Consider the following 434,868-nt stretch of genomic DNA (forward strand, 5'->3'; position numbering starts at 1 on the left):
CAGGAAGCACAATGCCTCCCTTCAAACAAAACCTTAAAACATGGTTGTTTGAACAAGTATTCACTCTATGAATCTCATATAACCTAAAAATTCAGCTATCCCTTACTATTCCTCACTGACTCCAAGTTCTTTTCCTCGCTTTTTGTATTTATTTATTTTATTTATTTAACTAATTTATATACCGGAGGTTCCTGTATAATATACATATCACCCTGGTTTACATGGAACAGTAACAATCGCTACATTTAGCGGTTTACATAGAACAGGATTAAAAAACGAAGTTTTACATTGAGCAAAAGACGTAAACAAGTTTTTACATTGAAACAAACGAAGTAAACAAGTTTTTACTTTGAAACAAATTAATAGAAGTAAGCAAATAGTAAATACTATTAAACCGTTAATAAACATGCGGTTAATAAATCAATAAATAACATGGAGATATGTAAGTCCACATGAGTATATGTATGTAGACTGTATGTAGTCAGCATGAATATGTGAATCTCTAATTGAATAAGTAAGAATAAAATAAATATCATTGTGGGAGTGAAAAGACTTTTTTCCTGTTCTTGGTTCTAGGGGAAAGCTAGTTTGAACAACCAAGTCTTAAGTTTCTTTTTAAATGTAGTGTGGCATGGTTCCAGACGCAGGTCTGGAGGGAGCGAGTTCCAAAGTGAAGGGCCCGCAGTCGACAGTGCACGTTTTCTTAGAGCGGATTTCGCCGGTTGTGTGATTAGTCTGTTCTGATAAGCGCTTCTGGTAGGTTTCACGGATGTGTGTAGTTGAATTTGAAATGTTAAGTTGAGAGGCGCGATGTTGTATAAGACCTTATGTATCATCGTTAGAGACTTGAATTGGATCCTGTATTTAATCGGAAGCCAGTGGAGGTGGTGGAGGATTGGGGTGATATGATCTCTTTTCTTGGCATTTGAGAGAATTCTTGCTGAGGCGTTCAGGACCATCTGAAGTGGTTTGGTGGTGCATGCTGGTAGGCCTAGGAGGAGAGAATTACAGTAGTCTAATTTTGGGAGTATGATGGCTTGTAAAACCATGCGGAAATCCCTGTATAGGAGGAGTGGTTTAAGTTTCTTTAATGTTTGAAGTTTAAAGAAACATTCTTTTGTTGTGTTGTTGACGAATTTGTTGAGATTGAGTCTGCTGTCTATGATGACTCCCAGGTCTTTAACTTGTTGCGTGATGAAGTGCCCGGTGGTGTCCGGATGTTGATTAGTGTTAGAATGTGAAGGGGGGGGTATAGTTTTCCGGTGCTATAATGAGGATTTCGGTTTTGTTTTTGTTTAGGACCAAGTTGAGGCTGGTGAGTAGATTGTTGATAGCAGACAGACATTTATTCCAGTATGATATGGCTTTGTGAAGGGAGTCTTCTATAGGGATGAGGATTTGAATATCATCCGCGTATAGGTAGTGTCTTAGCTTAAGGTTAGTGAGTAGTTGACATAGCGGGAGCAGATAAATATTGAAAAGAGTCGGAGAGAGGGATGATCCTTGCGGTACCCCCCTCTTGGATTCGATGGTGTGAGATTCTTTTTTATTTATCTTGACCTTGTATGATCTGTTCTCCAAAAACGATTTGAACCAGTTAAAAGCTGCTCCTGAAATGCTGATGTCTATTAGTCGTTGCAGGAGGCACGTGTGGTTTACGGTATCAAACGCTGATGAGAGATCCAGGAGAGCGAGGAGGCAAGGTTGGCCCTTTTCAAGGTTGAAGATGATAGTGTCTGATAAAGATGTTAATAACGATTCGGTATTCATAGTCTTACAAAAGCCAAATTGGTTTGAGGTGAGGATATTATTTTCGTCAAGAAACTCTGTAAGTTGTTTGTTGACAACTTTCTCCATAACTTTGGCTATCATAGGGAGTTTTGCTATGGGTCTGAAGTTAGCTGGGTCTGATGTGGGTAAGTTGGGTTTTTTGAGGAGCGGTTTGAGCATGAGCATCTAAATTTACATTCTGCTATTCCATACCCCCCCACTGTTACTCAATTTAGGCTATTGTATTCAATGTGACATTGGTCTCGCTGCTGACAGTTAATTTGCTCCTGCGAATACATGGTTATTTATATTTTATTGTTTGATATTTAATGATGTATGCATATTATCTTTAAAACCCTTGTTTCTGTAAAGCCTGTTGCTGTTAAATGTTTTACTGTTTTTTTTAAACTGTTACATGTAAAGCCTGTTGCTAATTTATTGTTTCACTGTAAACCGAGGTGATGTATGTCTATACGTACCGCGGTATAAAAGAATCTATAAATAAATAAAATAAATAGAGCTCTGGGCGATCAGGTACGCTCTCTGGACTTTCAGAGATCGGCTGGCCGGCAAGGTGATCCTGATCCAGACTGACAACCAGGTCTTGATTTGGTATATCAACAAGCAGGGGGGAGGGAGGGGCACAAGATCATTCCTCCAGTGTCAGAAAGTGGTTCAGATCTTGTCCTGGGCCCTGTCCCAGGGGATGGTGCTCCGAGCCATGCACCTGGCCGGAACGGATAACATGATAACAGATTGAGTCGAGCCTTCAAGCCCCACAAGTGGTCCCTGAACCAGGCGGTGGCGGATCAGATCTTTCGTTTCTGGGGAACCCTGGACGAGGATCTGTTTGCATCCCCTTGCAATAGCAAGGTGGCTCAGTTCTGCTCCCTGTACTGGGCAGATGGCACTCCAGCCTTGGGCACCCTTGCCCGCAATTGGGGCCAGGACCTCCTGCACGCATATCCTCCGACTAATCTAGTCATGAGGACTCTCTTGAAGCTTCGCCAGAACCACGAAACTAAGATGCTATTAGCTCCTCATTGGCCAAGGCAAGTTGCTTCCTGCTCCTGTGGGATCTCACCCTCTGGGAACCAATCAGCCTGGGGACTTCCTCAGACCTAATCACTCAGGATTAGGGCAGACTGCGGAATCCCAACCTCCAGGTCCTGTCTCTCACGGCCTAGATGTTGAGAGTTTGATGCTGCAGCCTCCTGACCTCTCAGATAATGTGTCTTGGGTCCTGGTAGCTTCCAGAAAGCCTTCCATTATAAGTTTTATGGGCTGATGTGGAGGTTTTCTGTGTGGTGTGAGCAATATGGCCTGGATCCCTTTTCTTGCTCCACTCACAAACTGCTTAATTACTTCTTCCACCTCTCGGAGGCTGGGTTGAAAACAAACTCTGTTAGGGTGCACTTGAGTGCAACTGGAGCTTATCCCCAGGGTGCGGATGGTTTGCCCATCTGCTTGAAGCCTTTAGTGGGATGGTTTATGTGAGGCCTGATTTAGTTGAAACCTCCTCTGAAGACTCCTACTGTGTTTTGGGACCTCAATGTAATGTTAGCTCAGCTGATGAAGACCCCTTTTGAGCTGCTGAGCTCCTTAGACCTGAAATATCTGACCAGGAATGTCATCTTTTTGGTGGCAGTCACTTCAGCGCAGTGAGCTTCAGGCACTGGTGACTCCATACATGAAGTTCTTTCATGACCGGCTGGTTCTCTGCACGCACCTTAAGTTCCTGTCCAAGGTGGTGATGGAGTTCCATCTTAGTCAGTCGTCCTGCCTACCTTCTTCCCCAAGCCTCACTCACACCAAGACAAGCGGGTCTTGCACAGTCTGGTTTGTAAGAGGGCTTTAGCCTTCTATCTGAAGCAGATAGAAGCTCATAGGCAATCCATGCAACTCTTTATCTCTTTTGACAGGAATAGATTGGGAGTGGTCATTGGTAAGCAGACATGTTCAATTGGGTAGTAGACTGCATCTCTTTCTGTTATACACAGACGGGACTGCAGCTTGGAGTCATGTCAAGGCTAATTTTATCAGAGCCATGGCAACTTCAATGGCCCACTTGCAGGCAGTTCCTATGGAGATTTACAAGGCTGCAATGTGGAGTTCCCTCTGCCTATTCACCTCTCACTATTGTCTGGATAGGGGTGGCCGATGTGACAGTAGATTTGGCCAGTCTGTCCTCAGGAATCTTTCAGCTCTAAATCCAAGTCTTTCTGCCTAGGGCCCTTTTTTCAGGTTCAGGCTGTCTCCCTTTGTTACCAACAGCACCGGAGTTGTTGTGCCCATTGGCAGTTGGTTAGGTGTCTGTTGGTCCCTTTGTTTTAGGGGCAGCCTGTCACTAGAGATTCACCCATGTGTGAAGACTACCATCCTGCTTGATCTAGGAGAAAGCAGAGTTGCTTGCTTATAAAGGTGTCCTCCTAGGACAGCAAAATGGTAGTCCTCACAAAACCCTCCCGCCACCCTGCTGATTTGGGTTTTCTCCTATGTTATTTTTTCATAATTCTATGTTACAAGGCTGAAGAGGGACCGCGCCTGGACACATGGATTAGGCATGCTGGGCATGCTCAGTGTGCTAGTCAAAATTCTAGAAACTTTGATAGACGTTTTCCAGCCAGGCTCCATCTGATGATGTCACCTATGTGTGAGGACTAACATCCTATGTCCTATGAGAACACCTGCTTTTTCTATAACAATTAAAAGAGATAGAAGCATGTTCTTCTGGACTTCACCTCCTGGTACAAACGATTTTGTGTGACTGGTAAAGTGCAGTGCACTGGATTAACCTTAGGTACAAACTAAACTTGCAATAGTGGTATGAGAATGTGTTATTTCTTGGCTGGTAGATATCGTCCCTATAAATCAGATACAATAATTCCACCAGCACTTGGGCAGTGGTAGAACTTCCAGTCCCGCTTATCCCTTGTACATGGTGTCTCTTTATTTAAAGAGTGTGATGGGATATAATCAACCCTTGTTGCACAGCTGGTCTGCTACAGGAATATTTATTGATTGTGTACTATGGGTCTGTGCTTCATGAGGTCCCCCCTCAGTTATTACACAATTTAGTAAATGATTTCAGACATACAACTTTATGGGGACTCTTACCCTTCAAGAATACACTCCCTCTTTATAATGCAGTAGAATCATCTTTTACGAGCACAGTCCACATAATCAAAGGCAGGGCATGGTCAGTCCAACATGCTGATTCACTGAAGGTCCAGACGTGTCTTAAAACATATCTTCAGGGAGGACTGCGATACCCCACTACTGTGACTTACGGAAGCTGTAAACCATAGCAGACTGATTCCGAGACCGAACGAAGTAAAAAGCAGACATATAAACAAGAGGCTTTCATTTCTAAGGACAGGAGTTCAAGAGAGAATTCTGTATGAAGATTCAGCAAATTTTGGCATTTCTAACCCCACTTACTCAAAGGAGATGTCCCACCCTTTTGATGGAACGCTTTTCTAGAAGATAGGTTAATGTGTAAGCTACAATTCCTTAAATAGTTCCTATACAAGCTGACTCATAGCACAGTGTAAAAGTGTCACCCTCTGTGGGCTGATTAAGCAGGCAACAAGTGAAGCCAAGACCCCATCTGAACTGTAACTGCCAAGACTAAGACCAGCAAACTCATTGGTCATGTGGCTTAATAGCGGTTTCAGTGCCAAGGCAGAACAGGTCCTACAGCAAATCCCATGGACGATCCAGCTCCTCTCAACTACTGCGATTAAAATCAGGCACTAAAAAACCCAAATCCCTACATCAGAACATAATGGCCCGCACCCTAGTTCATGTCACTCAATGTGATACAAAGTTCTCCGTCATGCCATGTCGCATCCTATACGTTTCATCATTAAGTTCCTTCACTCACCCTGCAGTATGTGACTCTAGGTTAGGACTGGGGCTCACATCAGTCCCTGGGCCACCCCCCCCCCCCCAAGCTAGTTGGGTTTTCAAGGTATCCCTAATGAATATGCATGAGATATTTGTATACATGAGGTAATGAATGCAAAATTTCTCATGCATATTCATTAAGGATTTCCTGAGAATGTAACTGGCTGTTGGGGTGGGCAAACAGGATGGTCCCAGATCCTGTAATTCTATAACAATTCATCTTCTCTCAATCTGGTGCAAGGCTCTCTGTTATAAGATGTACAATAACATTCTATTCTAATATACAACTCTCAGTCTATACTATAAGGCTCTGTTATAACCTCTCTTTTGTTTTTTATAAGGGTCGGCTGTATTGCTATATAACTCTTACACAAGGCTGCTTTTATTTCCCATTTTCTTTAATCCTCCATAGAACTGCTCTTGCCCTAATACGACGCAGATTTTTTAAATCTTAAAATTGTCAGCTTCCTGAAGGAGATTACAACATTTCTGTTGTGTTCCCTTTGGCCTTTTTGCCCAGACATTGAAGACACAGCACGAATCATGGAGAAGGCATCCTGTCCCCACAGTCAGTGGGTAACTGAGCCTGCTCAAATCAAATGTTAACAAACATGCTGTATGTACCAATCACAGGCAATGCCTCCCCTACCCTTCTTTTTCCCTCATCTTCCTTTCCCAGCTAATAAAGTTTGTGGGGGAAGCAGGCAGAAAGGATCAGCTGCAGGCCATTAGATTTTAGTGGGGATGAGAAGAAAGCAGCAACTTCCTAACTCAGATCACAAAAATTAGGCGAAATCAGGGTAAAAACACAAACCTTTTTCTTTGATGAAACGTGTGATTTTGCAGTCAAATGGCTGGCGAGTGCTCAGTCAATGCTGCTTTAAAATCTTACAATTTTAATAGGAAGACGCTTCTTTGAGGATTTGATGGGTTTAGCCTAATTCTCTACATGCAACCAGTTCAGTTGGACTTTCAGTGGTGGGTGGGCACATTGTTATGTCAACAAGTTGCGCTATTGGTTTGAGTCTGCCTGTGCATTAAAAGGAGTTAAACACACAGGCACGTGATGATATCTGACAAATCACAATGCTTGAATTTTCTTACCTATTTCATGGTGGGCTTTAAATTTTGAAAAATCTGCTTCCATGGGTTGGTTGCGGAGAGGAGAGGTTATTTAATCGCTTTAGATTTAACCCAAAAATCAAATGGCCTGCTGGCATGGTTTTGGAGATATCAATGAGTTTCCCTCTGCCTCCGCTAACACTGTCCTATCACCCTTCAGTGGTCAAAATTACATTTACACTCCCATCTCTCGTGGCTGAGGAGGTTTAATCTCTTCCAGGTGAGAATCACTTCCAGGGTGGTCTTGGAATTCCAGCTTCTACAGCCACTGCTCTCCTAAGGGCGTTAGATGCCGAGAAGCTGGCAGAGCGGATCCGCAACGAGGGGCGGTGGTTTGGGGAGGACCTCGAGGTGGACGGCTTCCCTTTCTGGGCGGGAGTTAGAGATTTCAAGTGTCTGTGCTCCATGGTCGAGCCCAAGTCACTGCGAGGCCGCTGCCAGTAGTCTGCTAGCTTGTGGTTTTCCAACGGGAAATCCACCTGGCTGGACTTGGGTTTTGGTGAATGGATGACTTTCAAAGGAGATGGTTTCGAACGGGCAGGGCGGCTGCACTGGATCTTGGGTGCTGAAAGAGGGATCCAGAGAAGGGGGCGGAGCTTTGCTTTGTCCTCTTTCTTAGCCCAGGGTGCCTCCCAGCTGGACTCCTCCACTTTTGGACCGAACAGGGTCTCATCACAGTAGGATGGAAAGTGACTCTTCAGCCTACATTTTCCCAAGAAAAGAAAAAAAAACAAGCCTTTTTTTTAAAAAGTGTTCATAAAACAACTGCATAACGGAAGATAAAAGAATACCATTGCTGATCCAAGAAACAGGGCCGGGAAATAGACAGTGACTTTCAGGGTGAAGGCTTTGCTGACCTACCAAGGAATAGGCATACTGCAAAGGTAGAAATGCAATAAACACAAACCATCATTCCTTTACCAGAACAACTTTCTAAAGTATTTAACTTTTAGGTGCAGTGAGAGGTCATTTTTCATTAAATAAATATCTAATGAAAAAGTAAACTAAAGTATCTTTTTCCTCAAAGTCCCTCTTTTACCCTTTATAAGCAAATGCAAGAGGAGGGGGTGGTGAGGGGATCAGTCATGTGGCAATGCATCCAGAAACAGCATTCATTTAAAAAAAGGCAGATGCAAGTCTGTATGAGTGACTGAATTACCAGGACTTATAGGGCGCCTAATGCTCACAGAATTGGCAAATGGCACAGTATATATATACTGCATGTTAACAAACACAGCAAGCAAAAAATGTGCAGGAACAAATTGAATGTCCAGACAAGGTTTAGAAGGAGAATATTTTCATTTTGAACAGCAACTCCAGAGTGTATATGACAGCAGTTAAAGATGCAAAGCGGGTCCCCCAACACGGACCCGTGTTTCGCCGCGAGGCTGCGTCGGGAGGGACAAACACAATTAGGTTGTTCTTCATACACTTCAGAAAATGGCGCCACAGCGCCACTTATATATAACAGGACCTCATAACACCGAGCCATTACTTTGTCAATCTGACATTTCTACCGTTTTGGCTCTCATATGTAATCATTGGTCCCAAAACAATCTTTTTCTCTACATTTTTTTCTTGTTGCTCATAAAAAAATAAATAAATATTATCCGTAGACTTGGGTTCCATGCAGTGATTAATCGTAATTCAATCTGTTAGCCATTTTTTTTTTTTGCTGTTGCTTTTTTTTTTTTGTTAGGAGTAACAGATCGAATTCAGATTCAGTGTTATGAGGCCCCGTTATATTAACAAAACATCTTTTGCCTCAAAATTGAAAACTGAAAATTTGTCATCCAAGTGGGGTTTTTTTTGATAATTGTTTGAATCACTTTTGGAATTGGACTTTTCTTTGCATGGCAGTATAACAGGTCCCATTCTTTTAGTAGTGAAGTCTTCATTGTTAGTGATATATTGCAGTATGAGGACTGATATTAAAAGTGTCGTACATCACAGATTCTCCAGTGGTTTATAAACCAACCCCCAGCTGCTGACGCCAGCATTTAAAAAAAAAGAAAAAAAAAGAAACCCAAATACAGATGCCTTTTTAAAGAAAGAAGACCAATAGTGGCTCAGAAGCACATGTTCAGAGGGTGGTATCATCCAAGGAAAATTGTAAAATCCGGGAAATTTAGAAGATCCCAGTAAAGAGACTGTGGTGAAGGCTGATGTAGCCCAGAGAAATGTGGATAAAGAGCACACAGAAGTGAATGATTCTACATGGGTTATAACTACTGCTAATAAGCAGATTGTGAATGCAAAGAAAATACAAATAAAAAAAAATCCCATACTTTAAAATGTCTTTCTGCAAATGCCAGAATTCTGAACAGTAAAACTGGAAAGTTAGGATGTATGGCATTATATGAGGATATAGACATTAGAGGCATCTCAGAGATATGGGAGGAGGAGGACAACTAGAGACCTTCATTTTCAGTTTTTATTGTTCTTTATTTTTCCTGGGAATTTATCAGGGTTTATTATAAACAAGAACAAAAACAGAAGAAAATCAGTTGAAAAAAAATGACTAATTTTTCCAGGTAAATATCAGAGTTTATTTTAGTGGATAAAAGACAGGACAATAAAATATTAAGCAGATTCTCCAACTCATCCCCTCAGCAACATCTCTATCCCATTTCCTGCTTAGCATGTCCCTCTCTTTCTTCTACTCCTGCCAAAAATCTCCTTCTTCCCTCCCCACCACCCCCACACTGCAACTACATTTATACCTTACCAGTGGTGGTCCCAGGTTTCTCATCAATCCTTCAGCAGGATACTTACTGATGCTTTTGTGCAGGGCTAGGAAGCCTGCCAGGAAGTGCTTCTGGTGGGCTGGACCTGCTTCGAATGCACCAGACACTTTGGCTGCTTAGGGGGTGAGAAGTTGGCCCTTGAAACACTGCATGTGCTTTGGGCCACAGTGGCTAGAGGTTTTGAAGCCCTGCATTTGCAGCTCTGGAGCAGCTTTTAATCATCCTAAAATTAGGGTGAATATTGGTTTAAACCAATTGCCACCTTTGGAAAAATCTGGGAATTTACACATAAAAATCAGTTTAAACTGAAAACAAAGGACCCTAAGGATAACCAATGGAACACTAGGATATCAGGATATAAATTATATACACCTGATTGAATGGGTGGAGGGGTTGCACTATATGTAACAGATGGCATAAAATCAAGCATGATAAAAATCCTGCAGGAAATAAATGAACTGTGGATTCTTATAGAGAGAAATTGGTTACAGATAAAGAGTATAGCAATGGGTGTACATCACCAACCACCTGGCCAAGATGAAGAAACAGACTGTGACATGCTAGAAGAAATTAGAAAGGCAAAAAAAAAACAAAACTTGGCAACACAATAATAATGGATTTCAAATTACCCCAGTATGTATTGTTCGGATCAATTTCTCATTAGGACATTCATTTTATTATGAATGTAAGAAATGTAAATAAATAAATACAATTCTAGTAAGGTGAAGTTTCTAGGCAGCATAAATGACTGCTTCATGAAGCAGCTGGTCCTACAACTGATGAAATGAGGAGCTATTTTAGATCTTGGCCTCAGTGAAAACACACAACCTGGTACAAGGGGTGGAACCGCTAAGCAAGAGTGATCACAAAGCAATCAAATTTGACAATCACTGGAGGGAAGACATTAAGAACTACTGCAGTAGCATTTAAAGTTAGAAGGGGAGACTACGGTGGAATTTTGTTAGGAAAGAAAATAAAAGCAGTTGCAAAAAAGCATTCAATGCTTCGAAAAGGGTCGAAGGAAGACTTAAGCGACTGCCAATATGGTTTAATGTTGAATGAAAAGAGGTAGTTATAATTCTGAAGACAAAATATTTTTGTTTCCGTTTCTACTTTTCACTCTTGCCTCCCTCACCCTTTATCAATAACCAGTGGCAGAACAATCCTATACCATGTCTGTATAGCATGGTTGTGAGCATCAGTCTATGAAGTCTGGGAACTTGGGAGATTCCTAGGCCCCGGCCCGGCAGGGACAGAGATAAATGGGCTTCTCACCTGTCCAGAGGTGGCTTAGTAAGATCACAACAAAAGCAGCAACATCCCAATCTGCTTCATAACAGGAGCCTGAACATTTTCATCGGTATATCAGGCAAAGAATTAGCCAAATATAATCTGCATTCTTCTAACAGATTTCTTCTGACCATCAGTACATCTACAACAGAATATTACGTTCCTTCTCCCATTCACTAAACACAAGTGTTACGTCCCTTGGTCTCTTACCTGTACTTGTTCTTTCTTGCAGTGCTCATTGGGCTGGGTTTTTTTGAGACAGTGGCACTTTTGACGCTCTTTGGTGTTTGGGGACCCCATAAAACTGGTGTTGGGTGACTGATTTTCTCAGTCCATGGGGACTCAAAATTTGACACATGAGTGTCCTTGGAGGAACTTCTGAAGAGTGTCTCATCCACAAAGGAAGTGCTGGACTGAGCTCGGTAGCTAGCACGACTCTTATTCTGCAGCCGGAGTGCCTGGATTCCTGTGACTGCCAGGTCCATCGCCATACTTACTTCAGATATCGGTTCTCATTCTGAAACACAAAATGAGAACAACAGGGCAGACCAAAGATCACTCTCACACGCAGGGTCCTTTCTCTGCTTCTCACACATCCAAAAATACACCACTAAGTTCAGCGAACTGGTTACTAAATCAAAAAATACACCACTAAGTTCAGCGAACTGGTTACTAAGTTCGCTGAACTTAGTGGTGTATTTTTTGATATACTTGGTTTGTCACAGTTTATGTTTCATCTCACACATCCAAGCCAGGTTTAATAAAAGGCACATTTATTTAAAACATCTCAGAGTCCCATGTAACCAGCAGTGTGCAAAGGGACCAGGGGCGCCACCTTTTATCAGACTTATGTGGTCCTAAAAGCTTGTGTATAATAACATTTAAGCATAATTTCCTTTGATTGGTGCAATAAAAGGCATCCCGACCTCCAAAGTTTCCTTTTCAATTAATATATAAATAAACATCAAATCAGTTGTAGGTGAGACCTTTTAACTGGATTAACATTTTATATTTGTGCCTAGCTTTCAAAAGCCACACTCCCCTTCCCCTGTATTAAATTAGTCCAATAAAAACGCCATTTACAACTGTTTGTTGACTTTTATTCCATAGGGAACGAGCATAAGAAGCCTATGCTGGGTTAGACTAAGATCCATCAGGCCTAGCATCCCTTCTCTGACAGTGGCCACTCCAGTAACCAGCAAATCCCCAATAATGCATCTATTTCTTGTTTCTTTCTCCAGGGTTAAGCACTGGCTTTCCAAAGTCTACCTGGTGAATAACTGTTTATGGAATTTGGCCACCTCTCTTTTGAATCCCACTATCAGGCCGATGCAGTAACATGCACTGGCCGCAGCACGTGGCTCAACGAGCGTCCATAACCCCCGATGCAAAATGTGTGTCCAATCGCACGTGTAGCTAATAGCGCTCATCACATGTAAATTCATGCTGATGAGCTATTAGTTGTGCTATATAGCTGTGTTTAAAAAAGGATTGGATACGTTCTTGGAGAAGTCCATTACCTGCTATTAATTAAGTTGACTTAGAAAATAGCCAGTGCTATTACTAGCATCAGTAACATGGAATAGACTTAATTTTCGGGTACTTGCCATGTTCTTATGGCCTGGATTGACCACTGTTGGAAACAGGATGCTGGGTTTTATGGACCCTTGGTCTGACCCAGTATGGCATGTTCTTATGTTATCCTCGAGCAGGCATTAATTTTGGAGGCGCCGAAAAAGTGTGATATTAAGTCGGAGGAACAGAAACAGGAGTAAGGTAAAAAAAAAAATGTTTTTTTAAATCGTCTGGCCACCTCCAAGGTCTGGTCCAATGGGCCAAGCAGTCCAGGTTGGACCTAGGGGTCCAGTACCTGAATTTGGGAATCCGAGGTCCTTACAATAAAACTGCCCTTGCCAGACTGCAATTCTTCTCAAGCACATGGACCTGGCGTCCCCTGCTTGAGATGTGCCCTTGACCAGCCAATCATCCAGATAAGAGAAAACATGCACTCCCAGCCTGCGGAGGTGCACCACCGCCATGGCCAGGCATTTTGTGAAGACTCGTGGGGCTGACACTAGCCCGAACGGCAACACCCTGTACTGGAAGATCTCGATATGAGTGTATGCATCCTTTAGATCAAAGGAGCATAGCCAGTCCCCTTTTTGTAAAAGGGGGATCAAGGTGCCCAGGGAAACCATCTTGAACTTTTCTTTTTTTTAGAAACTTGTTCAAAGCCGTTAGGTCTAGGATGGGACGGAGTCCTCCTGTTCTCTTTGGAATCAGGAAGTACCTGGAGTAGAATCCCCGCTATCTCTTTGCCCTAGTTGTACAGGCTTGACCGCCCTGACCATTAAGAGGGACGAGAGCTCTGCTAGCCGTAATTCCTGATTCACTACCAGCCCCCAAAATGGGCACGGATGGCAATTTGATGGGACACCCAATAGGTTCAATTGATACTCCTGATGGACAATGGACAGAACCTGCTGGTCCGAGATTATACTGGGCCGCTGGTTGCAAAGAACTGCAGCCTGCCCCCAACCGGAGGGTCCAACATCTCGGGTATGGCCGATTGGCCTACACTCCCTACGACCCAGTCAAAACCCCGTCCATGAAGTTGACTGAGGTGTCGGCTGGGGCTTGGGGGCCTTGATGGTGTTGATGGGAATAAGGGGGCGAATGATAGTACTTCCTTTGGCCCTGTCTCGCCGGCCTCCTAGAAGAGGAAGAGGGTCTGGAGTGCTGGCAGAGAGCTGTTGGAGGGTATCATGGTGGTCCTTAAGTTGGGCCACGGTATCCCTCACCCTATCTCCGAAGAGATTCTTCCCAGTACATGGCATGTCAGTGAGTCGTTCCTGTACCTCTAGTCGGAGATCTGAGGCCTGCAGCCATGCCATTCTGCAGAGACTCTCGATGCTGTCTCAAAAACATTGTAGGTCGCTTGGACCTCGTGTTTTCTGCACTCCAGGCCCTTATGCACCAGCGACTTGAGGATGTCCTGTTGCTGTTGAGGCAGCTGCTCGGTCACCTCCTGCATTTGCTTCCAGATGTCCTGTGAGTACTGGCTCATGTAGAGCTGGTAGGCAGCGATGTGGGCAATGAGCATGGTGCCTTGAAACACCTTCCTCCCAAGAGAGCCTCCATCGCTCTATGGTCCTTCCCCAGGGGCACAGAGGAATGAGTACAATAGTGCTTGGCTCTCGAGGGCAGATTTGACCACCACTGACTGGTGGGGCAGCTGACACTTATCGAATCTGGCAACCTTCTGGTTGAGGTAGACCTTGTCCACCTTCTTATTAAAGTGAGGCACTGTGCAGGGGTGTTCCCATATCCTCAGCAGTAGTTTCTTAAGGATCTCGTGCACCGAGACCACCAGGATCTCCTTAGGAGGCTCCACAAACTGGAGGATCTCAAGCATTCTGTGCCTGGCATCCTCCTCTATTAATAACTGAAATGGGATGGCTTCCGCCATCACCGTCACAAACCCTGCGAAGATCAAGTCCTCAGGCAGAGACTTCTTTCGCTCCTCTGAAGGAGAAGGATCTGATGGCAGACCCTCAGAGGACTCCAAAGTATCATACCCCCAGGGTTCATAGGGTTCCTTATCCTCGTTATAAGCAACAGGGGATGGGTCCCTAGGTGCTTGGCTTTTGTCCAGAGGTGCAGGCACCGGTAAAACTGGACCGGGGAGGAGAGGCAGGCCTTGGCATCTCTGCTGGCCTCTGTGAAGATTCCTCAGAAGAGGAACCAGCGACGACCACCATATTGGTAGGAAGAGGCCTTGGTGCTCCGCCAGGCACCAATACTGTCCCGGGAACAGATGCCAGCTGGGTCGGTGATGAACTGATGAGCTTGTTGAGCTTCTCCAGAAGTGGTACGAGGATGAATGGCACAGGGTCCGGTGCCGTCAGTGCCAGAGAAGTGAAGCACTGCAGCATCTGGTCCACCATTTTTACCATTTTTCTCACTCTTCTATGTACCTTTTCTATGTCCACTATGCTTTTTGAGATGGGGTTACCAGAAATGCACCCCAATACTCAAGGTGTGGTCACATCATGGAGCTATACAGAGGCATTATGATATTCTCAGTTTTATTCTCTGTTCTTTTCCAAATAATTCCTAACATTCTATAGTTGTTTACACTTTCATATAGTACTAGGAACTAGAAAGACACTCCATGAAACTAGCAGGCAACAGATTTAAAACAAATTGGAGAAAATATGTTTTCACACAATACACAATTAAGCTGTAGAATTTGTTGCCGGAGGATGTGGTCAAAGCATCTAGCACAACTGGATTTAAAAGGGGGTTGGTCAAGTCCATAGAAGAAAAATTCAGAAACAATTATTAGCAGGGAAAATCGCCACATGGAATGGATTTATTTTCTTCTCTTTGGGATCTAATGGGTACTTCCTAATGACCCTGACTGACCACTCAGAGACAGGATGCTGGGCCCCATTCGCCTCTGGTCTGACCCACCATGGCATATCTTATGTTCTTAACCAAGTGGATTGACATGGCGGCCTCACGACCTAAGAGACTCCGTTCTGAATTTACTCATTACTTCAACTCGTACTGTTATGGCTCTATGTGATAGTGAAGGCCACAGGACAGCTAAGTTGGAATGAACAGGTTACAATGATACATAAATCACATGGATTGGTGGTGGTCGGTTCAGCAAGATCCCCAGGAAACTAGGAGGCCAGATATTCCAGCAACAGCCTCACTAGTTTTGATATTGGTTTACATTATTACAAAGCTTAGTGCCAGCACGACCGGGAAGAGGGGGGGGGGGGGGTGTCGCCGATGGAGCCCAAACTGATAGACAAAGAAGAGGAGAGGCTGTGTGGCTGCTGGTGGAAACTAACCCACTGGCAACCAAAGAGAAGAGGCCGCAGCGTCGCCAGTTGCCATGGATCAGCCTATCTGTGTGTGTGTTTGTGTGAAGGGAAGCCTGCGCGAATGTATGTGTTTGTGTGAAAGAGGAAGACTTCCTACGTGTATGTTTATATGTGTGAAAGAGAGAGATAGAGAGACTAGCAGCCTGCCTGGGTTGCGTGCGCATGTATGAATGGGAGCATGCTTGGGTTGTAGTGTGAGAGCCTTCCCCCTCCTCTCCCCCATTAATCCACAACAATCTCAGGGCATCTGGAAATAAAATGTCCCCAGGCATGGAGAGAGGGTTTGTTTGGTTTTTTTAATCCTTGTTTTAAATTATTGTTTGGTGTTTGATGTGTCTGCTGTTTTAAAATATGGCATTGGTGTTTGGGAAACTTTGGATATTCTATTAGTTAACTAGTTTGAAATATTTATTCTTTTTATGAATATGGTTTTACTATTATGATTTTTTAAATATTTCTTGATTTTATTGTTAGCTTTATGAAAAGTGGTACTTTCTGTTTTTCCATTGTTGCTCTACATATAGAGATTGTCTTGAGTTCCAGTTCATTTTTTGTCTGCACGTTTCTATTTATACGTTCTGGTCTCTTTATTTTGTATTTGGTCAGGGTCTGTCTTTGTTCTGCATATGTGACCATGGTAAGCTATTTTACTAGTATGTAGTTTCGGGGTACAGATCAATAGCAGTCTGATATGTTCTGTTTTCCTAATAGGAGGTGTTTTGGTGTTCTAGGGCCTGGTGTAATATGTTCAGTGCTACCTTTTCATAGGAAAGGTTGTTACAGTTTCAGTGTGGGTAGTTAGGATTTTTTGGTATGGGAGATTTTCTATATTGCAATGGTAATTGTGTTTATTCATGGCTTTCTGAGGGCCAAGCCCACACTCAACACACATTACAAAAAGTCTAATTCCAAAGGAATTCCAAGTGTCTTTTTTGCAACGTTTTCTGGGTAGCACTACAGCAGTGCACGTTGAAAGTGATATTTTTGCCTCAGAAGACTACTTTTGAATGTTTCCTTTCCATGTTAAATCTGTTATAAATTCATAATTTGAGTGTATCTGATTTTGGGGGGGGGGGGGGTAGGCATGTGCTCAAGGCTGTAAGGTTTGCCTAGGATACCTAATACCCTTCCTTGATGGGGTGGTAGTGGGTGTAAATTATTAAAAATATAGATTGCTAGAGTGAGCTGGGATTTTTTTTGTTGGTTTTTTTGGGACAGGCCCAGGACAGAGATGAAATGAATCGTGGCAAGGGCAGGGAAGGGGTAGCAGAAAAATTGTTCACACAGGGCAGCAAAAAGCTGGCACCGGCCCTGCATAAGGGTAAGATATGGAGGGGAAGGACTCTGGGTGCTGGATTAAGTGTGGGATGGTAGAGAATCAAAGAGGAAAACACAACAGAAACTGACTTGGATAAGGAGCAATATTCTCCAAGTGCTCAAGTGTCTATGGCAGACAGCTGGGACATATTGCTTAAGTGTTTAGACTGGGATAACTGAACAAATAAAAACATAAGACTTGCCATACTGGGTCAGACCAAAGATCCATCAAGCCCAGTATCCTGTTTCCATCAATGGCAAATCCAGCTCAGGATCCCAAAGAGTAGATCAATTCCAAGCTGCTTATCTGAGAGATAAAGCAGTGGATTTCTGCAATTCTACCTTAATAATTGCTTATGGACTTTTCCTCCAGGTATTTGTCCAAACCTTTTTTTTAAATGCAGCTGCACTAAACAGCTTTCACTACATCCTCTGGTAGTGAATTCCACGGCTTAATTATGCACAGAGTAAAAAAATATTTTCTCATACTAGTTTTAAAAGTATCACCTAATAACTTGTGTGTCGCCTAGTCTTTGTACTCTGAAAGAGTAAACAGGTTCACGTTTACTCGTTCTACTCCACTCATTTTATAAACCTCTATCATATCTCCCCTTAGCCATCTCTTCTCCAAGCTAAAAAGAGTCCTAACCTCTTTAGCCTCTCCTCATAGAGGAATCATTCCATCCCCTTTATCATTTTGGTTGACCTTCTCTGTACCTTTTCTAATTCTGCTATATATTTTTTGAGATGAAACCAGAACTGCATATAATACTCAAGATGCGGTCACACCATGGAGCGATACAGAGGCATTATGATAATCTCTGTTTATTCTCCTTTCCTTTCTTAATAATCCTTAGCAGTCTATGTGCTTTCTTGGCTGCTGCTGCACACTGAGCAGAAGATTTCAACAAATTATCAATGATGATGCCTAGATCCTTTTCCTGAGTGGTGACTCCTAATGTGGAACCTTGCATTGCATAGCTATAATTTGGGTTACTCTTTCCTAAGTGCAACACTTTGTACTTGTCCACATTAAATTTCATTGGCCATTTGCATGCCCATTCTCCCAGTTTTGAAAGGTCCTCTTGCAATTTCTCACACTCCTCTTGTGATTTAACAACGTTAAATAATTTTGAGTCATCGGCAAATATGATCACTTCACTTGTTCCCATTTCCAAATCGTTTATATATATATTAAAAGGTAGAGGTCCCAGAACAGATCCCTAGGGCACTCCACTATTTACCTTTCTCTCTGCTATGGCTTTGTCATTAAGTGCCCTTTTTACCCCTTGATCATCCAAATAGTCCAACTGACTCCCTCACAGGCTTTTTACTTTGAATGTACCTGAAAACTTTATTATGCGTTTTTGCTTCCAGGGCAAGCTTTTTTTCAAACTCTCTCTTTGCATTCTTTATACAATGCTTTGCATCTAACTTGCCGGTGCTTATGCTGTTTTCTTCATTCAGATCCCTTTTCCATTTCTTGAAACATGTCCTTTTACCTATTATAGCTTACCTTACCTTACCACCTCATGGGTGGTACTTTAGACCTCTTTCCACCTTTTGTAATGTGTGGAATGCAACTGGTCTGGGCATCCAGGATGGTAGTTTAAACTACCACCTCCCTACTTCATGTAAACTCTTAACCTTTGCAGCTGCTCCTTTCAGTTTTTTCCTATTTTCCTCAATTGGATGACCGATTATGCCTTATCGGTCATCTTCTATGTTACTGTTATAAGACACAAAGCATAACTAAGGGTCCACAATAAAGTCACTTAACCCCCACCAAGCACACTCCAAGTCAGAGTTACAGATCCAAACTCTGGTCACTTGGGTACAGCTTCAGTACCTCGGTATTTCAGAAAAGAACTCGGGGTCGGATTTAAGAGTAGGACGTCCGAAGACAGAGGGCTGGGGGCGGGGAGTTCTTCCCTGAAAAACAGAGAGCAGCAGGAGAAATCCCAGTCCCTGGGTGCTTTCAGATGCGAAAATCCGGCCCTGACAAAACTTACTTTGTTTCGCGTTCCACCGCTTCCTCTTCCGGTCTTATTCCAGGTCACCCTTCTTTATTTGCTCTAACATACTACGGTTTGGGAATAAAACAAACCTCCTATTGCCTCACCATCCTCCTCAGTAATTTGTACTGGATTCCGGCAGTCTGATGATTGCAGTGTTCTCCTGATGACGACAGTCAGAGTCACAATAATGGGCGTGGCTATGGAGGAGGCGCTTTCAAAACTTACCGCCGTCTGTAGGTAATGAAATGAAAATCGAAAGGAATAGGAAGATAGCAATGACTTTTGTTTTTCTCCTAACTACCAACTGAATTATTTGTAAGATTTTGCTTTTTTATTTTTATTTTTTTGCTGCTGCTGCTTTTCACCAGCCCAAATGGATGCAATGCAGAGATTCTGACTTCTTCCATGCTCCCGGGGTTTCTTACTCCCCCGTCTTGTGGTTCTGGAATCCAATCACATGGCAGGCGGAACAGCCCCAAATGGAACTCCAGCGCGCGCGCCTACAAAAAATACCCTGGGACTGCAGGTTCTGAAAAGCAACAGGGTGAATTGCAATAGGAGAGAATTCACGGTTCATTTTGGTCTCAAGAACAAAGTGGAAAATGCATGATGCAAATATTAACTGGCTATGTCCTCCCGAATATCATTTGCAGTGTTTTCCTTGGAAAGTCTGGAGTATTTGAAAACCCGTTTCCAGCATTTCTAAATTACACTGCCACTGCATGTGCTGTCAGAGCCCAGGCTGATACCCAACTCTGTGTAAGAAGCCGCAGCAGCTCGAAAAGATTCTAATCTTGCCCTGCTCCTGCATATGTGCCAGTCCCTGGAGTACTACCTGGCTTTACCCGATAGCACGGTTGAGCCAGACTCCTTTTAAAATTAGATGTACCTGTGATCCTCTGACCTGCAGCAGCCTCTGCACTGTGAGGGCATGAATCTTCATTTTCAACTTATTTTATTTTTTCCTAGGAATTTATCAGTATTTATATTATATGAACAACAAAAAGTCACTTTAGAAAAATTTTTAAAAGTTTAAATATAATTTTTAATTATTTTTTAAACTTTTGCTTTCCCCCCTCATTTCCTTCTTTTGTAGTCTGGTGGCTGCTCCTTTTGGACCCACCTTCCTGCCTCAGTGTTCCCTTGGGCTCAGGGCTGCTGCTGCTCCATTTCCGTTCCAGTCCCTGGCCACTACTACTCTTCTCCACATCAGTGCCCTTGCTAATCCCCACCCCTGGACCAGATTCCTTCACCTGGCAGCAGGTGCCAGATATTGAATTTTAGGCATCTGGATTATTTTCAGCCCTGATGTTAAGTGTTACAAAAATTAGGGTGAAAATTAGTAAAAACTGAATAATAGGGTTTTTTTAAACCTGGGATTTCTTCAGCAAAAATCAGTTCAGATGTAAAATGACACAGCATATTAGCTGAGCTCTGCAATGGATGGCAGCACACAGGAAGTCTGCACCTAACATAAGTGCCAGTCAGGGTCAAACTAAAGTCCATTGAGCCCAGCATCCTGTCTCCAACAGTGGCCAATCTGGGTCATCCCAGGGGGATAGCGAAGGCTTTCATAAGTCTTCCTGGCTAGTAATGTGTTATGGTCTTTTCCTCCAGGAACTTATGCATTAAAATACACTTTTCTTCCACACTGCAAAAACCGCTGAGTAGCTCAGCATCCCAGAGCAACTGCTGTGAATGTGGCTGCATCTACAGCGTAACTCACTCAATATCATACCACCTCAGCTCACCGTCGTAATCATAGCACAGGATTTACTGTCACAGCACAACAGCTCACTACCCCTGTCACAGCACACAATGGTCTCCATAGATTTTTTTCCCCATAGGCACAGAAAAGCCTTGGCAAATCAGATTGTATGGTTTAAATTTTTGCTATCATTTTTTTACTTTTTTTCTCAAAAGAAACAGGCTTGCTAATGCTAATCAGCATTATATTTACTAGTAATCAGTAAAACAATAACCATTTTTTCTATACTGTCAAGAAAAGGTAGATGTAAGCTGTGATGGTGGCAGTGAACCATATATTACTGCATAAGGCCCTATCTCACAACCAACTGAAGGAAAAGAACAGCAGTATCTCTAGCTCCCTAAAGGGCCGATGCAATTTTGTGTACTCAGGCTAGTGCACAGATTAACTCAGAATCAAACCATACAAATCGACAACACCTTCATCAAGTTAAAACAAAACATGAAAGATCTAGGAATTTGGCTGGACCCGGAACTGAATTTCAAAAAACACATTGCAATGAAAATCAAAGATGGTTTCCACAAACTATTAATTCTCAAACACAACCAACCTGAATTCAGAACCATTCTACAATCCCTGATCTTTACAAGCTACGATTACTGCAATTCACTTTTGTTAGGCCTGCCCAAATCAACCACACGCCCACTTCAAATTTTACAGAACGCCACTGCTAGAATCCTTACTGGCCACAAAAAAACAGATCACATCACCCCTGCACTAAAAGAACTGCACTGGCTACCTGTGGAAAAAAGAATTGAATACAAAGTGCTATCCATCCTTCACAATTCAATCCACAACAATGAAAGCGTCTCCCTAAACACCATAATACAAAAAACATAAACCTCAACATAACACAAGATCAACAAATAAAGCCCTGCTAGCCATCCCATCAGTCACAGCTGCCAATCTTACCACAGTAAGAGAGAGAGCAATCGCGATAGCCGGACCACGTCTCTGGAATACCCTACCGGAAAACCTAAGACTACAAAACAACACAAAAATATTTAGAAAACTACTCAAAACCTAGTTATTCCGACAAGCCTACAAGGATGGAATAGGATACTTAATGCAATACTATCCTGGCATTCTCGTTAAACACTTTATCTTATAACTCTACCTACCCTATATTCATATCATGGTAATCAGTTGTTCTCATTGTAACCAATAGTTCTTCACTTGTATTATATATTCAATGTGATGCAGTTCTTCACTGTTAAACCTCTAAAACTTAGTGTTATAATTTCTAAAACATTCTCCCATAGTTATCTATGTAAATCATTTAACTGTTTCATGTAAACTGTTGTTAAACCTGTAAACCGGAATGAAGGCCTGCGCCAAACTTTGGTATATAAAAGCATACAAATAAATAAATAACCAGCAATTGGCAGTGCATTTTGGATGTGCTAGGCTAATACTCAATGCATGTTCAAGAATGTAAATGCCATGACACAGCACAGATTATATTAGCTATTACCCCGATGCAAAAAACTGCCATGCACTCAACGTGCACTTTTTAACACAGCAAATTTAACAGCATAACAACATAAGAACATAAGAAAATGCCATACTGGGTCAGACCAAGGGTCCATCAAGCCCAGCATCCTGTTTCCAACAGTGGCCAATCCAGGCCACAAGAACCTGGCAAGTACCCAAAAACTAAGTCTATTCCATGTAACCATTGCTAATGGCAGTGGCTATTCTCTAAGTGAACTTAATAGCAGGTAATGGACTTCTCCTCCAAGAACTTATCCAATCCTTTTTTAAACACAGCTATACTAACTGCACGAACCACATCCTCTGGCAACAAATTCCAGAGTCTAATTGTGCGTTGAGTAAAAAAGAACTTTCTCCGATTAGTTTTAAATGTGCCCCATGCTAACTTCATGGAGTGCCCCCTAGTCTTTCTACTATCCGAAAGAGTAAATAAAGGATTCACATCTACCCGTTCTAGACCTCTCATGATTTTAAACACCTCTATCATATCCCCCCTCAGTCGTCTCTTCTCCAAGCTGAAAAGTCCTAACCTCTTTAGTCTTTCCTCATAGGGGAGTTGTTCCATTCCCCTTATCATTTTGGTAGCCCTTCTCTGTACCTTCTCCATCGCAATTATATCTTTTTTGAGATGCGGCGACCAGAATTCTACACAGTCCCGGAGCTGGTGTTAAGTCTTGCTGAGAGACAAGGGCTCAGTAAAAACCAAAAAATCCTGCTTTCTGTTGTGCCTCCTACTTTTAGTATCGTGGCAATACTAAGTAGGAGGAACCACAGAAAGCAGCAACATGAAAAAAAAAAAAGTCTTGACCGTGACCAGCTTAGGTAAATGGATGCTCAATTTACCAGCATCTGTTTTCCTAACCTGCGGCTGTGCACACAACCACATCACCTGGGTGCCAGGTGCTAAGGCTGCACAATTGATCCCTAGCACATCCTTTTTAGCTTGAAACCTCATTACCAAACTGCATCAGGCGTCCAAGAGAGGTGGCTGTGCGTGTGTTAAAATAAGGGCACCCAGTTTGGACGCATGTTTTTATGCACGGCTTATTGCATTGGTCTCTACATAGGTGAACAGTAACATGCTGGGTCAGGCCAAAGGTCCATTGAGCCCAGCATCTTGACAGTCGCCAAGCCAGGTGATTATAAAATACCTGGAATCTCCCAAAGAGCCGATCCAGTTCCCTGTTGCTCACTCCCAGCGATAAACAGTGATTTCTTTCCCCTAAAACTTACTCAAATAGTATCAGATTATAAACCCATATTTAAAGAGACACATATAGTACTCCTGAATTTTTTTCAGTGCTCTTCCATGTCGGAGCACACATTTCTAAAATCCTGGCTGAGGCCCCCTGTGTCCTGTAATGCAAACATAGGAAAAAACCAATCCATTAATGCAATCGACTGTAACTCCTGCATGGAGCCCCTTCACGTCATCACTCACGTTTCAGGTTCCCACCAAATGCTCATCTCCCCAAGCCCAGGTCTCATAGCAATGCACTCAAACAGCAAACAGCAACACTGGGCCAGGCAGGACTGAACCATGTACAACCGCCAGAGGACACCGGCCAAGAGCTAACGGCGGCCTCCTGCCTCTGCAGTGCAAGTCAGAGACGAAGTGGTACTCAGCTTCAATCGTGGTCGCTGCGCTGCTTCAGGACGGGGCCGCTGCGGTGGAACCCAGGGCAAAAAGGGGCGCGCAGCAGCTCTGTGCCTCCCCCACCAGGGCAAGAAAGGAGTTAGGTTAGTCTGAGAAGCTCCGCCCCCTCATTTCCGGGTTGGTTCAGGAAGCGGCGTGGCCTTGGTCCTATCCACGCTGCTGCAGGAGAAGGAAGGGACGAATAAGTCAGAGGAGAGAGGAACAGGAGTCAAGGATTTCGGCAATGGCGCAGAAGAAACGGAGGGTCCCGAAGAAGTGGCGGCAGCAGCAGCAGCCCGAATGCGCGGACAGCGACGGCGGAGAGTTTGACGTGGGATCCGGGCTCCCAGAGGAAAGAGGAGAGGACGGGCAAAGGAAGGTGAGAGCGCAGAAGTGTTGGTCAAGTTTTAAGCCGTTGTGCTACCTAAATACCTGAGCAGTTAAAATGCACCTACTTAGATTCGCTTTTGTTTTAGGATTTTAGGGGACGAGGGTTTTTGAAAGCTGTTCCCCCTGCCACTATTATGAATCCAGTAAGCGTTGCTCGATAAGCTCTTATTAAAATCTCGTACGCATCGCCATGATATAATATGGAAAGTATTAAAATAGCTAAATGGACAGCTGTTTATGCTAAGTAATAGCAGGCACTAAAAAGCCGGGTGTCTGGCTATGATGGTGCAAATGACCAAATGATGTAAAATATTTAACTAATACTACTGTGTTGGTATTGCTTGATTATTGGAGAATGGAACCAAATGAATAGGGTCTGGACCGTGATGATGGAGCCTGTCTCCCTTAGTTTGTCTAATTTATAGTTTATCCCCCGATATCTTTGTCCAATATATTATGTATAATGTCCCCTCTTGATCGTTGATGCTCTGCTTAGTTTTTGGGTACTTGCCAGGTTCTTTTGGCCTGGATTGGCCACTGTTGGAAACAGGATGCTGGACTTGATGGACCCTTGGTCTGACCCCGTATGGCATGTTCTTATCAAGGGCATTGGTCGTTCATTCACGGATGTTGCTGTGTCACTATGAAAAAGACTTAATACTATTCAAAAATACCCTGCCTTGTGCCAGCTTTTTTCCAGTAATGCTTTGCTTTCTTTTGCCCAGCATCCCCTAATGACCTAGCGTACACTTACAAAGGATTCTGAAATATTAGCAACACGAGCTTCCTCCTTATTGTATGTAACAAGTAATTTGAAGTGTCAAGGTGGAAATGGAATATCACAACTAAGTCTACACTCCTCACTGGGGCTCCAGCTGATAATAAGTGGCTGCTAGATAGCTGCATAAGTTACTTATCCAGCTATTGCTTAGTTGGCGTGATAGTGGGTGGATCTGGGCTGCGCTACTTATCTAGATAACTTAACCGCCTAAATAGTAATAATCAGCCTTAGTTGGATAAGTTATGCGGGTAAGCTATACCTGCCAATGAGCAGGTATAACTTATCTGGCTAAGTAGCAGCTTGACTGCATTCAGTGGCATATCCATGTTGCTGAATATCCCTTGAAACTTAGCCGTCTTTCAATTTCAGGCCCTTTACTGCTAAGGACTTCCTCATGTTCTGCTGGGTTACTAAGAAATCTTTCATTATATTCCTACAGACAGAGCACATCTAGCTTTTCCCCATTTTCTTGGTGCTGTGACTGATTGTATTAAAAATACTGAAAAATCAGCTGTTTTGAAATCCATTCTTGACATCATTAGACAGTACTATGTGTCCGCTGGCATTAAAAATAACTTCTAAAGAAAGTTATGAGGTGCATAAAGATCTCTTGGTGATGAACATTTTCACTTGTCTCCTTCTGGTGAGCTCAGTCAGGGGCTTTGTCGTCCATAAATTAAGCTCCCTGACTGACCGTGGGAGACAGGCACATGGGTCGAATGGAAGCAAAAAGTGACTCTTGGTTTTAGACTTAATGGAATCCCTATCCTGAGAACATGAGGATGGGGTGGTTAGAAGATTGTGTAATGTGTGTTTTTTAATAAGTGAACTCTGCATATAGGGTTATTATAATTGCTGCGGTTCTGTTGACCTTACTGTTGTGTAGGAGAATCACTGAGGAAGAGCAGTGCAGTGTTATAAGCTGTCGGAGTTTCTAGTGTACAGATGAAGAACAAGAGGTCTAGAAGCTTTCTATGGAGTGCTGCTCTCTCTGGTTTAACGTCGATGACATCTCCTAGGTGTCGGTGCCTTGCTCAATGTTTGTCTCCCCTTGTCTTACCAGCCTAGTAAACATCTGCCAGCCTTCCCGGCTCTGGATTACACCTCGGATGTAGAACCAGACACCAGAGAAATGGTGCGGGCACAGAACAAGAAGAAGAAGAAATCGGGAGGCTTCCAGTCTATGGGTAGGTGCTGGGCCTCAGAGCTGTGGAATGAGGGGCACCTCTTTCATTCCCTGCCAGGCATGTGTAAGACATGCTGAGCGGCCCAGAGGGTGTGGGCAGGGCTATGGAGGTGAGGCTGACGTGTCTTGGCCTGCAGAAACCTCTTCTGACACCCGCTGAGGATGGTGTCTCAGGTCAGCAGGTCTGAGCTGTTGAGATTGGGTCATAGACAGCGAGAAGATTTTGGGGTGGGGGTCGGGAGGGAAGGCATAATGTAAAGTGATTGTTGCTGGGAAAGAGAGAGAATGTGGGGAGTGGGATGGCAGTGAGATTCGGCCAAATTAGGATACAACAGAAAATCAGACATGCACTTTCTGTTTTTCTAATCATTGATCTCTGTTTTTGTAAGTAATTTTCACCCACGTAGATGGTCATTGATGAACTAGGCAAACTAACATCCCTAGAATGTTTGTAGGTCTCCCATGGTTTTTAACTCTTTTGTGACTTTATTAATAGAAGCTTCAAGTGATACTCATGGCCTTCTTTCCATCTGATCTCTGAGACAAATGCAAATGGTTGCTTTGGCTATTCTGAAGCAGATAAGCAGCAAAATCCCAGAGAAGGCAGGTGCAGAGAGGATTAGGGCTGGATATCCACAACGTTCATTTTAATGGACTCAGGAGCCTCTGTGCTTGTGTGTGTGATGTGTAAATCAGGCGTGGCAGGCCCCTGCACTAACATTCTGTAAGTGACATGTAAATTAGGAGATCTGAATCCAGCAGAGAGCGTACTCTCTCTTCTTCTGACTTCTTTATTATTTTGTGTTCTGTTACTGATAAGATTTCAGTATCTAAGAGAGTAGGGTTATCTGTCATCCCGCCGAATTTTATTAGTGTGTTGAATTCAAATTGTTTTTCAGGCCTCAGCTTTCCTGTGTACAAAGGGGTGATGAAGAAAGGTTACAAGGTGCCCACGCCCATTCAGAGAAAGGTAACAGTGAGCCCTAATTAGTTTAAGAGGTTTGATGGGGAGGGATCAAAAAATGGTCACAAAGAGTTTAGAGAACACTTATAGTATTTTGCTGTTTTAACACAGGCAATCCCAAATCGGTCCTGGTGACCCCACAGCCGGTCGGGTTAATAGGATATCCCCAATGACTATGCATCAGATAAAGCTGTTCATCCTGAGTCTCTAATGTAGAGGACATTTCATGCATGGTTGCTGTGGGGTCACCAGGACAGATTTTGGAAGCACTGGCTTAATGCTGTGAGCCTGGGAAGATAGCCTATGGTGGTGCAGCTCTGTGGTGAGATTTGTATGCGAAGAGGTTGAAGCCTGCATGATTGTGCTGGTAAATATTGATTCTTCGGGGGATCTCTTTAGGCCATCTCAGTAGCCCTCTCTTATCTGGTCATTGCAGTAATTTCAGTTGTGCCTTGCAGACTGTCCCGGTGATCCTGGATGGCAAGGATGTGGTTGCGATGGCACGGACAGGGAGCGGGAAGACAGCCTGTTTCCTCGTTCCAATGTTTGAGAAGCTGAAGGTGCACAGCGCCCAGACGGGAGCGAGGGCGCTCATTCTCTCACCCACTCGGGAGCTTGCCCTCCAGACCTTAAAATTCACAAAAGAGGTACAAGGCAACCCTGTAATACAAAACTAAAAAAATAAACATTTATTCCAAATACGCCACAAAACCCCTATCCCTTACCTACCCATCTAAATACCAAAGAACAATAGAGTAAACTTCCAGGACCCAAGAAACCTAATCCCCTCTCCCCAAAAACATGGGATGCCTACCCTATCACATCCTGAGTAACAATCCCACTGCCCTGGGCCATCCCTAAAGGGGGTGACCTGCGCCCCCCAGTTGCAGATCTCTGTTTAAAGTCTGCTGCAGATGACATCTTGAAGGGGGTGGAGCCACCAGCGAGGCCAGGGTCTGGGACAGCATCAGGCAGAGCAGTCATAGGGGGACCAGATAAAAAATAAGACACACATCCTGCAGCTACAGTCTCTCCTCATGTTATCCTTTTCCCTCCCCCCACAGCTCGGAAAGTTCACTGGTTTGAAGACTGCACTGATCCTAGGCGGTGACAGGTATGCTCTGCCTTTTTAATATTTTCTTCCCTTTCTCACCTGCTCAGTGGCCAATCTGACAGGATGAGAGGAACCTGCTAAAGCTGAATTAGCCAGCAGGGACAGGAAGGGGCCATTCATGCCCATCCCTCACACCTCCGTGAGTTAGAAACACCTACCACCTTCAGAAATCATGTCTGTCTCTCTTACAGAATGGAAGACCAGTTTGCCGCTCTTCACGAGAATCCAGATATGTGAGTAATAATATGAAATAAGGATCTAAGGTGAAAGTTTGTCCGGGATGGTCTGAAGCTAAAAGACCCAGGGTGTGTCTCTACCAGGCAGATGCATTCTCTGCATTTGTTGTTCCCATCAGAATGAATTATAAGGGGTCAGCCATGTTTCAGTCCGCATATGGGATCTTCTGCTTCCTGACATCTGGAACTGGGGGTGCTGCAGAAGCAATGGTAATACACCTCCCTTGGGGCGGGGCAAGAGAGTCATGGTAACTGCTCAAGGGTGACACCTAGTGGCTGGATTTAGGGCATATGATGGCATGGCCACTACAAATGAAAGCTCCTGGCAACAGATTCTTTGTTTGGCAAAAAAATTGAAAGCCATGGAAAATGTGAATATGGATAGAAGCAAAATAAAATTATCAGTACACAAGGTGAATAGATAAAGAAATAACAGACAAAATCAGATGATTTTGACGGGTGCACTAATGTCTCGTCATAAAAATGAATAAATACATATTTAAATAAATTATAAATAATGGTTAATACAAGCATAACATTTAATGTGGGGTGGTAAAATATAAGCAAATACCAAAACATAGAAATGTGATAGCAGAAAAAGACCATAGAGCCTAGCTAATCTGCCCATCCACAACATCTAATTTTAGTTTTGCAGTCCTATTTCTCCCTCAGAGATCCTCTGAATTAACACATGCTTTCTTGAATTCAGATATTATTCTTGTCTCTAATGCCTCAACGGGGAGGCTATTCCATGCATTCACCACCCTTGCTGAATCCAGAAATTCCATGAATTTGCTCACCACACAGGTCAGACTAACCAGCCTGTTCCCTGTACATACCCAGATCAGTCCAGACCCCTGGTTTTGCCTGACTGCCAGCAAATGGAGACAGAGAAGATTTCATCAATACCGTACGAAACCGTGTGCTTCCTGCAGTCCCTCAGTATTTTTGTCTCCAGCTGATGGTGTAAAACCTTCAGTTTAGGGGGAGAGAGAGAAAAAAAGACTAAAAGACACAATTTCTGGATCTTCCCAGGGGTTTGTGAGGTCTTGGTTTGAGGTGGATGAGCAAGGGTTAGTGACCCTTCTGATAGCTTGATCCATGGGGTGAACATCTGGTGGTCCAGATCCCTACGAGACAGCAGTGGAACCTGCTGGCAGTTCTCCACTGCAAGCCCAGAGAAGCAGGGAAGTATCCCTTTTATACGGTTTGTCCTGAGCTGGGTCGCTAAAGCTTGGCGAAAGGAGATGGCTATATCCAGTAGCTTGGCGAAAGGAGATGGCTATATCCAGTAGTCTGGCTCTTTTCTGATCTGTCCTGGAATCTGAAACTCTGCACCAAAGGAAAGTATTAGTTTCTATGTATATTTATTTGTTCTCGGAGTAAGGAAAAAAAAAAGGAACTAGTTAGAGGAATCTGCAGCATCAGAGATTCTTGGGCAGGGAGCTCAGCAATGTGGATTTTCCTAGCATGTAGCCAGATGGACTCAGGGCCAATGGGTTTATGCTCCCCTGCCAGCAGATGGAGACTGAGTTAGGTTTCAAAGCTGACATCACCCTAGATAAACACCTGCAGTGACCTCAGCCATTCAGTATCGCTCTGTCTCCCTAGCAGATGTGGATTGTGTGTTTTCCCTCTCGGGAACACAGTACTGTTTAGAAGAGAAAAAGTTTGCCTTTCAGATTTAAGGTAGAAATTTAGAAAGATCGAGCCCCGCTCTCCTGCAGTGATACCTAAGGGTCCCTCCCCCAGGTGAAAGTTCCTGAGGCAATTTCCAAGGTCCCTCTGAGCTCAGCAATGGGGCTTTTCAGCAGCTTCTCTGCTTGCGGAGGAGACCGGATGTTGGCTCCGTGGTGCTGAGGGACTGTTTCCCTGCTTACCCTTAAGGTGCTGGTGGTGCCACAGGTGCGGGGAGGAACAAGCCTTGTGGGTGACGGGGTCTAATGCTGAGGCTTTTGCCATTTTCAGTTCCCTAGCAGTGTCAGCTGGAAAGGCAGGGGAACCCCCTCCTCAACTATTGCCGGCAGTTCCCTGACCTGTGGAGGTGCAGAGAGGCGCTTGCACTGAGGAGTCTGGTTCTGGTAGAGGTCAGCTTGGAGAAGAGACGACTGCGGGGGGGGGGGGGGGGATAGGATAGAGGTCTACAAAATCATGAAAGGACTTGAACAAGTCAATGTAAATCGATTATTTACTCTCTTAGATAATAGAAGGAAGTCAGCAAGTAGCTCATTTAAAACAAATCGAAGAGAATTCTTTTTCACTAAGCGCATAGTTAAACTCTGGAATTCATTACCAGAGGATGTGGTTTCAGCAGTTAGTGTTACTGGGTTTAAAAAAGGTTTGGATAAGTTTCTAGAGGTTAAATCCATAAACTGCTATTACAGTAATAAATCACAAGCTACTATTGCTTATTAATCTAATGTTTGGGTAGTTGCAGCCTTGGATTTTTGTCTGCTGCAGAAAAGGAGGCGACAGATGGCCACAGCTTCTATTCCTGTGGCCCCTCCTAGCTGTACTTCTTGAACTAAAGGCTAGAGGTGGAAAGGAAGAAAAGGGTGCATGGGAGGTAACCAGCATGGCGCGGCAGCTGCTACCCCTAACAGGAGACCTTAACCAATTGGCTCACATGATTTTAATGCAGCTACGATATTGCTCTCTGCTTCGATGGTGAGGGAGGCGGGGAAAGGGGAATTGGATTCACATGATAGCCAATGCTAAGCCCTGACTTGTACGGTCCAGACATTAGATTGCTTCTGTGCCCAAATCCAAAACACATTCAAGCAGCATCGTCTGAATTATCATGAAGGCTGCTCACCCTGTAAAAATGTTGCTAGCAGTAACTTTATGGGTTTGACAGTTGCTTGGTTTTGATTTTTAATATTACTACCCTTATCAGAAGGTTTGGGGGTAGTTTATTACTACCCTAACAAAGTTGTTGTGCAGCGAGATGGACCCACTTAGTCTTTTTCTGCCATCAGTAATATTACTATGTTATTATGCAACTTCAAGAATGGTTTCTTTATCCTTTTTTTTTTTTTTTTTTTTTTTTTTTTCTCTTCCCAGCATCATCGCCACACCAGGGCGTCTTATGCACGTAGCAGTGGAAATGAATCTGAAATTGCAGAGCGTAGAGTATGTAGTCTTTGATGAAGCGGACAGGTGAGTGTTTTGGTGGGGGGCAGGATTCACTTTTTGGGAAGTTTGGCCTGCATACAGGTCCTGGGTGTGAGGTGCACAGGGTGGGGTCTGGGGTTTGCCTGTGCTGCAGCTGGCTGGGATTTGGCAGAGGCAGGGATTGTGCTTGTAGTCGAGTGTGTCGAATAGTGTAATTACTCTGTTGTAAAGCATAATTAGCTATTTTCTTTGTAATACTTTTTCATCCAAATCACATCCCGGTGTGCTTTATAATTATAGCATTCTTTTTTTTAAACTTCACGTATCCTCATTTAGGGTGGAGGGCCCGATGGGACATTTCTATAGTGTGCAACAGACTTACAAGGAGAGAGTGAGCTCTGTTCCCTGTACGTACCAGGATCAGTCCAGACTGCTGGGTTATGCCTCCCCTCCAGCAGATGGAGTCAGAGAGAAACTGAAAAGGCACCTCCCATATACCCTGGTGCGCCACCTGCAATCCCTCAGTATATCTCTGACTCCAGCAGATTGAGAGGCATAACCTGCGGTCCTGATCCTCCTCAAATTTATCAATTGGTGCACAGGTTTGCTCCTAACTCCTCTGACTAGATCAATTATTTATCCCTTAGGGTTTCTCCCGAATTAGACTAATTAAAATTAAAAAAGTTATTTCATTTTTCTTCTGATTTTTCCCTCTTCTGGCACTAGCGCAGCTGCAGCATGCTGGTGGCAGGGCAGAGCTCTGAACACTGGTTCCCGGAGCTTATATTCCCTGAGTGGCTGGGGGGAGAATTTACCAGTGAGCCGGTCACTCTCCTCCCCTGGATATTTATCAAATTCTTGTGCAAGAATGAATTAGCTTCCGCCCATGAGACTGCCTGAGCCCTAGTGAACTGAGCTTTAACCTGAAGGGGTAATGGCTTTCCTGCCTCCACACAGGCTCTTGTGACCACCCCCTAAATCCAGCGAGCTTTGGTAGCCCGCAAAGCTGTTCGCCCTGCTTCCTTCCACCGTGAAGGACAAACAGGTGGTCTGTCTCCACCAGCAGTCTCCATATATCTGCAAACCACAGACGCCTGGGCCAATCTGGAGCTACTAGTAGGACTAACCTCTGTGGTGCTCTATTCTGCGAATGACCCTGCCTAGGAGGGGCCAAGGAGGGAAGGCATATATAGCAGCTCCTCTTCTGGCCCGGTCTGAACAAAAGCGTCTATCCCCAGTGTCAACTGATCTCTTGTGCAACGGAAGAATTGGGGAACCTTTGCGTTGTGAGATGCGGCCAGGATGTCGATGGACAGAAGACCCCCAGCAATCTACTACCAGCTGAAAGGCCCACTCTCCTGGATCCAGACTCTCTCTGCTTAGAAAGTCTGCTCTGACATTGTCTTTTCCTGCGATGTGCAAGGCTGAGATCATCTGTACATGTATTTCCACCCATTTCATAATGAGATCTATCTCTTGTGACACTTGCTGGCTTTTGTTCACACCCTGATGGTTGATGTACGCTGCCGTTGCGTGATCCGATATTACGCAGACTGCTTGTCCTGGGGTATGTGGCTGAATTGCAGACACACCAGTCGGACTACCCAGGCTTCCAGGTAGTTTATGTTCCAGAGGGCCTCTTCCTTGGTCTAATGCCCCTGAGCCGTCAGTTCCTGACAGTGAGCCCCCCAGCCCCAGAGGCTCGTGTCTGTTGTGAGGACCAGCCAGTTCAGAGGGGACAGGGGTACACCCCTGCCCAGATGAGCTACCTGCAGCCACCACTTGACCCAAGGGCATATTTCCATTGGTAAGTGGAGGCGAGTTGAATAGTCTTGACAGCGGGTTCCAATGTGACAGCAGGGAGTGCCGAAGTGGTCGCATGTGTGCTCTTGCCCATGGCACTACTTCCAGGGTTGCTGCCATCAAACCGAGGACTTGAAGATAGCTCCACACTCTCAGACATATTGTGTTCATCAACAGATGCACTTGGGACATCAACTTCCTTTTCTGTGTGGTCGGGAGGAAGACCTTGCCCTGCTTGGTGTTGAACTGCTCCCAGATATTCCAAGGACTCAGAGGGTCTGAGACTGCTTTTGTCCAGGTTTATGACCCAACAGAGTTCCTGAAGCAAGGAGGGTCACACAGTTGGTCACCCAGAGACTCTCTTCCACAGACTTTGCCCGGATCATCCAGTCATCATAAGAACATAAGAAATGCCATACTGGGTCAGACCAAGGGTCCATCAAGCCCAGTATTCTGTTTCCAACAGTGGCCAATCCAAGTCACATGTACCTGGCAAGTACCCAAACATTAGATAGATCACATGCTACTATTGCTTATTAATTATGTAATAGTTTATGGATTTAACCTCTAGGAACTTATCCAAACCTTTTTTAAACTCAGTTACACTAACTGCTGAAACTACATCCCCTGGCAATGAATTCCAAGTACGGGTGCACCAGGATTCACTCTTTTCTCAACGCTGCTGCTACAACCACCATAATCTTGGAAAATGTTCTAGGGGCTGTGGCCAGGCTAAAGGGCAGAGCCCGGAACTGATAACGGCGACCCAGTACCGCAAAGCGTAGGAAACATAGATGTTCTTGCCAGATTGGAATATATAGGTAGGCCTCAGATAGGTCCAGGGAGGTTAAGAACTCTCCTGATTTGTACGGCCATTATCACGGAGCATAGGGTGTCCATGTAGAAAAGAATCACTTGTACATGTCGGTTGCTGCTCTTGAGGTCCAGGATGGGACGACAGGAACCTTCCTTCTTGGGTACAATGAAATTGATGGAATAACACCCTGTATTTTCATGGAGCGTAGGTATTGGGATTATAGACCTCATCCTGAGGAGCCTTAACAGGGTAGTCTCCACTGCCTGCTTCTTGTGTTGAGTGGCAAGGAGATATATGTCCCTAAGGGTGCTGTGAAATTCCAGCCCATATTCTTCTTGGATGACCTCCAGTACCCATTTGTCCAAAGTGATCTTCTACCAGTGACAGTTGACCCCTGTCTCCTCATTCTGGGGGTGGGTCGGCAAAACATCATTGGGGGGGGTTCAAGACTAACCTGATCTTGAGCCTGACCCTCATTTGGGCTGTCGACTCCAAAAGGACAGTTTCTTGTAGGGGCGAAAGCGTTGGGAGCCCCTGGATTGACCCCTCATGGGCGTGGGATGCTGTAACTGCTTTCTCTTATCTTCTGGTAGCTAGGGTACTAGAGATTCGCCCCATTTACTGGCCAGCTTTTCCATTTCGCTTCCAAAGAGTAGTGATCCTCTAAAGGGCATCTTTGTGAGATATTTGCCTTGGAGGTTGTGTCTGCTGACCAATTACGCACCCATAGCTGTTTTCTGGCTGCCACACTAAGGCCACTCCTCTGGCTGTGGTACAAACTAGGTCCAAGCCCAAGTCAACTAAAAAGGTGTTTGCTCCCGAGTCATCCACCTCTTGAGAGAGGAGCAGGCACGATTGAGTTACCAGGGCACAACAAGAAGCAATCTGTAAGGTCACTGCTACTGCGTCAAAGGCCTGTTTAAGGGTGGACTGCATCTGCCAATTGTGCACATCCTTTAAGACTACTCCTCCCTCCACTGGGTTAGTTGTTCGCTTACAGACGGCACAGACCAGCGCATTGACTTTAGGGAAACGCTGATGGATCCAGTGGGTATAGAGCTTCTACAGTTCGTCCACCTTTAAAACTTGCTTCTGGGGGCATCCTATTCCAGGTCAATCAACTCCTGGATGGTTTCTAGTATTGGAAAGTAGCAAGAGGCTTTCTGTATGGAAATCAGAATGGGATTCTTCTTTGTTTCTATCATAGTCCGCCCCAGAAACTCCCAGCATCTTCAGGGCCGGCAACTTGTCTCCATGGAAAAACCGTAAGATGGTTCAATGCGGTTCTAAACCAGGGGTGATTTACCCCTCTTCCAAGGAATCTGGATCATCTTCTTCAACTGGGTCCCTGCCAGGGATAACTTTGAGTCGAGGCATGCCTCAAGATCTGCCGATTAGGACTGGGAGAGGGCTTATCGGCTGGGGTTCCATCCGGATAGGGGCAAGTGAGGTAGCAGACTGCGCCTGTACAAAGGCTTGAAGGCCTTGAAAGAATTTCACCCAAGAGAAGGCGGCTGGGTCCATATCTAGCCCAGGAGGTACTGGGGTGGGTGCCGCTAAATTTCCCTCTCCCAAGGGGTGACCCAGACCCGGCCTAACTCGGATCCATGGTACTTCCAGTTAGGACCAAGACTGACCCATCTCTGAATGGGAGGAGCCAAGCTTAGTAAAGTCCAGGGAGGCAAACTCTCCCTGGGCTTTCACACAGTACTGACATAAGTTGGAATCCAGGTCAGAGTGTGCAGCCCTAATGTGACAAGCAGTGCAGAGAGAAAGGCACTTATGTTTTTTTGCTGCCGGAGCCATTGGCAACAGTAACTGCGTGTTCAGAAGGCTCGCACTCAAAATTTTATGTGCACAGATTATGGGTGCCTATGCGGGCCGCAGTGATTTGCACACACGGCCCGTGTGCCCAGCTTTACTTGTATTCTGCGCCTAGTAAGTTGTGCGCATATGTACGAGTATGCAGTTATGCGCACAGCCTGTGTGCTCTATAGCGGATAATACAGGCACTAAAGTGCGCAAGATGGCGCCGCCACAGCCTACCATGCGGTGTGCCGACCAAGCCTAAAGCGGGGCTTAGCCCACCGGGGGGACGTTCAACCTGCTCGGAAACCCACTTCCCCTTACCCCAACAGGATCGGGAACGATGTGCTCGGCTTTCTGCACCCGCTGCCTTTCAGCTGCTTCAGTAGCAAAGCCCACGCCAGGAACCGGCTACTGGACCAAGGCACACCTCTAAGGGATCTTGGAAATCACCTCAGGAATTCTCAACTGGGGGAGGGACCTTTAGGTATCATTGCAGGAGAGCGGGGCTCAATCTTTTCTCCAATTTTAAAAGTAGAATTTCTTCTTCCAAACGGTACAGCGATCCCCATAGGAAAAGCATGTCCGCATCTGCTGGAGATGGAGAAATACTGAAGGCCTGAGGTCATTGTAGGGGGGGGGGGGGTGTATCTAGGATGATGTCAGCTTTGAAACCCGACTCCATCTCCATCTGCTGGCAGGGGAGCATAAACCTTGAGACCATCTGTCTACACTAAGGAAAACAAAATGATCAGGTAAGTAATTTGTCCATTGCAGAATAGTCTGTGATCCAGCTGTACTGATTGATGAAGCAGGAGGGTAGGTGATCTAAGAGCGCCGTGTAGGCAAATGGTGGATTAGACACCAAATATAGTCCAAAATTTCTTTATTTTGATGGAGACACAGATTTTATACTTTGCCCGACTCAGGCCGAGTTTCGCCCCAACGGGGCTGCCTCAGGGGCTAAAAACAATTATAACATATCAATCAGCATACAAATCAAACATGACCACAGATCTATTGTTTTTAAGAAATCATATTCGTGTAAAAAATAATTATTACCTGTATGTAGATATTTATGAATTCAATATTCAATATATTTATATATCGGAATTCAAGTGTCTGAAACTTAAAATGTAAATAATGTAAACATATGAATCATAACACTTTTACATTCATGCAATATTTTTACAGTCCACATAGAAGTGAAATTAAAATAAAAGCAAACTTTAATGATGTTATACTAATCCTAAACTCTTAGCACTCATGAAGACATATTTTTGATACATTGTATCAAGGTGTGACCACCAGTGCTGTGTATATAACTATATGTATTGTGACAATACTTGATGAATTACAAAAAATATTACTGTTGGTTACTATGAAATGTGCAGTGAAGAAACTTAATGACTTTTTCATATTTTGTAAGGAATTAATTAGATAAAGAATAAATTTAAGGTTTGTATAAGCTGATATAACTTACTGCCAAAATCTTGATTTTTGCTCGTAGCAAGATTACTGCTCAAAATTCTACCTGAACCTAAAAATACCAGCAAAATGAATCATTTAGTGAAATTGACTTGTAACAATCCCTTACAATTAGAGGGACCTTAATCCCCAAAGGTGCAAAGTACTACAAACATGAGATGCCGATTTTAAAGAGACAGATAACAAAGTGCAAAGTACTACAAACCACGTTGCCGATTTTAAGGGGCATAGATCGCTCCAAAAACATTTGTAAGCCACAAACCGTTATTCCTCAAACTTGCTGCAATGAATGCGTCATCCCTGCAAAATGTTACCGATTTTAAAAACACAAATCAATTTAGTGCAGAGTGCTGCAAAATCACGGCACCATTTTTAAGGGCATGAATTACACAGAAAAGACATTTAAGTCATGCAATGTTACTATAAACACTTACTACGATAGGAACATCATCCGTGCAAATTGCAGAATGTTGGCAAAAACGCTGCGCAGTCGTGGTGCTAATTTAAAGGGCTCAAACCGCGCCAAAACTATATGTCAATCAATGAGTTGGGAGTGGCTACTGTGAATGCCCGTATGTTAGTAAAGTGAACGGGGGATGAAGTAAATTGCAACTGAGCATATAATTATAATAAATTAATACAAAATGAGAGTATATGGCTTATTGTGCTAAAGAATGTTATAACCTCAGACAAAATAGTGAATGGGAAAGATGAATAGGACCAGAGAAAAAAATGAATGAAAATAAAAATTGAATAATGAAAGCACATGTATATATGATTTTTGCATAATGAAAATAAATTATTTTATATTGTGTTATTTTTCAATTATTGTGTATTGTTTAAAACTGTCACATTTCTAACAGTATAAATTCAGTATTGTTATATACAAAAAGTGCTGTGAACTAAAATGTAAACCAACTTTTATGTGACTTACTGCCATATTCCATGTGAACTGTATATTAGAATACAATAAATTAATTTCAAACCATGATAAATAGTATGAATATGAACCATGATGCACATAAAAATACATAATGAATAAATAGTAATAAATAATAAATCCACAAAGTATGAATCTCAAGCAACATTAAAAAATGAATAGAAAATGAATAAATAAACATGAATTTCCAGCATCAATAAAACCAGCTATGCAAATCAACATTAAAAAATAAATAGAACACCATAAAAAGTAGAACTACCATAAAAAGTGACACAGAAAGAACATATAAATTAAGAGAGACAGGGGAAAATTAAATCAACAAACAGACCAGGGGATGAAAACATCATAAAAACACCGAAAAATCTATATCTAAATTAAGTCCATATGGTTCTAGTGTCTTAAAATCAAAAATAAATTTCTGTTCAGATCTTAATAATTTATTATCAAAGTTACCCCCTCTCCAATTCGGAGCTACCTGCTGAATAACGCAGAACTTAAAATCGCTGAACGTGTGATTCATCTGAATAGCATGTTGTACTAATGGTTTTGATTCAATTTTCCTCTTTATGCTACTCTTATGTTCTATGATACGCTTATTAAGTGGTCTAATGGTTTTTCCTATATAAGCCTTGTTACAAGAACAAAGCGCTAAATATATTACTCCTGCTGTCTTGCAATTTGTAAAGGTTTTCAATTTGAATTCTCTGTTCGTACCCGGTATTTGTATACTAGTCGTTTTCATATTTGCAGGACAAACCGAACAATTGCCACATGGGCGATGTCCCGGTGGTCTTTTATCTACCAATTTTTTCTGAGGTAATGCTGATGGAGAAACAAATTCCTTTATGTTTCTTTCTCTTTTGTTTGCAATTAGAATATTCTTGTTCTTGAAGCAGGGCATCAATTGAAGGACTGACCAATGCTTTCTTAAAATTTTTGATATCTTAAAGGACATGTTTGTAAACGTGAGGGGACATACTACTTTGTCATTAATTCTTTTGTCCTTCTTTTTGAGCAAACTGTCCCTATCTTGCACTGAAGCTTTCTTAAAACCTGCCTCTATATATCTCTGCGGGTAAGATTTCTCTAGAAATCTCGATTTCATTTCCTCTGATCTGGTCAAAAACAGCGTCTCATTCCCACATAGTTTTTTTAACCTAAGAAATTGAGCAAAAGGTAGGTTTCTCTGCAATGATTTACTGTGACAACTCGAGTAATGCAGCAGTTTATTGGTGTCTGTTGGTTTGCGGTAAATATCTGTCTCAAAATTACCCTTACTAAAGGTAATTAAAATGTCTAAAAACGGGATACTAGAACAATTAAAATTTAAAGTGAACTTTAAATTTATGTCTAAAATATTCAACCAATCATGAAATTTATGAAGATCGTCTATTGATCCTTTCCAAATGATGAAAACGTCATCTATGTAACGTTTCCATAGCAGAATATTTTCCTTGTACTGGTGTTCTTTTAAATAATTGCATTCAAATTGTGCTACGTACAGATTTGCGATTGATGGTGCCATGGGAGAACCCATGGCAACACCTTTGATTTGTAGGAAAAAATTCTTGTTAAAGGTAAAAAAATTATTTTTCAAGGCTGTTTCTGCTAATTCCATTACAAAATGGTTGGGTATCCTTTTGTGCTGGTTGCATACTGCTAATTGTGAGATGATCATATTCAATGCATCTTCTTGCGGAATATTAGTATATAATGACTCAATGTCCAATGTAACTAAAACAATATTCTCTGTGGTACACTTAAAATCCTTTAAAATCGTTATAAAATGAGCTGAATCCCTGATGTAAGATGGAATATTTTTTACTTCAGGTTTCAAAAAACTGTCTATAAAAACGGAAAGCGGTTCTAAAAGAGATCCATTTGCAGATATAATTGGTCTGCCTGGCGGGTTGGAAAGGGATTTATGAATTTTTGGAAGAGTATAAATGGTTGGTAACACAGGAAATTCTACTGTTAAAAAATCGTATTCTTTTTTCGTTAAAAATCCTTGATTTTTTGCAATTAGAAGTAGATTATCAATGTTTGTTTTGAGAGTAACTGTAGGATCCTTCTCTAATTTTTTGTAGAAATTTATATCTGACAATTGTCGCTCTATTTCTCCAATATAATTAATCTTGTCCATGATTACAATGCTGCCACCTTTGTCTGCAGCTTTTATCACGATTTCACTATCTTTTCCTAACGTTGTCAGTGCATCTCTTTCTAAGCGACTCATATTATAGAATTTCTTCTTTGGATCCGTCTTTGTCTCTAACTCTTCAACATCTCTTAAAACTAAACTCTCAAAGGTCTGAATCACTGGATTTGTGTTACCATCTGGAAGCCATTTGCTTGGTTTTTTGACAATGGAAATATCATTTGTAACGTTCTCTTTATTTGAAAAAATATCAATTATTTTGAGTTTGCGAGTGAATTTGAATAATTCTGTGCGAGTTTTAAATGCATCGTATGTGGGAGTGGGTACAAAAGAAAATCCTTTCTGGAGTGCCATGGTTTCATGTTGAGTGAGAGGTCGTACTGATAAATTGACAATAGTATTCTCTGATTGGGTTAATATTGATTGTACTGATTGTACTGGTACTGGTTCTGATTGTATCCTCTCCCTCTCCCCCTCCCTCTCCCTCTCCCTCTTCCGCGCCATGTGCCACGCCATGTACCTCGACCTCTTAAAAAAGGACTATCGGTCTTATTCTGTAATTGATCTTCATTAACTGATTCCTTCCTCCATAACTTGTTTACCTCATGGGCTCGAGTCATTGGTCTGTTTGCGACTATCTGTCTTGATTTATTAGTATGGTCAGTTTCAGAAAACAGTGGCGCAGAAGGGTCAAAATCTCCCTCTGTATGACTGCGACTGCGTTTCGCATTTCTCACCTGTTCAGGACTGGACCTAGTTTTCTTCTCATTATTAATGATATTTTCTCTAGGTCTTAAATTATTTCTCTGATTAAACTTATTGTTTTGAAAACCATTTACATTATTACCTTTTTGTATATGCCAATTATATACCTTGTGATCACTATAGTCATTTTCGTCGCGTTTAAACTTTTCATACTTTACATTTTTGAGCTCACGGGTGAAATCAGCTAAATTCTTTTTGTAGTCCTCATATATAAGATCGAAACAAAGGTCATTTTGCTTAAGATATTCCAATTGCTCGTCCAAATTACTCTTGAAATTCTCTTCTCGTTTCTTCGATGTTTTAATAATCAATATCATGAGGTCCAATGAACATTTATTCAGAACCGCCTCCCATGCCGTCATAAACTCTGAATCTTCTTTGTACATGCTTGGCGGTTTGTTAATCCGCAGTCCTCTAGGAATTCTTTTATACCTGCAATAATCCAGAAGTGTCGAGGCATGGAGCGTGCTTCTCACTAGACTTTTGCTGATATTGATAGTCCCTTCCCATTTTTTTAACAAGTCTTCTAAACCGTGATCTTCATCTTTATCATTAAAGAAGGGTTCATCAGGTAAAAGCTCATTCAACTGTTGGTCATTAAAACTTAAAATGTCCTTCCAAGGCGAATAGGACATTATCCTCAAAAGTGAAGGACTGATGAAGCAGGAGGGTAGGTGATCTAAGAGCGCCGTGTAGGCAAATGGTGGATTAGACACCAAATATAGTCCAAAATTTCTTTATTTTGATGGAGACACAGATTTTATACTTTGCCCGACTCAGGCCGAGTTTCGCCCCAACGGGGCTGCCTCAGGGGCTAAAAACAATTATAACATATCAATCAGCATACAAATCAAACATGACCACAGATCTATTGTTTTTAAGAAATCATATTCGTGTAAAAAATAATTATTACCTGTATGTAGATATTTATGAATTCAATATTCAATATATTTATATATCGGAATTCAAGTGTCTGAAACTTAAAATGTAAATAATGTAAACATATGAATCATAACACTTTTACATTCATGCAATATTTTTACAGTCCACATAGAAGTGAAATTAAAATAAAAGCAAACTTTAATGATGTTATACTAATCCTAAACTCTTAGCACTCATGAAGACATATTTTTGATACATTGTATCAAGGTGTGACCACCAGTGCTGTGTATATAACTATATGTATTGTGACAATACTTGATGAATTACAAAAAATATTACTGTTGGTTACTATGAAATGTGCAGTGAAGAAACTTAATGACTTTTTCATATTTTGTAAGGAATTAATTAGATAAAGAATAAATTTAAGGTTTGTATAAGCTGATATAACTTACTGCCAAAATCTTGATTTTTGCTCGTAGCAAGATTACTGCTCAAAATTCTACCTGAACCTAAAAATACCAGCAAAATGAATCATTTAGTGAAATTGACTTGTAACAATCCCTTACAATTAGAGGGACCTTAATCCCCAAAGGTGCAAAGTACTACAAACATGAGATGCCGATTTTAAAGAGACAGATAACAAAGTGCAAAGTACTACAAACCACGTTGCCGATTTTAAGGGGCATAGATCGCTCCAAAAACATTTGTAAGCCACAAACCGTTATTCCTCAAACTTGCTGCAATGAATGCGTCATCCCTGCAAAATGTTACCGATTTTAAAAACACAAATCAATTTAGTGCAGAGTGCTGCAAAATCACGGCACCATTTTTAAGGGCATGAATTACACAGAAAAGACATTTAAGTCATGCAATGTTACTATAAACACTTACTTATTTTGTCTGAGGTTATAACATTCTTTAGCACAATAAGCCATATACTCTCATTTTGTATTAATTTATTATAATTATATGCTCAGTTGCAATTTACTTCATCCCCCGTTCACTTTACTAACATACGGGCATTCACAGTAGCCACTCCCAACTCATTGATTGACATATAGTTTTGGCGCGGTTTGAGCCCTTTAAATTAGCACCACGACTGCGCAGCGTTTTTGCCAACATTCTGCAATTTGCACGGATGATGTTCCTATCGTAGTAAGTGTTTATAGTAACATTGCATGACTTAAATGTCTTTTCTGTGTAATTCATGCCCTTAAAAATGGTGCCGTGATTTTGCAGCACTCTGCACTAAATTGATTTGTGTTTTTAAAATCGGTAACATTTTGCAGGGATGACGCATTCATTGCAGCAAGTTTGAGGAATAACGGTTTGTGGCTTACAAATGTTTTTGGAGCGATCTATGCCCCTTAAAATCGGCAACGTGGTTTGTAGTACTTTGCACTTTGTTATCTGTCTCTTTAAAATCGGCATCTCATGTTTGTAGTACTTTGCACCTTTGGGGATTAAGGTCCCTCTAATTGTAAGGGATTGTTACAAGTCAATTTCACTAAATGATTCATTTTGCTGGTATTTTTAGGTTCAGGTAGAATTTTGAGCAGTAATCTTGCTACGAGCAAAAATCAAGATTTTGGCAGTAAGTTATATCAGCTTATACAAACCTTAAATTTATTCTTTATCTAATTAATTCCTTACAAAATATGAAAAAGTCATTAAGTTTCTTCACTGCACATTTCATAGTAACCAACAGTAATATTTTTTGTAATTCATCAAGTATTGTCACAATACATATAGTTATATACACAGCACTGGTGGTCACACCTTGATACAATGTATCAAAAATATGTCTTCATGAGTGCTAAGAGTTTAGGATTAGTATAACATCATTAAAGTTTGCTTTTATTTTAATTTCACTTCTATGTGGACTGTAAAAATATTGCATGAATGTAAAAGTGTTATGATTCATATGTTTACATTATTTACATTTTAAGTTTCAGACACTTGAATTCCGATATATAAATATATTGAATATTGAATTCATAAATATCTACATACAGGTAATAATTATTTTTTACACGAATATGATTTCTTAAAAACAATAGATCTGTGGTCATGTTTGATTTGTATGCTGATTGATATGTTATAATTGTTTTTAGCCCCTGAGGCAGCCCCGTTGGGGCGAAACTCGGCCTGAGTCGGGCAAAGTATAAAATCTGTGTCTCCATCAAAATAAAGAAATTTTGGACTATATTTGGTGTCTAATCCACCAGCTGTACTGATGCCATTCTCTTAGAACTCTCCACCAGCACATTCACTAAGGAAGGTGGGTCCTGCCAGCTGTCGGATTAAATACCAGAGTGCACGCTGAGACTGGTTAACCTGCGGTGAGGCAGGAGTCCCCATTCCCTCCAAGATGAGTGCTGTGCCGGTGAAAACTAGAGTCCCACTCCTGAAGCCCTATGTTTAGAGCTTCTCTTCTCCCATAGCAGTTCATGATGAAATGTCGGCAGCCTCCATTCACAGCTGGCAGGACAGGAGATGCGTCTTCTATTGGAATTGATCTGTGCTGGGTACAAGGAGAGTTAAAGGAGAGCGAGACAGCTCCGGCTGTATTCCTGGAGGAATCCAGAGAGCTCGGTGTAGATAAATGCTAGCTGGAAGCCCCAGGTTCCATCTCTCTTCTGGGCCTCTGTGTAGGGTGTGCATTATATGTTGCAAGAGGAGAGCAGCCCCTGCCGTTCATACTCTATTGCTACTTCTGCAGCTGGGTTTCGGTCCTTCTTACTGTTACCTCTCTAGGTGAAGCGGTGTGTTTCTGGATACGCTGGTGACTCCTGACCTTTGCACTGCAGGTTATTCGAGATGGGCTTCGCGGAGCAGCTGCAGGAGATCATCAGTCGGCTCCCCGAGAGCCGCCAGACTCTGCTCTTTTCTGCCACGCTTCCCAAGCTGCTTGTGGAGTTTGCTCGGGCGGGTAAGACCATCCGTATCCTGTATTGTTTTTTCAGAGGTGGTGGTGGGGGAAGGAACTGGATGATGAGGCCGTCTCAAGCATGCTAGTGGCACTTAGCGATGGCACTTATCCACTCAGAACCTAGATTGCTGCCTAAGTTGAAATCACTGGAGTGCTAGATTGTGTGAGATGCTGGACCTCTGATGGCTGCCTGGTATTAAGGCCCCCTGCTGGCCGCATTAAGTACTTCTCTGCAGCCACCTCATTAGAAAGATCTTGTCCTTCTAATGTGGTTCATAAGCTGCCATCAGCCTTATGCTAAACAGCATCGGTGACCTGTTGAAAAATATATAAATGTACTTGGTACTTTATCAAAAGAAACTATAATAAAAACAAAATCATAAATTGTATGGTTTCAAGCTTATGATCTGAAAGAGCTTCTCACTTAATTGTCACGTACAGTTACACAGTGGGAAGTGAGGTAGGATTAGAATCCACATCTCTACCAGGTTACAGGGGCAGGCTCCTATCTCACCAGGCTGTGCTGCTAGTTTGTTGTAATGGACAGCTTTTTATGGTATCCAACCAACCAGCAGATGAATGGGGAGCACTGTGGTGGGGGTCAGTATCTTAGCAGACAGGTGTTCAGGGAGAGGCTAGGGAACAGCACAGTTGCACCGCTCTGTTAGTAACAGAATAATATACAGAGTACAGCTGGTTCTGCACCAGAGCCACCTCCTGTCTGTTCTGCCTGATAGGCAGAGGTTGCATGGGATCCACTGTCACAGGATCCAGGACCACTGGATCCATGGGTACTGGTTCTTCAGTCTGCTGAAAGCTCTCATGGGTGCCCAGAAAGCAGATGAGAGTTTAGTCCGTTGAAGCACCGAGGCACAGACTTCCTTCATCCTCTCACTGCACGGTGCTGCTGTCACAGTAGGGCAATGGCCTAGATTGTCGGACATTCACCGGCCTGCGTGTAAATCTCTCCTTCTGCTCAGGCCTCACAGAGCCAGTACTGATTCGACTGGATGTTGATACCAAGCTGAGTGACCAGCTGAAGGTGAGTGTGTGGGTACCGGGGTAAGTGAAACGACATCCTTTTCTTTAACCATGGGGGGTTCTTTATACAAGGGGGTGATGAAAGCTCCCTCCTTGTGTGTACGGTTGAATAAAGAGGGTTGTGATCTTGGACTTCCATCGAATCGAATCTCTCCCAGCTTCCCACTGCTGTGAAGCTCAGGGTCGGTGTCTGAATTTGGGGCCCTGGCTTTGCAATAGCCGTGTACAGTATGGGCTTAGGGGGAAGTTCCAGGTCGTTCTCTACCCCCCCCCCCCCTCCCAAGTTAGCGGTGCAGATGCCTTTGCTGTATGCTTTGGACTCCTCTCCTTTCTTAGCTGGCGTTCTTCCACCTGCGAGCGGATGACAAACCCGCCGTTCTCCTGCACCTCCTGCGCAGCGTGGTGAAGCCCCAGGAGCAAACTGTCATCTTCGTGGCCACCAAGCACCACGCCGAGTACCTCCGGGAGGTGAGTACCGCCCACCCTGTGTCCAAACCATTTCCAGCCCCCGCACTTCCCTGTGACAGTGGCTTTTTTTTTTTTTTGCTTTACCCATGCCCTATTGTGTCGTTATTGACCTCGCTTCTGGTTCTTCCGCTGCTTTCCCTCATGTTTCTCGTACTAGGAGAAGATGCAGGTTTAATGGAAAAGGAGAGCTGTGAGTTGCAGACTCGTGAGCGCCAACGCTCATTACACCATTGATGGGCACTGTCTGTTCCTCCCGGTATCTAGGTGTGATGGGGTATTAATGGCGTTCATTGCCAAAAGTGCGTTGTTTAACCACCCGTCCTGTGTTGGGTGAAAGGCTCTCTCCGAGGGCACTCTTCACCATTCTCTTTCAGTGATTTCTCTGCTTTACCCTCGCTCTGTTTTCTCTTCTCCGGGTCTCTGCTGTCTTCAGCGTAGCTTCCTCCACTTGGTCTCCTAAGCACAGCTTTCCCAAGGGAACACTGCAGACTGTTTTGATTTATATAGAAAAAGCGGTACATCGAGGTTAGCTTGGCTAAAATAAACTAAACCCAGCCCTGAATTTGCACCTTTTACCATCTCATTTCTGAAATGAAAGCGCAGCAGGGGATTTCTTTGGAAATAGTTTTCAGGAAAATCACTTCTTGTGACCTTGGGCAACTCGCTTTGTCTTCTATTGCCTCAGGTACCTACTTAAAGTTTAAGCTCTTTGGGGAAGGAACTTATTGTAACTGAATTGTACAGCGCTATGAAAATAAATATTAAGCTGCTTGCATTAGCAAATAGCTAACATAACACAGGAAATACACCAATATAGCATTGAAAAATGACTACCAGGGCCCCCAGGTGCCATAGCAAATAGGAATAGATAAAACACAAAAACAAAACTCTCCCTAAAGAGCTTACACTGTAAGATATTAATCAGCATCATTTTCAGTAGTGATGATGGCATGAAATAGTATAACAGGTCTCTGTCCTTGACTTGGAGGTATCTGTATATGTTGGGATTTCTGGTTATGAAAGTGGATTACAGTGAGGCAGGATGGAAACCCTCCCCTGTGTTTGCAGTACTCTGCAACCTTCACATACAGCGGTAGGCACGAATGACTGGAGAACCTTGGCACATAGCCACCAGAGAGGAAGGTGCACGTGTGTGGCCACCATCTACAGTGCTTTGAGGTACCTTGCTGTAGAGAATAGCACTTTTGCGAACAGCTCTTTATTTTAAGGCGTGCAGCAGCGAATGTGAATCCCTCACTTAAGGTTGTACTGCTGCATATAATCAGGGACCATCCAAGAGTTCTCCAACAGGTGCAGGCCCCCTAGCTCATTCTTCTCCCTGCATCTTCCTAGCTGCTGACCATGGAGGGTGTTGACTGCGCTCACATCTACAGCTCCTTGGACCAGACAGCCCGAAAAATCAATATCGGCAAGTTTGTGCATGGCAAGTGTTCGGCACTGATTGTTACTGATGTGGCGGCTCGTGGCATCGACATCCCCATGCTGGACAATGTCATCAACTACAACTTCCCGCCCAAAGCCAAGCTCTTCCTGCACAGAGTGGGTGAGTCGGTGGGTAGCAGGGACATGCCCTGCGCTGATCAGATTTATTAACAAGTGGTGCAGACCAGGAAGTCCCAGACAGCCCACAGATCCGAGTACGGGAAGCAAAAGTGCATTACATTCATAGGACGGCCACACAGCAGCCACAGACTACAAGAGTGCAGCTGCACTCTTATTTCTCTATTGCAGACCAAGTGATTGACTTCACCATGAATGTCAGAAATTGGGGGGGGGGGGGAGGAACTAAACTAAAATCTCCTTTCAGAGCAGTTGCTTACAGATTTAGTTTGCAGTTTGTTTTTCTAGCCTCCATGTGAGCTCCAGAGTTATCACTGTGGGAGCCCGTCTGTGTGGGATTAAATGAACGTGTGAAACGTGTCTCTGAAAAACAAAATCCATTAATGATGCCGTTTTAGCCCCTTCATGCTGGGCCTTGCTTGTGACACACTAATGCCAGGGTCATTTTAACTCTCAGCATCTTAAGACCTCCGCCCACTGCCGTCGGCAGCACAGGATGTGATGCAGCAGCATTATTACCAAAGCCCAGCTGCAGACAGAGAGCATCCCAGCAGGACCTGCCGGGGGCGGTAGGAGATGGCAGAGCCGAGGGAGTACAGGACTGCTGGGAGTAATTGATACTGGAGCTGCTGGGACAGGAGATCGGGATGGTAGCAGATGTTGGAATTTAAGAAACACAAGTCGGAGGATAATAATCTGAGGTGTTTGAGAGGGGGAGACAAGTCCTGAGCCAGTAATAGATACTGGAGTCTTACTGAGAGTCCCTAGCATGGTATGACTTAAGATTTTCTTTTCTTTTTATTTTTCTCTACATTTCCTTATTTATCCATTTTCCTCCCCCCTCAGGCCGGGTTGCCAGAGCTGGCAGGAGCGGCACTGCGTACTCCCTGGTGGCGGCGGATGAGATGCCATATGTTTTTGATTTGCACCTATTCCTGGGGCGCCCTCTGAAACTCGCCACCCCACAGGGCACAGCGCCAGGTATGGGACTTGCAGGGTGGTCAGGATACGCCCTCCCCAGATCTTCAGAGGCTGCCCTTTAATCCTGTATCTACACACGATGACCAGGTGCAGGCGAGCGTGCACTAGACACGAACATCCTGTAAACTTGTGCATCTGTACCGCCCTTACACCCACAGCCAGCAAAGGCCTGGATGCAAACTGTTACGGACATTTGCCTCCGAGATGGCTGTCTCACACTAATACTTTCTGCTTCGCTTCACTGTAGGTGCGGGTGGTGTTCTTGGTCGAGTGCCCCAGAACGTTATTGATGATGAAGAGTCTCTGCTGATCACCGACCACGAGAACTCGCTGGACCTGCAGAGCTTGAGGAAGGTGTCGGAGAACGCATACAAGCAGTACATCAAGTCCCGTCCCAGCCCATCCCCAGAGTCCGTCAAACGAGTCAAGGACATGGACTCTAACCTCTTGGGCATTCATCATCTCTTCAGTAAGCCTCAAACTCTTGACGTCGCTGGCAGTCTCGCGCCACCCCTCATGGCTCCCAGCAAAGCACGCCTCCCCATTCCATACAACTTTCTTCCCCAGCTGATTTCATTCACAATCCCCCAAGTTCTGCTGAGCGTTCCTGACCTATGCTTTGAACAGCCACACAGATAATTAGTATTAAAAATGCTGAGAGAGGCTGGGTCTGTGGGAGCTGTGAGCTCCCCAATAGCCAGCACTCCTGCATCCTTCCTTAAGTGACTCCTGCTGGGAGAGACTGGGACTGCAGGCGTTGTGAAGTTAGCCCTTACCATTCCCTTTAGGCCTTTGCAGTGTTTTGTCTGTGAGCACAGCAAGATCTGTTTCCTGTTCATGCCCAGATCAGTCCGGATTCCTGGATTTTCTCCCCTGCCAGCAGATGGAGGCGGAGAAGAAAAAAGCTTTACTGACACTGCTGCTTAACCCAGTGTGCCACCTGCAGTCCCTCTGTATTTCTCTGTCTCCAACAGATGGTAGAGGTAGAACCTGCAGTCCAGAGTGAAGAAAAAAAACAAAACAGATCAACAGGAGCTTCCTCCTAGGGGCTGGTTAGGTCCCTGGTGGGGTCCTGCCTCCCTGGTTGAGGTGGTCGAGCTGGGGGTTGGTGACCCTTGGTGTGTCTCGTTCCTGGACACTAAGGGGGTTTCGATTAGCTGGTGGTCCAGATCCCTCCACCACCCCCAGAGAAACATCAGAAGCCAGCAGTTGCTGGAAAGTACTCTAATTTATTATCTGTAAAGTTTAAAAAAAAAATAAGTCTGAGAGGCGACTTGGGAGAGGGATTTTGTACTCCAGTGGGCCCTATAAGTGATCGATAACACCAGACACAGGTGAGAGCCTGCAGTAGCTGGGGATCCCAGCGTTGACAAGACCACTGCGGCCAGAAGGTAGCATGTGTGGGGGATGCACATGGCGCCGGCTAAGGATTGGGGGTACGCATAGATTTGAGTGCACACTGCCCAAGTGTCTCTTTGTGCACACAGAGATACAAAGTGATTCTAGTGGCTCCGGAGTGGTCACGTTGGCCGTAGTTCACACACCTAGTAAACTGGATGATAGATGGACAGTTAAGGTTCGGTCACCTTCCAAGACGGTTTCGTCACGGTCCAATATTTTCAGATCCGGCGGATCGCTGCTTTCTCACGGCTTGGCTTTTGAAAGGAAACGCTTGTATTGCAAGGATTATTCCGCAGACTTCATCGCCACCTTCCTGCAAGCTAGGTGGCCGTCCACATTGGTGTGCTGAACAAGGCATGCAGCCTACTCAAGCTTCAGTTTCCCATATTTTGACCTTTCTGCAAAAAGGCCTAGTGAAGGGTCTAGCCTATAATTCTCTTTGGATGCAGGTGATCTTCGGGGTAAGGTACGGGGAATGTCCCTGGCCTCCCACCCGGATGAGATTCATTTTCTTTGTGGAGCAAAACACGGCGGCCGGTGCAGAAGATGTATCCCTCATGGATTTTTATTTAGATCTGAGTGTGTTGTGTGAGGTTCCATTCGAGTTGTTGCAGAGGATGACTCTAAAGGATTTAACCCTAAAGAGGTGGGTTTTGTTTTTTTTTGTTGTTTTTTTGGTGACTATTTGTTCAGCCAGAAGAATTTCAGAGCTTCAGACATTGTTATATAGTGTCTTTGCAAACAGTACCCTCATTTCTGCCGAAGGTGGTTTCGGCTTTTTATCTGTTTTTCCTAATTTGGCTTCATCAGGGCCACATGCGAGGGAGCTTAGTGTGTTGGATGTGAGGTGGGCTTTGTTGAGGTATCTCAAGGTGACTAATAGTTTCTGGATATTAGATCATCTTTGTATTTTGAAGGGGTCCCAGGAAAGGATGCAAAGTATCTAAGGCTACTATTGCATGCTGGCTGAAGAGTGGCATATAGTTTAACAACCAGTAATGGGGGGTCTAAGGGCTCATGCGACTTGAACGCAGGTGACCACATGAGCTGAGCGTCAACTGGTCTCACCCAAGAATTCTATTGGCCGGTGACTTGGAAGTTTTTACACACTTTGCCAGATATTACTGTTTAGATGTTCAAGATCCAGACTCTACGGGTTTTGGAGAGAGTGTATTGCAAGCTGGGCTATCACATCCCGCCCAAAATAAGGGGAGCTTGGGTACATCCCAGGAGTCTGGACTGATCTGGGATATGAACAGGAAAGGAAAATTGGTTCTTACCTGCTAATATTCGTTGCTGGAATACCACAGCTCAGTCCAGAACCCCGCCTTTTCCGTAAAGCCCACTCGTCATGGTGGTATGTAAAGGATACAGAGTGTCCGATATGGTTAAATAAGGTTCTACATAGTGTTGTTGGATAGAATTTTCTATAGAGGTTCTGCCTTCCTCCTGCTAGTTGAGGGGGTTAAGGGTCTCAGTTATTGTTAGTTATTCTCATCTTGGCTTGGGTATAGGTCATACTGAGGGACTGCAGGTGGCTCACTTGGTTGAGTAGCTGTATCAGTAAAGTTTTCTTTCTCTGTCTCCATCTGCTGGCAGGGAGGCAAAACCCAGGAGTCTGGACTGATCTATGGTATTCCAGGAATGAAAATTAGCAGGTAAGAACCAGTTTTCCTTTTTTTATATTACACTAACCATGTGTATGTGTGGGCTTTTTTAAGGTGGTTCTTTGAAGGAAGAGGAGCTGGAGAGACTAAAGTTTGTGGACAGTATTAAAAACTACAAATCCAAAGCGGTGAGTGTCCCATCCAGCCTTCCAGGGCAGAGTGCAGCAATGTCTGGCGGGAGGGGGGTTCTCAAGTAATGGCAGGGGAGAGGATATTTGTTCTGTGGTCCTGGGCAAGGCATATCCCTTCTGGTATGGGAGTGACAGACTCCCCAGTATACGAAAGGACCATTCCGACATTCTGTAACCGTGTTATATCATCTGAAATGCGAGTGTCACTGAGGTGCTAAGTCATAACAATGTAAGAAGTGCCAGGATCCATCAAGCTCAGCATCCTATCTCCGACAGTGGCCAGTCTCGGTCTCAAGCTCCCGGCAGATCCCAAACCAGAGAGCTGAGCAGATAGGAGCTGGAAGTGAGAGAGAGACCTTGTTTTGCAATCGTTTTTCTCACCAGAACACTTTAAAGCATGTAGAGAGCTGTACATGTCCTGTTCTCTGTGAGGTACTAACCATGAGAGGGGGGCTAATAAGTCCTGCTACATTATAACCTGATTTTATTGCAGTTTGTCTCTGCTCCTAATTTTGTTGAGAGACAGGTGTTTCTCTCCCCCCCCACCCCCCAACAAAACACCAGCAGAGAACCAGCTGCCAAGAGTTTTTTAAATTTCAGGACCGAGGGTGGGGGTGAGAGAGAGAGTGAGTAACCCCGTCCCAGAACTGGTATTTTGTGGGTTTGGGTGTGTGTGTTCCAAACTTGTATATTTTAATTACTAGCTTTGTTTTCCATTTCATAAGAAAGCCTTATGCCAAAGTGGTTGTCGTGAGTTCACGAATACATAGAAATGAGACAATAAACCAGCTGTAGGCGAGACCTTTTTTTTTTTATTGGCCCAACAAATACGTTTGCAGGGTGACCATATCCATTTTTTAAGGACAGGTTGAACAGATCCTTGGTTTGCCCCATTGCATGCAGGGAAATGTAGTGTACTTTTGACTAAGAAAAAAATATATATATCTCCTTAATGCAGTAAGGTAAATCCAGGACTGGTTTAGTAGGTCCACCTGGGCATGGGGCTATATAGCTCACCCTACACATTTGGGACTAGCTTTGGAGAGGTTACTCACTGTTTTCGACATGAGGCTGATGCAATTTCAGCAGAGAATGTTACAGGACCCTAAGGGTCCCACACATGGTACAGTCCTGTGGGTCACACTAACCTAGTTTGGTCAAGCAATGCTTCCTCGCTTGTTATCAGGAGGCTGAGCCGTGAGCTTCACCATCCAGTCAGAAGCAGGAATTTGGACCAAGATGTGATCTGTTGACTGCTGTGTGGCTGTTTGGTGTTTTAATAATAGGTGATGCAGCAGCAGGATAGGCTGCTGCTTTGTTCTTCCCCCCCCACTACCCTCATGAAAGCCTTCCTTGCCTTTTTAGACTATTTTTGAAATCAATGCCACCAGCAAGACTCCTGCAAGCGAAGTGATGCGAGCTAAACGCGGCAGGGATGGACGGGCAATCGACAGGTTTCAGCAGAAGCAGGAGGAAAAGAAGGCATCTGCGCTGCTGCATCCTGAGAGCCAGAGGTCCGCCCACCTGCCCGAGCAGGAGACTGAGCAAGAGACGCTGCAGGTACAAAGCTTTAATGCATGCAGTGATCTCCAGGAGGTGACTGTCATCCCTACTCTGAGCTGCCCAAAGCCCTCTAAAGGTGGGTCCACAGCAATGTCAGCAGGCAGGGGTTCCAGTGGTGTGAGCTTCTTCTCAGCAGTGTCTTGGCTTCCTTGCAGCAGTCCAGTCTGTGATTAGCTTTTGCTTATGTAATATTTTTAGTGTGCTGTATGCATGTATTCCCCCATTCCTGCTCACACCCCAGATCAGTCCAGACAAGTGGGTTTATGCATCCCTACCGGCAGATGGAGGTAGAGAACAAAAGTTGTTTTTTTTTTTGGGTTTTTTTTTCTACTGCTACATAACCGAGAGTGCCACCTGCAGTCCCTCAGTGTTTCCAGCAGATGGTAGAGGTGCAAACCTTCAGTCTGATAGTTTAGGTTCCTTCATGAGCCATCCCTCTGGTTGAGCAGGACAAGCGGGGGGTGTAAATCCCTGGCTAGGCTTGACCCTTGTTTTCCAAGGGGAGGGAAAGCCAGGGTTCCTAGTTCCCTTGCTCCCCCCTGAGGCCCTATCACCCAGGCCGGCCAGTTGCAGTGTCCTGGAGTACCCAGAATCAGGAAAGTATACTTTTCATTTGTTTTTGTTCTAGGTTGCTTGGGAGGCTGTCTCTTTAAGAGGTGTTTGGTTTGGTTTTTTTTTTTTAACAAAAGAAGAGTGGTTTTCAGGCTTGTACTGTGTCTGAGATTTGGGGGGGGCAATTTGCCAGCTCGGCATTAAGGTGAGTAGGGAACTGCATGGCTCATGCTGTGTTCAGCACCTGGAGCTTGGACAGCAACTGCAAGGGCAGCGCTATGTTTTCTTATCCCATTCTGATTTATTTTTGGCTGCTTGCGATTGTAATGCCATCTCCTACTGAGCACAGGAAAGCCTGACAGGCCTGTGGGGGAGGCGGTCCCACTTCAGTGCGGCCCTTCTCTGCCCTGGCTGTGCCTCTTGTGGTGAGGGAGCCTCGACACAAGGATCAGAGGACAGGTGCTGCACACGGGCTGCAGGCCCTGTGCAGGAGGCCCCAGGAGGGATGAAAGAGACGGCGGCCATCATAGCTCCATGTGGCAGGAGTCCTGCCATGAAATGGGGGAAGGCAGGGGCTTTCCTCCCCTGCTTTCTCCTGTGCATCACGGGCCTGGAGGAGGGGGAGACGTGCCAGCAGATGCAGGGGAGGACCTGGCACCCGCAGAGCAGGCAGACTGCAGTGGATTTTCCGCAGATTTTGTTTTACTACTGCATGAGGCCTGTCTCGCCAAGCAGGAGCTGGCGGCTAAGCAGCCAGCCTTATAGACTTCCTGAGGCAAGGCTAAGAAGTCTCAGGCGATGGGGGACATTTTGCATGGATCGATCGCGTTGAGATGATTCCTCTGAGGATTCAGATGGCACTGATCCACAGGGCGGTGATCCACAAGGAGACCTGCAAGTGGCTGGTCTGCGGGGGGACCCAGATGCAGACGAGGTTCCTCTGGCAGAAAGGGATGACTCGAGGGTGGTCAGGTTATTCTGTAAGGAGGAGTTGTGGCCTCTTACCCCTCAGGTTCTGGAGGAAATGGGGATTAAGGTTGCGCAGGAGGATTCCGACAATAAAGGGGTAAATCCGGTGTTGGAGGGACTGCGTGGACCACTGAGGGCATTCCCTTTGCCAAAGCAGGTAAAGAAGCTGTCTGACCAGGAATGGGATTTCCCAGAAGCTGAATTGAAGGTGGCCAGGGTTATGACCAGGTTGTATTCCTTGCTGGAGAACCTCTTACAGCTGTGGAAGCTGCCAAAGTGGATGCAGCAGTGACAAAACTATTTATTTATTTCTGTGGCAGATCGGTGGCCTTGAAGGATGTCCAGGACCAGAAGCTGTTTGAAGTCTTAGCTTTGAGTCTTAGAGCTACAGTCTGCGCTAGTTTGATGCAGAAGGCTTGTTTGTTCTGTGCAAAAGGCGCAGGAGAAGGCCATGGGAGCCTCTGCAGATTCTGGCCAGAATACTCAGTTGAAAGCTGGATGCACTCTGATATGCTTAACACTTCAGCTAGGAGTATGGTGTCCACGCGAAGGCTCCCGTGGTTATGTAATTGGTTGGCGGATATTTGGTTGAAAGCACAACTTTGTAATCTCCCCTTCAAAGGAAAGTTGTTGTTTTGGGGAGGACCTGGAGAAGCAGATGAAGCAGTTGGCAGATTCTAAAGGGAATAGACTGCCCGAGGATAAGGGATGTAAGAAGATCTTCCCATCTCACACTTGCTTCCGTGAGATGAGGAGATTTCGCTCTAACAGAACTTCTTCCACTTCTACACAGAAGTAGGGTTCAGGAAGACAGCAGTCCTTTCGAGGCTCCTGTAGACTGGCCAGAGATAATGCCAGACAGGGTTCCGGAGGTGCGAACATCCAATGAAGGCAGGCTAGTCCACGTCTCGCTGGTGGTTGTCAGAGGAAGGTTGTCCCGGTTTTACGAGGAGTGGACTAGAATCACTTCAGACCAGTGGGTGCTGGAAGTAATATGGGATGACTACGCTTTAGAATTTTCTCAATCCCTAAAAGAGGCATTTGTGGTGTCCTCTTGTGTTTCGCCTGTCAAGCGGGCAGTGGTGCGGGACACTCTTGCTGCAACTTCAGCAATTAGAAGCCATCATCCTGGACCTGCAAGAGGAGCACAGTTGAGGAAGGTATTCCATGTACTTCATGGTTCCTAAGAAGGAGGGCTCGTTTTGGCCCATTCTGGATCTGCAAAGGGTCAGTGCAGCATTGCAAGTGCCACACTTTCAGATGAAAATGTTGTGTGCGGTGATTGCAGCAGTGGCAAGGGGGAGTTTCTGGCTTCCTTGGATCTAACGGAGGCATAATGTCCACATTCCCATCAGCCCAGACCATCAGGTTTCTTCGCTTCACAGTGCTAGGAGAGCATTTTCAGTTTCGAGCCCTTCCCTTCAGGCTGGTTACTGTTCCAAAAACGTTCACGAAGGTGATGGTGGTGGCGGTGGCCCTCAGCAGAGAAGGGATACTGGTACATCTGTATCTGGACGATTGGCTCAGTTGGGCAAAGTGTGTCTGTTTCATTTGGCGAGTGACAGAGCACCTGGAGTCCCTGGGCTGGGTGATAAACCGGGCAAAGAGCCATCTAGAACAATCCCAGTCCTTGGATTATCTGGGAGCTTGATTCGACACCAGGTTAGGCAGGATGTTTCTTACCCAGGAAAAGGTGCTCAAGTTACAGTCGCAGGTGGTTTGACGTAAGGGACCTGCCGGTCCCCAAGGTCTGGGATTATCTGCAGGTGCTGAGTTCCATGGCTTCTATGCTGGATTTGGTGCCATGGACTTTTGCGCACATGCATCCACTTCAGAAGGCACTCCTGTCCTGTGTGAATCCGCTGTCAGAGGAGTTTCAGCTGCCCTTGCTGCTCCAGGACCAGTCTCTCGTGGTGCCTGTTGAAGAATTTGGAGAAGGGAGTGGATCTTGAGGTTCCAGACTGGGTGGTAGTGACCAAGGATGTCTGTGTCAGTGATTTGGGGGAGTGATATGTCAAGTTTCCGCAGCCCAAAGGCAGTGGTCTCCGATAGAAGCATCCTGGTCAATTAGCCATCTAGAAATGAGGGCGGTTCAGAGGCTGCTGTTCGTTCTTCCTCTGATTCTGGGATGGGCGGTACCTGTGCTCTCAGACAATGCGACGATGGTGGCCTATATCAATTGGCAGGGCGGAACAAAGATTCGCTTAGTGGCTCGAGGTTTACGAACTCTTTGCCTGGGCGGAACTTAATCTAGTGGCTCTTGTAGCCTCTCATGTGGCAAGTGTGGACAATGTGCTAGCAGATTATCTCAGCACACAACAGCTGGATCTGGGAGAATGGGGGCTGTTGGCGGAGGCCTTTGCGATCCTTCAGCGCAGGTGGGGCAAATCCCAGTTCAATCTTATGGCAATGAGGAAGAATGCCAAGGCAGCCAGCCAAGCTTTTCAGCCACCGAAGGGAGTTCAGCTCCACAGGAACAGACGCCCTAGTTCAGCCATGGCCAGAGAGGCTCCAGTTATGTCTTTCCTCCATGGCCGCTCATAGGTCAGGTGTTGCATTGCATCGAGCAGCATAAAGGATGAGTGATACTGGTAGCGCCGGAGTGACTGTGCCAGCCATGGTTTGTGGATCTAGTTCAGCTGGCGGTAGATGGGCTTGTAGTGCTGCTTCAGGGACCCATCTCATTGGAACAGGTGGATCGCTTCTGTCTAGCAGCTTGGCTTTTGAGAGGCCACGTTTCCGCTTGAAGGGGTATTCCAAGCCAGTGATTACTACCCTTCTTCAGGTTAGAAGATCCTCCACTTCTTTGGCTTATATTAGAGTTTGAAGGGTGTTTGAGTCCTGGTGTGGGGTACATGGCAAGGAACCCTTACAGGCAAACATTGCCCAAGTCTTGGCCTTTTTGCAAGAGGGCTTGTCAAAGGGTTTGGCTTATAATTCGCTCAGAGTCCTGGTTGCAGCCTTGGGTTCCTTCAGAGGGAGGTTGCAAGGATGACCCTTAGCTTCTCATCTGGGCATAGTACGCTTTCTTAAAGGAGCAAAGTATTTGCGTCCTCCAGTCCATAGACTTTGTCAGTCCTGGAATCTTAATTTGGTTTTGTGAGTACTGTGTGGTCTTCCTTTTGAGCTTCTGCAAAGGGCTTCTTTGAAGGAAACAGTGTTTCTGGTGGCAATTGCTCAATGAGACAAATTTCTGAGCTCAAAGCCTTATTGTGTAGAGAGGACTCTTTTTTTTTTTTTTTTTTTTTTTTGAGAATTTCCAATATTGGTGACTCATTATGGACAGTTCCTTGCTTCCTTCCTTTTTTGCCCAAGTTGGTGTTTGATCTTTTATCTTAGCCGGGGTTTTCACACCTGATGTCCGATTCTCCCCATGCAAAGGAACTTCATCTTTTGGATGTGTGTCAGGTTCTCCTAAGATATGTCAAGGTGACTAATGTATTCTGGTGCTTGGACCATCTTTTTGTTTTGTTTAATGAACCAGAGAAATGTTGCAAAGCAACTGAGTATGATTGCTCATTGGTTGAAAGAGGTGATAGTTTTGGCCTGTATTTGTAAAGGTTGGTCGATCCCTGAAGGATTGTGGGCACATTCCACTAGGGCACTGGCAGCCTTCTGGGCGGAGTGTCAGTGTCACCACAGGAGATTTGTCGGGCAGCAACTTGGTCCTCTTTGCACACTTTTACTAAACCTTATCGTTTGGATGTGAGGGCTCCTTTGGTGACAGTGTGTTGCGTGCAGGTCTTTCGGGATATCACCCAGTGTAGGAGGGACTTGGGTACATCCCACTTGTCTGGACTGATCTGGGGTATGAACAGGAAAGGAAAATTGGTTCTTACCTACTAGCCTTTATTCCTGGAATACCACAGATCACTCCACACTCCCGGCCCATTATATTGAATTTTTTGAAAGACCCCTCCCGATTCTGGATGCTTTGGGTGATGCAGACTTTAAGTTTCTTGTGCTGCAGAATAAAATTTGTATATAGTTCTCAGTTTGAGACTCAAAATTCCATTTTTCCTTGGCCCTAGTTCAGGGATCGGTTTTGGTTGGGAGTTCCAAGTTGTTCCCCCAGCTCGCTTTAGAGGGAGAGATCCTTGAGGTTTGAAGTTAGACATCCTGACTTGGGTACAGGTCAGTACTGAAGGACTGCAGGTGGCACTCTGTAATGTAGCGTTGCCTCAAAGTTTTTGTTGTCTGCCTCCATCTGCTGGTAGGGTTGCAAAACCCACTTGTCTGGACTGATTTGTGGTATTCCAGGAGTGAAAATTAACAGGTAAGAACCAATTTTCCTATTTCAGACCTATATTGAGCTTGATCAGGTTGTCTCTTCTCTCTGTAATGAGTTCTGCTGCTTGTTGTTTTCATAACAGTAAGAATAAATGACAACAGATAAAGACCGGTTGGGCCCAGCCAGTCTGCCCCGCTAAAATTGACTCTTTACTACTGTGGGTAGATGAGTCTATAAACCCTCTGTACTTAACAGTTCACCCTGCCCTGTGTATCTGTCCCAGATGTGTTTTAACTTCTGTTACTGGGCTGGCCTTGTTCATTCCAGGCCCCCTCATCTTCCTCTTTGGTTCTTACAAGGCTCCGACACCCAGTCCTCCTCCTCCTCCCATTTCTTACCATCAAGCTTTGGAATAATCAATGACGCTGTTTGAAACCTCCACTCTCTCTGCTTATCAGTGTCAGGGTTATAGCCATGGCCGCTCCATGCTAGTTATAGGAAGCCCAGGAATATTCTAATGCAGTCTGCTCTGATTGCCCAGGAAGTTTTCTCAGCCGTTGTGGGTGGGAAAAGGAAGAGACAGCAGATCGGAGAGCCCAGTATTGAGAAGAAGAAGAAATCGGCTCCTCTGGATGAGGAGTTCTACATCCCATACCGACCCAAGGACTTTGAGAGTGAGAGGGGGTAAGCGGGGATGTGCTGGGAGCAGGATATTGCTCTGTCTGCTGAGTTTTGGGGGTTCAGCCTCGAAGGAGGTATCCCATCCACCACTTATCTAACAAAATTGTTTATTTTCCTGGAGGAAGAGAATAGATTAAACTGTGTGGGGTTTTGGTTTGGGGGGGGGGGGTTTGTTTGGTTTTTCTTTTGAGGGGGGGTTATTTGGTTTTCATTTCTCAGTGAATTTAGCATTTATTAAAGATGAGATTAATAACATTAGAAACAAAATTCACACAAACCCTCTCACAGTACAGGTTTTCCCTACTTACTCGCACCACTGCCAGTTGCTCTGGAGGGACCAAATCTAGGGGATCCCAAGGTCTGGGCAATCTCTGGCTTCTCTCTGGCGCTGCCAACAATGGGCCAACATTTGCTAACTGTGGTGGTTTGTGCAGTGCCGGTCTGCTGGGAAATAGGACTGAAGCCATCAACTTATTTCACACAGGCCATCAAATGGCTTTCAGATGGCAACAGCTTTCAGTCCCTATAAACCTGAACTGGATTTGAACCAGTGACTTGGAGGCGAGAATCCCGTAACAATCCCCTGAGCCATCTAGTCCCACAGAGGAGCTGTGTCTGGGAGGACAGAGGCTGGACTTGCACAGTCTTGAGACAGACACTGGGCTTCTATCCTCCAGGTGTGCCTTGCAGGTTGAGGGTTCAACAGTAAGGTTGTAGCTCCGATGATGGGACACTCGCAGCGCTCTCCCCTCCTCTCAGACTGAATTTTACCCATTCGTTTTTTCTGCAGCCTGAGCATCAGCGGTGAGGGTGGTAGCAGCTTTGAGCAGCAGGCCGCAGGGGCCATGATGGACATCCTTGGGGACCAGAATGAGGATATGAAGAAAAGCAGCCAGCTGCTGAAATGGTGAGTGTTTCGGCCACTCCTGGAATTTGTTTGTATTGCATGCACGGAGGGGGGTGCATCTTATGCTACTATGAGACTTGTTCAAAGAGGTGGGTCAGGCCCCAGCAGTGTCGAGATCTTGGTTCTCCCGTGCCCAAAGAGATTCTGATTTGGAAGAACTTGGTTAGAGAAGCATTATGCCCAACCAGCTCCAGCCGTTTATGCCCCCAAGAAATGGATTAACAGGCTGTACTCATTTCCAGGGATCGGAAGAAAAAGAAATTTGTGGGAAGAACAGGCCAAGAGGACAAAAAGAAGATAAAAACGGAGAGCGGCAGATTCATCAGCAGCTCATACAAGAGGAATCTGTATCCTTCCAAAAAGCATGCTCGTGACTGCTGGAGTCCAGCAGGCGAGGGTCCCCAGGGGAGCCCTGCAGGAGAGAACCTGTTCACATCCCTGTGAGGGAAGTAGGGGAGAGGCAGAGGTGGGTGTTAGAGCGCTGTTGTCCCGAGCGGTGAAAGGAAGTCCAAGGACTGGGGCAGAGTTAGCAGTTTGTAATGTTGGTTGGGTGTGGTCAAAGTGTCCCCGAGGGAGTCCTGCAGGCGAGAGAGTGCTCATTTCCCTGACGACTCCTGCAGGACAGCACCCGGTTGTGTCTCCCGGACAGGGTGGGAGGCAGCGCAGGGTCCTGAGCAGCGTGGTGGGGATGCAGAGTTGTTCCTCCTTAGTGTTGGTTGGACTTGGTGCAGGAGGATCTGTAGCAGGATGCCCATGATAAAAGATGATTGAAGTGTTACCGGAGCAATAAGACATTGAGAAGGTCATGCTGGAAGAAGGTTTCCAGGGGAAGACAGGAGACATAGGTTCAGCTATTGGGCCTAGGACGTTATGTTATCCAGGGACCTTTCCTGAACTTCTTGTCTGCAGCTACAGTGACTGGAAAAAGAAATACAAAATTGATGACTGTGACTCGGAGGAAGAGATGGGGAACGTGTCGGGAGATGGGAGACGCAGGAAGGGAAGAGGTAAAAGGATGGGGGTGGCAGAGGCAGATGCCAAGAACTAAAGAGGGTAGAAGCTGGTTCAGGGCAGGGGGAGGGTGAAAGGGGACTGAGTCTGATTTAGGGTGGGAGGAGAAAGGGAGCAAATGCTGGTAAAGGAGGGATGGTGGAAGAGCCAGAGAGGGCATGGGGCAGGAATGTGAAGGAAAGCAGAAGTTGCCAGTGATCTATAAGAGGGCTATGGACTAACATCTCTAAGGAAGGACAGATTTACTGAGTCCAAGATGTGAGTCCAGTCCGTGGTAAGGAAATGTGGATTGTGCTTGTGGTACTCCTTCAGGTATTCGAGATCACTAATTTGTGTGCTTGCACAGGAGGAAGCAGCCGAGTCCGGGGACAGCGACTGAACTCCACGGGACGGCCCGGCTCACAGGGGAAGCCACGCTCTGAGCTGAGAAGCAAGCAGCAAATCCTGAAGCAGAGGAAGGCGCAGGACCGGCAGCGCTTCCTGCAGGGTGGCGGCATGAAGCGTCTCAGATCCAAGAACCGGCAGCGAGTGCAGGAGATGCGCAAGAACGCCTTTGGGCGGGGGCGAGCCAGCACCACAGGCAAGAAGGGCAAGATGAGAAAGCGACTGTAGGGGAAGGGAACCTTTTGGGTCTACGGGATACGCCGGAGAGATCCAGGCAAGCTGGGCCAGGGATTTTCTACCTTCCACAGCATGGCACACGTGGAACCGAGCCACGGGAGTCTGGCAGGGCAGATGTGGACTGCCAGATACAGAAGGATCCTCAAAGCAGAGACTGGGTACGGTGCACGCTGAGAGTAATGGCCATACCAAGATCTGGGCCAACATGCTACTTATGGCTTCCATTTAACTTCTGTCTCCAAGAGTACGGCAGGATCACACCAAGAGCCCATCTTTGTCATTTAGCTGGTAAGCTCCAGTCCCAGCCGATGCAAATGGACACAAAACAGATAAGAGCTGGCCCTGTGTTTCTCTCCTGCCATCACAAAGGATATTGTTTCTGTAAAGCTTTGATGCTATTAAAAAATATATATATTTTTCTTGTAATTTTTCTTATGGTCTAGTTGTTAAAGGATTGCATTGAGTTGAGCGCCAGGTCACGGTCAGCGATGCTGGTGAAGAGCGCACATAGTGGGAGGAATGTCCCGGTTCCGTTCCATTGTTTCCGTATTTTATTTTTTGACGAGCGCCTTTATTCCTCCAGATTCAGCAATGGTTGTAACACAATTGTGTCCTCTGTGGAATCTGACGGAAGTGTGTTAAAGTCGGGAGTCGCTCGGCTCCCTTACGAGGAATGGACAAATTATCATGGACCAGTGGGTCCTAAGTATAATAAGAAATACCTACACAAAATTTGCTCGGCCGATACCAGAAGCTTACATGGTCTCCCCTGGCACTCCCCACGCCAAGTAAGTGACAGTTCAGGGGACAGTGGACCGCTTGTGGCATCTGGGGGCTATAGTACCAGTTCCTCCAGAGGAACAGGAAGGTATTCTGTTTATTTCATGGTACCAAAAAGGGAGGGAACGTTCAAGCTGTTTTTGGATTTAAAAAACATAAATGCGGTACCCCAGCTCCACATAGAAACTCTGCGATCAGTCAGCGGCAGTATGCAAGGGAGAGTTACTGGCATCTCAGTTTGAAAGAAACATACAATGGCTTGCAAAGGTATTCAGCCCCTTAAGTCAGCAAATTTGTGTAATCACAAATGACACTTAAGCATACTCTCTAGAACAATTTTCAAAGTCACAATTCATTTCTCTGCATTTTTTGTAAAATAAAATTAAAAACTGAAAGATTCTGCTTTCCTAGTGTGTAGCCAGATGGACTCAGGACCAATGGGTTATGCTCCCCTGCCAGCAGATGGAGACGGAGTCAGATTTCAAAGCTGTCGTCATCCTACATACACCCCTGCAGGTGACCTCAGCCCTCCAGTATTCTTTGTCTCCAGCAGATGGTGGATGTAGCTCTCTCTATGGGATTGCTGTACTTTTTGGAAGGAGAAATTCCACTTTCTAAATTGAAGGAAAATTGAGCTACGCTGTCCTGCAGTGATACTTAAAAGTCCCTCCCCCAGTTGAATGCCTGAGGTGATTTCCGAGATCCCTCAGCAATGTGCCTTGGGCCGGTAGCCGGTTCCCAGCATGGACGTTGCTGCTTAAGTAGTTGAATGACAGCAGGTGTAGGAAGCTGAGCGTGGCGGTGACTGCCAAAGCCCTCTTTCTCCCCCCCCCCCCCCCCCCACACACACACAGCTGGAGACCGTTTCTGTACTCAGCTGGTACAGGTAGCCCAGGTAAGTTTGGAAAAAAAAAATTACCTCCCAATTCAGACGTTTGGAGAATTTTTCGGTAAGACTTCCTTCTCGTGCTTGGCACGCCGTACTGACATCGTTCCTGATCGTGTTGGGGTAAGGGGAAGTGGGCTTCCGAGAGGACCTATCCGAGACCTACTTACATATTCCAATCCATCAAGAACACCATTTCCTATGCTTGCGGTACTGGGTTGCCATTATCAGTTCCGGGTACTGCCCTTTGGCCTAGCCACTGCCCCTAGAACATTTTCCAAGATTATGGTGGTCATAGCGGCAGCATTGAGAAGAGAGGGAATCCTGGTGCACCCCTACTTGGACGACTTGTTGTTCCAGGCCAGATCTGTGGAAGAGTGTCTCTGGGTAACCAATAGGGTGACATCCTTGCTTCAGGAACTCGGTAATAACCCTGGACAATAGCAATGTTAAGCCTTCTCAGTCCTTGGAATATCTGGGAGTCTGATTCGACACCAAGAAGGTCCTCCTTCCAACCATACAGATAAGAAAGTTGATGTCCCAGGTGTGTCATGTCAGTTGATGAGCTCAATATGCCCAATGGTGTGGAGCTATCTCCAAATTCTTGGTTTGAGGGCAGTTACTCTGGAAGTGGTACCATGGGCAAGGGCACATGTGACCACTTCAGCACTCACTGCTGCCATGTTGGAAGCTGCAGTCTCAAGACTTTTTGATTTGCCTCCACTTGCTCTCTGCTCCAGTGCTATCTGCAGGAAGCTAATCTGAGCAGGAATGTGCCACTGTCCTCACCAAACGGGCTCGTCCTCACATGGGGAGTACACTGTCAGGAACTGTTGGACTGAAGAAGAGGCCCTCTGAAACATCAACCGCCTGGAAGCCCAGGCAATCACATTGGCATGTCTACAATACAGCCACAAGCTCCAGGGTCGAGCGGTCGCATGATGCCAGACAATGCGACGATGGTAGCCTACATCAACTGCCATGGTGGAACCAAGAGCCAGCAAGTGTCACAGGAGCTAGACCTCCTTATGGAATGGGCGGAAATACATCTACAGATGATTTCAGCCTCCCACATCTCAGGAAAAGATAACGTTAGATCAGACTTTCTAAGTAGGGAGAGTCTTGCTCCAGGAGAGGGGTGTTGTCTGCCAAAGCCTTTCAACTGATAGTAGATCGCTGGGGCCTCCCATCCATTAACCTGCTGGCCGCATCTCACAATGCGAAGGTTTCCTGATTCTTGAGATGCAAAAGAGATCCATGGTCCCTGGGGATCAACGGTCTTGTTCAAACCTGGCCGGAAGAAGAGTTGCTATACCCCTTCCCTCCGTGGCCCCTGATGGGGCAGGGTCATTCGCAGAATCGAGTACCAGAGGGGATTAGTCCTACTAGTAGCTCCATATTGGACTAGGCATCAGATATTCTTTAGAGCATAAATCTGTACAGGCATTGAGGCTCAGCTGCTCAGAAGGACCTGCCTGGTGTCACCTTGGGAGCTCAACCTCTTCTTTTATTTATTTATTTTTTTCAGCATGAGCAATCCCCCCCTAGGCAAATGTATGTCCACCATCTGCTGGAGCCAGAGAATACTGGCAGGCTGATGTTGGGGCAGGGCTATATCACTGACATCAGCAAGTCAGTTTATCTCTGTCTCCATCTGCTGGAAGGAGTGCATAACCTACCAGTGTGGATTGACCTGCCTGTGTGCAGAGGAACTCAGATTCCTTTGCTGTACTGATCTCTGCATCATTACCTAAGATCCCTTCTCTCTCTCTTCCCCCCCCCCCCCCCCCCCCCCCCCCCCCCCCCCGCCAAAGAAAATCACAAGCAAAGTTGGCAAACATTTTTATAGCATAAAATAAAATGTGCATTTGGTATGTAAAAAGAAGCAACTAAGCTACAGCTGTACTGTAGAATTTCCTAACTCTTGCCCAGCTTTTACCCCCTGTGCTGCCAAAGCCATAAGGGTAGTAAGCAACTTGCCCAAGGACACAGTGTGTTTCAGTGGCAGATGACAACTAAGATGTGCAATAGAGTGGACATTCCTGAGGCTACAGACAGAATGAGACGTGAGCAAAGAAAGCTTGAAGACTAGGTGAATTCTTGGCAGTTAAGATTCAGTTAAAACTGGTGCAGTCATGCATTTCGGGTGCTGAAATCCAAGGTAATGGCACACAATGAGAGGTAGCTGGGGAGGGGGACGACTGATCTGCGCCAGCCAGGAGAGAAACCTAAAAGGTGATCATGTCTGCTGCTAGCAAGGTACCAATGTAGTGTGATAGGCCGTGCATGGAGCTAGAGTGCACAGAGCAGTGATCAGATAATGTGATGGATGCAGTCCTGAACGATCAGACAAGCACAGTGGTGGGGTGGGAGCATGGCACTGGGATGAACTGGTATTGATACAACAGGAAAGCACTGTAAAAAACTAGCACTGGTCCACACAGCAGGGGCTGGTTCTCATAAACTGGCTGAGGGAACCAGCAGCCACTTCGGGCAGGAGCACATCTGTGGGTCTTGTACAGGTCACGGCTGCCTGGAGACAGGAGAGCTGCTGACAGGCACAACCTGCAGGAAAACAAAGAAGCTTAGGACTACTGCAGAAATGCTTCGTTAGATAAGAAACCAAACCTCAAGAAGCAAACTTGTTAATGCACAAGCATAAAAATAAATCATTTCTCTTTTTGTCCATTTTACCCAACCCCATCCAACCACCCCTTACTTATCTCATTTCATCCTCTCATATAAGCTTACACCACTAGGAGACAGTACTGTGGATAAAAATACCACGTCAATAGTAACAATGGGAGCTCCTAGTCTCCCGCGAATCTGTGGCTGCAGAAACGGGCCAGTTACTATGGAAGTGCCACGGAAGAACTGGGGCCGAGCTGGATTGGGTGAAAAAGCAGCATAATGCCATTAACACCCCCCCCCACTGCCAGACAATTCCCCCCATATTCCTCTGCAGATCAGACGGCAGGAAGAGGAGAGCGGGGGGCCCTGTCTTCCTCTGCTGCCTGGGAACCGACTGCTGAGGAAACAGCCTCCTCCTCGTGGTTAAAAACAGCAGTCGGGCCTAGTCAGCAGAGGACGAAGATCGGGGCCCAGTGTTCTGCTGCTGCTCTTCTCCTCCTGCCACCCGACCTGCAGATAGGCCTGAGGGGAAGAGGGATCCTTGAAAAAAATTGCAGGCCGTCTCTTCTGCCAGCCACCCAACCCCCCCTCCCCTCAGCCTCAGAAGAGAAAAGCTGCCTTACAAGCAGGAGCTCCAGGACAGTTTTCTTTTTCCTTCTTTAAATAACTTTGAGGATCTGCAACCTGAAAATTCAACCTTTTATGATGTGAGGGGATCTGAGAGATGATGGGCAGGGGATTGGAGGGGAGGTTGTGAGTTTGGAGGTGCGGTGGAGTGTTAGTGTGGGAATCGAGGGCCTGAGCTCTGAATGAAGAGATTAGAGGGCATGTTTGAAGAGACGGTGAAGAGTGGAGAGGATGTGGGGATTATGCATGAGAAAATGGATGTCCAGAGGAATGATGTAAGGGATTATTCTTTCCTGACCCTAGATCTCCTCCCTCTCTTACCCTTCTAACCCTCCTGCCTGAAATCCTTTCTTCATTTCCCTCTTTGGAGATCTTCTATCTCACCAACTCTAGATCCCTTCTGCTTCTTTCCCCTCCAGCACCAATCACTACAATCCCTTTTCTCTAATGAAGAGCCACATAAATTAACTGGACATAGAAATGTCAAAAAAGGACTTTATTTTTATAAAATTTACAAAAAAACTGCATTAATTAATATGCAGTCTCACTATGGCGTGATACAAAGGCATTAGGATATCCATCATTTTATTTGCCATTCCCTTCTTAACAATTCCCAACATTAATCGCCACAGCACACTGAGCCGACTATTTCAATGAACTATCCACCATGCCGCCTAAATCTCTTTCCTGTGTGGTAACTCCTAAGATAGAGCCTAACATTGTATAACTACAACAAGGGCATTTTTCCCTATATGCATCACCTTGCACTTGACCACATTAAATTTCATCTGCCATTGGAAGCCCAATCTTTCAGTCTCACAAGATCCTCCTGTAATTTATCACAATCTGCTTGAGATTTAAATACGCTGCATAATTTTGTGTCCTCTGCAAATTTGATCACCTCACTCATCATACCCCTCTCCAGATCATTTATAAATATATTAAAAAGCACGGGTCCAAGTACAGATCACTGTTTACCATTTTCCACTGTGAAAACTGACCATTTAATCCTACTCTTTCCTGTCTTTTAAGCAGTTTGCAATGCACAAAAGGACATTGCCTCCTATCCCAGGTGGCACTCTAGGTTAAGGAGCAGTGTCAGTAAAGCTTTTCTTCTGTCTCCGTCTTCTGGCAGAAAGGCAAAACCCAGGAATCTGGATGGATCTGGGGTATGACCAGGAAAGTAGATCTGCTTAATAAAGCAACAAGAAGCACAGTGTTAAAAGTGGCGTGTGGGACTCACCTCAGCGATAGGGTTGGCTGGCAGCCCTCAAGGCCTGAGTGTACACTGTGGGATAGCTCTTCCTGATCTCATTAAGCATATCGGACAGATCTGTCATAAAGAACTGAATCTGCAAAACAGAAGTTTAAACAACAAAAGTGCCAGCCTTCTCCAGATCAGTTGTAAATCAGGAAAGGGAAGTTCCCTGTGTTCCATTCCCAGCCCCTGACTCTCTCAGCAGGCGTTGCCAAAAGGCAGAGTGCAAGAGCACTGACCGCAGGGAGCCCACTATTCCTGTAGCCCCTGACCGTCCCAGCAGGAGATGGTTAAGGAACACTGTAGGGGAGCTCACAGCTCCTGTAATCTGTTTCCTCCCAGCAGAAGTCACTATAGGAAATAGTACAGGAGCACTGACTGGAAGGGGCAGAGGAGACTTGTAGTTTGTACAACTCCTGCCACTCCCAGCAGAAGGCACAGTAGAGAATGATACTGAAGTGCAATTCACATCCCCCCCCCCCCCCCCCATTGTGTGGTGTTTGTTTGTTTGTTTGTTTTTTATGGGTGTGCACCCATATAGGCACTTTTTATGGTTAAATGTTTTTATTCAGTCCACAAATTGATATGGACCGATTTATGGAAGAAAAATCAGTCCTGGTGATGTCATCCGGAGTTCAATGCATCCTAGAATCTGAGACATGTTGGATCATGTGCCCCATGCCTGCTTCTTATTTCCTTCCTTCCTCCAAGCACATGCTGCTTGCCATGCTGGAGACATGAAGCCGAGCAAGTGGAACTTTCAATTTGACCCAGTATGGCAGTGCTTACATTAAGGAGGATAATTTCTCTCAAATATTGATGGAAAAGTATGACCAGCAAAGCCAGGGCAACGGAAAGGACTAGGCACTGACCTTGTCAAGCTGGCCCAGGGGATCCTCCACTGCGATGTCCAGCTGCAGTCTCATCTGTTTATTGAGGATCTGGAAGATGTTGAAAGTTGCCATTTTTATTCTTCCTATGAGGAGGGTTTTCTCCATGGCTGTGTTCTGGAGGTGAGCCCACTTTGACTCCTGAAGCAACAATGCAAAGAGTCATAAATGGAGATGCTGTTTCAGACATCTAGCAGAATTACTCACCAATAGCCATTCCTATCTCATCCTGACACTGCAGGCCCGTCTACTAATGTTTGAGGTCTGAATTGTGCAAGTCAGTTTTTTAAAGCAGAATTTCCTTTTAGATAAAGGAAAATTGGTTCTTACGTGCTAGATTTTGTTCCTGAAGTACCACAGATCAGTCCAGGCACCTGGGTTTTGCATCCCTACCAGCAGATGGAGGCAGAGAACAAAAACTTTCGGGCACTGCTACATAACCAAGAGTGCCACCTGCAGACCCTCAGTATTGACCTGTAACCAAACCAAACTAGAGTGAAATCAAACTCAACAATCCCCATCTCCCAGGGCAAATGTGAAACAAGGTTGGAGCCCCTCTGAACTGGAGCCTGACATCAACCCTAAGGAACCAACCAAACCTGGTCATCCTATAGGCTCTGAAACTATATACATTGAATATCTCATCAGATCTTGCTAATCATAATCAGTACGTCTTTTGCACACAATGGGCTGGGACGATCTGTGGTATTTCAGGAATGAAAATTAGCAGATAAGAACCAATTTTCCTGTCCTTTTTATACCCCAGATCAGTCCAGACAAGTGTGATGTACCAAAGCACCCCTACACTAGGTAGGCACCTGAAAGATCTGCTCTCAACACACACTCATCAAAACGCAGCTCCTCTGATGCGTGAACATCCAATCAGTAATGACAAGAGAAAGGGTGCGGTGATGACCATGTTGCTGCTCTACAGATCTCCTGTGGTGACACCAACTGACACTCAGCCCATGAGGCCACCTGCGCCCTAGTAGAATGCACTCGCAACCTCTCTGGAATCCTGCAACCCTTGCAAATATAAACCAAAAAGATAGTTTCCTTCAACCAGTGGGCAATCATGCTCTTTGAAAATTTGTTTCCCTTCCTTGGCTCCCCAAACAATATAAATAGGTGATCTGACCACCTAAAGCTGCTGGTGTCCTTCAGGTATCTCAATAGCACCTGAACATCCAACAAACAGAGCTCCCTCTCCACTGGAGATTCAGAAGACCAGTTCGGAAATGCAGGGAGCTCCACTGTCTGGTTAAGGTGGAACGAGGAAATGACCTTGGGCAAAAATGAGGGTACCATACGCAATGATACCCCATCATCCGAAATTCTAAAAAATGGTTCCCTACAGGGCAAAGCTGCAGCTCTGAAATTCACCTAGCTGAACAAATTGCCACTCAAAACACCATTTTCAAGGTGAATTCCTTTAGTGACACTCACCGTAACAGTTCAAATGGAGACCTGCATAGCACCTTTGAGCACCAAAATCAAGCTCCATGCCAGATTCTGCAAATCTTGGCCCCCTTCAAAAATCCATGTGTTGCTAAAGTCCTTCCTTGCAGCTTACTGCTGAGACACCCCAAAGCCACCACCTGTATGCACAGGGAATTATATACCCGACCCTTAGACAAGCCCTGCTGTAAAAAGGCTAAAACATGAGGGATTTCCACCCTCAATGGGTCTAAGCCTTGCTCCCAACACCATGCTTAACACACCTTCCATGCTCTGATGTGTGCCATGGAGGTGAACTATCTCCTGGCCTGAAGTAAAACGGTGATTACCGGCTCCAAGTACCCTTTTGATCTTAAACGCTTCCTCTCAAAAGCCAAGCCGTGAGACAAAAGTGATCCACCCAATCTGAGAAGTTAGCACCTTGCCTCAACAGCCCCGACAGATGAGAGTGTCTGAGGGGGTCCATCCACGGTGAGCTGGGATCTGTGAACCTTGGCCACCACGACCACTCCAGTGCCACCAGAACCATTCTTCCTGGTTGCCTCTCAATGCACCGCAACACAGGGCCTATTAACAGCCACAGAGAAAATATGTACAGCAGAATCCCTGATGGCCATGGAAGAACCAAGGTATCTGTGCCCTTGGCCCTGACTTACTGTCTGTGACTGAAGAACCTCGGCACCTTGGCATTGCATCGCGATGCCATTAGATCCAGTTGTGGGTTGCCCCAGCGAGCTCACATGAGGCCAAAGACCTCCCCTGATAATTCCCATTCTCCCGGATCCAGCTGTTGTCCTCTGTTGTCTGCTGGATTGTCCACTCTAGCCACATATTATGTCCTGCGGATGCCTTTCCGCCCAAAGAAAAAGCTCCTGGGCCTCGAGAGCTACAGTGCGACTCTTCATTCCATCCTGGCGATTGATATATGCCACTGTTGACACATGGTCTGAGAATACTCGTACCACCTGACCTCGGACCTGAGGAAGGGAAAACCATCAGCGCCCTGTGTACAGCCCTTTCCAAGTGATTGATTGACCAGGTCGCTTCTACCAGCAACGCCACTGATCCTGGGCCATTTGCCCTTGACAGACCACCCACCCACCCAGTGAGGCTGGTATCCATGGTCACCACCACCCAGTCTGGTGTCTCCAGGTGTACACCCCTTTCTCCAAATTGTGATAAGAAAACCACCACGATGATAGACTGGACCTGGATTCCTCCTGTAATGGCTGCTGATACTCCTCCGACAATGGACTCCCACAGTACCAAATCTAGTGTAGACGCCACAGAACCTATGAATAATCCCAGGCCTTGAGAACTGGCAAATGTAAAAAATGCAGTACCTGTGACTGTATCTTTTCCACCCTCTCTGAGGTAAGAAAGAAACTGCCAGACCAAGTATTGAACTCCCAGGTAGTCCAAAGACTGAGTTGGCACCAGGTGACTCTTGGTCAGGTTTATCACCCAGCTGAGCAACTTAAACATTTCCATCACCTGCCATATTGTCTGTGAACACTCCTCTTCGGACTTTGCCAAATGAGCTAATCGGCCAAAAACAGATGAACCAGAATTCCCTCCCTTCGCAAGGCCACTGCCACCTTCACCTTCGTGAACGTGCATGGTGCTGTATCTGACCTGAAATGAAGGGCCTGACATTGGAAATGCTGTCCCAACACCAAGAAGCACAGAAACTTCTGATGCTCCTGCTGAATGGCTATATGCAGATAGGCTTCAACCAAGTCCAAGGATGCAAGAAACTCTCCTCTTCAGGCTGCTGTGATTATGGTCTGTAGCATCTCCATTCGAAAATGCGGAACTTGCAGCACCATGTTTACTTTCTGTAGATCTTGAATGGGCTGAAATGTGCACTTCTTCTTGGGGACCATGAAGTAAATGAAATACCTTCCTTATCCCCTCTCTGGTGAAGGCATCGGCATAACTGCATCCAGATTCTGCAAGTGGTAAAGAGTATCCCGGATGGCTCTCATTTGTTTTGGGACACACAATGGGACGCCATAAAAGCCTCCCTTATCAAACAAGAAAATTCTAAGGTGTAACAATTTCTTATCACCTCCAGAACTTACTGGTCTGACTTGATCTTGGCCCACTCTTCATAGAAAAGGAACAACCTCCCTCCTGTCACTTCCATCAAATAGTGGACCTACATGACTTCATTGGGAGGCTTTTCCACCTCCAGTCGCTGGACTGGAGCCATCTCTTTTATTCCTGTGGGTACCCTGAAAGGACACTGCCTTCCCGAGGTCTGCTTCTGCCCCAAGCCCGAGACACTCTTGCCCAAATGAAAACGCCTCACCTCCTGAAAACGGGAGTGTGGGGGAAAGGTCTTCTTGGCCACTTTCTTATCCTCCATCAACTTGTTGCCCTTGGACTTGCCCAGAACATTCATCAACTGCTCCAGATCCCAGCCAAAGGGCGGCTTTCCCTTAAAAGGGAGATTGCGAAGTTGTGATTTGGACCATACAACTGCCAACCAATTTCGTAACCACAGAAGCTTCCTTGCTGCAACTGCAGGTACCATATTTCTGGCTGACATCCAGACCAAGCCATAAAGCACATCTGCCACATAGGCCACCCCCGCCTCCAGCCTTACTGCCTGATTTCAGTCCCCAGAAGCAGGCCTCTTCTCCTATGCCTTCTGCACCCAGCGCCAACAGGCCTTCTGTATCAGGCTAACACAAATCATCACGTGGAGGCTTAATGCTGAAACTTCAAACATTCTTTTCAACTGGATCTCCAGTTTGCGATTCTGCACATTCTTCAAAGCAGCAGACCCTGCCACTGGAATAGTGGTCTTCTTAGTAACCACCTAGACAGCTGCATTCCCCTTAGGAAACCTCAGTAACTCAAAGGTCTCTTCCGTTAGTGGATACAACTTCGCCAACACTATGCTGACCTTCAAGCTGGTCTCTGGAGTATCCCATTCCCAGTTTACCAGCTTCTTCATCTTCTTGGGCAAAGGAAATGCTCTCGGGGATCCCCATAGGCCATCCAGCAACAGATCCACCCCCTCATTATCAGAGTCTTTCTGGGTAACCTTGATCCCCAGCTCCCCCAAAACTTGGGGAATGAGGGATCTTAATTCCTCTTTCTGGAACAGCCATATGACTCTAGGGCCGTCCCCTTCTGTCACTGGTGCTTCAGCCAAGTCGACCCCATCCTTAACCACCCCCCCCCCCCCCCCCCCGGGTTGTTAGCTGGGCTGCCTGTGTGAGGTCATCCCCTGATTATCCATCAGATCACCTCCAACCACAAATGGGTCATCATCCTCTTCATCCCCTAAGGAAGATGCCAATCCAAGACACCAAAGAAAGGACCCCGAATCTCCAGCTGGGGCCTCCTTGGACCTTTTTAAGGGACGTTACGGCTTCCACTCCAGGGGCCGTTTCCCCCCAGCTCCTCATCTGGCCAAGTAGGCCCTGTGGAAGAGCAGCATGAAGTCCATGGAGAAATCCTTCACCTCCAGATTCCTCTAGCCCCCCACCTTCCTCAACCGGGGGCATTCCCAGCAGGGAAAGAGGAGGAGAATCCCTGGGCTGCTGCTTGTCTGCCATTTACCTACCTGGCCTGAGCTGCATCTTCAGCCCCCAAGGGAGGAACCAGTGCTGGTCCCGACGAAATGAGTGACCTTCCAGGCACCCACAGTCTCTGCAGAGGTTCCTTCACCTCCCGAGGCACAATCCAGGCATAGCACTGCTGAATTCAGCTGTTGCCACCACGTGCCACAGGCATTATACACTTTCATGCGCTGCGATGCCATAGGGCCTACCACATGGCCGCCGCATTTCAGGCGTGCCTTAAGAGATCCCTGCAGTGGCCCCGATGGGCTTTCCCTGATTCATCCTGGAGCCACTGCCACAGTCTGGCAAGTAGCGCAATTCTTCCCTTACACAATAGAAGCCCTGCAGCTTCCCTGCTCGCATGGCTCGGCCAGCTCACATTCCTCATCTTTTTTTTTTTTTTTTTAAAGGAGCCACAGACAAAGGAAAAGTAAAACCAAATACTTTTCTATTGCTGGCCACCAAAAGGGAAAGAAGCTCTTCGAAGGAAAGAGGGAGCCAGGACCCCTGGCTGTCAGACCTCCAGGATGATGCAGGCAAGAGCAGTCCAGGGATCACCAACCCCCTGCTCACCCAGCTCTACCTGAGAGATGGTCCACAAAAGGTACCTAACATCTCAGGGAGCTCCAGAAGATGATTCTTTCTCCAAACTTTTTACTCTTTATTTCTTTATTTATTTTAAACTACTCTAACCAGACTGCAGGTTTGCACCTCTGCCATCTGCTGGAGAGAGAGAAATACTGAAGGACTGCTGGTGGCCCTCTCGGTTATGTAGTAATGCCTCAAAGTTTTTGTTCTCTGCCTCCATCTGCTGGTAGGGATGCATAAACCCACTTGTCTGGACTGATCTGGGGTACAAACAGGCACTGCAGATTTTACATTTCAATCTTTTATTCTGCAGCAATAGGAAATCCAGTTCCATAGAAGATAAAGATTGAATTAGTTTGAAATGGGAATGGGAGATACTGCCCCCATCCTAATCACACACTCTTCCTCGATGATCAAGTTCAGCCCAGCCTTCTCTCCCCTTGCAGGCCAGTTTCAAGGTAGCACAGTGATGTTGGGTGGCACGGTGCAGCCCCTACATATACCAACTGCAAGGTGCTATGGTATAGTCCTTGCACTGCACATATCAACAGTCAGGCACCATGGTTTGCACAGTCTGTCTGCAAGGTGACATAGCGAGGCCCCTGCACATACCAGCTGTAAGGTGATGCTGCGAGCCTTCTCCAGCTTGGTCTTCAGCCCTGCAAGCTCATTGTTCAGTTGCAAGATCACGCTCTGTTTCTCTTCCACGTACTGGTGCAGCTGCATCCGTTCCTGCTCCATGGCCTCCTGATCTGCAACCTCACGAATCATCAGTTTGGCCTGAGTAGCCATCAGAGTATTAAACCTGTTGACCATTTCTGGGATGTCTTGAAACTGAAGCCAGAATACAGCATGGGCAAGTTAAAAGGATACCATTACCCTCACTGGTAGCATATCTGAAAGAGGGTGAAAGTACAGAAGTGGTTTCCGATGCTTGTACTGGATTTAATTTTAAGAACTGTTAAGAGTCTGAGGTCCCCAGCAGTCTGTCCTTCTCACACACATTCTGTGGGTATTGCAGCCTCTGCAGGCACCAAGCAATTAGGCCACAAATTCTGATCCATCGACCCCCGTGGCATGGATGCTTTGTGAAAGTTTGGGGGCATCACAATTCCAGATCTGCACTGTGATTTGGCCGTGTGATTTTGAAATATTTCGGGGAGAACAACTTTGGGTTAACTGTTGGGATGTTTGCTTTTCGGTGGGGGGGATGCAATAAGACGTATGCTGAAAATGGACGCTGGTATTGAGCGCCCGTTTTCCTAAATACACGTGCAGCCACATCCCTGTGTGCCTCGATGTAAATAAGGCAGGGTAAAAAAAGGGCACGCTATGGGAGAATGTGTCTCTCTGGCACTCAAAGGAGGTTATTGCACCGGGTGCCCACAATTGCACCGGGCGCTCAATACGAGTGTCTGTTTTCATCGTGCTTGCTTTGGTTATTTTTGTTGAGGTGCCGATTTCGCACGCTGCAGGTGCCCATTGCTACGGGCATCTAAATTATGCAGGCATGAGAAACGTGTGCTTCTGGTTCAGCAAATTCATATATATATTTATTTTTCGCCACCGCAAGCAGCAAATGGAAGAGTCAGGGTGATACTAAGGAGGAGCACACATTTATCGCAATAGAGAGGACCATATTTTTTTATACTTCTTCTGAGCCCTTGACTGCGAGTTAACTCTACCTCTGCAGCTGAAGTTAAATTCCCCACATTGAAGCGTCTGTTGGCCACCCAGCGCTTTCCTGCATCAGGTGCTAATAGTTAATGTCTTCATCTAAATGGAATTTGCATGCATTGGGCGCTATCGGGTTCGTGTTTGTTAGGGCAGACGTTTTGGTGGCGCTAATCTCCTTACTGCATCGGGTACTAGTCTAGCACGTCCAAAATTGTGCGCCAGGCTGGGTGCACTTTATTGTATCGGCCCCTGGGACTGCAGTCAGAAGTCACATTCACAAACCTGCCCTGGGAGCGAACGTTGGGATCTGTGCCTCACTCAGCCCATTGAGTCTCTTTCAGGGGAGAGTCCTTGCCCTCTGCATTCACTACTCACTTCTCCCTGTCCCACTGACTCCTGACTCTCGGCCTTCCCAGCAGTAGCCCTTTTCACCTCTTCGGCACTTGCTCCTCTAGCAGGAGCTCCTGCTAGACTGTATTGCATCAAATGTCATTGGGTGTTTTGTTGCTGCAGACTGTGACGTGTTTTATTGAACCAGCCTAAGAATGTTCCACAGGTAATGATATCCATCAGCTTCTGCGGCCACGCAGGTTCTTTCGAGTGTGGACTTCACCTGAACAGGTACTTGTGTCAGCTAAAATGCTCATGGACAAAATTATCTTTAGAAAGTTCTTATGCTAGCAAATCCTAGTGCCTCCTGAACTGATACAGCCACTAGTACACTATTTTATTATTTTTTAAGCACAAAACAACTTCAAAATAGGTTTTTCTATTAAGGGGCCAGAACCATCTCTTACCAAAAGTGCACAAGACAACCATTTATTTGTACATGGAAGAGAATTACAGATTGCTACAGCCCAGCTTTCAGTAAGTATTAGAGATGTGAATCGTGTCCTCGATCATCTTAATGATCGATTTCGGCTGGGAGGGGGAGGGAATCGTATTGTTGCCGTTTGGGGGGGTAAAATATCGTGAAAAATCGTGAAAAATCAAAAAAACGTAAAATCGCAAAACCGGCACATTAAATCCCCCACCCTCCCGAACCCCCCCCCAAATGACTTAAATAACCTGCGGGTCCAGCGGCGGTCCGGAACAGCAGCGGTCCGGAACGGGCTCCTGCTACTGAATCTTGTTGTCTTCAGCCGGCGCCATTTTCCAAAATGGCGCCGAAAAATGGCGGCGGCCATAGACGAACACGATTGGACGGCAGGAGGTCCTTCCGGACCCCCGCTGGACTTTTGGCAAGTCTTGTGGGGGTCAGGAGGCCCCCCCCCAAGCTGGCCAAAAGTTCCTGGAGGTCCAGCAGGGGTCAGGGAGCGATTTCCCGCCGCGAATCGTTTTCGTACGGAAAATGGCGCGGCAGGAGATCGACTGCAGGAGGTCGTTCAGTGAGGGTTCCGGCGCCTCGCTGAACGACCTCCTGCAGTCGATCTCCTGCCGGCGCCATTTTCCGTACGAAAACGATTCGCGGCGGGAAATCGCTCCCTGACCCCCGCTGGACCTCCAGGAACTTTTGGCCAGCTTGGGGGGGGCCTCCTGACCCCCACAAGACTTGCCAAAAGTCCAGCGGGGGTCCGGAAGGACCTCCTGCCGTCCAATCGTGTTCGTCTATGGCCGCCGCCATTTTTCGGCGCCATTTTGGAAAATGGCGCCGGCTGAAGACAACAAGATTCAGTAGCAGGAGCCTGTTCCGGACCGCTGCCGTTCCGGACCGCCGCTGGACCCGCAGGTTATTTAAGTCATTTGGGGGGGGGTTCGGGAGGGTGGGGGATTTAATTTAAAGGGTCGGGGGTGGGTTTTAGGGGGTTTTAGTGTGCCGGCTCACGATTCTAACGATTTATAACGATAAATCGTTAGAATCTCTATTGTATTGTGTTCCATAACGGTTTAAGACGATATTAAAATTATCGGACGATAATTTTAATCGTCCTAAAACGATTCACATCCCTAGTAAGTATAGCACATACAAAAAAGTTCGATATCCCAGCCAGACGCACAGGCCTGTACCTCATCTGCTCTGATTCCATCAGCAAACCACCACGTGCACATGCCACGTCTCATCCAATAGCCCGGCCAGATCCGCAGGCCTGCTCTGATTCCACTACTGAAACACATGTACATGCCACGGCTCAACCAATATCCCAGCCCAAGCCCCCATGCACGCACCTCACCTCTGCGGATATCCCAGCCAAACCCAATGCATGCATCTCACCTCCTCTGATTTCTCCAGCACTTTTTGCAGATAGCTTTGAAATATGGCGTATTTCTCCACACGCTTAGAGAGCTGCTGCTCCTTCTGCGTCAGCAAAGTGATCTCCTCCTGCATGCGCACTGCTTCTTTCTCCTTCTGTGCAGTTAACAATCGCTCCACACTTGTCTTTTTCTCAGCCCGGCTTCGCTTCGAGTCATTCTCCTGAGATAGGCCGAGACAAAAAAAAAAAAAAGTAGGAGCCCCATCTCAGTCTATAAGCCCTTTGAGACCGGGATTGCCACCATCTGCACCCATTTTTTTTTAATGCAACCTGTTTCTGCAGCTGTGTAATTTTTTTCTGCTTGTACTTCCCTTCTTTGTAATGTGTAATTTTCCTTCTGTGTAATGTTGACTCTTTGTAAAATGAATGTGCATTGGTGCAAAAATCACTCCTCTCCCATGCTGAACCTTCCCCATTAGTTGCATGCCAGCACCTGCCCCCATGGTAAGGGGGTCACTGTGAGGTCAAAGGATGTTTTCCCCCCCATTCCATAATTTGTCCATCGCTTAAGGAGCAGCTTGGAACCTGCGACATGCCAGAACCTCTCCTTGCATATAAAGCTTCCACAATTTGGAACCACACAGCCCGGCAGATTTTAAAAGCCCGATGGGCGCCAAAGAGGGAAGATCCATGCGTGTCACTGCGCAGATTTTAAGAAGCGCCCATGTTCATCCACAAATAAAAATGTTCAGAAAAGGCATGGGGCATGGATGGGGGTCTGGGTGTAGGCAGGTCAGGAGAAGACCAAGAGATGTGCGATAAGTAAGCGCACGCGTGGAGGCCCCACCGCATAGCTTTACTTCTGCTATTGCTGGCGTGTAAGTAAAAAAAAATAGATCAGGGCTAGTCAGCGGGGTTTTAAGGGTCAGATCGAACAGGGGAAAAGGGAGCCTTGAAAAGTAGGGGGATTAGGATGTCTTAGCCCTACAATGGGTGAACTGGGAATGAACTGGGAAAAGGATAAGTAGCTTCGGCACGCACTCCCTATAAAATTCCCTCCACTTACATGGTAGATGCGGCATTTGCGCGCATATGCGGGTGTCTATATAAAATTGAGCACACACGTACACGCATATGTGCACGCATGTTATAAAATGGCCATGTTCATTGGCACAAGCTGGCGTACGGGCGCACGCACGCATGCAGGTCTTAAAATTCACTTTAGACTGAATATGTAAATTAGCTAACAACCAAGAGCCTTTGCCCTGCCCCTCCCCTGCCCCTCCCCCTCAAAGGGAGGTACATTTTAGCATCACAGACAAACTGAAGAGACCAAAATCAGCTTTTATATCAATAGAGAGGTCCATATTCAGAAGCATTTAGCTGGTTAACTCAGAAGTCAGCTAAATTAATATTTGGGCATCTATCCAGCTAAATTCTAGCTAAGTTCCGGGCATTCTGGGGGTGTAACTGGGAGGAATTGAGTTACCCAGCTAAGTTAACCGGCTAACTCCGATATTCAGAATTAGCCGGCTACCTTAGCTGGCTAACTCTGGTTGGGCCAAAGACCTGTCCTAAAGTTAACCGGCTACAGTTAGCCAGCTAACTTTAAGACAGCCTGTTCTATTTAATAATGTGTCTGCACTATAATATGCCTCCAAAGTTAGCCAGATAAGATTTTCTGGCTAACTTTGCTATCCGAACAGTATCTGAATATGGACTTCTTGATTTATTATGCTCAAAATAACATCATCCCAATGCTTTTTTTTTTTTTTTCTAATATGCTTTTTACCCCTGCCTTATGTTCATAAAATCTTACCTTCAGAAACCTGTCAAATTTGAAGACTGAATCTTTCAGCTGCTCCTCCTTTCTCTCCAGCTCTTCCCGACGCTGCTGAAGGCTCTCCATCTTCATCTGGAACTCCTGCAGGGGACAAAAATATTACCTAAGCCAGGCACCCCATAATTAGTTCACTCTCACACACCAACCACTGTAGCCTTTCACTAAAAGAGTCTCCATACTAAAGCCCCTTAACACCCCATCACCACCTTTCTTTTTTTTTTTCAAGATCATTTTTATTGTGCAAGACAAGAGTTACAGTAACAACCCTGTAACCATACCGTAAATTGTTACTCAGAGATACAAAATAGTAAAATCAACATCACAACAGTCAGGTACTACGCATAGCCCCCAAGATATAATTCAGTTGCACTTCCATCTTACAGCTTTTTTATTTTGTAATAACCCCCTAAAACCTCATTCCATCCAGAAATTTCCCTCTCTTGTGCTTACCAACACATTCACACCCATTCATACATACACTTTTATCTCTTATCTAACCTTCTCCCCATCCAAGTACGTAGGGACTGTGGCCTAGTGTGCTCCACCAGTTTCCAAATCGTGGAATACCCCAAATTCTTAAGTCTTAATTTCATCTTGCAAGATAGTGAATGAAAAAACATTCTCAAGCTTTCACATAGTGTTCAGAGCAGTAAATCACCTGGGCCAGATGGTATACACGCTAACTAAAAAATGAAATTTCAGACCTATTACAATTAATTTGTAACCTATCATTAAAATCATCTGTTGCACCTGAAGACTGGAAGATTTATTGATGATACTAGTGGCCCTAATTGCTACTTTAATTGTTTGCTGTGGGGCTGGAAATGAGAATCATTTTAACTTCCTAGTCCACTGAATCTGGTTTTCACAAGAAAGCCTGGCTTACAAAAAGCCTGAGAAAATGAAGAAAAGAGCTGGGAGATGATCGAGACCAGTTCAGCTCTCCCATACACTATAGATGTAGCTGTTCCCCAGAGGAAGATAAATTACATGTGTTCATATTGTAATTGTTGATGAACCCACTTTAATATTGCACTTCAGATTTACAAATGTTAGAAGCAGCTGCCTTGCAAGGCTGGGCTATCCCTCTGAGTGGTCATGGAGATGATGCCCCTCATGATCCCACCATGCTGACCATGTGGTTGAGTTCTGTCATGAGACGAGCATGTGATACCTCTTTCTGTGCTGTCAAGGCGTGCTCTACCTCTTCTATCTCTCTCTTCTTCTCTAGCAGACGTGTGGCTGGAGTCAGGAATTCATCTTCCCTTTCAGGCATTTTCCTGCAAGCAAGAAATATTGGAAATAGAGTCACTGTGACTTCATTAGCCCTTGCTAGTAGTGTCTCATAGGAGAGTACTCTGCGAGACCCGGGAAAAGAGGTTTGCCTGGCGAAGCAGCAAATGACTCCAAACAACCCCCTTAAAGTCACAGAGGGGCTACTGAGAAGGGAGATGTAAACAGGGAAAAGGCACATAACTTGGGCTTCTAGTGAACTGCGTTAGCCCCGATGCATCTTTCGGAAGGCACCGTATGGGGCAATGATCTAGGAAAAGCAGGAACTGTCCTTACAAAAACGGACAGGCAGCAACTGGGAAACAATGGTGGAAATACAAGAACACGCTCCAAGCCCCCAAAGGTGCCTAACTCTCAAAATCAGGCACCTAAACCCTTTGAAAACTGAGCCCCACAAGGGTGAAAGTGGTTCAGAGAGAGGCCACAAACAAAGCAGGAACTGCAACCCAAACCCTGTAAGGACAGGCTTGAGACACTCAACATGTACTTGAGGAAGAAAAAAAGGGGAAAGGGGGGCTGTGATAGAAACAGTCAAATATTTAACATTTCATTACAGCAGAGGAAGGGACATTTTCCACGGAAAAGGAAATACAAGTCTAGGGGGTCATGAGATGAAGCCGGAGAGAGGAAGATTAAAAGGAAACATGAGAAAATAGTTCTTTATTTTTTTCATTTATTAACTTTTATTATCCGCTGATCATCTGGATAGCTTGGTGGGCTACATTTAAAAGCAATGTAATACAATAATGGAGAAATTTGTTCTTACCGGATAATTTTGTTTCCACGAGACCAGTCCAGACGAACGGGTTATGCCCACTGATCAGCAGCTGGAAACCGAGGGAATATTGAGAGGAGGAGAAGATTTTGCTGGCAGCTGAAGAGGATTGGTAAGTATTGCTTGCTGGGTAATATTGGGACTTAAAGTTTGGGGAGAGGTGAAATTTATTTATTTAGTTTTTATTTTAAAAGGCTTATAATATTCCGCCATCTCCAAATTGTACAAAATTTGTCCAGAGTGGATTAAATCAATAGATACATAATGGAAAAACGGTTTTCAACCATATAGTATTACACACATTACATTTTATTCATACCTTATGCCTCCTGAAAAAGATATGTTTTTATTCCTCACCTACATTCCTTTAAAACCCGCACTTCCCTCAGCTGAACCGGCAACTATTCCAGCTTGCTGGCGCACGACCAGAAAAAGCTCGCGCTCGTGTCTGTTTTAGCCTGCCCTTACTCGGTGATGGCTCACTTAATAATCCCGCAGATTGTGTGTGTAGTGTCCTGCTTGGAATATGAGAGAATGTTTTCTTCAATTCACAGGTTTCTTCCATATATATAACAGTTTGTGTACAGTAACTATTAAACACACAACTAGGCCCGCCGTTTCATCGGCAACCACTGCAGATGTGGAAGCGCAGATGACGCATCTTCAGACTTTGATAAACCCAATAAAATCCACACCCCAGCATTCTGCACTAACTGCAGTGTTCTTAACAGATTATCAGGCAGGCCCACCAATAGTGTTGTACAATAATCAATGTGCCCTAAAATCAGTGATTGTAATACAACCCGGAATAAACCAACAGGAAGGAAAGGCTTCACTGGTCTTAACAATTTCAGTTTGTAGAAAGCAATACGTGATACCTGGATAACATGAGGCTTCATTGACAATGATAAATCCAAAATTACTCCCAGACTCTGCGCCTCAGAGGTCATGTAAAGCTGATTTCCATCAGTCAAAAGACTAATATTAACCTCGGCAATGGGTGTTTTGCCAGTTCATAGAGCTTTTGTTTTCTTAATAGTCAGTAACAAGCCATTTTTATTCATCTAAGTCTTAATAAGTGAAACACAATTATTAAAAGATTGTACCGGTAGTTCTTGCTTAGTAAATATGCCTGCATATTATCCGCATATATATAAAAAAAATACATACCCAACTTCTCCAGCGCAAAACCCAATGGTGCTAAATATATATTAAATAAATCGGAAGATAGCAATAAACCATGGGGAATACCATACTTCACTGGTTGCCGACTGGGACATCTAAGACCCATTTATACCCTATACTCTCTTAAATCTACACAAGACCAAAACCAACTTAACACCTTCCCTACATACCAATATATTCCAGGCGAGAAATAAAAATATTATGCCTCACTGAGTCAAATACCAAAGCTACATCAAATACATACTGCCTTTTTGTACCAATAATTTCTGCAAAGTACAAATTGATGATAATCATGAGAACCCATATGGTCAACTGTATAGTTATTCTACAACAACGGCTCACTACCTCAAAATTTATCAACTAACAAAAAAACAATTAACTTTGAGGATTAATGCTCAAAAGCATATATTGTATTTTATAATACTTTAACAAACTCTACTGGGGAAGGTATCAGATAGAAGTGCTCACAGTCTCTTGCCCTATACAGGGCTACAACCCTTCTCATGTATCGGCACTTAGATCACGTCATCTACCATTACCCCATAAGAGTAAGCCTATTTTATTTGTGTTTTTATTTTTAATAAATCACCCAATAAAAAATTTTTTCTTTTAAAATTTTTTTACCCTTGAAAATTATTCACCATTATGTTTTGCGTGGTCCCTCTATTCAATAAAATTACTTATCTTTTCATGTGCTTGACTTCCAAAATTATCAATACTTGTTATGCGCTCACTTGCTTGTTGTCAGCTGTCTTCCTGCCCGACATTGTCAATGTTTCGGCGCAACAAGTGCGCCTGCTTCAGGGGCTTACTGCTCAATATTCTACAAAAAACACATCTTTTTAATATACTCTTATAAATGCATTTCTAAATGACCAAATTCTCAATGGTACTCACTATTCAGATTGGCGCTTTTTTCACCCGATCTTTCACAGCGTTCAAATATGGCGCCAAAACGCCTTCTCTATCTCAATGCCGGAAATGCATATGCTCTTTATTTCCTGTCACGCATTGTTAACGCACCTATCAGCTGATTTGTCTAGAACACTGACCAATCGACCTCCTTGTTTAGCCCAACTGGGGCTACTGTTTGTAATTTAAAGATCCACTTTTGCTCACGTTGTAACAAACGTAAGTTTAAATTGCCTCCTCTTTCGTCCTGCTCCATTACCTCTAACACCGTACTTTTTAAACTCCAAAAATTATGTGATTTTTCTAAACAGTGTTGCACCAGCGGGGCTTCTAATCTGTTGCATTTAAGTGCACTCTTATGTTCTATTAAGCGAGTTTTCAACTGTCTTGTTGTTTTGCCTATATACAAAAGACCACAAGGGCACCATATAGTATACACTACAAAACTAGAATTGCAAGTTGACTTTTTTATAGGTTTAAACCTTTGAAGTTTATCTAAGGGGATATTGATATTAGAATGAGCTAATGGGCACATCACGCACGACCCACATGCAGAATGTCCATCCCGATTTACTTCATATTGTAGGGAACTCTTAAAATGTGATCTCACTACTTGATCTTTTATATTTGTTCCTCTTTGAAAAGCTATTAATGGTCGAGATTCAAAGACTGTATGTACTTGAAGGACATTCCAGTGGCGTCTAATGCTGCGTGCCACCTCATTCGCCCCCTGAGAGTACGGCAAAACACAAGTTAAACATTGTGAAGTTTTTCTCTGTTGTGGTTGTAATAGATTTTCTCTATGATTCCAACGTGCTCTCTTGCAAGCTTGTTTTACAATTTTTAAGGGATAACCCTGGTCTAAAAATCTCTGGCTCATCTCTTGTGATTTAACTTTATATTCTCCTTGTCGAACACAGTTTTCTAAGCCTTAAAAATTGGCCAAACGGGATACTGTTCTTCAGAGGAAGTGGATGACAACTTGAATATTCCAGCAATGTGTTACGATCTGTTGGCTTTTGATAAATCGTAAAGAAGAACTTATGCGCCTTAATTGAGATGTTTATGTCCAGAAAGGAGACCGAGTTCTGATGAAAAATATAAGTAAATTGTAAAGCTTGTTCACGGGCATTTAACCATTGAATAAACTCTTTAAATAGAGCTTCAGTACCTCTCCACACTATGAAGATGTCATCGATAAATCGACGCCATACCAAAATATTCTGTTGATATGGAGAAATTGGTAGCCACTGTGATTCAAAGTGTCCTACGTAAAGACTTGCGACACTAGGGGCCATTGTGGCTCCCATCGCAGTGCCTCCCACCTGTTGATAATATACTTTATCAAAAACAAAAAAGTTTTTTTTCAAAGCCAATGCTGCTAATTCAACTATAAAAGTAACTGGTGGATGAATCTTTGAAGATTGTGTTGTTAACTGTGAATAAATCACTTGCAAAGCCCCTTCTTGGGGCACATTCGTATAGAGGGACACGATGTCAATTGTGGCTAAAGAAACTTCTTCAAAAGGAATATCTAAGGTTTCCAAATACTGTATTAATTCGCCGGAATCTCGAACATACGAGGGCAAAGAAGGTACTAGAGGGCGTAGAAATGTATCCACATATTGAGAAAGTGGTTCGAGCAATGAACCTCGTGATGAAATAATAGGACGTCCCGGAGGGTTCTCTAGATTCTTATGAATCTTTGGGAGATGGTAAAAGGTTGGCACCCTTGGATGTTCAACCTTTAAAAAACGAAACTCCCTTACGGTGATCCAACCTTGCGCTAGGGCGTCCTCCAAAAGGGTATCTATGTGTTCTTTCAACTGCGGTGTGGGATTAGCATCTAGCTGCTTGTAAAACTGTTGATCTGCTAGTTGTCGTAATGCCTCTGTCCTGTATGAATCTCTATTCATTATTACCACCGCTCCTCCTTTGTCCGCACTCTTTACCACCAACGTTGGATCTTCTCTTATTTCTTGTAATGCCCTATTTTCTTGCATGCTCAAATTAAAGAATCTTGATCTAGAATCTTCCTGAATCTTGTCTATGTCCTTTTGCACCAATCTTGCGAAAGTATGTATAACCGGATCAATATTGCCTGGAGGACACCAGGTAGACTTTGGAAATACCACCGATTTATCTCGTTCCTCTGGTGGTTTTTTGTCAAAAAATAAACGTAACCTTAAATTCCTTAAAAACTTTTGAAAAAATTTGCTAGTTTCAAAATGGTCATACTGCACCGTTGGTACATATGTTAACCCTTTTTCCAATACTTGGACTTGAGTACGTGTTAGAGAACGGGAGGACAAATTAATCACTGTGGATTCTCTGGTCTGCATTGATTCCCCGATTTGTTCTTCCCCTGTGATCGTGTCCATCTTTTTTGTTGTCTTTGTCCCGGTGGGGGATCTTGAGTATGCTGTTGAAATCTGACCTTGCGATCTTGTCGTGCCTCTTGAAAAGGGGTTGCTGTTGAGGGACCACTGGTAATAGGTCCCTCAACAGCTGATAGGTGCGTTAACAATGTGTGACAGGAAATAAAGAGCATATGCATTTCCAGCATTGAGATAGAGAAGGCGTTTTGGAGCCATATTTGAACGCTGTGAAAGATCGGGTGAAAAAAGCGCCAATCTGAATAGTGAGTACCATTGAGAATTTGGTCATTTAGAAATGCATTTATAAGAGTATATTAAAAAGATGTGTTTTTTGTAGAATATTGAGCAGTAAGCCCCTGAAGCAGGCGCACTTGTTGCGCCGAAACATTGACAATGTCGGGCAGGAAGACAGCTGACAACAAGCAAGTGAGCGCATAACAAGTATTGATAATTTTGGAAGTCAAGCACATGAAAAGATAAGTAATTTTATTGAATAGAGGGACCACGCAAAACATAATGGTGAATAATTTTCAAGGGTAAAAAAATTTTAAAAGAAAAAATTTTTTATTGGGTGATTTATTAAAAATAAAAACACAAATAAAATAGGCTTACTCTTATGGGGTAATGGTAGATGACGTGATCTAAGTGCCGATACATGAGAAGGGTTGTAGCCCTGTATAGGGCAAGAGCCTGTGAGACTGTGAGCACTTCTATCTGATACCTTCCCCAGTAGAGTTTGTTAAAGTATTATAAAATACAATATATGCTTTTGAGCATTAATCCTCAAAGTTAATTGTTTTTTTGTCAACTGTATAGTTAATCATATATAAACATCTCCAATATTAAAAAATTATTTACCATCTACCTACCTCCATAGGCCTTTTTGCTCACATTTACTGCTCAACATCTCTCAACAAATGATGGCCATTTTTAAAGAGCTGAAGCCCAAAGTGAAATCATTATTTGGCAACATACAAAGACATAGAGATTGCCTTTGGTCATTATAATTAAGACATGGTATGACTGCAACAACAGGTATCTGTGTTGATGAAGTCACAAGAGATACCTGTCCACGAATCTAATGAGATCTGCATACCACAGGCATCTTGGCCAGTCTGGAGCCACTAATATCACTAGACCCAGATTTTTTTAAATTCTTTGGACCATTCTCTCTATCAACAGCAATGGAAGGAACAGATACAGAATTGCCTCTGATGGCCAATACTGGATCAAATCAACCTATCTGATGAGACTTTTTCCCTCCTTCAGCTGTAAAACCATTGCACCTTTGCATTAGATCAATCAGTGGGACTGCCCACTTGTTTACTATCCGATCAAATGCTGCCAGTGACAATGCTTACTCTCTGGCATCAACTACATTGTGGCTGAGAAAATCTGCCTGAATGTTCTCCACTCCTGCTATGTGCAAGGCAGATATCATCTTCAGATTCTTTTCTGCGCACCAAAGAAGTAAAGCCATCTCTTCCAACACCTGTGGGCTCTTGATGCCCCCTTGATCCACATACACATCTGCAGGGCATTGTCAGACATTACTCTGACTACCTTATCTCTGACAAGGGATAGGAAGCTCAGAAGAGCCAACTGAATTGCCCTGGTTTCCAAATGACTGATGGACCACTCTGCTTCCCTTCTGGCACACTCCCTGAGCAACTTGTCCTAGATAATATGTTCCCCAACCTAAAAGGCTGGTGTTGGTCATCACAGTTACCCAGGCTGGGGGACTGAGTTCCACACCTTCCTCTACCATCTCAAACTCACCTTGATTTGATCCAGTACCAAAAGTCTCAAGTTATAATCCTGTGACTGAGGATCCCATCTAGACAGCAAGGCTCTCTGAAGGTATCTCATATGCATCCTTGCTCAGGGAATCAGATTTAATACTGCTGCCATGGAACCCAAGAATTGTAGGTAACTCCATACCATCAGATTATTGAACAACACCAACAAATGAATCCTCTGTTGCAATTTTTGGCTGCTTTGTTCTGTTAAATAAACACAACCCAGCTTTCTGTCAAATAGAGCTCCCAGGTATTCTAGAATTTGTGAGGGTAACAACCTGCTCTTGGAGAAGTTTATTATTCTACCCAACTACTGCAACAACTCTACTATCCTCTTAGTGACTAAAACAGTCTCTTGTTCTGATTTTGCTCTAAAGAGCCAATCGTCCAGTTAAAGTTGCACCAAAATTCCTCCTTTGTTGCAGCACCACTGCCACTACTACCATCACCTTTGAAAAGATTCTTGAAACTGTAGCCAGCTTGAAAGGCAAAGTGGAAATGCCCACTTAGTATCACAAAATGAAGAAACTTGTAATGACACCTCCTTATTTACATGTGTAGGTAAGCCTCTGTGAGGTCCAAAGAGGTCACAAATTCACCATGCCTCACCATCATTATAACCGACTTCAATGTCTCCATCCTGAAATGCAACATCCTGAGAAACATTTTGGCATGTTTCAGATCTAGAATGGGCTGAAAGGAACCCTCTTTCTTGGGAACCACAAAATAAATTGAATACCACCCCTGACCTCACTGAGGTCTCAGAACCAGCTCTACCATTTTTATGCAAAGAAGACATTCAAGTGTCATTCTTATTGCTTTATTCTTTTTGGCAGAGTGACAAGAGGAAGCCATAAAGGCATCTAAAATTGAATAGGAAAATTCGAAGGCGCAACCGTTGAGAAATTACTACTTACCTGATAATTTCCTTTTCTTTAGTGAAGACAGGTTAATCTAAGACCACTGGGTTATGCACCTCTACCAGCAGATGAAGATGGAGCAAAACTGACATCCCAATATATATTAGAGATGTGAATCGGAACCGGACTCGTTTCAGATTCCGGTTCCGATTCACATCGTGATTTTTTTTTCGTCCAGCCAGGTACCTTTTACAGGTACCTGGCTGGACGAAAAAATGTGACAGGGTGACATGTCATTGGCCGGCCCCTGTCACATGGAGGGAGCACTGGATGGCCGGCGCCATCTTTAAAAATGGCATGGGCCATCCAGTGCTCCTACCATGTGACGGGGCCGGCCAATGGCACGGATACCCTGTCACATGGTAAGGGCAAAGGGCCATCGGCGCCATTTTGATTAGTGGCAGCCGACGGCCCGAGAGCGGGAGATCGCTCCCGGGACCCCCACTGGACAACCAGGTACCTGTGAAAAGTTTTTTGGGGGGTCAGGAGGGTGGGGGAAGCTAAGGGATTAGTTTCAAAGGGTCGGGTGGGTTTAGGGATTATTTTTGTGGGGGAGGGCCGTTTTTCCTGCCCTCCCCCAAAATGATAAGAGAACCCCACAAACAATATCGTGGGGTTTTCCTATCGGTTTCGGGGAGCCCCCAATTTCTGACGATTTTGAAAATATCGTACGATATTTTCAATCGTCCGAAATACGATTCACATCCCTAATATATATACCCCTGCACTGAGATCAGCCTGCCAGTATTTTCTGCAAAAGCCAACTGTTGACCAACATCAACACTTGATTATAACTTGTAATAGACAAGTACTCAGTCAACAGGAAACAGTGAGCTCAAACAAAGAGGGTAACATCACTAATCTAGAGACTAAAACTGACACTTACCAGTTATCCCCGGACACGCAGCCACTCAGGAAGACCATAGAACCACAAACCGGCAGCTAAGGACAGGAAGGTGGATTAGCCTGTCTTCACTAGAGAAAAGGAAATTATCAGGTAAGTAGTAATTTTTCTTTTCCCAGCAATCAGACAGGTTAATCCATGACCAGTGGGATGTACTAAAGCTACTCCTGTACAGGACAGGAGATTGCCCGTGGTCCAACCAACACCACACACAGAGGCTGCATCCTCGAGGACCTGCACATCCAGGCGGTAATAGCTGGAAAAAGTGTATGAGGAGCATGTCGCAGCTTGGCAAATCTTGACAGGAGACAACAATTGAAACTCCGCCCATGACCTTGCCTGAGCTGTAGTGGATTGAGCCCTAACCTGTTTAGGCAATGGCTACTCAGCATCCACATACACAGCAGTACTAACCTCCTTAACCCAATGGGTAACATAGCCCGCGACACTGACTCACCCTATTTACCTCCACTGTGGAGAACAAACAGGTGCTCAGTCTTCCTGAGAGTTTTAATAAACTCCAATACCGCATCAGGTGCTGCTTGACTTCCAAGGTCCACAACACATGCTATTCATCCACATTTCTCTCCCTGACCAGCACTGGAAGGGAAATCATTTGGTTCAAATGGAAATCCAAGGCCACTCCTGGCAAAAAAAAGACAGACAGTCCGAAGCTGGACTGCCCATGAAGTCACTCGTAGCATCAGAGTGTTTGTGTGTGTACACAGTATATGAGAGAAGAGAAAGTTTTGGCACCTCCCTTCCCCTCCCACTAATCCACGAGAAGCTTATGGTGACTGGAAGTCCAATGTTCCCAGGTATGAAGCATGAGCATTTTTATCCTTATTCATTTAATTAATCAGGTGTTATTTGATGTGTCTGCTGTTTGATGTTAAGGAAATTTAAAAAAATGTGCACAGGAGTTTTTAATTATTGGATGTTATTCTATTCATCAGTTGTTTTGAAATATATATTTTTTAGCAATATAGTTTTACATATCTGATTGACATATTTCTTGATTGTATGGTTTTGAGGAATGGTGATATTTCTGCTTTTTCATTGTTAAGAGTGATCTTCTGGGCCTTACAGGTGAATTCTGTGCCCCCACAGCAGGAATCTGTGCATTTTCCAGAGACCGCACTGAGTAGTTCAGTGCTCAGTAGTCTCTGAAGTGTGGCCTCCTGTGTGTGTGTGTGTTGAGGGCAGGGCCGGCGCATCCATTAGGCGAACTTCGGCGGTTGCCTAGGGCACCGAGCCGAAGGGGGCGCCGAAGAGCAGCCATGTGGCGCCACAAGCGGGGCCTATCCTGCTCGCAGCAAAGAGAAATAGAGGCTCTGTGCTTCTCAGGGGTGCGAGCGAAACAGGGAGGGGGCAGCGCAAGAGTCGCCTAGGGCGCCCAATATCCTGGCACCAGCCCTGGTTTGGGCGGGGGGGGGGGTACACTAGTTGTGACTGGTGTTAAACACAAAACCTGCTGGTAGATAAAGATCATAGCACCTGCTCAGCTTTATGTGCCTTCTTATCCCTCAGCGATCCTCCATGTTTATCCCATGCTTTCTTGAATTCTGATACTATCCTTGTCTCCACCATCTTGACAAGGAGACTATTCCATGCATCCACTATCCTCTAGTAAAGAAATATCCCTTAGGTTACTCCTGAGTCTACCGCCTTTCACCCTTATCCCAGGGCCTCCTTTCAGTTGAAAGAAACGTTTTTGCCCAGGTCCGGTTGATCTCCTGACCAGAAGAAGACGTGGATCAGGCCAGAGCCCGACCCGGATCCATCCCCGGGATGCCGATATCCGGGCATGCTCAGAGAAATCAAACATCCACATATCAAAGGCGAAGAAACAAACTGCAAACGCTCCCGGGAATCACTGCTACTTACATCAACAGCTTGTCCTCAAACGCCGTTCTGAAATATTCTTCCAAGTTAAACTCCATCGTGTTCAAACCACAAGCCATCTCCGAGGTCTATGCACGGAGTTTAAGAGATTAAGGAGCAAAAGCAGCGCTGCGTCCAGGGACTCCGACTTCGCTCCTGGGCCAAGGGACAGGTTGGAAAGTTTAGGCGCGCGAGAGCCTTCGTTGCTAAGGAGACGGCCGGGCTCGCGTTCTGTTACTATGGGGACGTGCCCGCTTATCTGAAGCACAAGCTGGTTGTAAAATAAGCGGTTTTCTTCCCCTTTTATCTCGCGATCAGGAGGATAAAACCGAGCAGAAAAAAATCGGATGCATGCACACTGCGGGAAGGAAAGGAAAGAGGGGGATTTATTAATCCAGCTCTTTCAAGCGGGTACGTGAAATATAACCACTCTCACTTATGTGATGCGAACCTGGGGTCTCTTTGTAGTCTGGCCCGTTTGGTGATTGGAAATGCTGTGAAAAGGGGAAATACATCAAATAACACACAAAATTAAAACTAAGAAAGATATTTAAAAATACCCACTTTCTGGGTAACTTGATTTCCAGTCATCCTGAAAATTGCCATGGATTTTCCTCCTCTTACGTTCATTATCTCACACACACACACACACACACACACACACATGCTTTCATATGCTCTTCATATGCTCTTCCACACATGCATGCTAACACATGCTCTTTCACACACTTACATTGATACTCTTATATGTATGCGCTCACATACACACAGATGCTCTCACATAATGCTGTTTCACACATACACTTGCTCTTTCACACACACCCACATACATGCTCTCTCACATGTACAAAGCACCCTCTTTAGGCCCTTATATGCTCCCACCTCCTTATAATTAATTGAGTATTGTAAGAGATCTTTTCTTAAGTGCAGATACAGACACCTGGTGGAACTTGGCAGCTGAAATTCTCTCATTAAATTCGTAAAAGACTTAAATTCCTCACCATCTATTAATTATTCAAGAAATCTAAGCCCCCTCTCTTCCCATTTTTCTACATCTGGAGAAAAAGTATGTTTAGATAGATCAGGGTTTTGTGATGGGGGTACATAAGACCGCAACATGTCTAATGTTGTGGCCCTCGATTTGCTTGACCTCTATACCCGAAGTGTGTGATCTATTAACGGATGTCCCTGCACACATTGTTGATAGGTATTAGCTATGGATGGCATATATAAAAGTGCACATACAATAGGAAGGAATCACATAATTTTTTTTAATATATAAACATTGAATTGTACTTATTAAAATGGTTACAACACAAAATATTCAGTGTCATGTTAAGATAAAATCTCCCTTGAGTGAGACTCAATATACACGAACCCTTTATGATATATAACATATAAAAAATGTTTACCCAACTAATCACTCACTAGGACATTCATACTGTTAGACACATAAACACTTCAACCCTCAAAAACCTCATTCATTCAATACACATACTCATACATTGTAACAATGTGTCATCACTATAAGCAGAAAAAAATGTTGCACTGAGGCATTACAATGTATCATTGAATCAAACCATCAAAGCAGACGTATAAACAATTTAATCTATCAGCAGACGACTGTATCAGACTGAACCATTACAATGTAACGTATAAACAGAACATTAGAGTAGACATTGTATAAACAATTTAGTCTATCAGAGGGAATGAAATGTAAGACAGAGTAATTGTTGGACTCCACAGATATTGTCCAACTTGTTGTGAGCCCCGGCCGCGCTCACCCGCGGCCAGACCTCCCTACTTCCTCCACGCGGCCGGCTCAGGATCTTCCTCATGGCGGGCAGCAGCGCACGGGCCGCGGCGCGACTGCTCCTGGACGTCGGGGAGCAGCCTCGGGAAAGTCGCGGCGAGCCCCGCCTCTTAAAGGGGCCGCGACGCCAAAACCAGGCCGGCCCCGGAAGATGACATCATCAGCCAGGGAGATTTAAACTCCCTCGGAGGAAGGAAGAACGCCTTTGCAACAGGTTCCTGTGCTTGTATGCTGTTCCCCTGATTCTCCTGTTTCCTGGCTTGACTTGGATTGGATTTGGACTTCGTTGCTCGCCGCCTGCCCTGGACCTTAGCCTGGATTTGGACTTCGTTGCTCTCTGCCTGCCCCGACCTGTGGTGTTGAATACCGTCTTCTGGCCTGACTCGGATTGGAAACCGGACTGTGTTTGCTTGCCGCCTGCCTTGACCCTTGCCTGGAACCCGGACTGTGTTTGCTTGCCACCTGTGTTGACCCTTGCCTGGAACCCGGACTGCGTACTCGCCACCTTTCTGAGGACTCCGTGCCAAGATTGTGTTGCAGAACTTTCCACCTTCTGGAGACGAATTCACCTGGGTGCTACAGGTGGGTGTCATCTCTCGTCCCGGTCCAAGGATCCACTACCATAACACAACTTCTATTTAACCCAATGGAAAAATGTCATCACTTGATTGCAATTTCAAAATGGACCTAATTATAGTTCTAAAATGGTATATATAAAAGGTGGTATGGTTCTAAAATTATATATATAAAAGTGAGCCCAAACTACAGCCTCTTGCCCCTCTCACTTCCATCGTAAGCCATAACTCTGAAGGATCAGTCCTCAACTATGTCCTTAAACAGGCAATTCTACAAGACCAGTAGTACCAGAAAACATTTGGTAGTCTAAGACCTCCCACCTCCCTTTTGTGAACCATGGCATCACGCTTAAGCCTTGGAAGCTTGGCCTTCCATATAACATTTGATACCTCTCCCTGAATAGCCTGCAAGACTCTCATAGGTACATCACAAGGCAAATGCTTGAAAGGATACATCAATCTTGGTAATATAGCCATCTTAATCAGATTAACTCTGCCAAGTAGCAAAATTGGCAATGAGGACAATTTTCTTAGGTCTGCCTTAATTTTCTGAAATATGGAGGTGCAATTATCTTTATATAACTTTGTGTAGTTCGTAAAGACCATATTCCTAAATACGTGAATCCTTCCTTGGATTCATGGAAGCTGTCTTTCTCCTAGGACAAGCAGGATAATAGCTCTCACACGTGGGTGACATCATCAGATGGAGCCCGGCATGGAAAACTTATGTCAAAGCTTCTAGAAACTTGCCACATTGAGCATGCCCAGCATGCCACTATTCATGCGTCCCCTTTTAGTCTCTTCTTTTCCGTAGAGCTATCGTCTCATGGTTGTGGAGCTCTGCTCTTTTCATTGGTCTTTTTTGATAATCTCGGTTGGTTCCGACTTTGCCTGCGCCTGGGTCCCTCTTCTCCCTCCCAGTTAGTAGGCGGCTCGGTAAGTTTTTCTTCCTTCTCTGCTGTCAATTTCCAGTGAGTCCTGCCCACTTTTTTTCCCTGGCCTCATTCACAGCAGAGCAAATGGGCACTGCAAAGCTTGGATTGCAAGAGAGCCTTGGCCTTCTACCTGGAGTGGGCAGGCCACAAGTAGTCCACGCAACTCTTCATCTCATTTCATAAGAACAGATTGGGAGTTAATGGTTGCCAAGTAAACTTTGTCTAACTAACTGGCAGATTGCATCTCCTTCTGATATGCGCAAGCAGGACTACAGTTTGGGGGCCATGTCAAGGCTCATTCTGTCAGAGCCATGGTGACTTCAGTGGCCACCTGAGGGCGTTCCCCATGTCTGAGATCTGCAACGCAGTGATGTGGAGTTCCCTCCACACTTTCGCTGCCCACTACTGCTTGGACAGGGATGGTCGACATGATAGCAACTTCAGCCAGTCTGTCCTTCGGAATCTCTTCCAGCTGTAAAACCTAACTTCCTGCCTAGGGCCCTTTTTTCAGGTTCAGGTTGTCTCCCTCTGTTGTTGTGCCCTTTGGCACATGGTTAGGTGTCTGTTGGTTGTTTGTCTTTGGGGACAGCCTGTAGCTAGGGATTCACCCATGTGTGAGGATTGCCATCCTGCTTGTCCTAGGAGAAAGCAGAGTTGCTTACCTGTAACAGATGTTCTCCTAGGTCAGCAGGATGTTAGTCCTCATGAAGCCCTCCTGCCACCCTGTAGAGTTGGGTTTCTACTATGTTTGTTGTTTTATTTTTTTGTAATTCTATGTTATGAGACTGAAGGGGGACCCCACGTGGACATTTAGATAGTGGCATGCTGAGCATTAGAGATGTGAATCGTGTCCTCGATCGTCTTAACGATCGATTTCGGCTGGGAGGGGGAGGGAATCGTATTGTTGCCGTTTGGGTGTGTAAACTATCGTGAAAATCGTTAAAATCGTGAGCCGACACACTAAAACCCCCTAAAACCCACCCCCGACCCTTTAAATTAAATCCCCCACCCTCCCGAACCCCCCCCCCAAATGCTTTAAATTACCTGGGGATCCAGCGGTGGTCCAGAACGGCGGCGGTCTGGAACGGCCCCCTCAATTGAATCCTGTTGTCTTCAGCCGGCGCCATTTTGCAAAATGGCCGCCGCAAAATGGCGGCAGCCATAGACAAAAACGATTCGACGCAGGAGGTCGTTCCGGACCCCCACTGGACTTTTGGCAAGTCTTGTGAGGGTCAGGAGGCCCCCCCAAGCTGGCCAAAAGTTCCTGGGAGTCCAGCGGGGTTCAGGAAGCGATTTCTTGCCGCGAATTGTTTTCCGTACGGAAAATGGCGCCGGCAGGAGATCGACTGCAGAAGGTCGTTCAGTGGCGGTCCGGAACCCCCGCTGAACGACCTCCTGCAGTCGATCTCCTGCCGGCGCCATTTTCCGTACGGAAAACGATTCGCGGCAAGAAATCGCTTCCTGAACCCCGCTGGACTCCCAGGAACTTTTGGCCAGCTTGGGGGGGCCTCCTGACCCCCACAAGACTTGCCAAAAGTCCAGCGGGGGTCCGGAACGACCTCCTGCATCGAATCATTTTTGTCTATGGCCGCCGCCATTTTGCGGCGGCCATTTTGCAAAATGGCGCCAGCTGAAGACAACAGGATTCAATTGAGGGGGCCGTTCCGGACCGCCGCCGTTCTGGACCACTGCTGGATCCCCAGATTATTTAAAGCATTTGGGGGGGGGTTCTGGAGGGTGGGGGATTTAATTTAAAGGGTCGGGGGTGGGTTTTAGGGGGTTTTAGTGTGCCGGTTTTCCTGCCCTCCCCCTTCCCCCGATTTACGATTTTTTAACGATAAATCGGGGAAATTGGTATTGTATCGTGGCCCTAACGATTTTTGACGATTTAAAATATATCGGACGATATTTTAAATCGTCAAAAAACGATTCACATCCCTACTGAGCATCCATGCCAGGCTCCATCATCCATGTGTAAGGATTAACATCCTGCTGTTCTAGGAGAACACCTGTTACAGGTAAGCAGCTCTGCTAACTCTCGTGGCCATCTCCTGTTTGGCCCCACTAATAAGTATTCCAGTTTAGAATAGTTGACCACATAACCTGCAACCTGATTAAATTGCTCTAAAAGGGCCATCAGTGCCAGCAAAGATTTAGACAAACTTGTTAGGTATAGTAAAGCATCATCCACATACAGTGAAACTTTATGGCTAATATTATAAAATGTGAACCCTTCACCTCCTCCATCCAAAACTGCATGACCTTTACAAATATCTTAACATCTGTGTTAATAAGTGAGATGGGGTGATATGAAGCACAGCCTAATGGGTTTTTTGACACTTTATAACTTAATACTAACAGGGTATCTGTTAAGTTTCCCACCCTAGCTTCCGGAGTACGCAAATAACTAAATAACTTACCCAGCATGGGAGTTAATACATCTATAAAAGCCCTTTAGAATTCAATAGGGTATCCATTAGGGCCTGGGTTATTTCCTCCCCTCAGGGCCTTAATAGCCTTCTTAACCTCCACTGCAGTAATATCCGCAGATAAACAATCTGCCTCATCCAATGATAAGCTTGGTAACTTTAAGGTATCTAGAAAAGGTTTTATAGCTTGCTCCTCCAGGTTCTGCTGTGCTTGATAAAATTTAGCAAAATGAGCAGCAAACAATTTATTAACATCCAAAGGCAGCTGTTGCACCTTCCCTTGGCTGTCCCTAGCTCCATATATAATGGAACTTTCACTCCAGTTGTTTATCACCTTGGCCAGCAGGAAGCCTGATTTCTTACCATTTTCATAGGGTCGCTGTTTAGAGTAACACATTACCTTTTCAATATCGTTTACTTGTAAGGTTTTAAGTTCGTCCCTTACCAGGCCTAGTCTCTTCGATGTTTTTGAGGAGCAATCCCATTTATGCCTCTCCTCCAGGTCCTTAATCTGCTTTTCCAGATCCTCCTGTCTGGCTCTCCTCTCCTTATTTTTATGGCTTCCATAAGCAATTATATGGCCCCTAATCACTGTTTTCAATTATTCCCACCTAAGTGTAGGATTAAAATCATCACCCAAATTATGAATATTAAAGTTCGCTATTACATCTTTAATTTTCTCTCTAAGATCTTTCTGACCTAGCAAAGAGACATTTAGCTTCCATGGTCTGCCTGTCCCCATCTGTGTACTCACTTTATGAGAGAAGGAAATAGCATGATGATCTGAAATAGTACACATCAGAATGTCTGTGCCTACAGCCAAAACAGCCAAGGCCTTTATACATAGAAAAAAGTCAGTTCAACTACAGTGTCTGGGGGAATAATATGTATAATTCCTGCACTCTGGATTTTTTTTCCCCTCCAGACATCAACTAAATCAAACGGTTGCGTCAATTCTTGGACCTCATTCCCACGTCACCACATTTCCTCTCCCCCTGCCCTCCTGATTTTGAGGTTATTTCCATGACATTGTTGCAGTTTGATAACAACACACAGCATCCCATTGGTGTGCTGGCCCTGCAGGAGTCTACGTTGCTAACCATGGAGACCATGGCAGCATTTGGTGTTAAGGAAGACGGAATGAGTCGTTCATCTGAGGCTGCTTCTCCCTCTTCCTCAAGGTCAGTGGAACAGGTCTCATCAGGGGTGATACAGTCTTTTCTCCTTGTTAGATCACAGCAGGTTACTTTGGATCTTATTTGTGAGGCTTTGACTAAACTTTCTTCTCAGCTGGGTCAGTTTGTAGACCATCATCGGGGTTTGGCTATGGTTGTTCAGCAGTTACAGGAACAGGCTTCTGTTACACCTTAGAAAATTCAGACCCTGGAATCAGGAATGACTGCACTTCAAAATTCTACAGGGTCTTTTTAACTAGAGGTCATCTTTACCTCGTTAATAAAATTTAGAACCTAGAGACTGTTGTTAGAAGAAGAAACAGGCTTATTATGGGATCTCCTGTTGAAATGCTGAGGCAATACATAGAAACATATTCATAGTGACATAGTAATGACGGCAGAAAATGACCAAAATGGTCCATCCAACCTGCCCAGCAAGCTTCTTATCTGCCACCCCGTGCAGGTTACCTCATGCTTCTCTTTTCCTGGGTGAGGAGTCTTTTTGAAAATTCAGACAGTGCTGCTTGACGTGCTTTGCTTATGGACTTGGCCGTAGAAACAGTCCTGTGCTTTTTCCCTCATGTCTGAGTATCAATACCCTGGACTGTAAAAGTCCGGGTCCATCATGGGCTGTTGTCTGAATCCAATACTTTTCCACCCCAACCCGCCCCCGCCGTCAAAGCAGAGAATGCTACTTTCTCGAGGTATTGAAAATTCCTGAAAATTTAACGCCTCCAATTTCCAAAGTTTTTTATTTGCCTTCGAAAAATGTGTTGCATGATCCTAAATTACCCCAAGTCTCTTTGGACGGCAGAGTTGGAAAAATCAATGGATGAAACCATTTCTCCTGCAACTGTCGTTGTGTCTCTAGCCTTAGACTCCGATTGAGACTGTACCTTAAAGTTATTTTTTTGTAACAAGGAATCTCTGTTTCAAGGTTTAAAAGTCCGGATTTACCCTGGTGTGTCCAAGGTGACTCAGTCCAAAAGGAAGAGGTTTTTGCCACTATGTTCTGGTGTTTTGCAATTGGGAGCCTTATTTTGGATCCATTTCCCATGTAAATGTGAAGTAAAGGTTCAGAGGGCCAAGTCCATGTTTTTTGACCCTGCTCAATTAAGTGAGAGGCAACAGCTCTGAGGCTCCGATCCCTAGTGCCGCCTCTTCTCCAGTTTGTTAGGGAACTATAATTTAAGAAAGTCCAGCAATGTTTTTGCCATCTTTTTTTGTGTATGCAAAACTAAAGTTTTAGTTCCTTGATCTTCTGTCTCTTCCCGCTCAAGTTGGGGTCTGATAAGGCATAGGTTGCAATGTATTTGCTGAATTTTCTTTTTTCTTTTTCCCTTTGTGGTGAGTTTTCTTATCTATGCTGTTTCTTAGCAAGTGTACTATTTGGAACATGGAAGTAAAAGCTGATATAAATAAATTATTAAATAAAAAAAAATTACAACATATAAACACCTAGAACTAGAAGCCCTAGATCAGTCCTCGAAAGCCACAAAACGGGTCTGATTTTCAGGCTATCCATAGTGAATATGCATGAGGTAGATTTGCATGCACTGCCTCCAGTTGGCCACCCCTGCCCTAGATCAGGGAAAGCAGCTCCAGTTCTGGAGAGCCACAAACAGGCCAGGTTTTCAGGAAATCCACAATGAATATGCATGAAATAAATCTGCATACAGTGGAGGCAGTGCATGCAGATCTATCTCATGTATATTCATTGTGGATATCCTGAAAACCCAGTACCAATGTTGCCCACCCCTGCCCTAGATATAAGGATTGGAATGCACTGAGATATTCCAAACTTATGAATTTTAAAGTTTTCTGTTACATGACTCATGCTTTCATGCTGCAGTCTGTTCATTTCCTATTAAAAATTCAACACTCTCTTTTGTAGCAATAAAAAACATTAAAGTCATGCCTAATAGACCGGATAAAGAGATACATTTATTTCATTTAAAACAAGTCAAGAATTGCATGACATCATAAAAATGTATTTATGTACATTTGTGAGCTGCTTAGAACTTTGGATTTAGTGGGATAAAAATGTTTTAAATAAATAGATAAAATACAAAAAGAGCCTGCATATCACCCCATGATCTACCTGTGCATGTTACAGCTGCTCCCTGTATGTGTTTTTTTTCATGAGGGAGTGGGGGATGTGTGAGAGAAGTACATGTGGTGTAGCTTTGTGTGAGGGGAGTGTATATATGGATTGTATTTGGGCAATTGCACAAGAGTGGAGTGAAATAACACATGAAGTCAATAGATCCAAAAGAGGTGTATGATGACAATGTAGAAACTGTCCAACATTACAGAATACACTTGGGTAGCTTCTCAAAAGTCCATTTATTCATGATGCTTCAATATAAGGAGATAGTTCAGTACATAGTACTGTACTATGGCCTATGACTTTGATGTTCTTTTGAGAAACTCCCCAAGAGTATTTTGTAACCTTGGACAGTTGTGTGTGGCACATTCTTTCCTCCTTGAATTGTTTTGCACCCTGTCCACTCCTCTCCATCAGCTCTCTTCTCCTCCATGTTTTCCCCCACCTACTCTCTTCCCTCACCCCCCACCTTGGTTGCCACTTCCACTTCATCTGCTGTGCCAGGGAACGCCACCAGCCCTGCCTGCTGCCTGCTCCCTCTCCAAAATTTATATTTTGAGTTTGTCCATCTGCCCTCCACTATTCTCTACCGTGATATAAATGTCAGAGATGGACAGACAGACACAAAACACAAGTGCAAGTTTTTTTCTTTTGTAAAATGCAATTAAATTCTCCCCTGCCCCCCCCCCCAAAAAAAAAAACCAACCCTAAAAGAAAAACATACAAACGCTCCTGGACTTAGTCTTGGCATCTACTAGGTCCTTCATGCATTTCTTTAATGTTCCCGAGGAGTACAGGAAATGCCTCACAAACACAGGTTCATCCAGTTCATCTGTTCAGGAGACCCCATAGGAAACTCTCTGAACATTCACAATTGCTGGAGTTCCTTTGCTTCCTTACCAGCAGACTTCTGGCCATCTTGACCCACCCTGTTCCCGGGCACTGATGAAAGTGATTGGGGACCACAACAAGAAGTGCCGGTATGTCCGTTTCTCAGAACTACTTCAAAAACTTACTGTGTCTGAGGACATTAAATAGCCTCAGAGATCCTGATGCCCTTTCAGAATGCATTTCTCCCAGCTGCCCTTGAGACTGTCATAATGGTTTCCTCATGATTAACAGATGGCACCAGTCCAAGGACAGGCCGAGTCAACCACAGTTGGAAAACAGCAGTGTATTCTACTCACCGCCTTTTGGTCGCATCTGAGTGAACCCTCTTGGATCCCTTGCTAAGTAATTCAGCCATTTTTTTTTTTACTCCTATATGTCTTAGAATTAGCAGTAAAATAGTAACATGGTAAATAACAGCAGATAAAGACCAAAATAGACTGCCCAGCCTATGTTTAGGGTTGTGACTGCTGCCCCGTGCAGGTTACCCGCATGTAGAGATGTCACATCAAAGGTTTCTGCACGTTATCTCAGTTCTTCATTTCCATCCTCTAGCCCAGGAGCGAACAAAACTGGGGGAGGGGTCCCCCCCAAGGGGAGGGGGCATGAATAATCCTGAAGGGGGGCACACTGGCTGCTCAACCAGGGAAGCCAAAAATGCTACACGGTCAAGTCTTGGTGCCCTGGAAGCACTGCAAGCTCAGGAGGGCGTCAACAAGCTGCCAGAATGTAGCGACACTGTAAGCAAGCCACAGCTTAGCCACGCATCTCTTCGGTGGGCCGGGGAGAGGAGCTGCGTCTGCCGTGGCAGGACGGGGCAGGGAACCGCTTGCTCTGTGGTACGATGGGAGCAGACACTGCCGTGTTCCACAACCCAGGAAGAGCTGCCACCCCTCAAGCCTCAGCTACTCCTGGATCCCTACCCAGGGAGAGAGATCACAGCTGGTGCCTACCCCCCAGGGAAAGAATTGGTGAGGTAGAGGAGGGGAATGGGCAAAGAGGGCAGAAAGAATGAGGAGGTGGGGAAGGAAAAATAAAGGCAAAAAGTGTAAAAAAAAAAAAAAGTGATGGATGAGGCAGGAACATGCATGCAACATGCACTATGGAGGTAGCTGGATCTGTTGCTGAGGAGAGGCTGTCTGGGAGGCCTTTTTATAGGGCTTGAGTCAAGTGATATCATCAGGTTCCTTGACCTTTTGGAGCGCAGGCCCTTTAAATGTCAGGCTGTTGGCCAACCAGCAGGGCTGACTTGTAATCCAATTAGTTTTTTATTTTGGCATTCAGTCAAAAAAGATTGCCAACCCCTGAGGTTGGCAATCTTTGCCAATGAATATTTGTATCATATCTCCTCTTCCATTTCTTTCTTCTCCAGCTCCTTCGCTTTCTCTGTGTGTGGCTTGTAGTGCAGGCTGTGCACTATTTTGGGGGCCCTCCTTTGAACTGCTTCCATATTATCAATGTCCTTTTGCGGATATGGTCTCCAGAATGAAATGCAGTTCCAAAAGATGGGGTCTCACTGGAGACCTGCAGAGAGTTAATATGACTTCTCTCTTTGTACTAGCTATACCTCTTGTTATGTTAAAAAAAAAAAAGACATTTCCCATTATTTGTAAGGTAATGAGGCACACACAGTGTTGTTCTGTTCTCTTGCAATAGCACAGCCAGCCTAGGCTATGACTAACCATCTGCTAAACATGACTCAGTTCGGCAATGTCATTACCGGACCCTGAAGTTTCTATTAGATTCCATCATAGTCCTGCCACACTCTGTGCTTACTCAATGGCTAACAGGAGGTGGTAGAACCATTTTTTATTAACATACTGGGAGGTGAAAGCTAATGCTGGTGAGAGTGAAGGTTTAATTGTCTTGAGTAGTGCGGGGCATAGACTGTAGGCAGGCAATGTGAAAGCCCTTCTAACATGCCTCCATCCCTGGCTTACTACAGAAAACCTTGCCAGTCCAGTACTGGAATCCCGCTTGCCTGCCTCCCCACTGCTTACCCAATACACCCCCAATCCTGTGATCTAGAGCATAAGAGCATAACACTTGCCATATTGGGTCAGACCACAGGTCCATCAAGTTCAGTCACAGTGCCAATCCAGGTCACAAGTAGCTTGCAGGATCTCAGAGGGTAGATACATTCCTAGGGATAAGGAGTGGATTCCTGCAACTCCACATTAATAATGATTTATGGACTTTTCCTCCAGGAACTTGTCCAAACCTTTTCTGAAATACAGTACCTTTTTCTGGTAACAGTAATAGCTTTCACCTCATCCTCTGGCAATGAATTCCAGAGTTTAATTACACGATGTTTAAAAAATGATGATCTCTTATTAGTTTTAAATGTATCACCTAGTAGTTTCATTGCATGTCCCCTGGACTTTGTACCTTTTGAAAGAGTAAACAACTGATTAACGTTTACTCGTTCCATTCCACTCATTGTATAAACCTCTGTCATATCTCCCCTCAGCCAACTCTTCCCCAGGCTGAAGAGCCATAACCTTTCTTCATAGGAGAATCGTTCCATCCCCTTTATCATCTTGGTCGCCCTTCTCTGTACCTTTGCTAATTCTGCTATATCTTTTTTGAGATGTGGTGTCCAGAACTGCACACAGTACTTCAAGATGAGGTTGCAGCATGGAGCGATACAGAGGCATTATGCTATTCCTTGTTTATCCTCCTTTCCTTTCCTAATAATCCCTAGTATACTATTTGCCTTCTTAGCTGCTGCTGCACACTGAGCAGAAAATTTCAATGTATTTTCAACAATGACGCCTGAGTAGTGACTCCTAATGTGGAACCTTGCATTGTGTAGCTATAATTTGGGTTACTCTTCCCTAAGTGCATCACTTTGCACTCGTCCACATTAAATTTATTTTGCCATTTGCTTGCCCAGTCTCCCAGTTTCTCAATTTCTCACAATCCTCTTGTGATTTAACAACTTTGAATAATTTTGTGCAAATTTGATCGCCTCACTCGCTTTGTAAATATATTGAAAAGCAGTGGACAAGATGAAGCAGCTGGGAAACTGGCGGGAGTAATGAGAGCAGAAATAGCTGACCCAGCTTTTGGAGGGAGACATTTCCTCCTTCCAGGTTTTTAGGTACAAAAAAAAGAGGTTGAAAATCTGGGTTGAAGCCTATTGCTGCTATTGCTCGCAAGTTGCAAACTTGTGCTAATTCAATCTTTTTTGTGTGCCTGTTACCAAGTGTTCCAGACATGTGCACGCAGTTTTCTGGGTTTTCTTTTTTTGGGGGGGAGGGGGGAACATTTGACCAGTGCAAAGCACCTATTGTCATCACCGTGTCTATTTGTAAGGCCGGTGCAAGGGGATTAGGTGCCCCGGCCACACCAACACCCACCCCTGGCCTCGGCTCCGCCTCCTACCTCTCAGTTTTCTGGGCCATGAGCAGTGTGCTGCCGCCGAATCTCCACTCCTCTTTGCCCCACATGGCTCGTGCCCCCTAATGATTGGCACCCTAGACCCAGGCCTAGCTCACCTCGTGCTTCCGCTGACCCTGTCTGTTTGTCCATTCATACCCATGTATTTTGTGCCCTCTCCTTGGGCAAATTTGGTAGGAGAGTCTCTTACTGAGGTGTCAGTTCACCTGATAAATTTCAGCCAGATCCATCCAGCTCTGTCAGGGAAAGGGCTGGATTTAAAATGTTGGTGCCTCTCTGCAAAGGACTCAGGTGGGGGGGGGGGGGGGGGTGTTCTCCTGGAAATCAGAGAACAGTTGGGTGGGGGGAGGTTCATGTGCTCTGCGCCTTCAGAATTTGGCACCCCAGGCCTGTGCCTATGTTTCCACTTTCCTGTGCCCAAATCCGGCCTTGGCCCGAGGGGGAGGTAAGAGAAGGGAAAAGAGAGGGCATCGTATGTGAATTGACGGGAGCAGAGGGGAACCAGTGTGTGTGTAAGACGCAAGCAGACTAGGAAATGCGCCTTCCTTGTGTTACTCTGGATTTATGCTCTTTTCTCACACTGAATTTACATTCGGCTGCCTTGTGATACCTGTAGTCCTCCTTCTGACATTTAAATCCAGCACGACAGCTACAAAGTGTAGTTGCAGTGAGAGGGTGTCCCAAAAAGCCAGGACTGGGCTTTAAGTCTCCTCCAGGATCTGAATTACTGAACTGTGCTGCATCATTTACATTTATTGACCTCTTTTAGGTCAATGGCAAATCCTTGATTTGCAGGACACAGGGTAGGCAACTCCGGTCCTAGAGTGCCACAAATAGATCAGGTTTTCAGGATATCCACGATGAATATACATGAGGTATATTTGCATGCGCCGCCTCCATTGTATGCAGCTAATAACTGTATCTCATGCATATTCATTGTGGATGTTCTGAAAAGCAAAACTGTTTGTGACTCTCCAGGATCAGAGTTGCCTACCCTGGGTCATAATTTTACATTCTGAAATTCAGGGCAGGAAAAAATCAACTGTTCACTGCAGCAAGCCTCCGGGTTAGTAGAGATCCTTCACAAACAGGATCAGTCTCTGCCTTGAGCTGCTGTGAATGTTGTGTCCGTCGGTGCCCAACGCCCTCTCTCCGCCCTCCATACCTCTTTGGTGCCTCCCTCTTCGTCCGCGGGAAGATTGGCTGCTGTGGCGTCCTCCTGCCGAGGCCCTCCGGCGTCCCTGGATTGGCTCCACGCTGCAAACCGCCATGTTCCTGAGAGGCCTAGGGGCGCGCGCGCGGCACGGCCCCGACAGAAGCACCGGCAATGACGTCACCCGAAGATGATGTCACCCGTGACGGATATTTAAGGTCTCAGTATTTGCTAACACATCAAGTTAGCAAGGACAAGGATAAGGATTCGTTCTATCTGAGCTACTCTGCCTCCTCGGACTTACCAGGGGTACCCGCTCCTCGGGGTCCTCGCTCTCTTCTTGTTTTTTAAGTCAGTCTGGAACCGGTACTTGCTCCTTGAGGGCCTATGTTCCCGGACTTGTTGCTGAATTCCCTTTTGCCTGGAAGTCTTCACTGCCTAACTATATCAGTGAGTTACCATCGCTCTCTCAGAGCTTTCCCTGGAACAGGTACTCGCTCCCCGAGGGCTTCTGTGAGACAGTGTGTGAGTGTTACCATCTGGTTCTGTCCATGAACTCAGCATACCCTGCCTACTCACTATATTTCAGTTTCTCTATAGCTCAGCCTCTAGGGATCGCTGTTCCTGTATCTGAGGGACAGCAGCCCAGCCGGGCAGTCCAGCTCACTACTGCCACCTCTAGTGGTTCCATATACTGCATAATAAAAGAACTAGTGTGGGTCTGTCTTAAAACTCTGAGCCTGACCAGTGGTCCCTCTCGGGATCTTTCCCCGGGGGTGTGGTCATCTGCCACCGGCCCAAGGATCCTCCCTCAACTATCCCAAACAATAACAGATTGCTAACTCCTGCAATCCAATTTCCAACAGATTGCTAACTCCCTAGCAGATTTCCAACAGTGAAGCATAGAAATATCCAAGGGTGCTACTTCTCAACCCATTTTTCAAGGACAGCTTGGCCATTCTGTTTTTCAGGATTTAAGAACATAAGAACATGCCATACTGGGTCAGACCAAGGGTCCATCAAGCCAGCATCCTGTTTCCAACAGTGGCCAATCCAGGCCATAAGAATCTGGCAAGTACCCAAAAACTAAGTCTATTCCATGTTACCGTTGCTAGTAATAGCAGTGGCTATTTTCTAAGTCAACTTAATTAATAGCAGGTAATAGACTTCTCCTCCAATGAATATGCATATATATATATATAATGAATATGCATAGATATATATGCATAAATTGGAGGCAGTGCATGCAAGTATATCTCATACATATTTATTAGGGGTATCCTGAAAACCAGACTGACCAGGTAGTCCCCGAAGAGCAGGTTGCAAACCACTGCACTAAGGCCCAACCAAATTCATCTCATGTTTTCTAGGAAACCTCCCTTGAGTAGGCAAACTCCAGTCACATGAACACCAATCTGCTTGGGTTTTCAGGATATCCCTAATGAATATGCATGAGATAGATTTGCATGACACCGCTTCGATTATATGTAAATCGGTCTCATGCATATTCATTAGGGATATCCTGAAAACCCAGATTGGCATCCATGGGCACTGGAGGTTGCCTACCCCTACCATAGAGGTGACCCAAAATATAAGGACAGAACTCAGGCCACTAGCCTAAAACCATTGTGGCCCAAAGAAAATGGGTTACCAGTGAGTTTTAGTGGCTCTTGAGCCTCAACAAGGCTTATTAGATCTACTGAATAGCTCTGTCTGATATAGTGCGTGTGTCTTCCCCATTCCTTATAACTTAGAAGGGCTGAAGGAAGGTTCTTGGACAGACATCAGACCCTCCAGTTTGCAGAGTAGGTAAGTAATGGATTTAGATTTCCTTACTCACTTTTTCCAACTTTTGAGTTCAAGGCAAATTGCATTCAGGTACTGTAGTTTTTTCCCTGCCTCCAGAGGGCTCACAATCTACCTGTGTGCCTGAAGCAATGGAGAGTGAAGTAACTTGCCCAAGGTCCCAAGGAACATCAGTGGGAGAAGTGGGAGCTGCACCTTGGTTTCCCCGGATCTCAGGCTGCTGGAGGGAGGCCATGTTGGTAATTTTGGATAAGGAATGCATGGAGTAGAATTTTGCACGTCCTACTGGTTTCTTTTTAAACAATAAGAAGGAAGGCGTGGATAACCAGCAGGGCATATTCAGACCCTCAACAAGACATTGAACCTCACTTACCATTTTGCTAAGGCCAGGGCGGGCTTTTGAGGCGTGCGACCTATGCGGCAGCACAGGAAGCCATGGATGAGGGGATGCTAGTGCTACTGCCATGTATCGCCCCCTTCCCCCCATGCCATTCCACATCATTAAAGGCAGAGGAAAAAAGAGAGGGGTTGGGGCAGAGAGAGAAAGGGAGATGCCATGTTGGAATCACTGCAGCTACTGAAGACCGGAGCTCTGTGTCAGAGCTGCACCACAGAAGGGGGGAGAAGAGGGCCACCGATTTTAGTTTACGCACAGATACCCGGCTAAGGCTCCCTTCAGGACCGCCTAAGGTCGTCTCTCCCACCCCTTTGCTTCCGCTCCTCTGTAATCCGATTCCACCGCGCGCGTGGAATACAAGCAAGTTCTGAAACATTAATGAGAAAATTGTGCGTTTAATCAAACATATGCCCAGCAAGGTTTCAAGGCCCAAGGCAAAGGACATGAGGAGCCGAGGCCGGGAAGGCGCTGCTTGAAGACGGATCACCTGCCGTCTCTGCCCTGGATCGCTAAGCTGCAGGTCTCCCGTGCCACCGGCAGGAGGCAGAAGAGCTCCACCTGCCGCCGCGCTCCCGCGTCTCCTTCCTCTGTCTCTCTGCAACCTGTGGCTCTTCCTCCGGCAGAAACGTGCCAGCTCCTAGCAGTGAACCCGCAGCTGCCGGCAGATCCCTCAAGCTGCAGCTGAAAGCCCCCTGATCTGCTTCCTCGTCTGGCCCTGGAGGCAGGCAGACAGACTTGGTTTGAGGGCACTGCCCGGGCAGCCTTGGACTGAAGCTCAACAGGGGGGGGGGGTGTGGTTGGGGTGGAGAGGGGGGGTTGTTCCCCTTCCATTTCACCTGCCTCCCTCTGAATTGCAAGACTGTAGCTGCCCCTCCACCTTTATTTTATGGGGATGAGGATGGGGCTCGTCTCCACCGACGGAGCTGGATAAAGGAGGACTCTCGGAAAAGCGCTTTGCGTGGGGCCCGGAGCATGGGCGAGGCACCGAAGCCCGGCTCCGTCTCGGTCCCCCCGGTTCTGCCGATCGGACATGCTTAAAACGTTCCTCCCCGAGCCAGCGGCGGAAAACCCCCGCCACAGGAGCATGAACCAAAGCGGGCTTTGATCCCGCGCCTTGCTGACCGCTCGGGATGGCCAAAAACACTTCTCTGTATTTTAGGGTCGTGGAAGGAAGGAATCTGCCTGCCAAAGATGTGTGAGTTTTCTCTGATTTTTGCTTTATTCTTTGAACAAAATGTTAAATGATAGCAGTGTGTGGTTTTGAAAAGGATCCGGTGCTGCTTTAAGGTTCAGGATGTGCGCCCGGCGAGCGCAGGGCAGGATTGCGCGTTACTGCTTCCGAACGGGGAGAGAGGCGAGGGTCACTGAGGGTGCAGCTGAAAAGTTGGGGGTGAGGGAGTTTTGCAGGGAACGGGGGTGGAAAGCTGGGGTGATAGTGGTTGCTGGGGGACCTGGTGGGAAGCTGGGCTGAAGGGGGGGGGGGGGAGAGGGAGTTATATTGGGTGGATCGGTGGAGAGATTTTCACCGGTGAGGGAGGTTTGCTGGGGTGAGGAGGGTTTTACTGGGGGGACTGGGACTGCCATTATCTCTCTCACTGGAGTACGGAAGAGGACCTGGACTCCCAGCTTCATTCATCTCCAGACCCTGCCTGCACAAGCCCGCCCTTACCTTCTGGGATCACAGCAGGTGCCCCCTGCAGCACCCACTTCCACTGAAACATGCAGAGCTCGGTGCTGCCTGACCAAGCAACTCCGAGGCACCCGCCTCGTCTTTACTAGCAACCAACAGGGGGGGGGGGGGGGGGTGTGGATGTGTGGAGGGGAGGGGATAAAGGATTTATAGCTCTTTTTGCTACCACATTGAACCAGCAGAAGATTTTACATTTTGAATCCCAGCTCAGACAGTGCAAGTGCAGGCAGTTTTTCTGCCAGGGACAGAGGGACACGTTCCTACTTTCTCCATTGAGATGCAGGAACCTCTCACAGAACAAAGGAGATACTGGTCATTTCTTTGTATTAAATTCTTACTGAGAGACGGGCACTTTTACACTCTAAAATATAATTTCACTACATCATATGCATATATGTTTGTGTGTGTGTGTATATATATATATATATATAATTTTCAAGGACAAACTATAGCATAATATTAAAATATCGCCATATAAGGCTAGGCTAGTCTGGTGGCAAATCCTTTGCACTGCCATGGGTTCAATTCTTGGGCCATGCTTCCTCTCCCTGAGCAGCATTAACGGCCCCTTGGGGAGGGAGTCTCTGCCCTTGCTCAGTGGTGACCCCTATTGGCCAGACTTAGCAAGGATCCAGGTGGAGCCACAGTTTGTGGCTGAGAACCACCACTGCTGTTGCTGGGCTGAGCTGAGAGGAAGGATGGAAAAATAGGGGGAAATACCCCCAGTAGCTGTGAATGAAGACTTGTGGTGCTGGATTCCAGCCCTGGTTCTGAGTGAAAGGGAAGTATGGAGTAGGAGGAAACAGCTGAGACCTGCCGTACACTCCCCCAGAAAAAAAGAACAGTCTGATATAATTAATTCTGTGTGTACCTATGAAAGAATGAGTGTTTACTGTTCTGTAAGCAACCCTTTCAAAATAAAAGCTCTAATTTTGATGAAAACTTGGTAAGAGCCTCTCTGGGTTCTAGCACATCTTTGTTAACCTCTGTGCTGGAAGGAGAGCAGAAAAGGGGAATAAAAAACAGAATATACAACAAGCATTGAGCTTCCTGACCTGGAAAATGCAACCAGAGATCTCATAAGTGCCCAGGGAATGGCAGGCTCACAAGCTAGGCAACTTCTAGGATGGGAGACCTCCAAGAAAAGAACAGCACCAGCTTTTTCTGAGGGTGATGATAAGACAAGGTCCTGTCAGCTCTGTGGACAGAAAAGGTCCCCTTGTACTTTTAGCTACAGTCAACGTCAGGGCTAAATCCCCACATAATTTATGAAGTCTGGCACTTAGAAATTCTCTAACGAAAGAAAGCTATTTCGGAAAAACATTTTCCCCAGTTTGTTGCTTCTTTCCAAGGGGCTGGTGTAATAAAATGTGCCCAGCCCTAGCGCACAGCTTAAGCGGTTGGATGCACGTTTTGGACGCACGTCCATAACCCCTGATGCAATAAGGGGATCAACGCGTCCAAAATGCGCATCCAAACAAAAGGCGTAGTTAATAGCGCTCTTCACATATAAATGTCATGTAGACGAGGTTATTAGCTATTAGCCTGTGGTGCAAAAAATCGCTGCACGCCCAATGCTCACTTTTTAACCCGTCAAATTTTGTGCCTGCCTGGCTGTGGTTCCTCCCACCTAGTATCATCACAATACAAGTAGAAGGAACCACAGAAAACAGCATCCTGAAAAAATAAAAAGGCTTGATGGAAAAAATAAAAATTTCGGGGCACACAATATACCCCCACAATGTACTTGCTCCAGGCCATGTATATTGTGCGTGCATATTGTGGTGGTAAATTCGCTGCAGCGGGTTAAAACTGACGCTTGTAAATTGAGCGTCCGTTTTGGTGACTCACACACAGCCACTTCTTCTGGGCCCCCAATGTCATGGATGCTCTAAGGACGCACAATTTATCCCTAGCGCGACCTTTTTAGCGCGGCAGTTCATTTGCCTATTGCATCGGGCGCCCAAGAGAGGTGAATGTGCACACATTAAAAAAACAGGCCCCCAGTTTGGATGTACGTTTTTTTTATGCGCAATTTATTGACTCGGCCTCCTAGCTGGCTCAAGTGTATGGCGCATTAGATAAAAGTGCATTGGAAATGAACCAATGAGAACCATCCTGACTGAGGCTGAATCCTTGCCACTGATCGGAGCTTTTCTGCTCCTTGGAAGCTGACAGTAACACCCAGAACTCACATTTATTGCTAGGGAATATCACACCTACCAGTGCAAGAGAAAGTACATCTTTACAGCTTCTTCCAGCTCACTCAGAACAGGGATTGGGATCTGGCAGCACGAGCCTTCATTGGTAGCTTTCCAGGGATATGGTTTCCCTCCTAAGTCACTTAACTCGGCCATTGAAGCGACGGTCTTTGATTGGGTGCCATGGGCCCTAAATCTGGCTATTAGGTGTCACCCTTGTCCGATTGAGTGGGACTCCCTTCTCCCAGGGGCTGAGAACGCTGACACCACAGCATCCCCAGGCCCAGACAGAAAGCAGAAAACCCGACCCAGGATTCAAATCCAGATCCTTCAAATCCAGATCCTGTCCGGTACTACCTCTGAGCCATAGAAATATCTCAAGAAAACATATCTTTAGAAAAGTTAGCATGTGTATTCTGTATTCAGTATGGGGCAGATTTTCAAAGGCTACGCGCGTAACCTGAGAAAATCTGCCCCTGCGCGCGCCAAGCCTATTTTGCATAGGCTCGGTGGTGCGCGCAAGCCCCGGGATGCGCGTATGTCCTGGGGCTTGCAAAAAGGGGCATGCCGGGGGGTGGTGGCATGCCGGGGGCAGGACAGAGGCCTCCGGCATAGCCGCCGTGCCGAGGGATGGCGCGCCGGCAGCTGGCCAGCGTATGCAAGTTGGCAGGCGTAACTTTTGAGATAAAGGTCAGGAGGGGGTTTTAGTTAGGGCTGGGGGGGCGGTTTAGATAGGGGAAGGGAGGGGAAGGTGGGGGGCGGAAGGAAAGTTCTCTTCGAGGCCGCTCTGATTTCGGAGCGGCCTCAGAGGGAATGGGGAAAACTATCAGGGCTCCCCTAGGGCTCAGTGCGTGCAAGGTGCACAAGTGTACACCCCCTTGCGCGCACCAACCCTGGATTTTATTCCATGTGCGTGGCTCCATGCGCATGTTATAAAATCGGGCGGAGATTTGTTCGCGCCAGGTTGTGCAAACAAATCTACGCCCTCGCGCTGTTTTTAAAATCTGGCCCTATGTGAGCACACAGTAAGATAGAATAAACATTAAATGACTTGGAGAACTCACATAACATGATAGATCAGAGCTATGCAATATTCCTTCTGTCACTGACTCTCTGACTCTTGGCATTTGACAAAGTCCGTCATGAGAGGCTTCTAAGAAAACTAAAAAGTTGTGGGATAGGAGGCGATGTCCTTTTGTGGATTGCAAACTGGTTAAAGGATAGGAAACAGAATAGGATTAAATGGTCAATTTTCTCAGTAGAAAATGGTAAACAGTGGAGTGCCTCAGGTATCTGTACTTGGAACAGTGCTTTTTAATATATTTATAAATGATCTGGAAAGGGGTATGATGAGCGAGATAATCAAATTTGCAGATAATACAAAATTATTCAGAGTAGTTTAAATCACATGCTGATTCTGATAAATTGTAAGAGGACCTTGCGAGACTGGAAGATTGGGCATCCAAATGGCAGATGAAATTTAATGTGGACAATACATGCTGTAATTACACGATGTTAGGTTCCATATTAGGAGTTACCACACAGTTACCACACAGGTGTCATAGTGGATAATACATTGAAATTGTCAGCTCAGTGTGTAGCAGCAGTCAAAAAAGCAAACAGAATGTTAGGCATTATTAGAAAGGGAATGGTGAATAAAATGGAAAATGTCATAATGCCTCTATATCGCTCCATGGTGAGACCGCACCTTGAGTATTGAGTGCAATTCTGGTCGTCGCATCTCAAAAAAGATATAGTTGCGATGGAGAAGGTACAGAGAAGGGCAACCAAAATGAAATAGGGGATGGAACAGCTCCCCTTTGAGGAAAGGCTAAAGAGCTTAGGGCTGTTCAGCTTGGAGAAGAGACGGCTGAGGGGGGATATGATAGAGGTCTTTAAAATCATGAGAGGTCTAGAATGGGTAAATGTGAATAGATTATTTACTCTTTCGGATTATAGAAGGACTAGGGGGCACCTCATGAAGTTAGCATGTGGCACATTTAAAATGAATTGGAGAAAATTCTTTTTCACTCAATGCAGTTAAGCTTTGGAATTTGTTGCCAGAGGATGTGGTTAGTGCAGTTAGTATAGCTATATTTAAAAAAGGTTTGGATAAGTTCTTGGAGGAGAAGTCCATTATCTGCTATTGATTAAGTTGACTTAGGGAATAGCCACTGCTATTACTGGCATCAGTAACATGGGGTCTACTAGGTGTTTGGGTACTTGCCTGGTACTTGTAGCTTGGATTAGCTACTGTTGGAAACAGGATGCTGGGCTTGATGAACCCTTGGTCTGACCCAGTATGACAATTTTTTAATGTCCCATTAAACTCTATAGGGGAAGCAAAGTCAGACACGATTGGGGATGGGACAAAGTCAGAGCAGGACTATCATGTTTTATCACTTTTTAAATCAGCCTATTCAACTGGCTGCTGCATGGATTGATTTCATAAATTTTTTTTAGGTGAAAGTGAAACTAAGAGCACGTTGAGCACATTGATCATTTTGTTCTCAGTCATTCCTCTGTTGGATCTGAGAGAGAAGGCAGAAATTTTGAAGCTCCTTCCTAATCTTAAAGAAAAGATAAGAGAAAAATCTTTAGATTTAGGGGAAAAAGCAAGCTGTGCTCTTACAGTCCCTTTCACTGTATCCTAGCTATGCCGCTAGCAACAGGCAAAACTGTAATCTCTGGTGTGGTATCTCCAAATGTTTGCCTTGTTCATACCATACCAAGAATGAACTAGAGTATGTTGAGTATGAGCTCAATCTTTCAAATTTACTGCTAGTGCTCAGACTTGCAGTTTGCCAAAAACGGCTTCCTTCTGGAGTTCATAAGATGTAATATGTATAGGCATCTTATCAAGGTGTGCCTGAAAGTTTCTCTTAATCAAGCCAGTGGTGTCCAGTAGCGTTGACTATTTCTGTATCTTCCTGTCACATATTCTTGGTCTTTGATTGCATCTTTTAATAGCTGAGGATCTTCTCTCTTTCCATAAGGTGGTACTGACAATTCTGTACTTAGCAGTGCTGTTCTTGTGCTTTTCTCCCTTACCACAATGTCCAGTTTTTCTGCCTCAAGCTTTATATTAGTTGGAATGGGAATGTCCCAGGTGATCACAACAGTTCTCTCAGGGTTGTGGCCTCGGTGCCTTTGTGTTACAGTGATGCTATAGTGTTTACACTTTTTCCAGGGGATGAGCTGTGCCACCATATTATGCCCTTTCTCTGTCAGAGGGTTACAATAAAGCTGCATATCAGCAGGGTAAGACTGCACTTCTTATCTACAACAGGCAAGCAGTGTATGTCAATGTCTATAAGAAACATACAGAGAGAGAGGGGCTGGTTTTCTCTTGCAGCCTATGCACAGTGGCCAGTGACTCACTGTGACGGGGCCAGCTTGCTGCCTCTGTGTAAGAGAGTCAGTGACACTGTTCTCATCCTTCTGCCTGTGACTCTTGCACTGAGTTCTTAGTGCGTATAGCCAGCAAGCATCAGCAGCTCACTGTATTTGTAACAGAAGTGACTGTCAGGTCTGCTGTCTGTGTATGTCCACACTATTGATTGCAGCATTAAAAGTCCCTATCCACTGTTTGAATAAATTCCACCATTTCACTGGCATCAAGAAGCAACGGCAGAAGAGGGAAGGCTGTTTTTCCTCCAGAGAGAGCCGGGGCAAGCACAAGCAGCAGTGGCGATGTTCAGAAGGGAGGGGGAGGGCAGGTAGAGATGCAGAGCTGGCTGAGAAGGTGGAACAGCCACTGCCTGCTCCCATCTCTTCTGTCAGCGTGCTGCAGACTCTGCGCCGGCTGGCAGAGGCAGCGGGGCGCACTGGGCGAGAGTCCGCGAAAGCCAGCCCAGCGCTCCTTTTTTCCGCTCTGACCAGTGTTGGAGGCAGACTGGATGGATCTCTTCGGTTTTCTATCTGCCATCGTTTACTATGTTACTGTGCTAGATTTTTGCAGAAACTACTGATTCAGAGAAATCATGTCAGGGATTTGAAGAATTAGGGGAAGGGGATAATGAAAGTCTAGTAGCCGAGGAGGGTTTACAGGACCTAGTTAGTGTGATATCTAGTCAGCAGCATCTAGATAGCACAGCCGCAGAGGCAGTAAGTGATCCTGCTAGGGCCAACATCATCCCCCAGGAACAGCGGGGCAGTCGAGATCATGAGAAGTGCACCTGGCCTATTACCCCCCCTTGTCTGACCTCAACTCCAGCCCCAGCAGCAGCATCCAAGGATCTAAGAATGGGATCCGGCAAGACATCCGAGGTGTGGAGGCAATGTTAGTAATTATGGAGGATCAGCATTTTGCAGAATTTAGTCATTGCTGAAAAGCTATCGGTAAAGGTAGTAAGCCATTTTTTTCTAACAGTGGTAGGCCCCATCATTCCCAAAAACAATACAGGTTAGTATCAGGTTCAGGGGAGACCAGTTCTAGTCTGGACATCCTGTCCTCCACTCAAAGCAGCAGCAGGAGCAGGAAGACCACATCAAAGGAGAATTCATTTCTCAAGTTCACCCCCCCCCCCCCAACCTCATTCCCCAGCAAGGTGGCTGGCCAGGGCCCCCCCCCCCCCCCCACATTAGTGGAAAACCACTGTGGAGCACAGGGGTGCGGGTTCTCTGTCACTGTCCCAGATCAAGAGGCCATCAGCGCTGAAGGTGATGATATGGACCAAGGATGGCCCGGCCCTGCAGGTTGTTGAGAATGTGGGATTTAAGTAGCTGCTGTATGTCTTAATCCCAGATTACAAAGCTCCATACAGGACAGCATTTAGCAGGCATGTGATCCCAAACCTGTACACTCAGTGCTGTGCCTGGATGTAGACAGAGGGGAGTAACATCCTTTTTTAGGAGTGACATCTGGATCAGCCAGGATGCTATCCATGCCTACATCTCCCTGACAGCATACTGGTGGCAGCTGGATAAAACTGGTGCAGGCTGCAGCTCTAGTGGGGGCACACCAGCAGGGTACAGGTAGGCCCGTATCTTAGTGGCGATAAGAGGGATGATGGAAGGTTGGCAGCTAGGCCAGAAATACATGGCCATTGCGGCTTTCTTTTGCAGACATTGGCAGCAACATGAGCAAGGCAGTGGAAGGTGGTGCTACCCGGAGATCCAGTGTTTTTCATGCTTGCTGCACCAGGCAATGAGGAAAGCCCTGAGGCTGGGGAGCAGCTGTATCCGACGGGACCTGATAGGTGCAGAAACATAGTGCGGCATTGTAACTGGTTGCAAGGAAAGCAGCAGTTCTGCAGAAAGCAGGGAACAGTCGGGACATCTGTGCTCCAGGATGAGGGCAGTGCAACTCCATCTATCTGATGACTCAGAGGACAGTGGAGCAACTGGCACACCTTCACAGTCCTGTCTATGGATTTTGAGATTGGTGTGAATTGCCCCCCAGGGCGTCAGGATTGGTTACACCTGACGCAGGCAGTACAAGTCCCAAAGCCCTTCAAAGGTGCCACAGGGAATCTGATTTCAACAGCAGCTGCTTGGCGCGGGTATCTGCATAATCTGTAACCTGGAGGAGAGGTTGCAGGGTTTCCAGCAGGATCAGGAACTGGCAAGAGGGGGTTTTGTGGAGTCCTTGCTACAGAAAGTGGAAAATTGGCTCAAATCCCACAGGTGACAGGGGGTAGCACCCCCCCCCCCCCCCCCCCCCAGGTTGGCACTCTGACTTTCTGAAAGCAGAAGCTGGTGGCCAGGGTGTAAGAAGGGGAGCGCCGATTCGATTTTTGCACCAGGAGCCGCTAGCTCTGGGGTAGACGCTGCTTCATTTAGAAGAGTCTTGATGAAGAACTAGAAAAACTGAAAGTAGACAAAGCAATGGAGCCAGGCAGGATATATCCCAGCATATTCTGGTGGGTATCCAGATTAGAGGGAAACTGGGAAAGGATGGGATACCATCCGAGGGGGGTGACTAAAAGCTTATGCAGTTCACTAGATGCCTTGTCAGAGCCAGTGTTTTTGCCAGCCCCAGGGGCAGGGACGGAAGGGGGGGGGGGGGACAGGAGCAGAAGGTATGAAGGTGGAGGGGAGGATGGAAGGTGGAGGGGAGCAGTAATGGATGATGAGGGACAGGAACAGATGGTAAGAGCGAGGAGGGGTGACTGGAACAAGAGGTGGAGGCAGGGATGGAAGGTAGGGAGAGCAGTGATGGAAGTTAAGAGCGAGGAGAGAGGATTTAAAGTAAGAGCAAAGCTGCAGGTGCTGGTGTAAGTGAAACTGGTGTTTTTCCTTCTAATCTTGGCCCTGCCACTGATTCCGTGTGTGACCCTGTGTCTCTGTTTTTCTTTTGACCCAGAAGTTTCCTTTAGCTCAGTCGGTACCAGGGCTGGGATCTGGCACCATGACCCTGGGTTCCCCCCCCCCCCCCCTGTTTGATATCTCCACTCAGCCCCCACAAACGTAGCTAGTCTGGTCACTGCAGTGCAGCCCTAGGCCAGGGGCCATGTTCCAGGACCCTGCAATCGTGGGCCTTAAATCCAGCCACTAGGTGTCACCCTACAGCAATGACTATGACTCCCTTCCCCCGGGGGAAGTGGAAGACCCAACTCAGGGATCCAACTGGGACCTTCTGCAGAAGCACTACTGAGCCACCAGGTCAGCCCCTAATCCGATCCCAGCTCTGCCACTGGCTCTGGAAGAGTCACTTTTATCTCTTTGTACCTCTGCCATGGACTCAGTCACTTTACCTCCCTGTGCCTCCATTTCTCCAGCTGTACGTGGATGGTAATAATACTGCTCCTGCCCCCTTTGCCTCATCAGAAGCTTTCAGACTGTCTTACAGCAGACATTTTGGCTGAGCTCAGTCCCCTTTGAGATGGCCCTTATGTATGTTTCCAAATTACTAAATTTTAATGCACATTAGGCTTGTGCTTTGGATAGCAAGCCCTATACAAATGTATTATTTAAGAGAAGCTGTGACCTTTGAACCGTGACTTGTGCTCTTCCATGCAGGAAAGATGAAATTCCTGTCAGGGAACCGATGAGTCCAGCAATTTGCCCCAGAGAATCCTCTGCTTTCTCCATACAGTTGCCTGCATATTGTGTCTGCCGTACCCATCTCTCCTGGTCTAAGCTGATTTTCCTCATGCCCTACAATAGAGAGCAAGTGTCTGAGTGTGAAATATGAACCGTTCGATATGTGAAGGAGAAAGTGTATGGCTTGATGTTTGTCTGCTAGGTTGATTCTACAGTGGCCAAAATGAATATTGCACGCCTCTGTTTTGAATAGCAGGTCCTGCTGAGTCTCTGAAGAACCGTTCCATGGCCGGTATTAAATGAGCCCTAGCCTTCTGAACAAAAGAACATAATAAATTGCCATGCTGGGTCAGACCAAGGGTCCATCAAGCCCAGCATCCTGTTTCCAACAGAGGCCAAACCAGACCACAAGAACCTGGCAATTATCCAAACACTAAGAAGATCCCATGCACCCACTAAAGCCGCCCTCATTTAGCTGCTCTCATGGTTGGCAGCTGCTGGAGTACGTTGGTCAAAAACTAACCTACCATGAGGACGGCCATCCCCTCTCATCCCCTTCTGTATGAGGAGTTTCCATCCAGATAGCTTATCACCCACCACAAGGTATCTCTGCAGCACAGTAGTGCAATAGTGGAGTGAGAGCTCCTGATGGATAGCCTTCAGATCCCGTGTGAAAACAGAGGGCAGCTGCCACTCAAATTCTAAGCCAGCCTGGAGAATGGGGTGTGAAAAACAATCCCTTCACTGAGCAGAAAACAGGGCACCCAGAGGGAACCTATTGAGGACACCTTTTGAAAGCCAATAGTCAGACCTCTCATCCCAAGGCAGGGGAAGAGCACACTTCTCAACCAGATCGGTCCAATTCCGGAAACCCTCCCACTTCCCGGACAAGAGTGGAGCACAATCACCAACCTATGAGGTTCTACTAGCAACAAGGATTGTCTCTAGTGGCCGCCTAGTCAACCAGGCGCATGAAAAGACAACGAAGTGATCCAGCCAGCTACTTTCCTGCACTGATTCATACAAATCAAGGGCTATATCATTACCCTGGTTGGAGCCACTCACCAGGGAGGGAATGTGCCCTGGAGGCTCCACCTAAAGGGGATCTAGAACATAAGCCAGTAAGGGAGGAGACCCAGAAGGGTCCATCCCCTCCTGAAAGGGGGAGATATCCCTGGTATCCACCTCAAAAATGGAGGGAATAGGAATGCATTCTTGGGCAAGATATCCCAGTGCACCAGTGACAGTGGCACACAGCTATGTGATGTCTTCCGGCACAAGAAGAACACACAGACACACATGACAGCGGGCACCTAATAGCACTGTGCACTTGTGCTGTGGTACTCCATCAAGCTGACAGTGACATGCTTGTGTGGAAAGTCGCAGCACCCATGGACCTAGCAATCCATGATATGGCCTGCACGGGCACAAAAACTGCGGCAATGGTCAATGTGTGAGGTGTTGCCATTGGTGTCATATAGCACTCCTGAGTGCTAGACACATGAACGCACTAGAAGGTACCCATGGCACCATCACATGTAGCATCCTGATGGCTATCAAGAGCCACTGCAACGATGCACATGGCACAGGTAGTCCAGCATGGAAAATATATCTTGTCACATGTGGTGATTGTGTGCGATACCAGAGACACCTATTAGAATGTGATGGAAGGAATGGCTCCCAAGGAGTTTACAGCATCCAGGCACCCTCCACAATAAGAATGGCATAGACTGCACCCACATCGATGATAATAACGCTGCTGCCAATTGTACCCAGGAACTCCGACAGTGATGGTAGTGCCCCTGCAGTGTGCATGATGATTGGATGCATAGACAACCCCCACCTTCAGTGCTCCACTGTCCTAATGATGCTCTATGACGATCTCAGCACTCAGTGCACTCAAATGAGGGCAATAGCGCCAACTGCATCACCCTACATCATAGCGCCCGATGGCAACCTAGGCACATGATAGGTGGATGACAGCGCAGATGGTATCCAGAATGACCACGGTGCTTGATGGCACCTGATGATATAAATGGCACTCAATGGCAACCCAGGCACTCTATGGCACCCATGGAATCAAAGGCAACCCTGGTGCCCAATAGTGTACAAGGTCCTCGACAGCAACTAGGGCGTCCATGGGGCTCAATAGTGCATGACACTTAATGGCGTCCATGGTGCCAAAGGTGACAATGGAGCTCCTTGCACTCTGGCAGCAGTGGCGCCAGGTCCTTCAATGGCACCCTCTGTGCTCGAAGGGACCCACGGAGTCCCTCTTGACAGCACCAGCAGTGCTCATTTGTGCCTCTAGGTACTGGACAGCATCTGTGGTGCTCACTGGTGCCCTGGTACCTGACAGTATTGATGGCACTCATGCGCCTGATGGCATCCATCAATGGCACTAATTGCACTCTTTGGCATCCATTGCGTTGTTGATGGCCACCATGCCACTGTACCTGATGGCACACATGTTGCTTGATGGCATTGATGGCATCATTGGTGTCCATGTTGCTTGATTGTACCTGTGCTGCTTGTTGGCATCAGTGACACCCCCAGTGAACAATGACACACCTAGTGCTTGACAGCATCAATGACACTCATGGCACTTGATGGCCATCATGCCACAGTGCACGACAGCACACATGCCACTCGGTGGCATCAATGGCACCCATGGTGCTCGATGGCCACCTCACTACTGTGCTTGATAACACCCATGCTGCTCAGCGGCATCAACAGCAGCAGTGACATCCACAGTGCTTAGTAGTGCCCATGACACTCACTGGCATCACGGGTGTCCAGGGCATACGAAGGCCTCCATGATTCTCAACAGCATCCATGCCCTTGATCCAGGGTGCCAACTAGCATTCGTGGTATTTGATGGCATCATGGCAGCCATGGAATTCAATGGCATCCAAGGCACTCAATGGCATTGAGGACATCCAGGTGCTTGATGGCATCCAAGGTGCTCAAGGGCGTTCATGGTTCTCGATGGTGGCTATAGTATCAATGGTGCCCTTGGTGCTCAATGAGCTCCTCAGTCCATCAGTGCTGTGGCATGGATGTGCACCCAAAACTGACACCGGACATGGTGCATCATCAAAGGTTATCGCCCAAGCTCATGCTCACCCTCTCTCCAAAGGAAATGCAGTGCCAGATCGATCTGATAAGCAGGAGGGGGGAGGTTTCTTCATCCAGGGCACCAGCCAAGAAGACTAGTTCCCATGAGTGTGGGAAGGATGAGCTCTCCTCCTCACGGGTATATCTGGTCTTGAATTCCTTCATGGTCTGAGCCTCCATCAGTGGCCAGTGGTCGGACAGAGTGTCCTGGAACTCCTGCCTGGATTGGAACTCAGGCAAGTCCGCAGGCCAGATGCCTACTCGGATCACAAAGTACTGCACACTGCCTGTCCGAACAGGCACCTGACAAAGGCAAAAAAGCAGACAGCTTAATGAGAGGACACAGAAATAAGTTGCAGATGCAGCATTATTTAATAGGAAAAGAAATCAGACTTTGCCCAGCCACACAAGGTACTAGGCCCGCCGTGTGGCCGACAGAGAAATTGAATAAGGTTCTGTTAGAAAAATCAGCTGCAGCTCCAGAAAAATCCCCAGGAGTAGCAGTCAGGGAGAGAGCAAAGCTGAGTACCGCAACCACACAGCTCGGCAGAAAAAGAAAAACTGAGGGACACTGCCTAGGGGGCAGGGAGATAACTACAGCTGCACGTGCTCAGTAGATCACACTGAAAGCTCTAGATTCTTTGAGATCAAAGATTCTAGATGATGTCGCCCATGTGTGAGGACTGCCATCCTGCTTGTACTCGGAGAATCAGAGTTAGCCAGAGAACTTATCCAGCTAACTCTGGTCATGCTGCAGACCTGTCCTAAAGTTAGCTGGATAAACACATCTGGCTAACTTCAGAAAACCTTGGTATATTCAGTGGTGCAGCTGTGACACTGAACATACAGCAGTAGTTATCAAGGTAGAGCAGTAGTTATCAAGGTAGAGCCACACAGTGGCTGAATATGGACTTCTTAGAGCTTGATGTTCAAAACAGCTCTCAGCCAGCTAAGTGCCATCTAGCTAAGTGGTGCCACTGAATATCCAGCTACGGTCAGCAGGCACCACTTAACCAACTAAATGGCTTAGCTGGCTAAGTTTTGAGCTGTGACAAACCAAATTCTATATGAACACCACTGAAAACAGCGATCCACTTAATTATAATCAAATCTAGAGCACAATATTGCTCTGTCGCTGTGAAAAATTTTTTTTTATGTGTGTCAGTTTCAAATAAATATCAATATTACTTATATCTTAAATTCAATACCTACACTCAATATGGATCTTAAATTCAATACCTACACTCAATATGGATCTGGAAATTTCCAAAAAAATCTTATTTAGCTGTCTGGAAAAATATTTTGTGGAAAGAGCAGAAGGTTTCTTATAAAGTGTAGGGGTCCCCGCACCAATTTGTTATTGGTTATAATCATTAACCTCCTGCCACCTCCGTATACAATTTTTTAAATTTTTTTTAGAATATTTTCTCAAAGTCCCAAAATTTCAATGACGTCTGTCATGTTGTTAACGCTGATCTATGAGTGGAGAAAAATCATACTTTGAATGAAATTGAAATTTGAAGTTTGTACTTATCTTTAAGCGGGTACCTTCCGACTTCCTAGGTGTTGGCTTCTTTAAATGATGAAACTGAATCCCGACACGTTCGTGTTTCAGACAAAAGACTTTCTTCAGGGGAGTCTCACGATAGAAATAGAAATGTTTTACCTCGCTGCATTATACTTCAAATCAAATTGCCTTTATCACTGCTTCTTTACTGCTCCGTGCCGCCGAACAGATGTCATGGGACGTGTGCTCTAGATTTGATTATAATTAAGTTTTGAGCTGGACAAGTCAGGGAAGGGGAATGGGCGGATCCGAGAGGAGTTGAGTTGGCTGGATAAATTAAGCGACTAATTCGATATTCAGAATTAGCCAGCTGATTGGTCGGACCAAAGGGTGTCCTAAAGTTAGCTGGTTAAGCTAACTTTAAGATAGCCAGGTATATTCAGTGGCGCAGTTGTGCTGCTGAAAATATAACACTAGTTAGCCGGTTATGTATAACTAACTAACTAGCAGAGCCACACAGCAGCTCAATATGGACCTCACAGTGTTTAGTACTGTTGAAGGAAACAGAACATATGTTGACAGGTAAAGCCCATCTAGTCTGCTGAATTCACTTCCTAGACCGCAGAGGAACGCACAATGTAATGTGAGAAGTTTCTGTGGTGAGGCTACAAAGCAATAACAATCATAGGGGTGGATTTTAAAAGGGTTACACTCGTATCCCTGCTCCTGCCCGTGCCAAGCCTATTTTGCATAGGCCTGGTGAAGCGCGCAAGCCCCGGGACGCGCATATGTCCCAGGGCTTGAAAAAAAGGGGAGGGGCAGGGGTGGGACCGAGGCCTCCGGCACAGTGGCCGTGCTGGGGGATCACGCACCGGCACTCGGCTGGCGCGCGCAACCTATGCCTGCCTGGAGGCAGGCATATCTTATTTAACAAAGGTCAGGGGGGTTTAGATAGGGCTGGGGGGCGGATTAGGGAGGGGAAGGTGGGGGGGGGGGGGGGCGGAAGGAAAGTTCCCTCTGAGGCCGCTTCGATTTTGGAGCGGCCTCGGAGGGAACGGGGAAAGCCATCGGGGCTCCCCTAGGGCTCGGCACGTGCAAGGTGCACAAGTGTGCACCCCCTTCCGTGCTCCGACCCCCGGAATTTATAACATGCACGTGGCTGTACGCGCATGTTATAAAATCGGGCATAGCTACTAAAATCTGGTCCATAATGTAATCAAATTTGACATATTCACTGGAAGGAGGATATTAAGTAAAACTACTTCAGTAGCATATAACTTTAAAAAGGGAGACTATGATAGAAAAAAACTAAAAGAAGCAGTTACAAGGGTTAAAAGTTTGCATGAGACATGGGCATTGTTTAAAAATACAATTTTGGAAACCCAGATAAAATGTATTCCATGCTTTAAAAAAGGTCGAAGGAAGACCATGTGATTGCCGGTGTGATTTAATGGTGAGATAAAGGAGGCAGTTAAAGCTAAAAAGGCATCATTCAGATAATGGAAAGCAGGCCCACGTGATGAAAACAGGCAAGAACATAAGAATTGGCAAGTTGGATGTAAAACAGTAGTTAGATAAGACAAGAGAAAAAATTTGCTAGTCAGGCAAAAACTAATAATAATAAACTTTTTCAAGTACATTCAAAATAAAGAGCCTGTGAGAGTAAATTGAGCTGCTAGATGCTCAGGGAGGACAAGGAGATAGCAGGAAATGAATTCTTTGCCTCAGTCTTTACAGAGGTGGCTGTTAAGAACATCCACATCTAAAAAAATTCTTTAATGGTGGAGATTCTGAGCAACTAAAGCAAATATCTATGACAATGAAGGATTTTATTTATTTATAAGCTTTTCTTTGCCGACATTCGTAAGGCACATCATGCCGGCTTACATTTAACTGAAAAGGAGGAAAATACAATAAACACAATATCATATCGCAATCAATGTAAAGGAGAAACTATTTACATGATATGAGGAATTATAATTCAGGTTTGAAAGCAAAACAAAGAGGTAGAAAGGGCAGAAAAGAACTTTGCTGTTAGCGCAAGCCTGCGATAGCCTTAGAAAATAAGGCCCATACGGGCGGATTTTAAAAGCCCTGCTCGCGTAAATCCACCCGGATTTACGTAAGTCCCGGTTTTTTTTGAAGGGGCGTGTCGGGGGCGGGGCCGAACGACGCGGCGTTTTGGGGGCGGGACCGGGGGCGTGGTGCCGGCCCGGGGGCGTGGTCCAGGCCTCTGGACCAGCCCCCGGGTTGGATGACAGCGCGCCAGCAGTCCGCTGGCGCGCATAGATTTAAGTATGCTTCTCGCAGGCGTAAATCTAGGGACAAAGGTAAGGGGGGGGGGGGTTTAGATAGGGCCCTTTAGGTAGGGGAAGGGAGGGCGAAAGAAAGTTCCCTCCGAGGCCGCTCCGATTTCGGAGTGGCCTCGGAGGGAATGGAGGCAGGCTGCGCGGCTCGGCGCGCACAGGCTGCCCAAAATCGGCAGCCTTGCATGCGCCGATCCAGGATTTTATAAGATACGCGCGGCTATGCGCGTATCTTATAAAATGCTGCGTACTTTTGTTTGCGCCTGCTGCGCGAACAAAAGTACGTGATCGCGCTTTTTTTAAAAATCTACCCCTCAGTGTATTTGGATTTTTAGAAGGCATTTGACAAAGTCAAGGGATAGAAGTGAGCTGTGAATTGGTAACTGTTTTTATTTAATTTTTAAAATTTATAACCCACAAAATCTCCATAGTTCAGTGTGGGTAACAATATATATATTTTGTATGTGTATATATATATTGTTATATATATATATATATATCTATACATACAAAATTTAAAATATCAAAAACATTAAAACTTACAATTAAAATACAAAATATAAAATATTTATTTATTTATTTATTTATTTTAAATTTGTATATACCGGAATTCCTGTATGCAATACAAATCAGTCCGTTTTACAAGTAACGAAAGAGGTTGCCCTGGTCTGGGAAGTTAGACCTGGGTTTTTTTTACATAGAACATGGAACAATAACAATAAACCATTGAACATTATTACAAGTAACATAGAATGTAACAATAGCATTTAACAGATTTAACCTTTTTTACAAAGAACTTTAGTAGCGAATATGGTCTGCAGTAGACGGTTATATAAAGGTGAATAATGACTGTTAGAATTGCGAATAAGCAAGTACGGTATGAAAATTAAGTGGCAAGGTGTTGGTGACACCCTGCAATGGTTGGATCTGAAAGTCAGGAGGAGGTGCCTATTGGAAAGCTTGCCTGAAGAGCCAGGTTTTTAACCTTTTTTTGAACTCTAGTAGATTGGGTTCGAGTCGAAGGTCTGGTGGGAGCGCATTCCATTGGTGTGGTCCCGCAGTGGAGAGTGCTCTTTTTCTTAGTGTTGATTTGGCAGGAGCTGCGGCTAACGTGCCTTTGTAGGTGCTTCTGATGGGTCTGGAAGATAAGTGTGGACGAAGTTGGGTTTGTAGAGATATAGGTGCGACGTTATGAATTGCTTTATGAATGATGGTTAATGTTTTATATAGGATTCTCTGTTTGATGGGTAGCCAGTGGAGGTTGCTCAAGATGGGGGTAATATGGTCTCTTCTCTTCGTGTTAGTTAGGATTCTGGCTGTGGCATTTTGTACTATCTGTAGGGGTTTGATGCTGTTGGAGGGGAGGCCAAGTAAGATTGAGTTGCAGTAATCAAGTTTCGAAAAAATAATGGATTGAAGAACGAGGCAAAAGTCATTGAAGTGAAGGAGTGGCTTTAGTTTCTTTAGGACCTGTAGTTTAAAGAAGCAGTCCCTGGTGGTTGTGTTTATGAATTTTTTTAGGTTAAGTTGATTGTCCAGCCATGCTCCTAGATTCCTGACGTCAGCAGAGAGCTCAATGTTTAAAGATGTGGTTTGTGTCAGGTTAGGTGTGTGGGTGTTCAGGTTGTGTGAAATCAGTAGCAACTCTGTTTTGCTGGAGTTTAGAATCAGGTTCAGGCTGGAGAGTACTTGTTTAATTGGTTGAAGACAATTCTCCCAGTAGGCGAAGGTTTTTTGAATAGATTCTGTGATAGGGATGAGGATCCCTATCACAGAAATACAACAGCATGATTAAAATACCCTAATCATATACTACTGTAGATCATTTCGGATAAGCCTGCATGGAAAGATTTGGGTTTCATTTCTTCCTGAAAGCTTTGTCATTTTCCATACATAATTCCAAGGGAAGCTTGTTCCACATCTCTAGTCCATTAAAAGCTTTCCCTGAAGCACATGCCAGTCTAAAATCTTTCACAGTAGGAACATCAAGTAATTTCTGAGTTTGTGATCACAGTGATCTTCTTGGTACATAGGCAAATATTCTCTCTGCTAGACATCTTCCTCATAAACAACTTTATGCAAAATGGTCTGCATTTTAAGCTGAATCCTTTGGACTATTGGCAGGAAATGTAGCTGTTTCATATATGGTTTCACATCTATTCCCCAGCGAAACCCAAAAATAAGCCTAACCTCTGACTAAATCAGCTGTAATGCTTTTATTAAATACTTTGGTAACCCCATATATAATACATTACAGTAGTCCACTGCTCACAAAACTAAGTCCTAGACCACTAGTCTGAGATCCATAGATGTTCAATAATTACGCAGTGGCCTCACCAAACAGAGTTTATAAAAAGCTATCCGTGATACCTTTCTAATTTGACTTTTAAATGATAGCTTACTATTTACTACTCCTAAATTATGTGCCGCCTCCAAAATCTGAAATTTCTGTATCCTGAAAACTCTAAATTCCCTCCCCATAGGACTGCAGTTTTACTTTTATTTAGTGTATTACTTGATTAGTCAAAAACCACTGTCCAATGTGGACTTAACATTTTTTAAACATTTCTTCAGGAAATTTTCCTGGCATACTAGGAATAAAAAAACTTGAACGTCATCCGCGTACAATTTGTAGATCAACACTGATGATTTCGTCAAAGACCCCAGTGGTTGCATAAAGATATTAAAAAGTGTAGTTGATATGGCTGACCCTTGAGGAGCACCTAGCTTAACCTCATACCACTGACAATCGCTCCCTGCAAATCTTACCTTCTGTCTCCTACCAGTTAGCATAGAAGGAAACCATTCAAGTACCTTTCCTCCAATCCCAACTAATTGCAGCCTTGAAAGCAAAAAAGCATGTTATCTCATGCGTATTCATTGTGGACATCTTGAAAACCTGACTGGCTGGGGGGTCCTGCAGGACAGGTTTGGGAACCACTGACACAGGAACTAAAAAAGATGCAGACTAGAGAGACAAAAATGATAAAGGAGATGGAACATCTCTCCTGTGATGCAGGCTAGGGCTCTTCAGCTTGGAAAAGAGAGGGCTAAGAGGGGACATGATAGAAGTTTATAAAATCATGAGTGGGGTGGAACGGGTAAATAAAGGAGCGTTATTTACCCTTTCAAATAATACTAAAACAAGGGGACATGCAATGAAACTAACAGCCAGCAGATTCAGAGTACTTTTTCACTCGGCGCACAATCAAGCTGTGGAACTGTTCCCAGAGGATGTGATCAAGGCGATTAGCACAGTGGGGTTTAAAAGAGGTCTGGACAGGTTCCTGGAGGGAAAAGCCTCTAACACATTATTAGCAGGTAGACTAAAGAAAGCTCTTGCTATCCTTGGGAATGAGTAACAGGAATTAGATGTGCCAGGTTCTTGTGACCTGGATTGGCCACTGTCGGAGACAGGATGCTGGCCTCGATGGCCCTTGGACTGACCCCACATGGCAATTCTGATATTTTTATGCAAAACCAAAGACCCCAGTTAGTCAAGGCTTTCTCTTTATTTTTTATTATTTGAATTTTTGCTTCTTTGCTTCTTCACACCTAAGTATCCTCTGTGATTATTCCAGGCTTGCCTTATTTGTGTATTTATTTACAGTTTTATTCTCCACCTCATGCCCTGAAAGGCCATTTAATTCACCCATCATCTTTTCCATGAAGAAATATTTTCTGACATTACCGCAAGCTAAACAATACTGAGTGCAAAAGCAGACAGAAAGGGTACGGACAATCCTAGTAAAATTCTTCAGGAAATGGTATCAGGAAATGGCAGTGCTTAAGAGCTTAATCCACAGTCTCTTGCCCACAATGGGCTGCAGACTGTATCATTTGAGAAGCACTTAGGATCACATCATCTACCGGTTCCCAACCTATAATGCTCAATCATTGGCAATATTTATTATTCACAAAAAACAGTTCCTCTTTAGAAAATTCTTTTTAAAAAATGTCTTTTGTACTTATCTATCAAAACTTATTTGGGATAAACTCAGACTGCACATGGAAAAAACCTATAATCATTTAGGTGACCAGATCAAGGCGCAGCCTCGACAATGTTTCAGTGCCGCCCCCACTCCTCCCTCAGGAGTCCAGAATGCAAAGCCTCATACTTGGCCTCATAGGGCTTTGCCTTGACCCTGCATCTGCCTCCTGATCATCAGCTGCTGTGAGCCCCCACCCTCTAGTCCGTGACCAGTGCCACCTCTGGAGTGTAACCTCACAACGCCTGTGTGTGTGTGTGAATGGGAATACCGCCTGGATTGTGTCCTGACCAGCTTTCTGCTCATGAACCATTTCAGGGGAGGGCGGAGTGGCCACGTTTCATCACCCGCATGTCTCACCAGAACTGTGTCTCGGCAGACGCCTTTGGGAGGCCGTGTCTGTGTAACAGTTTCCTTGGTATTGTCTCTTTCTCACATCTCCACATTTGGTGAGTGGTTTTATTGCCGAGCCAAGCACAGGGCTGGATTTGAGATTATGCTGCCCATAAGCAGAAGGCCAGGGGTAGAGGTCTGAGAGCAGCCGGGAGGCTCCTTCCAAATTTGGCGCCCTGGGCCTGTGTCTGTGTCGCCTGTGCCTAAATCCAGCCCCTGCCCAAGCAGGCGTTGGAGAGTCCTTTAGCCTGAACTCCTTCCAGAGTGATGGTGCTTTTTTGTATCTTTAAAATCTATTGCCTGGTTTGTGAAACTTTTAATTTACCATAAAGGAAATATGTTGCAGCTGCTGTATTGATTTTAAATGCCAAACATTAACTGACTCTTTATACCTTGGATAAAGGAGTGTGGCTGCTGGCTTAATCCACTGGAATGCTTAGAAACAAAAAATATATATAGCAGGTGATTCCTTTTTATTGGACAAACTTAATACATTTCTTGACTTGCTTTTGAGAGCTAATATTCTCTTCTTCAGCTCAGAATGGACCATTTTTATATCTTCTGCTTAGGGTGCTTTTTATCCACTGTGACTGTAAGGAAATTTCGCCCCTTTGAACAAACTCCACAGCATATAAACCCTCTGGCACTGAAGCCCATTGCTGGACAGGAAATAGTGCATGACTCCCATTTTGGCCCCTGTAATTCCTCCTTTCTCCTTTTCTCTTCCAGCTCAATCAGAACCAGGGCTGGGATCTTGGAGCCATGAGCCTTCATTCACAACTATCTGCAGATTTCTCCCCCCCCCCCCCCCCCTTTTTTTTCGATAGCCTCTCCCGCCCATTGTTCTTAGTCTGGGCATTGTCGCCATAGTCCTGAGACTGGGAGCCAGGCACCAGGGCTCCTTCCTGAACCTTCTGTCATGGGCTCAAAGCCTGGTCACCAGCAGGTCCATATTAAAGCATTTAGCTGAAAATGTGGCCACTTGTCCTGCTAAATTCTAAGCCAGCTAAAATTTGGCTGGAAAAGTCAGGGGGATCGAGATGCATTCCGGGGAAGAGTTGAGATAGCCGAACAAGTTATCCGGCTAACTCCGATATTCAGAATTAGCTGGACAATTTATCCATCTAACTCTGGTCGTATCGCAGAATGTCCTAACGTTAGCAGGCTAAACTTATCCGCTAACTTCAGGATATCTAGGTTTATTTAGTGGCGCAGCGTTGTTCAGTTAACTAGCAGAGCTGCACAGCAGTTGAATATGGACCTCCAGATGACCTTTAACAATATTCATATCTCCCTCCCCTACCAGGGGCTGTGAACGCTAGGTCCACCGGGCCAACTCCATTCTAGCTTTAACTATGTGCTTACTTCAGCAGACCTGAAGAGGTAACCGGCCCCAAGCTACGGTGTTCCAGGAAAAGTAGATTTGTCTTCTTGAGGTCTTGTTCTCAGGATACCTGGCTAACCTCGGTTTCTTCAGGGTCTTCCTTGAAACGGGCAAGGGGGTCACTTTCAGAAGCTTCAGAGCACTGACCAGCTCGGTAGAGCAGTGAGGGGGGCAAGGCTTTCACGGTCTCTCAATAACAAGGCCACACACTGAAGAGAGAGGTAAAAGTGTAACATATAGGCACAGAGGGAAAGAACAGCTCTTGAAGTTTCAACAATCCTTCAGCGCAAAAATACATATTCTCATACCAGCTGAGGAAATTGTCAGGAAACTGAGAACTTCTCGTGCTCCAAATGGATTTCTTATTCCCTCAAAACCCTCTTTGGAAAGGATGCAGGCCTCTTCTTCCACTTGAACCAAAAGACATATATTTATTCAAAGGATTTATTACTCTCTCCTCTACTGGAGTTCTCCCAGTGAGGTACATTATTACAAAGTAGATTACACCCCAGGGGTAGACAGGGCTATAGAACAAATGACATATAATTGGAGGTCATTACATGTGGGGGGTGTTTAAGTTATACCTTGTGGAGGCAATGCAGTATACGACATACAGTGCTGTGCATATTGTGCAGAGAGAAAGTGAGGTGCATCTCAAACAACTCCGTATCCTACTTGGAAGGGGATATTTAGGGGTCATAAACGTGCAGCCCTAGTAAGAGAAGGGGGTCCTAAGGAAGGGCTGAAGCATGTGAGGCCAGCTGGGGGGGGGGGGGGGGGGGGGGGATTAGGTCTGGTAAAACAGCCTAGTTTTAACCCCACGGGGGAATGACAGAATATTAGTAGTTAGTCTATTGGTAGTAGTTATTCTATTAGAAGAGAGTTCCAGAGCTTATGGAGGAAGAGGGAAATGGCATGTATATGAGTGCGGGCCGGTCTGGAGTATCTTTGGGAGGGGTTTGTAGGGATGTATGTAAGCAGTCTATCAGGTAAGTAGGCCCTTGTCCTTTCAGAACTTGGAATGCTATGCAGAGGGCTTTGACATGGGACTGGTAGCCAGTGTAGGACTTTGAATACTAGGGTAATGTGATCTCTGCAGCAAGACAGCATCCCCGCTGTAACGTTCTGAACTAGTTGTAGGCAATATAGGAGCATGTGTGGGAGATCCACATACAGGGCGTTTCAGCAGTCCAGCTGGAACAGAACAAAGGCATAGGTCAAGGTGGCCAGGTTATCTTCCTCCAGGTATGGTTTTCTTCAGTTGTCAGAGGAGATGGAAGGCATTCTTGGCAACTGTGGAGATTTGTGATTCTAGGTATAGACTGGCATCGAGGAGGATGCCCTGACTGCAAAATTTTGATTTTATTGCAAATAGAGTGTCATTAAGTTTCAGTTTTAGGTTATTGAGTGGGGCAGAGAAGTCAAGGGTTAGTACCTCTGATCAGTGGAGTTTAGTTTGAACTTGTTGTCCCTATTTATGCGAGAAGGCTATTTGTTTTTGGTATGGCGGTGTCCTTATCAGGGACCTGGATGTCATTTGCATAGCTGAAGCACCAAAGTTTGGTCTCTCTGATTTCCTTGATGACATGTCTGAAGTAGATGTTGAAAAGGGAATGGGGAGAGGATGGATCCCTGCGGGACGCCGCATGACAGCGGTTTGAGCGATGAGGAGGGGTCACCCATGAAAATCTAAAGCGTTCTTCCCGTTAGGAAGGATCGGAACTAGTTTAGGGCCCGATGCAGATGTCAGATAGCCCGTTCGTTAGTATGGTGTGATCGATGGTGTCAAAAGTGGACGAGAAATCAAGGAGGATTAGGGTAGAGGATTGGTGCAACAGAATCCTGGACAAGTCTCTCGTGCCAGATGATCGGAACAGAAACCTTCTGCAAGCTCGATCCCTCCTGGAACCCAGTCCGGTAGGAGAAGGAAGATGAGCTGCACATCCTCTGCCAGGAGTCTGGAGAGCCACTGCTCTTGCTGCTTCTCCCTAGCTCCTCTGGATGAACTCTCCCCCTGGTGACTCTTGGAATCCCCTTTTTCCACAGTTTGGACGCAGGCACATCCCGTAAGACAGATGTTCCCAACCAGCGTGCTGCAGAGGATTAAGGTGCCGCGGGGGAACCTTGTGTGCTGTGAAATTTTGTGCCCCCCCCCCCCAGGGAGAGAAGATGAGAGTGGATCACAGCCACCGCTGCCACTACTGCTGCTGCTGCTGCTGCTGTCTTTCCCTTTCCCCCAGATCCCCTGTCCGTAACATCCTATATTGCTCCTTACCTGCTGCTGCCGCCTGCGGCTCCTCTGCCGCCTGTCTGCTAAAGGCAAAACTGTGCCAGGTCAGCAGGCCTCATGAGACTTAAGGGCCAAGCAACAGCTCTGAATTCAGCAGGAAGCTGGCAGAGGAGGCGGCGGCGGCAGCAGTGATCACAAACTACAATCAATTGTTAAACGTTATTAGGTTTTTTTTTTCTTGTTAAACGTTCCTATGTTTTATTGTTTCACCTGCATAACATTATATGTACTGTTGTTCCTACTGTAAACCGTTGTGAAGGCCAGCTCCAAACAACGGTATATAAAAGCACATAAATACACCGCACCGCTCGCCCTGACAGAGATGATCCCAAGAGGGGAAAATGGGTAATGCCAGGGGCTGGGGAGGGAAAGGAAGGTGTTGATGCCAGGAGTGTGAGAGGGAAGGAAAGTGGTGATATCGGGGGGGGGGGGGGGGGGGTGAGGGAAGGGAAGAGATAATATTGGGGAGGGGGAAGAGAAGTAAGGGAAGTGGTGCTGCCAAGACATTGGGGGAATGGAAGGTGGTGATGCCAGAAAGTAGAAGAGGAAGGAGATGCCAGAGGGCTGGGGAGGAGGGAAGGGAGGGTGGTGATGCCGGGTGGTCAGGGGGAGGGAAGGGAAAGGATGGTAGTGATACCAGGGGAGAAAATGGAGTTGTTGCTGCCAGAAGATGGGAGTGAGGGAAGGGAAAGGAAAGGAAGGTGATGATGATGCTGGTTGGTGGGGGTGGGGGTGGGGAGAGCAAAGGCGATGATGCTGGAGGTTGGTGAGGTGAGGGAAAGTGATGAACCCAGCGCAGGGTGTGCCTCTACATGCAAAAAGATTGGGAAGCCCTGCTGTGAGGGACAGATCCTAAACCTTGCTCACAAAATGAATTCGCGCCCATGGAACCTCCCCAAGTGAGGCCTAATAAGCTTTACACCTGCAGTGAATGTTCATGAGATTTAGTTGCATGTAATGGCTCTAGTTTGTGGTCAAACTACATATTTTGGGTACCCTGGAAATGAGCCCTTTTTACCTCTCTGGAGGACAAACTTGAGACTGCTTAGAGGCTTCTTGGTTGGAACGTCATGGCAGAAGGGTTAAAAGAAACAATCCTGGGGGAATGGAGACTGCAGAAATCTATAAGAATATCCACTAATAAATACTCAAGCACAAAGCAGAGCAAGATAAGCTGATGATACAAACCACCCCATGCTCTAGGCAAACAGCAGGGGGCCAGGTCTTGCCATGTGATTTTGCCAGGCTCAGACATTGTCTAAGACCACACAGGGATAGGCACCGTCCATCTGAAATAGAAATAGAAAAATGGCCCTGAGAAAGTAAAGTTAAATGTAGCAGCACACAATCCCAGGAATGCAGGACCCTTGGCTGACTGGATCCTGCAGGTTAACAGACAAGGGTACAGTAATTGGGCTTGGCAGCAGAGAATGGGGGTCATAGGTCATGGACTCGTGCAAATACACAGATACTCATTACCCATCAGGGAGTCGCAGGCAAGGAGTTCATTAGCCACAGTGTCAAGGCCTATCCGTTTCTGCTGTTATCTGTCCCAGGTTAGGATGCCATGGTCCAGGGTGTGACTGGTTTTATTGTGCTAGGTAGCACTTTGGTAATGTTTCTCAACACTTCTGTCTCCACAGGTCTGGCACCAGTGATCCCTATTGCATTGTTAAAGTGGACAATGAAGTTGTAGCCAGGTGAGTAGGAACTGACAGGAGAAGGGTTTGTTTAAATGTACTTTTACTCTTGTTTTCTCCTTGCCCTGATGATTCTGGTCTCTTTGAAATGCTTCATCAGAGGCTGAACCCTTTAAGAATACTTTTGTACCAGATTGAGTCAATCCTGCAGTAGATAACGGACTTCCCGGCCCCACTGCCCCATTCCCCCCCTCCCCCCCGGCCTGTACACAGATTTGGGTTTCTGCCCCTCCATCTGGGCACTATGAGTGTTGCCACCTCTCTCATTCCTAGGAAGTTTGGGCATGGCTTGGGGCAGGATCGCATGGTAGTGTCTTGGCAATCCGGTCCTTGTATCTAATTTTCTGCTGCACAATGGAAGCCGCTAAGGTATGGGGTGGGCTGATAATGCCAAGATCCTCTCTGGCCCCGCCTGGGACACTGGGGCTACCAAACTCCTGTTTTCCTCTATGAGGCAAGGAACGGTGCTGTTAGACAGGAAAGGCGACGATGGGATTCCCGCTGGCTGCACCAACCCTGAGAACTTTGTTGCGTCTGGAGTTTTGCCATCCTAGGCAAAGGCCTAGTAGGCCTGTGCAGAAATGCAGGCCTGGCTGCCAAGTCCTCTGGTTGTGGGGCTGCTCCACTGCAGCGCACAGAGCTGCATACAGCCACAGGGGACAAGCTCACACATTTCAGGCTATGCTTTATCAACCAAGAATATTCCCTCCTTTCTACACTATGGTGCGTGCGCTCCAGTTGCTGGTGGCCATGTAACTACCAAATTCAAAAGCCTGCGCCCAGGGATTAGGAGACGTATTTATTCTTATTTCCCCAAATGAAGGATTTCAAGTCTCATCACACAACAAGATGGGAGCAAAGCTTATGTAGCTCTGTTTTAGGTGGCTGGGTTCAGTGCCCCCAGATTTACAGAAATGTTCATTTCCAATCGGTTTCAACAACTCGGCACTGTGAGCCCGAGGCTTGCTGGCAGGGGAAACACGTCACTCTCCTTTTCACTATGTTTAATCCACTGCACTCTCACCCACATGTTGGCTGTTCCCAAGGGCCTTGCTCAAAAGGTTAGGTTAAAGCAACAGCAGAAAAGTGCAGCAGATAGTCCAGTCACACGCCAGGGCAATTCAATAAAGGCAAAGCATTTCCATCCCAGGCAATGCAATAAAATCAAATGCAATTTCCTCCCTCAGCCTGACTTCCCCACTGGTGAGGGTAAGTAGCTCGCTTGTTACACTTTCACAGCTCTGGTCACACTGACACTTCTTTTTTTTTTTTTTTTTCATTTTATTGAATCTCAAATATCGTAACATAAAATGAACTAGCTCAATACAGTTTCCACCTAACACTAACACCCCGTCCCCCATCCCCCTCCCCAATACATGCACAGACAAAACTCAAGAAGAAAGTTTGTTCAAATAAGAGGAAAGCATAAAAATAACCCCACAAAACAGCAAAATGCCATATTGTAGTAATGGAGTCTGAAAATCTTGTGCCCAAAGGAGTCTCACCTGTCTTTCTGTGTTTGATTCTCTGGCCATCACACGTCCAGTTTAGAAATGACTTCCAAATTTCAATACATTGGGATAATTTTCTTTTAATTCTCGTGTTAATTTTTGTAAAGCGTATGTGCCCCATAATAATTGAATCAATGATGAACAGCAGGCAAAAAATATGATGTTGCTTGTCCCTGATGCTCTTCTGGTGCAGTGATCCAACACTCCCCTACAGTGAAGGATACACAAGACCAAAGTTTCACCCTCCCAAGTAGGATCCTATCCCCGCAGTGACTTCCAACAGATGAGATTACCATCTGCCCACCAATGGAATACTCTGGGTTCCTCTACTGTGGGCTGATTGGCCATTTTGATCCCACAAGGAGTCCACATTCCATACCACCATCTGGCTGATTCAGTAACATAAGGATTTCAATCCACATGGGATCATCAGATGTTCTTTGCCACTGCTGCTATCCTGGCATCAGCTCTCCCAACATTTTGTACTTTGGGGACCATTCGTTTTCCCTTTCCTCTCAGCAGAATATTAATTGGATCTCTCAGAGTAGGATCTTCCAATAGTTTCATCGACCGGATCTTCAGCAGAACCTGCACCGAGATTCCTAACAGAATCTCTTCTTTGATTCCTAACAGAATCTCTTCTTTGATTCCTAACAGAATCTCTTCTTTGATTCCTAACAGAATCTCTTCTTTGATTCCTAACAGAATCTCTTCTTTGATTCCTAACAGAATCTCTTCTTTGATTCCCCACTGAGCTACAGAGGAATCCTCAACTCCTCCTCTGTTCTCAACAGGAATTAAACTTTTTCCTTCCAAATTTCTCTCTAATTCTCCTATTGGTAGTCACACCTCTTCTTAACCCCGAAGGGTTGACTGGATTATTCCAACTGCTGCTTTAAGATCTGGGCTGAATCAGATACAGGGCTTCATTTAAGTCATCTAATGTAATGTAATTTCAGTTTGGATCCTTGGGTCTGTCCTTGACGACTTGCTGTAGCTGGGGTTCAGGATTTTTGCACTCTGCTGGGTTCTAGAGACAGCAGGATGCATTCAAGGGTTTGGTCAGCATCCAAGTATTCACCAATTAGGCAATTTGTATTGAACTAACATAGTAGATGACAGCAGATAAAAACCAGTCTGCTCATCCAGTCTACCCAATTAATCCGACTTTTGAACCGGCAATGCAGGGATTCCCAGGTGATAACACATCCTCCACCGTGCTGTGACTTCACTCTGAAAGGTTTGCAAAGATTGAACTTCTTGCTTTGTGAATCATTTTGCAGGAATTTGGCATTGTTTCCCCTTTTATGGAAACTTTTGCCATAACATTTCTTGTGCAAAATGAAATTGTAAAACCCTGGCAATGTGTTTCGCCAGAAGGCAAAACCCATTACATCTCTGATAAACAGGGAAATGGAGAGTGGCAGCAAATTCACGCCCCAAAGAATGTGGTGGATTGGTCACTTATTAGCTTTTATGTGTTGAAAGTTAAAGCTGATGGGAAAAGACTACACTCATCATTCTTGGTGCAGAAATGTTTGCACAGTAGGGTTTGACAACTGGCTCCACCTTTTTCAGGACAGGCTGATCCAGTCCTGAATGTATTCCATTGCATGCATGGACTTGTAGTTCTGATTTCCCTATTGGTGTCTTGAAGGAAAGCAGAGTTATATCTTCACGCATGAAGTGGAATAAAAATCAGGACTGGATCAGTGTGTTCAGAAAATTTGGAAACAGTTGACAACCCTGTTTGCACATCTTCCAACTGAGGCTTGGCAGGGCAGCGCTCTGGGGTTGCTAGCACTGACAACTTTATTGTAAAACCACGTCGCCTTTCATCTTAGAAATTCCCTCAGTCAAATCAGTAAACTTAGCCTTAACCCGAAAACGTGCATTTTCTGTGGCAGGTCCAACTCAGTGGAACGCCCTACCTGAACATATAAGATTGACAGCAAATCACAAAGATTTCAAGAAAAAACTGAAAACTTACCTGTTTAACAAAGCGTTCAACATCCAGTAACCTTAACAAATCTAACTAGACAAAAATACCGCACCTGAAGTACCCAAATGTATTTAAATGTTTGTGATTTTTATGAATGTGATATTGTAAACCGCCTAGACGGGCAGACACCTGCCTTATTCGTGCGGTATATAAGAATTTTAAATAAATAAATAAAATAAATAAATCCTCTGTTCTCATTCCTAAAACCTGCTTCTTGGTCGTGTTCAGATCCCTCCTCCCCTTTCAGTTCTTCTGCATTCAAGTACAAATTGCGGTTAAATTACAACTTGCAGGACATAATCAGCCTTTCCCTGGAACTCGATTAATACTCTGGGTAGACTGAAGTGCACAAATATTTGGTGCCATTATTTTTGAGGACTGCCTTTGAAAGGAATCATTCAGAGCAGGCGATTAAAAGTCTTCTGAACTGCTTATCCTGATATGGTCTAGTGCCATCCAACCTTTGGGTGAAGTAAGACTTTCTTCTGGTATCTTCTCCTTACTTTTCAGATGATCACAAACCGGAATCTGCCCCCTCATCTCGCCATTCAAAGCTTTTACCCTCTTGGGTCAACTGTACCCTTGTAGGGCCCAGTGAGAGCCAAAGGCCTATTGGGAGCAGAGAAAAGAAAGAGATAGCAGAAGAGTTTGATCCCCAAAGGGCATTTCTATTTATGTATTTATTTATTTACATGAAATGTATGAATCGCTTTCCAGCTTTCACAATGGAATCTTTCAAAGCAATGTACATAGTTAAAAACAAATACAATCATAAAAATAATGTAACATAAAATTATTAAAACACTGCAAACAGCCATAATTGTTATTTCTTCTACAGGCTAAATTTCCACAAACTCCATCAGACGCCGACCATAAGGCGGTCATTATTACTTCTTCTTTAAGTGAAAATTACTTCTGACTCCATCAACCAGGTTTTCACCTTATGCCAAAAACACATCAAATCCAACTCCTCTCTGATAGATAATGGGAGCCCATTCCAAACTATAGTAAATGAATGATTCTGTAATTTAACATGTCAGTAAGCTTTAACTGGAGGAAGTTGAAGTTGATGATAATACTGAGAACGTGTATGTCTAAGTGCAGATTTCCAGTTAATCTTACCAGACATGTGAGGAGGACGTAAGCCTTGCAAGATTTTAAATGCTAGAACCAAAATCATAAATTTATATTGCAGCCTTACTAGTAGACAAGGTAACTTCAACAAAAGAGCACAGCTGATTCCCACCTAGATCAACCCATGGTGATTCTAGCAGCCATATTTTGCACCTTTTAGAGCCTCCAAATCACATTATTTACAAAACCCTAGTAGATGATATTGCAATAGTCTAAAACCAAGATCAGCAGAAAATAAACCACCAATTTTAATGCCTGAAAGCTTAAAAAAGATTTTAATTGCTTCACTATTATCAAGCACCCATCTGCTGTTCAGAGTTCTGCATTGATTTGGCTATCCAGTGACCAGCTAGAATTTAGCATAACCCCAAGCAATCTCACATTCTCTCCAACTGATATCAGCTCTCCTTCAATTTGGAATTGAAATTTCTCCACATTAGATTCCACTTGCAAAACCTCTGTTTTCTTGGAATTCAAAACTAAATAATTTTCCTTTAACCGAAACCCCACAGTATTCCTACATTCCTCCAAATGAGAGAGGCTCTGTCCTGGAATCGATTCTGGGGGAACTAGGATCTATCTAGCAGTATGTGACATGGAGGTCAGCATGTCCCACTGGTTCAAATGTAGATACGGACCTCAATATGGAAAAGAAAATGTTCGAAAGGTATTTACCTGGGCAACTAAGGGATTACCCAGGCAACTTCCCACAAATGAAACTTGCACCTACTTTTAGCTACTGAGTGGGAGAGCAAGTTGGAAAAAGAGGCGTTCTCGAGGAACTGCTGAGTTCTTGGGAAGGAAAGCGTGTGTTTGCTCCGCACAAACAGCACTTACAAAGGCCACAGACCCTGCTGCTCCGATTTCCAAAGGGAAACTCTCTAGGGCGTTTCCCTTGGGAAGTTAGCCTGCAGGTCTGCAGAGACAAAAGTAGCCGCACACCTGTAAACCACCCGATCTAATAAGAACTGCCCCCCCCCAAATGAATTATTGACAACTAATAATTCACACAGTAGGGCAATAGCTGACACCAGGAGGGTGGGGGTTGTAGTTAATTAAATTTAAAGGGTTGGGATGGGGGGGGGATTTTTGGGAAATGAATACATATGTAACTAATGAACGGATCGGCTATGTGGCTAACTAGCGATATTTGTTTCTTAGCCGCATAAGTTAACTAGCTAACAGCTCGATCCAGTATCGTCTGCTCGAGGATTGCCCGTCTGTAACGTGCTCGTAGCGCACAATTCGGGCGCGCAAGGCAGTTCGGCGATACAGTCTCCAGTTTCACGCGTCCGTATCGCTTCTGAAAACAGACGCATAACCCTTTCCGCACCCGGCATGTAAATGAACGAAAAAGCTGTATAATGAAGGAATTAGCTATTCCCCTGCGATACTGTAACGGGCGCTGATATTATCTCCTCCGTAACCCGCTGTTCTGCCGCGGCCTTAACCTGCTAGTTTACCGCCTCCCCCTAGTAGGAGTTAGTGTAGTGTAGTGTAGGGTAAAAACATTGCTTACCCGCCCTGGTCCCGTCCGGTCTCCTGCAGCCCCGTCCGGACCGGACGGGGCTGCAGGAGACCGGATGGGACCAGGGCAAAAAAAAACAAACGAAAAAGTAGCAAGGCTCGGGCCTGCTATGGTAAGTGTAAAAAGTGTAAAAAACAAAAAACCTGTGTGTTATATAAAAAAATAAAACAATTTTAAATACCTGTCGGAGGGCCGTGGTCCAGGCGGCCGGTGGGCGGCGGGCAGCCATCAGCGGCATCCGGTAGTCCTTCTCCCTTCCTCCCTCCCTCCCCTGCCTGGATGAGCGCCAAAATCGCACGGGCGGGTCGGCAGCGGGGGGGGGGGGCGGCAGCAGGATCCGGGAGCGGCGGGTAGGCAGCAGCGGGGTCCGGGGGGGCAGGGGCAGCGGCAGCGGGGGGGCGGCAGCAGGATCTGGGAGCGGCGGGTAGGCAGCAGCGGGGTCCAGGGGTGGCAGCGAGATCCGGGGAGCCAGCAGCGGCAGCATGTTCGATCGCGCAGGGCAGGTAGGTGGCAAAGTAAAGATGGCCGCCTGCACGGGAAAATCATGCAATTGGCCGCTGAAAGACGTGACGTCACGACGTTTGGCGTCACGGGGTGTGACGTCACGTCTTCAGCGGCCAATTGCACGATTTTCCCGTGCAGGCGGCCATCTTTCCTTTGCCACCTACCTGCCTGCGCGATCGAACATGCTGCCGCTGCTGGCTCCCCGGATCTCGCTGCCACCCCCGGACCCCGCTGCTGCCTACCCGCCGCTCCCAGATCCTGCTGCCGCCCCCCCGCTGCTGCCCCCCCCCCCCCCCCGCTGCCGCTGCCCCTGCCCCCCCGGACCCCGCTGCTGCCTACCCGCCGCTCCCGGATCCTGCTGCCGCCCCCCCCCCCCCCCCGCTGCCGACCCGCCCGTGCGATTTTGGCGCTCATCCAGGCAGGGGAGGGAGGGAGGAAGGGAGAAGGGACTACCGGATGCCGCTGATGGCTGCCCGCCGCCCACCGGCCGCCTGGACCCACGGCCCTCCGACAGGTATTTAAAATTGTTTTATTTTTTATATAACACACAGGTTTTTTGTTTTTTACACTTTTTAAACTTTTTTACACTTCCTGGTGCCTGTCATTTCAAATGTCATTTGAAATGACAGGTACCAGCGCACCCAGGTTACTGTATAGGCGCTGTTACAGCGCCTATACAGTAAAATGGGTTGCGCGGGCATAACCCTTCCCTAACGCTTCACAGCCGCAGCATGCATTTGCATGCGATTAGAGGAGAGTATCGGGGAGTTAGTGAAGAGAACTGTGCGTGCGGGGAGGAAGGGTGCGCCTGACACTACCTCACTGTTTTTACCGCGGCCTTACTGGATCGAGCCGTAAGTTAGATGTGCCATAGAGCAGGCCTAAACTGAGCTGGTTATAACTTAAACGGTAAGCGGGAATATATACATGTATATTCAGCGACATAGCTGTGCCACAGAATATACCTTGAGACTTTGCTGGATAAGCTATAACCAGCAAAGTTCCTTAAACAGCCAGCTTTAAATATTGACCTTCTAAGGAGTTACCTGGTGACTTGAGGGAAGGCTCTGATTACCTGAGGTTCAGAAAGATGTTAAAACCTTTCGTTTTTTTTGCAATCAGAAATTTTTATTGGATGTTTGCAAAGAAACAGTACAGTAAAACAAAGTGCAGATAGACATCCATAATTCTCAGTAGACATCTCAGCCCACCCATCCACAAGTGCGCCATGTAGCGACCTAACCAAAAACCGCACTGCACGTGTCGAAAAAGTGGTACAAGTATACTTTACCCAGGATAACATTCTCTTGAACAAAACTTTCTTTTTTAAGTAAGCATTTGAGTGAAGTAGTTTTTAATGACCTGCATTTTAATTTGTGTTTGTAAGGTGTTTGCTGACTTGTTTGTTTATGCTTATTAAATTTTATGAATCGCCTGGTGCCCATCGCTCAAGGCGATTTACAAGTGAACATACATAATAATAATTAAATAAAAAACTAAAACTAAAACAGGGTCAGGCAACAAAAATCAAAATGAAAGCAGCAAAATATATAACAGGCCAAACGGAAATAAGAAAACAGGATCTAAGTCAGTCATAGGCAAGCCTGAACAAATGGGTTTTAAGCAGGGATTTGAAAGGATTTAGGACACGAGGTAAGCCATAGCTCGAGAGGTAAGGAGCAGCAAAGTTCAGATGCTGTCACTGAAAAAAGCTCTTTGCCTTCATTCATGCAGCCGAGCCATTGTGGGTGAAGGGTACGGCTAACAGACCTCTTCCAGCTGACCGTAGAGCAGGGTTGGTGTGTGAATACGCAGCAGAGCGGAGGCCCAAGGAAAAGAATCGAGTTGTAAAATGTTGTACACCGTCATTGCAATTTTAAACTTGATGCGCCAAGAGGCAGGCAGCCCGTGCAGGGGGCGATGTGATCTCTGATACTGCAGAATTGTGCAACAGCTGAAGCGCTCTGAGGGAAGAAGCCGGAAGACCCAACAAAACAGCGTGGCAGTAATCCAGAGGCGGGAGAATGAGGGCCTGGCCTGCACAACAGATCGAAAATCAGGGTAACTGAGCATTGGTTTTTTAGGCCTCAAAGCGCTCTAAGTTTAAGGAACCCAGACTTAACAGCCCTGATGGGTAAATGTAAACCTGGAGTCAAACCAAACCCCGAGACCCTTCACGTGGTGGGCGATGGGCAAAGTTGCATTATCAATTAATAGCGATGGTGGCGGCAGACCCAGGGAGAGGCGCTGAAGTTCAAGCAGCTCTGTCTTTTGTAAGGTGAGACACAGCTTGTTGTGAGATAACCAGGACCTGACTGGAGAAACACAAGGAGCCAATAAGGCAGCAGATGAATAAAGAATTGAATCTCATCTGCATAGACACGGTAATCTACACCCAGTTCAGCAAGGATTCTGCCAGTGGGGGCCAGACAGATAAGTAAATAGTAAGGCAGATAGTACAGAGCTCTGGGGGACTTCAGTGAGTACCTCTTACCACTGAGAATGCTTCTTACCTAAGTGAAGCTGATACAAGCGATTGAGAGAGATGAATGAGACCACTTAACGTATCATTATTAACGCTAGATTTGAACCATATAGCAGTTTTTCAACCAACATATAAGCTTTAATTAAATCAGTTATCTTATCAAAAGCATGTGATCGCTCAATGATGGCACATGTATAATTTGTTATCTATACCAATTAACTTTAATTTCTTTTTTGTGCCTTTTTTGTAAACCATTGTGATGGTGATCTAACTTAACGAAGGTATAGAAGAGTTTTTAAATAAAAAAATAAAAACCATTATGATCCCCGCTAATTAATTAGGATTGGAGGATGCATGCAGAATACAAGAATCCATAAATAAATAAAATATTACAAATGGAAGATACTGCGGATCCTGATGGGCCAGGAAGTTTGACAAGCTCAGCCAAGGGCTCTGGATCCCAGCAACAGCCCGAGTTAATCCTTTGCGCTGAGTTATACAGGCAGGAGTAGGAAGGTAAACAAGGTGCTACATTGTACCTGGGCGCTGTGACATCCAGGAAGCGGTGCCAGAATACTTTCCGTGGCTGAACTCTTTGGATTGCCCTCGTTATTTATTAACCAGCCCCATGCCAGAGACGAGATACCCCGGGCCCAGCGGAACGTGGCATGTTGCCTGCAGAGCTGAGATAATTCCTGGCTGCATGGGTTGAGCATTCTCATCACCCTCGCTCCTGCAGGATGCAAGTGTCTGGGCATTCACGCCTCACCAGAGAAAGAGCCGAAGAGGCGGGAGAACTCACCCCGAGGCAGGCGAATTAGCTTCAGATGGCCAGAAAAAACACACACCTTTCAGACTAACAGACTCAAAAGGTTGATGAGGTACAAAGGCTACCCAAAGCGGATTGTGCCAAAACATGGAGACATTCACCCCTCCCCCAAAGCAGGAAATAACTTTTAGAAGTTATTTTTCTCTTAAAGTGCAGGACTTGCTGACCTACTTGTGACTTCCGTCTTACTCCTTATGGGGCTGGTGGGGAGCTCTGCAGGAATGTGCAGCACATTGAGAGGCTGCATGGGAGCTTGGAACAACACTGGGGAGAAGGTGAATGACACAGGGACTTAGAAATATGATGGTATAGCTAATAAGATCATAAGACATGCCATATTGGGTCAGACCAAGGGTCCATCAAGCCCAGGATTCTGTTTCCAACAGTGGCCAATCCAGGCTACAAGTACCTGGCAAGTACCCAAACATTAGATAGATCACAAGCTACTATTGTGAAGGACTTCAAAGGGGCGTGGGATAAACACTGTGGATCCATAAAGTCAAGAGGCCGCCAATGAAGAGTGGGTGACTCACCAGAATGATGGCTACTGCCTGGAGACAATACCCTTATTCAATAAACGTACACATGCTTACTGTGACTCCAACATCGTTCTAGCTTCAACAGCAAGAGGAAATGTGGAATAAAGGATCTGCACTCACAAAGGGGGGAGTAGCTGGCTTGTTACGGCGGTTACTACCCCAAACCAAATAAGCCTGTTACTTCTATTTCTATGCATATACAGCATAGTTCTCTGCTTCAACGGCAGGGGAGAAGAAAACACTGATACTTCACGCATATCCAGCATAGCTCCCTGCTTCAACGGCAGGGGAGAAGAAAAAAGGGTTCACACTCACAAAGCGGGGAGTAGCTGGCTTGTTACGGCGGTTACTACCCCAAACCAAATGTGCCTGATACTTCACTTTCGATGCATATCCAACATGGCTCTCTGCTTCAACAGCATGGGAGAAGAATAAACTGATACCTCAAGCATATCCAGCATAGCTCCCTGCTTCAACGGCAGGGGAGAAGATAAACAACCAATAAGGGCTGTATAACATAGTCTGAGTAAAACAAATAAGCATGGGTGTAGCTTGCTTATTGCGGCGGTTACTACCCCTACTACCCCTAACTTATCAGCTAGATATTCACTTGAATGCAGCTCCATCACTGCTTTCTACATTAATGGTGGGGGTGGAAAGGAAATAGAACCAAGAGCTAAGAGAAACAGATAAGTATGAGAGAAAAAGTGTGTGAAGCTTGCTGGGCAGACTGGATGGGCCATTTGGTCTTCTTCTGCCGTCATTTCTATGTTTCTATGTTTCTATGATTACCGTAATAGCAGTTTATGGATTTATCCTCAAGGAACTTATCCAAACCTTTTTTAAACCCAGTTATGGTAACTTCCAGAACCACATCCTCTGACAATGAATTCCAGTGCTTAATTATGCGCTAAGTGAAAAACATTTTCTTTGATTTGTTTTAAATGAGCTGCTTTCTAACTTCATGGAATGTTCCCTAATCCTTCTATTATCTGAGAGAGTAAATAACTGATTTACATTAACTTGTTCAAGTCCTTTCATGATTTTGTAAACCTCTATTATATCCCCCCTCACTCATCTCGTCTCCAAACTGAACAGCCCTAACTTCTTTAGCCTTTCCTCAAAGTGAAGCCATTCCATGTCCCTTATCATTTTGGACGCCCTTCTATAGATTTTCTCCTATGCAACTCTATCTTTTTTGAGATGCGGTGATCAGAATTGCACACAGTTTTCAAGGTGCGGTCTCACCATGGAGTGATACAGAAGCATTATTGCACATACTGTTTTATTCGCCATTCCCTTCGTAATAATTCCTAACATTGGTCAGGATTCATCATTCCGTGCGGAATGATGAACCCTGTGCTACAGGGGGGCAAAGCAGGGGGCGGTCGGGCAATAGCCTGCAGCCGGCCGCACCACGGCGGTGCGGTTTCCCCTGCCATGGTGCGGCCAGCTATAGGCTATCGTGGGCATAGCGCCACCATAAAAGGTGATGCTATTCCCCGCGCTACTGCTGGTGATAATGTTTGAAACATTATAGCCAGCAATGGTAGCATCGCCAATTACCATATTCCCTCCCTAACTCCTCCCCGACTCTTCCCCTCCCCCTAATTTAAATATTACCGCTGCAATAAGACCCTAACACATGCGATAAGGGCCTATCGTGGCTTGGAAAATAACCCCCATTGTTTGCTTTTGATCGTTGTTTGCAGTTTCAATGTATTATCCACTATGACACCTAGATCTCTTTCCTGGGCGTGTAACTGCAGCAAGGGTTATTTTTCACCATATGCATCACCTTGCATTTGTCCACATTAAATTTCATCTGCCAATCAGATGCCCAATCTTCCAGTCTCACAAGGTCCTCCTACAATTTATTACAATTCACTTGAGATTTAACTACTCTGCATAATTTTGTGTCACCCGCACATTTGATCATCTCACTCGTCATACCCCTTTCCTGATCATTTATAAATATATTAAAAAGCACCGGTCCAAGTACAGATCCCTGAGGCACTCCACTGTTTACCTTTTTCCACTGAGAAAACAGACCATTTAATCCTACTCTCTGTTTCCTCTCTTTTAACCTGTTTGCAATCCACAAAAGGACATCTCCTCCTATCCCATGACTTTTATGCGGGACTTTGTCAAACGCCTTCTGAAAATCTAAGTACACCACATCTACCAGTTCACCTTTATCCACATGTTTATTCACCCCTTCAAAAATTTAGGAGATTTGTGAGGCAAGACTTCCCTTGGGTAAATCAATGCCGGCTGTGTCCCATTAAACCATATTTATCTAAATATTTTGTGATTTTGTTCTTTATAACAGCTTCCATGATTTTTCCCGGCTCTGAAGTCAGGCTCACCGGTTTATAGTTTCCAGGATCACCCCTGGAGCCCTTTTCAAATAATGGGGTTACATTGGTCATCTTCCAGTCTTTAGGTACATCAGATGATTTTAATAATAGGTTTCAAATTAATTGAAATAGGTCTGAAATTTAATATTTTAGTGCTTTCAGAACCCAGAGGGGTATACCATCCGGTCCAGGTGATTTACTACTCTACAGTTCGACAGTCTGTCTGATTACATCTTCCAGGTTCACCATGATTTTGTTCAGTTCATCTGAATCATCACCCTTGAAAACCATCTCTGGAATGGGTATCTCTCCAACATCCTCTTCAGTAAATACCAAAGCAAAGAATTTGTTTAGTCTTTCTGCAATGGCTTTATCTTCCCTAAGTGCCCCTTTAACTCCTCGATCATCTAACTGTCCAACCAACTCATTCACAGGCTTTCTGCTTCAGATACATTTTAAAATGTTTTTATTATGAGTTTTTGCCTCTATAGCCAACTTGTTTTCACATTCTCTCTTAGCCTGTATTATCAATGTATTACATTTAACTTGCTTATGCTTTATCCTATTTTCTTCTGATGGATCTTTCTTCCAATTTTTGAATGAAGTTCTTTTGGCTAAAATAGCCTCTTTCACCTCACTTTTTAGCCATGCCGACAATCGTTTGACCTTCCTTCCACCTTTCTTAATGTGTGGAATACATCTGGGCTGCCCTTCTAAGATACTTTTTAACAATGTTCACACCTGAGGCACACTCTTAACCTTTGTAGCTGCACCTTTCAGGTTGTGGGGTTTTTTTTTTATTATTTTTCTCATTTTCTCAAAGTTTCCCTTTTGAAAGTTTAGTGCTAGAGCTGTGGATTTACTTACTGTCCCCCTTCCAGTCATTAGTTCAAATTTGATCATATTATGATCACTATTACCTCTCTCACCAAATCCTGTGCTCCAGTGAGAATTAGGTCTAAAATTGATCCCTCTCTCTTTGGTTCCTGAACTAGTTGCTCCATAAAACTGTCATTTATTCTATCCAGGAACTTTATCTCTCTAGCATATCCTCATGTTTCACTTACCCAGTCAATATTGGATAATTGAAATCTCCCATTATTACTGCACTACCAATTTGGTTAGGTTCCCTAGTTTCTCCTAGCATTTCACTATCTGTCTCATCGTTTTGGCCAGATGGACAGTAGTATCCTCCTATCGCTATTCTCTTCCCCCAATACACAAGGGATTTCTACTCATAAAGATTCGATTTGTATTTAGTCTCTTGCAGGATCTTTATCCTTTTGGACTCTATGCCACCCCGCCACCAAGTTGCTCCTCTCTGTCATTTCAATATAATTTGTACCCTGGTATAGCACTATCCCATTGATTATCCTTTTTCCACCATGTCTCTGAGATGCCAATTAAGTCTATGTCATCATTCACTGCTTTACATTCTAACTCTCCTAGCTTATTTCTTAAACTTCTGGCATTAGCATACAAACATTTCAGAGTATGTTTTTTGTTTGTATTAACATTCTGCTTTTCAGTTGACAGGAATAAATTGGAATCTATTAGCTCAGGTGAGTCTTTAATTATAGGCAGTTGGACTACTTTTCTTATTATTGGGACCTCTCTGTTGGGATGCCCTAACTAATGCTTCATTAATATCCTTTGAAGATACCTCTCTCTGAACCATGTGCTGCTGAGTGACTGTCGGTTTTCCCTTTTGATTTAGTTTAAAAGCTGCTCTATATCCTTTTTAAAGGTTAGTGCCATCAGCCTGGTTCATCCCTGGTTAAGGTAGAGCCCATCCCTTCAGAAAAGACTCCCCCTTCCCCAAAAGGTTCCCCAGTTCCTTACAAAACTGAATCCCTCTTCCTTGCACCATCGTCTCATCCACGCATTGAGACTCCAGAGCTCTGCCTGCCTCTGAGGACCTGCGCGTGGAACAGGGAGCATTTTAAGACAAACACACAAACTCCTAGTTTTTACTTGCCCTCTGACTAGCTATTTGATACAGACACACAAACACACTAAAGAATATATCTCAATAGTTTACTTCTCCCCAAAAGTTTTAAGTTCTAAAATTTCCCTAAGCATTACTTACCGATTCTTTTCAGCCACCTCTCCTCTCAGTGCTTCCACTAGATTGTGGGTTACTGAGCTCTTCCCTTGCCTAGATTAGGAGCATAAGACCCATCTTGCTTCCTTCTGCAGTGCCATAGATCACCGGTGATCTCTGGCTTTCCCTTCATCTCAGTTAAGGATCCTCTGTGTTTATTTCAGGCTTTCTTGAATTCTGTTACTGATTTTACTGATACCAGCTTCTCTGGGCAGTGGTTTCACGCATCTGTCACGCTTTCCATGAAGAACTATTTTCTGATGTTACTCCTGAATCTTAACCTCTCTCTCTCAGTCTCATATTATGGCCTCAGTTTTCATTCTTCCAGGGCTGGTGAAAGAGAATTTGGCGCCCTAGGCAAATCTTCATTCATGCATCTTCTTCCCCAGCTTTCCCATTGGTGGCAGCTCCAGCCCAGTGTTTCCTCCTTCCTGCGGTGGTGGCACCGGCACAGCCTTCCCTTCTTTGGCAGTATTGGCTTTGGCACCCCTCTGAGCCACACACTAGCTGGATATTTCCACCCTCAAAATTTTGACACTCTAGGCAGCCACCTAGTTTGCCGAATGGAAGCACTGGCCTTAAATAATTCTCAGCCACTGAGAAAGATTTGCTTATTGTGCCTTTTGAGATATTTGACTCTTTCAATCTCCTCTTTCTTTCCTCTTCTCTTAGATATAAATATTTAGATCCTTTATGTCTCATCTTCTAGGGCCTGTCATTTTGGCCTCCAGAGCTGGACACAATAGTGTAGGTGAAGTCTCACCAGTGCCCTGTAAAGAGGCATTACCACCTCTTGTTTCTATTTCTGATGCCTCTTCCTGTGCACCCTAGCATATGCCTTGTCTCACTATATTGCTGCCTTGAAATTATCCGATATGATCACCCTGAGGTCTCTCTCTTGCTTAGTGCGTATCAGTACCTCATCCCCAATCACGTTCTGCTTCCTTGCATTTTTGCACCCCCAAATGCATGACTGCACTTTTTTTGTAATCAAGATTTAGGTGCCAAGCTCTTGAATAGGGATGTGCAGCTCCCAAATTTTTGATTCAGTTTTTTTTTTTGGGGGGGGGGGGTGTGTTTTTGTTTGTTTAATGTATTTTCTGTTCAGTTTGGTTGCCAAACCCCCGCAAAAAAAAAACAAAAACAAACAAACCATAAAATAAGAAAAATAAACCCAAACAGATTAAAAAAAAAAAAAAAACGGCCTCCAGCTGCCCGGGCTAGGCCTTCCCAGGCCAAAATATTGCCCATGCCTAGCGCCTAGGCCTGAGCTGGGTCCAGCACTGAGGTTGGGGCCCTCTCCCTGTGTATAAATGCTGGGGAGCTTCCATCCTAACCCCCATTTACTCCCTTCCCAGATCCAACTTGGAGAAGGGCAGGGGTGATGTCCAGTTGCATCTGCCTGGGCACTGGCACTTTAGAAACGGCACCACCTACCTGGAGGATGACGCCAAAGTGATGCCACTTTGGCATGTTCAGCTGGTGCGGCTGGCACTATTTTGATGTGCAACCATAGAAATGTACGGCTGTACATCAAAATGGTGCCGGCTGCACAGATGGAAGGAGCCGAAGTGATGTCACTCCAGCGCTGTCCTCCATCCAGGCAGAGAGTACCTTATTTATTTATTTATTTATTATGACATAGGAAGGTAGACAGGAGAACAATAAACTCATATGACCAGTAAATATAAGAACCGACATAATACAAGCATGCATGTCATAGGTCGGAAAAGCATGAGCGTTACTACTATCCCACCTCCACCGTGTCCTTTTAACCACAAAGAAAGACTCCCACCCACCCCCCACCCGAGACACTGCCAGTTTTAAAGCACCAGGACCCAGGCAGGAACAAATGGACATCACCCCCCCTGCCCTTTTCCAAGCAGGAAGAGGATCCCCAGCACCAGTACTATTTTTGCACAAGGGGAGGAGGACCCTGTCTCAGGCCTAGGCCTTGGCACCAGGCCCAGCTCAGGATTAGGCGCCAGGCCCAGGCAGGTGTTTTGTTTTTTTTGGTTAGGAAGGACCTAGCCAGGATCACAGGAGGCCTTTTATTTATTTATTTATTTATTTTAAATGCCACAATTATGAAAATAACCCAAAATGTTGTGGTATTTTCATAGGAGGCTGGTTTTGATTTGTTCCATTTTGTTGCATTTTTGGCATTCATTAGAAAGAAATGCACATCCCTACACGTGACCTCTCCTAAAGCTGTCTTAGATCACTCCTCATTCTCTCTACTCCTTCAGTAGTGTGTACTCTGTTGCAGATCTTAGTGTGATCATCTTCAAAAATGCAAGCTCTTCCTTCTAACCCTTCCGCAGTGTCACTAACAAAAGATATTGAGCAGAACCAACCCTAGGGCCAATCCCTGAGGCATTCCACTATTCAGCCTTCTCTCCTTGGCCTGAACTCCAACTACCACTATCCTCTGTTATCCATCACTCAACCAAGTCTGAGTCACGCAGAAAATAATGTATCGTGCAATTATTTTTTTCCTTTTGAGAGTGCCTAGAGCTACATTTCAGTGGCCTACATATTGGGCCACATCTGCTTTGGGTTGGCTGAGTCAAAAGATGTGCCACCATCGTATCATGCCAAATGGCAGCCCCATGCTTTTGTACTGTTTCCATTTTAGCAGAACAGAAGCCCCGGGGCACCTGAAATAGTGAATGATCCCAGTAAAAGGTGAACTAATTTCCCTCTCGCTCTGCCTGGCACTTCTGCAGTCCAAGCTGCTCAGGTCTATAGCTCTGACCCTCCTGATTTGCCTGAGGTTGGGAGTTGGGGGTGGAGGGGGCAGAGAGATTTGGGACGTTTAGTAACCTGAATGGGATAATTCTGAAATGTTAACATGATGATGATGCCACCGACGTGTATGGTGTTGAATGACTTGGCAAGCATGGTGACTATGGGTATTATCCTTACAAAGAGGGAGTGGGGGGAGGAGCTGGAGATATGAAAGGTGCCATGTAAAAGTCACCAAAATCAGGAATCTGCTAGATTGTTATCACAGAGTAACTACTACTACTTCCCAGTTATTCAGAAAAAAAAAGAAGTAATAACACCAGTTATTATCTGTGGAATGTTCTCGGCTTTTCAGAGAGGAATCACATTGTTTTTACTTTTTAATTGCTTTGGAGACATTTGAAGACAAATACTATTATCTCCTTATGATGTATATCTTAGACAGAGATTTTGCAGCCATGAAAATAAAGGACTTTACATGGAATGGGAATAATTGTAACTAACTCACTCCTAGATTTCTTTTCAGTTTGAAGACAACAGGTATGAAGTGTTCACGGCCCTTCCAGTCACTGGATTGGCCGTATCTCAAAAAAGATATAGTTGCAATGGAGAAGGTACAGAGAAGGGCAACCAAAATGATAAAGGGGATGGAACAGCTCCCCTATGAGGAAAGGCTGAAGAGGTTAGGGCTGTTCAGCTTGGAGAAGAGACGGCTGAGGGGGGATATCATAGAGGTCTTTAAGATCATGAGAGGTCTTGAACGAGTAGATGTGACTCTGTTATTTACACTTTCGAATAATAGAAGGACTAGGGGGCATTCCATGAAGTTAGCAAGTAGCACATTTAAGACTAATCGGAGAAAATTCTTTTTCACTCAACGCACAATAAATCTCTGGAATTTGTTGCCAGAGGATGTGGTTAGTGCAGTTAGTGTAGCTGGGTTCAAAAAAGGTTTGGATAAGTTCTTGGAAGAGAAGTCCATTAACTGCTATTAATCAAGTTTACTTAGGGAATAGTCACTGCTATTAATTGCATCAGTAGCATGGGAACTTCTAGGTGTTTGGGTAATTGCCAGGTTCTTGTGGCCTGGTTTGGCCTCTGTTGGAAACAGGATGCTGGGCTTGATGGACCCTTGGTCTGACCCAGCATGGCAATTTCTTATGTTCTTATGTTCTTATAAGTTGAGGGTTTTTTTTATTACATTGTGCATGTCAAACAAGGCTACCGGGGGATTTGCTGTCTGCATGGGGACAAAGACAGCACATCTTTTTTATGGTGGTGGGCTGTGCACCAGAGCTCGAAGGAAAAGTACAAACTACGCGCGGTCACATGCACAGATTTGAAAATGCTGCCTATGCGCCTACTGTTCCTCCCCTGACCAAAACGCGATCTCCAACTCCACCCCACCCCTCCCCCTCCCCTCCCCTCCCCTCAGCATGTCATGGACTGCTTTTTACCCTGCCTCCATCGCTTTGAAAATTGACTTTTCTATTGTGGCCAGTCGTCTTCCACCAAAGATGGTTGCTGGTGGCCCACTAGGGTCTGAGGCTGCCACCTGAGCACCCTGGCCGAATCCTTCCCATTGCAGCCAAAGACTTCTTCTCAAGCAGCTCCGGTGATTCCTGGCAGCAGTGGAGCAGCAGCACCTCATTAGCCCAAATATGAGGGGTCCATCTCATATTCAAGATGGTCTTAGAATCAGGCAAATCTGGTCATTGTTTGAGTCCAACAAGTAAACTAAAGGTGCATTTTATGACTAAGGTTATTTGCGAAAGGCTCTCACACACAGACCCCATCGCTGCCTTACCTCACCCCATCTTCCCCCCCCCCCCTGCCTTCATCATCACCTTTCACACAGAACCTCCCTTCAGCTCCTGCCAATTCTCTCAGATCCCCTCTTCCCACAGCTCTTTCATTCCTCCTATCCCCTTTCCACCACTTCTCCCACACTCTCTCTAGCCCTTCCCTGGCTTTTCTTGCATTCACTCCACAACCCTCCAGTACACTCTTTTGTACACCCCTCCCTATGGTCCTCGTGCACCCCTCACCCCAGCTCACTCTCTTTCTCCCCCCAGCCTTGCCCCTCACACCTGCCGCAGAACTCAGGGCAGTGTGAACCTGGGGAGAGAAAAGGTGTCTGTCAGCAAAAGTTTGCATTGCTGACTTCAGGGAGGTGGGGATGGAGGTGCGAAGAGAAGGCCTTCACCCCTTCCTCAACTTCCCTCCCAGCATTAACCTCCACCTCCTGCTCCTTCCAGCGTTCGCCTCCTCCTCACCTTCCCCCGACCTTCCGCCCCTTCTCATCTCCCCCCCAAACATTCAATCTCATCCTCAACCCCCCTCAACATTCAACCCCCCCCCTCCTCACCTGCTACTTTGCCACCTCCTCACTTCCCCCAGCTTTCACCCCCTCTCACATTGCCAGCATTCAGCTCTTCTCACCTCACCACCCTTTCTGCATTCACCTCCCCTCCCTCTCTCCCTCCCTCCCTCACAGCTGGCCTGAATTGTGCTGGGGGGTGTAAGGCCTTCCCAGAGGAGAGAGAGTAGCTGCTGCCTCTGCCCCAGCTCCTCCCCCTCCAGTCGCCACAGCAACAGGCAGCGAAGAAGGGGAGGGGCCGGAGCAGAGAGGCCCTTTTCTGCTCCTAGGTATTGAATTACTTATTTATTTACATTGGGTCCATATTCAGCCGCTCTGCGACTGTGCTAATTAACTACTTATACCTGACCGGCTAACTAGCGGCGTATGTTTAGGGACAACTTTAGGGACAGCCCTACAGCCTGACCAGAGTTAATCGGCTAACTCTGAATATCGCTCTGAATTTCAGTATCGCTTTTAGTGCGCACTTAAAAAAAATTTGTGGCTTTTTTTTTTTTTGTCATTTCTTATTTCAAAACGACATGAATGATATAGGGAGAATGGCATTGGCACTGTCTGTGTCATTTCAAATGGAAGCACACCCCTAATAAAAACTCACATTGTCAGGTTACAAATATAAGCCCTGCCGAAAGTGCCATTAAAGTAATGTACCTTGCAATGTAATGCCAGTGTCATGAAATGGGCCTTTCATCATCTCGGCGAAGACAGACAGGGAAGAATAACCGCTTAAGAGCCAGAAATCTGACTCCATAAACCTGAACCCCCGCTGCCAAAAAAGCCTGGGTAAATAAAAAGGTCTTTCAGATGTTTCCTGAAGGTTGTTAGACAAGTCTCAGCTGTGAAATTCTCTGGTACAGAGCTGTAAGGAAGAGGAGCCGCTATTGAGTCTGAGCAGCGTGCAGTTCCTCTGGCCTCCCGTCCGAGCCGGCAGCCGAAGTCCTAACGCCTGCTGGCTAAAGACAGCTGGCGGGCACAGAGAGGGGCAGGCAGGTGCATGTTACCAGAGGGGAGCAGGACAGATTTTAAGGAAGGTATTTGCCCTCCATTCCCCCCCCCCCCCCCCCTGTGATGACATCTGGGACAAGGCCTGCTGAGCCCCTCTTCCCTTGGGTCTTAAGATCAGGACTTTTTGGTCCCTTTTTTACTTGTTCAGCACAGGAGGTGCACCCCAGCCGCAGGAAGGTGTGGGGTGGGGGGAGATTCGGGTCACTGTCAAATAGAGCATGGGGCCTCTCTGTGCCCAGCAATGCCCCTGGCTGAAGAACAAACACATAAGCGGGTCAAGTATGAGCCTTTACTTTCAGTGTACAGAGATAACAAGAGAATAGGACAGCTGTGAGCTCGGCAGTAGTGAACCAGTAGTTGAAGTCCTAAATCAAAGCTATTTACACTTTCAGATAATAGAAGGATTAGGGGGCACTCCATGAAGTTAGCATGGGGCACATTTAAAACTAATCTGAGAAAATTCTTTTTCACTCAACGCACAGTTAAGCTCTGGAATTTGTTGCCAGAGGATGTGGTTAGTGCAGTTAGTGTAGCTGGGTTCAAAAAAGGTTTGGATAAGTTCTTGGAGGAGAAGTCCATTAATGGCTATTAATCAAGTTTACTTAGGGAATAGCCACTGCTATTAATTGCATCAGTAGCATGGGATCTTCTTAGTGTTTGAGTAATTGCCAGGTTCTTGTGGCCTGGTTTTGGCCTCTGTTGGAAACAGGATGCTGGGCTTGATGGACCCTTGGTCTGACCCAGTATGGCAACTTCTTATGTTCTTATGATCTTAACATCCATGGGCGAGTGTGATCAAGACCAGAAGCAAATGCAGGCCTAAGTGCCTGAGGGAAGAGAGCTGGACAGCCTCAATACCCTTTCAACTGCTCCTTCAACCAGTCCAGGTCCCCTGGGGTGGGGTTTCGGACGGTATCCTTGGAGTTGTTCCCCTATCGCAGGGGTTCCCAACCTTATAGAGAGCGTGGATCCCTTTTCAACCTCCAAAAAGTTTGCGAACACCCCCCCACCCCCCCATGCTTCTCGTTCATTTTTGCCTGCTGTTAAATGCCGTACGGAAAATTGATTAATGTGCTAAAAAATAATATTTACTTCACAATCATTTGTAAATGTATAAATATAAAATGTAATATTAAATAAAGAATGCTTGCTGCTATAAATGGTGCTCTCCCTCCATGGCCTGATGTTAGTCGTCTCCCTCCCCCTTCTCGCCCTGCCCTGGCCCGTTCCCTCCTGCCTGGCTTCCCTCCACTCACAGCCCCTTCCTTTCTCCTGCCCTTCCCCCACTTTGACCCCCCCCTTCTCTGGTTCTGTCTCTCCCCATGACCTCTTCCTGAGTGATCTTCCTTCTACCCTCTTTCCCCTCATGGCCCCTTTCTGAGTGCTGCCCTCCACCCTTCCCAAGTGTCCTTCCTGCCCTGCTTTCCTTGACCAATGGCTCCTTCTCCAGTTGTTTACCTCCTGCCCTTCTCCCAGGACCCCTTTCTGAATGCTCACCCTCCTGTCCTCTCCCCTTCCAAAGAGCTTTCCGCCCTGCCCTGATTCCCCCTATCCATGGCCCATTCTGGAATGCCTTCCCTTCTGCCCTTCCCCCTCCTGTGGCCCCTTCCATGGTTCTCTCCCTCTTACCCTTCCCTCCTGTGCTCCGCCCTTCCTCTATGTCCCCTTTCCAAGTGCTGCACATCCCAATGGCTCTTTCAAAGGGTCTTCCCTCCTGCCCTTCTTCCCTTCCCTCCTGATCTTTACCTGAGTGCCTTCCCTCCTCCTCTTTCCATAGCAGCCCCTTCCCCGGTCCTCTCCCACCTCCCTATCAAGGAACACCTCGGAGTGCTTTTCACTCCTGTGCTTCTTCCTCCCTCCTGCCCTCTCTCCGCTGCTCCTTCCCAAATGCTTTCCCCACCTGTACCCCCCTTCCTGAGTGCTCGTCCTTCTGCCCTCTCTTCCCCGTGGCTCTTTCTCCGCTCCTTCCCAAGTTCTGCCCTACACCCCCCCATGGCATTAGTACTCCCTCAGTACAGCTTTTCTCTCTCTCACTGTCAGGCTGGCAGGACAGCCAGAGCCCATACGGCAGCTGACACCCTGTGAGCCTCCACCTCCGCTCGCTCGTGTGGGGGAGCGGCCGTTGAAAGGTGCTGGCAGCAGCGCGGCTTCCTCTCCTCCGGGTGCAGCTTCAGGCGGCCCTCGTGTCAGCGACCGGTCACACTCTTTCCCCGCCACTTCGCTGCTCTGATTTGGGCTCTTGGAGGCCACAGTCTTCCTCTCCTCCTCTCTCGCAGGGGGTTGGGCAGAGAGCGGCCTTGGAGCAGAGCCGCTCAGATGCGAGGTCGGGCCTGCTCTTTTTCTCAGCCGCTGCACTTCAGTTGCCTTTCCCTTCCGGCAGACTCCTTGGGATGGTCTCGTGGACGGTGGGCCCCCGGGTTTGAAACCACTGCCCTGTTGCCTTGGTCTTTTCACGTGTTCCTCAGTTAAGCTCACTGGCCAGGGCATCTGTCCTTCAGAGCCCCTCCCCCAGCCTCTCACCAGATCAAGCCCTGCGGAGAACGGACCTCACAGAAACCAGTCCTTCCACCCATGACCTTGAGTCTTCACCCCCACCAGGGCTGCTTCCTCCCCCTCCTAGTCAAGGAATAATGGCAAAAAAAATGTTTTCTTTTGTGCTTTTTAAGTCTCATGGTGCTCTCCGAGACCTTATTGTGTCAGACAGGGCGACTGAGAATGTCTTCTGGTCTAAAGAAAACTGCTATTGAATAACTGGATAGCAAAGCCTGTGTTGAAATGGAGAGAGGGGGAGGGCTGGACCTTGTACTGTAATCCCTAATTTTCAGAGCTGCTGGACCGGCATATTTTTCCTCTTTTGCCATTAAAAGAAAGAAATTTATGCTTTTACCGGCACGGTATCTAAGCGAGTCGGGAGGTGGGCACTTCAGTATGTGCACACTTTGCAGCAGCTAAGTTTCAAAGACAAAAATCAGCAGAGCGGTTTCCCTTGGAACGTTGCCTGGAAGAGACACTTCCTGCTCACTTTGAGCTCTCCTCGATTCCAGGACTAGTTCTCCATGAAGCGGTCATTTATGGCATGTAGAAACCTTACTTCCCTAGCGTGCCCCAGTGAGAGAATTACCCACAGTATATTGGGTTTACTGAAATGCACAGCTTTATGCCTGCCAGATCCCCAGGCAGCCGATCAGAGGTAAAACGGCACTTGTACATTATAAGTCACATCTGTATGCATTGCCTTCCTCTCCCTGACCTAGCGTACCCCTTCCTCGCCCCACTCCCTGACAAAACCTCCTTTCAATCCAGCTAAACGTGTGTGCACTGTAACAGCCCGCGCGTGCTTTCACCAGCATGAGAGGCACAACGTTCAGCTAAGATCATCTGCCGGGATGAGTACGTACTGCATTTATCCGGGTAAGTGCCTTTTAAAATTATTCTCCCAAAGCATGAATTCAGCACAGACAAGTGAAAAATGACCGTAGAGATTGTGCTGGAATTTGGGGAGGGCAAAGGGTCTGCTACCCAATGCATCAGTCCGTCAGCAGGGCTGCTTTTACCTCTGGGCATAGCGGGGGGGGGGGGGGGGGGGGTCTGCTGAATGAGCACACAGCTGGCTGCCCTCCTCCCCAAATGACTGTACTGGCCTGTGCTCTGGATCTCAGGCTGCAGAGAACAGCCCCCTGCTTCCTACTCCAGCACCTCCCATCCCAGGCAGCGGATGGGGGCGGGGAGGGTGTTGGTGGACAGGCCCAGATTTAGGCAACATAGGCAATTACCTAGGGTTCCAAATTTTGACGGTGCCAAATATGCAAACCAAAGAGGAGCCTGCCTCTGTTTGCTTTAGGGCCATGTGCTAGCACAGCCCCAAAAGGGAAGATGCTATGGCATTCTGCCTGCGGGCGACAAAACCTTAAAACCCGGCCCTGCTGGTGGATGAGCCTGAAATAGACAGAGCACAGTGCCAAGCAAAGAGGAGCCTGCTGCTCCCTAATCCAGCCCTCTCTTCTCCAGGGTTGCATTCTCAGAAGGGCTCCCCGTTCCATGTACAGGCCGAGCTCCAGACTTTCAATGTGTGGGTGAGATGATGGGGCGGGAAAGAGGGTTTTAGGTTTCTTAGGAACTGGCACACATTCTAAGGAAGGGGGAGCTTATTCTCGTACGCAGGGATGCAGCCGTTGATATGTTTAGAATGACCGGGATTTTTGTATTGGAGCCGTCAGCAGTTCATCACCCCTGAAGAGGGAAATCTCCTCCGAAACATTGCAATGTCAGGTGGAAGACAATTTTTTATGTACAGAGAGAGTTGATTTTTCCGCTCTATTATACTCATTCCTGGCGTTATATAATATAAGTACAATTTCAGTGCTTTTGAAAATTTAGTTGCCTATACATGAAAGAAAAGTGCTAAAAAATTGATTGGATTTATGTAGCACTAAGGCAGTTGATTTTGTACATTATTGAACTCGCGTCTTTATTTGGTGACCCTTTTAACCACTATGTGACCGATGATTATAATTTTATGAGCACTAAAGTTGGGTTTAAAACACAAATCTTGTTGTGGACCCAGTGCTGTATGAAGGTCACAGTTTGTTATAAGGTAGAATCTTTGTGGGTTTATTCTTTTTTTGATTTCTATTCTTCTTTGAAAGTGAGATGGTTATTTATTAATGGTGTTAAAGGAAGGCATTTCAGAGGACTGGAGGGTCGCCAGTGTGACACCAATTTTTAAAAAAGGCTTTGAGGTGATTCGGGAAACTATAGATCGCTAAGCCTGACATCTATGCCAGGCAAAATGGCCGAAGGTATTCTTAAAAATTACTGACCACATAAGTAGATGGCTTATAGGGGAGAGTCCACGTGGGTTTTGTAAAGGGAAATCTTATCTTACCAATTTACTAGATTTTTTTGAGGGTGTAAATACATATGTGGATAAAGGTGAGCTGGTTGATATAGTGTATTTGGATTTTAAGAAGGCATCTGACAAAGTCCCTCATGAGAGGCTCCTCAGGAAATTGGGAGGTCAGGGGATCGGAGGCGGTGTCCTGTTGTGGATTGGTAGCTGGATAAAAGACAGGAAACAGAGGGTAGGATTAAATGGTCAGTTTTCCGAATGGAGAAAGGTTGTTAGTGGAATGTCCAGGGGTCTGTACTGGGACCTGTGCTATTTAGCATATTCATAAATGAGCCGGAGAAAGGAATGTCGACTGAGATGACCAAATTTGCAGATGAGACAAAATTGTTTTGAATCGTTAAAACAGCAGTGGATTGTGAGGAACTGCAGAAGGACCTTGTGAGAGCAGGACACTGGACTTCTAAATGGCAGTTGAAATTTAATGTGGGCGAGTGTAAAGGGAAAAATAATCCCAACTACGGGTACACGATGCTGGGATCCGTGTCAGGAGTCACCACCCAGAAGAAGGACCTCGCAGTCCTTATGAACAGTGCCTTGTAATCTTTGGCTCCGTGTGCAGCAGTGGTCAAAAAGACAAATAAAATGTTTGGAATTATTTGAATAAGACTAGAGATTAGAACTGGGAATATTATAATGCCCTTCTATAGTTCCATGGTGCAACTGTGCTGCCCCATTTCAAAAAAGACAGAGCAGACATAGGAAAGATACAGAAATGATAAAGTAGACAGAAAAGCTTCCTTACGAAAAAGGCTAAACAGATTAGGGCTCTTTAGCTTGAAAAAGAGATGACGGAGAAGGGGATATGACTGAGAGTTATAAAACCATGAGGGAACGGTTATTTATTCTTTCAGACAAAACTAGGACTAGGGGACGCTCCATGAAATCAGCAACTGGCAGGCTTGAAACAAATCGTAGGAAGGATTTTTTCACTCGGCGCACAATCTTGCACCACTGTGCTCCATTTTTAAGGACTTGTGTCTGGTGCATTATATTTATGCAGATGACATACAATTTTATGTTCCTTTTCCTGCATCAGATTTTCAGCGTTATATGACTGATATTAATGACTATCTGTGTGCAAGGCCGGAGGAACCACTAAGCGAGCTAGGCCTATGCCTAGGGCGCTGAGACTTAGGGGTCGTCGCGGCAGGCAGCCAGCCCCCGATTCGCCCTGCCTCCCCCCCAGTGCCACCTTCCCGACGCCCCCCCCCCCCCCCCCCCCCGATGGTCCAGTGGAGGACCCCAGAGCGATCTGCTGCTCCCGGGGCCTCGGCTGCCACTAACCAAAATGGCGCCGGTGGCCTTCAGCCCCTACCATGTGACAGGGGGTACCAGTGCCATAGGTTGGCTCGGATGCTGCAGTTTTGGTAGGAGTGGTGGCAATTTTAGGTCTTCCTCTTGTGGGTGCCTCAGCTCCTGGGGTTCGATGATTCTCCGATCTTAGCTCCCATGTAGGGTCCTCTGAGAGTTCCATGCCCCTCCCTGTGCACTGAAGGGCTCTCCAGAATGGGGGTTACATTTTCATTAGTTTTTGTATGCAATATGTTTTCCCTTCAAGAACTTGCAGGCAATGAACACCTTAGAGAAAAACATGTGCTGTTTAAAATTTGCGCCGCAGTCTAACTTGAGGCTTTTAGGCACTTTTTTGGGAATAAAAGTTGAACGTGGGCCAAACTGAGTTAAGTTCTGCCATCCCTGGCGAGGTTTCTGAAAGCCCTGGCCCCTTTTCTATGGGAGCTTGGTGGTGCATGGAGAACTTGAGCTTGGCCTGACGTGGTTACTATGGAGAGACCCATAAATTATTTCCCCTCTAGAGCCAGGCAGGGCTTAGCTCTGTTTCCATGAAAGAATGGCTGTGTCTCCGACAATGCGCAGAGGAGACAATGGGCAGCACGCAGGCACACTCCCCAACGGTTCTCACGCACACATACCCCCAGTAGCTCTCTACACCTACATCACACATGCGCGCGTGCACACACTTTTTTTTCAGCTCATAGTTTGCCTTTTGTCTCCTTCTTTAAGTACCTACCATTTACTTTTTTCTATTTTATATGGAACTGGAACTGCCCAATACTTTCTTATTTTCTGGTTGCTTTTATCCAGTTTGCCTTTGTCTTTTTTCTCGTGGTCTCCTTTCTGTCTGTCAGTTTACTCCTCGGTGATCTGTCTTCCTTGCCTTTCCTTAACTCTTCTCCTCTTCGTTTATTTCGCCCCTTCCAATTTCTCTTTTCCCTTGCCTCCCCTTCCCTTCACCCTGTTACCCTCTCTTCTCCTTCTTTCAGGTTTAGGAAACTTTACGGGCATGAAAATTTAGTCCTGCTGCCCAAATAATGCACAGGGGAGGTTGTTTTCAAAGGCGTTTCTGCTGGTAGCCCAGCGTTCTTCCTACAGAAAAGGACCGCCTGCCCAGTGTATGGGGATGTCCTGTTCATGCGGACGTTCACCTGGACTCAGCAGATGCTTTTGGAGTTTGAAAAATCTGCCCTTAAATTTCCCTGAATATTTTCCTCGCGCGGAATAGCAGGTGTGATTGCGTGCAGGTAAATTTCATGAGGTCATTTTCAGTGCTTTGAAAAATGAATGTAACTTAATGCTCTTCCTGGCCGCCTAATCTGGGGTAGGTTGTTTTGAAAATGATCCCCACAAGGGGTAGTTTGGATGCAAGGCCCGTGGGGACTTTTATGCCCCCATAGCTTGTAGCGTATTTTCAGAGAGAAAGTAGGTGGGTGGAATCCCTTTGAAAACTTAGCTGCCACAAAGTCTGTGCATGCAACAGGCACTTCCTATACGTGAGGGCAGACAGACAGTCGGGGGCAAAACTGTGCATATGTTTGAAAACACAGACGTGCACATGCTGTTCACTCTCCCTCCACCTGGCAACGTTTCTTTTTAACCCGACTAACACTGCCTGTGCTGTTAGCTGGGCAGAAGAGGCGACTTTCAACCAGGCCCATTTACCCGGCTAAATGTCTTCTAAAATGCTCCTTACGCTTAAAAGAAGAAAGCAATGTAATAAAACAGTATACAAGCTTATGAAAATGCAATCTATGGGGCAGATGCAATAAGATGTGCGTTGAAAACAAGCGCTCATATTGAGTGCTCATTTTCCTAACGCGTACGCAGCCACATTCCCTGGATGCCTGATGCAGTATTTAAATAAGGGGCTGCATAAAAAAAAGGACGCGCTAGGGGAGGATTGTGCATCCCTAGCGCTCAAACGCTTCAGGCACCCTCAATTGCAATGGGCACGCAATACGTGTGTCCGTTTTTATCCCGCTTCTTCCGGCCGATTTTGCTGAGGTTGTTGAAGATGCCCATAGCTAAGCGCCCTTGCTATGGGCATCTAAATTGTGCGTCCCGAAGAATTTTTTTTTTTTTTTTTTAAATTAAGCCAATATACATTTATTTTTTAACATCGCATCAGTAAATTCAAGTGTCACAACAATACTAAGAAGGAAGAACCACAAAGGACCGTATTTTTAAATTTCTCATGAACACCTTGACTCGCGGATTGACTTTATGCCAGCTCTGGGGCCGGAATTAAATTTGCAGCGATAAAAAGTGTGCATTGGGCGCCCAGCGATTTCCTGCATCGGGGGACATTAGCGAATAGCCTCATTTACATGGAATTTACATGTGATGGGTGCTATTGGCTGCGCATTTTGGAGGCCTAATCTTATTGCATCGGGTGCTAGTCTAGGCGGGGCACACTTTACTGCACTGGCCCCATGTGTGCTTTATTCCCCCTTTCATTTTGCCCCTCCCCCAGCCTAAATGTACTAGCCTGTCCTCTCTGCCCAGCACACTGCCCGTTAGGCTTTGGGTTCTGAACATTCACTTGGTCTTTCAGGTAGAGGTGCAGATGTGCTCTACCCTCTGCCAGGGAAATTTCCTTATGCCATGCATATCACTAGCCAGTTCTGCACACGCCCACTAAGGTCCAAACTGTCTTGCTTTATTATATAGATTTGGCGCACATGCACACTTAGTCCATAGAAGAGCAGAAGGGGTAATTAATGTTGACTCTTTAATAAAACACTTCTGAACTGTTTTGAGAGCACAATGAAGATGACACTTAACTCCAGCACTTAACCTCTAATGCCACTATTCTTCTTTTCTCACTGCTGTCATTCACCTTACCTGACATTTAAACTTGTTCTGTAGGAAGCTTAATCCGCTGGCTGGCATCATTGAAAGAAAACACATCCAACTCCATCAACTCTCATCTAAGAGGGGTAGGCTCCCTCTACTGGAGCATGTTGAGTACACACCTGGATAAACCATTATTGCCTTCCACACAGGGTGACTAGGATATACCACTTTAAGCAGTAACAGGGGTTAACTCACCTCCCCCCCCCCCCCCCCAACTCTTTGCATCCCACAAGGATATGACAAAAAATAGGAACACATTGAAGAGTATTTTTCCCAGCTGTTGTGGCAACTCCATTACAGACTGGATAGGACATGTAAATTCCAGCCACTTATCACAAGTACATGCAGCACATAATTTGAAAGAAAGGCTTGCCTCTAACAAAATCAGGTGTAGACATGTAGTTCACCCCTTTTTATATTATACATATAACAAGAAGAATACAGAAGCATTTCCTATCTATTGTGAGATATTGTACAATCTCTCAGAACCTACAAATCTAGATTCACCACATGTAACTCTTGAAGTAGATGTGGTTATCCCCCATTGCAACATGCTGATGGATTAAACAGAACTTTTGTATAATTACTGGGCAGCACCTTAGGGCATTTCTTGAGTAGGATAATCCAACTGGGTGAACAATGTCTAGATGGCTTGGCACTTTATCAGGTAGATAAATTAGCTACTATTCAGTTGGACCTTAATGAGAATTCCATTACCATCTGTCCTCCTGACACACATCCTCAGGACTAGGAACTAATGGATATTACGTCATTCTTAGTGAGAATGAAGATTTAGCAAAAAAAACAAAAACCATTTCTTTACCTTCTCTTATAAGAAACAGGAGCAGGAGTTAGTAACCCTCCCACCACATATTGCAGAGACATAAGAAATAAGCAGGCAGGACTCCTTTTGCAGTTTTAATATTGAACAACCAATTTAACTATATCTTTCGCCTAGGAGGAAGAATATTTTGCCTTTTATCAAGCAGGATTTGACCTGTGACTAACTACTTTAGCAGTGATGAGGGTCCTGGAACATCTGGACAAAATTCTACAGCTCAGAATCCATAATGAAGCAGATCCAGCCCTGAGGATCTCCAAGAAAAAGTCCCTTTCACCAGATAATGGCATAGCTGCAAGGCAGGAACAAATGGGGAGACTGGCTTCCCAGATCTCCAACAGGTGCCAGAGGCTTGGAACAGGTTAAACAGAATCAGATGCAACAAGCGCCCTCATGGTGAATGAACATCGATGGCTGCCACAGAGTCCTGCTGAAGGATGTGACTCTATAGCTCCAGTGCATCACTGAGCTTCAGCACCTGCCAAATGAAGGCCTCATTTTCAGAGGACGTAGCCCACTATTTGTGATCCTCGGGTTCTGCCGCAGCCTGGGACACTTTCTGAATCACGTGCTTAACCTTAGGCTGCAGGCGCATCTAGTGCAGCACGAAGGTTTGTTGCTTCTCCAACTCTGGGCACTCTGAGGAGTCGGCTTTATAGAGAGAATTACAGGAGGAGTCATGCGCCTATGATGGAGGCACTCTGCCATGGCTGTGAGCTTTGGAACCCTGCAATCCTCCCTTGGTGCTGTGGATGGACCAACCTGATACTCTCCATTCATGGCTTATCTGGCTCACAACACTTGCCACACTCCTCCTTGCTCTCCTTCACACCCCACATATGCATGTAGCATGCGGCAAAACTCTGCACAGCCTCCATGATGTGGCACTCCCAGAAAGGCTCCATGTGGATTTGCATTGAATTTCCAAATCCAAACTCAAGGTACAGGACATAATTTCCTGCCCTAGAGAGTTTACAATTTGAGTTTGCACCTGAGACAATGGAGGGTGAAGTGACTTGCCCGAGATCACAAGGAGCATCAGTAGAAGTAGGATTTGAACTCTACTTCCCTGCTCACTGCTCTAGCTAATAGGCTATCCCCTCCTTTCCGCAGTGCTAACTCGTAACTCGGCCTCTGTTCTCGTTAGCTAGGCAGACTCTATGATGTTCATATTAAGCCGCTATGCGGCTTGTCTAGTTAGCCGCTGAATATATTCAGCTATCCTAAAGTTAGCTGGATAAGTAGACTTAGCCAGATAAGTTATCCAGGTAACTCTGAATATATTCTTCTTTCTGTCCAACCCTCTCTGTCTTTCTTCTCTCCTGCCCCCTCTCTTTCTCTTTCTAAAGAAAATAAATACTAACCTTATGCTATTCTGTAGATTGCTTGTAGGACTAAGGGTGTATTACACTAGGGCATGCCTACGATATTCAGCTTTTTGTGTCGGTATCCACCTTTAAGTTTATCTCTATTTGCTTATATGCAGTTAAGCAATGATTGCAACATAACAGGCTCCCTCTTAATGTACAAAAGACTGAGATTGTCATATTGAGCAGGCTCCTTCCGGCTGATTTTCGGATGGTACTTTAAGCGTTTTTTTTTTATTGGTATTAATTATTGCAATTCATTTTACACCGGCCTTCCCCTCAGTACTCTCTGAGCCCTTCAAATAGTTTATTCAAAATGCTGCTGCTCATATACTAACCGGATCACAGATGACGGATCATATCACTCCTGTTCTCTGCTCCCTCTGCTGGCTTCCTGTACAATGGAGGGTCAAATTTTAGCTGGCCCTGCTTGTCCATAAATTCTGAAATAATTCTCAGTCACCATGGGTCGCACCAGCTCTTCATTTCTATAACCCTCCCTGTGCCTTGAGGTCCACCCAACGGAGTCTATTGAAGGTCCCCTCTCTGCGATCCGCACACCTGGTTGAGACGTGCGCGTGGGCGCTCTCTCTTTTTTGGGACACTTTGCCTGAGCAGCAGCTATGGTCTCTGACCAATGCACACAGGCATTCAGGGAGGCACTGAACACCATTCTGCTCCGAGGTGCTTTTGAGTTAGATCCTTTAGCTCTCGAAAGTGAGGATAACAAATCTCAGGCACCTATAGTAAATTTGCTAGTGCCGTCATAAATGTTTGTATGCCTTGATTTTATGAATGTTTTGTTTTTTTTCTGTTCCCCACTGTGAACATTGGAGTGTGCAGGTTATACATCTTTAAAATAAATGCATGGTACATTTTCATGTCAGGCATCCCCCCACCCCCGCCGCCAGCACCAGCTGATTCCTTCTGGGTATTTTTCTTGCTTGCGTGCTGTGGCCTGCAGGAAGGAGAGAAGTTTCAGAGACAGACAGGCCGATACTGTAAAGTGCGCTCAGCTGAGAGCACTGCTTAACCCACTGTTGGATGCACGTTTTTGACTCGCCTCCACTGCCCCTTAACAGTAAGGAGTTTAATGCGTCGAAAACGTGCGTCCAACCCCGCCCAACCTAATAGCGCTCATGCAAATTGAGCGTCCTGGACCAAGGAAGTACTAAGGGCGCGTAATCGTCCCTAACGCCTCCTTTTAGCACGACCCCTCATTTTGCATTGTGTATCGCACGGCCAGAAGACGTGGCTGTGCGCGCGTTCTGAGAGCTGGCGTCGAAACGGACGCGCTTTTTTTTTTTAGCGTGTCCATACTGTATCGGCCTGTTTGTGTGGTGTGGGCATCCTCCTTACCCTCAGGAAGGCCCAGTCACCCTCTTCCCAATTACACAGAAATCAGCTGCCCCACTCTCATTAATATTATCATTCACCAAAAAGAAGAAATGTCACTTTCCTGACTGAGGGGAAAAAACCAGGCACAGCAAGCTGGAAGGTCGGTTTCCTGGTTTAAGAGAAGATATCTCAATATTTTGGGTTAGCGAGAAGTCGTTCACTTATACCTGAAGGGCACACTTTGTACTGCGGGTGTTCAGAGATGAGACCTATTCTCACTGCAGCCTTCCAGCTCGCATGCAGAAGTGGGATTAGGTAGATTGCTCAAAATCATGAATTGACAGTTTCTTGCATCCTCTTCTGGTCTTATTCACAGGTTTCCTTACTGTTTAGCACATTTGTATTTTTCTTGCTTATATTTTTTTTTAAAGTTTTTGGTGTAAATTGTCTGTCAGGCTGATACAGTACAGTGCGCTCCAACGGAGCGCACTGTTAACCTGCTCTTGGACGCACGTTTTCCCTTACCCCTTATTCAGTAAGGGGAGGAAAACACGCATCCAACCCGTGGCACCTAATAGCGCCCTCAACATGCAAATGCATGTTGATGGCCCTATTAGGTATGCGCGCGGGATACAGAAAGTAAAATGTGCAGCCAAGCCACACATTTTACTTTAAGAAACTAGCACCTACCCAAAGGTAGGCGCTAGTTTCTGCCGGCACCGGGAAAGTGCACAGAAAAGCAGTAAAAACTACTTTTCTGTGCACCCTCCGACTTAATATCATGGCGATATTAAGTCGGAGGTCCCGAAGAGTAAAAAAAGTAAAAAAAAAAATTGAAAATGGGCTGGCAGCTGTCGGGCCAAAAACTGGACGCTCAATTTTGCTGGCGTCCGGTTTCCGAGCCCGTGGCTGTCAGCAGGCTTGAGAACTGACGCCGGCAAAATTGAGCTTCGGCTGTCAAACCTGCTGACAGCCGCCGCTCCGGGCTAAAAGGAGGGGCTATGGACGCGCTAGTGTCCCTAGCGCTTCCTTTTGCCTGTTTCTACCGCACCACCTAATTTAAATACTGAATCGCGCTCGCCGGTGAGTGGCCGGTGCGCGCGCCGGGAGAGCGGGCGTTCGTCCGCTCTCCCGCGGACTTTACTGAATCGGCCTGTGTGTGTTGTACCATGTGACAAAACAAACACAGAAAAGAACCACAACTTGTCTTGTTACTGTAAATACGAAAAACCATACGTCTCTCATATGTAAATCTTACAAGATTTACGTATGAGAGACAGCATTGTCCGGGATGAAGCATCTGTTCTACATCTATTGAAATTCATGCAATTGACTCCTGAAGAAGCGATTTTCATCGCGAAACACCAGCCGTTGTCGGGCTTTATTCTTCAATCACAATATGAAGGAACAAATGACACTTATGCATTTATTCATTTAAATACAGACTTTCAATTCATTAACAATAACGCCGCAAGTGACGAGTAGTCCGGACGGCAAGTTACCCCACTGCCGTTGCCTGGCTTGCTGATGCGGTCCTATCAAAAATATTATAATTCTTAAATAATTATCAGCATATCGGGTGAATACAGTTTTAAAGAAGTGGATTCTTAGTCTTTTTGGTTTTTCGTATTTTGTGTTGTACCATGGCCACACCCCTTGGGGTTGGTTTTTTTTTCTGTCTTCCCTGAGTTTAGTCTTCAGCTGTCCTTGCTGAATTCACAGTGTCCTTATCAGCGTGATCCCTGCACATTGTTCTGATAAGAATCAGCACAGAAGAGTCCTGATTTATTTTGATTCATAATGGCGGGCGTGGCTAGGTAGACAGTGCTTTCCATGATGCAAAACACATTTGTGTCCCAGAAATGAAATGTCATAGTGAAATATGATGGTATGACAGTAAATTCCGAGATACCGTTGCCATTGGTATGCAGTCTGCTAGTTAGGGAATGCAGTTTTCAAAGGCATTTCTGCAGGTAAAAGGGTCTGACTCAAAATTGTCCCCTCGAATGCAGCTAAAAGTCCCGTGCAGCTTCCAAAATACAAATACTTTTTCTCACATTAAAAAATGGTGTGCCTGTGGGTGTGCTTAGGTGGGGGAGGATAACAGCACATACGATTTCCAAAAACATTTGCGCTATTTTGCTCTTGCTTAGCTACCCATACAAATAGCAGGTGCGACGTTTGGGGATGCTTTTAACGTGCACCCTTTGTGTCTGCTCATTGTCAAAGGGTAGCAATGCTGTTCATTTCCCTTTGAGAACTGGAGCAATGTATGTCAAGCAGCACTTTCTGAACTTTCAAGAAAACTCATCACCCAGTAAAAAATGTTGCTAGCTGCAATTTTTATGGGTTATCATCTGGCTTGGGGATAACTGCCCGGAGCGGCAGTGACTGTCCTTAAGAGAAACATGGGAGCAACCCTACACATAGTGGCTCACAGAGCCCACGCTGAAGTTTCTTGATGGAATTGCTGCAGGGTGGGGTCACTCTGCAGGATCAGCGGCAGAGGTGAGGGGGATGCCAAGGGGGGGGGGGGAGAGTTTCTGGGTAGGAGCAATAGGAGGAGGGGCTGTGTTTATAGGGAGATCCCCCACCCTACATTCTGAGTGTTGGGGGCACTACTGCCTATGGATGCCCCGGTTTTAAATCCCACCCTATATGGACTATCATAGCCGGTGTAATCTGCATACAGTGCAGGCCATTGAGAATCATCTTGTAATATTCTAATGCAGTTTGACATCACAGTGCAGCCGTACTGCCCTCAGGCTGAGATCACAGGTGGCATTTACTGAGGTTTGATCCTTTCTCTAAAACTGTAAAGCTATAGAAACATAGAAATGACGGCAGAAGAAGACCAAACTGCCCATCCAGACTGCCCAGCAAGTTTTCACACATTTTTTTTTTCTCATAGTATCTAGCTTAATTGGTTAGGGGTAGTAACTGCTGCAATAAGCAAGCTATTCCCATGCTTATTTGTTTACCCAGCCTGTGCCATTCAATCCTTGTTGGTTGTTGTCTGAATAGAATTCCTCTTTTCTTTATTCCCCCCTGCCTTTGAAGCAGTGAGTTGTGCTGGATATGTATTCCAAGTGAAGTATCAGGCTTAATTGATTCGGGGTAGTAACCGCCACAAAAAGCAAGCTACACCCATAATTATTTGTTTACCCAGACTATGTAATTCAGTCCTTGTTGGTTGTTGCCTGAATATAAATCTTCTTTTCCTCTTTCCCCCCTGCCGTTGAAGCAGAGAACTATGGTGCCTGAGCAGGTAGCACATGGCCTTGTATCAGGCACCGGGCTCAACACCTCAAAGGGCCAAATTCATAATTACTAATGGATACCTTCTTTAGTTTATGGGTAATAATACTTACATTTTAAATTGTTGACCTCATGTATAGTGGTGGATCCATATATCCATGTGATCCAGAGATGACCAGTTACATGGCTCCTAATAGTCCAAGCCATCTTACCAAGAGTGACTTAAGTATTACTTTCTATAGTGTGCACGAAATACTTACAGATTATTTTGCGGACACTATAGAGGCTCTTTTAGCCAAAAAAAATCCTTCAAAAATTTGAAGGATCCATCTGAAGAAAATAGGAAAAAGCATAATCATTGTCAAGTTAAGTGTAAAACATTAATAAGGCAGGCTAAGAGAAAATTTGAAATGAAGTTAGCCACAGAGGCAAAAACTCATAATAAAAACTTTTTAAAATATATCCAAAGCAAGAAACCTGTGAGGGAGTCAGTTGGACCTTTAGATGACTGAGGGGTTAAAGCGGCTCTTAAGGAAGATAATGCCTATGCAGAAAGACTAAAGAATTTAGCAAATAATTTTTGCTTCAGTGTTTACTAATGTGGATGTTGGGGAGATACCTATTCTGGAGATGGTTTTCAAGGGTGATAAGTCAGATGAACTGAACCAAATCACTGTGAACCTGGAAGATGTAGTAGGCCAGATTGACAAACTAAAGTGTAGCAAATCACCTGGACTGGATGGTATGCATCCTAGGGTTCTGAAGGAACTTAAAAATTAAATTTCAGATCTATTAGTTAAAATTTGTAACCTATCATTAAAGTCATCCATTGTACCTGAAGACTGGAGGGTGGCCAATGTAACACCAATATTTAAAAAGGGCTCCTGGGGTGATATGGGAAACTATACACCAGTGAGCCTGACTTCAGTGCTGGGAAAAATCATGGAAACTATTTTAAAGATCAAAATCACAGGGCATATAGAAAGATATGGTTTAATGGAACACAACATGGATTTACACAAGGGAAGACTTGCCTCACAAATCTGCTTCATTTTTTTAAGGGGTTAATAAACATGTGGATAAAGGTGAACCAGTAGATGTAGTGTATTTGGATTTTCAGAAGGCGTTTGACAAAGTCCCTCATGAGAGGCTTTTATGAAAACTAAAAAGTCATGGGATAGGAGGCAATGTCCTTTCATGGATTACAAACTGGTTAAAAGACAGGAAATAGAGAGTAGGATTAAATGGACAATTTTCTCAGTGGAAATGGAAATTGATCTGGAAAGGAATATGACAAGTGAGGTAATCAAATTTGCAGATGATACAAATTATTCAGAGTAGTTAAATCACAAGCGCATTGTGATAAATTGCAGGAGGACCTTGCAAGACTAGAAGATTGGGCGTCCAAATGGCAGATGAAATTTAATGTGGATAAGTGCAAGGTGATGCATATAGGGAAAAATAACCCATGCTGCAGTTACATGATGTTAGGTTCCATATTAGGAGCTACCACCCAGGAAAAAGATCTAGGCATTATTAGCTCAGTGTGCTGCAGCAGTCAAAAAAAGCAAAGAGAACATTAGGAATTATTAGGAAGGGAATGGTGAATAAAATGGAAAATGTCATAATGCCTCTGTATCGCTCCATGGTGAGACCGCACCTTGAATACTGTGTATAATTCTGGTCACTGCATCTCAAAAAAGATATAGTTGCACTGGAGAAGGTACAGAGAAGGGCGGCCAAAATGATAAAGGGGATGGAACAGCTCCCCTATGAGGAAAGGCTAAAGAGGTTAGGGTTGTTCAGCTTAGAGAAGAGACGGCTGAGGGGGGATATGATTGAGGTGTTTAAAATCATGAGAGATCTAGAATGGGTAGATGTGAATCAGTTATTTACTCTTTTGGATAATAGAAGGACTAGGGGGCACTCCATAAGGTTAGCAAGTAGCACATTTAAAACTAATTGGAAAAAATTCTTTTTCACTCAATGCACAGTTAAGCTCTGGAATTTGTTGCCAGAGGATGTGGTTAGTGCAGTTAGTGTAGATGGGTGGTTTGGATAAGTTCTTAGAGGAGAAATCCATTAATTGCTATTAATCAAGCAGACTTAGGAAAATGCAACTGCTATTACTGGCATCAGTAGCATAAGATCTACTTACTGTTTGGGTACTTGCCAGGTATTTGTAGCCTGGATTGGCCACTGCTGGAAACAGGATTCTGGGCTTGATGGACCCTTGGACTGACCTAGTATGGAAATTTCTTATTTTTTTTATGTTCTTAGAGATGTACTGGTGATGTGAGACAGTATCACATCCAATTGGATGCCAGCACTGTCTCAGGTGTGGTGTTAATTCCTCACACTCCTTCCCATCACATTGCTGAAGTCATGTTCAGTCACACCATTCCTTTCTTTCTGGCAAAACGCCCTATTCTGTGAGTGTCTCTGGTTATGGTATACCCCTTTTCTATAAAAGGATGTCCTCACCATCCAACTGCCCCCCCCCCCCCACCTTCCCCATTCCTACCTTCACCCTGTGAGAGTAGCCCATATCAAGGATTCACATGTGAGGTAAGACTGTTCCCACAGTAAGGATTCACATGTGAGGTGGGACTGCTCCCACAGTAAGGATTCACATGTGAGGTGGAACTGTTCCCACGGTGAGGATTCACATGTGAGGTGGGACTGCTCCCACAGTAAGGATTCACATGTGAAGTGGGACTGCTCCCACAGTAAGGATTCACATGTGAGGTGGGACTGCTCCCACAGTAAGGATTCACATGTGAAGTGGGACTGCTCCCACAGTAAGGATTCACATGTGAGGTGGGACTGCTCCCACAGTAAGGATTCACATGTGAGGTGAGACTGTTCCCACAGTGAGGATTCACATGTGAGGTGAGACTGTTCCCACAGTGAGGATTCACATGTGAGGTGGGACTGTTCCCACAGTGAGGATTCACATGTGAGGTGGGACTGTTCCCACAGTGAGGATTCACATGTGAGGTGGGACTGTTCCCACAGTGAGGATTCACATGTGAGGTGGGACTGTTCCCACAGTGAGGATTCACATGTGAGGTGGGACTGCTCCCACAGTGAGGATTCACATGTGAGGTAGGACTCTTACCACAGTAAAGAGTCACATGTGAGGTGGGACTGCTCCCATGGTGAGTGAGCAGAGGAGAGGCACTTGATGAGGATTCACATGTGAAATGGTGTGGAGCAGCTTCCACAGTGAGTAAGCAGAGGAGAGGAGTTTGGTCAGAGCACTGGAGGGTTTATGATTCTTTATTGTCAATAACCTGATCTTGCAGATATTTTATGTATCTTCAAATCTTTGCACTTGAAAGTGTTAAGTAGGTTTAAAAATGCTAAAAAGGAAATCCTATGGCTGTATTTTAACTTGGACCGTAAACATTGAATAGGGGGAGTCTAGGAATTAATGAAAGTCAGGTATTTACCAGATTTTTACCAGTCCCTGGTATTTTTTTAATTTGTTAGTTTTACTTCTGTGTATTTTATTTATTATTTATTGCTGTTTACTGGCTTGTATGTTGTTCAGTTTTGGTCAGTTTTCCCAGTGGAGAAAGGTGAATAGTGGAATGCCCCAGGGATCTGTAACTAGGACCACTGTTGTTCAACTTATTCATTAATGATCTGAGAAAGGGAGTGATGCGTGAAATCTGCAGATGACACAAAAATATTCAAAGCAGTTAAAACACGGGCAGACTGTAAGGAACTGCAGAAGGTCCTTGCAAGTCTGGAGAACAGGGCTTCTAAATGGCAGATGAAATTTAAGGTGGACAAGTGCAAAGTGATGCATGTAAAGAAGAATAATCCCAACTACAGGTACACAATGCTGGGTTCTGTATTAGGAGTAACCACCCAGGAAAAAGATCTTGGAAGTTATTGTGGATAATACGTTGATATTCTTGGCTCAGGGTGTGGCAGCCAGAGGTGGCTCAGGGCAGTCTGCTGCCTGAGGCAAGAGATGAGATGGTCTCACTCCCACCACCAAGGAATGGCACAGGTCAAGTCATTGAGAGGGACCTAAGAGTAGAGAGGTCCCCTTGGAATCTGACCTTTTTGGTGATTTGAAATGCTGGAGAAGGGAGAAAGCAGGGGTCAGAGTGGCAAATAGAGCATCAGTACTATTTCTTCTAAGAAGCTGGCAACCCTGCCACCTCCCAGCAACCCTGTGACCTGCACCTCACCTTTCCCCAGCATTTATCCCCTGGAGACATGAGAGATGGGTGACTGGTGGGTGATCTGTGTGGCACACACTCTCCAGGCAAGTGCAAGGGTATTTGGCATCCTAGGCAAAGATTACAGCCTTGCACCCCTCCCCCTCACCCCTTACTATACACAATTACAAACTATGCATTTATAATAACAGGTTATACATTAAAAAGAACATGAACTGCTGTGATGCCAACCAGAAAACCCTGCATAGAATATACTTAGAATGATATGGTATGAGGCCTGTTGTAAAGTGCAGTGGATGTGGGCTTGGCCCACAGAAAGCCATAAGTAAACTGAATTACAATTACAATATAGTAAACCTCCCATGCCAAAACAGCACTAACTGCCAGCACTCCAACAGCAACAACCCTACTAAGAAAAGGAAATACTGCAAATATTACACCAGACCCTAAAAGCCAATACACTGCTTATTAGGAAAACAGGCCAAGCTGGGATGCTATACATCCCTACAGAATACCTTACCTCAGTTCTGCATACAGAACACAGATAGACTCTCAACAAATTGCCAGGGGCAGCAGGATTTGAACCCATGGCCTCAGGAAGCTCAAACAAGAGGATTTGACTCTGGAAGTACAGGAGAAGAAAAGACAGGGAAACTCCCCACTCCAACTCCCTATTGGACCAGCAATAGATGTGGCCCTACAAGACTGCAGTACATAAGAAAGTCCTGTCTACCACATCTTTGCTGGTCCAGTGGCTCAACTGGCATCTGCCCTGCGGAACCACTATTGGTTTAGCTGTTGATCTCTGGCTATCGTGTTCCTATGCCTCATTTCCTGCCCTCATGGAAGTCTCTTGGCTCTGGATCCAGCTTAGCCTGCTTTCATCTTCAACTACCTACCTGTTCCTGTTTCCAGTCCTGCATTCAACCCATCTTGGTTCCTGCTACCATCTGAAGCCAAGGGTTCAACCTATGGGGAACAGCGGCTGTCGTAAAGTGAAGACCATCCAGGCCTTCAGAGCAATGCAGACTGTGACACAAATACTGAATAGAGGGAACCCTGCCGGCACATTATTCTCCTGCTTTTCCGTGGTTCTTTCATTTTACCCATGGGGCATAACTGAGAGGAGTTGAGTTAGCCAGCTAAGTTAACCGGTTAACTCCGATTTTCAGTTAGCTGGATGACTTAGCTGGCTAAGCCTTGGCAAGTCAAAGAGCTGTCCTAAAGTTAGCCCTCTATAGGTCCTTCTGTTTTTTCTCTCTTTTTCACCTTTTTACTTAGAAAAACAGTTGGATCAATAATTTAATAATCAGTCTTCAATGCTATATTTAAAAAATCCATTTGATATATTCCAGGTCTCCAATCACCTCTGCTACAACAGACAAAACAACCTTTAGTATCTTTCCCTCAAGCAGTCCTGACACTTTAGCAGAAATAGTGTTTCCTAAGTTGCAGATGACCTTGTTTTATTCATTTTTAAAATGTACTACTTGAGAGTTATGCATTTCCTGTTGAAGCTGGTGTTGACAAATGCCAGCAGATAAAGGAGAGAGCCTGTATTTATACATAGAGCAAGAGTTCCCCACCTACTAGTGCCCCTCAGCCCTACTTTGTTGAGGCCATACCTCCATGAGCAAAAGACCTAATAACCTTTTGGTCTTGGAGTTGCCGCCAGTTATGACGGAGCAACATATTCTCCTCTAAAGGGTTCCTCAAATTCCAGAAACCACTTAGTGAAAAATGTCAGCCAACTGGATATGTTTATGACCTGTGAGATCCTGGTTATATTTCTTTAAGTTTTACACCATAAGAATGGCTTTGGCGGGTCACACGAGCTTAGGACTTCCTGCTCACAGTGCCCTTATTTTCCCAGGGATTCCCTTCACTGAATGAAGATCTTGGACTTCCGTTGACCTCTAACAGTTTAAGGGTGATTTGTATTCACAGGAAATAGTCTGAAAGCCTTTAAAATGTTCACTTTGAAATGTTGTTTTACCATTTGTTACCCAGTTAACGAATCTTATCATAGAGGGATTTGGGTTTTACCCCCAAAAGTAAATGCTCTGATGTCTTCATTAACTGGTGAGCAAAAGCACTGAACACTGAGCAATAATCAGAATAGGACTTAGTGCAAAAGTTTAAAAAGGGGCCTTTTCTTCAGTTATTTCTATACAAGGGCTTCCCAAACCCGTCCTGGGAACCCCACGGCCAGTCAGGTTTTCAGGATATCCACAATGAATATGCATGAGATAAATTTGCATATCATGGAGACTCATATGCAAGTATATCTCATGCATATTCATTGTGGATATCCTGAAAACCCAACTGGTTGTAAGGTCCCCCAGGACAGGTTTGGGAAGCCCTGTTCTATACTGATTGTAAACCTTGGGCTGCCAGATGACATGTGCATGGACAATTATGAAAAACTAATAAAGATATTTCAGTGGTTTGCTACGTTTCCTAAAATCTGTCCAAATTTTATAAGAAACAATCTAACAAAATAAGCAAAAAGGCCATGATACCACTATCAGAAGTACAGAAATAATCACATGTTTCTGTGTTGGACGTCTTCACCCCAATTTGTTTTGTTTCTTCCTCCTTCTTATAGGACTGCAACAGTATGGCGGAATCTGAACCCATTCTGGGGTGAGGAGTACACCCTCCACCTTCCCCTGGGCTTCCACAACTTGGCATTCTATGTTATGGATGAAGACACCATTGGGTAAGAGGAAATTTGATGCATTTTCCGTGAGCCCAAGTTAAGTTCACTAAATCAAGGCTTGGCCGTACAGGAGATTCTACTTTCAGTTGTAGCTGGCGGACTTTGGGCACATCTTGGAGTTGAGTGCTTGAGGGGACTGGAGAGGGAAAACAGTTTTGTGGTGCGTGACCACTGCTAGCAGAAGGCCCTGAAGGATCCAGTCTCGGAACAGACTCAACTGCATGCAGAATTTGGTCAACCCTAGCACAACCATTTAGGAGGAGTGCATGCGTGCGGGTATGGTGTGGGAAGTAGAGGAATTAAGTTTAGGGAGAAACAGTGACATGGGTGAGGTTAGAGTAATGAGCTTGGGATTAGAAGACCGACCTAGGATCAAATCCTGCTAGATCTAGTACTGATGCTTTAAATCAGAGTTAGTCACAAGTAAATAACTGCGCACAGACCAGCTAGGAAAAATATTTGTACAGTACATGGCTGTTTTAGAAGCCGGCTTAAGCGGTTTGCCTAACACGAAGGGCGCCCACTCACTGGTGGATTAAGCATCAGATATGAGGGGGTGTGTTGTGATCACACTCCCAACACCACACTGCAGCCGCACTTATAAATGTTACCTGGTTCAAATAAATAATACAGCAGAAAGCAGAAAAGATTGCTTAACTGTTTCAGCACCATTTTCACTCTGTGTGTGCTCCCGATTGAATTTACCTCAAGTGCACATACACACAGCTGCCCTGTGGCAGCGTCAAATCTCACTGCAGTGCTTTGCCATTGCTTTGCCATATCACTGGATATGCAAAGGAAGACGGGGAGGAAGAGACGCTCTGACGTTCACTGCTGCTAACAAGTGGGCTCTGGGACCTGACTATCCAGTCAAGATGAAGACCTCTTCCCTCCTCATCCTCTTTCTCTGCACTCCCAGGGCTGCTTCCTCCATGAAAAGGATCTTATCTCCCACTACACAACATTAGCATTAGAGCCTTTTGAGCTTCCCAATCTCCCAGGTCATTTATATTCATGCAGTAATAAATTGTGTCCTACATAGGGTCCTCTCCAACAAATGTTGCTTGTGACTAACTCTGATTTAAAGCATCAGGAATATCTCTAGGTATCTCAAAATCTCACTTTACCTGGTTCTATGGCCAACTTCTTTTCAAATTCTCTCTTAGTCTGTGTTACCGATGTTTTACACTTAACTTGACAGTACTTATGCTTTTTTCCTATTTTCTTCAGATGGATCCTTCCAGTTTTTAAAGGAAGTTTTTATGGCTAAAATAGCCTCTTTCACCTCACCTTTTAATCATGTGGTCAATTGTTTGACTTTCCTTCCACCTTTCTTAATCCGTGGAATACATCTGGAGTGCACTTCTAAGATGGTATTTTTAAACAATGTCCACGACTGTTGTACATTCTTAATCTTTGTAGTCTCACCTTTCAGTTTTTTTCTGTTTTCTTCATTTTATCAGTTTCCTTTTCGAAAGTTTAGTGCTAGAGCTGTAGATTTACTTATTGTCTTCTTTCCAGTCATTAATTCGGATTTGATCATGTTATGATCATTATTGCCAAGTGTTTCCCCCCCCCCCCCCACCTCTCTCACCAAATTCTGCATTTCACTAAGAATTAGATGTAAAATAGCCCCCTCTCTCATTGGTTCCTGAACGAGTTGCTCCTTAAAGCAGTCATTTATTCCATCCAGGAACTTTATCTCTAGCATGTTCTGATGTTACATGTACCCAGTCAATACTGGGGTATTTGAAATTTCCCATTAGTACTGTACTGCTTAATTGGTTAGCTTCCCTAATTTCTCTTAACATTTAATCATCTGTCTTATCATTTTGGCCAGGTGGATGGTAGTATACTCCTATTGCTATACTCTTCACCAGCATACATGGGATTTTACCCATAAAGATTCTACTGTGCATTTAGTTTCTTCCTGTTGCACTTTATGCCATTCTAGGCATAAAGCCCCCCCCCCCCCCCCCCACCTCTACCAAGTTGATTTTCCCTATCATTGCGATATAATTTGTACCCTGGTATAGCACTGCCCCATTGATTATCCTCCTTCCACCAATTCTCTGAGATGCCAATTATGTCTATCTGCTATACACTCTAACTCTTCCATCTTGCTTCTTAGACGTCTGGCATTGACATATAGACATTTCAAAGTTTGTTTTCTGTTTGTATTAACAATCTGCTTTTTAGTTGATAGGGATAATTTGGAATCCTTTAGCTCAGGTTATTCTATACTTAAAAGCACATGGACTACTTTTGCTTTTATTGGAACCTCTCTGTTGGGATGCCCTAACTCTCTTGTTTCAATAGTATCCTTCAAAGATACCTCCCTCCAAACCATGTACCATGTCGGCTTTCCCCCTTGTTCTAGTTTCAAAACTGCTCTATCTCCTTTTTAAAGGTTAGTGCCAGCAGCCTGGTTCCACCCTGATTAAGGTGGATCTTGTCCTTTTTTTGAAAGACTCCCCCGTCTCCCAAAAAGTTGCCCAGTTCCTAACAAAACTAAAGCCCTCTTCTCTGCACCACTATCCATGCAATGAGACTCCGGAGCTCTGCCTGCCTCTGGGGACTCACGCTTGGAACAGAGAGCATGTCTGAGAATGCATCCCTGGAGGTTCTAGATTTCAGCTCTCTACCTAAGAGCCTAAATTTGGCTTCCAGAACCTCCCTCCCACATTTTCATAGCTCTCTTTGTTTACCCCGCTTGTTAATGATGAGAGGAGGCTAAAAAGGAAGACTTTCATAAATATTTATTCCTCGGCTGGATTTATGTTACAACTTGAAGAATGGTTACCTCAAGAGTATAAATATAGTATTTAAAACATTTTTGCAGGTTACTTTTAGCAATACCAATTTGTATTGTATTTTCTAACAAAGTTTTATTGTCATGTTGATTTTTTTTAATTGTTATCTATTTATGTTTCATTGTATCCTGCCCTGAATGTAGAAAGGGCAGGTAACAAATTTTCAAAAATATAAATAAATAAATAAATACATGAATAAATAATTCTGTATTAACTCCCCTAAACAGGATCTCTGTTTTTCCTTCAAACAAAGGGAATTGGGAACACCAGGAAAATGTTTAGGAGTATTTTTTTGAACTATAACTTTTATTTTCAAAAATTCCCCATTCCTGCTCAGCCCCACATATCCACCTTCATATCTTTCTCCTCCTCCCAAATGTATCACATCCATCTTCTGCAGCCAAGAAGCCAAAAGTGGTAGCTCCAGCCATTGCTACCATTTGATTAGCCACTTGGGGCCACTGTAAGGGTGCTCTCTTACCTTGAGACTGGGAGTGCTAAGCCCTACTAGCCCAAGGACCAGAAGTATGAGCCTGGAATGAAGTCTCCTACGTTGGTAGACAGAAATCTCACTGAACCCTTAGGTCGTGCTTGTTAGTCTTTACCCTTATCTGCTCTCTGGGTTCTTTTATATTATTTATTTATTTTATTTATTTATTTGAGTCTTTTCTATACCGGCATTCGCGAAGGGAATCGCATCATGCCGGTTTACAAATAACAAGGAGTGAACAACAATAAAGTGATAAAAAACATTAACAAGTGCTAAAAGAAGGGAAAATTGCAGTTACAATAAAACAGGGACATATTTCAACTTGGAACAGAAGAAAAGGAGATAGTAATTTAACAGTGAAGAATAACTGGGAAAGCCTGCCAGTTTAAAAGGGATTGTTATATCTGTCTCTTTTTCTCCTTGCAGACATGATGATGTCATTGGGAAGATATCACTTTGCAGAGAATATATATCTTCTCATCCCAGAGGTGGGTACCAAAATGAGAGATCTCTTTTTTATTTCTTCTATAGTTTATTTTTATTGTTTACAGATTGGTGTGGCTTAGTCCAGTACCTCAAACATATCTATCTCTGTCGGTTCTTCCAATTCTTAAGACCAAGATTTGTGATTCACAGCACCTTAGATATACTAAGAATTCATCATGTGTAGGTGTAGCAGAAATTGAGAAGTCTTAGGTTAGGTTAAATTGCATATATGGTGCTTTCTGGGGCTTGTTTATTGATTTGGTTGCTCAGTATTCTTCACCATCTTGCTCTAATTGTAGGTTCTGATGTCCTGGGTGAGAGTCATAGATTGTTTTTCATTGCTCAAACAAAGGGGGGGGGGGGGTGTCCAGATAACGAATTCTTGGGTAGACATGGTCGTTAATGGTACTGTTATTTTTTCCGGTGCTTGTATCTTCCAGGCTTCAACCAGCTACTGTTCAACAGTTGGACCAGTTGGTGTTTTCCAGTTCTTTGCCAGTGCCATTCTTGCTGCCTGCAAAAATTATAAGGCCGTGAGCCTATGCTTGCATTTCATTCTCTGAATCCCCATAGGAATGTGCTTTGATCTAGCATCAGTTTGTGATTTTGATTATCCAGTGGATAATTAATCACCAGCATTGTCTTGCAGTTTTGACATTCCCACATTGCATGTGGAAGAAACTTCTGTTGTTGCTGTAGCCTCTCCAGCGTCGTTTGAAATTGGATAAGTGATGCATTTTCACAGGGGCCAGATGCGCTCTGAGGAGGGCTTTGTATTAGGCGCACTTGAAGCTCTGTGGAGAGTTTGCCATGGTTGTGGGCCCATTGGCTTTTGGAGCCATTCACTCCAGATTCTAATGCGTGAGGGTTCCTTATTTAGTTCTTCTAACAAGATCTTGTATAGTTTGGATGTAAAGGCCCTTTGGAGTATTCCTGTTCAGTATTTTTTTGTTATGTGTGGTGACCTTATAATTTGCTGTAGATGGGTTTTCTTCATTACCAAGTATCAAAGGTGGAAGTATTGATAAAAAGGCTTCTTTCACTGACCCATGGATATGAGTGATGTGTCTGCATTGAACAGGTGAGCCAGGAGTGTGATCTTTGCCCCTTCAAGCTTTGTGACCCAGCCTGCATACTCTGGTGCTGTAAATGGATCAAAGTAGGTAATTTTGCTGTATGGGAGATCTTGATTGGGATTGAATATGGGGATAATTGTTCACACACAGGTGCAGCTACTTGCCCTCACTACGTTAACATACGTGAAAGCACACTGACTGGTGAGGGAGAGTTCTATTGATGGTGCATGAGCACCACGGATATAAAACAGAAAGCACTTTGGTAATAGGATTACAGGTGTGATGCTCAAACTATGGCGTGGAAACGCATTAAAACCTGCTGAAAGAATGAAAAAACCTAATGTAGCTCTGTTAGACTTGGGTCATTATTAAAGTGGTACTTAGAATGAGAAAAGTTGAAGCCATTGGATCTCTGATATTAAAGGATGGAGCTGGTCTTAGAATAATTGAATCTCCCATGTTAGCATATTATTTATGCATAAAAAAACCCAGAAACACTTTCAGCAGTACACTGAATTTTAAATAAACTGCTTTTACGTCACGATGGACTGTAAAGCTTGCCAAAGTTATAAAGAACTTTTTTTCCAGGGGAATAATGCTCCCTCCCTCTCTAACACCTTACTGAAGTATTAGAAAAAGGAAAGCATCATTTAGCATAGCTTCCCTGGCACCTTGTTGGAGCTAAGGAGCATGCCTAGGTTACAAAAGCCATCGCTTCCAGCACCAAAGCACTCATTACTGTCAAGCTACCATGTTGTGAACTTGAAACCTAGGGCATGTGTAGGCTAGGAAGAGTGGCAACTTCATAAGTAGTGTGGCATCCCTAATGAAATCACTTCACACAGATCTCAATTGGCATTGACAGTGTATTTCTGTGACAAATCCCATACCACTTGAGTCCCAGCTGGCATAAATATCAGCACTTTTAAGCAGTTAACTCTCTCCTTGGTGATTCCTATCCAGAAAGAGCCTGGCAGCTCCATCCATGGACTTCTGTGTGTTTCTAGGTATCGACAGCTGGATAAACTTGACCCGAGTTGATCCTGATGAGGAGGTGCAAGGGGAGATCTATTTGGAACTGCACATTGTGGAGAATCAGCAGAGAAGAATGTTGCATTGTCATGTTCTTGAGGCCAGGTAGGAGGGAATCTTGCAATCTTCCATATGGCTTCAGGTATGAAAGAATCAAGTGGACGCTTTTCTGGTGAATGCAGGTCCTGGGCATGATAGAGAAGAACAAAATATGGGTATCAGCCTTATAGATTAGGGCCAGCCAAGCTCCGTTGCAATCCACCCTTTCCTGTACATCCAGGAAAGGCTTCTAACACAAACTTTCCAGATTCAAATTGTAGGTGTGTGCAAGATGATTTGGGAAGGAGGCAAAGACTCTTGATACAGAGCATATTAAAAGCTCAGTTTAACAGATTTTGCATTCCAGTTCTGCCACACTTAGGGCCCAATGTAATAATGTGTGGATTAAAACTGTGTGCTGAAACGCAAAGCACGGTTTCTTAATGCAGAGGTTTAAAACATTTTAACTCCAGATGCAGTAAGCTAATGGCTTGCTAATGCATCTGGAGTTTAAAATGCACACAAACAGGAAAATGTGCATGGGAACCTGAGTTAAAATGTGGGCGCAGCACAGGCTGAATGCACATTTTAAACTCGGGGGAGTGGGTGAGTCTCTCAGCCATGATTTATGTCCACAAAAATGCTTTCAGCATAAAAAACATTTTTGTGTGCATAAATAGAAAAAATGCTTTCTGTGTGCAAAGCATGTTTTATGTGCATAAATCCCGATTACGGGTCTCAATGTCAGAATTTCAGCTCCTGCCCAGAGACTGACACAAGCGCAGGAAACTACTCCACCTCGGGCCAGGAGTAAAATTCCCAGGGTTAAGAAAACCCAAGTTAAGCCAGCGCACCTCTCTGCATTGGAGGGTAATAGTTAATGCCCTCATTTGCATGGGATTTCATATGAGGGCGCTAAGCAGGATGCACAGTTATATGCACACATTTTATGTGCCAAAAATTCCTTGCTGCATCAAGAGGAACATTTACGCACAAAAGATTGTGTGCATAACTGAAAGTAAAACTGTGCCTTCTGTTGAAGGCATCTTCTCACGTTGGGCTTTTCATGTAGGGCCCTGAGCAAGTCACACCCACTCTCTCTTCTTTTATATTTGTCAGTATTTCTTCCTTTAAGATTGTAAACTCTTTTCCTGCTCCTTTGGGCTGCCAGCTCAGCCGGAATCAAAGTTGGGATCTGGTCCCTGAGCCTTATTCACAGCTGCCTGGGATTTTCCCCCTGTTTTATATCTCCCTCCCAATCTATTTTAGTCTGGTCCGGTATTTCCCAACCAGTGGGCCATGGCACATTGGTGGCCATCGGACCTGTTAAGATGTGCCACGGAAAAATCACCACTGCCTTATTCTCAGATCCAAGCCAGCACCTTGGCTCTGCTCTCAGCATCTCACAGCAACACCAGTGGTGGCTCTTAAATGTGCAGGTGCTCCTCTCTGAGGACCTGTGCAATCACACAGGCCTCTTCTTCCTAGCTACAGCCTGAGCCCCGGAGTGTGGTCATTTATGGCTACACTCTGGGGCATGGATAGCCTGTCCCCGCCCCATCCTGAGCATCCTCCTTTGAGTTCTTCCAGCCTCTATCTCATCCCCAGGGTCAGTGACATGGGGAGAGCATGCACTGAGCACTGAAGTGACTCGCTGTGAGTGATGGAAGCAGAAGCATTGTAGGGGCTCTGGCAGCCAAGTGCAGCAGCAAAGATAACTAACTGAGCCAGGTGCTTGTATCATACCGATATCTTCCTTCTCCTGCACTTATATACTGATGGAACTGGCCTGCTGTGACGAGTTCATATGTGTCTCTCTCCCTGTCTCCCTTTAGTTTAAAAATTGGAAGAGAGACTGGTGGGGCTTTCAATGCTTTCCAAGCTTTTTTTGGCCATATGACTCCTATACTCCATGGAGGCTGGTGTGCCAAACAACGTTTTTCTTAATGTAGGTGTGCCTTGGGCTTGAAAAGGTTGGGAAACACTGGGCTAGTCATTGCAGCAACAGTTCACAGCTCCTTCCAGAACCCTGCAGTCATCCAACCACTAGGTGTCACCACTGCACAATGCCTGTGTCGTTCCCCCCAAGGGCTGTGAACGCAGTTTCCACAGCATCCTTAGCGCAAGTTGACAAGTTCCTGGAGAAAGTGTCTGTATCACATTATTAGTCAGGTAGATTAAAGAAAGCTATTACTATCCCTAGGAAGGATAATGAAGCATAGATGTACTTTATGGGATCTGCCGGGTTCGGTCATTGTCAGAGAGAGGATGCAGGGCTCAATGAACCTCAGTCTGACCCAGCATGGCATTTCTTACGTTCTTTTGTAAGTTCAAGCTGATCCAGGAAACAAGCTGGAAATCAAATCCAGGTCCCTTGGCATGGCAGGTTGACCCAATTTCAGGCTCTTTTGATGAAGGGACATTTCATCTGCCATATCATTGTTTCACAATGGCTGGATCTCTGCCGTGACAAGTGTTAAGAATGCCCATGTGCAGTCTGTGTGTTATGCAACCTGTCTCTGTTCACTTTCAGAAAATGAATGGAATGAAAGATGCCCTATAAACAGCTCATTTTTATCATTGTCAAGTATCGCTTGATCTCTATTATTATGTAGTAACTTATTGATTTATACACATTTGATATTCTGCCTTTTGCTAAATTAGTCTCAAGGTGGATTACAATGAAAATTACAGTCCAAATTGCAATCAGTCACGCAAATCAAAGACCATTAGACATGAGGTTAGAGCACATATACAGGTATGACCAAAGACAAAAAGAATATCACAAGAGGTCATCTAGGTTGAACAGAGCATGTAGTTATATTCATGGCTTTGATAAGAAGTTTCAACTCATTTGCTGGTGGGCTGACCCAGTAGCTTGGTGGCAGTGCTGTCACTGCCATGTGGAGGATCTGGGTTTGATTTCTGTCTGTATTCCTGCTAGCCTGCGTGGGGGCCTCTGGTTGCATTCTAACTGCCTGGTGGTGCCGTTCCAGCTGTCTCCTGGTGTGAACTGTCTGGGGGTTGTTGTGTCCTGCAAGATTATGGAGCCCAAAGTGAGTAGAAGGAAGTCATAAACCCCTGCACAGATAAGCGAGGGCTCTGCTCCTCATGCTGGCTAGGGCTGGGGATTCTGCAGAGGCAGCATTCACCACCAATGGTGGGAGTCAAGTCTCAGTTATTGCTTTATGGTGAATTTTATTGCCAATCTCAAGGTCCCCATTACCATTATCTGGAGGGAGTTGCAGGGTCTGTGGTCCCTAGCCAAGGACTGTCATTGCAATGGCTAGGCCAAGTAAGTTGGGAAGGGATAGGGGGGAAAAACCAGATAGCTGCAATTGAAGCCTCGTGTGCCACAACTCAGCAGAAAGCAGATCCAGAGGAATGGGAGGAAACTGCCAAGCCATAAAAAGAATTTCATATTTTGGTGGGATGTGTGGTAGTAGTGGTGGTGGTGGTGGTGATGGTGATGGCTGGCTTTTAGGCTTCTAATCATAGTGGGGCTGATATTCAGCATTGGCCGGGTAAGTAACGTAGCCGGATATGACTTATCCAGCTAAGTTACAAGGGATATTCAGCGGCATGGATATGCGCTACTTAGCTGGATAAGTTAAATCTGGCTAAGTTAGATCAGCTGCATGACTGATCTAACATCCAATTAACTTAACCAGATAAGAATGAATATTGCTACTTATCTGATTAAGTTAACCTGATAAGTAGTGCCGCCCACTACCTGCCCACAAATTGATCAGCTAAAAGATAGCTGGATAAGTGACTTATCCGGCTATCTAGCGGCTGCTGATTTTCAGCGGATGACTAGATAACCGGATAAATCCTGCTTATCTGGCTATCCAGTGCTAGATGTGCTTTCAATATCAGGCCCAGTGTGTTGGGGGTTGTTGCCACTGGTTGCTAGGGGAACAGAGAAGCAACAACTGGAAGAACATGTTTTCCTCAGGACAGTGAAACCTCAGAGTGTGTATAGGTATATGCATAATAGTTACATGGTGCTGCATCGCACATCCTGAGGGATTCATGTCTCATACACACAAACTCCACACATTAATTAAGCTCTGAGTTTTAAGCCCTCCAACACAAAAGCAATTTTATCAGCCATCATCAGCACCAGGCAGAAGGCATAGTGGTATCCTAGCAACAAGACCAGGCTCCTTAGCAACAAGGTGGTCATCTGAAAAGAGGGGGTGGAAAAGGCGAAGGAAAAGCCACGAGGGAAAATAAGAAATCTGGAGACGGGGTCACAGTGACTGCTACTATTTGACTGGAAAGTTCTGCAAAGAGGTTTCCTAGAATCTCCAGCGATGATGCATTGCCATCGCCTAAGTCTAGGAGCACTAGAGAAGGGAATGGGGGTGGGGTAGGGTGAGTGGCTTCAGGTCCTCAGGGCCAAGCTGAGCCAGTCCTGGTTGTGAAATCAATGGGGGTAAATTCAGGAAGCAGCTCAGCCCAGTCACACCTGTTATGATATTGAGGTGTTTTGGTGGATTCTCAGGGGCAACAGTGATGGTATCTCCCACGGGGAGGAGCCCCGCAGGGATCTGTAGCACCAGGCTAGACTCAGATGCACAAACACAGAGAATATATCTTTTATTATACAGCTTGTCTGGGTCACCAGAGGTGGCCGTAGAGAGTGGATTAGATGGCAACAGTCTGTGATCCTCGGCGTGGGAGACCCGTCCCACAATGGTGGTGTAAGGTCCCAATGCAAATGTCCAGTAAGGCACTGTAGGAGAGACAGACTGGCAGATGTTATAACACACTCCCTGGTAGCTGAGTAGATAGAGTTCCCAGTGAGCAGTAGAGAGAGAATAGATATCAACAGTCTGGGATCCTTGGCAGAGGAGACCCGTTCCACAATGGTGGTATAGGGCCTGATGTAGATGGACAGAGAGGAGCTGTAGATGAACAGACTGGGAGAAGTAGTACTCACTCTCTGTAGCTGATAGGTAGTGTTCCAGCAGATTGAAGAATTGGTAGCAGGCACCAGGATAGACACACAGGCCCTCGAGGAGCGAGTACCTGTAATTAGGCACCTGGAAATAAGCAAAGGGCCCCTGAGGAGTGGGTACCCAGGTTAGTAGAACCCCGGAGGGTGAAGGTAGCTTCCAGCAGAGTAGAAGTGGCAGAGCAGCTTCAGACTGGAGTGAATCCAATCTGTTGCTAACTCGGCGAGAATCAGCAAATGGGCAACCTTTTGAAGAAGGAAACAGTGATGTCACTCAAGGGGGATGCCCCCGAGGTTCGCGCCAACACTGCTACAAGACGTGAGGTGTGCGCACACGCGTGCCCTAGGAGGCCTCAGATCAACATGGCGGGATGCCGTGCCAGAGCCGTTCCGGGAAAGCCGGAGGGTACGGCAAGGAGACGCTATGGACGCCATTCTCCCGAGGCTGGTGGAGAAGGCTGAAATAGAGGTGAGGCATGTCGGGTGAAGCTGTCTGAGACTGACGGATGCAACAAAAATGACGTGGAGCCATTTGAAAACCCTTGATGAAGGAGAAGATTGGGATGAGTGAGAAAACTGAAGAGGGAGAGAAAATGTCCACATCTTCCAACAATCACCTTGTGGTGAGAATGAGTTTTTCATTTTTCGGGGTGATAAAATAAAATTTCCCAGAGTCAGTTGAACAGGTCAGGTCTAGAACATAAGAAATTGGCATGCTGGGTCAGACCAAGGGTCCATCAAGCCCAGCATCCTGTTTCCAACAGAGGCCAAACTAGACCACAAGAACCTGGCAAGTACCCAAACACCAAGAAGATCCCATGCTACTGATGCAATTAATAGCTGTGATTATTCCCTAAATAAACTTGATTAACAGTAGTTAATGGACTTCTCCTCCAAGAACTTATCCAAACCTTTTTTGACCCCAGCTACACTAACTGCACTAACCACATCCTCTACTATCGACTGTGTTGAAGTGAGTGGTGTAGGGGAGAGAATGCAATGATCTTCAAGATGTGGGAGAACTAGAAGGTCTGAGTTATCAACCCTAATAGATCTCTGGTCTTTTCCTATGCAAGCTCCTTCTGTAACTAGCTCACAAGGGGTTTATTTAGGATAATGTCAGGCCTTGAAGATGTGAGAAAGGTAGATGAAACGGAGATAAAAAGTATGCTTGGGTATTTGGGATCTTCCTTGTTCAAAGACAATCCCCATATATCCTTGGCCTCCTCAGCTTCAGCTAAGTCACACTCACAAAAATCTGAATGAGATCAATTTAACATCCTTTCTTGGTAAAATCTCTCTTCTTCTACCCTTGAGACCTACTTAGACTCAAGAGATGGCAAGAGAGACAAGCACAATGAGAGAGAGAGGAGAGAGAAGGCAGACAAAGAATGAATTAAGAGAGAGAGCGAGATCTGGCTTGCCCAAGTTATTGCATCTTCAGAGTAACCATGGCAACACAAAGTGATGACGGAAGGCACACACTTCTGTTAATTGTGGGCAATATTCCTGCAAGAGGCAATGATTAATTTCTTGCAGTTTCTGATATTGCTGTGCTCAAACTGGAGGATGCACAGAGTTGCCCAAGTGTGACCTGTTGATGTTTTTCAGTATCTTTCCAAAATGGTGAGGGGAATGGGATTAAATCAAAGCACAGAATAATCTCATCACACGTTCCTTTGAATGCTGGCTGTGTGTCCCTACAGATTTACAAATGCTTGATCAGCACAGGCATCATGTAGTCTTTTTGTCTGTGTAAGTATGTTTTAGTAAATCAGGCTTTTGCTGTATTATTTAATTAAAAGCCATAGAATTCTCCTCTTTTGCCTGATAGCTTTCCCCTATAACAGAAGAACCCTGAGCTCTTGATGGGTAAAACCTAGGCATCTTCTGGTTCCCAAAAGCACAAACTGAACCCTCTTTTGTAAAATATTATTTGATTGCTATCCACTTACTGAGCTTACTAATAACATATCTGCAGAGCACCTTTTAGGTTAAAACACTCTGTGTCCTAAACTCTATTGGGTAAGATTGTATGAATTCAATGAAATTATAGGAGGCGGCAATACAAGGATGTGGCATGAAAGCTCATGGGGATGGCAGTGGCTCGCTCCTGGTCACACACTGAGGGGCTGATGCAACAAAAAGCACGGAAAGCGAGCGCTGAAAAATCAGCGCCCGCTTTCCTAATGCGCGCATGGCGCCCACAAGGGGGGGTGCCATACAATACCCAAATTAGGGGGTCGCGCTATCAAGGAGGCACTAGGGTCGCTTACGCAACCTTAGCGCCTCCTTGCTAACGCGACCCCGCCGCGGCTGCTGGTTATGAAGACTGATGCTGGTAAACTCGGCGACAGTTTTGGATGCGACTCTGCGTCCGTTTTCATTACGGGCGCCGAGTTTACCGGCGTTGGTTTTCATATCTCGGTGGTCTGCCGAGGGTTTGGGGTTTTTTTTACTTAAGAAAAGCATTTTTTTCTGCTTTTCTGTACTACTTTTACCTGCGCTCAGCTATTAATGCCTGCTCCAGGCAAATGTTAATATCTGAGAGCAAAATGTGCATCTGAGATGAACACTTTGTTTTTTGGCATGCGGAGTGAATGAGTTAATAGCCTCGTTCACATGCATTTGCATGTGATGAGCGCTATTGCATTCACTCCGCGTCCGACGCGGGTTAAATAGGCGCTAATCCCCCTATTGCATTAAGGGGTGGATTAGCGCCTATTTAACCCGCGTCGGAGTGCGGGTTATCCAGTGCGAGCGGCTGAGTGTGATGGTAATGGAATTGGAATCCTCTTCTCCAGGTTCCACATGATCATGCTCTAACCTCCTGACCCCTTAGCACCTGTTGGAGGGCCATCACAAGGGATTTACCACTGGGAGGCTGTACAAGATGGCATTGAGATTGAACTGACAAATGAGGCTGGGAGACAGTGAAGAAGCATGAGATGGGAAAAGGTTGATCCAACCCACTAGGTGGCAGAATTGGCTGCTTAGGATGGCAGAATCAAAGAGGCACCAAAAGCATCCCTCATCTGCCCTCCTCTGTGCTGCTCCTTCCTCCCCTCCGTGGCTCTTCCAGCTGTCCATCTTTATCCCCTCCTCCTCCCTCTTCCTATCCTGAAGTAGCTGAGCAGCACAGGGCGGTGGGAAGATGCTATTACTAAACAGCCTTCCATGGGTGCAGGGTCTGGCAGCCAGTGTGTGCTCACTGGTCCTGCCGTGGTCCCTCCTTTGACACAAATTTCCTTTCTAAACAGGAAGCCCGCATGGGAGAAAGAAGGGTTACCCACTGATGGGCTGTAGATGCTGCTATTTGGAGGTAGTGCCTAGGCCCCTCTCTTCTATGGATCATCCACTTCAAAGCAGCCATGAGCCGAGTGGGTAGGGAGGAGCAAGCAGGAGGGATTGGAGTCTTAGGGAAGTGATTTTTGAAGTGGGGTGGGGTATGGAGCTAAAGCAGGGTAGAGGAGGGCAAGATAGCAAAAAGAAAAAAAAACAAACCTTGTGGTGGCATTGCAGAGAAGAGTGGTACCTTACAGTGATTATGGGATGGGCACATTAGATCGGGTTGATGCTGAAAGATGGCACCCGTTTGATACTGGGGTTTGTTGTTGGAGGGCAGAGTTCTGGCATTGGGGTAATGCTACAAATGGGTGCTGGCCTAGGTGTGGTAGTTTTCAGTGGTGTTGGGCACTTGGATAGCATTGGAGGGAGGAGAGCCCTGATGAAACTGGTTTGTATTATAGGCATTCAAGTGTGTTCCATTTCTGTTTTCTCACTTTCTCACTAGAGACCTCGCTCCAAGGGATATCTCTGGCACGTCAGATCCCTTTGCACGAGTCTTCTGTAACAACCAGACCCTGGAGTCATCGGTGAGGGATCTTGATTTTCCCGCTATGATTAATCTGGTTCATTGATGTGAGAGTCAGGTAACCTTAGATATGAAGACCTCTGCATGTCAATAATTGTCTCTATAGCCTTTTCTCCAATCAGAACTGCAAAGCGCTTCACAATCCTCGTGCTTCGGAAAAAGAACAATTGTGATGGGGTAAATTGAGTTATAAGCAAGCTGACATGATCTATCGTATCCCTATAGAGCAGGAGTGGCCACAAACAGGCCTGGTTTTCAGGATGTGCGTGGAATAGATCTGCATGCACTACCTCCATTGTATGCGAATCTGTCTTAAGCATATTCATTGTGGATATCCTGAAAACCAGGCCTGTCTGTAGCTCTTGAGAATGGAGTTGGCCACCCCTGCCATAGAGAGTCAATGACGGACCTGGGACTGGAGCCCAGGAATCCTTCACTGCTTTTTGGTGATGAAACCACTAAGCCAGGATCCACATGTGTTACAACTTGCTGTTTCTGGGGGCTCCATGCACATTGGGAGTACATTTCAAATAGCCCACATAGCTGCAAAGTGCATTGGTCCTTCTAGCTCATGTACTTAAAGTGAATTTGAAAGAGAAACTACCTATTACTTCTACTACTACTAATCATTTTTAAAGCACTACTAGATGTACACAGCACTGTACAGCTACATATAAAGGACAGTCCCTGCTCCATGGAGCTTACATTCTAGTCAAGACAAACATACATGACAAACAAGAATCTGTAGGAAGTATACTTATTGTAGAGAAATTAAAAACAGCCTCAAAAAAAGTGAGTTTTTAGACTGGACTTGAATATGGCCAGAGAGGCAGCATGACGTCCCAGCTCAGGAACTCTATTCCATGCACATGGTGCAGCCAGGTGGAATGCAGGGAGCAAGGAGCTGGCAGTAGACGAGAAGGGCACAGATAAGAGCGACTTGCCTGATGAGCACAGTTGACGAGGAAGTGTGCAGGAAGAGAGAAGACAGGTAATGAGGAGCTGCAAAGTGAATGCATTTATGGGTGACTAGGAGAAGCTTGAATTGTGTGTGGAAATGGACGGGGAGCCAATGCAACGACTTGAGAAGAGGAGTTACATGGTCATAGCGACGCTGAAGGAAGATAAGCCGTGCAGCTGAATCTAGAATCGATTGCAATGGAGAAGGATGTTCGGTGGGAGACCTTGTGAAGAGCAAGGTGCAGTAATGTAAGCGGGAGGTGATGAGAGAATGAATTAGTGTTTGGTAGCATGCTGAGAAAAGAAGGGATGGATTTTAGCACTGGAAGGAAGGATACATGTAGTAGAGGAAGAAACTGCACACTTAGAGGTGAATTTTAAGAGTTCCTCGCTAAAAAGGCCCATATATGCGAGTTTATGGGCAGAGTGTGCACAACTCTTATTTTAATAGCAGCAAATTCCATGCATATATGCACATGGGTGAGCTACAGAACGTGTGTAAAAAAGGGGGGATTAGGGGCGGGTCAGGGGTGTTCCAGGGTGGGGGCCAACATTTATGCACATAAATCCCGATTTTAAAACCGGCGAACACAGCACTCTGAGCTCTTACCTGCGCAATTTTCATTCTGCTTTTTATCAGGTGTAAGTCTGAATAAAACTTGTAATAGTCAAAAACTGGCTGGACAGTCTGGGTAAACTGGGGGGAGTGCAGGCTGAAGAAACAGAGGGGTCTTGATGTCCTAGAGACAGACTGGGCAAACCGATGGACTGAGTGATCAAACTGGTAATTTCCTTCACGCGTCCATGTTTTAAAATGGGCTCACTTACACATGTAAAACATACAAACAGAGAAACATGACGGCAGAAAAAGACTGTATGGCCCATCCAGTCTGCCCATCCATCCAATTAATTTAGCATTATAATTCTCATCACTCCCTTAGAGATCCCCTGTATTTATCCCCTGCTTTCTTGAATTCAGATACTGTTTTTGTCTCCACCACTTCCACTGGGAGGCCGTTCCACGCAACTACCACCCTGTCTGTAACGAAATATTTCCTACGATTACTCCTGAGTCTACTCACTTTCAAAGTTATCACATAACCCTCGTCCTAGGCCTCCTTTCCATTGAAAGAGGCTCACCTCCTGTGCATGGAAACCTTTGAGATATGTGAATGTCTCTATCATATCTTTCCTGTCTTGCCTTTCCTCTAGGGTCTTTAAGTCTATCCCCATATGCCTTAGAATGAAGACTACTGACCATTTTACTAGCCACCCTCTGGACTAGCTCCATCCTGTTTATCCACACGCTGTGGAAGCCCACGTATAGTTCTTGCCAGACAGAGAAAGCCATTTGACTCGAGTCGATGGCTTTAAAAATTGCCCCCTCTGAGTTTTGCTGGGTTACGGTGTGCCTTCGGTCGGTGGGATTTCAGCCGCCTTCGTGGGTAAGGAATTCAGCTGGGTCTCAGCCCAATTCTTGGTCCATGGGTGGCTGGTGGAAAGCAGAGGTCCTAGGCAAGCAAGAAAACTGGTCCCAAGCAGCAGCAGCAGCCGCAGAGCAGGAAAAGAACTGGGAACCCCGGTGGAATAAAAACAGCTAGCAGGACTCCGTGGCCCTGGGAATGGTCCAGAATGAAGCCCATTTTCTTCGTTGCCCTGCTGTTGCTAGCATTTCAGCTGCTGCTTCTTTGCCTCTGTTCCAGCCTGTAATTCCGATATTTCATTATTTTTGCCCAGTTCATGTTACATGAATCTATTTCATTTTTCTCCCAAATTCTGTTTGTGTGCCTCCAGTCTTTGGTACTGGGAGGTGCGCCCTGTTGATGCCCATGGCACTCTGGTCTGATGACCTGCTCTTCAGTTGACAGTCAGTTATTGCAAGCCACTGCCCCATGTCCTCCATGTCCCGTGCTCCCCCAGGCCCTTCCTCTTGCTGGTTTTGACACTAAACAGACTCAAGTTGAATCAACAAAATCGTGGGCGTGACCAAGATATGCAGAGGATAGGTCAGGGCACCAGAGGATCAGGTAATCTGAAAATGTCTGCTGTAGCACAGAGAGTCACGTTGGACACCATTTATATAGGAAAACAGTCTAGCACGTTTCCTGCAAAGTGTTCAGAGTCAAAACTGCTCTTCTGCTTCTAGATCCTCGTTTCCTAGCTGTCTAATTGAATTCACAGTCGATTAGTTCCTGCAGAGTGAAAATGGCAGCCAGAGTGCAGGATGTGTTTGTCTCTCAGCTGCCATCAGTCTCAAGCCTATAAATAACGCAAAAGACACAAACATTTAATGTTACAGTGGAAAGTATATTCTACAACAGTAAGTCATGAGATGAGATTCAAATGGGGTGGATTCCAGGAGTAGCATGAAAAAATATTTCCCCCCAGACAGGGTAGTGAATGCATGGATCAGCTTCCCGGGAAGGTGATGGAGACAAAAACAGTAACAGAATTCAGACAGGCCTGGGATAAGCACAGAGGATCTTTAGTTGTGCAGGGAGAGTCAGAGATTAAGTGAGGACCGGTGATACTGCAACTAGAAGCAAACTGAGCAGACAGGATGGACTTTAGAGCTCGTGTCTGCCATCTCATTCTGTGTTTCCATATTATTGGGTGAGCTGGGTTTAGTGAAGAACACAACTTGAGCACTATACTTTGTCACTGTCCAGCAGGTGGGTACAAAAAATGGAATCTCTTGTTTATTCTTTTGATATTCCTCCTTTCTTGACTGACCAGTCACTTTAGAGAAGATCACATTCAGGTACTATAGGTATTTCCCTGTTCCCAGTCTAAGTTTGTACCTGAAGGGATGGTGGGTGGAGTGGCAGTAGTTGAACGCTGGCAGCCCTGGTTCTCAGCCTGCTGCTCTAACTGATCGAGAGCGGGCATCTGTGGGGCCTGGATTTGACTAAGCAGGCCACAGACTGGAAAACGTCAAGGCCTGACTTTCACACCATGACTTTTTAGCACTGTAAACTTGGACGATTTTGGGCCCTCACCTCCCTGTTTGTTCTCTAAACACTGCTAAGCTATTGCCCAGTTTAAAGGCAGTGTTTACTAAGCAAGGGCCTGTTTCAGTTCACAACAGCCTGGAGTTCCCCCTCTCTGCTGGCTCTGGATAGGAAGGCCTGCTCAGGTGAAGTGCATGCCAGCTCCCGGGGAGTCGGGAGCTGGACAGAGCTCACCATTTAACGCTAGCCTAAAGACGGCCAATGTGTGTGTCTCTCACAGCCAGGAGGTCAATATTCAAAGGGTTTGTCCAGGTAACATTTGGAGTTACCCAGATAAAACCCTAGATGTGAATATTTCCCCCCAATTCCCCGGATACATTTTGTCCAAGCAACTTGTTACCTGCATAAAATGTATTTTATTTATTTCTATTTATTTATTTTTACATAGAAATATAGAAATGATGGCAGAAAAGGACCAAATGGTCCATCCAGTCAGCCCAGCTAGTTTCTTAAAGTAGTAACTGCCACTCTGTGCAGGTTACTCCCACGATTCTCTTAAGGGCAGTAACTGCCACTCCCTGAAGTTATCCCCAGCATTATGAGAACCCCTAAAAGTTGCAGCTAGCAATATATTTTACTAGGTGATCTTTCTTTGCTTATTGGCTTGGCCGTAGAAGTCGTCCTGTCTTTTTCACTTATGTCTGGGTATCAGTACCCCACTATAGAACTCAGGGGCCTCTTGGTTGTTGTCTGAATCCAATTCCCCTTTTCCCCTACCGTCAAAGTGGGGAGAGATATTGCAGTTGCATTAAAAGCATCAAGTCTTATAGGTTAATGTTAGTAATCTCCATGAGTAACCCCCATGCACGCTTTCTTCATTTCCTTTAGGACTTGGCCTAGAAGCAGTCTTGTGCTTTTTCCCTTATGTCAGCGAATCAGTATCTCAGACTGTAGAAGCTGGGGCCCTCGGTTGTCTTCTGAATTCAATTCCTCTTCTTCCCCCTGCCATCTAAGCCGGGAGCAATATAGAAACATAGAAATGACGGCAGAAAAAGACCAATCGGCCCATCCAGTCTGCCCAGCAAGCTCCCACACTTATTTTCCCATACTTATCTGTTTCACCGGCCACCAAGTTCAGGGCCCTTGTTGGTAACTGTTTGGTAAACGTTGCAGTTGCATTAAAAGCATCAAGGCATATTGATTAAGGGTAGTAATCTCCATGCCTTCTGCTAAGCGTAGTAACCAGGGGCGGATTGGCCTATCGGGCGATCGGGCATCCCCTGGTGGGCCGGTTGCTCTGGTCACGTGGTCTGCCGAGCGCAGCCGCGACAGAACCGTGCTCGGCAGACCACGGGATATCTCCCAGGCCGATCGTTACCCGGAATCCTCCCCTGGTAGTAACCGTCACACCAGCAAGCTACCCCCCGCACGCTTTTCTCATTTCCGTCCTCTAGCCTTTAGAGATGCACAATGTTCAACCCATGCCCCTTTGACTGTTTTCATCTTATCTCCTCCAGAAGGGCATTCCAGGCATCCACCACCCTCTCTGTGAAGAAATATTTCCTGACATTGGTTCTGAGTCGTCCCCCCTCGAGTTTCATTTTATGACCCCTAGTTCATTTGTTTTGTTTCCAACGGAAAAGATACGAGGTTTGTGCATCATCAAAATCTTTCAGTATCTGAAGGTCTGTATCATATCTCCCCTTCACCTCCTCTCTTCCAGGGTGTACATATTCAGATCCTTCAGCCTCTCCTCATAGGTCTTCCGATACAGACTCCACACCATTTTGGTTGTCCTTCTCTGGACCACCTCCATTCTGTCTCTATCCTTTTTGAGATACGGCCTCCAGAACTGAACACAGTACTCCAGGTGAGACCTCACAAAGACCTGTACATGGGCATTATCACCTCTTGTTTCTTACTGGTTATTCCTCTCTCTATGCAGCCCAACATTCTTTTGGCTTTAGCTATCGCCTTGACACATTGCTTTGCCATCTTCAGATCACTAGACACTATTACCCCTAAGATCCCTCTCTTGCTCTGTGCACATCAGCCTTTCACCGCCCATCAGGTACAGCTCTTTTGGATTACCACATTCCAGATGCATGACTCTGCACTTCTTGGTTTTGAATCACAGCTGCTAAATCTTCGACCACTTTTCAAGCTTTCTTAAATCACTTTTCATTCTTTCTACTCCTTCAGGCATGTCCACTCTGTTGCAGATCTTTGTATCATCCAAAATAGTCAAACTTTACCTTCTATCCCTTCCGCAACATCACTCACAAAGATATTGAACAGAACCGGTCCTGATACCGATCCCTGTGACACTCTACTTAACACCAATCTCTCTTCAGAGTAGGTTCCATTTACCATTACACGCTGTTAACCAGTTTGTAATCCATGCCACCACCTTGGCACTCACTCCCAAGCTTCTCATTTTATTCACAAGCATCTTGTGTGGGACTGTATCAAAAGCTTTGCTGAAATCCAAGTAGATCACATGGAACGCTCTTCCTCAATCCAGTTCTATAGTCACCAATTCAAAAAAATCAATCCGATTTGTCTGATAAGACCTTCGCCTAGTGAATCTATGCTGCCTTGGGTCCAGCAACCCATCGGATTGTAAATAGTTCATTATCTTTTCCTTCAGCCTCCTCTCTGTTATCACTCTTGTGAAGCAGGACCACCTCTGCTCTTCTTCAACCCCGTGGCACCACTTCCTTTTCCAGGGATCTAATGAACACGTCTTTCAGTGGACATGCCAGCACTCATCCGGCCCCATGACCTAGCCCACTTTCAGTTTGCCTAGCTCCTCCCATACATTCTCTTCTGTAAATAAATTTTCATCTACTCCATCCCCATCTATAGTCTTGTCGACCAACAATGGTCCTTATCCAGTGTCTTCTTTAGTGAACACCAAACTGAAGTATTTGTTTAATGTTTCTGCTATTTCTTCATTTCTTTCCACACATTTCTCCTTTCAATTTCACTTTACCCCTTCAGGCCTTCCTTCTTTCTCTGATATATCTGAAAAATGTTTTGTCTCCTCGCTTTACCTGTTCAGCAATCCTTTCTTCCACTTGATTTTTTGCTTTCCTTATTTCTTTCTTTGTCTCCCTCAGTTTTAACAGATTTGCTTCCCTATGTTCCTTTTTTTGGGATCCTTTATACTTCTTGAACACTGTTTTTGCCTTTATTTTTTCAGCTACCTCCTTAGAGAACCAGATTGGTTTCTTTTCCTCTTACTCTTGTTTACTTTCCTAACATATAGATTTGTTGCCTTTGTAATAGCTCCTTTTAATTTTGTGAAATGCACAACTCGGGTCTTTGTGTGACTTCTCTGTATCCTGTTCACAAAATCAAACCATACCATCTGATGATCACTGGTGCTCAGGTGAGCCCCTACCCGAACATTCGAGACATTATCACCATTAGTGAGCACCAGATCGAGTATCGCACTCTCCCTAGTGGGTTCCATTACCATTTGTTTGATCAGAGCCCCTTGAGGGCATCCACTATCTCTCTATACATCTTTAAAGATTTATTGCCCCACAGTCTTCAAAGTTTGAGGCAGGGAACCAGTACAACATGCCTAAAACCTCACCAACATAGAAACAAACATGAACAAACAAAATATTTATATGAGCAGAAAGAGATCTTAAAATTGCAATGAAAACACAAAAGACTGCACTTCAGCCACTAACCAAGGTCGAACAGAAGGAGAATGAAACATCAGGGAATGAAAGAGCTGTTCCAAAATTGGGTCATGCTAATAAATTAAAAGCAGCCCTACAAAGGAAGGTCTTTAGAGCTTTTTTAAAGCCCAGAATATGAACTGAGAGCCGTAAATGCTCTGGGATGGACCAACAATAATAGCCCAGCAACTGAGAAGGCCTGATGGCGAGTTTCCATGAGGTGGGCTAGTTTTGAAGGAGTTTCTAAAAAAACCCAGACCGGCTGATCTAAGGGATTGAGTTGGTTTATCAATCCATAAAATGAAATTTATCCAGGGAGTAGTATTATCATGACGTAATCTGTGAATAAGCAAGGCAAGCTTATGTTTCATCCGCCCTGGAATAGGAAGCCAATGCAGAGAATGAAGAGCTGGGATATTATACGTTCTCACGTACTTGTCACTGTTAGTATGCGAGCAGCTGAATTTTGGACAATTTGTAAAGCTCTGAGTGAGCTAGCAGGAAGGCCAACAAACAGAGAGTGCCAATAGTCCAGTGTAGGAAGGCACAGGGCTCCAGCAGAAGTTTCAATCTGTAATGTGTGCAGTTTATAGAAAGCTGATTTTACAGTAGATTTAATGTGACCATGCATTGATAAATCTGGATCTAGGATCACACCCAGATTTCACATTTGAGATTTAATTGGTAATCGTCAGCCTTTAAAGGTAAAAACTGAGAGAACTATCAGAGGGATGGATACCTTCACAATATCTTCAATTCCGGTTTATTGATATTAAAAGCAAATTTATTCTGAAATAACCAGCGCTTAATTTCTGACAGACAAATGATGATAAATTCAAAGGTAGCTGACCAGGATGTCGTAAGTGGAATGAGAAACCGAATTTCATCTACGTATAATTTATAATTGACACCAAGGCCTGCAAGGAAATTGCATAGTGGCATCCAGTAAATGTTAAACAGTGTCGCAGAAAGAGCTGAGCCCTGAGGAACGCCCATGGTGATAGATACCAGGTAGAGGTGCCGGAAGCAGTTCTAACCTGTTGGGTCCGATCAGATAAGAGATGAACAAAGCTAATACCATACCACCAGCCCCTAGCTCACTAAGATGGGAGATCAAAATATGGTGATATAATGGTATCGAAAGCAGTAGATATATCAACGAGTATCATCACATATTTCACTCCACTATCGAAACCCCATCTTATTGTATCAATGCTGGACAACAAAAATGCTTTCGAAAACCTGTCAGAGACTGAATGTTCATCTATGAAATCAGTAACTTGCTGTAATACAGCAGTCTCAATTATCTTTTTTTTTATAACTTTTTGTTCATTAACTTTTTAGGCATACAAAGGTAAATGCAGTACACAGTTACCCATATGCTATAACACAAAAGGAACTAAAACGGTTAGGCTCAAGAAGTTCAGAAAAACAAAGAAGCATAGAAAATTTGAAACCCAGTATGCAAAATGCAAGCAAATGCAATTTAAACAAGCCCAAAGGATTTTCTGTAATTGCCCTAAACCATCTCATAGTTCAAATCATATCGTAGTTTTTCGATATCCACTAATTTCCGTACCTGGATGCGCCAATAATCAGGGTTAAATTTCCAGAAAGTGGCTGCTAAAATGAGCTGGCTCACTAGAGTTCTTTCTAAAAGTCCTAATATTGGAATAATATGTATTGAAAGGTCCATGATATCTGAGATCTCCTGTGTGACCTCAAACCAGAACTGCCTCATGCCCTGGCAGTGCCACTACACATGTGCCTATCTCTCTACAACCTTTCCACCCTAAAATATTTTTATTGGGAAATAATTTAGAGTAGTAAATGGGAATATGGTAAGTTCTATGCAGCATTTTAACCACAAGTTCAACCCCTTTGTTGCACATAGAGAGATGATGTGCAGAAGACCATATGCCCTTCCAAGCTCTAGCATCTAGAGTACTACCCAAATCTTCATTCCATTTGTCTATTAAGTGTTGGGGCGAGGTATCCCAAAATTTTCATTAGCTATACCCAGGGGCGGAATGGCCTATCAGAGCTTCAAGCATGCCCCAGTGAGCCAGTTAGGGCAGTCATGTGACACTGGTGTTGATCGCAGTGGCCCCATGCCCGTGGAGCCGCTGCGATGAACACCCGGCCCGCAGCAGCTGTTCTGGCGGAGCGGTAGCCTCATCCGAGACTCTTCACTCATTTCTGGTTTTGCTTTTCTTTCTTTTCCCGCGGCTGCAGCTGCCGTACCATGGGCCTGCATCTTTGTTTTTCTTTCTTTCCCGCAGCCTCGCTGATCACTGTGGGACTGCCCCCCGCCCCTCCCCTCACCACTGCGGTGGCGGGAAACGCTCCCAAGGCCTTCCTTCCCACCACCCCCTCGCTCTCTTTCCCCTGCGAGGCAGCCAGCAGACCTGCTGCTGCTGCCTCACCTCGGCTGAAGGCCTCTGACTGATTTCTGCCAACGGGCCCCCCCCCTTATGTTGAGGCCGCGGCAAAAAATAACCGGGCCTTTTGCCTACCTCTTCCCACAGCAGGGCTGGTAGCCCTGCCTAGATCACAACTGCCCACCAGTGTAAGTAATTTTTTTTTTATTACATATTCAGAGGTAGGAGGGGAAAAGAGAGAGAGTGGGAGTGTGTGAGGAAGCATGCATGTGTGCGTATGTATCAGTGGGTGCAAGGCATTGTGTCTGTGTGTGTGTGGACATTTGTCAGCAGGTGTGACTGAGCGCACGCGCGTGTGTCTATTTGAGCCAGTGGGTGTGACTGACGTATGTGTATATGTGTCAGTGGGTGTGAGGAAGCATGTGTATGTGTCAGTGGGTGGGAGGGAGTGTGTCAATGTATATGTGTCAATGGGCTCAAGGAAGCATGTGTTTGTGTCAGTGGGTTCAAGGGAATGTGTGTGCCAGCATCAGTGAGTGCGAGGGAGTGTGTATGTGTGTGTCAGCGTGCATGTGAGGAGATATTTTGCACTGTATGGTATATCTACTAACATGCTATTGGGCCGATACAGAAAGAAGCACGGGAGAGCCAGCGAGCGCACAGGCCACTCTCCTGGGCGTGCGATTCAATATCGGCCCGCATGCAAATAAGACCTTTTCCCCATTCTTTGTCTATGGGAAAAAAAAGCTTAATAAATCAGTCCCTAAATTTGTACCTGAGGCAATGGAGAGTAAAGTGACTTGCTCAAGGTCAAAAGGAGTGCCAGTGGGATTTGAACCCTGGTTCACTGACTCACCCCTACTAATCCAGAACAATCTCAGAGTGACTGGAAAGTATAGAAAGTGGGGGGATTTTTAAATTTCTTATTGGTTTTAATTATTGGGTGTTATCTGATGTGTCTGCTGTTTTAAAATATTTTATTGGTTTTTGGGAAATTTTTAAAAGTTGTATGAGTTTAATTATTGGATGTTCAGCTGTTTTGTAATAATTATCCTTTTTATTTGTATGGCTTAACTATTGCTGATTTATATTTCTCGATATTTTATGAGGAATGGAAATGTTTCTCTCTTTCCATTGTTGCACTGCATACAGGATCTAGCTTGTTGCGGTTTCCAATTCAGTTTTGTCTGCACATTTCTATTTATACTTTATGGTCTCTTTATTCTATATTTGGTGAGGGTTGATCTGTGTCCTGCACATGTGACAGAGGTAAGGGTATTCTTCTAGCATGTAGTTTCTGTGTAGGGACCTCTAGTAGCTTAGCTTGTTCTGATTTCCAGATTGGTGTTTTAGAGCCTGGTGTAATATTTGTAGCATTGCCTTTTCATAGGTAGAGCTGTCACTGTTTGAATGCTGGCTGTTATTGCTGTTTTGGAATTGGATTTTTATTATATTTTTATTGTAATTCAGTTTATCCAAGGCACTCCATGAAGTTAGCATGTGGCACATTTAAAACTAATCGGAGAAAGTTCTTTTTCACTCAATGCACAATTAAACTCTGGAATTTGTTGCCAGAGGATGTGGTTAGTGCAGTTAGTATAGCTGTGTTTAAAAAAAAGGATTGGATAAGTTCTTGGAGGACAGCCACTGCTATTATTAGCAACAGTAACATGGAATAAACTTAGTTTTTGGGTACTTGCCAGGTTCTTATGGCCTGGATTAGCCACTGTTGGAAACAGGATGCTGGGCTTGATGGACCCTTGGTCTGACCCAGTATGGCATGTTCTTATGTTCTTTCTGAGAGCCGAGCCCACACCCAATATCTGTTATAATAGGCTTAACGAAATATGGGATCCAAGTGTCTCTTTATTTTTTATTTTGCAGGGTTTTCTGGTTGTCAGCACAGCAGAGCATGTCAGTATAATGTGCATGCTGTAAGTGATACTTTCACCTCATAAGACTGTACTTTGAATGTCCTTTTTAATATAAAAACTGTTATAAATGCATAATTTTTAATATTGTGTGGGGAAGTTAAAAGCCGGGGGTACAAGGCTGTAAGCTTTACCTATGACGCCTAATACCCTTGCACCAGCCCTGGCTGCACTGGCTCCACGTGGGAAAGCAGGATTCTGGAGCTGTGCTGCCTTTGGTCCTGCGGTTCTCTCCAGTCTCAGGCAGGGCTTCATTTTTCTTTTTAAGCTCTGGAGGAACAGACATACATCTGGTCTTCCCTGGAGAAGGAAGGCACTCCAGAGCCTGAGGAAGCATAAAAGCAGCAGAATCTGTAGAACTCAGTCAATGAGAATGTGCCGGAATGGTGGCAGGGTCACGGAGAAGTGGAGGCAAGCTACAATCACAAAAAGGGATGGGGTGAGCCAAAAGGAAGTGCCTGTGCAGTGTTGGGGGGGGGGGCTTCTGTATTTATTTATTTAAAGGCTTTTATAGACCAGTATTCGTGAGAACATCATATCGGTTCACATGGAACTAGAGAGAAGAAGTACAATGAACAGGGTGCGGTCTTTCTTTCTGAAAGGGTTAACTAGCTTTGGAACCAGTGAGTCTCCTGGCGTGGGGGTGCCAAGAAGGGTAGGGGTGGGAATGAGAAAGGGAGAAGGCTGCTATAGGCTGGGGAAGGGCTGGCAGCAAGCAAAAACATTTTACATAATGCTGTGGCAATACTAGAGCAGAGGCACTCACTGTGTGAGTATAGGAGCAGCAGCAGCACAATAACAGAATGTGTGTGTCAGAGAGAGAGTGAGAGAGAGAGTGGGTGTGTGGGGGGTGTCTTTCTCCCTGACACAGAAAGACACCCATACACTTTCTTTCTTATGACACACCCATACACTGAGAGCAAGAGTGTGTGTGTGTGGGTGTCTTCATATCAAGAAAAGAGAGACACCCACACACACCCTCTCTCAGACACAAAGTGGTGGGTGTCTGAAAGAGTGTGTGAGTGTTTGTTTCTGAGAGACGGTGTGTGTGTCTGACACTGGCTGGCAGTGTGGTTGTCACATTACTTTCCAACTGATTCAAGAGCTGATTGATTGGCAAGAGACTTTAATACCAGACCAGGAATCCAAGATATAAATGAGAGCTATAACTAGACTAGGGAGCAGATGGCAACTGATTGCATGGATGGAAGAGGGCCCACAGCTTTGTTTGTTCTACTACTTATTTATTTAGGAAAAATGTGAAATTTATGTTACAGATTTTTTGGCTGAATTCTGCCAGGCTCCTGGTCACATGATGTACCCCTGAAGGGACAGTTTGGTGTGCTTTTTGCAACTGTTGAAACATATCCTGCAAGGAAAGCACACCAGGGTGTCAGACAGATACCATGTGCACCGGTTTTGAAAAACATCCCCGGGCTGATATTTTCCTGCAATTCACCTCTGACTATACCCCAATGTATAGCGGCAATACTCTTCATTGAGGCATCCATATCACTCAAGAAATCTTCCATTCCATGCAGTGGCCACTGGTGCTCTGACAAATCCGGCAGGCCTGCCAGAACCTTTCTCAATTGTAAATAATTGACATGAGAGTTTGTATCTATGCCAAAGTTCTGTTTAAGCATTTGAAAGATTTGGAAGCCAATATCCTCCCAAAGCTGGGCCACAAAGACCAGACCCTTCAGTCCCTAAAGGTGTAGGGGGAAAGTACATCCTGAAATACAGGAATTCCTCATATATAGGGGCTACTGGGGGCAGAACCTTGTGCTCCTGGCTTTATTGAGCTGCCTCTGAATCTGCAGAGTATGTGTAAGGATAGGACTATCCCTATTCACTTTTCTACTGAGGGGGTAAGCACTAGCAGATGATGGAAAAACCAATGTTGCAAGGTTAACTTCATTAACTTGCTTTCTTTCTATCGGAAGCCAAGTATCATCTTTATTGCGAAACCATTCTTTTCAACACACCAAGTTGGCTGCTCAGAAATATATCCTGAGATTAGGCAGGGCCTTGCCACCCTCCTTTTTATTTAGCCAGAGCCAATTTAAACAAATTCTTGCCTGCTTATTTTGCCAGATAAAAGTACTGATCAAACTGTGCAAATCAACAAATACTCTAGTTGGGATAGTACATGGGACATTCATTTTCAGCAAATTAATTCTGCCAGCTCAAGAGATAGCAACATCCTCCCAATCTAACAAGTCCTATTTTTATCTTACTAAGGATTGCATCATAATTCTTTGAAAATAGATTATTGAAGTCCCCTGTAAAAAAGATGCTAAGATTTTTATTTATTTATTTATTTATTTATTTATTTAAAACCTCTTCTATACCGTCGTTAAGTTAGATAACCATCACAATGGTTTACAAAAAGGCACGATAATGAAAATTAAGAGTGGTATAGATTACAAATTAATCATGTGCCATCAAAGTACGGTAACAATTTAGTAAAATAAACTATGTGTTTAAGTTAAGCCTGTTTGTTAGGAAATTATTAGGCGGTTTGAATTTAACATTAATATGCAGTTGTAGGTTAAAAATAACAGCAGCAACTTCTTGTTTGGTGCGTCTGTATTAATCAACTGGTTTTCTCCTTCTCTTTATCTTTATAAAAAGCTTGTTTAAAGAGCTAGGTTTTCAGAGCCTCCTTTACTATTTAAAAACAGTCAAGTAGGCAGGGATAGATATCTTGGCACCTATGGGAAATAGTTCCGATTTGTCAGAATTGGTGTTATATCCTACAGTGGCACCACATACTGATAAGATATCCAATAAAACCGTCCCAGACTACTGAAGGGCAGTTAGATAGATCCAGACATCATCTGCATAAAGAGATATCTTATGCTCTCATCCCTAATGCCCTTAACCCCAGGATTTATTTTGATGGCTGCAGCCAGTGGTTCAATGGAAAGGTGAAAAAAATAACAGAGACAGGGGGCACCCCTGCTATACTGATAAAAGAAGAAAGAGAGCTATTAATTATAAGAGGCGCCCTAGGTCTTTTATACAATGCTGAAATCCAGGCTATAAATCTATCTGCCAATACCTCAAATAGAGCCAAGACAAACAATCAAAAGCCTGTTAGGCATCTAAGGTTACAATCATCCCGGAGATACCCTTTCTTTTCAACAAGAGTACTATATTGAACAGTCTCCTGGTATTAGAAGTGGACACCATACCCTTAACAAAACCTGCTTGATCACCATGTATCAGACCAGACAATACCATTTCCTATGGTTAATTACAACACTTTGGCCAATATCTTTATATCAGAGTTTAAAAGGGAAATGGACCGATAAAAACTACAATACAAAGCATCCCGCTCCTTTATATAGATTAAAGACATTTTGGCATCTGCCATGTCACTAGTCATTTCCCCCTGAACCCCTGCGGCAGTGAATGTCTGCAACAGGAATGGCACAATGTCAGGCAAAAATTATTTAAAAAGGTCAATATGATCTCAATCTGGAGCAGGGTATTTTCTACCAAGTAGTGCATTAACAACTGCCTGGATTTCAAGCAGTGATATGGGAGATGACAATTGGTCTCTCTGCTTGTCCTAGAGTTTAGGCATGTCTAAACAAGTCCAAAAGCTGTCTAATATCAGTTTTACTCACTATGACAGAGTCTTTATAGAGATTGCAGAACTACTGAAGAAATGATTGCTCAATTTCCGAAGGATCTGAAGTATTGTCACCAGATTGTTTCTTAATACTAATGATGTTCGATCTGCTGACCTTCTTTTTAACAGCTCTGGCCGCAGTCTCAATTATCTTTTATACAAAAAGAAGCAATGAGATGGGACGATAGTTTGCCAGTACTGACAGGTCCAGAGTTGATTTCTTCAGCAGGGACATATGGAAGCCTGCTTTAAAGAAACAGGCTACCAAGAGGTGGCACTGGATGCGTTCCTGGGGCGCAATTCAGTGCTGCTGGACAGAGTTAGCCAAATAAGTCTGGTTTGGAAAATACCTGTCTTACTATTCAGATAATTTTATCCAAGTAGATGTAGGAGAACACTTATCTGGGTATGGTCCACTGAATATCTAGCTAGTTATCTGGGTAACTTCACTCAGATAACTTTTCCGCTCCTGACTTACTCAGTATGGACCTCTAGAACTTTAGGAAAGGCAAAGAGACCCAGATACATGAGCACAGATGCTCCATCTTGATGATCTCATTACACTGGATTCCTCTAGCAGGGGATCTGACTCAGAATCCTGACTCGGGCTGCTCTAAAGACTCGGGACTCTGACTGATGCCATGTGCCATAATGCCAACCGCATTACCTCTCCACCATCGGAAAGGATGCGGAATCCTGTTTGATGCCTGTATTGTAATGCCAACCGCATGCCTCTCCACCATCGGAAAGGATGTGGAATCCTGTTTGATGCCTGTATTGTAATGCCAACCGCATGCCTCTCCACCATTGGAAAGGACGCGGAATCCTGTTTGATGCCTGTATTGTAATGCCAACCGCATTGCCTCTCCACCATCAGAAAGGACGTGGAATCCTGTTTGATGCCTGTATTGTAATGCCAACCGCATTGCCTCTCCACCATCGGAAAGGACGCGGAATCCTGTTTGATACCTGTATTGTAATGCCAACCGCATGCCTCTCCTCCATCGGAAAGGACGCGGAATCCTGTTTGATGCCTGTATTGTAATGCCAACCGCATGCCTCTCCTCCATCGGAAAGGACGCAGAATCCTGTTCGATGCCTGTATTGTAATGCCAACCGCATGCCTCTCCTCCATCGGAAAGGACGCAGAATCCTGTTCGATGCCTGTATTGTAATGCCAACCGCATGCCTCTCCTCCATCGGAAAGGGCGCAGAATCCTGTTTGATGCCTGTATTGTAATGCCAACCGTATGCCTCTCCTCCATCGGAAAGGGCACAGAATTCTGTTCGATGCCTGTATTGTAATGCCAACCGCATGCCTCTCCTCCATTGGCAGGAACTCCTTTTGCTGAACTAGAGTCGCTGATGACAAAATGAGAAATTCACTGCCAGCTAGCAGACAGGGAGTTACATTTGTCCTTGAGCAGCTCTGCTTGCAACAGTTGAGCATGACACAAGTAGTTTTGCAGGTGCTGAAGATTTAAAAATACCTGGCAACTGTCCAGACTTAGCTCATAGATACTATATAAACTGGGCACAAAATTTACAGTTTTACAGAGCTTATGGATACGAGTACATTTTTAGCTTTGGGGGCTCATACATTCTTATTGGTTTCACAGTAATGATTACTTATGTTATCTGAAATATTTATGATTGCTTTTATTTTACATTGACAATGATGAACCTTCTGATGAATTTTGGTTGTTATCCTAGGAGTCCAACAGAATGTGTTTAGGTTTAGATAATGTACAAAGCTAGTGGTCACATGTGAGAGAGAATGTCTGTACAAAATGGCAATTAGAGGTAGTGAATAAACCCCAAGACATCTACCATTTCAGTAAAGTGTTAAGACTTGTAGAAGTTTTCCTTATCAGTTTATTGGCACTATTTCAGGAGACTTAGGAAAGAAAGAAAACTGGACAGCACATGTCCAGACATAGGGATACGACTCTAGCATCCAGTCTCCAGTACAAACCCACCTTTAACTAAACCTTCTCCTCCCTTGGAGCAAGGTGGCAACCCCGAAGGAGCAAGCAGCCGGCTCTCTCCTTGCCAAACCCCGACATCAGCTCCTCCAGCTCAGCGAAGAGATACCGATGAGGCAGGCCTGCAAGGGTGCGCTCCCTCCCCCCTGCCGGTCAGAGGAAGCCATCAACACCGGTGCCAGCCAGCCTGGGCCTGCCCACCAGGGCCGGCCCTCTACCCGCCCACCACTGAGGGAGGAAAAGGAACGAGGCAGCAACACAGGAGGCCCTTGTGCCAGCAGGTACATGCATGAAGGAGCTCAACAAAGGAGCCTGCCCCTTTGTGCACCCCTTCGTGCGCGCCTGAAGTAAGTACATTTTAACTTCAGCGTATCCTAACTAATCATAAAATGGAGCCAGCCCACCTCACTGAAACCGTCACAGGATGAGGAATCTATGGAAATCGACAGAGAACTTCAAAACACAAGCAAAGTGAGGCCGAAAATCTGATCTATCCCAAGATAAGTAACAACTCTCCTGCAGCTTCTTCCTGTCTTTTATTTTCTTTCCTATTACTAAATGTACAATTGCTATCAAAAAATATTCCACTGATAAATGATCTACTAGAGGAAGTAAATCCTACTATCTTCTGCATTACCGAAACATGGCTGAAAGACTGTGATAATCTCCTCCTAAACCAAATTAATCACCCTAACTATGATATCTTTCACTTCCCTAGACACAAATGAAAAGGTGGGGTCTTTTAGTAATCTGTAAAAAAGAACTCAAACTTAAACCCTCCAAAGTCAAGATAAACCCTCCCTATGAAGTTGCAATTCTAAAATCACCACTTCTAAATATTGGTTTGATCTATTGCCCACCTGGAACACTCCAAAAAGATTGCTCACCTCTAATCAAAATTTTCACTAAAGCATTTCCAACCCCAGAATCAACTCGAATCATAGGGGACTTTAATCTACATGTAGACAGCATACCTAAATCTAAGGCATGTGAAATCTTTCTAGATACTATGGAAGTCATGGGCTGGTCACAATTTGTAACCAACCCCACTCATAAAGCAGGACATATCCTTGACCTAATTTTTGCCAATCACAATAACTGCGTAATCAATTCTTCTCACTACATATTGCCCTGGTCTGATCACCAGCTAATAAAAACAGAAGTAACTTGTCTCACCACACATCAAACAAACTCACTTAATAATCAATCTTTCGCATACAGAAAAAATATAGAACCTGAAATTCTTGAAGAAACAATTAAAAATAAAATAACTGAGTTCGATCACACTAATGCCGCCTCATCATTTGACTCCTGGGATAAAATCATCAATGAAATAGCGGATACCCTATCTATGCCCAATCCAAAAAAAAAAGTTCCAAAATGAAGGCAACACCACCAAACAAAAGAAACCTTGGTATAGTGAAGAGCTAAGGCATATTAGACCGTGAGAAAATCTGAAAAACAATGACGGAAATACCAATCTACAGAATTTCTTGAAAAATACAAATCTCTGTTAACAGAATATCGTGAACAAATCAATAAAGCAAAAATAAAAAAAAGACTACTATGCAAAACAAATTCATGGTGTAATATTTAATTCCAAATTGCTCTTCAAAACAGTTAGAAACCTAATGAAGGATCCATTCTCCTCCATCTCAAATAACTATGACTTTTCAAAGAACTCATGCAATGAATATGCTGCTTCGCTGTTAAACAAAATCAATACACTAAAAACACAATTCTCTACCTGCCTACCAACAAAAGAGCCTGAAAAATTGGGTCAAGTGAAATGGAACTCTTTCGATTCAGTTTTCTAAATTTGAAATAAACCAAATCTTCACAAAAATGAAGCCTGCTACCCATCCACTGGACCCTATGCCTGCAAGTACCCTAAAAAAAAGTAAACAGCGTAATAACTCCAATATTCAAAACCATAATAAACCACTTGCTAGCAGAAGGATTGGTCCCCGATAGGGCAAAACAAGCTGTGATTGAACCAATCCCAAAAAATAAAACTGGCAGAATCGATGATTGGGACAATTACCGACCAATATCCAATTTGTCTTTTATTGCTAAAGTTCTAGAAAAAGCAGTGTTAACTCAATTAGAGAATCACCTAGAAGACAATAACATACTATACCCAAACCCATTTGGATTCAGAAAAAAATCACTCAACAGAAATCCTACTCATTTCTTTGGCTCACCCTGTTCTACAATGAATCCGATATCCTTGTACTAATTGACCTAACAGCAGCATTCAACATAGTTATGCTGCTATGCCACCAGCTGAGAGAAATTGGAATTGACGGAAATGTTAACAAATGGTTCTCTTCCTTCCTAAAAGATAGGACATTCCAAGTAAAACTGGGCAATCAAATTTCTGACACCTTCCCAATCGATACAGGTGTCCCCCAAGGTTCAGCACTCTTGGCCACACTATTCAACATAAGAACATAAGAAAATGCCATACTGGGTCAGACCAAGGGTCCATCAAGCCCAGCATCCTGTTTCCAACAGTGGCCAATCTAGGCTACAGGTACCTGGCAAGTACCCAAAAACTAAGTCTATCCCATGCTACTGATACTAGTAATAGTAGTGCCTAATGCCTATTTTCTAAGTCAACTTGATTAATTGCAGGTAATGAACTTCTCCTCCAAGAACTTATCCAAACCTTTTTTAAACCCAGCTACACTAACTGCACTAACCACATCCCTGGCAACAAATTCCAGAGTTTAATTGTGCATTGAGTGAAAAAGAACTTTCTCCAATTAGTTTTAAAATGTGCCACATGCTAACTTCAAAGAGTGCCCCCTAGTCCTTCTATTATCCGAAAGAGTAAATAACTGATTCACATTTACTCATTCTAGGCCTCTCATGATTTTAAACACCTCTATCATATCCCCCCTCAGCTGTCTCTTCTCCAAGCTGAATGGTCCTAACCTCTTTAGTCTTTCCTCATAGGGGAGCTGTTCCATCCCCTTTATCATTTTGGTCGCCCTTCTCTGTACCTTCTTCATCGCAACTATATCTTTTTTGAGATGCGGCGACCAGAATTGTCCACATTTATTTACTTCCCATATGCGCATTACTAGCAAATCTAGGAATCAACTTCTTCCTTTATGCATTTGACATACAATTCTACATCCCTTTCGACAAAACTGCGTCTCTCTCAACTGAAACTAACTCTAAACCCAAAACAAACTGAAATAGTGTGGTTAAAGAAAGACACCACGATAATCAAACCGCCAACCATGGACCTAGGAATTATTAATATAATTCCCTCAGATCAAGTAAGAGACCTAGGAATACAGATCAATGAGAACTTCACTATGAAAAAGCATATAAGCAAATTAATCAAAACAGAATACTCCAAGCTGAGACTATTACATTGGCTGAAACCCAATGTAATACAGGACTTCCGCACTGTCTTACAAACAGTAATATTTTCAAACTTAGACTACTGTAACTCCCTATTACTAGGCCTACCCTCGGGACTACTAAAACCACTACAATTACTTCAAAATGTCTTTGATAGACTCTTACTAAGGACAAGGAAATTTGACCACATCACCCCCTCGCTGATAGCACTGCACTGGCTTCCTGTACAATCCAGAATTCATTATAAAGTACTAACTCTAATTTTCAATATAATCAACAATATTAACCCATGCTTATTAGGAATGACACTACATTATTACACACCACAGAGTGCACTAAGATCACAAAACTAAGGATGTCTAATGGTTCCTTCTACTCAGAACACACACCTAATGCAAATAAGAGACCAAATGTTCTCCATAGCAGGCCCCAAGCTGTGGAACTCTCTTCCAGAATCACTACATCAGATAACAGAGAGAAAGAGTTTCAAGCGTGAACTGAAAACATGACTCTTTAGAAATGCATACGATTTAACGTAAAATGCCTATAATTCTGATAACTGCTACATCAGTACTAGAGTTAATGTTAGTGGAGTGAGCAATAAGCAATGAATGATATATAGTGTATTTTAAGTAGAATTAGAATTTGTATCTGAAGTTGTGTTGACCTAGAAATTGTATGGATATGAACTAGGATATGTATTTGCTGTAGTGTTGACCTGGACTATGGATGCTGGCATAGTGTGGGAATGTTGACCAAGAAAATGGATGCTGATTTTGTAAACCGTGGTGATCTTTTTTTGGAACGACAGCATATAAAACGCCTAAATAAATAAACAAACAAACAGATAAACCTGGCTATTGTTAATTGCTGTAGTCATAGCTTTTCTGCAAATATCTTTAATTATTTGTGCAAAATGATGTTGTACCATAGTTGAGATGACAGTACATGGAAGTACTGTTTACTGAAGATTCTGTCCAGAACTGGCTTTCATAAGTTGACACAGGAGAGTCATGCAGAGAAAATCCATGACAACATGGCTCAGCTGCAGTGCTATTTACTGGGCTCTTCCCTCCATTTTTCCCTTATTGTCTGCTCACACCTCGTCCCACTTCCATTTTCCACCAATGAGGCAGATGAATTAGTTATGGCTCTGTATCCTCTGGGACCACTGTTGCTGCTTTCATGTCTTATCTTACTTATGAACCCTTGCAGATCATTAAGAAGACACGTTTTCCGCACTGGGATGAGGTGCTGGAATTTGACCTGGACATAGAGGAAGAGGAGGAGTTGGAGCTGTCCGAGCCATCTGTTGTCAGCGTGGAGGTCTGGGACTGGGACATGGTGGGGAAGAATGACTTCCTGGGTCGGGTTAGTAGCATTCCATCCAACCGTCTATCCATCATAACCATGCATCTATTTCTCCTGGAGCAGGACCGGGGGAATACTAAGAAGCAATACTTTCTGTAATTTTTGAGAAGTAGAAGAAACAAATACTGTACCCTTTGAAAGCTGGGATGGAACACTTTATGCTAGGAAAGAATGAAAATTATTATCCATCCTAGGGTGAATTATTGAATCTCCCAGGTGGAATAACAGGCTGGTTTGGGCTTGGACAGATTTACCATGACTAGTCTTCCTTCTCTCCATAATTGGATTATAGATTTAATTACAAACCTCTCCATATCAGAACTCAATGCAAGTTAAAAATCAGTATTTCCCTGCCCTAGAGGACTTTCAATCTAAGGGCTAGATTTATTAAGGCTTTTCTCCCATTCTGTGTCAATGAGAAAAATGCTTAATAAGGCTGTGTGCCTGAGGCAATGGAGAATTAAGTGACTTGTTCAAGGATTGTCACTGGGAGAAGTGGGATTTGAACCCTGAGCTTTCCTGGTTTTCAGTCTACTGCATCAACCACCAAACTACACCTATAGCTTTGCCCTGTAGAATCTTTCAGCAGAGCCTTGTTTTACAGTGGTCTCTATGTGGTAGTTTGCATTTTATAGATCTGTAGAGTGTTCTGCCTAGGAGGAAACCCTTGGTAAATTGGGTCTTGAAGCCCTTTTCTCTCATTAGTAGGTTTTATCTGGTTAACTGGACAACAAAATACTCATCATCTACCTTCCACAACAAAGCTGAAGCAAGGCACAGAGAATTAGGAAGCAGAGACAAAGAAAGAGGAGAGACAGAGGAAGATGAGCACAGCAGTACATTAATGGGAGGAATGTCAAGTAGACTGGGGGAGAGAGTGGGAATCATCCAATCACTGCCTGATATTAGCAGGCTTCCACCTGCTTTCCTGACCCTGCTAGCCTTTCTGTCAGACTCATGTCAGGTAAAGGACACTTCTGTAAGGCTCCAACCTTCATGAAAAGAGCATGAGAGCAAAAGAAGAGGTGCTGCCAGGCAGTGCAGGGTCGGCAGATAGAAGCGAATCACCGTGAATTTTAGCATTTTGCCTTTCAGTGCATTGTGGTCTCAGCTCCCGTCTTCAGAAAAGCAGCTGTGGAAATGATCATGTCTTTGCTAGGTTCCATAACCTCCTCACTCCCAACAGCTGGTGATCGCCTTCCTGAGCCCTGTCAAGACAATCTCCCTTCCTCCTGCTTCACACATCTCTCTTTTCACTGTACACAGGTTGAGGTCTCCTTGGAAGCCATTCAGAAGTTTCCAGCCACCAAAGGTTGGTTTCGCCTCCTGCCATTTGGGAATGCTGAGGAAGACACTGGGTAATTCGTTATTTGATGCTTCCTCTCTGTTGTCCTTTGTGTTACTCCTGTGCTCCCTGACACTCAGATTCCAAGAGCTGCATCCCTGCACATTCACTGAATTTTCCCTTTTGGCATTTCACGCTGCTGAACTTTTGTTGCAAACATTTTAGGGACAATGCTCAATTCACCTGAAATCGTGACTTAGAAAATTTCCAGCAGAAAGATAATCACATAAATAATTGCATCCTATGTTAAAAAAAATAAAATAACACACCTTGGACACCCTGAATGTCTCAGGAAAGCCAAATAAAACCCCTTTCCTGTTCATACCCCAGATCAGTCCAGACTCCTGGGTTTTGCCTCCCTGCCAGCAGATGGAGACAGAGAAAGAAAAGCTTTATAGACACAGCTACTTAACCCAGAGTTTTGCCTGCAGTCCCTCAGTATTTCTCGGTCTCCAGCAGATGGTAGAGGTGTAAAACCTGCAGTCTGGAGTGGAAAAGAAAGAAAGACATTTACAAGAGGATTATTACTCCCTGGGGTGTTAGGTTCCGGGAGGGACTATCTCACAGGTCAAAGAGCTGAGCAGGGGGTTGGTGACCCTAACTTGCCTCAGTTCCACAATGATGAGGACAGTGAAAGCCAGTGGTCTGGCTCCCTCTGTGGTCTAGGCGGTCTTCACTCCTCCCACCCAAGAGCCGGGACACAGTAAAGGAAAGTACAAAAATGTTTTTTTCTGGTTTCATAAAGCATTAAAAAAAAAAGAAATATAATAATAGAGACGGGCACCGGTTCAGAGGCCCATGGAGTGAGATGGGGGGGGAACCATCTTGGATTGGAGTGGGGCTGCCTAACCTCTCGCAGGACAGCTGAAGATAGGCAGAAATCACTGCAAGGCTGTGTTTTTACCGCTGCCAGAGTTGGAGCATCAGCTCGAGTTGGGCGTGTGGCGAGAGGCAAAAGGAAGCATAGGGGGGGAGGGGTGTCCACAGGATTTGGGAAATGCTGCCATGCTTGGAGTGAGCAAGGACTGCGGCTTTCATTGCTGTGGCTTTGCGGGAGATGCAAGGCCGGCGGGAAAGGCAGTACGTGGGCTCCAGCCACGTCTCCTTCCTTTCAGGTTTCTCTTCTCCCTTTAACCACTGGTTTCCTAGCCTCCTCCTCGCCTTTTCTCTGTGCTGTGGGGGAGGGGGGGAGGGAGATGCAGCCACATTGCTGGCGCACCTGCTCACCTGGGCCCTGCCCTACCCCTCTGCCTACTGAGAGGGGAGAGAGGAAAATAGAGGAATGGGATCTTGGCAGGGGCGGGCTGCAGCTGCTCTTCATTCGTTTTCTTATTTCTGAATATCGGATAACCCGCCTTTTTCCAAAGTTGGTCTCAAAGTGGATTACAAGGACCAAAGTCATGTGTCACCCCACTTCCGGGAAGCGCCTAGCCAGTCGGGGAGAGTTGGGTCACCTTAACAGTAAACGTGGCACCTAAGGCTCTGACTTCACAAAGCTTGGAAAAAAAAAAATAGTACAGCATCCTTGCATGCAAATGAGCGCCATGAACAAAGTTTTCTTTAGAGGACGCCTGTGAACTTGAAGAACTGGAGCTGTTAATAGAATTCCAGCTCTCCAGGAGGCGCTGGCTGATGAGGAGATGCGTGGAATAATAAATTAATAAGAGCTGTGTATTAGCTTTGTTTTCAACACTTAACGCTTGGGTAATTACATGACAATAAGTTCTGTCGTTCCCCAAGTAAATGTTGCTCAGAATAGGTGGGATTTGGCATTAAGCAAGCTGCTAACAAAGCTGGTGTCTACTAGCTTGTGGCAAAAGGTTAGAAAAATGGGGGAAGAGATGGTTCTAACAAGGGGGTTGCAGTCTGCTCACCTTATCAATTGCACTAACTGAACTTTCATTTGTGTCTGCCTGTCTCTGTACCTCTCTGCACTGTCACTTGTGCTTCTATTTTGTCTCTCTCTGTGGGCTCATGTACTTCTCTCTGCATGGATTGTTGTGGTTACATGTGCTTTGTATACCCGTTTGCTTACATGTCTGTACTAATTTGGAAATGTGTGTGTCTGTGTACCTTTCGGGTGTTTTTCTTGTTGTATATGTCCGTGCACCATTTACCCATGGCGTTGTGCTGTCTACGTGTGAGGGCACGGATGGTGCTTTGGATCTGCTTTACAGGGGGAAGCTGGGAGCGTTGCGACTCACAGTCCGGCTCTGCGAAGACAGAATCCTGCCATCCATGTACTACCAGCCGCTGATTGAGCTCCTGGTGGAGTCCATCCTGTCCCCAACAGAGGTACTTCTGTAGCATGCATGGTGCCGGCAAGGAGTGGTAGAGACTGGGGGAGGAGAGAGAACTGTGATTCATGTCCCAAAGCCAGGAGGTCAGTGCTTAGACAGAAGTGGAGGCAGGGTGACGTTTCAGCTACCCCCAAAGTCCTTAGGTTGAGACTCACAAACCAAAAGCCAGTAGTAGCTCCTCTCTGCCTTCAGGTGCCATGCTGTAAGACTAGCCATGTAACCACATCTCTCGCTCAGGCCATGCAACCTTCAGATTATATCTTGCATGACATATAATTCCCTGTTGGCTCTGCTTCCCTGTCACACATGAATTGATAGGACCTCCTGGGACTCCAAAGCAAATCTTGAATTTTATCTGTATACTCAAGAGATGCCTGCATTGTGAGTGGGAACTCAGGGGAATTCAGTTTCTGCCAGGAGTCTGGAAAGGGAACTTGGGGGACCCCAGCTCCTGCATGAAGTCCCCTCAGTTCCAGAAGTTCAGGTTAAAGAGAGTTATTGATCAGCACAAAGCAGATATACACTTTATGGAGGAAGGATGAAGTGACATACAACTTTGAATAATACAGTAGGTGAAAAGCAAAGACAGGTTGCAGGACCAATAATCAAATAGTTAATTAAAATGAATTTGTATTACAGACCTAAATTGTCCTGCTCCTCTGCTCTCAACAATGCCTGCAGGTAGTGGAGTAAGCAACTTGGCGCAGGTGGCGGCGAGTGGGTAGGGGTGATAGTGTAAGCAAGCTGGCACAGGTGATGGCGTAATGAATTGCAACAGGTGGAGTGATTGGGTACATATGGTGGTGAGTGGGTGCAGGTGATAGCATAAGCGAGTTGGCACAGGTGGTAGCAAGCGGGTGCGGGTGATAGTTTAAATGAGTTGGCGCAGGTGATGGCATAAGCGAGCTGGCGGAGATGGTGACATTAGCTGCTTGCACATGGTAGCGTAAGCAGTTCATAGGACTGCCTCCCTCTGTCTTGTAATATCAGGTGTAGCCAGCAGATTTATATCCAGTTTCACACTGTGTAAATAAGCAGAGAGGTGCAGGTGCGTGTCCTGAGCTGGTGAGCCTGCCTTTTCTGGGAAGTTCCGCCTGGTTGGCAAAAGTCACCGGGAGTCCGTGTACACAGAGGGAGAAAGATTAAAGGACTGGATCCAGCTCCAGATCAGCTCCCACTAATGCTGGGTTTTGTTTTTTTTTCTGGCTGCCTATCTAACACTGGCGCTAGCACACCTTAGCAGAAATGACAATCCCCCCTTGCACAGCCCCCGCTGAACAGATGATCTTAGGGAGAAGGCATGTGATGTGGTTTGTCACGGGCTTTGCCCCCCATCTCCTGACTTCTCTGTCCCCCTCAGCAAGCCCTTCTTTCCCTAACTTAAGAAAAGGCATTCCCAACGAATGCTTTTCTTTTTGATATGTAGTAAAGATCTGGGATAAAATCAAAGGGTTTGCCACACAATCAAAATCCTCTTATGCACGCTTTTTACCTGTTGGTTTTTTTGTTTTTTTTTCTTTTGTTGTACTGTTAAATTTGTAGGATTCACACAGCTCAGGCTTGCACACAAGCAGTGGTTTCACCCCTTTCTGGCATGGCTTCTACATTCCACTTGTCATCCTGAATACAGCAAACACTGCATAAAGGGTTATTACTATATCCGCAAATAAAGTGGTGTGGTATCTGCAAAGCAACCTAGTGGGCTGAAGGACCCCCTTCCTTCCTCCCCTGCAAGGCTAGTCCCTGGGAATAGTCTTTGGTGTAATAAACCTGGAAATTTCAGAGGCTGGACTCCAGAATCCAATGGAAATGTTTCTTTGGTCCAATAGGTTACACATCCTGTCTGATAAGCATCAGCTAGGAAGCTGTTAACAACCGGATATTCAAATCCTGTTGGTTCATTTCAAGAGAAGTTAACTATTTATATGTTTTTTTCAGAAGTGAGAAGTTTGCAGGTAGGCTGTCCCCATAGTGGGGCTAGGCAGGGCTCTGGAGAGGAGACTGGCTCTTTCCAGAAGGAGCTGGAGGGATGGAGACAGGTCTCCATCACCATGGGTTACAGATATGGAGACTGTGTGACTGTGACGTGTGAATTCCAAGGCGCAGCCCAGTCAACCCCCATGTGTCCTATTGGCCATGTCAGGAAGAGAACATCACCCCCTTGGCCATGCTGGAGGAGGTCAGCTCGGTGGAGAGCCGCCAAGAAGTTGCCATGAAACTAGTGAAGATCTTCCTCGGTCAAGGCCTTGCGGTATCCTTTCTGGACTACGTGAACATGAGAGAAGTGAACAAGACCAGTAAGTGCTTCCATGGTTGTTTATGATTTTGAAATGTGTAATGCAGAGGAGCCACTCTCTCCTCCCCATTCCCATCTCACCCCTAGTAACTGTACCTATGAAGGAAATGGCCCGACTCTGCCCTATCCCTCCCAATCCTCCACTGATCCATTGAAACTGAGGCAAAAAGCACACCTCTCTCCCGACACCCACCCACACGCCTCTCTCTACACCAGTTTAAGGATTCAATAGGATTTTTTTTTTTTGTTTAGAAAAAGTGCGCCCTGTGGCTTGCAGCTTCTTTCTGTGGCAAGGGGAAGCTTAAGAAGGCCCAGGGTTTCAGTTAGGGCAAATTGCATGAGAGCCAAGGCCTCATCGTTTGATGCCACTGGCACCATCACCATCACCGTCCTAAGCCTGACTCTAAAGGCAGATCTTGTCTCAGTTTAGTCTTGTGTTTTCTTCTCTCACTTTCTCTATTGCTCTTGTTGTCTACTCCCAAACGCTGTGTCTTCTTGGTGGCTCCCCCCACCCGAAGTTTGCCACTGTCTTGGGATCTTCCTGCAGAGCCCCTGCGCAGCTCCCCAGTTTAGGCTCCATTGCATGTCACCGCTCCAGCTCCCTGCTGCTGGTGTGATTTAAGGAATTATTCCCCTGAGGATCACACCAGCCTTTTGCTAGCAGCCTGCTCTGGTAACCCAGGAGGGCAGAATAATTATTCCAGGGGAATCTTTCTATCACATTTTCCTAATCAACAGGCAACTTGTTCTACCCTAAAAATGATTGCGTTTCCATGGAAACGGCAGCGATAACCCAGTCTCCCTGGGAAGAGGTTGAGTACAGAAATAACCTCTGTGCTAGAGACAGTAGATTCCAGCTGGTCCTCGTGGTTCTCTATGTTCAGTGCCTGTCATTAGAGTCCAACATCACCTCCTGCCTGAGTTTGGAGACCCCCACAGGGAAAGACGAGCATTTGTCTCAATCAAGCACAACTTTGAATGGGGAGGGAGGGATGTGGCTGCCACATGGAGGGTCCCTGCTTTAATTCCTGGGTCAAGTCTTCTGCACCTGGGGTCTGCCAGGGATGCTGCAAAAGGGGGAGGGGGAGTTGTGATCATCAACACAGGCCGATGATAGAGAGTACTAGAAGGAGCCCCACTGCATGGCTTCCAACCTCAGAACCATTGACCAGACCAGGAACAGTGGGAAGGAGGACCCATCTGAAATAAAGGAACTATCCCCAGGTAGCTGTGAATGAAGGCCAAAAAAATAAGCTTTGAATGTGACGGTTCCATGCAGCAATCTTGCATTTGAGTTCTGTACACAACCTTGTGAAATTCTATTTTTACTTCCTTTGTCTTGTACAGAGCTGTGTACATTAACACTTCATAAATAATCAAGAAGCAATAAAACCCTTGATCTTTATGTTTGTGGTTTACAATAATGTTATCTGACCCACTCAGTGCTATTGCCATCCTTAATCACAATCATTAGGAATTATCTGCTGCTCATACAATGGAACCAGCGGTGCGAGATGTTGTCCAGAATTACTCATATTGATTAACTCCACTGTGTGTTTGTTCAATGATGTTTGACAGTCAGATGCTGAAAATGGACTTTTGGCAGCTTCCAAGTGAATATAAGAAATATATATTTCATTTGCTGTCAGTTTTTGGCCCCCTAAGGATTTACTGTTGGCTTTGGTGAAATAAACCAGTTAGAGTTTATAATTTCACCTAAACATTTTTTTGTTGGCCCTCCTGTAGAGAAAGATCAGCAGTAGAAGCACAAGGCATGTGGCGCACTGGTGGCAGAGTGGGTTTTCAGTTGTGCAGTCTTATGAGGTGTCAAAACTCTGAGACAAATAAATCACCCTGACCCATTTTCAGAGGTAATAAAGAGCTATGCAGAGTGTGTTGTAAAAGAGGCCAAATCTGATTCTGGCTTTTGTAGAAGTGACAAGTAAAAATAAGCAAGGGCGATCAGATTCAGGCAAAGGCATCCATGCCAACATTTGAAAAGTCTTAAAAGGAGGTTTGGTGAGGGAATACATCTCAATCTCTCACTGAAACATTTACAGCAAGGTGACAGGTGGTTACATGTTATAAGGGAGAAGCTTATCCACTCATGGTTTTACCCAAGGCTTAATTTGTGGGGGGAATGGCCTGGAACAGTTTTGGCATTTCATTTCAGACTTATTAGGCAGAGCCTCGGGGGCGATCTACTCCAGGCCCTCCCCTTCAGGCAGACTGCAAGCAAGAGCTTGGGAGAGGGTAAGCCTGGGAGCAGACAGAGCAGAGAGCAGCCACTCAGCTCCCTAATTCAGCCCCTCCCCTCCTGTTCTACAGGGAATAGGAGGGGCTGGGATGTTTCTATTCCTATCCCAGATCAGTCCAGACGTGGGTTTATGCCTCCCTACCAGCAGATGGAGTCAGAGAACCAAACTTTGAGGCACCGCTACATAACCGAGAGTGCCACCTGCAGTCCCTTACTATTTCTCTGTCTCCAGCAGATGGTAGAGGTGCAAACCTGCAGTCTCAAAAAAAAAAAAAGGAAGAGAAAAGAAGAGATTTCGGCTTCCCGAGGTGTTAGGTTCCTTCGTGGGCCATGCAATAAGACGTGAGTTAAAATGGGCGCTCGTATTGAGCGCCTGTTTTCCTAATGCGCGCACAGCCACGTCTCCTGGGCGCCTGATGCAATATTATAAGGAGCTGCTGCGTTAAAAAGGACGCGCTAGGGAAGAATTATGCGTCCCTAGCGCTCAAATGCATTGGGCCCCCAGGAAATGTGGCTGTGCACCCACGATTGCAACGGGCACTCATCATTAGGAGCATCCGTTTTATCCCGCTTCAGGTCGATTTCTGGACACACAATATACAAACACAGTAGCAAGGGGCGAAGTCGGCCTGGAGCGTGTATGTTGTGCGTCCAGAATGGTTTTTTTTACATTAAACTGTTATTCTTAAACATTGCAAGCAGTAGATTTAAGTACTGCAACGATTCTAAATAAGAGGAACCACAGAGGATGGTATTTTTGAACTTGAAATGAGCCCTTGACTCGCAGATTGACTTAATGCCAACTCCGGGGCTGGAGTTAATTTCGCCGCGTAAAAAAAAGTGTGTGTTGGGCGCCCAGCGATTTTCTGCATCGGAGAGTAATAGTTAATAGCCTCATCTACATGGAATTTACATGTGATGAGTGCTATCGGGGAGGCGTTTGGGCACGTGTTTTGGGTGCGCTAATCTCTTTATTGTATCGGGTGTTAGTCTAGCGCATAAACCTGTACGCACTTTATCGCATCATCCCCAAAAAGACGAATTAGCACACATTTGAAATTAGCACACATTTGAAATTAGCACACATTTGAAATTAGCACACATTTGAAACTTATGAGCAGCCCTGGCCTGCACCACAGCTCACAAATTCCAAACTTGAGCCAATTCAGCCCTTTCTGTGTCTGTTACCCAGGGCTTAATTTCTGGTAGAACAACCCAGAATGCCACTTTTATTCCAGGATCCAAAGCAAAGCAGAGCTGGCAGTGTAAATCAGTTCCGGCTTCCCCGAGGAAATGGAGCAGAGCTGGCACTGTAAATCGGTTCCAGTTCCCCTACAGAAACGCAGAGCCAGTGGAGGATTGTGTCATTTCCGGTCCCCAGAGGAAGCAGGGCAGAGCAGAGTTTGTAGGACCTGCTTATCCTGAGAGGAGGCAGCTCCGTGGCCTTGAATTTTGTGCAAGTTTTCTGGGACAATTGAGGCCATGAGGGATAACGTCCAAGGTCAAAGAAACATGCGGTGAATGTGGGGGAAGGGGGCAAAGGATGATTGAGGGGTTTGGAGATGATGTGGGTTTTGTGGGGGAAGAGAGAGAGTGAGGGGATGAAAGTCATGGAGTGTGAGTGAGGGGAATAAGAGGGACTGTAAGGTGTGAGGGAGCAAGTGATCAGCTCTCCTCAGACTGCTCCTCCCCGCTCTTTTGAATGCCAGGCCCTCCTCCACCCTGTCTCAGGAGGCTGCGGAGAACCAGCAGCGCATGTCCGTCTACTCCCCAAGCCAGAGGAGAGCCAGATGATTCCGGCTCAAAGAGGAGGCCTATGCCTTATTGGCCAAGAATGGAGAGGAGGAGAGTCGCTGGATAGGTTAATATTTTGGGGAAGGGGAATTAGTGACCATAAGTGCAGGGAAGCCCTAGGACAAACAGGTATTGGGAGTGAGACTTGGGGGCACTGGGACCAGTGGGTGGGGAAGAGATGGGAGCACTGGAGGAATCATGAGAGCTGTGAGGGGGGCTTGGGATGGAGAACCAGGATTACCAGGGCAGAGAAGAGAAGGAGGAGGATAGAGAGAAAGGATCCCATTCTCTCTACCCTTCTTTTTCCTCTCCATTTACAGCCCGGTCAGGGTTCAAACCCTCCCCCAAGTTGTCCTTCACCCAAGTGCCTCTTGAGCTCTGGTGGGCAAAGAATGGCTGGGGGTGGAGATGGAAAGGAAGGATCACTGGGAAAAGAAGGAGGAAGTGTGAGAGTGTGTGTGCATATATGGGTGTGAGAGTGTGTGTGCATATATGGGTATGAGAGTGCCTGTGCATTTAGGAGCGAGAGAGTTCACCTGGCCCTGGTCCCACTCTCGTCACTTCACCTCCCCCCACCACAGTTCCACTTCCTTTTTGTCTACAAATTAAGCTCTGGTTTTATCCCATTGCATCCATGGACTTTCCTTAAAGAAGCTGTAAGAACAAGTCCGCAGATACAAAGAGGTAAACCAGGGCTGGCTGAGCCGCCCTCCCTTTAAGGTAAGGAACTGTCTGATCACCTTAACTTTGGAGGTGGAAGTAAGTGATCATGCTTCTTACCAAATAAGAGGGAGCTTTTCTCTTAAAACCTGAGACAGGCAACTCAGCAAGGGATGCTTGGTTACGCACTTCAGTTTATTTTATCCAGTCGCGGATCAGAAATGTTCGCAGTAACAAGGCTGTGTATTTCTCCTTCAAAATGGAATGAGTAATGCCCTTCATGGGGAGGATAAGTGCAGAGATAGAGCCTGAGGTGTTGGTAGTGGGGTGGGGAAGGACTGAAGACGTAAGATCCCTCATACGGTCCCCTCGGAAGACACGTCGTGATGAAAGGGTGCCTCTTCCGGCTCCGTCAGGACATCCCTCTCTCCAGCATGACCCTCGGCCACACAGTCAGCTGAGTGGTGGTATTCCTATTCCATTAGACGTGAGCCCCATGGACTCGCACCTAGTGGCGCCACTGGCTAGAGCTTAATTCCTTACGAAAAACAATGGCATAGAAGCAGGACTAGATCAGCCTGACCTGCTGAAAGGGAGCCAGTTAGCGGCCCTAACCTTCCCTAACCCAAGCCAATCTGTTTCCAGCGTTTAATCCTTTTTGGTCCAGACCCTCACAGGCCACAATTCACGTGCATGACAATAGCTCCGTTCACCACTCTCTATTTGCTCTGTCACAGATCTCATTGTCACACAGTGAGATATTTTGTGGTATATTCCACGCTGACTGGGGCAAAAAGGCTGGGCTATGAGTTTACCATCGCACATTTTACGTTCCTTTGTTCACCTCTCGAGTTTCTCTTCAGACTTGGAGGGCAGTGGGTTTTGGAGCGCACCCTTCCTGTGGAACCTGGTCATTCTCTGAAGCCGTACTCACGGCCTGGGTCCCCATATACTCCGCTGCGTGCATTCTTGCCCTGACCACACTGCTGTGAGACAGGCTGCTCTGTGCTGCTTAGGAACCCGGAATTCACTTCTTGAGTTCCTAAGAGCACGGTAGGCTCTGGATGCCAACGAAAACAACTCTGAGAAAGAAGAGCTCAAGAAAGAGAGGCTAGGACTGTGAGAGAAGGGATCAAGCTTTGTGAAACCTATGTGAAGAAATAATTTCCATGAAAAAAGAAGTCACTGTTTGTTGTGACCTTTATGTAGGGAGAGGTTCAGCAAAGCGTGACTAAACTCTGATAGAATGGAGCCTGGTGAAAGATACCAGCTTAATAACAGGATGGATAGTCAATTATTTAAGGAGATGTTGCACAATTTCTTTTCTGCATTTTGCATTTCGTTGGCTGCATCTAAAATAAAACCCATCCCTTTTCCTCCTGGTATTCCTTCCATTTTGCTGTTCCAAATTGTGCTCAACTCCATTTCAGGTAGAGCTCCTGTTGCCCCCAAGGACATTTATGGTAATCTAATTTAATGACAGAAATTAGCAAGAAATAATAAGATGCAAAGAGGGTGTTTTTCAAAGCAGTGTGCACAGGTTAAAAAAAGCATCTTACCCTCATTAATTGGCTGTCTGAAAACTTCCCTTCATCAAAATGGCTTAAGTTCTACGCATTGTTCCATAACACGTGGACCTTTAGCCATAGAAAGAGGCATTCCCAGGGAAATGTTTATGTCAGGGGAGGGGGGAGTAATGTGCGTAGATTTTGTTCTCAAATCTGTGCGCTATTATCCATGAAGCAACCGCACAAACAGCAGGTTTCCAAGCAAAAGCCCACGCGGACTTTCTCTTCGAAAACTGGTGCAAAGCCTTCAAAGGAATACCTGTAGACTTTGTCTTGCCGTCGTCAGCTTGAAACGTTTACCTCATAAGGGATTCTTTGAGACCCTTCAGTACGGAAAGTGTTGTTGTTATAATGTTATATCAGACAACCCACAAATCCCAGAATTTCTTTATCCCAGTCTTATGAAATTTGGAAGTTGAAAGCCCAAATTGATGGCCTCAAGCATTCTAGGGGCAAATTTTCCTTGGGTAAATGCAAACGCCTCTGAAGATTGATACCCCCCCCCCCTCACACACACACACTCCTCCTGTGTGTTGGGAAAAGGGGGATGAGGTTAGGGAGGGCCCATTAAAGCATGCACGGCATTTTGTTATGCACCTGCAAAACACGTGAGGTAGGAAATAGCCGCTGCACCACCCCCACCGCCAGCTTTTCAAAAGGGCAACTCCCTGCGGAGTACCTGCTGACCCTCAGGGTACCCGCAGGAATGGAAAATGCCTTGCCAGTGTTTTTTCTGGGTGAGTTAAAAACCCTGCTTTACAAGGAGCTCTGGTGTTTCAGGATGGAGTTTATTTCACCCTAAGGGAGTTGCAGTTGTTTTGTGATATCATTCAGCTTTGTCTGCAATTTTGCGATTGGTTGGGAAATTAGTTTGTTATTGCTCCTGACTGACTTTGAATCGGATCCTGAGATGTTTCTCATGTTGAATCCATGCAATACGTACACATTGCATCATAAAGTAGATTTTATATAGGTCTGTCATGTAATGTTGACTTCTCCTTTTGTGGATTCTTTCTCATATTTATGATTTTTTTTTTCAGGTGATCCAAACACACTTTTCCGATCAAACTCCCTGGCCTCCAAATCCATGGAGCAGTTTATGAAGGTGAGCTGGATAGGGTCACGAGAACAGGGGCTGATTTAATTACGTGCCTGAGCTCGAGGCGAGTTACGTTCAGGTACTGTAGGTATTTTCAAAGCTTACAATCTTGAAGGTTCTTGCCCAAGGTCAGCAGCAGGATTTGAAGCCTGGCTTCCCTGGTTCTGACCTGGCTGCTCTAACCACAGAGCAAACTGTCCCATTGTAGCCTCTTTTTGGCTCAGATCAAGTATAAGATTTGAGTCACGAGCAGAGAGGACAGTCCCGACTTGGTCTTTTGGATGAGATTAAGAACCTATACAACATGGGGGAGGAAGGTTACTGCCCTTATCCCCTGACCCTCGCTGGGGAGATGAAGCTGTTTAGACCTTGGCTACACGAGGAGGATAAACCTCCCATTTAAAAATAAGAATGAATTGGAAGAGTGAATGAGAGAAAGGAAGGGCCGATGGCACCTAGGGTAGGCAGGAACTTCTCTCTCTTTCCCTGTTCTTCATTCTGCTATCCCTTCTTCCTTTCACCTTCCTTCTCGTGCTCTCTCTCTCCCTTTCTCCTTTTCCCTCCTCTTCTCTCTCTCTCATGCTCATACACAGCGTTTCCCAGGCTTCTGTCTACTTCTGACCTCTTCCCCTCAGGTTGTCGGCATGCCCTATCTGCACGGAGTCCTGAAGCCAGTGATAAATCGAATCTTTGAGGAGAAAAGATACATCGAGCTGGATCCCTGCAAGATCGACCTCAACCGCAGTAGGTGAGCTTTGGTTACTTCAGCTGCTCGTTTGCCCTGGAGCTGCTGCACCCAACGTTGTTATCTGTTAGGTACACCAAATCCAGCCCCAGTAGTTTTAAGTTAGAAACGCCAGCCTCATTATTAACCCCCTTCTCATATCAGGTAGCCAAACACTGTGCAATATGAAATGAATTCACTGTTGGTTTAAAGTGCTAAGTTAAAATGTGAAAAGGGCGCGGGAGCAATGATTTTGTAGATCTAAAACTAATCAGCTCAGAGAGTCCAGGATAAATGTTGAAACGGTTTGGAAAATTGTCAGGGGCTTTATATGATAGCCTCATCAATTAAGAAGCAGAGGACACAAATCCTAGGGATCTTAGAACGGTTTCTTTAGATCTAAAATATGCTGAATCTATGCTATATTTTGTATTCATTTGTGTAAGAGTATTATGAGCCCTATATATTCAATGCATCCTGAGAAACGTTACTTAGGTCTGTGCTTAGCTTTCTGAGTAACAAATGGGAAATGCTAAGAGGAATCAGGGCAGCTGACCAATTAGGGAGTGCAGTAATAACGGGAGATTTCAGTTCCCTCAATATTGACTGGGTAAATGTAACATCAGGACATGCTAGGAACATAAAGTTCCTAGATGGAATAAACCACTGCTTCATGGAACAATTAGTTCTGGACCCAACGAGAGAGGGAGCTATTTTAGATCTATCCTTAGTGGAACACAGGATTTGGTGACAGAGGTAATGGTGGTGGGGCCGCTTGGCAACAGTGATCATAACATGATCAAAACTGATAAAATGAGGAAAATAGTTAGGAAAAAACAGAAAGGTGCAGCTACAAAGGTTAAAAGTGTACAACAGGCATGGACATTGTTTAAAAATACAGTCTTAGAAGGGACATTCACGAAGTTGATGGTGGTAGTGACAGCGGCACTCAGGAGGGAAGGAATCCTAGTGCACCATTTCCTGGACGATTGGCTCATCAGAGCAAAGTCAGAAATGGAGTGTTGTCGTTCTGTTTGACGGGTCATGCGGCTCCTACATTCACTGGGCTAGGTGACAAACCTGGCGAAGAGTCACTTGGAGCCATCTCAGTCATTGTTTCGATTCCCGGGTCAAGAAAGTGTTTCTGACCAAGGAGAGGGTGGTCAAGTTTCAGGATCAGGTGCTCTGCCTTCTGCGACATTTGGTTCCCAGAGTCTGGGATTATTTACAGGTCCTGAGTTCTATGGTGTCTACGCTGGAGTTAGTTCCATGGGCCTTTGCTCACATGTGACCCCCTTCAAAGGGCCTTTTTTTTCCCATTGGAATACGCTTTCGGAGGACTTTCAGCTTCCTTTACCACTTCAGGAGGATGCCAGGTCCAGTCTCTCATGGTGGCTGTCTTATCCCAGTTTGAAAAAAGGGATAGACCTGGAAGTACCAGACTGGGTGGTGGTGATATGGACACCAGCCTCAAAGGCTGAGGGGTGATTTGTCAGGAGAAAACTGCCCAAGTGGTCACCAGAAGAGGCATCCTGGTCCATCAATTGATTGGAGACCAGAGCAGTTCTCAAAGCCTTTCTCGCCTTTCTCCGTCTAATTCAAGGATGGACAGTATGAGTGTTCTCGGACAATGTGAAAATGGTGGCATACATCAGTCATCAAGGCGGGACGAAGAGTCGACTGGTGGTGCAGGAGATGCAGGAACTGTTTGCTTGGGCGGAGAATCAGCTAGCAGCACTAGCAGCGTCGCACATGGCTGGAGAGGACAATTTGCAGGCGGACTTTCTCAGCAGGCAGCATCTGGATCCGGAGGAGTGGGAGTTGTCGGCGAAGGCCAGATGGGGCAGTCCGGAGTTGGACCTCATGGTGGTTCCAGGAAATGTGAAGATGGTTCGGTTTTTCAGTTGCAGGAGAGAAGTTGGCTCTGAGGGCATTGACGCCCTCGTCCAGCCGTGGCCAACAGAGCTGCTGCTATACGTGTTTCTCCCATGGCCTCTCATAGATTGAGTGTTGCATCATGTCAAACATCATAAGAACATAAGAACATCTGGGCAAGGTGATTCTGGTGGCAGCAGAGTGGCCTCACCAGCCGTGGTTTGCAGACCTGGTTCATCTCTCGGTGGACAATCATGTTTGATTGGCCCATCTGCCTGGATTGTTGCGGCAGGGACCCATTTTTTCAGACCAGGCAGATCACTTTTGTCTAGCAGCTTGGCTTTTGAAAGGCAACGTCTCCGCTTGAAGGGATACTCAGAACCTGTGATTACGACTTTGCTTCAGGCAAGGAGGCCTTCCAAGTCTTTGACTTATATCCGGATTTGGAGAGTATTCAAGTTGTGGTGTTTGCAGAATGAGCTGAAACCATTGAAGATGGATGTTCCTCAGGTTTTAAACTTTCTTACAAAGCAGATTAGCTAAGGAATTGGCCTATAATTCCATCTGGGTTCAGGTGGCTGCCTTAGGGTGTCTTCGACATAAGGTGAAGGGAAGACCGTTGGCATCTCATATGGATGTAGTGCGTTTCCTAAAGGGGGCAAAATATCTGCGTCCTCCAGTCCGGAAGATATGCCCATCTTGGAACCTTAATCTGATCCTTCGATTTCTGTGTCATCCTCCCTTTGAACCGATTAGAAGGGCTTCTTTGAAGGATCTATTTTAACTTAATCAGATAGTCGAACTACTGGCTTTTCCACATTTGTCAACAGATGTTTGTCTGACGAGGGAGCTTCATTTATTGAATGTGCGGCAAATCGTCTTGCGAATTTGTGAATAATGTAGAGTTAATGTTTCTCTAGGCAGTTTATTTACTTTAATTTCTGGGCCACAGTTTCCAGTGGGAGAGATTGCTGTTACTGTTTTGTTTTGTTTGTGTTTTTTTTTAGTGTGGTTATCATCTTGGCCTAGGTACAGGTCAATATTGAGGGACTGCAGGTGGCACACTAAGTTATGTACAGTGTCAGTAAAACTTTCTCTGTCACCATCTGCTGGCAAGGAGGCAAAACTTAGGAGTCTGGACTGATCTGTGATACAGGAACAAAAATTAGCAGGTAAGAACCAATTTTCCTTTAATTTCAGGGGAAATTGAAAAACATTTGTATGAAGAACTCTGGAGTTCTTTACCATTTCTGAGAAAGCAAAGTATTAATTCCCTGAATTTTGCAGGAGAGAAGAGTCATAGTCATTGAGTTTTATGCACTGGTCAGCTATCTTAACGTACATGGTAATGAACTAGATGATGGCAGAGAAAGATAAATTGGCCCTTCCAATTTGCCCAGTGGGTTTCCTCTCTAGTTGTCTACCTTTTTAATTATACTTGTAAATAGCACTTTTAAAGACCAAAGAAGAGTCATTCCCACTTCTTATTTTTAGAGGTTCTTTAGAGATAATTGACCTCCAAACCAATGTTGAGTGTGAGTAACGCTTGGCTTTTGTTGCTGCCAACATTTCAAAGTTTGTAGCCAAAAATGACCTTATCCTGGGTCGTCTGGGACCATGAATGCCAGCCTTTTTTCAACTCTTGCAAAAATGAGATGTTGGACTTTATTTATGGGTTTTTTTAAGTCATCCATTTCATAATTGCAACAAACACGCTATGATGACCTATTTTCTTGTGTAATTAAGCACATATTCTCCCAGCATCTTCAAGGTCATTCACCCTACAGCCTAAGGCCCAACAACACACTGAGGTGCATGTAACTGTATCCAATTTCATGTCACACACTGTCATGTCTTGCTGCTTAAATTTAAGACTGTCTGAATACAGTGTTGGCCCTTTAAGGAATCGTGGTGTTCAAGAATTTATGAGTGATTGTGCTTTCTGTCACAAGCTTTCCAGATGTGGAGGGCCCAGCCGTGTGCTGCCTGCTGTTGTCTCCTGGCTGAACTCTTCAGCAGATAGCTCCTTCCGCTGGCCTGTCAGTCTAGATCTATGAACGATGTTCCCAGTTGCTGTATTGGTGCATTGGTTTGGACCAGTCGTCTTTCAGGATTTTTGTAACTGCATGAAAGGCACTGTCCTGCCCCACAGGAATATGTTCCATAAGTTGCTAAGCAACACCATCTTGGGACTTCTTAAGAGCACTCCATTAACAGGCATGCAGTAACTCGTTAAGTTGTGATAAATTGTTCAGCAGAGGTTCTGCAGTTGCAAGTAGTTAATTCACTGCATCCTGTCCTTTCCTTGATGTTGGAAGAGTTCCAGATAAGCATGTATGTGAGAGGACTGTGTTCCTGTGCCCACTGATGAAGAGGCACGCAGGGAAACCAGACAGACCTGACTAAATCTTCCTAGATAATCTCATTGTTGAGTTAAATTGGTTTGCATTATTCACCTATAGCTAAATACAATTGAAGATGATCCCAGTTTACAGTTCTGCTTCTAAGTAACCCCCAAAGGCCCCATACTGTGCTAGGAGGGCTTTTGTTGACTCACCTTCTTGCTTATTGGCTTTCAGAAAGATCTCCTTTAAGGGCTCCTTGTCAGAGGATCATGTACGCGAGACCAGCCTGGAATCCCTGAAGGCGTACCTGAGTGACATCATGGAGGCCATTATTGGCTCTGTGGAGCAGTGTCCCCCAGTCATGCGCGTGGCCTTCAAGCAGCTCCACAAACGGGTGGAAGACCAGTTTCCGGAGCCAGCAAATGAGGTGGGGGAAAGATGAGGACGTGGAGAAGACCAGCAGACATTTAACACAGCATTGGTGGGATTCTGAGGAGAATTTTCCTAGGAGTTTAGTTGGGGAATTAAGTAGTTACCAATCAGGATTGTCCTGGGTGAAAAATGTACCACTTAGAGCGGCTAGAAGCGTGTGCAAGCTTTCACAACGCATTGACTTTTAAACGGATTATAACGGGCATTCCTAAGGGGGCATGGCAGTAAACACCACATATACAACTGCAGTTACAAATGTCCACACAGTGTTTTTCCCCTGTTCCACCATCTGCAGATAAAACAGATGCAAAGCATGAGGACCCTTTTGTGCCCTCATATCTTGTAGGCAATTTTCAAAGGGAGATTACTGCATTGTTTCCCTTTGAAATTGGCTATAAGGTCCACAGGTTCAAAAGTGCCCGCAAACATGAAAATACACATACTAGCCACAGTTATCAAAATATCAGCTTGTGTGTTTCTTCACTCTCTTTTATCCTCTTCTTCAGTCTCCTCTCTTTGTCTAAATATATACATTAGTTTTTATATTTTTACACTTGCTTTTTATTTTATTTATTTATTTTATTTAACAATTTTATATACCGACCTTCATAGTAGATTACCATATCGGATCGGTTTACAGTTTAACAGAGGGAAAAAACTAGAGTAACAAATTCACGTAAACAAAAGATAACCAAAGCAGGAATAAGTCAAAGTTACAATCAACAGGGGGCGGGAACTTGGAAGCTTGCAACAAGCTGGAAAGAAGAAAAGGCCAGTAAAGTAATTTTTGAATGCAAGGTATGCAACTTTTATTATGGCTACCTTTCTTCTACAATCTTTTTTCCTGTGTGGATGCTTAAGCTGTTCATGCAATACTTGCACTATCCATGCATCATTGCATTACTGGCATGAGGTGCTGATGAAGAGCAGCACAGCCACGCACTCCGATTCACTTAGATTTATAATGGTGAGAGAGGCAAGGTAAGATGAACTACCAAAAGCTTTAAAGACTAATATCGCTACAAGCAAAAGCCACATCCGACAGTTAAAAAAACCATTCTGGTCCACAAAATACTGCTCATGGTGATCATTTTTACCATGGTTAAATTTCTACTGCTTGGTGAATTTTGATGGTTCACCTGAGTTAGGAACCACAAAGAAAAGAAAAATAGTACTGTACACAGATACTATTCTGGTATCATTTTAAGAGGTCAGGGGAGAGAAGAGAGGAAACAAACTACTGGTTCTAACCTTGAAGTCCCAAGATACGATTACCACTTTTCATTTTTATGTGGAGGGATGGTGGCAGAAAAAGAAATACGGGTTAGATTTGAGCTGTGTATGGTTTGGTAGGGGAGTGGAAGAACTAAGCATTAGTGTAGCGTAAGGAAGGCCTACTGAGAATAAGTAAGAGTTAGTTTAGAGTCCCTGTAGCCTGGGTTGTTGTAGAGGGGTACAGATAAACTTCTTGGAATAAGTGAGATTCTGTACAGAGGTGCTGCCGGGCGTCCTCTAGCTTGGCATGGTCTTATTCACTTTATTGCAGGGTGTTACAGCACTCCATACAAGAACAGGGGTAGATTTTAAAAGAAGCACGCATGGCCTACACGTGCATGCGCTACCCGGCGCAGGCACGTGCATGTTATAAAATCCGCGCTGCCTTCCTCCGTTCCCTTCCCTCTAACCTAACCTTCCCACACCTTCCCCCCCCCCCCAGCCCTACTCTAACCCCCCCTGACTCTTGTCATACCTTTTGCACCTGCCTCTTGGCAGGCGCAAGTTGAGCGCGCCGGCAGCCTGCCAGCACGCAATCCTCCAACAGAGCGGCAATGGCCGCTGTGTCGGAGGCCTCTGCCCCCAGACCACTCCTTTTGTAAAGCCCCGGGACTTACACACGTCCCGGGGCTTTATGCGCGTCGACGGGCCTTTTTAAAATAGGCCCGGCACGCGCAGGACCAGTTACGCGCGTAAATCCTCTGGATATTTTGGCTCAATTCTGCCTGGTTCCAGAGTTAACTTGGCGTGCTTTTGGGAGCTGTTGGCACATGTGCCTCAGGGAAAGTGCATGAGTGCAGCAGTTACCCCATGGGCTGGTTTTGAAAAAATCCCCCCCCGGGCCGATATTTTCCTGCAGTCCGCCCCGAATGTAACGAATGCACATCCCTAATGGCTGCATTCTTTAGAATCTGGGACAGGAAGGATTTGGGTTAGGGACTCGGCTATGGGCTGGACAAAGGAGGGAACCAAAAGAAGGGGAAAACTCTTGCCTTTAGTAGTTTCCAATTTTTACCTTAATGTAAAAGTGTAAGTTAGAGGGTCATGCGTGAACTTGGCGCATCAGAAGAGGCACTAAATCAGGAGCGCAGGATTCCAGTTCCGGAGGCTGCAAATAAATCTGGGTTTCTGGCTGAGCAAGCTATGCAAATGAACCTGTAGCTCCTGATAATTTACTGTGGTTATCCTGAAAATCAGACCCGTCTGTGGCCCTCACAGACCGGAGTTGTGCAGCTGGGATATTCCTTTTAACGTCTCCCCTTTTGGTCTGGCTCTGCAGCTCAGTGCCAGCAGATTGTGGCCTCGGGGAGGGGCTCCATCAGGGCCCGTTGCACACGGGTGTACCGCTCGGGCCTGGGGAGGGAGGGGAGACGGCTGCTGCAAGCTCCTGCTGGCCAAAAGGGTGATACGGAGGGTGCACCTTAGAGGATGGGCCCCTCCAGCCCCACCACCTAAGCATGCTCTCTGGGTAGGGGGAGCAGCAGAGACTGCAGGGAAGAAAAGGCTAGAAAGACACAAAAAAAAAAAAATGCAACCAAGCCGAAAACAAACATTTTGCCTTTTGAAAGGAAATAAAGCTTTTCTCCTTCCTTTGGAAAGTCAGTCATCGTGATTGCAATATGAGCACTTCTATTTTGGGGAGGGATGAATCCTAGCAGCTGAGGGAGGTCTGCTGCTTCTTTTGATGAACTGTGCAATTACCTCCTTTTCATCTTTCTCGTCAATGAGCTTCACAGTCACTGAGCAAGCGAGGAAACTCTGAAATGCTCAGTGATCTTTCAGAGGCTAAAATTGGCACCAGCACACACACACACACACACACACACACACACACACACACACACACTACGACTTTGGCTGCGGGCCACCAGCGAGGACAGGGTACCAACATAATAGATCCCTTTCTTGTTATTAATTCTCTCAGCAAGGCTGCCTTTCATCCTTACAGATGCAGGACGAGCAATCTTGCCTTTCTGATCTGGATATCTAACCCCCCCCCCCCCCCCCCCACCAATCCTCCGTTGAGTCACAGGGCTACATGTTATCAGGCTAATTTTAAAAGGAACGCAAGCAGAGGGGTGCTGCGGTTTTAAATTGTGCTCGCAAGCACGCGCGTATCGTTTAAAGTTCCCCTCCCGTGTGTATTTCACCGAGGGCTTTAGCGGCTCTTACGTGCGTATGCAGGCAGACTTTAAAACGAGCTTGCGCTGGGGGGGGGAAACAGTTTCCAAGTAGTCCACCAGTTTGCCCAGTTCATATCGAGGTGTTCATCCTGCAGGCTCCCCGCTTGACCCCGAACCCTCAGGTTGTGCTAAAAGCCCTAAAATTTGAGATTACCAGACTTGTTCCTCATCAGGACCAACAGTAAAGTCACGCGGATAACAAGCCGACGCGCACCATACTCAGCTTTTTTAAAATGTGGACTTGCGTGCACAAGTCCCGGCCCCGCCCTGGAACACCCATTACCCACCCCTTTTTTTGCTCCCTTCTTCTTGACGCGCTCACCGGTATGTACGTGCGTGCTTTGCGGCTTCTTAAAATGCGCGTTGCCCGCATTCGGCCATTTTTGCGCGCGCAACGCTTTTAAAATCAACCCCTAGGGGAGCAATGTGCAAACATTTTTACACGGGTAAACGCGTTTTGATCATTGCAGGTAAAAGGTAGGTGCGCTGCCTGTACCATAGCGTATGTACTTTACCCATTGCATAACCAGGGACAAAGTTAGGTCGGGAGAACAAAAGTACACATGGAGATTTCAATTTCAACCTCAGTGTCTGCATTTTGGCACGCGCTTTGCCCCTGATCCCATACGGCGGTTCATGCATGCCCTATGACCTGGGAGATGAGGCTTTCCCTTTAAATAACCATAGAAGGGCTCTCCTCTTCGCCCCCACCCACCACCACCACCATCAGGAGTCCTTTCAAAGGTCTTCCTGAGAAAAGAAGAGGAGAAGAGCCACCTAAACTGGGGCCATCAGAAGTAGCTAACCAACCATAGACCCTGTGCTGCACAACTCATAAACTTGTAGATAGCAAACCATGGGTTGGAAGTCTCCCAAAAAGCAAATATTTTGGTGTGTTCATGACGCTTCATCGCTGACGTGAGTGTTGAGCTTTGTAATTAAATCTGCACTACCTGCTGGACAGAATGGATGGACCATTGACCATGTTACTGTGTTATTCGTGTGGTGTGCCTGGTTCTTTAGCTGTTCATCACCGGCCTCCATCTAGTCTGGACAGCTAGCAGGGGAAGGAAAGAAGTGAGCATTGGATTAGGTACTGTTTCCTGTTCTCCTTTTACTCAAGGCTTTTTTTGTGTTGGTTTCTTGTTTCTCAGGATGTGAAATATGTGGCCATCAGCGGATTCTTGTTTCTTCGTTTCTTCGCTCCTGCAATACTGACGCCAAAGTTGTTCAACCTCCGAGACCAGCATGCTGACACGCGCACCAGCCGCTCCCTCCTCCTCCTCGCCAAGGTACCCAGCATGGCATGAGAGGTTAGGTGGAAGCCCGGACGGTGAAGCCTTGTGGGGCAAGTGACTTAATCCCTTAACTAGGAGAAATCAGAGGGCATTACACGCTGAGATAAAGTAACCTCAAGTTACATTGCAGAGTAATCTGTAACTGATGATTTTAAGGCGACACATCAAAATGACTAATTACTTAATAAAATGGCCTGTGCTAGTTTTAGTTCCAAAAAATAAAAAAAAAAATCCAAAACAAGCCCCAAAGAAATCAGAAACCTGAGGTAACTATAACAAAGTCAAAAAACACACCACACTGTTCCTCAGTATATTTTTTTCACATTCAATCAGCTATTTTTGTAGGAACTACAAAACTTATCAGTTGGTTTAAAGTTGTTCCCATGAAGGTCCTAGTTTTAGTTCCAACCAGGTTTGGAGAGAGCACAGACAGAATATTATATTGTAAAAAAAAAGAAAAAAAAAAGAGGAGCGTCTATAAGAATTCTTTTCAGGGTGAATCAGGGAATTTAGCTCATTTCTTTCCAGGTTGTCCTCGTGCTGCTCCGCCAGTGGAGATCATCCTAGCTGCACATAGACCCGTGAACAGCCCCCTTTATTTTCCTTTAAGATCGTTTCTTGTGATCTGTTGATGTCTGGAGGAGAATTGACGGGGGGAGGAGTTGAAGGTCTTGGGTTTATTTCACCTGGAAAATAAACCGCTGAATATCCAGGACAAGTTATGCAATTAACTTTAGGCAGATAACTTGTCCGCTCGCCAGTACACCTGAACATGGACCTCAGTCTGCTTCCAGCTTAGACTGCAAATCATTTGGGAAAGGGACATTATAAAACAAAACTTATTTAAGCATTTGGGAACGCCAAGAAACACTGGTGAGACTTTGCCCAAAGCCTGTGTCTCTCATTAGCCTCTCTCACCCATGTCCCCGGGAGTCTAATGAGCAAGGGGCAATGGTCGCTGACCCTGACCACGAGAAGACATAGCAGAGTGAGACTGGAAGGAAGCCTTCGTATCCCTGTTAGAGAAACGTCCTGTGTTCCTCTCTCCTTCCCTCCCTCCCTCCCCACTCCCTGCAGACGGTGCAGAGCATTGGGAATCTGGGCCTGCAGCTGGGCCACGGGAAGGAGCAGTGGATGGCACCGCTGCATCCCATCATCCTGGAGAGCATCAGTCGGGTGCGGGACTTCCTGGACCAGCTCATCGATGTGGACAGTGAACATGGTGAGTTCCCTTCCATCCGACGCAAACTGGTGCAGGCAGCGGACAGAGCAAGTCCAGAGTACACTAATTCGTACACTGCGGCCGCGAGCAGGGAGCATGAAAAACCACCACTAGGGGAGTGACAAAGGGGTGCGCACTGCATCGATAACACTGAAGAGGCACTGATATACCACACATAGCATTGTTCATACTGAAAAGGCACTGATGTACCAAAGGGGTGCGCACTGCATCGATAACACTGAAGAGGCACTGATATACCACACATAGCATTGTTCATACTGAAAAGGCACTGATGTACCAAAGGGGAGTGAGCACTGCATCGATAACACTGAAGAGGCACTGATATACCACACATAGCATTGTTCATACTGAAAAGGCACTGATGTACCAAAGGGGAGTGCGCACTGCACCGATTATCGCTGAAAAAGTGCTGATATACCAAAGGAACGCAGACAGCATCAACATTACTGGAAGGTGCTGATTTACTAAAAGGGCGTATGCTGCCTTAATATCACTGAAAAGGCGCTAATTTACCAAAGGTACACACACAGCAGCAATAATACTGGAAGGTACTGATTTACCAAAGGAGTGCACACTGCACTGATAACAGTGAAAAAGCGCTGATGTTTCAATGGAGTGCAAGGTCCCTTTATCATATTCTCTATTTACCAGCGAAAGAAAGGGAGCCTAAACCGGCAAAAGAGATTTTGCCCTCTTGAGAGGGGAATATGGTGCCTTCTCTGCATGATGTGGCAGTCCTTGAAGTCTCACTTTGCTGCTTTCCCATGCTGCCTTCTATTACTGCTACCTGACCTGCTGTCAGGGCAGTCCTCAGTGATTACTGACCTGACCCTGGAGGGGCCTCCCCCTCCTGGGGTGAGAGGGGAGTCCTCACACTCTGCATCCCTAGTGATTACTAACCTGACCCTGGAGGGACCTTCCCCTCCTGGGGTGAGAGGGGAGTCCTCCCACTCTGCACCCCCAGTGATTACTGATCTCCCTCTCCTGGGGTAAGAAGGAAGCTCAGTCCCCAGATTTGTAAGCCCCAGCTTCCTGCTAGTAGATCGCCCCCTCCATCCTGGCACGTCTCCAGATCTTCCAGCCATCAGGGCCATGCGACATTTGGTATTTACATTTTATTCATATCGGCAGCTGTTGCCAGGCAGTGGCTGGATGATATTTAGAAATCTCTTTCTTCATCTTGCATTTCAGATGTTGTTTATTTAGGTCGGGGAAGGGAAGCACTGCTACCTGAGCTCACAGATCCTGACAGCAGCTGCTGAGGGCTGGGAAAACTCAGAGCAAACAGGCATAAAATGAAAAGTCCAAAGCCCAAGAGGGCTCTGAGACACTGACACAGGAGAGAACCCTCAGGAGAGAGGCTGGGAGCCCGGGAGCTTGGACAGGGAATGGAGGTAGGAAGTTCTCAAGCTTCCCCCTCACTTCCTCAGCATGCCTGTACACTCTCTGACAGTCTCCTCTCCGTCTCCGACAGAGCACGTGCGCTCTCTGACGGCCTCCTCTCAGTCTCCGACAGAACACGTGCGCTCTCTGAAGGCCTCCTCTCCGTCTCCAACAGAGCACGTGCGCTCTTTGACGGCCTCCACTCCGTCTCCGACAGAACACATGCGCTCTCTGAAGGCCTCCTCTCCGTCTCCGACAGAACACGTGCGCTCTCTGAAGGCCTCCTCTCCGTCTCCGACAGAACACGTGCGCTCTCTGACGGCCTCCACTCCGTCTCCGACAGAGCACATGCGCTCTCTGACGGCCTCCTCTCCGTCTCAGACAGAACAAGTGCGCTCTCTGATGGTCGTCTCTGACAGAGCACGTGCACTCTCTGTCTGCCTCCTCTCCATCTCTGACAGAACACGTGCGCTCTCTGACGGCCTCCTCTCCGTCTCCGACAGAGCACGTGCGCTCTCTGACGGCCTCCTCTCTGTCTCCGACAGAGCACGTGCACTCTCTGACGGCCTCCTCTCAGTCTCCGACAGAACACGTGCGCTCTCTGAAGGCCTCCACTCCGTCTCCGACAGAACACATGCGCTCTCTGAAGGCCTCCTCTCCGTCTCCGACAGAACACGTGCGCTCTCTGAAGGCCTCCTCTCCGTCTCCGACAGAACACGTGCGCTCTCTGAAGGCCTCCTCTCTGTCTCCGACAGAGCATGTGCGCTTTCTGACGGCCTCCTCTCCGTCTCTGACAGAGCACTTGCGCTCTCTGATGGTCGTCTCTGACAGAGCACGTGCGCTCTCTGTCGGCCTCCTCTCCATCTCTGACAGAGCACGTGCGCTCTCTGACGGCTTCCTCTCCGTCTCTGACAGCGCACGTGCGCTCTCTGATGGCCTCCTCTCCGATAGAAACATAGAACCTGATAGCAGATAAAGACCATGGGCTCAGCCAGTCTATGCATCCACATCTCCTGCTCAGCTCCCTCAGAGATCCCCTGGGCTTAACCCATGCTTCCATGAATTCCATCGACTCCGCTAGGAGGGCTGTTCCACGCATCCACCACATGGGATGAGGATGAAAGCGAGTAGAATCCAAAGTAATCTTGCTTTGGACTCTGCTCACTTTCACCCTCATTCTAGAGCCTTCTTTCCTTTGAAAGAGACTCGCTTCCAATGCATTTATTCCTTTGAGGTATTTAATTGTGTCTCTTACTTTTTCCCATCCTACCTTTCCTCTAGGGCATGCATATTTTGATCTTTAAGTCTATCCCTATATACTTTATAATGAAGACCATTGACCGTTTTAGTAGGCATGTTCCGGACTCCAGTGGATTTAAGTCTTTTTGAAGGTGCAAGCTCCAGAACTGTACACAATATTCCAAACGAGGTATTGTGGAGGCTGCAGCTCATCTGCATACTGCTCCTAGCTGCCTTGGTGGGTAACTCTAGAAGTCCCCACAACCCAGCTTGGGCCTGAGCTGCTCCCACCCTGTGCTCCTCAGGCAGCTGGCTAGGAACTGGGGAGTTTGTAGCCATCTGCATACTTCTCCCTGATGCCTCAGAGGTCAACTCCAGAAGTCATCACAATCCCTCAGGCCTGAGCTGCTCCCACCTTGCATGCATTGGGTGGCTGACCAGGTGCTTAGGAGGTTGTGCCCTCTCTGATGGCCTCTGCTTTCTGTGTCTGTCAGTGTGTGCATTCTCTGATGCTTTCCCCTCTCTGACACTCTCCCCTCTCTGACAGTGTGTGTGCTCTCTGACGCTCTCCAGTCTATGACAGTGTGTGAGCTCTCTGACACTCTCCCCTCTCTGACAGTGTGTGTGTTCTCTGACGCTCTCTCCTCTCTGACACTCTCCCCTCTCTGACAGTGTGTGTGCTCTCTGACACTCTCCCTTATTTGACAGTCTGTGTGCTCTCTGACACTCTTCCCTCTGACAGTGTGTGAGCTCTCTGACACTCTCCCCTCTTTGACAGTGTGTGTGTCCTCTCTGACACTCTCCCCTCTCTGACAGTGTGTGTGCTCTCTGACACTCTCCCCTCTCTGACAGTGTGTGTGCTCTCTGACACTCTCCCTTCTCTGACAGTGTGTGTGCTCTCTGACACTCTCTCCTCTTTGATAGTGTGTGTGCTCTCTGACACTCTCCCCTCTCTGACTGTGTGTGCTTTCTGACACTCTCCCCTCTCTGACAGTGTATGTGCTCTCTGACACTCTCCCCTCTCTGACAGTGTGTGTGCTCTCTGACGCTCTCCCCTCTCTGACACTCTCCCCTCTCTGACTGTGTGTGCTTTCTGACACTCTCCCCTCTCTGACAGTGTATGTGCTCTCTGACACTCTCCCCTCTCTGACAGTGTGTGTGCTCTCTGACACTCTCCCCTCTCTGACAGTGTGTGTGCTCTCTGACACTCTCCCCTCTCTGACAGTGGGTGTGCTCTCTGACGCTCTCCCCTCTCTGACACTCTCCCCTCTCTGACAGTGTGTGTGCTCTCTGACGCTCTCCCCTCTTTGACAGTGTGTGTGCTCTCTGACATTGGGACCTGAGGATTTAGCTTTGGAGGTCACTGAGTGGTAGACACTATTCGATCTGGGCCTCAGTGCTTCTCTGAAGTGCCTCTTCATATCTCATGGGCTTCCTCCAAGGACTTCTGTCATCAGGAGCTTTTTTTCTATTTAAAAAGAAAGAAAAGCAGATGGCTGGCCTAGTGAAGGTCCCACTGTCTGTGTGAGTACTTTTACATACATGGGGCAGGGCAATAATCAGGCCATGATTCTGTGCAGGTAAACCCCTGGTTTGAGTGTTGCCCCCATTGTGCCCACCTTCATGCTGATAGGAAATTAGGCTGTTTTTCAGGAGGAAAACATGAAGCAGTTTACAAACTGCTGTATCTGTTTAGCGCAGTGGTTCTCATCCCTGTCCTGGGGATCCCCCAGCCAGTCGGGTTTTCAGGATAACCACAATGAATATGCATGAGAGAAAATTTGCATGTTATGGAGGCAGTGTATGTTAATTTTCTCTCATGCATATTCATTGTGGATATCCTGAAAACTTGACTGGCTGGGGGGGGGGGTCCCCAGGACAGGGTTGAGAACTACTGGTTTAGCGTCATGTCTCAGCTTTATGCCCTGTATAAAGCAGCTGTCAGACAAGATGTCCAGACTAAGAGCTGAAACTGCGCAGCACAAACCTTGGAGTTAAATTTTAGTGCGGATTTTACTTAACACACACACACGTTAAAAAACACGGGTCCCCGAAGGGATGCAGTAAGCTTATGGGATGCAAATCAAACAGGGGTTAAAAAAAATGTGCCAAATGAAAACCACACACTAAAATGTGAGCTAACCTGAAAAATCCGCAGTAATGCAGAAAAGTTTTTTAAAACAGGAGTGAAGAGGTAAGTGCCTGAAGTTGGAAGAATTGTCACCAAAATGACCTTGCATGCAAGACCTGGCACTGGGCATCCCAACCTGGGCACAAGCTAGTATGCAAGACCATTTGGGCAAGGCATGCCAGATGAAATCAAAGGGTAAGCTCTCTAGGGTAGGCACCTTCAGCTGAACAGTACACACTTTGGTGCTGTGCATCTCCAAATGGCTGAAGTTGCCTTTTCCAGAGAGCTTACCCTTTGATTTCACTTATCAAAATGGCCTTGAATATAAGATTGGCACGGGGCACCCTGACTTGGGCACTGTGTGTCATGCAAGTCCATTTTGGTCACACTCCTTCCAACTTCAAGTGCTTACCTCCATACGCCTGGTTTAATGCACTTAAGTGGATTTCAGGTTAACTCCTTCACCCGAGGCAGAGTAAAAGTGAACTCACATTTCTGGTGGCCATGATATTCTTTTGCTGTGCCCATGTGGTACTGCCTCTCTATCAGACTGGGCGCAGCAATAGAATAACTTTGGCCACCAGAAATGTGAGTTTACTTCATCTCAGATCAAAGGAGGCGTAAGCTCTCTTGGGCTTGCACCTATAGCTGAACAAAACACAAGCTGTCTTGAGAAGGCATTATGCCAAAGTTGGATGCACAGTGCCGGTGTATTGTCCTCCCCAAGAGCACCGGAAATTAAACTCCTGGGTCTGAGGGGGGGGGGGGAGGGGGTAAACTCACGTTTCTGGTGGCCAAAGTTATTCTATTGCTGTGCCCAGTGTAGTAAAATCTCCCGATGGAAGAGCAACCCAAGCGGCTAAAGGATGACATGAAGAGAAGGGGTAACCTGTGTTAACTGCGACAACTTGCACCCTAAAAAATGCACGATATATAAAATCCTTGCCGGGCAGACTGAATGGACCACCTGGGTCCTTTTCTGCTGACATTTACTACGTTACTAAGAGGCAGGCTTGGGGGGGGCTCCTAATTCAGGAAGCAGGGGATGGGCGCAGAGGATCCCTGGCCGCGGGGAAGTGTAGGGCAAAGTCAGACATCAGGTAGGGTCTCTAGTATTGGAGCCGAGAAGAAGTGAGGGCAAACAAGTTGGGTCTTTAGCCTTTATCTGTTCTCACGCTCTTTCTTTCTGTGTCCCCCATTAGAGTGAATAATGGATTCAAGACAGTAAATATTTTCTTACCTTCCCATTTCTGTCTGTGCTGCATTATTTGTTTCTTTATTTATAGACGTTTCCTATTCTGCCTATTAGCAAGAATGGCCTCAAGGCGGGCTGCAGTCAATTTAAAGACAAATGAACTGCAATTGAAATAACCTCCTTACCGTAGTCCCCGGTCACAGAGCAACACAGCTGAGGTTGGTTTACGAGTGACTTCCAGCCTTTCTTCCACCTTTGTTGGGAGAAGCAAGGCCGGATTTCCACGGATGAAAAGTGTTTGGCCCGCGTGGATCACCTCTGTGAAAACTGCCTGCCCTGTGGGTAGAGGCAGGCCCGTAGTTCAGTGGGGGAAGGCTTGTATCCGCCTTGAAATGGAGGTGTTCCCAGGCCAGAGACAGGCGAGGGAGACCTGCACGCCAAGAGGCTGATGAGGGAAAGCAATAGGGAATCTTATGTGCACTAAATTTTAGCGCACAGTTTGTTTTTTCTATCACGATAAAAACCTTTACTGAACTGCTGACTGGCTCCTACAGCTGCTCCCTCCCTTCCTCCCATTGCTGTGCTGTATCACAGCAAACAAAGCCACGTGCTGGTGCTGGTGGTGGTTGTGGTGGGAAGAGGACAGCAGCATCAACGGATACAAGGGGAAGGGGAATCTGGGGTCCTGCAGGAGACCTGGGAGGGGAAGAAAAGTGGAAGGAGACTGTGAGGGTTGGAAGGCTGCAGGAGAGAAGGGGGGGGTAGAGTGGATGGGGGCAGGAATCTGCACGGGAGGAGCAGGAAAAGACCGGATGGGAGGGGAGGAGCAGGGAATAGAGTGGATAGGGTGGAAAACCTACAGGGGAGAAGGGAGAATAAAACTCAAGAGAGACTAAGCTGGGTCAGTCCAGCATCGTGTGTCTCCGACAGTGGCCCCAGAGTCACTACTATCACCCATCAGACCCAAAGCAGAGTTCACCGAAGTTCTTCTTGCAGATCTAAGTGTGAGGCAACTCAGCCCCTGGGAGCAGTGAGAGACAGAGCAAACGAGTAATGGAGAGAAAGAGAGAAGAGAAGACTGGTGAGGAGGGAAATGAGAGGGAGAGATGAGAGAAGTGGAGATGGTTCAGAGAAGAGGCACCTTGGGGATGGGAAGAGACAAGGTGGAATAAGAGGAGAGAAGAAAGGAAACGAGAAAAGACACAAAGTAAGAGAGAGAGAACCTGTATTAATTAACACAAACTGTGTGTACATTTATGCAAACATGCAGTACCTTGAAAACTGTGCCACAGAATTTCTTTTCTTATTGCTGCTTCAGACTGTGCCCAGAACTTGGTCTGTCAGTGAGCAGTGAAGTGACACAAAGGCCAAGGCGCGAGGTGGCTCAGCCCTCAGTTCGTGGAATGATAGAAAAAGGGCGTCCCCTTCTGGCAGCACTTTGCCAGCCTCTTGCTGCCTCATTGGCCTGGTGAGGAGAAATGGACCTTTATTCGGGAGCATTCATGCAGTGGGACACTTTCCGGGCCTTATGCACCAAAACAGGAGTTACACGTTTTGTAGCATGCACATGTTAAAACATTTAATGTGCACGCTAAAATGCCACTTAATGGACACTGCACTCACTTTCTGCATTGTACGTGCAAAAAATTGCTTCAATAGCATCTGCATGTTACTAGCATGCGTGCCAACACAAAAAGTGTGACGCCTCGTAGCTGTATCCACGAAACTGTTAGATAATGCGTAGACCCTACAGAAATCAGTGCCTGCGTGCTAAACTGAGCGTGCGCAGTCCTTTTTTCCTCATGGCTCTCCCCCCTCCCTTGCTGCAATCGGCTATTATTACTATTTGTCATTTCTAAAGAGCTAATAGACATAAGCAATGTTGTACAGATACACATGAGAGACAGTCCCTGCTCCATGGAGCTTACAGTCTACTTGAGACAAACATACATGACAAACAAGAGTCTATGGGAAGTGTATTTATCACAGAGAAGTACTTAGGATTTAAAAACAGCCTCAGAAAGATGAGTTTCAAAACGGAATTTGAATATGGCCAAAAGAGGGAGCCTGACGCCCAGACTCAGTCCTGCATGAAGGTAGGAGTGGCACCACAGGGCTGGTGGCACCACAGAGCTGGTTCTGCGGAGAGCAGAAGTCGGAGAGCATCTGGATCCCAGGAGAAGCAGTAAAAGAGAGATTTGAAGAAGAAAGAAAAATCAGACCAAAATCACACATCTCAGATATCTGCCAAGGATGTAGGGAATGACCAACCCATATCCTCACATGACATCCAGCCAGGAGAGGCCTCGGCCAGAACCGGCACATCCATCCCATTATCGCCAGGGAAATCTGCCAGTCCTGACTCCAGAAGGCACTGGCATCTGACAATCCACCCTTTGTTAGCACCCAATTCTAGAGGGTGCCAGCATGTGACCATCCGCCCTGCAGTGCTGAGGCCAGGGCTGGCCTTGGCCCCAGTGGTACCCTGGGTGAAATCTGAACATTTGATGTGGAACGGGTAGGGGCAGTGATCAAGGCAGTCCTGGCTGAGGCTCCAACTCCAGGAGTGCTCTGTCCAGAGGGTTTCAGAGCTCTCTGGTAAATGTCAGCATGCCAACAAAAATAATTGACCTTAAATGAGACATTATTGCTCCGACCACTTGCAATGGTCTTTGGATGGACAGAACAGCAAGGACCAATACAGTCATACTATTTTATAGGAGTATGTGGGATGGCCCTTTATTAGAGATGGTAAAACCCTTGTGCCTTATAGACTGCAGAATATACAACAGGTTCAAACTTTAGGTCTTCGTGAGCACAGGCTAGAGAGCACACCACACACATCTGCTAAAGTCTAATTTCAGTCTGCCGTCCCTTCGTATACACATGCGCATGCACTAAACGGAGTGCGTACCCGTTAGAGCCATAGTGCATAGGATGCTATTCTAGGTGCACAGGAAATGGCCTTAGCATGCTCGCCAAGCTTCACTGCACGGGCCCTTTTGCGCTGTGCCTAGGGTGCTTTGAATTTAATTCATCTATCATTATTTTCCAGCTTGGGGTGGCCTCTGTGAAGTCCCAAATAAAGCCGTGACTGAGGCTTTTCTGTCGTAGACTTAACAACTGCCTACATCCCCTGGTGTGTCTTACACCCAGAAGGCATGTTGAGGAAAGATACAGGCTCATACACCTTCATTTGGGGGTGATTTGTAAACAACACAGGTTGCTTGCAGGCCCATGAATAGTTTGTAGTCCTAGGCCTGTACGGGTGCAAATACGCCCTGGTAACAGATTGCAAAATGAAATTCCCGCGCATGTTTCACTCTGCCTGGTCCCAGTCCCGCCCCTTTTTGGCGCGGCTAATAGTGCTCACGCGGTCATACACCACGGGCACGTTTATCCTCACGGGGGGGGGGGATGTATGTTTACCCGCATATATTGCCTTTTGTAAATTACTTACAGAAGGCAATATATGCGGGAAAACATACAAGTAAAATCTTTTTAAAATTTCCCTCTTAAACTTTACGGGTGAGTCATCCCCAGCAGGAACACGTTGACTTGCAAAGAGGATTCAAAGAGAGGTCCTTTTTTTTTTTTAAAGCACAATGTTTTTAAGCTTGTGATGTCATTGGGTGGGGGGTTCCCAAAATGCTCTGGTGGGACAACACCAAACATCCTCACTTCCGGGGAATGACGTTTTTTTTTTATTTTTGTTCAGGAAACGTAGTTCCTTCTTTAAGGCACAGTAGAGCAAGAAAGAAGTCTGTTCTTCCATGGAAGAGGGGAGCACAGATGCAAAGTTCAAGGAGACATTTTCATGTTTGTGGAAGTTCAGGAGATTAGCGAGAACCCTTCAGCCCTGTGCTGTGAGAGAAAAGTTCTCTGTACCTGAGAACCTGTGCAAGAAAGGGCTAAAGGTGTCCTTAAATGGGTTGGGATAGAACTGGGCTGCCCACTCATCTGGCTTGGTCGGAGCCAAAATTGCCTGTAAAGAGTGTGTCAGGTCTCGGATGGTCCAGGACAGGCCGTGCAGAGGGGAAGGGGCTTTCAGGGCCTCTGCTCCTTCACTTGTTAGCTTATCTGCACCACGAAAAGACCCCCGACACTGCCTTGAGGGTGGGGGGCAGGGGAAGAGAGGAATTGGTTCCCATTATTCCCCTCATAAGTCTGCACTTCTCCACCAATGAGCATCCAGTTCTGCTATAGGTGAAAATCAGTTCTTTTAGTCTTTCTCCTTTTCCTTTTCCATTACCCCTGAATCTGTGCTTCAGGCAGCTTGCTGAGGAGGGAATGTTACTTGCATGAGCAATGGCTTTCATCTTTGACTGAGTCCTGGCAACCTCCATTTTTCAGCTCAGACTTTACCCATTAATAATCAGTTGGCAATGAGGAAAGGAGGCGAGGAGAGGAAAGCGTGTGGTGCTTATAGTCTCTCTCTTTCTAATTTTGCTTGCCTGAAGTGAGCGAGGTGCAGCCGCGGACACTCTTCCATCCCTCGGTTACCATCAAGGAAGGTTATCTGCACAAGCGAAAGGCGGAAGGCATGGGCTTGGTGACTCGCTTCACCTTCAAGAAGCGCTACTTCTGGCTGAGCAGTGAGACCCTCTCATACTCCAAGACTCCAGACTGGCAGGTAGGAGCAGGGCAAGGGAGTCAGGGGCAGAAAGCTGTGGGAAGAGGAATGCAAGCCTGGTGAAACTTTCAGCCATGCTGTTTCCTTGATGATAGGGAGCTACTCCTTTTCCCATCTGGACAGTATGTTAAGAGCCATAGCCCATGTAGGAGACCGGGATATGGGACTGAGGGGAAAGAACGGTGGTGTGTATCTGGAGAGATGTCAAACTTGAGATTCAGTAATTAGTTGAGCATCATGGTGGCTCCCCAAAAAGTGTTAAAATATTGTAGATTTTCTTGGTGCTTCTCTATACCCGCCTTCATTTCAGACTCAAAAATAGGAACAGTAGAAGTAGGTCAAGCAAATGAAGGCCTCAGGCAGAAAGCACGCATGACCTGGGCTACAACAGTACTCTGAAAAGTGTATTATTTTAGCAGAGTGACAGAGGCTGGGGAGGAAAATAGTAGAAGAAATAGCAGGAGAATACTGGATGCCCTTTGGGGAGACTCGGTTCCCTCTATTATTTGAACAAAAATTCTCCTGCTAACTTCTGCTTGCCCTCCCTCCTCCAACTCTTTCTCCATGGTTTCAAAACAGAGTCCCTGGAGAGTCTCTGGAGAGCTACATTTAATGGGTCTCTACATCAGGGTTTTTTTGTCCCATTCAAGACACTGGAAAAAAAACTGAACCCTTTCATTCTTACATGAATTAGGTAACACTTCCCCCATCCAGAAAATGAAATCTGGAAATGAATAGATCTACAAAGAGTCTCTAGCAAGAAGAGTACTCCTAATGAACTAGGACTATGAAATGGCCAGGGAGTGTTTAAGGTCACTAGGTGGCATTCTTTCTTAATTTCCACAGACAAACAGAAAATAACTACACACTGCACTTAGCTGATTTTCACATTTATTGGCACAGTACATTGAATATAGCTAAGTGCTTTATAATCTAAGACTAATAAAAATTGCAATGCACATAAAAGTAGGATGTAATATAAACAAGGAAAAATAATACAAATGTAATATATACAAGAAAGCATATGCATAGAATAAGTAAAAAAAAACCAGATAACATATAGTCAAAAGACAGTGGCATTCCACTAAATTGTGGATTGGGACAAAAATAAATTAAATATTAAAGTATGCAAAGAAACCCCAATTACCCCTGTTGCACAAATATTGTATACACAAATATAAACACCAAATTAAAAAAAACTCTTCTATCTTCAAAAACTTTAATCAAACTACACATTTATTTTTATTAGAATATTATTGAGATCCCAACTACCTAAAACCACCCCCCATAAACTCACACACAGACACACATGCACCCACCAAAACTGATTTAAAAACTGAGCCCTGCAATAAAGGAACAAAATGTCCTTTATAATGATGAAACAAAATATTTCACCTTTTATTAGCCCAAAGTCTGTCCCTAAAAATAAAACATAGTAACTCTATAGATATGTCTCTTCTACAAAAATTATACATAATCAAAAAGCGTTTGTCCACAGAGAACAAAAGATTCAAACAAGGCCTTCCTTCAAATCATATATCAAACGACATTCTTCCTAACAGGTTCTTGAAGGTTCTGTGGACAAAAAAGTTTTGCAACTTTTGAAGGAGGGACATTGGGGTTTTTTTTCTGTTACTCAAGAACTTGTAAGGAAGAACCTTATTTGATATATGATTTGAAGGAAGGACTTGTTTGAATCTTTTGTTCTCTGTGGCAAAAAAGTTTTGCATATCTATAATTTTATAAATATATATATATAGAATGCAATTCTAAATCTGCTTACTTCCCTGAGATTGTTCCATGAACCTCAGCAGTATAGCAGTCAATCACTCTCTAGGAACACAGCGCACTGCAGCATGCCATGTCATCAAATGTCTTGTGTTTCCGCCAATATAAGGGTATTGGGTCTTGTGAGGTAGTTTATATAGAATATCTTGTTCTTTGTCTGACTTTCCCACCAATACTAGGCACCAATCATGCTGTGCACTTTCTTCTTTCTCATGCATTCCAACCTTAGGGCAGAGGGGTCCTCAAGGTGTTAGCTCAAAAAGGTCAGCGGATTGTGACCTATAGGTTGCTTAATGCAGACTTCCTAAAGACCTCAGAGACTTACCACTTGCACATAGAATTCAGTGGTTTATTTTTCCAGAGAAGACAGAGAGCTTAACAATAAAGAGAAGCCAAAAGGCTTAACAAATCCTAAATATATACTGTATATTCACAATTTATACAGCTCAATCAGTGGTTCAGTTCTTTAGGAGCCTAACTGGCTCTGTGGCCCCTTAACACCAAAATGTCTTCAGATTTTCAATCCCTGTCTGATACAGACCAATTTCTGTACTTCCTTCTTCCGCATGCCCCCAGATTAGTTTTACATCCATGTCAGGGTTCCCAATGTCTTGCGATCCACATTAACAATAAAGATCTGTGAGACTAGCTTGACTCAATATTTTACATATACCGTACTCAAAGCAAAGGTCTGAGACTCAGCGGCATTCACCATGGGAAGAAATGCACCATCACACTGCTGACCCGCTCCTTTTCCAGCCAAATTAAAGAAAGCCCCCTGCAACTTCCAGGCATGTATCTGTCCTCTTCCTCCCTTTGTGTGCTGACACTTAAGTATGCCCTGCATGCCAGCAGTTGAATGTGTGATCTTAACATGACAAATCACATCTCCCTCTGCACTCGAGTGTTCTCCCAGTTCACACAGACTCAGTAGGGCTCTTTCTGGCTCCTTTATGTGCTCTTCCTCAATGCTGGCTGAAAACATTGTGAGTTGCTGCCATTTTGCACATATTCAGCAAAATTCACAATTCATGCAAAAGTCCAGAAATCACCAAAACAATTCCAAACCAGCTTAAACCTTGCAAAAAGCCATCCAGGACCCATGTTGGGTGCCATTTTTATGGTCTTAGTGTTTCAGGTCTGGGGGTTCATGGTTCATTTGGTATGCATGATATAGTGAAGGTGTAAATTACACTACTGATTACATTAACAGAAAATACACAATTCATGATGCTAATGTCACTTAATACAAGAATTCATAAATCGTGCAAAAAATGACATAACAGGATAAGAGGGAGTGAGAGCTGGAACATTCATATGACACACTGCATTTAAGCAGAAAGGAATCACCATTCTTACGGTGCCCTTTAGCTAATCATAACACACATTCACCCTGTTTATACAAAATTATCAGTTCCCTTTTCCAAACTATCAGTGCCACATCCCCACTCGGAGTTAACTTCAGGGATACTTTCCCAATCTCTTTTCCTGAACAATAACAGTTACCAATGAAGCTGCTCAGGTTCTCCTCAGGCTTTCTGCTCAACCTTGGCTTTTTTCACACAATAACCCTCTCCAGCTTTAGGGGTTCTGTGTTGACACCCCAACCTTTAACCAGCTGTTCTTGCCAGCATAATACACAAGCTAGGGACATCTGTCTAGTTATCTCAGTCTCCTCATCTCTGGCTCACAAACAGGAGACCATCCTGACAGGTCACTGATTTACTTTAGTTCTGGCACCATGATCCTCTCTTGAGGCTTGTGGCAACCCTGCCAGGGTGTCAGCAGCAGCTCTCTTCATGCGAGCTTCTCTCACACTCTGTTCTTTCTGGGCTCTCTTCCAGAATCTCTCTGGATCTTTCATTGGGTGGTCTGATTACCAAACTAGAGCTAGACTTATTATTTGATATGTTGTTTCTTGCTGCAGGTTCGCTCCTCAATCCCAATCCAGCGGATCTGTGCCGTGGAGAGAGTAGATGAGAATGCCTTCCAACAGCCACATATGATGCAGATTATGACACAAGACAACGAGGGGCAGCTGCACACCATGTACATACAATGCAAGGTGAGAGCAGGAGAAAGGGCAAATGGAGAACTGAGGGCTGTACATGCAATGCCATGTAAGACCAGGAGAAAGAGAGTAACACTGAGAGCTGTACACACCCTGTACATGCAATGCCACATAAGACCAGGAGAAGGAGATTAACACTGAGGGCTCTGCACACCCTGTACATGCAATGCCACATAAGACCAGGAGAAGGAGATTAACACTGAGGGCTGTACACACCGTATTCATGCAATGCCATGTAAGGTCAGGAGAAAGAGTAACACTAGGGCTGAACACACTCTGTACATGCAGTGTCACACAAAACCAGGAGTAAGGGAAAACGGAACATTCTAGGCTGTACATACCCTGTACATACAATGCCACATAAGACCATCATCACTGTCGTTTATTTAAGAAACACTTTTCCAGCCAGAGAGTTCAAAGTGAGCTACATACAACAGTTTAGTTGGATAATTAGCAGCAAATTTAAAATACCAGGAGAAAGAGAGGAACACTGAGGGCTGTACAGGCCTGCATGTCCAAACTAAGGCGAGACCACTGCAGAGATGGTAAAAGGATACTAAGGGCTGTACACACACTCTGCATACAATGCAAGATGAGACTGAGAGTACTGGGAGAAAGAGAAACCAGACCACTGAGGGCTTTATACTCCTTGTGCAGGCAGTGTCATGTAAGATATGAGGTCATTGTGGTGGAGGGGATCGAGTTACTGAAGGCTGTATATGTGTAACGCAGGGCCAGCCACAGGCCAGTCCACACCTAGCTTCACTTACCCTGAACGCTGCTGACCAACAAGAAAGTCACAACTGCATCCTGCCGCCACCACCACCACAGACTGATTGCCACCGTACTCCAGTCCATTGGGCCCCTCCTAGGTGCACAAACATGCGTTCCTTCTCCAGTTAAAGGCCCTGCAGCGGGAAGGGATTGATGCGCCACCTGATGATGTCACAGGTTTCCTCTGTTTATAGGACATCCCAGCATCTCTCCAATGACTCAGCAGCAGGTCTTCCTGCCTAGCCAGCAATGCATGTTTCTATCTAGCCCTTGCCTTCATTCCTGCTCTGGATCTTGCCTCTGCTCCAGTTCCTCCTCTCGCATTTTCCTGCCTCAACCTCGCCTTGCCTCCCACCTTGCCTCCGGACCCAGTCTTAACTTCTTCTCTCGCCCTGACGCCTTTACTCCCAGGCCTTGTTTCTGTCTCCTGCCCAGTCCTCTCCGTCTCCTTCCCTTATTCCTTGGCTCTTAGGACTGATCTCTCGTGCTTGACCTTTGCTCGCTATTTGACCCTATTCCATGACATTTTAATTTCCTAAGAAGTCTCTCATGAGGGACTCAATGCAAAATGAGGCCAAAAAGGGATGAATTTGAGAATAATCATGGAGGAATTTTAAGTCAAGAGGCAGGATGTCAACTAGAAAAAATGACTTTGTTCCTTTGAAAAAAAAAAAAAGAAGATTGATAATTTCACTCAGAGAGCTCCACTCTTAAATCATGTTAGCAGCTGGGGTTCTGCACATCTGCCTTCTGGAGAATAACTGAGCCGTGCATGAGATTTTCAAGAATATTACCGGAGTCCAGGATTTATTATAAACGCTCAAGAAATCAGAGACATGCGGCACTAAGGACTGAAAGTGCTGGAGACTCGGCAGAACGTAGGCACCAGGAATGCTGAAGACTTGGAGACCCGGTGAGACCCAAGCAGTGAGAGCATCACCAGGAGGGTCATCGGCATCAGTTCAACATGGCTTCTCCTTCCCGGCTAGCAATGAGGGGTTGCCGTGGTAACCCATCTGCCAAAATAAATGGCACCTTCTACATCACAGTAATTATAAGGACGGGTGAGGATGGGAGAGGGCGGGACAGCTGCAAGGCGGCCCAGGGTTGAAAGGACTCATTAGAACTTTGGATTAATTATCTAATTAGTATCCTTTTCATTGGAAAAAGGAAGAGATTGAAACAAACAATGAAAAAGCTGTAATTTCCCCCAGAGCACACAGAGAAAAGCAAAACGGGGGAGGTTTAAAGGGATGATAGGAAAATAAAAGAAAGAGCGAGACTGATGAATGAGCCTTAAGAAAGGTTTATGGAAGCAGATATCCAAGAGTGTCTAGGGCAGCGTTTCCCAACCCTGCCCTGGAGGCACACCTAACAATCTGCCTTTCAGGATAGCCATAGTGAACGCGCACGAGAAATATTAGCGTGCACTGGACACTCCCCAAGTATATGCAAATTCATCTCATGCACGTTCACTATGGCTATCCTGAAAAGCAGAGTGGTTAGGTGTGCCTCCAGGGCAGGGTGGGGACACACTGCTCTAGTGTGGTCCTCGAGCACTCCCTGAGCAGTCGGGCTTCCAGAAAATGCACAATAAATATGCATGAGATTCATTTGCAGCACATTCAAATCTCTCTCTTGCATATTCGCTGTGGATATCCTGAAAACCCAACTGTCTAGGGAGTATTCAAGCACCAGGTTGAGAATGGTTGGCAACCAAGGGGGCAGGTGTGCCAGTTTGTATATAGGGAACAGCACTTTGTACATCTGACGCTAGTGTCAGCATAAAAGGCCATTCTAGCAGTCTGGCTGGAATCTCCTCCACTCACTATGGCCATATGGGAGCGGTGGATGGTGAATTATTTTTATAATGATTTTCTATAAGAAGTGGGAAATATTGTAAAACAAAGGCGGGAAACGGTCATGGACATGAGACATTTGGTTTTATTGTTTCGTCTTTGCTTTTGTTCTGTACCTGGGTTGTCTCTTTGCAGTGTGGTATTGTACTTCTTGAATAAAAAGAAGCTTAGAACAAAAAAGGAGGCAGGTGTGTTAGACCAAGGGTAGCGAACTTCAGTTCTTGAGTGTCATAAGACACAACCGGTCAGGTTTTCAGGATCTCCATAATGAGTATGCATGAGATGCTTTTGCTTGCAATAGAGGCAGTGCACGGGACTGCGTCTCATGAATATTCAGAGTGGATACCTGGAAAGCCCTACCAGCTTTGTGGCACTCAGTGTTGCCTACCGTTCCCCCACCATATTAGACTATGGCACCTGAAAATAGTTGACTGGGATATGCTGTCCCCTGCTGATCAGAGCCAGAAATGTTAGCCAAGCGGCGCTGCCTTAAAGAGGCACCAGTCTGCTCCTAGCCCTGCTGCACATCAGCAGCATCATGCACTGCCCTCCACAATACTGGCCCCCCGCTTCTGGCAACATATCCTGGAGCAGCAGGGCCAAGCCAGGCAGGCGGTGACTTTACAGAGCTGGTAGGCCAGCCCGCCTCCTTGAAATGCAGTCGTTTGGCGGGAAGGAGAGGGTAGAATAGGAACAGGCAACTCCGGCCCTCACGTTCCGGCCACAGCAGAGCTCAGCTTTCCTTCCTCCCCCAGGTGACGCTTTCCCGTCTTTCCTTTAGAACGTGAACGAGTTGAACCAGTGGTTGTCTGCCATCCGTAAGGCGAGTATCTACAATGAGAGGATGCTGCCCTGCTGCCACCCGGGCGCCTTCCGCAGCGGGCGCTGGACATGCTGCCTGCAGTCTGACCGAGCAGGTACTCTCGCCGAGCTGCCACCTTTACACAGCCAAGGAAAACAGTTCTGGGGTGGAAATAATAAAATAAAAGCAGCAGTTGTCACGTGCTCCCCCTCTTCCTGTATTGCTCCACTAGGGATATCCACCTCAGCTCCAACCATCGGATTTAGAATTTAAGCAGAGGTGGTTAATGGAGAGTTCCAAATCATCCCAGTAAATGAATCTGAAATGGTGAGGGTGCCAATCCAGTTTTTCAACTATAGTATTCCCAATTTGTTCAAATTATTTTTAAACCGTACACAACTTTTATAAAGTGATAAGCCTCTCTGTTATTTCAGACTTACTAGAGAGTCTGGGTCACATTTAATCATTGGACTCTGCTGGAGTAAGGATTAAATAAATGTAGCCAGACTCTCTAACAAGTTTGAAATAATGGAGATACATGGGTGTTATGAAGATCCTTATATACAATAACAAAAAGAATTTAATAACTAAGGGGCTCAGCACTGTTCATAAAAAGTTGTGTAAGGTTTAAAAATCATTTGGACAAATTGGGAATGCTATAGTTGAAAAATACTGGAGAGTCCACCATCTTTCCTGCTCTCTGGGCAGGGTAATACCCAGGGCCGATTGTAGGGGGGGGGGGGGCAATTTCCTGGGCCCTAGCACGACAGGAAGCCCTCTCACATCACTGAGGCAGAGCTTCAGGGCACCTGACGCTGGCTGGACCTATGCCATAGTTTCTGCCCGAGCTTCGGTGTGTCCTACCCAATCCTGATGACTCCTCTCCGAGTTGGGATCCTGACTCATAACCTTGATGGCCCATAGCTGGGAGCTGTCTGTGCTGATGCCCTCTGAATAAAGATAAAGTTTCAGTATTCAAACTGACCTTCACTGTAGAGTCCCAGGTGAATAATGTTGGGGGTCAAGGTGCTGTTGTAACATGCATTTCCTTGGCTGCTAAAAACTGTGTGTAGCCTCCCAATAGCAAATCATCCCATAGTGCTATCTCTCAAGAATACGGGACATAACTGGGCTGCATTTGCATTCAGGGTTCTGGTAACATACTATATAAGCAATGCAACTGAAGATTGTGTTGGATTGTAAAGATCATCAGAAGAATCCTAATGTACTCTTCCAGCCTTGGTTGGGGATGCAGTCTTCAGTATTGTATACTGTGATGGAATGTGACTGGCCAGTCAGACATGGATTTGCATAAATGTCATTCTGGCATATGAGCCTAATGGAACCGATATGCAAATTCTGGATACCTGGATGCAGTGAAGTCTTGCATAAGGCCCTGGGTCATTACTAGTCCTTGTGCTGGGGCTTCTTGCCCTTCCGGTTGTATTCTTTGCTTTTTCTTTTCAGTTCGGGGCTGCAGCCGGACTCATTCTGCTGTGACCCTCGGAGATTGGAGCGACCCCCTTGATCCGGATGCTGAGGCACAGATGGTGTACATGCAGCTCCTATTGGGAAGAGACAAGCTCAGGTTAGGCTTTTCTTGATTATAGGGACCATGTGGTATGTCAAGCCATCATGGCAAGGCTGTTAAAAGAGCATAGGGATCATGTCCTAGCCCAAGCAAAGCATAGCCTATATTATGAAGTTTCTCTGACATGGATGTTAGGTACTACAAACAATATGTATGCTAAAGAGCACTGCACATGTATTCTAGAAGAGTGGTTCTCAACCTGATCCTCGAGGACCACTCAGCCCATCTGGTTTTCTGAATATCCATGATGAGTATGCCTGAGATATATTCATTCAGTACAAGCAGACTCAATGCATGGAATTCCATCTCAGGCATATCATCGTGGATTTCCTGAAAACCAGATTGGCTGGGTGGTGCCTGAGGACCAGCTAAAGCCTCTGTTCTAGAATAAAGAGAACTTGAGCTGTTTCTGGTAACTGTTAACTGGAGTGTGTGTGTGTCTGTGTGTGTGTGCACGTGCTTAAGGAGCACTTCCTATCAATCACAGCCATCCTGTGATGGGAGCACAGGGAAAGAATGTGAAGGCAGGGAGAAGGATGAGATGCTTCCTTTTTCTGTGCAATGGACTCTGGAAGTAGATGGATAGTGTTCCAGTCTCTAGTGAGAGTGCCTGGTGCTTTATTCCAGTAGCAGCAGTCACAGCACAGATAGGCTGCACTATGTCCATGTGTCATGTACCTGAAGAAAAGTAGAAAATGTCTTCCTCTTCTGCTGAAATGTATTGCAATATGAGCATATGGAGAGTGGAAAACCTGTAATATATTTAGCCAAAAACAGGGAGTGGTGTGTGTATGTGTGCCTTCTGTATCCTCTTTCAGAAGAATGGGAAAATAAAACTGCCTTACCCCTCCTGACCACCAGGGGCTGCTCTTTCATCACTTGTCTAACTAATGGGACAGGAAGCTTGCACTCTGTATTCAGTTGATTTCATTTTCTAAACATACAAATAGTGCAGTAATACATTATGATAGATAAATTAACAGAGTTATAAGACATATGAATGGTCGTGCACTGGGTCAGTACTCCAACCCTTTCTGTGGTGTTTGTTCATTCACTGCATGCAAACAGATCTGCCCTCCCTGATCTAGGCACCAAGCACTCTCTGTACCAAAAAGAGGAAGCAGACCTGCCTGGTACAGAACTGACATTAAGAAAAATAGTGAATTAAGACATTTATTTGGGTAAATTTTAGGAGATGATAGAAAGTTACATCTTTGCCCTCTCCTCTGCCACCTGATATCACCCCACCCCCATTCATGTATTGTGAGGAAAGATATCATAGTCAGGGCAAGGAGTGTCATCTGAGCCAGCTCCAGTTTTTCCTCATTAATCTTCCAATTTCTTTCTAAAAAATGCAGGATGGCAAATCCACAAACACAGCGAGGTAAAACCAGGCCAGGTTTGGCCTGTCCAGATGGTAATCCCAGCAACAACATTCAGCAAAAAGGAAAGCACATTCCGATTGTGTAAGATATTTAGGGGAGTAATAGGGATCTCTCTACACTGAGGGAACAAATTCAGTCACTTCTGAGATCAACCCTACACATCCCAGAATGCTTTGCAATATTAAAACAAAAACCATGGAACAGAGGTGCCAGTGACCTGGAGTGAGAGCATGTGATCATTTATCGCCACAACTGCCCTACTATAGCAGAGGTACTCAACCCGATCCTCAGGGCACACCTACCCAGGCAGGTTTTCAGGATATCCATAATGAATATGCATGAGGTAGATTTTCATACAGTGTAGACAGGATATGCAAATCTATCTCATGCATATTCATGGTGGATATCCTGTAAATCTGACTGGCTAGGTGTGCCCAGAGGATTGGCGGGAGATCCACTGTACTAGCGGATGCTCCTTCACTAGACGTGAAGTGCTCACCACCCTTCCTCTGTTGTAAAGATGGGAAAAGGGGAGAGAGAGTAAGGGGATGGTCTGACTAGAAACCAGTTGGGCCTTTCCTGATTGCTTTGCAGCTGGTGCATGTGGCTCATTGCTAAGCGCTCACAGATCCTGCCAGACCTCTGTCTCCATTGGTTGACCTTTGGCCCTTGTCTTTTAGGAAGACGTACCTCGAATTCTCTGATGCAGGAATAGCGCGGGACCAGGAGGAGAGGTGGTGCGGCGCCTCAGCCAAGCAGGGTATGCAGTTGCTGTCTTTCCCTAGGCTCGCTGGGCCTCCAGGGCCTGTTTTTCTCTGACAATGATTTGTGTAGGTGGAGGAGGGAAAGAGGATGAAAGTGAGGGGAATCTTGCCACTTGTATTATATAGGACGGGGGTGGCCAATTCCAATTGTCAAAAGCCACAAACAGGCATGGTTTTTAGTCAATTCATAATGAATATGCATGAGAGAGATTTGCATGCGCTGCTTCATTTGTGGCTCTTGAGGCCCAGAATTGGCCTCCTCTCTTCCCCTCCCTTGCCTCGTTAAATGAAGTTCAGTCAAATTTCTTTTTCCATGTAGGACCAGATGGAAAAACAGTACTGTCCTATGTCCTGCTTAAGCAGGACATAGGACAGTACTTTAAAACAGGACTTTCCTGTATAAGTAGGACACCTGACCACCCTATCCATGCATGTGAAAGGTCAGAGCGATCCAAAATTGTCCTGGGGACCCCACAGCCAGTCTGGTTTTTAGGGCACCTGCAATTAATATGCATGAAATAAGTTGCATGCATTGGAGACCTGGTATATGCAAATGTATCACATGCATAGTCATTATCGCTATCCTGAAAATGCAACTGGCTAATGGGAGTCACCAGGACAGGTTTAGGAAGCAATGCAATAGGGCAAAACCAGCCTGACCTGGGCTAGGCAGTAATCCTGTCCTCTGTATTTCTGGAAAGTGTTAGGTCCATTTCCTTTGAGCTCTGCTGTTTGACCACTTGTTTTTCACTCCCCCATGCCCTTAGCTCTTCTCCAGCACCTCTGATGCCTTCTCCTCCAAGCTTTCTTATGCCCTTTGCTCTCATATTTTGCCCTGATTCTGCCTCATTTTAGTGCCACTCTGTGACCTGTCCCCTTTGTTTCAGAGAGAAGTCAGTCGTTCCAGGATAGGCGGATGGCGGCTGCAGCCCGACTGTTGGATGTGATCCAGGATCTGGAACGTGCACATCAGGCCTTCGAGCGGCGAGAGCGGGACGAGGCAGCCAACCATTCTCATCACCCGTAGAGCCCCCCCTCTCTCTGCTCTTAGTCATTCAATCAGTGCATCTCAGACTTGGGCTGCCATGCTCCTGTGAAAGAAGAGGGCTAAGGCTCCCTGGGACATGGGCATGTGAAGGCTCCACAGTCATCCCAGCCTGCCTGGAACTGCTGTTCTCATTGTCTGAGCCATAACTCATTTCCGTGTTTCTTGCCCATGCAGTCTGAAGGCTTGGTACCGTGTTTTAGTTGTGTGGTCCTACATGCTGGAGTATTTTGGAAGGTGAATAAAAGAACCACAAGGTAAGGCTTCCTCAAGATCCCACTGCAAATCTTCTGCTGAGACAATGAGGGGAATCTGGGACCTCTTTTTTTTCCAGAAAGTTACACTGCACTCATTTGAATATTAATGAGGATGATGCCATTAAAGTGCATGACATGAGGGGGGTGACTAACCTTAAAATGGAAGCTCTGCCAATGTTTAATAGAAGAAGACGGCCTGCCTGGTACTGGAGAATGGCGGACCTTGAAGACTTCCGCCACTGCCATGATGGTTGTAATGGTGGCGCGCTCAAAATCCAGAGCACAAACTGCTGTTTTTGTATAGACATCACTAGAAGAGTGAGAGAGTGCCAGGCCGGAATCTCCCCTCTGGGGCAGGAGAGATTAAATGTCAGAAAATTGACATCTCGCAGTGCATATGCTGGCGATGTCACCATGAAGACTCCACTTTCCCTAGTGCGTTGTGCCAGGTGTGTTGGTCCTTCCTGGATTCTGGAGGATGTTACCGCGAAATCCTTTTCAGGATGTGGCAGTGCCACTGTGTTCCTCTTACAGTGTCGTGTGCTGCCGTTTCTTAAAGCTGTGCACCATGCCAACCCAGGAAGGCTAGCGTCTTGGCCACTGACATAGCTCGCTGAAGGCCTGTGATGCCAATTACAAACTGTTGTAGTTTGGTGACCCATTAACCATGGATTAGATAGTTATAAAATAATGAAGAGAAACACCTAGGCCACAATATGGTTTCTGTTGAAGCTTATACACAGTGCACGAGCAACAAGATACCAACGGAAGTAGTAATCGGTCGCCAACTGAAAGTCAGTGATTGCAGAGTGGTTGTCTGCTTGCTGGGGAACTGGACATGTCTTGTCAGTACGTTGTATCATAGTAGTTTTGCTGGTTATACTAAGGAAATGTGATTTTTCTGTCTACAAACTGACAAAAATCCTTTTCACAGGGACGGTAACTTTTAAACCGGCACAAGGGTGCACATATGCACACATTTATCGATCCACACCCAGGGCTGCAGCTATTTTATAACTTGCACATGTATGCATGCTATAAAAGATCCTGGTCGCGCACACATCTGCGCAGAATTTTAAATGGGTGCGCACTTGTGTGAATAAATCTTGCTTCTACCATGTAAATGGGGTGATTTTAAAAGGGATGCATGCTGACACATTTTCCAGTTTAACCAGTTTGTTCCCAGTTCACCCAGTTAACAGATATGTCCTCTAACTCCCCCCCCCCCCCCAGTTTGATAGCCTGTATGCCCCCCCCCCCCCCCCCAGTTACCCCAGACCCTTTGAATCCCTCCGAAATAGCTCTTTTTTTTTTTGACTTGAACGCCATCCGTAGCAGAAGTAATGTTATGCGACAGGGAGCCTCAGCGCGCACCGGCTCGCATTATACACACACATTTCTGGTGAAAGTCCTGAAACGCCCACGTATCGCCATGCCCGCCCAGTCCATGCCCGCGCCACGCCCTTTTTGAGAAGTTCCGAGATGTGCACGCAGCGGCCGTTACACATGTATCTGGGCGGCTTTTAAAATCCGCTTGGTGCGCATGAGCCCAACATATTTCGGCGTCTGTCAGGCTTTTAAATTTCACCTTTAAGAGCGCAGCTTTTTGCTACTGAGGAGGAGTTCAGAATTACTCATAATTTCAAACTGTGGTGTCCACAACCCAAGTCAGTCCCGCTATTGGCCTGTACAGCCGGGGGGGGGAAATTTCAGCACACGGACTGCATTTGCAGAATGAAGGGAAAAGATCACCAAAATGATCCTGTTCCAGGTTGTCAGCGAGCTCTGTGTCATCAGGGCCTGGCGGTTCCACTCTGGTTTTATCACCCACTTCATCTTTGTAGTCCTGCCGTACTGGAAATATAAGTCCATAGATTCAGTGTGTGTGTGTGTGTGTGTGTGTGGGGTGGGTGTAAAACCAGGACTGGCTCAGCCTGTATCTGCCGGCCTGAGGCTTGTTGACAACCCTGCCCTAACTAGGGGTTTCCCAAACTGATCCTTGGGGGACCCACCCCCAAAATCCACAGGATGGGATGGGACCTAGGTCTGGCACTGTCAAGGTAGGGTTGCCACTTGACCCAATCCGACCCAAAGAAGCTGCTCTGGGCCTTTTTTGTTTTCTCTTATTGCAAGCAGGCTGTTGCAGTTCCACTGTCTCTCTCAAGGAAAGCAACACGGGCCGTAGATGAAATGAGGGGAAAAATCAAGAGTGGGATTGACGTGAGTCCGGTGGCAAAACAGAAAGCCTACAGCCACTTTGCCTCAGCTTCCCTGGAGTGTGCCCAATACAGTATGGAAGTTTTATCAACTTCCCTTTCAGATTGCCTTTGCTCCTGAACAGCTCAGTAAGCCCCATTCCTATCCCATTTGAATTTATGTTGTATTTTCCAGTATTATGGCTTAAACATCTGATACAGAACAACAGTACTCACTGCCTCTCGCCTGCTGCCATAATATAATTCTGCACTATACAGTATAATATATAAATCGATGCTGTAAGATGGACATTTCAGTCTTTCCTTCTCTTGATGTGTTCTTTTTTTTTATTATGTTTGTACCAGCAGAGTTGTGGGAATATCGTGCGTAATTATTAAATTCATCTTTATTCTATTCCCAGCCATCATAGATTAGACATTTTAAAATAAACTCACTTCCCTCCTGTGCACGGAACAGGTGTCTCAAGAGGATGCAAAGGATCTCATTATTTTGCAAGAAAACAGATACATTGTGCAGGGCTACCATTTCTTCCTCATCCTACCCTGGTGCCCGTGACCATTTCGTGGCAGACTACTGTGGTGGTTCTACCAGTGCCTTCTGCAGCCCACTGCCTCTGGACTTCCCTAGTGGTCCCCTGTTCAGGTACTAGCCAGGCCTGACCCTATTTAGCTTCTAAGCTCTAACATGTTCATGCTCTCCCAGGCCTGAGTTACTGGGAGAGCTGGCCATCGCTGCTATGTACTGCACACACCTTGCTTAGGCTGGTGGTATAGTTTTGTTCTCTCATTACCAGCGAGGTTAATATGCTGCACTTTAAGCCGTGATCCATAAGCAAAGACGTAAAGCAGCACTGTCTGCATTTTTAAGAAGGCTCATCACCCAGTAAAAATGTTGCTAGCGGTAAATGTTTAAGGTTTATCATAAGGCTCGGGGATAACTGCACGGAGTGGCAGCTGCTACCCTTAAGAAAAACATGGGGGTAACCTGCAGATGCAGCAGTTACTGCCATAAGAAGCTTGCCGGGCAGACTGGATGGACCATTTGGTCTTTTTCTGCTGTCATTACTATGTTACTTTGTATGTCTTTCCCTGGAATAGGAGGACCGAAGGGGAAAAACCTAGCAAAGCTTTAAAAAAAAAAAAAAAATTGTTTCTTCAATTTGAGCAGTAAAATGTTTGTTGCCACATTGATCCCAAGAAAGCTAAGCTCCTTTGTAGGCTGCGTTACTCATTTTTTGAACCAACAACAAAAATAATTCTATCCTTAGGGCCGGATTTTAAAAGGGTTACGTGCTTAAGTTAAGCGCGTAACCCTTAAAAAACCCCCCTGCGCGCGCCGAGCCTACTTTGCATAGGCTTGGAGGCGCGCGCGAGCCCCGGCACGCACGCAAGTCCCAGGGCTTTGCTAGGGGGGCGTGTTGGGGGCGGCGCGACGTTCCGGGGGGCTGGTGCCGGCCCGGAGGCGTTCCGGGGGGCGTGACCGAGGCCTTCGGACCAGCCCCCGGGTCGGGTGATGGCGCAGCAGCGGGCCATCGGCGCACACGAGTTACGCCTGCTTTGAGCAGGTGTAACTTGTGCGATAAAGGTAGGGGGGGTTTAGATAGGGCCGGGGAGGTGGCTTAGGTAGGGGAAGGGAGGGGAAAGTAGGGGAAGGTGCGGGGGGGGGGGGGGGTGGTGGAAGGAAAATTCCCTCTGAGGCCGCTTCGATTTCGGAGCGGCCTCAGAGGGAACGGGCAGGGCTCAGCGCGCGCAAGTTGCACAAATGTGCAACCCCTTGTGCGCGCCAACCCTGGATTTTATAAAATACGTGCAGCTATGTGCGTATCTTATAAAATCCGGCGTACTTTTGTTCGCGCCTGGTGCGCGAACAAAAGTACAGGCGCGCGCTGTTATTTAAAATGTACCCCTTAGTGTCTTTGACAATCACAAATGGGCCTGGTTCTCAGGATAACCAAAATAAGTAAATTAACCATAAACCAAAGCCACTGTTTGCAAATAAATGTCAGGCATATTCATTGTGGGTGAACTGAAAACTGGAGCCCTGGAGCCTGAAATCCTGTGATCTACGTGTTCGAGGAGTAAGGGCCTCTGCCATCCTTTCAGAGGACGTCTGAGGGAAGCCGACAGAAATGCTGACCAATATCTCCCAAGCCCCCTGCGTTCCTCCCCATTGGCTCATCGCAGGCAAACCCACCAATCAGCTACTGATCTCAAAGAGCAGGGGATTTGCCTGCGATGAACCAATGGGAGGCGGGCTTGGCGATGGTAAGACCCAGCATCCTCTTGAATTTGAAAAACATATTTCATATATTTTGGTTTATGGTAGATCTTTGTCCTCTTTTTTTTATTTGCTTTGTCTTTAAGCATCCTGCTCAAGGTAAGCTTGATTTTTGCAGCATGAGGAAGGTGCTATGGTTACTTCAATGGACTGGCACTGCATGGACTTGGCATTGCTGGTGACACATCCCTGGCACAGTGCCTGTAAAAGTGCAAGGAATCCTGTGCTCTAACCTCTGTCTGCCGGTGGCTGTCTGTGATGCAGTGGTGCTGCCGTACCAGACTATAATGCTCTCGGGGGCCCAGAGTGCAAGGAGACGAGATCTGGTAATGCAGGGAAGGTAATGGGCAAAGGTCTCTATGGGAGAGTGCCATAACTAAGTCAGATCAATGATCCATGGAGCCCAGCATCCTGACTCCAAAAGCGGCCATTGCAGGTCCCTTAGAATTACCTGGCAGGTCCTAATCGGAAGAGCCATTCAATGTTCCTCATGCCCAGAAGTAAGAGGTGATGATCCCCAAATCTATAAGGGTAATACATGAATACTAGTACTTTTCTCATTAATCCAGTGACTTGTATGCAACTAACCCCTCGCCTGTTAAATTGCGGATGCCTCATGCCTGCCCAGCTCTGGGACTGTCGGAAATTGCATCCATCTAAGAGAGGTTTTTTCAATCGCTATAGAGCGAGGGTTACATTCTCGTTTACTTGCTGCGTTGGGCTGGAGAGAAATTTGGGTTTCAGAGCAACGCATTATTAAAGCTGCATTTCCCATCACAGTCAAAAGTAGGCCAGGGTGAAATGGTAGATGACTGTGTATAGTGCTAACAGATAACACTTTTAAAGGGTGACCACATTTTTTTTTTCTTTTAAAAATATTTACTGTAAATGAACCCATCTAAATAATCAACCGTGGGAGCTGATGGAAGCAGCAAATGCTTTAAAAATCTGTCCTTTTTTTAACATAATGGTGGCAATCTGGCTGCAGATGTTGTTGAACGTGTGAAATTTCTGCCTGTGGTTAAAAACTCCTCATTAATAAAAGGACTGTTTTTTTAAATGAATGCAGTTTCCCAATGGGACTGCAGCAGGTCTTTTTTATAGCGAGGACGCTGTGCCCCCTGTGTACAAGTGAAGCCACTATAATGCACTTCAAGTTAAGGCCTGCAGCCGGGCCCCCCTATCTCCTGCATCTCTGCTGTTTCCAAAATCATAACTTGCTGTAGTGCACGATTACAGGGCTCAATTACTGGAATATTCTCAATGAAAAAGAGTGCGATGCTGCTTCTCACGCAAAGCTATTGATCCTGCATTCGTGACACTTGGCATCCCCGCAGAGCCTTCCTCCCGCATCATCCTCCGAAGGGGGTCCTCAAAGAGGTTAGGCCGGTCTGGAAATTTCAAACAAAAGAGCTTTCAGGTCACTAGTGTCTCCCGAGCATGTACTGCTGGCATTTCGGCATCACAGCCTTTGCTGTACACTGGTGTATTTGAGTGAAAGACTTGTAAGCGCTGTTATATTACAGCTTTTGAAAGTCAGAGCAATCCATGGTTCCAGTCTGGGAAGAAGTGGTATGGGCTTTGGAAGCCTTAATGAGGAACAGAGGCGGGACGTCACAGGCTCCAATTATTTTTGGAACGTTTTAGAATGTTTTACTTTTGTTTAAATCCCTCCAAATACCTTGGCAGCGAGATTTAAAAATGCGGCGTGCCTCAGTTTTACAACAGACTCTGCGTACAGCTGCAGCTGCCCAAAACAAAGGTGCCCATGGCATAGTGCTCTGTCATTGGCTGACTGTAACAGCCGCTTGCATTGGTTGGGCCTCAGGAGTAACATCAGGAACTGGTCACAGAAAGCATGGCGGATGCATAGAATGGCGTGCAAAATTCAGGAAAGCAGAAAGGACCCCTGGCATCAGCAAAGGGAAGAGAAAGCTAAAGAGTAACTGTGGTCTACGGCTTTGCACCAGGAAGGACACTGGGCAGGCCTGCGGAGTCTTCTCTGCCCTCATGGTCTCTGCTTTAGGTCTCTCTTCTCTTGTAATAGGGAAGAACATAAGAACATGCCAGACTGGGTCAGACCAAGGGTCCATCAAGCCCAGCATCCTGTTTCCAACAGTGGCCAATCCAGGCCACAAGAACCTGGCAAGTACCCAAAAACTAAGTCTATTCCATGTAACCATTGCTAATGGCAGTGGCTTTTCTCTAAGTGAACTTAATAGCAGGTAATGGACTTCTCCTCCAAGAACTTATCCAATCCTTTTTTAAACACAGCTGCACTAACTGCACTAACCACATCCTCTGGCAACAGATTCCAGAGTTTAATTGTGCATTGAGTAAAAAAGAACTTTCTCCGATTAGTTTTAAATGTGCCCCATGCTAACTTCATGGAGTGCCCCCTGGTCCTTCTATTATCCGAAAGAGTAAATAACCAATTCACATCTACCCATTCTAGACCTCTCATGATTTTAAACACCTCTATCATATCCCCCCTCAGCCGTCTCTTCTCCAAGCTGAACAACCCTAACCTCTTTAGTCTTTCCTCATAGGGGAGCTGTTCCATTCCCTTTATCATTTTTGGTCGCCCTTCTCTGTACCTTCTCCATCGCAACTATATCTTTTTTGAGATGCGGCGACCAGAAGGATAATCTTATGCTAATAATACAAAACAGGAGTCATTGCTCATGGATTCTAATCTGGATTTTTCACTGAGCCCCTGATAAGTTTCTCTTTGACTTCCTGTGCCTCTTGATACCCAGTTACAGAGACATAACCAGGTATTTTAGCGCCCGGGGCAAGCAAGTGTATTGGAATTTCTCCATGCCCACCTTGCTCCTCTCTTCTTTCTCCTTCCCTCCACTTTCATCCCCAGTCCTCTCTCCCTCTCTCCCCCAACCTGTGGTTCTCTTCCTAGCTTTTCATCTGCTGCTGGCGCAAGCTTGCATTTCAGTCATTTTTCCAGCCCCCAAGGGCTTTTGTGCCCTGGGCAATGCCTTCCCTTCCACCCTTCATTACAGCCCTGCCCATTTCTCATTGGGTAACACAGGGGATGGCACCTGTAAGGGCTCTCAGTCTCTACTGCTAGGAACAGGTCAAAGTGCCAGAGTGCATTTCTGCCTGTGGATTCAACTGGTGTCAGCTTGTGCTGCTTATGAAAAAAAACTATGGCCCCCTGCTTTTTATTTACAGGACACTCAGGGGGGTGATGGTAAAAATGTTCCTTCCTTTCTTCAGAAAATGCAAACATATGTAATATATTGAAATATGTTGCAAGTTTCTTCCGGCCCAGAGATGGCTGTGTTTGTATATCTGAAGTGCTAAGACTGTAAAACATGTTGGGTCCTTTGGGGATCAAAAGCACCATATACATTCAAATTAGTGTATTCATTCTGTGCAAGGAGTCATTCTACCTTGAGAATCCCCTTCCCCAGATCCTCTCACACAATAGAAATTACAATCAGTACAAGCAAAGCATCATGGGAAATGAGAACAAGAATTAAGGGAGAACCCATTCCCTTTGTCTTTTGAGAGGAGAAAAGTCATTACGGTCACAGTAACTAAAGAAATTAAAAGTATGTCCAGCGGGAACTGTACAAGAGGGAGACCGGCAGAAATGAGCAGAGGATACGCTGAAGACTTGATTCACACCTCAGAAGGGCAGGATAGAGGGGATCTGACAGATGTGGATCTTGTAAGGGTCTTTCAGTCTTTCTGTGGTGGAGGTTACAGTCCTCGGCAGTTGTCTGACCTGGTAACTCATAGCAGTATTCAAGACAGGACAGTAAAGGTAGGGGCAATTGAAGCCTTATCTGCCCCACCTAAAGGCTTTGTCTCTCCAGGATGTAGCCATTACGCCTATGCTCACAGAGGAGGGGTGGTGGGTCTCTAAAACTTAGCTGTTATAGTTCCTAAACCATTCTCCCATAGTTATTAATGTAAATCGATTGACTGTTCATGTTATACCTGTTGTTAAACCTGTAAACCGGGGTGAAGGCCTGTGCCAAACTTTGGTATATAAAACCATACACATAAATAATATGCCAATTGAGCCAAGACCCAGGGCACTTGCATACCACATCCATCACCCAAACTGGGCAAGTAATGCATAGGAGAGAAAGCCCTTCTCAGCTCCTGCTTTCAGCATGGTGGAGGGATTCTGCCTGGCACCAGACATGTAGGCAGCCATGGTATGCACTGAGGCTGCTTTTCATTGCAAGGCATGAGAACCGAATGTCTTCCAGTTATGCCAAATGAGTACAAATGGGCATGGTCCCTTTAAGTAATGCTGGTGGCCTGCACACTAAAACCTCAGGGATCATGTGCTGCCAAGCTGACAGCAAACTGACCATGGAAAGGAGCAGCAGCACCACTGGCACCTGACTCGTATGCTTTCTGCCATTACATCTAGCTGCCCTTATACTGGGTCTGTCTGAGTCAGGCTGTGATACATAAACAGAAACACCACCATTTAGTCCATGGTCTTAACAAAGTCATGGCAAATTACAAAGCAGTGATTACTGGTCATGCTCACCCTAGCAGCAGCAATTGGACTCATCAAGAAACGTAAGCCTAAACTACACTCACACATCTGTATAGGAGAACTTGTGGATACTTATTGGAGTTTGAAGGAAGACCTACCCGGTAGTCATCAGGGTCCACACCTGGGAACTCTCAGGGGTTCATGCATAGACTCCAGGATTGGCAGGGGTCTGGAGACACACTGAAAATCCCAAGCTTTCACCCCATGTCGGGCTAGTGGGGAAAATACTTTAATCATATAAATCCAGCTTTGGGAATTTGTATTGTCAATTATTTGCTCTAAACTTTCTGCACAAGGTATGCAAAGGAGTTCTTATGGTAATCAGACATAATCTACATATTTCTTTATGAGTTACAGTGACCAGCTATGGACCTGAGTTGCCAGAGTGACTAACTGACATTATTAGTACCCAAAGTGAGCATCAGGTATTATAGCCCACGGACGTCACACAGGATACCTATGGGGCAATTGTTTCCTGCTATAAACTTGCAAAGATCAGTTAATACAGTAGATCATTTACAATCCCCTTCCATAAATATATTATGTTTTATGTCCATGCCTTCTGTGCACTCGCCGGTGCCCTACAAGCAGCCCCCCCCCCCCCCCCCCTCTCATTTGACTCCACAGGATATTGAGGGCTAAATAGAGAGGGCAGTGTTTCCGGGGGATGCTCATTCATAAACTTATCTTCACCCTAGCAGGAAAGCAAACCCCCCATGCACACTCAAGAGATCCCAAGTGGCCGCACAGAGGGGAAATCAAGCATATTGGCTGTGATGGATTAGGTATTTAGGGTCGGTGGATCATCAGACTCCCAAAGGACCACAGCTTCAAAAATACTTGCAGCTGCTATACAGAAACCGCTGAGCTCAGCTGAATGCTCTCCTCTCTACTGCATGCACATTGTTTTGGAAATCACTGCGTCTTACCTGGATCCTACACTTTCTAGTAGCAAAAGAATGGAATAGAAATATGGAGCTCCATATCCAAAAGCCATTTAGATGGATAACGCAAATGTTATCCATCTAAATGGAAAATGTGGCAGATTCAGCCACTTAATCTGGCTACACTGTAGTAGTTATCCAGCTATAAATTAGCCGGATAAAAAAGGGGTGTTTCGGGAGCATTCCAGAGACAGACTGAGATAATGTGCTACTTAGCTGAATATCTTTTAAAGATATCCAGTTAAGTAGCGCTGTCAATACCTAACAAAATACAGGCTCAGAGGGTCAATCCCCTCCCCAAAGTGTGATAGTAAGGGCCTGTCAGGACATACTCTTCTTTTAAAGATATCCGGTTAAGCAGCACATTATCTGGCCACACAAGGCTGGATAACTTAAAACCTACCCAGCTATATTCAAACATAGCCGCTTAGGTTTTTTTGTGATCAGGCTATATGTAGCCAGATAACTTTAGGCTGGCATATTCAGCAGGACGTTACCCAACTAAAGTTAGCCGGATAACTTGTCCACTAATGGGCCTAGTGACTATGGACCTCATACAGTGTAGAAGAACACTGACTGAGGAGGAGCGGACACCTCTCTCTCTCCCAACCGAATCACTGTAAGGGAATGGTGCGGGGCCACTGGCTATGGGGGAGCTCACAGCTCTCGCAGCCCTTGCCTCGCCCAGCAGGGCGAGGCAAGGGAATGAGCATAAGCAATAGCATTGTTGTGCGGGAGCTCTCAGTTCCAGCCTTTATTCAAAGTTAAATCACATGAAACTGCAAGAGGAGACTGGGCATCCAAATGGAAGATGAAATTTAACGTGGACAAGTGCAAAGTGATACACATAGAGAACCCCATTTATAGCTACACAATGCAAGATTCCACAGGAAAAGGATCTAGAAGTCATTGTGGATATACAGAAATCCTCTACTCAATGTGCAATGGCAGCCAAGAAAGCAAATAGAATGGTAGGAATTATTAGGAAAGGAATACAGAATAAAACAGAGAATATCATAATGCCTCTGTATTACTCCTTGGTGCAACCACACCTTGAGTACTGTGTGTAATTCTGGTCTCCACCTTTCTAGCAGAATTAGAAAAGGTACCAAAATGAAAAAGATGATAGAAAAATTTCCCTGTGAGGAAAGGCTAAAGAGGGACTCTTCAGCTTGGAGAAGAGATGGCTGAGGGGAGATATGATAGAGGTCTATGAAATAGTGGAGTGATATGGGTAAAGCAAATCAATTGTTTAAAAATTACAAAGACAAGGGGACATGATATGAAGTTATTAGGTGATATATTTAAAACAAATAGGAGAAAATGTTTGGGTTTTTTTACTCATTGCATAATTAAATTATAGAATTCAGTGCCAGAGGATGTGGTGAAAGCTGTTTGGCTAGCTGGATTTAAAAAAAAATTTTGGACAAGTTCCTGGAAGAAAAGTCCATAAACCATTATTACGGTGGACTTGGGGAAATCCACTGCTTATGCCTGGAATAAGCAGCATGGAATCTATTTACCTCCTTGGATCCTATCAGGTGCTTGTGACCTGAATTGGCCACTGTTGGAAATAAGATACTGGACTTGATGGACCTTGGTCTGACCCAGCATGGCAAATCATTTCCTCAAGTGACTCCTGCTGGTAAGGTGTAGGTGCGCTAATTGTGGGGTAGCTGTAGGAATGATGTAGAGATGTTTATGGAAGGGTTGTAGTGAAAGACTTAGGATTAATATCAGATGTTAGATCATTATCTTGGGCACTGGAGCGGAGCTTGCATTACTTTAAAATCAGGCCCCAGAGCAGGGCTTCCCAAACTTATCTCAATGACCTCACAGCCAGTTGGGTTTCCAAGATAGCCACAATGAATATGCATGAGATGATGATCGAGTGCATAATAGTTTATTTCATGGATATTCCTTGTGGATATGCTGGAAACCCAACTGGCTGTGCGGTCACTAGGTCATATTTGGGAAGCCCTGAATAGTGGCCCAGCAGCAGTGCTATGTGCTGCCATGTGGTAGACCCAGTTTCAACTCCTGGACCTGGCTTTCGATCTTGGGCGGGCATTGTACTGGGGGAAGAGGGAGTCAGTGCCAGCTATTGCTCATTGGTGACACCTATTGGCTAGATTCAGGGGGTACTTTTCAAAGTCATTTACGTGCACATAACCCCTAGCTAAACTCTATGACAAGTATAGCCTATACACTTACGCCTCTTCTCATCATATTATTGTATCATCTAATTATCTAATTTGTTCAGTTATGCCTTCTATCGCTCCGGCTATTCTAGCCATCCAGGTTAATACCCCCTGTTATATGTAACTTTCATTTCTTGTTATATGATTGACTTTGTTATTCCCCTCATGTTATTTGTAAACCGATCTGATATGAATTTCTTTCATGAAGGTCGGTATATAAAAATGTTAAATAAATAAAATAAATAACCCAGTTTTATACACACAAATGGCTGTTCGAAAACTGAATTGGGCTCAGTGCTCGTAAAAGCATGTGTGTAGCCCGGTTTTGCATGTACTTTTACATGCACAGGGAAGAGGCGTTCTGGGGTTGGAGTTGTGACTTAGGCACATTTTATTTTAAAATGTATATGCATAAATTATTACCCCATGCATGTATTATTAGAAGGAGGGTGTAGAGGTTTAGCCTTTGACACCAGAATGTTAACAATGTAGAGGAAGCTGAAACTATAAGGAGCTATAGAAGCAGTTGGAGTAGCACATGAAAAGAAAAGAGGAAATAAACCTGTTGATTCTGTTCACAAGCAGCGGTGTATGCACATTTACATTAGCGTTTGCCAGGACACCGCATCCAAAAAACAGAGTCTGCTACAATACTACAAGATGCGGAAAGAAGGCAAGAGTCAAGACCGATGCACAGCACAGTTTTGCCATGATCCTACACCAAATCTTGTGTTGAAATGTTTAGCATAGATTAAGATGACCTGACTGTCTCATTAGGATACTAGCACGGCTGCCTCAAGAACAACAGCTGAGATGGGAGCCTCAGCAACTCTTGATTTGGCTTCCAGGGCAAGTTTCATTTTGTTTTCACCTGATGAAGGGAGTGTGTGCTCCTGAAAGCTAATCAAGAAATGTATAATGTTAGTCCAATTTAAAAAGTGTCACGTTATATATATACATTGCTGAGAAAAAGTTTGTATAAAAAGTGAGAATTACGATTCTTACCATGATGCCCTTGTTTAATTGAAATCAGCCTTGAGCAATAAATTAAACAATTTTGTGGTTCCTGAGACCCAATACTGTACAAAGCAGGAGCAATAAGACTAATTTAGAATCAGTGTGTGTGAAATAGTACAGGAACCCCGAGTTTTCTTAGGACAATGAATTGGCTAATTAGAATCAGGTGCTTAAATAATTGGGGAACAAGTGAACCACCCTGAAGAGTCGGCATTCTGCTCTATATAAAGCTCCAAAATGTTTTGAGTTTTGTCTTAACCATAAAAGTTTTTCACGATGAAAAGTAGAGATGTGCTTCGTTTAAACATTTCGGTTCAGGCTTTGGATCGGGCGCTCCGTGGGAAATTTCAGTTTCCCACGGTTCTTTTTTTTTTTTCCAGCAATTTTCAACAAAGTGCATTAGTGCGCACTAATGGGCCTTACTGCGCACTATCTCTGCATTAGTGTGCAGTAAACCGTCCGAGATAGTGCCCACTAGCTAGATGTTAATGCACATTAAGGCCCGTTAGTGTGCACTAACAGGTTAGTTCGTGCGCCCTAATAGAACTTACAGCGCACTAAGTATGTAGTAGTGCGCTGTAACTAATGTTAATGCGCATTAAAAAAATGCTGCTTAAAATTTAAAAAGTATCAATTCATTAGGAATTCGTTAGCTAGAGAAATAGTGCGCACTAATGGGTATTACTGCGCACTTCGTATATCAGTGCTACTGAACCGTGATGAATTAGATAATATCGTTGACAAAACGAATGCACATCTCTAATTAAAAGTAATTGTAGAGGACTTACAACAAAAAAATAGTGGATGCTCATCTATCTGACAGGTTACAAGACCAGTTCTAAACATTTGGGGCTCCATCCATCTACTGTCAGACAGTAACTGTACCAAGGTGAAAACCAGAAAATCAACCACAAAGTCACAAAGAACTCCAGACTAACATCTGAAGCTCTGCAGGCCTCTTTCACTGCAGCTGATGAAAGGGTTCATGCATTGACCATCATGAAATAACGGGAATGGTGTTCATGGGAGTATAGCTAGGAAGAGGCTATTGCTCTCTAAAAATAACATTTCTGTCTGTCTCATGATCATCAAAGATCATCTGGATAACCCATAAGACTTTTGCAATAATTTTCTTTGGATAGAGGAGTCAAAAATTGAATTTTTTGGTCACAATAACAAACACTGTGCCAAACACTGCCTTCCAAAATAGGAACCTCATCCTATCAAGCATGGCGCTGGAGGTATCATGGTGTGGAGCTGGCAGCTTGCTATCTTTGCTATCAGAACCATATATTCTGCTTTATATCACATAATTCTCCAGGAGAAAGTCAGGCCATTCATCTGAACTGATGCTGAGTTGAAAGTGGGTCATGCAACAAGAGAACAATCTTAAACAGTCAAGTAAATCTACTACAGAATGGCTATATAATATATATAGCCATTCTGTAGTTCTAGAAAGGTTTGAATCTGGGGAACATTTTCAAACTGTCCACATTGAGACAAAGACCAGGGCTACATTTTTCCCTCAGACTTTGCACCCGTTTTCAAAGACTAAGTAGATGCATACTTTCATTTTCAATTTTACATTGGGACAAAGTACTCAGTGAACTTGTGCACCTCTTTTCGTTGCGGGTGCTTTTTCCATGGATAATACAGACGGAGAGTTGAAAATGCAACCTGCCGGTGTTATTTTCCTCCCCGAATAACACCGATAAAATGAGGCCCCAGGTACGCATTTTGTTGAGCAACGCAGGCACTCTTTGCTAGATTGTCGGAAGACGACTTTCAAATGCCCAATTTGCCCGTGTCAGTTGCCGCTGACCCGTGTAAGATGGCTGTGAAAAAACGCTCTCCCCGCGGTTTACGTCTTGCTTCCGCCCTCTCATCGTGTTTCCTTGCTTTTGCTGGATTCTTGTGCCTACTTCGGCAGTAAGCTCCCATCGCCAGTTCTCCTGGCGCTCCCCCTGGCTCCTGGAGCTGCTGGCAGGGAGGCTAATTACACTTCTAATGAGCACCAGCTGGGTTACTGCTGCGGCCTGCTGGGCTCCTGGCCCCAGCGCAGGGAGGGAGAGTCCGGCCCGGAGCAGCACCGGCTGCTCAGGAAGATGAAATCAACTCTTAGAATTATGGTGAAGATTCTTCCAGCTCTCTACATAACTTGTTCCTGTGCTTAACTTCTTGTATAATTAAAAAGCTTAACCTTAATCGCTCCTGCTCTAATTTCTATTTAGGATTACTTGTCCTCGCTTTGTGGCTTTTAATTTTATTTTGTCTCGCATAAAATTTAAAAAAAAAAAAAATCAACAACATTATGTAAAGTTAGAAATAACTTCCACCCTACGCACAGACTAAGGATTGCAGAGCTGCGTGGGCTGGATCTATAGGATCTGTCATACAATTCAGCACTACCCTCTCTTAACATTTAAAAGCTTTATTGGCCAAAGGCTATCACTTGAGCAGCTTTCCTGGGGTTTTTATTAATGGTCTTTCAGAAAGATTAAGGGGGTCATTTACTAAGTGTATCGCCCGCGATAAAGGACGTTTCGCACACGAAAAGTCCCTTATCAAGTGCGATACCAGAACTGGGGCGGAGTTGGGGCGGCGTCAGCCCCAGAAGAGGAGAAGTCGGGGCGGCACCAGGGCTGACGCCACGAAGACTGCGCCGACAGCGAAAGGTAAGCACCTTTATCGCTGCCGGTTTCGCGCCAAATATCTACACCTTTTATGGTGTAATTATTCGGTGCGATGCCGGCAACGATCGCACTGCGGAGATTGCCGGCATGCCCCCCCCCCCCCCCCATTGCATCTGGGGCCGATGCAATAAAGTGCGCCCAGCCTAACGCACAGGTTTATGGGTGGTTGAGCCCATATTTTGGACGCCCTAGACTAGCATCTGATGCAATAAGGTGATTAACGCGTCCAAACTGTGCGCCCAAACAAACGTAGCTCATAGCGCCTATCACATATAAATTCCATGTAGATGACACTATTAGTTATTACGTCCCAATACAGGAAATCGCTGGGCGCCCAACGCACACTTTTGAACGGGCAAATTGAACTCCAGCTCCAGAGGTGGCGGAAAGTCAATCCGTGAGTCAAAGGCTCATGAGAAATTTAAAAATACGGTCCTCTGTGATTCCTCCTACTTAGATTCATTGTGACACTTAAATATACTACTTGCGGTGTTGAAAAATAAATGGATATTGGCCTGGTTTAAAAAAAATAAATAAATAAATAATTCTTCTGGATGCACAATTTAGATACCCACAGCAAGGGGCACTTAGCTATGGGCGTCTTCAGCAAAATCAGCCAGAAGAAGCGGGATAAAAACGGACGCATATATTGCGTGCCCATTGCAATTGTGGGTGCCTGATGCATTTGAGCAGTAAGGATGCACAATTCTCCCCTAGCTCGTCTTTTTTTTTTTTTTTTTAAATACTGCATTGATCGTCCAGGGAATGTGGCTGCACATGCATTAGGAAATCGAGCACTCATATTGAGCACCCGTTTTCAACACACATTTTATTGCATTGGCCTGTGGTTTTGATCAGGAATGGGCTAGGGACGATTCATGGACAGTTTTGTTTTACCTTGCTAATATTCTCTCTTTGGAGCACTAGGTTGGGACCTCTCTGTGCCCAATCTCCCTCTCAACTAGGGTCTCAGCCTCCCAGAAGCAGAGATGACCCCATGTGCGAGACTCTAATATGGATCCTGTCCTTAATTACCATCTAGTTAAGGAGTTTATGAAAAGGCACAGAGGAAAAGTGTGTTGTAGGTGGAAAGCAATCTGGCACACACAGCAGAGCTGGGCCACAGTAGGCCTTATTCAGTGCCTCAGCAAATGCTCCTGTTTATTTTGATTTTGCAAGCGAATGCTTCTACAGTAATCCTAGGGGAATCCTCCCCAAGAAATTAAACATACAAAAAACTAATTCACTCCAATTTTGTGTGATTACAGCATTATAGTGATGGAGAGTGTGCACAATGTCTCTGGATCTTTGTGCACTGGGAAGAGCCTGCTGTTTCTTGTTCAGAGAACCAATACCATTCTTGTTGGTCTCCATATCTCCAAAGGGACCAATTCTGTTCTTCCAGTGCAGTCGGTAAATGTTACCCATCGGTCTGACAACATCGACCCTTATCCAGCATCGATATCTCTATTCAATTTATTTATTTATTTATTTAAGGCTTTTATATACCGACTTTCTTGATACAGATCAAATCAACTCGGTTTACATCGAACTAAGCAGAAACAATAACCAACCATATAACAAGACAGTTTGAAGGAGCATAAAAGTTACATTCTAACAAGGTTGCCTTAACTGGGAGAAGGAAAAAAAGAGGGGGAGAACGAAGATAAATTACTATATACAATTACAGCATTATATGTCAATGTCACAGCTAGTGGCTCTTCATCTTTGTATATCTGGGGTACTGCAATGTCTGCAACCCAACGGAGACCTGAAAGATGCTCAACTCCTCACTCTACTACTGCTGGGGTGAGTTACCCTCTGTAGAGCATTTCTCTGGCAGACCGTCCAATGAGGCTTATGTTCTGCACACTTAAGACCATGACCATCCTCATATAACCCTTTTCTTCTGAGGGGCATCTCCTCTAAGGCCACACCAAACAATTTAGATTGGTCAGGGCTATTTTTCCTTTGCCACAGGTCCCCACCACGTGTATTACCCCAGGGTGAGTGCTTTCTATGGGGGAAAGTAGATGCTTGTGGCCCTGGCGGTGAGGTGACCTCCTTTCTGGTGTGCAGCAGGATTGGGTGTTCATAATTAACTTTACTGATGTAGTGAAAAGGTAGTCAGCGTCCAGGCGATGCCAATGTCTGTACAATGAGTGTCCTTTCTCTGTCTCTGTGTAAGGACTGAGCTCTGGGTTGCAGGGGAATTCCTAATTCCCTTTAAGGGAGAGATTAGAGGTCCCCCTCCTCCTGAAGGGTCCCTTTGAATTTTCACAATCTTACCTGGCTCCAGCAGACTTCACACCGTGACCCGTGACACCGTGACACCGTGAAGGGTCCTCCTGAAGGTTCCCTTTGAATTTTCACAATCTTACCTGGCTCCAGCAGACTTCACACCGTGACCCAACCTGTGCCTGTGTCCCATGCGAAGATCCTGGTGAGGGTCTTCGCTTGCTCCTCAGTCTCTTATTTGTGGTTTTCCTCCTTCTGCTGAGCCTCCCAGAAGGGAAGCCATTAAGTCTCTCCAAACGAAAGAAAGGGTAAACAACACATCCCCTCTTCAAAAAAAAAAACAACCCAAAACAAACAACATAGAGTGATCTCACTGACCGTTCTAATATCTTCTGAGCGCACTGTCCCTGCAGCCCTTTACTGATTTTGGAAGATTACTAACAGGGCTCAGTGACCTGGTCTCTGGATCTTTCCTCACAACTCCGGACTGTAACTCAGGCAACTATTCTTGAACACAGTGCAAATCCTTAATAAATTCTCTTGATCTCTCTAGAATAGCAACTGACCTGGCAGGGAGTGCATAGGCAGGTGTCTTCTCAAAATATCTGTGGTGAAGCTGTAGGCCTTACCCAAAACGGAAAGGGATCCTCTCTCCTCCTCTGACTCTAGTCCTCCTCCCCTTGTTGTAGCAGGGTCCACCCACACAGCTATTTCATGGAGGAGGAGCTGTAACATGGTATGCCCTCTGACTAGTTGTTTTTTTTCTACAGGGACTTTGTGACATGGCAAGGTCAACCCGCAGGGGCGCCCCATTCACATTTGTATTCAGTCGAGGAAGGCTAAGGCATCAAACCTCACGAACAACAGCAGGATTGCTCCAGTCTATGAAACGTCCTCTGTAAGCCTGTCTATGTTACTATGAACATCGGGAGGTCAGAGGGACCTGCCCCTGATCATAGGAGCATCCTTAATGATTCCTGGGCCCTGGGAAAAAGCGAAGAGTAGGACCTCCGCAGAACATAATATGGGTAGCCAGGACTTACACTTCTCCCCGCATCCTCCCTTTTACAAAAAGTACCAAACAAACACACTGACAGCAAGCTGGAATCAAAAGAGACCGCAACTTTAAACAAGGCACAACCAGGTGCCCGAGCCCAGTACATTCAAGCTTAAGGAACTCCCAGTGACCATCTGCCACCAACCAGCAAGATGATCACCACTGGCCACCTGGTTCCTGCATAACACAAACTCATTCACACGATCCCCGCCACCACCCAGCAAGGAGCCATATGGGGACAACTGCACCCAGTTGTCCCCCATAAGTCGAGACATGACCACTATCAAGTCAGCAGACAATTCAGCATAACACCGATCCCCCAAACCAGCTCGGGCAACCCGCCGCCCCTCTGGCTGCGACAAGGGGAAAAAAAAACAAATTAACAACCATAATCTATAAGGGCGGGTGGGAGGGATGCAACCACGACTGTGACAGACGGCAAGAAAAGCCCCGTCTCACACACCCTAGAACCCCAAACTCCTCCCCTTACCCTACTGGCTCCAAGCCCACCCAGGTTTAAAAATAAACCAAGGAACAGCCCTATCCTACCTAACTGGGGATCCAAACAACTCCCATCCCCCTCAAACTCACCCTTCCCCTTGTGGCCTGCTCATGAAGTGAGCCTGGCACCATATTACTATGGGCATCCACCCTCTCAAAATCCACCCTCTCAAAAATAAAGACCATTTTTACAATATATGCTCCTTCAAAAAATGCACTGCAGTTTATGAGGTCCCAACAAAAAACCTCCTGCCCCCCAGACATAAAAACACTAAGGGTTGGAAGCCCCAATGCAAAACCTCCTGCCCTGCCACAAGACAACAGGAACTCAGCAGCCCAAATCAACACCTCCAATCCCCCACAAAAACCACCACCACCATAAGTGGGTGGTAGTGGGCATTTCGGGTATTGGGGGAGGGGGAGAATCTAACACAATACCAGCCACATAAAAATATTTCCTACCTGTGGCTGTCTCCCAGTCTCTCCCTCAGGCGACAGATAGGCCCCAGCATGCAATATTGGGGAGCAGCTTCAGCAGTGGTGGTGGAGGGAGGCTCCCAGGCAGCCAGCAAATCTCAGCTTCTGTGGCTGGAGTGGCGGTGGTGGTGGAGGGGGAGCTTCTAGTGGGGTAGGCCTTGGTTACAAGGAAGGAGGGGCTCTGAGGTAAGCAGGCCCAGGCTTCAGTGGCCCTAGGATCAGGGGTGTTTTACAGGCAATTAGGGCTGCAGTAATGGAGAGGGCTCCTGAGTTCCAGCCAGGCAGGCCAAGATGGCAGGGCAGCTCCCAACTAGAAAGCTGGAGCTGTGGCTCTGAAGCAAAGCAGTGAAAGCGGCTTGCAGCAGGAGGCGGTAGAGACTCTGAGGAAGATGTAATGGTGGCGACAGCTTGCAAACTCAAGGTGGCAGAAGTATATCTTTCCGCAGATGCATCTTCCTTGCCTGGGCCCTTCCTCCTGCAACCAGAGATTAGTTGCTCGCTGCAACTGGAACAAGCATGCTAGAAGAGGGAGTGCAATGCTGCTACCATCGTGTATTCCCATGGATATGCAGCCAGATGTTAACTAATGGATTCTTCGGTAGGTCGTATATATCACTTCCATCTACCATTGGGCCCCTCCCTACATGGGCCCTGGACAATTGCCTGAGCTGCCCCATAGGTAGGAGTGCCACCACCTGGCCACAATTCACTGTGTAAAAATGAGACCTTCAGGCCATTTTGTGACATCTACTGTCATTAAACAATAAATTTGTTTCTTATTAACCAAAAGGTTATTAAGGGCCAAGAGTAACAGATAAGTATGAGAAAAAAATAAGTGAGAAAGCTTACTGGGCAGACTGGATGGGCCGTTTGGTCTTCTTCTGCTGTCATTTCTATGTTTCTATATATGTTTTCTGAATTCAGAGAATGGCCATCAGACCTTTATTCAAAAGGGCCACATTTCTGGATGGCAAGGACATTAATGGATATTAGAGACTGGGTGGAGGCCAAGAGGCTTCACACTTTTATCGATCTAAAGCGGGAACAGATGACCTCAGGTTTTCTTCTGGCGATTCTGGGGCCACCATCAGAGTTAGGGTGCTGCGCTGGGTGGATCATTGGTTAACCCAGCTTGGCCTTTCTTATGGGACTTCTCCCCATTCTCTGCCTACAGGAAGAGGTCTGCACTCACTAATGCTCACAGGTAGGCAATAGATAATTAGTACCAATTATTTAACATCATTACACTACACAGATAATGCCTGTTCAACATTTAAAGGTAGAACATACAAGTGTCGTTTCCTGCTGTGCACAACATGAACTGAGCAGCCCTTCCAGATAGCCCCAGGGCCTTCTTGCCACAGCATGCCTGATCACTAGAGGAGCGCTATATGCACATATACCAGGACCGAAGCATCAGGGATACCACCAGCACCATTCAGAATCCACATTCATTTATTTATTTATGTATTTAAATAAGTCATAAAGACACCCAACACATGCCGAGAAGGAAAAAGAAAATGTCCATTCGTAGAAAGAAAATTGAGAATAAAGCCCTTAAGAGTATTCACAGAGGCCGAAAGCATTTTTCTCACTTTACAATGCAGTCTTTTCTCTCTTTTTAGCAAACACTGTTCAGATTTGGGGGGGGGGGGGCGGGGGGCAAATAGGGAAGAATGCCCCTGTGTACTTCAGTGCTGTTCTTCCTGCCTCATGAGGCTGCAGCCAAGAGACTGCGAGCTGGGCACCGGGCCAGGAATGTCATCTCAGTGCGGACAACGAAAGAGAGCACTCAAACATTCCTGAGAGGTGACGCTGGTTATTAAAGGAGCTCGACAACGCTTAATCAGGATTCTTTAATTGTTTTCAAGCTGAATTACAATCGCGTATGCACCTCTACTGCAGTGGTTCGGCCCTTTTACCCCTCCCCCCCAATATTATTAAAATAACACAGGACAGCATGGATCTAATATTACACTTTACAACTGTACACCTGCTAAATCTGCTGTGAGCTCTCCCAAGAATGCAGTAGTGTATCTTGTACAGAACTACAAACCCCTGTTTAAAGAAACAGGGCTAGCTCACTACTCCCAAATGGATATAATTGGCAATTCTGGGTTAAAGGCAGCTTCCCCCCCCCCCCCCCCCCCCCAGGCAGGAGGTTTAATCCTCCAGACTTGGATATAACATCATTATGTGCCCAATGGGGGTAAGTTAACCAGCTCCCACCCTTCCCCCCAAGAAGGGATCATCCTCTGCTTGTAAGCCCAGACCCCCACACTTGGTTCTTAGCCAAAAGACCGAGACGCTCGCTCTGTCGACAAAAGCAGCCCAACAGGTTTTCCCAACACATCATTGACTTGTATTCATGTGAGTTTTTTTTGTAATCTTCTTTTTCATTTACATGGAAGGCATTTTAGAAACTGCACGCCTATCTTATGAGTAGCTGCACGATTGAAAGTGCCTTGTGCTAACGAGTTCGGGAAGGAACTGGGGGCTGCCCCGACTCCCTCTCTCCAAAGATGTAGGATCAGCAAGACAAATGCGGGCAGATACCCTGCTCTTGTAGTACAGGGCAGGGCCCAGAAGGAAAGGAAAGCCAAGACGAAACTGGCCATCTCTGTTACAGCCATGTTTGTGCTTACAAGGATCTTTGTCGGGCATGAGGTCCCCAGAGCTGGCCGCTCCTACGTTGGGTACCTGCAGGAAGACGTTTTTCTTAAAAGATGGAGCATGTTCCCCTCTGTGCACACCCGACTGTGCCTGTGAGGACAGTCATCGTTTGCACTCTTCCCCATCTATGGTTGGCCGATGACGGACTTTTATGTTTTTTTGGATGCAGATGTTATCTATTTTCAATGGACATGAAGCAAAGGGAAAATGTAATACAAGTTTGTGGAATCAAAGCAATTGGAATGAAGAAGATTACGGCCTTGAAACCAGGATGAGCTGGGAAATCCGGTTTGGGATTTCACTGCTCTGCAGCAGGGTGGATTTTAGACTCACAAACCTATTTATATCCGGGTACATCAAATGGCTCTGTCTATTTTTGATCACCACAGAAAAGAGCGGGCAGCACATGGAGTCAGGAGAATTCTGTTCTTTAGAGTAACAATTAAGAACAGTATTCTGAGTACAAAAGATGACTCAGACTTATAATTACAAAACTGAAGATATACAGGGAAGCACAAAAAGCCAAAGATAAGGGGAGTTATTTGTACCAGGATGTATTATTTATTTAGCAGACTAAGCTCCTATAGCTAGCTAGTAATGGCTGAATCCAAGTGATGATAATCATCAATTGGTCTACCAATTAAGGGGTGCAATTTTAAATTTGTCAGTCTGATTAATGGCGGATTCAGCCTTTTTATACTGGCCTATTTTCCCCTGGTAAACTGACCTTAGCAATTCATCATTATATGTGTATGTCTCTCTCTCTCTCCCCAACTAATACCGTTTGAACTGTTCATTCAAGCTTCTGCCATAAACTGGAGAGCCCCATCATGCTCACCTCACCTTTTTTATGTATTCCCGACACTTAATTCCTTTTTTTTTTTTTTTAAATATCCTATAGTGAAAGACGCCAGTACTGTTCAGTTTAGTAAATTTCAGGGAGGTGAAAGCACATTTTGATATCATTGAGCATTTTGAAAGCTTCCCTGCCATTGGCTGACACAAAGTGTTTTGAAAGCTGCACGGTCATTGGTTACTGCCTCTAATCAAACAAGGAAACTAGGCAATATGCAATGTTCACACATTTCCTGGTTAAAAATAAAGAATATCTATATTGCAGCACATTGGTCACCATGGATTTAAACTGTGCAAAATTCCTCAGCCACATAAATGGCTTAAATACCTGGGGATATTTATCTTGCCGCTGACCTGGCAGTTCAGGAGACCCGGGTTTAATTTCCGGGGTCCAGCTGTGCTCCCTGGGCTGGCTGGGGATGCTGCAGAGGCAGCGTTCACAGACCATGGGCGGAGAAGGGAATCCCAGTCATCCCTCAACGACAAATCCTATTGGTCAGCCTCAGAGTGCAGGTATACCTCGAACTGGAGCTCCAGCCGGAGCTGCAGCTGGCGACTGCAATGGCTGGGATAGGGAAGGGTATTATATAGGGGGGGGAAGTACCCTGGGTGGTTATGAATCAAATTTCATGGTTCCATAATCCCAACAGAGACTGGTTCTGAATGAGTTAGAAACCCAAAGAAAGAGCAGGACACCTCTGGGCCAAAATTACAATAAAAAAAAAAAAATAATAATCTACAGGTTGTTTCAGGGCGATATTTGTTTCTTTTCTGTGGTGATTTACACTTGTGCACAACTGTTTGCACGTTGCAAAATTGAGGCCTGTGACTGTAGAAAGAGTAGTCATTTCTTTCTTTAAAAAAAATAAATAAAAATGAAAGCAACTAATGGTACTTTCCGTGCTCATTCAAGGCCTCAGAATTTCCCACGATTGCATTCTTACCAATGCCTAAGTAGATTTGGTTGGAGTTAGACATTTAGAACTTTTTAGTGATTTTTTTTTTTTGCAAGGTTTAATTTCTCATTAGTTGTTATAACATTATTCAACTGTGAACCGTCAGCCAAATTACAAGCAGTTTTGCAGTGACCATTTTCCTGCAGGCATTTGGACAAATGAGTTGAGTTTATCTCGGCTCCAAAACAGAATTTTTTTTTTCAATGGCCTTTTATAAAATAGATACATCAGAGCCAGCCTTGGTTCATGTATCAAAATTTTGATTCAAAGAAAGCTGACAGCATTGATACCGCTTGGTTTGATGCAGCTGGGCAAGTAATCAACAGCCAGAAAGCTCCAGGACATACAAAACATAGCGCCGGGCATTCATATATAAACTAGAGTAGGCAAGACACCTTATCGTCGCCAGTAGCGCGTCGAATAACTGCACCTTTTATGGTGTCGCTATTCAGTGCGAAAGCCGGCGCACCGCAGTGTCCAATGGCTGTCGGCTTTCGCAGGCCCTCCCCCCCCCCCCCCCGTTTTCGCTGGATTTACCATTCTGCGGTAGAATGGTGAATCCAGGCCTAAGATAGCTGGCTATATTCAGTACTGTGGCTGCACTACTGAATATACCTCCAAAGCTATCAAGTTTATACGGCTAACTTTGCTATCTGGACTATGTCTGAATATAGAACTCATTATCTTTTATTTTTAAGAAAACAATTTTCAGCTGCCCATTATTTGCAACACCCCTGCTATCCTCAAAGTCCTATTTTGGTGATGGGTTATTGGTAATGGGCATCAAAAAATGTCTTCAATTCGGATTTTAAATAAGCTTTTTATAAAGAGCTGCAGGCATAATATAGTGAGCTGATAACTGAATTGAACTGTTGGCTACAATCCAGGCCTGGATTTTGAATTGCACACAAAACCTGTTTGCAAGGGGAGGGATTTACTCACTTCTGAAATACTGAAAAGCAAGGCTCTAATCATCACAGTAAAAGTTCTCACTAACTGGAATACATATATTTATGATGTCTGTCAAAGACTAGCGATCCTGTTTCGAGGAGTATCAACTGGTCCTTTTAAATGTAATCCTTTTTGAAAACCGGTGCTCAGCTGGCCACAGAAGTACAGGAATATGAATCTTTTGCCCTTCTTAGATACACTGCAAAGCTTTCTGGTTGATGTATAAAGCATTAAATAGAATAGGTATGGGCGCTTCGTAGAATACCAACAGCACCCAACCAGTGCATTGAGACAGGGTTTATTAACGACTCTCAATACTCGGCTTTCTACACGTGTGTGTGTGTGGGGGGTGGGGGGTTGGGAGTGCAGGGAGGGCGATGTTGCACATTACAAAGCCCCTACCCCAACTACAATTAATGGTTTGTGACGGAAGAAGAAAAAAAAAAAAAAAGCAAGCAATTTTATCTAGATCAAGTATGTCCATAAACATTTTTATAAATTTCATACATTCTATAACTGGTTAATTAGCTGCAACTGTGACCGTCATGTTGTGTTAATTGTCTGGCATTAATTAGTATATTTACTTGGCACTGAAATGAGCTGGTCAGTGGGAAGAAACAGGACTTTGGTGGAGAGTAAGAATCAGTACGCGGAGCTGAGTTCCACTAATTTCATGGGGATAGGGAAATGAGAGCAGTACCTGAATGCAATCCACTTTTAAGTGCAGAAAAGAGGAATACAAAGCAAAACAGTAATAATAATAATAATAATAATAGGGCTGGCTAACCCTTTCCCTAGGGTGAAACAGAGGGACACTCCAGCTATGGGAGGGTCGAAAGGCCATAGGTGCCCATCCCTTAAAGGACAGGTCAGAAGGGTGCTTATAAGGGATGTGGAGAAGCAGCCTACAGCCTTCCAAGGCTCCTCCTTTCTAAAGTAAGAGTCACTGCCGAGACTCAGGATGGTGTCCACTCCCGGGGTCAGAAGGGTAAAGGGAGCCTTCTGCAAGGCCGGGCTTCCAAGCCGGTCGTGTGCCAGCAGTCTCTGAGGGGAACGAGAGGATTTCTTAGATTCCAGGGCTTTCTCAAGGGAGAAACGTCTTCTTTTTTGGGAGAATGAGAAGTCCTTCAGTCTGAGCACATAACCTCTGTCTTCTGGATGAGTTTAAGGACTATGTCTGATCTATTTTGAGTCTGCTGCTATCAGGAAAAAACATTCTTTGTGGGTTGTTTTTTTTTATTATTTCTGTGCTGCTGAACTTCTATATTTTGCTGTCAGTAAATGTTGACGTGGAACACATTTGGAGCATGAATTTATTTTTTTTTTTAATTATGGGAGTCGCTAACCCTGGGAGGATAGCCTGTTCCCCCATTAGCAGAATCTGGCTTCCAGATACTGCACTGAGTGAAAAAGTGCTCTGCGGTGTGACCCCCTTATAAGAGGGGCAGGGGAGGTTTACCCACGTAAAACACTTAGGTGCAGAGGCCTAGTATTTGCAACTCCAGAAGCAACCAGTTCACGGGTTAGGCTCAGTCCAGTCAATAACGCTAAGAAGGGCGGCCATACCAGTAAGAGATAAATTGATTTTGTTTATCAAACAGAATCACTGAGAATTAAATGGTTTGAGGTTTAGAGGTGGAGCACTGGCTTACTTGATCTTGCAATTTTTGATGGGTGTTCCACTGCAAAACTCAAAGGTCTCAGCTGAGCCAAAACCAGAGTGATCTGGGGTTAAGAATTCATGAGCATGTGGCACCACAGATTCCTTCTGCACAGATAAGCGGGAGCCTTGGATAGGCAGACTGTAGGGGGCCATGTGGTCTTTACCTGCTGTCATATCTTATGCTCCTGTGGTTCCTATTCTATATATTTCCCTAATTTATTATAGGACTTGGGTCAGATGACAATTTTATTAGCTTCCAAATTCTGAACACGCTCTCTTTAAATGGGAATATTATCTGGACTGGTCCTGGAAAAAAAACAAAGAACAGATTTATTAACTGGACCAACGTAAGACTAATCCAAAGCCATGCTAAAGGAGTTCACAAACTACAGAAGAGACCAATCTAGTCTTGAAAGCTTGGCATTCCTCTTCCAGTGGTCCAATAATAAAAGATCTCACACACTACCAGGAATTCAATTCAAAAGAGAGGAAGTGCCAGCGACAGTGTGTAAAGGTAGAAGCGATGGGAGTTCCTGGCCTGTGGGGAGAGGCCAGTCGCCTTGAGATAGCTCATGGAGAGCATGCGGCAGAGAAACGGCTTATCCCATACCAGTACATGAACTGAGCCTTTGCAACTACGTGGATTATATATACTGTACAAACGTTCTATAAAGAGATACTGTTTGGGTGTTTATATATATTATATACTTATATATAATATATATCTGTATATACCTGCGCATGAGATAAATGCACAGTATTCTTAAGAAAATAACAGAGGAAGAGAGTAACAAAGTCAGTTTAGCATTGCTTGGCCACGTGAGGCTTCCACACTTCTTTTTCCTGCTTCTCTCCCATGGCAGGCTTTGAAAAATGTAAAAGAAACCTCCAGGCCGTCCAGATCAGGAGGATGCATTGTCATGGCAACATGTACACAAGCCAGAAGGGCAACGCTGAGCTGGAGGCTCAAGATCAAGGCAGCAGAAGCAATGTGTGCCGGGCAGGCCCAGACCACCCTTCTTCTGTCGGACAAGGTGCACGTATGTACACATTGTAGTACCCATCCCCCGCGCAGGTTTCTGGACGCCGAGATGCAGGAAGTCGCCAGGCATGGTCTCAGTCCTTCAGCATGTCCTCAAAGACCCCTTGGGCGGCTAGCTCAGCTAGGACATTGTCCAGGTAATTGGAGTCAGGGTACCCATGGCCGGTGAGGTTGGAGCCAAACTCTGTTTTGTGGTGGATCTCGTTCCAGACCACCGTGTCCGATTCTCCTGTGGTGCTGGATGTGCCAATGGTGAAGATTAACCGGCGCCCCCATGCCACAATCAGCAGCTTTAAAATCTGGACAGGGAAGGGGGGGGGAACGAGAGGGAAAGAGGCAGAGCAAAGACAAGAGAAGTGAATCCCAGATCTGAATGAAAAGGAGCCACAAAACAAATGTAAGTGTATTACCACTTTTCTTTTAGTAACTATGCAGCAGATAACCTATGAGGGTTTATTAAACATAAACATCCAGTCCATCCATACCCACTTTTTTCTGCTTCTTCCCTTAGCCAGATCCGAGGGACTCATGCACAAATCAACAAAGTCTTGCACGTAACTTTTTCACCCGTGCATTTGGAATCGGGTTCAAGCCAGTTGTAAACAGGCTCCCAAATAGTGCACAACAGTATGCACCGCCAGAAAGATCTGAGCCACCACAGAGGGGCGCAGGCTAGAAAGGCGACGCTTCTTGGAGACATTCCCGTGCAGACAGGAACCACTATGCTGAAACTGGGAAACTAGGGCAGCACTGGCCTGGGACTGGCTGTGCCCCCCTCCCCGGGGGCTTGAAAATGAGGCAGCTGCCACCGCAGGAGGGCCACTACCATGAGTTGCCTCAAAAGGGACAATTCTATTTTTTTTTTTTTAAATTTAAAACTGTTTTTATGCCGCAAACTCACAAAAAAGGTTGCAGTGGTTTACAAATGTAAAAGAATGTCAATTACATACACTTATTTATTTAACGTTTTTATATACCAGTATTCGGGTGAACATCATATCGGTTTACATGTAACTCGAAACAAGAGAGAAAGTACATTGAACAGGGGGAGTGCAACTTGGAGGGAGAGAAGCAGAGCTTAAGGCAAAACATTGCAAATATTATTTACAAGATGAGACAAGCAAGCTTGGTTATATTACACACTCCAAAGAGGGGTCGTCCGAGGGAAGCTCAATAGGGAGGCCTGAAAGGGTTATTTATTTAATTGAGTTGGATTGGGGTTGGGAGATAGCAAAGTTGCTTACCTGTAACAGGTGTTCTCCAAGGACAGCAGGATGTTAGTCCTCACACGCGAGCGACATCATTGGATGGAGCCCCGGTTCGGAATTTTGATCTCAAAGATTCTAGAACATTCAAACATGCTCTACTGAGCAAGTGCAGCCTTAGTTATCACCCTGCCCTCTAGGCAGAGTCCCCCAGTCCATGATATAGCTCGTACAAGGAGAAACCAACTTCCAGGGGAGGCGGGCGGGTTTCGTGAGGACTAACATCCTGCTGTCCTCGGAGAACACCTGTTACAGGTAAGCAACTCTGCTTTCTCCAAGGACAAGCAGGATGGTAGTCCTCACACATGGGTGACTCCCAAGCTATAGGCTGGCCAAACAGGACGACAAAGCAGGAAACCGCACAGTGCTGAAAGGGGTCTAGGTGGGAAAGAGAGAACTATAGAAAACACGGAAACACAAAACCCCCACGCATAGGAGAGGCACCTAAGGCAGGGGAGTGATGAGAGTGCCAGCAAGAAACATGCTCCGCATCACGGAAAACATTACAAGCAGAGTTTCGGATCAGGAAACTCTGACAACGACGGTAGGTCTAGAACCTCCTGGATACAGGAAAAAGTCTAGAGATGTAAACAAGAGAAGGACTCTTGGACAAAGACCGCATAGTTTCCTTCGGTGCTCCAAGACAACCGAAAAACCAACTGGGGCCCGAGAACGCCCCAGAAAGAAACTGCGGTTCACTGGCATCTGAAGGACAGAATGCATCTGCACAAGTGTTCTTCATGTTTGGCTGATAGGTATAATGGGCAGAAAACCCAAGCAACGCTTGGAAGAATAATCAACAACGGCAGGGTCTGTGACAGACCATAGGTGCCAAAGCACCAGACATAGCTGTCCGGCAGGACAGCATCAAGAATTTCATGGGATGAAAGGTAATCCCTGAATGGGATTGCTAGCCCAAACTCCCGAGTAGGGAGATAAGTTAGGCCTGAAGCTCACCCATACTGCACCCTGTCAAAGGCAGGGATATCCATCCCGTCTACAAGATAGTTCAGGTGAGCAGGAAGGCATTATGGATAACCTAGTGAAGGAGAAAAGCTAAAGGCAGTACTGGCCAGAACGTGGTGAAAACACAGGGGAAAAGTGGTATATCTTTCCCTGCAGGAATACACGAAGATACGCCATAAATTCCTTAGCTCTTCTTCCCCTCGACATTTCAGCTGGAAGTCAGAAGGAGAGAAGAATACAAGGAGGCAGACTGCTGGACTGCAGGGTTAAGAACAAGTCGCTAGATTGTATACCTCAACCCCAAGCAAAAATCTCACTGCAGATTCCAGAAGGGAGTTACCCAGTGAGATAGAGCCCTCAGCCTGCTTGGAACAGCTGAATCGAAGGGCGAGTCCCCCAGGGACGAAATCTAAAAACACTCCACCAAGAGACAGGAAGCTGAGCTGCCGCAAGTGCAAACACCTGACGAACCAGATTTCTTCCCTGGCCTGGAACCCTAAGAGTACCAAGGGCAGGGTCAGTGTGATCTCAGAAGGAGACTGCCCACAAACCTGGATCAGGTATTAATACCTCAGCCATGTTTACATACATGTCCCCCAATGAAGCACATGGTCCAGTAAATGGAACAACCATTGCATGAACTAGGACTCCCCTGTCCACAAATAGGGTATCCCTAAAATGGGGAAGTATATCTGCAATCCAATCGCACACTGGAGCGATTATTGCACTCAGCATATATAGTAAATCAACTATAAGTGCAAATGAGTCTTTGCTGGTCAAGATTCACATATATAAATTTTCAGTATGGCTACTCCTCTTAATAAGATTGTCTTATTAAGAGGAGTAGCCGTACTGAAAATAAAATATTATATATGTGAATCTTGACCAGCAAAGACTCATTTGCACTTATAGTTGATTTACATGAAGTATATCTGCAGCCACTGCAACCAAAGAGTAACACCTCTGTTGCAGGGTCCCTCATCCCCCAACTCCCTCAGCCATGGATATAGCAATAGATTCAAAGGCATACTGACCAATTAGATGGACTAGAACCCTCCTCACTGAGGTAGGGCCTTGCAGGCAAGAATGGCTGGCAGTAGTGGTCCTCCACGAAAAACCCCATTGAGCTCAGAAGGTATAAAGGTGACTCCTGGCTGGGAGAAACCCCTAATCTTCACTGGGGAGCTACTCCGAAGAGGAGATTCCTAGTACGACGGGGAGACCGGATCTGGAATGGCTCCCTCGCGAACCAGACCTGCTGTGCCTTAGGACAACCTAAGGAGAGTGCTATCACCGAACGGGCTCTCAGATACCATGAGGAACACACAGTAGAGGGCAACTGGAAGAATAGTGCCCTCCGCTGTAAAAGCATGCTAACTAGTACTCATACAGTGGTATCCCATCCTATGGATGGCAGCACACCTACGAACCCACTTGCCATGCTTGTGGGTAGAATCCCACAGCACAGCAAGAACCAAACACCACCTATTAACATTGTTGGCAGTGCGCTGTCTAAAAGCAATTACAGAGTGTGTGATGTCACCTTCCTCATAAGTTGCAGAACAGATGAGGAGGCTGATACCTTGACACAACGATGGCAGGATCCTGACATGGCTATATACTGCTCAGTCAGAAAGAATGCTGCCTGCCAGCGCCCAAGGCACTTAGATTAGATGTCCTGCTATACCCAATCATGCATGCTGCGCTCCACTGTCAAACTAGCTTCCAATCAATGGTGTGGATAGGCACAGTCTGACGACGGCATCCTCAATACCACTGGGGCTCTGATTATGGCATGGTGGTGGGTGGCGTTTTATGGCATCGCCCCCATGGTACCCCCAGTACCTAACACTCCAAGAGGCTGGACATAGCCCTTGAAATTGCATCAGAAATGGCTCACAGCCAATTCCCTCATGATGCCCATTGTGCTCTGAGGTCATGTCCTGTGGCATCTGACCGCATCCACTGGTGCCGACTGTGGTGATGGTGCCCATAGCGCTCTCGCATTCACCAACGATGGATCACATCAAAAGCACCAAACGATGCTGCACCCAGGGTTTTGATGGCGCACGGTGTCTTGGTCAGTTCAACAGTATACAGCGCCATCCCTAATGCCACAGGCGCTCGTGGACATCGACAGCCTGGAGGCACTGATAGAGACCCAGGTGCCCGAAGACATTGATGGACGGGCAGTACAGAGGATGCCCAGGGGCGGCTGCAGGCAGAGGCTCTGCAGCCCCAACATGGCCTTGACATGCCTCATCAGTGCCCAAAGGAACCAATGACTGCCAGCGCCATCGATGGTTCCCCTCGGCTCATCTACACATCTGAGAGTGTTGATGAAGCAATCTCGATGGTATCCCTCGCCAGCGGCTATGGCTGACAATAGCCTCTCTAGCGCTCATTAGCATTGATGGTGCACCAAGCCAGGCGTGGCCTTCGATACCCCCCAATCCCAGCAGATTAGGACCCCCATGATCATCGGTAACCAGCCCAATAGCTGTAGGCCAGTGATGGGACAGCCTGATGCTTGTTGGTGCCCTGTCTAGATACCGCATCGGACCACTGCACCAAGTCCGTCTAAGGCCGAAACCCCTGTCGCCTGAGGGCTTCAGTGACACTTGAGAGATCTCAGGAGCCCCAGCAGTTGATGGCCTTGAGGGCGACCAGGACGCTCAGTGGTGATCCTAGTGCCTCATTGATGATGGTCAACATTGTCAAGAGCGGCAAAAAATGGCATCGCTGGCCATTATGCTTGATGGCCTCCATGGCGGTCCTGCACCTCAATGGCATAAAGGGCATCGATGGTATCGAGACAGCTCAGCACCGCAAGGACATCAAGGCCACTCACCTCAACGGTGGGCACAGCATCGAAGCTACGCATCTCGATGGCCTCAAGAGCATCAAAGGTATCGATAGCCCCAAGGCCAGCGATGGCATCGATGGCGGCTTCATTGAGGGGGACCAAGGCACTCGATGGTAGTCCTGGTCCCTAACACTAGAGGTCAGTGCTGCTACTCCACCACATACAGGCCCAAGGCACTTTACTACAGTGCATCAAATCCATAGATGCCTACTGCACAGAAGACCCTCTCAGCATTGAGGGCGGTCATGCAACTCGATCGTATACGCACTATAGGAAGAATAAGGCAAAGGACAGAGAAAGAGCGAGAGGGATTGAGAGAGAACAGAAAGACAGGGAGAGCAGAGGATTAGGCAAGCAACAGGCAGAAGGGTGTGGAGAGAGAAAAGGACAGGGAATGGGGGACGGGAGGACACAGATAGGACAGGGCAGAAGGATAAAGAGGGTGAGGAGATGGGACTGGGAACGTGTGAAGGATATGAGCTAGGGGAGAGGAGGAGAGACGCCGCCCCACCTTTCTGCCTTTCTCATTGTCAGGAAGGTAGCAGTGTCGAGGGAAGCCACGTGCTGTGAACTTCTTCCCTGGGTTGGGATGCTCAGTGCCCTGGGAAGATAAACAAAGGATCATCGTTGCATTATAGGGCAACAGGAAGGAAAGAACCATTAACGTCCCCTGAAAAGGACATAAATAGCCCTCTCTTACCTATACACACCTCACCTGCTGACATGGAGAAGCCTAATCACCTCAGTAATCACACACCCCCCAGGGTTTCCCAGTCCTGCCCGGCTGATTCCCATAGCCAGTCAGGTTTGCAAGACATTGGCAGTGAATATGCACGGGATATATTTGCATACTCTGGGCATCCTGAAAAGCAGTCTGGTAAGGTATGATTCCAGAACGGAGCTGGTAAACACTGACCTAGATATACTCTTAACGCAAACCTCAGGGGATCGAGAAACTCCATGACTCGCACCTGGTTTCATTCCGTTGCATGCAAAGGGGAAATAGAGAAATTAATCTCCATGCATGCAAAGGGGCAAACCCAGGACTGGCTCGATCTGGCCCTTTCGATACGGATAAAGATGATCACCCCAACACACATAAACCCCAATATAAACATCTACTTAAACATGCACTTTTTTGATTTTTTTTTTTAAACATACAAAAACATACAAAATACTGACACCTAACTAGTTATATCTTACCTATACATATACACAAAGATAGATTATATATATATCCTAGCCAGGGCTATAAGGTCTATGTCTAGGGATGCCAAAATGATGAGGGCCAGCACAATTACAAAGGTCATGGAAAGCTGTAGTGGATCCAGGCCACAGCACCCCACTGCCTGTCCCATTGAACAATATTCTACAGTCCTGGTGAAGGCTGCTGAGATATTACCATGAACCATGTTTGACCTCCTTAGGAGAAGGGGATGTGACAGCACCAATCATGCCTAGGGGCAGCAAAAACCTACATGCCCCACTGACCCTTAGCATACAAGACCTGTCTGTATACACCCCTGTATCAAACTACCTTTATGAGAAGACCAATTTCAAGTCAAAGAACTCAGAAGTAATAATCCATTTGTTCTTATTAAAAATGTTACCAGTAAGTCATTTTATTGGATGCTCCTGAAATTCCCCTGGAAGCAAGACATCCCCAAATTACATCATATACAGTGGTTTCAATTGGTCCATGTTGGCCTTGATGTCACAAATTGCATCACACTTACATGCGGATTCCAGTGCATGGGCTGTATTGTGTGACTCCGTTACAGAGGGTTTGTAGGAAAGGTTTGTCTCTGCATATGCTACCAAGTTCTGAACAGTATGGATGCCCCTGAGGGAGCAGACAAAATGAGGAGTGATTTAAGAAAGCTTGAGGAGTGGTCATGTAGTTGGCAGATAAGATTCAATGTAAAAAAAAAGGCCAGAGCCATGCATTTGAGATGCAGAAATCCAAGACATGATGGGGGTGAGATAATATTATCCACCAATCAGGAGAAAGATCTCTAGGCGATCATATCAGAGGATCTCAAGAGAGCTAAGCAGAGTGATAGAGCCAGGGGGATGCTGGGGAGAGGCCTAACCAGTAACATAAAAGAAGGTGGTGATGGCTCTATATAAGTCATTGGTTCTGAAAGCTGCACCTCTGAAAAGATATACAGGAAATAACGCTGGGGCAGTGCAAAGAAAGGCTATCAAAATGGTGCAGGGTTTATACCAAAAGCCCTAGGTGGTGAGATTTTTAAGTATGTATACTCCAGAAGGCAGAGAGAAAGTGGGATATGATAGAGACATTCCAGTACCTGAAAGGTATAAATAAGGCACAAGAAGTAAATCCCACCAAGAGCAGGATACCTTCCTTCACAATGATTAACCTAACCAATGGCCTGAGCACATGGACAAGGGGGCTCATCCTGGAAGTACTCAGATAATGGTGAATCCAATCTCTCCACCATCTGGGGGATTGCTGCTTTATTAAGCTCACTGATCCAATTCAATTTGTTTCCAATCTAGCTAATTCTAAGGCAGGGCTTTGAAAACTTGTCCTGGTGATCCCACAGCCAGTCGAGTTTTCAAGCTACTCACAAGGAATATGCATGAGATTAATTTGTAAATACTAGGTGTTCAGTGCATGCAAATCTATCTCCTGAATCTCCATTGTGGGGATCCTGAAAGCCTGATTGGCTGAGGTGTGGGGTCATTAGTACAGTTCTGGGAACCGTTCTTCTATGGCTTCAGATACACATTTGTCCATTGGAATTATCCCAACATCTTTCCTCAGGCAACTGGTAGGGGAAGGAGATTATGCCCGATGCACTCAGACTAAGAAAGGAGAAAGAGGAAGTAGAGAAAAAAGGGAAGGCTTCATTTGGAGGATGCCAGAACCTAATGGTGGGAAGTTGGTAAAAAAATTGTATCCAAAATGTCCCAAGACTGGGAGACGAAGAGAAAAGGAGAAGAGAGTCTGAGCTTCAGTGTGTGAAGACCTGGAGGAGTATTTTGTTTTTATTTATTTGATTTACATTCCGCTTTTCAGGTACTTTCAAAGCGGATTACATTCAGGTACTGTAAGGTACTTCACCTGAAGCATTCTTAGATCTGAAAGTAGCTAAGAGGGAAGCTGATCTGTTCTGGAGCCTCCTCTGATCAAAGAAAGAGAGTTTTAACATGGGGCAACCCCAGATCAAGGCCTGGGAAATGTGGTAGGGGGTTCTCATCTAGAGCACCCTTAGATGTAGGGAAGGTAGTCTCACCTGGAGTCCTGTGGGGATGTCATACACAATCCGTATGGTTTTGAATTCTGTGTACCCTGGCAGCGAGTGGGGTATGACATGGAACTCCATCTTCCCAGGAGGCTGGGTCCCTGTCTTCTCTCCATAAATGGCCTTGCAGGTGGGACACTGTAGACTTCCATCCTGTTGGAGCACAGGGAAATTAAGATTCTAGATTCACAGCAAGCTGCAGCAACTAAATGTATCTCTGCAAAAGTCTGTCAGCAAGTATAGGAGCCTTAATGCAAGTCGTCTCCAATGTCAGAACAATTTCAGTACCTTCTTTGGCTCAGTAGCTTGGCTGAATATTTAGTTGCCGTGCTAGCTTTGTTGGCAAGTTGTAATAAAGGAACACTAGGGGGCCTAATCATTCAAATATGTTAAATCTGCACGTTAACATGCAATCACATTGCGCATATTAGCAGCACAGCAAATGCAAGATTCACTAAAGGACGTAAAGCCTAGAGTGACCTGCGCAATGAAATTGCTGCTATTGTAAATTACAAGAGAAGCATTAATGCGTGTATTTAACGCAAACCCTTTATTACACCTTTACAGGTGCAATAAGGTTTTTGTGATAACGGCCACGTTGATGCATGCAAACCCATTTCAATGAGCTGGATAGCATAATTTTGTATATTAATCAGCTCATTAAATTTTAATGCAAAAATCCACTTTTAATTGAAAAAATAAAAATCTGCATTAAGCAGTTTTCGGCCCTAACACCAACATTTAGCTCACATCAGCTCATTAATGCCTATTAGTAAACAGGCCCCTTGGTAACTCTCTGTTGATAAATCCACCCTGAATGTTTAATAAACAGCTCAGTCTTCAGTCAGGCTGGACAGCTGGATTACATTCCATTTGGTTTCCATAATCACATTAACCTCTGTAGACTGACCACCCGTTTTACTGAGATTTCTGCACTTACCTTGTTACCATTATTGTACATTGCCACCAGGCAGAGGAGGTGGTACATGTGACCGCATTTGCCCAGCTTGCCAACAAGCTCTGGTCTGACCCCCTTGTGGCTGAGGACCCCCTCGTAGCCAGAGGATGTGACTAGTCTCTCCATACAGATTGTGCAGTCCTGCCCAAGACAGAGAAACGCACTTTGAATAGCCAGTCAGAGCCCCCAACACCTTCTCACACAGACTTTCCCCCTTTTGGCTTTTAGCTGTGCCGTTTTGGGTATAGACCATCGTGCAATACACAATCAAGGCCCTGAGCAACTGAGAAAGCTGAGTCCCTGCCCATAATCTTCACTCGTTAAGGGCCATGAGGTTACGGGTTCCATCGGTGAGACAAGCGCACTTAAGTGTCCCAAGGGCTTGGGCCTTCTCAGTCACTCCAAGAAGAACTGAGGTAAGAAGAAAAATATCTGACTTTCAGGAAGAACCTGAAAGGCCTCTTCTTCACCAGAGCCTTTGAGTCATCATTATTTTAGAGATATAATGTCAAGCTGGGCATTTTAATTGGGAGTGTTTTCATATGTGATTATAAGGTCTTACATTATTTGCTATTGTGTGTTTTTAATGTAAATGCATGTTTGGTTATTATGAATGTTCTGATGTTCTTTGTAGGGAGCAAGTGGCTTGGACCTGCGGGTTATAAATGCTTTTTTAAATAAATAAATCTTCTAGGGGAAAAGTTCCTAGTTTGGAAGGCAGGCTATCTATCCTCTGCCTCTAACGGAGGTGCAGATTTTATGAATAGAAACGCTCATCATTTTTCATGCAGTCATTCTCCTGGTGGGCAGTAAAGAGGGCGGCGTACAGGGTGCTGAAAAGAAACTGCAAGAACCTGTTGGTATTAATCTAAATTGTAGTAGCATTGGTAACGAGGCCAATGGATGGCTCAGACTCAGTTCCTCAGTTTGGATTCTCCAATCTCTATCACTCAGCCTCTACCCAAGTATCCATCTTTCCGAATCTATCCTCTTATTTCTCTCCATCTCCTTCCTCCATGTTATGTCCATTTATCTTCCTCTGCTTCATTTTGCCTCTCCAACTTTGTCCCTCCTCTTCCGGTTACCTCCTTCTCCCCATGTCTCTATTTTCCCCAAAGGCTTCCCCAGCTCTCCCCTCCACATTTCTCTTCTCCCAACTAGTTCCTCTCTCACCATGTTCATCTTCCATTCCCGTTCCCCTGTCCAGCTCCCCCTTCCATCACAATCTCTCTTCTTCACAGTTTCCCCCTCCACCACTGTCTGTCTCTCCGCCCAGCTCATTTCATCTCTCTTGCCCCCAAAAGTGTCAGGATGAGTGGAGGAAGCTCAGGCACACTGGTCACAGTAGGAGGAAAAATCGAGCTCTACACCAGGGGGATTAGCAAACAGGATGCCACTTGTCTTGTAGAACAATTGTAACGGGCCTGCCTGCAGAGCCTGTGCCTATAGAAGGATCAGGCCCAGCACAGTAGTAGTGAGAAGAGGAACAGGCTCAAGACAAGTGAATGGCAGGATCAGTTCTGGCATGGGTAGAAGAAGGTGAGTGCACACACTCCTCTTCCCCTGGAGCTGACCCACCTTTTCCACTGCGGGCAGAGGAGAGGTAGCCATGGCGACGAGGAATGCAGCTCGCTCACTCTGGTCCCATCTATTGTCTGACTTGCTCCTTCTCTACTACCCAGAGCAGGCCCTGATTCCCTTCCCCCTGCTACTGGCACAGAGCCTGATCCCTTTCCCCAGTGGTGCCTGCCCTGCTGCCTGCGCTGGGCCTGAATGGCATGGGGGTGGGGGGTGGGGGAGTAAATGTTTGGAGTGGCTAGAATGTCAGCCTTCTCTTCCTCCGGCATGGGACCCCCTCCCCATTATCAAAGGACTATGCACACTGTGTCCTGGCGGCCCCTATAGTTATACCCACTGTGCAGTAGGGACAGAAATCATTCGTGTGGGAGGAGCAATGAACAGCTGGAGGGGAGGCCCACAAGGGTAAAGTTTGTGGGACCCTCTGGTGTACAAGACAAGCAGCATCGCATGCACAAAGACCTCTCCTCAGCTCACCAGGCAACGTTTGCTTGCTAAAGGGAGGAATGAACTCAATCTCACCTCATCGGGAGGGTTCTTCACTTTCTGAATATATCTGCGCACCACATCTTCTGGATTCTTGCCTGTCATGGAAGAGAATCTGATGGTTAATGCAGATGCGGAGAATGCTCTGCAGGCCTGGACAGAGCTGCTCCCTAGCTTTGCATGCAGACTGCAGCTCCTGCCAAGTTCCCCCGGGAATGGATGTGCAGCGACTTACAGGATGGATATGGTCAGCCCGGCACAGCGCTTGATCCTAGAAACCAACAGCTTATCCTCCACCTTCCCTTCCCTGATTTATACCAAATGGAATATGCAATGCACCAAACAGTTATATCTGGATATGAATGGGGGATCAGTTTCTCCTTCTGTTTCCGATCATCCCCAGGATGTATGCATTTGAGAAGAAGAACTGTCTCTCTTCCCAAGCCCAGCTTCTTGGAGAGGTGGCAGCTTTGGCAAAGCAAGGTCTCTGCAAACTGGCACTCATTATATATCATCTTGGCATATGTAGCCCTCATGAGATGGCCATGCTTTGTGCAGATGCAGTAAAAGCTACTTGACTCAGAAGCAGCATTTTTTAAATACCTCCCTTCACTACACTTCTAGCACAGACAGACAATCAGACGTGCCAATGTGCCCTGAAGGTCAGATCATTCACACGCCCCTGATCAATCACTGCAATTAAACAGTACATGTGGCCAACCATGTAATATGTTGCTTATTAAACACACTTGGCTTTCTTCATCCCAGCCATTCCTTTCAAATGAATCCCCACCCCATGGATTATTGGGAACAGGCTACCAAGACTCAGCATTTTCTTGGGAATCCCACAGATCTCTTGGGTATGAAGTGTAACTGCAAGCTTTTTTTTTTTTTCTTTCAAGTAATATATTAACATATTCAGCACACATGTCTGGCTAAATTTGGCACTTAGCTCGACAAGACATTGGGAATTTGAAAACTCCCACTTGTCTGACCGTCACCAACATAGCGGCTAAAAATGTATGCAGCTTGTCAGGGGCGGCCTGGGGCAGAGAGGCATGATCCGGTTAAGTTAGCCAGAGTAACACTGATTTTCAGTGTAGCCAGAGAGTAGTCCTAAAGTTGGCCAGGGATATTCAGCAGTGCACCCACACCACTCAATATCCCAGCCAAAATTAGCCAGATAATTGTATCCAGCTAACTTTAAAATAGCTGGGTACATTCAGTGGTGCACCCCAGGCTGCTGAATATCCTGGTTAGTTTAGACAGATAATTTTATCTGGCTAGTCTGCCTAGCCAGCCTGCAGCTGAATCGGGACCTCGTAACATGAGTTACATTGATTTTAAATTAAGCTTTCCAAATGAAAAGCCTAAACATAGTTCTGTTTGTGCAGTGTCCAAACTTCCTATGCTGTTACTACATATCCATGGGGGAGGGGAAATCACACAGATAATTCAGCATAGTCCTGTCTTATTAGAATGAGTTCCTAGGAGCTCTCTGGGGTCAGGGAAATACCTTCAGTACCTGAATGTAATCTGCTCCGAAGCGGCTGAAAGGTGGAATATAAATCAAAAAGGCATAAAATGAAACATATTTTAGCACAATGAGTAGAACTAGCGTGCTGATGATGCCTCAGTATAAAGTTAGCTGAACTTGGGGTAGCAAGCTTGTGTCTCATCTGAACGAGAGAACCTGCTGTGCCAAGGCCACAGTGGAAAAGGATGGCTTTACCACGCCAACATCTCAATGCAACGACCAAGAATGACTCAATGGAATGAGACTGCCTGGCCCACCAATGGTCTTGATGGAATGACGTGACGAGAGTGCCCAGGTCTCAAAACGACATAAACCACAGAGCCACTGACACTCCTTCTGACCCTGGGCATGGACGTTTGTCTGCCATAGCCACTCAGATTGTAAGCTCTTTGGGGTAAGGGGCTTAGTGTACCCACATTTCTAAGAATGCTGTAAGCTGCCTTGAGCATGACTTGGAAAGGCGGACTGACCATCCAAATGATCATTATTCTTTATATTTCTTTATTTACTCTTTTTCAGGTGTTTCTTCTTGGTCTTCCGACAGATGCCGTTGATCCCCGACACTGGCTTGATGTCGCTCTTGCTCACGGGTGGAGGGTGCAAGATAGGCTTTGGGGCTCGGGTCAGACAGACAGGTAAACCTGCGGCACACATCAATATGCCCGTCATTCCTGCAGGAAAGGAGCAGAAAACAAAGGGTAAGCAAACGTGGCCAAGGAAACACCTCCCTGAGGCGAGAAGCGAATGGGGGAAGACAGGACGGCCACCCATCACTTTGACAATGCCCTTCCAGAATTCTCACCTCTTTGTTTTGTTTTGTTTGATAACCACCCCCGGGTGCCTGCCACACCCACTGATTTCTGCAGAGCCCTGGCAGGCACCCAGGGTCTTTACCGCACCCGTTCACCCTTCTACTGCGTAACCTTGCTGCATCTTCGCACAGACTCACTCCTTCAATATCCAGAAAGTGAAAGAGCAATGGATAGCTGGCTGACCATGGCCACTTCTAGTATCGCTAATGGTCAGTCTGACCTTTAGGACTGTGCTGTCGTGCATAAGACATTAAGCATGACTTCAGGAAGGGGTAACGTCTGTGTGACGGGACACAAGAACTCTTGTATCTGGTGGCAAACGGTGGGATCCCTCTTTGCTAATGGAGAACGCCCGCTGTGCTGCAGTGGTTTGGCGGGGAGGGGGAGGGGAATGGACACGGGTAGCCATGAGCCATTCCCAAGGCTGATATGGTGGAAGGGAAGCTGGAGGTGCAGGCTTGGAGCCTGCTGGATCCCTTCCCTCTGCAGCAAGTAATCACTCTCCTAGATAAATAGATGGTGCTTTTAAAGACACTTGAACTTTCTTACCTGCGAGGGCTGGGTGAACCGGTCCAGTTCCATTCAGATTCTTCACAGGAAGAGCAGGAACCCTGGGTCAAAGGGAAAGCACAGAAACAGCGAATGAGCACGTCCATCCGTACTGTCGTTGTGAAAGGGAGAGACAAGAACTTGCTCCGGATGCAGTATTCTCCCTTCCACCTCAAGCAACGTGGACACAGAGAATATTTACGGGAAGGATGAGAAGAGGAAGCCAGGCACCTGGCCCTGTACAAGCAGCTGCTCAGCGCCACCGGAGCTGAAGAGAAACGAGAAAAACTCCACTGGGAAAAAAAGCAAACTTCCCTTCACTGAAGGCGTGCGATTTACTGCTCCCCTGCAAAGCCTGCAGGAGTTCTGCGAGGGATTCAGTAATCCGACTGCCCAAACACCCACTGCTGGGGGGTCAAGCACATCCCTTTCCACCCCCGCTCCTCTCCCGTTACTCGTTCCCTTTCTTTCTCTCTTTTCTCCAGACCTCTGAAGTCTTCTTCCCCATCTCCTCCTCTTTTGTCCATCTTTACCTCTCCTGCCATGTGCTGTTCCCACCATTTCCGACCTCTGCCACGGTTGTTGCCTCAGGGCTGGGTGGAAATGGGACTGCCTCCTGCTGGGGCACAGTGGTCCTGCGCGGCACCCTGGCCGTTGGGAACTTTTATTCTCGCTGTTGCTCAGCGCAGCAACCCCGTGCGGCTAATCCGGACTTAACTGGCCAGAGGATTCTGGAGCAGATGGGGGTCCCCGTCAGGCAGTGGTAGGGTTACTGTCCATACAAACACATAAGAGGGGAAACGCATCTAGTCCTGCATCTCTCACTCTAGCAGGCTTTTGGTGTCCCCCCCATCTCTTAATTACTATCTCTCTCATCTTAGGTTATCTTAATTTCTTCAGGGAAGCATATATTGTTCATTGGTTTAGGTTTATAAAATAACTGAAAAACATACAGTACTGTTAAGCATTAGGTGACAGTGTTTACATTTAACTGAATCTGGATTTATTCTTGAGCCAGGCAAGAAGGGAAAGCATGAGTGCAAGAAGAGGGAGTGACCGAGGGCAAGGCACGCTTGCCTGCATGCCAGAAACGGAAACAAAGAAAACGTGCAAATAGGTTTTTAAAATAAAAATATGCACAAGGAAAAGCAAATCCGTCATTTTAAAAGACAAGATGTATTCGTTTTTTGTGTGGAAGTATCACATCAGCGAGCCAGACGAAGAGATGAATGCGAAACCCTGGGGCCCAACTTCATGGCTGGAGTAGCAGCCAGGGGACCCGGACCAGGTCATCCGCTCCCCCTGCGCTAATGGAAGAATCACAGGAGGAGAATCTCAGCCGCTGCTCAGCAGCGACACCTGGTGGCCAGACCTGGGGGTCCATGCCTGCCAGGTTCCAGAGGGAGGCCGTGGGCCCCGACCAAGAACTACTGCTGCTGCTGCGTTGAAAGGGAGCCAGAGATATAAAAGGAGTGGCAATACCTTGTGTAGCTATGAATGAAGCAACACTACAGCCCAATACAGGCTGGTTCCCACTGAGCTAGAGGCCCAGAGGAGCAGGAAGAAACTGCCGGGGGGAAAAAGAAAAATTAAAAAACTGAGAAAAATGACTAGCTATGATGAACCTAATTTTTTTTTTTTTTTTTTTAATTGTTTATTTATGCTTTTTCAAATAATTGACAATGAGTCACAATATTTCAACGTTACATAACATATCTAGTCCTCTATTCATACATAGATACTATCCCAATACTATAACTTTTACAAAAAAGAAAAATACATCCTAACCTGGACCCTTACAATTATAAGTATAATATAACTCAGGAATATAAAGAGATCCAAGATGTTAATGGGAGCATCAATAATGTAATTACAAAAAAAATGTTTCAAGAAATTTTAGGAGAGAATATTATTTTAACTTGCCCATACCACTAAGTTATCGCTGTCTCAGCTTGATAATTATCCAAAAAAGAACGTAAATGTATTGGGTCATAATATATATACTTATTATTATTTATGAACATTAAACATTTGCAGGGATATCTAATAGTGATTTTTGCGCCCAGCTGCCTTGCTTCTTGGCACATCTCCAACATCTGTTTTCTGCGCAGTTGAGTACTTCTTGAAAGATCAGGATATATTCTTATCTTTTCCCCGTAGAAAAGCTTTTCTCTATTACGTAGGAAGCATTTCAGCACTGAGTCTCGGTCTGATGGAAAAACAAAAGTACACAGTACTGTTCCCCGATACTCTATTTGTTCTGATGTGGATGTTTCCAAAAAAGCAGTCAAATCTGCCCCTAACTCTAAGGGGGCATTTTGTTCTGCTTGAATACTTTCTGTTACTTTTGATACAAAATATATCTTGGAAACAGGTGGTACTGCTTCATTTGGAATTTGTAAGACTTCCAAAATATATTTCTTAAATTGGTCACGTAGTGATATTAATTTTACCGAAGGGAAATTCAATATCCTCAAGTTTAAGTATTTTTGAGAGTTTTCCAGAGATTCCAGCTTGTTAGATATATTTCCTTCATTTTGTATCATTTTCACTTGAGTTTCTTTAATTTTAATCACATCTATTTCAATCTCATGAACCTAATTTTAAGTAAAACATAGAGAAGAGAACAAATTGCAGAAATGTGTTTATATATAAGTGCTGAAAAATAAAGCAAGTAAAACTGTAAGAATCCCCATCTGTAAGTAATGATTCTTAATAAAATATAACCCTACGGCAATGTCATGAAGCTCCGCCGTCTGCTTTCACTGACTGAGTATCTTCAATCCATCACCAGGCTTCTGTTAGGCGAGAAAGAGCTCCCATCTTAATCCACATCTAAAGACGCCAAGCAAAGGCCAGGCCAGGCCAGATTAGAGACCCAGTCCCAGTGCTGACCATGGAAAAACGGACGCTGCCTTTCTGCGGGGATAATTAAGTAAGCTCACCCTGTCCTTTTTTTTCACCCTCTGCCTCTCTGTTTTGCTTGCTCGTCTCTTGCAAGCTTGCCTTTGCTCGTTGCCTCTGTAATGATGGTCCGTCTGACCCATTCTCTTGGACGTGATTTCTTTTTCATACATAAAAGGAATCTTCTGCTATAACAATCATCCCTCAATCTTTTTTTTTTGCATCTTACATGCAGCCATTGATTCTTGTAACACCTGTTACTCATTTTTGTACTTTCTGTATCTCACATTTTGTCTCGCATGCTTTTCTTAAGCCTCTTCCTTCCTCCCACCCACACTGTCTCAGTCTGTCTTTCACGTACTAGTTCTCCGTTATTCTCACTGTCTTCTTGTCTTCCTCTCACCTCACCATCCTTCTTCCTCTCTCTCTCTCTCCCCACCACTACTGTTACCTCTCCCTCCTCCACCCAAGTCTCATCCTGTATCCCCCGACCATCCCCCATTTAGAGACGTGCGAATCATTCAAGACTGTAAACCGACCACAATCCAGCCCCATTTGAGAGTTTGATGACATTTTCAGACTTTCTCCACATCCGCAGACTTTTACCAGGGGATCTGGGCAAAACTTTGAAAGTAAATTTAACTAAATTCAATTCAGGTTTTCAAAAAAAAAAAAATCCACAGCGGTTTTGCCAATACAATGACATCTACTTTGGGTTTTCAAAAAAAAAAATTGCTAAATAAATAAATAAATAAAGCCCACTAAACCAATTCAACAAACCTTCATGCTTTTTTTTCCCCAGGTTTGTTGAATTTTTTGCCAAACCCATTTTGACCAAGTTGACACATCTCCACGTACACCGACCGTCTCCAGACTGTTCTCCCCATCACGTACCTTGCTACCAGCTGTATCTTCATCACCAAGGACTCGCCCGGGGACAGGGTCCGCTAGCACCGCGGCAAGGCAGCTACTGGACAGCTTCTCTGCAGGAAGGCGCTCTGAAGTTGCTACAGATCAGGTGGGCTTAGAGAGGGGCTTAATCCCTGTGACATCATGGCATACGTAAAGGAAAGCCAGCAAAGACAGCCACCAGCTGCTCTTTCCATTGATAAAAAGAGGCTTATGGGGGAGGCTTAACACATCCTCTTTACTGGTCATGTCTGCACAGGCAGGCCACAGGTGAATGTCCGAAACAGGAGGTGACCCAGGGATGCTGCTCGGCCCGCTCCAGTGCCCGGTGTGCACATGGAAGTACAGCGACAGAACATTACTTGAGTTTAGTGGAACACGCACCAGCCCAGTAGTAATGAACTGCCATGTGGAAAGTGCCCAGTTCGATCCACGAATCGGGTCTTTGGCTCCCCAAGCCGGCTGGGGATGCTGCGGAGGTAACGTTCACAGCTCCCCCAGGGAAGGTGGGGGGGTTGGAGGGTAAGGAGTCATGATCATCGCTCAAGAGTGACACCTAATGGCCAGATTCAGGGCCCATGACCGCAGGGTCCCATAATGAACCCTGGTGCACGGTCCCTGTCGTGGCGATGACCAGATTAAGGTAAATTAGGATTTGAGGGGGGTTGAATAAAATTCCCAAGTAGTTGCGAATGAAGCTTTGTGACGCCAGGATCCCTAACCTGGTTCCGACTGAGCTACAGGCACAAGGAAACAGGAAGAAACTTCTGGGTCCAAGAATACACACACACACTATAATTGGATCTAGACTTAAAATATAATAAAAATGATATGTGGGTACCTAAAATGGTACATCCGTCACTAATAAATAAATATATATATATTTTTTTTTTTTACCACATACACAAGTCAAATCCTGGATTTACAGTGCGAGTCTAATAGGATTACCAGTAACTCCTCTACTTTTAAGATTGGCTGTCTCATTTTATCTGCCTTACTTTGCCTACGTGCCACGCATTCAGAAGCTGTCAAGCATATGAAGGAACAACGCTGCCAGAGGAGGTCATCTCCCCCACAGCGGAAAAGCCATCAGACATGGAAGTCCCTCTGGCCCAAAATCAAGTTTTCAGTCTGTTCCATGCACACCCGAATGAACTTTTACTTAAAACAAACACAAATTCATTCTTTATCCTGCAGTTTCCATTCAACCGCACCAGTCGAGGTAGCTCGGTGATGTCATCAGCCACTGATACAAGCTCCATGACATCAGCCATAGCTGATGGGCCACAGATTCTTGGTTGCTTCACTGCTTCATCCAGTTCCACAGCAAGGCTCAATGGTCTAGGGGTCGGGTCAGTGGTGCAGGGAAGGGTGTGTGTGTGTGTGTGGGGGGGGGGGGGGGGGATGAGAGACTGGAGGACCTGATCAGGAGGCTTGAACCTGGGTCCTCGCTGTGCCTGCCAACTGGCTGGTATTCAGCCGGTTTGGCCGGTTTTAAGGAAGGGAGGCCAGCAGCTAATGGGACTGTAAAACTGGCAATGTAAGTGCCAGCAATTTGCGGGGGCTGTCAACCTCCCTCAGAAAACAATTGTTATTCTACCTGTTCCAGCCCCACCTCTCCCCTGTCAAAAGGCAGGGAGAAGCAGGAGGGGAGGAACTAGAAAAGCAAATACAACAATTGTTTTCTGCTCTGACCTGTCCCTTCAAGCCTCACACCCTACCCTACTGTATTAAAAGGCAGCAGGTGGGGAGAAACAGGAGGGGAGTGGCTGGAGCAGATACAGCTTAGCCTGCAGTCCTGCTTCCAGGAATTGGGACTGGGCTGAGGGCACAGTGGGGGAGGAGGAAAGGTGCACCCGCAGAGCACCCGTCAGGGAGATGTACGTGATTGACAGGGGGTGGGAGAGGAAGGAGAGTGACGGGTTCAGGGACAGGGGAAGAGGAAAGAACTGGGGTCGGGTCTGGACGGGGGAAAGAGGAGAAATTGTGGAGAGAGGATGCGGGGAGAAAGTTGTCACGCATTCCATGCCCCTCCCCCGCTAATCAACAATGTCAGGATATCCACAACTCAAAAGCTCCCAGGTATGCTCCTCATCTCCGCCCCCCCCCCCAAATGAACTCAGCATGTGGGCAGTCAGGGTCTCTGCAGGAGCTCCACACCAGCCCGCCCCACCCCCTGGGCAGGTTCTCTTTGCAAACAAGAAGCCCAGGTGGGAACCATGCTGGGGAGTAGTGAGAGGGAGACAGCTTAGGCCAACAAAGGTGTGGCAGGAGCTGAGTAGTGGGGAGGGGGGAGGGAGGAGGAGGAGGAGGGGTTTGGAAAAAGCCCAGACCGGTGGGAGAGCCAGGGTTGGCCCGCCTTACTCTGATAAAGTCCTTGATTTAATGCTTCCTGGGGGTTAGTTCAGATTCTTTTCTGGGCATAAAAGAAACAGGATCATTTCTCATTAAAAAAATTTGGAACTTGAAGTGGTAATTTTGTAACATTGGGCATAAGTTAACCAGAAAATAACGTGCATAAGTTACGCCAGTTTTCAAAGAGGGCTTATGCGCATAAGGCTGCTCTGAAAATTATCCCAGAAAATCTACTGTGCACGCTTACATCTGCTAAAGTACATGCAAACATGTGCAATCCTGCTTTTGAAATAGAAAAGTATGCGCTGAAGACCAAAGCACTCCCCAACCCGCGCCTCTGCTTAGTCAGGGTAAATTATATGCAAAAAGGACATATGGGCAGACGTTTACCTGCATACTGCCGGGCAAGTTTGTAAAAGGCCATTTCAGTGCATAAAACACTGTTTTCCTGCGCCAAAGAACAGCAAACAAATCAATGAACTACTAGTGAGGTTTTATGTGGTTCAGTAGAACATAAGAAGTTGCCATACTGGGTCAGACCAAGGGTCCATCAAGCCCAGCATCCTGTTTCCAACAGAGGCCAAACCAGGTCACAAGTACCTGGCAAGTATTTATTTATTTATTTATTTATTTTTCTATACCGACATTTGATTTGACATATCACATCGGTTTACATACAAGATGTCTAAGGCCAGCCTTATAATGACAAGATATAGTGTAACAGATTAACTGAATGACTAAGTACCCAAACATTAAATGGATCTCATGCTCCTGATGCCGTTAATAGTAGAGAATTAAAAAAAAAAGCAGCAAAATCCTGTCTCCTCCCTTTAGACCTGATTTTCAAAAGCACTTACAAGCGTAAATGTACTTTACCCATGTTAAGTGGCTTTTGAAAACTGCTACAATATATTCCATTGAATTCTCCTTAGGTTTTACCCGTGCTAAATGCACTTAAAGTGGGTAAATGGCTTTTGAAAATTGCTATGATAGTATGTAACATTTACATGCGTAACCCCTTTGAAAATTCACAAATTTCAGTCTGGAGCTAAACATTAGCACTTAAATGTTGTTTTTTTAAAAGCTCCTCCTATCATCATGAATCTAAGTCCATGAGAGGCACTGTTGTGCTGACCCTTATCAGTACTACATGGTTAAGCCAAGACTGAATCCAGCCCAAAAGGGCCATAGAGAGGATGCAGGAGAAAAGATTTGGGAAAACCAGGAGTATGGCCATGATAAAAAGCAATTCACCTTATTTATTAAATTAAAAAAAAAAAAAAGAGACTAAATTAGAATAAGATCAAAAGAAAGATGATGGAGGACCATCAGCAGAAAAGGAAACCTTAGATCCAGCAGGGTGGGCAGAGAGGCGTGAGCAGAGACATTGCAGCAGATAGGCTTTCCTTCTGAAAACATGCAACAGGCGCTAACCATCAGTTTTGAAGCCACTAACTACACTAGGAGAGCACCAAAATACAGAATATTGGTGTGCCAGAAAAATACGCAGGACCCTCAGGGCATTCCAAGTAAAATCAAGGCCTTCCAAAGCAAACAGCAAACTCAAGCAGGAGAAGTGCCTATGCAAAGGTTAGATGAAGAAATAGATAGCACTGGCATCTCAGAGACCAGGTGAAAGAAGGATAAGCAATGGGACACTGTGATACTAGGGTGTAAATTACACTGATATGATAAGAGTAGATCAAATGAAGGGTGGCACTATATGTTAAGTCAAGCAGAATAAAAGCTCTGCAGGAAACAGATTGCAGCCTGGAATCCTTATGGATAGAAATTCCAGATGTGATGGGGAAGAGTACAGTAGTGGGGGTATACTGCCAGGAATAAATAAATGCCCAGACATGGAAGTCTGAAGAAGGTTGGACTCTATGGAAAGACGTCTCCTTTCATCGTGCTGTTTCTCTCCCGCTTCTTGGCCTGTGCTGCCCATTTGAACTGACTCCCTGCATGGGGTAAAGCACCAGTACATACTGCCGATCTCTACATATGGAGATACTCCGTCAGACAATCTTTCTGCTGAGACACGTTACGCAGAGTTGAGGATGGTCTGAATATAACTCTTTCAAGCTTAATCCTCCTGCCCTTTGCTGACAAGATCAAGGACCTCCGGGAGCCAACATTCAAAGAAAGTCAGTGGCTCTAAACACTCTGCACCTTCTGGGAGACCCACTAGTTGAAAATTCTGCCATCGGCCCCTTTTCTCCACATTGTCAATCTAGTCTGCCATCTTTTTAAGCCACCGCTCCATGCCCTCCATTTTGCAACTTGCCTCCGTCATAGTCAGCTCGATGTCTTTCATCCAGGTCTCTACGGTCTCAATACGGACAGAGTTTGCTCACACCGATGCTACCAGCTCGGCTACCTTCTCAACAACTACTACCAGTTCTCGACTGATCGTTGTGGCCAGCTTTTAGAAAAGAATTCAAAGAAAACACTTAAGCTGTTTCGAACTGGCTGCGGATGTCCCCAGGGCAGGCCAGTCCTCATCAGAGGCTTGCCCCTCGGCCTGCTCCTCCGCTGCCCACGGCAGATCCAGATTTCAGCAACTTATTTGGCCTTTCTGCCCACATAGCAAGCAGAGACTTAGAAGGGACATCTCTAGACATCCTTGAAGCTGATTATCTTCCAAGAGTGCCGAGGATGACGTCGGACTTTGCGCCAGGAGTAAAGGAGCACCAGCAACACACATCTGCTCACTTCAGCACATCACGTGATCCCCCCTCCCCACCGCTTTCTAACTTAAGGCTGGTTGGAAATGAGTCAGTCTGCAGGTGCACCTGGTGGGAAAAGTTAACTTCATGACACTGAAAACAAACTGTGATTTCTGTCCCACCGTTAAATACACGAAGCAAAAAAAGGAAGTGCCAGACACGCTCGGTTAAGATGGACCCACCACCTTTAAAATACTACTGTTTTTTCTGAGATCTTAAATAAAGACTTTCATTTCTGTGCATCTACATTGACTAAAAAGTCATCATGACACAACTTTACTACATAAACCTTGGTTATGATACAGAAGTCAAACTAATTATAACAGATTCCTGGGCTCTCACCTTCCTTTTTAATGCAAAGTGGGACGCCAACTCTCCCTTTCCCCTCCCCCGAGACCTCCTAGGCTCAGCAGACAAAATGTTATCTCACCCTTCCATGGCTGTCAGCACCTCTGCTCACTGCCCTCTCTGAAAACAGCAAAGAGGAATCGAAGCAAAAGATGAAGTTTCAAATTAACTTGCAGCAGATTGCAGAAGTGAAAGAGCCCCTGGGACAGCTTGGGAGGAAGCTCAACCCAATGGTGCACACAAACCACAATCGCGAGCAGCAAAGGAAATGCTTTCAGCAGCTCGCTTCACTCTGGAGTGTGTTGGCACAGTAAGAACATGGTTCTCAGCATCCTAAACAACTCTTGCTCCTGCTTAAAGCCTTTTGTTAGTGGCTTAGTATCTCTAGCCAAAGGTCTTCTCTTGCAATGAGCTCTATTGACATAGATATTTCCCGATTTACCCAGAGAAATAGCTCTTCTTTCAACTATATTAATTTCACTAGGGGTTTGAGACAACACAAACTGTCTTCACACTACATGGTCTTCCTGTACTGATACTAAGGATTTAGAAGACTGTACTGTTCCTACAACCCTGCTATCCATCTGGCATGCAAGCGCAGAGTAAGGAGCTTTTGCCCTTAAATCCACTGCTGTCACACAGGGAATGGTATAATCCAGTGCACCCCTCTGCTTTCATGAGACATGTTCTCATCCAGATCCCTGAGTGAAGTCCAAAGACTTCCCTAGGAGACAGAGAGAGAGAGCGGGTGTGCTTTCTGAGTGTCAGGATGCCAGAAGACTCAGGAACTTCTGTGGGGATTCAGCATCACCCCACAATCCTTTCTTCTGTGCAGGAACCTCCAACTAACTAGAGCTCCGATCAACAGAACTGGCTGCCTGTAATCCAGTAGTCAGGTCTACCAGTACCTTGGGCCACACTTTCATGGGATCTGTAAGTAGACTCCGTCTGGGTCTTGGCATCCCTGATCCACCTTTGATCATGCTGCAGTGGGAGAGGAGTGGCACACCTCTGGATCAAACCACCTGGTCCAAACACCAATTTTTCTGCCCTAAAAAACTATTACCTGTTCCCTGGTATCTACTGCCTGAAACTTTAAACCCATTGGGAAGTCTGAACCTCTAGCACCGAGAAGCAGAAGAGAGAGAGAGAGAGAGAGAGGAGAATATACCTGTTCAGCACTAAACACTTTATAGTTTATTAAAATTTATGATTCGCCAGGTGCACAATGGCTCTCAGCGATTTACAATAAAACATACATAATCATTTCGACAAACCGCAATTTAAAACATACGGATAAAACAATATACATTACAAGCTTGATGAAAAGATGTTTAAATAATATTCAGAGTGTTCACATATATGCTAAATTGAAAAGGAACATAACAGTGTCTTGTAAATCCACTGTAAATATCTACAAAAAGCCTACCTCACAAAATTAAATTGCACGTCTCCGAGGACCCAAAGCTCTCTCTGTGTGCAGCATGGTTTTTTCAGTCAGGTAAAGAATCCAGCACTCTTTCCCACCCAAAGGCCCAAATCAACATCTCCATGACCTACTATGGGAAGAGCCTGGGCCCAGCAGATTAAGCCGAGCACCAGCTGCAGCAGTGCAGTATTGCTGCTTATTTCTATAGTATTGGTACAATACAAACGCACACGTGACAGTCCTTGCTCCGAGGAGCTTACAGTTTAGTCAAGACACCCAGAGAAGGCACATGGCAGGTTGCAGGGAATGTATTAGTTACAGAAAACAGTGTGCACTAATAATTACTAAGTTTAGCTAATTCTTTTGTATTTGTGGATGGGCCTCCTTATTTATATATATCTATATGTTGTAATGACAAAATGGGGCTTTTCTCTTTGAACTTGTTTTATGTATGATCAGCTTAATGTACGTTCAAACCTTTGCAATTATTTTGTCTCTGAATAAATAAAACGTTTATAAAAAAAATGCGAAGGGTCATGGCATCCAAGATAGTTACAAGCCACGCAAGACGGCAGAGCTACGATACTCATAAATGGGTACTTTACTTTTTTTGGCTTACTCATTCTCGGCAATCAAGCGTAAGGGGAAGGTATGGGTTTTCCCCAGAGAAACCTTCACCACCTCCGTTGGTGGCACAAACGACCATAAAGAGATTTCATCTTCGCACCTCTGATGTGCAGTCGAGGAGGTTTAGATCTTAAGGCTTGGCGATGGAATGGCTGCCCAGTGCAATCATGAAGTCTTATTCTGTACCGACTCTCAGAAACTACGTCTGATACCTGGGCAAGTGCAAGATGTCAGGTTGCAACCATGCAGGTCAACGTGTCTTGAGGGGGAAGGGGGGTTAAACCTCATCGGCTCCTCTTGACTGCTCCTCTCGTGTGATGTGACGTGCACTGCTTAGAGCCTCAGTTTCCCCCTACAACCTCGTTGAGTCCTTTGGAACCTGGTAGGATAGTGGGGACGGTCATAAATTTGAGGGATGCCCATGGCGGTATCCAGTAAGGTGGCTACTTCTCCTTCCATGACTGAGTGGGACTGAATGTAACCAGGCCTGAAGCTATGATCTTAGAGGACAATATTCAAAGGGATTTACAAATTTCCCACCAACATCAAGCAGATAGGCAGGTGAGCATTATCTGGATAAAGAAAGGCAGGGCAGAGGCTAAAAATTATCCAGGCAGTGCCAATATTCAAGTCTGGTCAGGGAAAACACTGTCATAGAGTTAACTGGGTATATTCAGCAGCAGTCTTATCTGCTTATGTGCCAGTGAATATTTATTTATTTAAAATTTTGACTATTCTGCCTATGTCAAAGTGAAGTTACAAAGGAACTTTCTCCACTCACCGGCCCAATGATGGATTTCTTAAGAGTCTATATCAGTAGTTCCCAATCATGTCCTGGGGACCCCCAGCCAGTCGAGTTTTCAGGATATCCACAATGAATATGCATGAGAGAAAATTTGCCTGTTATGGAGGCAGTGCATGCAAAATTTCTCTCATGCATATTCACTGTGGATATCCTGAAAACCTGACTGGCTGGTGGGTCCCCAGGACAGGGTTGGGAACCACTGGTCTATATGGTCTGCTATGATTGCTTTGAAGTGGCCTGTCGAAGCATATTGACAATGTACTGGATTTTACCACTAATTTGCTAGCTCAGCTCTGTCAGGTTCTCAGACTGGATACGTGGAAATTCCAGTCATTCAGGAGATCATTTTGACCAGCATAAAACTTCACTGCTGTCAGATACCATCTTCATTTACATTCCAGGCTCCCTGCATCTCAGTTTCTCAGGAAGTGAGAAACCTAGGTGTAATCACTGACAGGCATTTATCTATGAAGGTACAAATTACTGCTATGGTGAAATCCTCTTTTTTTAAACTTCTCTCTCTTAAGACATCTGAAACCTCTGCTTGAATTACACAATTTTCGCTTTGTCCTTTAGTCATTAATATCGAATGGACTAGATTATTGCAATTCCTTATATCTGGGATTACCAGCTAGCATGCTTCGCACAGTGCAAATTGTTCAAAATGCTGCTTCTGGGATGTGATGCCAAGATCACAGAGCCCCTGTCCTCTCGTTGCTACACCAGCTCCCTGTGCAGTGGCAGATCAAATACAAAATCTGTTCACTCACACATGAATTGCTGTACAAGGACACCTCAGCGTGGGCGAGATCCCCTCTACGACTCTACCTGCGATCGGCTAACAAAAACCTCCTCGCTATGCCGTCCCTAAGGCTGGCACAGCTGGACATAACCAGAGCCGGAGCCATTTCGGTAGCAGGCTCTCCCCGCCCCCAGCCTGTGGAACTCTACCAGAACTCTTCTGTACGATCACCCATCCAAAATATCCAGGAAGGCACTAAAAACAGTTATTTTCCCAGGCTTTCAGCACGGTTCTTTCAAATATCAGGTCTTGAAGGGACAGCTGTCTGCCTCAAAGAAATAAGAACATAAGAACATGCCATACTGGGTCAGACCAAGGGTCCATCAAGCCCAGCATCCTGTCTCCAACAGTGGCCAATCCAGGCCATAAGAACCTGGCAAGTACCCAAAAACTAAGTCTATTCCATGTTACTGTTGCTAGTAATAGTGGTGGTTATTATCTAAGTCAGCTTAATAGCAGGTAATGGACTTCTCTTCCAAGAACTTATCCAATCCTTTTTTAAACACAGCTACACTAACTGCACTAACCACATCCTCTGGCAACAAATTCCAGAGTTTAATTGTGCATTGAGTGAAAAAGAACTTTCTCTGATTAGTTTTAAATGTGCCCCATGCTAACTTCATGGAGTGCCCCCTAGTCTTTCTACTATCCGAAAGAGTAAATAACCATTCACATCTACCTGTTCTAGACCTCTCATGATTTTAAACACCTCTATCATATCCCCCCTCAGCCGTCTCTTCTCCAAGCTGAAAAGTCCTAACCTCTTTAGTCTTTCCTCATAGAGGAGCTGTTCCATTCCCCTTATCATTTTGGTAGTCCTTCTCTGTACCTTCTCCATCGCAATTCTATCTTTTTTGAGATGTGGCGACCAGAATTGTACACAGTATTCAAGGTGCGGTCTCAGCATGGAGCGATATAGAGGCATTATGACATTTTCCGTTTTATTCACCATTCCCTTTCTAATAATTCCCAACATTCTGTTTGCTATATACAAAGTTGTAATCTGCATGGGTCTGTTGCTGTTTTTATCTGTTATTTTATGATTATATGTACATTTATCTAGGTGATCCACTTCGAACAGACTCTGGGCCCTATTTACTAAGCAGTTTTCCCACAAAATGGGAGAAAACCTTTCGTAAAATAGGTCCCTCTGTATGAAACGGAGTGTAAATCTTTTAAAATAAGTAAATAAATAACACCATATGTCTCGTCACCACAAGTTTTCAATAGCTCAAACAGCAGCTCTCTTTGAGCGTGGGCCATATTCGTTTGAGGTATCGTCACCTCAAATCAGCAGCTATCAAGCATCACCGGGCTCACCGGGTCCAGCGGCACAGCTAGGTAGGCCTCTTCTCTGCTCCCAGCAAGCCCTTTTCCAGCTCCAAGGATCAATCCGGATCCCTGGGGAAGGGGGGGGGGGTGTGAAATGGGATCACCGGTTCTCCCAGCAGAGAATCAGTAAAAGGTCTCCAAACAGAGATCTGCTTAGTTTCATCAGTGCCCTCACAAAGCAAAGCAGTGGTCTCCAAGCCAGCTAGGCCTCGGGTTTGAGACCAGCCGGCGGCCAGCTCTGAAAAGGCAGTACTCAGGCTGAACAACTGAGAAACCTGGGAGAGGGAGGGCCTAGAGCAGCAAGTCGCCACAGTTCAAACCTCTAATGCTGCTACGTTACAGGGCAACCATACATTTCTGCAAAATCAAACTAGGCCCGGGAATCTACGATTTCTCAGTTTCCCCAAATCTCCTCTTGTAATTCCATCGACCTGCTCAAAAGATATCATCCTGGAGATACTGAACCAGGCCTACCCCTACTGGCTTCACATGTGTTTGAGCAGACTGGAACTGCATTACTAGTATTAATGAATATTCATGAGCTGCAGTTGCATGCAAGTACATCTCAAGAATATTCAGCACGGAGATGCTGAAAAAAAAAAACCCAGCCGGCATGTAGCACCTGAGGAGCGGAGTTGCCCACCCCTGTAGCACTGCTACGTAAACGTTAAACTTCACCACTAACCTTTCTGGGAAATTCTTAGACCCAGCATCTGTCTAACAAACAGCTGATGTTCTCATGCCTCCAGCAGCTCCTCCCCCCATCCTTTGCAGAGCTTTCTCTTGTGGTTGCATTTCTGGAAAGCTTTTCTTTTCACAGGCGCGCTCGGGGCAGAAGAAAAAGGAAGTTTGTCTTCTCGTGTCTGCTCTCACATTGGTGGGATGGGTGTCAGAGCCACAGACCCAGAGATAAGGAGCTCTGAGAGCATTGGGGGGGGTGAAACCACAGCCATGGCCGCAAGCTGCTCAAGTTTCCTGGCTACGAATGCGAGCCAGCCCAGACCAGAGTAAAAAAAAAAAAAACCTCAGATGAGAGGATCTGAAAACCTCTGAGTCAACTCCAAATGAGATGGGGAGGTGGGCGGAGGCAGGGGAGGGGGGGAGAGACTGGAAAGATGTGAAATATACGTCGCTCAGTCAGCGTAGCATTTTCCATGATGCATCTGAAACAGCTCTCAAAGCAGGTTACAGTGTGCTCCAAAAAAAAAAAAAAAAAAGGTGTCTTTCAAAACGGTGTAGGCCTTGTTCCCATAGATGGGGTTTCTTGCTGGCTTGATATTGAAATGAAACTTTATGGGGCACCCGACGCCCACTGCTCCTCTTGTGCTATCTTTGCTCATCCCTCTCCGCATTGGACCTGCCCTGGTGCTGCCGGGGAAACGTCTCCCTCAGCACCGTCCTTTGATGGGCAAGGGCTTTCCCGGTACCTGCAGCCGCCTTCCCTCCCTCTCTTCCTGAGCCCGAGCGCAGTGCACCCTCTTCTCTTTTCCACCCCAAGCCTGAGCAGCCCTGCTGGACTGCGGATCTGGATCTCCTGTGCCACAGAGCACAGCGCCGCGGTCACAGGGGCTGCTCATTCAGGACAGCTTTTCAGGTGATTTGGAGTGGCTTTTTGAATCGTTTGCAGAGAAATCATCTAGGCCTCAGTTCCGAACACTTCCTGAGCTGCGTTAAAGGCTGAACAGCCGGCATCTGGCCCGTGCCAGTTTTCCATCAGGCTGGTACGAACCATAGTTGGGACTGGACTGGGGATATCTTGCTCCCTGGCATGCAGATTTACACTTCTGCGAGTAATGCGTGTGGTGTGAAGGAAGGCTTTGTGTTATATACACGGGTACATCTGCTTATGCAATTGAGAAATGATTGCATGTAGTAGTCAGCAGTCAGTAGGAACGAGTCTTACTAGTCAATGCAGCAGAGCAATCTGCCTATACGGGATGTGTTTTTCAGTTTTCTGATAGTGCTGGGGATCCACAGACCCACAGGGCTTGATTTGTCGGGGGAACAGCCTGGAATGCAGTTCTGCCACTTCTTTGCAAACTCGAGAGGCAGAGCAATATGTTCCGGCCCCTCTCCTTCAGGCAGCCTGCAGGGACGCGGAGAGGAGCAGGCAGAGCAGGGAACAGCTCCTCTGCTCCCTGAAAATCCAGCCCCTTCCTTCTTGTCGAAACTGAAGCAGGCGCTGCATAGGAAAGAACAAAAGAACAAAAAAGAGGTCGGATTGGCACAGGTTTGAAACGTATGAGCAGGCTTCGACCGTGGCCTTGTTGATATTGGGTACTACTACTCGCAAGTTTCAAACTGGTATTAATTCAACCTCCTTTTGTCTCTGTTACCCAGGGCTTCACCACTGGCAGAACAACCCCGCTACCTTTTTTTTTTCTGGGACCTAAGGAGGCAGAGACGGCAGTGGAAATCCGTTCTAGCTCCCCCTGCTGGAAAGAGCAGACCTGGTGATGGTAGGGGGATCCTTTCTGGCACCCCAGAGAATGTGCTGGAGTCGCTCATCCTGAGATGGGAGCGGCTACATGGCTGTGATTTCCGTGCAGTTTTTCTGGCACGGTTGAGGATGCCATGAGGGCGAATGGCCAAAGTCGACAGGACAGGAGGTGAATGCCTGCCCGCCCTACTGCTTCTGCTGCCACTGGGTGTGTTCGCATGGGTGTTGTGTGCGAGAGAGTGAAAATGCCCCTCCCCCAGGGTCACACTGTTTCCCCCAGGCCGCGTCATTTTTGTGCACAAATTAAGCCCCGTGTCTGAGTAGACAAAATGTGCATGCACGTCGAGGGATTTATATGCAAGTAGAAAGCGCATGAGTGTGCGCGAGGGAATAACCCTGCGATTGCAAGGAGCGCCAGGCTCAGAATAGGATAAAGTAGATGGCTCGCATGCTACAGAAGCCGATTTGGACATTAAGGCGGCTAAAGAATTTTTTTTTTTTTTAAACGGTGAGCACCGCGATCCTCAGCAGGAAAAGAGTCACCGGCCTTTTTAAAAAGATGGCTTTTGAATGGGAAAGTTCGAAAATGTTAAAATTAGGGGGAAGGTTGCTAAAAAACAATTTTTTTTTGGGGGGGGGGGGAGGGAGGACCGGGGGTAAGTGTTATCCAATAGAGCAGAAAACGAGGGTTTGTCAAGTGAACCTCCCTGTTTTTTTGCAGAAAGATAATCAAATCTTAACCATTTCAAAAAACAATCCCTCAGAGAAGCTGTGAGAAAACGTGAGTGCCACTTACGGACGGATGCCAGCCTCATGCGGGGGTTACGTGCCATGCTGGCCTGCTGATAAGATGGCCTCGAATACACGATGAAACACATTTCCAAGGGCAAACTGGAAAAGTGCTCTCCCTGTGTTGTGTGTGCCAGCAGGGGATGGGGGCCTTACAGAGATGTCGAATCCCCCCAGGAGCGAGCAGGAACCCCCACCCCCCCTCCCAAAACCTCATGCTGCACTTGGAAATATAGACAGCTGCCCCCGTCTCACTTGCCAATGCTTCAGGTTTGGGAGGTCTGAAGTACAATAAAAACAACACAGTCAATTTTAAAATGCTTTCTGACTGCAAATCCTTACAAAAGTAGGTACCCGACTGTAGCCCAAGGCCAAGTGGTGACACCAATGGACCGAGAACCAGAAAGTCAGGGTTCAAAGTCCTGATAAACCCTAATCTATTCCCTTGTGCACTAAATCGCCACTGCACACCTGGGAATTCACTGGGATTGGGCTGGTGATGCAGTTAAACCCACTGAAAATAAAATCCTTGCGGAGGAGCAACCTAGTGCTTCGCTTGCAGCAGGCTAAGGGCCAAAGAAGCCCAGGGTTCAAATCCCGCTTCTTCCACAGACGCCCCTGCGTGACCTTCTCTCACCACTGCCTCAGGTGCAAGCTTGCAGGCCGACGCAATAACCTGGGCATTAAAACTGAGCGCTGAGATTCAGCCACAGCCCCAGCGATGAATCAGGACTGGAAAACGTGCAGAGCCTGAACGCACATTTTAAACCTCAATGGTGACAACACACAGCAGACGCTCCCCACGTCCCTAATGCCCGGCACTGGAAGCAGTAACCTGCAGATCGGCAGAGATTGGTTTTATGGTGCTTCAGGCCTCCGGCCCTGAGATATCGCCAGCTGTCTTTCTTTCTTTCCAAGCGCAGTGGGAGGTTTTGGGGCGTTCCCCCACCCGCTCAACTCCGGGTGATTTGACACTCATGGGATCCTTTCCCCTGCCGGGACGCAGCACCCAGGAAGAGCATTCACGCAGACTGCACCGGGGAGACATGCGAAAAGTCCGTACTCTGCAGGCTGATGCCGCTCGACGCGATGGCCCAGCATATCTCACTGATCAGGTTTTTTCAGGGCCTGGAACCCTGAACCTCTCCCGGTCCCTCTTCTGTTGCCGGGTGGCTTGTGTGCAACACCCACTCCCTCCCCGTGAGTCGTAGTGTAGAGCTCCCCGCCATTATTCCCGAGTAACTGACACTCTCAGGCCACTTCCGACACAAGCACTGGAACCTTTACTCCACCTCTGACCAGGAGTAAAATTTCCAGTGCTAGGATAATGGGAGTTATGTCATTTGCAGGAAATACCTAATGCTCTCATTAGCACGGAATTTCCATGCGACGCTCTAACTGAAACGCACAGAGCTGTGCGCACATTTTTTGAGCAGAAAACGCATCAGCAGGAAAGTTTATGCTCAAAAAAAGATTGCACAACTAAGGAGAAAACTGTGCGTTCTGCCGAAAGCACCTTATTGCATCGGCCTGTTAGATTGTAAGCCCTCTGGGGGGACGGGGCTGTACCTGAATGTAACAACCCCTTGAGCGACCAACCCACTGAGATAAGAAGGATCTTAATGCCCCAGGGAGGCCTGCTGGTCTCTGTACTAATTAGCAGGCACTATGCTGTTGGAGGTCCCTGGAGAGGCTTAGCTCTGAAATAGGTGCTGACTGCTGTAAAGGAAAATGTTGCTAAAAACCTAAAATAAGATGCAGTCCAGGCACAACAGCAAAGCTGAGTCAATCCTGCCCAGCACAGAGTTTGGTTTCCCCACCAGCTGTTGTGAAACATTTTTCACAGTTCAGCAGTCATTCCAGACTTACATGCAAAGCAGAGGTTATGTTTCTCTAATGCTAATTCAAAACTCAGCCAGAGTCGCAGCTGATGGCTGATGATGTATAATGCTCGGCCTCCGACAGAGGGTTCATCTCCCTGAAGCAGTGCATGTAGCGCACAGTGCTAACCGCCAAGGCTCTGGATCCCTTGCAGACTTTCATCGAACCACTGTAGCAACTCTCTATAAGCTTCTTAGGGGCCCCCCCTTCTCAGTTGAGAACACCCGACTGGTTGAGTGGACTTGTCTTGAAAGTTCAGGAACGAAATAGCCAAGGCCAGTGAAAGAGCATTTAGCGCCCTAGGCGACCTTTCGGTCATGCATCACCCACTCCCAAATTATCTACTGGTGGCAGCTCCAGTGCAGCACTCCCTTCTTTGGCAGGACTGGTTTTCCCCTTCAGGGACTCATCTGGTGTAATTTTGCCACCCCCCAAAATTTGTCTCTCTAGGCAACCACCTAGTTTGCCTTATGGAAGCACCGGCCCTGCACATGGCCTTTACATTCTTCTATGTTGGTACAATTAAAATATATAAAAAATGGACCCTCAAAAATCTGATATTAAAGACCAATGTCAACAACAGTAGTTCTATGCAGGACCCTCTTTCAGAGCTGCTGCTTCACTTTAGGTTAACCAGAAAGGCCGATCCAGTCCTGGTCTAGCCCCACTGCATGCATGGAATTGTAGTTTTGATGTTCCCTTTGAATTCCCTATGAAAAATCAGATCTATGCATATATTTAGGGTAAAGCCAGCACTGGATGAACCCTGTTCTGTTGACCTGGAGTGAGGTGGCAACCCTATCATCCCTGGTTGACTTGTTAGTAGACAAGCAAGGTGAGCATCACGCTTGCAGCCATTATAACAGGGGTCAGGATTCTAGGTAGAGCTACAAAGAGAAGGTTATGGGCGGCTACTACAGTCTATCAGTCTGCGCCAGCTCTCCTTTGTGGGTGCAGAAGTTTTCTAATCTATTTTATTACATGGCTCAATGGATTTTAGGAGTCAAGGGTCAGTAGATTCCACATATTTAGGGGTGGTTAAATAATATCATGTCAATTTTAAAAGTGTTGCTCACGCGAAAAACGGCCACATATGTGCTTACATGGGTCGAGTGCGAGCAACTCGAATTTTAAGAATCCGTGAAGTTCTCGCGGACATTCCCATGCACACGTCAAGAAAAAGGAGGTGGAAAAGGGGCATGGCATGGGCGTTCCAGGGCGGGGCTATGACTTACGCGCATAACTCCGAATTTTAAAAAAGCTGACCATGGTGCGCGTCTGGGTGCTATCCGCGTAACTTTGCTGCAGGCCCTGATGAGGAGCAAGTCTAGAGATCTCGGGTTTTAGGGCTTTCAGCACAGCGTGAAAGTTCGGGGTCGAGCGGGGGGGCTTACAGGATGAAGAACCAGAGGGGGTCTTGAAGACCTCAATATCAACTGGACAAAAACGTGTTCTTTCCCCTCACGCGAGCATGTTTTAAAATCCGCCTGCTTATGCGCATAAAAGCCGTTAAAGCCCTAGCGGAAATACGCACGGGACATCTACATGAGCCGCCTCTTAAGATTACGCACACACATACCCGTGGCAGGGGGAATGTAAATGATAAGCGTGTACCTGCGCGCACGATATAAAATCGCAGCGCATTTCTGCTCGCGCGCCGACACGTGCGTTTATGGGTGCACACGCAGTGCTTTTAAAATGGACCTTGATATAAAGAGAGGCTGTATTTAGGTCTAATTCTTTAGTTAAAGATGTGTATAACCCAACCCAATCCGTAGAAGTCAGTCAGAGCGCTTTTGGAGGTGCCTGAGAAACGAACCCAGCCCCTGTTGTTCTGCTCAAAGTTTCTTTAAGCTCAGATTTGGAACTGGTTAATGGAGAGCTCTAAAAAGGATTATTTGGCTTGAGCTATGAACCACAAGACAACAGAGTGATGTCAATAAGTTTCTTTTCCATACCAAGGAGTTTCCTATGAGCCTGATATTAAAAAAAAAAAAAAAAAAAACTTAATTGGATAAATCGGATTTATCTGGCTAGTGGTGCCGCTGAATATCTGGCTATGGTCAGTGGGCACCAGTTAGCTGGATAAGAGATTTATCCTGCTAAGCGTCTACGTTTTTAGCCAGATAACTCAGGGGCGAGGAATGGGCGATCAGAGTTGTCGAGTTAGCCGGATAAGTTAACTCTGGTTGGCAAAAGGGCTGTTCTAAAGTTAGCTGGATAAACTTATTTGGCCAACTTTAAGATAGCTGGGTATATGCACCGCTGAATATCCCGGCTAAATTATCTGGATACGTGTATTCAGCTAACTTGCCGAGCCACGCAGCAGCTGAATTGGAACCACTTATATTAATTATTTCCTCAAAAAACTATAAAAGTGTCCATACAGGCCTGCAGGTTGATACAAAATCCAGGGACCTGAACCCCCAGACCAAAAAGGTGGCAGCCTCATTTAAGGCTTCCACTAACCTTCAGTGGAAAGCGCTTTACCTCTATAAGACATTTGAAGGTGTGATTTTTATATATAGATCTCAAAAGATGGGAGTATTTGATCCCAAAAGATGGTTTGTTCTTTAAAATTTGAAGTCATGTTTTGGCTTCTAAAAGCAAGAGAACATATCCAAATGCTAATACATGGAATTTATGGACTTCCAAAACTTAAGTTAACCAAGTCCTTGATATCTGGCACAAATGCTGTACTCTGTGATCCCCAGTCAGTTGCACGCCGAAAGGTCAAAGTTCCCAGGCACCATGCTGTAGGGGAGCATGGGGGCAGGCGATTCTATTCCACCCAGCCAAGAAAATGCCCGCAGCCATGGGGGATCACATCCCGCCCGGCAGCAGAGGCCAATGGCCAAGCCTAGCGCTACCTGGTGTGCACATCTGGAGAAGGTGATGGTGACCGAGAGAAGAGGAGTAGGGCTGAGATGCCACCAATGGACCCATCCCATCAGCAGCCAAAATGAAGAAGAGGGCATCGAGGCCACCGGTGAATCCCATTCCACCGGCCGCAGAAGAAGAGGAGGCCTGCAAAGAGGGAGCCCATTCTCTTGCTCCTCTACGCCAGTGTTTGGTTTCCAAACTAGATGCAGCTGGCACTACTCTATGCACAAGAAGGAGTGCTGGCCCTGCGAGATTTGACTAGCGCAGGAGCTGGCACACAAGGAGAAGCAGCAGCAGAATGGGCTGCCCTATCTGCTCCTCATGGTGTGTGTGTGTGTGTGTGTAAATGGGAACCAACATGGGTGGGTGTGCGTGTGTGTGTGCGCACGCATGTGAGACCAGGTACCTGCCTTGGTATGTGTGTGAGAATGAGAAGCTGTGTTTGTGTGTGAATGAGAACTTGTATGTCTGTGTGTGAATGGAAACCTGCCTGGGAGTGTGTTGTGTGTAAATGGGAACCTGCGTGTGTGCCTGTGTGTGTGTGAGTGAATAGGAACCTGCCTGGTTGAGTGTGTGTGTGCGCATGAATGGGAACCTGCCTGGAAGTGTTTTTGTGTGAATGCTAACCTGCCTGGGACTGTGTGTGTATGTGTGTGAGAGAGTGAATGAATGAAAGAGAGCCTGAATATGTGTGTGTGTCTGAATGGGTATCTGCCTGGGAGAGAGTGTGTGTGTGTGTGCGCGCGTCTGTGAATGGGAACCTGCCTGGGAGTATATGTGTGTGCGTGTGTGAATGGGAACCTGCCTGGGAGAGTGTGTGTGTGTGTGTGTGTGTGTGTGTGTGAGTGTGAGTGAATGGGAACCTGCTTGGGTATGTGTGTGTGCGTGTGTGATTGGGAACCTGCCTGAGAGTATGTGTGTATGTGTGTGAATGGGAACCTGACTTGGTGTGTGTGAGAATGGGAACCTGCCTGCGTATGTGGGTGTGTGAATGGGAACCTGCCTGCGTGTGTAGGAGTGTGAATGGGAACCTGCCTGGGTGTGTGTAAGGATGGGGACCTGCCTGGGGGTGTGTGTGTATGAAAGGTAACCTGTCTGAAGTATGTGTATGTGTGAATAAGAGAAAGTTTATGCAGCCCCACTAATCCACAAAATGCTCAGGGCGACTGAAAATGAAGTTTTCAGGTATGTAATGCGATGAATTTTCCAACCGTATTAGTTTTAATTATTAGGTGACTGTGTCTACCATTTTGTAATATTTTATTACTATTTGAAAAATTTATTGTATTTGGTATGAACTCTTAATTATTGGATGTTATTCTGTTCCTTAGCTTGTTGGAGACATTCTTTTTTATAAATATGGTTTTACTAATAGGATTGATTTATATTCCTTGATTTTACTGTTTGATGATTTATGAGAACTGGTAATGGTTGTTTCTCCACTGCTGCATTACATACAGTCTGCCTTGTTGCAGTTTTCAGTTCAGTTTCTGTCTATATGTTTCCATTTATACTTTATGGTCTCTTTATTCTGTATTTGGTGAGATTCTGTCTGTGTTCTGCATGTTTAACTGAGGTGGGGTATTCTGCTAGCATGTAGTTCTATGTAGGGATTTATAGTTCACCGTATATTGGTGATTTAAGGCCTGGTGTAATATTTGCAGTGTTGTCTTTTCATAGATAGGATTGCTCCTCTGAGTGGTGGCAGTTAGCACTGTTTTAGTTTGGGAAGCTTGCTATATCATTATTGTCATTTAGTTTACTCAAGACTTTCTGAGGGCCAAACCCACACCCAACATATGTTACAATGGGCCTAATACCATATGGATTTACTGGGTGGCACCACAGCAGTGCATGCATTTCTATACAACAAAATGGAGCCAGCCACAGGGCCAGCCGGCAACATTTTTACATACCCGTTAGTGGATGACTCCTGCCCAATTTTGACATTGAGGTTCAGGGAGAGTGTCAATTTTAAAAGTTTAAATTGCTGGAGGGAGATTGGCTTTGTTCGGTGGGAAGGGGTCCTGCGGCAGACGGTTTCTACTGTGTTTTAGTTACTGGGAAAACAACATTCTGTGTTGAAAAAAAAATAAAAAGGGAACGAGGAGGGGGGGGGGGGGTGGCATAGTCATTGTTCATCAGGGCAGCAAAAATGCTAGCACTGGCCCTGCTCATGGCCACCGGGGGATCCCATCCCACCCAGCGGCAAAGGTGGAGGAGTGTGCGTGACTGAAAGGGAAGTAAGAAGAGAGAGTAGAAGGTGTGTGTGTGTGTGTGTGTGTGTGCGCGCGTGTGCGAGAGACAGAGACAGGGAGAGGAGAAAGTTTGTGTATTTCCTCCTCCCCTGCTCCCCACCTACCATGTGACAGGGGCCGACCAATGGCACCGGTAGCCCCTGTGACATAGTAAGGGCAAAGGCTTTCGGCGCCATTTTGAATACCGGTAGCCGACAGCTCAAGTGCAGGAGATTGCTCCCGGACCACAAGGGACTTTTTGCAAATCTTGGGGGGGTCAGGAGGGTGGGGGGTTTTAGTTAATTAAATTTAAAGGGTTGGAATGGGTTGGGGGGGTTTTTTCCCCCTAACAAAGAACGATAAAAGTTTTCTGATCCGGGGAGTGGACAGAAATGGCCCTCCCCAGACCCGAAAATGAAATGGGAACAAAAAAAAATGTTATGCCCTCCCCTAATTTGCTCCATAAGACGAACAGATGCCCAGGAACAGAGCCGGTTTAGCACACCATTTTTTTTTTTTTAATTTTCCCGCTCTGAATCCTAGGTGAGTCTTATGGAGCGAAAAATACGATACTTGATTAATAGCAGGTATATGGACGTCTCCTCCAGGAACTTACCCATACCTTTTTTAAACCCAGCTACACTAACTGCCCTAACCACATCCTCCGGCAACGAATTCCAGAGCCAGCTGTGCATAAAGTGAAACAGAATATTTTCTGATTTGTTTTAAATGTGCTACTTGCTAACTTCATGGAGTGCCCCCTTGTCCTTCTATTATCTGAAATCTGTTTGGAAATACTGTTTTTATTGGTATGATTTACTATTATAATTGATTTATATTTCTTGATTTTTCTGTTTTTGCATTATTGCACTATGTATGAGTTTGGCTGGGAGGGGAGAGGAGGCTTGGGAGCAAGAATGCTGGGGACTGGGAGGGGAGATTTGTTTATTTATTTATTTAACAGTTTTATATACCGAAGTTCTGGTAACAGAGTTACTAATCATTTCGGTTTACAACAATTGAATTGACAGTATATAGAATAATGTCTTACAATGAACAAGGTAAATTGAACTTGGAAAAATAAATAATAATAATAACTTAAAATGAACAAGGAGAGTATAATTTAAATACAATATATTTTGAGGAAAAGTGAACATAATTGCTGGTACTGATTTAGATAGAGGAAGACTGCTGGGGGCTGGGAGAGTAGAACTGATAATGCTTCTGTTCTCTGAGTTGGGAAGAGGGAAGAACTTGATTTTCTCTGTCATTTTTGGGAAATGTGTATCTGAATAATAAAAAACAATTTGGAAATTTTGGAATAATTTAGAAAGTTTACCTCACCGTCCTTGGCTCTGGGTCTCATTCTTTATCAGAGGCTGTTTTTGTTTGCTTACAGTACCACACAGGGAACGGGCAAATGAAACTCTTTTGGCGGCCTCTGCAGGCAGGGAAGGTTTTGCCCCATAGGCAGCTCACATTAGTCTGTCAGTTCATTTCTTTTCTGGGGTTTGTCTTGGTGAGATTTTCTGTGACCGCAAGCATTTTTACAAGGAGCAGGGGAGGCAGGGGAAGCAACATCAATGCACTGGACCCCGGGCGCCAGAGACCCCCGGTACGCCTCCGTCTCCAGTCATAACGTCTCTAACATCACTGACTCAAAGGAGTTCAGAGCTGTATTTTTTTTATTGATTTAAAACGTTCTATATTCCGCTTATAGTGGACAAATCATGCTAAGCGGCTTACACCACAGACGCGGACTGTATTTGGGACCGCTTCACTGTACTTTATCAGTTATCTCCGTGCAGAGACTGTCCTCTCCTGACCTTGGGCCTTCATTCAATCCTGAGCTTCCCCCCACCTTAATCCACCAATGGGGCCCAGAATCCCGACCTGGGGAAGCCTCCTTCTCCTGGAACGACAGCCCAGAGAGGGATTCAGTTTACCACAGAAACAAAGAGAAATGTGACAGCAGAAAAAAGATCATCTGCTCTGTCTAGTCTGCCCATCCACCCCAACTACTGAGCTGTCAGAGCCCAACCCCTCCCTCCAAGGTGCCCTGTGCTTTATATCGTGCTTTCTTGAATTCAGATACAGTCACATGCTTCTGGTCTCCTGGCACGCCACAATGTTCCGACAATGTCTCTCAAGCCCACCCTCTCCTGGAAGGAGATAATTTATTCAGCATTGGGGGGGGGGGGTATCCCTCACATTGCTCCATCTGAGGAAATCATCCCCGCCCATGGGAAGCCAATCTCTCCGAGACTAAGAAAGACGCGCACGTTCCTACCTTGGGTTTTCACACACAGGGCCGCCCAAGGGGGCGCCAGCTTTTCGGCAAAGGCCGAGCAGCAGAAAAAACGGATTTTTGGTTCCCGATTTCTCTAAAAAAAAAAAAAAAAAAATCAGGATTGGATCAGCCGGCCCTGAAAAACGGAGCCAGCTGGCAAACCCTATTCACCTAGGGCAGCGGGCCTCAAGCCCGTCCTCGCGGCACGCCCAGCTAGCAGGGTTTTCAGGATACCCGCAACGAATACATGCGAGCCGGGATCTGCATTCGGTGGAGACAGCGCAGGGGACGAGGGGGAGAAATAGGGAGATGGGGGGGGGGAAAGGATTGCGTGAAAGGGGTGGCGAGTTGGTTGGTTAGTTTGGGGGGGGGGGGGGGAGGGGGCAGAGAGAAGGCAAAGAGAGTCTGCGCCTCAGGCTTCGGTGATAATCCAAGCATCCTCTGGGGTTTTACAGCAGGTTGCACCTGGGCCCGGTTGCCACGGCAACAAAAAGCAGAGACCTTTAAAAGGCTGCAGCCTAATCCGCAGCCAGCGCGCCTCTTCTGCCACGACAGAAATAGACCGGCACACCCCCTTCTTTCTTTCTTTCCATATCCACTGTCCACATTTGGATCGTATTTTTAGAAAAACGCACTGTGTGGATATTATTATGCTCCACTCTGCGGGCGTTCACCAGAGAATTACCCCTAGAAATGGAGGGGGGGGGGGAGTGATTATCTTTTCTTTCCTGGTTTAAGTTCGGTTCTTATTTCTAATTTAATTGTTCCCAAAGAAGAATGACTTCTGCTTATACCAAAGGTCTGGGTTGTTTTTTTTCTTGACTGAGCGTGTTGATGCTGGCGGGAGGGAGTAAGTGAAGGAGGAAGGGAGTGTGTCTGCAGGGGACACTCCTCATCCTATCATCCCTGCGTATGAGTGAGAAAATGATTTCAGTGGACGCAGACCTGCCGGTGTGGCGGCACCTACCTCACTTGGGTATGTAGCGATCCGATAAGGCTCTTCCAGCCTCCTCCTCTCAAACAAAAACTCATGCCCGGCACAGAAATGGGACAGTACGCAGAAGGGACTGGCTCTAAGGTAATCCATAACAAAAAAGGAAAACACACACCCCCCCTGCCCCAGTCACCGACCCCCCCCCCCCAGGTACACATACTGGGCAGTTGCTGGGCTCCTTTTTCTTCCCTTTTGGGCTTGCAGGCTAACTCAAAAAAGGTGGTGTGGCACCTCCCCTCCCCCAGACTGGCACCCAGGATGGTCACGCTTCTTGCCCCTTCCTCGTGATGACCCTGCGCGCATCCACGCACATTCACCCCTACACAAGACAGCAAGTATTTAAGACAAGATCATGAAAGGGTTTCACAAATAAAATTAGTTTAAAAAAAAAAGGCAGCAAAATCAGTTGGGCAGGAATGGTACATTTCTAAGGGCTAATGCGGGTCTAAAGGTATAAGCCTTCTACACTACGACTTCCACCCTAATAAAAAAAAAAAAAAGCACCTGTTCCAGGGTTTTTCACCTCACACCCCAAGGAACTCTGGGATTTGTAGTACTGCTTTTCAGATACAAGTTCTGTAAAGGGAGCAGTTTTATATTGGGTTGCAGGACAGTACGACCCTCTCCTTTCCTCTTCCTCTTTACTCTGCCTCTGTTGAGAAGTTCACCTGCGCCCTGGTCTCTGACCTCCTTCATACTTTACCAAAGGCAGTGGCCTGAGTCTGTCACAAGCTCCTTAATCTGTGTTTGGCTCTGCTTGAGTGTGGTTGACTACAGTGCGGCTTTTCTTACCCCAGCTAGAAATGAAACGGTTATCAGAATAAGATGCTGGGTCAACAAAGGGTACTCTTAATAACTGACCGTAGCTGTAGGGACATGGTCAGGGGTTAGTACAATGCTGGTTTGAAAATCTCTGACATTGGTTTACAAGATGCTAAGAAGTATATATGATTGCAATAGAGGTATGGTTAGCAATGGTCTCCAGGGATTCGTTTATTGCAGTTCTGTAACGATAGCAGAAGACTGACACATCCATATTTCCAACCCCTGGCATTAAAAAGTCATGATAAAGAGAAGAGAAAAAACTCTTACCCTGGAGGAATGGCAGCCCTGGTACTCAAGATAGCCATCCGCTGTGTTCCTGGCCGGTTCAAATTATTTTGACCAGGAAGCTGGGTGCTTGCCGGGGCACTCTGACTTCGGGAGAAAGTCGAAACCTGGGAGCCATTCAAAGGGCGCACCTGCTCCATCTTGGTTGGCCCTCCGGCCGGTGCCGTGTTTGCAGACCATAACGCTGTGCCATTGAATGTGTTGCTCTGCCTAACGGTCAGCGTCCCATTGCCCGTGCCAGAATACACCTTCCTCCGCTGGGATGCCAGGATGGCATTGGAGGCAGCCCTAGTGCTGTTAACCAGCAGGCACTGCTGACAGGAACAGGGCTGCCCAGAGTTGGTGCCCACTGGCCAGGACTGAGACTTGGGGATGGAGCCCATGGTGAGTGGATAAGCAAGGTCCATGCGCCGCCGCAGGCGCCGTTTCCGCTGCGTCTGTCGGTTCACCTGGGACATGCTGTTGAAGTAGATCAGATAACAGAAGCCCAGGGTGGTCAGGTCCAGCCAAGGGTGCTGCTTCTCATAGGCATTCTGGATGGTGATGCAGATGTCCATATCATAGGGGGTCCAGGAGCCACTGTCATTCTCCCACTCCCATACAATCCCCTTCCCAGGGGCAGAGGACGGGTCATAGAAATTCCTCCTCACCGGACGCATTGTTCCTAAGAAAAGAAAATTAGGAATTCGGTGAGTTTACTTTGTTACCAATTCTGCCAACTTGTGCCTCATCAATGTATAACACAGAGTGACACGGTTTTAGATACCATGCTGTATGGCTGCTCTCTATCATGGCTGGATTATATAATCCAGCCATGATAGAGAGTAGCCGTGTATACATACATATATATATATATATATATATATATATACATACATACACACACACTCATACATACAGAATATATAATGCTGTCTGGACAATCTGTACAATTCTAGTGAACATTTTCAAGAAACAAAATGAATTCCTGAAAACAAATGCAACAAGTCTTATTCTTAGCTGAAAAACAGCTAAAAAAAATAAATTAAAAAAAAAACCCACAATAGGAGACAGTGATATGTTCTCTCTCTATCTCCATGTATTAACTCAAGGAAATGACATTCAATAAAAAGTATAAACTGATACTTGTTTGTTTACTGAACCATCCTAATACATTCCTTGACTTAGCTTTTGGGAACCAACACATCTTTCATCGTGTCATAACAAAATGACCAAAACTCACATAAAAGCATTTAGCAGAGCCCTGGGATTTTGGTTTGTTTTTTTTTTATCTCGTTACTGCCTCTCTGTCACTTTCTCATTCAAACTTTTTCATCCTGTTCTCCCCCTTTACACCACTATTACAATGTTCAGGCACATACCGCGTTATGCTTTGACCTGAGGAACTGGGCTAATAAAAGGCAGCACCTTATATTAAAAAAAAAAAAAAAGATTGACCTTTATTTCCAGCAACCCTACTCCTTTATCTATGACCCTTATCTCAGAATAAAGGAATTCTCTTTCATGTCTGTGTAGCCTCTTGCTTAGATCAACTGGAGAGGATGAGGAGGAGGAGGACACCAGAGTCTGAGAGGACAGATAACCATTACAAGATTTAGAGAAAGCCAGGATTACATGGACCACAAACCGGAGACTACCAACAAGTAAAATATACTTCAGTTTTCTATTTTTACTCTGAAACAATGTGGATTCTGCATGCCTGTTTACTGGTAGTTAAAGCCTGAATCCCCAGAGCTGGTGCAGCTGGCGGGGCTGAAATCTTAAAACCATTCCTTGTAGATAAGCGCAGCAATTAGGTAAGCGTCCACATGCAGAGCACAGGAGATTCCTTGGGAATTAACGTGCACCAACAGGGCAATGGGAAAGCCATTTACATGGAAGCTGACGCAGCAAAGCCTGGCCCAGAGAAAACCAGGACTCAACCACCCCCTACCCTTACCATCGCACACCTGCTCAGCTCTTAAAAGTTATTTGACCTACAGAGGATTACGTGGTAAAGAGACAAAAGAGAATACACGTTGAGGCGTGATCGGAACAAATTCCTGGAGACCCTGCGGAAGCCGGGTTATTTCTTAAACCTCTGCCCCCCTCTCTCTCTTGCAGAGTCCAGGCAGATTTACTTCTCCCTCTGATCTTCTGCAGTCGGAAGGTGCCATCTGCTGCAATGCTGTGGTTTTTTCTGATGCCCCTGCCGTTCAAGCTCCTATGGGAAACTTTTTTATTAACCTTACTTTCAATTTACTATATAGGGGGGGAATTTCTAACAGACCCCCCCTCCCCCTCCAAACGCAAAACACGAATGCACCTTTAGCGCACGTGTCCAGGAGCTAATTCTCAAAAAGAGAAATGACCTGGGTAATTCCTTTTGCAATATCAGCCAGCATAAAGTCCGCAGATGCAAACTCGCACGCATAAATTTGTGCCTGCTATTTTGTGCAGGCGGCTGAGCGGCGGATAAAACAGAGTGCGCGGACATTTGGCAAATAAGACGGGAGCTTTAATGCTGGGACACAGGCGCGCTTGTGCGCACGTTTGCCGGCTCGTGCCCAGAGACACGTCCATTTTATAACACATGCGCCTCCATGAGAGCGTACGATAAAACAGCCTGGATGCGCGTACATGTGCGCACAGATCTAAATGGACATGTGCATGTGCACGCAAGGCATAAGTTGAGGGAGTTTTATAAGGTATGCACGCCAATGCCATAGCTAGTTTTCCCCGTTCGCCTAGTTTAGGGATAGGACTGCCAAACCCGGGCAGTATAATAATCTTTCTTTCCCCTTGTTAGCCCCAACCCTTAAAACCCTGCTGACTAGCCTACATTTTTTTTTTTTTATTACTACTTTCATACCATTCATAGCAGAAGGAAGGTTACACGGCAGTATTTACGCGCACGTCTCTTGGCCTTCCCCTGACACACCCATGGCTCAGAACCTTTTTAGAAACTTTTGCCCTGTGCGCGCTGCAGGAGATACACGCGTCCATGGGTGGCTTATGAAATCCGCTTGGCGCACGCCAGCTCAACCTGTGCGCGTATCTCCTGGCTTTGGCGCGCGCAGGGCTTTTAAAATTCGCCTGTGAATGTATACACACCGTTTTACCTCCCTGCCCCTAAATGCACCCCTGTAAACATCTCTTTCTAACCCTTTCCACAAATCCACGTGTTTTGGAAGCCCCACATACTTTTAGGTAGGCAGAGAGGACAGCAATTCCCAGCCAGGCCAATTTACCTTCCGTATTTTCATAAAGGAATAGTAGCTGTGCAGCTAAAGCTGAATGCACAACATTCTGCAGTGAATGTTCATTTATCCTTGGTGCTGAAATTATCCATCATGACCAGCATCCATCAGCCTGCTACAAGAATACAGCCTCTTGCTCCCAACACTGAATCCTTCCAGTAAGAGCTGGTGCAAGCAGCTGTGATTTTCTTTTTCCTTTCTAATTTATTTATCTAATCACATTACATTTTGAAGTCACCCATTCCATAAAAAAACTCTACAAAGCAATTACTCAAAAAATGTCCAATAAAAGCAACTGTGTTTACCGTAAATGGTGTTTTCTGTAGATAGCAGGATGAATTAATCATGATTTGTGGGTAATGTCATCCAGCAGCACTGAATAGAATGGTCTCTCCGAGCTTGTAGAGCTTTGAGCTCTACTGTGCATGTGCGGGAGTTCCCATGTGGGTGCTGCTCCAGAGTTTCCTCAGTCTGTTTCAAAGCTAGTAGAATAGAGAAGTCTGCTATCCAGGGAGGAGGGTGGGCATCTCATGGCTAATTCATCCTGCTATCTAAGGAAAACATTGTTTACATAAGCAAACATGTTTTTTCCCCCTCTTATAAGCAGGGTTGAATTGGCCATAATCTGTGGGCAGTCCCAAGACGAGCATTGCAGCATGGTGCAGTGGTTCTCAATTGGTGTGTCATGACACACCAGTGTATCGCCACACTTCCTGGTCCCCCACTGACCCAACTGCTCCCCTGCCCCAGCGAAATGGGAACTCTTCCTCTGCCTGGACAGAACTCGGCAGGGAGGGGAGACTCAAGATGGCCGCCGACTGACAGCTCCTGTAAGACGTTCTGCTGAGTTTTCTTACATTGCTTTCCTATGCCTCATACAAAGCGGAAGGCGAAGCTGAGGGAGAGTACAGTCTACTCTCCCTCTGCGAAGGGTAACCAACCCCGGATTGACAATGTTTTTTACAAGAATGCCAATTGAAGCTCCGGGAGCGCAAGCCACTGCATAGGAGGGCGGGGAGTGAACGCCATCTCCGCTGGCTGAGGCCATCTCGCTAACCCCTGATGCACCGAGCACACCAATTCCTCCCTCACAAATCCTTCTTTCGTCACCGGAAGGCTCTTCAACCCCCCCAAGAGGTATTTCGGGGGGGGGGGGGGGGGAACTGACTGGAGAGGCTGACGTAGTACAGATCAGGGCTGCTTGCGGTACAATTTTGTCTAATGGATATGTGGATTCAGCTGTTATTAATCCAGCCTTGGGTCTTTACTTTTCAGTGACTGAAAGAGTAGAAGGATTAGGAGGTGCGAGTAAGCTGAGGGAAGAAATTGCCTTATCAATAAAATCTCCCCCTAAAAAACCTCCAGAAATCACTCTAGAGTTGGTGTGGGAGGCCTTGGTTATATTAGAGACGTCCATCTCAACTTTAACGAAAGCTTTTTTGGACACCAACACTCAAACGCAAGTAAATGCTGTTTCTATAAACAAGATTCCATGAGAATTGGAAGCATTTGGAACCCGGATGTGGAAAAAGTTCAAATTTATTTTCTTCAAGTAGAGCAAGTTCATGAGAAACAACTGGAGAATTTGGAAAATCAGTCTAGAAGCCTGAACTTAAGAGTTCTAAATTTCCCCAGTACAAGGATGATTTCACCTAAAGAACTCTTTAAAAATTATACTCAAGTACTGAAGATTCCTAAGGAGGCCCTACCACTAATAGTGAAAGCTTACTATTTGCCATCTTTTACTGAAGAAAGAGAAGAAGAAATTCAAGTCCAAGTTCAAGATCAAACACTGGATATTTCTACAATTTTGGAACTCTCAATCTTTTGAAGTAAAAAAAAAAAAAAAGAGGTTCCCTATTGGTGAATTTTGCATTTCAAACTGATAGAAATAATGTATTGAAGTGTTATTTTCTTAAGGTCAAAAGATATGGATATATCCAGATCTCACTAGAAACACTCAATTACATTGTAAGAAATTTTTAGCTATGCATATTGAAATGGTTGCAAAAGGGGGGCATTTCATACTACAATATCCCTGTAAATGTTACTTGAAAATTCAAAATGCCAGTTATGTATTTTTCGAACCGTCTCAGCTTCACACCTTTCTAGATTCTCATGCTCAAGGAAGTAATGGTTAACGGTGCAGGAAGTAAATGGCTATATATCTCTCAGTTGTTTCTTCTTATTGGTTACCTTGGAAAATTCTGCTTTATTTTCTCGTGTCTCCCTCGATTTCCTTAGATTAAGGGGTATATTATATTATGTATCAAATGTGAGAAATGCCTAAACTTTGTTTTCTTTGTATTGCCTCATTTACTGTACAAGATTATTCTTGGATGTATGTTAAATATTTGAAAAAAGAAAAGAAAAGAACTTGGCAGGAGAGCTGGAGTCAGAGAACCAGCATAGTCTCTTCTTCCTGCCCCCCCCCCCTCCCTGCAGCCCGGAAGAGGAAGTGGGATGCAGCAGCCTTGCACACAGGAAGAAGAGACCATGCTAGGTAAAGTGCATGCAACATTGACCCAAAGAACAGCAGTGCGGCCCGGAGCAAAAAGAGGAGCATCATCAGCCTCACTGCCGATGGGACTCCTATCTCGAGGCCACGAGGGCTATAAGAGGAGGAGGCCGTTGCTGCCGCTAGTTTAGTGGTGGTGGGGGGGAAGAGAGAGAATGAATGAACGAGCTTATGTGTTTGACATTGTGTGTGTGTGTGTGAGACAGCATGTATGTAAGTGAGTGATTGAGAGCCTGTATGTGTAAATGTGCGATTAAGAACCTGTTTGGGTGACTAAGAGCCTTCCTTCTCCTAATTCACAACAATCTCAGGGCACCTGGAAATCAAACATTCCCAGATATGGAGAGCAGAGCATTTTTTTTTTCATTTTTATTATTTTTAATTATTGGGTCTTTGTGTCTGCTGTTTTGAAATATTTTATTGGTGTCTAGAAAATTTTTTATATGCATTTTTAATTACTGGATATTCCATTCATCAGCTGTTTTGAAATAATCTGTTTTTTTTTATTAGTTTTATTTTATTTTTTTATTATTATATTTACTGCTATTGATTTTATATTTTTTGCTTTATTTTATGAGAATTGGTGATTTCTCTTCTTCCTTTACTGCACTGCATAGACAGACTCTGACTTGTTGCGATTTCCAGTTCAGTTTTCGTCTACATGTTTCTATTTATGCTTTATAGTCTCTTTATTCTTTGTTAGGTGAGGGTCTGCACATGTGAATGCTGCATGCAGTTTCTAGGTAGGGATCTATAGTAGCCTGGCTTGTTCCGTTTTCCTAATAGGAGTATTAGAGTTTAATGGCCTTGTGTAATATTTTCAGTATTGCCTTTTCTTAGGTAAGGTGGTTACGGTTTGATTCATGGAAGTTGGTGCTGTTCTGGTATGGGAGGTTTACTATTTATATAATTTATGTTCAGAGAGAGTACTCTTATTTCTCCTTTGTGTCATTCTTAACAATAAAAGTAATATGGGCCTTTTTTTTTTTTTTTTTAATTTCTGCCATAGATTGTTACTAAGCAGCATGTCATGCATGTGAGCATTGTCCGTAAGGTGTGTCACGATGAGGGGAAAGGGTTGAGAACCACTGACATAGCGTTTCTGGATAAGCAACCCAAATTAATTTGTAGAGAGCAAATTATTTAGAAACTGCATAGTGCGAGATTGCCTGTGCCACTGCACTGTCTGCGGATGCCAAGGCATCTAGACAATAGTGGGAAGTGAATGTATGAGCCGACGACCAGGTGGCTGCTTTACATATGTCTTCTATGGATGCCTCCCTGAGATGTGCAATGGAGGAAGCCATTGCTTGCACCTGGTGGGCTCTGACTGGATTGGAAAGATCTAGTTCAGCCACTGAGCAGCAGTATGCACCTGGTTATCCAATTCGATATTTTCCTTTTAGGTACCAGTGAGCTCGATTTGTTTGGATCATATGAGACAATCAGTTGAGATGCTTTCCGGTGGGGTTGTGTTCGATTTTTGTAGTCCGCTAATGTTACATACATTTGCAGTCTAATGTATGAAACAACTTTTCGCCTTCGGGTGCTTGAGGTTTTGAAAAGAAAGTCGGGAGAATTACTGATGGGTTCAAGTGAAAAGCAGAAACCATTTTTAGCAGAAATTTTGGATGTTTTCTTAGAACCACCTTATCATGAAAGAATTGCGTATAAGGGGGGTAATGAACCAGAACTTACAGCTCACTTACTCTTCAGGTAGAAGTGACCATGACTAGAAAAAGTACTTTCCAAGTTAAGTATTTAGTGAGGCAGTTTCTAGAAGTTAAAAGGGAGCTTTCATCTGTGAGGTGAAAACAATGTTGACATCCCAAGGTACCAGTGGGTTTCTAACCAATGGGCATAGACGTAGAAGTCCCTTCATGAATTTAGAGACCAGGGGATGCCCAGAAATAGGTGTTCCATTGTCATGGGAATGATAAGCTGCAATGATATTGAGATGCATATGTACTGGTATAATTGCCAAACCAGATTGGGAAAGATGATGCAGATAAGACAGTAAATGTCAAGGTTCGCAAGTGAAAGGGTTCAGTTTGTGCAAATCACACAATATGAATAATGTTTCCACTTGAAAGAATAATTGCATCTTGTGGATGGTTTCCTCACTTGAGAGAGGACATTCTGAATTGGGTCCAGTAGAGACAATGAGCTAGGCTAAGCGCTCAACATCCATGCTGTCAGACTGAGCGTGAGCAATGTCAGGTGCAATAATGTGCCATCTTCTTGGGTTAGTAAGATAGGACTGTCTCCCAACTTCACTGAAGGTTTGATGATGAACCTCACTAGATAGGCATAGTACATTTGTCTGGGCCATGCCAGTGTGATTAGGATAGTTTTGGCTCGGTCCCACATGAATTTCTGAACAGTTCTCACTATGAGTGGGATTAGAGAACAGCATACATAAGGTTTGTGTACCAGAGAATTAGAAAGGCATCCAGAGCCTCATGTAAATTACTGAGTTGAATGGAACAGAATCAATTTTGTTTTGTTCCACTGCAAAGAGGTCTATACATGGTTGTCCCATAGTCAGAAGAGGTGATTAACTGTGGATTGTGTCAGGGATCATTCATGTGGGCAGAATATTCTGCTGAATTGGTCTGCCACAGTGTTCACTATGCCAGATAAGTATGCTGCTTGCAGTGTTGATTTGTTCTGTATTGCCCAGTGCAATATGTGCAGGGCTTCCTGACATGACCCATGATCTTACTCCACCCTTGTTTGTTGATATAAAACATTGCTACTTGATTATCCATTTGTATCATAATGTATTCCCTCTCAAGATGTGGTGGAATGCTGACAGCACCGCCCTAAGTTCTAGTAAGTTGATTTGCATGTGCCTTTCTTGAACTGACCAGACACCCTTTGTTTTGTACTGCCCAGTGTAAGCGCCCCAAAGGTGGAGGTGTCCGTTAATAGTACTACTTGATGTGGAACTGGTTGGAGGAATGCTCCGCCTTGTAACACCTCTGGCTGTAGCCACCAATGTGTTTCTTATTTTATTTCTGGGGTTATCAACTTGGTGTGAATTAGTTGTAGATGTTAGTTCCACTGGGCCTGTTATTAAAGCTCTGTTGTTAAAGCTGGGAGTTAGCAATCTGTTATTAACGCAATAGTTGTGGGTGGATCCTTGGACCAGGAATGTCAAGTATTTTCAGTATGCCCATGACTTCTGTTCTTGGGTCAGGGTCTTTTTGCACTTCTATTTTAAGCGTGTTCCCATCTTTCCATAAATCTCGAGTATGTTAAATCCTTGGGGGCCCTAGTCTGAAGGGATACCCATAGAGCGCCTGAAGATTCACCTGGAGAATGATGGCTGAACCATGAGGATTGTGGCAACTGAGGAAGACTTGGAGCCCTTGAGGATCCCAATGGTGGAGGAGGTCACTCATTGGAAGCCAATCTACTCTGTTCAGATGAGGAAGATGTCATAAAAGGTGAGGTGCCTGGCATTACTCTTTGTGGTGAGATCAAAATAATTGGGTAGGCCAGCTGGAATGATGGTTGTTTTGGGTTGGGTAGCAAAAAGGTGAAAAAATTCCGTACTGTATCAGTTATTTGTTCCATTGTCTGTTGGGATCTCTGTCCCGGCATTAGCGGAGGAGCATCCTCTTCTGAAATGAGAATGGGTTCTTGTTCCAAAGATGGTGGCTGGAAGAATTGAACATATACGATCTGGAGCCTGAAGATGTAGACCCCGAGTTAACAATTGTGACACTGGCTGGTTACAGGAGGTGGAAGATGTAGCCTGGTTTCAACCAAGAAAGTAGCAGGAGCTATGAATTTTTGTGTTGGTAATGCCATTCTCAAAATTTCCTGTATCACTTTTCAGGGTGAACCGGTAGTACTGGAAAGTAATATTTGCCTTTTTTGCAGCCTCTGGATGACATAGAATAGGATGTTAATGGACAGAGGTCCAGTTAGTTATCAGAAATAGTAGGAACTGTATGCTTCCAATGCTATGAAGCTGGAACTGCAGGATTTTTATGAGGTTTGTGTTGCATGGTATGCTTTGATGCAGAATGCGTTGTAATTGCCTTAGATGGTTTTTGCTTCGCTTGTGAGGAGATCTTCGGCAGGTTTTGATATGAGGTGCATCAAGTGCGCCAATGAGTCACACATTGATTGCCTTGGTGCATTGTGTATCATGTGCTCCAATAATTTGTGCATCCAGCACCCTGATGCACCATGCTTTATATGCTTCGAAGCGTCAACTGTTCTGATGCAACAGGTGTTGGCTGCTTCAACACAGTTTGCTGTTTGGAAGCTGTAGGGGTAGTGTTTCAATAACTCTGTTGTGCTCAGATGCTGCATCAATGATTTTCACTGCTTAGAGGAATATCATTGATGCGGAATGCATCAAATGCGCCAAGGAGTCTCAGTACACTTTATGATTGACTCTAATGATCTGTGCCAAGGCAGTGTTGAAGTCTCCTGGGCGGGTCATGTCAGTGCGATGAACTTGCACCAAAAAACTTACTTCCACTGCTTCGGGAGAAAGAAGCATGGTGGCTCTTAAAGTAGAAGCATCCTACATTTCGGTTTTTACGCTTGCTATCTTGGCTGCTCTAGACCATTGAGCCCTTGATCACATTCTCCCACATGATTAGCAATTGGACTGGTCATGGGCCGGGCCTAAGCAGATAAAACAGCGGTCATGCCCTACTGTAATTGACATTATTTGGCCGCAGAAACATGCTTTGAAACTGTCAGTTCTCTTTTTTGAGGCCATGAGGGAAAAGATGTTTTAGATAAATGTTCCTATTCAGAATTCCCTTTCACTTTTCTCTTCTCTTTATTATTAGCAGTGAAAAATGCTGTTGTGGATCACGTGAAGTGAGATATTGATGAAGGAAAAGAAAAATTTACAGAAAGACATAGTGGCAGTCCATGCAAAGCACAGCGAAAAAACAGACTGAGGAGACTCTGGAGCAATGCCCGAGTGGGAAGTCCCGCACATGCTCAGTAGAGCTCAAAGCTCTACTAGCTTGGAGAGAGAGATCTGTTCCGTGCTGCCTAATGATGTCACCCACAGATCTTGGCTAACAACCCTGCTTATGGACGGAAAAACCTAAAATCAAATGCAATTTTACATGCAGTTTCAAAATAATACATAATCATCTGTAATAGTTCCACCATTAACTAACATTAAGAAGGAAAAGAATGATGTAAAACAAATTCTCTTGAGTTTTCTGCACTCAAGTCTACAAATAATAGGGAGATACAAAACGCCAAAATTCAAACCAAACAATTACATGCAAGGCAGTATATAACAAGAGAACAGTACATTTTCACATTATGATTAATTATTGTAGCCAGCAAAACTAAAAGGATATCCACAGGGGCTCTACTACACAAAAAGACAGAGGTGTGAGGGTTCAAAGAAGATTTTATTTTTGAAATATACATCAGAACCCTGTTTTATTGCCACCACACAGACATTTAAATTTTGACCCACACAGGATTACCATCTCACCCAGGTCAACCCAAAGAAGCCCATCCAGTTCTAGTTTTGCCTCACTGCATGCATGAAGATGCAGCTCTGATTTTCTGGAGAAAAGTAGAAATACATCTCCATGCATGCAAGATAGCAAAATCAGGATGGGATAAGCCTCTGCCTGGATGAGGCAGCAACACTGAGGCAGGGAAAACACTATTCTCTAAACTAAGCAGAGTACTGCTACCTACCACCTGCACGACAAAACTGTGCAATTTTTACGTCCCCCTCTCTCGCCGAGCTAGCCAAAGAGAGCCAAATAGTTCGCTCAGTTTCTGACGGGGTCCAGAAGATTGGAACACACCGTTTCTGTTCTGGACTATGCCCAGACACTTGGTTGAGTCCTTTGATTTCCCGTGGGACCAATCCAAACTGAACCAAACTGAACCCAATTACATTCTGTCAAATCTTCTAGGAGGGTCCAACACCCGCATTGTAAATTCACTCCCAGCAGGAGAAAAATTACAGTTTAGCTTTAGCCAAGTATTAGATGTTTGGTGTTTGTGCCAAGTGCAGTTTAACTGTAGAGTTAGTGAGTTCTTGCATGAAATACACCAGAGACAAGGTTGTTTAATTAAAAATTTAATCCTAAATAAAATATAGGAGTAGAAGTTTACATAAAAATTGTACACAGATAATAAACTGTTTGGCCTGTAACGTTATGATTAGGTTTAGCCCTGGGGTGAGGTGTGGGTTAGGACCCCTGTGGTTGAAAGGGGAGGGGGGATTGTTATTTTAATTGACTGTGTTGGGGAAGGGTTGATAGGGATAGACTGAGGGTACAGTGTTTACTGTATTATTTATTGTATGATCTGAATCATAGGAATTAGAATGGACTGGGCCACCCTGGCACTGGACCGACCAAATTATGGGCCGCCATATGTGCTGCTACCAGTGGTACCATGTGGTTCTCTGTATGTCTCGCGAGACCTGCAGATCAGAGTGAGAGTACAGGTAGCCACATGGCTGCCTGCATTCTCATGCTGATCTGCATATCTGGTGAGCTATGGCTGTGGGAGGGATCAAGTCTGGAAACTGGCTGGCTGTTGTGCAGAGAGGAAAGAGGGAGTCTGGGATATTGGTGCTGGACTGGGGAAAGTAAACTACCAAAAGGGGGGGGGGGGGGGGGGAAGGGGAGAAGGTGCTATGTTGGGGCCACCAAGCCCCTGTTGTTGTTGTGGGTGGTAACAAAAACATCCCATTGCTGCTTACGCATTCTGGAGGGAAGAAGAGGCTGCGTGATGAGCGAGCATGTGTGTCTGTGTAAGCATGTGAGAGAGAGAGTGTGTGAATGAACATGTGTGTGTTACAGTGTGTTGTATAAGAGAGAGAGAATAAAATTTATTTGCAGCCCTATCCACAACAATCTCGGGGTGACCAGAAATAAAAAAAAAAAAACCAAAAACTTTCCCAGTATGGAAAGCAGGACATTTTTTTTATCCTTTTAAGTTTTAATTATTGGGAGTTATTTGATGTGTCTGCTGTTTTGAAATATTGTACTAATTTTTGGAAACTTTTAAAAAATGTTTATGAATGTTAATCTATTCTGGGGGTGGCCAACTCCAGTACCCATACGCCACAAACAGGCCTGCTTTTCAGGAGATCCACAATAAATATGCATACGATATATTTGCATACAATGAAAGGCAGCCACTTTGAAATAGTTTTTATTTTTATTAATATGGTTTTAAAATTAAAATTGATGTTTTATATTTCTTGATTTTATTATTTGATACTTTATGAGGCATTGTAATGTTTCTGTTTTTCCATTGTTGCATTCCATATAATATCTGGCTTATTATGGTAGTGTTTCCCAACCCTCTCCTAGAGATATATAACTAGATGGGTTTTCAGGATATCCATAAAAAATATGCATGAGACAGATTTGCATACATTGGAGACACAGGTTATGCAAATCTCTCTCATGAATATTCATCGTGGCAACCCTGAAAATCCAACTGGATAGGTGTGGTTCTAGGAGAGGGTTGAGAAACACTGTTTTATGGTTTCCAGTTCTGTTTTTGTCAGCATGTTTCTATTTATATTTTATCTTCTGTTTATTCTGTATTTGGTGAGGGTCTATCTGTATTCTGCATGTGTGACCAAGGTGAGGTATTCTGCTAGCGTACAGTTTCCGTGTAGGGATCTAAAGCAACCTGGCTTGTTCTGTTTTCCTAATAGATATATTATTGTTTTAAGGCCTGGTGTAATATTTGCAGTGCTGCATTTTCAAAAGCAGGGTTCTTACTGTTTGAGAGCTTGCAGTTAGTGCTGTTTTGGTATGGGAGGTTTACTATATTGTAATTGTAATTCAATTAATTCACGACTTGCTGAAGGGCCAAGCCCCCACCGAACATACATTACAACAGGCCTAATACCAAGTGTCTTTTTGGCAGGGTTTTCTGGTTGGCATCACAATAGTACATGTAAATATAATATCCATATTATTGTTGTGATATTTTTACCTTAGAACAGCGATTCTCAACTGGTATGTCGCGACACTACCGCTGTTCTGTCCAGGCAGGAACAGCAGAAGCTTAGTGGAAGCTGGCAACATCAGCAGCATGGCCCTTTCTTCTTCCCGTCCCCACGGCCCGGAACAGGAAGTGATGTACAGCAGGGTGCACGGGAAGAAGAGAAGACCATGCTGCATAAAGTACCGGCAGCAGCATGGGCCCAGACCAAAATGAAGCACATCCGGCAATCAGCGATGGGAGAAAGAAGAGTTAGCTCCCCACAGCTGATGGGATTCAGGACTGGAGGGGCTACTGCAGCTGCCATTTGTACTGGGGAGGGAGGGGGGCGAGAGTGAGAGTGAGCATGTTTGTGATTGAGAGCTTGTATGTAAGTAAGAGAGCATGTTTGTGTAAGTGTGATTGACAGTGTGACTACGTGAGAGAGCCTGTGTGTGACTGGTCAGGGAGGTGACTGGTGTGAGAGAGACTGGTCAAGGAAGTCAATGGTGTGTAAGAGACAGAGACTGGTCGTGGGGTCTAACGGGTGGCTGTGTGTGTGAGACTTGTTGTGGGCCCTAAGGAGGAGGACTGTGAGGACAGAGCTTCAGCAGTTACTGCTGCTTTTGGTGTGTGCTACAAGCATGCATGGGAAAGCAGTAGGAGAGCTGCTGAAGAGGGTAATTAAAGGTGGCTTTCTTGATTGATTGCCATTTTAATTTTTGGGTATTATTAGATGTGTCTGCTGATTTTAAATATTGTATTGTATCTGAAGAATTTTAAATAATTTTTATGAGTTTTTAATTGTTGGAAGTTATTCTGTTCATCAGCTGTTTTGAAACATTTATTAGTATAGTTTTACAATTATTTCTGGGTGGGCATCTATAGCAGTTTGGCTTGTTCTGTTTTCCTAATAGAAGGTGTATTGGTATTTAGGGCCTGGTTTAATATTTGCAGTGTTGCCTTTTCATCGGTAGGGTTGTTCCATTTGCGTGCATGCCATAATGCAGGTGTAACTTTGTATGGATTAGTTTGTGGGCGTTATTGCAGATCCTGGGACTATGTTAGGTGCTATATTTCTGTTTCCATTTCTCCAGTTTTGCACTGCATGCAGAGTGGCGTTTTCGGGTTTCCATTCCAGTTTCTGTCTCCATATTTATAACTTGTGGTCTTTCTGTACTTGGTGAAGGTTAGTTCTGTGTGTGTGACTGAGGTGAGGTATTTTACTAGCATGATGACATTTGTATTAATCTTATTTGTTGCGTTTTCTCAACAGGACATGCATTGTGGTAAATTATTATCTTTTCATAAGGAGGGCTATTGCGCCTGGTAGTAGAGGGAGTTTGTTTTGCTTTCACTGAGATGTCACCAGAACATCTTGTTTTGTATGGTGAGTTGTACGGGTATTGCCCTAGTTCTGCTCTGCACCCACTGTTGGGGGTCAGGGGGATTTCTGTGGATGCAGAGTGTATGTTTGCATTTAGCCCCGTGACGGTCATGTGTTCAGTGTGTCACGTAGGTGAGAAACAACTGTCAGGTGCGTCTCAACAGAAACAAGGCTGAGAACCACTGCCTTAGAAGACTGAATGTCCTTTTTCCTATAAAATCTTATTGTAAATGCATAATTTTTAATTGTGTGGGATGAGAGGTATGGGAAGGAGGGGTGGGCAGAAGGCTGCAAGGTTCACCTAGGCCACCTAATACCCTTGCACCAGTCCTGAGATAGTGCACCACACACAGACCCCCCACCTATCCACCCATCTCCCACTTATCCAAGGGGCAAATGCTGGGGAAGGTGGCAGAGTTGCCAGGTTATTAGAAATAGGAATCACAGACCCTTTATTTTGCCACTCCTCAGGGAACCCTGGCCCCTGCCTCCCCTCTTCCCCAGCGGTCTCGACAGGGCTGGACTCCGAGGGGGACCTTCCCCTTTGGCCCTCTCGGTGATCTGACCTGCGCCATGCTTTGGGGTGGGATGGGGAGGACCTCCTCATCCTCACCTCAGACAGCAGGGTGCCCTCAGCCACCCCTGGTAGGAGGAAATGTATTTTTTTTTCTGGTTTTCTACGGCATACAGAGTTATGCCATTTCAGTTTTCGTCTGCACATTTGTAACATCTCTTGCAACTTCTTCTCCCTTATGCCCCCATGAGAGAACTCGGAACCTCCCGACTGGCTCTACTTTCCACCTTGCCCCTGGCCTCTGCTAGACTGTCCTGCACCAGACGTTGGACCTTCAGCTACTGTGCACCAAAGATCTGGAATATGCTTCCATTATCCCTACACTTGCAGCCCAGCTACCTCGCCTTCAGGAAAAAACCTAAAGCACAGCTTTTTGGCCAAGTATTTCCAACAGAAACTTCCTGTCCAAAGACCTACTTATCACAGAGGAACTCCTATTTCCAGAGCAAGAATGAAGAGCCTATGACTCTATCTTTAAATGTATATAAGCTTTACCGTTATTGTATGTTGATTTAGTACTTTTGGAACCTGCTTTAATTTGATTGTAATCCGCTTTGAGACCATTCATTGTAAAAAAAAAAAAATAATAATAAAGTGGAATATCAAATGTCAATAAATTATTATTCTGTATCTGGTGAAGGTCTTTCTGTGCTCTGTAAGTGTGATCAAGCTGAGGTATTCTCCTACCACAGGGATCTGTATCAGTCTTGTTCAATGTGTTTTCCCATCAGGAGGTGTATTAGTGTTGTAGGGCCTGGTATAATATTTGTAGTGCCACCTTTTCATAGGTAGGGTTCTTGCTGTGGCAGTCCTGTGAGTTAATGTTGCTATGGTAGGGCAGGTTAGCCAGAATTGTATATTATTTCAAAATGTGCTTTTAGTGTAGGGAGGCTGTGTTACTGTTACTTAGCTGGCACCAGAATTTGGTGAGAAGCACGAGGAAATACCATGCTCTGCTCCTTTGTTGTTGGTGTGGGGGTGTTGGGGGGGGGGGGGCGAGGATAGATATAGAATATATATTTGCAAAACTGGAGGTATAGGAATTATATTGGGGTTTGTCTTGCACATACAATGACAAGAATGAATCTCACTTTTATGCCAGGATACGATGGGTGTGAGCTCAGTCTCTCAAATGTACTATCAGTACTCTTAATATTTCATTGTGCCAACTGGCTTCTTTAAGCTCGTATGGTGCAATATATACGGTACAATATATCCAAGGTGAGCTTGGATGTTCTTTTTAATCAGATGAGTGGTGCCCAAACAACTAGGATGGTTTCCATATCTTTAGGCCACATTTTCTCGGTCTCTAAATACATCTCTCTCTCTCCACACAGTACAGAATAGTTGCTTATTACTGACACTTCTGTGGCTGTACAACATGATGAGACCGGCTGCATCGGACGGCACGTCGGCACCAGTGTCGGGGCCACCAGCATGGGGGCAGGAGCAATGGGCTTGCTTCTGCCTTTTAATTCTGGGACCTGCAGCAAGTGGGGGGCCAAGGAAAGAGGTCCCTGGCCTCAACCCATGTTTCTGGGGAGGTGGAAGGGACCTGGAGAAGCTCAGCCAGGTAGACCTAGGCCCCAGGCTAGATTTTTAACAGGGGAAGGGGGTTGGAGGGGCTAGGGTGTCCCTGTTTTGTGTTTTAATTTTTTTTTCTTTTTAACAAAAATGAAAATACTGAAAACTACTTGGGTATTTTTGTGCGAGTCCATTTTAGGCTTGTTCCATTTGGAATGAAACAGAAATGGCTTCATTCGTGATAACAAATGCACATCCCTAGTAAAAAAAAAAAAAAAGCACATTCACAGTACTTTCACCCACCGAAAAAAGAGGCAGAGTTAGGTCAGAGGAAAGAAGCTGCATGTGGAGATTACGCAATCAAACTTCTGTGCATGATTTTTTAGTGCTAAATACACCCGAGGTCACTGGCTTTCAGTCCGGCAAGGTTTCATTTTTGTCAACCCCCATGTCCAAAAGACAAGCTAATTTTCAACCTGAATGAACTCACACATCCGAACACACTGTGCGCGTGCGCCTATGAAAACGAGTTTCCAAAATGTCTGTTCTTTTGTTTCTTATAGCAAGCTCACAAAAAAAAAAAAATACATTTTACTCAAATCTAAAGTTTCTTTGTTTAGAAAAAAAAAAAAGTGTGTCATATTCAGTTGCCACCAATCCACATTAGCTTAGGAAATATTTTCGTGTAGGTTGGTGTTAGCTTATGCTTCTCACTGCTTCTTTCCTGAGAGCTGGCAGCTCGTTAAGCCGTTAAAGTCTGTGTCTCTATCCTTCTCACATGATTACCCCGGGGCAGCCTCAATCTCTCTTAACAGGACTTGCAGTGTTTCAGTGAGGATATTCTTTATACAGGGAAAACAGCTATTTAAATATGGCTTGGGGAATTCTGGGGTTGTTAAAATAACCCTTCTTTCACGGGTCTGGGATGGTGGGCGCTGCTGGATTTCTAAAGGGGCATGCACAGCGCTTTGCGCCCTATTTCTTATTGAGGAGCTCTCGCAAAGCAAGCACGGCTGGTGTCAGACACAGTGGGATCCAGCACAGAAACTAAGCAGAGGGCCCAGCAGGGCTGGTTCGTCCCAACAGGCGAACTAGGCGGTCGCAGAGGGCGCGCCAGCCATTAGGGGGCAGCAAAAAGCAGTCATGTGGGGGCCACGAGCGGAGCCCATCCTGCTCACGGCCAAGAAAAGCAGACACTCGGGGGAGTTGCAAGTGGTGCCGCTATATTTGTGCGTGTGTGTGTGTGTGTGTGAGAGTGAGAGGGATTGTGTGTGTACGAGAGAGCAATGGTGTTAGTGAGAGAACGGGAGGGAGCCTGTGTAAGTGTGCATGTGTGAATGACACAAGTAACCTAAGTGTGTGTAAGAGAAGGGGCCTGTGAGTGAATGAGGTCAAGGCCGAAGCCGGGGCCTGGACCGGGGGGAGGGAGGGGACAAGGCAAGGTTCGCTTAGGGCGCCTAATACCCTTACACCGGCCCTGGGGCCCAGCCAGCACCTACCTCCTCAAGGCCTGCTTCAGTGACATCACTTAGTTTCACCAAGGGGACCCCCTCATGCTCCTGGGGACCCTGGGAAAGTGCTCTGTTGCCCCCCCTATCACTCCCAAAGCCGGTTCTGCTGGCAGGACTCTCTGTCTTCATAAAACAATTTAACAAGGTGGTCTCAGGAGGAGTGTCCCTCCTCCCCCACACTTCCTTAGCACAGCACTGGACTTATGTGCGAGGCCTGTTGGAGAGAGTTTGTGTTGTAGCTGCTCTTCAATGGAGTTTGGCTGGAGGGACTGACATGCCACGTCATGGTTCTACAGTCCTATGATACAGTGTTAATACAGTCTTTATATGTACACATAGCTTTCTGATAAAAAAAAATTTAAAAAAACCCTTCCTCTCTCTCCAGTAGTCAGAATTTTTCTGGCTTTTGCAGGGTTAAGACGGGGCTCCGTTACTCTGCCTCTGATTAGGCCCAGCACAGGTCAGAGACCAGCTGGGAAAAGAACCACACAATATTAAACAAGAAATAACTTATAAACAGACAATTATTTTTACCTCCTGCAAGTAAACACAGCTCTATTTATTATAACAGACACAGTTCACTTTCAGTCAGTGATGTTGCAACTGCTTTGTGGCTGCAGTCTATCCTACAGGCTTCAAAATGCAGAATAAATACGCTGGGGGTTTTATTGCCTCTCTTCATCCCACTGCTGATCTTGTTCATATCGTGCAGGGCTGGGAAAATCCCACCCACCTAAAATCCAATGCCCTTTTGCCAGACCAGGAAGAGATGCCAGTGGGAGCAAGGCCTGGGGGTCCTGGGAGAGATGTATCGGTTACTGCTGCCAGCAAAGTCCCAAATCGGTGGAGAGAAACCATGTTGTGATGGCGAAACCGGACGACGGTATATAAAACTCGATAAATAAATAAAAATGTCCCGGGGCGGTCCCCTGCCACTGGGGCCAGGCAGACAGAGACTGGAGTGAAGGGAAGAAACCAGAAGGGGGGAGGGAGAGTATCAAGAAGCTGGGACGGAGGGAGGTGGGGTGAATGAGAGAGTGCCTAGAAAGAGGAAAAATGGAAAGTGCGCCTGGAAGAAGGTGGAATCGTCTGGAAGGAGAAGCAGCAGGAAGAGCTGGGAACAGTCAGGCCCACTGCCAGGTAAAGGGGATCCTGGAGCGGTAGGGGGCAGGACTTGGATTTCCCCCCCCCCCCCTTCCAATCACACGACCAGCCGGCCCCCTGGGCAGAAGCAGTCACGCCATTGGAGGAGGAGTGGCCCGCCCCTCATGTAAGCGCACTGGGGCTTACTACTGTGGTGGCGTGGCAAGCTGGCGCTGCCGACAGTCCTGGGAACAGTGCCAGCGCCTGGAAGGGGAGACCAAAGAAAAGCAAACGGGCAAAATAAAGGAAATATAAAAAAAATACCCTAAAACAACCAGACATGTCAAAATAAGAGCAAAAATAAGGAAAAAAAAATAAGCAAAATAGTTCTGGTGTTTCCCAGGTTTACCAGCCTCTCTCTCTCTCTCTGGGATTAGACTCTGGCTGGGAGGTTTAAGCATCCTGGCAGAGAACTGCGCAGCAAACTCCCTCGGCGTCGTTACGGCTCCATCCTCTCAGGGGTTTAGTCTCCAACTGGCTGGAGGATGAGCTGCAGTCTGCTTCTCTCTCAGTCTGGGCTGCCTGCTCCCTAGTTGGGGAAGGTTTTCCTAGTCAGGTGCTAGAGAAAGGCATCTGTTTTGTGAAGATATATTTTTTGATATCGCCCTGTAGTCTTATATCATGCCCTCTTGTTCTAGAGCATTCTTTCCACTGAGAAAATGTTTGCATTTTCCAGAAAAGGCCAATAAAGATTCAAATTCTTCCTAAATAATTAAGTTGAGCATACCCTACACTATACCTACTTCAGCTTGAGACTGAAACTCCCAGATACATTTAAACTGACTATAAAAAGACTACAAGAAAAAGTTCTAAGAGCCTTATATGCAACACAGAAAACTGGCTAAATACAACCCTCCCTCAATAAAACTATTAAAATTATTTCATAGCATCATGCAACTACTCCTCTTATATGGGAGAGAGATCTGGGGGTCTATCATTAACTCCAAACTATACAGAATGGAACAAAATCCCAACAGAAATCCTACACCTCCAAACTGACACTCCATGTCCACAGAAATTCCCTTAATAATGGGTGCAGAACAGAACCAGAACATTTCCTCTTACTACTATTCAAATTCTGGTGCCATCTTAATAACAGTGATAGAAACTCCCTCAACCACCAGGCATTCTGGCTGGCATGTAAGATTTTTGAAAAGTTTTCCAGCCCTTACCATTGTGTTGTGTGGACTGTGTGTGTCTGGTGAGCTTTGGTGTTTGGTCTATGTCTCTATATGTAATGTGCTCTGTCTCTCTGTCTGGGTATGTTTGTGTGTTTCTGTCTAGATGTGGTACGTCTGTATGTCTGTGGAGTGTCTGTGTCTGGGTGTGGGGTGTCTATCTTTCTGCCTGAGTATAGGCTAACTGTGTCTGACTGTGTGTGGTCTGTCTCTGTCTGGGCATTAAGTATCTGTTTCTCTCTTTGTCTGGGTGTGGGGTGTCTCCTTCTCTGTGCCTGTATACGGCCTTGCTCCTTTCTGCAACTTGAAGAGAAACAAAATGGGGGCTATGAGTCACTACTTGACAGTGTGGCTGCCTGGTAAAGTGTATATGTGCGTCCATGCATGTGTACTATATATATATATAATACACACACATAAGAAATTATATAACTAACCTTAAAAAAAATGAACTAACCTTATCATTACTGTAACTTTATTCTGATCATATTGTATATGCTAACCCACTAACATACCCTATGCCATCGAAAATTGTAAACCATTATGATGGCAAAACCGAATGACGGTATATAAAACTCGATAAATAAATAAATATACAGTACATATCTTAGGTGGGCCCCAACCAATTACATGAATTGAAGGGAAGGGGAGTCATGGCTCAAAAAGTTTGCTTATCACTGTCCTAGAATACCAATACACCACTTATTGGAAGATGCAGATTGGAAAATAGAACAAGCTGGACTGCTACAAATCCCTACACAAAAGATACACCCTGGCACTACAGGCAGAAATATACAAACGAAGACTGAATCGGAAACCCCAAGAAGTCAGACTCTGTATGCAATGCAACACACTGGAGCAATAGAAACAGAAAGGCACTTACTCCTGTGCAGTGCAAAACACAAAAGATATGAGAGATGCACATTTCCCAAAGCTAACAGAGAAAATCAACAGCTTCCCAGACAACAATGAGCAGGAAAAATGCAGTAATATCCTGGGGGAAAGAGGAGAAACATTGCTTATAGCAGCAAAATATGTGCTATTCTGCCACCAGGCCAGAAACTTAATTTGACCAGAGTCAATATGGACCTCACTTGTCCTTGTTATGGCACTTTCGGTAATTTTAAATTAGTGTTCTTATTCCTCTGGCACACTAGTTGGGAAATACTGGCCCAATTTACTTTTCTTAGATAAAATAGTTGAATATCAATTACGAGAATTTATGCAATACTAGGAGTACTTTCAGAGACCCTACAGATATCCCTTTTAGAATGCCTCTATGTATCAAATGATAAGGGTCGACCAGCAGAAATGATTTTCCAGGATCTATCCACTGCATTTGATACAGTCAGTCATCAGCTACTGGAATCCAGCAAATGGGACTGAAATGGTTCGTCTGCTTTTTACAAGGAAGATCGCAACAGGCGATTCTGGGTCAATATTATTCTACCCCCTAGAAACTGCAATGTAGGGTGCCGCGGGGTTCAGTCCTGCCTCCATACCTTTTCACTATATATATATATATATATATATATATATATACACACACACACACACATTATATATACATATACACATTATACATACATATACATACATTATATATATATATATATATATATATATATATATATATATATATGTATATAAGGCCACCAAGGAGTCCACATTCTGCATTTTCTGCTACACCAATGATATTGAAATTTAAATAAATAATTATCTAATTATGGGGGGAGGGCTGAAAGAGACAAGGAAGATTAATCAGGAATTACAAGCAGCAGCATTTTGGTTGGAACAGAATAGACAAATTAAATGTAAGTCTGAAGCTTTGTGGATACGCAAGGAGACTCCTCATGCGGATTTCCAAATTGAGATGAATGGAGGGAAGCTTCCTTTGCACACTTCAGTTCTCAGCTTAGGTACTGCATTAGATTCTGCTCTCATTAGATGGTCAGATATCTGCTATAGTACAGACGACTTTGGGATATTTTCATAAGGTGCATCAAATGGGTCCCTGTTTATCTCTCAAGTATCAGCAGTACAGGCATTCGCTATGTCCACCCCTAGAGTAATACAATGTAATATATTCTGGCCTCCATGAGAAGCCTCCAAGTGCTACAGAATACAGCAGCCAGGATTTTGGATGGCCTAGGAGTGCGGGATCAAGTTACTTCGCTGTTGAAGAAACTACATTGGCTCCCTGTGGAAGTCTGATGTAAATTTAAAATATTTAAGTTGGTGTTTAAAGACATTGTAGGGAAAAGGCCCAAATTATCTTAGAGATAAATTATCTCTGTATGGTCCTGCTAGAAATTTGCATTTCTTACAGGAAAATGTATTAGTTCTCCTTCGAAGCTAGTGGTTCGTCTACAGCATTTGAGGGTATGGGCCTTTTCTGTAATAGCACCAATGCTTTAAAATAACCTTCCCAGTTCCATTTGTAAAGCTGTAAAAACCTGGATATTCGAACAGGCATATTCCTGATTTGTTGAGCTACTGATTAGGGCAGAGAATTTTATGTATGGATGTGAATAAAGAGAGCTACTTAAGAGAATAAATTTGAATTTGATTTGCTGAGCCACTGATTAGAAGCGAGGATTTTTATTTGGAGGCAAGTAAAGGGGATTAGTGATAGAATGTTTGTTAAGCGTTAAAGGGGTTATTAGTATGAGAAGGTGGGTTTATTGTGTTTTATTTGATTTGTATTATATTTTGGATGATTATATTGTGTTTTACTGACTATAAATTGTACAGACCTGTTGGTAGTAGCAATTAAGCAATGTAAATTCTAAATAAACTAATAAATCTCTTCCCTAGGGATTTGCAAGAATTTCAACAAATAGGTTTTAAATAATTCCAGAATGGACTTCATCTGATCCTTGGGAAAATTAATTGCTTAGCTCTTAAGGGCATTTTGTACGCTCTCCAGTTTGCTGGAGGTGATAAAAAGTAATCTGAGTAGGTTGCAAATTAACCTCCATAGTAGAAGCACTAGCCAGCAGTCTCCTTGCAGCCTGAATCTGCCCCCAGTGTATTGAGACAGCTTGCAGTGTTTGACCTCCATGTTATTCTGTCTCTGGAGCAAACACAGGCCTCCAGCTAATACCATCTCTCCAGTCGCAGGGTAACAGAATCTTCAGGGTTCCCCAGCCAAAATCCTTCCCTACAGCTCCATCAAGGCACACAGCCTTTAATCAGTGGCGAAACAACGGAACCGAGCCAGATAATGAGGTAGGAGGAGCAGCTTCAACTCATGCAGTTCCATGCAATTCTGGGAGGAATTCCCTTCCAGCTCAAGAGAACATGTGCACTGTCCATCAGGCCAAGAACAAAAGCTTCTGAAAGAATTCCCTTTAGGTCTTCCTGTTCAGCACTGGAAACTAGAGAGTTAAGTGAGAAAAGAGAGGTTGGGAGACATAGGAGAAAAGCCTAAGGCAGAGTCATCTGGACCACGTTTGATCTGCAGCGGCCATCTTGCCCTTTGTTTGTGTTGAACTGCTCTTGCTGATGCCCGACAGCTGATTAAACCAACCCCTTCTGAACCCTCCACTGGCTGAGCTGTCCAGCACACATAACCACCCCAGTCCTTATCTGTCATCATATTTCATGTTTCATAAAGCTGAGAACGGTTAAGTAAGAGCTGGTTCCAGTAACACTGACTCCTCACACCTCTTAGAATGAACCAAAACTCACCAAGACAAATGGGAATCTTACCGACTTTGTTTAATGTGGTTGAGAATTGAACGTTTCATTTTTTTAAAGTACACTTCCTTGGCCATATTCCTGCTTTAAGAGGCGTGGGCAAACCAAGTGCTGCATTTATTCTTTGTCAGTCAAAATAAATTTACTCATAGGTTTTAGGGAAAAAAGGTCAAGCCTGAGAGCATGCAACTGTTTGCAACCGCAAGGCTTGTTGACATACAAGGGCCTACAGAGTCATCAGAACGGTCTTTGGTCTCTAATATTTGTACTGATGGTTTTAAACCACAACACGGGCCTCACTAAGCACCCATCTGCAACCCAGTTTTTCCTGCTGTTTTGTAAAATTGATGCGAGATTTGGCAAGTCACCTCTTTTGTTCCCAGCGTGCAGGAGGCGGTATATGTACGTGTGTGCCTGCCTGTGTATCGGGGGTTCCCATAGCAACCTCAATAACCTGAAAAAGATTCCAGGAACAGGTTGCAGCACCGGTGTGACAGGAAACGAGGGGAGAACAACATCAGAGCAGAGCAAAGCCAAGAACAGGGGGGGTCGATCAACTCCCTCAGCAACGCCATCACCCATCCACACAGGAAAGCTGCGGCGGTCAGAAGGTTTCCTGCCACCTTGCAGCGAAAACACTATCAGCAGAATGATAAAGCGATCATGCTGCTCGGTGGGAAATGTTTCTTATGGAAAGGATAGAAGCCAATAAAGCCCTGGGATGATGTCTGGAGACCGCATCTCAAAAAGGACAGCGACAGGACAGAAGCGGTCCAGAGAAAGGTGACCAAAATGGTATGGTGTCCGCACCGAAAGATATGGGAGACATGAGAACCTAATCGTGTACACTCCAGGTCTCCTGCCTTGTTAAAATCCCATCTAAAGACCCACCTTTTTGCGGCTGCTTTTAAATCTTAAGCCTAATTGTCTGCCTTCAGCCTCATTAACCAATTTTAACCATGTTCTTACTATATGAAACTCCCCAGATCTCTTGACCTGTATGGTTCGATTGTAAGCTGTACTGAGCAGGGACTGTCTTTTACATGGTTTGTACAGCGCTGTGTAAATTTTAAAGTAGTGGTGGCAGAATAGGTTACAGACTTTTAAATACCTGAAAGGCATTGATAATACATGGAAACTAGTAGAACTATGGGTCATGATATGAAGCTCCAAGCACTATGCACAAAGAATTCCTAATGGCTAGAGCAGTGGTGGCACACCTGGCACTGGGTTCACTTCATCATGGCACACCAACACCTTCCCTATCCTCCACCCCCCCTGGTATCATCACCTTCCCTTCACTCACCCGTCCCCCCACATCATCACCTTTTCTCTTCCCTCTCCACCCATCTCCCACCCACTCAATTCATCACCAGCTTTTCCCCTCTCTTCCCTCTCCCTTCTCTCCACAGCAATCCTCATCTTCTCTCCACCACTCTTGGCAACATCACCTTCTCTTCCCTTTCCCGCCCACCACCTCTGGTATCATCACCTTCTCCCATCCCTCTCCCCCAGCATCATCACCTTCTCTTCCCTTTCTCTCCCCTGCATCATCGCCTTCTCTTCTCTTTCCTTTTCTCTCCCCTCACCCCTTGGTATTTTCACCTTCCCCTTTCTCTCTCCCTCCACCCGGCTGGAATCATCACCATCTCCATCACCTTCACTTTCCTACCCTCTCCTTCCACCCCTCCCCCGATATAATCTCCATCAACTTCTCTCCTACCCTCTCCCCTCCTTGGCGTCAGTGCTTTCTCTTTCCTTCCCTCTCCCCCAACACCCCCAGCTTCCTAGCAAATTCAACTGCCTCTTCTGGGGCTGCTTCTTTCTTCCTTGCCTGTTTCCCTCTGTAATGAGAACTGCATAGGGTCAACAGGACCTGTGAGTCTACAAAGTCCCCCATGCTGTTTCAACCGCAGAGTAGAAAACAGAAGCAGCAGCAGGTAAGCGCTGCTCTCCAACTCCCCCTGCTGGCGGGAGGATATCCTGCAGGCCAGCTGTTGCAGGGGAAAGAGAAACTGAAGATTGCTGCAGTACTCCAGAGCTACAGCTATGGCACACTAGCAGGCCGCGGCACCCCGTTTGGGAAACCCTGGGCTAGAGGTTGGAAATGAAGAAATGGGGTAGCCTGTAGTCTAACTTTTGATGTAACATTTCTGCATGTTGGTAACCCACTCGGAGTGGCAGTTACAACCCTTAAAACCTTGCTGGGCAGATTAGATGAGCCATTTTGGTCTTTACCTGCCATCATTTACTATGTTACAGTGACAGTGTTCATTACAGGAGGCATCTGGGGATGACTTCAACAATGTAGATATTGACTGAGAAAGAATATAAGCAGAAGTCCAAGACATGGGGCCAATGTACTAAAGTGTGTTAATGCTATCGCAAGCAGTAATGCACATTAAGCACCTCAAGCGTTAACGTGAGTTAACTAACTTGCAGTAGCATTAATGCAACAACTGTGTTAAAGAGGTAATGAGATGCAAAACAGCATTACCTATTAGCATAGCGAGCATATGTATGCACGTTAAAATGTGTAAAATGCACTGCAGACACATTAACACAAAAAAAACATAACTACACCTCCAGGAGGTGCAATTAAGTTTCTGCGATACCATTCACATGTATGTGCGTGCTTTAGCATCTGAGATAGTGTGCCTTATTTGCATCAGCTGTAAATACAAGTGATACACACAAGATTAAACACACTTTAGTACAATGGACCCTAAGTGATCACAAGAAGTCCCCTGTCATCCCAAGAGAGGACATCCTTTCAAATCAGAAGTAGTATCTGTTGCAAAGCAAAGATCCTCATGAATATCATAATTCGCTCTACACCCTTGTACAAGGCAACCCAGTTTAGTCTCTGCTCCATCCTACCCTGAAAGTCTTAACAGCATTTGGTTAGGGTCTTTAGCGGTTTCAGCTCTGGCACTCTGCTGGAGCCTCCAACATATCAGATCACTGCCTAAAATATTCATCTTACGTAGCTGAGCCTCCAAGGAAACTCTTGAGAGACCTTCAGCCTGGCTCCGAAAGTCCCTGCAGATGCTCCACTGTTGGGTTGAAACCTGCTACTTTCTGCACCACTCACTCTAGATTTTTACACTCCAGTTCCTACTGAAATAAAAATCATGTCAATACAAACTTCTTTACCAAATCGGCCTCCGAGATTGAGCTGCAGAAAACTCAACTTCATCTTATTCCTCAAGCAGCTTAAATGAGGTCACAATGCAGAGATGAAAAGAACAGCGCCCCACGGAAGGATCCTGAAGGGTTGGGTGTCACTACTCTGATTTCCACATCATATTTGCTTGGATTACTGTTCCTTCAGCTGTGCTCTTTTCTGACCTAAAAGCAGGGCCGTAAATGTACCAGAATGCAGTAGGATGTAAACTCTAAAGCTACAACTGGGTCACACGGCAACTTTACTACGCAGAGCCAAGCCCAGTGCTCATCAACCTTTCTTCAAATTCCCTGAGCCCAAGCTTCGGTGACAGCCCCCAAGGCCCATCACCCAGAGGGAGGGCTCACCTCTAAGAATCAGACCTGCTTTTATCACCGCAGTCCTTTCAGTCAGGCAGAAAGTCAGAACTGTAACTACCAGAATGCACTGCGTTTCAAAACCCAGCTCACGTTAATCCGGAAAACAAATTTCCAAATAAAACCCAAGCCTTTCCTCAAAAGAACCTACAGAAACCAGATCCCTTCAGAAGACTGACTGTGGAAGGAGGAATCCCCTTTGCAATGTAAGTGGGCTCTTCATGCTGAAGACAAATTTATGATCAGATTAAAAAAAAAACCCAACAAAACACACAAAAATACAATGTAGGATTAAACAAATAGATCAATATAGAGTTACTCAATTAATCCAACAACATAAATTACAACTAGCAAAATGTATTATAAAAATGATGTTATGCATCAAAAGGCAAAGTGTAAAACATCTCCAAATCAAATGCACGACTAGACTACATCATAACTGCACACGCGGCTTCTTTGCACGACTAGACCACACATATAGTGTAGCTAAGAGCCTTTTAATAGGCCTGAGACCTCACCCGAGAAGGCTCATCCAGTCCTGGGATTTGTCTCATTACAGGCATGGATTTGTACTTCTCAATTTTCCACTGGATTTCTCTCAGAAAATCAAACCTACAAATCTATGCAGGCAATCGGACCAAACCCCAGGACCAGCTCAGCCTGCTTAGTTTCCCTGGGGTGAGGTGGCATGCCTAGCTGTTCTCTTCCTTTGCTCCTCTCCGTCTCTCCATGTTCCTCCCTCTGTCTACAAGGCTGACAGTGCAGCCATAACAACAGCCTCTGTGTGCAATTAATAATTATGTTTGAAGTGTTATGCTGAGGATGGATCCCTCCCAGGAGGCCCATGAAGCTAAACAGCCATACATTAGTGGTTTCTGTGGTGTTTGCTTTCAGGAAGGCTGGCTCAGCTGATCTTACTGGCCTGTTGGCCTCCAGCGTCTGCAAGATCCTGAGAGACTGGTGCAGGAGGAGAGAACACCCCCTCCCAGAGACAGCTGGAGAGACGAGCAGGTGTGCCAAGGTGTGGAGATACACCGGGCAGATTCATGTGTGGCACCTGTCTGTAAGAGACTAGATGTATGGCTCAGAGAAGCACCGATCTGTTCGTGTGAGACCGAACTTCTGTGCATGTTCACGGGAGAGAACAGACGTGGAACTGTGTGTGAGCATGAGACAGACTCCTCTACGTGTGTGTATGTGTGACGAAACAGACAAGTGTGAGACTGTGAGCATGACAAAGAGTAAGCTTGTGATTGTGTGTGTGTGTGCCTGAGTTTGTGGACACGTGTGTGAGCATGCGTGAGTGCATGACAGAACAGGTGCGAGACTCTGCATGAACCTGAGGAAGTGAATGTATATATGACAGGCAGACCAGCTAAGAGACTGAGTGTATGTGAGTACATGAGAGACTGCACTTGTAATGAAGTGACAGACAGCAGGTTTGAAACAGTGTGTGAGTGCGACAGCGAGCGCGTGCTTGGGTGCATGGATGAATGAAATGATATTAGGGTGATTAACTGTATTGTATTTGGAAGATCAATCCCACAATTTGCTATAAAATAACTAAACTTTAATTATCTTTATTATGCAAAACACCATTCCATTCAGCAATGGGCATTTAAGATTTACCTGTCTTAGCTCACATGTTCCAAAAGGTCAATGTGTGTACGTGTACGTGTGCACATGCTAGAGAGAGGGAGTTACCAGGAGTGATAGGAGGCATCCACATGTGATGGAAGGCTGCAACGGCCAGGGCTCCTGCAAGAGTAATAGGAGCGCTCCTCCTTACACACCTGCCTAACAGGGGCAGCTCTGGGATAGCATCCCCCACCCCCCCTCGCTCTGCTCAGCATGCACCTCTCACTCTCCTCTCATCCTGTGCCAAGTGCTGCATTACCTCCCCGCCTCCCCCAGCCGCAGTGCCCAGCATCCCTTCTTCTCTCCTTCGATCCCTGCTCAGCACCCCAGCGTCACCTCAAGTCTCTCTGCCCTTTTTTTTCAGGACCCAGCATCCTCTCTCTCTCTCTCCACCCCACTGTCACTTACCCAGCACCCTCTCTCTTCAAAGCTTCCCCACCACCCAGCTTTCTCTCTGTCTACACCCTAACTCCCCTCCCCATTTACCCAGCATCCATTTATTCCCTTCTCACGTGTGGTGTCATGCCTTAAAAGTGGGTAGGTGACACTTGGAGGTCTCCAGGGTTTTTTCAACCCCTCCCCCCCCCCCCCTAAATTTTGGCACCCTAGGCAACTCTCTGGTTTGCCTAATGAAAGAACCAGCCCTGGCATATATGGTGTCAAAGGCTTTCTGTACAAGACTATGTCCTAGAAACTTTGAGCGTGACAGTGCATGTGTGCGTATATGTAAGGCCTAAAAGGTATGCCATACATAAGAGATACTTATATAAAGACGAGGGGGGGGGGGGATTTTACATCAGAGCCCTGGGAGCAGAAAGTGTCACACGCACACACTATTTGTAGCTAAGAGAGATGAGCATCCTGGATTTTCCATGATATGCTTTTTCTTCCTGCCACCTCGCTAGCAAACTGTGATGGCTGTATGCTAGCAATACAGAGAAAATGGCTACAGCTTATGAATAAAACATCCTGAGAACTGGCCGACTATGTGACTGCATATCTCCTCTTCTGAATCACAAGGATTTAAAAAGCCTGTACCAGGATCCCCACTATCTTTTTAAAACCAGGTATTAATAATACATTTGAGAGTCCCTGGCAGCTTTCCAACCTCAGTGGTCAGTGACCCATCTCAGGGAGCTGGGCAGCTTCCTAATCTCAGTGATCCATCTCAGGGAGCTGGGCAGCTTCCTAACCTCAGTGGTCAGTGACCCATCTCAGGCAGCCAGGCAGCTTTCCAACCTGTGACCCATCTCAGGGAGCTGGGCAGCTTCCTAACCTCAGTGACCCATCTCAGGGACCTGGGCAGCTTCCTAACCTCAGCGGTCAGTGACCCATCTCAGGGAGCCAGGCAGCTTTCCAACCTCTGCGGTCAGTGACCCATCTCAGGGAACCAGGCAGCTTTCCAACCTCAGTGACCCATCTCAGGGAGCTGGGCAGTTTCCTAACCTCAGCAGTCCGTGACCCATCTCAGGGAATCAAGCAGCTTCCTAACCTCAGCGGTCCATGACATATCTCAGGAAATCAAGCAGCTTCCTAACCTCAGCGGTCAGTGACCCAGCTCAGGAAGTCAGGCAGCTTCCTAACCTCAGCGGTCCGTGACTTGTCTCGGGGAGTCAGGCAGCTTCCCAACCTCAGTGGTTAGTGATCCAATTTAGAGAGTCAAGTGTCTTCCTAATCTTTGCAGTCAGTGACCCGCCTCAAGGAGTCAGGCAGCTTCCTAACCTCAGCGGTCAGTGCCTTGTCTCGGGGAGTCAGGCAGCTTCCCAACCTCAGTGGTTAGTGATCCAATTTAGAGAGTCAAGTGTCTTCCTAATCTTTGCAGTCAGTGACCCGCCTCAAGGAGTCAGGCAGCTTCCTAACCTCAGCGGTCAGTGCCTTGTCTCGGGGAGTCAGGCAGCTTCCCAACCTCAGTGGTTAGTGATCCAATTTAGAGAGTCAAGTGTCTTCCTAATCTTTGCAGTCAGTGCCCCGCCTCAAGGAGTCAGGCAGCTTCCTAACCTCAGCAGTCAGTGACCTGTCTCGGGATTTAGATTTGCAGTGTCTGGTTCTTCTGCAGTCTCGTTGCTGTCTGTGCACACATCTGCCTTACACTGCTCCAAGGACCTCTCATACTTCAACAGAGGACAGCGGTCTCCGATATATTACATTTTCCAATCTGAGGCCTCTTTACGCAAAATTACCCAATTAGTAATCAGGGCAAGACAAGGAGGAAAGGCAGAGGAAGAGCAAGACAGCCATTTCTGCAAACCAGTTTTCATTAGAATTGCACTGGGGGTTTTGCTTTGGATCTGGCAGCTCTCCCTACTGCTGCTTGTTGGGCCTCCAGCTCAATCAACAATGGCCCCCACCATCAAAATGGGTTTTCCAACCCCATTTTAACCCTCTCTGCCCTCCCATCTACTCCAACAACAATTCTTATCCAGAGTCTCTGAACCCTGTCTCCCTCTCGAATCACAGTAACATATAATCCAGGACCTATACAGCCTAAGTCTCTCCCCACCCGCTCCTTTTTTCTGGGGGATTGTGAATTGCAACATTCCCAGCTATTACTGGCCCGAAAAAACAGAGTCCGGGCTTAGAAATCGAACCTGCCACGTTTGCACTGCGGTACACACTAGGATGGCCCTGGAATTGTTTGGACTGGGCAAAAGGTTTCTATGCTGGGACCATTTCAGATGGAAAAAAAAAAAAAACCACAAAAAACATCAGCCTTGTTCTATGCTTTTACTACATGGAAAACTGTGGACTAGTCAGAAGCAGGATCTGCTGCGCTTTCAAATAATGGTCACAACCTCATTAACATCAGTATGTCCCTTTTCTTTCAAGCATTTTGTTATTCAGCATAATTAAAACAAAAAAAAAAAAAAAAGTCAGTACAACACAAATTTGCTACTACTCAACGCTGATTCATCAGCAATCTCGGAAACACAGTGCGACACAGAGGATGGACCCTGTGCTAAGAAGCCTGAACTACTACCCGCAGAGGGTGGGGCCTGCTTAGCAAGGCAGCTGATCTCAGGCCGACTGTGGGCTTGACTGCTCCTTCAGACCCTTAGGCGGGGAAGGGTGTGAGAAAGTCACCCAGGACAGAGAGTGTCCGGCTCATTCGGGCATGCGGGATAGGCTGTTTGTTTCCTGGAAGTAGCTGCCAGTTTCCAGCCTTTCTACAAGGACTACAAACCAATTTGTTAGGACTGTGACCCTGAGATACACAATAACATGGTAAATGATGGCAGGCAAAGACCAAAATGGCTCATCCAGTCTGCCCAATTGACATTTGTGCCCTTTGGGTAGATGCACATATGAGTTCACACATGCAACCCAACACCAAACCCCCACCACCCACTACCCTATGTTTTACTTGTCCTCTCAACCCTTTTCCTACTGCTGCACTCGGTATCTGACCCCAGCTTGTTTAAATTCTGTTATAGTGATGGCTTCCACCACCTCCACTAGTAAGCCATGTCGGGTCTTGCCATTTTCCACTTTGCTTCTTAGAAGACCAACACTTAAAGCAACATCCAGGCCCTCTTCCATATCAAAATCCAGCCTCCCCATGCTCACTGATGTTTGGATTTTAATCATGGTCCCTCCGTGCAGGTCCACCAGCCTTCTTGGAGGGCCCAGTGCAATTATACCACCACTATTTAGGGGCGTAACTGTTGCTCCATGCAGGTTACTCCAGTGCTTTCTTGGAGGCCGGATACAACCATATTCATAGCTGTTTTGGGTTGTACCCACCACTCTGCACAGGTTACCCCAGTGCTTCGTTTCCATCCTCTTGCCACTAAGGATATTGTGTTTATCCTATTCTTTTTAAAATTTCTGCTACCGTTTTTGCTTCCATCATCTCCTCCGCTAGGGCATTCTAGGCATCCTCATTTTCCATGAAAAGCTATTTCCCCGATATTGGTCCTGACCTTGGAGCGGCATATCATGACCCCTAGTTCTACAACTTATTTTACACTATAAAGGTTTGCTTCTTGTGCATTAATACTTTTCAGGTATTTAAATGTCTATCATAACTTCCCTGTCTTCTAGAGTATACACATTTAAGTCCTTAAATCTTCTCTCTTATGATTTCTGATGCAGACCCCCACACCATTTTGGTTGCTTTTCTATGGGCTGCCTCCAGCTTCTCTTTACTCTTTCTGAGATATAGGCTGCACAACTGATCACAGTATTCTATGTGAGGCCTCAACAATGACCTATACAGAGGCATTATCACTTGTTTTAATCCTGATTATACCACTCAATGCGTACCCCAGCATCCCTCTGGCTCTGGTCACCACTTTATCAGACTGTTTTGCTACCTAGAGATCATCAGACACTATCACCCCCCAGGTCTTTTCTCACCCCATCAGTGTATACTGCTCCCTCAAATTTCTGTTCCCTAAATGCATGACCCTGCAGCTTTTATGCACTGAATCCTAACTGCCAATCAATCAACCACTCCTGAAACTTTCTTAGATTGGTTATCATTCTGTCAACTCCTGCAATGGTGTCCACTCTGTTGCAGATCTGAGTGTCATCCTCAAAGAAGCAAAAAAAATTCTTCCTTCTAACCCTTCTGCAATATCAGTCACAAAGATGTTGAACAGATCCCAGAGGCACTCCAGTAATTAGCCTTCTTACATCTGAGTGAATTCTATTTACCCTCTATTGTCCATCACTCAACCCATTTCTAATCCAGCCCATCACCTTGGTACCCAGTCCCAGACAGCTCAATTTATAATTATCATCCTATGCGGCACAATATCAAAGGCTTAGCAACTAAAAGGCTAATATTCTAACACTGCAGCATTAATTGCCCTGGACTATCCTTGAAGTAGGAGATGAAGACTTTCTGTTGTCTTTGTGTAAGGGCTGGGATGAAGGCCCAGCCTTTTAATTTGTAGGGTTTTTTTTAATGTATTTATTTATTTATAATTCAAACTTGATTTCCCACTACACATCCAAAATCCCAAAGCAGGTTACAATAAATACATAATATATCAAAATTAAAAAAAATAATCTCCACAATTATAAACAAATAAAACCCCTCCCCAACCTACAAAATGCTTATTATAATTAATCCTCACAAATCCCCCTCTCTAGTCACTATACTATGCCCTAGTTTATTCCAAATCTCTTTCAACCCCTACACATCAGAGCATAACATATGCAACTATTTTCCTGCATCTTGAGGGGGGTGGGTCTGACAGAAAGTGCTGCCAGCAGCCCCAGGCAGCTGCCTACACTGCCTAGAGCAGTGGTTCTCAACCTTTTTTTGGCCGGGACACACCTGACAAATGGTTCTCATATGCGTGACACACTGAACATGTGACCATCACGGGGCTAAGTGTAAACATGCACTCTGCATCCACAGGACTCCCCTCAACCCTCAGCAATGAGTGCAGAGCAGATCTAGGGCATAACCCGTACAACTCACCATACAAAAAAAAGATATTCTGGTTCTGATGACATCTCAGTAAAAGCAAAACAAACTCCCTTTACTACCAGGCACAATAGCCTTCCTTATGAAAAGACAGTAATTTACCACTAATGCATATCCTATTGAGAAAACACATCAAATAAGATTGATACAAATGCCTACATGCTAGTAAAACACCTCACTTTGGTCACACACCCAGAACTGACCGTCACCAAGTACAGAAAAAACACAAATTATAAATATGGAGACAGAAACTGGAACGGAAAACCAAAAAAGCCACTCTGCATACAGTGCGAACCTGGAGAAATGGAAAGAGAAATATAGCACCTAACAGACTCAGGATTTGCAATAATGCACACAAACTAACCTGCACAAAGTTACACCTGTATTACGGAACACACGCAAACAGTAACAACCCTATCTAAGAAATACAACTATTAAACCAGGCCCTAAACACTAAAACATTTCCTATTGGGAAAACAGAATAAGCCAAGCTGCTACAGAGCCCCACACAGAAATCATTGTAAAGTTATAACAAAAATGTTACAAAGCAGCTGCTGAACAGAATAATATTCAATTAAATACTCATAAAAATTATTAAAACATGTCCAAATATCAATAAAATATTTCAAAACAGCAGACATCGCATAATACCCAATAATTAAAATGGCAGTCAATCAAGAAAAATAAATTTAAAAAGCCACCTTTACTTACCTTCTCCAGCAACTCTCCTACTCCTTTCCCTTCCAGGCCAATAGCACTAACCAGAAGCAGCAAGGGCTGCTGAAGCTCTGTCCTCAATCTTCTTCCTTAGCACCCACAACCAGTCACTCACAACACACACACCCCCAAATAGACCCCACGACCAGTCTCGGTCTCTTTCACACCAGTCATCTTCCTGACCAGTTTCTCTCTCTCACACAGAAACACATCACCTCCCTGACCAGTCTCGCTCTCTCAATCACACTCATGTTCTCATATACAAGCTCTCAATCACACACAAAAGCTCTTACACCCATTCACACCAGCTCTCACCCAGGCTTCCATTCACACCCCTACACACAAGCTCTCACCCAAGCACCCATTCACACCCAATGACACAAGCTCTCACCCAGGTACCCATTCACACCCACAGACACAAGCTCTCACCCAAGTACCCATTCACACCCTCCGACACAAGCTCTCCCCCAGGCACCCATTCACACCCTCAGACACAAGCTCTCACCCATTCACCCATTCACACCCTCAGACACAAGCTCTCACCCAGGCACCCATTCACACCCACAAACACAAGCTCTCACCCAGGCATCCATTCACACCCACAGACACAAGCTCTCACCCAGACATCCATTCACACCCACAGACACAAGCTTTCACCCAGGCATTCATTCACACCCACAGACACAAGCTCTCACCCAGACATCCATTCACACCCACAGACACAAGCTTTCACCCAGGCATCCAATCACACCCATAGACACAAGCTCTCACCCAGACATCCATTCACACCCTCAGACACAAGCTCTCACCCAGGCACCCATTCACACCCTCAGACACAAGCTCTCACCCAGGCACCCATTCACACCCACAGACACAAGCTCTCACCCAGGCATCCATTCACACCCACAGACACAAGCTCTCACCCAGGCATCCATTCACACCCACAGAGACAAGCTCTCACCCAGGCATTCATTCACACCCACAGACACAAGCTCTCACCCAGACATCCATTCACACCCTCAGACACAAGCTCTCACCCAGGCATCCATTCACACCCTCAGACACAAGCTTTCACCCAGGCATCCAATCACACCCATAGACACAAGCTCTCACCCAGGCATTCAATCACACCAATAGACACAAGCTCTCACCCAGGCATTCAATCACACCCATAGACACAAGCTCTCACCCAGGCATTCATTCACACCCTCAGACACAAGCTCTCACCCAGGCATTCATTCACACCCTCAGACACAAGCTCTCACCCAGGCCCCCATTCACACACAAGCTCTCACCCAGACATCCATTCACACCCACAGACACAAGCTTTCACCCAGGCATTCATTCACACCCTCAGACACAAGCTCTCACCCAGACATCCATTCACACCCACAGACACAAGCTTTCACCCAGGCACCCATTCACACCCACAGACACAAGCTCTCACCCAGACATCCATTCACACCCTCAGACACAAGCTCTCACCCAGGCATTCATTCACACCCTCAGACACAAGCTCTCACCCAGGCATTCATTCACACCCTCAGACACAAGCTCTCACCCAGGCCCCCATTCACACACAAGCTCTCACCCAGGCCCCCATTCACACACAGACACACCAGCTCTCACCAAAAATAACTTCTTCCTTCATTGCAGGGATAGGCTCCGGTTCCGCCGTGGCTTTAATCCGGCGGGCCTTCTTTTTTCGGCGCCACAGGGATGGGCGCCTCAGTCAGAGGTCGGGTTTCCTCTTCGTCGCTATGGGGCTGGGCTCCCGTAGCGGCCTTGCACCATCGGGGTTGGGTTTTCTCTTCACCGCTACGGGGATGGGCTCCCGTAGCGGCCTTGCACCGTCGGGGTCGGGTTTTCTCTTCACCGCTACAGGGATGGGCTCCCGTAGCGGCCTTGCACCATCGCGGTCGGGTTTTCTCTTCACCGCTACGGGGATGGGCTCCCGTAGCGGCCTTGCACCGTCGGGGTCGGGTTTTCTCTTCACCGCTACGGGGATGGGCTCCCGTAGCGGCCTTGCACCGTCGCGGTCGGGTTTTCTCTTCACCGCTACGGGGATGGGCTCCCGTAGCGGCCTTGCTTCGTCGGGGTCCTACACTGCTATTCCTCCCACCCCACTCCCGGACAGTGCCATGCCTGCCTCACCGGCCAATCAAAGGCTTCCTCCCTTCTTCCTACTACCACTGGCAGTTGGCAGGGAGGAGGCTTCCGATTGGCCTGCGCGGGGGAAGGCAAAATGAAGGAGGCTTCCCATTGGGCAGTGGGGGTAGGAAGAAAGGAAGCTTTCAATTGGACCGCGGGGGCTGGAAAAAGGGAGAAGGAAAGTACAATGGGGCAGTGGGACACCGGGAGACGCGACACACCTGGCGGTGTTTGGCGACACACTAGTGTGTCGCGACACACCGGTTGAGAAGCGCTGGCCTAGAGGAACTCTGTGCCTGCCCTTGCTGCTTACAAGACTGGGGCTGAGGGGTAATCTCAGAGCTGCCTTAGCCAAGGGATCCAGTGTTGTTTATCTAGGGCTTTTCTGATGGCTGTCACCTGAGATCTGAGCCAAGGTGACCCTTCTTGCATTTTGTAAAAAGGTAAAAAAAAACCAACAAAAAAAAACAACTTTCCTTCTACAGGCTTAGGCTGTTTTGAAACATGTTGGCTAGTAGATAGGTAGATGATGGCATTGTGGGTATTACTGGGTTGTTGTATTATTTCTGTGTCATCGATGTTTGTTTTTTTGTCCTTTGTTTCATTATTATATTCTGTTTTTGTACTTTTTTAAGTTTGCTTATTGTTTGTGTTATTGATTGATTGTATTTTTATTACTTCTGTTGTACATTGTCTTGGGTCTTCCCTCTGTGGAATGGGCAGGCAGTCTAGAAATCTTTTTAAATAATAATTCTACAATCACCAGTCTCATATGTTAAGAGATGGAACCTCCAATAAACCTCGAGGGCACAGATATTGTTAAATCTTGTTACCATCTTGGGGGGGGGGGGAAAGAATCCTTCATCATATAAAATCTTAAAGACTTTCATCAAAATGTCATTAAAATTAGCTCTTTCTACTATGACCCAAAACTTAGGACGTTCAACCAGCTTAGTCAGAAGTTAAGTGAAATGATTCTTATGTTTAATGAACATTTAGTAACTTTAGGTAGTGAAACAAGGGACAATCCTAATATATAACATAGCTTAGCTCGAGAGGAAGAGTTCCTCCACTGATAGATCCTTCATCCTGAAAACGTTATCCCTAGACAATCAAGATAATGTCGAGAGGCCCTCCATTCTAAGCAGGACATAAAGGATGGTGATATTTAGAGAATACAGGGTAAAAGTCATGAATGGGATGACTGTCAACCATTTCTCCCCTATTTTAAAAAAAAGTAAACAAAAAGGTGGATGAAAGTGCTAATTTCCACCACCTTTGTTGTCCTCTTCTCTTCACTTAATCTTCCCTGTTGCATTCCAGTTGGGTCTCCCATTCCAGCCTCACTCTGTAGATTTTTGTGTAATACCTAACATCAACAGTCATGGTGGGGGGAGCAGGGGATAGCATCTTGCTATCTTCTAGTGGACATGATGAAGTGCTTCACAAGAAGTCATTTTCCATTACTGTAGTTACTTTGACATGGTCTATTTTTTAAATCCCATCTTCCCACTCATATCCAAGCACTAACAGCAACCTCCAATGTCTGAGGGAAGCAGGAATCCAACTCCTCCAAAACTGTGGCCTAAATCTCCCTAAACCTTCCCAGCAGATGTCATTCTAAGAGCACTATGTGGGCAACCTTCCCTTTGGTTGGAGACCAGGCTCTAACCCTGCCAGTCCATAGGACAGGGACCTAAGTCAGCAATCAAACATCTCTACATCTCTCACTTGCCGGCATTACCATTGTGTCATTTGCCAAGCTCCAAAATATTCCTTTTTACTCCTAATTTATATTTAATCGCAGAGGCAAAATAAGACTAACATAAGAAGTACCATGCTGGGTCAGACCAAGGTCAATTGAGCCAAGCATCCTGTCTCCAATAGTGACCAGTTTGAGTCACAAGTACCCTGTAGATCCCCAGTAGTTCATCTATCTCTTGTATCTCACTTCCAGGGATAAGCACTGGTTTTCCCAACTCTACCTGACTAATCATTATGGGGCGGATTTTAAAAGGCGCGCGAATAGCCTACTTTTGTTTGCGCTCCAGGCGCAAACAAAAGTACGCTGGATTTTAGTAGATACGCGCGGAGCCGCGCGTATCTGCTAAAATCCTGGATCGGCGCGCGCAAGGCTATGGATTTTGTATAGCCGGCGCGCGCCGAGCCACGCAGCCTACCCCCGTTCCCTCCAAGGCCGCTCCGAAATCGGAGCGGCCTCGGAGGGAACTTTCCTTTGCCCTCCCCTCACCTTCCCCTCCCTTCCCCTACCTAACCCACCCGCCCGGCCCTGTCTAAACCCCCCCCTTACCTTTGTTGGGGGATTTACGCCTCCCAGAGGGAGGCGTAAATCCCCGCGCGCGAGCGGGCCTCCTGCGCGCCGGGCCGCGACCTGGGGGCGGGTACGGAGGGCGCGGCCACGCCCCCGGACCGCCCCGGGCCGTAGCCACGCCCCCAAAACGCTGCCGACACGCCCCCGAAACGCCGCGACGACCGGGCCCGCCCCCCTCGGAGAACCCCGGGACTTACGCGAGTCCCGGGGCTCTGCGCGCGCCGGGAGGCCTATGTAAAATAGGCTTCCCGGCGCGCAGGGCCCTGCTCGCGTAAATCCGCCCGGTTTTGGGCGGATTTACGCGAGCAGGGCTCAATAAGGAAGCTTTTCTATCCCCTTTATCATTTTTGTTGCCCTTCTTGGAACCTTTTCTATATCCACTCTGTCTTTCTTGAGTTGAGACAACTAGAACTGCCCGCAATACTCAAGGTGCAGTTGCACCATGGATCTATACAAGAGCATTATGATATTCTCAGTTTTGTTCTCTGTACTTTTCCAAATTCCTAACATTCTGTTTGGCTTTTTGACTGCTGCTGTACACTGAGCTGAAGATTTCGAGGTATAGTCCACAAGGGTGCCGAGTGGTGATTCATAACACAGAACCCCAGCATCACGTACCTGTAATTGGGATTATTTTTCCCTATGAGCCTTACTTTGCACTTGTCCACATTAAATTGCATCTGCCAGTCAGTTGCCCAGTCTTCTAGTCTCACAAGGTCCTTTTGTAGTTCCTCACAATCCATTACTTTTTTATTTATTTTATTTATTTTTATTATTTTTAATTTTTTATATACCGAAGTTCTTGTAGGGACTACAAATCACTCCGGTTTACATACAACGAAGAACTGCTCAACAAAGAGCGGAGCTTTACATGGAACCGTATAACATATGGAACAGTATAATTTTTTAACGACTCAAAACAATTTTGTATCTGTAAATCTGATCAGATGGCTTTCTGAAGATCATTTCTGAATTTGCTAAATAGCTTAGAATATAGTTCAGACCTCTGGGGCACTCCACTAATGACCTTTCTCTATTTGGAAAGCTGACCATTTAGTCCTAACCTCATGTTTCCTGTCTTTTTCCTGTCTGGATGGGAACCACCACAATCTCCTTAAGAGTGTCAACGAACTAGAGTACTTCCAGCATCTTATGTTGTGCATCCTCCTCCATGAGCAACTGAAAGGGAATGGCTTTAGCCACGGCTCTGTTAAACCCTGCAAAGGACAGATCCATAGGGAGTCAATAGGACACTGCCTCCTATTCCATGATCTCCCAATATCCTGAGGGGTCTCTCATAAGGAACTTTGTCAAATGCCTTATGAAAATCCAAACACATATCAACCAGCTCACCTTTATGCACATGTTTATTTATACTTAAAAAAAAATCTAGTAAACTGGATAGATAAGACTTCCCTTTGCAAAAACCATGATGACTCTTCCCATTAAACCATGTCTATTTAGTAACTTATTTTTAATAATAGCTTCTGCCAATTTGCCCGGCATCGATGTCACTGGTCTATAGTTTCTTGGATCACCCCCTGCAGCTCTTTTTAAAAACTGGCGCCACATTGGTCACCCTCCAGTCTTCAGGTACTGTAGCTGTTTTAAATGATAAGACTGCAAATCACCAGAAATAGGCCTGCAATTTCATGTTTGAGTTCCTTCAGAACTCTAGAGTGAATCCCATCTGGTCCCGGTGATTTATTATTTAGTCTAGAAATCTACATCCCATGCTGCTATGCTGCATGATAGTAGCATGGGTTGTATTTACTGTTTGGGATCTTGCCAGGTAATTGTGGCCTGAATTGGCCAACTGTTGGAAACAGGATACTGGGCTTAATGAACCCTCAGACTGACCCAATATGGCAAATTCTTAAGTTCTTAATCTGACTTATTACTTTCTTCAGTTCATAGTTATTTAATTTAGCTGCTCAGTAATCACCCTCAAAAAATGTTTTCTCAGTGGCTAGCAATGCTCATAAAATAACAAACAAAATCATGACATCTTTTCCAGGGACACTTGCCCTGAATTCCTATGAGACAAAATTTACTGTTCTTTGAAGTGGTAAGAAAATGGGGCAGCCTGGAAGGGCCTTGAGGCTTTTTGTCTACCATACAGTTCTGTGCTCTATTATTTTTATATTCCACAAATTCTAATACACTTATCCATTGTGAATCACAATAAAAACCATTCATAATAAACATGACATAAAATAACATAACATATGCAATTAAAATGAAGCAAAATCAATCCAAGCAATAAACATTAACATATAAGCCTGTGTGAATAACATTGCTTTCACAGTCTTCCCAAATTTCAAGTAATCTCTCTCATTTTGCAATTTAATCGGCAATGAGTTCCATAATAAAGGTCCAGCAAAGAAGAAAGATTTAACCCGAGTCTGCTGCAATCTGCACTTTCTAAAAGATGGAATACACAATAAATTTTGAAAATACTGATAAAATGGCAGAAGGTCAGTAAGATAGCTAGTCCCATTGCCATATACGGTGTTATGAATTATAGTTAAAATGTAAAATGTATTTTTGTTGGATAGGCAGCCAACGAAGCTCTTCCAGATTAGTTAGAGGATTTCCCAAGAAATGGCAACTCTAGGACACAATCACATTACTCCTGTTACATTACAGCAGCCAGGAATCCACAGTGCTGAGACACGACTGCATTATTCCTGTTGTATCATAGGACAGGACCCAGTATCTCCTAGCTCTGAGACCCCACGGCTATACATCTCGTTACTGCACAGCTTGCATGAATCCGATGCCCTGTTGTGTTAGCACGGCCAGACCAAATGAATTAATACTCCCAAATGTGAAACATGCATTATATATAATGTGTGTGCATAAATACACTCACATACACGACGCATGTATTGTATACCTGACAATACAAATGTCCCAAGGGACCTAAAAATAAATCAACCAGAAGTAAGAAGAGTGCATCCATGCAACATTTTATAGTTAATGGTCCCTGAGTGAGAGTTTATATCGTTTTAACTAAAGCAATTTTATCTTAATTATTAAAGTTTATAAATATTTCATGAGGCAACTCCAGACAGGGATTGGGCCTTGGTTTACAAGCTCACAACAGCCAGTCAGATTTAATGACAGAAGAAAGGAAACCCGGAGGAGGTGTCAAAATCAAAATGCTGAACAAAATCTAGCTGTAATTAATAGCCATTTACTCTGGCTTGGCGAGCAAAGCCCAGGGATTGATGAGACGCCCAGCTCAGGATCACTCACTCCATGCCATGTCTGAAGAATTTATGACCTAACAGCCTGCCAGGAGATCTGTACTAGAAATGCAGACCAGGAGAGCATGAAAATCCAAGGCCAGAACTCACTTTCTCGCTATCTGCTCTGCGCCGAACCCACGTTAGCGTCTCCTCTTCCCTGTTACCAAGCATTCATTGCAGTCGAATACCAAAATTCAGTTTGGGGGGTCTCCTACTCTCTGAGGTGGCACCCAAAATTTCCTTTCCAAGAGCCAAAAGGGAGGTCTTGCAGCTTCACCCTCATCCCGGACTTCTTCATAAAATAATCGGGGAGCCAAGTTTTAGCATCTTGCGCTACTAATCCCGGCCTACAGAATCCGTCTCCAGTCCTTGTAACAGGCAGATGCTCTCTTTAATGCCAACACCTTCACGACACCGGATAGCTGGCCGTAGTTCTTACGACAGCTCATTGTGAATCTATGACAAATCCCGGGAGTTAATTACGGCCGTTCCAAGTAGAAACAGGCATTCATTTCCAGTTCCTTTCCTCCTAGGGGCAGGGGTGCACCCAATCCATTCCAGCCAGGGCATAAATGCTTTCAGGGACTCCACCGAAGGCAGCTAAAATGTGGCACCGAGCTGCCAGTCCCCTCAACACCACTGTGACAGCTATTTTACAGTCTTTGAGAATGCTCACCCTTAAAACACAACTTTTATTAATCGTTCTTGCTTCTAAGAGTTTGTTAAAAGCTGCCCTATCCCTACTACAAATCCACCTCCAAAATAAAACAGAGGATCATATATTTACTTGTTTGTGTGAATTTGGAGATGAAGGCAATGTCTTCCAATGACTTTTTTTTTTACCCTCCTTTTTCTCTGCTGACCAGCGAATTCACTTTTCCCCCTCCCTCATTTCTCCCGTTTCTTTCTCTCTTTCCTCACAACAAAGATGCAAATAGCCTACCTTTTGGTAAAAATGTATTTCTTTATTTGCTTTTATATACCGACATCCGTTGGAGTACATCACATCGGTTCACATTATAACAGTTGGAATAGTATGACAGGGAGTGGTACTATTTATACATTGTAACATGAACCTTCATGTGGAACATTAAAACGTCTAGCGAGAAACCTTGGAGGGTGAACATTAAATAAATATAACGATAGATATTAAGGGTTGGTTATTGTAATTCCAGTTTTAGAACTGGGCTGGGGTGCCTCGTTAACCGAGGCAGTTTATACAATAGGGTATCACAGATACAATATATGCAGAATGGCGTGTACCAGATTTAACTGGAAGGTTAAGGTATCTTAATGAAGGTGCTAGGGGGGATTGGGGGGGGGGGGGAAGGAAAGGTCATGGAGAGTGGCGTGGAGCAAGGAGGAAGGGGGGGTGGGGGGGATTAGTTTGTGTGTTGGTAGGCTTTATGGAATAGCCATGTTTTCAATTGCTTTTTGAACGATTGGGTGGAGGGTTCCAGTCTGAGTTGGGAGGGTAGCTTGTTCCAGAGGGTGGGGCCGGCTACAGAGAAGGTACGTTGTCTGGTGGAGGTAAGGTGCGCTGGTTTTGCGTGGGGGATGATAAGCAGGCCTGTGTTTTGGGATCGCAGGTTTTTCTGGCTGTGGTGTGGTTGGGGAGGGTCTTTGGTCCAATTGATTTTTTGGTTGTTGACGGTTTTGTGCAGTATGGTGAGAATTTTGTCTTGTGACCTGTGTGTTATGGGGAGCCAGTGTAGTTCTTTTAGAATTGGGGTGATGTGTGAAGAACGGATGGTGTTTGTGAGAGATCTGGCTGCTGCGTTTTGTGGTGGAGGCAGGCAGTCAGAGGAGGAGGGAGTTACAGTAGTCCAACTTGGAAAGCATGAGGGATTGAAGTACTGTGTGGTAATCATGGTGGAATAGTAGTGGTTTGAGTTTGTAAAAGTCCTCTTTGATTGTTGTGTTGATGTGTTTTTTCATGTTGAGATCTGAGTCAAGGGTGATGCCAAGATCTCTAACCTCATTGGTGAGAAAGGTGTTTGGTTGACTGGAGGTGATGTCTTTGCTGGTTTTAGTTGAGGGTTTGTTTGAATTTGTCAGTATAACAATGTCAGTATAACAAAAGAAGCAAAGCATTGGTTCTAAACAAAACACAAAAATACACACACACACCAAACTTTCAAAACTTACTCCTACAAGCCTGGCTCAAACAGCCAAATCAGAAATCAGTCCTCAAGCAAGCAGCTGCCAACTTAAAGGAAATGGAGGAGCATGCTTAGCGGCCCTGGGAGAGAGTGAAGAATGCTGGGAGTTCCAGGCAGGATATAAAATCCCCGAGCTCAGAACCTTCCGGCACGCTGGTACTTGATTCAAAGCTAAAGGGCAAGGTGAGAGCACTTGTACTTTAAGTGACTGTAGAAGTAAACGTTGTCCAAGGACAAGAAATTGCCTATATATGTAGGACCTTAAGAAAAGTGCTATGTTGAAGCTTGATGGACCTTTGGTCTGACTCAACATCCTGTTTCTGACAGTAGCCAATCTGGAACTTCAGGAAATACCTGGCATATCCCAAAGAGAAGATCCATTTATTGCTGCCAACTCCCAGGGATAAGCAAAGGCTGACCCCCAAGTCTACCTGGCTAATAATTGTTTATGGACTTTTCTTCCAGGAACCTGTCCAAACTCATTTTAAACTCACTATGTTGCATGCCTTGACCACATCCTTCAGCAATAAACTCCTGGGCTTAAGTGTGCACTGAGTGAAAAATTCTCTCCATCCATTAGTTTCATGACATGTCCCTAGTCTTAGTACTATCTGAAAGGGTAAATAACCATTTCATATTTATCTATTCCACTCTACTGATGATTTTATAAACATTCCAGGGGGGTGGCCAACTCTGGTCCTCAAAAGCCACAAACAGGCCAGGTTTTCAGGATATCCAAAATGAATATGCATGAGATATATTTGCATATAACGGAAGCAGTGCATGCAGATCTATCTCCAGCACAATTATTGTGGACATCCTGAAAACCTGGCCTGTTTGTAGCTCTCAAGGACCAGAGTTGGCCACCCCTGCTCTATCCTACCCTCTTGTATTGAGAAAGCGGACGGCATCTAGATGCACATGTAGTGACAGAATAGCCCCCACCGAAAAGTGAAACACTGAGAGCAGGCAATGTAATTTATAGCTTAGCTTGAGACAAAGAAATATGAGCTGTGCATATCTATGACTGCACAGTATAAAGGCTTTGTTCCCTGCCCTGACTGTTGGAATAGATGGAAGACTGCTAAAAAGCACGAGGTGTCCTCCTGTACAGGAAGAGAATGTATGCCAGCTCTTCACAGGCACAACACTACCAGGAACATTAACAGGGTTGTACTACTTATCTTTTGGGGATGAGATAAGGGAAGTAAACCTATAATTTACTGTGTTGTTATATTTTTCTGGTCTGTAAATAAGCCTGTTGCTAGCAATAGCTTTTTTACTCTATTTTCTTATATGCATATATGCTACAGTCTCTGTGTCGCTTATTAGATTTTTAGCAGAACACTTCTATATTATAATACTGTTTTAAAGTAACTACTCTACTGATCTCCTGTCCCACACGATTTACTATCATTACAGGTCATATTACACTCCTCTCAGTCACCCTTCTCTGTACCATTTTCTGGTTCCACCATATCTTTTTTTTTAAGATAGGGCAACCAGAACTGAACACAATACTCAAGGTGCTATCGCAAAACAGTCCCTCAAATAGGACATCTGTATCATCCAGCCCAGGTGGGAGAAGTGTTTCTATAGTGTGCAAGTCTCCATCCTAGAATTTCTAGAATCCATAGGTAGAGTTTGCTGACAGAATCAGCTTTAGACTGGCCTGCTCTCTAGAAAACAAAGAGATGGAGGGGAAGGGACGTTAACCTCTCTTCTCCTGGAGCAGAAGGGAAAAGATCTACCAGCTTAGTGGCCCAGGGGAAGCGTCTGATATCTACATTTTTGGATTGTAACTGGTAGGAAGTGCTACCATCTCCTCCAGAGGAGATGAGGGCCACCTGGAAAGGCTGCCAAGAGTGACGGGAGAGTCTGTGGGAGCAACAAAAAGATATCAGTACTTTATCTGTTCCTAGGGCAGTCAAAAGGCGAAAGGGATTTTAGGAGGGGCATCTTCAATTGGGTTTTTTTTGTGTTGGGCTGGACTGTAATTATGCAAACAAGCGTCATTTTTGTAATTCAAACTACTTTGCAACAATAACTCTTTTTCTTGATTGGAACCCGCTTGTGTGAAGAATTTGTGTTTGACTGAATGCCATTCTGATCTTCAAGGGCTTTCAAGCTCCAGCTTCCCTTGGACCAGAGAACTCTACCAGGGCTGTGCTGAGTTTTGTCAAAGCTCAGCAGCACCCAATGATGTGCATCTTTCTCTAGCTAGCTAGATGTAAAAAAAAAAAAGGGGTTGTATATATATATATTTTTTTTAATTTAAATCTATATATTTTTTTAAAATTTGCAGCAGAGTCCTTGCTAATTTATGCCTCTGTTTCAAGCCAGCTGTGACAGTACATCACCCTCAAACACGTACTATATTATTACCATGCATCACCTTTACTTACCCACACAATCATCCACTGCTCCATGAAACACAGACCCCACCCATCACCATCCAGCTGTTACCCTCACATATCATTACACACAAACCACGACCAGCTCTCACACCGTACACACTCGCCACGCCTCAGTCAGCCCTTGCACACCGCAATCTAATTAGGGCTTCTGTTTTAGGTTTTAACCGATCAGAACTGATAAAACATCCCAATGCAAAAACGAATAAATAAAAAAAAAATAAAAAAAAAATAGATGTTTACTGGATAAATCCCAGAAAAGCACCACTGCCCCTAGCACTCTCACTCCTCCCCTTGCTTGCCTTGTACCTGATGTATGTCAGCAACAGGCGAGTCTCCATTCTCCTGCCAGCTCCACCGCACAACAGCCCTCGATGGCGAGTGCTGGAGCTGGAGGTAAGAGAATACAATGAGGAAGGGGGCGAGTCTCAAAGGGGTCGGGGGGAATGTAGAGGACAGGCTGCTGGCGAGAGAGAGTGGGGGAGGTACGTGTTGGTGAAATGTGAGTGCTGGCTACTGGGGATGCAAGTATTATTTTGTTATGGCTGAACATCTGTGTTATGGAAGTGTTTGCGTACGATTCAGCCAGAAATGGTACCCAGCCACAGAACCTGTGCCACGAAAAAAATACAAACAATAAACTCTGATTTTTTTTTTTTGGGCCTTCAAAGAACATTTAAATTAGCTGGAAAATAAACACCTAAATGTATAATTCATTACCATCTAGAAATACATCAGGCGCCTGGGGTTCTATTTCTGTGGGGGCCTCTGGTGGGGGTGCACTTTTCTTCTCCCACCGATTTCACTGTCACACAAATGGTTGACTTTCCAAGGACTTTTACTTTTAATCAGCGGTAGAAAGGTTGACGATATTTAGAAAGTAGCAAAAACCAGTCTTTCATTCCTACCCCCCCGGTTCAGGTTGAAACGGGGAGGAGCAGTGGGCTAGGAACCAGGAGACCAGGGTTCAAAGTCCCACTGTCGCTCCTCGTGGTCCTGGGCGAGTCACTTTAACCTCCCATTGCCTCGGGATGCTGTCTATTCAGCCAACTTTGTGGAAAAACACTGTGTCAAAGAAAAGGATCCCCGATGGAACGGAAGACGACCTTTCAGACAGCGAGGGGTCCCCTTCCCTCCACCCCCAGGTCCCAGAAGACGTTCTTTTAAAAGGCTTCCTGTGTGGAAAAATGCTTGCGGGTGCCACGTCTCAATGACACAGGAGTGCAACGATATTAATCCCCCTTATAGCAATCAGACCCTCGGACTCTTCTGGCATAGGTCTACAAGGAAAAGTACTTTTGCTCCTCCCACGCCAATCTTCCTCCCCAGGGTGCATGCACATCCCCCCTGCTGGGAGCACTCACACGCTGGGACTCCAGGCTGCACCATTCCACGCTTGATGCCCATATGTTCTCACTCGCCTCGTGAACAGGCTGTTTCTAAAGATGATATTTAAAAGTGGCACATCAGGACACGTACTGTGTACATTCTTGGGGGTTCTCGCGGTCAGGACATCGTGCTATGTATAGTCTTGAATCGCCATCAGCAGAAGGGTTGGTCCTCGGTGGCGGTTGAGGTGGGGGAGAGGACAGGGTTAAATCAGGATGGTCACTCCAGGCCCTGTGCTTTGTAACATAGTAATGAAGGCAGAAAAAGACCAAACTGTCTATCCAGTCTGCCCAGCAAGTTTCCTAAGGGTGTAATTGCCGCTCCGTGCAGGTTATCTCCATTTTCTGTTAAGGGTAGTAACTGCCGCTCTGGGCAGGTTACCCCCCTGCTTCTATTAAGGGCAGTAACTGCCATTCCATGTAAGTTACCCCATGTGTCTGGTTAAGGGTAGTAATTGCTGCTCCATACAGGTTACCTCCATCTTTCTGTGGTTCCCGCACTGCCATGGTAGGCCCACCCCCAACATTACAGGCGGGTAACAAAAATGGAAAGGATGATGGAACCACTAAACAGGTCAGGGCTCTTCAGCTTGGCTTAGAGACAACATGGATTGGAATGGAACAGGTAAATAGGGACTAGTATTTACCCTTTCTAATAATATTAAGACTAGGGATACTCCTTAAAACTAACAGATAGTAGATTTAAAACACATTGGGAAAAGTGTTTTTTTCACTCAACGCACAATCAAGCTGAGGAATCTGTTGCTGGAGGATGTAATCTCAGCAACTAGCAGAATGGGGTTTAAAAAGGGTTTGGACCTGTTCCAGAAGGAAAAGTCTATAAAAGCTCTGGGGAACCCACTACTTATCCCTGGCAGTGAGCAACAAGAAACCGGATCTATTTTTTGGCCACGGTTGGAGACCTTTGGTCTGACCCGGCATGGCACTTCTTATGTTCTTATGCCCTTCCAAAGAATCTGTAGGGCAGGAGACTGTAAACAGCCCCTCTGAGGTATCTTTTCACCGAAGCGGAGGAAGCTTTCCTGCTTCCCGCTACTCTCTTGCCCCCCCACCCCCCACCGGGTGAACAGCTGATCACAGCAGGAACTGTCTACCATGCTCCTGCTGCTATTTCCAGGTTTGCTGGCCAGCCTCACTGCCTCCCCACACCAGGCACAGCAACCCAGCCAACAGGTCCAGGCTTGCATGGTCTCACTACTGCTCCTCCTGCTCCGCTCACTAGCCCCATTCAGCTACCAGTTAGAAATAAACGTTGGGGCCAGCAGAACCATGCTCTCCCACAGCTCTTAAAGGAGCACCACTCCCAATGAAGTGTGCGAAAAAAAACTAACAAACCCAAAAAAAAAAAAAAAAAAAAAAGCACATGCTAGCAAAAAAAAAAAAAAAAAAAATTCCAAACAACTAAAAACTTATATTCTCTGGTTTAGCGAACCCTGAAGTGGTGGCAGCAAATCTCAGCTCTGGTCCAGAGAGTTGCCTCTGACCCCTAACCTCTGGGGGGGAGGGGAGGGCGGGTGCATCCTCTAGGAGAGGCTGGGCAAAAGCTCTGCTTGGGCGTCCCTGTAGGGTCAGTCCCACAGCTGTGATTAGCAGGGATGTGCTGTGTACTTTCTTGAAGTTCTCAGATATGTGCTGTGCTTGTTCTTTGTTCAAATAGTTTTGGTTTTCCATATGGTTCATGTCTTTTGAAGACTCGCTCCCCTACAGGCAGTTTCATCCCTGTGGTTTTTTTCATGTCTGCAGATAGGCGCTCTGGGACATTCTCAGATTTAGTAACGTGGTCTGAGTGAAGTCTTCGTGAGTCCTAACAGAGGCAACTCAGATGTTGTAGGTCCAGATGTGACACATAAAGATGTGTCACATCTGGACTTACCGTAAATCACTGTAAAGCTATTTATTCTCTCCATCTCAGGCAAGATAAAACCTTTTAAAAACACTGGTGTTTCTGTTTTGCTTTTTAAATGATTGATACAGCAGAGACGTCTTTAAAAAGATTTTATTGCTAAAGGTTGTAAAAACATACAGGGGTGAAAGGTGATCCGGGTGGCAGCTGAGTAAACACTTCACCCCAGGCTGTTCATTCCCTTCAGTGCTCCAGGCTTGAGATGCTGAAAAGGTGTAAGCTGGAACAGACAGACACAGTCCCCGCTTCCTCTAGAAGGTTTGGTTTTTTTCCTTGGTAGAATACACTTTGCAAATACTCTTTAAAGGGGGCCAGCCCAGTAGCTCAGAGAAAAAGCTGTGTGCAGAGAAGACTTGGGCCCAGCGTCGGCCTCTCCCCCAGGAGGGCTTGGGACACTGGCAGGGGAGCCATCTCAGCCCCTGGGGAGAGGGAGTCTCAGCTATTACTGAATGGTTGGACTTAGGCTGCCCGTATCCAAGGTTCCCTAGGATACTCTGACCTGTGGCCCCCTACCACAGTGGCTGAGCCAGGTAATTAGGAATGAAGGCTCATGGGCCCATGGGTCAGCGATGCTGGTGCTGATTGAGCTGGAAGCCCAAGGAGCAGGAGACACCTGTCAGGCCACAAAATAAAGAAAGAAAAGAAGAGTGGCAGTGTGATAACGGGCTGGATCATCTGTGTCCTTGGTAACCAGTTCTAATCAAATTATCTTGATCCTTACTAGCCCCAAGCATTTCCGAAGTTATATCAACAAGGTGTTGTGGCTCACGCTACAGATAAACAGAGCAGTTTTGCATGGCCTCTCTCGTTTTGTTCTTGGCTTTGTTTAGTAAAATGTCGTGGTCAGTGAAGGTGCTGGATAAACATGGCAAAAAGCACAAGTTTGGTTGCAAAGACTCACCATAGGCAGTGACAACGTAAGCTGCCCTGTATTGTTCCAGTAATGTGGCTCAGTTTCACGCTGGAAGGAACGGCTCTGAAGGGAAAGGGCAGCTTGGTTTCCAGGCTTATTCTGATTTGGTTTTCTTCTGCTTCAAATGCCAATTACTGTATTACTGTAGCAACTGTGAGGATGCTCAGGTCTGCTGGGTGCTTATCCACAGGGAGCTGGACTAAGAGCCTCCACAAATAATTTTATCTAGATCTCTGAGTATCTGTAGGAGGGTAGTAACTTTTAATAACTACCACCCTAAGTCTGATTTGGATCAGAATAAGAGAGTGGTTCCTGGGACCAACCAGCTCAGCAAATCCAGTCCTAGCGGTGAAAGGCTTGGTGTCCATGTACCAATCCATTCAGCACTGCGGTCTCGGCATCCCTGTGCCAGCTCACACAACCTTCAGATCCTCTCATCCATGGGCTCCATCTCAAATCCCTCAATTATTACCAGAAGATAGTAGTTCTCATCCTGAGGATCATTTCTCTGGGAATACATCAGCTTCAACTTTTTATCATCTATAGAACCAACACTTCAAACGGCTCAAACCTGAAGTCAATTTTAGTCGGTCCCAATTTCACACCATACTCCTCAACTCGCTGGAGGTCAGGTCGAGAGATGTCACCTCAATAAAAACGTATGAAAGCTCTCACACCCTATTAAGATTCCAGTTTCCTCCATGATCGATATGGCTACTAGAATGCTGAACTTTCAGGGCTTTTGATAGTTCTGGAAAAATTCACATCTGGGATGGGATTAATGCAGTCTGAGGACAATTTTCAAAGCCAGGCATTTACCCAGGTACATAATGATTACCTGGGTAAGGTGGGTGCCCTAAGATTTCTCTCAGTCTGGGTAAAGGGCATGCACAGGGTTTCAAAGCACAGGTACTTTGGGCTAGATTGAAGGGAAGGGTTCCTGGGGGCAGAGTTGAAAAACAATGCACAGAGACTGGATTTTCAAAATCCACATGTGCTGTTTTCCTACAAGTGCCTACAGACTTTTCACCTTGCTGAACCTTTTGAAGATTTCCCCCTCTAATGCTATGGAGAAAAATAAATGGATGGGACAAATCCCTGGTGGCTTACTTGGCTGAAAGGCCTGCAGAACCTCCTTGGCATCTGAAGCATCAGTGACTTCTGAAGGCCCTGGGGTGACTCTCTCTCTAATTCTGCAATTCTCCAGCCAATGTTCACCTTTCTCCTGGCGATTCCCAGGAGAATCGCTTAGCACTCTAGATCAGCAGTCCTTCCACCCATCTGCTGCATCTGTTTTCAGAATAATCAGATCTATGGTGTCTCTTCCTAGGTGACGGTAAATACTGCACTGGTGGTGACGTTTTCTCTTTCTTCTCATTCTTCTATAAATTCCCCAAAGGTTTTGCCATGCCACTAGGTCCCGTGGTTCTTTATTGACTTTTGATATGCCCTTGGGTACCCAACATATTCCATGTACTTCAGATACTCTTTAAAAATCTTTTCATTCATTTAATCAGGCACAGCAAAATCACCTATCATGACGAAAGTCAACAAGTACATCCTCTAGAGGGTAATTTTGAAAGCTTTTTACCTGGTAAATAGTGTCTTGGCCAGGAATATTGGCCTGGCTGAAAAATTGCTCTCTTCCTGCCTGACAAAGAACACACGCAGGCGTCCACAACATGCACGCTGTTAGCCAATTAAGAAGAGGCATCGCCAGGGCTGCATTTGGAACCGGGGAAGTAAAACAAGCATGTAGGATTTTCAAAAGTTCATCTGCTATGACCGTCTCCCCTCCTACGCAAACAGCTGGTGCAAGTACTGCACGTCTCTTCTACGCGCTGAACTTTACGTTCATTTTCCACCAGGTAATGATTTCCCATTGAAAATGCAGGCGTTAAAAAGCGCGCATGCACTTTGCCATCCTGTGCGCTACTGAACGTTTCCCCCCATGGGCGATTATTCCAACGTGTTGGAATACAGCTCCCAGATATCCACTTACAGGCCAGGCACGTGTGCCATATCTCCCTGACAAACTCATTCTAAGCAAGCTATTCAACAGCAGATGTCCCCACCATGAATCCCATCTAGCTGTTGCAGTCTGCATTCAGCCTCATTGTGTTTTGCAAGTTCTCTTGAAAGGGGAACGTATTTCTTTCAACAGAAGTAATTTTAGATAAGCGTCTCTTCCAATAGCTAATCCTCACAAATTCTTTCCAGGTTGACACAACGGGGAAATCTTAGCTGCATGTATGACCTGCAGTGTCAGCTTTTTTTTTTTTTTTTTAAGTCTGGACGATGGACTCCATCCCACAATCCTCACTCACCAACAGAGCTTTAGCATCACAGTGAACTTCTGCCCTACCGTGACCCCCCTCAGTTCTGCTTCATGTAATTCCCAGAAAGAATCTGGAGACCCTGTAAACACGTCCGACCTATGTGGATGCTTCCCACAAATCGCTCCAGCGAAAGGGAGTCACGGTGGGGACTTCTCATGCTTTTCAACTATTTCATTTTCTTGCAATTTTTCAGGCAAACACTGCACCTTGTTTTCCACGATTCTTAACATCCTCCATAATTCTACAAACTTTCCATGAATTTTTTTTTTTTTTTTACCATTACCTCTTGATTTCCCTCTAACCTTTCACTTCTGCTGCGAGTGATTTTCCCAGGATTTTTCCCTGTGATTTTTGCCTTTTTTTTTTCCTGTTATTGTATTGGTTTATAGTTGCCAGAAGTCAGCCATCTGCTGACCTTGAAGTTATGCGCTTGCTTCTGCCAGATTTCTTAAAGAGAAATTTCAGCCTAGTCCACCCCAACGCGCCCGCCAGCCCGCAGTGCTCCACAAGGGCTTCTCGTGCTAAAAAGACAGTGCTAGCCCTCCTTCGAAAGAGGAACATCGAGTATAATCTAAAAGTGAGTTTCTTTGTAATACAGTGGCAACAAACAATCCTTGTCCCTTCAAAAGCTACATGGTCCCACAGGGGGCTCGTGATAAGCGCCACAGAACACCTTGAAACAAGCTCAGAATTGCAGAACAAAAGTAACTTAAATTGTAAGCTACTTCATCTTTTTTTTGAGGGTGTATGGCCAAGGAAAAATATTAAGATTCCTGCAGCATAGCACATTGAGTCATTTCAGTTTTTATGCGGAGTTTAATTAGGAGTATGCCCTAGCTTTCATCTTCAAAAAGGTAGGACTCAGGACTTCTTGGCTGTTGGAATGTAGGTAGCTGAACTCATAGCAAAAGCTGCCATGGGAGTCTACAACTATCAGTGCTGCATCAGCACTATGACCCTTGGGAAGCATTTCAAACTACTTGACATTGCTACCTGGCTAGCTTGAAATAATATTTTCAATAGCACACTATTTTAAAAAAGTAATAATTTGGAGTTTTTCTTTTTTAATTAACTTATAGTTTCGAGTAATTAAACAATTACAAAAAAAAAAAAAAAAGATGGCATCTGTGTCTTTCCTGAGTTCAGACTGAATAAATATCTTGTACTGCCAATACAGAAAGACAGTTCTACACAGGTCCAACAATATTTAACCCAACTTAAAAAGTAAACCAGGTATCTCTTCCAGATTCTCTTAGGATGTATCCATACACCCTCCCCCTAAGCAGATGAGTTTTCACCATAGGACTAAGGTTCGGTACATCAGAGATCCAGTCCTCCCTGGCTGGTGTGCTCAACAATTCCTACTGCAGAAATGCACCTAAGAACCAAAGCCAAAGCTGTACCCAGGCTCTTAGGAGAAGCTCTCGGCCCACCTGGTATACCCTAGTTTGAGGGAAAGACCAACAGGTGGAAAAGAATTGTTCTATTCTGTGCTATATTAAACAATGTCCTCCCAATATCTGCAAACATGTTTGCACTGCCATACCGTATCAAAAAAGGGACCCACCAAAACGGGGCCTCTGCTTACCCTTTAATGTGCACATTAATGGCTGCTTATGCATGCCAAAACCAGCTTTCCCCATAATTAAATAAGCAAATTAGGCTTTACCAGGGAACTAGTGGGGTATTGCTGCAAGTTATCTTCCGAGAACTTAGCAAAGGGGGTAAAAACTGAACACCTGCCTCAGACCAGCTGGGACATTTTTTACCGTACATGAAGCAGCCCCAAATCCCCCTGGTGGAAACTGAAAGGCCCGATGAGCCTGGGGATTGCCCTCTTCCGCAAACCCCAGCAAAAAAAAAAATAAAAATAGCTGACCTCTGCCAAACCTCCACAACACCATTCCCAAGCCCAGCAAGATGCCTCTGTGGGCGAGAGGAATCCACCCACCCCAGGAGTGAGGCAATTCTTCACCACCACCACCACTCCAAGTGAGGAACCCGCCCCCCCCCCCCAGAGTGACTCCGCCCACCAGCTGTACCCCACCCGTTTGGAAACAGATATTTATCGGTTGGGTGGGGGGTACAGTCTTTCAGCCCCCTCCTGCCTGCTCTTCAGCTGATGCCAAACAAAGGGACGAGGAGGCATTCCACCCCAGAAGACTCTTCACACATCATTCACCAGAGACGGTGAAGCGCCGCACGGTGCGGTAATTCAGCATCAGCTGCAGTGAGGGCAGCAGGGGTCCAGCCCCCTTCCAAACAGATAAGTACCTAGTTCCAGAGATGTGGGGGCCCAGCTATGGGGGAGGATGCTTCACTTAAAGGGAAGTTTCTGACTTGCAGGGCCGGTGTTTCACTCTCAGGAGGAAGGGCAGGATATGCCTCTCTGCCGATGAGTCGCCAGGCTTGGGTAAGAGGCGAGGGGGGGAGGGAGAGCACACTTTGGGGTAACCACGATAGTGCAGTAAAAAATGTAATCTCCCCCAACAATAAAATGTATTATATACCACATTAAGTGGTGTCTCACCATACACGTTAAATTTGTATCACTTCACGTGGTAAAGATTTTTTTTGGACTGCAAGTTTTATTGCACGGGTCCCACAGTCAAATCTTGTACACACGGGAGAATCCAGCCATCCCATTTTAAATCATTTATCTGGTGTAAAATGTACTCTATGAATAAAACAGAAACGAATGAGCCTCAAATTGGTATTAACAGAAACCCGTCTGGGAGACACCAGCATCTCATTGCAGAGCTCATCCAAAATGCAAATTCCTTTCACAATCCATTTACTTCTCAAACTCTGCAACTGCTTCTCTCCATAATATTTCAGGGAATTTTAGAGGTAGTTTCAGAGTCATAATGCATCATCACCTTTTAACCTTTAACGATCTCTAGATTAGAAACAATATGCCTCATTTGCCTATTCAATCAGGCTGATTCAGTGATGGGGCAACTGGAAGGGGAGCGCACTGTTAACCCGTGTTTGGTCATGCGTTTGACGCGCTAGCTTTACCCCTTATTCAGTAAGGGGTAATAGTGCGTCCAAAACGCGCGTCCAACCCCCCTGAAACTAATAGCGCCCGCAACATGCAAATGCATGTTGATGGCCCTATTAGTTACTCCCGCACAATTCAGTAAGTAAAATGTGCAGCCAAGCTGCACATTTTACTTTCAGAAATTAGCGCCTACCCAAAGGTAGGATTTAATTTCTGCGGGCACAGGGAAAGTGCACACAAAAGCAGTAAAAACTGTTTTTCTGTGCACCCTCCGACTTAATATCATGGCGATATTAAGTCAAAGGTCCCAAAAGTTAAAAATAATTTTTTTTAAAAAATGTAAAATCGGCCCGCGGATCTTGGGTTGAAAACTGGACGCTCAATCTCGCTGACAGCCACCGCTCCTGTCAAAAAAGAGGAGCTAGGGACACGCTAGCGGGCCCTAATTTGAATTTTTTTTTTACTGAATCGCGCACACAGGAGAGTGGCCTGTGCGCTCGCCTGCTCTCCCGCGACTTTTACTGTATCGGCCTGAGTGAGAGTAGCAGGCTGAGAACCCAGGGTTACAATCCTGCTTCTTACTGATGCTCTTTGTGACCTTGGACAAGTCACTTCACCCATCATTGTCTCAGAACTTAGGGCCAGACCTACTAAGCTTGCACCTTATGCAAGTCTCTTTCATGAATATTCAATGTAGATATCCTGAAAACCAGGCCTGTTTGTGGCTCTTGGAGATGGCCACCCCTGAGGAGAGACAGAATAGAAAAAGCCTTAGTAAATCAGGCCCTTAGATTGTAAGCCCTCTGCTGACAGGATAATACCTACAGTACCTGAACGCAACTCCCCTTGAGCTACCAATGAAAAGGTATGAGTTAAATCAGCAGCTTCAAAAGAGTTACTTAATCCCATGGAAGAACATGCCAAGACCTAGATACCAGTGGCATAGCCACGTAGTGGCTCAAGCCCACCCAATCAGCATTACCCGAGAAAGAAGACCCTGTCACAGGCTCATCCCACGGCAGCCCAAAAAGAGGAGGCTTTGCAGGAAGGAGGCCCAGAAAAGAGGGAGAGGCCCTGATAGACTGTATGTGTGAGAAAGCATGGGATTGAGAAGCCTATGTGTTTGTATGTGTGAGAGACATCAAGTGGGAATGGAGAAGTGAGAATGTGTGAGAAAGAGAGAGCATGTGAGCATAGACAATCTGTGTGTGTGTGCGTATGAGAGAGAGAGAGAGCGTGCACATGTGGCAATAGAAGCCTGTATGTGTTTGGGAGAGGGATCCTGCATGTGAGAAACAGCATGTGAGAAAGGGAGCCTGTGTATGTGTGTGGGAGCTGCAGTCTGCTTGTGAGCATTTGAGAGTGACAGCCTATGTGTGTGTGTGTATATATATATATATATATATATATATACACATGTGTATGGGAGTGGGAGCCTGCATGTAAGAGCCTGTGTGTTTGGGTGAAAATATGAACCTGCTTGTGAGAGAGCATGTATTTTGGGAAGGGGGGGGGGGATGGGAGACTGCATGAGACAGATAGCATGTGAGACCGGAAGTCTATATGTATGAGAATGGGAGCTTGATTATAAGAGCATGTGTGAGTGAGAGCCTGTGTGCATGTGTGTGGGAACCTGCCTATAAGAGTGAGAGCCTGTGTGTCTGTGGGAGTGGAATCCTGGGTGAGAGAGTGTGGGAGTGGAGCCTGTGTGTATGTGAGAGAGCACATGTGAGAGACAGCCTGTGTGTGTGTGTGTGTTTGAGAGAGAGAGGAAGGAAAGAAGACAGGAGGAGAGAGAAGAAACAGAAAGAATAATAGAGACCCTGAAAAAGAATTAGGAAAAGACAGATAAGGGTGAAAAAGACTGGGAACAACTGATTAGAAAAATAAGATCTGGCAACAAAAGGTAAAAAAAATATATTTTTCTTTTCAGTGATTGGAATATGCCATCTTTGGGAATATGCATTTCTTATACATTTGTATTTTGCTTTTTCTTCAGTATTCCAGTGTTCAGAGTCTGGTTTCTCTGGCTTTCCATTTCAGATTTGCCTACATGTTTCTGTTTCAAATTTGTAGACCCTTATTCTGTATTAGGTAAAGGTCTGTCTCAGTTGTGCATGTGCGACCAGAGGTGCAGTATTTTGGCTAGCGTGTAATTTCTCTGTAGGGATTTGTAGTAGTCCAGCTTCTTTGCCCAATAGGTGGTTTATTAGTGTTCTAGGGCCTAGTGTCATTTTTGTCTTGCTGTCTTCTCATAGATAAGACTGCTGTTGTTTGAGTCCTGAGAGTTAGTGCTGGTATGATATGATAAAGTTCTAGGTGTTTGGGAGTTTTTTTAGGGGTTTGCTTTACTTCACAAAGTGTCTGGCAGTGGATGGAGTTTGTTTTGCTGTTACTAAAGGTGACATCAGAATTTGAATATTTTTGCACATTGGGTTGTAATATGAACTGTCCTAGTATTGCACTGCACCCATTGAAAATCTTAAATTCTTATGATTATAATTATTGCTGTTATCTTGTAGTTATGACATTCTCTGCATTTTTGGAAAGAGGATTATTAAAAGAATACATTGATACTTGTTTTATTATGTTATTGGATCTGATGTTTCTGTTAAGTGTTTTTTGTTTACTTTTTGTATGAAATTCTTGTGTATTCATGAACTGAAATAAATATAAAATAAATTAACAGATTAATAAGGAATTTAAAATGTTGGTTAATGCTTGAAATAATAGAATTAAAATATTTTAAACAACACTCATAATGCATGACAACTATTGCAGACTACTTAGAAGTCCAATGTCAGGTGCACTCTAAGGCATTATTTACTCTTATTTTTTTTTAATCTTATTCCTGATGGTCTGCCTTTAGTCTTGTTAACTAACTTTCTTTTCTTTGTAAACATTGTCTTGCTTTATACCCCAAGTCTCTTGTCCTGTATGTTTGTCTTATTAGATTGAAAGCTCTGTTGAGCAGGGACTGTCTTTTTGTAGGTTTGTACAGTGCTGACTATGTCATGAGCACTACAGAAATGTTAAGTAGTAGTAGTATTTAATTGACAAGTACAACTAGAAGGACCTAAATCTATATGCCTACTGCCCACCCATGTTAACCTTTGCCCCCCCCCCCCCAATAAAAATTCCATTCTGGCTACACCACTGCTAGGTAGTGATATAAATTCAAATCTCCCTGCAAAAACCCTCTAGTGAGAGTTGGGCTACCGTCAGGGACTAGGCGCTAGGCTATTAAACCTAAACAGTATCAAACCCTTGAGAGGCTTGTTACATTAAATCCCTATTAATAAATTTCTAACCTAAAAACTTTAAGGCCACATAATTAACATTTTAAGGAACTGAAACTGTAAGTACTCCCCACTCTCTTTAATAACTGTTGTTATATTTAAAATAATAAAAAAAAAAAAAAGATGCAGACAGCAGTCCAGCAATGAGGGGTTATCCAGTCTTTTGTACTGGAATACCACTTGCCTGTTGGGGAAAGGTCATAGGTGTACACCCAGTACAAAAAGTTCCTAGCTCTTAGGGAACTAGAGGCTAGAGTGGAGGAGCTGAGGTATATATAGGTATTATAGAAGAGAAGAGTGATCCCATCTGCACTCTGGCAACTCCTGTGTTGCACTAGAGAGGCAAGATCACCAAGGCGGGAAGTGATCTTGTAGCTGGGACTTGCCTTCCAGGCCATGTGTTATCTTCTTGCACCAAGGATGTGTCTTCAGGACTGTGTGCCCAGGAAGAAAGGGATAGGACTGCCATTGTTATTGGGTGGTCGGTGGCTATGACAATGTCTTGGTAACTCACTTGCCTGGTGCTAAAGCAGCAGACCTCACGCATCACCTAGATAAAATTTTAGAGAGTGCTGGGGAGCAGATAGCTATTGTGGAGCATGTGGGTACCAATGACAAAAGTAAAGTGCAGGGGGGAGGTTCTGGAGGCCAAATTTAAGACTTCTATGTAGGAGAATGAAATCCAAAATCTCCAAGGTCGCTTTCTACGTGTAGGACCCCAGAAGCATTCTAGAGAATCTCAATGTGTAGATGAGGCAATGGCGCAGGGAGGAGGGCTTTCGCTATATTGGGAACTGGGGAACTTTGGGGGGAAAGAGGAGCCTATTTCTAATGGGATGAGCTTCACCTTAACCTGACAGGATCCCAGCTACTGATGCTAATGATTATAATGGATAATGAATAGCTTTTAAACTGGATCATAGCAGAAAGCTAACAGTCACTTAGAAGAACATGGTTTGCAGCAAGGTGCCTTCAAAGGATTCTGTTAACATAGGGGCAGTAAAGGATCTTGATAGAGGATAGGTGGAAAATGCCAAGGTAATGTAGGTGGATTTAAATGAAGAGCAGACAAATACGAATGATTCCGAATTACTGCCAAAAGAAATAAAAATCATACATAGTCACTTTGGGTGTCTACATGCAAATGAATGAAATCTTTAAAAAAATAAGACTAGAGAGTTATGACTCTAAATGAAAAAGACATAGCCCTATAATCAAAGGGAAACGTGATACCAGATCAAACTGGTAGTAAGGTAGATCCATATGTGAAAGATGACAAAGTCAAGTGGGATAAAAGTTCTGTAGAAAACAAACTGCACTCTGAAGTCTCTTATGGATGATTCAGAGGAACTGAAACATACCACTGTGAATCTGGAAGACAAGCCAGAGCAAATTGCCAATCTAAATGGTAACAAATCACCTGATGTTAGTCAGCCCGGAGTTAGAAAAGAATTCAGATATGTAGTTGCAGGCCAGCTGCTGGAAACCTATCATTTAAAGCTGCCTCTAGAACTGAGGACTGGAGGGTAGCCAAGGCAATGCCACTTTTTAAAAAGGGCTCTGGGGTGATTCAGAAAATTACAGACCAGCGAGCCTGATGTTGGTGCCAGGTAAAACGGTGGAGGATATTGTAAAAAATAAAATTATTGGGCAGATGGATAAACATAGCTTAACAGTGAAGAGCCAGCATAGATTTAGCAAAAGGAAGTCATGCTTTACTAATCTACTACACATGCTTATTTACAAGTTCAAAGAACTGGATAAGGGCAAGCCAATCGATGTAGTGCATCTTAATTTTCAGAAGGCATTTGATAAAATCCCTCAAGAGACTCCTCAGGAAATTAATAAATCATGTGATAAGAAGCTATATTGACTGTTGATTGTTGAAGTTGTTGAGTGACTGTCTTATCTTAATGTGACTATGTATAATTCTGTTGTATTGTAAAACACAAGTGGTATATCAAGTTGAATAAATAATAATAAAAATAATATCCTATTGCGGACTGGTAACTGGTTAAAGGACAGGAAACAAAGAATAGTCCTAAATGGTCAGTTTTCCCAATAGAGAGCAATAAATCGTGGAATGCCCCTAGGATCTGTAGTGGGACCAAGGCAGTTTAACTTAAGTCCTTAGTGATCTGAAAAAGGGAGTAAAGAATCAGATATTCACATTGGAAGATGATATAAGTTTATTTAAAGTAGTTAAAACACAAGCAGACTGTAAGGAATTGCAAGGGGACCTCTGAGGTGGAGGAAGTGGGCATCTAATTGGCAGATGAAATTTAATGTGGACAAATGCAAAATGATGCACATAAGAAAAATATCTATTGTTTTACTGCTTGTAAATTGTTTGTAAATTTTACACTGACTGTTGCCTTTTTTAAATTATGCTATTCATGTGACCTGCCCCAAAGCTAGGAGAGCATGGGATACAAGTAATTTTAAATAAATACTGTAGGCATTTCCCTATCCCCAGAGGGCTTATAATCTAACAGGCTGACACAATAACCTGTGTGTTAAGAGCCTGTGTGCTGAATTTCAGTGCAGTTTTAATGCACAGGCTAAATATTTTTTTAAATACTGATGCAGTAAGCTAATGATATGCAAATGCACTGCAATTTAAAATGTGCATTTGATGAGTTAAAATATGCATTCAGCATGGGCTGAATGCACATTTTAACTCGAGAGATGAGGTGGAGTGAGGAAGCCGATGACAGCCGCTGTCACTTAGCCGGATATGTCCGTACTGATCCGGTTATCTGGCCAGCCTCTGGAAAATCTTTTTTTTTTTTGGCCTGTCCAGGGCCAGATATCAGCACTGTAAACTTTACTCCATTTCTGACCCGATGAAAAGTTTCCAGCATTAAAAAAAAATGTGTGTTTAGGCAGCCCACCTCTCTGCATTAGAAGGGTATAATGCCCTCATTAGCATGGAATTTCTATGCAAGGGCAATAACCTGACTACACATTTGCATCAGAAGTAAGGTTTATACCCACAAAATGAGCATTCTGTATTGGCTTGTAAGTTTGTACCTGAGGCAATGGAGGGTGAATGACTTGCCCAAGATCACAAGGAGCAGCAGTGGAATTTGAACCCTGGCTTCCTTGGTTTACAGCCCACTGCTCTAATCAATAGGCTACTCCTCCACTCAAGAAAGGCCCTTGAAGTTACTTTGGACAATAAGAACATGCCACACTGGATCAGACCAAGGGTCAATCAAGCCCAGCATCCTGTTTCCAACAGTGGCCAATCCAGGCCATAAGAACCTGGCAAATACCCCAAAACTAAGTCTATTCCATGTTATTGTTGCTAGTAAAAGCAGTGGCTATTTTCTAAGTCAACTTAATTAATAACAGGTAATGGACTTCTCCTCCATGAATTTATCCAATCCTTTTTTAAACACAGCTATACTAACTGCACTAACCACATCCTCTGGCAACAAATTCCAGAGTTTAATTGTGCGTTGAGTGAAAAAGAACTTTCTCCGATTAGTTTTAAATATGCCACATGCTAACTTCATGGAGTGCCCCCTAGTCTTTCTACTATCTGAAAGAGTAAATAACCGATTCACATCTACCCGTTCTAGACCTCTCATGATTTTAAACACCTCTATCATATCCCCCCTCAGACGTCTCTTCTCCAAGCTGAAAAGTCCTAACCTCTTTAGTCTTTCCTCATAGAGGAGCTGTTCCATTCCCCTTATCATTTTGGTCGCCCTTCTCTGTACCTTCTCCATCACAATTATATCTTTTTTGAGATTCAGCGACCAGAATTTGTACACAGTATTCAAGGTGCGGTCTCACCATGGAGCGATACAGAGGCATTATGACATTTTCCGTTTTATTCACCATTCCCTTTCTAATAATTCCCAATATTCTGTTTGCTTTTTTGACTGCAGCAGCATACTGAACCGACAATTTCAATGTGTTACCCACTATGACACATAGATCTCTTTCTTGGGTGGTAGTACCTAATAAGGGAACCTAACATTGTGTAACTATAGCATGGGTTATTTTTCCCTATATGCATCATCTTGCACTTATCCACATTATTTTCATCTGCCATTTCGATGCCCAATTTTCTAGAGATGTGAATCGTGTCCTCGATCGTCTTAACGATCGATTTCGGCTGGGAGGGGGAGGGAATCGTATTGTTGCCGTTTGGGGGGGTAAAATATCGTGAAAAATCGTAAAATCGCAAAACCGGCACATTAATAGTTCAGCGAGGCGCCGGAACCCTCGTTCAGCGAGGCGCCGGAACCCTCGCTGAACGACCTCCTGCAGTCGATCTCCTGCCGGCGCCATTTTCCGTACGGAAAACGATCCGCGGCGGGAAATCGCTCCCTGACCCCCGCTGGACCTCCAGGAACTTTTGGCCAGCTTGGGGGGGGCCTCCTGACCCCCACAAGACTTGCCAAAAATCCAGCGGGGGTCCGGAAGGACCTCCTGCCGTCCAATCGTGTTCGTCTATGGCCGCCGCCATTTTTCGGCGCCATTTTGGAAAATGGCGCCGGCTGAAGACAACAAGATTCAGTAGCAGGAGCCCGTTCCGGACCGCTGCCGTTCCGGACCGCCGCTGGACCCCCAGGTTATTTAAGTCATTTGGGGGGGGTTCGGGAGGGTGGGGGATTTAATTTAAAGGGTCGGGGGTGGGTTTTAGGGGGTTTTAGTGTGCCGGCTCACGATTCTAACGATTTATAACGATAAATCGTTAGAATCTCTATTGTATTGTGTTCCATAACGGTTTAAGACGATATTAAAATTATCGGACGATAATTTTAATCGTCCTAAAACGATTCACATCCCTACAATTTTCCAGTCTCACAAGGTCTTTCTGCAATTTATCACAATCTGCTTGTGATTTAACTCCTCTGAACAATTTTGTATCATCTGCAAATTTGATTACCTCACTCGTCATATTTCTTTCCAGATCATTTATAAATATATTGAAAAGTAAGGGTCCCAATACAGATCCCTGAGGCACTCCGCTACCCACTCCCTTCCACTGAGAAAATTGTCCATTTAATCCTACTCTCTGTTTCCTGTCTTTTAGCCTGTTTGTAATCCACGAAAGGGCATTGCCACCTATCCCATGACTTTTTACTTTTCCTAGAAGCCTCTCATGAGAAACTTTGTCAAACGCCTTCTGAAAATCCAAGTATACTACATCTACCAGTTCACCTTTATCCACATGTTTATTAACTCCTTCAAAAAAGTGAAGCAGATTTGTGAGGCAAGACTTGTCTTGGGTAAAGCAATGCTGACTTTGTTCCATTAAACCATGTCTTTCTATATGTTCTGTGATTTTGATATTTAGAACACTTTCCACTATTTTTCCTGGCACTGAAGTCTGTGGTTTCCCGGATCGCCCCCGGAGCCCTTTTTAAATATTGGGGTTACATTGACATTGTTAGCTCAGTGTGCAGCAGCAATTTAAAAAGTAAAAAAGAATGTGGGGTGACCACACCATATCTAAGGCACTGCTAGTTGCCCCATTTCAAAAAAAGATGAAGCAGAATTAGAAAAGATTCCAAAAAGGCCAAAAAAAGGGAGAAAGGAAAGGCTTAAGAAATTAGAACGCTGTAGCTTGCGAAAGAGGTAATTGAGAGGGGATATGACAGAGGTGTATAAAATCATATGTGGTATGGAAAAAGGTAAATAAATAGAGGACAGTTATTTACCCTTTTAAGAAATACTAGTAGGCATAGGGGAGACACCACAAAACTATTTAAGAAATTAATTTTTCAGCCAATGCACAATTAAGCTGTGGAATTTCTTGCCAGAGGAATGTGGTCAAGGTTAGTACTAAATAGCTGAGTAAAAAAAAAAGAAAGGTTCTGCTAAGTTTTTGGAGGACAGGTCTATTAACAGTTATTAGCCAGGTGGACACAGGGACTGCCACCTCTTAACTCTGAGGAAGAGGGAATGTCTTTCCTCATTAGGATAAGTGGGGTGCTTCCCAATGACCTGGGTTGGTCACTGTTGTACACAAGATGCTAAGCGCCATGGGCCACTGTTTTGACCTAGCATGGTACTTTATGAACCTCATAATAGCATATAAAAGCCATCCTCAAATGTATAGCACTAAAACTTAGCACCATATACCTCTAAATTGAGAACATTATTCTAAAATAAATTTTTCACCAAGCTTCTAGTGAATGAATGGTATGTATTCCTCAACTAACCTCCCCTATGGAGCCTTTCTAGCTATCAAGGATGAATGGATGGCATCAATTAGGTCACAGTTTGCTCTAGGGTCAGGGTGTTTACCAAGTTGCCAATAAAGTTAAATGAAAGTGAGAAAATAGCTCTTTGAGGTAGGGCATAGGCTGAGCCATTCCTGGTTTCACCCCATTGCAGTTCCAGGTTCTAAAAAGAATAGAACTACCGGTCCATAGATGCAGCGGGGCAAAGTCAGGCCTACGTAACGATGATCTTGGTGGAGCAGCAAGAAAGCCATGTAAATTAACCATCAAGAACTCAGAGGCCCAGCAGGACGAGCCAAGTCCCATATTTGATCTGCTTCCCCTCCCTACTGTTCTCGGAAAGAAAATTAAAAAAAACAGAAGCTTTAAACAGAGATACAGGTGCCTTTTTTTCTTTGCTGACAGCATACAAAGACGTTTTAATTTGCCAAAAAAATGTAATTGTATAACTGAAGTATAATTCTAAGCTTTTCCGGGTGTGGATTTTTTTTTTTTTTTTTGCAGGCTTTTTCAACTGAAAAATGTTTCTCAAGAGCCGACACAAACTGAAGCAACAGCACTGGGGCCTTCCGGTCGAGCTCCATGCACACTCTAAAAGCCTAAGCAACTGTCAGTCAGCCCTTACAGCACGGTACACTGGGGAGCAAAGGGCGTCCGAAGTGAAATCAGACGCAAAGAGACAGCAACAGAACTGGAAACATGGCATTTCACAACAGCTTTGGGATACACACAAAAAAAAAAAGGTCTTTCCCATCACACTTCCTTTAACCTTTGACCCTATAAAGAAGACTTGCCCTGCCCTAAACTCGCGTAGGTTGTGCAAGGCAGCAAAACACGATCTGATCACATTCCATTTTTGAAAAACGGATGTAATGTTTTATTCCTGCATAATCGGATTAGGATAGCCACTTTTATACTAGGGAAAAGCATCAATGACTTTATTGGCAGGGATAAGAAAGCCCAGAGTCTCGCTCCTTACCTGTGTCCTGACGAAACTGGTGCATGGACTGCAGGTCGATGATGTAGGGCACTAGCTGCAAGTCCACCTGGCCCAGCACCACGCTGCCCCGCGTGTCCTCCTTCAGCACGTTCTCGATGTGGTGGCACACGGTGGCCGAGTAGGGCCGCCACCGGCCATGCTCGTTCAGCCACTCCCACACCACCACCCGGGCCAGGTTCTGCGGGGGGAAGCCCAGCCCCAGTCCGCTGGCGGAGATCAGAACCCCCGAGTTCGGTCGCGACATGACGGCGAGCGGCTTCTTAAGGGTTGTCCCGGACTGAGAGCATATCCCCTGCCGCCAGCTTGTTGCAGAGGCGATGTGCGACAATGGATCCGGGGAAAGGAGGCAACACCCCTTGTTCCTTTTCTTTTTTTTTTTTTAATCCGATTTACTCTTCCCGTTGCACCATTTCTGCATCGCAGTCAAGCTTCTTTCAGCTACGGCAACAGATCAACATGAACTCCTCAAATGCAAACCCCCAGTATATCCTGCGACTGAAACAGACGGACTGGATTTCGAGAAAACTGAAGAACAAACGTAGTTAGTGCAGGATTGCAGCTTCGGATTTGAACTAAAGATGCTTTTCTTCTGTTTGTTAGGTTGGCAAAGTGCAACCACCTGACCGAACCACCCCACCCCCTGTAAATTGTCCTTCCCTGAAGTCTCCCTTTTGCTCTTTTAATCTTTTCCCTGGCGCTTTAGCCCCCCTTTTTTCACGTATCCTCGATGGCCATGCCCTAGTACTTGTTATAGTCAAACTCTGAGCTAGAGAGAGAATAAACCGTAGGAAAAAAACCCCATATATTTTTGCGGCACTTCCCCTTCTGAAAGAGTAGAGTTGCTGCAGCACAGAACAGCCAAGCATGCACAGAGGCCACCTTCAGGGGCCTCTCAGCCTTCTCTCCATCTCCTTCCCGAGGGTAGGGGGGCTCAGACTCTCCCCTGCCCCTCGTCCTCGATCTCAGACTTCTTCTTCTCCTCCCTCCCTGGGCCTCCTCCTCCTCCACCTCCCGCCCTCTCCGTGCAGGCTGCGACTCCTCTCGGACTGGATCTGTCACTTACTCCTCTTTCACTTTCATCTTCTGCTGCAAATGTTGCCCCTTCCTGGTCGGCTTAGGCTGGGAGGCGGCAGCAGTTCATCTTGCGGCAGCGGCAGCAACCCGGCAGTGGTGGGCGAGCATCCGCTGCAGGTGGAGAGGCATCGGAGGAAGGGGGGGGGGGGGTTCTCTTCCTGAATCCTAGAGAGGTTCTAGGTCCGCTCTGCCGTTCAGGCTGCAGAAGAAGCTGGGAAAGGCGCTCCCCTCCCCTGGGAGACTCGTTTCTTTTCCCAGCAGATGCCGTGCAAGCTTGCAGCCAGGCTGCTCCGTGCCTTCGCTTGCAGCTCCAGCCCCTTTCACCGCTCCCTCTCTCTCATCGCGCTGGCAATCCCCGGGGCTGTGCTTTTCTACCGATTTTCCTGGAAGGGGAAAATAATAAGGCTCAGAAAGAAAACTCCACAGAATACCAAAACAATGAAAATGTTGTATTTGGAGAGGATCCTCTTTCTTCGCCCTCCTCCTTTCTTGCTCTCCCTCCCTTCGCTTCACCCTCCTTCTTTCATTTCCAAATCACTGTCTCCTCCCCCTCTGATGAATTTCTTTTCCTCTGCTCTCTGCTTCCCTCTGTCTTTTTTTTTTTTTCCCCCTCCAGGGTCGGGGAGAGCCGACTTGTTTGGGATTCAGTGTGTGAGAGGTGGAAGGTTTAAAAAAAGAAAAAAAAAATGCGCACCCCTCCCAAGAAAAACAACAAACATGTAAGAAACCTATTCCGTCCAGCGCTAAAGACCTAGCCGGGGTCCTTCGCTGGACCCCCCCCCCCCCCCCCCCCCCGGCACACTCAGTCCTCATCCCCGGAGGCGAGGTGAGTTACAGAGTATGGACAGATCCGAAGCCCACTTGGTATTCAGAGCCAGTGCTTAGCTCGCCTGCTGTGGATTTCATTAAAATGGTGTTATAAGACCCCCCACCTCTCCTCTTCCCCCTCCCCTTGCTCTTTATTCCGGGCAGAACAAAGATTTCTGCTCCCCACCCATTGCAGTTGACCACCTATCAACATGAAAGCCCCTTCCTCCCCCCCCCCCCCCCCCAAGCAGCCCTCAGTAAACATTACCCCAACAAACCTGTGCTGTGGGCTCCGGCTGAGGTCTTCCTTCACATCCTCTCCCCGCTGCAGGCCACCATGGCTGACCAGAAGGTCCGATGGCTCCCTGGCTTCAGTAGCCCATAATGGTTTGCTGTTGGCTCTTGGATTTGTTTTGTCTGTCTTGCTTGCAATTAATCGTAGCTGCTGTCCAGGTGTGGCAGCTATGCAGCGGTCGGGGGGGGGGGGGATGGATACCGAAGGTTGAGGTGGAGAGGGGGGCGCTCCTCCTCTCCCCTCTATCCACAATGACAGCTTCCTATTCCCAAGCGGTTGGGAGGGGGGAGGGAGAGCACAGCAGTCCCGATCTTCTCTCTTGGCACCTGTAACCCCTTTCGAGCTGAAGGCGAACAAGTCAAGAAAAACCGATCTGGTTTTATAGCTCTTAAGGAAGCGCAGCCACAGAGGCGACCTCTCCTCCCGGCTTCCTTCTTTATGTAGGAAGGGAGGGGGTGAAATAGTAACTGCAAAGCACCACCGCAGAAGGCTGCCGACTGCCGTCCCTGCCTCTCCCCCTTCCCTTTCTGCTAGAATTTCTCCAGCTCCTCCTGCTGCTCTCTCCCCTCTTGCTTCTTTATTTCACTAGAATGGTGCAGGTCGGACGCTCTTGCTGTTGCTCTGTTTTCTTTTTGAAATGGTTTTATTTCAAGAGCGTGTTACTTGCACAATGGTGGGTTTTTCTCTCTTTTTATGCTACAGTCTTCTTCGTTTTTTATTTTCTCCCCTTCGGGATGTTTAATTACGTTCCAAAGTTATAGATCACATTTTTTTTTAAAAATAATACAAGGATAAAGCGGATGATGTAAAATAACATTCATAATTTTCAGTCTTGGCTTTATATTCTGCATATAAATGAAGCCCAACGTGGCTCATCCAGTTTGCCCCCTAGCAATCTGGCCAGGTTGGGTGGATGCATCTACAAATTCCCAGAGGGACCCCGGCACCCTCTTCCCTTTACCCCATGTGCTTCACCCAGCCTTTTCAAGTTGTATCATTGCCTTTTAGGGTTGAAACTTCCATTGGATGCAGGCTATCCCAATGCACTCTCCCGTATCTGATGGAATCCTTCCACTGCCGTTCAGGGGTTTTAACCACCACTCCCCGCCGGCTACCCCATCCTCTTGCCACTAGAGATCCTCCATTTTTATCCTACACTTTTTAAAAATTGTGTCACCACTTTTGCCTCCTCCTCGCCTCCTCTGGGAGGGCATTCCAAGAATCCACTACCCTCTCTAAAAAATATATATATATATATATCTGCTGATATTTATATTGTAACCCCCTAGTTCTAGAACTTCCTTTCCACTATAACAGGTTTGCTTCTTGTGCATTATTAAAACATTTCAGGTATTTAAATGTCTCCATCATATCTCCCCTGTGCCTACTTTGACATGAATGACATAAATGGTATTTTGTTAGTTTTTTGTGTCATTTTGGATAGGAAATGACACAAAACAAAAAGGAAGTGTTGGGATTTGAAGTCATTTTATCTCAAAACTTGTTTGAGTTGGAGGAAGTGACATCACCGTCAGCGATGGCTGCATAATTCCCGAGCTCCCGGCCTTGCTAAATCTCCCTCCATCGGGCTCTTTCAGAGTGGAGATGAGCTCTTTTGGCGTTTCGGCATTCCATAAAGGCGGCGAGATGGCAGCGCAAAAGAAAAAAATAGGCATACACAAATTCTCCTTTACAAGCACTGCCACGCTGTTGGGGTTGTGCGCGGACGGCAGCATGCAGGCCGAGCATGCATCCTCAGAAGTGAGCGGAGATGCTAGCTCTGGAGCGGGGGAAGATGCACCAAGCTGCGCTGTTTTTTTTAAAATTGGATTGGGGCCATCCGCAGTGACATGGCTGGCTTAAAACAGGAGATTCATGGTTTGCTGGCCGAATTGAAAGGACATGTGGTGAATCTGGGGAGGCAGGTCGAAGAACCAGAGGTCTGTCTAGAAGACCAGGCCTCGGAGCTGGCAAGTTGTAAGCTGTCCCAACATAAACTTATGCAATCCAATACTGAGTTACTCAGTCGCATTGAAGACCTGGAAAATAGGTCTGGAGGGTGAATTTAAGATTCAGAGGCATTCATGAGAATCCAGAATTTGGCCCAGATTCAGGGTCCTCTGAGGCACTGGTGGTGAAGTTGGAAAGGGTGCATAGGGAACTGGAAGCTGCGTGCAATAATCATCTGCGAGATATAATTGCCTCTTTCACAGTTTCTCTCAAAAAGATAATATTATCTTGGCAGTTTGAAAATCGGGGCCTGTGATATGGAAGAGCCACAAGGTACAAATGTACCAAGATTTGGCAATTTCTACAGTTCGCAAGTGTAGGGCATTCAGAGATGTCGTCACTGCACTTCGGAGTCATAACATCAAGTATCGATGGCTTTTCCCGTTTGGACTGAGTTTCACTATCACTGGAGTAACTTCCCGTGTTTCTACTGTTGAAGTAGCGGACATCCTGCAAGCAGCAGGAATGGACATTGCTATACCAGACGCCACCAGATCAGCTAGTGGAAGTAATTGACCACGCTATGACACCCTCAGATGGCAGCGTGTGGACAAAGGTGGCAGGAGACTACGGTGTCATTCTGGAGGATTGCAGTCATCTAAAGACTGTCCAGCGTGATTAGTTTTTGATATGGACTTCTTATTGATTAGTTCATACTGGCCTGCGGTAGATTTATGGCTCATATAAGGGTTATTTAATGTTATTGCTTCTTTCATACAAGCGTAAGGGAGATATTCTCATTCTCATCTATTACACCTTGGATAGGTCGAAAGGGGTCAGGGTGGTGTGGTTGGGTGGTCCGATTACTTCATTCCTCAAGGAGGTGGTCCACATAGGTGGGACGTGGATCCGTTATAGGGGGGATGTGGGGTTAGGGGGTTTTGGAAGGGGGACACGAGATTATGGTTATAACTGGTGGATTGGGTCCTTTCATAAATTGACGGGGAGGTATGTTAACGTTTTGGGTCAGGTTTATCAGAAGGAGGGGCTTGATATTCTTGCTTTATTTCCAGGATGAAAGGGTTGCGAATACTCTCCATAAATTCTAAGGGGCTAAATATTCCAGCTAAGAGGAGGCTGCTATATCAAGAGCCACGGAGTCTGCAGGCCAATGTTGTATTTTGTCAGGAAACACACCTACTTAAACGCACGGAACGATTGTTGTGGGACCAATCCCACCCTCAGCAATATTTAGCCTCCGCTCCAGTTAAAAATAAATATTGTGGAGTGGGCATATTCGTTTCCAGCTCTTTAGTGGTGGACGTCAAGGATGTTCAACATGATGCAGAGGGCAGATTCGTAGCGCTCAAAAGTCATGATTGTTAATGAGTTGATTACATTCCAGGGCCTTTTCCTTACATGTATATCTTCTCTGCTGGAGACATGGGCAGAGGGCCAGGTGATAGTCGGGGTGACTTCAACCTAACTAGATACCCAAATCTGGATAATACTGGTTCTGGAGGGGGAGGGAATAGATCTCAAGGGCTGGCATTAAAGGACTTGATCTCGGAGAGGGGACTGGTGGATATTTGGTGGCCGAGGAGCCCAACTCAGCGTCACTATTTGTATTTCTCACAAGTGCACCAGTCCTACTTTCGTATACATTTTTTTCTTAATCCATAAGTCTTTAGTTGATCTAACGGTTGAGTCTGATGTGGGATCCATAAATTGGTCCTATCATGCCCTGGTGTGGCTGGAAATAAGGTTACCTAGCAGAAGCTCTGGTCACTGCTTCTGGCCTCTAAATGATAGCTTATTAGACGATAAAGCTTTTGTAGATTCTTTAATGGGTGACATCAAGGACTACCTGGATGTTAATAATACTGGGGAGGTCTCCCCGGGCACACTCTGGGATTGCTTAAAAGTGGTGGTCAGGGGTAAACCTATTTCCAGAGCTTCCTTCCTCAAAAAAGAAAGGCGTGCCAAGTGGTTACGTGTTATGCAACGCATCGTCACGCTGGCCTTAAGCCATAAACGCACCTTAGACCCTGGAAGATTAGCGGAATTAGAGTCTGCAAGGAGGCAACTTCAGGCATTAGATATGGCACAGATAGCATTTCAATTAGATATGTTGAAACAAGGCAATTCAAATTTGGTGCTAAAGCTGGGAGGTTACTTGTCAGAAAATTGAAGGAGAGGGCCGCACAATTCCTTAGTACTAAAATTAAGGACCCTGCAGGGGCCATTTTTATATGAATCAAACGACATTAGTAATTGCATCATTAGCTTTTATGAGGAGCTCTATGCATCTGATGTTACTGTGGAAGAACAGGATATAGACCATTATTTGCAGGAGGTGGAATTACCCTCTTTACCAGAAGGAGCTCTTGATTTCTTAAACGCTGAGATCATGGGTTCACTGCCAAATTTTATAACATTTTTCATCCAGTGGTGATTCCGCCTTTGGTGGATGTGTTTAATGCCCTAAGATCAGGGGGCTCGATTTCTTCTGAGTCCAACCTGGCTGGGATAACTATACTGGCTAAAAGTGGGAGAGACCCCTCGCTTTGCAGGTCTTACCGACCAATTTCTTTGATAAAAAATGGTTTAAAGATCCTTGCCAAGAACTTGGCAGCCAGATTGGGGAAGGTAGCTTCTCTCCTTATCCACGAGGATCAGCCCGGCTTTGTTCCTGCAGACTGGCTTCTGATAATGTGCAGAGAGTTCTGGAACTGATTTGGAGGGTACCGCATGGTAATATCCCTTTCGTTCTTCTGGCGGTGGATGCCGAGAAGGCTTTCAACAGGGTTCACTGGCCATATTTGTTTGAAGTATTAGAGGAAATGAACCTAGGCCCTGATTTTATTGGGTGGATCCAGCGCCTTTAAGAGAACCCTAGGGGTTGCTTAAAAATGAATGGGGAATACACATCACCGTTGGAGGTAAAGAGGAGTACCAGACAGGGCTGCCCTCTTTCGCCTTTGCTATTTGCCCTGTCCTTAGAACCATTTGCGGAGATGGTGAGTCACAATTCTCAAATTCAGGGGATGCGGGTGGACTTATATCATTATAAGCTTTCTATGCTTGCAGATGATCTTTTATTTACGGTGGCTAATCCGGAAACGTCATTGCAGGCTTTGCTGCAGGATATGAGAGTGTTTGGTAAAGCTTCTGGTTTCAAAGTCAATGAGGACAAATCAGAGCTTTTAAATATTTCAGGTCCAAATGACCCTTTTGGCCGCCTTAGGGCTAATCTCCCAATTCTTGTAGCAAAGGGGTGGGTGAAATATTTAGGGGTGAAGATCAGTAAAGGATTTGTTTAGGCGTAACTATACTCCTTTATTTTCTAGCATATAAAAAGATTTCGAGAGATGGGACAGAGGGGGGTTTCTCATGGTCTGGGAGGATAGCTAATATCAAAATGAATGTATTGCCCTGTTTTGGTTACTTTTTTCAAACTTTGCATGTGCCAACGGAACCTCCTTGGATTCATCTGGAAACGCAGGCCGCCTAGAGTTGCTAAAGCTATTCTTTATTTAGTTAAAATGAGAGGGGGGCCTGCAAGTTCCCCATTTGATGTGGTATTTTGCTGCATCCCAATTGAGTGCGTTTGTACACTGGCATAAAGATGGGGGATTGAAACCCTGGGCTTGCATTGTTGCACAGGGCACCGGGGATCCCCAGTTACATATCAGAGCCTGGCAACGGGGTGGGGGTCAATCTTTCTGTTCTGCTGCCTTTCTCCAGATTAATTTTAAGATATGGGGGAAGTGGAGGGCCAGATTAGTGGGTGACAAACAGGCCTATCATTGGACCTCCTTCCTTTATTGCAGATCCTTCCCTCCAGGGACAGAATCGAGGGGGATCAGACGTTGAGGGGGAGGGGTTTGTTTAAATTGGAGCAATTGTGGAATGGCCAGAAACGTTTTTTCCTTTGATGAATTGCGACAACTGTATCAGGTCTCGGAATCCGATCTTTTGGCTTCTAATCAGATCCTTCATTTCTTCTCCTCCTCAAAAGTTGGACAAAAGCTTAAAAAGGGCAGATCTCTCTGAAAATTACTCTATGCACACTGACAAGCTTACTAAACCTACTTCCAAGATTCTCACCCTGTTAAGTAATGAACCTCAGGGGAAGATGGCGCACCAAATTGTTTGGGAATGGGTCTTGGGGGTCCTCGCGAGGACAAAGAATGGGACTGATGCTTTTTTGCAGTCAGCAGGTGTTCAGTATCTCCTACAATAAAAGAAAATGGGTATAAAGTACTTTATAGGTGGCACTTGACCCCTGCTAGACTCAGCAAGCTGTATGCGGGATCGGATGATCAACGTTGGAAGGGCTGTGGCACTAGGGGTTGCTTTCCTGCCCTTGTGGTGCGAATGCCCGGCAGTGGGGAATTTATGGGAAACTGTGCTGGACTTTATTTTCTCATTAGCTGGTAATTGGGTGCCTAAAGACCCCAAAGTATATTTATTAAGTATTCCAGCAGTTGTAGGGTCTGTGTCCTTTCAGAGATGGGTGCAGCAAGTTGTCACAGCCATCAGATGCAAAATTGCCTTTTTGGTGGCGTAGGCCCACTGCCCCACCTTTAACTGATGTGCAATCTCGATCGGATAGAGTGTATTATTTGGGGAAATTAATGGCCATACCTAATGACAGGGTAGCCAGCTTCGAGAAAATTTGGCAACCCTACATTCGATGGAAGTTTAGATCACACATATGAATGCCAATGCTGGGTGCAGCTTTCGAACTGGGGTAATTATTAAACGTCTCCTTGTAAATTTCCCTGATTCTTATGTGTAGCTTCCGGGTCTCAACATTTGAATTTTAGCTACATTCAATTGCTGCGGTTTGACTGTTTATATATACTGTTAATTACTTATTGAGGAGTATCTATCCTCCTTGTGTATTGCTATTATTAGGTAACTACTTCTTCGGTACCTGTCTAGATATATCTTTATCTGTACCTTCATTTTCCACCAAGTGTAGGGTTTAAGAGGGGTGGGGGAAGGGTTAGGTTTGGGGCATAAAAGGAAAAGTCAACACCAGTTGTGTTACGCTTTATTTCATGGCTGTACTTTATTGATCACCTTGTATAGAATTATTGCATTGCGATTGTATACACTGATTATGTCTTATGGTTATTTTCTGTTGACCAATAAACCAATTACAAAAAAACAAATTTGTTTGAGTTCAGCAAAAGTACATACAGCAATTATATGACATTATATGACATAATTTCTCATTTTTTCTCTTTCTCCCCCTCTTCCATAATCGCGCAAACCTAAACCAATGCCATTTTCAACAAAAGGTTAACACTGATGATAATCTTACAATAGATACAGTGGTCCTCTAACAAAATACGAAACTCCTCGCCTGAGGTGAAAGAGCAATAATAACTATGTCATACCTTTCAGAAACTCATCATGCTTTTTATGACTTGAACACTTCGGAGTTAAGTATTTAAAAATCAGGAATGTATGTAAGTTCAGTGTCCATTGCATAAATGTAGATTGATTTGTTGATATCGAACAATATACAAAATTGTTTTCTTTGCTATTAGGAAAGCTTACTTAAGGAATAACTTTATTTTTGTCTTCCTAGGATCCAATTCAAAAAGACACTTTTTAGGTGACACTGACATGAAGTCATCTTTTCAAGACACCTAATTACTTCTGTCCAGAACAATATTATTAGAGGGCATCCCAAAAATTATGCATAAAATATCTCCTGTGTTGGGGCATTTAATAAAGTTATCAGATTTAATCAAATGTGCTCTATAAGCCCACATCTGAGGCATATATAAGCTTCTTAAAAATATATATTGCATTTCCTGAAGAATAACATTTTCTAAACAATCCTTAATCTGATTAAAGCAAGCCTTTAATTCCCCAAAAGTTAAATCAATGGACGTCTCAGCCTCTATATCTCTTTCCCATTTACTTAGTAAAGAATTTAATGACCCAGCATCTCGTATTGTGTGTATTGCTTTAATTAAAAAAGCACAGGACCCTGATTTTGCTGATCCATCAAAAAGAACGTCTTCTAGAGGTTCCTGTCAGTCCCAAAAGAAATGGCTTATCTTTTTTATAAGACTTTCTATATAATATCTCACCTGTTAAGTAAATAAAGAAGTCTTTATTAGATGGAGAAAATGTATTTTTAAGTCTCAAAAGGTATATAGTGCAGGACTATGGAGTGGAAGGAACCAAGATACTAAATTCAAACCTTGGTCTCTCTATTTTTTTTTTTTAAAGAACCCCATTTGTTCCAGATTCAAATTGCCCACTTCCATATATAGACCAGTCAAATGATACCGTGTAGTCTCTCTTAAGTGTTACACTTGGTTATCTTCATGCCTACCTGTAAGACTTAATCAGTCAATTCTGTTTAATATGTCATGGTAAGTCTCCCTTTTGTCATGGGCATGGGGATCTGGAAACACCCTCTCAGGAACAAGGCAGGACTACAGGGCACGAGCTGGATTTATCTTCTGCCTAGCCAGCCCCCGCCCCCACAGGTTGAGCCCTTGGGTTCTGGGGACCAGCAGGACTTAAATGGACAAGGTGGGACAGGCTGGACAAGGCAGGGTAGACACAAGCTGGAACTTGAGGGCAGAAACAGACTGGAAGCAGAGGTTTGGATATTGGAACAGGGAAGACGCTGAGGACTGGATACTGACAAGGGCAGAAACTGGATATAGACATAGGCTGGGCAAGATATTGAGCAAGGACTGGAACTGAATACAGACACAGGCTTCAGCAAGGCAAAGTATGGAATCAATGGACTGGGCAGGGCACAACAAGACCAGACAAGGACAGAACTAAACAAGGGGAGGAGCAGATGTCAGCACATAACAGAGAACACTGAGACCTATAGGCAACTAAGCAAACCACAGAGCAAGGCTTATGGTAAGAGCAGGCCTGGAGGCCACAAGGCAAGGTAAGGCCTGAGTAGGCCACAGAGCAAGGTACAAAGAGACAGAAGGCCCAGAGGCCACAAGGCAAGGTAAGGCCTCACTAGGCCACAGAGCAAGGTACAAGAAGGCCAGGAAGCCACAAGGCAAGGCCTAGATAGGCCTTAGGATAAGGAGCAAGATACAAAAAGGCCCGGAGGTCACAAGGCATGGAGCAAGGTAAGAGCAGCCAGGTCAGAGAGTCAAGGATGATCATGAAACAGCATCTAGGTTCTGGAAAGACAAGTTTAAATGGGGCTGGAGCTTGGGTCTGGTGTGAGCAGTGAGGTGATGAAGCTCACTGTGGACTCTTGGTGGAGAGGAGGCCGCACCACAGGCTGAGTCAGATGGCCAGTGAGGAGATGGCTCAGGTAGCTCGGAACAGAGCTCACTGGAGGCATCTTCTGGTGGGGAGGTGTCATAGCAGACAGAATCAGGGTACGATGAGGCTGATCTGCAGATGAAACTGTGACATCTCTCTTTTGTGTAATATATATTGTGCTGAAAAAGGGCATAGCCATTCCAGTAAATAAGCGAATGGAGACTCGTCCAAGATTTCATAAAGCCAATCTTTGACATGCCGTAGCATACATATCCAATTGTAATATTGTAAATTTGTTAATTCCAATCCACAGTCTGAGCAATTAATCATTAAAACTTATATAGCTACCATAGCTTTCTTTTTCCCCTATAGAAAATTCATAATCCTATGAATTATTTTTTTTGCATCTTTTTTATTTAGCCAAATCTGGAAAACATATAGTCACTTTAGCAATTTGCTCATTTTGAAAAGTTCTATTTTCCCACAGGCAGGGTCATTCATCAAAATGTGTTATGGTGTTAACGCATGCGATAGGTATCACAGTGCACAGCGCGAATGTAAATTTGGCAAATTTATTCAAAGGGGCGCGATTAATGAAAATGAGGGGCATTATCACACCGTGTGTTACCCTAACCCATGCTTTAGTTAAGTTTGCTTGTTAGTTTGTCAATATTAAGCATTTCTATCAGCCCACAACAACTCACATCCCACAACTTTGTTCCCCTCACTCATTCTGTTTCCCAAATACAATCCACAACCCCGCCAATCCCCTCACTCATTTGCCCTCTCCTCCCTCCAATCTCTTTACTCACTTTCTAGCTCCTCCTCCACCTTCACTCTCTTTCCCTCTGATCTTTTTATTCACTCTCCCCCCCACCTCCATCCCCTCACTCTTTTGCCTCTCCTCTCTGCGACAGAGGTGGCAAGGCCTAAGCAGGCAGCATGGTAAGCAGCAAGCTGGTCAGGAAGACAACACGCCCAGTAGCAGCAAAAGCAGTGGGGATGGCAGGAATGTTGATAGGCAGTCTACACATGTTAAATAAAGTCGTACTCCAAGGAGTGCAGGCCACGCCATACATCTATCATTTGAATTTCCTTCATAAGAAAAGGAATATCTTATGAGCCTGCTCTTTATACGCATCCTCTAGACCTGATGGAGGACGCGTATAAAGAGCAGGCAGCAAAACACGGAGCGGCAGTAGCCACAGAGGCATTCACGGAGCGGGATGCCAGTGGCCAGTGGTTGGTGTTCCACCTTCACGGAGTGGAAGGATGGAGGGCTGCCATCTCCCAATTAAAAAAAGAAAAAAAAACAAACAAAAAAATAAAACAAGGATGGGTTCATGGGCTATAGGTATTACCAATTATTAGGCTTATTCAATTACCAATTATTAGGCTTTTCAATATTTGATGATAGTTAATGTGACTTTCAAGGCATACTTCACTTTCAATGCATATCCAGCATTGCTCTCTGCTTCAACGGCAGAGAGCTATGCTGCCGCTTACCTAACTAATCAAACTTAATATTTCACTTGGATGCAGCTCCATCACTGCTCTCTACATTAATAGTGGGGGTGAATGGGAAATAGAACCTAAGGTTACTAAGAGCCAAGAGAAACAGATAAGTATGAGAAAAAAGAAGTGTGAAGCTTGCTGGGCAGACTGGATGGACCGATTGGTCTTCTTCTGCCGTCATTTCTATGTTTCTATGTACCAGTCATCAAGACTTCAACCTTGGCTTGATGTCTAGCGCTACAGCTCACAAGTTTCAAACTTGTACTAATTCAACTCCCTTTTTTTCTGTCTGCTACTCAGGACTTAATTTCTGGTGGAACAACCCAGAATGACAGCCCTTCAGGAGCCAAAGGAAAAAAGTCAGGGCAGGAGTACCATGAAAAAAGAAAAAAATGATGCCAGTACTGTCTTAGCAGAAAAACTTGTCCATGGCACATGCAGCCATAGCTCGAGTTCTAGCACAGGAACTTTTCTGGATCAGCATCTCCACTCTATTACATATTAGTAAAGTCCAGGATACCGTGCCAGTCTTGTAACAAGTAAATCAACAAGTAAGAGTAGAAAAAAAAACCCAGCATGTAATACCAAAACTGCACGTAAACCAAAATCTGTCATCCAGAGGGCACATATCATCAGATGGGTTTGTCTAGGAACCATACCCATAGTACACTCAAATATCGTTGTGAGCATATTGAAACAGTGATATTTTATTCTGAACAGTTAATACTATAATTATCTCCACAAAGGGAGGCAGGGCTGGGAATCTAAATACTATATAGCGATGTACCCAGAAAACAACAATCCTACCTCATAGTTTAGCAATAACAATCGCATCAATCTATGCCAAAAAAAATAAGCAGATCAAAGCTCCTCAAAGCTCTCAGTTCAGTAACAACTTCAGAAATTCTTCAACTTGCTCTTTCAATTGCAGAAAAATACTCTGTCCATCTTGGAACAGGCTGGGAACAAAAGTGAACATTTTTTCCATTTCCGAAATAACTCTGAGCAAAAAGGTACTAATGCTTTACCCTTGCACAATAATCATTGAATGTTAGTACCTTCATACCATAATAATCCAAATTACCTAGCTTCTAATATGCAATCATAATTCTGACTTTAATGGCGTAGTTTAGGATATGAGCAATCACAGGTTTAGGCCAGGCCGTGTGCTATTTTGTTGCATCCATCTGGTGTAAATGCTCAACCACCACTGGCTCGATTTTTAAAGAAAGGCCAAGAGTCTTGGACAGCCAAATGTGAACTAACTGCAGAAGATCCAAATCTTTTACAGACTCAGAAACCCCTATAACAGTGATGGCAAACTCCAGTCATCGAGTACCACAAACAGGCCAGGTTTTCAGGATATCCACAATGAATATGCAGGATATAGATTTGCATATAATGGAGGCAGTGCATGCAAATCTTTCTCATGCATATTCATTGTAGATATCCTGAAAACCTGGTCTGTTTGTGGCACTCGAGGACTGGAGTTCGCCATCACTGCCCTATAAGCTGAATATTGTTATGTCAGCTTTGATTCTCCTGATTATCAATGCTCTCCACCAATTCTACTTTCTCCATTTTCAAAGTCTATAGTTGAGAAGTGAAGCAATCCAATGCCATTTCTTGAGTTACAACTCAGCCTTCTAGTTTGGTTTATCTCACAGTATGTTTGTTCATACTCTCTTCTCAGTTCCTTCATCAATGACTGTCATTTACTCTGAGTATCTGCAATAGATGCCAAAACATTTTTAGAAATCTCATGAATTAAATCTTCTTTCAAGTCCACCAAAGCAGTTTCAGCATCTGCTGCCATCTTTAGAGAAGTGGAACGAGATTTATCTTTAGCTGATCTTTTCGATTTTATCAACATGCCCTTCAGAAAGGTATAAGCACGATCTTCTCATCATTCTTATACACCACAGAACAATAGTATTTCTAGTTAGAGAGGATTGATGAAGATGATGTTATGATCCCTTCAGAGCTTAGCTTCAACATGACTCCTCAGGTAGCTATCTTACCGGAAGTCCCCCAATTCTGATTTTAAAATATTTGAAAACAACCACACCAAATCTATTCTGGATAAGGTCATACGTGCCCTCAAAACATGAGTGTAATCTCTTTCTGGTGGATGCATTATTCACCCACATCTAATGATTGCAAAGCTTTACATAGATATTGAAAACCTTATTTGCATTCATCCAGCCAGGATTTCCTTGTGATGTTCTGTCAACAGAGAGGGTCATTTACACAGTTAAAATCACTTGCCATTATAAGTGACCCTTCAATATTAGTCAACAGGATATCCAAAATATCTGTAAAGAATTTATGATTATAATCATTAAGTGCATGTATATTACATAAAGCTATTGCCTTCCCAAATATTTTACCTGGGACAATAAGGTATCAGTCTTCAAAATCTTTTACTATTCTAGGTATCATAAAAGGTAGTTGTTTATGAAATAAAATCGCTGTCTCTGCCTTTCTATTTGTTATAGAGGCAAAAACACAGATTCCTACCCAATAACACCAACTTCAAGTGTTCACTGTCTGTCAAATGAGTTTCTTTGTCTATCTTTGTCAAATCAGTCTATCCCCACACCATTTGGGTGTGGGGATAGACAGATTTGGTGACCGCAAGGTTTGCTGCTCTCCCATGAGGCAGCTAGCAACGGAACTGTCCCAATGGTTTTCTAGAGATCACCATTTTACCCTCGCGGATCCTTTTTGCTTTCAAGGAGGCTGCTCTCATTTTATTAAGACTTAATTTTAAGCTCTATGGAGACTTTTGTTTTGGATGACAGTATCTTTCCACCCTCTCAGGCCACATTTAACTTATTTGAGTTTTGAGTGCCAAATCCTTTTGGATTCGATTAGGCTGTTTTGTGTTTTCTCTTCTACCTAATGGAAGAGGTTCCCTTCATGCAAGTGGGGACTTGAGATCACCAGAATCCAAGGAGAGGATGACTTGCAGCCCTCCTGTGAGAGTAAGAAGGAGAAAGAGGAGAGGAGTTGAACCACATCCATGGCTCATGAATATCTACTGAAGATTGGGAGAAAGAGGAGTAGGAAGTATCACCCTTGATACTACAATATGAGGCAGGAGATAAAAGACCAATCATTTTAAAGTACATCTTTGATTCTTCAACTACCATGGGAGGGAAGCACAAAAGCTTTGCCCGAAACCCACTAGAAGGGAAGAAATCAAGTAACTAAAAGAACTAATTAAACTGGAATAATATTTGAACTTGAGAAAGACTGCAAGAAGTCACAAGCTTACTGAAAGCACTTGCATCAACTTGAAAGTGAAGTGCACTGACGTAAGGACTTTAATTCACCATTGCACCTTCTCAGTACAAAGGGAAACGCTGGAAACCACCAAACAACTCTCCTGTGTTTCACTGAGTAGCGACTGCATTATTCTCTACTGCTGAGATTATCCGTGCTGTGTGCAAAAGACTTAACTAGGGGGACAGTAAAGAGCAACGCGAGGATCTGGAAAGGTAACTTTGCGCAGGAAACCCTGGAACAAGAATCTTATGCATCATGAAAGTGTGCGACATGGCCTCTGGAACCGTAATCTAGGGTCACACTTGGAGGAAGGCAATTTGTGTTTTATGCCTACGCGGTACATGTAGTTCTTTTTTTTTTGTTTGTTTTATCAGGGAACCTAATTCTGACACACTCCAAGATATATATCTTATTACTTCACCCATAATCCAGACAGCATGTATCTTCGAACTGCTACAGTAGGTTAATAACCTAATAAATATCAGCATCAGTCTCCCAGCCTAGACTGTCTGCCCCTCTCTGTAAACAGCCATTTCTTTTCCAGGCAAGGCCATAATCATCTTCTAATGGCACTGCAATTTTTATCATAACTTTGAGAAATAAAATAAAATACTCCACCCCACCTTCCCCTACTCAGCCCCCACAAGTTACCAATCTTAATTGAATTTAATGCCTTCCCCCCCCCCCCCCCCCTCTTCGGTTCCCTGGTATCTTCCAGATATGTATTTTAAATTATTTTTCTTTACTAGTGAAGACTGTAATTGAAGTTTACCCCGGAAAAAAAATAAAATAAAATCACCTCCTTCCTGTTTTCAAAACCTTTCTTTCCAATCCCGCTCAAAATAACCCAAACTCACATATGCACCCCAACCAACCAACAGCCCATATTAGGGCAGAGACAACAGTAGAAGAGTTCAGGAGCCCCCACCTCCTCCCCCCCACCCCCGCTCTTGTTCCAAGCAGCAACCAGAAAAACATTTTTTCCATCTGTTCATCAAAAAGGAAAAAGAAAAAACTCCGTTCTCGTATTTGTTATTGGATGTTATCTCTTCCTTGAAGCATTACGTTTCCAGACTGAATCGCCATTGTCTAGCAGTAATGCCAGAATCCGAGAATCATTCAGTTGTTTTCCTGAAACAGTAACTATAATGCACAACTGTTCATGATGCTATATTTTATAACTTATTAGGGTCTAGCATCCACATCTCCATCCATGGCCTCCTCAACCCGTACTGACTTCTTCAACACAGTCATAAAGTGATTCCTTGCTTATTCGCAGTCAATAATGTTCCATTGATCAATGTGCAATATGTAACCACAAGCAAAGACTTCTAAAAAGCCAGCTCTTTCAGTTTATCTGCAGGGAATCCAGAAATTCTTTGGCTTTCTGAACATTGTTCATAACGTTTGCTTGCCCTTCATACATTACGCACAATTTAGCTGGAAATAGCTGTGAGAATCAAACATTTTTCTTATACTAGGCCAAACATATCAGAGCAAATTCTTTCCTCTTAGTAGCCACTGCAGTAGAGAAATCTTGAAATATCAGAATGTGATTGCCCTCATGCCTTTGGTTAAGGCCCTACCACACACATTAATGCTCTAGCACGTGTGTTAAATAGCACAACGCACTTTAGTATGCAAATGTGGCATTCGATATGCAAATGAGAGGAGTTTGGGCAGAGTTAATGGTAATGAGCGTCTCCTAACGTTAAACGCGATACAGTAATGCACAGCAACACAGGTTTTAATGCCAGAAATAACTACACCTTTTTCTGTGCGTTGTGCCTGCGATAGCTGTGCATTACTGGGCGAAAAGGTTTTTATCATACAAGAGAGAGAGAGAGAGAAAGAGAAAACAATATGTCATTTTACTATTTATACCACTGTAAGAGGGGGCACTTTTAACTCGGTTTGGGGGTGGGGTAGGTTTTGGGAGGGCGGTTTTACATACACAGTAGGAGATACAAAACGCAAAGTTGATATCACTGAAGATTTTCTGCTGTTTGAATTGATGAAAGGTACAAGAGGAGTTAATTTGTACAATGCACTCTCTACTTAGCTTCAAACAAGGTAGGTAGAGAGTGCAACAAGGAGTTGATTTTTAAAATCAGCTCCTTTTCATCCCTTATAAGGTCTAAAATTCTTTAATGATGTCAATTTTACAATGGATACCTGTGAATCTGTCTATATCACCCCCCCCCCCAACCCCAACCCACCTCCCAAAAACTCACCCCGAACCACACTGCCCCCTTACAATGGCCCATATATAGAGTATCAGACTGAACCTTATAAAGAGCCTCTCTCTAGATATGTGCACAGAGCTGCAGACATACACGCGAGAAGAGTATTTTATAACCTACGCGTATACTTTATAAAATAGCACGTATCTTTGCGAGCTGCAAGTTATGGGCGCAGGTGCGGCCCTTTTAAAATCTACCCGATAATGATAATAATACTAGCTATCGAGGTCCATATTCAGTAGGATGGCTAGCGGGCAAGTTAACCTGCTAAAAATACTTGCTTAACGTTATCTGCCTACATGTAGCCGGATAACTTAAAAACCTGACCGGGGTCAGGTTTTTAAGTTATCCGGCTACATGTAGGCAGATAAGTTATCTGGCAGGGAATTCCTTGGCTCGGGGTGGGTTAAAGGAGGGTCTGGGAGGAGGTAACACAAGATCCCCATATCTCAAGGGGGGGAGAGAAGGGGGAGGGACAAGAGGCAATACACTGTCTTTTCTGAATGCTTCAGGGAAGGGGCTGGGGGGTGGGGCACCTCCTGCCGACCACCCACAATTTTATTACATTTGAAAGGGGATTGGAATGAATGCCCCAAAAGAGCAGTATTGCAGGTAAGGGAAGAACATTCTAAAGTGGCTGTAGGCCCTTTACTACCTTTTTATTCTTACATTCACAGCGCAAGATATCCAGATAAGTGGCAAGTTATCCAGCCACACAAGGCCAGATAACTTTACACCTGCTCAGAAGCAGACTGGTGAGGCAAGGCTTCCCTTGGCTGAATCCATGTTGGCTTTGTCCCATTAAACTATGCTATCTATATATTCAACAATTGTTTTTCTTTATGATAGTTTTTATCATTTTGCTTGACACAGACATCAGACTTGCTTATCTGTAGTTTCCTGGATCACCCCTTGATCATTTTTTAAAAATTGGCATTACATTGGCAACTCTTCAGTCTTAAGGTACCATAGACAATTGTAAGAATAGTTTACACATTTCCAATAGTAGGTCTGCAATTTCATTTTCAGTCCTTTCAGCATTCTGAGATGTATACCATCTGGTCCATGTGATTTGCTACGCTTTACTTTGTCAATTTGCCCTAGTACATCTTCCAGGTTCAATGAGATTTGTTTCAGTTCCTCTGAATCATCACCTTTGAATATAATTTCTGGCATGGGTATCTCTCTTACATCTTCTTCAGTGAAGACCAAAGCAAAGAATTCATTAGTCTCTCTGCTATGGCTTTGTCATCTCTTAAGTGCCTCTTTTACCTCTTGATCATCTAATGGTCCAACTGACTCTCTCACAGGAATTTTACTTCAAATGTACCTATAAAAGTCTTTATTATAAGTTTTTGCTTCCATGGCAAACTTCTTTTCAAATTCTCTCTTTGTCTTCCTTATCAATGCTTTGCATCTAACTTGCCAGTGCTTATGCTGTTTCCTGTTTTCTTCATTCAGATCCCTTTTCCACTTGAAATGCATATTATTCTTTCTACTGTAACACCCAAGTCCTCATGTCATGGGCACGGCAATCCTGCCTACTGCAGGAGACTCCAGTTCGATTCCTGGGCCTGGCTTCTTCCTGGGTTTGCTGAGAGGATGTGGTAATAAGATGCACATGGCAGGATGCACAGTTTAATGCAGCAAGGAGTTTTATGCATAAAACCAATGTATGCACAGTCGTGTGCCTACAGGTTAGTGCCCTCTCATGCAGATCCTATGCTAATGATGGTATTAACTATTATCCCCCTATGCTGGCTTAACTCGTGTTTTCTTAGCACTGGAAACTTAACTAGTTTGAGGATGAGTAAAGTTTCCAGGGCTAATGTTAGTCTATGTGCATATAAATCATGAGTCCGAGAAACTCTTTTTCCCACCGAAGTTAAAAGTTGTGCTCTCCCTATGCAAAAAGCTGAGTGCACCTTTTAACTTGAGTTGTGTGCTTTTTAACTCCCAATGCATTAGCACACCATTTATTATTATTATTATTATTATTATTTATATTCTGCTTTTCAGCACTTCAAAGTAGATTACATTTAGTTATGGTACATTCTATCCTCAGAGGGGCTCACAGTCTAAGTCTGTACCTAGACAACAGTGACTTGCCCAAGGTCACAAGGAGTGGCAGTGGTATTTGAACGTTGGTTTTCCTGGTTCATCACCTGCTGCTCTAACCACTAGAGCAGACTACTTCTCCACTTATTGCATCTGGAGTTAAATTGTTTTTACTGTGCGCTAAATTTCAGTGCATAGTTTTACCATGCTCCTTCTTACGTCAGACCCCCGAGGATGCTGCGAAAGCAGCACTGGCCCCCTAGGGGAAGAGGGCAGGGTCTTAAATATTGCACAGTGGTGACACCTAGTGTCCAGACTCAGGACACATGTGTCAGGCTCCAGAAGGAGTCATGGTCTGTGGCCAAGGGCTCTTACCAACAATGGTTAGATGGGAGGATATTACAAAATGAGGGAAAAATTTGGGTGGTCATGAATGTAAGCCGCTTCCAGCTGAGCTGGGAGACCAAAGGGGCAGGAGGAAATCGGTTCAGACCCTGACAAAAAACCCTCCCAAAAACAAGCCCCTTCCTATTGTAATACAGAATTCTTCAAAACCTTTTCTCAATAATCTTTCCTACTGTAACAACCAAATTTCCTGTCTTAGAATGATGCTACCATCTCTGCTGGTATAACATTGCATTCCATTCAACAGGATTGTGATAAATTGCAGGAGGACCTTGTGAGACTGGAAGATTGGGTATCCAAATAGCAGATGAAATTTAATGTGGACAAGTGCAAGGTGATGCATATAGGGAAAAATAATCCTTGCTATAGTTACACAATGTTAGGTTGCATATTAGGAGCTACCACCCATGAAAGAGATCTAGGCATCATAGTGGATAATACATTGAAATCATTGGCTCAGTGTTCTGTGGCAGTCAAAAAAGCAAGCAGAATGTTAGGAATTATTAGGAAGGGAATGGTGAATAAAACGGAAAATGTCATAATGCCTCTGATTTGCTCCATGGTGAGACCACACCTTGAATACTGTGTACAATTCTGATCGCCGCATCTCAAAAAAGATATAGTTGCGATGGAGAAGGTACAGAGAAGGGCAACCGAAATGATAAAGGGGATGGAACAGCTCCCCTATGAGGAAAGACTAAAAAAGTTAGGGCAGTTCAGCTTGGAGAAGAGACGGCTGAGAAGGGATATGATAGAGGTCTTTAAAATCATAAGAGATCTAGAATGGGTAAATGTGAATCAGTTATTTACTCTTTCGGATAATAGAAGGACTAGGGGGTACTCCATGAAGTTAGTATGTAGCACATTTAAAACTAATCGGAGAAAATTCTTTTTCACTCAATGCACAATTAAATTCTGGAATTTGTTGCCAGGGGCTGTGGTTAGTGTAATTAATGTAGCTGGGTTTAAAAAATGTTTGGATAAGTTCTTGGAGGAGAAGTCCATTACCTGCTATTAATCAAACTGACTTAGAAAATAGTTACTGCTATTACTAGCATCAGTAGCACTGGATATACTTAGTTTTTCAGTTCTTGTCAGGAATTTGTAGCTTGGATTGGCCACTGTTGAAAACAGGATGCTGGGCTTGATGGACCCTTGGTCTGACCCAATATGGCAATTTCTTATGTTCTTAATACGCTGTTCCACACACGCAGCCCCAGGCCTTCTATGTCAGGAATATTCAATCCTGCTGCACTCCATTCACTCTCGCTTCCACTGCAGACATGTGACCCTTTATTGACTTCTGACCTACACACTGAGAGCGGTCAGCATCTGGAATGTTGCTGGAAAGGCTTTTCCTTTTGCAAAGTCCCTGTCAGATACGCTTCACCCTTCTACAATGCCACCAAGGTTATATGTCTGCTTTTACAGAAATACTCCATAGTTTTAAAAAGCCCCTATCTGCAAAGTAAGCAGTAGAAAGCACACCATATGGACTATATAATCAGGTGCCATATGTTCTAATGCTTGGTTTCTCTTTCAAATGTTAGCGAAAGTCTGGGTGCTGAAGCCAGTTAGAGCAGCATAGGCTCAGAAGGTAGGTTCACCCCACAGCTTGGCTGAAAGGGTCTTTGCTGGGCTGGCCTGATGGCTCATGCCAAAGGACCCCCTGTTCAATTTCTGAGTCAAACCTCAAGTCAGCTAGCACTGGGGATGCTGTGCAGGCAGCATTCACCGCCCCTGGGGGGGGGGGGCGCGATGATATGGATTCAGAGCCCATGATTGCAGGATTTTGGAAGGAACCATTGGTTGGATAAAATGCATGACTTCAAACTTATTGCAGTTGTTTAATAAAAGCTTAGGTTTGTGATCCTTTTTTTTTTTTTTTCAAGTAACATATTTATTTATTTAAAAAGATTTATAGCCCACACCCTCCTAAGGTACGGGGCAGGAACGACTCAAAACATACATAAATCAGATCCCACATATATCCACAGAATATAAAACATAAAGACAAATGAACCCATGACGCTCAGTCAAAGTCTAAGAAAGGTGACTTTCCCTCCTCATCCTGGCTCTGCTGCTTCTAAATTTACAGTTCCTTGTCCAACTCAGCTCCTGAAAGATAAATAACAAGAGGTGGGGGTGTATGAAATGGATTTATATCTCTCCCTCCCCAGAATTATGTGTCTTCTGCTGCTTCAATAAATATCTGACTTCTTCCTCTTCTGTCCTGGGCGCGTGATTTTCTCGCCCCTGACGTGTACGGCTGTCCCCCTCCCCCATCCTGAATGTGTCTCTCCTCCCTCTAGATACGTTTGTACCCCTTCCTAGAGTACGTACGTCCTTCTCCCAAATATGTATCAGGCACTGCTTCTTTTACTACCTGTATGTAATCTGCTTTGAACGGTCACAATGCAGAATATAAATAAATATACCGGGCTATGCCCCTTTCCCAGAGTATATATGTCTGTTCCTCCTCCAGCTGCATGTGCCCCTCCCTTGGGTACATATCGACACCCGTGCCTTGGTACTCTGCCCCTACTCCTCATCTGGTACATGTGCTCCCAACTCTTTGGTGTGCCAGTCCCCCACCTCCTGGAATACTTGTCCCATATACTTAGCTTTGGCTGCCATCCTCCCTTCCCATTCGTCTTACACAGTTCTCCCTTCCTTTGCTACAGTTCTTCCCCTTCCTTTGGTACATTTTATCCTCCATCGGCACATGTCTACTTTATCAGCCCATGGCAATTGCATCTGCCTTCCTCTCGAGGGTACATGTCCGCCCCTCCTTCCGATGCATTTCTGTCCTCCTGTCCCTGGTGTATATATCTATCTCCACCCATGGGCATATCTCTGTGTCTCCCTCGTGTATGAGTGAGTCTGATCGCTCGCTCACTGGAGTACATATCTGCCTATTCAAACCAATGCTCGGAGATAACTAACATTGATGGATTTAGGTTGTTACTGCCCTTAGGCACTGTTGATACCATCATCCCCCTCCTTCCTTGGAAGATCAAACATGGCTTGGGGTGTAGGCCCACTGTCGGTTCTTGACGGACTGGACCTTGTGTTGCAATCTCCGCCATGTTGTGAAAGCCACAAAGGGAGTGTGCAGGCTGATAGCTCAAAGAACATCCCTGGCCAAATGTGGATCACCGGAGCTGTGGCATTCTGCTTCCCTCAAAAGAACGTACCTGTACCGTCTAAACAGGGCAGGCAATGGAATGCCGTGGACAGATCTGTCACAAAATGTTGTGAACTTTGTTGCTCCCAGGATTTTACCACACTAGGCACAGGCCTCATGTCTAGCAGAAATTCAAAATGAAGGCTCAAATCATGATGAGTACTATGGATAAACTAATATATGAGTAGACCTGATTCGTCTGTGAGTGTAAATATATTTGCACCAAGCATGTTTGGTGTTTGGAGATATTTGCTCCCCTCGCCTCCTCAGTATGTCTGTCCCTTTCCTGGCTATTTCCTTCCCTCTCACCGAGTATGTGTCTCTTTTTTCGTCACGCATGGCTCTCTTCGTGGAGAAAATATCTGCAGCCCCAGAAAGAGCCATTTCCTGGGGGACAGATGGACTGTATTTGGAGTGCCAGGGTGACAGCATTTAGGGAGGAGGAGAAGCCTTGGAAAAGGAGACAGGAGAGAGCAGTGGCGTTGCTAGGCACTGGCACACAGGGACCATCTCTCTATTCCAAGTGCCAGTGCCCCAAATGCCACTGCTCTCATCTCGGTCCATCAGCCCCTGCAACTCTGAGGGAACAGTTGGACAAGAGGCTCCTCCTGTTACACAGGTACACAGGCCAGCTCCAAATCCACATGACATCTCCAGGGGCCCTCTCCCCATCCTACCCCCCCCCCCCCACCCCAGGCTCACACATCTTTGGTGTGATCAGTTCCTTCCCTCCCCTTTCCTCTATACACACACACACACACACACACATTCTCCACACAAATCAAATAAGCATTAAGCAACGCTTCTAGCAGAGAGAAAGTTGGAAATAGAGTGATAGACTCACCCCACCCTCACCTGTCCCTTACCAGGTTCACATTCAAGTGACTTGAATACCTGCGTCACCAAGGTAATACATGCAAGGGGTCACCTCCAAAGCCCTTTCTACACATAAGAACCCAGTTTTATGCATGTAAATGGCTGTACTAAAACTGACTTGGGCTCAGAGAGCCTGTGGATAACATTCATATAAAACCAGGTTCACACGCACTGAGGATGGTATTCAGGGGAGGGCGGAGTCAGCATTTCCCCCACATACTGTTTAAAATCAAACAGCACACACTTTTTTTTAAAGCCAGTGCGTATGTGGATGTGCGCAAGTTACGCCCCCTGAAGAGGAAGTGTAACTTTACACGCACGAATGTCTGCACACACTTGGCCAATTGCCTGAGTGCTCTTGCCTGCATAAGTTTGCTTTGAAAATAATCAATAAAGATTTTACTGCTATGCTTTGAGGAGAAGTTGAAGGACCTAAATATGTATACCCTGGAAGAGAGGAGGTGCAGGAGAGATATGATACAGACCTTCAGATATCTGAAAGGTTTTAATGATGCACAATCCACAAACCTTTTCCATTGGAAAGAAATCAGTAGAAATAGGGATCACATAATGAAACTCCAAGGAGGACAACTCAGAACCAATATCAGGAAATATTTCTTCATGGATGCCTGGAATGCCCTTCTGGAGGAGGTGGTGAAGACAAAAACAGTGAAAGATTTCAAAGGGGCATGGAATAAACAGTGTGGATCCCTAAAGGCTAGAGGATGGAAATGAAGGAAAGAGTGCATGGGGGTAACTTGCTGGTGTGCTGGTTACTACCCTTAACCAATAAGCCTTCATACTGTTGATGCAACTCTATTATTGCTCTCACGGCAGGGGGAAAAGAGAGAAAGGGGAATTAGATTCAGACAGAAACCAACAAGGACATTGGATTTTATGGTCTGGGAAAACAAATAAGCATAAGGGTAACTTGCTGGTGTGGCAGTTACTACCCTTAACCAAATGCCTGATACTTTGGATGCAACTCCAACATTGCTCTCTGCTTCAATGGCAAGAGGTAACGGAAAATTGGACTCAGACAGCAACCAACAAGGCCCCTGACTTTGACGGTTTGGGAAACTAAGTAAGGGGGTGACTTGTATGGTGCAGAAGATGCTACCATAAGCTTGCTGGGCAGACTGGATGGACCGTTTGGTCCTTTTCTGCAGTCATTTTCCATGTTTCTATGCAGGTGGTTATAAAAGTTACCCTCAGAGTGCTTTTAAACAAAAGAATTTTAAAGTACAGAACTGAAACAAAAATGATAATTGTGGGAGTCCGTGGTGATGTTCAGGGTTGTCTCTGGCCTGCGTCCTGCATGGCTTAGTCTTAAAGCTGAAAATCAGCATCTTACAGGTTTGCTTTCTCGCCTTGGTATCCTGAGGACTGATGGAAGCACAGGTTGCCATGGCGATACGCGTATGCTCATGCAGATGAGGGGGCCCGGAGCATTCTGGGTTCCTGGATAGCACATTGTCCGTTAAGGAAAACCTCCAACCGATTTGGGGAATTGATGTTTATCTCCACTAGAGGGCTGCGTGGAGCCAGCAATCCTATACGCTTAAACTGGGAGAAACAAATTAGCTCCTGAGTACATTAATGACCATTAAAAACTACAGATAGTGGCTGCTGAGTACATTTCATTTGACTACTTTATATGTATTTTTGGCTACTGCATATCTTTGATTTGACTGTTTATATGTATTTTTATTATTGGTAGAAAAGGCATTGTAATTGTTTAAATGTAATTTACTCTGGAAACCTGTGCAAGCTGCAGGGTCTCTGTAGGGCTGCTGAGTGCTGGTTCATAGGCCCTACACTGATTTTTTTTTTTTGCAAGAGTTCTGAAGAAGACGGCCGGGCAGCAGCAGACCTGCACAGTAGCATGCCAGAGGTTAGGAAAATTTGGCAACAGCATGCATTGCCTTTATCTAAACTTGGGCCTATGGCAGAGACAGTATTTTATTCTGTTTTGTTTTTTTTGACTCTTCAAAGCAAATTACATTCAGGTACTGTAGGTATTTCCCTGTCCCCAGAAGGCTCACAGTGTAAGGGCCACATTCATTAAGGCTTTTCTCCCATGTTGTGTCTATGGGAAAAACCCTTAGTGAATCAGATCATTTATTTATTTATTTAGAATTTTTATATACCGACATTCAAATGGATATCACATCGGTTTACATAAAAACAGGGGTAACAACTTTACAGTTGGAAAGGAAAATAATAGTTACATCTAACAGGGGATTCAAGAGGAACGGGACAGAGAGCAGAATGGTCAGAGAGACCTAGAGAGAGGAAGATAGATACAGAATTTAGAAAAGATTAACCAAAACTATATTACATTACAACAACATTATAATGCGGTACAATAGCAGTGTATTATATTACATTATCCGTAGGTATATTACATTATATTACATTACAATATAAGATCATAAGTTTGTACCTGAGCCAATGGATGGTAAAGTGACTTGCCCAAGGTCACGAGGGACAAACAGTGGGATCTGAGCCCTGGTTTCTCGGGTTCAAAGCCCGCTGCTCTAACCCCTAGGCTTCTCCTCTACCATTCGAAGGGCCTCTATCTGATAAACACAAAAAGGATTTAATAAAGACTTAAGCCCTTTGAGCAGCAAAGTTTTATTGTCTCCGCCACCTCTGTCAAACTGGTGGGGGGGGGAGGGGAGGGAGTGCCGTAATGGCATACACAGGCAGCCTAAGATCTACCTGCCTGTGGGGACCCAGCTCTGGAAAGCTAGTCACAAACGCATTAAAGGTGGTCCAGTGAAGAGGTGTCATCTACAACATGTTCCTTGACTTTTATTTGGACTAACGGCGACCACAGTACTTTGCTCAATTCAGAAAAATGAAGGAGTAAATTCGTGCCTCCTGTTATGGGCCTCTCTTTGGGGAATAGCACCAAATGTCTGGGGTTTTCCCGAACAGCATCTCTTATAAAAGGGTTTGTTTGAGAGATATTTAGGCTTGACAAACATATGTAATACAAATATTTAAAAAGTTGCGACATGCAGAGGACAGAATTATCAAAGAAACTCCATTAATGGCCTCTGCTCCATCCCCCCCACCCCTTGCTCATGCAGCTTTTATGGCCCTCCTGAGGGATTCTGTCATAAATAACTTCCCAGCAGGAAGAAGGCCAAACTGCCTTCCTTTTTTTATCCTGTGCATTGACCATTTTTTCCTTCTGTTTTCCCCCACTCACCCAACATCCCTAAAAACCCCAGCCACCCTCCCTTACTACCCTAAAGCTGTTCAAAGGGACCGACAATACAAGTGATCAAATTATAGGAAGATAATCACCTGATTTCTGGCTCTTGGAGTTAATTTTTGAATGTAAAGCTCTCACATTTTTTGTCTTAAAAAGATTGCCTGAATTCTAAATGCTCCAGGTGTATCAGCTTATGTAACACCTTTCTCCAGGCCCAGTAAGGGGGAGGCGCCTGGTCTCTCCAAACGAGGAAGATACCCCCCCCCCCCCCCAATAAACAAGATTTCCCAATAAATAAAA

The 434,868-nt window shown here is 45.3% G+C and overlaps 5 protein-coding genes across 12 annotated transcripts; 2 read left to right on the top strand and 3 right to left on the bottom strand.

Annotated features, from left to right (window-relative positions):
- Window positions 1–4,768: 4,768 nt before the first annotated feature.
- Window positions 4,769–24,024, bottom strand: RITA1 (RBPJ interacting and tubulin associated 1). Of its 5 annotated transcripts, none has more exons than XM_029571807.1 (4): window positions 23,775–24,024; window positions 19,176–19,302; window positions 11,049–11,355; window positions 4,769–7,503 (listed from the first exon to the last, which is right to left on the bottom strand). In XM_029571807.1, exons 3-4 carry the CDS (start codon window positions 11,327–11,329, stop codon window positions 7,029–7,031), a joined length of 756 nt encoding a protein of 251 aa, XP_029427667.1. In that variant the 5' UTR covers window positions 11,330–11,355; window positions 19,176–19,302; window positions 23,775–24,024; the 3' UTR covers window positions 4,769–7,028. The 5 variants fall into 5 exon arrangements, with proteins under 5 accessions (XP_029427667.1, XP_029427668.1, XP_029427666.1 ...); XM_029571808.1 differs by having other exon boundaries at window positions 19,161–19,302; XM_029571806.1 differs by having other exon boundaries at window positions 19,066–19,302.
- Window positions 24,025–24,100: 76 nt separating this feature from the next.
- Window positions 24,101–63,576, top strand: DDX54 (DEAD-box helicase 54). Its single transcript, XM_029571805.1, has 20 exons — window positions 24,101–24,348; window positions 26,204–26,327; window positions 27,226–27,296; window positions 27,749–27,937; window positions 28,355–28,404; window positions 28,596–28,637; window positions 31,704–31,799; window positions 45,224–45,345; window positions 46,326–46,387; window positions 46,723–46,854; window positions 48,208–48,418; window positions 49,282–49,416; window positions 49,664–49,885; window positions 52,539–52,612; window positions 53,981–54,175; window positions 60,472–60,614; window positions 61,402–61,518; window positions 61,761–61,865; window positions 62,428–62,525; window positions 62,876–63,576. The coding sequence occupies exons 1-20, from the start codon at window positions 24,214–24,216 to the stop codon at window positions 63,139–63,141; spliced, it is 2,589 nt and encodes an 862-aa protein (XP_029427665.1). The 5' UTR covers window positions 24,101–24,213; the 3' UTR covers window positions 63,142–63,576.
- A 3,065-nt stretch (window positions 63,577–66,641) lies between these two features.
- CFAP73 (cilia and flagella associated protein 73) lies at window positions 66,642–103,520 on the bottom strand. 2 transcript variants are annotated; one of them, XM_029571724.1, is made up of 8 exons: window positions 103,367–103,520; window positions 82,733–82,838; window positions 81,535–81,639; window positions 79,736–79,936; window positions 76,459–76,680; window positions 70,205–70,363; window positions 69,318–69,426; window positions 66,642–67,381 (listed from the first exon to the last, which is right to left on the bottom strand). In XM_029571724.1, exons 2-7 carry the CDS (start codon window positions 82,832–82,834, stop codon window positions 69,319–69,321), a joined length of 897 nt encoding a protein of 298 aa, XP_029427584.1. In that variant the 5' UTR covers window positions 82,835–82,838; window positions 103,367–103,520; the 3' UTR covers window positions 66,642–67,381; window position 69,318. The 2 variants fall into 2 exon arrangements, with proteins under 2 accessions (XP_029427584.1, XP_029427583.1); XM_029571723.1 differs by lacking the exon at window positions 103,367–103,520 and adding an exon at window positions 93,612–93,795.
- A 7,376-nt stretch (window positions 103,521–110,896) lies between these two features.
- On the top strand, window positions 110,897–266,583 carry RASAL1 (RAS protein activator like 1). Of its 3 annotated transcripts, XM_029619602.1 has the most exons (21): window positions 110,897–111,483; window positions 137,796–137,852; window positions 181,654–181,767; window positions 185,497–185,558; window positions 187,640–187,769; window positions 196,460–196,541; window positions 218,680–218,835; window positions 220,102–220,193; window positions 222,358–222,475; window positions 224,624–224,777; window positions 232,096–232,160; window positions 232,790–232,902; window positions 237,333–237,525; window positions 242,143–242,280; window positions 243,364–243,508; window positions 253,938–254,110; window positions 257,826–257,963; window positions 261,384–261,519; window positions 262,872–262,992; window positions 265,061–265,140; window positions 266,032–266,583. In XM_029619602.1, exons 1-21 carry the CDS (start codon window positions 111,419–111,421, stop codon window positions 266,169–266,171), a joined length of 2,472 nt encoding a protein of 823 aa, XP_029475462.1. In that variant the 5' UTR covers window positions 110,897–111,418; the 3' UTR covers window positions 266,172–266,583. The 3 variants fall into 3 exon arrangements, with proteins under 3 accessions (XP_029475462.1, XP_029475461.1, XP_029475463.1); XM_029619601.1 differs by lacking the exons at window positions 110,897–111,483; window positions 137,796–137,852 and adding an exon at window positions 161,894–162,171; XM_029619603.1 differs by lacking the exons at window positions 110,897–111,483; window positions 137,796–137,852 and adding an exon at window positions 162,183–162,392.
- Window positions 266,584–293,204: 26,621 nt separating this feature from the next.
- Window positions 293,205–409,000, bottom strand: DTX1 (deltex E3 ubiquitin ligase 1). The gene is made up of 10 exons (XM_029570896.1): window positions 408,523–409,000; window positions 406,343–407,820; window positions 337,884–338,565; window positions 309,038–309,099; window positions 308,186–308,347; window positions 306,176–306,237; window positions 304,058–304,216; window positions 303,109–303,270; window positions 300,357–300,446; window positions 293,205–295,047 (listed from the first exon to the last, which is right to left on the bottom strand). Exons 2-10 carry the CDS (start codon window positions 406,605–406,607, stop codon window positions 294,823–294,825), a joined length of 1,869 nt encoding a protein of 622 aa, XP_029426756.1. The 5' UTR covers window positions 406,608–407,820; window positions 408,523–409,000; the 3' UTR covers window positions 293,205–294,822.
- Between the last annotated feature and the right edge of the window lie 25,868 nt (window positions 409,001–434,868).

This window comes from Rhinatrema bivittatum, chromosome 11, assembly GCF_901001135.1.
Source record: "Rhinatrema bivittatum chromosome 11, aRhiBiv1.1, whole genome shotgun sequence".
In the NCBI taxonomy this organism is placed as follows: domain Eukaryota; kingdom Metazoa; phylum Chordata; class Amphibia; order Gymnophiona; family Rhinatrematidae; genus Rhinatrema; species Rhinatrema bivittatum.

Bases quoted from the DNA above. Each gene is read 5' to 3' on its own strand.
- RITA1 (XM_029571810.1), bottom strand. From the start codon at position 11,329: ATGGCGATGGACCTGGCAGTCACAGGAATCCAGGCACTCCGGCTGCAG. The intron at 7,504-11,048 runs GTAAGAGACCAA...GGGAAAATGTAG, and splicing joins GCAAGAAAGAACAAGTACAG to GCTGAAGAGTCACTTTCCAT.
- DDX54 (XM_029571805.1), top strand. From the start codon at position 24,214: ATGGCGCAGAAGAAACGGAGGGTCCCGAAGAAGTGGCGGCAGCAGCAG. The intron at 28,638-31,703 runs GTGAGTAATAAT...TTCTCTTCCCAG, and splicing joins CTTCACGAGAATCCAGATAT to CATCATCGCCACACCAGGGC. The intron at 49,417-49,663 runs GTATGGGACTTG...GCTTCACTGTAG, and splicing joins CCCACAGGGCACAGCGCCAG to GTGCGGGTGGTGTTCTTGGT.
- CFAP73 (XM_029571723.1), bottom strand. From the start codon at position 93,688: ATGGCTTGTGGTTTGAACACGATGGAGTTTAACTTGGAAGAATATTTC. The intron at 82,839-93,611 runs GTAAGTAGCAGT...TCTTGCTTGCAG, and splicing joins TTTGAGGACAAGCTGTTGAT to GAAAATGCCTGAAAGGGAAG. The intron at 70,364-76,458 runs GTATGTGCAGGG...TTGTTGCTTCAG, and splicing joins GCAGCATCACCTTACAGCTG to GAGTCAAAGTGGGCTCACCT.
- RASAL1 (XM_029619601.1), top strand. From the start codon at position 162,038: ATGAAGCGGTCATTTATGGCATGTAGAAACCTTACTTCCCTAGCGTGC. The intron at 243,509-253,937 runs GTGAGTTCCCTT...GCTTGCCTGAAG, and splicing joins CGATGTGGACAGTGAACATG to TGAGCGAGGTGCAGCCGCGG. The intron at 262,993-265,060 runs GTTAGGCTTTTC...CTTGTCTTTTAG, and splicing joins TTGGGAAGAGACAAGCTCAG to GAAGACGTACCTCGAATTCT.
- DTX1 (XM_029570896.1), bottom strand. From the start codon at position 406,607: ATGTCGCGACCGAACTCGGGGGTTCTGATCTCCGCCAGCGGACTGGGG. The intron at 338,566-406,342 runs GTAAGGAGCGAG...TTCTTTTCTTAG, and splicing joins CCAGTTTCGTCAGGACACAG to GAACAATGCGTCCGGTGAGG. The intron at 295,048-300,356 runs GTGGGGCGGCGT...TTCCCTGTCCAG, and splicing joins ACAATGAGAAAGGCAGAAAG to ATTTTAAAGCTGCTGATTGT.